This window comes from Ursus arctos, unplaced genomic scaffold (assembly GCF_023065955.2).
Source record: "Ursus arctos isolate Adak ecotype North America unplaced genomic scaffold, UrsArc2.0 scaffold_3, whole genome shotgun sequence".
In the NCBI taxonomy this organism is placed as follows: domain Eukaryota; kingdom Metazoa; phylum Chordata; class Mammalia; order Carnivora; family Ursidae; genus Ursus; species Ursus arctos.
Window position 1 is genome coordinate 48,427,578 of NW_026622985.1, and position 576,716 is coordinate 49,004,293.

The following is a 576,716-nucleotide window of genomic DNA, read 5'->3' on the forward strand; positions in this document are numbered from 1 at the left end:
TCTTAAATTCCACATATGAGTGAAATCATATGGTATTTGTCTTACTCTGACTTATTCTGCTTAGCAGAATACACTCTAGCTGCATCCATGTCATTGCAAATGTATATATTCCATTGTATATATATACACCACCTCTTCTTTATCCACTCATTGGTTGATGGACATTTGGGCTCTCTCCATAGTTTGGCTATTGTTGATAATGCTGCTATAAACATCGGGGTGCATGTACCCCTCCGAATCTGTATTTTTCTATACTTTGGATAAATACTTAGTAGTGCAATTGGTGGGTTTTGGGTAGTTCTATATTTAACTTTTTGAGGCACCTCCATACTGTTTTCCAGAGTGGCTGCACCAGTTTGCATTCCCACCAACAGTGCAAGAGGGTTCCCTTTCCTCTGCATTCTCACCAACACCTGTTGTTTCCTGTGTTGATTTTAGCCATTCTGACAGGTATGAAGTGGTATTTCATTGTGGTTTTGATTTGTATTTCCCTGATGATGAGTGATGTTGATGTGTCTGTTATCCATCTGTATGTCTTCTTTGCAAAAATGTCGATTCATGTCTTCTGCCTATTTTTTAACTGGGTTATTTCTTTTTTGGGTGTAGATATGCTACTTTATATCTACTTTTAAAAAAAGATTTATTTATTTATTTATTTGAAAGAGAAAAAGAGAGTGTATGTGCGCAGGGGGAGGGGAAGTGGCAGGGGGTGAGAGAAACTCAAACAGATTCCACGCTAAATGCAGAGCCTGACTCAGAGCTTGATCTCATGACCCTGAGATCTCTACCTGAGCCAAAACTAAGAGTTGGAGGTTTAACCGACTGTGCCCCCCAAGCACCCCTATATCTTTTTTAAAGTATCGCTTGTAAAAATGGCTTAAAGTCAGATTTAAAAAAAAATTTTTTTTTGGTCTCAGGTTTTTCCTCTTCACATGAAATAGTTCCACTTCAGTTAGCCTTTGGAATAAATGTATTTTCCAAATTTTCAATTATATTAGTTCTTACATTAGTTGTTGTTTGAACCCTCTCCAAAGTCTTTCTTTTTGAAAAACATGTGGAAACTAAAGAGGTGTGAAGAAAAAAAAAATCCCTCGGGATGTTATAAACTACTACCCCCAAATAATTTCCTTTTTCATCTCATTTCCTATACTATATTTTTGCACATTATTTTTAAATGTGACTTTCTTTTGTAATAAATGTTATAGATTTGACAGTCATCCTTAACTCCATAAGTTCTTTGTATATTTGGAGATTAAACACTATATGTGTGACTTTGCAATCTAATAATTTTTCAAAAGTTTTTCCTATTATACTATTTATTTATGATATGGGGAAAGTATTAGTATTAAGTTGAAACATATGTAACTTCTAAAAAATCAAACCATTTTTTAACCTAAAAAAAAGTGGGGAATTTAATTTGGTTTAACTTAACATATTCAAAGACACTCCTACTTAATAAGAAAATGAAATTATATTTAAAATTAATATTACATGTGAATGTACTACCTACATCAATATATACAAATTATATTCTGTTATTCTATTGCACACCAAATGCATTGCACACTAAATTAAAAAATACACTATACAATTTTTTCAACAAATTTTTATTGAATGCCAAGATGTGCTTAACCCCTATGGCATTGATCTAGGAATTTGATATATATCAGTAAACAAGATGGAAACACAAAAAATTCTTTATGGTGTTGAGGGTGGTAAATGCTATGGAAAAAAATAGCTTAGTATAAGTGAGATCATGAATACTGAAAGTTAGGGGCAGGTTGCTACTTTATATATAGTTATCATGTAACAGTCTGATTGGAAAGTGATATCTGAATAAATACCTCAAAGTGCCAGGGAAGTAGTTAGTTGCATATCATGTGAGAGTGTTCCAGGCAGAGACATTTTAGAGAACATTTCAGAGAAGATAAGGTGGAAGAATGCTTGTGATACTGAAAGGACATCACAGAGGCCACCAAACAGAAATAATTGAGGGAAGGAAGAGTAGTAGATGAGGTCAGTATGGTAGTACGGGGCAGGGTTGTATTATGTAGGCATTTTAAACCACTTAAGGACCTTGGCTTTTACTTTGAGTAAGTTGAGGATCCACTAGACCCTTCTGAAGATTTACTTCCTGTTTAAAATAATCCCCTTGGCTAATGTGTTGAGAATAAATTCAGCAGGGAACAAGAAGGAGATGGGGAGACCTGACCAGAGGCTCTTATAGTAATCCAGGTTGGTAGCAGTTGCTGCGAGGTACAGTGGTTATATTTAGGATATATTTTGAAGAATATTCAAGGAGATTTGCTGATGGCTTATATGTGGCATTTGAAGAAAAAAAGAGTCAAAGGTAATCCCAAGGTTTTGGCCTGAGCATCTGGAAAGGAAGTATGATCAATTGAAATGAGAAAGATCTGACGAAAAGAAGATCTGGGGGAGGGTGAAAATCAGGAGTTCAGACTTAAACATCTTAATATACTTATTAACAGTCAGGTGATAACACTGAAAAAGTTTCTGTCTGTCTTGGGGCAAAAGTTATCACCATGTCTTAAAAGGCACCATTTTACATGATACACTATTTTCCCATTCCAATACCCATGAGAACTCATCTCTTTTTTTCCCCTTCCTTCACTCTGCTTTAGCTATGCTGGTCTCTTTGCTGTTTCTCAAACATGTAGGCGCATAATCTGTCCCAGTGCCTTTGCATTTCTGTTGCATCTGACTGCAGTACTCTTGTCTTAGATATCCACATAACTCACTACTTCTCTTCCTTCAGGTCCCTGGATGATGCTGGCTTATCAGAGAAGCACTCCCTGACCATCCTATATAAACTAGTACTCCCTCTCTCTTGCACTCCCTAACCTTCCTGCATTTATCTTTCTCCAAAGCACACAAAACGTCTGGCACAGTGTATATTTATTTCTTCACTTGTGTGCTTTCAGTTTCCCTCATTAGAATACGAACTCCGAATGGTAACCATGGAAGTGTACGGACTAGATTTCTGCAAGGACTGCAATTAGCCAACATGCTCCATCCTCCGTGCCTTAAGAGTCACTGCAGCATTCAAGGTGAGGCTGTACTTTCTCTGGTTAGCCTCAGCACAAAAGGAGCTAGAGCCTGCCCATTTCTATCTAATGTAGGACTTCCTAATAGATGATATTTGCTCCAGAATTCCCTATTATGTTTGCTGAGTTTTTTTTTTCAGCTCTGCATCATTGTTTGAGGTTCTTTCTGTGTTGTCTTCATTCCTCCTCTTCTTTTCCCCCACAGATGTCATATAAGTATTATGGCCTCAAGCTCTTGCCAGCTCAATTTTGTTTTCTCCCCCTTTATCTTTCACATGCGTTACCTGTGAGTAATCGAGGGCAGTTACCTCTCCCAAGAAACTCCAAAACACAACAAAACCCCACCATAAAAAAAAAAAACCACCACAAACCCCCACCATTTTGCAATAGTAATAATAATAAATGTTATTGAATACTTACTACGTATTAAATGTTGTGCATCTATTATTTCATTTAATACAACAGCCTTATGCAGAAGATTCTCTTATTTCCCATTTTCTATATGAGTCTCAAGATGGTTGAGTTCACAAATGTGTAAATGCTCATGTTAGGATTCAAACATAAGTCAGAAGACAGGGGTTTGCTTACTAAGTTACAATGCTTCCCACTAAATCATGTCTTTATCTTTCTGGCACCTAGGACAGAGTCTAACACAACATTTCTTCAATAACTTTCAGTCTGTGGAATCACACATTCAATTTTATTTGCATTGAGTTTGCAAATTTTTTTATCACCTTTTTTCTTCAATGAAGAATATTATATTGGGTTCACTAGATATTTTCATTAAATAACTTTCTTTAAGTAAGGATACCAAGGGTATCATTTAGATTTATTTCTGTCCCATATTATCTCTTCTAAATTTAAGTGATTTACTTAAGCTTAAAAGTGCTGGCTGTTTCAAAACTAACAAAGTGATACTTTGAAGTGAAATGGTTCCTAACCATTTTCCTGCTTCTTGACTCACCAGCCTTCCTTGGGCAGGGTTTTCTGGTTATCCTGCCACTGTCTTTAGCTTCTTTGTGGCTTCTTATAGCTATCATTTGAGGATTATGGAATCTCCATATTGGTTAGTATCATGGATGGAGAAAACCATCATCATGGTGGAAGCCGTTACTGTCATTATCTCTGTGGGTCCTGAAGGATGATGACCCTCCCAAGCACTCTCACAAGTGTTGCTTTATGGCAAGAGAAAATTCTAATTTTTAAAACAAATTTCTTTCATCCCAACCAAGTGGCATTAATATCACATCAGTCATCTTATTTGGCAAAGTGGTTTGTTACACACTTTTGTTATCCTCTTTCTAGACCGCTTTCAATACATTCCCTCAGGATTTCACAAAGTTCTCAGATCCAAATATGACCCTTTACCACTTTTGGCTTTTAGAGTCACAATGGCTCACCCACATACGATTAACTTAAAGGACTTTTAAAATTAAGTTGCCACACTAGTGGCCATATCCATAGATCTATTCTCAAGTCTCCTCACGCTTTATCTCACAAATGTATGCAATCCCAGTTTATATATCTTTCCAGGCTTTAAAATTTAGTTTCTGTTGCTCCTACCTGGATTTATGATTATGCACTATGGCTTGAGCTGTTATTCTTCTCCATAGCCAGTTGACTTTGAAGTGGCTCTTGGAACCATTATCTCCACATTGGTTATAATACGGTAGACAACAAAGATAGCAGGGAACATCAGATAAGAGTTAAAATGTTAAGATGCTAGAGAAAAAAAATGGATCAAGTATTTTTTGAAGTTTCTGACAATTTATCTGTACTCCATAGGTAAAAAAAGATTTGCATGATTTGTTTTGTTCTAACTGTAGCTCTCAGTGTGGTAACTTTGAGCTTGGTTGGATATCAGGTTTGAACTTAGCATGCTATGGAAAGTATATGGAAGTGTGAGCTGGTTCAGTGTTGCCTTTTCAGCGAACAACATTGCGAGCAATACCGTATGTTGTTAGCCACTGTCAATTCGCTTTCTCTCATCTGAGAAGAAACATGCCAAACACACACAATGTTGTGAGGGTTGGGCCTCTAGGGCCTTAGACTATTTGAGGGTTCCATATTGTACCGTTTTCTTTCTACCCATTTTGCTCTCGTCTTCTTGCTTTATTTTTTTTCATTGACTCTCATATCTCATAATTAATATCCTTTTCCATTAGGCCATGGACTCTATCTGACTGATATTATGATATTAAAGTAGAAAAGGGTGACCCACTTTTAAATTTTGTAGGTCACAATTCCCCTGCGGCTCGCCGGCGAGCTGCACCGTCGGGACGCCCGCGCATGCCCCCTTCCTCGCTCTGGGCTCGGCGCTGCCCATATAGCAAAGCGCGCAGGTGGGAGGAGCTCCTCGTCCACCTGGAAGGCGCAGCTCGCCCTGGGCAGGTAAGCCAGGCTGAGGTAGGCTGAGGTAGACTGGGAGCTGGGCGAGGCTGCCGACCCACTTGGGCCTCGAGTGGCCGTTTTGGGACTGAGGACTTTCTGGACTGGGGGGTCCAACCTCCCTAGTCCCCGGGCTCGCTTCCGCCGCTGAGTGCTCTGCTGGCTCGGTACGCACCGGCCAGCCCCTAGACTTTGGCAGGGTCGACGGCTGGCGCTGGGGGCGGAAGTGCTGGGGTCGAGGCGGGCCAGGGACTTCCGGTTAGAGCCGAGGGCTTCTGTTAGGCCTGCTCCAGTGGCGGCGGCGACAGCACCAAGACGTCGGGGTCCACCATGCAGATGATGGGCGGAGTGGGCAGAGGGGGGCGGGACTTGAGCCGTCAGCGGGTCGCGGCGGGGGACCCCAGAGCAGTCCTCTGGGGCTGCCGGGGGCAACAGGCAGGGGTCCCGGGGGACAGGGTGGGCAGGGACTCGCTGAGGGACGTGGGCGGCGCCTCCTAGGCTCCCGGGACACCGCTCCAGGAACTAGGCGATGGAGGTTCCAGGGGACGCATCTGCTGGCGCCGTGGGCACGGCCTTGCGGTGCGCAGACTCGCTTGGCGAAAGCGGGCACAGGTCTCTGCGGTGCGCTGGCTGAGCGCCGCGCCGGCGTGGGGCGGCGCAGCAGGAGGATCAGCTGGCCTTAGGCATGGTGGTGGACGGCGGCCGCAGCACCTGCGGCACGGAGGAGGGCAGAGACTTGCTGATCTCAGTGGAATGTAGGAGCCACTTTGGCGGGCAGTGAGGGAATGGTTACCGTATGATACAGTCAGTACTTTTGAGCGCTTACTATATATTGTGCGCCTGCTGTTTACCTCTTATCTGTGTCCCTTGTCATCCAACGTGTGCGTTCATTCTAGCCTAAGTATTTCTCTTGGCATGTCTCAGTCCAGACCAAGACATTTTCAGGCATTTAAATGGTCAGTTTTACTTTTCATCATGAATACCCAGAGGGAGCAGCTCTTTTTCTGATAGGATATGACTATGAATAATACCGGAGTATAGCAATGGATTATTTTACTTCAGTAAAATATTGATCTGGAATGTTCCATTTTAGGGTTCTCTAACAAGAGAAGGTTGATTTCGATGAATATTGGAATCGTGGGTTGAAGTTTTACATTTATCTTAAAATATGCCATTTTCAGAATCGTAATTCATTTAAAGTTATGAAAAATTAAAGTTCATAGGGTGCTATTAAGTCCTGAAGGAATCAACTGAGACTTTTTGTAATAACAGTAATTACAAAGAAAACACTAGCATTTAGGAAGAGCATGAGGCCTCACTCTAGTTCCCGTCTTACTTCACAAGGAGAAGTAGTTTCTGGTGTAGATTCTAGGACATTTTATTGGATCACGGTCCTAGTGGGTAGAACTTGCATAGGTAGAGCTTCTGCTCTACCTGGGTATTTTCTTTTTTTTTTTTTGAACTGCTCTTCATTACACTGTGTGGAAGTTATGAAAGTGCTGGAGCGTTCACATGTCACCCTGCTCTGATTTCCCTCTCCTTTCTGACTCTCCGGGTCTTATTTTTCCTCTGAGACTGGGGATGTGTACTTCAGACAGGCTTTAATAAACAGATCAGAAAAATACCAAGCATGTTTTGCATTTAGGACGATGATTCTCACTTGATCTATACACCATCTATCTCAGAATGACCTGCTAGCCAAAAGACAGATTTCTGGACCCACCCTTGAGTTATGGAATCACAATATCTGATGGTAGACAGAGGTTGCCTATCCAGCATATTGTAAAGATTTTGGTTTTTGGGTTAAGCCTAACAGTGGTTCTCAATCCTGTCTCCATCTCGGAATTGCTGTGACTTGAAAACTATTGATAGTGTGATAATACCCTGGAAAAATTAAATCAGCACTTGAAGTGAATTTCCCAGGTGACTCTGATGTACTTACAGTTGAATTTATGGATTAAGAAAGCAATATTGCCTAAATAGTGAAATCTTACTTTGATTTTTTTTCTTTCTGACCTCATATTATGTGGGTTTAATGAAAGTTAGATTCCTAATAGAATCAGTTCAGTCAACAAGAAGAAAGATGAGATGCATTTAGAATCCGTGATAACACAACTGGAATGTTTTGTTGAGCTATTAGCCTATGCAGCTTTGTTTTATGTAAGTTGTACAAATAAAAATGTGATCCTCTTAAAGTCAAGTTAGATAAATTTTGTACTAAAAATGGAATAGGTTTTTTAATAGTAATAACAGGTAACATTTATTTAATATTTTTTATTTTTTTAATTGAAATACAATGTTGTATTAGTTTCAGGTGTACAACTGTCTTTGACAGTTCTCTACATTAAACTATGCTCACCATGATAAGTGTTGTTACCATCTGTCACCATACAACATTAATTAACAATATTATTGACTATATTCCCCACACTGTACTTTTCATCCGTGTGACTTATTTTATAACTGGAAGTTTGTACCGCTTAATCCCCCTTCACCTATTTTACCCATCCCCCAACCCTTCCCCTCTGGCAAACAGCAGTTTGTTCTCTGTATTTATGATTCTGTTTTGTTTTTTAGATTCCACATGTAAGAAATCATATGGTATCTGTCATTCTCTGGCTTATTTCACTGAGCATAATACCCTCTAGGTTCATTGTGTTGTCACAAATGGCAAGATCTCATTCTTTTTTATGCCTGAGTAATATTTCATTGTATTTACCACATCTTCTTTATCCATTTGTCTATGAACATTAAAGATTCCCTGAGTTTTGTAAGGTAATGGTTAAAGTATCACTTAAATTGAAAAGAAAAATTCTTTACATTCATCTTATCCACCTTGCAAGTGTTGGAAATCTGGTGCTTAAAAGCCTGATTACCACAACCGATGCTCTGTGTTTTCTCTCACCCTCATATTGGCAAGACATGATCAATACTCAGATTAATGTGCTATGTTTGTGTATCAGATCATCTTCTAAATGACTTCCTGGCGTATGGTGCATCATTTCTTTTCTTTTTTTCTTTTTTTTAGAGATTTATTTTTTTTTGAGAGAGAGTGCACAAGCAGGGGGAGTGGCAGAGGCAGAGGGAGAAGCAGGCTACTCTCTGAGCAGGGAGCCCCACCCAGGGCTTGATCCCAGGACCCTTAACTGACTTATCCGACTAAGCCACCTGGTGAATCATTTCTTAATGGAATCTGGTGTCCCTGGTGAATCATTTCATTTCTTTTTTTTTTTTTTTTTAAAGATTTTATTTATTTATTTGACAGAGACAGCCAGTGAGAGAGGGAACACAAGCAGGGGGAGTGGGAGAGGAAGAAGCAGGCTCCCAGAAGAGGAGCCTGATGTGGGGCTTGATCCCATAATGGGATCACGCCCTGAGCCCAAGGCAGACGCTTAATGACTGAGCCACCCAGGTGCCCCCCTGGTGAATCATTTCTTGATGGAATCTGGTTTTAGTCATCATACACACACAGTGTACTAAAGGATGTATATTCACCTATATAGTTACTGAATTGTTATTTATAAATTTTAAGGCTGTGGTGATAATAACTTTATTGAACTTAGGCATTTGTTTCATTGTTGTGATGTAACTTTTTGGTTTTGAAAACGATGGTAATTTAGGCTGAGGGGAAAAATCAGTAGTTGTTTTATAATGCGATTTTGCAGCAGCTAGTAGTCAAAACCAATCTCAAATTTTAGCACACAATATATTTTCTTCACCACAGAGCTCGATTTCCTAAGAATATTTTCCATAAAGGGAAATGGAGATGCATCAGTATATTATCATTTTGCCTTCATTGAGAAATAATTATAGTCATGAAGATGTTATTTTGTTTTATTGGACTATTAATCAGTTTGTTGTCACTAATCTACTCAATGTTTGAACAGGCTAGGGTATAAATCAATAGATGTATAGGATATTTATACTTAAGATGCTAAACTTAATCAGAATTATGTGGTTTGGAATAATGGTAAATGTAATCAGAAACGATTTGCATAATATAGAAAATATTACAAAGTGGTGTAGTGAAGATACTTAAAATGTATAAAACATTTTGAGGGCTGAGTAGTATTTTAAGTTTATAAGAAAATCATCTATAAATATGGCAGAATTGAGAAATGAGGTTGGTTTAATGAGTGACTGTGACTAAATTGTGAGGCTTTAAAACTAGATAAAGAGATTTTTGTTCTAATTTCAATTTCCATTTTAGCACATCTACCCAAATTGTATATTGCTTTAAATCAATATCTGCAGTTATTTCCAAACATCCTTAAAATTCACCCTCGTCTCTTTTAACACATGGGCCATATTATTACTAACCTAAAGAATTTCTCTGATACTCTTCAACACAAAACCTTCAATTTGCTCAATATTTAATTTTGTTATTCATATAATATGAACTCAATTCCGTACCATTAAAGACTCTCCATACTCCTCTGTCTTCTGACGTGCCACTAAACCTCACATGTTCTCTCTTAACCATTTAAGGAATATGCTTTCTTCGTTCCTGATTATTTGCCTTTGGTCACAGTACACTCTGAACCTTTCATCCCACACCCCTGACTTACTTTTATTCATGCATCTGCTCCAAATGTTTCACATTTCCTAAATGGTCTCTGAATATCTTACCCCACTATAATGCATGTACTTTTTTGCTCTGTAACTAAAACAGCTTCTTTTAAAATTGCAAATCTAATCACAACTATCCTGTCTACAACCTCTCATTGACTTCAGTTATTCTTAGCATGGAATTAGAAATCCATTGTATGACTTAGGTCTTCATTAATCTCATCTCTCTCATCCTTGCCAGACTCATCACTTACCTTTTCTCTGTATTCTACACATGCTTGGGCTCTTTAGTTCCTGGGATAGGCCACAGTTACTCTCTAGTCTTTTTGATGTGAGTTATTCTTCACACCCCTGCTATCACATCCTTCTGTTTTTGTTTTGTTTTGTTTTTTTGTTTTTTGCCTCCAGTTTTTCAGGTAGGAAATAATTACAGATATTGTGTAGTTAGTTCTCTTAAAAAAGAAAGAGTAGGGGACTTTTGGGCAAGGAGGAGCAATAAGGACTGAATTTACTTTGCTGCTGAAAACCAAGAAAAAATGAACAAAATCTATGTGAAACATCTCAGGTGGTACAATCCTCAAAATCTTTCTGTATCACACAACCTATGATTGTAACTTTGGCCATCAACCTATCCACGTGTATTTCTTCATCAGTAAATTTAACTTATGCATATTGAGGGAAATATAACGATCCTCAAATTGGATCTTAGGCTTAAATGTAAAACCTAAAACTGCCAGACTTCTAAAAAAAATAAGAGAAAATCTTTGTGATTTTGAGTTTGCAAAAATTTCTGAGATTTGACTCCAAAAACATTCATAAAAATACTAAATTGATAAATTGGACTTCATCAAAATTAAAACTTTTGATTTTCAAAAGACATTCTTAAGGGAAAGGACAAGCCACAGAGCTAGGAGAAACTATTTACAAATTGCATATCTGAGCACATAGGAAGTACATTTAGAATATATTAAGAATACTTTTCAGAACTCAATTGTAAGAAAACAAACTGCAAAATAAAAAACTAGGAAAAACTTCGGACAAACACTTTAATAAAACTAATATATTTGTGATGAAAACCACAAGAAAAGAGGCTCAACATCATTAGTCAATAAGGAAATACAAATTAAAACCACAATAAGACACTACTATATACCTATCAGAATGGATACATAAAAAAGATGAAATTTTAGGGGCGCCTGGTTGGCTCAGTCGTTAAGCGTCTGTCTTCGTCTTAGGGTGTGATCCCAGGTCACTGGATCAAGCCCCGCATCAGGCTCCTCTGCTGGGAGCCTGCTTCTTCCTCTCCCACTCCCCCTGCTTGTGTTGCCTCTCTCGCTGGCTGTCTCTCTGTCAAATAAATAAATAAAATCTTTAAAAAAAAAAAGATGAAATTTTAGAAAAACTGGAACTCTTATATTCTGCCAGTTGGAATGTAAAGTGATATGACTACTTTGTAAAACAATTTAGTAGTTTCTTAGAAAGTTAAACTTACCACATGAGTCAACTTTTTACTCTGAGGGTATTTACCCAAGAGAAATGAAAGCTTATGAGTTGCACATGAATATTCATGGCAGCTTTACTTTAAAAGCCCCGAAGTGGAAAAAATCTAAATATCCATCAACAGATGAATGAATAAACAAACAGTGGTATATCCAAACAATGGAATACTACTCAGTAATAAAAAGGAAGGGGTTATTGAAACACACTGCAACACGGATGGATCTTAAAATAATTATACTGAGTTAGCAAACACAGAACAAAAAGGAGCATGTATGTTATGATTCCACTTATATAAATTTCTGAAAAATGTGAACTTCTCTGTAATAACTGAATGTAGATCAGTGTTGGCCAGTGGATGAGGGTATGTGGTTGGGAGGGAGGACTTACAAAACAACATGAAACTTGGTGGTCATGGATATGCTTATTATTTTGATTGTAGTGGTAGTTTTACAGATGTACAGCTATGTGAAAACTTGCCAAATTGTGTTTAAATAGGTGCAGTTTATTATATGTCAGTTACACTTCAATAAGGCTGCTTTTACCAAAAAGGAAAAAAGAAAGAAAAAGAAAACAAAACCCACACGTGTACACAAGAGTATCTTTAACAGGCAAAACTTCCTTGAGCTACTTTTTTTTTAGCTTTCCAGAGTTGATGAGAGGTGTGATTACTCAGCCGACTGAGTGGTACACACCCACAAGTGAGAATCACAAACCAGTGGGTTTGAAGAATGTGGCTCTTAATGGCTTGAGAATAGTTCTGGATTTTTGAGGTGTAGACTGGGAATTCCCAAAACCTGAAAAGTTTTTTTTTTTTTTTTTTTTTTTTTTATCAGGGACACCTGTGTGACTCAGTCAGATAAGTGTCTGTCTTCGGCTCAGGTCATGATCCCAGGGTCCTGGGATTGAGTCCAGAGTCGGGCTCCTTGCTCAGCAGGGAGCCTGCTTCTCCCTCTCCCTGTCGCTCCCCCTGCTTGTGCTCACTCTCTCTCTGACAAATAAATAAATAAAATCTTTAGAAAAAAGTTGTTTTATCAGCTTAGAATTTTGTCCCATTATGCATTTCTCGAAATCAGTGTCCTGGTTTTGTGCCATCAGCAGTTCAGTGAGACAATTCGGTATGCTGTTGTTCAGAGTATGTATATAACGTTGGGTGCAGATAGAGTGTTGTGGAATCCAGTTTGTAATTGCCTTAATTGATTTTGTAATTCTGGAAAAGGCCTTCATATCATAATTTTAAATTAGATTTTTTTAGTGGATCACACATATAGAGCATGCTTTTTAAAATGTCTTGATTACATTTATCACCGTATGTATGTAACCTAATGCAATTCTCATCTTAAACTTTGATGAAATTTAGTGTGATTCTATTATTTCGGAAGCTTAGAAAGCCTTTCTGTGTGATGAGCGATTAAATGTAGGACCAGTGGTTTTGGTAAATAGACTAAAAAATATGAAAACCACATAACCGAAGTAGTTATATAATACTAAACAAACCTTCTGAAACATATTTTTAGGGCTTTATTCGGTACAAAAAAACATGGAATCAGCAGTTTTCTCATGGATTATTTTTTTGATGGCTTAATATTCTGGTCCTTGCATGACTGAAATTATAGTTGGAGTGCACTGGAATTTATACTGCTGTAAAATTTCCTTCCCTTCCGTTGCTGACTATTGTTACTGATTGATATGATGGTCTTTATCTCATGTTACGAAGATGTTCAGTTATTATGTTGAAATCCCTAAATGCATTTTTAGACCACATAGAACAAAATTAATTAGGATTTTTTGACTAAGAAATAGTATTAGATATGTCTCCCATCAAACGTGGAATCAATATGATTATAACATTGCTCTTATAGACAGTACTAGGTATTGTCTTAACAATCAGTGAGATTCCGCCTAACTTTAAACAGTTTGGTGGGGGCAGTTCTTAATAAGCAATAATGATTACTCCTTTTTCTAAGGAGTATCACAGATTTCTTTTTTTTGTTTTTTGTTTTTACTTTTTTTTTTTTTTTAAAGATTTTATTTATTTATTTGACAGAGATAGAGACAGCCAGTGAGAGAGGGAACACAAGCAGGGGGAGTGGGAGAGGAAGAAGCAGGCTCATAGCGGAGGAGCCTGATGTGGGGCTTGATCCCACAACGCAGGGATCACGCCCTGAGCCGAAGGCAGACGCTTAACCGCTGTGCCACCCAGGCGCCCCGTATCACAGATTTCTAAGCAGTAGATTGTTTATATCTGAATATTTGTTGCTTATCTAAATTCACATTAGAAAATTAAAATGTGGATTTATTTTGTGGTTTAATTTGTGCTCATTTATGCTAATTGAGATCTGGACTAGATGTTTGTAAGGGGTAAATAAACCATTTTTTTTCAGATATTCATATTTGTTTTGACCATGGCTTACTTGTACTAATTGGTATCATTTTTGATATCACATTGACCTTTTCCAAACATATCTATTTTGTATAAAGACTTTCCAGTTTTCTCTTTTTTTTTTGGTCATGTCTACCTCTTCCTCTCCATTTTTCTCTTCTGTTGAGGTATGGCTTAAACTCCCTTTTAGTGGGATAAATACTGTAACCTCTCAGGTAAGACTTCCAGACTTTCTCCATCAAAGTCTTTGAATCTTAGTAGGTAAAGTCATATTTCAGTACCATTTTGAAGTTACAATTTAAGCACTTCATTTATCTTCTGAAGCTTGAAATTATATTTTAATTCTTAATTTTATTTAAATATAATTAAAAAATTTAAATAATTGTTTTCAAAACTTTCTGCTACTTCCTCTTTCTCTGCCTTCTCTAGTTATAGAGAACTCTATATTGATAAACTCTCTAGCAACACTACCTAAAATAAATGTAATGCAAGCCACATATGTTATTAAAAATTTCCTGTGCCTATACCCTACAACAGTTTGAGTCCAATCAGGAGATACAAGTCACGTAGTAATTTAAGCAGGGGAACTTTAATATAAAGGATTATTGAGCTGAGAAAGAAGAGTAACGATGAAGATGTAAGGAAAACTAGAGCTGAGGGAGAATACTCAAGGAACAGTAACTTTGGCAGGGGGCCACTACTCCAGGGTTGAGGTTGCTGAGGAACTGTGTACTCTAGAAATTTGGCTGGGGCAGTGCACTACCAAATGTCCTCAAACACCCTTACTGTTGATGACTCTGCCACAAGAGCAAGATAAACACCAAAAGCTCAGCATTTGGAATCAAGAAGAGGAGTCCCCTTCCTGCTGCAGTGTCTGTCTAAGACCCTCAGACAAAACTTGAAAGTACATGGACTGTAAAGGCAAAATGCTTTAAGAATCCAGTCCAGGGCGCCTGGGTGGCTCAGTCAGCAGGGAGCCTGCTTCTCCCTCTCCTCCCCCCTCATGCTCCCTCCCTCTCTCAAATAAGTAAAATCTTAAAGAATCCAGTCCACTCTTACAGAGCAGGTACTGGAGAATAAATTTGGAGCTCGAAGATAATAAATTGAAATTGACATATAACCACATATAAAATTAAATAGGTGAAATTAGTTTTGATGATATATTATATATAATGCAGCCTATCAAAATATTATCTGTTCAATAATTAATCAATAGAAGCATTATTAATGAGGTATTTTCCAATCCTCTAGTACTAAGTATTTAAAATCCAATGTAGATTTTATACTTAAGGTACATCTCAAATTGGACACTAAATTTTCACTGGATATATATGATCTGTATTTAAATTTCAGAAAACTTACAGTTGAAAAAGAAGATTTACCCAAGTTGTTTGAAATATGCTTAAAAGTTTTTCAAAAACTGAATTAAGAACACAAATAATTTCCTTTAGCATTTACATTCATATTGATAAAACTGATTCATATTTTTTAGAGGAATTGATATGAACTTAAAGGAAAACCATCAGTTTTAAACTTGTGTCTAAGTTAAATTCACTCTTGTGATAACTCTTGTGATAATATTGAATTCAAGAGTATTGTAGAATGTAAAATTAACTCTGAGTTTATCAATATCAACAAAATGTTCTTCAAAATTTCTTTTAGATTTGGAGTCTGTTTACATAATGCTATCGACAACAATTAAAATCTTCTGCATATAGATCCATGTTAGAAAAATGTTTAAAAGCATTATTATTATTGACTATAGTATGAAGTTTCAGTTTTAACATAAATTCTCACACCTGTCCAGCTATGTCATAAATAAGCTTTTCTTTTCCTTGGTGATTCAGCTTTAGCTGCTTCATATGCACTGTAGTATGAATTATAATTTGATAAGCAAGAAACCCACTTGGCTTTTAAAGAACATATACTAGAGTCATATACTAGCAGAGTCATCTTATAATGTAAAGAGGTCTGTGGGTCTTCAACCTTCTATAGACATGAAGGAGACAGAGAAAATTATTCAGCTTTAAACACAGGCCAGAAGGCAAAGCCAGTAGCCATGATAAATCACTCTCAGGCAACTGGTCTGGCTTCAGTCAAGGAACTGATGTGTGTTTAGCCTTATTTCAAGAGTTGTAATAGATCTGTGATTGCCATGAGCCTGCCTTCCCCCTTCTTCCCTTTCCCCCAGCTTTCTGTGGTAAAATATACATAACGTGAAATTTACCATCTCAGCCATTTTAACTGTACAGGTTAAAGGTATTAAATAGATTCATATTACGCAAGGTTCACCACCATCTAGCTTTAGGACTTGTTTCATCTTATAAAATGGAAACACTATACCCATTAAACAGTAACTCCCTATTCTCCCCTCCCTCAGCTTATGGCAACTTCATTCTACTTTGTGTCTTTATGATTTTGACAACTCTGAGTACTTCATTTAAGTGAAATCATATAGTATTTGTCTTTTGTGACTGGCTTATTTCACTCAGCACAGTGTTCTCAAGGTTCATCCATCTGGTAGCATGTCAGAATTTCCTTCCTGTTTGAGGCTGAATAATATTCTACTGTGTGTCCAAATAACAAAACTCCAGGCCCGGACGGTTTTCCTGGGGAATTCTACCAAACATTCAAAGAAGAAATAATACCTATTCTCCTAAAGCTATTTCAAAAAATAGAAACAGAAGGAAAGCTACCAAACTCATTCTATGAGGCCAATATTATCTTGATCCCCAAACCAGGCAAAGACCCCATCAAAAAGGAGAATTACAGACCGATTTCCCTAATGAATATGGATGCCAAAATCCTCAACAAGATACTTGCTAATAGAATCCAACAGTACATTAAAAGGATTATCCATCACGATCAAGTGGGATTCATACCTGGGATGCAAGCGTGGTTCAATATTCGCAAATCAATCAGCGTGATACATCATATCAACAAGAAAAGACTCAGGAACCATATGATCCTCTCAATCGATGCCGAAAAAGCATTTGACAAAATACAGCATCCTTTCCTGATTAAAACCCTTCAGAGTGTAGGAATAGAAGGTACATTTCTCAATCTCATAAAAGCCATCTATGAAAAGCCTACTGCAAATATTATTCTCAATGGGGAAAAGCTGGAAGCCTTTCCCTTAAGATCAGGAACTCGACAAGGATGCCCACTCTCGCCACTATTATTCAACATAGTACTAGAAGTCCTTGCAACAGCAATCAGACGACAAAAAGGGATCAAAGGTATTCAAATTGGCAAAGAAGAAGTCAAAATGTCTCTCTTTGCAGATGACATGATACTCTATATGGAAAACCCAAAAGAAGCCACTCCCAAACTATTAGAAGTTATAGAGCAATTCAGTAACGTGGCGGGATACAAAATAAATGCTCAGAAATCAGTTGCATTTCTATACACGAATAACGAGACCGAAGAAAGAGAAATTAGGGAATCCATCCCATTTACAATAGCACCAAAAACCATACGTTACCTTGGAATTAACTTAACCAGAGACGTAAAGGACCTATATTCTAGAAACTATAAATCACTCTTGAAAGACATTGAGGAAGACATAAAAAGATGGAAAGATATTCCATGCTCATGGATCGGAAGAATTAACATAGTTAAAATGTCCATGCTACCCAGAGCAATCTACACTTTCAATGCTATCCCGATCAAAATACCAAGGACATTTTTCAAAGAACTGGAACAAACAGTCCTTAAATTTGTATGGAAACAGAAAAGGCCCCGAATCTCCAAGGAACTATTGAAAAGGAAAAACAAAGCTGGGGGCATCACAATGCCGGATTTCGAGCTGTACTACAAAGCTGTGATCACAAAGACAGCATGGTACTGGCACAAAAACAGACACATAGACCAATGGAACAGAATAGAGAGCCCAGAAATGGACCCTCGGCTCTTTGGGCAACTAATATTTGATAAAGCAGGAAAAAACATCCGGTGGGAAAAAGACAGTCTCTTCAATAAATGGTGCTGGGAAAATTGGACAGCTACATGCAAGAGAATGAAACTTGACCACTATCTCACACCATACACAAAAATAAACTCCAAATGGATGAAAGACCTCGATGTGAGACAGGAATCCATCAAAATTCTAGAGGAGAACATAGGCAACAACCTCTACGACATCGGCCAAAGCAACCTTTTTCATGACACATCCCCAAAGGCAAGAGAAACAAAAGATAAAATGAATTTATGGGACTTCATCAAGATTAAAAGTTTCTGCACATCCAAGGAAACAGTCAGAAAAACTAAGAGGCAGCCCACGGAATGGGAGAATATATTTGCAAATGACACTACAGATAAAGGACTGGTATCCAAGATCTACAAAGAACTTCTCAAACTCAATACACGAGAAACAAACAAATCAAAAAATGGGCAGAAGATATGAACAGACACTTTTCCAATGAAGACATACAAATGGCTAACAGACACATGAAAAAATGTTCAAAATCATTAGCCATCAAGGAAATTCAAATCAAAACCACACTGAGATACCACCTTACGCCAGTTAGAATGGCAAAAATAGACAAGGCAAGAGACAACAATTGTTGGAGAGGATGTGGAGAAAGGGGATCCCTCCTACGTTGTTGGTGGGAATGCAAGTTGGTACAGCCACTCTGGAAAACCGTGTGGAGGTCCCTTCAAAAGTTAAAAATTGAGCTACCCTATGATCCAGCCATTGCACTACTGGGTGTTTACCCCAAAGATACAGACGTAGTGAAGAGAAGGGCCATATGCACCCCAATGTTCATAGCAGCAATGTCCACAATAGCTAAATCGTGGAAGGAGCCGAGATGCCCTTCAACAGATGACTGGATTAAGAAGTTGTGGTCCATATATACAATGGAATATTACTCAGCTATCAGAAAGAACGAGTTCTCAACATTTGCTACAACATGGACAGCACTGGAGGAGATAATGCTAAGTGAAATAAGTCAAGCAGAGAAAGACAACTATCATATGATTTCTCTCATCTATGGAACATAAGAACTAGGATGATCGGTAGGGGAAGAAAGGGATAAAGAAAGGGGGGGTAATCAGAAGGGGGAATGAAACATGAGAGACTATGGATTATGAGAAACAAACTGAGGACTTCAGAGGGGAGGAGGGTTGGGGGAATGGGATAGACCGGTGATGGGTAGTAAGGAGGGCACGTATTGCATGGTGCACTGGGTGTTATACACAACTAATGAATCATCGAGCCTTACATCGGAAACCGGGGATGTACTGTATGGTGACTAACATAATATAATAAAAAATCATTTAAAAAAAAATATTCTACTGTGTGTATATACTACATTTTATTTCTGTTCATCTATTGACGGATACTTGAGTTGCTCTCATGTTTAAGCTACTTTAAATAATGCTGCTATGAACATGGATGTACAAATATCTCTTAAAAGACCTTGCTTTCAATTCTTTTTGATATATTCCCAGAGTGGAATTGCCAGATCATATTAGTAATTCTACTTTAGACCTTTTGAGGAACCACCATACTGCTTCCCATAGCAACTATACATTTCTACCAACAGAAGGGTTCCAATTTCTTTACATCCTTGTCAACACTTGTTATTTTTTGTTTGTTTTTTAATAGCAGCTATCCTAAGGTGTATGAGTCGGTATCTCATTGTAATTTTCATTTGTATTTCCCTAATGATTAGTGGTGTTGACCATCTTTTCATGTGCTTATAGGCCATTTGTATATCTTCTGTAGATAAATGTCTATTCAAGTCCTTTGCCTGTTTTCAAATTCGGTTTTTGTTGTTGTTGAATTATAGGAGTTATCTATATATTCTGGATATTAATCAGTTATCAGATATATGGTTTGCAAATATCACATCCCATTTTGTGGGTTTCTTTTTTTAATCTGCTGATAGTGTCTTTTGATGTACATAATTTTTAAATTTTTCATGAAGTCCAGTTTGTTTTTTCTTTTGTTGCCTGTACCTTTGGTGTCATATCCAAGAAATACTTTCCAAATCTAATGCCATGAAGCTCTTCCCCTGTGTTTTCTTCTAAGTTTTATAAGGCAAGGGCTTGCAGTAGTGAGGGGAGGTACAGCAAAAATGGCCACCTGTCTGTCTACATCTTTGTAATTAGAAGCAGCAGCCAGTGATCAGAGTACAGATCCCTGATTTTTGGAAGACAAGGTCCTTTTTAACCACTGTGGTTTTGCGAAACTGTGTATAAGCTGTTCCTGGAATGCCTGTATGGCTGCCTGTTGTGCGGCTGCGGAAGTAGGCACCAGGTTGCTGCTGTTGTGCCAAGAGCTGAAATTGACCAAAATTAACCTCAATTGACCCTCCAAGCCTTCTCTTAGAGATTACGAACCTCCTTGGTCTCCAGCGTCCCAAAATAGTTGCACCAGACAGATTTGCTAGTGCTATTGTAGTCTGGGTGGGGAGACAGGTTTCTGGTGTTTACTATTCCACTGTTCCCAGAATCCTCTCTGACTTAATATATCTTTATGATCAATCTCTTAAAGCAGTTGTTTGGATGTAGGCCAACCTTTAAAATATGATTTAAAGATCCCATTAACTTGGGCTGGAAAGGTGTGAATAGATCTTGGAAGATTCTAGCAGGCTCCCTTTTGGTTCCATATTAAAAATTATTTTAATATGACTGATTTTTGTGCACAGTGATGTTCTAATAGTTTCCTTTGTCCATTATGACATCTAGCCAATAAGCAGTTGTATTTATCAGTCTGTAGAAAGGAATCTATAATATCTAGTCATTTATAACTTGAAACTAGATGACAGTAATTGGGTCTTAACTTGTTTTGTTTGGTGAAAAGGAATAATTCAAGCATAACCACTGAGTTTGTAGCAAGTCATGTTATTAGCCAGTACAGAGTTTCTCTGTTTATTAAAAAAAATCATTTACCCCATTTTCTCTGAAATTTCCCTCAGATGGCTTCACCCTTATGAGTCGTCTTAGAGTGTTTAAGGTATATCCTTGTGTTTGTATTTGTTCTTGCAAAGACTATACATATATTGTTGTGTGGATTTTTAGTTTACATAAATTGTATCATTATGTAGACCTAATTTTCTAATTTTTTCTATTCAGAATTACGTTTTAAGATCTATGTTACTTTCTAAATATCTATTCAATGTTTTCCCTATTGCCATACAGTAGTTTATAGTATAAATACATATACACTTTATTGGTCTTCTTTTCCCCAGGGGTGGACTCATAGAGCTCCTATTTCTTCTCATTGCAAACAATCTTTGCACATCTTCTCTTGTGGATTGGATCATAAATTTTATTCAGCATAAAAACGGTGCTGTTAAAACTGGATTTGAGATAACCTAACTTCATATATGTAACTTTAAAGACTCATATCCTATGTTTCTCCCTGGGTACTTAAATTAAAGGCTATAGGAAGAAACCTTTTAGTCCCAAATTAAGGGGCCACTGGTTTTCCCACAGACTTACTAATGAAGTGAATCAAGCCATTATAGTGTGGTTTAAATTCTATGTGAATATCAAGTATTGTTTAAATAGTCATTAAAAAACACTTATGGAAAGACAAATTCTCCCATGGAAGTGTATGAAAATTGTTACTATCATTATAAAGTCATTCAAAAGGAACATATTATTTGCTCAGCAGTCTATCATAAATTCTTACTTTTCAAAATAATTTTAAGTACTATGAAAGAATTGCCATTTTCTTCCCTCTAATCTTGAATCTTGGCATCTTTGCCAATTCTTCTGAACTGAATTGAAGTTATAATCCCCAAATAACGCCATCCATCAAATTTTCAGACTCGTGGCTAGCATGAATAAGTACACTTGAACCCCTGGTCAATCTTGTGTACTAGTTATAGGCTAATTCAAACAAATTTCTAATAGAATATAAATTACTTTCTTCCTATGAACAATGATTAAACATATTGAATTTCAAAACTTTTAGCTTTTCTCCTTTTAGACATTTAGGAAGTTAACATTTTTAAAAATAAAGTTTAAGATTTTTAAGAGATTAATTAAAAAATAGTAATATTAAGAGATTAAGGGTTTATTTCTAGCCAGGAATTTAGTATCATAGGTTAAAAGTGGTCACAAATTACTTGACCTTTCTTTCATTGAGGGGTAAGGTCTCATCCCCACCTCTGAAATCTAAGTGAGCTCGGTGACTTTTTGATCAGTATAGTATGACATTGTGACCTTGTGTCTCTTTCCAAGTCTAGCTTTTAAGAAACTGATAGTTTCTAATTATAATGTTCTGTTATGCTCATTGTGAGTGCAGTCATCTTCCCTATAAGAAGGCTGATTGTACCAGGAGAATCATGCTATGAAGAAGCTTGGCTGGCCACATGGAGAGCCAGATGGATGTCTAGTTAGCCCCTTGCTATTCCAGCCGTTTCAGCACAGGCACCAGACATGTGGGTGAAGAAGCCTTCAGATCACCCTAGTCCCAGCCACTCTCTAACTAGAGTCAAATGAGAGACCCCAAACAAGAACCACTTCAGCTGAACTCAGTCAACTCACAGAACAACATGAAATAAGTAATTGTTTTAAGCCATTAAGTTTTGGAAGTGATTAATATTCAGTATTAGATATTAGGAACACCTGATCTCCAAATTGTTGCTCAGGTTTATGGGATGTTATGGGTAATTGCATTTAAAATAAAATGTGTCAGTGTGGCCATATGCCACTCTCTGTTTACTGAAATAGTTTATTTCTATCTATGATAACTGGGACAAAAAGCAGGAAATAATAAGAAGTTGCTGGATGTTTAAGGATTGGACTGAGTTTGAAACTAATTATTGCAGTGACCTATTGGCCAAAGAAGTCCAGAAAGAAAAAGAGACAAATGTATTTGCAACTGTGGATGAATTTGGTGAGCCTGAGAATGATTCTATTCTTATAATGCCAGAGAGTGTATCTCTTAGGAATTCTTTCATCATCTCCCAGAGAACAGTCAGCATTTCTCTGTGGGATCAGAGAGACCTGGGAAATTTTTGTTTTGTGAGATGAATCTTTATTCATTTTTCTATCTGGGACTGTTTGTATATTATCAGGACATGTGAAAACTTACCATTGCATTTTTGTATACTTTCCCCCGTCCTGCCTTTGAGTCCTAGATCTGTACTCATCAGGCCTGTGATCTACCTAGATCACTGGCACTCAGTATCGCACTCTGTAAAATGAATGTAAGACTGTAATCAGTTTATAAGTCTTTATTGTGAAGAAAAAATAGAGACTTCATTAAAACCTCAGGGGAATGTCTGGCAGATATTAGATGCTTGATGCCCAATGCCATATCATTAATATTAATCTTATCACCATATAAATATTAACAATGGAAATAAAAGATAGCAGCAAGAAAGCTTGTTTACAAAGAGATTAAGTTCACAGTTTCTCTATTTTTGAGCAAAGGATCCAGTGGAATCCTAGTCCTTCCTCTTTGGTATTTGCAATTGTCTTAAAGATTAAAAAATTGTGTATTTTCTTGGGTAAGTGGTAAATATTTGGATGCTAGTGTAAAATGTTCTCTGTGTAGTTCTTTCATTTTAAATAGAACAAGTCTGTATTTTGGAAGAATGTATATCATGCAGTTGGGACCAGGTGGTGGAGAACTGTATAGTTCTCAGATGATACTGAAGAATTTCTTGCCTAAGGTTGAACTGAGTAAGGAACAGTACAGGGTGAGTTGAGATGACTTTCCCTTCCTGGAGTAGTAGAGATGAAAAAAGATGTAAAATTCTTCAGGATCTGGAAGTGGTCGTTTTTTTTGTTTTTGTTTTTGTTTTTTTTTTCCTTTCATACATTAACGCTTCCCATTGCTTGTCTTAGAGTCCTCATTTTCTGTGTGTGGTTACATATATTTGTTGTTTTGCTTCATATTGGGGAAGTTGCCCATATCTTCCTCCTGCCACCAGGGTCCCTCACCCCGTACCGCTTCTCTGACTAATGTGCAAGTTTATTTTTCTAATCTGGCAATAGAAATGACTCTGGGAAGTTCTGCTTAAATGCACTACAAAGTTAGATGTCTCCTTCCTTAATGTTTGTGTGACTGCCTGAACTTTGCTCAATCTAACAGCTGTCCTATTCTACTGAAAAAATATCTGTTTCTTCCAGTAGATTGTAAGATCCTTGAGGGAGCTCGTTTTCACTGGTGTGTACATTGCTTTGCATACAGAAAGCAGGTACTCAGTAAATATTTGTTAAGGTAAGGAATAAAGAGATGCCAAAGTCAGAGGGTTAACTCTGTGGCGGCCTCTCAGGAGCAAAAGAGCACGCTGGTACAGAAATTATAGCCTGTGGCTTCAGCCCCCTCGGGTTCAACTACCTTTGGAGCTAGTTGAGTTTTAGAACTTGCTTTATCTTCCCATTTACTTTAGCTTTTGTGTTTCCATATTTATCTAGTTTACATCGCATATTACCATGGGCCTGAGCTCCCTTTTTGTTAAAACATTGACCTGTTTTTATATTTTAACCCAAAAGATTGAATTTATTTTTGCGGTAAGAGTGGTGGTGATTGTCTTTCAAACATGGATGTTCCCTTAACACACATTAAGACCTTATCACACTCTATAGTATTCCAAAAAGGAAGGTGAACTGTTTTCAAAGGTAATAAATAGCTTTAACAACAAAGGATGTAAACACCTCATGAAACAAAAAGTCTCTAGTCATATGAATGACTTGTGGCTAAACATTTCAACAGGATCAGCCTTTGTTTCTTTGATCTTTAGGTTTTTTACTTTTGAATGTCCACACCTGGCAAATGCAGTAAAATACACAGCATCTGGATTACAGAATGCAAATAACATCCATTCAGGCAAACCTTCAGGAAGAGCTGCCTTGGTATCGGCATCATGCATTGGAAATAAATTGATTTGGACTGCAGTAGGAACTTTCTATAATTATATATGATTTTCAACTATAACTTTTTTGGGGGGATGGACCTATTATGCCTCCCTCTTTGGTACTGAATAGAACATTTTACTATTCTTGGTCTCGTTTTAATACAAACAATATTAATCTAGTATTTTACTAAGAATGACAACTTTTGCTTCTTAAGTGTACTTTTTTGCTTTGCTTTAAACAGACTTCTAAAATGCAGGAGAGAATCATTCATTAGTAAGATTCTTAAAATTTTCCTTTTCATTATTTATTGTTCTTAAGTTTTAGGTATTTTGGACAAATGTAAAAATTTGAAACAAGGTTTTTTTTCCACTTGTACATCATCATGACTTCCTTTTTGTCAAAACTTTTATGGGAGTAGGGTTAGGAAAAGTGCAGGGATTGGCAAAAAATAGCTGAAGGCAAATATTAATTATTGTGTATAATTGAGTAATGTGCCTTGGGGGAAAATGTTTCTGAGATAGGTTTTATGTTAAATAGACAACCATGTGATTTAGTGCTCCAAGAAAACTTGTATATTATGTTCTCTTTAAGTGGATTGTTAAACTTGCTTTATAAAAGTGATTCTGGGTTACTTAAGCAATTTATAATAATTTAAGGTCTTTTTACTGAAAGCTATTGGGTTATTATGTATTTATATGTGGCTGATGCAATTGGGTTATGATTTTTAATTTCTATCATAACCTGGCCATTGTTTATAGAAAGTATGCTAAGAATATGTTATATTCAAAGTGTATAAAATTATACACAATTAATATCTATTCATTCAGACAATGCTTTGGTTCTTTTAATTTTTTCCTATCCCTATCCATCTAAATATCCAGATGTTTGGTGTTACATGTGATTGTATGAAAGCTCTGATCTGAAATCCTATGGCTTACTGGATTACCCTTTACCCACATGGTTTAAATTAATAATAAAAAAATGAACCAGTGCAATCTTGCAACAAAAGAACAAGACTTTATTGTATAACAGAATTGCAGATGTGGAAAGGTGCTCATAATAAAGACAGAATATTTCTGTTTCATAGAGCATCTGGAATGCCACAAGATCTCTAAGTTATCAGGAGCTAATGTTAGACAGCCTTGGTTTGCGATTAATTTAATATTCAGAGAAATTTTTTTTTAAAGCTTTATGCCATTCATCATCATAATGTCATTTTTGCAATCCTAAAATGATTTACAAAGTCAACTCTCCCCCCTAATTTCTAAAACAATATTAAGACATCAAAAAGTTTCAGATACAAACTTCAAAGGGCAGCCAAATCAGAGATTTCTGGCTAAGACAGTTTAGATCATTTAATATCCTCTGGTTTCCCTAGGATTAAATTACAGCTTATAGAATTCTTGGAATCTAGCTAAGGAAGTATTATATAATACAGCATGGCAATTTTGAGGAGGCTGGCGAAGAGAAGGAATTGCCATCTTTTCAGTGTATCAGCCTTTCAGTGAGTGCTGGTGCAATGTTAGAGGTAGGAGAAGTTACCCCGGTGTGAATGCGAAGCCCCAGTAACCAAAGAAATGTTTGTGTGTAAGCTCAGGATGACATTCATGTAAGGACATTTAGTTTCTTCTTCGTCGAGTTGTCACATTATAGCGAAGCTTAGGTTCAAGGAATGAAATTATGAATCATGAGTGAATATCTGAGGCAGGAACTGGTGACAGGAATTCATTCTGCTGCAGCCACAAGACAGTTCTTTGTCACTGTGGTTTTCTAGGGACAGCAGTGACTGCTAGGTGCTTGTCAGGTGCTGTGATGCGGCAGGCAGGAATCACACCACACGTCATTCTGGCTGTAGGAACAATCCCGTATGTCACCGCTCGGTCTCTCTGAGGAAATTGAGCATTTTCTCAAAGAACCGCATCCAGCTTGAAGGTGAGCCAGTAAAGGAGAGGGTCTGTGGAACAAATGTTAGTGCTCTGACTAAACCAAGATATAAGTGATTGTTGTAGGCAGTGACCTGTTACAGAGGACCTTCCATCACACACATGCCGCCAGAAAGATGAGCGTGTTGTACGTTGTGATGTGCATATAAGCAAGCTCGGATCACCGTCAGGATAATATATTTTTAAACAAGATTTTGGCGACCTTGGCCTACACCAGTTGGTCTGAGAGTAGGTTTGTTTATATGCCTTAAATTGGCAACAAATGCACTGAAGTTTTCATAATTGAGAGAGGCAGCAAAAGATGGAAATTAGAGAAAAACGTTTGTAGAAAAATTACTTTTCATGATTTTAAATTTGATTTAAAAGTATAAATGTGTATCTGCGGTTCCTGACTTCACTATTTTGTGCATGTGCACAAGAGTATCAGTACCCTTAAGCCACAAGAGTGTGATTTAAGTGCGAGATCTGCTTAAACATTTAATGCATCTAAACCATAGTCTTAGAAAACCAGAGTTCACTTTGTAGATATATTTCAATTTAGCATAACTAAATAGATCCAAACCCTTATTAGTTCAAGCTGCATTTTATACTGTTCCTAACATGTGTTGATCCTCCCAGTATATTTTATTTGCACTTCACATTCTAAATTTAGATATGCTATTCTATCAGAACGTGATTATTGTTTTTAAAGGGCTAAGAACAAAACTCTCTATTTGCTTTAGCATAAAAGTCTTGCACAAATTCTTTGATGTCATATTTTTGGGTCTGTTTTCTTTCTTGGTTTCTCCTCTGTAGTTAGTTACTTAGAATTTCTTTGTGTGTAAAACGTCTCAATGAAAGGAAACCTTAACAGCGCTTTCAGGATTGCGGTAGCTATGACTGTGATGCCACTTTACACTTTCATTGTGTAATATTGGTTTGTCTATCCTCATTAAATTAAATTAATTAATTAGTTAATTTTTTTGTCTATCCTCATTTTAAAGACAAATGAAAGTTGATAAGGAGGGAGTAGGTAAAAGATAAAAGCACAAATAACATTAGAAAACAGGGTAGAGAGACACAAAATATCAAAATAGGGTTGAAAGACCCAGTATAGGAGAGATGGCTACTGAGCTATGGTTGGAGCTGTGCCATGTGTTTTGCCAAAAACATTAGAATTATGCTAATAAATAATGGTGGATAGAGAAGAAGAGTGCATTTAAATTGGGTGTGACTTCAGGGAGCTCATCAATGATAAAATGTTACCCTTTTGCCTTTAGTTTGACAATCCTTCCATCAGCTTCCTATGTATCTGCCAGCATCTGGATTATTTAATTTTATTCAAAAAATCAATTTTCCTCTCTGTTGAGGTCACACACTAGTGCTCAACAGGGACCAAACAGGTAGAGAAAAAGGTAAATTTACCTATTTGCCAAATAGGTAAATCCTATTTGGGATTATGTATTTTTAAGTAAGATTTTGGAAATCTTGGATTTGGAAAGACTTTTTTTTTTTAACTTAAATTCAATTAGCCAACTTAAAGTTTCAGATGTTATCAGTTATCAGTTGCATATAACACCCAGTGGTTTCTTTCTAAACGGTGCAGCTGGTACCTCAATGCTGTCCACTCACTGCTATGGGGGAACATGAGGTCTTTGTAGGTTATAGATAACTCCTCACTAAATAAGAAAACAAAAATTCTATTTTCCTACTAAATGCAGTAGAAAAAGTCAAAAGCAAATATAAAATTTTAGTATTAAGTTATTCATTTCAGGTATCTTTAACTCAAGGGAATTAAATTAAATCACATAGGAACATAATTTTGTTCCTGGATATGGAGACCACATGGTAAAGATACACATTCCTTTCTTTGAAAATCAAAAACCTGTGGAGGATGTGGAACCATATGAGATCCTGGATATCCAGAGGGGAAGAATCAAGGCTTTGTATTTCCTTTATTCTATCAGTTCTTCTCACTTTGTCAGTTTTTCTTTTTTTCTCCCAAAGTATGCCTCTTATGCAAAACCAAGGGACATTAGAACACAGGGTGTATATGAACCATCATGTCTTCCACTGTCTGATTAAAAAAAAAAAAAATCTCATATATGTTGTTAAAGCAAAAAAAAAAAAATTAATTCCAGTGATTACATCAAGGTGGTTTTGAAGGCACTGCTCTAAGTCCTCTGAACTTACACAGGTTCCCCCGTAGACATATGTCATCAGTTGCCTGAATTCCATTTAGATTATGTTTCTGAGAACTGAACAATTCACTGACAAGAACATATGTGCTAAATGCAAATATTTGATTTAAAGGTAGGATTTAGCAGGATTTGCTGTGTCTATTTTGCAGGAGATTGCTGTAGCCTTATTACTTGTGAGATGGTTTGGGGGCATACCTTTTAAAAATCAATCAGGAACCTTTGGTTAAAGGACCTAGGTAATGTCATCTGTTTTTCAGGTATTCAGTTGGTATGTGTATTTGTTGGAAATCACTTGGACCCTATGAATTACATGGTTTCTGTTAGACTACTTTTTACCAATGAGAATTGTGCTATTCAAATAAATAAAAGTATTTTATGCATAAGGAAAAATTATGGTGACATGTGAAATGTGGAAAGACCATAGCAAAGAATTATCTTTCAGACTAGATATGTCTCTTCATAATTCTTCATCAAATACTAATTATAATAGAGCCCCATATAAAGTAAATTTATAGCCCAAACCAGATGGTTTTAAGTTTTTCAAGTGCCAGGAATGAAATTTCTTTGTATCTATGTACCTTTTTTAGTTAAACATAAATAGGGAGAGGTATTTATGAATTAATACAAATGACTCAGAAGCTAAGAAATCTCTCTTTAATTAAAATAAATAAATCTAAAGAAGCTAGATGACTTTAGGTATGCTTAGACTCCCTAGTCATTGTTCATAAGAGAAAATACAGGTATTGGTATATCAGTCCACTCCAAAGACATGTGCTATCCAAGATGACCTAACATTGAAGACCTTTCCTTTGTAGTTAGCTGCTGATGTCTAGGTTCATCTCTTGTATTGGGCAGATGCAGAGACTGGTCTGGATCTTGTGCTTGTTTAGGGGAAGAAGCTGAGGGGCACTGCACTATACTCTGTTTTTCTGAACAACTGGAAAACATTAAAAACAAAAGAAACCCTAAAGCTCAATTCCAAGGAGTGCCTGGCTGGCTAAGTTGGTTAAGTGTCTGCTTTCGGCTCAGGTCATGATCCCAGAGTACTGGGAGCCTGCTTCTCCTTCTCGACTCTCCCTGCTTGTGCTCTCTCTCTCTCTGTCAAATAAATAAATAAATAAATAAATCTTTAAAAAAAATTCAATTTCAGAGTCTTTTTCCTTTTTAAATTTTTATTTAAATACTAGTCAGTCAACATACATAAGTATAGTATTGGTTTCCAGAGTAGAATTCCAGTGATTCCTCACTTACATACAGCACCCAGTGCTCACTATTAACAAGTGCCCTCCTTAATACCCATCACCCATCTAGCCCATCCCCCACACCTCCCTCCATCAACCCTCGGTTTGTTCTCTTGTCGTTAAGGGTCTTATGGTTTGTTACCCCTCCTCTTCCTGCCCCCACCCATATGTTCATCTGTTTTGTTTCTTAAATTCCACATATGAGTGAAATCATATGGTATTTTCTTTCTCTGACTGATTTCACTTAGCAGAACACACTCTAGTTCCATCAATGTCAGTGCAAATGGCAAGATTTCATTCTTTTTGATGGCTGAGTAGTATTCCATTATGTGTTTTCGTGTGTGTGTGTGTGTGTGTGTGTGTGTGTATGTGTGTATACAATACATCTTTATCCATTCATCAGTCAATGGACATTGGGGCTAGCTCTCTCCACAGTTTGGCTATTTGTTGATAATGCTGCTATAAACATCAGGGGGATGTACCCCTCCGAATCTGTATTTTCGTATCCTTTCGGTAAGTACCTAGTAGTACAATTGCTGGGTAGTAGGGTAGTTCTATTTTTAACTTTTTGAGGAACCTCCATACTGTTTTCCAGAGTGGCTACACCAGTTAGCATTCCCAGCAACAACACAAGAGGGTTCCCCTTTCTCTGCATCCTCACCAATGCCTGTTGAGGGGCCTAAGAAAGATGCTAACAGTGCAGCCCCTCAGATTATCTTAGGCAAGTCCACACTGATGAAGTTGCCTTTTAGAGACAGCTTTGCTGATGTTGACAGTCTTTTTCCCTCCTTTAGAGCTTTCATTTGGCCTCCCTTCGTGATCAGGTCCTCTACGTTTTAAGAGTGATTGTCTTCCTTCTTTTCCAGGCGGTCAGTGATTACATGAAGGGAGCATCATGGGTATCTACACCTTTAATGTCTAGAAAATGCTTTAAGGATTTTTTGAATCATAACAGTGGGATTTTGACTTTATTCTTTGACAAATTGAAGTTTCTGTTTAGATTCATATTTCTTTAAAGGCAGATGTTCTAGCCATCAAAAGCCATAGAGTTTACTGCCAATGATTTTTGAATACCACATTTCTATTTTAATTAAGCCCTTGTTTGGAAAAATTAGAATTTTTGTTTTATGTCAATATATGTTTAGAACCATTTGGAATGGACAGATATGGTTAAGTGGCATTGTATGCTAAATGATATTTAGTATTTTATTCTCCATCTACTTTGGGTGGTCAAATTTGTATGTGCATGTACATATATAATAAAAATATATAAGGAATTTTTTCCTACTTTGTCAAAAATATGTTTTCAAAGCATTTTTTCATTGGAAAGCCTAACTGTCTTTGAGTCTACTAGACAGTGCTTCTGATAGGTTGTTCAGGTTTTTGATAAAGTTGAAAAATAGAATGTAATTGAGTAAAGGTAATAGTGCTAAGCTGTGTTCCATGACTATTTTTGCGAAGGAGAAATGAAAAGTAGCATCTGGTAGAGCAGAGTCATGTGCTAAGTAGACGGTCAGCAGATGGCAAATTGTGGCTAAGGAGGAATTGTGAATTAAAATAGAAAGATACAAGGAGGGTGGACAAGAATCCACATGTTTATCCTTTATAGATACCATTTACTCTGTATTGTTCTCTTGATTTATTTAAAAATATTTATTTAGCGCTTCCTGTGTTTTAGGTATGCTCTCTGGTCCACCTTGTCCCTTCTTCCATCATAAACTTGATTTTATTTGTGGCTAAGTCACCCCCTTACCTTTCTATTTGATTTTTCTCATTCTCATTTTGTTAACATTGACATAGTACTGCTTTTGTTCACTCTATGGGTTCCATGGTGGTCATTAAAAAATTATGCAAAAAACATTGTGCATTGGCGTGAAAACAGATACTTAAGTCTTTTCCCAGGCACTCTGGAGGTTAGGAAGGTTGCCTCCAAGGTAGATCAGACAAAGAGCAGTATGTCCACATAATAAATAATAAATTTGTAGTTTCAGATAAAGTAGCAAATGAGGTATACTGGCAAAACCATGAACTTGGAAACCAGGATTCCTGAGCTATACAGAATTAGTTATTACTCTATGTGGTATTGAAAAGGTCTGTAATATTTCTAGCCTCACTTCCATTCTCTATAAAATTAAAGGGCTTATTTACTTATTTGGTAGCTAGGGTCCTTTCCATTATAAAATTAATTCTGTTATTTTAAGAGTACAGCCTTAATTAGGGAGGTGAACATGTGTTACCTGTTCATTTGGTTGATCAGGAACTTATCTAAATTAATTTATAAAATGTGAATTAATAGTATTAGACAAGACTCCCTAAGGTTATCTGTTTAATTAACTTTTAGAATCTGGGAATCACCAGGCAGAGTAACTACTAAAAATTTCAGGACTCATTAGCAGAGCACACATGTATTTTTTTTTTTTTTAAGATTTTATTTATTTATTCAACAGAGATAGAGACAGCCGGGGAGAGAGGGAACACAAGCAGGGGGAGTGGGAGAGGAAGAAGCAGGCTCATAGCGGAGGAGCCTGATGTGGGGCTCGAGCCCATAACGCTGGGATCACGCCCTGAGCCGAAGGCAGACGCTTAACCGCTGTGCCACCCAGGCGCCCCAGCACACATGTATTTTTGAACACCATTAAGAAAGTATCTAACTGTCCTCATTATTGTATCTCAGTATCTATAAGAAATAAACTTTCCTGGAGTCATTTAAACTCACTCCCTTGTTTTAACTTTTTCAAAAGATAAGGAGAGTTATATGTCAATTTCTTTTATGTAACAACCATTTATTGTTATTGATAGCCTCCTTCACATTCCATGAAGTCACACCTCTGACTCTTCTCCAGAATAAATAATATTTTTTAAAAATTGTATTTGCCAACTTAAGGGGTTTTCAGTGAAGCTAAATGATCTAAAATGAATGTTTTGAGTAATTGTTACTTGGTGAACTTCACTGTATCACAGGGCATAAAACAGAAATATGATCTCCTTAATCTTGATTCTATTTTCTACATGTTCCATAACTTCCTCCATCAATACAACCAAAGCAGCTGAAAGTTAGAAAACTGTGGTACTTGTCTTCAAATCCCTTTGCACTTAGGTAGTGGGTGTGAAAACAGAAATGTAAGAAACAGAACATGTGTGATATATGAATCAAAGTGTAGAGGCTATTTGGTGTGAAACAATGTGATCCTTGTAGCTCCTGCTAATGCATCATTCAGCAAATGCCTGAAGAAGACAGAGTTTTCAATGGCAAAAACAGTCTCCTGGAAATAGACCCTTCATTCAGTCCCTTGCATGAAACTTTATTGGACAAAAACAAAGAAATATCTTTATCTTACGAACTTAAAATAGGTGCCTGTAATTGGATATACATAACAAATACATGGAAATAAATTTGTTCACATCATTACCTGTATTCTGCAAAACTAGCTGCTTTCCATTTCAGTTAAAATTCTTAACAAGTCAAGGTGTCACATATAACACATGGAAACAAACAAATGTGGCTAATGGATATTTTTTGAAGGGTGTAACTTAACTGGTTTTCCTGACCCCGCATTTTGGGCCTTAAAATATGAATGTAGTAATTAGGTAGAATTCACACAGCCCCAGACATCTGGATATAAATACTTAGAAATGTTCTTTAATCCAGAGCTTCATGAAGGTGATATGCATAATCTTTGAGAATGGCCGATAATATAGACTTCTATTATATAACAACTTAGAGAACAAATGTTGCAAATCTCAGTCATTTGATTCAGGAATTGGTGAAAATGGATATGAGCAAGAAAGAATATGGATAAGAGAATTGTTCAGTTCTGTTCTTACACAGGTATCTGTGATCTTAGTTCTCTGTGTTCCTGATTTTGTTTATCTCATGTTCTTGTGTGCCTTTTTTCTTTGTTTCAGTGGACCCTGTTTCTATTTGCAGAAAATACTTTGTCTCTACTACTGCAACTGCTCTAAGATCCCTTAATATTGATTAATATCATCACTATGGAAGTTTTTATTTTATTTTTCCCTTCGTAAGCCCTGTGGAATATCTTGAGCCATTTATTCCTCCAGCATTGACTTCCCTCATTTGTTTAGTGCTGCAGGTCGGCTTTCTAACTGGAGAGTCTGTTCTCTAATCATATACCTCTGCTGTGATTGGGGAGAGTGCGGTGTCAGAATGTTTTACTTCTGATTCCTGACTGGGGCCAGAGTTGAAAATGCATCCTTCTGTGGATGGCCTCATGACACAGACTATGGAATTCCATTAAACAAGCCCAAACTCTCTGTCGTCCCCCATCCTCATCCCCCACCTACAGAATTTCAGAAATGTTACTTCATATGATTTTCACCACTTCTGGTCCCTTGACTTTCCAACTTCCTTCCCCATTGCCAGGCCCATGAACTACCAAGTCCACAGCTGTTAACATCATTTTTGCATTTGTAGTTTTGCTTCCTTTTCTGGGGATATTTTGTCTGTGTTTCCTCTAAGTAGATCTTCTGCTCTTTCACAGAACCTGTTCAGTTTCCCCTCCATTGTTCTCTGTATCCACAGGCTGGTTGCAGCATGGACAGATGGTAGAAACTCTGTTGGAATGTGGTTTTTCTTTCTTTTACTTATGTATAATTTGACCTTAGAGTGTGGTCTATCCAATGCTGAAGTCATGGGTCTAGTGTGGATTAGTTCTTACTCTTGTTGATTTTATTGTTTTGGGAGGGTGAGGAGGAGATTTGGAAATGGTCACCATTGTTCTCCAAACCCCAGCATTTGTATTTTTAATTAAGATATCATGAGAACTTGTTGGGGCGCCTGGGTGGCTCAGTCGTTAAGCGTCTGCCTTCGGCTCAGGGCGTGATCCTGAAGTTCTGGGATCGAGCCCCACGTCAGGCTCTTCCGCTGGGAGCCTGCTTCTTTCTCTCCCACTCCTCCTGCTTGTGTTCCCTCTCTCACTGGCTGTCTCTCTCTCTGTCAAATGAATTAAAAAAAAAAAAAAGATATCATGAGAACTTGTAAATATTGTTGGAGGACTACATGGTATCATGGATGTAAAGATTTAAACACTCCATCTAGAATATAGTTGCTCACTGGACGAACAAAGATTAGTTTTCTTCTATCTTGTGGGGGACTTTTTAGCAACATGTATTGTAAGCTGTGCAGACTTAATCATTGGGTGTTTGTTATTATTACCCATACGTGTGTCTACTGACACCAGGACCAGAATTCTGCTTCTCACTTTTAGTTAAGTCTAAGCCCTATTCCCTTTTTATAGAGGTGTTGTTCCCTTAGGATTTTCAACAGTGATGTGAAAAAAATGGAGTAACACTTTAGAGATAACGTATGATTGGGACATGCTTTATCTCTTTATGAGCATCAGAAAAGTGCTTGCAGTTACAATGCCTCAAACTTGTTTCAGCTTTACCTCTGAGCAGCTATGTGTATTGGAGTATATGTGTTTGTGTAAGCTTTCTTGAATTTTTTGGGACAATATTGTGTATAATGTGAGCAAAGAAGCAAAAGATAATTAACCAGGTGTTTCTTTTGTCATCTTGTGGTTGAGAATTTATACTAACTGATAGCCAGCTAGCCCTGCAAACTCAAAAATAAGTTTCTAGGACTCGTACATGATAAAAGATTCATTGGAGTGATCTGATTTCAAGGTGATTTTGTATATAATGGAAAAGTGGGAAGATTTAGAAGAGAAATGAGAATTTTATTTCATTTTATATACTTAAGGCACTAAAATCTTATACTAAACTGAGAGTTCATTTAAAGTTTTTTGCTTCTGTTACTTTCCCTCTAAGTTTGGTTTTACTACAAGAGCCTCTAGCCTTCAATAAAACTTATATTAGTCTAATATTATTATATGATCACAATATCAATTAATATTTTATGATAGATTATAACAGTAAGGTACAATAGTTGTTACTATGTTATACTAATATATTTATACTGATAGAGCATTTATAGTAGTGTAATATATAAAATGTATAAGTATATTTTAAATATAAATATAACACATTTCATCTTGGCCTTTTATCATAATGAGGTATATGTATATATATCTCATAGATATATATCAGTCTTTACCATGTGACTCTAAGCTCTTTGAGGATACAAATTGTGTCTGTATGTTCAGGGTCAATATGCTGCACTTAATGGATAGTCCCTAAATTTCTATTGTTGGGACACATTTCTTAACATATTAGCTCCTTGAAATATGAAGAGTCCCTGCCCCCCCGAAAAGTGTTCTGTGTCAGGTAAGTTTTAAAAACTGTAGGTTAAAAAAGAAAGTAAATAGGTTTCTTTTCTTTTTTAAAAGTTGGGGGAATGGGATAGACTGGTGATGGGTAGTGAGGAGGGCACATATTGCATGGTGCACTGGGTGTTATACGCAACTAATGAATCATCGAACCTTGCATCAGAAACCAGGGATATACTGTATGGTGACTAACATAATGTAATAAAAAAACATTAAAAAAAAGATTTTATTTATTTGTTTGACAGAGAGAAAGAAAGAGAGCACAAGCAGGGGGAGGGGCAGAAGGAGAGGAAGAAGCAGGCTCCCTGCTGAGCAGGGAGCCCGATGGGGCTCCATCCCAAGACCCTGGGATCATGACCTGAGCCAAAGGCAGATGCTTAACCAACTGAGCCACCCAGGCCCCCCTGTAAATAGGTTTCTTTAACAGCAGGACTACTTAGGGTCTTTGATTAGCTCATGTGTATTGTGAACCTCACAGGGAAGTTTTAGTATGAGTGACTGCATTCATTCATTCAGCATATTTTTAGTGTCTTACATGTGTCAGGCAGTATTTCCATTTATTCGGACTTGAACAGAGAACAAGAAGCCAGGGTCTCTTCTCCATGGAGTTCTCCACTGATACAGTTTTTTTTTCATTATTATTATTTAAAAATTTTTAAAATTTGAGTATAGTTGACACACGGTGTTACATTAATTTCAGTTGTACAACATAGCAACTCGGTATCTTTATATATAGTTATGCTGTGCTCACACCAGATGTAGCTACCGTCTGTTACCATGCACACGGTATATTTTTCCGATGGTTATCTCCTTGGAATAACTATTACTCTGCCCTGAGTATTTTTAAATTAATATTATATACAATACTATGTACTTCTTCCTTCTTCTGTTTCTGTTTTCACTGCTATTTAGAGGTACCTGGATGCCCAATCACTGCTATAAAATGCTAACAGCAAATATTTATTGAATACTCACATACTAGTTATGTAAATAAAGGAACATTGAGTTCACTAAGTAAAATGACAAGGCAAAATGATACAGCCCTACTTAGCCCTGAAAGTAAAGCCCCATTACCTTTGTCCTAATTTAGTTTTCCATTATTTATTGTTTTATTCCTAAACTTCCACTAAGCTTAACATTTACACATGGGATTATTTTCCTGGGTACACATTTTTTTTTTTTTTTTAAGGCTTCCAGTCACTGCAGAATTACAGGAATGCTAGACAATTAAGGGTTTGATTATTTTGGTGCCTGATCTTCTTAAGAAATGGTTTTGTGTTCCAAAACCAAGTAGTGGCTGAGAGTAGAGACAAATTGCATGGCTTATTTGGAATCTCGAAAAAGAAACTATTGCTTGAAAAGGATATAGAACAGAGAGGAGAGGCATCAGACCAAGAGGTTTCATCACCAGAGAGAGAAACAGGTTCCAAACAGTGGCGGCCCACAGAGAGCTGTTGATGGCCATTGTGTCAAAGTTCTCATTCTTACTTTTCATTGACGGGGAACTGGCATGCCTCTCAGCTGCGTCAGGAAATGTGTTTTTGACATTTGAGAGGTGAGAAGAGAGCCAGGAAGGAGACATTGGGACCTTTTAAATGATTACACAACGTAAGCCAGATTCTTATTCTGTAGAAATAGTCCTATCGAGTTATAAGTATGAAAATCTGGCGCCACCGTTTTATGGTCTCTGAAGAGCTTAACATTTCATCTTATTTTAAATAGCAACACTAATGTCCTTCACCTGCATTTAGCATTATAAAGTAGATATTTAATGGAATTAAGTAACTGGAGCTTTGTCCTCTGATATAGCCTTTAATAATTATAAAAAGCTTTATGATTACTGTTTTGGAATTACTTTACTTTCATATCAGCCATATTTGGCCAGTTCAGAAGACAAACTGTGCCCTTATCCCTTTATTTCTAGATTCAACACAGTGTTGTGGAGTGAAAAAGTAAGTTATAATTCTGTTGAGATTGGGTGTTATTTCAAATTTAGTTTATAAGTTAATTAAAACTGCTTCAGAATTAGGTCAGGCTATTGTACATTTGCGTTTGTGTGGTAATTTCTGCCTCTTGCTCTGTGAAGGGTTATGGGGTTAGTGCAAGTAATCCCTCCTGCTCTCTCTTCATGCTCTGTGCTCGGGATATAAACAAGAAGGGTATGCTGAATCAAGAAAAGCCTTTTTTCAAAAGGACTACTGCGTGCTTTGTCCCATATGGACCTCTCAAAATAGTGGCCACAATTTTGGTTGGTCACAACAGGCTGGGGAATTCTTCTGCATAACAAGACTTGAAGGCAGCACGTGACAGTAGATTCCTAAGTTCACCAAAAGACTGGTTAGAGATGAATTGAATTCATCCTAGACAGTTTTCTAAACAACCAAATTCAAGTTTTAAGTTAAAACAAATCAAAACAAAATGAAAGAGCCAACAGTCTGCTGTTTACCTGCTCACCCACTGGAATATTGTCGAACAGGGTCATACAAGACCCCCTCTGGTCATCATCCTGGCTTTGAGTCTTCACTTCCATGATCTGTACTGGCCCACACATCTTACACACCCACATGCTCATCACTTCCTTGAACCTGAGCCCATAGCCTCATTGCAGAGTGTTTTGTTTATGTCTGCAGTTGCTCAAATGCCATCTGTGAAGCATCGAGCTATTGTGCTGTATTTCTACTGGCTCTAGTTATTTCTCTTCCTATTTTCTATGGCACAAATAAGTGCTCTTTTTGGGAAGCAGATGTTTTTTCAATGTGAATGATTCTGCTAACACTTAGCAAAAATCTATCTGCTGCAAAAGGCCTTTTGCACTTGGGGTAAGTAGGATTTCATTGACCTCCCTCAATTTGAGCAGGAAAAGTTAGGTCCTTATTTGTATATTATCTGGAGGGAAATTTCTGTCTTAAGTTTCTTACAAAATTTTATTTCTCAGGATGTCTCCTGCCTCTTGGTACTAAATACCCAGTAAAGGGGATTAAAATTGTTCTGCTTGTTTTCTAGATAGTTGTTTTGCTAGGAGGGTGGAACTTGTATCTCCTTCAGGAAGCTGGTCCTTAGGAGCTGCTTCAGAGTTTCCTAAAGATTATTGTTGTTACCTGAAGGGTAACAGTGGGATACATATTGGCTAGTTTTTTGGTACCCCAGAGATAGTGTTGGTGGTATGTGGGGACAGTGGGGTAATATATAAAATGCATAGGGCAGTGTATGACACACAGTATGTGCTATGTAATTGTTACTGTTGTTGCTGTTTGTATCTCTGAGCCTATAATGGAATTACGTATGTAGTAACCAGAGAACATGTATTTTCCCCTAAATAGGCTTATCATGGAACTCAAGGAACCCTGTCAGAACTTCAACTTGCCAGTTATAAGGCTAATGAGAAAAAACTTCCCCCTAAAATTTTTCTTCTTTGTAATGCTTAGAAGTGCTTTATTTGCCATTTTTCTTCCCAGAAAATTTTCTCCCTGAGGCTTTTGAGACGTGGCTTGCATCTCTCAAGGTACAGAGGTGGTAGTGGAAGGAAGAGGTGCCTGCTTTAGGTCACTCTCTTTATCTGGTATGACTCAAGGTAATATTTCAAATAGGCACAACAGATAAAGGAACAATGACACAAATGGGCTGATGTTTTATCTGAGTCAGTGGCAACTTGAAAGGTTTATTGTGACACAGTTAATACAGGCCTGGATTCAGAGTCTGAAGATCTAAGGATTGTTTCTAGCTTGAGCTTTCTGTCAGTCACCTAACCTTTGTTTCTCTCCCTTAAGAAGAGCGTGCAATTACTAAGTCAAACCAAGAAGGGACAGAGGAATAGTTAATTATGTGGAGGTTTTGAGTATCGAAATTCTCAGAGAACGTATTCTAATTACTACAGTTTCCCTATAGTACTTGAAAAATGTTAATCTTTTCCTTGTTCTCTAAAGTTCTGGATTGTGTTCTGTTGGAGCCCATCAATTATGACCCTACATCTTCCAAAAAAAAAAAAAAAAAAGCTTCAACATGAGTATTATGAGGTGACAAGGTAATGAAAGCAGATAAAGCCTGCGTCTAGTCAAGAATTTTTTTAAAAAACCGTTTTGGTTTTGATTAGCGTTTAATAATGCCCTTTACAATTATACATAGGGTAATAAATAACTGATATTTATGTGACATTTTATTGTTTTGCAAATGCTGGCACATGTTATCTCACTTAAACATCACAACAACTTTATGTGAAATTGCCTGAGGCATTTGGATTTCAGAGCTATTAAGTGGCTTGCCCAAGGAGACACAGCTGGCAAGAGGTAGAGCAAACCATGGACTTTCCCGCTTTGACTCCAGTGTTCTCTCCAAAATCCACCACGGCTTCGTCAAAGACAAAAAGACATTGTCCCTCAGACTTGTATCTGATGAGCATTCTGATCAGTGTGTGCTCTACTAAGACAAAACCTACGTAGTGAAATTAATAATGAAATAATGTTTCCGTGTTCTAGGCAATCACCCCAACCACCCTACCCCCAGTTCCCCAAACCCCAAACTTTCTATTTACCTCGAATAGGCAAATACTCTAATTCTTAGTTTACTTGAGCCTCATGTGGATAATGTCCTCATGCAATATGAAAAATAAATTTGTGTTTTTTTTTAAACTCAGTCTAGAATTGGCACTTTTTACATGATGTTCTCATGTATCACAAAACAAATTCTCAAACATATTTTGGTGAAGAAGTGGAGTGATTTGAATTATCACGCAGCTGGCAAAGCTGTAGGCATCATTGGTAATTAAGTCCAATTTGACATGTTTATCCTTTAGTGCAAACAATGTTACCTTATCCAGTTTCCTTAGTTCTTGATATTTTACTGTGTTTCACCTCTTCAGTCTATTTGCTGGTATTGATTACTAAACCCTTAGCTCTTTAAACTGGGGGAAATTCTACCTAGCTATCTTGTTTGTTTCAGATATTTGCCCTTGAGTTACCACATATATTGTTTTTGTGAGCTCTGTCAATAGAAAGAAATTAAATAGCTGCTATGAAGCCATTTTTGCTCTGTGTTGGATGATGATTCTCTTTTCTTTGTCTGACTTTAGCCTTGTAAAAGTGTCATCATAGCAACGTTAAGTGACTTGTAGGAAAACATAAATGCCAGGCCTGCCAGCCTTCATACAACGGATTTTCCTTTCTGGTTTGGCCTTATGTCTTTACTTCACACATTTCTGAGCGGACAGGCAGTTCTGGCTTAGCCCTTATCAGAACGCCCATTGCACTGCATCGTAATCGGCTCTTCGCTTATTGGTTTCTTCTCTAGACTGCAGATTCTTGTAGGAAGAAGGCTGTATTTTGTTGGCATTCCCCCACACTCCGCCTGCTCATAGAGTGGTGTCTGACACATAGTCCAAGCTATTCATTAAATGTCTGGTGAATAAATGAATGAATACCAAATTAATGAATTAAGATGGCTTTCCTGTTCTTCCATTCGCTGGCTGATTTCCTTGGGCGTGATGTCCAGTATCCACCAAAAAAATGGAGGCAATGATAATATTATTCACAGAGACCACTGTAAGAGTAAATTAGACCATTCACTTGAAAGATTTTATACTGTGAAGTACTCTTCAAAAGATGATTATGCTAATACTGCAAGTTTGTGTCTGTATGTTTTACTTCCCATAATTCTATCATAACTTCTTTTTGCTTTAATTCAGGTCTGGTTCATTACATTTATTAGTAATGTAACTAGCCTCTATGCTTCAGTTCCTGCTCTTTATTCCACACTGCACCTGGAATAACCATTGAAATAGTAGATGGGATTGTCAGTTCTTCACTTCACACCCTTCAGTAGAGGCTTGTCTGTCTTGTACACCACCACATCCCCAACTCCCAGGCCCATGCCTGCTGTCTGTGCTTATATGCCTCTGGTAGTTATGTATCCAGGCCGGCAAAGGAGGGCACAAAAGTCTTTCATCACATGCCTTCTGTGTATCTTCCCAGCCTCCACTCTCACTCCAGCGAGAGTTGGATACCTATCCAGGATTGTAGTAGTAAGAAACAGTGGAGAATTCCCCAGACAGGGTCTTCTCCTTCACACCTCAGTGCCTTTGCATATGCTTTCCTTTTCTTCCCGGGAGGCAGTTTCCCTCCCCTGCTGGGGTAGTTGCCAAATGTGTATCTCTTAAAATTCAGCTTAACTTTAGACTCATCTTCAAAGCACTTCCCTTTCACCCAGCAGAGGTTTCCTGTCATTTGAGTTCTCATAGCACATTGCATGTAAGCATGTCTGTACAGTTTGCAAAGAATTTATAATAATTGTTTGCATGTGTGTTCTCTTCACTCGATGATGAGCTCTTTGTATGGAGCTGAAATGTAGTAGTCTGTATTCCTTGCACCTAATGTGGCACTTGGTACTCTGTAAGCACTCAGTAAATGTTTCTGAAATGAATTATTATACAACCTTTATAACTATAGTTTTATTGGCAACAGTATATTCTACCATATTCTTCTAATAGAATTTACTTTACTATTCTGCTGTTGTGGAAACTTTAGAGATTCCCAGTGCTCTGTTTGTGGATTCTCATCTCAAATGAATTTTTCGCTTAGTGTAAATTCTCAGGCAATGAATATTGAAGAATAAAGTTTCTGATAAATAACATCCTACAATTGTTAGATTAAGTTAGAAAGGAAAAAAAAGCACCTTTGTAAGCCTATTCACAGGCAAGTGCTTTGCATACATAGTCATATGCTTAAAATAGTTATCTATGTAAAACATGGGGAGTTTATGTGCACATGTGACTTTAATTTCTATAATGAGTATATAAAACAGGAACCAAAATTGCAAAATGGGTAACTAGCATGACTAGGCAATTCATAGAAGAGGAACTATGAATGGCTTTCAATTGTGTGAAGAGATGCTCAAACTTACTAGTAATGCAAGAGATGCAAATTAATATATCAAAAGTCATCAGTCACTTCACTCACAATGGCAAAAATTAAAAAAGGGAGTCATTAGCAAACATTGGCAAAGGGGTGGGAAGACCTAATTTTTTGTACTGCTAATGAAAGTGTAGACCTAAGTAGTCATTCTGGAAAGCAGTCTTACAGTACTTAGGAAAATTGAGTCTATTTCTCACAGTATGATTTGTGGTAGCAGGGAGGTGAAGGAAGCCTGGATGTCTAATGCAAGCACACTGCGTAAGAAATATGATAGATGTGACATATTACAATGCATCAGTTAGAATGACATACAACAATATAAATCATAACAACATAATACCGAACGAAGGTAAGATAGAGAATGTGATGTGTACTTCCTCTTTCTAATATGCTATATTCTTTCTCATGCTTTAATAGTAATGAGATCAGATGATTATAGTTTTGTCTTACCTTGTCATAGTGAGGCAGAAGCTTCTATAGTAATGTTACATAGTCATGTTACAAAGCTATAGTTATTTCTTTTTTTAAAAAAGATTTCATTGATTTGTTTAAGAGAGAGAGAGAGTGAGAGAGAGCACAAGTGGGAGGGGCAGAGGGAGAGAGAGAGAATCTCAAGCAGACTCCCACTGAGCGTGGAGTCCGACACGGGGTTTGATCCCAGGACTCCAAGATCATGACCTGAGCCAAAGGCAGATGCTTAATTGACTGAGCCACCCAGGCACCCCTATTTCTTTTTTTAAAAAGATTTATTTATTTGAGAGAGAGAAGGCATGGGGGGAGGGGCAGAAGATGAGAATCCTCAAGCAGACTCCCTACTGAGTGTGAAGCCCATTGCTGGGCTCTATCCCAAGGCCCTGAGATTATGACCTGGGCCAAAACCAAGAGCTGGATGCTTAACCGACTGAGCCACCCAGGCATCCCAAGCTATAGTTCTGTCCTTTCCTTTCCTTTCCTTTCCTTTCCTTTCCTTTCCTTTCCTTTCCTTTCCTTTTTTCTTTCCCTTTCTTCCTTCCTTTCTTGTTTCTTTCTTTCTTTTTCCTTTTCTTTTTTTCTTTCTTTCTTTCTTTCTTTCTTTCTTTCTTTCTTTCTCTTTCCTTCCTTTCTTTTTTTTAGATTTTTTTTTTTTTTTTTTATTTGAGGAAGAGAGAGAGAGAGAGGGAGTGTAAGCAGGAGCTGGCAGGGGAAAGTGAGGGTCAGAGGGAGAGAGAGAGAAGCAGGCTCCCTGAAGGAGAGAGAGAAGCAGGCTCCCCCTGAGCAGGGAACCTGACGTGGGGCTCCATCCCAGGGTGCTGGGATCACAACTTGAGCTGAAGTCAGACACTTAACTGACTGAGCCACCCAGATGCCTCTATAGTTATTTCTTAAAATACTGCATAATAAAATGAATTTGTTAAAAAAAAAAAAACCTAAGGTAGATTTTTTCCTCTACAATGTGATTGTGAGATGCTATTCTTTCCATAATATTTAAAAGTATATTTGTCAGATCACTACATTTTAAAAGTATTCTTTTCTCTCTGCGAAGGAATGGAGGTCAAAGACTAAGGAAAAATAATTATAAAATATTTAAATTTCCTGGTTTATTTGAGAATCCAAGAGATTACTTGTTTACTTTTTTGTGGTGTTTTTTATGTAGACTACTTTGGTAAGTGTTTTCCATTTTCTGTTAAATGTAAGTTAGAGAAGATGTTTAACTGAATTTAAACTATCGTAATGGTAAACTGGAAAGCAAAAACAGAGCATAATGAGTGAAGGATACTACAAAGCAGAGAAGCGGACACATAATTTTTTGGACAAATCTAGAAGTTAAATATATCTCACTGTCTCTGCCATTTATGTTTTTCCAGTTAGAAGTTATCATGGGTAGAGATGGTCAAAAGGTAAACTTCCAGTTATGAAATAAATAAGCCCTGGGGCTGTAATGTATAGTATGGTGACGATAGTAGCACTGTCCTATATATTTGAAAGTTTCTAAGGGAGTAGATTTTAAAATTTCTCATCATAAGAAAAGAAAATTGTAACTATGTGAGGCGATGGATGTTAACTAGACTTATTGTGGTGATCATTTCTCACTATACACAAATATCAAGTTATAATGTCGTACACCTGAAACTAATAAAATGTTATATGTCAATTACATATCAACAAAAAGAAGTTATCATGGTTATTTTTAACTAGTCTTTTTTATTGACTTGAGATGTATCCAAGTTTAGTAAGTCCTGTGAAGTCTCCCTCTTAGATATCTTTCTAATTAATCTCCTCTGTTTTACCATAACATCTTTATTTAACTTCTTCCTTGGTTTACTGTAAGAGCTTTTTTGTTCTACAGTCTCGTCTCACTACAGTCCATCTCCCCAGTTATCCTAAAACTGTCACGAAGTTGCTAGTTGTCCCATTCGCTGCGCACTTTCTGCTTCATCTTCTGGCATGCTTCTTCCACGGGGCTCCCTATGCCTAAAATCATACCTTCGTCTAGTGAACACAATATGTTTAACACCCCTCAGAAAACATTCCTCCCTCTCTGAAGATTTTCCAAGAAAAGTTGGGCCCATCCTATGTGTTTCCACTGTGCTTTGTAAATGCATCTATTATAGCACTTATCTCAGTAAATTATACCTTTGGTCTGGGAGTCCATCTTCCAAGGAAGAGCCTTACATAGACTGGCAGGGCTAGTACACATATTTAATATGTGTGTCCTTAGAAAATAATTGGGGTAGCCATCTTCCTTGGAAATAAAAAAAAAAAAAAAAAACCAACAACAACCCACAATTACTAAATGATGGGAACCTTTCTTTGTGAGAACTGGGATATCTATTGATCTACCTAAGTATCATCATTTTATCTTTTTATCAGTTTTTTTTTTTTTTTTACTGAAAAAAGAGATCAGAGTAGGTGGTGTAGAAGGATATTTTAAATCCTTTCCCCCCTTCCCCAAATATATATATATATACGAACCAAATCTACAGATGTGCCTATGTCCAAAGCCTAAAGTTACCGATTTATGTTGAAGAATGCTGTTATTTATGCCATAGGTCTTTCACCTTAAAATTAGTTTTATTATAGCAAAATTGGGCTGAGGACTTCTAAAGTCACAGCCATTGATATACAGAATGGGAGTCAGATGTTTGAAAGTTCCATTGAGTTCTTTTTAAAATACCGTGCTTGTATTACTTTGTAATGAATTTAGATTAAAGATACAACTGTAGGCATGAAGGAATGTCCTTATTATTACTATGATTTTGAAGTATAAACAACAAAATTGGGGATCAACCCCATTAACTTCTTATACTTTGGTCCTGTTCTAGCTTCCTTTGGGTATAAATAAGACATTGTTTTTATGTAATTTGGAAAGTTCCCTATAACTTTAATGGGGAGATTTTTTTTTTTCTATCATTTGTTTAGACATAAAGACAAAACTGGTAAATTTAGGATTCCTTTATGGAAAGTCTCTGTAAATGAAACTAATGAATCTTGATTCAATAAACTTGAATGAATATGTATTTTGTCATAGTTGAATGATCTAAGTACTCTGAAGTCAGATGTGCTTTCAAAATATTCCCATAAATGTAAATTCTTAATTATGACCATTTTTTAGGGTATTTATCTGTCTCCTGGTGGTTGTTGCTACTTTGGCCCCTTTTATATGTTTTGGAGAGAGAAGGAAACACAATGCTTGCATTCCTGTGGTTGCTATAGTAATGGAAAAACACTACAGCTGTGATTGTAGACTTGAAGGAAAAGACTGAGGTAATTTCAGCCCTGGAGACTTAGTAAATATTAATTGTGAAGAAGAAAGCTCTTGGTCTCATTCTTTAATAGCTTTTTTAAATATATATATAAGAGCCAGAAGTCATTACGCTGAGATAAATTGTGACTCAATGTTACTGCCTCTAATTGCATTCCAAAGGTAGGTTGAAACGTTAACTAAAATTCTAAGCAGTAGGATATTGCATTTGATGAAATGCACTCTGGCTAGAGATGATACTCTGTGACACAGAAGGAAGAGCTCTGGTTTGATTTTAAAAAAGGAGAGTTGTAGATTTTCTCAAAGAACAAAGAACTGCAGTTTTCTCTCAGGTGTTTCTTGAGTAAATTTTTTACTGAGTAAGCATTCCATTTTAAAGTGCTCTTTGGATGGCTGTTGTATGTCCCATGCAGACCAGCCCCAGAGAAAACTGCTTTCTGTATTGCATAGAGCCCAGACACTGTGACAGCCCAGGGTAAAAAAGACTGAAATCATAGTTGATACTCAATAAATGTTAAGTCCTGTCTTTATTGTGGTTATTACTATAATTGTTGTCTCTAAAATAGCAGGTGTTACATTGTTGTGGCTTTAGTACCAGGGGTAGCAATTTGAAAGGGGATCAGGATTCAGAAGTTGAAGGTGAAAGTCAGGTATCATAAAGACAGTACAAATGTCAGCTGAGCAGGCGGAAGGACCCCACAGTAGTGAGTAGCTGTGGTATTTACATGGGTTTTCATTAGCAGATACACATTCATGGAGTGTAGATGATGTATTGATCACTATCTTAGAAATATGGGTACAAGGAGTTATCCTTTCTGCCCAAAATGGGCTCACAGAGGATTTTGGATTATATTACTGAATATTATATAGTAATCATAATATATTAATATATAATCATGTTAATAATTATCATATTATTAATATATTAATATAAATCTATTTTATATCTCTATACATTAATGTTAATTATTATATTTCTGTAAGTGTGTATATGTATATATATAATGTTACTATATATATGCACATATACTGTTCTTTTACCATAATTTGAGAAGTCCCATTCCGGAGGCATGTATAGGGTATATACAAGCACAGAGGAGGGTGAAATGGAATGAACACTTTATAGAAGCACCATTGAAGCTTGGTGATTGGGAATGGACTCTGGAGGCTACCTAGATTTAAGTCTCAGCCTTGCCATTTCCTCCCTGTGTAATGTTGGTTGTTACTTAGTTTCTCTTTGTCTCTGTTTCCTCTTATGTAAATGTAATAAGTACCTAGTATATAGGATGTTGTGAAGATTGTACTTGCTGTAGATGGAGATGAAATGAATATATCTCTACCTAACAATCTCTGTCATCTTCTGTATTAGAATAATACCTGGTATATAGCAAGTGCTGTATATATAGCAGTTGAGCTGTTACTGTGATAACAGTTGGGCCAGTAATACTTCTACTGTCAAACAGTTTATTTAACACCAAGTCCTGGGCCTTCTGGTTCCTTGGCCTCAGTGGAACTGTTTAAGAATCCATGGGTCCCATAGTGAACATCCTTTTGGAAACAGTGTGTTGAATACATATACATTCTAATCTCACTGGGGTTGTTTCGGAGAAGCATTAAACACTGCTAAAAATAATTCTGTTCTCACAGTCGTGGAACAGACTATGTAGAGTGTACAAATTGGAAACAGTTTAATTAAATATCATGTTTGCAATTAAGAAAGGTTACTATTGAGACTTTCAGGGTTGTTGCTGTTGTTGTTTTAGAGAGAGAGCTGAGGGAGCAGAAGGGAGTGGCAGAGGGGAGAGAATCTTGAACAGTCTCCTCACCCAGCACAGAGCCTGATATAGGGCTCAATCTCACAACCCTGAGCTGCAATCAAGAGTTAGATGCTTAACCGACTGAGCAACTCAGGCACCCTGAGAGTTTCAGTTTTAAGTATGAATTCATATTTATTTATGTCCAGTGTACCTTTTATTTATTTTTTTCCAGTGTATCTTTTAAAATATGGCATATCCTTTCCAATTGACAGATATAAACATCTTGTTATACCTTGTTACTTCCTTGAGGTCCCATAGGAAAATATTTTAATGGACATTTTCCAAAGTATGAGAGATCATACCTATCCATTTTGGGGGTGTAATTCAGGAAAGGTAGACGTGCCTGTGCACGTGTCACTGTGTTATTACTGTTATTGCCGCTATGGTATTGCCCTTATTGGTAGGAACAGTGGACTGGAGGTGGGCACCATTCTCACATTCCTGCAAGACACATATGCGCATTTATTGATGTGCATTTATTAGTCCTAAGTACCCTTAGACTTTTTAGATTAAAAAAATAAGAAGTGATGTATAGCGGACTGAAGAATATTTGACCAATGATTTCAAGGTCCTATAAAGCTTAGTAGAGTTATTGCCACTCAGGATTTAATACTTTGTCTTTCAAGTCTCATAAAATGATTTGGTTTTAATAGATTCTAGAGACATTTATGTCACACTTAATTGATTCCATAAATTCAATTTATGCGAGTCCAATTTATAAGGGAGAATGCAAATTTACTTTCCTCTGCAAAGAACTTCAATGGCTCCTGATTACTTATTGGGTAAGCTCCAAATCTGTCAGAATTCTTTGCTCCATGATCTGACTCAAGCTACTTCTCAACCTCATTATTACTTTCTTTCTAAATTCATGACCTTCAATTGGAGGAAAAGAAAATGCCACTTAGGCCCTCAAGTCCTTCAGTTTTTCCAGTAAGGACTTTAAAGTCATTAGAAAAGCATCCTCCATTTCTTTTGTGTTCAGTCCTCCCATGTGAGTCAGGTGCCCTCCCAGGTGAGTCAGGCAGCAACTGATAGCAGTTGGTGGGTTTTTAACTAACGATTAACTTGTATTCACATCTAATATACATGGTCCAGAAATATATCTCACCTCTTAATTAGACATAGCGGTTTTTCATTATGCTGTCTTTGTGTTTTTTAGCAGGAAGCTGTCAGTTGCTAATGTATATTTCTTCATTTGGGGGTTAATAATGTCCTCAGGGTTTTCAAGGGCTCAGCATTTTTTTTTTTTAAATCATTTCTTGAAGGAAAGGGTGTCATCTGTTCTATTGCAAAAATTCTTAACTGTAGCCTCCGTGGAAAGCCTCATATGTGTTGTGTTGCTACAGTTGTATAGAATTTTTTTCTCTTTTTCTAGTCTTTGTCAAATTATTATTTTTTTTGTTGACCAACCCTTGAGATTGGCTTTGAATTATCTTCTTTCTAGAATCTGTTTGTTTTGTCTGAAAAATTCTGTGGTGTCTGGGAAATCTTCAGTCTCCTCAAGAAGAAGGAGAATATAGAAGCATTTTAAAAACTTACCTACGTTTTGCATTCTATAAAACTATTAAATCATTGTGAGGGAATCCTTTGCAGCCTTGGGTATCAAGAATGGCTTCCCAGACTAGATACTTGTGAAGTAATTCTTCAAGGATAAGTGAAAATATTTTTCAGTGAGAAGGGAGAAGAGGAGTTGCAGGTAGAGGGAAGAGCATAATCAGAGGTAGAGGAATTGAATAGCAGTGTGGCATATTTGGGTCCTCCAAAGTGCTGGTTTTGTCTGGAGCTTATGGAACAGAGATTGTGGTATGAGATGAGATAGGGGATGAAAGCAGGTGCTTGGCAGAAAGGACCATGTATGTCATATGAAGGACTTTAAACTTCATTTGAAGGATTTCAGTCTAGGGACTGGTGATCAGTTCAGAATGAAGAGTCTTGTTGGGTACAGGAAGACAAGATAGGAGGTGACTACGAATTCCCTGAGATGACAGCCTGGAATAAAGCAGGAACGATGTGATAAGGAAGGAAGAGAGAGAAAAAAAAGAATATTTTACTAGTTGAATCAGTAAGAATTAGTGGCTGACTGGATGTTGGTCATGAATGTATTTGCTTTAAAAATTTTTAAGTTACTTTAAAAAATATTAAAACCATTTCAGTATAGCATTTGTAGTAACACAAAACTTCCAAGTGAAGTTAATATGATTTAACCTCTCTGTATCTCAGTTTGCTTATCTTTTTAAAATGTTTTCAGAATTGTAGCAAAATATATATTGCATCAAATTTACCATCTTAATGATTTTTAAATGTACAGTCCACACTAATTACCTTCAGGTTGCTGTGCAGCCAGTCTCCAAAACTCTTTTCATCTTGCAAAACTAAAACTCTGTAGCCCTTTTTTTTTTTTTTTTAAAGATTTATTTATTTGACAGAGAGAGAGACAGCCAGTGAGAGAGGGAACACAAGCAGGGGGTGTGGGAGAGGAAGAAGCAGGCTCCCAGCGGAGGAGCCTGATGTGGGGCTCGATCCCAGAACTCCGGGATCACGCCCTGGGCTGAAGGCTTAACGACTGAACCACCGAGGCGCCCCATAAAGCTCTATACCCCTTAAACAGCAACTCCCTCTCTCCTCCCCCCAGCCCCTGGCAACCACTGTTTCTATGAATTTAATTCTTCTAGGTACCTTATATAAGTGGAATCATGCAGTATTAATTTTTTTGTAACTGGCTTATTTCCCTTAGCATAATATTCTCAAGGTTCATCCACATTGTAGCAAATGTCAAAATTTTCTTCCTTTTTATATACCACATTTCATTGATCCACGCATCTGTCACCAGACCCTGGTTGCTTCTACCCTTGGGCTCCTGTGAATAATGCTGTTGAGGATCTGGGTGTATCCATTTGCTTATCTTTAAAGTGCAGATAGCAATAGTGCCTATCTCCTGGGGGGATTTGTGAGAATTAATTGGTATTTAACATAATGATTTGCATGAAATAATTACCTAATGAACTTTAGTTATTTTCCTTGCCTCTGGGTGAGAAAGATAGAACTATAGATTAGGAGTAGGGGAGGGAAGGAGAGCGTTGAATCTAGCCTGACTGAGGAAACAAGATTGAAGTTGTGTAGTCAGGGCGCCCTTCCATCTACTTCCCCACTTCTGCTCTAAATCTATTTCCAAGTTTACCATACAGCAATGTCATTATTCATAACTGCTTTTGATGTAAACCAAAGTTTGATTTTTAAACTAAAAAGAGGATCACATTGCAAAGTATTTTGGATGCCGAGGAAAGGTTATCTTACATGAAATTTTAGGCTTTTTCATTTTATGATTCAAGCGCATTAGTGGTTGGAAGACCTGAAATAGACACGTTTCAGCAAAAAAGCAGCTTAAGTGATAGTTGCTTTCTGACAGATGGAGGAATTTAGTTCATATCTAAATATGAGCTTTGTTTATTTTTATCAGATTACCAACTCTGCAAATTGGATTAATCTGTAATTTTAAGCATGGCAGGCATAAAACTTTATAGAAGGGTTTTATATTTCTAGCATTTCCATCTTATTATTTTTTAATTTTTACAAAACTGATGTTGGGCAATAGTATATTTTTACTCTTTTTTCAAAACTGCTGTATCAAATAATGCTACCTCTCTGACAGATTCCTTGAAAGAAATTGTCTAGGATCACATCTGCCTAAGATCTTGGAGCTCACAGGGAGAGAAGCTCAAACTGTGCTGCTAGGAGTTTGTGAAAAAAAAATAAGGCTTTGGTGTTTTCCTGCTCTCAAACCCACATGATTTTAGATCTGTGTTCAAGGTCACTGTTGGACCCTTTAACAAGCTCAGCTCTGGGCTCAAGGCCAGTGATTCCTGGGCTTCTGCCATCTGTCTGTCTTTTGGACTAGGGAATAGAAATCTGAATTCAACATTATGTAATCCCTTCCTCTAGCTTCATGTGTCCCTATGTAACTCTTTTCGTTTTTCTTGTCATCTAGATATCAAAGTGACAACTTTTGGCACTTCTGGGTAGCGGTCCCTCAACTAATTAGGTGTAAAAGTGTAAGGACCACCACACTCCTGGCCCCCCTGCTCTCCAGCATCCGAAAGAAAAGTCTTCTGGGGGGAAGAGACAGACTATAGCATGAAAAAAAATGGTTGCAGTAGAGTTTGAAAAACACAACCGAATGTCTTTCCATTAGATAAGTTCATAGTTTTACTTCGGTTTCTAATATGAAGGAAAACTGGCAACGTAGCATAGGCATAACAAATAGAACCGGGCCGTATTGCAGAGTGTACGTAGATGATTTCATCCAGGTCCAAGCTCTGTCCCATATCTTGGGGATGCTATATTTGAACACTAGGGTACACTGTGATGAGGACCGAAGGACTGAGCAGGGAATCCCCTGTGTTCTCTACATGCTCCACCATCCTGGGAGTTGTGTTGTCAGAGTCTGCCTGCCGCCTTCCTGTTGTTGCGGGATTTCTTTTCCTTTAGTCCCCACGGTTCTTGGTTGCGTCGCTTCCAAGAATGAAGAGGTAGACCAGACAGACTGGTGGGGAGCAGAGCAAAGTATATTGAGCAATAGTACAAAGCTCCCAGAGAGGGAGGGGACCTGAGAGGGTTGCCGATTTGGCGGTTTTAAATCTAGGGGTTTTTATGGGCTCTTTGATGTGGGCTGTTTTAATCTGGTTAACCCTTCATGTGCCTGTCACCCAATCAGGTTTTTGTCCACTGCTCATCTACCTATCAGGTAGTTGTTCACGTGGGAAAGGGCAGAGGGCGCCTTCCAGGGTGGTGTTTTGTAGCCTTGCGGACAAGAAGGCTGGGGCTGCCACTGCCCTAAGGCACGCGAGCCAGCAGCAGGCCACCAGATCGAGCTCTTTGTTTAAATATCCCACTGGCTGTTGAGCTGGCCCCAGGGCCTGGGTTAGCACGCCCAAGGCCATTCCCTTCCTTCCTGTCACCTGCAAATTGTAAGTCCTCCCAGCAGGAAGACAAAACTGGGGCAATGAGTAAAGTCTAGAATAACAGGATGGGGTCTTTTTCCTTTTAAGGGTAGTTTCCTCTTAGGACGGTGCCCCTGGTCCCTGCCTGCCTTTCTTTTGACTATCCTTCTTTGCTACCGCTAACTTCAGTTGTCCTAGTTGAATTCATATTTCTTGTTGAATTCATATTTCTTCTAGTAACTTGTTGGTATGGATATATGAAATAACATTTTATATTTTAAAAATCAATGAATAAAGATTATGAAAATAATTTTAGACAACTGAAATAATCTGGAGCTAGATATCCTGCCTAGTTTCCCATTTTTTGAATCAGTCTTATTTTAGCTGACTTCTGGCCTCAGTGTGTGCACTAATATTCAGTTATAGAACAATTAATTCAGGCTTTAATGGAAATTCATTAAAAATGCACAAAACTAGCTACAGTGCCATGTACATATTTTCCATATAACACTATATTTACTGCATATTTACTGTCTTTTAAGACCCTTTCAATGATTTTAAAGAGAATATTGTGTTTTGTTTAAAAAATGGAGATAAAAATAAGCCTAAAATGATTATCACATTAATTTTTTAAGCATACTAATTATTACTATCCTAGAAAAATATTTGGCACTTTTATCTGTAAAATGCTTTATTAACTAAATTTCTTTTTTAGCATGCTTTAGTAATTATTCTCAGTAATTAAAGATTGTCTTATTACTGCTGGATAACAAAGTGAATGTTAACAGATTAATATTCTAATTCTATAATATATATCAATCCTTTATGTATACTAAATTTAGTATTTTACTGAATGTGCACACACTTTGCAAATATTCTTCTATATTTTAAGTTGATTTAGTTTAAAATTTGCATGTACATTTTCAGAACATCTATTGAAACAATAAATGAAGGTTAATGTGAATCTTTGGTAATTTATTATTTGGCTTTATTTGACATATTTATTTTAATATATTTGCCTTTATTATAAAAATAATTCATGTTTATTGATAAAGTTTAAAAATATATAAAAATAAATAGAAATTATAAAAATATAAAAATATAAATAGAAAAAAAGAAATCAAAATCACTTATCACTTTAATAACCAGATAATATTTGGTTAGCATTTATATGTGTTTTATGTGTCTTCCTAAATAAGATAATCTTTATTAATATCCATGGGTTTATATCTCTCTTCATCTAAATGTATTATGGATATGAAATTGCTGGGTGGCAAACTACAAATATATACATATATTTTTCCTATCCATGTGAGGCAAGACTCCCTATAACTATAAAAACATAGAACATGACTTTTCTTTATTTCTCTCCTTTCCCTCGACCCCCTACTCACACAGCTGATTAGGGTGGGTAAGTGGCCTAATCAGGGCCAATGAAATCTTCATCTGGGGGATTTGGAATTGGAATTAACGAATTCGAACCCTCCTTGGTCTGTTGAATAAAGGGAAACCAAACGTTTTCTGACAGGTAGACCAGAAAGCAGAGGAAGTCAGGTTGCAGCAGGGGGGAGGGTAAGACAAACCAATGGAAAGAAACGGAATTCAGAAATCGGGAGAGGGTTCTAATTACCATGAAGGCCATGTTAATGTATTTCCAAGGCTCCAATAAATTCCTGTCTTGTTTTCATGATACATTTTCTTTTTTGCCTGATTGAGCTGGAGTGGACTTTATTTATTTTAATAGCAGAAGAACCTTAGTTGGCATAATATTTCTATAAACTTTTTTATTTAGCAACATATTATGGACATTTCTCCAGGTTATTAAATACTTTTTCTAAAAAATTATTTTTATATTGTGATTATTTGCTTATCAAAACTTCCAGAAGTGTAAATACTCAGTTAAAAAATGTGAATATGTACACAGCTGGTTGTCAATATTTACCAATTTTCTAGAAGGAGCTAGAAAGCAATGAATTTCCTTGTACTTTTACCAGTACTGGGTATTATTAGTAACAAATATTTTAAATTAACATTTCAAGTTAATGACACATATACTTGAAAACATAATAATAGTGGAAATAGTGTACCATACACAAATTTCTTAGCTTTTTAGAGCACTTATAATTTAAAATTAAATTTTATTAAAGTATTAAATGTAAGTTTTCATAAGAAAAATCAAAGCCCCAAATATGAGATGTAATCTAGAAAACCAAAAATTAAAAAATACAACTTTGTAAGGAATAAAAAGGGGAAGGATTTTTTATGAAATATTGAGTTAAAATGCTGAAATTCTGTTTTCTTTTTCCTTTGAGTGGAGAAAATTACGCTTATAATTACCAGACTGTAGTTGGTCATTCCATATTTCCTTAGATAGTTATAAAGACTTTAAGTGGAAGACCTTAAGTAACGTTCAGCATTGAGCTTTTTAAAATCTAGACATTATTCATTAAAGTAAAATGTCAGTGTTGACTGAACAGCCTACTTAGAAAAATCTTTTTTTATAAACACTGTCTTATAAGACACCAGGAAATAAGGGTAAACCTGAAAGAATATTTATTATAGCTTATTTTTGGTAGCAAGTATCCTCATGAAAATGGACAAAATATGCATTTCTATTATTGGTTGCTTCAATTATGATTTATCTCCATATGGAATATTATGTAGCTCAGTCTATACATGGAAAACTACATGTAAGTACCTATGTCTGTACATACTTGCCTGAGCATAGAGAAGGGTGTAAGAGGACATAGCTAAAAGTATTCGGAAAAAGTGTTAACACCTGGTATTTTGGGGACAGTGGGATGGGAGAGAGGGAAGAAGAGATTACAAGCATAACACATTTCTTCATTGACTTGTTATATGCGCATGATTGTTTTTCTAATTAGAAAAGGAAACTTTGAAAAAAACGTAAAGAAAGAAAAAAAAGGAAATAAAGGAGTTAACATAAATCACTTAATTTAGAAAAAATAAATGCTTCTTATCTGATAGTTGCCCACCAGTAATTAGACTTTTTAAATTAAATTTTTATTTTGAGATAAATGCAGATTCACAGGAAGTTACAGAAATTATTCAGAGATCCTGTGAATTCTTTACCCAGTTTCCCCTAATGATAACATACTGTAAAAACCGTAGTATAGCATCACACCAAGATATTAAGATCACAGATCTTATTTAGATTTTCCCAGCTTTACATGTACTCATGTGTGGGGGTATATTTAACTCTATGCAGTGTTACCATTTATGTCGGTTGCTGTATCCACTCCTGCAGTCAAGACATAGGACAGCTCCAGCACCATGAAGATTTTTATATTTACATCTATCTTTTCTGTATCTACATATATCTTCCTCCTCCATCTCATCCCTAACTCATGACAACTACTATTCTCTTCTGTATTTCTATGGTTTTGTCATTTTGAGAATGTTATATAAATGGAGCAATACGGGGACACCTGGGTGGCTCAGTCGGTTAAGTGTCTACCTTCGGCTCAGGTCATGATCCCAGGGTATTGGGATCAAGTCCCACATCGAGTTCCTTGCTCAGTGGGGAGCCTGCTTCTCCCTCTGCCTGCTGCTCCCCCTGCTTGTGTGTGCTCTCTCTCTGTCTCTGACAAATAAATAAATAAAATCTTTAAAAAAATGGAGTAATACATTAAGCAACATTTTGGAACTGACCTTTTTTTATTCAGCATTATTCCCTTGGGATTCATCTAAGTTATAGATTGTCTCAATAGTTTTTTTTTCACCTCCTTTTTATTGCTGAGTAGTATTCTGTGGTATGGCTATACTAGTCTGTTTAACCTTTCACCCACTGAAGGACATCTGGGTTATTTCCAGTTTTGGCCTATTATGAGTAAAGTGGCTATGAACTTTCATGTACACGTTTTTGTGTAAATGTACATCTTCACTTCTCTGTGGTAAAGACCGAGGAGTGCAATTACATGTTAGTTGGATATTTAGTTTTTTAAGAAACTGCCAGGCTGTTTTCCAGGTAGGTTGCACTATTTTATGTTCTTACCAGCAGTGTATGTGATCTCTTTCCTCTGCATCTTCATCAGCATTTGATGTGCTCATTATTTTTTAGCCATTTTGATAGGTGTTCATGGTGTTTTAAGATTTTTCAGTGAAACAAAACTCATTAAAAATGTTGCTTTGAGTATTCTTTATTCTTAGAGTCTAAGATCTCTAGGCTTATAGAGATAAGATGAACCTTAAGAAGCTTTTAGTCTCAAAGAGTGTATAAATATCTCAAGGAGAACGTCTGTTCCTCATATTTTCTGAGTCTTTCCTTGAAAAACTGAAGGCATATATCACTGTCCCTGCCTTAGGTATGAAAATGATAAAATTCCAGTTCTTCCAAAAGATCCAGCAAATATTTATCGAGTGCCTAATGTGCATACGCACTATTCTAGGTGCTGACACTATAGGAATGAAAAAAATAAACACCTGCTCAAATGGAAAGTGTGTTATTGTTGATGCCTGCGGGCACCTAATAAATAACACCCGCCCCTTCTTCCCCAATTGATTAGAAAACACCGATAGGCACAGGAGTTGAGAAAACTGGAGATTAAAATGTGTCCTAAATTACTGACAAAACTGTCTGAAGAACATAGCTCAGGTTGGTGGAAATAATGGGGGTTCATATCACTGTACCCAGTCTTCAGCAGAATTACCTGCACAGGCCCAAGAAATAGTGGAAAGGCACAGGCCACCACCCCAAATGCTCCTTATCGGTAACATTGAGTACACATGTTCTCTGAGGTAGGCATGTCTCAAAGACAGGATTCAAAAGGGGTGGGCCATGTAGTCTCAGGTTTTCCCTCATAACTTTATCCTTCAGACAGAGGAAAGGATTTTACTCTAATAGAATCTTCTTCACAGAGAAACAAAAGGAATGGGGAATGGAAATTCTCTCCTAATGAAATTACTAATAATCCTAGACTAAGATTAAAAAAAAAAAAGATCTTGTCATGTTGCTGCCTCATTTAACCTTCCAATTTATTATGTGGCTTTTACTCTGGAATATGTTGGCTACTATTTTTTTTTTTTTTTTAAATTTTATTTATTTGACAGAGAGAGACACAGCGAGAGAGGGAACATAAGCAGAGGGAGTAGGAAAGGGGGAAGCAGGCTTCCCGCCGAGCAGGGAGCCCGATGCGGGGCTCGATCCCAGGACCCTGGGATCATGACCTGAGCTGAAGGCAGATGCTTAACTGACTGAGCCACCCAGGCACCCCTGTTGGCTTCTATTTGCAGACTCCTACATAGCTTTTCTTAAATGTAGATATGTAGTCTACTTGGAAGGTTGATAAAGAGGAATAGGAAGAAAACCCAAGGAGAGTGACTATATGTTACAAATTAGGCATACATTTACTTAAATTATGTGATAGGTTTGGGGTTTGAAGGAATACAATAAATGTTACTCTTGTTTTCCTTCTGAGTTTAAAACCAATTTAGAGATAGACACAAACCATTTAGACAGATGGATATAAAAATATGACCTTAATTCAGATCAACGATACATTGCAGGATGTGGCAATGATGAAATACTTGATGTTGATCCTCAGAATTGGGCTTACCCACCAAGTTACAGACAACCTTAAACAGCCACAGACGCTCCTACATGAGAGTTCTTGTCTTGTAAAATGTGTGGCTTGGAAGAGCAAACCAGAATGCATACTCACTGTAGACAGGTTCTCAAAAGGAAGAAAGGTGGTCAATTTCTTGTTCCACATCTTCTTAGTCACGTGCATCTCTCCATCCTCTGCTTCTGTCCCAGAGGATGGAGAGAGACTGGAAATGTTCAGTGGAAATCTTATCTTAGGGAAATTTGAATAGTGAGGGATAAATATTTCTTTCCCACAGTACATAAACTTAAAACTAAATTCTGGGGAGACATGCTGATATGTGGCTTTTCAAAAATAAATAAAAGTAAATAATTACAACAAAAAGTAAATAAATTAACCAAAGTAAATAAACTGGAGCTTAGGATACATAAAAAGGATGTTGGAGGAAACCTGAAGAATAGGGACAAGAAATGTATAGGTGAGTTGTGTGTGTGAATGTGGGCAGATGCATCAAAAATTAAGATAAACTTTTAGAAAAGTATAGCATGGAGAATATAGTCACTAATATTGCTATAATGTTGTATGGTGACAGACGGTAACTACACTTATCATGGTGAGCTTTGCATATTGTATAAAATTGCCAAATCACTATGTTGTGCACCTGAAAGTAATACAACATTGTCCCCTATACCTCAGTGATAAAAATTAAAAAAAAAACCCAATAGTTGAAATTACCTTAGAAAATTAAAGTAAAGTTGCTAAAGGCTTCTGTTGCCTGTTAACATGAAAGGAAATACTTTTGCCAGTCAGTCAGTATATGAATTTGATAAACTGTGCATTTTTAAAGACTTAAATTATCAATAACTTCAAGAAGAGTCTGAATGATTAATGAAATCTAATTCAGTAAGTGATGACTCAGTGATGACTGAGATTTGCTGCATGTCAAGGGCTAATGAATCAGAGATTTTGGGACATAATATAGCAAGGTTTGCTATGTAATGTTATTATTTTTTTTTAAAGATTTTATTTATTTATTTGACAGAGAGAGACAGCCAGCGAGAGAGGGAACACAAGCAGGGGGAGTGGGAGAGGAAGAAGCAGGCTCCCAGTGGAGGAGCCTGATGTGGGGCTCGATCCCAGAACTCTGGGATCACACCCTGAGCCGAAGGCAGACGCTTAATGATTGAGCTACCCAGGCGCCCCTGTAATGTTATGTTTATCACTATTTAGAATCCAACATATGTATACCTTTCCCTAATCTCTGACAGGAAAGCTACCAAAAATTGAATCAGCATAGGTCCGAAGGAATGGAGTTCAGGCTTTGTAAATTTTCCAGGGAAGGGAGAATGTCTATAAACCTTCATGAGATACCAGCAGACATATAATAGAATCATCCCTGGAACTTGTTAAAATGGAAAATACCAGCTTCCATTCTAAGGTATTCTGATTCAAGAGTTCTAGGCTGTGGCCATGGAATCAGCCGTAGTAACAGGCTCTACACATTACTATGAAAAGTGATTCTTGGGAATATTGGCATCTTCAGGGACTGTGCACATTGTCTTTCATGCTTTGTGCCATCATTACCTATGGTCATCATTAACTCTTGGTCATTATTACGTAGTGTTTCCCTGAAAACTGTTTAAAGGGATGTGCTATGACATTCTAGAGCCACTCATCATGTTTGTACCCCCAGAAGTGATAGATCGTCTCTGGAAGAACATCTTCAAGGATTTTCTTCTTTTGAATTTGGGAAGTTTATGGGTTCTGAGAAAGTAGATAGTACAAATAGTGTCTCTCTGTTTACTGGGGATGCAATTAGATATATTTTCAGAATGCATTTTAATGTTATACAATCCTATTTTCTTGTGACTTCCTTCTCTATGAGTGGTTTTCCTCTCTTCAGAGAGAACCAGATGTTACCCTGACTGAAGGGATGGTGAGGGACAGCACAGACCCTTTTTTTTTTGAGTCTATAGCAGAAAATACTATTAGGAGAGTTTAAGAATTTTCAAAATCCCTTTAACATATCAGCCCATCCAGGTTGCTAAGTGTCGTAGAATAGAAAGATAGGAAGTTGGGAGAGGAAATCGGATGCAAAAGTTCTTGTACTGGGGTTAAACCTTGAAGGGGGTGGGCAGACATGTAGGTATGTTTGGACATTATGCATTGGCATTAGGAGTCTGCTTATTTAAGTCATAATCCCAGAGACGCTTCAGACTCTAGCAGAAACATAGCTTCCTGCTCAAGATTTGGCCACAATTGGAAGAGAAGGTTGACTAGATGGATGAACCAAAAACTAGACTCCTGGTTATAGTCTGTTCATGCCATGTGAAAGGTCTACAAATTTCTGTTGCTTGCGGGGGAGAAAAAGGCGCTGTTGAGGAGGCTGATGGTAGAGAGTCATATACACCTCCTTGATTCCCAGTCGCATCATGAAGAAAGGTAAGAAAGGAGAGGAATTGGAAAGACTAGGATAGTCACGAAAGAGACTAATTTAAGTAATTAGCCTATAAACTAACTAAATCAGGAGACACTGAGAAACTAAGACACCATTGATTGAACACATTTCTCCACTAAATTTTCATGAGGCATGAGTGGGAATATACAGTGATAATCTACCTCTCAAGCTGCATATTCATTATGAGGCACTAGCATTCTATTCAGCCTGCCCTGATATTATGCAATCTAGCAGCCCTGAGGGGGGGGCTTTCACATGGATTAGCCTTAAAGTTCTTAGTTACTTATAAAAAGTGCCAGTGTTCAGTACCAGCAGAACATTGGCATTTAAGGAATGCTACCGCCACCATACCACAAAGCAATTGCCAGGAATAAAGTAGCTTAATAAAAATACATGTTTTATCCACAAAGAGTTTCCATCAGCTTTCCACTATTTTTAATTTCAGCAGTTTTAAAAATAACATATGAGATTGTGAGGAAAACTAAATTGAATTATTGAAGTCCTAAGATATAAAATAGAGCCCTTGAAGTAAAAGAAGAAGTCCCAGTTTTTCTGACTCTGTGCTGGCGGCTTTGGGTCCAACGGTGAGATTGTGTGGTGATAGTCTTTTTCAAATATTCATTTTCTCCCATTCATTTTAAAAACAACAGAGTGTCTAAACTGTGGATAAATTATCCATGTCACCAATGTCACTTTCATTTCACTTTGGCTGAGGTGATTTTTTTTTTTTTAAATCTCTTGCTGTTTTTTTTAAAAAAAAACCTCTTGAAATGGGGACTACAAATCTAGCTATACCATAAATTTACCAGAACCTATGGTGCAATTTTAAGGATTATTGCTCCTGGAAATAATGACTGCTATTATTTCCACATCTAGATGTGTTCCCAACCAGACCAAGGCACAGGCTCTAAGTCCTTCATCCTTTTCTCATGATGGCACTACTTACTTTCAAATGATCCTGTAGTGAACTTGATTGCCCTGCCACAATAGCATTTAGTAAATATGGGAGAAAACAAGGTGGGTAGAGAATTTTGTCCTTTTATTCCCTTTTCAAAGGAGAGAGCATGAGATTTTTCTTAATATATCTCATTCATAGATCTTATCTTTGTGGTGAAAGTACTAAAATGACCTGAAAGAGTGGTGAATATTTAGGTATCTACATTTTTTAATGGCCATGTCATGAAATGTCATGTTTGAACTCTCTTTTCTCCTGAACAATCTATTGAGCTACGTCTGAGCACCATCAGACTCTGTCACACCTTATAATAATGGACCTCACATATTGCTATTTGCTGAACAAAGAACTTTCTGTCATTTATCTTGTAATTACACTGATCGAGCTGCAAAGAGTTTCTCTGTTTCTATCATGTCACCGTTAAGACAGGTCAATGCAATTTCTTAATCCATAAACTCTTCTTATAAAGATACCTGTCAGGTGATTGAGGTGCCCCCTCCCTCCAATCTATGATGACCTGATCTTGAGATTCTTAATTATATCTGCAAAGACCCTTTTTCCAAATAAGGTCATATTCATAGGTACTGGGGATTAAGACTTGGAGATATATATATAGGCAGTGGTGGTGATGGAGCAGGATGACATATATCAATGCACTACATTAACTTAGTATGAGCTATTTGTTTATTTGTTAATGCGCATTCTCATTCTCCCTCCTGCTCCCATTAGAAAGTCAAGACCATGAGAACAAGGATTAAATATGTTTTGTTTATATCTGTGCCTTGACCAATTTCTGGCACACAAGGGGAGCTTAATAAATATGTGTTGTATGAATAAAAGGAGAAAATGTGAACAAGATATAGGAGTTATAATTGTAGTTGAAAGTAGACAAACCAGGAGAACTTGGAAAAGGGTCAGACTTGTGTGAAGAAGTACAGAAAAAAATGGTGCTCCTGAAGCGAAGAGTATTTGCATCATTAGGGAATGATTGCTAATGTCAGATGTCAAGCCGAAAGAGGCATGGACCTCAGTGATTGGGCATCAGAATTCTTTTGGTTCTGGTGAAGATCTTTATATCACTTGGAAATATGTCCAAAGCTGAGGCATGTTTGCTTATGTGTTCTGGTATCTTTGTGGCTATTTCACCACCTTATTACAATAAGATAAACAGATCAAGAAGGAAATAATTTCCGTCACTGGATTAGAACTCATTGACTTTGTTTTTTAGTAATGTTCTTGTGGTATCTCTTACCTTCTAGACCCACTGAATTACCAGTCTACCTGTCTGGTGTAGATTTGATGTTTGATAATTATTGTATTTTATTTCCAGACTCTACTTTTTAAACTGGACGAATGCTTTTACCCTCATTAGTTCTGTTCTGCTAATTCCAATGCCCACCTTCTATTATGACAATTTGTAACATTTATTTTCCATTGGTAATATCTAAACAGCAGAATTTAAAATAATCCAAAAATATTAAATATAGCCTATTCTTAATAGAAACATGCAAGTTACTTCACTTTTTAAACAGTAGCAGTTAGTAAATATGTAGAAGTATGTGTTTTATTTAATAACTATAAAAATTTATCTAGTCTTGGACAATAGTGCAAGATGCCCATAGGATGTCATTTGCAGTTCTGTGGTTGCTTTTCCAGTGAAGAGAAACATCTACAAAATAGTGTAAGCACTTCAACATTAACCACAGTGGAGATGAGAGGAGTTTATTATGTGCACATGTTCCAAGTGTTACTAACCTTAAAATATTTTGATTATTACAGTTTAATTTTTGAATATATGTGTGCTATATAATTTATATAACCCACATTTTACCTGGTACAACTTATCAAATGTAAAACTGTCCAATTTTTGAAGATAGTTCCAGCCTGTATTATGTGGACATTATATATTTAGGAAAACAAATTATTTTCTTTAAATAAATAAATAAATACAGACAATCATTCTTTAGTTCCCAGAAAATGTAAATAATTGCTTTATACATTTTAATCAAAATAATTCAGTCAAATTTCAAAAATTTTGTTTGAAATTAATGTTTTCCTTGAATTACAGCATTTTATTTTCTCTTAGCACCCTCAAGTAGGACTACATTTACTTATTTATTTATTTAGAAAGGGAGAAGGGTTGAGGAGGGGTGGGGGAGAGAGAGAGAATCTTAAGCAGACTCCATGCACAGCATGGAGCTCGATATAGGGCTCCATCTCACAACTCTGCGATCGTGTCCTGAGCTGAAATCAAGAGTAGAGTGCTTAACAGACTGAGCCACCCAGGTGCTCCTCATTTATGCAATTTACAATAACATTATTTCTTAATTATTTTATAGATATGTATCAGTAACTATAGAGAAACATTGTTATATAAAATGTATAGTGTATAGTTATATAATACACTGCTATAAATACAGATACCTACATAATTCTTATTCTGCTGTGACCATTCTTTTTCTTTTCTTTTTTCAGATCCACAGGCTAGCTTTCTTTCTTTCTTTTTTTTTTTTTTGATAAGAATGTTTATTAAAACACTACCTTTTTTTTAATTTTAATTTTATTTATTTATTTTCTGAGTGGGCTCTGTGCCCAGTGCAGAGCTAGAACTCATGATGTGGAGGTCAAGAGTCACATGCAACTCTGACTGAGCCAGCCAGGCACCCCCGAAGCTCACTGTTTTGCATCTTTGTTTTAAGTCCGCTAAATGGTCTCTCCACTATGCCTCAGTTACCATCTTTGGAGACTTCATAAAGTCTATCAGTGAGCTTTCTAGCATTCTGATCTTACAGCTTTTTGCATACCTAAACTCTTTACCTTCATTCCACTTCAGCCTTTTTAGAGCACAGAAAAGTTTTTGTTGAGTCTGCTTTGCTTCTGGTGGGCCTCCCTTCCTGCTGTGCTGTAACTGACTCTTCCTCCAAAGCATGTCCCCAGGAATGCTCCTTATCCACTAGGGTCTTACTTCATTGGCTCTCTGTATGCTGGCTCATTCTTCTGCATTCAGTATTTGCTGTTGGTATCCTAAGTTTGGGCCATCTCTTTCACCCTACCCCCAGTTCATTAGTTGGCCTTCTCTCCAATCCCTTGATGTTAGCTTCTCCCTGAAGCCTCAGATGAGAAGAATGTCACCATCCACCGTAGACCTTCCCATTGTGTTAACACTCTGACCCCTCCAGCAAGGAAGGGCCCAACTCTTAGATCCACTCTATGAGCTCTAAATCATCTTAATCTCAATGTCTTGCCTTCTATATTTGTACCCTCTAATTGCGGATCTTTTAAGGCTTCACTCTGTGGACTCAAAATCACTCTTGGTATTTCACTGTTGTTCTGTCTCTATGTGCTTTGTTGGCCCCATGATCAGTGATTTTCACAGGGCTTTTTGCTAGTACTTGGGGATTCTTAGTTATTGATAACTCTCCTACTTCCAGGGTGTCAAGCATTAATAGGAGTCACTCATGGAACCCTGCTCAGGAGATGGATACTTTCTGGCATGACCTTTCTTGGCTATTATCCACCCCATCTCAAATTTGTGTGTCTCCACCAACTGTAACACCTTTGACTCAAGACGAGATGTATCTCCTTGTCAAGACTAACAATGTTCTTGGAGGGCCTGGATGGCTCAGTCGTTAAGCGTCTGTCTGCCTTCGGCTCAGAGCGTGATCTTAGAGTCCTGGGGCCGAGCCCCGCGTCGGGCTCCTCCGCTGGGAGCCTGCTTCTTCCTCTTCCATTCCCCCTGCTTGTGTTCCCTCTTTTGCTGGCTCTCTCACTGTCAAATAAATAAATAAAATCTTAAAAAAAAAAAAAAAGACTAACAATATTCTAGATTCAATTTGCCACCACTAGGACACGTCTTTTATTTTGCCTTCATTCTCTATCTCTTCTTTCTTTCTGTTTTCTTTTTGGTTTCATGTTATCTATTCCATAAAAATAAATTACCTAAATAAATTAAATAAAACTCACTTAACTTTAATACTCATGCACATTAAACTATTTTTTTCTTAATTCTTTGCTTCATACCCTGACATGAGGTAGGAACACAGTAAATGGTTGCTCTAGGACCTCACCACTGATTTATTGTTTTCAATTTATAATCTAGCTTTCCCCTCCAAACTCTCTACTGAAACTGAAATCTTAAAGATGAATGATAACCTTATACAATAACCGTCACTGGATTTCTTAGTCTCTATCTCCTTCTGTTCTGTTCGAGCCAGTGCCACTCCCTTATATCAGTTTTTCTCTTCTCCTTTCTTTTTTTTTCTTTTTTAGTGTAGGCGCCAAACCCAGCACAGAGCCCAGTGCAGGGCTTGAACTCATGACCCTGAGATCAAGACCTGAGATGAGATCAAGAGTCCAATGCTTAATGGACTGAGCCACCCAGTCGCCCTTGGTTGGTTGGTTGGTTGGTTGGTTTGTTTCTTCCTTTCTTTCTTCCTTTCTTTTTTTAAAAAATTTTATTTATTTATTTGACAGAGAGAGAAACAGCCAGCGAGAGAGGGAACACAAGCAGGGGGAGTGGGAGTGGAAGAAGCAGGCTCCCAGCAGAGCAGGGAGCCCGATACAGGGCTTGATCCCAGGACCCTGGGATCACACCCTGAGCTGAAGGCAGATGCTTAACGACGGAGCCACACAGGCGCCCCACTGAGCCACCCAGGTGCCCTTGGTTTTTTTCTTCTTTAAATTCATTGTTCTTTTTCCTTTCTGTGAGGGAGGCAAGCGAGTGAGGAGGGGTTCTAGCAGTTATTGATATATTAGCTATGTACAAGGCATGGCGTTATGTGATTTTATATATATCTTATCTCTTTGATTCTTCAGAACAGTTCTATGGGGAAGATATTTTTCCACTCAAGAAGTTCTAGTAATTTTTTCAAACTTACACAGACTTTGGTGGAACCCCAATCTGGACTTGTGTTCTATCTTTACTCCTCTGTGTCCTGTGACCTCATATGTCATTTCCTCTTTCCACCCACAAAATGTAGGTGTTGCTGTAGTTTGGTCCTCTGCCTTGTTTAGTTTGTGATCTTTGTCTACATGTCTTGGGCTTTATATGCAAATGGCTTCAAAATATGTATCTTAAGCCCAGACATCTCAAAATCCTTGACTTTTCTTTCCGTCCTTCCCTCCTTCCTCTTTATCTCTGTCCAACTTTTCTTCCTTTCCTCCTGCTCTCCCTCCTTCCATCTTTTCTTTCCTCTTTTGTTTTAAACATTTTTTGAGCATTCACTGTGTGCTCAAATAATAGGTGCTTCACATGCATGGTCTTATAAGGCACACTTAGTGGTAGCTCAGTTTTAAACAGGAGTAAACAGAGACTTAGAGAAGTCATGCAACTTATCAGAGGTCAGACAACTAGCAGGTGCAGAATCAAGGCAGGAGCCCATTTTCTTTTGAAATCTTTGCTCACTTTCTCATGCTGCTGAGAGATTACTTATTGTTTTCTGGACATGCACGGTGGTTTCCCACTGTTGCCCTTGCTTATACTGTTCTCTCCTGTCCTGTCCAAATTCTGCCCATTCCTCAAGGTGATCTCCAGTAGACCTCTCTGGAACCCCTTGATTGGATATGATGTTTTCCCCTTTCCCAGCTCATAGCACTTTGCATCTTTTGTATTTATTTTCCTGTGTGCGTGCATATGTTTTCTTCCTATAACTGTGTAAGTTCCTTGAGGTAGGAACTGCTTTTCACACACAGTAGGTTGAATTGAGGTGAATTCCAAGTGGCAGGGCACAGTTTTCTAAAAAGCAAACAAATACAGCAATCATATATTGCAAATATAGTGTTAGTAAAAAAAAGCAGTGAGAGGCAGAATTATTTTTCTTCACAATTTAGAGATTAATGAAATGTAGACTACATTAATATTTACTTATTTGATGGCTTTGTAGTTCGCTGAATTTCTTTTCCCTTTTACTCAAGTGATTACTCTCTTATCCACAGGATAGGAGTTCCTAGAAAACCTTCCATTGTTAACATCTACAGTTTTGATTGGAAACAATTTCCAGTTGGCAGTGAGCTCATTATATATGATGGTATTTTAATATCTCTTTAATTTTTTTGGTAATTCCCTCCAAATCCAAGGAAAGAATTCCAAGCCTGTTATCAACCTTGCTTAATATAATTAAGCAACGCAAACTACAAGAATCTGATCAAACAAGGTTGTTTTGCATTTCCTGTTTGTTTTATTTTTAGTTTCTCCAGTTTCCAGTTTTGGAGGTCAGACTTAAAGCATTTTCATGGATGCAATTCCCACAGAGAGCCATGGGAGATTGGTGTGAGAGGGATAGCAGCCTGGGTATAAAGGAATTGTGTTTTGCCTTTCTTTTCTTTATTCTCCAGCTGCTGTTCCTTAAATAAAACTTTAAAAATAACTTTTACAGGGTGGTTTATACGTTCCTACCCTGTGGGGACAGGCTACATTCTCAGCTGCCCGACATCTTCTGCAGGCTCTAGTAATTTGGATAAAGAAACAAACTCTTGTCTGGAGTCTTGAAGAATTGCCACAGGGTCAAGGCCAGAGCAAGGGAAGTGTGGGCACTGGTGAACTTGTATTCTGCATATACTTCCCTAGGGGCTGCGGGAGAAGGAAGGGGCAGAGGTCAGGTGGTGAGGAGTGGGACAGAGTCATAGGGATAGTCCGAACTGTATGACAAAAGAGGGAAGGTCACAGTTTTTAAGTTTAGAAGGTCCTATGCCTTTCTCAAGCAGTTTATCATTCCTTGGCCCACTTTTTATTGAGTTAAACTTGGATATTTGGCAACCTGTGGGAGTACAGCAGGTAGTGTATACCCTCACTGTGAGTCCATATGAAATCCGTGTGTGTTTAAGGTTCCCAGTTTTCTTAGGGGAGCAAGCTGGGCAGAGGTGTGTTGGAGGCTCTGAAGTCCCAGTGGTCCTTTATGTAAGCAGAACTACCCTCCGAGCTCGCAGGCGGAGCAGCACTGTGTGCTGTGACACCTGCCTAGCTTGCCCCAGGTCGTGAGCATTGAGTCTGTGAAGCTACTGGTTTGGCTGTTTGTGCTGCGTAATCCACCGCCCTGCTCTGTGAAAGAGATTTGGCTTTCATGGAAAAATGCAGACTGGAAGGTGGAGAGGGAGTCTTGGATATCAGCTCTCCGCTCCACCCTGCATGTTTATTCCATTGCTCACTTTACAAATGAGGGAACAGGGCGGGTATAGAAGAGTGGGCAGAACATTCACCCTTGTTAAGTGTCTTCTGTGCGCCAGGCACTAGTAGCTACCAGCATTTATAGCACTTGGTAAAAAGTGCTTTGACTTAATGCTGTTTGCTTTTCATAATCGTCATGTGAGGGGTGCAGAGCAGATGTAATTATTCCCACTTTGCCGATGTAGATACTCAAGTTTAAAGATTTCAAGTGATGCTCAGCTTTAGGTGGTAAAGGGGTTAACCAGCATGCGGGTGTGTAAAGACTTCAGGCTGCCTGGACACAGTAGGTACTGAGCCCCTGAGTAATTATCTGACAAACTTTGGCATTCTGTAACCCTTTAACAGAGTTTTTACCTGATAAAAACTAATATATGTGTCCATAGAAAACTCCCCCAATTTCACCACCCTAGATTGTCATTATGGCTTATTTCCTTTCAGTTTTTTTTCCTAGGCAAATACAAATATGTAAACTGGTATTATATTCTGTATAAAGATTTTTATTCTGCACGTACTATTGTGTCTTCCCCCCATGGTTGCACTCTCTATGTTTTACTTTATATAAAATGAATAAATATATAAAGTAAATAAAATAAAAATATATTATTATAAAACTAGATATATTTATTTAATGTATTAATACATTTATATACTTAAATAATTATATATTTAAATAATACATCTGTTAGATATGATAGCTATCTATAACTTTGTCTAGTTTTATGATAACATTTATATTATAGTTTATTTAGTCACTTTTCTACTATATTTTTCATTTTTGTACTCTAAGAAATGCAGCTGTTATTATTTAAAAATGTATACTGTCATCTTTTTTTCCCTCAGGCCTGCCTGAGGAAAAAAAAGAAAACCATCGCATTTGAAAGCAGACTAGAAGGACATCTGGGCTCCTTCCACAGTTTGGCTAATTGTGGACATTGCGAGATTCATAATCACGTGTTTGAGCAGTGGGGATCCATATGAGCACTAGTGGAATTTTTACCTATGTGAGCCAGTCTGTCCCTTTCCTCCTTACAGCATTGGGAGTTGGGTTTCTCCACTTGTAAGCGGAAGCACTGATTTAGTACCCTGGCTCAAAAGGGTATGAACATGTATGAAGGTCTTCATACATCTTGTGATATACTTTCTTTTTTTTTTTTTTTTTCATTTAAATTCAGTTAGCCAACATATAGTACATCACTGGTTTCAGATGTAGAGTTCAGTAATTCATCAGTTGCATATAACACTCAGTGCTCATCATATCCCGTGCTCTCCTTAATGTCCATCACCCAGTTACGCCATCCCCCCACCTCCCTCCCCTCCAGGAACCCTCAGTTTTGTTTCCTAGAGGTAAGAGTCTTTCATGGTTTTTCTCCCTCTCTGCTGACTTCCCATTCAAGTTTCCCTCTCTTCCCCTATGATCCTCTGCACTGTTTCTTATATGCCACATATGAGTGCAACCATTTGATAATTGTCTTTCTCTGATTGACTTATTTCACTTAGCATAACACCCTCCAGTTCCATCCACGTCGATACAGCCTTTTACTTTCTCACAGCACTACCAGCCGTGGAGTACTTATTTCTGTGTATCAGTATTGACACAAGTAATATGCATCTTAAATGTGAAAACATTTCTTTTCATTTCTCGAATATTTTTCACGTGTTAAATGATCTTTTATATTTCCCCTATGATTGGTCGGTTCTTCTCTAATTTGCCTGCTTTTAATTTAGGATGTTAGTATATTTCTCCATGTTTTAGAGCTCTTTTTACATGACAAATATAAATATAAATAAATCTTTTGTATAGTTGTGTCATATTTGTTGCAGATGTTTCCCGTGTTCATTATTTGATTATAATCATACTAATACTGCATATGTATGAGATACTAAGTTTGGAGTTTGTTGTTGTTGTTGTTGCTGTTGTAGAGTTTTTACATTTAGAATGTTCTTTATTATCTCAAGATGAATATTTTTATGGTTGCCTAACGCTTCACTTTAAAATTTAGTGTATATTTCTTTTGGAATTTATTTTGGTAGGTAAAATAATTTTATTTAGGAATATTTTGGATGCAAGTCACAAGAATTCTGGAGCTTTCAAAAGTTAGGTTGCTTTTTATTAATGCAGGGGTGTTTCACAGAACCCATGTTTGGGATGCAGTCACACTTCAGGGAGAGACAGGGAACCAGGGTGGGCATGCCATTGGGATTCTGCTGTTTATCTTCTCTGGCCTGTGCTCTCATTGCATTTCCTCATCCTTCTCATTTGTTTCCTCTACTTTCTTCTCCCAGTGGGAACCACTGAACAGTCCAGAGAAAGACTAACTCTATACTCCCATTCCAAATTCCACTAAAGTGACCCTGTTTTTCTAGTTTGGATATGGTGCTTAAGGTTGCCCTGAAACAAGGTCACATTGGATGAACCCTGGCTTCTAGGAGCCCATTCTCTGTGGATCAAATTCCCTAACAAAGAATCAGGAAAAGGGTAGTGACCAGGGACGGGGAAATATTTTGAGCTACAGACACAACTAATAGGATTGTGGTCATTATGCAGATGAAGACCTCACTTGATATTTCTGAAATAGCTTTCCTGACAAGTATTGGTGCTCTGTCCTTTTACTACTGATTTTTAATATTTGCTTTGTCATATATTAAACTCATAAGTGAGCTTGAAAGTGTGTATTTCTAGACTAAGATTTTCCAATAACATTGGTTTCTGTCCGTTGTTACAACAACTTTATTTCCTTCCTTATATTAAGATCAACTTCCCTTTCTTCTTCTTTCCAAATTTGTTGTATATATATTCTTCCATTTATTCTTCTGGGGAAATTTTGTTGCATTTACAAATAAAATATTTTTACAATAACTATTCTAATATATTAAGGAAAGCTATTATTTTTGTTCATTTGTCTTATACCTGGCCCCTTTTCTAATCTTTGATATTTCTAAGAAATTTTCAGTTCTCTTGAAATTCCAGTTACATTATATACTGGTCAATAAGAAGAGTCACTTGATCTTTTGTCTTCTAATTATATCCTTTATTTCCATTTTATATCTTTTAGAATTGTTCAGAATATCCAATAAGGCAATAATTATGTCTATGAGTATTGTAATGAGCAAGAATAGTACTTGATGTCTACTGACACCATGTGTCAGATGCTATTAGAAATTTGTGTGAATTATTTAATCAGTTATTACTATTACTCTAATTTTGCTGATGAGAAGACTGTGGCTTGGAGAAGTCAAATTAATTGACCAGAGTTACACATCTCATACATCGTGGAGTTTGCATGCACAAACAGGTCTGTTTGACTCCAGGAACCATAGTTGTAATGATTATCTAGACTACCCTTTTTAAAAAAGGAAAAACCAATTTCTTATTTGAAGGTATGCTTATATACTGAGAAAACTCAAGAGAGTTTTCTCACATTTCTAAAGAGGTCACTGGTAAAACTTTATATCTTTGAAATCTTGTGAAAATGATTAGTTAATACTTTTTGCAACCTTCTCCATGGTCTTCCCAAGTTTTCCGTTTTTCTTTGGGTTAATGTTGATTACTACTTTTTTCCTCCTCAATATAATTGAGAATTTCATAATTACATTGAATAGCCCTTGCAAATTTTTGTTTCAAGAAAGAGCTGTAATGTACAGAGCTCTGATGTACGTGGAGTGAAGTGCATAGCTGACAGACTGGACCTCTAAAGTTCTCTTTTTAAATTGAGAAGGAAGGAAGTGGTATGTAATTGTTAAATCCTATCCAAAGGATTTCCTTTTCATTCTTAAGAAGGCTAATGTATGCAAAATTGCCAAATGCCTGCAAACTTGTTACCTTTTTGGCATTTGAGCACATTTTTACATTATGTGTTGGCCCATTATCATCCAAATATAATAACATAATAACTGCAGTTAGTATACTCTGTAAACAAATATGCATATATTATCAGGCTGATGGGGAATAAACAGATTAAATGTGTAGGGAGAATACCCATTGGAGTATTCCAAAAATACAATGGAGTGAACTGTGTCAGTCTAGTTTGGCATATACAGAGACAGATGTACCTTTCTAGAGGGGTCTGCTGGCAGTCTTCAGAGACAAATCCTGGCAAATTCAGGTGAGCAGAATAGGCCTGGACTGATTGTATTTTCAGTGTGGTTGAAATGTAGTAATCAGTTACTTTATCAATAAAGCAGATGGAAATTTACATTCAACTTTGTAGCCACTCTAATTTTATTCTAGATGTAACATAATGTAGTATATTCATCTGTTGGTATTTTGTTGTATTGATCAAGTAAGTTGTGTGGTTGAGAGTAGTGAACTTGAAGCTTGGTCTTACCTTTAATACTGATTTTCAATTTTAGGCAGATACTTTATCTCCTTGAGTTTTATTGCCTCATCCAAAAAGAGATAATGAATGATGCCTATATGCAGTCAAAAAAAGACAAAACATTATACACTTATCTTTTCTTTTTTTTTTTTTTTTTAAGATTTTACTTATTTATTTGACAGAGTGAGAGAGAGAGAAGTGGGGGGAGAGAGAAGCAGGGAGCCTGACGCAGGACTTGATTGCAGGACCCTGGGATCATGACCTGAGCTGAAGGCAGACACTTAATGACTGAGCCACCCAGGTGCCCCGATTATGAACTTATCTTAAAAAACATATTTTATCAAGGCTCAAACTAAAAGGGCTAGAAAGGTTAAACATCTTCCTCAGGACACAGAGCTATCAGTGGGATTTAGGCCATTATCCTCTTCCAATAGATCTAATTCTAGATTCTATGTGCCTAGTGGCATTAACATGCTTTTAACTAAAGCTTTAGCAGCTGAACCAGAATTACCCTTTAGACAGGTTAATGATGCTATTAATTTTGTAAAATACATACACTTTTGTTTGTTTTACAGATCTTCAAATATTCCACTAGTGACTAAAGGAACTTACTCATAATATTAATAAAATGTTATATTAATGCATTTATATGTAAATATTACTTCATTACATTTGCTACTATATGTTAAGAAGAATTGAGTAAAAATTTAGGATAAATAATTAGACATTATGTGGCAGATTGTGTTTTCCACAGATGGCCACAATATCTCCTATACCAGGCTTTGGTTTTACATTGCGATTCTGAGAAGGGTGTCTATATTACTTTATCTTAAACTTAGATGGACTTGTGACTCTACGGAAGTGATTCTCTGTGACTTCTGAGGCTCATCATAAAAGGTGGTACAGATTCTACCTCGATGCTTCGAACACTCAGAGTGGAACCCTGTTTTTCAGAGTGATACCCTTCTCATGCTATGAGGAAGTACAGACTGGCCTATGTGAAAAGAGCACATAGGCCACATAAGCCCTGAGACTGCATGAAAGCAGAGAAATGTATGGCCAGTCCCCACTACTTGCATCCCCCAGTTACTATCTGTTTGAAACCACAGCCCAAGTCAGAATCCCTCAACTGAACTCTTCCCAAATTTCCAAATTTCCAATGGTTGAGAAAAGAGGCAAGCGTTGAATGGGATACTTTCTGAGAAATTGGTAGATGGAGCCTTTAAAAAAACAGTTGTGTCTAATTTTCTGTTTGAAGTTATCTACATGTTTGTAATGTGGAATTTTCCCTCCCTTGAGGAAATTTTCCCTCACTATCCTCAGGAAGATTTACAGGACAGACCCATATTTTGAGTGAGTGGCTTTTGTTTTGACTTCTTCGAAATTACGGAATGTTGGGGTACCTGGGTGGCTCAGGTGGTTAAGTGTCTGCCTTCAGCTCAGGTCGTGTTCTCTGTGTCCTGGGAATTAGCCCCACATGGGGCTCCCTGCTCAGCAGGGAACCTGCTTCTCTGTTTCTCTCCCTCTACCCCTCCCCTCTGCTCGTTCTCTCTCTCTCTCAAATAAATAAAATCTTAAAAAAAAAAAAAAAGAAATTGCAGAATGTCCTGGATTTCCCATCTGGGTTGAAGCAGTGTAGACAGGTACAGAGCACTCAGAACATTCAGGTAATCCAAAACTGAGTTCATTCGGTGGAGGCAGCTGCACAGAAAGACCAGAGGTTTGGGACGTTATTACTAATCTAAAGGACGTGGAATGAGTGAGTAGTCAAATAATCTAGCCGAGATCTTAAGACATAAGTGGACGCCAGTTGACATCTGGGCTGCATATGTTACACGTGTTACTGATGTTCATCAACAAGCTATTATTTAAACGGCTCTCCAGGTGTTAATCTATCTTAGATATTGGGACTAAGATAGCTTTTTTTCCCCTTTCTGTAAAACTGATTGTAATTGAGTGGAATTGTCTTTAGTTTGATTGTTATTATATTTCTTCAAAATTGTTTATGAATTTAATCATAGAAATGAAATTTTCCTATATATTATTTTTTAAATACTGCATAGGAAGTCGAGCTGTTGAATACATAATGTATATCATAGCAACAGATATTCAAATTGTAATCACCAGTTTTATTTAAAAATTATTTTTAAATTTTAAGTGTGCCACAAAACCTAGCTATTTCTACAGAACTTATCCCATCATATTTAGTAAATAAAAATCCGAAAATATGACTCTACCTTATAATTATCTCCATAAAAACAGCAACATAAAACCAAAAAATATAAGGAACCTCCTCAGATGCATAATGATGCTGTAAATAAAGCACTGAAGTCATTTACAAATGCTTTTACAAGAAATGCCAATAAAATACACTCCACACTACATTTCTCAAGAAACATTAACCGTGAACTTACCTGAATATGCATAATTAAAATAGTAACTCTGGATGGTGTTGATGGTTCCTGGGTTAAGCACTAGAGGGATTCATGTAAGCAAAACATTTTATTTCCATATCAGCTCTTCTTGACTTTAAGGAACAGTCTCTAATTCTTTACATCTCTAGAACATACAAGCCCTGTGCCACCTGTTACTTTACAGGGTGCTTATATAGGCTTCTGGCTTTTTCCTCAATTACATTTCCATGTAGAATTATGTGTGGCCTATGTGTAACCTCACACCACAAGTTTTCTTTTAAAAGTTTTATCTCATTTAATGATCATTTTTTTTTTTTTGTACTGGAAGAAGTAATTGCTAAAGTAGTTTCCTTAGTTTTTCTTTCATTCTTTTTTTTTAGTACTTAATTTACATAATGTATGGTGAACTTATTCATACACCCATCACATTTCCTCTGTGTGTTCTGATTTATCACAATTTAATTTTCTGGCTAAGGACTGTTGCTTTTTAGACCACTGCATTTTCTTTTCATTTCTGTCAACAAGACTAGCTCTTGGTATTCTTTGGGATTTTCCACAGAGACAATGCTTTTATTCATTTCACAAGACTTATTAAAAATATTGGGGAAGGGACATAAATGAAACCTTGAAATCAGTATATTGGAGTGAGGTATAGAAACTTGGGGTGGACACCAAGGCTCACTACTACACCAGCCTCTAAGTCCACATGATTCAAATTGTAACTCAGAAAAATATGCTTTAGGGGCGCCTGGGTGGCACAGCGGTTAAGCGTCTGCCTTTGGCTCAGGGCGTGATCCCAGGTTATGGGATCGAGCCCCACATCAGTCTCCTCCGCTATGAGCCTGCTTCTTCCTCTCCCACTCCCCCTGCTTGTGTTCCCTCTCTCTCGCTGTCTGTCTCTATCTGTGTTAAATAAATAAATAAAATCTTAAAAAAAAATATGCTTTAGTTTTATAGCCTTTTAGGAATTTTTAAAGTTTTGTTTTGTTTTACTGATAGTTTAAATTGGAAATGTCAATTACTCAAATGCCATGGGGCTACTACAATTTTAGTTAAAACTTATATCAAGGGACTTAACAATAACTGGGAGTAGCAGCTAACAGTTTTGTAACCATTGTCAATAGTCAATTCCTAAGGTCTGTCCTAATTGAGAAGTTGTTTCCCTTTCCTGTCATTTAAAGATGAAGAAAAAAATGTTTGTGCCCTCTAATTTAATCCAAAATCTTGGAAGAGTCACTCTGACCACTTTCAGAATCTGGTCTGGGAGTAAAAATGAAAGTATTTTAAATTTCACACTGCACTAATTATAGGTGCAACTTTGAAATTTCTCCTTCTCTTAGATTTGACAAATGTTGCCTAGTGTTTTCATAATGACATAACAGTTTTGTGTAGTACGCAATCAAAATGTCATTATAGCATATTACCCAACCGCTGAACACGCCGTTCTTTGCCAGACAATCTTTTCTTAGTACATGCGTTTCAAAAGCACTTACTCTGTAAATGAAAGATTAAGGCTTAGCTGACCTAGATTGAGCTGTGGGGATTTAAAATCCAGGGATCAATCGTCTTGGGTCTACCTCAGTTCAATTCTTTTTTTCAATTTTTTGGATGACTCAGTGGATTCATTCCCGTTTTCTGGACAAAGACACTCTTTCATGCTTGCTTAAAAACCTCAAAAATGAAAACAAACAAAACATGGTGAAATAAGCAAGCGTGATTAGATGATCCTCTTTTGAATAGGATACCACAAGTAGCTTCTATTTTATATTCTGTTGGTAGAAACTGGGAATTATATTGCTGTCTCTGTATTTGCAGTGGAGATTGACTGAGAAGCCCAAGCAGATATGTAGTTTTATTTGGAAATAAACCTGTCTTCACAAAAACATCTCCTTTTCAGCTATGACATTTGATGATGTTTAACTTTTCTTACTTCTAAGCCCTGAGGTGAATGGAAAATTCTTTTATCCCTTATTTTTGAAGAGCCAACAATAAAGAGACCCAACATAGGGAGTCATTGCTCTTCTTCTTCTATATGATTTTATGTCGTATAATTAATGAAAAAACAAAGAAGAAAACTTTGAAGAGTCCACAGTAGATATGGAATTTTAAAAATGTACTCCTATAGAGAGGAGTTCTTTTTTAGAAGTCAGCATTATGTCCAATTCTGCTTGCTCTTTAGGAAAAGGGAAGTACTGAAAATATCTTTGGAATTTTAACAGCTCAGTTTCCACTGGAAATGGAAAATACAATTGAACTTAATACTTTTGACTCTAAAAGAAAACCAATCTTATGTAACAATTTGATTACATATTAAGACGTGATTTAAGTATGCAATGACAGTAAGCTTCAAAATACACTTATTTTTCTAGCAGATCTTATTTGAAAATTTATTGTATATTGATAAGAACTTAAATAGAAATAAAACAATTGAAATTTAGTGTTATACTTTAAAAAATTGAAGTATAGTTGACACACAATGTTACATTAGTTTTAGGTGTGCAACACAGTGATTCAACAAGTTTATATGTTATGCTGTTTATGTTCACAAGTGTAGCTACCATCTGTCACTGTACAACACTATCACAATACCACTGTCTATATTTCCTATGCTTTACCTTTTATTTTATTAAAAGGTTATACTTGTTTAAAACGTTCAGTAACTTACACAGAAAAATAGAACAGTATAGAGTTCCTTTTTTCACTGTGATGGAATGATGGGATCAGATTTACTCTCTCACATGAAACAACTATAAAACCAGACAAAATAGATGACATGTTTCTTTTCAGGCAGTGGCCGAAAGGTAGCACAGAATATTGATCCTTAAGGGAAGGAAAGCAAAGTATGGGAATCTTACAACTGCCTTAACTCATGGCGTTGTTTCCAGGAGCTGGTGTGTTAAGAGAAACCTCAACAATGAATGGAAAACATGTGAAGCTGGGGAGAGTTTGAGGAGCCCAGGTCACCTAGAATTTGTGGGGCAAAATAGCAAATATGAGGGAGCAAGACAAACCTAGAACTCCAAATATATGCATGGGATCCTTTGGGCTTCTAGCTGAGCACCGTTCTGCACATATTTGTGAGGAAAATACATAAAACTGAGAAACGAACAGGAAGGAGTAGACAAGGCAATCTCTGGAGCTCTCATAAGACTGGAAATAATCCACATTGCTACTAGCCAAAGTGGAAATATTTCCTAATATATAGGACATTGGGTAGAATTCCCAGAAGTGTATCACCTTAGTGGCAAAACAAAATCATAGAGAGTTTTCGGAAATTGTTCTAAAAAGATTAAAAGCAAGCCTCAAAGGATAAAATGATTTTATTGAAGTTAGCTGCATCCCTAAATTAAAATCAAGCAATATTTAGAGGAATATATATAAAAAAAAAATCCCAACAGGCTCAGTTCACAATGCCTGGAACCAAATAAAAAATTACCAAGCATGCTAATAAGCTGGGAAATATGACCCAGAAGGACTAGAAGAGTCAATCAATAGAAATAGACCCAGAAATGACCCAGATGACAGAACTCACAAAAAAGATGGAAAAAGAGCTATTATAAATACACTCCATATATTCAAGAAGGTAAAGAAAAAAATGCATATTAAGAAGAGAGAAACATATAAAAAGACTCAAATGAATTTCTAGAGATGAAAAATATAATATTTGAAATGAATAATACACCGAAAGGCCTTGAAGAATACCAAGTTCAACGTTGTAGAAACCTTTCAAATTGAAGACATAGCAATGAAAAATACACAGATTAAATTACAAGGAGAAAAAAAATCTGTAAATATATAGTGCAAAATTGACCTGTGGGATGATATTAAGTATTCTAACGCATGTGTTATTAAAGATTCAGAAGGAAGAGGTAGGAGAACAGAAATGATAATAAAAGAAATAATGGCCGAAAAATTTCCAAATTTGTTGAAAATTGTAAAACCATAGATCCAAAACCTCAGTGAACTCCAAGAAGAGGATATATGAAGAAAACCCCACCAGGTCATATCATAAACAAGTATCTGATAAAGAGGTAATAAAGAGACAGCTTACGAGTAGGCAGAGAAAAAAAGGCATTATACACATGGAACAAATATAAATGTGACAGCAGAATTCTTGTCATGAACTGTGCAAGTGAGAAGACAGCAGAGCAACATCTTAAAGCAGTAAAAAAAAAAAGTCTTTCTAGAATTATATGCAGCAAAATATCTTCCAAAAATGAAGGAAAAATAAAGACTTTTTCAGACAAACCCAGAAAGAACTCATTGTCAGCAGAACTGCACCATAAGAAATGTTAAAGATATATACAATGGAATATTACTCCACCATCAAAAAGAATGAACTCTTGCCATTTGCAACGACATGGATGGAACTCGAGTGTATTATGCTAAGTGAAATAAGTCAGTCAGAGAAAGACAAATACCATATGATTTTCCTCATATGTGGAATTTAAAAAACAAAAGAAACAAATGAAGGAAAAAGGAGACAAACAAAAAACCAAACTCTTAAATACAGAGAACAAACTGGTTGTTATCAGAGAGGAGATGGGTGTGGGAAGGGATGAAATAGGTAAAAAGGATCAGAGTATACTTATCTTGATGAGCACTGAGTAATGTATAGAATCATTAAATCATTATACTGTATACCCGAAGCTAATATAACATTGTATGTTAATTATACTTCAATAAAAAAATACAGATTTTGGAATGATGGGTCACTCTCTTCTAGTTTTTTTTTTTTTTTTTAAAGATTTTATTTATCTATGAGAGATAGAGACAGACAGACAGCATGAGCAGAGGAGGGGCAAGGGAGCAGCAGACTCACCACTGAGCAGAGAGCCTGACACGGGGCTGATCCCAGAAACCCAGGATCATGACCTGAGTCAAAGGCAGATGCTTAACCACTGAGCCACCCAGGCACCCGTCTTATAGGTCTTAAGAGATAATGCATTAAAAAAGAAAAAAGGGGAAGAACTTTAAATCATGGTCTTTTCTATATTATTTACTTGATTTTTTTTCTCAAACAATGTGAAATATATGACAATTAATAGCATGAAGGATGGGAGGAAGTAAATGGAACTGTATTGTTTTAAGATTCTTTCAATATGAAGTGGTATGATATTTAATGGTAGACCATAATAAATTAAATGTGTATGAGGTAATCCTTAGAGGAACCAATAAAGAAACAAAAAGTTTAGATAAAAGCAAATAGTGATGATAAAATGTAATCACACATGAAATTTTTTCAATTAATCTAAAAGAAGACAGGAAAAAGGGGAAAGAAAGAGCAAAGAATAGATGGAGCAAATATAAAACAACTAGTAATATTCCAATGATAGTAGTAAATACACTAAATGTAAATGTTCTATACACTCAATTTAAAAGGCAGAGATTCCCAAATTGGACAAAAATCAAGATGCAACTATATGTTCTTCCCAGAGAACCTTCTTTAAATAAAAATTAAAGTGATAGTAAAAGGATCTACTGTGTATTTACATATATTACATATATACTATTTTTGATTACCCATTACTGATGTATTTTTATCTTCTTTGTTTCATTTTCTATGGATACATATTTTCTTTCACATTTCCCATGTTTTATTTGATGTGCTCTTCTTATAATGATGTTGGGAAATGTTCCATGAAAATTTTTCTCTTAATTGGAGTTATTCCCCCTCTTTCTATTTCCTGCCCATGTATGAAGGTACTGTGCCTTTTATGCATTTCCATTGTTTGCTAAATGGAAAACATTAAGTGTAGAAATATAAATCATAAGTAAAGCATCAGTTCTGCCTTCTGGTGATCACCAGTTCTCTGTATTCATGGGTGTGCTTCTGGGTTTTTTTGTTTTGTTTTGTTTTTGTTGTTGGTTCATTTGTTTTATTTTTTAGATTCCACATATAAGTGAAATCCTATCATATGTCTCTCTGACTTATTTCATTTAGCATAATATATAATATATACCATATCTTCTTCATCCAGTCATCTAATGATTAGGTTGCTTCCATATCTTGGCTATTGTAAATAATGCTGCAATAAACATAAAGAAGTGTATTTTTATTTTTATTTTTATTATTTTTTTATTTTTATTTTTTTAAAGATTTTATTTATTTATTCGACAGAGACAGCCAGCGAGAGAGGGAACACAGCAGGGGGAGTGGGAGAGGAAGAAGCAGGCTCATAGCAGAGGAGCCTGATGTGGGGCTCGATCCCATAATGCCGGGATCACGCCCTGAGCCGGAGGCAGACGCTCAACCGCTGTGCCACCCAGGCGCCCCAAGAAGTGTATTTTTAAGACATTGGTCAAAGTTAGTGGATCAGATGAAATCTGCAATTTTGCCTTTTATTATTCTCATGCTCATACCAATTTAGATAACTGGCATAAACCTTAATTACTATTGGCTTATTTTTTTTCTCTCTGAAGGTTGTGACCCTAACATTTATATTATATTAGGGTACATAATATAAAAATAATTATCTTGTATTACAAAAGTGGTAATACAAAACACTTCATGATTAGAAAATACTCATCTTACAGGGCCCTAGGGGAATGGTCTAATAGTTGCAAATTTAAAGAATTTTGCTTTTTAAAATATGCTTATTTTTATACATAGAGAAGTACCTTTATTGCTCAGGTGGAAGCAACAGTACTTTAATAAATTAGAAGTTTCTTAAATGGAAAAAACCTCTGTTCTCTTTACTTTCAAGACTTTGGTTTAATGTAGTGAACATCAATTTTTTTCAGATACTAATTACAGATTATTTACTAATTAGATACTAATTATAGATCAGTTGTTCTTAAATTCATTTTTTTCAAATAAAAACTCATTTAAAAAGCATACTAAATATGCAGATTCCCCCAAGTTCTTTAGCGATTCCTATTCAAAATATGTGGTGTTATGTCCAAGAATTAGCATTTCTGACAACTGCCCTAGGTGATTCTGGTGCTAGTGGTCCAAGGACACTTTGAGAAACACTAAACTAAACCTTCTGAGCTTGCATAGAACAGTGGTTAGTGATTCCTAAAATAACGTGCACCATCATGCTGCAGTGATTGTCAGCATAGGTTGGAAGGATTCTTTGACGAATGAAGCAGTATTTTCCAATGGAATAAAATCTAGCTGTGTTGTAGTTCTACTTCTTTTTAAATTAAATCACTAGCTGCAGCTTGCAGAAGAACTGAATACAAGACTTCCTCCTCTCTTTCTTGTCCGTTTTTTAGAAACTAAGAGGTTAGTATTCCTGATACAATATTGACAACTAGAATTTATTAACATGAATCTGGAGTAACTTAAAAAATGAATTATCTTAAAGATATATCTTAAGATAAACTCTTCCAAACTTAAACCTAAGTTATCATAATTAGTATATATATCCTTCAGAAGTTAGCATGCTTTAATATCTAATAGGCTTAGTAGATAGGTGCATTTATTTTTTTTTATTTCTAAGAGCACAATTTATAGTTTATTTGTAAGGTCTTAAGGACCTTACATAAATATATATATATATATATAGAGAGAGAGAGAGAGAGAGAGAGAGACTCCTAAAATTGTTCAAATGCAGATACTTTAGAGTAAAATATTGATCCTATTGCCCAGGGTTTAAAAATATTTTTTAATTATTTTTTTTGGTCAGAATTTCTTCAGACTTCTCATTTAAAAGAATGTCTACAATGATAGTTTGATAACTTTGATTTTTTACTGAATTATATAGGCTGAAATATATGTATCTGTATGTTATGGTATGGAACCATTGGATACTTTATTTTCCATTGTTTCATGCTTTGAAATTAATTCCAAAGTATTTCCTGAGGGTGTTGAGGGGGATGAAGACTAATGTACCTCTTAGGCTTCATTTTGTTTTATATGAGGATGTTGACATGGTCTCAATTTAAAGCCTAGAGATCTCCCTTTGACTGGCAGTGAAGTCGATCTATATTTCTTTTCTTCTCACAGAGTAAAACCTTGGGACCTTTGCAGTCTAATATTAATCAAAGGGTCTATCTAAAAAAAAAAAAAAAAGGAAATTATATTTATGGAGAATTACTTGAAGGATGTGCCCTTCATCCGTTCTTCTCCTTTTCTGATTTCTGGGTGGTTTAAATGTCTCTTTCTTGTGACTTTTAAAAATCATTTTATGTAGCTGTCTTATTGGAATTTATGGTCTTCTGTTTTCCTTCTGCACATTTCTTCTTAAAACCAAGTTAAATTAATTATGAAGTAGTTTATGTATACAGGACATTTCAGAGAATGAGAAAATTATTATTCCACCACACAGACATTTCTTAAATGCTAACATTTTGGGTCCCATTTGCTTCAAACCTTTTATGCTTAAAGGGCTAGGTATCAGAGATAAAGTGGAAGCCCCCTTACTATTTCTGTTGAACCCATTCTTTGCCTTTTCTTTCCAGATATAATGAACATGCTGAAGTTGCTTGTCTTCCTCCCAACCATGTTTTTAACTTCTATATTTTTATCAAAACAGTGTGTTTTACAGATATAGAGCATATTTAGTATATTTTAATTTTTATGAAAAACTAATTCAGATATACTATACTTTTTTCCAGCAGTCTTTCACTCAACATTATATACTCTAGATGAATTTGTATTGACAAATTATGCATTCTTTTTAACTGTTATATAGCATTCTGTGTATGATAAACCACAGTTTTCATTTTTTCTTGTGTTGGTAGACTTTTAACTTTCAAAAGTTTTGATATTATGAGTGATCTGGTAAAAATCTTTGTATGCATCTACTTGGGTAAGAAAAATCCTAAATTCCTTAAAGCTTTAAATCATTAGATCTGCAGTGTTCCTGCATGCCAGGTTACTTTAAAAGAGTTCCTTTGGTTTTACTGTCATCAGCAGCCTAAGAAAGTGTCTCTTCACATCTTCACAAATACTTGGTTTGGCATATTTAAAAATTTTTTTTGCCAATCTAGTGAATGTACATGGTTATATCCCTATAGCTTTAATTTGATATCTGTGATTACTGTTATACCTGACTACCTTTACAGAAGTATTTGTCTTAATTATTTTGTGAGAGTTCTTAGTGGTTTTTCAGTAGTAATCATTTCTGAGTTAGGGATTGACACTTGTCTCTCAGGCTCTGGCTTATATTTAAATTAAGTTTGTGGTGTACTGAAGCTTTTCATTTTAACTGAGTCAAGTAGGAAAAATAAAATGATGGTGAAGAACATGGACTTTGGATCCAGTCCTGGTTGCAAGTAAATCCTAAGACCTTAGGCACCTTAACCCTTCTGGGCCTCATTTGTACAACAGGGATAACAACAGTACCTACTTCATAGGTACTTAATACAGCAGCACAGAGAAGATACCTGCTATATGTTCAAAATATTTCTTTTTTAAATTTTAATTTAAATTCTAGTTAGTTAACATACTGTGCAATATTGGTTTCAGGGGTAGAATTCAGTGATTCATCACTTACATACAACACCCAGTGCTCATTATAGCAAGTGCCTTCCTTAATACCCATCACCCATCTAGCCCCATCCCCCACCCACCTCCCTCCATCAGCCCTCAGTTTGTTCTCTGTCATTAAGAGTCTCTTATGGTTTGTCACCCTTTCTCTCTTCCCCCCTCCCATGTGTTCATTTGTTTTGTTTCTTAAATTCCATATATGAGTGAAATCATATGATATTTGTCTTTCTCTGACTACCTTATTTTGCTTAGCATGATACACTGTAGCTCCGTCCACATCATTGCAAATGGTAAGGTTTCATTCTTTTTGATGGCTGAGTAATATTCCACTGTATATATACACATACACACACACACAACACATCTTCTTTATCCATTCATCAGTTGATGGACCTTTGGGCTCTCTCCATAGTTTGCTTATTGTCAATAATGCTGCTATAAACATCGGGTGCATGTACCCCTCCAAATCTGTATTTTTGTATTCTTTCGGTAAATACCTAGTAGTGCAATTGCTAAGTTGTAGGGTAGTTTTTTTGTTTTTTGTGTTTTTTTTAGCTCTTTGAGGAACGTCTATACTGTTTTCCAGGGTGGCTGCTCCAGTTTGCATTCCCACCAACAGTGCAAGAGGATACCCCTTTTTCTGCATCCTCGCCAATACCTGTTGTTTCTTTTTTTGTTAATTTTAGCCATTCTGACAGGTGTGAGGTGGTATCTCATTGTGGTTTTGATTTCTATTTCCTTGATGATGAGTGACGTTGAGCATCTTTTCATGTGCCTGTTAGCCATCTGTATGTCTTCTTTGGAAAATGTCCATTCATGTCTTCTGCTCATTTCTTAATTGGATTATTTGTTTTTTGGATGTTGAGTTTGATAAGTTCTTTATAGATTTTGGATACTAACCCTTTATCAGAAATGTCATTTGCAAATATCTTCTCCCATTCCATAGGCTGCCTTTTGGTTTTGTTGATTGTTTCTTTCACTATGCAGAATCTTTTTTATCTTGATGAAGTCCCAATAGTTCATTTTTGTGGATTTTAGTGTTTATGTTGTTAAAGAAATGTTTCTGATACTGAGGTCATAAATATATCCTCTTATATTTTCTTAAACATTTTAATGTTCTTTTTATATTTAGATTTGTATTCAGATCATCTGGAGTCTACCTTTATGGATGGTTATACAGTAGGGATCTAACTTTTTTCTCTATGGCTAGCAAACTTTTCCACCATTAGTTACCCATCATAACCTTTCCTTGTTCATTTATAATAATGTTACCTCTGTGTTTTTATGTATGTGTAAGTATCTTTCTGTATCCTCTGTTCTGACTGATTTGTCTAAAACATGAATTATCATCAGGCATTTAAATTTTATTTTAGCTTTATAATGAGGTTTGGTATCTAGTAGGGCAAGTCACTTTTCTTTTATTTCTTTAAACTTTTCTTGATTATTTTTGTCCTTTCCTCTTCCATATGAATTTAAGAATAAGCTTGTTATGTTCTGTACACACACACACCTTTTTGTAATTATAATTGAAATTCACTGGAATTGTAGATTAATTTGGGTAGAACCAATATCTTTAACATGAAATCTCTGAATTGTTCCATCAGAGAACATTGTATAACTTTCCAGTTATTCAAATAATATGTCTGTCCTTTCTTTTATTATTATTATTATTATTATTATTATTATTATTTTTTAAAGATTTTATTTATTTATTTTACAGAGAGATAGAGACAGCCAGTGAGAGAGGGAACACAAGCAGGGGGAGTGGGAGAGAAAGAGGCAGGCTCCCAGGGGAGGAGCCTGATATGGGGCTCGATCCCAGAACGCCGGGATCACGCCCTGAGCCGAAGGCAGAAGCTTAACGACTGAGCCACCCAGGCACTCCTACATGTTAACCTTTAATTCAGAAACTTTGCTGAACTTTCTGTGGCTATAATAATTTTTCTATAGATGTTTATTCATATGTTATGCAGAAAATGATATTTATGCAAAAAGTAACACTTTAGTTTTTCCTTTTCCATTTCGTATAGTTTCTATTTGATTTCCTTGTCCTAGTTTATTTATGTGTGTTAGCTATTCATTTTTGCAAAACTCTTGTCAACAGAATATACATGGATTTTCTCTTTCTTAAATCTAGGCTGAAATTATATATCTTTTAATGGATAAGTGACTTTTTTATACTTATAGTGATGTGTTTGTAATAATTTCAGCCATTTTATATTGTAGTTTCTATTTTCTTGCCCCTCATCATGTCTCCCCACCTTTTATTTCTATCTAGTGTTATGGAATTAAATATTTGTATATGACTCAAGAGGCCTGAGTTTAGTCCTCATTTTAATCCTTCTCTGGAACAGTAAAAGAACTCAAGAATGCCTTTACTCTACTTTCCTCCTCCCATTTTTTTCTACTATTTTTGTCAAGTGTATTAGTTTCCCCTTACTTCTATTTATTATTTATTTAAAAATTATGGCACATATTTATATGTTCTTTCATTCAGCAAATATTTATGTGTACATATAGGCAAACCATAAGCATCTGCTCTGAGTTTAAAATGGTGATCAAGTGTGCCTGGGTGACTCAGTTAAGTGTGTCCCAGGGTCCTGGAATCAAGTCCCATGTTGGACTCCCTGCTGCACAGAGAGTCTGCTTCTCTCCCTGCCCCTCCTCCCACTCATTCTTTCAGTATTTCTCTCTCAAATAAATAAATAAAATCTTTTTTTTTTTTAATTTTATTTATTTATTCCACAGAGATAGAGACAGCCAGCGAGAGAGGGAACACAAGCAGGGGGAGTGGGAGAGGAAGAAGCAGGCTCACAGCCGAGGAGCCTGATGTGGGGCTCGATCCCATAATGCTGGGATCATGCCCTGAGCCGAAGGCAGACGCTTTAACCGCTTTGCCACCCAGGCGCCCCATAAAATCGTTTTTTTTTAAAAGAGTAAAGCTTTCTTTAAAAAAATAAAAAATAAAAGGGTGATCAGAAAGAGCAAACTGTCTCAAATATAGATACGTGAATGTTAAATAAGTATATAGAGAGGGTTTTTTTTTTCTTCCTTGCTTGTATTAACAAAATAATGTGATTATCATACTGAAAACCTTTCTTTCTGGGTCATTTTAATAACCTTGTAGAAATTACAAATTAACTTGATTTAGTGCTCTTTTTGAGTCACACACAACTCTTTTGCCTTTTAAATTAAATCTGTGTTTTTAAGATCCTTTGGTACTGAAGCGGCTTAGTATTTATACACATTATTTTCCATTTCATTTATAATTGCTGTAATAAAGTGTGGTCATAGTTGCTGGGGTTTCTGGTGATTTTGTTATATGTATGTTGAGTGTACAAGTAAGGAGCAAGCTCACCATTAAATTTTGATTCTAGTTTTACTTAAAGGTAACCATGGGAATTAAAAGTTGTTTATTCATAAGTCTTTCTGTGCCTTATATTTAAATTATCCAAATTAGTTACTACTATTATTCTTTTTTAACTATTATTCTTATCAGTGAATACTTATTTAGATTTATTAACATTTGAATAATTTATTTCTTCATCATTGCATACCACTTCTTCCCTCTGAGTTTAATTTTATTTTTACCAAATAGTTCTCTTGGGAAATATAGTGATGAGGAGTAAAATTTTAGATAAAATATACAATTCTGTTAATCTTTAGTTACAATTTTAGGAAAAAGTAATTTTAACAATTTGAGGTAAGAAGGATTTGTACTTTCTTTTTTTGCTTTTTAAAGATTTATTTATTTATTTTAGAGAGAGGGAGGGAGAGAGAGAGTGTGAGCATGAGCAGGGGGAGGGGCAGAAAGAGAATCCTTAAACAACTCCCCACTGAGTGTGGAGACCAACATGGGGCTGGATCCCAGGACCCTGAGATCATGACCTGAGCCGAAATCAAGAGTTGGCCACGTAACCATCTAAGCCATCCCAGCGCCCCAAGGATTTGTACTTTAAAAAAAGAAAACTAAACAAGAACAATAAAAACTAAACATAAACAAAATAATATAAATTCAGATTGTATTCTCATGCTTGATCTCCTCCTGAAATTTTGATTTCTCTGCTTTTTATCTTTTTTTATTTTGGATTTTAGAACCCTCTCTAGATCTGGGTCAACAGCTCAGTGTGTTCATTTTTCAAGGAGGAAGTAGATTTTCAGGATGTATTAAAGATGCTGTGCTGATCATGTTTCTCACCTCCTGAATCCATACCAATAGTAGAATTCGTTATCAGACTCTTGAACCTACAGACGGATTGAAACTCCTGTGAGCTCTTACTTCTACTTACTACTTGAAGTTTGACTTATCTCCATAATTCTGGAAACCAAGATTTCCCTTTTTTGAAGGTCTTTGTTTTAATATGATTATATTTTGTACAACATTCTTATATAATATGAGAAGATCTCATGTGTGTCAGTTTAGATATTCACATTGCCAGACAGCTATGACTAGTTTCTAATTAAGTAAGATGAATTTGATGGATGACTTTTTGTTTCAAGGTCTTTTAAAGGTATTTTTACTTTCAGTGTGGTGACAAAAGCAATGTTTTCCTTTTGGGCAAAACCACTGTGAGCTTTCTTAAGTACATAGTGTTAGCAGTAATTTTTTCAGAAAGATAAAACTGATGCATGTAACTTTCAGATGCCTTTACAAAAACCTGTGAACTTGAGTCTTTGGTTATAATAAAATTGGTATGTCTCAGCTATCATAAAGGCAACCTTAGAGAAGAACCTCTCAACAAAAGAAGCAGTTTGTCAAGAATGACAGCTGGAATTTCTTAGCCTCTAGTGCCAGAGTTGACTTAAATCAAGTCAACAGCCACGTCAGTGGTAGAATCCATGGTCTAAGTTTATTCACACAAATCATGGAGATGTAAATGTTAAAAAAGCCACCCTTATTTATCGTTTTGAGTAGTGATTCTTAAGTTATTCTATTATAGTATCTCTGTCATGCTTTACTTTAAAATGTAGTGACCTCTGTTTTCTGCTTCAGAGTTCTGTTTGTTTAAATTGTTTATGATTTGCTTTTCTATATCCCCTCAATTTTTTATATGATTATACTTGTACACAGATGTGTTACAACTATTTTGTGGCATCATATATTCCCTTGGTATTTTCTTGTAGATACATATTCTGTTTGAAAAATTCAAGTTTATTTTTTTTAAGGATTTTGTTTATTTGAGAGAAAGAGAAAGGGGGGGCATAGAGGGAGAGTGAGAGGGAGAAGCAGACTCCCTGCTGAGCAGAGAGCCTGATGCGGGACTCTGTCCCAGGACCCTGAGATCATGACCCAAGCGGAAGGCAGACACTTAACCAATTAAGCCACCCAGGCACCCAAAAAAATACAAGTTTAAATAAGACTACTTTATGATTGCTTCAGCCATGCAACATTGAGTAAGATAAAAGGTTTGAAGATGACTGTCTTGTTATTCATGATTTTTAGAAGTTTAGGAGAATGTACATATTCTTTGAAGTTTAAGGACCCTAGAAATCAGAGCTACTCAAGTGAGCTTGTAGGGGGAAGGGGAAACTTAGTCCATTCTTGTTATGAAACACTTTTCTTTTTTTTTTTTATAGAGTACTTCTTTTTTTTTTTTTTAAGAGTTTTTATTTATTTGACAGAGATAGAGACAGCCAGCGAGAGAGGGAACACAAGCAGGGGGAGTGGGAGAGGAAGAAGCAGGCTTCCAGCAGAAGAGCCTGATGTGGGGCTCGATCCCAGAACGCTGGGACCACGCCCTGAGCTAAAGGCAGACGCTTAGCGACTGAGCCACCCAGGCGCCCCTATGAAACACTTGTCTTAAAATTTTTGTAAAACAAAGTACATTACAGAGTCAAAGAAATACTAATAGTATTTATTAAATACTCTCTGTGCCAGGCATTGTTTTAAATCTCTTTGTATGAATGAACACACTTAACTCTTCAAAACAAAACTATTATAGGTCATGCCCATATAACAAGTGAGCAATCTGAGGCAGAGGGAGGGCGAGTAACTTGCCTGAGACCACATGATCAGTAAGTGGCTCAGTTAGGAAATGAACCTACTTAGAGCCTAGGCTTCCAGTGGTTAAGAATAAAACAAGAATAGTTGAGTAGAGTTGAGACTCCTGTGATATCTCCTAACTTCTGATTTAGTGCTCTTTACAGGGTATCCATTTCTTGTGGATATTCAATATATGTTATTGGTGTCCACTAGTTTCCTTTTGCTAAATTGAAGGGTAAGATAATTTATATTCACAAATTTGGGTTTTGAAAGGCATTTCTAGCAACTTAATCTTCAATATGTTTGATATGGCAGCTATAACAGGAATGGTGAGAATTTAACTCATTCATTTCTTTAACTCTTAAACTGTGCATTAATTGCTGATCAGGCAAGGAAACAGGTTAAGTGATGATGTGTTTCAGTTCTTTGTATTATTCCTTTGTTTCTACATTGTGGTATGACTGCAGAGTTGTCTAGATGGATTTGCTTTGTGGTGTTTTGTGGCCATTTTTCATCAGTTATAAACAATCATCAGTATTCTGTTGAATTCTGAAAGCAGTGGCTTATAAATTTCTAACAGAAACTAATATAGAACCATTCAGAGATGAGTATGCCATGAGTTGGAATGAGAAATTGATGGTTGTTTGCATTTCATTCAGTTGCAACATTGTAACTCAGTGCGTTGTGAGCTTTTTCTCCTGATTTATCACTATTCTCAGAAAATGATCTTTTATATAAAATTCTATGACCGATCAATACAATATTTCAATCAGCTTACCATTTTGTTCTTGGTAAACCTGTCTGATAAATAAATTTATGGGTTATTTCTTAATGTTCAAGTTAATTTGCCACGTTTAATGTAAGAATGGTTGAAACTCACTGAGATTAAAAGGGCATTGTCTAAGATAGTAAGTCTACGGAGATCTGCTTCCACAATTGTACGGTAATCACATACTGGCCTGCACACTAGTAAGAAATGTCTTCGTTAATTGGGATCCTTGTACAATTGGTCAGGTTTTGGATATTCCTTCTCTTGAATAAGAGGGTATTTAGCTTTATTTATGATTCTGAAAATGCATCTTTCGATTCTCAATTGTAAACTGGCTACCACAAATGCTATGTTCATAAGTTCCTTAACCATTATGGTAACACTGATGTACCAGGAAAACTTCTCATTGCCAAAACTGTACCACAGATCTAGAATCTATTTAAGACCTCCAAACCATTTTATTTACTTTCAGAAAACAAAAACTTAGAATGTTGGCCTTGAATTACATTGCTACAAATGCATTTTGGTTTAGATAATATGGTTAAATTTTTGTACTTAAGAAGCATTTAAATTCCATTAATTTAACTATTGTGTAAGACACTATGGTAAAGATTGAAAACGTTGATTAAGATTTAATATTGGCTAAAATGTTTATGATTCTGGTGGTTGATTTAATGCTAGCATATATGTGGCTGGGTAAATAAGCAAGTATTTTAGATTTTTTTTTAGAATAAGATTTTTTGGATTAAGACATTTTAAAATTTAATCTTGATTTACTTCCACATCAACGTGTTTATTTTAGAACGGGAGCATCTTCCATCCCATCTTATTTTTTTCCTATTTATAATTTTTTTTAAAGAAAACCTCTTAGGAAACTGAACAAATTACAAATTGAAAGGAAATGCTATCCCATCTTATTTTTAAAATTATGAAACATTTTGTAGAGGAGCAGACTTTAAGAGTTAGCAGACTCTAAATTTGAAAGTACATTTGGTTTCTTTTATATTCTTAAATCCACCACTAACACCTTTACCATATTTGATAATTCTTTTAGATAGGATGACATATTAGGATAGCAGAACAAACTGATAATCTTGAGACGTCATAGATGCCAGAGGTCCAAAAGGAAAAATTCCCCTTCTCTCTCTCTCTTTTTTTTTTAAGATTTTATTTATTTATTTGACAGAGAGACAGACAGTGAGAGAGGGAACACAAGCAGGGGGAGTGGGAGAGGAAGAAGCAGGCTCCCAGTATATGAGCCTGATGTGGGGCTCAATCCCAGGACCCTGGGATCACGCCCTGAGCCTAAGGCAGACGCTTAACGACTGAGCCACCCAGGCGCCCCAAAATTCCCCATCTCTTATCCCATATGTCCATAATAAAAACTACCAATGTGGGAGCCTATTACCAAGAAGCAAGCACTTAAGTGAAGATTCATATGACTTGATAGTTAGATTGACAGCATAGTTTATCATGTAAACCCAGAAACCTTTGAGAGTGAAATGGACATTATTAGTAAAATTGACCCTTGACAACACAGAACTTAAGGGTGCAGTTGAAAATCCACATATAACTTTGACTCTCCCAGAATTTATTAATAACCTACTGTTGACTGGAAGTCTTACCAATTACCTAAATAGTCAATTAACTCTTATTTTGTATGTTAAATGTATTATATACTATATTCTTACAAAAAACTAATATAAAGAAAAGAAAATGTTATTAAGAAAACCATATGCAAAGAAAACATATTTACAGCCCTGTACTATATTTATAGAAAAAAAAAATCCATGTATAAGTGGACCCATGCAGTTCAAGCTCATTTTGTTCAAGGGTCAACTGTAATTACACTGAGGCAATAGGTATAAAGTAAGTCTGTCCTGTATATATAATTAGCTCATTTTTTAGTTTCATGAATCACAGCTCCTTGCCCTGTTATGTATTCTGTTTAGCACTCTGAATATAAGATTTACTTAAGGCAGGTGCAAAATTCCAGAACAACATTATGTTATTCTTTTGGTCAAAGTTATGTTTGAACAGACCCCTGAGGGTTGAGCCTAAGGCAGTGTTCCTAAGAGTATAAATTATAGGCCTTGCTAGAGTTCATTTTTAGCTTGCTCATAAAGGATGGGAATGCTTTTAAACTAGTATATGTGAATCACCTGAGGATCTTGCAGATTCTGATACAGCAAGCCTAGAGCAGAGCCTGAGATTTTACATTTCTGATAAGCTCCCAGGTGATGTTTATGGTGCTGGACATTGGACCCATTTTCAGTAGTAAAACTGTAAATTATTTTGGGCAATCCATATATCTTGATTACTTCTAATTTCATTAATGATGCTCATTTCGTCACTCAATTAACAAGATATGTCACTAGTTTCACCAATAAAAACCCATTTTAGATATCCAGTAATCAAATTAGCAAAACTTTGGCTATTGATCAAAGACAGAAATTTTAAGAGGGATGGGTAGCCACTTCTCAAGTCTGGCCCATTCTCATAGTATGCTGCATCTTTCTGTGTAAAGACTGGGTATTCTTGATTGGGCACTTGGGTGTTGCCTTACCTTACGTAATATGTATGAACTGTATCACATTGCTTATGCTGAGGTGTTTCAAAGTATATTTTAGGCATCATGACTCAGTCTGTTTTGCCTTTCATCTTTCCGTAGTCAATGTATACTATTTGTATAATTTTTATAGTTGTGTGATCATCTGATGCTAGCATGAGGGAGAACACAAATACTAAGAGGTTGACCTGAATGTTACATGACACTGACTCACAAGATGAAGATAGAGGTGACCTCCCAAGACAGGTCTCCTAAATTAGTGACAAGAGTCTGAGTGGTCATCTGAATTCGCCCTGATGGTAATGGGAAAAGCTTTTATGTCTTTTCAAAATGTACTCTTTGATCATATGGCGCCTGGCTGCTTGGAACATTTGTCCTTGACAAGTTTGAGTTCTTAGGTCAGTCATTTAATGTTTTTGTCATTGCGTTTTTATTTGTAATAGAACAAAGCACATCACCGCATTGCCATGATGATCAAATGAGTTGATATATGTGTTTTGAAAAATTAAGGTGTAATAACAACGCTGAAATTACCAATTCATATTTAAAATAATGTTCAACTCAAAAAAATAATATCCAACTCTTTATAAATCATCACGTGTCACTTTTTTGGCCATATACCCATGAAGATATTGAGGGAAAACAAAACTATCTTCTCTTACCTCCTGATGTCTTAAGAATTAGTGATATGTTATGTTTGGGAAGAGAAACAAATGTACCCATGTAGATCATAAGGATGTGTATAGATTTGTCTTGTTCAGTTCTCAAAACTGAAAATGCAGAGAATGTAGAATATTGAAGCTGAGATATTGCATTCCTAACATTAGAAAGTGTAACCATGAAATCGAGTTTTCCTTGTGTTCTAAAGAAGGAATCGTTATCTTCTTTCTTTTCTAAGGTTTGACCCTCCTGCTTGGACAAAGAGTACTTATGCCATATAAATGACCATTTGTTTTAGATTTAAGTAGATGGATATTTTCTTTTCTTTTTTCTTTATAACTAGGATCACAGACATTATGGAAAGTCTCTTTGAAGTTTTATGCTAAGTACTTTCTGCTAAAGCTCTCATTTTTCTCTCTTTACTCACTGCCTTTCCATTATGATAAATCACTGAAATCTCATAGGCTTATCCTTACAACAAAACTATCATTCCTTTCTTCCCTCTTTTTATTTTTCTTTTCCTTTTATGAAGTTTTGATGACTTAGATGACTTAGGCTATACATGCCACTTCTGAGTTATGTTATATCAATAGTAGTTTTTCATCTACTAAGCATGGATTCCCCCTCCAAAGCATGTCACCTGTGAATCATATGGTAATTGTGAAATACATGTTAAATACTAGTAAAATAAAAGTAAAAAGAATCAGATCATTTATCATTTACCTCAATCCCACCTTTCTGCTTTGTTGTCACTGTCTCCTTCACTTTCTTTACTTACCATAAAACAATGCTGAGCTGAATCTTTTACTCACTTATGCTATTCACTATACTAGACACAACTTACAACATTTCCCCCCATGCATATTACCCAGATAATATTACTTGGTATAAAATCTGTAGTGAGTTTTATTTATACTTTTTCACATTTCTGGTCTTCAAAGGTACATATATTTTATTTCACTGTCATTTGAATGAAGTTTTGCATCACTTTTTATTTCTTATGAATGATATCAACAATAAACAATTAATGGGTGTGTACTGTATACATCTCAGAAAGGTCTATAAATAATTAGTATAAAATTCCAAAAACAAGAAGTCATTATTTACAGTTTGATTCACATTAAACAATGTTTGCAAAAATCACTGTAAAGTGGACTGAAGTTATTCCATTTTAAATAAAATTATATAAAACTCCCTTTATAAATTGCTGAATAAGACTTTAAAAATATAACTTAAAGATTTAATTGCTATTGCTGCAATTAATATTAATTTTCCAAGAAATGAGCCTATAATGATAGTTTAAAAATTACCAAATTCTGTGTTAGAGAGTTAAAAAAAAATTTTGTATAGTGGGAATTAAGGTGTCATAAACAATTCATTCTTTTCAATTAAACAGAATGATATAAAGATCGTTTCACAAATTTTCCAGAATTCCACTTGAATTGGGCTGAAGAGAAAATTATTTCTATGAATTACACTCTGTCAAGCTGCTGATAAGCCAATTTTCCAAGATACAAATGTGACACAAGAGAAAGCTTTGGCCTGTGTATGCTTCTGTTTTATTTATTTTTGTATCCCCAGCAATCTAATATATCCTGGAATAGAGCTGTTTCTCAAAAAATGCTTGGCGATTGACTGAATGAATCTAACTAGTGTATCCAGGAGAATACTTAATTGTGATTATTCTTTCTCTTGTAGTTATTTTTCCTCAGAGAAGAGATCCATTTCATAGGTAAATTTCCACATACAAATTTGAACATTAGGGTAGATGTATTTTCCTGCATGGTCACATTTGTGCTGGTCTGTCTGTTCTACCATGCTTTCATATTTTTTCCCCAATGGCACTATAGATCAAAAAGAATATAGTGAAAAAGTACATCTGCCTATAAAAACATCACCTTTTTAAACATGATTATTATGATCTAAATATTAAAATAACTATTGTGGTTTTTTGTTAATTAGTAGCCAAAGAAATCTGATGCCTAACATGGTTTCCAAACACCCCCTTAAATGAGATTAATCATAATCCTTGGTTCATGACACTCTGTCATTGTTGGTACATGAATGGGCACATTTTTAAAAAGATTTTATTTATTTTAGTTGAGAGAGAGAGGGGGAGGGGCCGAGGGAGAGGGAGAGAATCTCAAGTGGACTCCATGCTGAACATGGAGCCGGAGGTGGGGCTTGATCTCCTGACCCTGAGATCACCTGAGCCCAAACCAAGAGTTGGACATTTAACTGAACCACCCAGGCACCCCTACTGTATTCTTGTTTGTTTTTTACTTTTAACTTAAATCTGTATGCCTAAACAATACCTTATTTAATTTTGTTTTTGAACTCATAAACAGCCTATTGTAAGTACATGTAGTCTAGCGTAAATCAGAGCTGAATTATTATGTGCTTGTTTTTAATTCATACATTTTTAATTCTACAGATATTATATTCCAGGTATTTTGTTAGACTCTATATATATGAATTAAAATTTGACAATATTCCAGTCTGGGGGGATTCTCTATCTTTGGTAAAAATAGACAAGTAAACTTAAGTTACTATGTGATTTGACAGAGAAAGAATATGCTATGTTCTTTTATGATGTATATCAGAAGGAGGATCAATTTGAGTCTTGAAGAATGAATAGAATTTACTTAAGCAAGGGTGACTGGCATCCCAAGATTTTTCTAGTTTTGCATGATATATGTAAACTGGTGGCATAAAATGGAAGGGAGAGGCCAGATTGTGAAAGACTTTGCAAGCCATTCAAAGAATTTGGACACTCCTCTGTAGGTTATAGGGAGCCTGGATAGATTTGAGGAAGTATAAAACAATCAGTTATGTTATTTAGAGAAATCACTCTAGTAGCAGCTTGGAAGACAGGTTCCAAAGGAGAAGTTAGACATTGTTTCCAGACTATGGCAATGGTTAAAGTAAGAAATATTGAGGAATTGATCTAAGATGGAGGGGTATTGATGGAAAAAAGTGAGAGATTAATAAGGAACTTTGACTAGAACATCAACAAGACTTGTTTACCAGTGTGAATGATTGGTGGGAATTATGCTGAAAGGTAAGAAATTTAAGAAGACTTTTGCTTTTTGGGCTGGATTACCAAATCACTGGTGGAACCATTAGCCCAGTCTAGGTATTTTGTGTAAAGAGAAATTTTAGTGAGGGATTAGGTTGGGGTGTGGGGTGAGTGGTTAGTCTAAAACATGTTGAGTTTTCTAGAACCTGTAAGACAACACCTAAACCAGCTAAATATCTAAACACAAGACACTGTGCTAAGAATTCTGGAAGGAACAAAATCAAACAGTTTCGAGCCTCAGTTTTACTCTCAGATAGGAATGATGCAAGGAGCCAAGTGTCTCAAAGATAAGACAGAGTATTGTAGGTGGCATCAAATGGAATGTGCAGTGCGGTGACTTCCCAAAGAGAGAAAGCTCTATTGTCTGTGAATGATCGGGATGGGCTACATGAGTGAGATTCTTTTAGTTAACAGAGATGATGGTGCAGGAAAGAAATACAGGAAACTAGAAATGGATGTAATAGAGGAGCGCGGTGTACAGATAGAAATCATGGAATATATTTATAGAACATCTAGTCCCTCATTTTGACTACAATTTAAGGTTCAAAAAAACAAAACAAAACAAAACACCACTAGTGAATGATGAACTTGAAATAAAAATTGGGACCAGATGCAGAAGGGCTTTGAATGCTAGGTATTGTAGTTTATGTAGTTGGCACCTGCACTGGGAGTTGGAGCTTTATGCTTAAGAATGGTTTTTAGGGTAAAGTAACCATATCAGAGTTTCACTGGGGAGGATAGAAAACAACTGTGAGGATACTGTTTAGGAGACTAGTACAGCAGTTCATGAAGAGAAAACGAAAGCCATAAAGGGCAGTAAAGAGGGACAGGGTGGATATAATTTCTTCTTATTTTTAAAACCATAAAGGTCAGTAGAAAAGAAGGACAGGGTGGATATAACTGCTTCTTATTTTTAAAAAACAGAAATGAAAGGAAGGAGGGAATCATGGATGGTTCTAAGAATTTGGGGTAGAAATTTGATGGGAAGGCTGGTGATAGCTGTGTGAATCTGGGATGATCCCAGATGACTGTGCGTTGGAATAAATATATGGTTCTGGGTAATTGGGAGGAAATGATTCTCTGAGAAGAAGCAATTACCAAAAATAGCAAAGCCAGAAAAGATAAAGACTAAGTAAAAATAATTGTGAATCATTCATTACCTTTGAATGGATTTGTTAAAATTGTGAGCATAGAGGAAGGACTAACAAGGGCATGGGATTTTCCCTTTATTTGTAATATGATTTAATTAGAATAAAGAGTTTTAAGTTTTTTTCCAACTCTAATGTTCTGGAAGTCTAAGATTCTGTGAATCTTAAAAACTTCTGGAGCGATTGGGGAGTGGGTAAAGAGAGGTGTTGTATGTAAGGATGGTTTGATTACATTTGTAAATAAAGTGCGGTGTTCCACAAGGAGTAGAGATAGTGCAGAAGTGAAAGAGAAGTGATAAGGATAGAGCAGGACTCCTTGAGGAGGAAGGGATGAGAGCTAACGTGGAGATGGGGACAGTCATTGTGGAAAGTTGGCACGAGTTCACAGCAGCCATGAGGAACGAGTAGTGGATAAAGATAGAGGGGGGATACAGAAGGGATTTGAGGTAGTGTGTATGATTGGGGAATCCAACTCCTCCCCTTTGGGGGAGCGGAGGGATATGGAGGGGGAACTGGAGGAAGCTGCGGAACATCTGCAAGTACTTGCTATCAGGAGCGCAACTGACAGGAGGAGATGCACTGACAATTGCCCAACAGCCATGAGGCCGTACACTGCTTTGGGGCTCTTTGTCTGTCTGAACTCTGTCCTATTTACTTAGGCAGATAGTGGGCATTCAGAATGTTTTTTAAAAATACTATTTTTCTGGTGAGTGTAGGGATAGATGGACATACCTTTTTGTAGCCCTCTTCCAGTGAGATTAATTGAGGCCATAGAGCACTGTGGCATGCAGGCTTATCATGGGGAAAAAGCATTTGATAGAGTTTGGAAGGGAGATATTGTTTCTTCAGTCCATTGCATTTCATTTAGAGGAAAAAGTATTACACAAATTCTTAGGATTTTCCTCTCCACCACCAGCTTAACCTAAATCACCATCGTCAGCAGTGTCTTAGCTTTGGATTGATGGTAAAGTGGCATTCAGGGTGAGAAGCCCTAAGGCAAACCTCCTGTCTGATATTATGCAGGTTTAGAAAATCTCGTGCATTGAGACATGCAGCGCCTTAAAATATTAGGCATGCATAAAGATCATTTTTTTTTCTCAAGGAAAGAGGTTATATAGATGACCTTATATTTTTTTAAATTAGAAATTCGTGCCCGGGTAGAACACAATAGTGGCAAAACATATGTGTTTGGCTTTTTCAAAGTAATTAAAGAGAATCTTCAAGAGGACTGTTGGAAAAATCTTTTCTGTCAGTAGTTGTCTATAAACCTCTTTTACTTGCAGTCACAGTGGGAAACTGGAGCAGGGTCAAGGGCACATACCATTTCTTAGTGCCAGCGGATCCCCAGTAATTGGACTTCAAAACGATGCTGAGTCCTTGTTCCTTGAAGACCAAACTGAGATTTGTGTAGCATTTAACAACAAAATACTATTCCCCGGCCAAAATCAAAATCTCAAAATGCAGACAATGTACAGTCTTGGACCTGCTCCACCTGCTTTTGAAAGCTGCCAAATGTTTACTTTCTTCTCATTTTGTCCTGTGTTGTGTTTTCACTCATAACACATATTTTGCACCAAAAATAATTTACTGGCTTAGTGGGAATAGAGTCATAAATGAGGAGAAAATGGAGAAACTGCTGGCTGGTGGAGCAGCCCACGATTAATAAATTGTGCAACATGTGACTTGGCAGCTCTTTGATTCACCAGCAGAGTCCCCTCCCTTGTAAATTCTAGTTGGCTTTCCCATACATTATTATGTGGATTCCTTATAACCACTTCCCTTTCTGATTTTCCAGAGACAGAGTATAAAGTTTCCCTAAACGCCAATAAAATGTGAAATCTTATCCCCCTCTTTAGGCTGGCTTTGTGCAGTCATCTTCTAAAATAAGAACAGCAAACGTCTTAAACGTTGCTTTCACTATTTTTATGTCCATTCATTAGTTACAATTCTTCGTAATATCACAGTTTTCATTGCAATAACAGTTTGTTAATTTGGGGGGATTAATACTGAGGGAAATTGTGTATGTTTTCTTTTTTTCCTTTAAGAATAAAATTAATTTCACATATCACTGTGAAGATATATCCATGTCCTTAAATTAGTATAGATTATATACTAATTTCTCTGCCTAATCAAAATCTGTAGGTGAATGGACTTGAATTAACTACATTAACCTCAAATCCTTCAGCACATAATCTTGGTTTGCTGGTATATTCCTGAAACAACATAAACGCACTGGGGTTTCAAATGTTGATTTTGTTTACATAATCAGAGAATATTTGTTTTTTATGGAGGCAGTAAATGCAAGAATTGTTATTAACTGTGACACATTAAAAACAAGGATTCTTTACTGTACCATTCTGAGACATTTGTTGACAAGCTTTTAAGAGGAGGTTTTCATTTTGAGCAAAGGGGGAGTGGTGGAGGGATATAAATAGCTTTCATCGCGTGCAGTGTCTTCTGAGAATCATTTCTTTTTCTTTCTTTCTTTCTTCTTTTTTTTTTTAAATGGAACTTTGGCAAGGAAAAGCCTAAAATATATACATGGCATTACATCATTTGTATTAAATCATTTTGTGTTTTGAGTGCCTTCTAGATTCAGAGAGTAGAAATTAGTTGGAGTGAAAAGATAAGTCGTTCAATATGTCTAAAAGCCTCAGAACCCATGTTCCTGGTATCAGAAAAAGTTCATGGCATATTTATATCAGACCTGCAATGTGCAAGCCCTGAGTGTTTAAAAATTGCCTTGAGAAGAAACTGGAGAAACAGGATTTGCAAAAGGAGTTTGGTAAATTTGGGATGAAGGGAATGTGGCTTCACTTAATTTTGATTTCTGTAGTTCCCCACAAAACTTAGGGAACACAGGTGAATTTTTGGAATTTGTGGTGTGATTTTTCCCTTTTGCATTTCTAAATGAATGACTTTCATGCTTATGGTGCTTGGACATTTCCCTGTCTCTGGAGATCGGGCTCAGTGTGAAGGGTGGTGTGTCAATTAGACACATTTCTAAAACGAGAGAGGCTTAAACGATATTTAGCTGTGTTTTTGCGAGAAGGTAATAGGCTTCAAACCAGGTTTGGGGGGAAGAGAAAGGGTTGTCTGTATTTCTTTCGCTCACATTTAGATATCAAAGATTCAGCCTGGAGGACCCATACATACAGTTGGACCTTGGTGTAGATGGGATGTCACTTCTGTGTGCCCAACAAGGCACTTTCATGGTAGAAAACAGGTATGACATAGAGATAAAAGAAAACCTCTTCTCTCTGGCTTCAGGGAAGTTCAGCAGGCCTTTTAGGAGGGATGAGGTGAGCTATGCAGAGGCCGAAATGGACCATCAGGCCAGGGTCTAGCTGGAGACTTGCAGACATCTGGGTATGACACCTGTTTTAACTGAGGGGAAAAATCAGTGAAGTTCAATGGCGCATGTTCCCAGGGAGAATCCCTTTGTCCCAAAGAATGGACAGTGAGCTAGTCAGCTATGATGTTTAGAAACAGAAGCCAGCAGGGTGCCCAGAAACCAGGTGGATTGGGAACATTGTGCTAGAAACAAGTGGATGTAGCCAGTGTATAGGGTTTAGGAGACAAAGAGCCTAGGAATCATATAAGATGGCAGCTACCACCCAAAGACACAGTTTATATATGTGCCCCAGACTGAATTTTAAACTGGATAAAGCCAGAGTTTAACTCCCCTGCAATTAACCCCAACCAGTAGGTGGGAGCTAGGGAAGAATATCAGCTTAAATAAAGGCTGAATAAAGGAGCTGCATTTTCTCAGCATATTCCAGGACTATTGTCTCACCTATACTTGATCACGGCTCTGGACAAATTGCTAAATTTGCTGGTCGTCTCTTGAGCAGCAGCACTATACCTGAGTTGCCAAGTGTGTCATGTGATGTCCTGTTGTGTCCTTTATTTACTCTGTGGGAAAGTGGCAGTAAAAAATTCATTCCCTATACTTTTAAAAAACAAAATGGTAAGTTTTTTCCATAACTTCTCTTTGCAGACGTTGGGAGTGACAAACTGATAGTCCATGAATTGTATCAAGATTATAAATATGTTTTATTTGACCTAGATAGGGTGTTGGTTTTTTTTAAATGAAGGTAATCTTTAAAAATTAGACTATTTCACAAAATAATGGAGTTCTAGCTAGTATTGAAAAGATTTGGAAGTCTGGCAGTATGGTGCCTGGATTCCTAAATGTCACTAATTGCTAGAGCTGACTATTGGGTGTCCATTTCGTGGACGACGTACTCCACTTTGCCACTGCTATACTTTTGTCTCTACCAGGCCGGCTTCATTCATGACCTGTAGCTCGCTGGTATTCTTTGGCATTGGATTTGTGACTGCTGCATCCAAAAGATAAATATGTGCTTTAATCCTATACCCCAGCCTCCCACACTGGCCACTGAACCTATATTTTCTGCCTCACCTTTCATTATCTTCTAAGTTTCCTCCTCTTCAGACACAGCTATAGTTTCTTCATTTGTCTTTGCCTGACCCCATTCCTTTCCTCATGATGTTTGAGGTCCTTTCCCTGTGAATGACGCACTCATATACTCCCAGTCTCTTCATAGCCTCACAAAAGCCTTAGAGCGTAAGAGTTAAGTCAAACCAAGACCACAGATATTTCCTTAAGATGCCACTGTACGCAAGGCATTGTGTTGGATGCTGCTGGGATCCTTTCCCATAAGGAGATAACAGTATCTGGGGAGTAAAACACGTAAACACAAAAAAAGTAAATTAAACATCTGGGGCATTAAATAACAGATCACTAGAATAATGGAGAAGATATGATGAAGTGGTATAACCCATGGCGCCACAGAAATCTGTCCAAGTTACCCACATCATCTGTATCTCCTTAGGTTAGGGACTCAGAATCCTGGTTTTGTGTCAGAGAAGAATAGCTCCGTTTCTTTCAAGGGTATCACTAAAATGTCAATTTAAAAAATTTATTCATTTAAATTGAAAACAAAATCTAGGCACAAATGCAATTTATATCAATTTACACCTCAATTTCATGCATGTATACACACATAAAAACACATAATGAACATTTACTAGAAGTTAATAAAGATTAAAAGCATGCACTTAAATTTCATGGTTCTTTGAATTTCTTGGTCCGTAGTTCTTCAAAATTTTGTGTCTTAAAACTTGATAATCTTGAAACAGAGTTGTTTTCTTATCACTTAGTATAAATTAAAAACATGGCATTTTTTTTTTTCTCAGTTTACCAGAATTCTCTTAGAAGAACTTATTGCCATGAGAAATATGTTCTGGGAAACATGAGAAATTGTTTTTTCTCTTTCCTGTCACACTGTCAGGACTTTACTTCTTTATGCTTAGACCTAGTTAAGAAATCACAAAGATATCCTGCTGGTAAGCAAGTTAACTGCTAAATAAGGCCGTAGGGTTAAAGGTTAACGGGCATGGCTTCCACAACAACTTTTTGTAATAGACATGTACTACACCAATTAACCTAGACACCCTATTATATCTATCATATTTGGTTGTATTCTATTTCAGTTTCCACCATTCCCACCTAGGAAAATTGTTGTTCACTTCAATTCCTGAGACTAAGTCACTGTTGCCATTCTGAAATTAGTTCTATTGGTGCCATTCATATCAGGCATTTAAAGTATTACCTAATTAAAACCAGTATGAAATAAGTTCTAAAGAGTGTTTAGCTTAAATAAGCTGAATTAATGCTGCTGTCTCTTTCTTTTTGTTGGCTTTCGTGAATTGCTTTAATTGGGGAAAATGAAGCAGCATCTACCAAGAAGTTATTGTACTAGAGTATACATGGCAATCCACTTATTCAACCAACCTAGTGATTAATTAATGTGGGTTAATTACTTAACCTTGCTGGATGGTATCCTGTGGGGGTTAGTGATGACCACCCATCTATAATTCTGCCATTGCTGAGGCAAAGAAGTAAAGGCATCACGGGAAACTAGAAAGTTTAGTCTTCCACAGTCATATTTACATACTGTGAAGAAAAACTATTCATGTTCCTATTTGAATAGCCCCACAGCTTTCAGTTTAAAAGAAGTGGAAAAAAAGGCACAGGGGAGTTCAAGAATACTCCCTCTCTCTATCGCATTCCCAGGACACTACTGAAAGCTTATCAGGCCTTAGTTGAAAAATCCCTGGTCCTTGCCAATCTGTTGCTTAGCAACTAAATCATTCTCTCCTTCCCCGTTTGGTCTACTCACCTTACAACCTAGATGACAAAAAAAAGAAAAAAAAATTTTTCCCATATGTGCAAAATAAGTACAGGGACAGATTTTCATAGGTTTAGGGCCATGTCAGGAAAGTAGCTAAATGGTGGTGTTATCTAGGCTATTTCTCATGAAATGAGCTTTAAGTGGATTTGAGTAGCAAAATTTTATCAACTGGAGTCGTTATTTGTACCAAAATCATTTATGGCCCTTGATTTCCAAATTCATTAGCAAGTATTTTTTTCTCTGGAAAAAAGAGAAAGAGGGTTTTATGTTTTCTTTTTAGTGAACAACCAAAAGAATAATCTTATAATTCTTGAAAGTTGGTGCCTAGAATAGGGATAGCATGTAGGTTTTCTTTACAATAGCTAAACTTTCCTCGTACTAGGAAAATGTGTATGATTTCCATTTTATTTATGAAAACTTTTATTGTTTAAAAAACACAAAGAAACGAAGATTTTAAGAAAACCATTTTACATTCATGTATATACTCATTACAACTTTCATCTTTTTTTTCCAACTTCTTCCTAAATGTCCAGGTTTCTCTAAACATTTACTAGGGCAGAGGAGTATCTCTGCTTGAGATATAATTGTAAAAAAATGCATAATTTGAAAAAAAAAACACAAAATTGCACAAACACATCAGTATAGTAAAAAATGTACTGCTGATAAAGTTTTCTTATCCAAATATTTGTAAAGTGTTTTGCCAGAATGACAACCACCACAACAAAACCAATGGAACAAACTTTAATTTGGGGCCACAAGACTGTAAAGCAGGCTCACTGATAATTACAAATTAGGCAAAATTGTGGTTAGCTTAATGAAAAGGCTCAAAAGTGTGCCAGGCCAATGGCAAAGGACCTAAATCTAAAGACAGACAAGCTTTTCTTGATTACAGTGATTACATCATGGTCATTAGAATTTAAAGTAACTAACCCAAACACAGACATCATATCTTCATTTGATAGCTATAGTCTAGTAAATAGTGGGAAAGGATGTTATGTATGGATTAAGCTTGATGAAATGAAAACAGACATTCTTTTTGAACCTGTCTGGCAAGGAAAATGAAAACTTCAGAATCAGGCAGTAAAGTTAACTTTTAAAGCTCAGGCTCTTTGATTGGAAGGGGTCTGTGTAGTGTTTTTGGCTATTCTTTGTTTTATAGGGAAGCCACTGCAACAGCTAGCTGTGCATAACTCGTTCTTGCATGCAATCTGTAGTCAAGTAAGATGTTTGAGATCTACTCTTTGAAACTTAAGACAGTATTTTCAAATTTTCGAAGTATACAAGGTACTCGCATGGTTCAATATTTGTTTTCTCATCAACTGTAATACAGTTAAATCTCAAGTGTGAGTTTTGACTCTCCAAATGTGGATCTTCAAGCATTATGCAGGGTCCCACTCTGCTCTGCGTGTAGACAATTCATGCTGAGAAGACAAATGCTTTGCTCAGGGGAGAGGGATGCATTGGGTTACAGTTAGAGCTACATACATGAAAGCAAGTCCTTTGACCTCTGACTCCCAAACCCCCTTTCATAGCACTACCTGTGGGAACACTGCTTCTAAACAGAAGAGCAGCTATTCAGTAAGATCAGGGGAGTGAGGAAAAGAAAAACAAGACATGCAGCCTAAAAGGATGTATTACCTGTCTTACTGATAGAAGATTTCAGCTTGGATTAAGAAAAGGCACCATCTCTCCTTTTTAAATTTGACATTGAGAAAATGAAGACAAAGAAGAAATAGACTTACATAACAACCGCATTATGTAATTTTGAGAAAAAAATAAAACTGCTAAGACAACCTGTGGTCTGATCTTCAGTAAGACCTTCAGTGTTAAGTGAAGAGAGGGAACACCCAGGTTAAAATCAACTCTGTCATTATCATGATCCAAAAGCATTTATTGAGTGTCTAGATGCACTGAGCACCATTGAACCTACTATGTTTAAAGTACTTAAGAAAGGAAATTAAGTCTTAATGTAAACACAGCTCAAGTAACTTGAATTGGTATCAGTTCCTTAAATTGCACCTTAAAGAAACCATTAGGCTGTTTAAAGAAAAACTGCATAGAGACTGCATGTGAAGCGTGCATGTTTTATCACTCTGGTAAATAAATGGTTTCATTTTCTACTTGCCTGAAGTTTCAAAATGGTCAAAGGGACTCACAAAAGTTTCACAGCAATTCTCAGATAAGGTTTTATTATCACAAAGAACAAAACACGGATTAAATTAATCTTCCAAAATGCATTTTATTGACTTACTTTGTCTTAAAATAAAAGTCAATCAAACTTGCAGGGTTTTATATTACCTGTTGTCCTAGAATCTGCCACAGCCACTGCCAAGGAGTTTCCCTCAGAGCCCAGAAAACACGCATTCATAATGGCATTGCCCAGGAACTGTTCAGTCTGTTCAGATACCAAGAGCCTGAAACCTTAGTCTGCTCAGATGGAAGCCAGGTTGGTGGCCATGTCAGTAAGAATGCATGGGAGCCTCAGTAAGCAGATCTGCACATGTTCACCTTCTTTCTGGATACTGGCTCCCAAATGATTCTTATTTAACTGTTTTGGGCTAAGATCAAGCAGAAGCATTTTATGAATCTCCCTAGGTGAATCTAATGTTCATTGTGATATAGTTTAGGCTCTTTTATCTATTTTTTGTGATTATTGATTTTTCAAGTAGAACAGAGATCAGAATTATTGTGTCTAGGAGAAGAATAATGTGTTCGACCTCCTGGATACCTACAGAATCTGGTTACTTTTCTTTTGCCTGTTAATCCCTGCAGCCCTGACATGGAAGATAAGAGAGAAGAGGAGCTCTAAATTATATTGAATTGGTCACTTAAAAAGTGGTAAATTGCAGTGTGGATAATAAAACCTGGTAGCATTGTGTGGATAGAGGTTAAGTTGGGTTCCAACTCTAATGGACCCAAATGGGGCTACTGGGAGATGCATTTATCATACTGGAGAGAAAACAAAATGCAGACAAACAGAGTTTGAGAACACCGGAGAGTTAAACACTGAGGACTGAGGAGCCCAGAGTCAGAGTCTGGTAAGGATGTAGTGAGTGAGGAAGCCATACTAATAAGCAAGGAGGTCTACTTAGGCAGGTGAAGAATAATCCGGAAACAGAGGTCATGTTCTTGCCACTTAGGAATAATACTCATACTTCTTGTAGGGTGCAGTATAAACATACAGAGCTGAACAATGTGTTCAGGAAAGTGTGTAAAAATATCCAACAAGGAAGTCTGAAGCGGTAAAAGTCAACCCCAGTTCTAGATCATTGATCATTTCAAAATTGTATTGATCTGATAAAGACAATAAAAATATCAGTGATTCATGTGCATCAATTCAGTGTTCTAGAGACTTCACATATACTATCAAATTTAATTCCTATCATGATGGCAGATAAGAATTATTATTTCATTTTTTTTTTCAGATGAAAGAACTGGAAATTCTGTGATGTTAATGAACTTGTCCAAGGTACATACCTATTAATGACAGAATTAGATTTGAACTATCTGCTTATATAAATGTTAGGTATTTTATCTCCTTTATTTAATGTTTTATATATTACTTTATTAAAACTTTTGTAGTCCAGAATAGAAATTCAGGTAATAAGGTTCAGGTAAAGAATTGATGCCTTTGGTAGCATTTGTGAAAACTTAGATATGCTTTGGCTCATTTTTCATGTTTTTGTATTTTCCTATGCTCATTTCCTTTTCTCATAGTTTTGCAAACCTTGCTAGGTATATACAAAGTGCTAGTATTTGGCAATAAATTTGAAAAAAATCTTAATATCAGTAGTTTGTCATAAAGTTAGTAGAATGAAATGTACGAGAACAGTATTTGCCTTTATGATGCAGTGGATATTTTTAACAATTACTCGAAATGGTAATATAAGATTTGTAAGAGTCCATGATTCTGGGAAAGTTTAATAATAGGATTTCAAATTTCTTTTAAGCAACATCCAAACACCAGTTAAATTACTGAGGTCTTGTTTTATTAAGACTACAGAATTCAAAAAAAAAAAAATATATATATATATAACCATAGAAGTTGCTGGATAGGAAATTACTGTAATGTTCCCAAATCCAGAACCTAACTTAGTAGGATTAAGAACTCACACTTTATTCAATCCTGGGTGGCTTTTAAATTTTCTAATATGCTGATATTTGAGTTGAAAAAAAATTCATGAAATCTTTTGAAAAGTCACTTCTTTGTGTTTAAAATAAATATCTGCCATAGAAGGCAGCATTAATTTCAATCAATAAATCGGAGTTTATTAATCTTTTTCTCTTTATTGAATGCTCTTGAATGCTGAAGAGAAGGGCGGTAAGACCCACTTCCTGGTCTCAAGAAAACATACCAAAGAATACAAAGGGACTAATATAAGACAGCATTGAGTAAAGAAGTGTTTAAATATGTAGTATAAACTTTATTCTTAAGACATGAGGGAAGCAGAAAGTAAGGCTTGGAGAAGGGCTTATAAAGGACTTGGCATGTTAACTAAGTGCTCAGCAAAAGCTTATTTAAAGGTGGCAACAGCTTTTCAGACCTAAACAAAGGATGGGCGTAAGCAACTTGTGATAGCTAGCAGGAGGGAAGTACTCATTTTACAGAAGTGATGATGCCGGAAACAGAAAGTAAGCTGAGGTTATGGAGAGTCTTTGTTTTCCAGCAGTGTTTTAGACTTGGAACAACTGCTGAAGTGTTTTAGATAGGAGCTAGTCTTAAAAAGATGTGTTTAAAGAGGATCAAGTGCATGAAGTTTTACACAATGGTTTGTTGGAGAGGGAACAGAGTGGGTAGCAAACGTGAGTGACAAGGGTCTGAAGAGGTAGTGGCAATAGAAGAAGTACTGGCGCTTTCTGCGACACCACTTGGTATTTTTCACATTTTGCAATGATATAATATTAAAGATTATTTTGGAAAAAGGAGAAATACCCCTTTAATTGTTCTACTCAAATACAAGAAATTTTATTTTAGAGTGTGCCCTCCTTAGTCTTGATTGCTATATGTATTTTGACATTATGGTATTTAAAGAGGTATGTAATTTAAAATTTTTCTTGAAATAGTTATTTTTTAACGATTCCCATGACTGCTAAAAACCAAAAAGAATTCTGTAGAAAAAAATGGAAAATTGAATACCTGAATACTAGGGTTGATAAAATGATAAAAAAATTAAATGTGACTCCAAAAGTATTTGTAACAGTGGTACAAGTAATAGAATGGGAGCTGAGTAGTGAATGAATATTAAATTCAATTTTGGACATACTGACAGTAAATTAAAAATATCTCAAAGATAATTGGACACATGAGACTAGAGATTTGGTCTGGAGATATAGATTTGATGACAGAAAAATAGTATGGCATAGACTTTATGTCTATACTGAATCAAGTTTAGTATGATTCTTCCTGTTTATTATCTGGGTAACCTCAGGCAAGTTATCTAAGTCCTTGGGGGTTTTAGTTAAAAAAAAAAAATAATAAAACCTGTGTTTCAGGCTTTGGGGCTAGTACTTTGTAGGCCCAGTTAAAATGTTTATTCTGAAGAAATAACAGTTATAAAAAGTTAATTGTGGCCTCTCCTTTGTCATCTCAATCTAATTGAACATTTCTCTTGGCATAAAATTAGGAACACCATTATAAGCTGATACGAATTTTCTATTTTCTAAAAGTCAGGAATGCTCTATGTTGAGCAGATTGGCTCAGTACATACAAAACCATCTACTGTTTTGGCATGACTCTGCTCTAAATTAGACGACCGAGGGAATGAAACAGATCATCATATATATTATTTTGATTTCCCTAAATTAATTTTCATTCAACGCTGTATAACCTTCCTGCTTTTAGCATTGCTAATATAAGATCCCTATTTTTGCAAAGCTGTCCGAGAAATGAGTAATGAAAAAGTGATTTCTCTGTAGCTGGAATATGCCTGTCGGAAATGATACTTGATGAAATGTGAAAATGCTGGTTAATGAAGAAGAAATGGTACAGGTCTGGGAATGGAAGATAACTTTGTACTCCAAGTTGCATCTGAAAGCAATGTCTAACAGGGAAAATGCCCTGCTTTAGCCTGTGAATAAAAGAACTTCAGTCTCTGTGACTGCCCATCTGGCATTTTTCACCAGCACCAAATTCATTTGCAATGATTAGTCCTTTTCTCCAAACCCCTCACTCAAAATAAGTAAATAAAAGGAGAGTTTGGGCAGTAAAAGATCAAGGAACAGTATCTCTATTTTGAGATGTCCTTAAGTTATCCTGATTGGTCAAAACCTAAACAAGCATTAAAGAAGGAGCTACGTGATGAAAAGATGAATTCTCAGTAAACATCCCCAGTGTTTTGTTCTATTTAAGGTAACATAGAGAATTTAGTTGCAGTAACTCACAGATACTGACAATTTCTCGTGTGAATTTAGATTTAAAATGGTGGAAAAATTCTCTATTTCTCTACTTCAGCTACAGAGAAATATATTTATAGCTTGTTTCATTGATATACTTATCTATAATAGAAACCCTCAGAATATACATAATTTGCTTTTTTTAGCTTGTTTCTTTTTATTAAAAGATATGTTCAAAGTTGTCATATCATTATTATATAATCATTATATTGTTTGATATTGTAAAGTCAGTAAGATTCCTAAAGGTTTTAGTAACTATCTTCTACATTTATACATCAGCAGAGTAAATTCTAGATTTTAGAATCCAGTTTTAACTTGAAGCTGGTGTGAGATAGAGACAGAGATAGAGAATTTAAGAATAGATTTCCTCTAAGGAAATCCCTAAATCATTCACTTCTCAGAAATTGCTGTTTTAGAGAGTGCTTTGTGAAGAACATGGCATAACGTGGTATGACTAGACTAAAACCAGAATTTACAAAAATGTTAGAAACCTTACTTCAATGTACTGATTGAATGCATATAACAGGAGTTAAATATTAGGCATCGGCTATAAGGAACGAAGATACACAGTGACCAAAATACCGGGGTGCTATACAATCATTTTAATATTAGATTTAAATATATGCTAGTTAACAGTGCTGAGAGATAGTATGTTGCTTTATCAAACTCCACAGTATAGTTTCTTTTCCTAAATATCATCTCATTCATCCATGGATAAATTCCTGTGATATTATTTGTTGCTGTCCTTAGACAGTTTTATAGTTTAGCATTGGGATCAAATGTATTCGTAGAGTTATAGTAATCACTAGTGTTTGGCTAAAAAAAACCCCACTTTCCTATCCTCAGCATCTAGTGTGTTTCTATCATTTAAACATTACCTTCTTTGCATTGGCTGCTAGAAAACTGAGCCAAATCCGTGCCCCACTTCTAAAAAGTTCAGTGGACTTAAAGCATTCTTTTCGTATATTGACCTTTTTTTTCTCCATGCCCTTATATTTCCTTACTCTTGGTTTAGTTACATTATATGATTTTAGATACCTGTTCTGTAACAAGATTTGTGTATGTAATTGCATATTTAATATCATAAACATATCCTCCAAGAGTGCTTATAAATTCTACCACATAAAGAACATGCATTCTAAGAAGCATGATGTAGAAAGCCACAGAACTTCTCTTTTCTTGGGTCTGATTTGTAAATGTGCTCTCCAATACAGTAGGTGCAATATCGTTTAATTGTTTTTTTTAAAAGTAAAGAAATCTAGTGAGAATGCTAATGTTTACTAAACTATGCTAAGCACTGTGCATTATGCTAAGCAGTAAATATACATAATCTCATTTGTGCTCATGTAATAACCTTATAAATGTAGGTACTATTTTTATCCCTGTTTTACTGATGAGAAAAACGAGGTATGAAACGTTAAGTAACTAGCCGAATGTTACATTATAAGTGGTATGACTATAATTAAAAAACTTGAGCTCCACATTCTTGCAAAACAAACCACTTGGGAAACAAGTAATTTTCATGCATTTGGTGTAAAGCTATACTGTTGATGGCCCACAAATTTCTTGGTTGATTCTGCCACTGAGAGATTAATTCTCTGCCATTAGAAGTCACTGAATATCAGTTGCCTCTCCTCTTTTCCCAGTTTGCTAAAGGCTACCAACCAAGGAATGTGTGTGTGTAGGCTGGGTAGGGGAGAAAGGATTTCAGAGAAAGTTAATTCTTCACAGGACCAGGGGATGCTGAATACTGTTGGGTATGATCTCCTTATCCTGGGCATTATTACTTGAAAGCCCTAGGGAAGGGGTATATGGCACCAGAAACAAATCTCTAGCTGTAGATCATCATTCAGTTTGATAATTTAGGAGCTGAGCTTTCTGATAGGAAGTAACTGGTTGGAGGCACATGGAAGTCTTTCTTTAGGAGGGCTCATTCTCTCTCTGATGGCATTAGCAGATTAGGAATTTAAATTGTTGCTTTCAAAGAGCATCACTAACAGCCTAGAATGAGAACTAGCAGAGTGAAATATTGGTGGTGAGGACAAAGAAATATTTCCTTGATAAGTTAGTTATTAATAATTGTGGTGGCAAAAGTTGCCAAGTATTTGTGACAAAGACTGTGTTGATTCTTGTCTCAGCTTTGTCTTTATCAGGAACCTTCCATGATGTTAATTTTCTGTCTTCATTGAAGGGCACGTCTGTTGGTTAAAGTGCTAATAACCCAAGCAGGTCCATTTGAAGTCTTTTGAACCTCTGAGTCTCTTTCCTGGTTATTTTTATTTGTTTAAGGATTACAAATAGGCAGTTCATCTTTGAAATGGGAGCAAGTTTTATAAGTTTATCTGTTAATGAAAACCAGAAGTCTGAACTGTCCTACCACTTGGCCATTTACATGGTTTGTGATAAACTATAAATCCTTCTTTCATCAAATCTTCTACAGATGCATTTTCCTGACGTCCACAGTGAGTTGATAGCTTATCTCTGCAGGGACTATGATTTAGTTTTGCAGATGCAGTAGAAGAAAGAATAGCCAATACTTAAAAAAACTTGATTTCCATCTGGGCAATTTGGATTCTCCATTCACATAACTGTAAAACAGCTATGAAAAAAATTTTCTAGGGGTGCCTCGCTGGCTCAGTCAGTAGAGCATGTGACTCTTGATCTCAGGGTCCTGAGTTCAAGCCCCATGTTGGACATGGAGCCTACTTAAAAAAAAAAAGAAAAGAAAAGAAAAAAATGTTCTAGCAAGAGATGTCTATTGAAGAACAGTATGGGATATAGACTATTAGACTGGAAGTTAACAGCCTTCATTAAGCTCTTTGTTCTAGTGTAAAGACAAACTAGCTTAACACCTTGATAAAGCCATTTAACTTCTCTGGGGCCATTTTTTTCATTTGTTAAACACAAACCTCAAATTCTAAATTTTTCTCCTTGCCCCAACTCAATGTCATTTCGTCACCGCAGCTTTGTTTGAGACCAGAAGTGTGTCCATTGCCATCCCTGTTGGTGTGAGTACTTGCCAAATTAATACAGCCTAAGAAATGAATATTCGCTTTGGTTAGCAATCCTAGATGAAGTCTGTAAAGTCTTTGCAACTGCTGTGGCCTTAGTTGTTTTGGCAACACTTTTTATTATCATGTCTGTGTTTCACAAGTATTGATCTGTGCAGGGGGGACAACAGAGGTTTTTTTCTATGAATGTTTTACATACTGTAACCTGTTTTTTAATGAAATCAGGTATTTGGCTGGAATTGAAGAAAACTGGTTTTGAGAGGCTCCAGTTTCAAAAAAATCAAAAGTACAAAAGGCTCAAAATAGGTGTGTTAGAATATGAAATAGAAGGATTTAAAAAGCTGACTTTTATCTGTCATGAACTTAGTCTTTATGAAGGAATTTGATACCATACGTAGTTGGCTCACTTGGAGTTATCTGGGGGTAGCTTACATTTTATTTTTACAAATGTGTTGACTAGTTCTTTCAAATTTAAGCTAAGTTAGGCTATTCTTGTTTAAGTAAAATAGTCAAAACAAAAACAGAAGTTGAGCTCAATGAGATTATTTTCAGAATTTATTTGTATCATATTCAAAAGTTATAACTTAAATAGCAAGGGCTGTGGGTCTAAAAGCACATAAAAATTCCATTTCTTTAATTTACCTCTCCTCTTACTTCCCCATCCACCTCTGAAAAGTCAGCAGTTTCTAGACTATAACATTCATTGAGAGTAACTTCCAGCTCAAAGTTATTACCTTATATTTGCTAGTGCTCTTCATTCTACCGAAACTCTAAGTTGATATTCAAGAACAATTCACCCACGCTTCGAAAAAAGTATCTTTTCTGGTTTTCTTAAATCTTACAGCTATTTTGAGTGCTGTCCAAGAAAGAAACAGATTACAATTTTTGATAACATAGGAAGAAAATATTATTATCACAGCTTGAAATCTGTTAACAGGGACTTTCTTTAGGGAAAAACAGAACATTAAAGTACAACAGAAATTTAATTACAAGGAGATTTTCCACTTGTCAGAAATATTTGCATTAATGTCAATAATAACTACAATAAAGAGACTATGTCTGGTGCTGCAAGAAAAGGAAAAGATGAAAGAGATCCTTGTAATCCCTGTTATAGATACACTAAAGGATCATTGATTATTTAGATTTTCTTTTGGATGACCCTAAACAAAATATTAGGTAAAAATATTAAAGCAATGCTCATTTGTTAGTGTCCCATGTTGATTGTCAGTATTTTACCAGGAAACTGTCAAGGATGTTATTTGTCCTTCTGGTCTGGTATGGAGGTAGGTCACTAAGTATATAATGTTTAAGGAAAAATGTGACAACTATAGAAAATCTTTTATCTTTTATTCATCCTTCCTTTGCTTTATACCCTTAAGTTCAGAGCATTGCTTATAGGATGAGCTTTTTTGTGAGCATTATATGAGAAATCCAGATATTAAATTTACTTGGAATCTTAATGACACTGTAAGAGTCAGAGTCCATAGAAAATCCCCTGGCAAGTCAGACCGTGATTTCAGATGTTCTGCCTATAGGTGCTCTTGCTATAGAGAACAGAAAAAGATGCTAACGAAATGGATTTCTTACAAGGAACGAAGAGTGGTCTCGTGAATTAAATTTTGATATCCATCTAATTCTAACATTATTAGATGGATATCAAAAGATAAGAGCACTTTACAAAAAAACTCTTATCATGTGTGAAACTCTTTACGTATATTATTTCATTTTTCCTCACAGTACTTGGTTGATGTACATACAATTATGCTCTTTTCAGAGACTTCAGAGAAGCAATGTGCATTTCCTAAGGCCATTCACCTAGAACATGGTTGAGCCATGATGGAGACATAGGTCTGTGGAGGTCATATCCCACTCACTGGTTTTAACCACACCATTTTTCTACAGCTTTGGTGGGCAATTTGAGAAATCCTCTGACGTGAATTTTAAGGCCCAAATTATAAAAGCAAAGCTGTTATCTGGTGCTTTCCACCTATGGATAATGGGTCCCTGGGTTACACCCAAGTTAATATAAGGCATCCTTGAGTACAAATATTCATAAAGCATTATCTGTAGATAATAAAGATGTCAATACAACTATTTATTAAATGTAAATATAAGCTTTGTGAATAATAAAATGTAAGTCCAGTTATTGTTTAGCACTGATTCTTAGGAGCTTTATTCTTATCATTTTCCTAGCAAATTACTAACAACAAAAAAACTTCTTGTTGAGGTTCAGCTATATGCCGGATACTATTTCTACTCACTGGGGAGATAGCGTTAAAGAAAACGGACAATGATCCCCACTTTTGAGGAGCTTAAACTCTAGTGTTATGTGTAGTGCATTACAATATATGTGTTTGTAACATAACCAGAATAATTTCCTAAAATAACATTGGCCTTACCTGAAGATATTGCCTTTGTATATTTCAGTGGAGTTGGAGTGGAAAATGAGTCAGACTAGTATCTTGTGTTTTCCAATAGGAGTGATTTTGCAACTGGACTGGACAAACTGTCAATCAGGACCAGCCATATGCAAACCTTACACTCCAGGGTATTGTCAGAAACTATAACCCTTATCACAACTTGGTTTTTGAATATGAAATTGTGCTTTGGAGTGAATTTCCTGTGAACGTGGTAGGACTGCCACAGTAAGAAACAGCTCTATGGAGCTCTCTATGTGTTGTAGGGATATTACTGAGGATGATGTTTCTAAAGTTTCTCAGTGTTCCCTCTAAGAGGAACTGTGGGAGAATTTTGCATGGACTTCAATGTAGGAAAATGTGTGTTTTTCTAGGATAGCTGGTATGCTTTTCTCTTATGCACGATGAAAATTTTATAACTGATCATATTTCTCACTTCAGTTTGTCTGATAGAGGACTTGAAACTGAATTTATGGCACACCTTTTAATTCTTTTGCACGTGTACCTATTTGTTTCTGAGTTCTTCCTCTCTGGCTTTTTCATCATATATGAGCCTCATTGTCTCTCTTCCCTGATTTCCCTAATTTAAAATTTTATTTTACCATGTGGATTTTTCTAAGCAACTGCAAGTACTTTGGGAACAAGGCAGGCTATATATTCATTTATGAAATAAATAAAATAGTAAGTGCTAGAAGAGATCTAAAGAAGTCACGTACTCTAAACCCTCTGCCTTAAAGTCATATCAAATGTAAACTAACAGTGTAAGGTGACTGCCTGCTATTTTCTTCAAAAGTGGCTCTAGAAAATTCCCTTTGGAGCCATCTTCAGACTCCTACCCCTGTCCTCATGGTTTGCTGCTCTTAAGGCTTCTCACGTCAACAGAGGATGGCTGAAAAGAAACCGTTTACCTGGAACAAGAGGTTAAGCAACTAGAGATAGAGTTGCATGATATACTTGTGACATCTTTTTGAATTCCACCCCCTGCTTCTTTAAGAACCTCACATTTTTGTAACCCAGTCTAAGAATCTTTACCACAGGTAACAGATTGGATAGGACATTTTGATACCTATGTTTCTTTTTGTGCATCATGTATTTTGCCTTTAGGGTTACTTTGAAAAGTCATTAAATTCCAGTCTCCTATAAAATAGAATTCATATGAATAGGAATGTTTGCTTATATAACAAAACAGATTAAAAAAAATCACTCAATGTGTTTGTTTCCAAAGACCCAGCTCCATTAAGAATATAGAGATATCTTTATTTTCTAGTCATGCTAGTCTATCTTCATTTTTTTAAAGAAGAATGTCACTCATACCCAACTGTCAGTTTTATCAGTTTATTAGCTATGGAACTTTTGAAAGTAACTGATGCTCACGGGAGGTTCCTGTTTGAGTTCACTGGACTGATGATGGTAGCTCTCTTAAGAGGAATTTAGATGAGGAGATGTACAGCCCTCACAGGTCATATTAAGCTTACTTTCCCCACATAAGACTGTAGTTCTTTTCATAGAGGACAATTCATACTCCTCCATGGTCCCAAGGAGATTGTACATGTAAACAGGAATTTTCTCTTGCGGGGTGAGAGAGGAGTTGCGCAGGATGTGAACCAGGCTAATAAAATGTGAATTTATGGGTGTTCTGCTTCTGAGCCCACTCTCTCTGTCTGTTAGGACCAGCCCTTCCTAATCCTTCCTCACTGCAGAGAAGTGCTGGGTTTTTTCCTCCTTCCTCCTCCCTCCCTCCCTCCTTCCCTCTATCCCCCTCCCTCCCTCTACCTCTCTCCCCCCTCCCTCCCTGCCCCTTCCTTCCTTCTTCCCTCCCTCCCTCCTCCTTCCTTCCTTCCTTCCTTCCTTCCTTCCTTCCTTCCTTCCTTCCTTCCTTCCTCCATTCCCTTCCCTTCCCTTCCTTCCCTCCCTCCCTCCCACCTCCCTCCCTCCCTCTTTCTTTCTTTCCTCCTTTCCTTTCCTTTCCTTTCCTTTCCTTTCCTTTCCTTTCCTCTTCCTCCCTCCCTCCCTTTCTTTTTTCTTTCTTTCCCTTTCTTTCTTTCTTTCTTTTTTTTCTTTCTTTCTTTCTTTCTTTCTTTCTTTCTTTCTTTCTTTCTTTCTTTCTCTCTCTCTCTCTCTCTCTCTCTCTCTCTCTCTCTCTCTCTCTCTCTCTCTCTTCCCTCCCTTCCCTTCCCTTCCCTTCCCTTCCCTTCCCTTCCCTTTGTAGATGATGAATATGAGAGTGTGTTCTGAAGATAGTACAAGCATTGCAGACATCACAGCAAACTGATGCAACAACATCAGGGCTCAGGTGAATTAGGAGGAGCCAAAGCCTAGTTGAACAATTTCTCAGACTTGCTAATGCGACCTTTAATTTGTCCGTGTACTTGAAAAAAGGACATACCATTTCCTTACATTTTTTTTCTCTGAATGTTTTAGTTAATGTTGAACCAATTCTTTGTCTTGATAATTATCTGCATATTTATTTTTAAATGCAATATTGATCTAAATAAAATCTTCAGAAGCATTTGAGCAGCAGGTAATTTCACAGACCCATATGGTTACCATGTTAAGAAACTTTTTATTTATCACTTAAAAAGACAAACATTCCTCATGAAAAAAAAAACACTGAACACAGCATTTCTTTTACAGTCACAAATAATAAACCATGTAGTTTTACAAGACATCTAACACTTTTCTCAAAGTGAAAAGCTTTGCAGAGTTAATGTAAGATATTCCTGTTGAGCAATTCTTAAAATGCATAAGAATGTAAATGGCCTAAAATTGAAGTTAACCTCTTTTGACAATTCTATAATATCTACCATTACAGACTCAAAACAGGGCAATAATTCCATATGAAAACTTGGCTAGTTTGGCCTTAAAAAAATCTAGGATAAAAAGCCGTGCAGGATGCTCCCACATAGTATTTCATAAAAATATGATTTGATCTGATCGTCATAGTCTGGAACATATTTTTCTTGGTATTTGGCTTTTTTCCCCTCATGCCTGAAATAAATTTTCTGGAGTCTGTGTCTTTGCTACATACAATGTATTCAGAACAAAAATATCTTTCTTCTCTAGGGAGTGACTGAAGCAAACGCTTCTTTACGTGGGATATTTTACTGCCTGTACTTTTTCAGGTGCTTTTGCTTAGAAATGTCACATATTACTTTTTTATTTCTTCTTATTTTTCTAAATGTACTAAAATCCTCCTTCTTTTCTTGTCTCTTACTAACTTTCTGAAGTCCAGTTCAACCTGCCACTTACACAAATCTTAAATATATTTAGAATACTGCCGCTTATCCCCTGTGGTCTCACTTTGCTTTTTATTTCCATCCACTCTTTGTTGCTTTTCTTAGTGCAGGCTCTTTGGAAATGCTCAACAAATATTTGTTGAAGGAATGAACAAATAAATAAATCTGTTGCATTTACCAAAAACTGTCTTGTGTTGTAGTTAAATTTGCACATATTACAAACTGTAAGTTTTTTGAGGGCTATAATGTTGGGATATACTTCCTTCCCTACCACATCTATGTGCATGTGTGTACGTGATGTGTGCACGTGCACGTGCACACACAGACACAGACACAGACATGCACAAACAGTGCTTAGCTCAGGATATTGCCACCATAGGAGGTAGGTGTCAAAACATTTATATTATGAATATGTAAATTAAGATGGGGTAGTGGCAAACCAAAACATGGAATATATTGATACTACATTTTAAATATGGTGCTATTCTTCATTCATTTATTGAACAAATATTTATCGAGCCCTAGAATATGCCACACACTGTTCTGTGAATATAGGCAGGTATTTTGAAGAGCTTTGCTAGAAAGGAAAACAGAGAAATGGGGAGGTTTTCATAGGAAGTATATTTAGGCCTAGGAAAATTTTTTGTTTGTTTTTTTTAATTTTATAAGATGGTCAGTATTACAGCCTATATATGTGTATGTGTGCTGTGAGGAGAAAAATGTATCTAACAATGAATAACATCTGTTCTCTGCCCCTGAGATGAGGGTGAGAAGTTGTGACTGGGTCTCTCTCTCTCTCACACACACACACACACACACACACACACACCCACACTCCAATGCAGATTAGTTCAGGATTCTTAAGATTGACTTTAGATGTGGAAGAATAATTTAATATTGGGAGAGGGTCTTAACAAGTTTTAACTCCATTCATCTCATTCCCCCTTCTGAGTGAAAAGCCTATTAATATGTTTGTAGACTATTCAGTCGTTTCATAAGTGCTTTATAAAGAGCCATTCTGTTTATTAGACATTGTTCTAGGTATGGAGAGAAGTGAACAAACGTATCCTCTGCCTTCTTGTTATTTGCACTTTCTTCTTGGTTGATTCATTCCGGTTTTACCTTGCACATCTGTGGCGCACTGGTCTAAATAGTACAGGTTGAAATACCAGATTTAAAATGCGATCCTATTTCTATGGGATTAATTAAATTTCTATTTTTATGTTTGCGTTATAATGAACAAAGTTTCTTTGTTGTATTTCAGAGGCTGCCAAGAGCTTTTGGAGCGTAGTTTAATTTTATTAAGAAAAATATTTTTAATTACTTACAACTCCTGTGATTATTAACTCCACTAATAATAAGTAAAACCTTTAAGATTTTCTTTTTAACGTGATATAGGGTTGTGAAATACTCTTTCCAAAAAAGGATCTGGGGAAAATAAAAACACTTTCACTCCGGTGAATGTCCAAGTCTGGGACACACACTCATCTCGTATTATCTGGGATAAATATCTGCATCACAATCCCAACTCACCACTCTATTTGCTCTGTGACTTGTCAGGCAAAAATTACTAACTGTGTATTGTGTGTTTGATTGGCATTTTTGTTGTCATTTCCGCGTTAGCTTTTCACAAAAGATTTTTTTAAACTTGAAAACTGAACCACTTGCAATTCTTTGGGGGGAGAAGTGAAAGAGGGAGTTTTACGTGAATCTGTTCCACAATGATATACGCCCAGCATGGGGTGGAATGTGAAGAAGGGAAAAGGTTGAAGAAACTGAACAACTTTATTGAGCCTCCTGTGTGGTGTCGTTACAGTAGGACGTTATTATTTCCCCTGGAGTGGATTCCCAGAGGAGCAGACTGCATCTTAGTCAAATGTCAGTGTAAAAACACAATCACTTGATTCAAAGCACAGGCTTTCTGAGGAAGATCTGTCAGCTTGGATCGTTCACCCTTCTGTTGTGCCCCACTGATACAAAGGACCAACAGTTATTTATCGTTATATGAGACATTACAGTTTTTCTTCGTAATTAATTATGTGGCTTGTTTGCTTGATTTCTGCAAACGAAACCAACGAGAAAAAAAATCCCAGTGTCGTATTTCCCATGTGTTTTAAGCTTATATTTTCACATCCATGAGTATTATCTAGCTTACTAAAATTGCAGTTAACTTATAAACGGTATGCAATTTAAGGAAAGTATGACATCTTCCTGGATTTGGGGCATCACTGATATTTGTTGAGGACCTGCCATGTATAGTGTATTGTTCCAGGTGTCATAGGGGGAACAGTGATACTTTCCACATCAGTGTTGGGATCATGGAATTACAATGAAATTGGAGAAAGGAAATATGCACACACAGAATTTACAGAATGCAAGCAAGAATGCTTCTTTGGAGGAGCGTTTTCAGGTTAATGTTTATGAGTTTCTTATTTTTCTCCACATTCTCATTTAAAATGCTTATGTGCCTCTTTTTTTTTTTTTTTTTTTAAGTTAAAGTAGTCTAGTAACAAGAAAACATTGCAGTAACTTTTCAAGGGAACTTCCCTAAGAAGAGGAAATATTTTAACCTGGAAGATGTGAGGCATTTTAGTAATACAATGTTCAGCTTGAGAGTAAAAATGTTAACTTCTAAAATTATTTTCTAATATTTTCATATAATCTTAATTCTGAAGGAATTGACCCACTATTTATCCAAGTCTTTTTAAGGAAGCGTGTAATGCCAGAGAAGAAGATTTTAGACACACCAGAGCATTTTTTCCTTATAAAGTTATGCACCAATAAAAGAAAATTATGATAAAAAAACATTTTCTGATTTTAATTACAGCATTTTCCTGCCATACATGACTTGCATAGTTATAGCTGGGGGGGATGGCTCAGCCCAATGTCTTTAGTACCTAGACTCCATGGAACCAGATTTCTGAATCCTGCCAGACTGAACTCCACTCTTAATCCCTCTGAGGCAGATAAATTGAGTTCCACACAGTTTAGTTTGTGAGATCTTGTTGGTCCCACAGTGTGTTAGTGATTTCATGGATGTTGTAAAGACCACAGATCCACCCTGGTGTCCTTGGCCTGAACCTCTGTGTTTAAAGACAGGGGAATACTAAGATCTCCAGTTAGCTACAGGGTGATGTCGCCCTTGTGTTAAAGATATGTTAAAATTCAGTGAGAGGGGAAGCCCTGATGACATTGGCGTGGTTTGGATTTCCTCATTTGATCATGGGAAAAATCTTGGTTAGTTCAGTTATAGTAGACTGAAGGGTCAGGGGAGGATCTCAGGATTTCAGTCTCAGCAGCTTCAAGTCCTTTCCTGGCAAGTTCTTGGAAGTTATAGGTACTTCACCTTTCAGGAGTGGGAGGGAAGAAGAAGAAACATCAGTAAATCTCTATTTAATTTTTCCTGCAGTTTTGGTCCTCTGGAAAGTCCTCTTTCTCCCTGTCAGCCAACTTCCATTTATACCCATGTATTCCCTGAAGCCAGTCCACCATGCCAGCTTCTTTCCCCAGCTCGGAAGCAGTCTTGTTAAGTATCACTCTCTTAGGATTTATATTATATTACTCCTATGCTTAGAAAATGGTCAGATTAGGTTGGAAAACCAGACTTCAGGAAGCGCAACTCTTTTTCTGTTTCCAGAGGTATAATGGGTGAAGGTTAATGTTTTGTGAGGTCCTACCTAATCCTAGGATTGTGTTTCCTTTATTCTAATTAAATCTCCCAACCTGTAGTAGTATGTCATGTAAAATTACCCATTGAGATATAGGAGAGAGGACATACAATCATTACCCATCCTTCGATAATTGGCTTTGAACTGCAGTCCGTGTATGAAGGGGATCCTTTCTTTGGTTATTGTTTTTTGATAGCTGTGTTATTTTAAGCCATGCAAGAGTCTCGTGAAACTAAATTCAGCACCCTTTACATTTCCTTCTCCAGGATGGAAATGAACCGAGCGCGGTTTCCACTTTCCGCTTTGATTCCCAAACCCAACATTAACGTAGGACCATTCCTTTTAAAATGAGATGATACTATAAACCGCAGCAATCATGTGCCGCTTCCTCATCTTTAATTGGTTGCATTATATACATTACGCTCTAACGTATAGTGGTTTTCTACACTCCTTAGAACTACTCCATATTACGACACATCCACCAAAATTAATGTTAGCCAAGCATTAATGTTCTAGCCAAGCATATTTATAATTAGAAAGCTATTGCTTCACACTCAGGTTTTATTCAACTTCTCTTTATAGGTGATTTGACCCAGTTTTCACCTTAATGACTGCTCTGTTTAGCTTCTCTCCCTTGCACCCATGGGGTAGACCTTCAAGCCTTATACTCTTATTCTGCACATTCCACTCCAGGGAACTGTGCTGCCTTTGACAATCAAATCTTTTTCTTTCAAATTCAGTCCATGACAAATTCAATCCATAAAAAACCTTAACAGCTTCCCACCATGAGCCATGTCACAATGTCCCTTAACAAATATTTCTTTTATTGTCTTAATTATGTTAATTAATCACTTTAATCCAGTGATCTATCTTAGACTGTTTTATTTCTCCCTTAGCTCCTAATACAAGGCATTATATGCAGGATCATGTATATATTTTTATATATTACATTATATATCTTTCATGTTATGTGTTCATAAAATTAATAGAAAAATATTTAATTTTTTCTTTTTCTTTTATTTGCAAACCCAAGCAAATGACACTTTTGAACTCTGTTTTGTGCCTCTCTTCAACTTGAAAAGTTGTTTCTTTAAGATAGGAAGATAGATGTTAATTTAAAATCCTAGTTCCATAAATATGTTGTATTTCATAGGGTTAACTTTTAAAAATATTTACTTTTTACACCAAGAATCCATAATCTCCTTATAGTTTTCTTGTGGTATCATTTTAAATAAAGCAGATATTTTAAGATGACCAATCATCTCAAAATATTTAATTTTGAAGAATGAAAATGTTTTTTTTTTCATCTTTAGATTTTATTTATTTATTTGACAGAGAGAGAGAGACAGCCAGCGAGAGAGGGAACACAAGCAGGAGGAGTGGGAGAGGAAGGAGCAGGCTCCCAGTGGAGCAGGGAGCCCGATGTGGGGCTCGATCCCAGAACGCTGGGATCACGCCCTGAGCTAAAGGCAGACGCTTAACGACTGAGCCACCCAGGCACCCCAGAACGAAAATGTTTTAAAGCAATTAATTTGGTAAACTTAATAGTTAATATTATTAATAATATAATTAATATAATCAAATATTCTCAGCTTTAAGACTATTATAGGGAAATTTAAGATTGATTAGATATGTGTTTTGAACCCAACATTTCTAGAATTTGAAGGGCTTAAAAATAATTTATACAAAGTGATTAAGTATATTTCTTATTATAAAGGAGGATTTGAGTTCATTTTAGAAATTGATTAAGCAGCTGAATGGCTCTCTTTGTATATGTAAAATAAGAGGTCATATTTAGGTAAAAATGAATATTTAAGAGAAGAAGAAAAGCAGAGATTCTAGAATACTCTTAAAGACTGCTTTTGAGACTCTATAGCCCCCCAGTAGTCTTGGAAAACTTATTTTAGAGATATTAATCCTGTCTCATCTTATTTGTCAGATGAATCTTTCCCCTACAAATGAAGCTTGATAGGGAATTTGATGTTTAAAAAAATACTTTCTGATTCTGAGTAGTTTTGTTTTTTGTAATGTATGTATACGTGAAATAGAATAATTGCTTATATCTGAAGAGGGTCTTAATAGTTTAGATTTCTTTTTATGTGAGATTATATCCATAATGACTAAGGAATCCCATTACCATGCTTCATATATACTATAAAAAGAGGATAACAAAGCAGAAAATTTTCCATCCTAGGGTAAATTTATTATTTCATCTATCCTTTTCACCACATATATTAATACACCTATTTCCAAGAAAAACGATGAGCACTCCAGCTCCTTCTCAGTGAGACATTCAGATTGTTTAACGGAGTAGCAAGAATACATCTTGTTTTCTGCAGAAAGACAAATTGCTGTACTTTTTTTGGTTTTTTGTTTTTTGGGTTTTTTTTTTTTGTAATTGTCCCACTATTTGGATCAAACATTGTCTATGTCAGATATTTGAATTCCATAGATTACATTCATGGTATCTGTGAAAGGGACATTAATGGTTTGATATATCAAAATCTGTCAGAGGCTACTGTCCTATTATTCTGAATGAATTACCCGGGAAATTTATTTAAGAACGGCTCTATCTGTCCTTAGTGTGAGAGACCTTTCATTCAGCTCATTACGAGGCAGCAGTTTAGGGAGACATCATTCAAGATGATGATAATGGTTTGAATTATTTTGGGCCCCCAAATAATAAGGTATCTCCTGCAAGTGACCAAAATTTATAGCTGTGGCTTGCATAGTAGCTTAGCAGTTCACATATGGCTTATGTCAGTGGCAGAAACAACATTATTTTCTAAATCACATTGATTTGTTATGTGGTATTGAAAGATCTTAAACAGAATCAAGGTCTATAAATTGCAGAATGGAGTCCTCAAACTTCTTATCTGTGTTTCAGTTCTGTCAAAATGAGCCCAAGAGCCAAGCATTCTATGTACACAATGCTACTAGTCAAAGAATAAGAACTGAGACCATTCAATTTCCTCTTTTTTTGGCAAAAAGCCAGACTGACATTTTCCTTTCTGTTAGTTTTGGCAAGGAAGAAAGAGAGAGGAAACTTTACTGCTCAGTTACTGATGGTTTTTCTATTTTGTTTTTATTAAAAATGTTGAAACATGGGCCCTTTGTCAAAATTATTTTATTATTGAAGGGTGGGTGGGGTGAATGAACTGGCAACTGCTCAGAAAACCATTAACAGTACTGATAATGGACAATCTTATTTTGGTTCCCCAACACAGAAGTGCTTAATTGCAATAAATTATGCTGCAGTCTGATGACTGATGTGCATGTTTAATGAATTGGTACAGACTTGGAGGTTAATCTGCTGGGGGAGGGGCGGGTAACAAATTTAGCCCATCTGATATTGCAATAAAAACTATGATCTTTTAAAGTTACATGATGATATATTTTGGGCACGAAACTAAAAGAATGAGTTTTCATTGGCTGTGGATTTGTTGGGTCTCCAAGACTAAAACATTGAAAAATCAACATCCCTGATGGTGACATTTGAATTAAATACAAAACCTAAGTACATCAGCAGTGGAATGCAACCCACCCAGACTGAGACTGGTGGCCATCAAAGAACTTACAGAAGATGCAGTGTGTTCTCAGAAAACAGTTGCTCTTAAGCCAAGCCATCTCTACCTATGCAATGGATTATATTTTTAGTTCTCAAGTTATTTATATATCAAGAAAACAAATACTCTTTCTATATAATTCTGTGATAAATACTCCTTGAAGTTTGTAGAGAAATATGACTTTCTTTAGGAACCACAGGGAGAAAATGATTTTATAAACCTAAACATGAAACTGAGTATCAATTAGGAAAACACTAATAATGGATATGCCGATGGTTATCTGCCAAGTGAGTGAAGAAAAAAATTCAGTAGAACTAAGCAACAAAACCCTTCAGTATGTGAAAAAGTTTGCACATGGGGAAGCGCAAGAAACAATTACTTCTGTATTTTGTACCCAAGTGCTTAAAATTGCCCGTTGAAAATGTGATATGTAGACCAGGCAGAAAGTAAGATACAACGATTCATAGCAAGCATTTCTGTACTTTAATGTGTTAAGTGTTTGTTTCTCCTCATCTTGAAGTAAGTATCCTGACTTTGAGGAGATCAGACTAAAATATTTGGAAGCCACATCCCCCTAGCTATGTTGCCACTGAAAGAAAAAAAAAAAAGAATTAATTAAAAGGCATAATCTGCTTAGAATTCCTATCTAGAGTTTCTTGTAGAGTCCTTTGCGGATGATTTAGTGAGAAAATGCTGAGAATTAAAGGTCCTTGAGAAAAGTTAAAATATGAAGTACTAAGTTTCCAAAAGAAGATAAGAACCACTCTTCCAGATAAATTAATCAACAGGCCTGTTTTGATAACAATTACTAAGTGACTATAATAGGTTGTAAAGAATAGAATTGTAATGAGAGGATTTGCCTAATTGGAGACATTGTGCAGACTCTTGTCAGATAGATGTCTACATTTATTTTTATTAAGGGTTTTTTTTTTTTTTTTGTATTTGCTGAACATACCTGTGGATCCTTCCATATACATCTTTTACAAAAGCTTGCAAATGAAAACCTACAACGAAATGAAAGAAATTAATAAAACAGTACTTCTTAAAGACCAGCATTACCAATTCCTAAGCTGCTGGAATTCTCTTTTTTTCTGAACCCTCACATTGATACATTGTGGTCATTTTTTGTAATATTCAGAGATTAAAGAACATCCTTCTATGTTTGCCAGTTTCACTGATATGCTTAGCTCTGTCTCTTTTTAAAAAGATTGTTTTACTTACTTGAAAGAGAGAGAGCACAAGCCAGAAGAGCAGAGGGAGAGGGAGAGAATCTCAAGCAGACTCCACGCTAAGCATGGAGCCTGACACAGGGCTCAATCTCGTGACCCTGAGCTGAAACTAAGAGTCGGATGCTTACCCAAGTGCACCACCCAGGCGCCCCAGCTTAGCTTTCTTTTTAAAGAATACAGAATATTAGGGGCCGTTTTGTTTAGATTTCACTCATGCAATCATCAGTCCAATAAATGTAAATATGCAAATTCTTTTTCCAATTTACCCCAGACAAATATAAGGTGTAATATAAAATTTTGTCATACTGCTTCCTATCTTGCTTTAATGAGTTGAATGGATAATGAATTCTCTAACTTAACTACTCACATGCATTGCCTAAAATTGAGGAGAATTTGGTGATAGATACCCCAGAAAAAGGATTTGGCAGAGTAGTTGAAGCCATAGGACCAACATTTCCTTTTTTGAAGAAAGAATATTTCTATCTCATTCTTTTGTGGGAGAGAAATTTACAAGGAAGAATAAGAATGGTGGGGACCCCTTTTTATGTAATGGTGCAAGGCCAAATAGCATGTTGTTACAATAGCTCACTCTACCAATCAGTAATATTTTTCTGGGTAGGAAGAATCACCAAAGTGTCTTCTTATTTTGCACTGGGTCTACTCAACATTTGTGATTTTGCCTTCAAAATGTACTTTTCAATTTTTGTAAACATATGCCCGCATAAACTTAATATGTTAGATTTGATGACAAATTATATACAGCAGTTTTAAGGGAATGGTTTTTTTAGGGAGAGGTTTTTGTTTGTTTTAGTTTTTAACATCAAATCAAGATGTTTATTTTATGTAACAGGTAATATTGGTCAAAAAGTCAAACTAGGATCGTATTGGTTAAAAAAATAGTCTGAAGAAAGCCATGGAGCATATAGAGAAAACTGGGAATAGTCAAGAGACATATTCAACACATTGAACTGAGTTTGGTATTTGCAAATCCTAAAGATTCTATCCAAATTATGCTTTCATCTTAGCCACCATGATATTTTGACTAGCTCATTAGGGAGTGTGTTGTTGACCTGTAAAGACTTGAATGGACCATCCTTACATAGTTTAATGTTTCTTCACTGATTAGAGAATAACATGTTTCCTGAAAGCAGAAGATGAATAACAATGTATAAAATCATATTCTGAAATAGGTTGAAACCAAGGTTCGCATATTCAACAACTGAAACAGAAGTGCATGGAAATGGAAGATGTTATGGAGAGAACTTGAACAGGCTGTCTTTACATATGTATAGGGATTTCTTAAATTATTTGTGATGAGAGGAGAGAGTTGTTTTTGCTTCTTGAAGGAATGTACAGAATAAGGATGGTGATGAAAAGGGAAGGGTGAAATATTGCTTGGGGACTGTCAAGATGATGATAGAATGATGGAGGAAGGAGAGTCATCACAGTGTGCAAGAAGAGAAGAAAGAAAGTAAATACTATGGTAATGAATTCTTGCCCTTTCCTGGTGGTACTCCTAAAGTTAGAAATAAAGAAAAGAAAAAATTCTTGTTAAAAAACAACTTGGTCTAATTATTTTTATTTTGGAAAGCAATATTTGTTCAGATATGCATGTTTATAATCTTATACCTAAATGTTAATTTTCAAATGTTGAGTATTAATTGAGTACGGTATTTAAGGAACTCAAGATAAGTAGCTAATGTTATTAATCTTTATGATTTCCTGTTGTAATAAAGTTATGAACATGCACTTTTGAAGGACACATAATTCTCATTTTGTAGTAAGAAAACTAGACTTAAAGAAGTGATATTTCCAAAGTGACATACTAAGTAACATCTGTTAAAACCAAATCTTTGATTCTGGTATCAGTGTACTTTCCAATACACCACACTGTGAGTGAAAAGATAAATTTATCCTGTATTAGTGGGATAATTTAGTGAAACTAGTGAAAAATTTAAGACTCAGTGATGTCCAAAGCTATAATGTCAGGAACAGAAGCAGGAATATCAACCACTCAGGCCACCAGATTGCTAGTCCCAGTATTGGATTAGCAATGCTGCATTTCCAGATTTGTACTTGTCAGTGACATACGTAATAGTGAACAGGATTCTTACATGCTTTTGTATATACACACACACACAACCTCTCGTGAAAGATTTGGTATAAACATTAAAGGAGTTGTATGTATTACTGTATATTTAAAAAAAAAAACCCAATTACCCGAGTAAATCAGAATTTGTTTATGGGCTGGAGAAGTGAATGGATTTGGGTGCAAATCCATTTTCAACCACTGACAGGTGTGACTTTGGGCAGGCTCTATAATTTAGTTTCCCTGGCTGTAAACTTGGGATATTAATAGTACCCATTTCTTCTGGAGTGAAAACTAAAGGAGATGGTGGGTGCATTTAAGTGCTGAACATAAAAAGCCCTGAAAGAATGTTCACTATTATTAGTAACTTGAAAATGTTCATGTATCTATGATAGAATCATCTATCCATTATTTTATATTCCCATCAGTTCACAGCAATATATGGTATACCAAATAGTCCTGAATTTAGAAATCCTGTATTTTTTAATGTGTTTTCGTTTTTTAATTGTGGTAAAGTACACACAACATAGAATTTACCATCTTCCTCTGAGTGTGCACTTCAGTCGTGTTAAGTGCGTTCACATTGTGGTACAACAATAGCCACCATCCATCTCCAGAACTCTTCATTTTGCAAAGCTGAAATTCTGTGTTTATTGAATAATAACTCTCCATTTCCCCCCCACTTCTGAGAGCCACCATTCTACTTTCTGTCTCTATGAATTTGACTATTCTGAATATCTCATATAGTGGAGTCATACAGTATTTGTCTTTTTGTTACTGGATTATTTCACTTAGTATAATGTTCCCAAGGTTTGTTTATGTTATAGCATGTGTCAGAATTTTCTGCCTTTTTAACTCAGAATAGTAGTCTGATATATATATACATATATGTATGTACATATATGTATATATATATGTGTGTGTGTATATATATGTATATATATATTCCATTATATATAGTCCATTGCATATATATATGCATATATACATTATACATATATATACGCATCTATATATATGTACATATATAACATTTCATTTATTCGTTTATCCATTTATCCAGCAATGTATTCTTGGGTGTTTTTCACTTTTTGGCTATTGTAATGTTGCTATGAATGTGCTTGGACAGATATCCTCTTGAGACCCTGCTTACAGTTCTTTTAGGTCCGTACCTAGAAATGGGATTGCTAGATCAGGATAATTCTGTGTTTAATTTTTGGGGGAATCACCATATTGTTTTCCATAGAAGCTGAACCATTTTATATTCCTACCAACAATGCACAAGTGTTCCAGTTTCTCAACATCCTCATCAATATTTGTTATTTTCCGTTTTTTTTTAAATAGTAGCCATCCAAATGGGTGTGAGATGGTTGGAATTTTTATTTTTAATGTCAAGTATTTTGAGGAACTGTTGACATTTATTATAGAATGTGACTGCTCTACACACTAGGAGCTCTCCTATGATTGTGAGTTTGAGTCATAGCAAACCATTGAGATAATTCCCTTAATGACTCACTGGCATTTGAATGACAACCATGGAATGAAATCACAAACTAGTAACTAAAATTGTTATCCAAAATTGTTAGGTTTATACCAGCTACCCTGAATTCTAATTATTATTATTAGAGACTATGTAACAATTACAGTGATAAAGCCCAATTATTGTTCAGGAAATAACGAAGCTTGAGTTTGTGTGTTTTATAGGTACTAGTATTAGGATGACTTCTTAAGATTTTCACCATTCATTTTCTCCCCTAATAATGTGTTGTGCAGAGCCTAGAATATTCTACCCAGCACTGAAATTACCAGAGTGGAAGATTTTTTCCTACTTAATATAAATGTAAAACTTCATACTTTTAAAAACTCAAAACCAAGTATTTCATTCTTTTGCTATTTATTTATACTTATATGTATCTGAATATAAAACCTGAGCACTAAACAGTTCAGAAATATGCATTTTATTGGGGCATGTGGATGGCTCAGTCTGTTAAGCATCTGACTCTTGGTTTCAGCTCAGGTCATGATCTCAGGGTCATGATCTCAGGGTTGTGAGATGGAGCCCCATTTTGGGCTCTATACTGAGCATGGAGTCTGCTTAAGATTCTCTCTCTCCCACTCTCCTGCCACACCTCCTCGCCCTACAACACACTCTCTCTCTCAAATAACAACAAACCTTCTAAAAAATAATAAAAAAGAAATATGCATTTTATTACCAAATGAAGGTTAAAGCAGAAACATATTCATGAGTATCTGTTTTACTTAATTTTAGAGAAAAACAATGATGAATAAGTTATACTATGGAATTTCATTAGGTAGTGTCTGTTTCCTCAGCATCACTAATGAATGAGTAAATGACTAAACCATGAATCCTCCCAGTGTGTTTATGCTCTCTTTAAACAAATAGACATAAAGGATAAAAAGTACTGAAGAAAAGAAAGAACTAAGAGTTAAAAACTATGAATGAGATCACAGAATAAATAAATGAGTTGTGTTTCTGGATAGGAAGACAGTATTGTCAAGATGTCAGTTCTCAAATTTATCTATAGATTTAATGCAAAATCTAAGCAAGTTATTTCGTGGATCTCAATATACTGATTCTCAAGTATACATGAAGAGGCAAAAGACCTAGAATAGCCAACGAAATATTGAAGGAGAAGAACAAAGTTGGAGGACTAACACTGCCGAACTTCAAAACTTAATATAAAGCTACAGTAAGGGGCGCCTGGGTGGCTCAGTCACTTAAGCGTCTGCCTTCAGCTCAGGTCATGATCTCGGAGTCCTGGGATCAAACCCCATGTCGGGCTCCTTGCTCAGTGGGGAGTCTGCTTCTCCCTCTCCCTCTGCCCCTCCCACCTCCCCCATGCTTGTGCTTTCTCTCTCTCAAGTAAATAAATAAAATATTAAAAAATATATAAAGCTACAGCAGTTAAGATGGTGTGGTATTGGCAAAAGAAGAGACAGACAATAGAATGGAATAGAGAGCCCAGAAATAGATCCCCATAAATACAGCCAATTGATCTTTGAGAAAAGAGCAAATGCAGTACAGTGCAACAAAGATCGTTCTTTTCAAAAGTGCTGGGACAACTGGATACCCACATGCAAAAAAATTAATCTAGACACATACCTTATACTCCTCATAATAATTAATTCAAAATGGATCACAGGTTTAAATATAAAATACAAAACTCTGAAACTCCTAGAAGATAACATAGCAGAAAACCTAGGTGATCTTGAGTAGGACAGTGACTGTTTGGATATAGCACCAAAGGCAAGATCAGTGAAAAAAATAATTGATAAGCTGGACTTCATTAATATAAACAACTTCTGCTCTGTGAAGGACAATGTCAAGAGAATCAGAAGCTGAGCCACAGTCTGGGAGAAAATATTTGCAAAAGACACATTTGATAAAAGACTGTTTTCCAAAACAGATACAGAACTCTTAAAAAAATATAAAAACTGGCCACCAAAGTTTATTTTGTTTTCCCTTAAATTTATCTAGTTATTAGCTGGCATATATTGTATGGTATCTTAATTCAATTAAATAGATAGCTTTAGTCAGGGCTCATTGTAACACAAAAAACTTAATAAAAAATTTATTCTATTGTGAAGTTTGAATGTGAAAGAAGATATATTTTACCCTAAATTTTAGGATGTTTAGTCCATTTAGGATAGTTTGAAAGCCTTTTCTCTTATACATTTTTGAATATGGAAATACATGATGAGTTTGTACCTTGACTAAGATTTATAGAGCAATCTGAGGGTTAAAAATGCCAAAAATAATACTTTCTTCCTTTTTGCCTTATTGGAAATATGAAGAAAAAAGGTTTGGGGGAATCTTTTCTTTTCCTACACAGAAGAAGAAAAATGGGCACAGGCTTTAGTTTCAGACTCTCATATTTTGCTTGTAGATTTTAGGACATTTTAAGTATAATTTATCATTTGTAAAAAGAAGATAACTGAAGTATCATTGGATAAACTAAGCTTAACTAGAAATCTAAAGCACCGAGTGTATACAGAATGTGCTAGAAATATTAGTTCAGGATTCCCCCATGTGCACAATGTATTCAGAAGAGATTGTTTAATTATGGGCAGAGAGAAACTTTGTGTATGTTTGATTTTGTTTTAAATCGAGTCTGTACCCACTTTATACATGAGTATCATCTAAATTCACATTGTTTATATTGGTATTAAAGCTTATCCATTGTATTTCAACTGGAAATTATCAAAGTAGATAATTTTGCTATATCCTGTCAGGAGCTTGGTAGAGTTACCTTTGAATGAAGACTTAGATTTTCTAGGGATTTTTCTTTTCCTCTTTGGTTACATTAAATGGAGTTGACAACTGCCACAAAAGAAAGTATTGTTCAGAAAGCTACAGCTGGGATTGTTGATGATATTATGAGGCCTTCATCAGGCTGAGTTGAAAAAAAGAAAGGCCGTTAAGGCTCCTACCCCAGATGGAATTTAGAGGCTCCCAGTGAGGAGAAAATTGAGAGTTCACCAAAACCATGTATGTACAGAAAGTGATACCTTTAGATAGAGATAAGGAAAAATCTTGACTTTGTACGTGACCACAGAGAATAATTTTAATGAAAATAGGTCATTTTTCTTAAGTCTTACAGGATGTTTCCATTTGCTCTCATTAATTTTACCAGAAATAGTACCATATTCCAATGAATTTTTGGGTATGAATCATCTTACTAATAATTTTGATCCCTAATTATGTTGAAGTTTGAGTAAGGGACAGAAACCATGGACACACAAGCACAGTTGCTTTCAGATTTTATTTTATTTTATTTTATTTTAATAATCAATTAATTAATTAATTATTGCTTTCAGATTTTAGAAGTAAGAGAAGGTAGAGGGAGAAATTTACCCAGAAACAAATTAATGTTGGATTGCCCAGGCTGTCACTATAGTAATGCATTTCTATCTGTTCTAGTTTATACAAATTTACATGGATTTATAAACTGTCATCTTTATAGATAATAATAATTAAAAGTAATGACATTTTCAAATACAATATTTGAAACAAGTTAGGGAAAACCTGGTATTGTTTGCTCTAACATTTTATTTTAAAGATTTTATTTTATTTATTTATTTGACAGAGAGACAGCTAGTGAGAGAGGGAACACAAGCAGGGGGAGTGGGAAAGGAAGAAGCAGGCTCCCAGCGGAGGAGCCTGATGCGGGGCTCGATCCCAGAACACCAGGATCACGCCCTGAGCCTAAGGCAGATGCTTAACGACTGAGCCACCCAGGCGTCCCTGCTCTAACATTTTTTATATGAGATATCGTTAGATGCGAATTTTTTTTTTAAAGATTTTATTTATTTATTTGACAGAGAGACAGCCAGTGAGAGAGGGAACACAAGCAGGGGGAGTGGGAGAGGAAGAAGCAGGCTCCCAGCAGAGGAGCCTGATGCGGGGCTCGATCCCAGAACGCTGGGATCACGCCCTGAGCCAAAGGCAGATGCTTAACCACTGAGCCACCCAGGCACCCCAGATGCGAAATTTCTTGTTCTTGCTTTCCTTTTCTTCTTATGTAATTAAAAGAACAATGAATTGGGACATAGAGTAGCTAAAACTTTAAACTGTTTTCACTTGGACAAGGAATTTAAGAAGTCTTTCATGCTTTCATTTATTCATCTTAAAAAGGAGTTTGTAGGACTAGATCATATTTAAGGACTCCAGGCAATAATACAGATCCTTATATCCTCCCAAACATAAATGAGGTGGCTTCTGATATTTGGCTGTATTAATCTGTTGATGATCATTTCAGTATCTTTTCCCTGATTAACACTAATAAGTTTCCCTTTGTAAAAAATATTTTTCTAATCTAACAATAAACTCATTGAGTTAATAGGTTATGTATTTTAATATTTATTATAAAATTTGCCTGTGGTAGGTGCTCAAAATTATTTGAAGCAATAGGTAAGAATTATTAATTCAACACCTACTATTTACCATGTAATGTGTATTTAGTACTTACAGCATGTGAGCAATTCAATAAATGCTGTGAGGGAGCAAAGATGTTTATATAACATAGTCTGTGATCTCAGAAAGGAAGAGAAAATAATACTACTTCTCATTTTCCATGTGTCATTTTATATAGTATTTTATAAATTTATGATAACTTTTGGTTTGCAGAAGTTCAAGAAACATTTTGGACAGATCACTGTGCATTATTTATAGAGGAGGAAGCTAATATGGTTAAATAGCTTACTAAAGGCCACATGGTTCAGGAATTGCAGAACTAGAACACGGACCCAACATGCTTTCTGAACCCAAAATGTGTGCGCTTTTCCATAGTGAAATAACATTCATATGAGAAACTCAGACAGTTTATGATGTATACCATAATGGCATCAAAATCAATGTGAAATAGAAGTGCATAGAGGAAAGCAAACGATTTCTGATTTAGAAGATTAGGAAAACTTCATGGAGGAAGGATCTTTTCTTGGATCATGAAGAATGGTTAACCTCTGAGAAAGAGATGAAGAAGGGAATTCTAGGCACTAGTAATAATTCATCAAAATCATGGAGACAGGGAGTGTTTAAGGAATGGTGAGAAGTTCAGTTGCCAGACTGAGAGATGTTGAGGAATTAATTAGACAGCATGTTAGCAAGTGAGGTTGCAGGCCCATCTTTGAGATGCCCTGAGGCTAATGACCTACTTAATCTAAAAGAAGATTAAGCACTGGAAATGTTCATCCTTACAAAGATTAAACTGGTCCTTATGTGCAGGATGGTGTTACATGGATAAAACATAAGAGGCAGGGAGGCTGGCGAGGAGGCCAAGGAAGAGGAGACAAGTACCAGAACTAGGCAATGCCAAAGAAGCATGTCTCTTCTCTGGATGACTCTCAATTCACAAATTTGTGGTGCTGCTTTCCCTCTTTCACTCCTTTATCAATTTTCCGTAGACTATCAAAATCCTCTTAAAGTTTAAATTTGCTCATGCTATTCCTCTGCATAAAATTCTCCAATGGCTTTCCTTGGCACCTAGAATACAATTCTAACTTCTTTTTTTTTAAGTTTTTACTTAAATTACAGTTAGTTAACATACAGTGTAATATTAGTATTAGTTTTGAGTGTATGATAATAGTGACTCAACACTTCCATACAACACCCAGCGCTCATCACAAGTGCACTCCTTAATCCCCATCACCTATTTCTCCCATCCCCCCATCCACCTCTCCTCTGGTAACCATCAGTTTGTTCTCTATAGTTAAGAGTCTGTTTCTTGGTTTACCTTTCTCTTTCTTTTTTTTCCCCCTATGCTTATTTGTTTTGTTTCTTAAATTCCACTTAGAAGTGAGATAATATGGTATTTGTCTTTCTCTGACTGACTTACTTCACTTAGCATAATACACTCTACTTCCATCCACTTTGTTGCAGATGGCAAGATTTCATTCTTTTTTATGGCTGAGTAATTTTCATATATATATATATGAATATCTATCTATCTATCTATCTATCTCACATCTTCTTTTTTTTTCCCGCTGAGATCTAGGGTCGGGGTTGGAGTTAGGGTCAGGGTGAGGGTATGTGTCTGGTATCCTGCAGTTCAGAGACCTCTCCAGAGGGTTATGGTTAGGTTTAGGGTTAGTGTTAAGGGCTACGGGTTAAGGGTTAGGGTTAGATCTCGTGTTATGGTTACGTTTATGGTATGTGCCTGGCACCCTGCAGTTCACAGACCTCTCCAGAGAATAAAACCCCAGACTTCTGCTGGGTGAGAATAGACAGGGCAGCCATCTCACCAAGTGTTGCAAAGACTGTATAGTGGGTTCTATGTAGCTCTCCTACATATGTCATGCTGCACTCACCGTGGCTCACTTCTTTTCAGCCAAACAGGTCTTTCTGCTGATCAGTCTTTCTGCTTTAGGGTCCTTGTAAATGATTGTTGGATAATTTGTAAATGCTTTGTTACTTCTTGGAATTTGTCCCCCTTTCTTGCAGTGTTCTCCCCTTATTTATATTAAGGTCTCAACCCTTCTATCACTTTCTTAGGAAGATGTTCACTGATTAAATCTGTTGTTGTTGTTTTTTAAATCCTGGTCTCTTGTTTGCTTTCCTTCATATAACATCACATTTGTCATTTTTAAAATTTGTTTGCTTACATTGTGTGTCTTCTCCTTAAAAAGTGCAGTCAGCCATATTGATAGCCCACATAGAAGGACGCTGACTTTATAGCAAAGCTGAAAAAGACTTATAGAGCTAAAAAACACAGTGAATGCACACATCTTTTATTTTGCTAAAACAATAGCAAATGTTATTTTTAAAAAATTACATGTTTTCTTTGTGATTGGTTGATACTCTGTCCATTTTGTTTTTCTGTGAACTGCTGTGACGTGAAATACGTGTGACTTAGCAGAAGGAACATGCTTCTCTCAGAAATGTGCATGAAGCGGGGCGCCTGGGTGGCACAGCGGTTGAGCGCCTGCCTTCGGCTCAGGGCGTGATCCCGGCGTTATGGGATTGAGCCCCACATCAGGCTCTTCCGCTGTGAGCCTGCTTCTTCCTCTCCCGTTCCCCCTGCTTGTGTTCCCTCTCTCGCTGGCTGTTTCTATCTCTGTCAAATAAATAAATAAAATCTTTAAAAAAAAAAAAAAAAAAGAAATGTGCATGAAGCATTCAAGAGTATGTTCCCAAGATTTAACAACAACTCTGCAAACTTAAATTTGGGACTGCTTCCCTAGTATAAGACACAAACACAATTTTATTTTTATTTTTGTGGAACAAAAATGATTCTAATACCTCTGCACTAGAAGTTCTGAATGGAGTAAAGTTTTCTCAGATGCCAGAAAGGCTTCAACTTATTTCCTTTCCTTTGCCAATGACAGTATTCTTCATTGTTGAGCTCTTTGGGGTATCTTTCTGACAAGGTTTCCTTTACAACAAATGCACGTGTACACACACACTCAAGTGTTCATGTGACCTGTGCACTTGACTCCAATTGGCAGTAGAGTCACAATCTTAACTGTAGCTGACTGTTACAGCCACATCATGTCATAATTAAATTTACTCTTAATTTTTCTCTAAGGCAGGTTAGTAGATGTAAAAGTCTCAAGTCTTATGTCTTAGGTTTTTTATAAAGTCACTTGTATAAAGTCTGTAAGCTTATACACAAGGACCACTGCTAATATCTGATTAATCTCTTTATGTGTTAACATTTTCAGCATAACACAGCCCATTTTCTGTATAACTGTATAACTGTTTGGTTTTCTCATAGTGGATAGCTAGGCTTCAAATTATCCTACAAGTTATTTTTAAATATACTTTGAATATTTTCCAAAAAGTTCTTTGAATATTATTTTCCAGCTAAAATTTGAAAATCTTTGTATATTGACCAAGGGATAACCATATATATTTACCTTGTAAATAACATATTTGTTAGCTATTATTATATTAAATTTATCTTCATAATTCTCTTAGACTCTAGAGTGACCTGCTCAGGAATTAAATCCACTAAACCTAACTCTCAAGATTCCCTCTTGTGTTTTATTTCTGTCATAATTATTATGGGACCAAGAAAGGCACATGAACAATCTCAAGTTTTTCAGGGCAATGTAGAAGCAATCTAGTCTGTGCCTCTTGACAAATTTAACTTGTCGCCCAGAACAGATTTTTACTATGAGGAGTGTCCTGTGTGATGGTATTTTTAATTAGATAATCTTGACTCCTTTTGGGACAGAAATGATAATAAGATATCATAAAACATACACTATCTTGTTTTTTTAAAATTTAATGACACAGTTAGTGACCTTGATTGACTAGAAATTTATTCAAAATTATAAAAATAGAGGGAAAAAACCATTAGTGTTATCAAATTTCAGCTTAGATCCAAGACTGGCTTGACCGATATAATAAAGTTCTTACTGTCTTCAGAACATCAGAGAACTTACTATCTGTGGTTTGGTCTTTGAAGTCACCATGACACCATTGCCTCTGATAAAAGAGTTTATTTATAACTTGCTCAGCTTATGTCCTTTCCCACTGAATCAGCAGGCTCTCTAAGGTTTGGGGATATAATTTCAAGGACTGTTAAACCTCTGTCAAAGTTTGGTTGGCCCCCTGAGGGGCCCTGTGTTTCAACATTCTCTTTGCTAAGACAAGACTTCTCAAGAAAGTGCTCAGAAAACTGACAGCTTCAAGTACCAGAGGTTTTGTAACTTAAAGTGGCATTTAATCTGAAAAATAACATTAGCAAATCAGCATATAATTGGCTTTCTATTTCCTTTTACCACCCCTCATTATTTTTTCTTTTTGGTTAAGCTGAGATGCAAGTCAAAATTACACTTGATACAGCAATTTCCTAATCTCTTCAGAAGGATGTTCCTAGGCAAACAATTAAGTCCACAGAATGTCATTATCTTCAGAAAGTAGAAAAATGTACATTTTGATAGGGACCATTTATATTTCTAGTGTACCTTTTGTATTGTCTCTTTTATTATTCATGTATCCACTGAAGTTTAAGGGGACTCTGCCAACAACTAAACTCTGTGAACAAATTTAGCAAAGTATTTGAAAAAAGAAAATCCTCATACAACCCTTTCACTTCTGTATTTAATTGCTCTTGGGTCCCTCATCACTTTTCAAGTTGCCCCGCTTCTCAGCTCTTGTATTCCACATTGTACTATCTCCACACTTTAGACCTTTCAAGCTAACGGGTGAATGGGAAAATACCCTAGGGTATTTCTATTCCTATGAGATCAGGACCCTCCTGACACCCTCATAGATGGTCATTCTCTATAATTTGACTTCTGCTTCTCTCTTTTTCACAAAGCAAGGTTTTATTAAACAGCATTCCAGTAAATAATCTGTCCTTTCCTTGGTTTTACCTTAACTTGAATTTGTTTCACAATGCTTTGGTTAACATTCAGTACTGTCTGTATAAAATATATGCACCCAGTACCATTTCTATAGAATTCTCTGTGTGATAGTGTTTCATTCCAATATGACAGCACTATTCTACTGCTCATCTTGCTGTTGAGATCAAGTAAAGCTAGGGGGGATATTGGCCTTGCTTGAGGTGACTCATGTTGATGAGAGAATAGAAACTGGACACTAGACTCTCATTCTCTTCTTCAGCTTAGTTCTGAGAGCCTTGCTTCTTTACCACCAGTTGCTTTTTCTTCAGTAGTAGCAATCAGACTGTTGATTCACAACTTTTTGATCAGGTCCCCAAGGACCTATTGATGTCTACATGAATACAAGCTAAGCTTAGTTTCTACTCTTTGAGCTATGTTCTGCTGTTAGTTTCACAGGCTTTAGAGTGTAATCCGAGTTCTCTATTTAATACCTTGTGGCTTTAAGCAAGTTCCTCAACCCCTCCAAGACTCAGTTTTCTCAAATGTTCATGGAGATCATAATAACTTCATCATAAGAGCGGTAAATAATTTTTGTGAGATTTCATAAAAGTGGTCAACACTCAATGAATGGTGGCTATTTTTGTTAATAATAAGTAACAGTTGTAAATCTTGCTCTTAATCACATTGGATTTCAATTGGTAAAATATGAATTATCTATATGACTTAAGAAATAATGTTACCAATTATTATACATTTGCTGTCTGTTCTAGATATTGGGATAAGTATTTCACAAATACCTAATTTAGTTATGATAACAAATCTATAAGAACACTTTTTTTAGCACCTTTTTTTGGATGAAGAAACTGATGCTTCAAGAGGATAAATTTCTTGCTCAAAGTATCCAATGTTAAGCAGAGCCAGGATTAAAATCTTGGCCTTTGACCCCAATGACCATGCTCTTCCCTGCTATCTGATTTGAATGCTAGGTAACATAGTACAAAAGGCTTACCAGAGGTTGAAAGAATTTGGAAGAAATGATTGACTGCTGTTGGTTTGGGAAGTTCACAGAAGACTTAAGCTTTCAATTGAATCTTGAAGGCAATGAAGCAGTGGGTACTGAATGTTAGCCATAGCATTGTGAGGGGAAAGATTATCCTATTTCACTGCATACTTTCTTTCTTTCTTTCTTTTTAATTAATTAATTAATTAATTTTAAATTAACATATAATGTATTCTTTGTTTCAGGGGTCCAGGTCTGTGATTCATTGGTCATTTTTAATGCCCAGTGTTCATTACAACATATACGCTCCCCAGTGTCCATCACCCAGTTCCTCATCTCCCAATCCCCCTTCCCTCCAGTAACCCTCAGTTTGTTTCCTAAGATTAACAGTCTCTTATGGTTTGTCTCCCTATCTGGTTTCATCTTGTTTCATTTTTTCATTTCCCTATGATCATCTGCCTTATTTCTTAAATTCCACATATCAGTGAGATCATATGATAATTGTCTTTCTCTGATTTACTTATTTCACTTAGTGTAATACCCTCTAGTACCATCCATGTCATTGCAAATGGCAAGATTTCATTTTTTTGATGGCTTCGTAATATTCCATTGTGTGTGTGTATATATACACACATACACACACACACACACACACACATCACATCTTCTTTATTCATTCATCTGTTGATGGACGTCTAGGCTCTTTCCATAGTTTGGCTATTGTGGACTTTGCCGCTATAAATATTGGGGTGCAGTTGCACCTTTGGATCACTACATTTGTATCTTTGAGGTGAATAACCAGTAGTGCAATTGCTGGGTTTTAGGGTAGTTCTATTTTCCACTTTTTGAGGAACTTCCATACTGTTTTCCAGAGTGGCTGCACCAGCTTTATTTGAGAGATAGAGAGAGCACAAGCAGAGTGGGGGGCAGAGGGAGAAGCAGACTCCACTGAGCGTGGAGCCCAACATGGGACCCGATCCCCAGGCCCCAGGATCATGACCCTAGCTGAAGGCAGATGCCAAACTGACTGAGCCACCCAAGTGCCCCTGATACTAGCCCTTTATCTGGTATGTCATTGCAAATATCTTCTCCTATTCTGTCAGTTGTCTTTTGGTTTTATTGACTGTTTCCTTTGCTGTGCAAAAGCTTTTTATCTTGATGAAGTCCAAGTTCATTTTTGCCTTTGTTTCCCTTGCCTTTGGAGATGTGTCTAGCAAGAAGTTGCTGTGGCTGAGATCAAAGAGGTTGCTGTCTTTGTTCTCCTCTAGGATTTTGATGGATTCCTGTATCACATTTAGGTCTTTCATCCATTTTGAGTTTATATTCGTATATGGTGTAAGAAAGTGGTCCAGTTTCATTCTTCTGCATGTGGCTGTCCAATTTTCCCAACACCATTCGTTGAAGAGACTGTCTTTATTCCATTGGGTATTCTTTCCTGCTTTGTCAAAGATTAGTTGACCATAGAGTTGAGGGTCCATTTCTGGGTTCTCTATTCTGTTCCATTGATCTATGTGTCTGTTTTTGTGCTAGTACCATACTGTCTTGATGATTACAGCTTTGTAATGGAGCTTGAAGTCTGGAATTGTCATGCCACCAGCTTTGTTTTTTTTTTTTTTTTTTCCAACATTCCTCTGGCTTTTCTGGTTCCCTACAAATTTAGGATTATTTGTTCAAGTTCTGTGAAAAAAAAAAAGTTGTTGGTATTTTGATAGGGATTGCACTGAATGCGTAGATTGCTCTAGGTAGCATAGACATCTAAACAATATTTGTTCTTGCAGTACATCAGTATGGAAAGTTTTTCCATTTCTTTGTGTCTTCCTCAATTTCTTTCATGAGTTTTCTATAGTTTTTGGAGTACAGATCCTTCACCTCTTTGGTTACATTTATTCCTAGGTATCTTATGGTTTTGGGTGCAATTGTAAATGGGATTGACTCCTTAATTTCTCTTTCTTCTGTCTTGTTGTTGGTGTACAGAATTGTAGCTGATTTCTGTGCATTGATTTTATATCCTGCCACTTTACTGAATTCCTGTATGAGTTCTAACAATTTTGGGGTGGAGTCTTTTGGGTCTTCCATGTAGAGTATCATGTCTTCTACAAAGAGTGAGAGTTTGACTTCTTCTTTGCCGATTTAGATGCCTTTTATTTCTTTTTGTTGTCTGATTGCTGAGGCGAGGACTTCTAGTACTATGTTGAACAATAGTGGTGAGTGTGGACATTCCTGTTGTGTCCCTGACCTTAGGGAAAAAGCTCTCAGTTTTGCCCCATTAAGAATGATATTCACTGTGGGTTTTTCATAGATGGCTTTTATGATATTGAGATATGTATCCTCTATTCCTACACTGTGAATAGTTTTAATCAGGAAAGGATGCTGTACTATGTCAAATGCTTTTTCTGCATCTATTGAGAGGATCATATGGTTCTTTTCCTTCTTTTATTTATGTAGTGTCTCGTATTGATTGATTTGTGGATGTTGAACCACCTTGCAGCCCAGGAATAAATCCCTCTTGGTCATGGTGAATAATCCTTTTAATGTACTGTTGGATCCTGTTGGCTAGTATTTTGGTGAGAATTTTTGCATCCATGTTCATCAGGGATATTGGTCTATAATTCTCCTTTTGGTGGGGCACTGCATACTTTCTTAACAATAAGGTATTTGAATCTAAATATATTAATTTAAAGATTCCACTTATAAAATCAATCACAAATGCCTAGATCTGAAAATAGAGAAGAGATCTTATTTGGTCAGGCTAGGGACCACCAAAAATATCTGGCAATTTCAGTGTTCTGCTTCATTATTTAAAAGTATTAGGAATTCTTCAGTCAATTAGAAAGAAACTCATGAGGGCAATGGAGAGTATGGCCCTTTTATTTTAATTATTTAAGGTGAATATATTGGAGGCTTTTGATTTTCCTGTGCCTACCTTTCTCCTGTTAATTTTGAGTTCCCTGGCACAGTACTAGACTTCTCTATTAACTTCCTATACTCTCATTTTTCAGGGAAGTCATCAGTACATATAGTTTATATTTTGCTGTATATTTGCCAAATAGTATATTTCCTTGTATTTTAACCTTGTATCCTATAACCTTGATATAATTCCTTATGAGTTCCCAGAGATTTATTGTAGATTTTTTCAGATTTCTACCTAAATGATTAAATGATCGTGTTATCTGTGAACAAAGATAGTTTTATTTCTTTCTTCTCTTTTATTTCCTTTCCCTTTTTATGGTATTGTCTAAAACTTCCAGTACAATGTTGAAAAGCAATGGTGAGAGGAAACATCCTTGTCTTGTTCCTGATCTTAGCAGAAAAGCTTTGAGTTTTTCACCATTAAGTATAATTTCCTTGAGCTATTCTTTATCAAGTTGAGGATGTGCCCTGCTATTTCTTGTTGCTGAGAGTTTTTATCATGAATGAGTGTGGGATTTTGTCAAATACTTTTTCTATTGATACAATCATGTGATTTTTCTTTTTTAGCCTATTGATGGTGGTGGATTATATTAATTGATTTTTCAGTGTTGAACCAAGCTTGCATACCTAAGATAAATCTCACTTGCTTTTGGTGTATGATTTTTTTTTTTTTTTGCCTAAAGAGTTTATATATATATATATATATATATATTTTTTTTTTTTTGCCTAAAGAGTTTATATATATATATATATATTTTTTTTTTTTGCCTAAAGAGTTTATATATATATATATATATATATATATTTTTTTTAATTTAAACTCAATTAATTAATATATAATGTACTATTTGTTGCAGGGATACAGGTCTGTGATTCATCAGTCTTATAATACCCAGGGCTCATTACAACACATACCTTCCCCAATGTACATCACCCAGTTACCCTATCCTTGGTGCTCTGTTGGGTGCAAACACTTTAAGAATTGTTATATATTCTTGGACTGTCTATCCCTTTATCATTGTGTAGTGCCCCTCTTTATATCTGATAACTTTCCTTGCTCTGTAGTCTGCTATTTATGCATTTTTTAAAAAAATTAATATTACTGTGGTATATCTTTCTCTATCCCTTTACTTTTAATGTATATGTGTCTTTATATTTCAGGTGCGTTTATTATAGACTATATATAGTTGGGTCTTGTTTTTTGATGGAGAGAGTCTCTGTCTTTTAATGGTGTATTTAGATCACTGATGTTTATGGTAACTATTGATATAGTTAGATTAACATCCACCATATTTGTTACTATTTTCTATTTGTTGCCCTTGTTTTTGTTCCTATTTTGTCTTCCACACTTTTTCTTTTTTTATTGGGCATTTTATATGATTTCATTTAACCTGCTTTCTTTTTTTAAAAGGTTTTATTTATTTGTTTGTTTGTTTATTTTTAGGGAGAGGGAGTGAGAGAGAGAGACAGAGAGTGAGCACATGAGCAGGGTTAAGGGTAGAGAGGGAGGGAAAGGGACAAGCAGACTCCTTGCTGAGCATGGAGCTGAATTGGGGCTTGATCTCACATCCCTGAAATCATGACCTGAGCTGAAATCAAGAGTCAGATGCTTAACCGACTGAGCCACCCAGGTGCCCCATCATTTAATCTTTCTTAGTTCATCAATCATGCTTTTTTTTTTTTTTTTAATTTTTCAGTGGTTGCTCTAGAGTTCATAGTCTACATTTATGGCTAATCCAAGTCCACTTTCAAATAATGGGTAGCACAGGTAGGTACCTTATGACAACAAATTATTCCTAATTTTCCCTTTCATTTCCCATATCATTATTGTCATTCATTTTACTTGTATGTAAGCATATATAGATACACACAAATACATTATTGCTATTATTATTTTGAACAAACTGTTATCTCTTAGATCAATTAAGGATAAGAAAATAAAATTTTGTAATTTACCTTTAGTTATTCTTTGATGCTTCTTTTTCTTTATTTAGATCTGAGTTTCTGACCTATATCATTTTTTTTTCTCAGAAGAACTTATTTTAATATTTCTTGCAGAGCAGGTCTGCTAGCAATAACTGCTCTCAATTTTTGTTTGAGAAGTAAATTTTTTTCACTCATCCCTAATTTTATCTTTATCTATGCATCTATCTATCACTTTCTCACCTAAAAAGGTCCTTTACATGCTGCTCTGTCAGACTGTATCTCTTCCTTAATTCAAAAACCAGTATGAAACTTTGACAAAACCTCTTTGACTTCTCTCTATGCTGTGTATGTAATTATTCTAGTAATTCTTAAGAAATGGGCCTTGAATGTGTTATATGTTCAATTCTTCTTTGTACTTTAAAAAAAAAATTATTTACTTGACACAGAGAAACAGCAAGAGAGGGAACACAGGCAAGGGGAGCGGGAGAGGGAGAAGCAGGCTTCCTAATGAGCAGGGAGCCCGATGCAGGGCTCAATCCCAGCACCCTGGGATCATGACCTGAGCCGAAGGCAGACGCTTCACAGCTGAGCCACCCAGGCGCCCCTGTTCTTTGTATTTTAAATAAGTTTTTCTGTCTCCTTCCTTTGATTTCTAGACTTTCTTTTCACCATGATGTCCCAAACTGTATGGAATAATGTTCATTCTCACTTTATGATTGCTTAAATGCTGTTAACCTGTGACCACTCTCAAGTAGTGTGTGGCTACTGTCTATTTATAAGGTCCCTTTAAGTCATGTGCCCTTGGGCTCTAGGCTCAAATAGAAAAATACAAACAAGTCTGTTGATTGTTTTTGTACTGGCATAGGGGGTGTCTACAATTTTTATTTTGAAAAAATAATAATGTGTCACCATAGTAGTTTTGCTTGACTTTTATGGTAAAAAACTACTCTCAATATGTGCTTATACCAATAACGGTCTAGGTAATGAAAGTTTTGTAGATCAGTTTACATTTTGATCAGGAAAAAAGTCAGTACTTTTGAAATCTAACTTTAAAGCTCATTTTTAAAAAGTTTGCTAAAAATTATATCATGTCTTCAGAATGTTAAATGGAACAGTTCTATTGAGCCCTGGGCTAGTTTCTGATTGTACACAGGGCCTATGAATTTTGAAGCTGATTTTTTGGGTCATCCAATTGGCATGTCCCATGACAACATTTGAAGAATGCCTGAAAGCAATGCATAGATAGATCTGCCAGATCTCCAGTTCTGAAACACCTTTTGTAATAAGGCATGTCATAGTATTTTTGTTACAGTACATAATTTGCCCAATATGTTTCAAAATTAGAGAGCTTAAATTTTATGAATCTCTTGATACTCTTTTCTTATTATTTTGTTGGCTGAAACAGAAATCCTTTCAAACATAGGTAGGAATAAAATGACCCTGCCCAATCATAATCATTTCTGCTTATGGCCACAGACAATTCCTAGAAAGGAAAATAATTTAACAAGGAAAAGTGATACAGACCAGAATCAATGGGGATTTAATTCTTGCTGTAGACTATCCAAAAGTCTTTAATTTTTTTTCTTTTGCACATACTATTGCTTGCACTCGTATCTATATAGCAGTTACAATTTTGCTCCAAAAATCTTCAGGAAAAAGGAATTAATTTGCTCATGAGTTATTGTTTCTAATTTGGATCAGGCACCATGCAAAACACCACAGTTACAGAAGTGAATAAATCAGACATCATAACCTTCATGGTGGGCCATGTTAGAGTAAATGAAAGAGAGAAGAAAAGTCTGTGTGAAGAGTTTAAATTTTGATTATAAGGTAAAACAATATGTGTCTATGTTTGATCTCTTAACACTTATTTTAGGTTAAAATTATATTAAACATTAAAACACATAGAGAAATGAGTAGTGTGTTTCATATTTCTCTGTTTTTGTCTTCTGCTTTCTCATTCCTTTTCCATTCTAATTCTAGTCATATTTGTAGTTCTTATCTGTTCATTCATTTATCCGTAGGCTGTATATTTATTTTTTACTAAGTTTTAAGAAGATGCTGATAGTAATTTTTCGAATGAGTACATATATTAATAGAAAAGAAACCTAACATGTGCCAGAATATACCCTCAGTTAAGAGGTCATATGTGCTATATGTTAAGTGTTTAGGCATTTAACGGTGGAATTTGTCACTGTTTCAAATTAAGGACCCAGATTTCTAATTGCTATGACGTATGCACTATAATCATCTAGTGTTTTACAGCTTTGCTGCATTGTGGTTCTTTGTAAACTCTCACCTTGTCTGTGCTGAACTACTTTCCCAAAATATTCTTTTCTGTGTGTTACCAGTTAGCCTGAGTCATGTGAACCCTAGTCATCTCCTTCACTCTGACTGATGGGATACCGGTCTCTAGACTTCTCAATGAGGCCTCCCTGGACTGTCTAGTACCTAGCCAGCAACCTGCTGGTCACAGATACTTGAATAGGCCCCTAGAGAACAGGAGAGGCCCCTCAAACCAACCTACAGCTTTATGAGCTAAAAAAAAAAAAAAAAAAAAAAAATTGTTAAAAAAATGTTTTCGATTTAAACCATGAAATTTGAGGTAGTTTGTTATCCAGGAATAGCTAGCTGATACAAAAGGAATGAATATGGTTAAGAGAGGAAAGAGCTATAGATCGGGATAATATTATTTGCAGTTATTTTTTGGCAAAATGAAGTTAGGTCCAGTGAATAAAATGTATATTTCCCAGACCAAAACACAGAGTACTATCTGAAATTCTAAATGTGATGAAAGTAATTAGTTGAAAGGAATCTGGTGCAAAATAGGTAGAGTCTTATAATGCTCCTAAGTAAGTTTGACTATGATGTAATTTAATGTATTGACTTGAAGAGTCATACAATCACATTTTAAAAGTGAGCACATAATTCAGTTTTAAAGGTCTCTAGATATTTGTCTATTATAATAAATATTTGTAATTCCTGATTTTATTGAGTAACGTTTTGAGTAACATAGAATATGACATAATCTATTCAATTAGACTATCCTGTGAAATACTATTATACTTTATACCACTTGTATGGTATTATCCCATAGTGTCTTATGTGTTGACCATTTACCTGACTTTTGTTTCTTTTTATTTTTTACACTTTGCATCTAAAATCCTTGTATACATGTGGACTGTGCTTTTCACAGTATGTGCCATTGACTGTCTGTGCCAGAAACAACTGGACTGTTTGTTTGAAATGCAGATGTTTGGACCCACCCCAGAGCTTCTTAAAGTCTTCAAGGATGTGGTTGGAAATTTCCTTCCTTAGCAAATTTCCACACAAACACTAACGTTTGAGAATCTTTACTATAGACGTGGCATAGTGCAAGGTGCTGAAAAATGTTTTTAAAACGAATGGCAAACAGGGATATATGTGTTAAGTTGAAACCCCTATTTTAATATATAAAATTTGTCTGTAGAATTGACATAGCGAGTAGCTCATGCCGGTATCCTCAAGCAAACCCTTTCCAGACAGACAGACGAAGTGTAGTTTAATACCCAGTTGCCATTGGAATAACACAAGTTACTTGTCAGGCTAGGTCTGGTGTAACTAGCAAAGAAAAAACACTTTTTACCTTAATTTGGCAGAAGCCTCTTCTTTGACTTTCAGAGTCAAAATAAAAATGAGGAAAGCAGAAGGTCCTGGCTGAATGAGAAGAATTTTTGGAGATCAGTAGTAAAGTCTCTAAACTAGTGTCTGTATGGCACATGCACGTACAGGCTGTATCTAACATTGAGTTAAACCTAAGTTCTTAGTGACTTTGCTAAGTCCATCTTTATTTTTTGAAAAAAAAATCATGAAACAAGTTCTTAAGGCGGACGTCATCATTATGTTAATACCTTGAGGGAGTAATTGGAAACAGCAATAAATAAACTCTGCATCAGTGTTAGCTTTAAAAATGTGGTGTTGGAGATAATTTAAAGAACATGTGAGGAGCATAATTAAAATGTAGTCATGTGTGGTCTGGAAGAAATAAAATGCTCGGAAGAGTTCAGTCATTTCTCAAGGATGAGTTCTTGACTTTACAAATATTTCATTAATTCTGTCTCAACATGGTAGCAAACTGCAGCGTGAATTAGACACTAAGAATCAAAAGTGGAAGAATATTACTTATAGATTAGAGGAACAGCAGTGCCCTTTTCTACTGTTTTTGTACTCGTTTTTGCTTATTTGCAATTTCTTCTCTTATCCTTTCAAGAGAATTAAAATTACCCTGTCCTTCCTTTTTTATGCATTTGATTCAAAATCAAAGCATTAACAGTGGAAAAATTATTTCCCTCCACTTCTCCAAATTAGCTAAAATAAAGATTTTCTAACAGAGTCATGACAACCGTAATTTTGGGAACAGATGCATAACTGGAAGGAGAAGGGATGCTGAGGTTAACTTCCTTTTGCTTTGAATATACGTAGCTGCACCAAGGAGAATAAGCCCACATGCCATCCAAACTAAGCAGTTTTTTTTTTTTTTTTGTCTAGAATATGTCTCTTAGTCATGAAACTTCCATTGAGTGTATGTGTCATCCAGAGTGAGAAGTATGTTTTCCAAGTCTGGTTTAGTAGATTTCTCAGAACCCCTTTTGATCCTTTTAATTTTATTAACTGAGATGGAAACCTCTTGACATCAGAATTTTTGCAAAGTTATTCCATATCCCAGCCCCTGAAAGCTTTTAAATACCTAGGGGTTGGTCCAGATTGTCACCTAATGAATAAGAAAATCTTCCAAAGTCCCAAGTATTTGAGACCATTAGTTGCCATAAAATCACGAATGATTATATTATCCCTGTAAAAACAAATTAAAGCCTTAGGTTTATTCTACTATTTTTCCATTATAAATAGGGACTTTCCAGCATCACTAAAGAAGTACGTTTGCCAAAAATGTTTAATCTGTCATTTCTTTGGACCAGTTTATAGCAAATATCAGGTGTAGAAGAACAAGTCAAACAACAGAAGAAGCAACCAATCACAAGAACCCAGAAAATAAGAGTGCATATAGGACTAATGTCCCATTCTTTTCAAGAAGCTGATGTCTCAAGAAAAATGCGGAGTTAAAGGAAAGGAAATGAGAGCACATTAAAAGATATTTTAGAGATAAAACAACCATATGAAACATACAGTCCTTGGCTGATTCTGGTTTGAATAAACTGGCTATGAAACATAGCTCTGGAACAATTAGCTTTGAAAATTTAAATATGCCCTGGATATTAGATGATATTAGAGAATTATTATTAATTTATTATATGCGATAAAAACTTATAGTAAAATATCTTTGTTTTTAAGGATGTATACCTTAATATTTAAAGATAAATTGTCATGATGAATATAATTTATTCTACAAAGTCTAAGCATAAGAAAAAATAGAAATAAATTAAGTTGATTAATGAAACAAATATGGCATAATGATTACTAATTTTTAAATCTCAGTTTTAATTATATGGTTTCACTATACTGTGTCTTATCTCATTTTTTTTGAAAATTTTCCTAATAAGTTTTAAAAGGACCTAGTTGTCTTTTATAATTCAATTACAGTTAGAATTAGAACTTTTGAGTGAGCATGGGCCTTAGATATAATCTAGGAAGTATAGGTTTTAGTAGCAAAGAACACCTCACTTAGTGTTAAGAGATCTACATTCAAGTAAAACCACGGGTGAGGGCCCAGTCCAATTGCTTTCTCACCACCAACCCAAGTTCAGTCAAGGACTTTTCAATCAGATTTAAAACAAGAACAATAATCCTTGTCCCCCTCCCATGTCAAGGGGGTGTTACAATGATGAATGAGCTCCAGGAATAGATTTAGCCTGCTGATGTATTTGTAACCCATATGGCTGTATCACCCTTTGACTTTTCTAAGAGGAATAGAAAATAGTTACATTTAGTATGCCACAAATTAAATTTATGTCAAGTTTGGCTTTAAAAACCACTCTCCTAGAAATCCAGGTTTTCATAGGTTAGCAAAGAATCTTTATAAGATCCCACTTAGAGAATTGAAGCTACTATACTAATAGTGGGTGATTTTGTATAAGTGGAAATGAAACTTTGTTGGCATTAAAAAATATATATATATATATATATTATATATACATTCTCTTTTAAAAAACAGCTTTATTGAGATATACTTGACATGCAAAACTGCACATATTTGATATATATATATACATATATATATAAGATATATATATATACATATATATATATAATTTGACTAGACATGTGTATGCCTGTGAAACTATCACTAATTTCAAGACAATAAATATATCCATCTCCTCAAAAAATTTATTAATGCCCCTAAATTTTTTCCTGTACTTGAACAGCTTTTTTAAGAATTATTTGTCAGTACTATGCACTCTATGTATTCTATGTAAGTATTGATACAAACAGAAATATTTAATAGAGCTTCAGTATTTTTAGTACTGATCACATCAAAGCTATATATATAAATTAATTATATAAGTTGATGAGTAAAATCCTATAGGCTATTATTGCTTGGTTGTTACATTTTTTAAAAATTCCTGTACCAAAAAGTGTTTACCAAGTACTTCATATGTGTGATAGTAGCACAGATTAAGCCAATGTATTTGATTAGAAAAGTGTCACCCTCTAATGTAGAAGAGGATTTTTTTCTGAGTTGCTCAAGTCAGTTCAGTAAACATTTGCTATAGATCTTTTTTTTTCTCCCCTGTGTCAAGTGGTATTTTTATAAGAGCCTTTACAGAAAAATTCATCTGTTTGCCTTTTGGAATTTATATTTTCAGCTAATCTTAAATAATCCTCATGCTTCTTCCCATTCCAAGAAAAAGATATCCTGGGCATCTCTTTAGACTCATTTCCATGAACTCATACTGCATGGGCTGTACCATAGGTACAGGGTTTGGAGTAAATCAAAGTGAAGTTAGAGTCCTAGGCAGAAATAAATTTAGAAAATGAAGGAGATAGCCTAAATAGCCAAACAAAATTAAAGAGTGAGAAAGAAAGGAAATTTCCTGTTCTATTAAAAAATGAGGAGTTTGCAACTGAGCACAGGTGAAAAACAATGAACAGGGGGCCACACTAGAAGAGCAGAGGGCTTTCTAGACACCTGTGGCCTCACGCTTGGTCAGGAGGATGCTCTTTAGGAACTAAGGCTGCTTAGTCCATGTCAAGGGGCCTGAATATCCTACCTTAGCTGAGTTGAGATACAGCATAATGGACACATTTCCTGATGGTAGGGCTTTCTGAGAGTAGCCCACCTGTCAAAAAAGCGCCCCCAATAAAGAACCTTCACCTGGGAAAAGAGGGTTGCATGTGTCAATCAGATGGCCCATGTCTTCTGCACAGGGCACATTTTGGGATTAATCATGCCTTAAGACAGAAGAGAAGCTTTATGGAATGGAGGACCTCTTACTTGCTAGTAATCTCAGTGCTTACAATCTTACTTGAAAAACCAAAGAAGTTTAAAAGGCCAAATTGAATACTTGACACACACACACACACACACACACACACACACACACAAACAAGTCAGGAGTTTCTTAGTGGTATGACTAGTCCTTCCACACTTTCAGAAGAAGAATTATACCATACACAAAATTGATAAAATCATAACATAAAAACAATAAATTTTTATTTGTGTTATCTGTATGACAGGAGAAATGCAAATTTAGTTATTTTATAATGGATAGATATAGTGGTTTTTCAATTGTCACACTTTATATAGATCAATTTTTTTTTAAATCCATTGAGTAAATATTTATTGAATGCGTACTAGTAGATGGAAACATCATAGCAGTAAGTCTTCCTAAATGAGGGTAATATTTGCATTGCGTGTACAGCAATGTTTACAATTGCGTGTACAATTAGGGATGTATTCAGAGAAATGTAACAAAAATCAGGACTTATGGGGACTTAGCCAAAAGAAAGTTTATCCTTATATTTTTTCATGTAGTAATTAAATCTAGAAATAGCAGCTCTGATATTGGTTCATAGGTACAATAACATCAGGACAGATATCTTTGCAATTCTCTTGGTCTTTCCCTTATGATGGCAAAATGGATGCATCAACTCTAGGAATCATGGCCACATTTAAAGTATAGAGAAGGAGGGACAGGTGAGCCCAGACATATCCTTCTCTTTTATCAGGGCAGCTAGAGGCTTCTAAGAAATATTTCTCTCGGACTTTCCCTTATGTCTTATTGGCTAGAACTCAATCACATGATTACTTATAACTATAATAAAAGTAGGGAAATCAACTATTTAGCAATGAGTAGTAGGAATATTATGATTAGTTTGGATTAATCATGATTCATTGCCAGGGGCTAGATATGTTACTACCCTGAATATAATCAAGTTTTTAGTACCAAGGAAGGGCAGAGGGAGGGGAGATATTTTTATTAGGCAGGTGAAAGTATCTGCCACATTTTGCTTCACATTTTCTGTCTGTATGGATTGCCATTTCATGCTAATTCAACACAAAATTTTAGGCATGCGGACCACTCTACTAGATAATCTGTTAAGCAGTTAAACTATGTGCAAAGTGATAAGTGAATATTACAATACACTTAAAAAGTACTGGTTTGGATAGTTCAGAGAATTAAACCGTTTGAATTTTATTTGGACATTTTTATCTTTGTGTTTATATAGACTCTGTCCTGTATAAAGGAAAACACCTAAAAACTGTAAAACAACCATCAAATTATATGATAAAAGAAGGCAACATGTTATAATAATAATAATAAAAAACAATGGCAAAGTCAAAATATATGGCATCCCACTAACATCCATACCTAATGAGTGGCATGGCCTTGGACAATTTCTGTTACCTCTCTAGTTGATTTCTTATCAGTAAATTTGGTCTCTAGTCCAAATTAACTCACTCTAAAACTCATAATGTTGGTAAAAATAAGATAAAAGGATTGGCTTGGAATGATCATATATGACTACGAAGTTCAGAAGAAAAAGATGAATAAATATTTGATTTTCTAGTTGAAGTGAAAAATTATATAGCTGATAGTTATATTAACTTTTGATTTAAAAAATATTTTTAACAGTTTATTAGAATAACAACTGGAAAGAGAAAAGGAATATATATATGTCAACCTGTGACATGCCACATACATTCTTGTGTGGTTCTTAAAAGGCGCTAAATGTGAAGATAGTAAGCAAAAATGAGATAAATATTATACATTAAATTTAACTTATAGTATATGATATAATTTTAAATGATTGTAATTTTCTCAAAGGAGACATTTGAAATATTGCAACTTAGATTTTATTAATTTTCTTCTAGCTGCATTTTCAGAAAAAAATAGCAAATGTAGTTAATTTTGTGAAATTATTTATGTTTTAGTATTTGTCATAGTTTCCTTACACTCAGAATTCCAAAATATAGTTATATAAATTATTGTACATTTGTATAATTAATTATGGATAGGAAATATTTTTGTTGCATTTCTAGAAGAAAATGCTGTCATAATCTCTGCCTGTCTACATTGTGTATATATAGTAGCTACATTTGAAAATCCATTTATAGTATAGGTTAGTTGAGTATTTTTCTGTAAGTTAGCACCATTAGCATTAATTTATGATGCCAAAATTGAAAAATAAAATGGTATAAAATAAAAGGAATTGAATGAGAAGCTACCTTTAAAATTCAAGGGTAAAAAATTATGTTCACTTTTGTTAAGTACAGTCTTTGTGGCTGGTTCAATCAGTGCATTCAGATATATTGCCTGAAATTTTTAAGTTGCACTTAATCAGATTGGCTGTGGAAATAGCCCTTTAGCAAAATTACATGCAGCTTTTAAAATTAAGGCCTTAAAGCTATAGGGTATAACAACTAACCTATAGAGTCTTTAAAACACATCAGCAAAGTTAGGAAATATTTGGCACCTGGGAATTTTCTTTTGGCATTATTAGGGTTACAGATACAGTCAAAGTGTTCACGTCAGAAAGGTTTTCAATGAAAATTCCAGATGTTTGACAAATGCGTTGCCTTATCCTCTTTAGACGTATGCAGTATGTTCATTCTTCCCAACAATTTCTCTTTTTTTAAAAAAAATAAGTAGGCATCAATAAATACCTTGACCTAATGCATGGTGAATATAGATAGTTTAGAATTTGAACAAAGGAAAAAACAATATAGTATACGTGTAGTTGGCAGTTTGGGAAAGATTTCCATCTTCTTAGTGACATATTGTAGTGGAAGTTTGTCATTCTTTTGGCTGCTTAGCATCTGTCTTTCAAATAGTCTACCTTCAAGTATTGGTGAGAGGCAATGCCCCCCACCAATTTAGAAGCGGAACGTGTCTGATACTTGCTTTTGTGGATTCTTTGGTATACAGAGTACGGAGCAATGACTACATTTCATCAATCAGATTCACCAGCCTCAGACTTTGAAGCAGGTGTTAGTGATGCAAACAAGGCCAGAAACTCCTCCATTGTGTTGGAGATTCGAAGAAGATTCAATTCATAGAGCAGCAATGGCTGTTTTGCCCGTGGTGGTGGCATCCTGAATTTAGTGTTTTCGGTATTAGTAATGTTAAGGTGCCTTACCCAGCCTCAGAGGTGAACCAGCCATGTCTTCGACAGACAGTCTGCAGTATGATTTCCAGAGTTGTTCTTGGCTGCATAGCCCTGAGACTTGTACTTTAGTTCTCTTGGTACTTGTGGTGGCCAGGAGAATATGCCTCACAAAGCTCCAAGTATAGAAAGCCTAATCAACCAAGTGTTAGCTGCTGTGGTCTGAATTTCATCACTGAGTTTGCACTCAGGCCATGCTTTGCACAGGCTACAGAGCCGGTAAGTGTATCCAGCCAAGAAGGCTAGGACAGGCACTCCGTTGGGTGACTGATGGCCTTGCTGAACTTTAAGACTGCGCTAAGGAGATTTCATCCTGTCTTTCATCCCTCTTTCTTTCACCAGGCATCAGATTGTTGCATGGTCTGATGGCTCTTCTAGCTAATCCAGATCCTTCCCAGTTTTCTTCTGAGGTGTGTTTCCCTAATGAAACTCTTGTATTTTTAATTGAGTCTTGGTGTCTGCTTCTTGAAACTGGAACTAACACAGTTATCATGAGAGTTAACACATTTTCTTCAACACATTCCTTTTCTGTTTAAATAAGCCAGAGTTGGCTTTTGTTACTTTCAGAACATTAAAGGATATATATATCCATTAAAAATTGGTATTAATTATATCTAAACAAATCTAGTTTTAGTTGAATTGGGTGTATATTTACATACCTGGCATTTTATTGAAATAATATTCACTAAAAATCGTCCGGATTAAAGACTGAAAAGGTTATAAATGTTTTTGGTCTATTTTAAGTGTAAATACCATATACAAACATTTACCAGGTCCCTTTCTGGAAAGAGCTGCTTGGAGTAAGAGAGTACATTACTTAAGGGAAGTATCACACAAGTTAATACTATTCTTTAAGGATAATTCATGGTGGGACAATTTTAGATATTGAGTATGTAAATGCCGTGAAATGTTTAAATAGAAAAAGTCAAATAAGATAATAAGCTACAGTATATTTTTGTTTTTTTAAATTATTATTTGCACGTAATAAAATGAGCAGACTTTAAATGAGAAGTTTGAAGAGTTTTGATAAAGTGAATGCATCTGTGTGACCAATTAAGATGTAAGACCTTTTCATCACACCAGTAAATTTCCCAGAGCCCCTTTCCAATCTATCTCCATTTCCCCAGGGCAAGCAATCTGATTTCCATCACTATAGTTTATGTAGTCTACTGATCCAAAAATTCATATAAATGGAATCATACAATATGTCTTTTTTGCGTGTCTGGCTGCCTTGAATCAACAAGATGTCATTGATAGTCTTTCTTATTGTTGCATATATCAGCAGCTTGACCTTTTTATTGCTTAACAGTACCCAATTTTAGGAATATGTCAATTTGTTTATCCAGTCTCCTATTAATTGGCATTTGGGTCATTTCCAATTTTTATAGATTATAATTAAAACTGCTGTGAACATTCTTATATAAGCCTTTTGTAGACATGTTTTCATTTTTCTTGGACAAATATCTAGGGATGTGTCACATAATAGATGAATTGCTGTGTCGTTCAACTTCATATTAGAAACTACCAAATTATTTTCCAAATGATTGCATGATTTTCTATCTCTACCAGTACTATATGAAAATTGTAGTTGCTCCTCACTGATTTTTTTTGTTTTGTGCTTTGATTTCTGTCTTCTTTTAGACTAATTGTTATGTATTAATTTGTTTTCTTACTCCTATCATATTTTTAGGCATTCCTTTTTATGTAGTTTTTTTTTTTAAATGGTTGTTCTAGGAGTAAGAACATACATTCCTCTTTTTTTTTAAGATTTTATTTTTTAAATAATCCCCACACCCAGCACGAGGCTTGAACTCACAATCCCAAGATCCAAAATTGCATGCTCCACCAACTGAGCCAGCAAGGCGCCCCGAGAACTTGCCTTTCTAACTTAGTATAGTCTACCTTATAATACCCTCCATGTATTAGGTAAGAATCGGACAGCAGTATAATTATATTTTTACCTTTTCTTGTTCTTTGCTGTTGTAATTATATATTCTACTTCTTCACATGTTATAAACCTCATAATGTATAGCCATTATGTTTTAACAAATGAAATGACTTTATATGAATCCAAGAAAATAATAAAAAACACTCTTTTGTATCAATAAATACAGTTATCATTTCAGAGTCCTGTCCTTACTCTGGTTTATGTTTGGATGGTCTCTGTTGGCTAAACTTCAGGCAAAAAATACTCTCACCTTTTATATAATGGAAAATGTCATTGCTTTACTCTGAAAAATTAAGGTATATTTATATATAGGGAAATGTATATATCTAAAGTGTCCAGTTTGATGAATTTGACACATGTATAGATTCATGTAACCAGCGATCCAATTAAAATATAGAACATTTCCAAATCCCCGGAAATTTACATTATCCTCCATTTATTCAATTCCTATACATTATCAGCAGCTAATGTACTTGGATTTCATTTTTTGTAATATACATTTTTCTGATTATAGAATTTCAGGATAGCAGGATTCCCTGCCTCCCCTACCTACCCCCACTTTTAAAGCTCCATTTTCTTCTGACTCTCATTTTTGACTTGTCATTTGTCATTCATACTACCTTTCCACAGTTTGAATGGTATGCAGTGTCTTTTTTCTCTGTATTTAAATATTTTCTCTTTATTTTTGGTTTTCAGCAATTTGATTATGATGTGCCTAGAAGATGGTACTGTCCCACATTTCATCTCCTCATTGCTTATTTCTATTTTTTTTCCCTCTCTCATTCATGTTTGGGTGATCTTCTGTGGCTCTTCTTTAATTTCACTGCTCCTCTTCTGATCAATTTGCTGTTAATTCTATCTTAAATTTATCTTCAAATATTATGTTATTTTAATTATGCAATTTCTATCTGTCGAATTTTAAAAGCTCTCCTGAAACGGACTACCAGTTCACACTCCTCTCCTGCATCTTTGCTTATAGAATCTTTAACATACTTAAAATTGTTATTTCATAGCTCTTTTCTGCTAATTCTAAAATCAGGATCATTTGTTGGTTTCTTTGAACTGATTGATTTTTTTTCTTGGCATGCATCACATTTTGTTTCTTCACTTTTATAATTTTTAATTGTATACTGGACATTTTGGCATATTCATCATAGAGACCCAATTCTCTTGTCTTCCTCTGAATGGTGTTGAAGTTTATTCTAGTAATGGATTACTGGTGGATCACTTTTAATGTGTGTAGGCTTGGTTTTGTGTTCTGTTAAGGCATGTCTGCTTTAGTTTTGCCTTTAATACTAGGATGTAATGTGTATTCCTATGGCACGGCCTTTCTGGAGTTTCGATGGAAAGCCTGGGATGTTTACCAAGTCTTTCTGAGATTTGAACTCTAACTTTGTATCTTCTGCCATGGAAGAAGCTGCAATGTCTGCTTATCTCTTTCAGTTTTCGAGTTGTTTTTCCCCCTAGATCCTTGAAGTCTTGCCTCTAAGTTTTGCACAATTGTAGAGGTCCGCCAAGGATTTGAGGGAAAGTTAGGTGCATTATTTTGGTATTTCTCCTTTTCCTTTTCTTTTTCAAGTTTCCTCTCTGAATTCTAGCCATTCTTGTAGTCCCAAACTCTTCAGGTTTCTCAGACTGGCTTTCTGCTTGAGTCTGTGATCTTTCATTAATTTGTGTTTTCTCAAATTTGAAAACAATTTAAAATGTTGTTAGCACAAGAATGGTTATGGTGATATGCTCTTCCCCTCCTATCTATCCCATTCAATTAGATCTAGAGTATTTGGAAGTGAGGCATAACAGTTTTGGGTAGAGTTAGAAAGTAGAATCAACACAATTGGCTGTGTTAAAGTAGAGTATGCCAAAAACAAAGAGTCTCCTTCGTGGCCAGATATTCCACAATTAAAGATATTAACATGTTAACATACATCTTTAAAATGTTCTGCCTCCATTGTCTTCTGGGATTTAATTACATAAAGGAGAATTTGGAGTTATTTTGACATTTTTCCCTTCTCATCTTATTTCATCTTATCCCAAAATACTTGTAGAATGCCTTATTTATCTTTGATATTTAAAAATTGTTAAGGTATGACTGTGCATGGATTTTTTTATATTTGTTTGGAAAGCAGCAAAAATTTTCCATTTACATGCCCAAATTTTGTTTTAATTCCAAAAATATTTTCTTAAGTTGTCTAAAATGATCTGTATATGTATAATTCCAATTTCTCTAATAAAAATATCTATGTCTGTAATTCTAAGGTCTGGTATCCAGTCTCCAACATCCTCCTCTAAATAGTGTGTCTTTTTAATTATTCTTGCTTTCTGGAAGAATTTTTCCTTGTTCTACATTTTACCAATCTAATGTTCTGCCATTCATTTTTGGCAATTTTTGGCTTTTTCCAGTGCAGTTTTTGGTTCTGCTCTTCAACTTTCAATTCCTGATATAATTAATCTTTCTTTGCTTGTATGTTCATATCCTATTGCTTTTTTAGGGTTTTTGGCTCCTGTCTTATGAAGGTCAGAACTTTTATATTATGAGGATCAGTAAAATCCACAAATCCTTAATTAGGAACTGATACTTGCAAGGCATTGTATTTTTCCACTGTGAATACAGTAGTGAATTTACAGTCTCTTAGAGGACAGAAGGACATCAATGAAACAAAAATAAAAACAAAATTTTAAACATTTAGGGCAGGCTTACTGATAGAAATAAATTTGGGGGTGCTATAATGTGAGAGAGTAATTTTTTAAAATTTGTTTTAGGGAGAGAGAGCATGCAAGTGGGGTGGAGGGAAGGAGGGGTAGAGGGAGAAAGAGAATCTTAAGTAGGCTCCACACCCAGCACGAAGCCCAATGAGGTGCTTGATCTCAAAACCCTGATATCATGACCTGAGCCAAAACCAAGAGTTAAGACACTTAACCAACTGAGCCACCCAGGCGCCCCAAGAGAGTAATTTTTAATGAGTCTACCAAATAAGATTTATCTCAGACATATAAATATGGGTCAGTAGTAGAAAATACATCAAAATATATCATGATCTTAACAAAGCAAAGCTTAGAATGTTCAAGAAACATCTAGGAGGCCTGATGGTTTGAGTGATTGTGTTCTGGGGGAAAGGAGTAGGAAAAGAGATAAGAGAAGTAATGGGGAAGGAGCAGATCATGAAAAGTCTTGCAGGACATTGTAAAGATATTGATATTTACATCAAGTGCCATGGAGTTTTTGTGTTTTTTTTAAGAAGATATTTTAGGGATAGAAGAATGGGAGTGGAAAGATGATCATTATGATATATTTTTTTAATACTGCTGAGATCGTTTACTAATATTTTATATACTATTTTTTCCATCCACTTTCATGAGTAAGATTAGTTTATATGTTTTCTAGTGCTGTCCTTTACTAGTTTTTGTTTCATGATTAAGCAAATTATTCCAGATTTGGTGAGTTGGTGCTCTTTAAGCTGGATCCAATGTCCTTTTGACATGGCTTCAGCACATCTGAACACTTTACTGTCTTGTACTTTGAGATACTCTAGAATTATAATTTCCACAGGCCTGGAAACAGCAATTTCTTCAAGAAACCTAATTCTTATTTGTCGAGAATGGTACTTAGAAACCAAGATTTGGGCATTGAGGTATTTTGTATTTTTGAATCTGTTTTTGTCATTTAAATTCTTTCCAAGAAACTTACTTTTATAGCGAAATTTTCAAATTTATTGGCAAAATTGTATTTTTTTCCAGGGTTCTTTATTGTACTTCTATTCCTAAATAGTTTTGGTTTTGCCCTTAAGATAATATACGCATATAAACAGATTTGGGTTTTGAACAATTCTTTCTTGGAGGGTGGTTTGCATTTTTTTTTTTTCAATTTAACTAATTTTTGCCTTAATTTTAATTTTTATTTTTTTTTCAATTTCCTTTGGAGTGATCACATTGACCTTCAATATTCTTGATTAAATGGTACCATGCTCCATATTCTTTTATCTCCAGGTAATTCCTGTGTACAGCACAGTTTGGGAACCACTGAGATAGGATATTCATTTATTTGGTTGCTCAATCTTCTGTTCCTTGCTAAATATAGTAAAAAATTAACGTTTTTGATTTGTCTTTCTTAAATATTATTTCTTACAATGCATGCTAAAATCTAATTTTTTTTTTTAAGATTTTATTTATTTGACAGAGAGAGAGAGCGAGAGAGGGAACACAAGCAGGGGGAGTGGGAGAGGGAGAAGCAGGCTTCCCGCTGAACAGGGAGCCTCATGCTGGGCTCGATCCCAGGACCCTGGATCATGACCTGAGCCTAACGCTTAACGACTGAGCCACCCAGGCATCCCTAAAATCTAATGTTTCTTAAAAACGTTGCCTGATAATGACCTTTTAGGAAACTCAAGAGTTGTGTATTTCATCCATATGTGTCAAATGAAAGCCACAACAACTACTGTAGAAAGAGGTTGTGTGTTTGAAACTAAAGAACCTTAGTTTAAACTAAGAAATGATCAGAATGAAAGAAAATTTGAAATCCAAGTTTATAATTAATAACCTGTAATTATTGCTTTTTGAAAATTAATTTAATGACAACAGGGTTCTGCTTCTATGAAAGAAGGGTTGTTTTGGCAGGGGGAAGAAGACAGATGCATCCTTCTAACATTGAGCCCAGATAAATGAGCATTCACCAGCAAAAAAATTCATCACAGTCCTACGCCACGTTCTTTTTTTCCTGATCTTTCCTACTGGCAGGGTCTTCTCTCTCTCAATCTCTCCCTTCCCCCTCCTTACTTCATTATATTTGCAAATTCTTGCCATTTGGAACAGTTTTTAGAGCAATGGAAAAGTGATGCTTGAGAGGTGAAAGGCAATCACAAGCTGGCCTGGAATCAATCGATAGGGAGAGTTCTTGACGGCACTCACCAGCTGATTCCCAGCTGTGCTTGGGATGCGGCTGCTCAGCAGCCGTCCTAGCAATTTGGGTCCACTCATGGTAATTGGTTTCAGATGAGACCAGAATAACTCATTTTACACTGTCCTCTTCCCAGTGCCCAAGGAATTGGAGGACATAATATAACATGTTCAAGGCAAAATCCCAGCTTCATGGAAATCCCATCACTTAAACTCTAGTCTGCTGAATTGGATCTGATTGTGTCCTGGTAGTCCCTGTGTGGTGAGAGTGATTATTATAATGTTATTTCAGTGGTTAGTTGTGCTCACCCTGCTGCTCTGGCTGTGACCCTTCTATTTTTCTCAGAACATCTTGCTTTAACAAACACTAAATGTGTCCCTAATCATGTAATTAAGGAAAATGTTGGTGATCATATTCCTAATGTGGAAAAGAAATAGTGGGTCCAATTTTACCTTGTTCTTGCTAAATGCCCCCCCTTTTTAAATTTGAAGCTTCGAATAAAATGAAAATGCTTTCAGTATATATTCCTCTCATTTCTTCTTTCCTCTGATAAAAGGATATAAATATAATTTCAGAATTTCTTTAGTAGAGAAATTGAGTCCATCCAATTGCTAATTTCATAAACTGTAATGCTATTTTCAGCTCCAAGTAAAATAACAAGATGTCCAGTAGTAGTGATTTAAACAATGAGGACCTATTAGCTAACATAAGAAGAAGTCTGGAAGCAAAGTGTTTCCAGGGTTAGTTCAGTAGCTGAAGAATGTTACAAAGGACCCAGGTGTTTAGCATTGCAGTCGAACTCCCATGTCCACTATCCTCACTGTCACAGTGAGGGATGTCTACACTCATGGTGACAAGATGGTGTCATTAGAGTCAAACATCACATCTTCAGAAAATACTATTAGTGCTGTTCTGGTCAATGTTTAGTGACCCACTCTCTGGAAAACAAGAACAAACAAAATCCTAACTTGCAGCATTTGACGATTTCCATGTTATGAATTTTCCCAGCCATGGCCAATTTCAAGCTCTTATATGATGTCATTGAGTGCAGCCTACAGACGTAGCAATCATGAACCGATGGGTGCTGGCTCCAGTATAGCACTAGATGCCAGCCAGAGTCAGGCAGAATTTTTTTTATTGATATCTAGAGAAGGAAAGCTTTCCCAGAAATCCTTAAACACCCTTATGTCTCATTGGTCCGGCTTGCATCTAAGGCCTACCCTTAAGCTAACCACTATCAAGGGGTCTGAAGTGATCTTGATTGCTTGGAAAGATTAATCTGCATTCACTCCTGGAAGCAGGGTGACCTTCTTAAGTTTATAGGAGAGTAAATACCTCTAAAATGTTGAGGCAGTCTAGCAACTAGGAAGGGGATGAGAATGCCTGGTGGGTGGGCAAATAATAGCGTCTGCCAAAATGACAAAACCAGACATACCATGTTCTTATGCACAAATACACATGGGGAGGAATGTAGAAATGTAAGGATATACAATTTTTATTCTACTTCCAGCATCTTTTTATGAGTCTACCACAAAAACACACACACATCATTTGGATGTGTCATCTTTTTGTTTGGGCAACTCCTGGAGCCTAGTCATAGTGAAACATCAAAGTGTAAGGAGATTACTAGCTGAGTTGGCTCGAAGGCTCTTAGAGAGCACTTCAAACAGTGTGAATGGTTGGGAACAGCTAAAATTCCCCTAGAAAAACATCATCTCTTATAAGAAACATGACCCTAAACAATGTTAATATATTTTTGAACTTGAGCACTTTATTATCTGCTGTTCTATAGTACCTTTCTAAAGCATGCTAACCATTTCTATCAATTGGGATGTTTCCTTTTGCTTAAGAAGAATGAAGTCTTCCCCGCAGAGATGTGCATAGCTGAGTTAACAACAGTAGCTAGGGATGGTTAAGAAGGTTTTGGGCAGACAAAAATACTGTGTTTCCTTGAGGTCAGAAGAAAAGAAGCATGCTTGTTCCTTTTGATTAATGGATAGTAATTCAAGTCTTTCTTTCCATTATGCTATTTTCCAGTGTCTTCTTGTATTTTTACTTAAAGGAATATGTCAGCTCTTTTTTTTTTTTAAGGTTCACTTCTCTTATTCATCCTTCGTATTCCTCCTTTCCCAGTACTTCGCCCCCCAATACACTCACACCACCTTACTTATGAATCTACTTTTTTTTTTCTGTTTCTAGAGAAGCTAGATTTTAGATTTTTTTTTTTTTTTTTTTGGTTCCATGTGCCATTGTTAGCTGTTATTTTTCTTATTGACAATGTGGAGGTGACATGAGCAGTTCATAATTCTGTTTCCATTGTTATGAGGGGTTAGTACCCTGCTGGTTCCAATTCTAGGCTATCAAATTAAGATATAGGATTCCTTTACAAATTGAGGAGTTGATTCTCTAAGGTGGGGCAATGCACAATGTTGTAATACAGGAAGAACTCTTAGTAATGCCTTTGTAATGGTAATGAGCTATCTGTTGCCACACAAGTTAGTAATGTTACATTGATACTGGTCTACAGTACCTTTACATGGTTTAACCTATGCTATAATTAGCAGTTCAGCATTAACATTTGTTATATGTGCTGTCTTAAAAGAGGTTTTCTTTCTCTTTTGTTTTTTTTTAGAGAAGAATGGTAATCAGTTTGCTGTCTTTTGGTGGAGAATTTCTCAAGGTAAAGTATATTTCGATTTTAAAATGCATACTTAGATTTAAAAAGAATGGTGAGTAGATGTAAGGAAGCAATGCTTTGAGGTTGATAAACCTCCAAGAATGAGTGAATTTGTCAATCTTGGAAATCTTGGGAAAAGAAAGGAGATGCTTTGCCCTCAGTGTCTTGGCTGTGCCTTGTGCAAAGTGCGGAAGGTATGCTAAAGGAGATCCGGTGTGTGCTTCTAGATTTGTGTCTGTTCAATGATATAAATTTTCTGGATATATCTATCTTATCACTGGGGTCTAAAAAAAAAGTGATTCCTTCACCAGGGGCACCAGATAGTCGTTTTGAAAGATGTTGTTTTCTTTGACCAGTTGTTCAAGCATTCAGTGGACACATATGATGAGACCATAATCTAGTATTTATACTTCACATAAAGATAATGATGCCATTTTCCTGATGCCAAATTTAGAAGGAATAAATTTCACAACTGTTTCATACAAATATGATAGCTGTTCCTATGTACACTAACACCTAGGGCTGTTATATTTAGATTCCTTGCTTCACTACTTACCTATACAGAAATTTTAAATTTGAGGAGTTTAAGTTGGTGCTTCTCAATACCAAAATGTGTTTTAATGAAATATAGATAATTTGCTTATTACATTATTAGAGTAATTTAAAAATTTAAATTTGGAATCTACTTTGCTCCCATGGTTACAGAGGTGAAATAAAGAACAAGCAAATTACTCAGAAACAAACACAATTTACATTTCCACTCTTTTAACCAATATTTCTCCTTCTGCTTTATAAGAACTACATGTGGTTACCACAGATTCCTGTTTAATCGAATTTTGATATGGGTATTTTTACCAAGTGCATACTTTACATTTTAAAAATTCAGTTTTTATTCTAGAATAGTCTTAGATTTATAGAAAAATTATAAAGATGGTGTAGAGAATACCCACCTGCCCCTCATAATTTCCCCTATTGTTATATCTTACATTAGTATATGCAGTTATCACAGTTAATGAACCAGTATTGATATATTATTCTTAACTGATGCCTTTACTTTTTGAGATTTCCTTAGTTTGCACCCAGTGTTCTTTTTCTGTTCCACCCATGATATCACATTACAATTAGTAGTCACGCTTCCTTAGCCTTTTCTTGGCTGTGACAGTTTCTCAGGCTTTCTTTATTTCTGATGACCTTACCAATTTTGAGAAGTTCTGATCAGGTAGTTGGTAGAATATCCCTTGATTTGGGTTCGTCTAATGTTTTTCTCATAATTAGACTGACATTACGGGTTTTGGGAAAAAAGCCAAGTGCATTTTTAAATGCAAGTGTTTTATTCTGTTTTCCCATTTCATACTGTTGGTATTGTTTATGTTAGTGAAAGTACAGGTTAAGGTGTCCTGCAAACATGGGTATTAACTGCACTGTTTACCATAAAGTTGTAAGTAGATCATATAACAAAGTTAAATTTTCCTAAGCAAGGAAATTCTTAACTCCAGCACAATTTTGCTTCCCTTTGGAGAGAGTCAGGCTATTATGAATTTTCAGTGGTGATTTCCCGACTTCTCAATCATAAATACACAGGACTAGAAAAGACCAATCCTGATGCTCAGGGAGCTCTTTAGTATAAAACAATAGTTTCCTAACTCGTTGGTCATGAAAATCTCTGTTCAAATGAAATCTTGCATGGCTCCATAAACAAATAAATAAAAGTAGAACTGGTCTGATTAAAGCAGTGCCCCAGAGGACTTACTTAGAGTATAACTGCAAATCCTCACGTTTGATAGATTGGTAGAAAGAACAGGGAACAAAAATACCTATTTCACATGATTCATATGAGGCTTCAGTCATATGTACAGTGTCTGGTGTTGTGTATTTATGACACATAGTCAACTCAAGAAATATCAGATCCCTTCTCAAACTATAATTTAGTAAACGTATCTTTACTCTGTCATTTGAGTATCTCTGTCTCTTTATGACTGTATCTGTATATTATCTATCTGTATATCTGTGTGTGTAGGTGTATAGCCCAAAGAAAATAAAATACCTATAATGGTGAGAATATGAGATAATTGCATTTAGTAATTAAATTTTATATTGTGAAATTGAGAGAATTACCAAGGGTTAATATCTACACAGGGAATAACCCAATGAAATTACATAAAATATTTTCTAACATACCATGCTTTAAAATGCTTTCCCAAGGCATGAATATTCTGTTGGTGAGAGGTTTTAAAAACTACTGTCCCTATATATCATATGCATCGAAAACATTATAGAGTATCTTGTCAGTCACACTAATCAATCATTAAAGTATATTTTCTAATAATGAAAAAACTCGTGTTATCACTATCTAGTTTGTATTCCAGGAAGATAGTAGGAGTAATAGAGCTTAGAATGCAACGGAAAACATGCACTAGTCTGAGCCACCAAGTCAGAATTCTAATGTATTCCACTGTGTCAGTGTTTGACAAAAATTTACCATAAAAGGAACAAAAATGTTGAAATGATAACCATAAAAATAATAATTTGTCTTTGGTGTTTGGAATACTTATGAATCTAAATAATAAATTTTATGAAATTTGGTTAATTTATGAAATTTGCTTAATTACATTTGGTTATGGGTGGATGACTACTTTTAATGCATTCCATTACTTTATATTTAGTAATTAATTGCAGTTATTATAAGGCATTCTGTTAATAATATTGCAAATAACTTTAAAATATTTTCACATCCATGTGAGGTAGGAAGTGAGAACAGTTGCTTTTCCGGTTTTATAGATGCATGAAGCAAAGCAAGGAACAATTGGGTAACTTTGGTGGATCACAAGGATACTCATTGGAGCAATTGATTGTCCTAAATCTTGAGTCAATAACCTTTCCATTGGGGCGCCTGGGTGGCACAGCGGTTAAGCGTCTGCCTTCGGCTCAGGGCGTGATCCCAGCGTTATGGGATCGAGCCCCACATCAGGCTCCTCCGCTATGAGCCTGCTTCTTCATCTCCCACTCCCCCTGCTGTGTTCCTTCTCTCGCTGGCTGTCTCTATCTCTGTTGAATAAATAAATAAAATCTTTAAAAAAAAAAAAATAACCTTTCCATTGAAGAATATGGCTGCTTTTGATACGTCTATTATCTTTATAGTTTTTAAATTTGTTTTGTCCCTCTTTGCGTATTTAGCTGAGTATTCTCTTTTCTTTTTCTCAATCTTCCAAGTGGTTTCAAACTGATAAAATTCAATATCTAATATCTTTGGATTTGAAGTGGCAAATTTTTTAATGTGTGAAAGAATGACAAAGTGAGGTGATGCACTATTACGTGTTTAGTTGAAGTCCTGGGTCCCTGTCATAATGGTCAGAGCTTTACCCTTTGTGGTTCTGTGCTATTATTTTTCTGCTGAATTTATCCTGGGTCCTGGCCAGTATATTGCCTATGTCCTTTTTAGTTCACAAGACAAAAGGCAATAGATAAACTACCGTCAAGCCACAGCTGCCACAAGTAGTGATTACTAACATCATCTTGATTTACCAATGTCAAAATTGCTGTATACCTTGTTTTATTACTAAAACCTGAATATATTAGGAGTTTATTTGCTGTTTTTTAGAATATTGGAGATAGCTGGAGAACACTTAGGTAGCTGACATGTAGAATAACTAGAAAGACAGAAATGATGGCAAGATAAGCTGTAGTATTCGTATATCAGTTTCATTAGAGAAAGCGCAGATACAACATTGACATCACTAGACTTTTCTGGGGTCCTGGAGGTCATGTAAAGCCGAATCCATATCAGAAGACTAGATCCTGCCTCAGGTTGCCTTTGTTGAGCTACAATCCTTTTATTAAGAAATTACCATTCTGGGGGTGCCTGGGTGGCTCATTCGGTTAAGCGTCTGCCTTCGGCTCAGGTCACGATCCCAGGGTCCTGGGATTGAACCCCATGTCAGACTCTCTGCTCAGTGGGGAGCCTGCTTCTCCCACTTCCTCTGCCCCTCCCCCTGCTCATGCTCTCTCTCTGTCACATAAATAAATAAAATCTTAAAAAAAAAAAAAAGAAATTACCATTCTGTCTGGCCAGCATCTCTTTTTTCCACAAGTCATCCCTATTCCTTTGCCTTCTTTTCATTATTTTAACGTAATGGTAGTTATTCATGATCCTTCACATGGCATACTTCAAGAAGATGGTGATGTTCCAGGCATATTTTTTTATTGACTTCTGTCCTCTGTAATACTTCTTGCCATCTCTGAATTCCCACTGTCATGCATTTGTCCTTTTCTGCTGTACTTCTTTTTGTCCTGGGTGCGCGCTTGTTTTATCTTCTCTATCAGAGCACATATTCTGGTAAAATAGCAAGAGCTGCGAGTCTCCTCTTGTTCCCCACATTCCCAATCTGATGCTCAGTGTTATATAGAGAGTCAGTGAACATTTATTGAAGTAAATCTTTAGACACAGAATGACATTTCAGAAAAATGCAACTTCTGTTTAATTTCTCTGAATGTTTCCTATTACTCAAATGCTACCAAAATTTCTCACTGCAGAGCACATGTGCCTCTGTGTTGGTGTGTATCTCTTGTTTTTAGTGTGGACTGAATTTTTTTTCTCTCTCTTGGATTTTGTATTTTCAACCTGGAGACTTCTCTAGCTTTCTGGATGTTTGCAAAAGCCATTTTCTGCTTAAATTTATCTGCTTCACTTGTCATTGTTCCGTGTCATTTTCTTCAGCTTTTTAATAGTTTGTATAGCTTACTAACTGCACGATGTTTAAGGTGTTTGGGTGTCATTTGGAGGCTTCATAAAAGGAGGTCACGTAGAGTTCAGAAATGTTTAGAAAAGGAAAAAAAATCTTAGGAAGGTTCTTCTTGAGGTTAGCAATTTAGAATCTTTCATTGTTTGCACTCAAGATACAATATGCCATGCTAAGATTATCTGCTGTGAATCAGGCTAAAAGGAAAGTGAAAAACTGGGGCAAAGTAAGTGGCATCATATTTAGAGGAATATCTCAAATCCTTCGAGCCTGAGTTATTTAAAATGTATATGTGTGTGCGTATGTGTGTGTGTGTGTGTGTAGATTTGTGGTAATTTTAAAATGAAACACTTATTGAGTTTGAAAAAGAAATTTAAAGAAAAGAACAGTAACAGAATTTCCATTGCTCTGCCTAAATTTATTGCTCACAATTGTGGAACATATGTCCCAAGCCATAGAGACATGAAGGAGGAGCTTCTGAATCATTATTGCCTTTCTTGTTTTGGCCTGGAGGGAAGTAGAATTTAAGATAGTCATTTATGCATCTAAACATACTACTCTAAATGTTGCCAGTCAGAGTATCCATTGAGAGGAGAGAGAGAGAGGGGAGACGGAAATGACCAATAGCTGGCTTCTGGCTGGATAAAACATTTACACATAACTTCTGGCTTCCCCTCAAGTGGAGCTTTTGCGAGGGATTTATAGGTCAGATAGCTCAGCAGTTTCAGCCTGTTGCCCACTGTACCTTAACAAAGCTTGTGCGTGTTTGTACAGCTGGACTGGTAGCTGTGGGAGTCCCAAGAATCCCACAAGGCCCCGTCCTTTTACCTCCCCTTCGCCATTTACCAGCACACAAATACATACAGAACGAAACTGTCTGACTAGCAGGTTAAAGGCCCACAATTCAAGCCCTGTTTATTTTCTTTCCTTGATTTCCTGCTGCTACAGTGAGTAAATGGTATTTTTCCCCTTGCCTTTTTTTTTTTTTTTTTAAACCTGTTTGTCTATCAATGTCTGGTAGGGAATGAAAGAAATACCGATATTTTCACATAGTTTATGGAACTTGTTTGTTCACTTTGGTGTACTGTTTTGAATCTGTTCCTCTCTCTCTCCCCCTCCCACCCCCCTCCCTCTCTTCACTACCCCTCCCCCTCACACACACACCTCTGTCTCCTTTCTCTCAAGGTCTTTCCATTCTCATCTTTTTCTCATATGTTTTTGGGAAAGGAATTATTTACCCAAAGGAAAGGGGAAAAAAAAAATCCCCAAACTCTTCAAGTGTAACTTCACCCCAAGGAAGGGTGTTATTTTAATTACTGTTGAACCCATTCTGTAGGGAGGCCTGTAAATGCTTGATGCAGCTCAGAGAGTGGCAGTTAATATGCCTTTTGAATCAGTGCCACAAACTACAAAGACTGCCATCTGGGGAGGTATTACGTTTGTAAGAAAAAAATAGTTGAGACTTTTCTTTAAATGAGCTTGTAAATTCCAGTCAATCTTAGGTTCATTTCATTTTTTTTCCAAAAAAAAAAAAAAAAAATCCTCCCATATGAAATACTTAAAATCATATTAATTAACCAGAGAAGGAACAGCAGTTCTGAATTTCAGCGAGTATCACTGTACTCCTAGATTTGATCTGCATGTTTATATTTTGGAGTTGTTTGTTGTTTTTTTTTTTTTTTTTTTGGTCATCCCAATAGCAATTTCATTAAACTCTTTGAATTGGAGTAGAATTAAATTGATGCAAAGTTTGTTAACCTGTTATTCTTAATAATAATATTCTTAAATTATCCTGTTTCTTCACACCAAAAAAAGCTTTAATTAGAAAACAAAAATAGTCTTTTAGTTAATTCTGGCATTTTGGTCATTCTTCATCTCCTGTAGCTGTTTTGGCAGATGACGCAGGAATGGAGGAATGTTGGGAGTCGGACAAAACTGGTTGGAATTCAGGTATCTCAGTGTAACTAGCATACTGTTCTGAGACAAGGCATGGAACCTCAACTTCTTCATCTGGAAAATGGGAAAAGTGGTGCTTGGCCAACTTCACAGGGTTGTTGAGGGAATCAAATGATATGATGGCTGCCAAAGTGTTTTATACATGGAGAAATTTTATGTAAGTTGAAAATAGTGTTCTTTTTTTGAAGGTTTAAATTATTCTTGATAGTTGAGCTTTTCCTTTCTTTTTTTTGGGAGAATACTTTCATGGCAAATCCATAGTTACTGGCAGGTATAAATTCTAAATGTCAGTGAGTCTCTAAATCAGACATGAATTATTTTTTGTGAAAGTTGTGTTTGCATGTTATGTTTTAACAAATTATAGAGGTACCTGAGATATAATGGGGAAAAAAAAGCCTGATTATTTTATTGGTTAGATCCAATTGATCAATTGATCTCATTATAAATATTCAGGAAAACTGCCCATAATCTTATTTCAAAATACTTCAGAATGCTTAAACTTTGCACTCTGTTGACATTTTAAATTACTTAGCAGGAAACCTTCTGATATTTATCCTTCCATTTGCTAAAGTTTCTTAGTTCAAAATCCCCTATGGAATTGCAAGCTTAGAAGCACTGATTTAGTAAGGAAAATACACAAGAAACAGACTCTGAGTTACACTGGACTTCATGTAACACCTTTGCCATTAAGGACTATTAGAAAGACTTAAAAAATCTCCATATTGAATTGAAAAGTAACTCATACTATTCTGAGGAAATAATGGTTGAACAACTTTTCACTCAGGAATTTTTCTTCATTAAATATTTGAATTATTGTGTGGAACATATTTTTCAGTTTCCCCCTCTCATTTCCTTCCCTTCCCATCCCTATGTGATCCCTGTCTATGGTTGTCTACATTTAAAAAGTAGGTATCTTTAGAACAAGTTTATGTCCATGTCTACTTTCATTTTTTAAAACTTTTCCATGTCTTTACTCATATCCATAACCACATCCAAGTCTAAATTCATCCTTTGTCTAATAAGAATAGGAGGTCTTCCCAGAATATTTATTCTCATCATTTGGATTCTATTATAATAGTGGTATTTTCTTTAGCTGATAGCTTTTGCTCAAAAGTAAATATTTTGTTTGAGCATAATTAATATTGTTCTTCAATTTGAAAAGTCTAGTAAAAACATTCAGTCTATTTTTATTTTCCTTAAAAATGTTGTCTGTATTTTCATTTATTCCTTCTCCTTCAGTTCTTTTCTACTATTTTATCAGTCTTTGAGGTAAATATTTAAAAAAATAAAGCATTTCTGTTCCTATGGATGGATCAACTTAGGGCTTTGCACTCCTTGTGTTCTGATCATGCTGGGAAGCAGAATCTTTGTGACAGTATGTTTGACCACACTGGACAACTGTACTGCTGTTCTTCAGGCACTTAACATGGCGGAACGGGTCGTGGACACTAGAAGCGTCTGCTGCTCTCATAACATTTCCACGAGGCTGCTTAATTTGCTAATTGTGTGAGATAAATTTACATGGTTTGGCACCCAGTTCTCATAAGTGCCCAGCATTTACTTGTCCTTCAGCTGTCCTCTTACTTAAATAGTTTCTCACTCTAATAGATTCCCAAACATCCTTGAACAATCTGCTTTATAAATAAGAGGAGGCCGTTGAAACTTATAGGCAACTTCTAGGTTCAGACCAGCGGCTAAGCACATTTTTTGAGTGTCTTGGTTAAGGAAGCATTTACATTCAAAATCTTCTAATGAGTGTCTTCACTGAGGCAGAAGAAGATGCAATCAAGATGTGTTTCCCCTGTGAAAAGTGGAAGATTGCTGAAGAGTATTAAAAGTTGAACAGCTGGCCACTGTTTATGAAAACAGCCAGGCTCTTCTCCATAATACAGGAAAGAGAGTCAAAAGCCAAAGTCTCCTTTTTTTTCAAGATACAGCTGGAAGATTTTCAGAGCTCAGGGAGAATTTTAAACATAGGGTGGACATACCTCCCCCCCTTGCAAATATAGTAAAAAGAGGAATAAGAAAATATCTTCGGGGTAAAAATATCTTTATCAATTCTACAATTTATATTCTACCAAAGACATGTATCTCTTTTGGGGAAAAAAAATATTTTGTTAACTTTCACCAGAACTAAGAACAGGTGAATTATGTAACCACTCTATGAAAATAAGAGAAAAGTTAATTAATTAATGTAAAATGGAGGTAAAAAGTATAAAACAAACATAGCTAAGGATTAGTTTTAATTCCTTTTACAGTCTCCTTATTGAAACAAATTAATGACTTTAGCTGAAGATACTTTTTCCAAGTATAATGAACAACTTTCTAAATCAATTCTTTGGAATCCTGGCAACCTATCTGTTGTATTCCAGATTCAGTGAGTTTTATGGCCAAAGGGATTTGCTCAGAAAAGAAGCTCTGGATGGGGAAATTAAGGAGCAAATAAACTGAACTCTTTATCTGTAAACTGAACTCTTTATCTGTACAGCTTCTATTCATCATTTTAATTGTATCCCTTTGGGTAGTACATACCTATCTACTGGTAGAGAAAAATGTCATCTATCTTAAACATGAGTAGGAATCAGAGTTAGAGAATTTGAGGAACTAAGAAAAAAAAATCAAAGTTGAAATACAATTCATCCTACATATAAACTTCCCTCTACTAAGCAGTTGTATTTTGGAAGTATCAAGATGACCCTATTTTAACAGATGACATAAGTCTTGCAAAACAAAACAAAATAAAACAAAACAAAAAGCCTTGTTGTCCAACCGTTAACATGAATTTGTTCAGAGTCTCCCCCATGCATAAAATCTATGCTTTTCTTTCTCTCTTAGAATGCTACTGAGTTCTGATAAAATGATCACAAGTTTGGGCAAGAGAATTTGAACCTTGCGCATGGAAAAATGAATATGCATTTATACATACTTTTACAATTTTGTACATTTGTTCAAGTAAGTTAAAGTTGAACTCCAAAGAAGTCAAAATGAAATACAGCATGAGGTAAACAATGGTTTTTAAAATTTGCACACATATCATACATCTAGGTTTCCAAATAAATCAGGTTAAATTAGTTGTTATTTCATTTTATTGTCATCCTAAGCTGCTTATAAAATATGCAGTAGGTTTGTCGTTTGACTTATAAGAGTGATTGTTAATTCCTCTTTTGGGAAAGCAATTTCTAACCTTATTATTAGAATTCTCCTAAGAGAGGGACCATAGGGCTAAGGATTTGGATCGTCTCTTGAGTAAAAGCAAAACAGAACTCCTCATATAATCATGAAGTCTCGTATGAAATGAAGCATTTATTTCTTTTCCTTGTTATCATTCTCTCTCCCTATAACAAGCATTCTTTGAGTCAAAATCAACATGCAGTGAATTCTGGTTTCCTAATACCTAGGGTGCTTTCAGATATAAAATAAGTGCTTTTAGTCTGAGCCAGTTAGAAGCCGGGACTTACTGCTGGGGTAGGTAGGATTCAGATGAGAGGGAGAATAGGAGAACCCGGATGTGAGAGAAAACAGTGCTGCAGCTTCAGGAAGGCCAGGGAAAGATGGGGGGTGGGGGCTGTTCTAGGAGCTGGATGGTGGCAGAAGCTGTAATGGAAGTGGCGCCACCAGAAGCCAGGTGCATCTCACAGCAAGTAAGAGAAGCAATGGGTTGTAAGATCCATACGCTCAGCGCTCAGCATTAGCCTTTTGGTCAGTAGAAGAAATGAGGTACCACTATGGCACACGGCACGGATGTCCATGATCCTGTGTTTTCTTCTTGCCTTGGATCAATCTGCACGGAGCCATCATCAGGGTAAATGGGCTCTTTTGATACCCTATTAGTCTAACTGCGTTCTGAGACTTAAATGTGGTCAAAAGCCAATGAAGAAATAGCATCAACATTCAACAGAATCCAGTTCTACCATGTAGACATAATGTAAGCTATTTCTACCACGTGACACAGATTTTGGATGGAAATACTTGCTAAAATAAATAGTAAGCAACTTTTAAAACTTCAATTTATATGTTTCTTTAGTCCTTCCATACTCTGTGTAGGTTAGGTAAGCTCTTTGAGCAGTATTTTGAAGAGGAAATATGTGATATGGATGTTGAATTATTAGCAGTGATAGAGAACAGCAGTAACTGAAGTGATTCCCAAACAGAAGGCAGTTAGGACGACATACTTAATCTCAATGCCATATCATGATAAGCAGAAAACCAATTTATCGGTCTACATCAGCATAATATTTTTTTAGATTTTTATTTATTTATTTGATAGAAAGAGAGCACACTCATGAGCTGGAGGAAGGGGCGGAGGGAGAGGAGAGAAAGAAACCCAAGCAGGCTCTGTGCTGAGTGCAGAGCCTGAGGCAGGACTCCATCCCAGGACCCTGATATCACGACCTGAGCTGATATCAAGAGTTGGAGGCTTAACTGACTGAGCCAGACAGGTGCCCCTACATTAGCATAATTATTAACAAAATTACAATCAGCTTTGAAGACCGTTGATCTTTATAAAACCTACTGAAGGATTGGGGCCCCTGGGTGGCTCAGTTGGTTGAGCGTCCTAGATTTCAGCTCAGGATTGATCTCAGGGTTGTGGAATTGAGCCCTGCATTGGGTTCTGCATTGGGTTTGGAGCCTGCTTAAGATTCTCTCTCTCCCTCTCCCTCTGTCCTGTCCCTCACAGTCTCTCCTTTCTTTCTCTCCCTTCCTAAAAAAACAAAACAAAACAAACAAAAAACTATTGAACGATTAAAAATGTATCTGTCCACAAAGTAGATGACTTTTATATTTAGAATTATATTAAATTTTTTTATGATTCCTTCCCATGGTACTGGAAGTGCATTTTATGAATTTGTATGCACTTTAGGTTAGGTCTGTGAATGACAAGTGTCATTTCTAAATATATTTTATGGACAAGTCAGTTTTCACTTTACTTAAAAGAATCCCACCCTGGAATAAATAATATCTTTGATCCATTAGAATAGGCATAGACACCAACTCCTTTTTATTTAATTTTATTTGTGGTTCTGGCTTCTAATCTTTACCATTTTGTCCTTGCCTCTGTCTCAGACCTTTGTTGCTTGACATTATATACTGGTCTCTGAATTTGGGTTTTATCGTCTTAAATAAGAACAATACCTCTGTTTAGCACCAGCTGAATAATTTGGGACAGCACTCAATAACCAATTGAGCAAGATTAATTTCCACCTGGCACTGCAGAGACTTCTACTCTGTAGCAGAAAGTGTTGTTTTTGGAACAATGTTAGACACTCTCTACTATTTTACTGTCTCCTGACAGAAATTAATAGTGAAGGTCTTCTAGAGTCATTTATCAACAACCTTCTGAATTCACACTTTTACAAACCACGTATCCTCAGTTGAGGGAATATGTTGCCTGCGATTTTGCATCAAAATGTCAGTGGAAGTCAGAGTCTGACCAGGGTAAGGTTTTTGGAGTAACTGATCTGGGTGACTTGGACTTTGGTTGGACTCCTTGAGGCCTAGTCTTGAAAGAAGCTGAAAGGACCTTCAGCACGGCTCTGAGTGATCCCACAAGATATGTAAACACAGATGCAGCAGGCAGAGGCAAGCAGCCCAGCAAAGAGCGTGGGCCAACGTCAGAGCAGTTAGCACATTGTGAAGCAAAGTGCCCAAGCAGGCCTCAGAAAATAAACAAACTGTTGTGTGCATGTATTTTTAAAAGAAAGCTTCAAAGTAGGCTTAAAATTTTACGAGAGAGCATGAAAATGGGAAAGATTCTATATGTTCTATTTACATCTTTTGCAAAAAAATATGTAGTTAAAACACGCTCAACCTTTGTGTATCTGTAATATAAAGGTGAAATGTCCATTTAAAAGTAGTGTGCTTTTAGTTTCTATTAAGCATAGCCTGGGCCTTAGTGTTCATTTTACCAAAAGCGTATGTTAAAAGGATGTTAAAAATGTGCCACACCAATGCAAGATAATAATAGGAGAAACTGGGGAAGGGGTAGTATATGGTAACTCTGTTTTTCTGTAAACCTAAAACTGTTCTAAAAACCCAAAGTATATTAATTTTTTAAATATTTTTATTTTTTTAAAGATTTTTTTTATTTATTTGGGGGGGTGAGAAAGCATGAGTGGGTGGGAGGGGCAGAGGGAGAGGGAGAAGCCGACTCCGTGCGGAGCAGGAAGCCCAATGGGGGCTCAGTCCCAGGACCCTGAGATCATGACCTGAGGCAGGCGCTTAACCTATTGAGCCACTCAGGTGCCCCAATTTTCGAAAATATATTTATAAGGGGGGCACCTGGGTGGCTCAGTCATTAAGCGTCTGCCTTTGGACAGGGCGTGATCCCAGCGTTCTGGGATCGAGCCCCACATCGGGCTCCTCCACTATGAGCCTGCTTCTTCCTCTCCCACTCCCCCTGCTTGTGTTCCCTCTCTCGCTGGCTGTCTCTATCTCTGTCAAATAACTAAAAATAAAAAAATCTTAAAAAAAAAAAGGCAGACAATTAACACGTGTGTGTATATATTCATATATATATATACATATATACACACACACGTGTGTATATATGTATATGTGTACGTTTATACATATATATATCTTTTCTATGTGGCGAGGGAAGAGTTTTGTAAAATAGTATTTTTCAGCAATAGATAAATAAGCCTTTTTCTTAAAAGCCTTTAAAAATGACAAAGATATATCTACAAAAGTTGATTTTAAAATCCTCTTACTGAGTTATTTTAAAAAGTATTAATATATTCAAATTAGCCCTCACTGTGTGTTGGTTTGGCTATGGATAATGTGCATGTTCCAAAATCTATTCCTAGAAAGAGAGAGAACACATTAACCAAAGTGTGATATTCCAGTGGAAACTATTAAAGGCATTTTTTAGTAGCGAGCTTTATTTCCAGCCGTTTATCTTGTACCACTTCCTTTCTTTAAATATGACTTCTGATTTTACTTCGTCTGAGGAATAATGGCAAGTTAAGTAGAAAGTCCTGAAGTTAAAGGAAAAAAAAAAAGCCTGAAGTCTTGACAAAGAAGAATATTCTTTCTAATTCTGTCATGCGATTTCCAGGATCAGAATTTATAGAGGCCCGAAGTTCCTGGCACTACCTGACATAACTGGCATTATTTGATCTTTCTAACCACAGCACCCCAAAGCTGAAAAGAATCAGTCAGGTAGAATTCACATTTCTTTTTTCCTTCAATGAAATTCATTGTATAGTAGCATATGTTTAAGGGAATGTGTGAGTTTTATTGCAGGTCAGAAAGGCTGCAGTTCTAATCCGTGATTCACAAAGAAACAGAGCACACAAAGACCAGTGCAAGACTGCTGGGTTGGAGATTGGAAGGTTCCAGTATGTAAACCATATTCCAGTCTGATATGTGTGCAACAATAGGGTCATAAAAATGAAAATGCTCCATTTGGATAGGAGACAGTCTTTGTTTCAGGGCTCTTCATGCTTTATTTAAAAGTTGTTGGTCAGATCCTTGCAAGGCTAGAATGATTCTGAGTATGGTGCTTTGTGAAGTGCATAAACCATTTGTGAACTCAAGGGGAATATTAAATATATTTCACTTGCCAAGAAGTTAATCAGTCAACCACAGATCCTTATTCAATGCAATTTATTGAACACCTGCCATATTAGAAAGGCCATAACAAGCCAGGTGGTGAACTGAAATGGCAACACTGCCCTCAAGGTGCTTATAATCAGAAGAAAATAAAGAGGATGGCAACTGAAACTTACAAGGGCCTCCCAGTTTACACTATTTCATGTCCATTTACAAAGGATGGCTGGGGCTGGATCATTATGTATAACACCATCATCATCAACAACAAGTAGATACACACACATGATCAGTTATGGTGTGTGTGTGCGCGTGCACATGAGTGAGTGCGTGCACGTGCAGAAGGGGGGCATTTGTCCTTAGTCTGGAATAGCTTTAGGGAAGAGTTGAAGTTGAAACAGATTTCTGAAGAAATGGTAGGAAACAAAAAAAGAGGCTTTGTAGTTAAGGGACAGAATTCTGAGTGATGTGATTGGAAAATAAATACTGTGTCAAATTGTAGTAATCAAACTAATCAAGTAATTATCTGTTAGCTTCCCAATTCAAAGTATTAACTTGATTTTGAAAGTAATTGGGAATAGTTAGAAGATTTCAAGCATGGAGTGATATAAATAAAAATTCACTTAAAGAAGGTTCTTCTGTCTTCTGTTTGTGGGACACATGATTAAGACACTAGAGGCAGGCTTGTCTCACGGCTTGAAGGTATGAAGAGAAAAAAGGATCCTTCTAATTACATTGGAGAGTTCTGGACGGATCAGAAGAGGTAGGGTTAGCTTTAAGTTAATTACACCCACTCTGTGTGCCTGTTAACTCATCAAGACAATTAGATTTGTAACGAAAGATTGATGAAATGATATGAAAGCATATGGTGTGTAGTAGACACTCAAATGGCTTAGTTTAATCTGAGTCTAAAATACTAATCCAATCATAACAATTACAATACAGTTTCATATATGGCCTCAAAAATAAAGTTATTTTTTTTTGTAAATAGATATTTTGGTTTTACAGTAAGTTTGTCCAGAGAAAATTTACATTCAGCAAAAACTATATAGTACTATCTCACACTCACAAAAGGAAAAAAAGGTATACCTTTATAATAGCATTCCATTTTTTGCCAAGTTAGGATGAATCTATAGTAAACCTATGTTTTTAAAGTGATCTTCTTGCTGAGAGAATCTGGAGGGCTTTGACAATCATTTTGCACAAAGTGTTCAGTGTTTCTTTTCAACCAGTGAAATGTCTGTTTTAATGTAATTTCATTAGTGTAATTTCATAATATAATGTGGTCTGATTTATCTTTCCTTATCAAATAAAATCTCAAGAAAGTACCAATCCTTTTTTAAAGTTGAGTATATAAAACAAAACAAAACCCAACAAGATTTTTTTCAAAAATATGAATTGAATGGTTCTTATGTGGAACATTGTTTTAACCAGCTTTAATTTTATAGTTCTTTAAGTTTAAGGATTTTGAACATATATTTATGTTTGTGACATGTAAATAAACAAGGGAAGGTTTTCGTGTGGTCATTTTCTTGGAGTATCAACTTTTAAGTTAGTCTGTTTTTGCTGTTGATCTTCTCTCCTTACTGATTTTGGGCCTCTGGCAGGATCAGCCTCCCCTCCAGAATTCTCCATTAAATGAAGTGGAAGGCAGCCTCTGCAGAGCACACACACTCATCCAAGTTTATTTTGTTACTTGGTATGGACAGAGCAACTATTACCATCACTGTTAACACTGAAGATTATTCTGAAACTTAAGCAGTTTGGAGAAATATCGCAGATCACAAAATTAATAAATGTTAGGGCCAGATCGAAACCCAGATGTCCCTACACTAAGGACAGACTCTCTACCATTCTGTACTGCTGTTGGCAGCTGGGTGGGCTTAGGGAGAGCAAGGTAAGTAGACAGATGAAGGGCAAATTCATGCTAGCAGATAAGGGTAGAGTGACAGGATAAGCCAATGCTAGTTTTATGTGTCAAGATAGATGACAATTTTTCAACACAATTTGTCTAAAAAATGCAGGTACTGAGATAGAATTAGGAATAAAACAATATATATATATACAAATAAATATCAGGAGCTTGAGATAATACTGGAATTAATTTTGCTAGAAAATACAAAAATAGCGGATTTCTAAGTTCTTTTACAAGGGCTGGAATACTTTTATCAATTAATGCAGAGGTCCTAAAGCTTTGTGTTTAGGGCATATTTTCTAACTTCACTTGGTTATTTGTTAAATTAGTAATATATTCACATTTTCCCAATTGTAAATGTATACGCTAGGACACAGCAAAAAGTTTCTCTTCCAGGTCTGTCATCCTAAGTACACAGTTACCCTTCTGCATCAGCCAGGGTTCAACAAGAGAGGCAAATCAATAGGACATAGGAGATAGAAAGGTAGAAAGAAAGAAGATAGATAATCTCTATCTCAAATCTCTCTATGACATATATCGTATGTATATGTACAGAAGATGTACAATACATGTGTACATAAAGAGATTTATCACAAGACATTTGCTTATCTGATCGTGGAGTCTGACTAAGCAAGCCCAAAATTTGTAAGGCAACCAGTCAGAAAGGGAAGATCATGAGCAGGTTGAAATTCCACAGACACAGGCAGAAGCTCTTCTCCACAGGTGGATTTTCTTTTTTGTCTCAAGGAAACCTCAGCCCTGCTTTTTTTGGCCTTCAAATAGAATCAGTCACGTCACAAAGATTATCCAAGATCATCTTTCTAATTCAAAGTTAACTGATTAGGGGCTTTCTTGAAATAAGCATCTTTCATATCTTGTAATGTTCTTTTAATATTATGTTGCATGTTTGGCTATAATATATTACTAATTTTTGCAGCAAAATTCCTTTTTTTTTAATTATGTTATGTTAGTCACCATACAGTACATCATTAGTTTTTGATGCAGTGTTCCATGATTCGTTGTTTGTGTATAACACCCAGTGCTCCTTGCAATACCTTCTCTCCTTAATACACATCACCGGGCTAACCCATCCCCCCAGCTTCCTTCCCTCCGACACCCTCAGTTTGTTTCGCAGAGTCCAGAGTCTCTCCTAGTTCGTCTCCCTCTCTGATTCCCCACCCCCTTCATTTGTCCCTTCCTTCTCTTAATGTCCTCCATGCTATTCCTTAGTGAGATTGTGATTTTGTTTTACCTTTTTGCTCTCTTTCAGATTTTGTTATTGGTGTAATTTCAGCTTAACTTAATATAACTAGATGTGTCTTTTATGTTTTTTGAAAGTGTATATATCATTGGAGTTTTCTATGCTATAATTGTTCGGTAGATTCTGACTGTGAACAGTGTTGGCTTGGGTCTTTTTTCAGGGAGTGGAGAAGGTAACCACAGCAAGTTTTCTATTTCTTTCAATGATTAAATTAGCCAACTCATAGTTTCTTTCCCTTTTGGAACATTTAAATAAGTGATACAGCCTTTAAAATGTATCTGTTTCATTCAAATGTGGTTAAAAGCATATTTCAAGATATACTTACCATCTCTGACACTTTGGAGAAATTTCTCTAGATTCTTTTTATTCCTCAGTTTCTTCATCTATAAAATAGAATAATATACTACCTTTAAGATTACTCTCAGGATTAAGTGAGTTAATAAATATCGTTTGTGTTTTGTTCTGTCCTTGTTGATTTCAGATTATTTTTTTGTGAAGAAGAGGGAGATTTTGGCCTTTCTTCTCCATTTTCAAACCAGAAGTCTTCATCTGAGTCAAATTTTTCTATTAATAGAATTTTGGCAATATATTTGAAGATTTTTAAAAATAAATTCGAGTTAATTAATATATAGTGTAGCATTGGATTCAGAAGTAGAATTTAGTGATTCATCACTTGCATATAACACCAGTGGTCTCCCAACAAGTGCCTTTCTGAATGCCCATCACCCATATAGCCTTTCCCCCCACCCACCTTCTCTCCAGCAACTATCAGTCTGTTCTCTATAGTTAAGAGTCTTTTAGGGCTTGCCTCCCTCTCTGTTTTTATCTTATTTTATTTTTCCTTCCCTTCCCCTATGTTCATCTGTTTTGTTTCTTAAATTCTACATATGAGTGAAATCATGTATTTGTCTTTCTCTGACTTATTTCACTTAGCATAGTACCCTCTAGTTCCATCCACGTTTTGCAAATGACAAGATTTCATCCTTTTAGATCACCGAGTAATATTCCATTGTGTGTGCGTGTATACTTCTTTATTCATTCATCAGTTGATGGACATTTGGGCTCTTTCTAGAATTTGTCTATTGTTGATATTGCTTCTGTAAACATGGGGGTGCATGTGCCTCTTCAAATCAGCAGTTTTGTATCCTTTGGATAAATACCTAGTAGTACAATTGCTGGGTCGTAGGGTAGCTCTATTTTTAACTTTTTGAGGAACCTCCATACTGTCTTCCAGAGTGGCTGCACCAGTTTGCATTCCCACCAATAATGGAAAAAGTTTCCCCTTTCTCCACATCCTCACCAACACCTTTGTTTCCTGAGTTGTTAATTTTAGCCATTCTGACAAGTGTAGGTGGTATCTCACTGTGGTTTTGATTTGTATTTCCCTGATGCTGAGGGATGTTGAGCATCTTTTCATGTGTCTATTAGCCATTTGAATGTCTCCTTTGGAAAAATGTCTATTCATGTCTTCTGCCCATTTCTTAACTGGATTATTTGTTTTTTGGGTGTTGAGTCCATTTCTCTATTCTGTTTTCTATTCTTTTCCATTGATTTCTGTGTCTGTTTTTTGTGCTAGTACCATGTTGTCTTGATGATTACAGCTTTGTAATACAGCTTGAAGTCCAGAATTGTGATGCCACCTGCTTTGGTTTTCTTTTTCAACATTACTTTGGCCTTTTCTGGTTCCATACTAATTTTAGAATTGTTTGTTCTAGCTCTGTGGAAAATGCTGGTGTTATTTTGGTAGGGATTGCATTGAATGTGTAGATTGCTTTAGGTAGTATAGACATTTTAACGATATTTGTTCTTCCAATCCATGAGCATGGACTATTTTTCCATTTCTTTGTGTCTTGTTCAATTACTTTCATAAACGTTCTATAGTTTTTGGTGCAATTGTAAATGGAGATTCCTTGATTTCTCTTTCTGCTGTTTCATTATTGGTGTATAGAAATGCAACAGATGTCTATATGTTAATTTTATATCCTACAGCTTTGCTGAATTCATGTATCAGGTCTAGCAATTTTTCGGTGGAGTCTTTCAGGTTTTCTTTCTTTCTTTCTTTCTTTCTTTCTTTCTTTCTTTCGAGTGAGCAGTGGGGGGGAGGGGCAGAGGGAGAGAGAGAGAGAGATCTCTTAAGCAAGCTGCACGCCCAGTGTGAAGCCCCACGTGGGGCTTGATCTCACACCCTGAGATCATGACCTGAGCAGAAATCAAAAGTCGGATGCTTAACCGACTGAGCCACTCAGGTGCCCCTCTTTCAGGTTTTCTTCTTACACTATCATATTGTCTGCAAATAGTGGAAGTTTGACTTCTTCCTTGCCAATTTGGATGCCTTTTATTTCTTTTTGTTGTTTGATAGCTGAGGCTAGGGCTTCCAGTACTATGCTGAGCAACAGTAATAAGAATGGACATCCCTATTGTGTTCCTGACCTTAGGGGAAAAGCTCTCAGTTTTTCCCAATTGAGGATGATATCAGCTGTAGGTCTTTCTTATGTGGCCTTTATGATGTTGAGGTATGTTCCTTCTATCCCTACTTTCTTGAGGGTTTTTATTAAGAAAGGATGTTATATTTTCTCAGATGCTTTTTCTGCATCTATTGGGAGGATCATATGGTTCTTATCCTTTCTTTTATTAATGTGGTGTATCATGTTGATTGATCTGTGGATATTGAGCCACCCCTGAAGCCCAGGAATGAGTCCCACTTGATCATGGCGAGTAATCCTTTTAATGTACTATTGGATTCAATTAGCTAGTATCTTGTTGAGAATTTTTGTATCCATGTTCATCAGGGATATTGGTCTGTAATTCTCCTTTTTAGTGGAGTCTTTGGTTTTGGGATCAAGGTAATTCTAGCCTCATAGAATGAGTTTGAAAGTTTTCCTACCACTCCTTTTTAGAATGGCTTCAGAAGAATAGATATTAATTCCTTAACTGTTTGGTAGAATTCCCCTGGGAAGTCATTCAGTCCTGGACTCTTGTTTATTGGGATATTTTTGATTACTGATTCAATTTATTTGCTGGTTATGGGTCTGTTCAAATTTTCTATTTCTTCCTGTTTCAGTTTTGTTAATTTATATGCTTCTAGGAATTTATCCATTTCTTCCAGATGGCCTGATATGTTGGCATATACTTGTTCATAATATTCTGTTATAATTGCTTGTATTTCTGCAGTGTTGGTTGTAATCTCTCCTCTTTAATTTGAGATTTTATTTACTTGGGTCCTTTTTCTTTTCTGTTTGGTAAGTCTGGCTAGGGGTTTATCAATTTTGTTAATTCTTTCAAAGAACCAGCTCCTAGTTTTGTTGATCTGTTCTACTGTTTTTTAAAAATTTCTGTATCATTTATTTCTGCTCTGATCTTAATTATTTCCCTTCTTCATATTTGAAGATATTAAGCACTAAGTATTAGGATAAAATTATTTTATGTGTCTTATGACCTTGCATTAGAAAATGCTTCTCACTTCTTACTTGCAGCAAGCTGACCAATAGTAGGTCATGTGACCTCATTGGCTCATCATCACTTTAACATACGTCACAACAATGGATTGTTTATTCAGCTTTAGAGTAATTTGTTTAACTGATTTTTCGAAATTCCAGAATCCACCTGTAAGAGGATCACAATCTTAAGTAGTTTTAGCATACTGATTGGGAAAGAGTAACATTCTTAAGGATACCTTCCACCAATTAATAGTGTCAGTAATTATATTATTGATTCCATTGTTTAAAAGCATTAAATGTTTGTGTAGGCAAAGAATATTATGAACAAGTCATTTCTTTTCCACAGCATATCTCTGCTTTTGGGTCGGCAATATAGCTTCTCTTTTTAATTTTACAATAGAAAAATATATTAAATCTGAACATACTGACTTTTAAAAAATAAATAATAAACATACTGATTTTTATTTTGTTATTAAAATGGCCCCAATATGGACTCCTATTAAATGCTTTCTGATCATAAGTCCTATTTCTCTTGCCCTCACTCATTCTGCTCCAGCCACACTGGCTTCCTTGCTATTCCTCAATCATGATAAGCTTATTTTAGACTCAGAGCTTCTTTTATATTTGTGTTCTCTATAGCTAGAATGCCTTTCCTCATGTCCACATGGCTTGCTTCTCTCCTTCTTCAAGCCTCTGCCCAAAATCACCCTCTCAGTGACTACTCTTTTTAAATAGCAACATTGCTGTCCCCAACCTCTATTACCACCTGCTTATTCTCCCTAGTTCCCTTATTTTTCTTTATAGCTCTTTTTACTTTCTAATATACTCTATCACTTTTTTTTTTTGTCCATCACTTATTTTCCACCATTAAAATAAAACAAACCTTGTGGAAGAAGGGCATTTCTCCCTATTTTATTTGCTGCTATATCCTTGATTTCTATCACAGTTCCTAGCATATAATAGATACTTCTTAAATAGCTTAAAATAGCTTAAAATAGTATGCATCTTAAAATGTTTGTTGACTGAATGAAGGTATTGTCTGTCCCACTTAGTCAATATCTGATTAATCACCACTATGGTCAGCAATGCAGATCAACTTTTAAATTATTATCATAATTTTGATTCAATACAGTAAGCTTTTCAAAGACAGGAACTATTTATTTGCATTCTATCCATTGGAACTCTTTAATTTGTTTGTAAAAGATTGACCTAGCCAAAAATAGGCTATGTCACTAATCTATGTGAAAGATTTCCACATTGCTTAAGTCAGAATTCACATTATTTGGGTCAGGGATCAGCATCTGGCCCTACTTCCATGGTGTTGGTATCAGTCAGGCTGAACAGCAGCTTTTAGGCCTGTATACGCTCAGGTTTTAAGTCTTGAGAGAAGGATCAAGTCCAGTTCTCCAATAGCTTCAGCCTCACCCAATCAATAGTGTCCTGGGACTGGGACTTGTCAGCTTCTGACTTCTCTATTCATCAACGAGTTTCTATAGCCATATCCAGGAGTCTTCTGTTTGTCTAAGGACTAACTAAGCTCATGCCCTACCCTTGAAGTCAGGAAGTAGTTGCCAGGACCACAAAGTCTGTGAGTGGAGAAGGAAGTGGTTAAATAGTAAGACCAAAGAAATAGATCCTAACTACTATATAAAGTACCTAGGTGTTCCATAAATACTGGTTGATCATGTTTCTCACAGTCATTTTCTTTGCTTAATAATTACAACTTTGCAAATAATTCATTTTTACTTAAATACTGGAGACATATGTGTGGAAAGTGATTTTTACCCTTTGGAATTGTATTTTTAAATTTAATTTTGTTTTTCTTTAGGATCTCCAGATAATAATTATCCTTCCCCTGCTCCTTTTATAGGAGAAAGTCAGCTTCAGTCAAGGGATACTGTTGTGGCAGGTCCATAGAGTTCTCTGGGGCAGTTGGAAAAATGAAGATGTAGTCTAGGTGGGGATCTTGCCTGTTCTTGTCCTGCCTTGGAGATATTTGCTACCTATTTTTTAAGCATAATCAAAATTGAGGTTAGACTTCCCAAGACGTCAATCTACCAGAAGCACTAAAACGTTACTGAAGTCCTTGAACCATATTAGAAATCTGAAACAATTTTTTAAAACATTGGGTAGGGATCTTGGGAGGCTTCTTAATAGTATGGTGGTACATGACATTTCTCCATTTGGCTGCAGTACATAGAAGTTGTGGTGACATTTTTGCTGATTTTATATGGTGAACCAATATGTGAGTCAATAAGTGGATATTTGTAATTTGCTTATGTATTTGCATAATAATAAAACAATTTGTATTTTTTGAAGTATTGTGTGTTGTTAAAAGGAAAACTTTAAAATGCAGCTCAGAGTTGGAAACGAAACCTCAGCCTAACGGAAAGACTTGAGTATAATGATCAGCTACTGCAAATGGTGTATGATAAACTACCCAAACCATAGTGGCTAGCAACAATAAGCATTTATTCCTATATTTGTGGGTCTTCTGGTTTATGTTCAGCCAGGATACAGGGGGCTTCATCTGGGTGTGGCTCTAAGCTGAGGATTTAGGTCTGCTCAATATGTATGCATTCTAGGACTCACACTGAAGGGCCATTGATTAATAGGACCATGATAAGTGCTGCAAGGAGAGCAAGTGGAGATATGCGATGCCTCCTTGAGTCTTGGTCTGGAAATTTCACACCGTTACTTTCTTCCATATCTCATTTACTGAAGTAAGTCACATAACCAACCCAATGTCTGTGGTCTGAGGAAGTATCCTTTACCTTTCATGGAGGAAATGGAGAGTCTCAGGGCTACAGATGTGGATGTATAATTCTAACTCAGGGGTGGGTGAAGAATTGGAAGCAAAGATTCAATCATCCACATTGAGTAACAACATGTATATGCTAAACTATTTATAAGTTGAGGTTAGGACTTAAGGATGATTCTTTTGCTGCCTTAGGGTTATAGATTAGGCCCTGTATTAGGGTTCTCCTGAGAAATAGAACCAATAAAATGTGTGTGTGTGTGTGTGTGTGTGTGTGTGTGTGTGTGTGTGTATGTGAATGTGTTTTATACACACATAAAGCCTGGCAGGTCCCAAGATCTACAGGGTAAGTGGGTAAGCTGGAGACCCCAGAGAATTGATGATGGAATTCCAGTCTGGAGGCTGGAAGGCATGATACCCAGGAAGAACAGAAGTTTCAGTTAAAGTCTGAAGGAAGGAAAAAAGTTAGTGTCCCAGTTTGAAGGATATCAGGAATGAAGAATTCCCTCTTACACAGAGAGGGTCAGTTTTTTGTTCTATTCAGGCTTTGGTTGGATGAAGATTATTCATATAAGGTTGGGCAATCTACTTTACTCAGTCTACCAATTTAAATGTTAATGTCATCCAAAAACACTTTCACAGAAACACCCAGAATAATGTTTGACCAAAAATCTGGGCACTCTATGACCCAGTCAAACTGACATATTAAAATTAGCTATCACAAGCCCCGGTTTTGTTTGTTTTTGTCTTGACTTTTTATGACAAGAAAAGAGAAGCTGAGTGAATACTCCCTTTCTGTCTTTTTCTTACTGAATTCCCAGCCTCTTTTCTAAATAAATAGTGAGCCAGCCAAACTTTGAAGAATATAGGTTTAAAGGGATGCCAAATTATTAGCTTGTTTTGAGTGCCCACGGATCTTGGTCTGGCCCTGTTCCTAAGGTTTGTGCATGTGGCCCTTGGAAACTCAAGGGAGTGAAAGTTCCCTTTCCTTCAGGAGAGAACCACACTCTGTGGGAATCTGAAATCTTTGTTCACATGACCTCATTGTGGAACTCAGCATTAAAACAGTGGGTAGGAATCTCTGAGGCTACTTAATAGTATGGTGGTACATGAAGTTTCTCCATTTGGCTGTGGTATGTAGAATTTGTGGTGACATTTTTGCTGATTTTATATGGTGAACCAACATGTGAGTCAATAAGTGGATTTTTATAATTCGTTTATCCATTTGCATAATAATAGGAGTGTCTGAAGGACAGGTTGAAGAAGCCACATCCTGCCTTTGGAAAAACAAAGTATCTGAGGTAGACTGTTGCCAGTTGAAATGCTGTCTTTAGAGTATATTAAAAGTGGGATAGTTTGTGACCTGAATGTATGAAATCTCAAAAGAGAATAGTCAAAAAAGGTTTCAGTATTGGTCCAAAAGAAAATGATCTAAATTTAATGAACACTTAAGACTGCATAGTCAGTTTTTATGATTGCTTTTAAGGAGAAGAGTTAATGTATGGGATTCTATTACAAGATTCAAGAGAAAGTGCCTAAAGAACGTATTGTTTGGCGTGGTTAAAGAACAAAGGGTGAATGAGTAGAAAGGAGACTGAAAAGACAAGCTCTGGCTTTATCATTGAGGGCCTTGCTTGTGAAATTAGGGAATGTGAACTGCCTCTTATGGGAGTTAGAGACCCATCAAGATGTTTAAGCAAGTGAGTAACAGAATTGTTGTTTCTGGACAGTTTGCACTGGTGATAGTAAGCAGGACAGAGGAAGATCTGATCAGAATTTTTTAAAGATCCAAACATCGAAAAGATTCTGGGGGCACCCTTTATGCAATTTAAACTAAGCATACGCAAATGTTTAAATTAAAATAATGCCTAAAACTTAAATGTCAAAATTATAACTTCTTTCCAGAGATTCTACTTTTTAAAAATCTGGATAAATTCACTGAACCTAAGCTTTTCTCATATTTCATATTGTGTTTGCTTTACTGACAACCTAAGAATATGATTTTAGCACCCACTGGGTGATCTGGCGTTGCGTGAGAATTTCAAGGAAGGCAGTAACAGTGGGGATGTATGGACAACAGAAAATTTGGGAAGACAGAGTTGAAAGAACTTGGTGGTTGACTGGCAGAGGAGAGGATCAGGGGTTTGGATGTTTCTAGCTCAGAACCATGGGTAGATTAAAATAAAACCACATAGGAAGAAAGCAATGGTAATTGGAATGGTAATGGAAACATATGGTCAATCTAAAATATAGATTAATTCTTACTGTATCACATCAAATTGGTTTGAAAGTAAGTTTCCTGGTGGTAGGAGAATTTTTTTTCTCAATTTATACGGACTAAGGTGGTATTTTTGAAAGTGGTGATTTAAATAACTTCCAGAACCTAATAGAGATTTAGAATAAAAAATTTACCTTGATATTATCTAGGAGGTTTTTTGATAACAGACATTGTCTACTTATTTGGAGAAAGGCTGGTATTCATTACCAAATTGCAAGCTTTATAACTTTAGTCAATTGTATATTATTGGTCATGCCTGTGAATGCCTTGAATTTCTTCAGCCAATGCCAATGATGAATGTGGGTAGATGATTTGAAAAAAATAATAAAGGAACTAAATAGTTTCAGAGTCCTACTAAAGAACTTATTCCTGCTCTAGAATTCTGAAATCCCCTTCATTTACTCAACAAATGTTCCTTTGACACAAACAAGCATACAAAATCTATATGTAGTCCTGTTCACTGCTATGCTATGTGAAAGCGTGTAATTCATTCTTTATGTACTAGTGTGTCTTTGACCTGAAATCATATTGGAAAAAGGTGGAATTAAATGAAAGTACTAATGAAGTAAATTTCTTTTTGCCTTATTGCTAATCATGGTACCCTTTGGAATGTTGTCAATCACTATTAACAGAAGTAAAAGAAGATATTCAGACTAACTTAGGATGTGAATTCTTACAAAGAAATATGGTCTTCTCCATCCTCTTTCTCACTTTTCCCCCCTCCTCCTCTTCTTCCTCTTCTCTCCCTCCTTCCCTATGGGCATCAAATGCAAAAATAAAAAAGGCAAATGGAGTTTACTTCTCAGGTTCTTATACTTGGTGATCTGACTGTCTCCTAACATTAGTCTTTTTTTTTTTTTTTTTTTTTTTTTTTGCTCTGGGAAAACATCAGCGTGAAGACGGTGACCCTGTGCACTTGTTTTAGATGAGGGTAAACAGAAAACGATATTACTTGCCTGAATGGAGTAGACTATCCCATGGAGGAGAATAATAGCTGTCTTCTAGTTTCTGTTTTTCTAAAAAGACCAGTGAGAACTTAAAAGGAGAAAGACCTGGAGAGGGGGTGAAAGATGATTACCTTAAGGATTAGAGCTGTTACCCTGGTGAAGTCTGCAAATACTGTTTCTAAGTGATGGGTTCAATGTCTCTCAAGTAAAATGAATTTCAACTAAGGGATTAGCAGTAAATCTCTACAGGAAAATATCTCTTAGTTAGTTATCCATTATGATGGCATGATTTCAGTAAAAATGGTTATTGTTTCTCCCATTAACCAGGCTGTCATATAAATATTATTTCAAAATATCGGAAGAAATATACGATTTTTTGGAAAAGTTCAAATTGCTGCAATTTTATCACAAGTTTGGCTAATTTAAAATAAACTCATCAAAAATGATTGTTTTAAAATGAAACATGGCATTGTTCTGGGCTTTTTAGTACAAACTGAAATATTTTAAGTGTTTTATCAAAAATCTATTAGGTACATCACAGATGCCTTATAATTTGCTATGTATTCTTGTTGGCATTTTTTATTTTTAAGAAGTAATCAAAAACACATTGTGAGCTCAGGGAACAGCATATATGCTTCAGGTTAACACGGTAATGGCTCTGACCTTTAACCCTGATGCAACTGTTCTATGCTAACAGCTCTTTGTGAAAGGACACCAAATACTGAAGAAATTGGAAAGGTTAACAAAGTTAGCGGACAAAATAAACTTGATACTGAGAATGAACTTTCACATGTAGCAAAAAAATAAACACTATTCTCTTAAGCTGATCATCAAAGGATGTTTAAGATGCCTATATATGCTTCTTAGTGCTAAGTTCATACTCTCTTTTGAGAATTGTTTATAGAGGGTTACCAAATTCATAGTGAGTCAATTACTGTAAATTCATAAGAACTAATATGTATGGGATTATTTTAAAACAATTGAAGTCCCAGTACCACTGGGGTGGCAGTCATATTTAGGAACTTGCTGTTTTTTTCAAGTCATTTTCATGACATCGAAGTGTAAGAGGCATTCCTAACTTCATTATGTAGACTCAAGTGAATTATTCCCCAACATAATTTATAGAATTTGGGTCCAAAATATAGCCTGAATTCTTGGCTGCAACAAGGTAATATAAAGCCTGACTTCTGTTACTGACACATTTTAGAAGTTCACAGCTCAAGCTGACTCTACAATGGGAATTACATATCAGATTACTTTTGTAGAAATGGAAAAGAGCAAAGTTACTGCAAAACTGTGTGTGATCACCGTGAACACGGTGTGGAAAGGTCATTTAAACAACACTGAAAAGGTAGGTGTGTTTTTTACTAGTTACTGCTTATCTTCTAAATTATTTTATTAGCATTTCCTAAAAGCCACATACCGTCCTAAAGACGTAAAGATGGTTTCTCTCTCCTGCGCACAAGTGCCCCTTACAGAAGATACCCCAGACTAAAACTCACCAAAGCAGTCTTAGTGTTATTTTTAGTAATGAGAAGTACAGGTTAAGAACTTTTTTATTTCTCATTGTATCAAGAAAATGTTTGCATGAAAAGAAAAGCAAATGACAGACAAGAATGGTCATATCTGGTTTTGCATTTAAAAGTCCAGTCCTTGATGGCTTAAAAAAATAAAACTTCAGGTGGTCTTATTTTTTAACTCAACAAAGTTCCACTTGTTATATAAGTCGTCTTACTAATTTATTGTTGGGCTTTGAAAAAGCTTCTCCATTTTGCCGGTCTTCCAAAGTATTGGTTGATGTGGCTAGCAGTCTTTCAGAAAACAGCAGGATTAGCAGGGTATTTGCACACCTGCAAAGCTCATTTAATGACTAAAATTGCAAATGCTGTACAAGTAAAACAAAAAAAAAAAAAGTATTTTTTAAGTTATTTAGTGACCACAGCTATATAACACGATTCAGACAACCAAGAATGTATGTCTATATATTATGTATCCCAAAACATAGTTTTGATGGATTATTTTTCCATGTCAAATATTTTGATTTGCTGGAGATGATAAAAAGTCCTTAACGGAAATGGACAACTTTATGAGAAAATGACTGAGCAGCAAAAGCAAGAAAGTGATCTTGAGAATCTTAAAGTCAGCAGATAAATTAGAGGAGAAGAGAAAACATGTGCATAAAGATGGTGAGCATGGCTGCTTTTCTTCTAAGGACGTGTATTCAGATGCATTGCCATGCATACCTAGGCTAAACACAGTAACTTCCCTGGGAAGTATTCTCCGGATAATTCACCCATCTTTCAGACATGTAATTTTTAAACTTTTATTTATTGATCATTTGATTGTTTGATCAAGAGATTTTCATTTTAATGATTGCTAGGTTTCTTGAAAATTCTCTCACTTCTCATAAGATCATTTAAACTGAGGGCTAAGTTGTCATGCAGACTGAGTTTAGCTTTCTAAGGAGGTAATTTCTGGAGGGCTAACTGAGGTACAGAAGGGTGAGGTATTAAGGACTGAAATTACAGCCAGAGCATTTGATACCATATAGGGATTCTACCTAGTCCCCACTTCCGAGGCCATGGCAGACATATGCAGTGGACTAAGGATCTTGGGTACAACCTCAGAATCTTCCTTGACTCTGAGCTCCAGGCAACCACCATTAATCTCTTAAATTGGCTCAATTGGTGAAATCTGTTTGCCATCCTGCATTAGATTCATATTCCAAGCTTTAATATTGACTCTTCCTCTCTTCCATGGAGATGATAACATCACTTTGTGCTTCACTGGCATGAGAACTAGCCCTAGAGAAGGGTTGTATGAAGACACAGTGCAACTTTTCCTTCTAAAGCTGTAGAACTACCCATGATAAACCCATTAGGGTTGAAAGAGACTGTATCAAAATTTCCCTCACAGATTATTTACTTCTACGTCATTATTGCTCATTCTGTGTTCACTGTAGCACAAAATGAGTTAATCATATTTTTGAGTTAATCTGAAATGGAATTCTTTAAGATGTTAGGTTTCATTTGTGAAAATGATTATAGTTTATACTACTGATAGAATTTTACTATGAGTGCAGGAATAAGAAACAAATGAGATTTCACGTAAATAGATGAGTCTGATGCTATTGACTTAAGGAGAAAAATGATCCTTGAAGGGCTTAAAATCATAGCTTGCTAGAAATCAGCATCTAATGTCCTGCTTATATTTTTCAAACGTGAACACTTTGCTACTTAAATTTTCAGCAATATTGGAGAGTCAGTTTTCAACTTGGAAACTTTAGGCTTTGTAAATTATGACTATAAGTAAATGCGCAGTAAGTTATAGATGTAGCTGTAAATAAATGGAGATTCTTGTGAGTGGGTATGAGAGCACATCTGCAAATTGTAGTTAGATTCAGCCTCAGTCTGTGTTTTCCCCAGTGTGACTCACTCAGTCATCACCCGGTTTGTGTTATTACTGACTCCCAACTATGTGAAACACTCAAACAGTTGGGATTCCTTCTGGAACACATACAAACAACCCAAATCTTCCAATTCAGATTATGTGGTTGGGCCTAAGACTGTTTTGAAGACAGGGAGGAAAAACCTGAAGGCTGTCTGTGGCTATGGGGTGTGGTGTTGTGGGGTTGGTGGTACAGTTCTAGGGTGTTAGTTAATACAGGAAGGTACTCAAGTTACATCCAGTGTAGCATACCAAACTTGGAAAATCTCTCCCCTCTTTTTCTTTTCTCTTTCTCTCTCTCTCTTTCTTTTTCTCTCTGTCCCTCCCTACCCCTCCTCCCCTCCCCTCCACCCCACCCTACCCCACCTTTTCTCTCTCTTTCTATAACAATTGCTAGCTAACCTTCCTGACAATGTAACCAGAGGTAGGTTACTTTGGGTAAACCAGAACTTCATGTCTCTGCAGTTTTTTTGTCCTTACAGTCAAACCCACGTCAAGTCTAAATAAAAGTTCACTCTGACTATCAGTATTTATTTTATTTAGCTCTGTATAAGCTGCAGTGCTTGCTCCTCTCTTCTTACCAAAACTCTTGAACTCCTTAAATCTGATCACCACAAAATTGCTGTGGATGGAAGCCTTTCATTATGCTGCCTTTGTTTTCTAATTTTTTGGACTTTTAAAATTTGAAAATAATTCCAAGTCACCACTTTAAAGTGTACAATTCAGTGGTTTTTAGTATATTCACAGAATTGTCCAGCCATCACCACTATCTAACTCCAGTACACGTTCATCACCCCAGAAGGAAGCCCTGTGACCATTCGCAGTTACCCACCATTCTCCCCTCTTTGCAGCCTCTGGCAACCATTAATCTGCTTTATGTCTCTGTGGATTTGCCTAGACTGAATACTTCATATAAATGGAATCATAAAATAGGTGGCCTTTTGTGACTGGCTTGTTTCACTAGGCATAATATTTTCAGCATTCATCCATGGCTGAATAATATTCCATTGGATGGATATAATATATTTTATTTATCCATTTCCACATTTCAAGAGGAAATATTTTTCTTTTCTCTCTTTCTCTTATTTCTCTCTTTCTCTTTTTTGTCTCATGTTATTCTAGTTTTTGTTCTCCTTATATTTGTTATAGGTTTTTTAATTTCACACATTGAAAATCCTTCTATTAACTTCTAAATTAATGCTTCTCAAACTTCAATGTGTATATAAAACATATAAGGCTCCTTTTATTTTTTTTTAATTAATTTATTTATTTTAGAGAGGGAAAGTGCAAGTGGGGGTAGGAGGAGAGGAAAGGGAGAGAGAGAATCTCAAGCAGATGCCACACTGAGCATGGAGCCCGACGGGGGCTTGATCTCACGACCCTGAAATCATAACCTGAGCCAAAATCAAGAGTCCGGCACTTAACTGACTGAGCCACCTAGGCACCCTGTGGCCTCTAAAAATTCAGACTCTGATTCAGTAGGTCAAGGAGTGAGCAAGCCCATGATTCTGCGTTTAACAAGTTCCCAGGTGATACTGATGCTGCTGATCTGTAGACTACTGCTTGTGTACCAAGGATTCTGACTGTATGTTCCGTTGAAAGAGAATATTCTAAATAGGCTAGTTCATGCCGGGCACACTTGTAGATGCTTTCACAAATTTTATATTTGTCTAAATATTTCATTAACAGCTATTTAATACCTGCCCAACTGCTTTCACATAGTGTTTAAGCAAAGTGTAGTTTAAAACAGAGTTTGGCAACCTAAGACCTGTGATTTTTGCCTGCCACCTGTTTTTGTAAATAAAACTTTATTAGAACCTAACCACACACATTCATTTGCATGTTGTCTGTGGCTGCTTTAGACTACAACAGCAGAGTTGAGTACCTCTTATGGAAACCATATGGCTTGCTAATTGTGACAAAGATCACATGGTTTACAAAGCCTGACATAACTACTATCTAGCCCTTTACAGAAAAAAAATTGCCAAATCCTGGCTTAAAGTCTTCCTATATGAAACAATGTAAATCAATTTACTTAAGCAAATCTATGTGTAGGCTAGAGACCTTAGGGTATAGAACTGCGTAATCACTAACAATGTTTCTTCAAGATGAAGTTGATGTTCTCAAGAGCATTCATACATGTACCACTTTTTAATGAGGGTACAACCAAAGAATAAGAGTACAGTCAATATTTTCAACGACTTGAATATTCAAAGTTTGGTTTAACTCAACAATCTGTTAATTCTGTGGATGCACCCAAGCATCCGAGTATGGCTGGGAAAAAAAGCAATTGTCACACAATAATTTTATGATCATTAAACTCAGCTAGATCCTTAATGAATCAGAGGAATTAATTCTCTAATCCATTTGCATTTCCACACTCCTAGATAACTATCCATGCCTTTTCCTCAAACTTTCAACAACTCGTATTCCATTCTCAGCCTTAAGTGAGGACCACTTATTTTCTACTAAAAAAAATAAAATCTATCAGAAGAGAACTTCTGTTTGTTCTTGTCACTACATTCCCTCTTACCTCAGCTCAGCTTCCAAACTCTGGTTTTGTTTTGGTTACACCAGATGAATTGTTTGTCCTCTTCACAAAGACCAGTCTCTTCACTTGTGCACACCACATCCCTACTTTTATCACCTCCTTCAGGACTTCATGGCAGCACTTTTTTCTTGCTCCTGCATTGTCAAATTTGGCCACTCTCCCTGATTTTTCCCATCATTATACAAACATGTTCTTATTTCTTTCATCTTAAAATTTTATTTTAGACTAAACTTTCTTGACTCCACTTGCCTCTTCGTGAGCATCCATTTCTTTCCTTCTCCTGACAGCAAATGTCTTTGAAAGAAATATCTATACTTAGTCTCCAGATTTCTCCTTCCATTCTCTGTTGAGCCTGCCTTAAGATTTTATCCCCATGCTTACCCTGAAATTGTTCTTGTTAAGGCCATCATGACCTTCCCAGTACAAATTTCAATGGCCATTCTCAATGCTGAATTTGTCAGTGCCCATTTACACAGTTGAGCCCTCACTTATTGTGTAATGTAGTCATTCCTTGGTGTCTAAAACCCACACTCTTCTTATCTTCCTTCTATTACTCTAGCCATTTTCCCCCAACTCCTTTTGCTATTTTCTTTTCATTTACTTGACCTCCAAATATGGATCCCCTTCCTTTCTTTAATCTACACTCAATCCCTGCATGAGTCATGGTTTATAGTACCACATTTACGATGATGGCTTCAAAATTTATATCTCCAGCCCAATCTTCTCTATAATTCTGGAGTCTTAAATTCCAGCTGTCCACATACCATCTCCATTTAGGTGTCCAGCGGGCATCTCAAACTTAATGTGCCCAGAACTAAATTGCTGAGTTTCTCCTTCACCCTAAATCTTATTCTTCTGTCTTACTCATCTCAGTGAATGGTAATTTCATTTTTACAGTTGCTCAAACTGAAGAGCTTGGAATGATTCCTGATTCTTCTTTCTTTCACACCCCATATCCAATCCATCAAAACATCCTGTCAACACTTGCTTTAAGATACATCTGGAATCCAACCACATTTCTTCACTTCATAGCCACCATTCTCGTCCATTCTACCACCATCTCTCACCTGGATTATTGTAATAGTGTCGTGATGAGTATTCCTGCTTTCTGCTCTTGTCATCCTTTACTATTTTCACTGCAGCAGCCAATGATACCATTAGAATACCTTGGCACTCTATACATTCTTCAATGACTTTACATTTCGCTTGGAGTAAAAGCCAATGTGTTTCCTATGGACTATAAGGAGCTATGCACCGTCTCTATGACTTTATTCCCCTCCTCCTCTCCTCTTGCTCACTCAACTCAACAGCCTTCACCTTATAGTTTTTTCATGAACCTGCCAGTCATATTTATGCCATGGAGCCTTTGTATTTTTAGTTCTGCTTGCCTGGAGTACTCCCGTGATATTCACATGGCTCCTTTCTTCATCTCCTCAGGTTTTAATTGTTTTCCTCTTAGGACTTCCTCCCTCATCCTCCTTCCCTGATTTAATATCCTCCATAGCATTTATGACTCCCAAACAGACAATTTCTACCTGGTTATTTTGATTATTGTCTCTGTCTTCCATTGAAATGTAAGCTTAATGAGATCAGGGATTTTTGCATTGTGTTTATTGTTTTAAACTATAGAACTAAAGACTCAAAACTTTTGACTTCTGTATGAGAGGAGTTTCTCTGGATAAAGCAATTTCAGCCCAAAGTTCTCTCTCCCCAAGTTAACATCACTCCCTCAGGGTGATATTACCTGTCACTTATCATTTTCTTTTTTTCCCTCCTTTGCTCTACTAGATTAAAAGAAAGTAGTGCTGACTTTTGCCATCATTCAGAAACACTGTGTTATTACAGTGCTTTCCCCACAAAATGTCTTCTTATGTCTTGGAGTAACAGTCACCAGTGTAGCTCTCTGCCTGCCTTCGAGTTGCTTTAGCCAGAGAAACTCCTGTCATTATCTCAAAACACTGAAGTGTTCTGATTAAAACAAACAAAAAAAGAAGCTTTTATTCCATAGAGAGGTCCTTTTTAGAAAGAGGTTAGTTATTACAAGGGGAGCATTGTAGATTTGAAAACTCATTTCCCATTTTCAGAAAACAAAGATAACTTTTTCAGTATTCACGGAAGTTAAAAAGTCATGTTTTAAATCCTCTCCCACACGGGTTTATACCCATTCCATTTTGCCTTATTCTGACTCTTCAATCTCTACCTATTGACAGATGAAGTCCCATTCAAACTCCATGGATCAGTTGTAAATTTGTTGCTAATTCTGCCTTTATAAAATCTAGGCATTTAACATCTTGGTAGTAAGAGTAATATGTAAATGAATTTTATGTTTATAATTATTATATATTTAGATTTGTTCCTATAATTAGAAGCTACTATAAACTTTGCCCTCAAAAAAGTCCAATCTAAAAATTAAGACTAAATAATAAGTCAGACTTCCTGTTAAATTGCTCTCTTGCTTTGAGGAACTTTGCCAGCAGAAAGAACCAGTCCACAGTAGCCTCAGATAGTGGTTTTTGGCTAAGCATCAAATGATTAACATTATTCAGATGTATTCCAAAATACAAAAGCTGGCTATACTTCATACCGAATATAGAATTGTACTATTTAATGTTTTTAAATATTACCAAGGGATTTGATTTTTTTAAATGATTCTATAGCACAGTTTTTTTTTTAAATTGTTCCATGGATTCTTTGGTTTTACATAGAATTGTATTTATATTGAACTCTAAATCTCACCTTCTTATATGCATATATGATTATGTGACTTCTCTGTTCATTTTTTACTTCCATGTGTCATCATGCTTTTCTTCTGTCTTGTAATGGGGGAATGAATAGGCCCTTTCTCCAAATGTGAGACTTTGATAATGTTCCTTGATTCCATTTTTTTCTCATGTCCTAAAAGATTTTATTCCATCAAGTGTTCCTCTGGGCCATTTGTCTTTATAAAGAACCCCTCTTTTTAATCTAAAGTCTATGATACTTTCAATTAAAGAAAACAACAGTATTTCCTGTTCCCTTTTAGTCCTTTATGACACAAACATAACTCTTTTAATGTTTTTCCAATTAAAGTACATTTGTACTGCATGGTGACTAACATAATAAAAAAATATTATTTAAAAAAAAAGTACATTTGTCTCATACCTGAGTTTAATTTGCTAAATCTTAAGGGCTACTTTTATTTTTTTATTTTTATTTTTTTAATAATAATTTTTTATTATGTTATGTTAGTCACCATACAGTGTATCCCTAGTTTTTGATGTAATGTTCCATGATTCATTATTTGCGTATAACACCCAGTGCTCCATGCAATATGTGCCCTCCTTAATACCCATCGCTGGCCTATCCCAATCCCCCACGCCCCTCCCCTCTGAAGCCCTCAGTTTCTTAAGGGCTACTTTTAAAATCCGTTTACTGACTTTGAGGTTAGAGAACAGCCTAACTAGAAGAGGTGACTTGTGGGTCAGTTTACTATGTAGATGGTGATAATAAGTAAGAGATTTTAATTGGGCTTTATATTTTATAAATCACTTTTAGAAACATTGGTTTATTCATTATTGGAGATTCCTATATAAGTTCTGTTCCAAGCAGATTTGAGTTTATAATTGTTATTGATTCTTAAAATTCTCTTCAGTAAAAGAGGGTATTTTAGATATACTAATGGGAATGGAAAAAATCTTCCTTGTATTTTTAGTCTAGAATTATCTTAAAAATGTCTGTCATCTATCATCTATTCACTCTTTCTGTTTTTTTATTACTTATTCTTTCATTGATGTCTGTTGAGGAATCTAAAAAATTTTTTTTTGTAAAAGACCTTATAAAAACTTTCCAATAATTCCTTAATTACCAAATTCATTTTTAGTCCACATATTTTTCTCATATTGTTAAAAATTTTTGATGTAACTGAAACTAATCTCTCAGAAATCTTTCTCTTGACTTTTTGCACAAGAGTCTCGTGTGTTTTTCTCTAGGTCTGGCTGGTTCAACAAATATTCTGGGACCTTTCATCTTCTATTCAAGATGAAACTCTTTGGTGATGTCCTCAACCAGTGGACAGCCCTTTTGTGAATCTGCATCTCTGGCGCTTGTTTTGTTTGTTTGTTTGTTTGTTTTTGTCAGGGTTCCAATTGATCGTGACAGCTAGCTAACTCCTATTTGTAAATTTTGCATGCCCCCATCTAAGCTTGTTTCTGTCCTACCAATCCAGTTTTGTTATTTTTTTTTTATTTTTTATTTTTTTAAAGATTTTATTTATTTATTTGACAGAGATAGAGACAGCCAGCGAGAGAGGGAACACAAGCAGGGGGAGTGGGAGAGGAAGAAGCAGGCTCATAGCAGAGGAGCCTGATGTGGGGCTCGATCCCGTAACGCCGGGATCACGCCCTGAGCCGAAGGCAGGCGCTTAACCGCTGTGCCACCCAGGCGCCCCCAGTTTTGTTATTTCTAATAATGGTCCACCATTCCCCAAGTTGTTCAAATCTGAAATTTTAATCATTAAATTTTTCTAGCTTCCTTTGTTAATTAGACTTATCACTGTCTCCTAGATGTGTTCCTTTACTCAGACATCAACTGCCCTGCCTATTCTCTCTTAATTTCTATCTAAAATCATTGCAACAGCCTCTTAATTTTTGTTTTGTACCTCTAATGTTATTCTCTAATTTCCCATATATTCATCTACTCTTAAAATATGTTTCTGGTTTGAGATCACATATCTAGCCTCATGGACCCTGTCTCCTGAAACTCTTTGCAGCCTTGGCTTTTTGAGAGAAATGAATGTTAGTCTCTTTAACCTTATATGTCCCAAATATATCTATTCATCTTCCATGAAGACTTCCTTCATCATTACGTTTGGAAACGACTCTTCTCCCATCTGAACTCGCAGATGATAACGTCATGTTCTGGCTGGCTTACTTTCTGTGTTATATAATTACTATTTATTGTGAGATTATATACTCACAGGAGACAGATTTCAGGCTTAGTTATCTTTATATATCCTATAGTGACTCTTTCAGTGCTTTAGATATCATAGGTACATGATATTTGTCAAATGAATAAACATCAAATATGCATTACTTTTATACCGCAGTTGCTTTATATAGCATTGTAAGAGTCTTTTCATTCTCTAAGTATGAAAGGTGATTTCTCAGTATAGCATCACATAGTATATGAATCAACTGGTATGTTCATAACTTGGTTATTGGCATATGGTTTTCTAGCTTTACATTTTATGGGAATCCTTATATAATTAAGAAAGGACACAAGTAAAGGGGAGAGAAGACCATTATCCTGGGAGTTTTCTTAAAATGCATAGAACAAAAGGCCTGAATTTGGCATCACAGACCATTGCATTCCCATCCTTCCCCACAACTGCTGTCACACGCCCACAACTGCCCCCCCCCAAATCTTGTACATGAAACTTTAGAAGTCCCATGTATAATCTACAGAAATCTATCCCAATCTTCAGAAACAAAGTAATACTGGTCATTATGTTGCTGGATGCCATCATATTATATGATGTTAAATGATATAGTGTTGGATGTATATTCTACGTATGATTTCCAAGAGTTATATATTACATTTTTTTTTTTCAGGACAAAAATCCTACAGTTGTTTTCTTTTTAATATTTTATGTTAAATAAAAAAAAATACTTCAACAGAATATGTTGCAAAGGAGGCTATTTTGAATGTAAACTGAAGCAAAATTAATTAGAAGTTGTTGAAATGCTAGAGAAATAATCCTAATTTTAAATGGGCTCCATGTGATGTTTGATTTCATTACTGACAAATTTAGAATGAACTTCATTTATTATGCCGTGAATGTTCATTATTTTTGCAATGTATTGCACACACATTTTCATTCCTTCCAACCTATTTTTTAGTCTCAGCATTTCTATTTTGACGTTAGAAAAATATACAACCAAAATCTATAAGACTTTGATTAAATGTTGATACAGCTGATTTCAACACAGCCAAAGCCAGTGACCATACATGGAATCTAAACAACAGCTAGTAATTACAATGTCAAAGGCATGTATACACTGTGAGTTATGTTTCATTGTCTGGCATGCAAATATAGTCTCCGTTTCCTTTACACTATGTCCAAAGTATAAAGAAAGCCAACCAAAGAGTTCTGTTTCGTTTACACAAAAGAACAAGGTTCAATCATGTTTGATAAGTTGCAAATTACTGGTAATACCACAAGTGTTGTTACAGCTGCTAAGAATGGTCAGGAGGATGTACAAAATACAGCAAAGGCATGAATCAAAAGAAAAAACCTAAACAAGTTTGAATGATGGTGTATAGTATGGCTAACTTTAACTTCACTTGGGGCCTGGAAATGCCATATTGGGTGCAGCGTGAGGTGCCTCATATGGAATCTGGCCCCGTGCAGATCTGCGGGGCTTTCAACTCTCTCCATACAAACGAAGTGGCCTCTTCTCGTTTGCATGCAAGCATAGCATTTACAAGTCAAAATTCTTACAGTTTTATAATATAAGACCTGAGCCACCAGGGACGGAGAAAACATTCTGAGACAATAAGAAACAATCTGAATTTTTCTCAACAAAACTAAAACCCCTTTCTTTTTTTTTTTTTTTTAAATAATGATTTTTTATTATATTATGTTAGTCACCATACAGTACATCCCCGGTTTTCGATGTAAGGCTCGATGATTCATTAGTTGTGTGTAACACCCAGTGCACCATGCAATATGTGCCCTCCTTACTACCCATCACTGGTCTATCCCATTCCCCCACCCCCCTCCCCTCTGTAGCCCTCAGTTTGTTTCTCATAGTCCATAGTCTCTCATGTTTCATTCCCCCTTCTGATTACCCCCCCTTTCTTTATCCCTTTCTTCCCCTACTGATCATTCTAGTTCTTATGTTCCATAGATGAGAGAAATCATATGATAGTTGTCTTTCTCTGCTTGACTTATTTCACTAAGCATTATCTCCTCCAGTGCCGTCCATGTTGTAGCAAATGTTGAGAACTCATTCTTTCTGATGGCTGAGTAATATTCCATTGTATATATGGACCACAACTTCTTAATCCAGTCATCTGTTGCAGGGCATCTCGGCTCCTTCCACGATTTAGCTATTGTGGACATTGCTGCTATGAACATTGGGGTGCATATGGCCCTTCTCTTCACTATGTCTGTATCTTTGGGGTAAACACCCAGTAGTGCAATGGCTGGATCATAGGGTAGCTCAATTTTTAACTTTTTAAGGGACCTCCACACGGTTTTCCAGAGTGGCTGTACCAACTTGCATTCCCACCAACAATGTAGGAGGGATCCCCTTTCTCCACATCCTCTCCAACAATTGTTGTTTCTTGCCTTGTCTATTTTTGCCATTCTAACTGGCGTAAGGTGGTATCTCAGTGTGGTTTTGATTTGAATTTCCTTGATGGCTAATGATTTTGAACATTTTTTCATGTGTCTGTTAGCCATTTGTATGTCTTCATTGGAAAAGTGTCTGTTCATATCTACTGCCCATTTTTTGATTTGTTTATTTGTTTCTCGTGTATTGAGTTTGAGAAGTTCTTTGTAGATCTTGGATACCAGTCCTTTATCTGTAGTGTCATTTGCAAATATCTTCTCCCATTCCGTGGGCTGCCTCTTAGTTTTTCTGACTGTTTCCTTGGCTGTGCAGAAACTTTTAATCTTGATGAAGTCCCATAAATTCATTTTATCTTTTGTTTCTCTTGCCTTTGGGGATGTATCATGAAAAAGTAAAACCCCTTTCTAAGAATCAGACTAAGTTGGCATATTAAAAGGGAAAAACCAGGGGCGCCTGGGTGGCTCAGTCGTTAAGCGTCTGCCTTCAGCTCAGGGCGTGATCCCAGAGTCCTGGGATCAAGCCCCACATCAGGCTCATATGCTGGGAGCCTGCTTCTTCCTCTCCCACTCCCCCTGCCTGTGTTCCCTCTCTCACTGGCTGTCTCTCTCTCTCTCTCTCTCTCTCTCTCTCTCTGTCAATAAATAAATAAATAAATAAATCTTTAAAAGGGAAAAACCAAGACACTACACTTTCCTGGGAACCCGAATAGTTGAAATACAAGGGTTTTTAAAGTCTCTAATTCATGTTGGAATTTAATTCAGTGAGCATTTATTAAATCCTACCATATGCTGCAACTTCTCATTTCATACACTTTTATCTCTGTTCCTGTCCTCGCCAATCCAATCAGCAACTCAGGAAGATGTGTTTTAGAATGGGAAGAGAGCTAAACAAAGCATTGGGTAATGAAAAAAAGACTCATAAGTGATAGTTCCCACTCCTTGTTGAATGCTGACAACCAAATAACTTTCTGAGCTTCTTGCACCCTCATTTGTGTGCTTATAAAATGAAAAGGAATGAATAACATCAGAAGTTGTAGACAGATGACCCTAGAGCTAAGTGTGGCCTGCAGACATATTTGGTTAGATCCACAATTTGAATTAGGTTTCAATACTGAAAAACCAGGGTGTTTTGTATAAAATTCCAGCTTTCTGACTTCATTGGAAGAAAAAAATTGTAATATCTGCCACTAGTGGGCTGACATTTCCACATAGCAACAACTGGGTGCTTATGGGTAGCAGTGACTTCCTAAATAGATAGAGCACGCGATCCCACCTGAGGACACATCTTCTAGAGGCAAGTTAGGTTACCTGTTTTACCCTCAAATGACCATTGTCTTCTCTGAAATTTCTAAAACCACATTTTAAATTTTGCTTTCAGAGTCATCTATTTCTTTTTTTTTTTCTTTCTTTTTTTTTTTTTCAATTGTTGGAGAGGATGTGGAGAAAAGGGATCCCTCTTACACTATTGGTGGGAATGCAAGTTGGTACAGCTACTCTGGAAAACAGTGTGGAGGTCCCTTAAAAAGTTAAAAATTGAACTACCCTATGATCCAGCCATTGCACTACTGGGTATTTACCCCAAAGATACAGACGTAGTGAAGAGAAGGGCCATATGCACCCCAATGTTCATAGCAGCATTGTCCACAATAGCTAAATCGTGGAGGGAGCCGAGATGCCCTTCAGCAGATGACTGGATTAAGAAGATGTCCATATATACAATGGAATATTACTCAGCTATCAAAAAGAACAATTTCTCAACATTTGCTGCAACATGGACGGCGCTGGAGGAGATAATGCTAAGTGAAATAAGTCAAGCAGAGAAAGACAATTATATGGTTTCTCTCATCTATGGAACGTAAGATCTAGGAAGATCAGTAGGAGATGAAAGGGATAAAGAAAGGGGGGTGATCAGAAGGGGGAATGAAGCATGAGAGACTATGGACTCTGAGAAACAAACTGAGGACTTCAGAGGGGAGGAGGTGGGGGAATGGGATAGGCTGGTGATGGGTAGTAAGGAGGGCACGTATTGCATGGTGTACTGGGTGTTATACGCAACTAATGAATCATCGAGCTTTACATAAAAAACCAGGGATGTACTGTATGGTGAATAACATAATATAATAAAAATATTATTTTGAAAAAAAAGTCATCTATTTCTGACTAATATGCTACATTTATAACAATACAGATAGAAGTTACTTATGTCTAATGAAAGCAATTCTAGAGTAGTACTCCACTTCATAGTTATGATACTATTACTACTACTACTAGTTCCTACTAATAATAATAGTTCCTATTAATAATAATAGCAAATACTTAATGATGACTAATTTTTTTGTCTGGCAAAATTCTGAGTGCTTCCACAGGGATTAACTGAAAAAATACTTACCACAACCTATTATAATGTAATCTCCAAGAGGACAGGACGTTACATTCTAAACCGGTGGTTCTCAAACTTGAGCATGCATTCGAGCCATCTGAGGGCTTGTTAAAACATAGGTTTCCAGGTGCTAGTGTAAGGTTTGAGAGAGGAAACTATGATGGAATCAGAAAAACAATCACAAAAGTTTATTAAAATTCTGCATTCATATTGCTTTGCATTTTTTAGATGATGTATTTAACATTTAAGTTTGAAGTTACAAGAAACAGAGCTTGAAAGTCACACTGGATCCATCACGGATGTGATTTGTGCAAAGACGAAAACAGAGCACCAACATCGAATGTACTAGAGGTTGGCGAACTATTGCTGAGGTCAGAAGTGGCCATGGCCTGTGTTTGTACAGACCATGAACTAAGAATGATTTTTACATTTTAAAGGAGTATAAAAAGAAGGAGAAAAATAAGAAGCAGAAGAGGGGGAAGGAGGATGAGGATGACGAGGAGAAAAAGCACAAGGAGGAAAGAAAGGAGGAAAAAAGAAAAAGGAAAAAAAGGAGGAGGAAGAAGAGGAAGGGGTGAGGGCGGTAGAGGAGGGGAGGAGGAACCACAGCAGCAGCAATGACCGACGACAAATGTGGCCCTCAAAACAAAAATATTTACACCCTTTTACGGAAAAAGTTTGAAGACCCATGTTACGCAATAAAAAGGACTTTGTCCCACTTGAGCGGTTTGTCTCCAGATGGCGCATTTGTTTATGCTGTAAATTAAAATATTCTAGGCTTGCATATGTCTTTCTTAAAAAAATGAAAGACAGCTTTAATTGATATTTTTTCTATTACTTAAACTGTCTTGATATATTGGGGAAACAGTTTTCCACTTACAGAGAGTGCTCGAAAAAAGACTGCACTCTTGTTCATTTGCCTGATTGAACTGAGGTCTTTTCACCTCTCTTCAGTGGCGGGATTCTTCCAAGGCTTTATTCCCCATATAGCAGTTTTCGTCATCAGTCTGCCTGAATAGAATCTCCTCCTGTGGGTTTGGATGTTCCTTACAAATGATAGCAAATTCATACAGCTTTACCCTAACCATATTTTTAAATGTATTCATTGATTTATCCATCATTAATCAAGTGTCACCTTGGTGCCCGGCAACGTGCTGGTCACTGTTTCCTATGACCGACCCTCCGTCTCTCTTACCTAAGGGCCTCATTTTCATATCATGTTGAACTAAGGTAAAACCCCTGCATCTCTTTCTTTCCTGCGTCGGTCCTTTCCACAGCGAGTGTCCCTGCATGCGTTGTTTGGGAGGAGAATTTAATTCACTTCTCAATTACTTTGCTTGATGTAAGTATGACTTCACTCATTAGAATCTTGGCTAGGTGAGGTAGTGGGAAAAGGTAAGCGTATAAACCGTAACCTTTCATACACTAGCCAGTTTCCCCAAAATGTATAGAGGTACTAGTATTTTTTTGTGTGTAGCACAGAACAACCTTAGGAAATAGTATTTTTTAAAAAGGGCTTTTAATCTCCAAGGTAAAATAAAGGTGTACTGTAAAGCCATATGGTAATACTTTACAACAGCTGGCCTGAGACAGTGTACTGCTAATTTGCACAGTTCTTTTATGTAAGTTAAATGTATTTCTTTTGCTAAATGCAGTTCTGAAGGCAAGCGTATTATTAATTGCTAATGCTGCCCCTGGTATTCTGATATTCACTGCTAATTATATAAACCAGTATACTGCAGTGTTAGTGAACCATTTTTCTTCTGCTCTGAGATATTTGATCAGAAGGAATTCCACCTCTGGAACAACTTGTATTAGGTTAGCCCTCTGGGAAAGTTCTAATTTACAAGATCCTCACTAAAAAATCAAATCTGTTTCAAAGAGATTACATTATAAATGTAAACTTCCTAATGAGCTTGAGTGAAACGCTGTGGGCTACAACTGGTGAACTTTGAAAGTTTTTACCCTTTTCCTTTTCCTATATATATATTTTATGTAATCTGTATCCTAAGTCCTATAAAGAGACCAGCTGTTACTCCCGGTGAACTGATGCTTGTAGCCAAATCCTACATTTTCCCTGATATAGGTGATCCTTCCCTTTTTATTCTTTTCATTAAAAAAAATGTTTACTACTAATAAAAACAGCTAACATTGTGCTGATTATACACCAGATGCCAGGCTCAGTAAGCACTTTTGCATAAACTACCTCATCTGATATTCACAAATTAAGTAACTCACCCAAGGTCTCTTAGCTCTTAATTAAAGATTAAAAAGAAAATGGGTGCTTGAGCTTGCTAGAGATTGAGATAGTAAAAAACATATTAAAAGCACGAGGAAATCAGATATAGCAATGATTTTCTTTTTTTAAATGATAAATATTTCCATCATTTAAATGTCAGGATACTGCCTTGTATGATTTTGATATTCTTTCTTTTCTTCTCTTTGCATATATGAAACAGATCAAATTGAAAATATGTCAAAGTAACATGATTTATAGCTTACTCTATTCTTATTTTTATTTTAGTGTAAGTCTCAGGGTAATTTCTGAGTAATTAATTATCCTAATAAATACTGTCCATTGACTGACAAATGCCTTGTACACAAGTCCCTATGTGTATGGCTGTAGAATATGAAAATATTCATATTGGTATCTGGCCCTGAGCTTTTTGCAAGAGACCGGTGGTCTGTATTTCACGTGACCAGATGGCACATTTGTTTATGCAATGGGTTCAAGGCATGGCTCATGGGTTCAAGGTCCAAGTTAATCTCTATTATTACATATATGACCCTGGACAAATCTCTTCATGTCTGTGGACTCCAGTTTCTTTACGTAAGAGTGAAAGAGAATAGTTGGATTTTGCTGTCTCTAAGATAACTTATAACTTCAAAATTCTGTCAAGTTTTTAATATTAATTTTAAAAAATCTTGGTTGCATGCCCAGATGAAACTATAGCTTTAGAAGTCTTGTGTATAGCTCTTTGCTTATCTGTTTCTTGCCAGCCATTTCGTCCCATTTGATTCCATTCAGCTACTTTGTTCTTCATCACTTTGCTTTTCTGAGATAACAGTGGCTTTGCACGGAGAGACTTCTTAACTGAACTTCTGTGTAGAAGAGATTTAACTCCAAGGAGAAGCTGGCCATTGGTAGAAACAGAAAGGCAGAGGAGGGAGGAACTTCTAAGCCATCATCCTTTGATAGCTACCCAACTTTTTCTCACTCTGTCCTTTCCTCACTTGCTCCCTGCAGTCCTTAAGCAAACCAAGCCTGACGCACTTTCTGTTCCTTCCTTGTCCAGATGCAAAAGGTTTAATATCTATGCCTCTTCACTCCCATCTCATTCTCCGTGTATCTCTTAAAAGAAAAGAAACCGCTAAAGGCCCCCGAAAGCCCACATCGCAGCCTCAAGCCCAGCCACACTTTGAGTAGTCACCATTCACTGTCAAGGGCACTTTTCAGCCCCAGTGAAGGGGAGGAGATATGAAAGACAAATCAACTCTGAACTTTATCAGTAGTTTCTGGGTACGCCACAAATAGGTTGAAATTGGAAATGAAATTCTCTTCACCGTGGATGATAGAAGTTAATGATACTCATGATGTAGATGAAGGAGTGGGGGAGATTCAAAAGGAGGAAGATAGTGAAAAAAGAGAAAAAGCAGGAAAAAAATCTTGTGAGCACACTGCATGTTGAAATAATCTATCAAGTAATAGTTTGCAGATATAGTTATTTTTCTACTCTAATTCATTGAAGTTTGGGCTCTAATTGAGGTTTTTTTCTCAAATTAGCATAGGCAGCATTCAGTATTCATGAATTTTGCTTTCTCTAAAAATACCCTATGCTTCCTTTCTGAATATGAAGAGGTTTGCCTATAAGTCCTAAAACTGGATAAATCCTTACAGTAATGGATATATCAATGTGGGGTAAAGAGGTGCTAATTTAGGGAGGCGAAATGTTTATTCTGAAATGTTGGTAATTAGGAAAGGTAAAAGACACCTCCTGCATAATTTTTCTAAATAGCCACAGTCCCTGGCTTTCTTAAATACACCATAATAATATGCAGCAGAAAGTAACAAATCAAAGGCCAGACCTGTGCTCTCTTTTGTGGAGTCAGTAACTATTTCGACCGCAGCTGGCCCTGCCTCCTGCCTCCTTCCCCGTTCATAGTACCCTCTGTGTGTGTGTGAGTGGTATTACTTTCTGCTCTGAAGAATTCTGAGATGAAAATGGGAGGTATACTCTCTTCTCCTTTTTTTTCTTCTGAGATTATTGTCATTCTGAAACGAATGAAATGGAGAAAATGGAGTTTTCTGAACAGCTAATGTGAGAATTTCTTTGTAGGGCAAGCTGAGCTTTGCTGAGAAGATGTTTTCGAAAAGCCTATGGTGGGGAAGAAGCTAGACTGGGACTGGCATCTAGGGTTGGTGGAGGAACACTTCAAAGAGGGAAAGGAAAAGAAATGGTGCTGAACACCACGTGGGAGGAATGGTTAGAGCTGTGTGACCTTGTGGTTGGCAGCAGGAAGGAAAGACTTGGCAGAGAGAAATGTCTGTTTTTTTAAATGAAATGCCAACGGGCTGTGGGATGTTACCTACCCACCCCAAGCCACAATCCCATAAAAATTCAAAAATAATATACTAAATATTCTTGCATTTCTTATGCAAGACAGTAAAAGGAATTGTGTTTCAGATCAAGATTGGCATTGACTGAAACATATCCAAAAAAATGGAAGGAACAGTTGACATCATGGTGTTATTATTCTGAAGCCAAGATTTTTAATGGATTTCTGGAGGAAACTTCTCTCAGCTTTAGAAGTTTCCTACCGTGTGCACCCATAGCATAGGCACCAGATGCAGGTAAGAAATGTTCTTAGAAAGAGCCTCAGACAAGTATGAAGACGGTCAGAGGCACAACAAAGGTGCAGGCACTGAGTGGTATTCACAAGCATTTTGTCAAGTACATTAATTTCGTTAATGTCTGTAGAAATCTCAGTTGCATGTTCTTACGCCATATCCAAGCCATGAGTCTACCTGCAGTTGTATCACCAGTTATATTATTCAGTTGTATTATTTCAGTCAGGAAAATCAAAAAGGAATGAAATTCTGCATTGTTTAAAATTTGCCAGGAACCCTTAGTCGACAAAACGGCCATTCTCAAAGGCCTCATCTTCTCCATTATCCCAGTTTTAACTAAACACAGAAACTATTTTTGTTAAAATGGATTGCAGACACAAAGAAAAACTATTTCCAAACCCTCCAGTCAGGTGAAAAAAGTTGCTGGCACTTTGTCCAGGGATCTACAGCAGTGTTCCCAGAGCCAGAAGCTTGCACAATGCTTCCTGCCTGCTCTGCTGCTGGCAGAAATGGCCGCTGGTTGGAAATAATCGTTTTTAATAATGCAGATCATCACAAGAGCTCGTGGGAAATCACTCTAAATATTACCCTTGGACTTTAGTATAGAAATATAGCAAAGGGAAATTGTCCCTAGGATGCTCAAGGGTTAGAATAATATGGAAAAACCAACTCAGTTCAAATAATTTATTGTCTCTGCCATGCTTTTTGCATAGCATAGCTTAAGCTGTCATTCACCGAAGGGCTATTTATACAGTCTGAAATTCCAAAGGATTCCTGGATTTGTGTTCTTCTGCTCTCTTTAAATGATGCATAATAAGGTACTCTACAGAGGTCTTTTGTAATGAATGTGGAACTGTTTAGTTTGGGCCCCATCAAAGGGATGGAGGAACAGTAACTGGCTGTTTGAAATTTTATATTATAGAAACTATACTCTGCCACCACTTGAATTTGTTAGCATCTTTAAAATAAACTCTATCCCCGGACAAAACCAAATAAATCTTTGTATTCTTGACATTTCACTCAGAGGCCAACGAGAGGTGTAAATAGAAGCCCCAAGGAATAGAGGAAGTAGTTCTTCTGGAGGGGCATTCTGGAGGAGATACGCTGGCTATTGTTGCTGGTGTTTTTTTCTAAAGGTGGCCAAGTTTTCCTTGGCTTCCCTGACCTAATTATAATGCTTGCTTTCAGCTAGGCATGGCAGTGTTGAGATTTGCATTGCAGAGTTGTCAAGCCAAATACCTGTGAGACATTGCAAACTGGATGTCCTGCAGGAACCCCAGCTTAATGAGCTCAAACTCTTGCCTCCAACACCCCGCTCCCTGCAAGTACTTGATATTTCTCCTTCATTCGTCATCTCAGCAAGTGGCAAATGATTTACCCAGGCATCCAAAACATAAACATGGTAATATAGTGTGAGGAACAATATGAGGAGAGTGGGAGACACTTGGTGAAGTCTGGGTCATGTTCACCAGATAGTTAAAAATATGGCTCTAACAAGATCAGTGGATTATATCAATGTCAATATCCTGGTTGTGATTTTATACACAAGGTGTTATTATGGAGTGAAGCTGGGTAATAGGTATGCAGGATCTCTCTATTATTTCTTACAACTTCATATGCATCTGTATTTTCTCATAATACAAAGTAAAAAAATAGTCTCTTGATTTGGATATAGAAATGCACATCAACAGTACTCTTTTAAGCGTAAATTCTATTTGCACCATGTGATAGATGAACGTATAAAATGTGACAGCTAATTTTAAAAAATATTTTTCTTCTGTTACTCTAGTCCTTTGGTTTTTCAGAGTTTTGAGTAGTAAATCAGATAAATCAAACCATAGTCCTAGGCTACTGTTTAATATCCTCTATAAAAAAATAGGCACATGGCTGGCTCTTAGTTGACCAAGCATGCTTTCAGTGCTCAGTTTGGACTCAGTAGGTTTCTTCTTTTAACATGTAACTCTAGCACTGAGAGGGCTTTACCTTCACCTCCTGAAATGCAATATGATTTTTCTAAGTATGTGTGACTCACTTTATATCTCGGATTTCTCAAGGGGTACTGGAGAAGGTTAAGATGATTCTATTTATGGATTCTGTTTTCTGCTTGATGACCAAGCCTGCAATTGCTTGAATAGTTTGTGTATGATGGATTATAATATTATCTCTAAGGTCATCTGAGGACCTCAGAATGGCAAGATACAGTGAGGAATAGTATGCCTGCTTCTTTCTATGTAATGTTGGGGGATGTGCTTTGTGAGAAATAGATGAAGAAATCAAAATGAAGGTCCATTTTACCCAACTAAACTCTCAGCCTATTAAAGTTGTACCATACTCCAAGAAGTATATCCATAATTTCTCAATCTAATGCTTAAAGAAAATAAGAAAAACATGCAAAATATGCTGCTAAATTTTTTTTGCAGCTAATAAATTTATAGGTACTTAGAATTTAAAAAAAAACAGTATTTGGGTGAGCTCTTGGTTTGTAAGTGGAATGTCCATCTACCACTTGTTTGAGGGGAAACACAGTCATTTTTTGTTGATTTAAACACAAATAAAGATGGGACCCAATAATAGATGAAATATATAAGACAAGAAAAACTTTTCTTTCTTCTGTTCTAGTAGACTGTTTAGGATTTGCTTGCATCAAGTGCTTTGATTTTCTCTCTCTTCATTTTACATGAGAGGATATATTTATTCCCTGGAAAGCTTAATCTGTAATCAATTATATTTAACAAGTTAACTCAATTTTAAATGATATGATATAAATGAAGATTAAAGCTAATTTAAGGCAGCATTTTTTTACTACTGTTTAAATTAGCATTGGAAGAATCAGAAGGAACCATGTTTTTGATTAAGGTTTGGTTTAGGCTGAAGAGTTTCAATAAGATAATTTTCATAAAACTGAACTGGAGCCAATACCTGCTAAAAGATAACAGGATATATTAAAGCCATATTAGACATTTAAAAATAAAGTTTCTGAAAAGCTTTAATCAGGAAACGAACTGTGTGTGTGTGTGTGTGTGTGTGTTGTAAAGCCTACCCCCATCTTCCACAGTTCAGCGTGCTTGTGTTGTACCCTTCTCTTACCTCACTCCCATTACTTGGACTCCTGCCACCATCCACCGTGGCCTGTACTTCTGGTTTACTGAACAGCATCCCCTATGTACAGTTTGCATTCTGCCTTAAAATTCCTCATTCATTTTTCGCACTAAAATCAAAATGATCTAAAATAGCATTCTGATCACAGCCAGTTCTCTACCTCACGCCCTCCAGTACTTTTCCATTGGCCTTAAGATGTAGTCGAAGTTCTTTGCCTTGATATAGTAGATAGGGTCTGTCCCAGATCAACTAATGTGATCCCTCACTACCCTTTTCTAGGTACCTCTTCCACTTACTCACTTTATGCTCTATGAATGTGTGGAGCTTTCTCTTATCTGGTCTTTGCAGTGTTTTTAAACTCTTCCTGAAATATTGTCCCCCTGACTCTCATACCTGTCATCTAACTAAGTTCTAATAATGGCTCCAGTCATGTCTTGGAAATGAAGAATCTCCCAGGTTACAGATGATAGCTTATTTATCTGTCCTCCCAATAAGTACAAAAGTCACTTAGATCAAGGAGTGGCTCCTTGCTCACCATTAGATCTCCCTATTTTGTGAGATTTAAAGATTCTTTTGATGGATGGACACAACAGAGTGACACTCAAATGGGTGGAAGGTAGATCTTTGTTATCTATAGCTCCAATATAGATTAAACTGACAGGCAGGGTCACAAGGAGGTTGTAACCTGGGACAGGTGAGCAGCAAGCTAGAACTGTTAGGAGCAGCTTATGTATGGCAAGTAGGGTGAAGTTAGCTGGATTTCTCATTCTCCTGTAGATTGGCTAATTTGTCCCAAGTTGTCTGGTATCCAGCCCCTGAGTGATTAGGAAAGTGCACAGTGATCCCTGAATGTAACCCAGTGAGGAAAGTGGTCAGGGTGTGAACATAAATTAGCTGCCCTAGAAGGGAGTCCGCCAGTGTCAAAACTGCATCAGCACAACATTTCAAACAAATGCATACATGAATGAATGAATGAATGACAAACCAACAAAATATATCATGCTATAGTTTAATACTTAAATTAGGTGCTTAAAATAAATATTTAATTGACATCATGAGTAAAAAAAAAGTGGATATGCATATGCACGAGTGTATGCTACCATTTGGCCCTATAATAATTATTATGCTTTTTCTCAAATATCTAGTTATTTAGAATGGACTTACAGGTGCCCAGTGTCATCTTCCACTAAGTGTCTCTGGACCTCAGTTTTCACAAATCTTTAAAATGGGTTTCAGTTTCCTTCTTATGTAAGTAGTGGTAATGAATTTGATAAATTTAATAATGTACATTTTTTATTTTCAGAAATATTAATTAGATAATTATATTTATTCAGGGTAAAGCTACTATAAATATGCTTGCTGGTTGGACCCATTTTGATATGGTCTAGTCAAGAAACAGTTTCTAGACCTAAAAGTCCAAGTTTGCTCCCTGCCTTTTAAAGTAGACTTTAACATTAGCCTTGTATTAAGCAACAGTCTCCTGGAATATGAGTGCTGAAATTGCAGACAATAATATTAACACAGGAACAAAAAAAAAAACGCAGTTTATGTTTTAAATTATCTTTTTTGACATCAAGAATAATGTGGATAACTTCCTTCTTGCTGTAGTTGCAATTTAAGAAGCATAATAATTAAAAGTATTTGCAGAGTGTATTCAGATGAACTGTTTTCAAGAACTTTATGAAGACCAATGCTGCTTTTCATCCAGGGGCAAAATAAAATGTTCTGTTTAGCTGATTTTTTTCTGGAGATAGTATCTTTTATAATTTCTAGACTTTTTTTTCATTGTTAATATTACTTACAATATGATTAAGATTGTATTAGTCAGGGGTCTCCAGAGAAACAGAACCACTAGGATACATAGAAGAGGAGATTTATAATAGAAATTGGCTTACACAATAATGGAGGGCAAGTAGTCCCATGATCTGCTGCTGCAAGCTGGAGACCCATGAAAACTGGTCGTGTAATTTAGTCCAAGTTGAGGAGAAGATGGATGTCTCAGCTCAAACGAAGAGTGAGCAAATTCACCCTTGTTCTGTTTGGGCCCTCAAAGAATTGGACTTGGACAATGTTGAGCCACATGGAGGAGGGCCATCTGCTTTACTCAGTTCACTAATTTAATTGATAATCTCTTCTGGAAACACCCTCACAGACAAACCCCCAAATAATATTTTATCAGCCATCTGAACATCTTAGCCTGGTCAAACTGACACATAAAATTAACCACCTGAAAGACCAAGGAAGTTATTCTGTATCTTTCTTATTACATACCATATTGTCTATGTAAGGTATAGACAAAAATATATTAAAAGTGAAGGGATGGAGAAGATATATCATCCTAATGCCAAAAGAAAGCTGGTGTAGCTATATTCATTTCACACAAAGCAGACATCAGAACAAGGTAAATTATCAGGAATAAGGAGGGAATTACATAATGATAAAGTGGTAAATTTTCCAAAAAATTATAACAATGTTGAATGTATGTATTCCGGCAAGAGAGTATCAAAATACATGAGGCAAAAACTGTTAGATCTTGATGACAGAAAATCAGTAAGAATAAAGTTGAACTGAAAAGCACCATCACTCAACTGTATCTAATTGACATTTAGATTCACTCAACAACAGAGTACACATTCTTCACAAGCTCACATAGAGCAGTCACCAAGATTGATCATGGTCTGGGCCATAAAACACATTTTAACAAATTTAAAGTACAGAAATTATACAATGTATGCTCTCAATCCACGATAGAATTAAACTAGAAGTTAGTAACAGAAAGATAGGTAGACAGTCCAAAATATTTCCACATTTAAAAATGCACATCTAAATAATACATGGATAGGGCTACGTGGGTGGCTCAGTTGGTTAAGCGTCCAACTCCTGGTTTCAGTTCAGTTCGTGATCTCAGGGTCCTGAGACCAAGCCCCACATCTCACATTGCTCAGCGTGGAGTCTGCTTGAGATTCTTTCTCCCTCTCCCTCTGCCCCTCCCGCTTGTCTTCTTGCTCTCTTTTCTCTGTTCAAAAATAAAAATGAAAATAAAAATAAATATATAACACATGGATCAAAGAAAAATCCTTGAGAGAAACTATGAAATATTCTAAAGTAAGTGAAAATGAGAATATAACTGTCAAAATTTGTGAGATAAAGCAAATGCAGTATTTTAGAGGGATATTCATAGCATTGAAGGCATTGTTATGCATTGTTAGAAAAGAAGATAAATCTAAAATCAGAAATCTAAGTTTTATCTTAGGAAAGTAGGAAAAGCAAATTAAATCTAAAATAATAAGAAGAAAATAATAAAAATTAGAGCAGAGATCAATGAAATTGAAAGTAGGAAATTAATAGAGAAAATAAAAAAACAAAAACTGATTCTTTGAAAGTATCAATAAAATTGATAAGCCTTCAGCCAAGTTAAGAAAAAAAGAGAGAAGACACAAATTATGTAATAGTTAATACCTTCAAAAGCATAATCTAATAAAACTGAAATTATCTATTAGGGGAGGGTACAGTCTGAACAGGCCTGCATCAATTAAATAATTTTCATCAATACTTAAAAATTTTCTAAAACAAAGGTCCAAGTCCAAACGATTTCACTGGTAAATTTTATAAAACGTTCAAAGAAGAAATGATACTAATTCTTTACAATCTCTTCCAGAAAATTGAAATGGAGGAAATACTTTCATTTTATAAGGACAGAAACACTCTCATACCAAAACCAGACAAATATAATACTAAGGAGGAAAATTACAGACCTAGATCTTTAATAAGCATGCATGTAAAAATTCTCAACAAAATATTAGGAAAGAAAATCCAACAATTTATGAAAAGAATTCTATACCATGACCAGGTAGAATTTATTCCAGGCATTCAAAGTTGGTTCTACATTAAAAAATAAGTTCATGTAATTCATCACATCGACAAGCTAAAGAAGAAAAATATGTAATCATATCAATAGGTGAAGAAAAAGCACTTGATGAAATCCAACACGCATTAATGCTAAAAATTCTCCGGAAATTAGGAAAAGAACAAACGTTATACTCAACTGGTGAGAAAGTAGATTTTTCCTTCTTTGTTCAGAACAAGAAAAGCTATGCCCCTCTTATCACTCTTATTCAACATCAGACAAGAAGTCCACGCTAATGCAACAAGAAAAAGAAATAAAACATATTCATTTTGAAAGAGAAGAAGTAAAGCTGTCTTTGTTACTGATGATATAATTATCTCTGTACCAATTCCCAAAGAATAGACATAAAACATCCTGGAAGGTAGCAGGATGCAAGATTAATTAATATAATCTTAATATACAAAAGTCAATTGCTTTCTTAAATAGCAATAATTAGCAGTTGGGTTTTGAACTTAAAAACACAAAATCATTTACGTTAGTACCACAAGACCTGAAATATTTAGTATAAATCTAATAAAATATGTACAAGAACAATACAAGAAAAACTACAAAGCTCTAATGAAAAGTTAATGAAGACCTAAATAACTGGAGAGATAGTCTATGTTTACTGATAGATAAATTCAGTATTATTAAGATATCAGTTCTTCCCAACTTTATCTATAAATTCAATAAAATCCTAATCAGAATTCCAGCAACTTATTTTTGGATTATCACAAGCTGATTCTAAAGTTTATATGGATGCAAAAAGTCAGAATACCCAACAGAACACTGAAGAATAGTAAACTGGAAGACTCACACAAACAGACTTCAAGATTAACTGTAAATCTACAGTAATTCAGACAGTGTAGTATAGAAAAAAATAAGTAGAGAAATAGAACAACAGAATAAAGATCAATTCAATAGAGGTGGGAGTCTTTCCAATAAATGGTTGCGGTACAATTGGACATCCAAAAATGAATCTAAACGTGTTCAAAAAATTGAATCTAGACACGGATCTTAACACTTTTCCTAAAAATTAAGTTAAAGTGGATCATAGACCTAAATGCAATACTATACTACTTGTAAAATATAACATTGGAGAAAAAGTAGATGACCTTCTGTTTATCAGTGACTTTTTAGGTACAAGATCAAAAGCATAAATGTGAAAGCAAAAATTGATAAACTTAGTTTCTTCAAAATTAAAAAGTCCTGCTTTCTGAGAAGCAATGTTAAGAGAATAAAAACACAAACAAACTAGGAGAAAATATTTGCAAAATACACGTCTGATAAAGAAATTATACCCAAAATATACAAAAGAGCTCTTAAAACTCAATAAGAAAACAATCAATTCAATTACAAAATGGACAAAAGATCTAAATAGACACTTTACCAAAGAAGATATATACGTGGTAAATGGGTATATTAAAAGAAGTTCAACATCATATGGGGGTATTATAATAAGTTCAAGATCATATGTCACTAGGGAATTGCAAATTAAAACAACAGTGAGATACCAGTGCACAATTTTTAAAATGGCTAAGTTCCAGATCACATTCATCATCAAATTCTAGCAATGATGTAGAACAACAGGAATTCTAATTTGTTGCTCATGGGAATGCAAAATGGTGTAGCCACTTTGGAAGACAATCTGGCAGTTTCTTACAAAGCTAAACATAAGCTTACAGTACAAGACAGCAATTGTGCTCCTAGGTTTTTAGTCAAATGAGATGAAAACTTATGTTCACACAACAGCTTGCACATGATAGGGGATAGCAGCTTTATTTATAAGTGCCAGAAAAACAAGCAATGTATTCTTTAATGGGTGGATGGAGAAACAAACACATCTATAGAATGTGCATCCATACCATGGAGCAATAGATACATCCATACAATTCAGTAGTAAAAAGGAATGAGCTATCAAGCTACAAAAAGATGCGGAGGAAACTTAAAATGCATATTGCTAAGTAAAAGAAGCCAGTCTGCAAAAGCTATACATTCTATGACTCCAACTATATGATGTTTCAGAAAAGGCAAACTATATGGATAGCAAAAAGATCAGTTTGGGGGGATTCAGGGAGAGAGAAGAAGGGATGAATAGGTGCACCTCGGGGCATTTTTAAGGAAATAAAACTATTCAGTATACTATAAATGGTAGATACATAACATTATGTATTTGTCAAAACCCATAAAACTATGCAACACAAGAAGCGAATCTTATTGTAACTATGGTCTTCAGTTAATTATGTATCAATATTGGTTCATCAGCTGTAATAAATGTACCACATTGATGCAAAATGTTGATAATAGGAGAAACTGTGTACGTGGAATGGGGAGAGAAAGAGTAGGATATGGGAACTCTCTGTATGGTTCAGTTTCTCTGTAAACTTAAAACTGCTCTAAAAGTAAAATCTAATAATAAAAAATAGTAATATTTGCACAGGGTAATAGATATATTTATTATAAAAAGTTAAAAAATGGAAATATGTTCTTTAGACCTATAGTCCTATTTTTTTAAATTGAAATATTCTTATATTTCCTTGTAGAACATTATCTGTACACTAACATAAGCTCACGTGCATGTTTTATGTACATTTATGTATGTGCGTATCTATAACTTTTATTTATACAACCTGACAGTGATTTTATTGATAATATAACTTGGAAATCTTTTATATCAGCACATAGAGAATATCTCATCATTTTTTAAAAATTGGGTAGCATTTGTCCTATGTTGATATTTTTTTCATTGTTGTCATTTCCTTTTTTTTTTCCCATTATAAGCAATTTTCCATAGACTCCTTGTCCAAATGTCTTGTCATACTTTTGTAATTGTGTCCACAGCAAAGATTGCTGGCTGTGAAATTGTTAGGGCTAAGGGCATGTGCATTTTAAATTTCAATGACTGTTACCAAATTCCTCTCTACATTTTTCAGCAATTTATGGCATCTACTTTCCCACATCCATTTTTACCTATCCAATAGGTGAAAATTGGTATCTTAATTCATTTTAAGTTTTACATAATAATTAATTTATTAAAAATTAATCATGGAAGGTTATTTTTTAAATTTTTAAAATTTGAGTATAGGTAACACACAATGTTGCATTAATTTCAAGTGTACAACATAGTGATTCAACTTCTTTATACCTTCTCCTATGCTCACTACAGCTGTAGCGGCTGTCTGTCACCATACAACGCTATTACAGTATCAGTGACTGTATTCCCTATGCTGTGCCTTTTATCCTAGTGACTTATTCATTTCATAACTGGAAGCTTTATCTCCCACTCTCCTTCACCCATTTTGTCCATTCCCCGACCCCATTTCCTTCTGTCAACCACCAATTAGTTTGTTGTAATTTATAGGTCTGGTTCTGCATTTTATTTGTTAAAATTCATTTGTTTTGTTTTTTAGATTCCACATATGAGTGAAATCATAATTGTCTTTCTCAGTCTGACTTATTTCACTTAGCATAACACCCTCTATGTCCATCCATGTTGTTGCAAATGGCACACTCTCATTTCCATTTGTATTTATGTAATTATGAGTTAGATTGACTATTCTTTCATTTATTAAATTTTTGTACTTTTTTTGTTAAGAATCATTTTATATTCTACTTTAGAAGCTTGTGGAGTTAGACTCCCTCATTATTTTTTAAACATTTTCTTGACTCCTGTAGCACTTTTTTCCAGATGAACTTGGCAATAGTAGTCACATTAAAACATAGTTGCTCCTATTATTAACATTTTGTACTAATGTGGAATATTTGTTCAACTGATTAACAATTAGAATATTAATATCATTTTATATTTACAAAATAATTTAAAGAACAGTGATATCTTTTAAAATATTGTCTTTCCATTAATAAATATAGTGTCAGTTCTCACTTGATTCTGTTCTTAGAAGATTTGGGGATTTTTCTCAATTTAAGTCATATATATAATACATACACACATATATTAATCTTATTTCTAGAAATATATCTCTCATCGTCTTTTAAATGGTAACAATTCAATTCTGTGAAAATATGCCTTGAGATTATCTAAGGAACATATTGCTTACTTAAAGTTAAAAAGATTTTTTTTTTACCTCCCATCATTAATTATTTTCATAGGAACTATTCAAAAAAAGATTGTGTTATGTTAGTGGCAATCCTAGAAACTTGTCATGATTGAGTTAACCTAAAACTATTGATATGCAATGAAGATTTACCGTTATTCTGTTCTTTCTTCACACCCTCACTATGTCCAAAAACATTTGAACTTTGAGCCTTTCTTAATGAGATAAGGTTTATGAAGTTATGTTTATAGAAGGAACTGGCTTCTTATAATTCCATGTTTGACTGTTTGGGTGGGCCTTGGGGATGAGGTAGTTGAGTGGGAGCATAGGTTTAAAAGGATATACTTTATCCAAAATTGATTGATTTTACTGTAGTTTGGGGGCAAACAAACAAAAAAATGAAGACCGTGACAAAAATAGGAAGGTGGGTGTGAGAACTAACATTGTGTACCTTTCTGTGCCGCAACTAACATATACTTCAGAATACCATCATGAGATACATTCTTTGTTCTTTTACAGATCAGTAAACATAAGCTCAGAATGCTAGAGTCAGTTTCCCAGTGTGAAAATTGCAGACTTAGTGATGAAGCCTGAGGGCTTGAACTTAGGTGTAGCCTGACTCCAAAGCCCATGCTCTTTTCCTAAGACCACTGTGCCACTAGGAAACCAGTGTCTACAAATGGGAAGAATACTAGGTAAAGGACTGCAGGTAATAAACCAGGGTAACAAACAAAACATGAATAATATGCCTAAATAGAATGTAAAAAAAGTGACATCTTTTCTACTATATCCTATAGGCAATTTCGCCAAGCATATCACATTCCACAGTACAAATAGTGTAAACACCACTGCTTCTACATTATACTTGCTTTTTAATGCTCAATCATGCTGTCTGCCTGTGGCATGTGCTGCATGGTTTTTTTTTTTTTTTCTGTGAAAGATTTTATTAGCAAGGTAATTAAAAACCTTAATTTCTTTTATAAAATAAGGACTCAATATTGGTCATTTAGCAGTAGGTAAATTCTACCCACTTTCCTTCCCTATTCCACATCCATTCATTTTTCTTTGTTCCAGGCACTATAACCTTTCCATGTACACACTCATACATTTGTTGAGTCTGTAAAGAGAAACTGCTAGAAAATATGGAATAGAGAAATTTAGAATTGAGGAGGCCTATAGAAGTGATCTGGACCAACATTCCTTACAATGCCTGGGAGATAAAGAGACAAGAGCAAAATCTGAAATTGTACACAGAACTGATCTTGGGAAGACTTACCTTCTCCACAGATACCATGACTTTCCCTGCTGACAATTCCTAGTGCATGACTTAACTGCGATGCCTCAAGGAATTAAATCTACAGCCCCTGATTTTATCCTTGCTGGAGTGTGTTCTAAGTATTCACTCTGCTTTGCATTTCTGGTTCCCAAACTAAACTCAACTGCAGGTGCTTTTGATTAGACCCTAGCTTTATCCCTGCAACCTAGCTTCAAAGGTTTCAGCAAGCAGGTATCTGATGTCTATGGTGGGGGAAAAATGTCAAACATTCACTGCATTTGTCAAGGTCTCTATTAAAAGGGGCTCCCTAAATTGAACGCATCATTCCAGATGGCTTATGACCAATGCAGTATGCAATGCAATTAACAACCTTCATCTGGATAGAATACATAATGATATTAAAGCCCATACTAAGATTATGTAAACATTTTTCAGATTCACATCAAAGTGTTGGTTCATAATTAAGCTTGCAGTGGACTATAACCCTAAAACTTGTTCACCTTTCACTGCTGTTTAGCCATGTGTTCTCCATCTTATATCTGTACAGTTGTGTTTCAATTTTTTTTTTAAACCCAAATACAGAACTTTATTTAGCCCTGTTAAATTTCACTTTGTTAGCTTTGGCTCATCTTTCCAACTTTTTGCAATCCTCATGAATACTGTTTCTGTCATTCAGTATAGTAACTATCATTCCACAGCTTTGTATCATACACAAATTGGATAAATAAGCTTTTCATTTTCATCCAAATCTCTGATAAAAAATGTTGAAAATAGTAGAAAGCACTGTAGAGTACCACAGAATATTTTCATTGAGTGTGGCATCTAACCATTAATTAATGTTACACCATATTGACTACACTGAATTTATGTAGGATTATATTAAACACATGTTCATTCTTTTAGCTTACATCATGATGATGATGATGATGGTGAAAAGCAATAGATGAAAGGTGTTCAAAGGGAAAAATTTTAAGAGTGTAAGCATTATACAGAAAGTGGGATATGATTAAGAATTCAGTATGAAACATTCTCCAATGTGTCGACCACATGCTTCTCCAAAAAGTAAAATTAAAGAAACCCAGATCACTATCACTTGTATATGAAAGATCAGTCTTAATATTGTATACCTATGAATCTCAGAGTGTATTAGAGCAGGAGCCAGCAAACATTTTCTGTGAAAGACCAGACAATAAATATTTTAGACTTTGCAAGCCCTATGGTCTCTACTGCAATGATGTTACTTTGCCCTTGTAGCACAAAATCAGCCCTAGACAACACGTAAATAAATGGGCATGACTGTGTTACAGTAAAGTTTTATTTATAAAAACATGTGACCAGATTTGGCCCACAAGCTATAGTTGGTTGATCTATGTATAAGATGGTTTTTCTAAGGGCCGCAAGTAGACACGTGCATTTGTACTTGGACGAAAATATTACAGTCTTCCCAAACATAAGATATATTTATTATTTTAGAAATTTAGTACACTAGGTCCTCAAGAGCAAGAACTGTCCTATTCCCTTTTGAATTTCAGGACCTAACTATGTTCTAGTACTTGGTAGTTGCTTCCTAATTTTTTTCTGAGATCATGAATAAAAACTTTTAAGGTTCTGTTCAATCTCAGATTCATTATTTTTATGATCAATTAATCACAATACTTATAGGCATTAACATACTATTAAAAATAGAGTCAACATTCATAGGAGTCATGGCTGCCCAGATCTTCTTTCAAAAATTAGGAGCTTATTACCCCCAAATGCTGGGAGTCTGTCTGCTGTCTGGCAGCCTCAACTGAGCCCCCTTTGGAGATTACTTAGTTGGTAGAGAACCACTTCTCCAAAGACCATGCCTCCTTCCCATCATGCTCTGTGTCCATGAATTTGGTCAACATGGAGGTAGAAGGCCTAGCCTTTCATCCTAACAAAGGACAACCCTGAAGGTCATCTCAGCTTTAGAGTTCCTGGAGGTGGCTTTTATTGAGACTGCATTTCAGCTCATCTCTCTCTTTTCTCAGTCTTTCTTCTTTCTTTCCCCAAGTGTTGATCCCAGACTTCTCCTTAATAACCCCTCTGTACTCTAATCTCTATCACAGAATCTGCTTTTTAATGAGTACAACCTGAAACAATAAGAATCATATTTTACCTCTAATTATGACAACAGTCATATTAATGATATCCATTCAGGTTTTACCTGCCTTCACCTGATCTTCTACGTGGCCTAACCTGTGAGATATGATATTGAATGCTGGTCCTCTTATTAGAAGTCCATGTGGACTCACTTTGTCTTTCCAAATTAATGAAGCTCATCTATTACAGTAGATCTTAAGTAACCACAGAAATTGCTTACCATTAATATCAATTCATGGTTCTCATAATTCTCATAATTACTAGACGGGGCACTGTCTGCTTACTGGTTCAGAGAGGCACTAAAATCTTGCCCCAACAATCTTGAAAGTTTCGAATTGCCACAAGTAGAGAAAATAAATAAATCTTCAACAAGTTTATGCTTTCAAAAGAACTTTGTGGAACACTGGTAAATACAAGAAGTGAATAGAAGATCACATTCGTGTGCCACATGAATTTAAAACTCAGTAATAAAGGTGAGGCAAATGAAAAGGAAACTAATGCTTCCTAAAAAAATGAGAAGTGCTCAACAGATGGTGAGGAAAGCTCAGAGGGGGTCATTAACAATATGGCATAAGATGATCTTGGAAGAAGACAATAAATTGCTTTTAAAGGAAATGCCAAATTTTTTTTCCAAATTGCTTTCTCCTGAACAATTTCAAAGTCATAAATAAAATTACTATAGGCGTGGCTGAAATCAGGAGAGAGGATAAAAAGAAAAGAATTTAGAGAATGGAAGGGAAGTAACTTTTCTTTAGCACTTTCTATTGCTAGTGATCCTGTAAAGCATTTTACATACGTTAATTGTTTAATCACTAACTCTCTGCAAGCTGAGTTTGGTTGATTACCATTTTATAGTAAGGCAACTGACGTTCAGAGAGGTTAAATATCTTATGTAGGGAAATACAACTATTCAATAGTGGACTGAGATTCTAATCCAATTCATTCTGACCCTAAACTCTTTTTTACTCTTTACACTATATTGAAAACATATATAAAACCTGCAGATTGGCCTAACAGGACAGTAACTTCTCTACTTTGTTTTAATTGCAACCCAGCTAAGATGCTTTATCCATGTTTTCTTCAGAGGAAGAAACCTGATAAACCAATTTCTAAATAGCTCCAGAATTTGCATGAGTGACGAAGTATTATATGCATGTGGACTGAGTTAGCTGTGAATATTCTGAACTTTGTCCATGCAAGGTTTGCATCCACCCAATTTATACCATTTACATTTTGGAACCAAAGTATCTCCCATGCTTGTAGTGTTTCTAGAAAAATAGTGAAATACATTCTTTAGCAATTAGAAATTTGTAAACTGCAGGTGTTTTGCAGTTTTGATAATTCTTTCCTAAATGTTGTTGCTGTATTCAAACAAACACTGTAATTACAACATGGAAGTATGAATAGAATGTGGGTTGAGAAAGGAGAGGGTTGGGAAGAGAATTGGTAATGAGGAAGTGCCAAATGTATGTAACCAGATATTAAATTGGAAGTTTCAATTTAGATACTAGATACAATCAAGGCTGATTCTGAAGAGAGGGTACAAAAGACTAATCAAAAACTGTTACACGCCTTAAAAAACTTTGTACACATTAAGACAGTTGAAGAGTAGGGAGGTTGGTGAAGAGGTTTCTTTAGAGAGAACTGTGTTTTGAATACTACTCTCTAAATTTGTAAAGTGAAAGGTAATTAATTCCCCATTTCATGTCAAGACAAAAGAGAGGGCTTTTAGTGTTACCACTCTGGGAGGTTCCTGGGTCTCCTGAAGCTACCTGATGCCTGCCAAGAAAATCTGAGGCAGAGAAGGCCACCCAGTCACCTGCTAGCAGTGTGAGGAATGCGCTTACTATGTTGTGATTGGACTGTGCTTTGAGAGTTTGTACAGGTGAAGAATGCTTGAGTGCTTCCTGAGGACCAGATGCAGTGCCTAATTATAGGCCATCTTAGAGCTTGTCCAATAGGGCCACCTAGAGGGGAAGCTGAAGTTGGCTGAGTGAGTTCTGAAAGTTTGAGGATCATTGTGGATAAAAATGGTCAAGAAACCTGCTGAGATCATTAGTAACAGGAGTCTTTGTAGAACTCATGAAAGTGTGCCATAAGAGAAGGGATCTGCTTTAAATGTCCTTCATGTCATGCCTCAGTCCCAGCCCAGAATGGGTCTGAAATAGCAGGTAGGAGTGTGTGTTTGTGTGTGTGTGTGGGGATGTACAAAAAGGGAACAAGAAGGCAATTATAGTTCCCATTCCCACCCCTTCTGCTGCATACGACTAGGTAGCAGGGAGCCATAACTGGGACAAAGCAAAGAAGTCCTAGCTTTGCATGGAGATTGAGTGTAGATTAATATATTGTTTTGATATTCACACTGCTGAATTGACTGTGTAGAAGTGACTACACGACTATAGGACCCACCTACGTTTTCATCAAAGGTGACCACCGTGGAAGAAACTTTCAAAAATCACTGGGAAGAAAAAGATTTTTTTAAAGCACATTTTATGAATCATCATTTGTCAATGTACCAGGTACCTATTTTTATATAATAAAGATAATTTCAGTGAGCTCAGAAGAAAGAGTTTGGATAGAGAAGTTGATAGGGTTAGAAATTAGTTAAGTAGAGGATTGTTGTGTGTCAGGCTAAGGCACCTGGACTTTATTGTATAGAAACTCGGAAATCATGAAATATTGGTGCATGATAGATAACATGACTATTTGGACAAGTGGCATTGTTTCTAGTGGTGACACGTACTGATTCCAGATGGAAGATTGGTAATGCAGGAGGCAATACAAATCTCTGGAACTATAAAATATGTGAGTAAATAGAAGTAGCTTTTTTGTGTTGTTTAAAACAACAACAACAATATTTTATAAGGATTAAGTATTTGTGGAATTAAAATACGTGACAATAATAACAAAAGAAAGAAGGCATTGAAATATTGTGAGTTTTTTATTTTGTTCTGGAAAATTTTTTAAATAAAAATTAAGAGAGACTTTAATAATTCCAAGATGTGTGTTGAAATCTGTGGAGTAACTACAAATAAAAAAAATGAAATAATGTACTCCTAAAAACCTAATAAAAGGAGAATTAGAAGAATAAAAATATTACTTACTCTAAAAGAAGGCAGGAAAGGAGACAAAAAGGAAAAAAAAACAAGTAATAGGGCTAATAGAAAGTAAATTTTGAAATGTATGTTTAAACTCATATACATCAGTGATTACATTAAGTATAAATGGACTAAACACCTCAATTAAAATAATATTTTTCAGTTGGGAATAAAAAACGTACATGCTGCTTTTAAGAATCACACCATAAGTATACAGATATAAAAACATATGTAATACAATAAATAAGATAAAATCGGAATAGCTCTTCTGATAACAGGTTAAACAGAGTTTAAGGGGAAATAGTATCAGAGTTAAAGAGCATCATTACATTATAATAAAAGAGACAACATGAGGAAGATATAACAATTCTGTGTTAGCATGCACCTAAAAATATATTTTTAAAAATGAACAGAGACAGGGGCACCTGGGTGGCACAGCGGTTAAGCGTCTGCCTTCGGCTCAGGGCGTGATCCCGGCGTTATGGGATCGAGCCCCACATCAGGGTCTTCTGCTATGAGCCTGCTTCTTCCTCTCCCACTCCCCCTGCTTGTGTTCCCTCTCTGGCTGTCTGTCTCTATCTCTGTCGAATAAATAAATAAAATCTTTAAAAAAAAATGAACAGAGACAAAAGGAGAAAGAGACAAATTCAAAAATACAGTTGGAAAATTTAACACATTGCTATTAGAAACTAATAAAATAAGCTTTTTAGAGAGCACTGAGGCTATCTGTAGACAATTTTAACAATATGGTTAACAAATTTTCCTTAGTTGAAATATATACAACATTGCATCAATAATTGCCAAAAACACATTTTAAAAAAAGTGTATGTGAATCAATTACCACCCTATAAAACAAATTTCAATGGGCAGAGTTTAAACACAATATATTCTCTGGCTGTAGTGGAATTAAACTAGTAAGCCACTACAAAATGTAACTAGAAAATTCATTAGTGTTTGAAAATTGAGTATTATACATTAGCAACACATAAGTCAAATAAAAAATCACACTGGAAATTAGAAAACAATTTAAACTGATTGATAACAAAAATATGATATATCAGAATGTGTGGGATATAGCTAAATTTGTGATTAGAACTGCGATTCCCACCTGGGGGATATTTTCCCCCAAGGGAACCTCTAGTAATGTCTGAGGACAGTTCTGGTTGTCACAACACTAGGTGTAGAGTTGTTATGGCTCCCAGCGGGCAGAGGCCAAGACTATTTCTAAGCATACTCCAGTATATAAGGCAGTACCCCACAAGAAAGAATTACCTGGCCCAAAATGTCAATAGTGCAATGGTTGTGCAATCCTACATTAGAGAGAAGTCCAACGCCCTAAATGTAAATCATAGAAAAGAAGAAAGGATGAATATCAATGATCTAATTATACATCTGAAAAAGCAAGCCAAAGAATAATACATTATACCCAAAGAAACTAGGAAAAAAAAAATTGAAAAAGATAAGAGTAAAAATTAATGAAGTAGAAAATGAACATACTATTAAGAGAATCAATAAAACCAAAATGTTATTTGAGAAGAATAATAAAATAGACACACCTTTGGCAAAAGTAATCAAGAAAAAAAAGAAGGCACAAATGACTGATATCAGGAATAAAAAACGGGACATCATTTTTGGCACCTTCAGCTACTAAGAAGGTGATAAGAGGCTCTTATAAACAACTTTACATCAAAACTTGAAAATTAAAATAAAATTGATAATTTGAAGAACATAACTTACCAATACTGACATCAGAAGTAAAAAATATGAATAGACCTATTTGTTAAACTAAATCTGTAATTCAAATTTTATTTCTTTCCTACAGATTAGAAAAAGGGAGAAATTTTCCAATGTGTTTTACTGAAGGTGGCAAACTATGATACCACAGTCTGATGTGGGCAGTATATACCCCCCCCCCCCCACACACACATACACTCACACAAAATTAGAGTGTGAATCTCTCTAGAACATACATACAAAGTTCCTAAATAAAATATTACAAAATATTAATAAATATAATTAAGTGTCATATAAAAGGAAATCACAACCAATTGGGGTTTACTTTAAAGATGTAAGGTTGATCTAACATATTTAAAAATTAATTACTTAATGTAACAAACCGTATTAACAGTAAAAGGAGAAAAACAGCATCACCCCCACTTAAAAAGATCAGAAGCAGCATTTGATAAATTCAGCACCCACTTATGATTTCAAAAAAAGCTCTTAGAAAACTAGATTTAACTTCCTTAATGAAATAAAGGGTATTCACAGAAACAGGCAGCAAACATTTTACTTTATGATGAATTATTAAGTTTCAACTCTGATATTGGGAATGAGGGAAGGATATTTATTAAAATTATATCTATCCAATATATATACTAGAGGTCTTTGCAAGTAAAATATGGCAAGAAAAGAAGTAAAAGAAAAATTTCAAAGGAAGATAAAGATTATATTTGTAGAAAATTGAAAAAATACAGATAAGATACAGATAATAGAATTAATAATTGCATTTTGCATGGTCGCTTCCTGCAGGTAGATATAAATAAGAAATTATAATTATTTTACTAACAATATACTTGAAAATAAGATTTTATAAGTGATACTACTTAGAATAAAAACCATCAAATTCCTGGAATAAATATAAGAAAAGATGTACAAAACCTCCATGCAGAAAGCTATACTATTGAAAAAGGAATTTTAAAAGACTGAACAAAGGGAGGTATTGTCCATTTGCACTGTTTGGCAGACTGCATAATAAATATGTTGACTCTCACCAAATGATTGATAGAGTAAATGCACATTCAGTTAAACATCAATAGGATATTTCATGGAAGTAGACCATCTGATTTCAAATTTTATACGGAAATGCAAAAGAGGATGAATAACAAAGATAAGAGTAAAATGGTGGCATTTTAATAACTGATATAATGATTTATTATAAAGTCAGTAAAATTAAACAATGTGGTATTAGTATAAGGATGGTCAAACAGACCAAATACATAGAGAAACCAGAAAATTATTTATACATAGAGAATCCTCTGACTTATTTCTAAGTTGCAACTATAATGCAGTATAAAAAGAATAATATTCACAATAAATGGCCTGTGTGAATCAGATGTCTCTATGGAATTTAAAAAATGAACCTTTCTCCCAATGTTGCGTAATACACAACTATCAAATTTAGATGAAGCATGGACCTATAATGGAAAGTGAAATGACTAAAATTAAAAGAAGATATCAAAGGACATTATCTTTGTGGTCTTGGGGTACCCCAGTTTATCTTATATGGACAACAAGTCCACTAAACATAACAAAAATTTGATGAGTTGGACTACTTAAAAATTAGATCTCAAAAATTACCAGTTATATTATGAAGACAGTGGAGATAATAATCACTATATATGTATCCAACAACGAATTCATATCCAGAATATAAAATCTTTTCTATAAATCAATAAGAGAAATACAGATAATCCATTTTTTAAACTACACAAATGACTTGCAGAGTCATTTCACTAAATAAATACCCAAATGACCAATAAACAAAGTTGCTCAATCTCATTATATACCTGGGATATGCAAATTAAAATTAGAATGCAATGTTACAATACACCTTCCCAGGTTGCTCCCCAATTTTTTTTAATATCATAAACAATCTTCAAGGACATGGAATAAATGAAACTCATACATTGTTGGTGGGAATGTAAGAGAAACTTTGGCAATATCTGTTAAAGCTGAACTTTTGCATTCTCTGTGACCCAGTGATTTAATCACTAGATATACATTTGCCAGAAATACATACAAATGTACATCAAAAGACATGTTCAGTAATGTTTCCAAAGTGCAGTTTGTAATATGCAAACTGGAGTGTAGATACATATATCTATACATATACAGATACATATACCATGTTTATTTACTCAGTGAAATACAATGCAATTGAAAAATCTACATAAAAGATGTGAATAATTCTCATAATCATAATTTTGAGTGAAAGAAGACAAAAATAACATAAATTTCTTAATTCCACCTCTATAAATCTCAAAAATAAGTGAAATAAATCTATGCCCATACAGCCTGGTGCAGAGTTTGCTCAATAGATGGTCAGGGGGTTGGTCTGGGGTTGGTCTTGTTGAAAACAACTGGTGTATAGATTGGGTGGACAAGCATTTTCTGTAAAGGGTCAAATAGTGAAATTTTACAGCTTTGTGCACCATGGGGTCTCTGTTGTGACTACTCAGCACTGTTGTTGTAAGGACTAGGGCAGCCATGGACAATATGCCATCAAATGAGTGTGACTGTGTTCCAGTAACACATTATTTACAAATATAGGAGGCAGGTGGGCCATATTTGTCCCATGGCCCCCCGTGTTTTGACGCCTGCACTAGATAGAAGAAGATCACTGTACTTAACTTTTTAGTCAGTGCTGCTCCCTGTAGATCATTCTGTCCATGACTTTCTGCTATTTTATAAGCTTTGGCTTGCACCAAGAGTAGTTTCAGACATTCCTTAAATTTAAGGTTCCGTTTTATTGTTCTATTTTAAATTTCAATCCATTGTGTAGTTTTGTAATATAAAAACAGAATCTTGTGCAACTAAATTTGCAAAAGAAGATGAATTTTAAAGAAAGAATTTAAAAGAAATCTAATGTCACATTAAAGAGAATCATCATTTCCTACTTAATTGTTTCAAATGTGATCTACAATACCAAAAAAAAGTGTACTTCGCCTTTTACAGACCTACTGCTAATAAACATAAGCCCTCTATTCCCAGTCCTTCCATCTGCATTGTGAACATGGGTCAAGTGCAGAATTACCTAGAGAAATTCAAATAAAATAGAAGACCTTTGGGTCATGGCAATAGTATACTTCCTTGCCCCAAGAGAAGGTAAGGAATGACTTCTTACATTTAGATTGGCTAGGCTGGGAACTCACTCCAACTTTTATACGCCTGTGATCCTTTGGCACAAGATTTTTAACATTGTATTAACTTTATCTCTAGAGTTGAAAAAATAAGTCCCAAAGGTTAATTACAAGCAGAGTTGTCCTTGGTAGGAAATATCTTTCATTCCAATGATGAAAAAAGTGTATAATAATGTAATAAAGCTGTTTGGGAAAACAGATAATGGTCAGGTGCTTTTTCCTATACTCTTGGGAGAGAATATGGCTCTCTGTTGGAAAGCAGGCGTGGGAGCTAAGATGCCTCTTTCCCCCTCATCTTACCATGACTTCTTACTGTGCTCCTGTGAAATTACTTTAACCTTTTCCATCTAAGGTGATGAGTTTGCAAGAGCATTGCCTTTTACTCAGAGGTTCCAAGAGGCATTATTAACTGTTTTTGTAAAAAGAGTTCTTTGTGCATCTTTTTTTTAAGCGTCTTTAAAAAAAAAGTCTATATGATTTCTCCTCCTTCTCAAGGTTTTGATTGACCTTTTCAAACACTAAGTAGGAAAAAATCTACAGTTTTTGTTTCATGAAATATTTATTCTGTGGCACATTGAAAAAATGAACAACTGAACAATAGTTAATTTTGAGGCTAGATGGATTTTCTTTTGGCTGCAAACGGTTACTCTTTATGGGTTCATGGTTTCTGGGGAATTTGGCTGCAGTATGAGTTTTGTTTCTTGAAACTATTCATATAGTCTTGATGTACACATGTGTGAAACATTATAAGAAGACTTCTTTTGGGGTTGGGAACAAAGAAAAATTACCAGGGAACTAGATAAGAAAACTGGGGCTCCCACTGGTGAGATCTGAACTGTGTAACCAGCCTATATCTTTCTGTTCTTCAGGCATCTGGGCACTTTTAGGAGGCTTCTCATCCTTACTGACCCAACAAAACGATACTTAGGCTAGTATTTCTCATTTGATTATAGCTCCAGGAGTCATGTCTGTAAATGGAAAAAGTGTGACTCCACATATCAGTTTATGTGCCACACCTGATAGCTCCCTAAACAGAGACTCGTTGTGGTTCTCTCTTATTGATGTCTGAAAAATAGTAAATTTGGAGCATTTCTCTTTTATCTTAGTTTTGTAAAAACCACTCAAAATATATGACAAATATCAGAAATGGAGGCGGAAGTTAAGTGCTCTGAGCGTTCTAAGAAAAGGAGCTATATAAATGCAGAGCGTTAATATTATCATTACGAAAACACATTTCCTCATTAACCTCCGTTTCCATGCCAACAAATATTCTTCAGAAGGCTCATTTTATCTTTGACCATTTCTCATGGAGACCTTGGCAGCCACCTAGTAAAACCCTTGGTACTGTGCATACTGCTTGCAGATATTTCATTATGAATCAGGCCTTTCAGCTGGTAAACACAGAAAAATTAAGCATGAAATAAACCAACACTCCAAACCAAAAAATTACTAAAGCAAAAGTGAAAAATCTCAAGCCCGGACTTCACAAACTGAGTAAGAGTTTAAATCCCCTATCCCATAATAAAACCCAGTTTATTGGAAAGGGGCAGCCCAGTTTTAGTTCAAACATGATTATTTATTTAAAACACATAATATCCCTAAATCTATAAAGAGAAAGACAGTGGAGAATGGGGACAAGTTTACTTTTACCCCCATTCAAATATAAAGAATACTTACCAGGTAATTCATACCCAGCTATTTGCAGTTGGCCTATTTGTAACATTTGACTATAAGAGATGACGTTCTGTTAGCTGGTATAGTATAGGGAACTTAGAGATTCAGTTTTAAGACAGCATTAGTATGCTTACAATTTATATTTATTACTTTCTAGTAAAAGAGAAAAACCATATATATAATATATATATATAGAAAAACTATTGTGTGTGTGTATAAATATATATATATATATATATATATATTTATACACACACATACACTAGCTACTTAGTCTGAATTCTTGTAGTAAATTAAGAGGTTTCTTTATACCTCTTAAAGACATACTAACTAAATGAGTTGACAGGTCACTGATATTAACACAACCTCTTCAGAAATAGGTTAACTTCTTAACTGATTCTAAAGGACTAGTTATAAGCAAATTTTGAGGATAGAAGGTAGTACTTTATTAATTTAAATGGAAAAATAAAACATCAACAAAAATAGACTGACCTTTGTACCTATTTTCTTAAATTCTCAGTGACTCGTTTTTAGGGTATATTTAGCTCTAGGCAGTTGATTATTGTAATCCAGCTCCTCATGTTCCTCCTTTCGTTCCGTAATTCATTCTCAAACATTCTGTCAAGTATCATTATTTTAAGATTAATATACAATAAGTCCAAAGGAAGTTTATTTAATTTACATTATAACAAAGAAATATAGAACTAATGCATATTTTATAGTATTATTTTTTGGGAGGGAAATTATAAGTTTAAGATGGAAATATAGGATAAAAATGTTATCCATACCTCATTCATTCATTCATTCATTCATCACATATTTAGTACTTACTGTATATGGGAAATGTATCACAAGCATTCTGTGTTCAGAAGCTTAAGGAAAATCATTCAATTCTCTTTTCATTTTCCTTTTTTAAAGATTTATTTATTTGTTTGAGAGAAAGAGAGAGAGAGACCACACATGAGCAGGGGAAGGGTCAGAGGGAAAGAATCTCAAGGAGACTCCCCGATGAGCATGGAGCCTGATGAGGGGCTTGATCCCACGATCCATGAGATCATGACCTGAGCCGAAACCAAGAGTTGGGCATTCAGCTGACAGTCACCACGGCACCCCTCAATTCTTTTTGTTTTTTTATTATTTTATGAGTATTATAGGAAGAGATGATTCTCTAAGGTCCATTGGTCTGAGACTGAATCTGTATAACTTATCTGAATGAAACATTTCCTCAGAAATTTTTTTACCAAAATGATCTTGTTGGAGTTGATGCTTAGAAAAGGGAACACTTTTGGGGTGCCTGGGTGGCTCAGTCGGTTAAGCATCCAACTCTTGATTTTGGCTCTGTGCTCCAACTTCAGGCTCTGTACTCAGTGGGGAGTCTGCTTGGGATTTTCTCTCTCTCCCTCTCCCTCTGCCCACCTCCACCCCCACTTGTGCATGCTCTCTCTGTCTCTCAAATAAATAAATAAATCTTAAAAAGAAAAAAGGGAGCACTTTCTATTCACATTACCGTGTGTGTGTGTGTGTGTGTGTGTGTGTGTGTGAGAAAGAGAGAGAGAGAGAGATTACCTGGCAGCTTATATACCCCTGAGATGTCCTGACTCCCTTATCTGATTTTACATCATATTTATAGTTAGTTTTTGTTTTTTTGTTTTTTTACTAGAAGCAGCAATATGTGGTAATTAACATGGAATTGTTAACACATACTACCATGGCTTAAATGACTCTTGTTTTCTGTGAGTATTTTGTATATATCAAAGACTACAGCCTTACAAGCAGGTTGCTTGCATTCTGAAATGAAAAGCCAGATAAATATAAAGGAACCAAAAATATTCAAATATGTATTCATGCCAGGGTAACCATATGATTTAATCATCCAAAGGTGAGAGTGAAAGGGATACTTGTAATAATTATGTGACGACAACAATTAGAAAGTAGGACCTTGGAGAACTGGAATATGTGGTTATCCTTCATATTACATATATATTGAACTTAAAAAATTGCATGTACATATGTAGGCGTCAAACTAATGTGTAGCGTAGTAAAATCCAGTTACTATGACTAGGATAGCATTTCAGTTTAGTGAGGATGCTGAGAAATTATCTAAAATTGAAGGTTATTGTTAACATATAGTAATGTATCTACTTTTAACATCTTTGAGGATTAAGGAGTAAGTTTTGTACAATGTAAGGTCATTTATAACAACTATTACAATGTATGCAAGTGAAGAGAATTTTCTTAACTGGTTAAATGAATGTATAAACCATTTTCATCCTGCCTCCACTGGAGCATCTGTTGCTGATGTGGGTATGAATGGTTACCTCCACCTTCTCTTTGGAAGTTGGCACCTTTACTGAGCACTCCAGCATCTACTGCCATAACCCCTGCGATTTTTTTCCCTTGGTTTAGGCAGCATCACATCACTTTGTTCAAGTCTTAGTCATTATTGCATCATAATTTAATTCTTACCCCAGCCAAGCATATTTTGACAGTTATAAGAGAATATTTGTATAAGTCTCCTTCAGGATTAAACTTTAAATTAACCTTAGATTCAGTAAACTTGAAGAGATTGGATTTGCACTTTTAATTGTGGGAAGTCAAATACTAGCACTCAAATATTATAAGGAACACTTGAATATTCTTTCTTTATAGCCAGCCTAGGATCTTCAACAAATCAGAATTTATATATATATATATATATCTACATATGTATATGTAATATTCCCTAGTTTTCTGTTCATAAGATGTATGCATGAAGAGAATTTTCACTCATAACTTTAAAGGTTCAATATATTTCATACCTTGGGAGCCCCCAAAGTGATATGGAGTCTTCAAATTTTAAAAGTCAAGAAACATGGGTCCTTCTATTACTAATGAATCGTTTTTCTGATTTTATCTGAAAAAGCTTTCCTTGAATGTACGTGTCACAAATCCCCATGTTTGGTGCAGTTTTCTTCAGTTTTTATTTTTACTTTGTAAAATTAGCTTAAAATGCTACATTTATAAAATTATCTTGTTGGCAGCATTTGAAGACCCAGGACCAAAAAGTATTGTTCGCTTGGATTGTACATTGGGTGGGAAAAGTAGTTGATAGAATCCCATTACAGGAAAACAAGTAAACTGGATTGTCACTTTAAGAGATTTCTTATGGAGGATTTATTCTTTAGCTTGTTATGATTTCTTTTTTATAGAAGCAGCTGTACTTGTTATCGCACTCTGCCACATCATCAGTCATCTAGCTACTGCAGAGAATTCCCCCCGGCAGAACAGGACATTCATGAGTTTATATTACTGCCATAAATTCTTTGGCTGTAAGTTTTTATACAAATAATCCCATGTCTCTTGTATACATTGCACCAATTGGTTAATAACATGATCTCTACCAGGGGATTTCTGGAATGTTCTATCTTTTAAAAGTAATGGCCAGAGTACATTTTTACATACACTAAAAATATTCTAAATGAGATTGGGCAATCTGAGGACATCTATATGATGAGAAAATATGTTTTTCCTTAATTTTCCAATTTAGCCCGGTGAGCTTTGATTTAGCCGAATGATATGAAAACAAGTATTTACAAAAGGGGTATAATAAGGTTAGTTATGTTAAATATATATATATATGGAGTAGCTTTTCAAATGAGAGTGGGGAGTTCTTGGCTATGAAACTCTTTTTACATTTTTTGCATCACTTTTCAGAATTGAATAATCTCCATAAAGGAGCCCAGCATTTTCATCATATCAACCACTAAGTAGTTGCCAGATTTTCTGACCATTAGTAAATTATCCTCACAATAAAAGAGAAAAGAAGGCTTAAGCACACCAGTTGGTCCATCAACTAATGCCTAATGGTACCAGTCTGATTTTCTTTTACCTCCTTTTCTTTCCTGACAAGTATACTAATAAGATCTCAAATATTTCCCACAACTCTAAAAGATGAAAGTCTCCTTCCCTGGGTCTTCTTTCATCAATGGCACCATCTCCCATGTTTTTGTGAGCTCCATTTCTGGATGTAGTAAACCACTGACCGAGTCTCAGATTTTAGTGATGAAGCTGATATTATCTGAAGAACCACAGGAAATTTTTCAAAAGGGAGCACAGATACAACATGAAATACATCAATTTAGATTTGGGAAAAAGATAGCTTGGGATTAGTGTTTATGATGTAAAGTCATCTTTTTGAACATCGTTATTCCAAATCCAGTCAGTTTTCCAATATGGAAAGTATAGTCAACTAACTTGAAACTTTAATTGCTCACATACTACTCTCAGTACCATGTTCTTCTAATACAAGTTTCTTCAACAGCTTACATTTAGCTGCAGTTAAATTAGAGTTTAAAGTATCCTTGCTGTTGAAATACAAAATGAGGTCACTGCAATAAAGATGTTCTCAAAGTAGAGATAAGTAGATTATCAAGTTATAGATTGATGTATATAGTAGGATCCCATTTGTAAGGAAATGCCCTACATATGTTTGCTTATGATTACAATATTTAAATATACCTACAAAAATATTAATTGTGGTTATTTATAGACTGGAAATTTGGGAAGTGAGAATAGTGTAAGTTGTAATGTTCACTTTATTTTACTTGTACTTTTGAAGTTTAGAAGAATCAAGTTTGAATGAAAAAAATTAAAAACATTAAGAAAAACAGAGAAAAGAAAAATGATGTAAACTTTTTTCAAGAATATTAATCTTTATCAAGATACTTATTGTTTTTCATTCTGTGCTGTAGAAATAATATGGTTGATCTAAAATAGAAATGAGTTAAAGAAACATTTTAAGATAGTGTTAAGAAAAGCAAGTAAAGCCATGATGGACCATGGATCAATTCATTTGTGCCATGTTTTAATAGCATAAATTATCCAGTTTAATAACTTACCTTAAAGTAGAAAATAATATTTTAGCTGTGTTGTAAATTCTAAACTTTAGTCAAGATTTAAAAAGTAAGTATTCTCCTTTATAATAGCACTTTTTTCTTTTTCTTTCTTTTTCTTTCTCTTTTTTTTTTTTTTTGTGGTCACAAGTACACCAAATAAACATGATCTTTGTGAGTGGAATGATAATTGTTTTTAAAGCTGAAAGAATCTGTCTTTTTAGATTTCAAACTCCATGAGGTTTATGATACATATATAAAACATCTGTTAGAAGAAGTGATAAAAATCAAGAGAAAATACATTTAAACAGTAACCAACTACTGCTGTCTAGGTCTGTGCCCGGACTGGGGAATGATAGAATTACTTACTGTATTTTGGGAATAAGCATGATAAAAAATAATTGTTAAGTGATGCCATTTGAGAATTATGATTGATAGAATTTTCTGTCCAATATCAGAACGTTTCAGGGAGAAGTTGAGTTCTATAGTATAGGGACAAAGTGGGAAGCATAGATGGCACAGGTCTATATTATGCCATCTCTCAATTATGGAGCACTCTTCTCAAACTCAGTGGACTGTCTCACACTTTTTGTTATCTGACTACTGTAGAGGTTTTCTTTCTGGAGTATTCTCTGTCTGTTTTTCAGGCATGAATAATTTAGACCAGAAGTTTAATCAAAGCATATTTGCTATGGGATAAATTCAGAAAATGAAGGAGAAAAAACATTGAACAGGAGATCCCGATTCTAGTTTCAGTTCTGCCTCCATGTGAAATTTTGGCTTAATTACTTAATCTTTCTGGGCCTCAAAATATGAGCTGTAAGTAGTGTTTTTTAACAAATGCATTCAAAGGCCCTTTCTGGTGGCCATATTCTCTGGTTCCAAAGTCCTTGAGATTCTTCAGTCATGATATATGATTCATTTAGATACCATACCCCTCCTCCAGCAGGCATCTTCTACTTTTCCCTAGGAGCCCAGGTGCTTCCTTTTTTTTTTTTTTTTTAATTTTAGTTTGCCCAATGAATATGACAGAATAATAAACTAATCAATTTTTAAAAATTAAGGATGGTACTAACAGTCATCCTTTGACTGATCTCGAGGAAGAAGTGATTAATCTAAAGTATTATGTGATGGAAAATTAATTTATCTCGGCCAGGAAGGGTAACATTTTAGACATAATGTGTTATTATGTTTGTATTTGATGGGGTGAGAATTCGCTTTGAGCAGAATAATAAAGCTACATTGTGAAAGTCTGACGCAGGAGGAACTGGAAAGGAGCCTGCTTCCACAATCTAATTTCAAACTCAATCTTGTTCTATAATTGTCTCCAGGAAGAAAATAGAGTAAGTTCTCTCCTCTCTTAATTTTTCTCTGTAACATAACACCTATCCAGTTGTTTGGGAATCTCTGCACTCAGAGAAATAGGAGGTCATATATCAAGAGAGCAAATATTTCACTAATGTGCTTTTGGATTTTCACACAAGATAACTAATTCCAAGACATATAGATAACCTACCGGCCCATAGTTGTGTGAGAATTTACTATTAATCAAAGAAAAATCATTTTTAATCAACTCATGTGTTCATTTATTTGTTAATTCATTCAACAAACATTTACTAGTCAGCATTAGTACCGCATTTGCTTAGTGCTAGGGTGTATGATCATGAAGAGCATACAATGACAGCCATTCATGAGCATACAATTGAGAAGAGAAGATAAATTTTGTCTATATGTGACAATTATCCAAGTCATCATGTGGCAAATTCTAGAAGATGAATTTTGATGAAAAATTTTTTACCTTGGCTGTGATGATCATATAAGTCGTCTTTTTTGTTATGTGCAGTCCCATTTCGGTGATTTATCCTATGTTTCCTGTAATAACAGTATTTATTGTTATTTGTGATCTTCCGAGTTAGTTGTTACATGTTTATTAATTAGGAACATGTATTATTATCCCAGCTTTATATGTAAATCTAGGGATACTGGACAGATGGCATGGTAGCGAAGATAGCAAAAGAGATTTTGTTATCTTTCCAAATCACCACATAAAAACAGAGCAACTAAATTGCAACCCCCCAAATCCATGTACATTTACAACAAAACTGGGTGAGGTTTCCCCACAGACTCCAAAACCTCCAAATACACACAGGTGGCGATAACCCACAGAAAGCCGCAAGACCTTCATGATAGCAGCATCTGTATAGAAGAAAGCAGAAGGAAGAAACAAAGTGTGGGATAATGCTGAGAAGAGGAGAACCACATAAGAACCAAACTCAGGGATTTTCTGATGAGCTTGAATCTGAGTGAAAAAAATTACAAATTGTGTTATCATGTTTGAGAAAAGTATGCTGAAGTTAGGTCACGAACTAAATGACCATTTTCCACAGTAGGAAAATCAAGTTATAGCTAAAATGAAAAAAAAATAACCACATTATGTGATTTAGAAACATAGAAATAAATGCTGGCTTAAAGAGTTGAAAGCAGCAATCAGGGGAATACACAATGGGGGCAGGAAGCTTCTCTTTCCCCCTACAGCCTCAGTAATACTATTTGATTGTTTGAACTATGTATATATGTAAATTTGCGGAAAAGTCTGTATTAATAGTATTGGCAGAAAAGTAAAATGTACTTCAATGGTCTAAGTGAAAACTGAATATAAAGTTTTGAGACTAACATTTGACTGCATTTTAATGTTCGTATAGAAATACAGGAAAACATCAGGGAGAATTTCAGTTAAATCCCAGCTCCATCCAGAGAAAACAACACATGCTGCCTTCACCCCGAGCGATTCTGGCTCCAGTATATGTTCTGAAAATTGTAGTAATCTCTTCTTTCCTTAATAAACACTGAATTTATTTTGATGAAGATTTCTGCCTGTGGAATATTTCCAAAATATGTGGCAATTTAAAAAATTAAGTAGAAAAAGTAATCGGGATAATGACAAATACCAGTTCACAAAGAGATGTCAAATTCACTTCTTGTTAGATCCTCAAAAAATACTGACAATCCTGTCTTCATATAGTCAACAAATGATTTGTCACAAAAGTAAAGAAACAGTCAAGCCTCAGTTCCAAGTGTTTGGACACAAGGTGAGTGAGACTAGAGTTTCTCCAAAAGAGAATTCTAAGAAATCAACATAGGTGATAAAACTTACTTAACTAGAACGCTGGTTAATAGTCTTTCACCCAGATTGTATTAATATCCTCCTTGACATTTTTCTTAAAGAAATGATTAAAGTTGAAATAGAAAATGTTTTGTAAACCTTCCTACCTTTCATCACATGTCATATTTATTCCTCCCTTCTATAACCTAACATATGGATTGGTCAGTACTTCAATTCTGAAACTTGAAAATTGCTATTAGAGATTGGTAATTTTGTGGGGAAGTAAGAATAACTTCAAAAATAAAGTATACATAAAGTATAAGGTAAACTTTTTATAGAGGAACCACATAATTACAGAGCATAATGTAATGTTTAAGTGTTCAGCGTAGTGAATCCTGGTATAGTGAACCCAGCTACTGTACCAGCACTCTGATGAAGAAGGAGAGTATTACCGTCCTCCTGAAGGCCACGCTCACGATACGTTATTTGTATCTGGCTTTAAACTTTATAGAAATGAAATAATGTAGCTTGTGCTCTGATGTCTGACTGCTTCGTTTGGCTGACAGTATGTTTGTGGGACATACAGTTGCACGTAGCAACAATTTGTTCTTTCTCATTTCCGTATAGTACTCTGCTCAATTAGTATGCCGCAGTTTACTTTATCATTTGATAGAGATGCGGGTTGTTGGAAGTTTGGGGGTGTTAAGAATAGTGCTACTACAGACTTTCTTTTGAGTGTTCTTTGGCGACAGATGAGTATCTATCTGTTGGATACATACGAAGGGTAAATTGCAGGGTTGGGAAGTTATGCATGTGAAACACTTTGGTAGATACTGTCAAAGAGTGTTCCATACTGTACCAAAGAACACAAACACCAGCAGTGTATGAGAGTTCCAATTTCAGCACCAACTTGTGCACCCTTAGCATTTTAAATATTTAATTTGGCCATTTTAACAGGTGCATTGGCATCTTTATCATCACTACTAAACATGCATACTTTTCCATGTATTTATCAGTCATTCGAATAAGATCTTTTATTGTTGTTGTTGACATGCTGATTTAAATCTCAAGACATCTTTCTTTTGAGTTGCCTTTTTTCATTGATTTCTATGAATTCTTTGGATATTTGGGGCATAATAATTTTTTTCTTCAGCTGATTTTAAGTTTCTTTCTTTGTTTTAATTGTTGGAAGCTTTGATGTGTCTGGCAGTGGGTATTAATTACTATTATTGTTATTAGTTTATCCTCTTTGAGGTTCACTCACTCTCTTGAATCTAGAGTTTTATGTCTTTCATTAAATTTGGCATTTATTGATATTTTGATATTTGATATTTTTTTCAGCTCCATACTCTTTCACCTTTTGGGATTCTCATGACATAGAGCTAAGATTTTTTTTTTTTTTTAAGATTTTATTTATTTATTCGACAGGATAGAGATAGCCGGCGAGAGAGGGAACACAAGCAGGGGGAGTGGGAGAGGAAGAAGCAGGCTCGTAGCGGAGGAGCCTGATGTGGGGCTCGATCCCATAACGCCGGGATCACGCCCTGAGCCGAAGGCAGACGCTCAACCGCTGTGCCACCCAGGTGCCCCTAAGATTTTTTTTTTTTTAATTGTGCTACACATCCTTGAGGTTCTTTTCTTTTGTTTTAATCTATCTTCTCTCTGTTGTTCAGACTGAATAATTCTTACTGATAAATCTTCAAGTTTCCTAATTTTTTACCTTCACTCTTGATTCCTCCCAGTGAGTTCTAAAAAAATTTGTGGTTATAGTGTTTATAGTTCTTAAGCTTTTATTTGCTTGCTCTTTATATCTTTTCTTTTGTGAGAATTTCTACTTTTTCATGTTTCAAGAGTGAATTATTTTTGATAGCATTTAAAAATTCTTGTCAGATAATTCAGGTATCTGTGCCATCTCAATGTTGGTGTCTGTTTATTGTCCTTCCCTTTTTTTTTTTTTCCAAAGATTTTATTTATGTATTTTAGAGAGAGAGAAAGAGAATACAAGTGGAGGCAGGGACAGAGGGAGAGGGAGAAGGAGAGAATCTCAGGCAGACTCCGTGCTGAGCATGAAGCCCAACCTATGGCTCAATCCCACGACCCTGAGATTATGACCTGAGCCAAACAACCAACTGAGCCACCCACACCCTGATTGTACCTCTTTATTTGAGTTGATGTTTGATGTATGATGAATTATTTTCTTTTTATTGTATACTGGGTATTTTCAATATTATTATATGAGACTCAGATTTCTATTTAAAGCTCATCACTGACAAACCAGGGTGGTAATTTGGGCTGTGTTCACACACATAATCTCTGCAGATATCCCCTAGCCAGGAGGAGAGCTATATCCTTACTATTTGTATATGATTGTAGTCAGGGTCTGCCCTTACAGCCTCTGTGCATGCCCACTGGTAGAGAAGGACACTGTTTCCTTACCGCCATCTTGGAATGATAGTAAGTCTGCTTACACACAAATCTTCTATAAATGCCCACCAACTAGGAGACAGAACTACCTCTTCCTATAGAGGTGGAGTGAAAGTCAGAGTTCTGCTCACTTAAGCTGGAGTAAAGCTCGTCAAGACATTTTTGTCCTTCCAGAGCTGAGCCTCTACCAGCTTGTAGGTAGAACTTAAAAAAAAAAAAAAAAAAAGCACAGCTTGCTTTAGTCTCTCTCTCTCTCTCTCTCTCTCTGTGTGTGTGTGTGTGTGTGGTTTGTTTTTCACTTTTTGAGTTAGTGCCTATGGCATATCCAGGCTGCAAAAACTTCTCTTATCAAGTAAACTGGGTTATATGTAGGAGGAGAAAGCCAAGAAATTAACAAACAATGACAAATCAGCACAAAATAGGAAACTCACTCCTGAGTCACAGGGTCTCAAGAGAGCCGTCTTGTTTTTCACCATATTTCAAAGTCCTCTGGTGTTTGTTTCATGTATTTTTCCAAGGTTTACATATATACTAAAGCAGGATAAAATAGGGTGAAGTATATCTACTCTATTTTTTCAAGAACTAGAAGCAGAATGGCATCATTTCTAAGTTTCATTTTCAAATTGTTTGTTGCTAGTAAACAATACAGTTCACTTTATGTAGACCCCTTTACTGGGGATTTTCTAAGTTTAGTTATAAATTCTAACAGTATTTCATTTTGGATTTTCTACATTAAAAAGTATGTTATCCATGAATAATGATTTTCTTTTTGAATATTTTTTAACTTAATTGACATAGTGTACAGGATTTAGTAAAAGCTTTATGCTTGGATTTGTTGGGAAAGTTTTAATATGTGATTATTAAGCATAATATTTACTCAATTACAGTAAAAAAATCCTTTTTAATTCCCTGGTTTGCTATGAATTCTTATCATGAAAGAGCAATTTTATCAAATGTTTTTTCTCTAACTAATGAAACAATTATTTGTTTTTTTTCTCCAAGTTATACTGAAGCTGGTGAGTTTTATTGATAATTTTTCATATGCTAAAGTAACCTTGTAATCACTGACCCAAGCTAACTTCATCATGATTTCTTTTCCTGTTTTTATATTTTCCTGGGCTCTGTTTGCTGAAATTTATTTGTGATTTCTCCTTTATTCAGGAAAGAGCTTAGCCTTTAGTATTCATTTCTTATAAGTTTTTAATTACAAATTTAATTTTGAAAATACATGTAGGACTTTTCAGATTTTCTGTTTCTTCTTAAGTTAGTTCTGGTAATTGTGTTTTCTATAAATTTATTCAGTTTAACTAAGGGCATCAGCAAGATCACAGAGTGGTAGATACCAGCTTTTGTCCTCTCCCCGCCAAAACAACATAAATGTAATATACAGTGGAATATTATAGAGTCTTAAAAAAAAAAAAGAAAAGGAAATCCTGCCATTTGCAGCAATGTGGATAAACCTATAGGACATTACGCTAAGTGAAATAAGCCAGCACAGAAAGACAAATGCTGCATAATTTTGCTTATATGTAAATCTAAAAGTAAAAAAATCAAACTCCTAGTAACAGAGTAGGATGGTAGTTAACAGGCACTACGAGATGGGGAAAAGAGGAGATGTTTGTTGCAGTGTACAAATTTACATTACAAGATGAATAAGTTCTAGAAACCTAATGTACAGCATGATATATATTTAATAATGATATATACATGAAATTTTCTAAGAAAATAGGTCTCAAAAGTTCTCATCATAAAAAATAGAAAAGAAGTTACTATGTGAGATGCTGGATATGTTAATTAGTTTAATTGTGGTAAGCATTTCACTATATCTATCTATATATATCACATTGTACAACCTAAATATATGCAATTTTATTTGTGAATCTATCTAGCACAATAGAGTAACTAATTGCACATATATCAGATATTTTAGTTGTGTTACATATTTTCTTAGGAGCTTTTCTCCATTTTCCAGTTTCTTTTCTCTCCTCATTTCAGCCTGGATATTTTCCACTGGTCTCTCTCTTGCTATACGCATTATGCTGTTTAGGACTTAATATCAATATTGCATTTTTCAGTTCTGTATTCCTCGTTTGTTTCATTTTTATTATTCTAGCTCTCTGGAGAAAGTTTCCTCCTCCCCCTCCTCCTCCTCCTCCTCCTCCTCCTCCTCCTCCTTCTTCTTCTTCTTATCTATTTTAAGTCTAAGGTCTAGGTCTGAGAACTTCATTAACTCAGTGATTTGTGTGTCTATTTCTGTTGTCTTGTTCCCTTGTGTCTTGGGATTGCTTATTTTTCTACTCTGTAGTTATCAATTGAATGCTGCATATTTTGTATGAAACATAGAAAATTAGGATTAGTTTAGCTATCTTCAAAGACAGTTCAGTCTTTTCTCTGATAACCAATTATGCTTGGGTCAATTTGTAGACTTTGTAAGAATTAATCTCCCTCTGTTCCAGCCCCTACCAGTTAAGCTTCATATCCAGGAGCCTAGAACGTCTGCTAATGGTCCACCTCCTTGATGAGTACTGAGCTCCTGTTTTTGAATCTCTTCCTCAGCACTGTGAGACTATGTAAAACTCCACTCTGTATTGATTAAATTTTTCTGTTCGTCGTCTCAGCCTTTTGTGCAACTGAGGAGTTTGTCTGGTGTGTTAAGGGGAAGTTCACTGAATGTTTTACTTGAATCTTGACTACTTTTCTCTCTGAGATCTTGGTCCCACAAGTACTGACTGCCTTGACAGACACAAAGTCTATTTTTTTCCTCCCAGCGTTGTAGGATTTCCAAAGCCTGATGGATTCTCTTTATTTTAGTAATGATTCTCTGCCTGAATTTGTAGAGACTCCCACCACCAATGATCAGCAAATACTCCAAGGGTGAAGATAGGTAGAAAGTCTGCTCATCTCTCTGAAGTTCCCTTCTCTCCAGGATCTTGCCTTTCTAATTCTGCCTGCCCCATCACTTCTCCTTATATATTTAAGCTCTAAAGTGTGTGTCTCAGGGAGACAGGGGTCTTATCCAGCTTTCCTAAGTTTTCTCAATGGGAGTATCGTTTTCTGTTTACCAAAAATGATACAGTGATAGAGAAGCTGAAGTATACATTTTTATTATTAAATCACTAATATATTTAACCACATTTCTATCAAATTATTTCTGATATTTTTATTTGATAAACTGATAGAGAATGTTGGCTAATAAATTTTGCTTCATACTTTTTCTTTCACTTAAGCCATTAATAATTACTTTAAATTACTAACTTAATTAGGATTCTGATAAATCTATGCTTGAATCTCACTTCTGTCACTTCTTTGCTTAGTGGGTATATGACTGGGCAATTTAATTATGTTCTCCCAGCCGTAGTTGCTTTATCCATTATAAATGTAAAAAAAAACATAGCTCTTGGGTTTGTTTTGAGGATTAATTTAAGTTATATACTAAAAAAGCAAAAACGCAGTCCATATTAACTAGCCAGTAAATGCTATTTCATTTTTTATCATTATCCTGTCCTCTGCTAATGAAATAAAGTAACAATGGATAACCAATGATGGGTAATAGGAGATGACAGTAAAATAAGGAAAGTGCGGATATGTGAGTAATTGAGATTTGACAATAAGTGCCAGTGTATATTTAATTATATAATTCCAATATGCAGTTCTGGAATTCAGTTTAATTAAATTATTTATTCCCACTGATATAAAACTGTGAGAATGGAATGAGGGAGAGGGCAGTGGAAAAGCAAAGAGAACAATATATTTCTTTCTACAAGCATACAGTAGGGCTCTAAATATATACTTCTAAAGAAAGTTATGGGTCTATTTGTTATTTTCATGAAAGAGATATGCTGCCCACTGTTTTTTAAATTATTAGCTTTATCTACTTAAAAATAATCATTTGATAAATCGTCTTTGTCTGGTGAAATATTTGTGATAGCTCATTTGCTATATCAGAAAATTTCAAGCCAAATCTGAATTTTTCTTCATCAACCAATCACATTGCTATCCCCACTAAAACAACATATACAATATGCTAAAGCACAGGGTATAGCTCCCCTATACTCCTTTAACTTAAGAAATTATACCTTTATGAAAGGTGCCAAATGTAAGAACTTTTGAATTCCTTTTGTTTTAAGCATTGAATCCAATAAACTCAGTTACATTTTAATATCCATAAGAGGTTCCAAAGGAAAGAAACAAATGTGATAAAAGCATAGGAAATCATGTCCTTAAAGGAAAAATAAAAGACGTGAAAGTGGGTTAGCCTAGAAAATAATTATCTGAAGGTCACTTATAAAATGTTTATATATTTTAAAAATTCTGTTGCATATCCAGATCAATCTGATTAGAAAAAAAAAAAGATACGGGATTGAATTAGAAGAAACAAAAATATTATCTTCTTAAAACTGTTTCACCAAAGAATACTAAAGGGTGTTATTTTCCAGTGATGTTCAAAAAATGCAAGCAAAGGTTTAAAAATATAGATGTCACTGTCATGCTCTTGACTATGCATATGTCTTGCTCTCTGGGAAGTGATATTGAGCAAACTCTTTTTTAGATTTTTATTATTTTCCTGTTGCTAATCTGCTAGTCTCTACAAGATTCAGGGAAAATACATATGGATAAGAATGCAAAATGGTACAAGGAGCAAATACAGGTGAGCCCTATGAAGATACCACGACTTCTGTAGAAGAAAGGGATAAGGAATGTTGATAGACCTTAATTTCCAAAATCTTCTGCAAAACTAGTATAGGAGCCAACTTTCCATGCTTTGGGTTTCTCCATTTTTCTTTTCCTTTCTTTTTTTTTTTTTTAACTACCTGTTCCCATTTATACAAAAATGTTTTCAATCAGTGCAGATTACCAAATCAAGCATGATTTATATTTACAACTTCAGAGGTGAACTTGACTGTTTCATGGAGTGGGTCAAACCAAACATTTTTTAGAGTCATCCAGCCTACTTAATTTGAAAAGTAGCTGACAATGGCATGTTTTTGTGTAAGTTAATGATGTGAGAAATATGCATTGCATCCTGGGCTATTTCAACATTCAGAAAGGTTCTCCACCAGCAGAATTTCTAATATGCTTCTTTTACTTCTTTCATGACACATTAATTTAGTTCTCCCAAGTAACTCAAGTTCAATTATGTGCTGGTCAAGTGCCTGGATTTTTCAAGTAAGACTTTCTTAAAGAGTTACTTTGCAACCAAGGGTGGTTGAGCAAATGGAGAAAAATCTTGTCAGTAGAAGCTTGAATTTTTTCCTTAGTTAAGTACAAAAGGAAGGCAAGATGGCCTCTGGGCAATGTTCTAGAACCTGTGACCTGTCAATTACCTCAGCGTTCAAGATTATTTTGTCCCTTTTTTATTACCTCCTCATCTATTTGCTGGGTCAGTAATTCCAAGATTCTGGTAGAGAAGGCAATCCTTGAGAGTCTGCTACCATGAAAGTCTTTGTATTTGTTGTGGCTTCTATTTTGCATAGATAAGGGAAGAAGGGAGTACATAAAAAAAAATGATGGAAAAATGGGAGGAGAATGACACTAATTTTTGTGTTCCTCATTGTCTCTCTCTGTAGCATGTATCATAAAGAAGAATTACTGTCCATATGTGTAGAGATGGGGGAGAATAAAAAGTCCACTGCTTTGGAAACCCCGAAAACTGGGTTCCGATCTCCATGTAGCCACTAATACTGTTTCTTATTATTGATACCTTGTGTGTTTCCTCATCTATAAAATGGATGACCTAACAGTTTAGCTCATCTAAGATTCTTTCTTATTTTACAAATCTTTGTTGACTGAAATGTGACAGAACCAGAAGCCTATGAATCCCAAATGTTATCTGGTCAGTATTTTCTAATAAATGCTTACTCTAGACGTTTCCTCAGTCATGGGTCAGTGATCTCATTTAGGCCTCAATGAGCCTAAAGCTGCTCCAGCTACTGGCCATGGGTTTTGCCTGGGAACTCTAAGTGAATATTTGTAGATAACACACGAATTTGGAAAGGAACAGGAAGAAAGGTTGCCTCTGCCTGCTGTGGCTCCTTATTGGCAAGAAGGCAAGAGTAGCATACTAAGAGCATGAAAATGAAGTGAGAAGAGTATGAATACCTGAAATGCATCAGTGCGATTGTGACACCAGAAATGTCTTCACATGAAAATTATCTAAGAATAGATTAACAGTCTATATCTATGGTTGTATAAGATTAGCTATTGGAGCAATCTAGTGTGTGTGTGTATGTGTGTGTATGAGAGAGATCTTTGTACTTCAGAAATTTCACTTATCTCTCATGCCACGTTCACTAAACTATCATCTTGGCAGGCATATGGACAAGGTACAAGAAGCACAATGTGCAAGCATTATGTATTTATAATTTCATTTAATGCTCACAGCTATTTTACAGTATCTAATATAAATTTTAAATGGGAGCTCATAAAGATCAATTAAGCAGTATAAGATCACATAGCTGTGTAACTGTTGGAGCCTGTAGTGGAGCCCAGGTCTTCTTCACTCTTCATTTGGGCCATGCAGCCTCTATCAGCACAACAGGGGCATTATCACTAATAGCTACTCATTTTAGATGCTAGTGGGTCTTTGATTTTACTGTAGTTGCAAGCTAATAAGTTAGCTGGCTACTGTCTCATAGATGCTGGCAGAAGACATGAAGCTCCTGGGTCAGAGACAAAGGAAGTTGTTACAGCATTAGCAAGCAACATGAACATCAGATTTGCTTCAGTTCCTGCATTAGCTGTCTTGTACCAATGACACAAATTGCTACAAAATCAGCAGCTTAAAACAATATTCCTTTATCATCTCGCAGTTCTGTAGAGTGAAGTCCAGTAGACCTGGCTGGTAGTCTGCTTAAGGTCTCACAAGGCGAAAATCAAGGTGTCAGTGGTTCTGGGACCTTCCTTAGACGCTCTGGTGCAGAATCTGGTTATAGGCACACTTCGAATTCTGTTGGCAGAATTTAGTTAAGCTCTATGTGATTATATGACTCTGGCCCTTGTTTCTCTGTTGGCTCTTGGCCAGGGGTTATTCTCAGTTTCTTCAGGTTACCTGTGTTCATTGGCTTGTGGGACCTACTATTTTCGAAGTGAGTAATGACACATCAGATATTTATTTTTCTCTGAATCTCTTTGACCCCCTCTTCACCTGTATCTCCCTGACTGCCTCTTCTGCCTCTGCTCATAATGACATGAATACATGGGTGTGTACACACTGATATCAATACTTTGAGCTCACACTGATAATCCAGTATAATCTCCCTATTTTAAATTAAACTACTTAGTAAGCTTGATTACCTCTGCAGATTTCTTTTTTGTGTGTGTAAGACAACATATCCACAAGCATAATATCTCATGATGGTCATAGTCCCAGGGATTAGGGGGTAGAAACTTCTTAGATCATAATTCCTCCTGCCACAGGTCTTGCTGCCTAGGGTCCTTGAGGACAGTAAATATGATCCAGATGGAAGCTTACATGCAGTGCGTCTGCATCCCATATGAGAAAATCTAAGCTTGAGGAATCTATACCACTCCTATAGCAAAGCAGTGCGACTGCTCTTTGTTTAGTAGAGAGACATTATCTCATCTTTCGCAGTTGTATCTCTCATTTGCATAAATTCAACCTGAGAAATTGCTATTGTAAAGAGTGGCCAGGGTACTATATTCTTGGCAAGGTTGGCAAGAATTGTGGGGGGCGAAAGACCTATAGAGGACTGTCTATTTTAAGAGACTCCTAAAATCCTTGAGGAACCCAAATGACAAATTAACCTTCAATCTCCAAATACAGGTCATTCCCAATGAAGTAAAAAGATCTCTTTCAGATCAGACTTTTAGTTGCAGTGAAAACTGTGCTCCTTGAATTTGAATTAAGAGGGAAGGGAGTAGAAATAAGGCTGACTGTCAAAATCTATGTAATTTTTGTGGGTGGGGCAGTGTCTCTATCGTGTATATGAAAGGCAGACAAGAGACAAATCAAAATCTATGAAAAAGCTCAGGATGGCAGATTAAAAAGAACTATAATGGAAACACCTTTGATTACATTATCACAGGGTTCAGGTTTGCATCTTACTTCTACAGGTATGTGATTTTGGGCAAGTTACTTAATCTCTTTGACCCTCTGTTTGTCAGTCTATTTGATGAAAATAATAATACCTGTCCTAAAGATTTATTGGAAGATATAAACAGAATAATTTCTATAAAGCCAGTAGCATTATGCTTATGATATAGCAGGTTTCCCACAAATGCGTCTCTAGCAGCTCCCTCCCCAACTCTGCATCTATCCAAATAGGAACTAGTTTGGCACGAACCTACCTTTGATACGGTAGAATGCCACAGCTTCCATCCTGCAAAAAATGTCTGCTGAAAAACAACAGGTAACATTTGTATGAACACCCCCACTGTGCACCAGGTTTCCTCTCAAAATTAGTTTCAAATTTAGCAAGACTATATATATGATAAATGGATGCAAGTTTCCAAATTATATTGATATTTACATATACCTGTGGATCCCCTAACTCAAAACACTTCGCTTCAATACATGTCTAAGTTTAGAGAGCTTTCAAAGATAAATTTTAAGTATCATATGCTCAGAATTTTTAATTCACCATGCAAGTGTTACTAAGAGTGTAGAAAAACCTCCCTAAGCTTTGGAAGATGTGGCCCTTTCTCTGAGATAAATACTCACCTGCAAGAGGCATTGAGAAAATTATGGTGGTTCCACTGCTCTGCAGCAGTTTCCACAGGCCACTTAGGCAGGGCATAAGGCCCTGTAGACCACCTACCCAAGTATATTCATTTCTTTGATATCACAAAGCCCTCAATACCATTTTGTGGTGTTTTTGCTTGGCTCTGTAATCATAATTGTGGTTAGACTTTTTTTTAAAGTTCATTTTCATGCTTTCCAGCAGAGTCTCAGAGCTGCAGTGGAAAATACATTTATAAAATTTGTTGTTGCCTGTGTAACTTGCATTTTGGGCTTGTCCCAGACCACCTGGAACACCTTCATGGGTTCCAGTTATCCAAGAGCCACATCGTGAAAATCAGGGGATGCTTCACTAGGTTACTGCTGGCCATACTTTGAGATCCCCAAGTAAAAATCAGAAGCCATTTTTTTAAAATTTATTATCCTTTTGCTGCAAATAAAGTGTGCCTTTTGTAAATGTTAGTGTCTTGGTTAATATTTGAAATGTGCAGCATTAAAAAAAAGAATAAAAATATTGGCCTTTAACTGGAGGCAGAGGTAAATTACAAAATGACTGTAACGTTCTGAGAACACTGCCGCCTGTTTTTCTAACCCGGGCACTGGAGTCTGCAAAGTACAGACCACACCCTCAGAGCCTACCTCAGCTTTATAGAAGGCCTAGTGTGTGGTCAAGACCTCTAGACTCGCAGTTACAAGTTCATACCAGGGATGGCTCGATGACACTGATGGCTTTTTATAATTAGTTGAATCCTCCCCTGGCAGAAGTCCTAAGCAATCGGTCTCTCAAGCGTATACCACCAGGGTAAGGCATATAAGCTCCACAGATTTTTTCAATGCTCAAGGATTCTGATTTTTAAATAAATATTAATGCTCCAATTTCTATGCTATGGAAAGAATAAGGAAAAGGCTTAGGAATCCAGCCCACAAATTTCATGGTTAGAGAGAACTAACTACCTGACCGGCAGATAGAGAAGGCCAAAGGCACACCAAACCACACAGCAAAAACTCAGTTTGCCAGAACTGTGGCTGAGTTGAAGTGGATTTGGCCCTAAGTATATTAATTCCAGGCACCCGGTGGTCTGAGACAGAAAAGGCAAAAGTAAGCAAACTAATTGGTAAGAGGATAATCTTTTTCCCTCCTCATCCCTTTTTTGTAACAATTTCTCTCTCACATGTGCCTCTGACTTTCTCACACAGCAGTGGAAGGAAAAGAGGACAGCGGCTCTGGGGTGTTGCTGCTAGCATCGTTTGGCAAAAAGCATTCTTAAGTTCCAGGTGTTCTCCAGCCACATGAGGAGAGACCTTGTCTTTCTAAAACGGGAGGGTTGGGGCACTGGGTTGGCTCAGTGGGTTAAGCATTGGACTCTTGATCTCTGTTCAGATCTTAATCTCAGGGTTGGGAGTTCAAATCCGGTGTTGGGCTCCATGCTGGATGTGGAGCCTACTTAAAAAAAAAAAAAAAAGATTTAAAACAAGAAGGCTGATCTCTTTCCACTTTCCCCCTTTTTAAAACAAAACTATGAACTCGTGATAACAAGTCTTTAAGTTTGTATAAACTGGCAACTTCTAGACAATAAATCTGAGGTACTGACTGCATCAGAACTTGTCTGCTCACTCGTTGAAAATGTTGAACTTGACTCCATTTGTCTTTATCTGCTTTCTTTCTGCAAAGGAAAAACAAAAGAACACAAATGTTAAATCAAATGCTAGCTATCCATTGTACTTACGTATTATTGCCTTTATTTAAAAATAGTTTGATTTTTTTTTTAACCTTAGATTTATTTCTCCTTTAGATAATTGTTTCTGAGACAGAAGGGCTCCCTCTAGCCACCAGCTTAAATAACACATACTCTGTGAACCAGAAAAAAATTTTCCTTAGTGTGGGCTTATGTTTATGTAGCAATAAAACTGTATTCTGAATATCAGTGACAAGACTTCTGCAGAGCTATTAAACTTCCGATTTATTGGATTGGATTTTTTTATTGTGTTTTTTGTATTATTGTCAGGAAAATATTTCTGTAGAAGACAAAAAATGGGGGATAGCCAGTGGTAGTAGGAATTTTCTTTCAAAGCAATAAACTGGAAATGTGTTATAGTATTTAAGGTAATGCTACTCACTCCCTACACTCTTTACAAATATTGAGGGGCAACCGAAGATCCAAAAACAGTTGCATCTTAAGGTCAAATTATGTGAGAACCCATAAAACTTGCTGTAGAAGGTGAAGTCCTTCATGTTTGTCTAAAAAGACAAAGGTAGAAAATATTTAAACCTCACGCTTCTATTTTGAACCTCTTCATGCCACTGTTTTACCAAGAGTTATACTTTCCTCATATAGCTGTGCCTGTACATTTATGCCTTTAGTCTGCCTGCCTTTAAGTGTTGAAAGAAAACCGAAGATACAAGCAATCCAAATCTAAATTATTTCAAATTATGTTTTAACTGTCCCAAATCAGTGGGTTTAAAAACATTTCCTGTCAAGCAGGCACCTCCCAAGAAACCAGCAGCCATGTTCCACACAATGTGGTGATGGCCATCTCCTCATTACCTCTGCTGTGCGGTCTTCTGAGAACTGGGTAGAGAGAGCAGGACTAAAGAAGAAACTTGAAAGGAACGGTACACGGAATAAACTAAAATTATGATAGAATGTTCTATAAAAAAATTATTGCGGGGATAAAAGTTAATTTTTAAAGTTCTTAAAATGAAGAAAAGGAGTTATCTCGAGTTAAATTTATTATAACAACTACTAGCATCTGATAGCAGTTGCAGCCTTGGTAGTAAAACTTGTTTTGCTTTGTTTTGGGGTGGGGGAGAAGTGGAAGTATGTATACGTAGCTCAAACTTTCAGTTGTTCTGGGAGGATTCACAGAGCACCCAGAAACCGTAGTTCTCAAGTCTCTTGCTGGAACCACCTAGAGCTTGGCTCTTGTTCACCCAGAGCTCCTTAGTGCTTCACCATTTTTATTTTGCATGCACGTACCTTGCATGTGGTAATGATTATGGCATTCCCTGAAGCACAGTGGTTTTGAGATGATATACATTTCCCCGTCCCACCTCCCTGAGCAAAGATTTCTATTTCTGTATCGTATCTTTATGAATGGCAGTATACCAACTTATTGGCATGGTGTCCAACATTTTGTGGATACTCTAGATTCCAGAGGCCAATTGGACATTACCTGTGTGCTTTCGTGAAGCTAGCTGTGTTTATTAGAACATTATGGGTTTCAAGCCACTTGTAAGCCTTTGATCTAATAGTAAATATGTATTATAATTATGTAGCAAAAAAATCAGAGACTGTTTAAATCTCGTTAACATTTCACATTTAATGTGAAAAGTAGTAAGTACCACTGCTTCCTTCTGGTTCTCTCCTACTGAATCCTGTCTATTGGATGCCAATCCCACACACTGACCAACATGCATCATGCGTCAATATTCATCTGTAGGTTCTTATGTTTTTCACTGCTAAGTATAAAGAATAAGAAAATAGCTAAAATACTGGAGAGAAAAATTTAAATTTATTTGTATTTTTAAAGAACATATTTCTACTTTTTCAAAAAAAAATCTCTGGTGGGGGGGTAAGTTTGGGTTTCCCCCACATACAAAAAAACCCACCATACACACACACACACACACACATATTTGTTGTTGTTGTTGTTTATTTGTTTGTTTTTTCCTGTTTTCCCCTCCAAAGTGCTTACCTATATATAGCTTTGGTAACATACCGGGTCTCAATTTTCCTATGTTAGTGAGCAAACAGATTTAAGTGCAATAAAAGTGGCTAGTCGCGTCATAGTCTCTGACTACAACTTGGAAGTCTTAATGGTGTTAAGAGATTTTCCATTTTTTACAATATAATTGGACCTATAATCTTCCTCTAGCATGACTGCTTACTAGTTTCTATATTGCTTACTGAGAACTTTATTGCTTATTAAACTAATAATTATTAAGTACCTGCTGTGTGCTAGAAACTGTTTTAGGGGCTGCAATAGAGCCATGTCTTGCTTGGTGAAATTTTAATTTTTATGCTTGAGGTGATTAAATTACAGAAATAATTACATTTTTTTCCAGTGGTATTAAATTCCAGTAAGTAGAGAGATGCACAGGGTGGTTCGAAGGATAAAGAACACAGATTTAGTTCAATCGGAGGGCTAGAGAAAGGTTCCTGAGGAAAATGACTTTTGTGTGGATCATTCTTGCCAAATTTGTGATCAAGTATTCAAGTATTTTATTCATGATTTGCGCTTACTCTCTGAATTCTGTTGGTGGGGAAACTATTTTTATTTTAGTTGGTTGTCAGTAGTAGGCACATACAATTACACAAAATTTTCTGTTCTGTTGTGGAAAAGAGAACCTATTTGTTGGATAATTCTAACTTATTTAAATTCACAGCCCCTAGGGACTGAACCTGGCTCACAACCAAAGGGTTCTGCTTCTTGTCTAGAGCCAGGACAATTATTCATAAAACATCACAGTGTTTAATTTCTTAATCTGTCAATTTATAACAGATTTTTGGAGAAGAAATATCATAATTCTTAATCTTTTGGGGTGACCCCTTTGGGATTCAGAGAAGCTGCACATTCCTGACTCAAAACAATAGCAAACCATATCTAAGCTCACACAGCTGTCTTTGAGAGGTACGATTATGTTTAGATCAGGAAACGCCGGATTTCTTCAGGATCTTATAGTTATTCTCAAATTGGTGAGAACGTCTCTCATTTAGCTAATTTTGAATTGTCAGTTTTAAAGAAAGGTCATATGTTCTAATTTGTATTTGAAATCACTTTAAAATAATTGTGTATTTGACACAGAAGACACGTAACTTGGAATTCTCTCTTACTTTTCATCCAGCGAAGCCTAACATAATGAATTTTTAAATATGACAGAAAAAATGTCAAATGGATTGGGGTTTCGACTTTCCATTATTAATAACCAGCCAAAAATACTTAAAAAAGTTTTTTAAACTAATTGTTTAGAGTATGGTTAACACAGAGTGTTGTATTGGTCCAGTCAGACATACTTTACTTTGAACACACATATCAAAGTAAGCTGAATATGTACTTTTGGAACTTGGAAACAATTAAATACATTTTAAAATGGTGACCTGCAGCAAGGAAAACTAGACTTAGAATGTTTGAAAATTACTTTATCCCTCTTTAAAATTGAATTCATTTTGCAATTTATGAATCACTATTTGTGACAATACAAAGGTGTTTTTATTCATATGATTTAAAGATTATTTTCTAATTATACGTCTAATAGTTCCAAAAAAATGAACTTAAGCAAATTCTATCATAGCATGGCAAGAAAGCTATTGCTTAGTTAAGTAAAATTGCATATTTTCACAGTTACTTTCAGGAAAGTTTGCAAACTCAATGCAAAGATAATTTATTTTTATTAGTATTATTGTCATTATCATGATTAGAAGCAGGGTCTACCAATGTGGAAAATTTCCCCAAGTATGAAATTTTTCTGAACTCAAAAACAGAAACCATACCATTTTGCCTAAAGCAGAAAATTACCAAACATTATTCTTTGTTGCATGGAAGAGGTAACCTGGGGGCAATATAATTTTATAAATTTGGGTGTGTGGGGTTGGTAGTGAATAGGGACATGGGGTGCCAGAGTGCAGTAGACATAGCCAGAAGGGTAACACTTGCACATTTCCTTTCCTGATTAGAACAAGCAACAAACAGCTACGATACTTTAGAAAGTATGTGTGGTGTTGCTCATAGAGACAGAGCCCTGTTTTAAGCGGCTACTTTGCAATGGGAGCACTAGAATGCCCCAGAACATGGGGCATCTGATGAGTCTACTTTCCAACACATTTTAATGGGATTGGACTTAGTGATTGCTGTAAAAAAGTTTAAAATTAATTGTAACAAATTCTAGTGGATGTTTAGTTTAGACTGTGTAGGATTCTTTATGATAGAACTGGTATTTCCCTAGTTTAAGGCTGACTGGTTAAATGTCTCAGTCTCCCTTGTTATCAGTTGCCAGTTTTGTCTGTCTTAGTCAATGATCAGACTAATCAATGGCATGTCTCAGAAAGCTCTAGCAAGTATTTATTTCTAGAAAGAGAGAGTCCACAAGTGGGGTGAGACACTATCAACTGGGCTGAGGCCTAACAAGACCATGACATAGTAAAATGGAGGTAGAAGACATGGAAAGTACATGATGCAAGGAAATTGCAAATCTCAAAAGCACCAATCAAATATACATTTAACTGTGATCTCATCAGCTTAGAAGGCAAAGGCTTGTGTCTCGATGACGGCGGCCTATGACACAGTTTATAGAGAAAATAGTAAAGCCCCCAAATTGTCCTCAGCCAGGTTAAGTTGTGGAAATCAGATGAGAAATGATTACAGAGTGGAATCCTTTTTTAAGCAAATGGGCCGTTTTGTAGCAACAGAAGAGAGATCTCTTGAATTGTGAAGTTTGGGCAAGTATCCTAGTCCATCCTCTATCCTTATGGGAACCACTCAACCACAATTCTGGGAAATCTAATTTATTTAAAAAAAAGGGGGGGGGGGTAAGAGAAAGGAATACATTGAGCATCCTACTAAGATACTATATAAGAAAAGGAGAAAATAATCAACATAAATTTCCTACAGGTAATCAAAACTCATCAGAAATATGTGCCATTAAATGGATGAAAATCATAACCCAACATTACATTTGGGATTTAATCAGAAAATCAGAGCTACTATGAGTAACATATAATAAGGGCTTTCTTTTAAGGGTTAGACCTTATGCAGTTTTGGGAATTGCCTCTGTATCTAGTATTGATCCTGAAGTCTCTTTAAGTCAGGCAGAATGACAGTGGAGAAGAAGACCCGGATGTGGAGGAGAGTAGGGACAATTTGCAACTTGAATCTGTCTTTGACCGTCTCCATCTTTGAATGTGTTCATTCTTACTGTTTGATTTGTTCATCAATGACATGAGAATCTTTTCCTTAATCAGATAATAATTTTTGATTACTAGGTATCATTTCTCTATTTTCTTATGCTATTTACAATGTAAAAGCTATAGGCACAACACAATTTTAAATTTAGTTTGTGTTATTAATGTTATTCCATCACTCTCTAAGTCCAAACAATCAGCAAAACAGTAAAGTGCTGATTTCAGCATTTTCCCATTTCTGTGGTGTAGATTCTCCCTTCGTGGTCAATTTCAGGGTACCAAAATGCCATCATTGAACAGAAAATTGGAAAGAGATAGAACGCATCATTATATAGTATTTCCACCATACACATAAAGTAGACATAAATAACCTCAAAAGCATAGATAATAGTAATATGCAGTAAAATAATTAGGAGGAAAGAGATTGTAGTGTTTATTATTTTGTGGTTAATTTGTATATATAATTATAAGCTTATGTAATTTAAAGTACCTGCATTTAACAACTGGCTCATAAAATTCCTGTAATTTAGTAATCAGCTCTTATCAGCCAGTCTGAGCCACCTCCAGTAAATTGTACACATAGCGTTTGTGTTCTTCACTGTGTGTAAATTAAACCTCAAAAAGATACTAACAAAATGAAACTTACTAATTAGTCAGTTTGTTTTTAAGAATGCTATGGGTTAGCAGTTTTGAAATTAATTATTGTATATTCTGGACTTGAGGAAAATGTGTAAATATATTGATGATAATGAGAGGCAGTTTTCTCACTCATGAAGAAGGAAGTTAAAAACATCAAAATAGGAGAAACTAGACTACATCTTGTGCTGTTGGATTGGAGTAGGAGGTATTTACTTAGATATATACACAAATAAATATACATATGTATGTTTATATGTGCAAGTATACATTTATATGTATAAAGATGTAGATAAATATGTCTGTGTATTTAATATATATATATATATGCACATATGTGTGTGCATATGTGTGTATATGGATAAATATACATATACACTTATCTCTGTTGGGACAGCCTAGAATCAAAGATATGCCAGTCAGTCAGTACATCTATTGTCCATGAGTGCTTGTTTCTAAATACCATTCATCATTAAAAGGAATCAGGGCTTCCTGCAGAAATGTCTGATTCCAATAGTGGGGAAGGAAAAGAGCAAGATGAACCCGAGAAAACATTTAGCATCACAAACTAAGGAAATGCCAAAGAATCAAGAGCACATATTAAAAGGACACAGGAGCTAAATAAGGGTAATGGATTGTAACCCATTGAATATAATTTGAATTTATAAATGCATTCTGATAATAAATGAATACAGGAGAAAGGAAAGTTTATCCGTTCTGTAGAATCCTATCTAACTAATATAAAAGGAATAATGGATTTAGAAATTTAAAAATGGATGATAAAAAGTCAATTAAAATTTGATAATGAGTAGGAAATTTATAAATTCTCAAATCTATCACCCAAGTTACTTTTTAATTAAATAAAAAGCAGTATCTTTATAATGGAGAGGTGTGGTAAACTTTACCTTAACCGAGTAATCGATGTTAATTTCACCAAAATCAGAAAGAAAGTAATAGCATGTGCATTCTAATTTGATCTACTGAGAAGTAACACCATTTTATCAATGGTATTTCTGCCAAAAATGCATAGCCTGAATCTATTCCTCAGGAAATTTAGAACTAATATATGGAATTTCTCAAAACAGTGAGCTGGGATCTCAAAAAGATGGGATTTCAACAAAACAATACCTGTCTGTCAAAACTGTCAAGATCAGGAAAAACGAAGAATTTCAGAATAACTTCCTGATTAAAGGAGATTAAAAAGACATGGCACGACTAAGTTGGATTTATCCCAGGAATGCAAGAATGTTTCAATATTCAAAATTCAATCAATGTGGTTCACCAAATCAATAAACTAAAAAAGAAGACCCGTATCATTAACAAGTGCAGGGAAAATAATTTCAAGGATTCAATATCCATTCATGATGAAAATTCTCAACTAACCAAAGGAATTTTATTCAACTTGATAAAGAGAATTTACAGAAAAACCCTCATAGTTAATATGTACTTAATGGTGAACGATAATGTTTTCCTTCTAAGATCAAGAACAAGGGAAGGTCTTTGATATTGTCATCTAATTATCATTATATGGGGGATATCAACCAGTGCAATAAGGAAAGAAAAATAAGTAAGAAAAGAAAAATAGGGGTGCCTGGGTGGCTCAGATGGTTAAGCATATGCCTTTGGCTCAGGTCATGATCTCCAGGTCCTGGGATCGAGCCCTACATTGGGCTCCCAGGTGAGTGGGGAGTGGGGAGTCTGCTGCTTCCTTTCCCTCTGCCTCTCCCCCTGCTTGTGCTTTCTCTTTCTCTTTCTCAAATGAATAAATAAAATCTTTAAAAAAAAGAAAAGAAAAATAAATAAGCATACAAATTGGAAAGGAAGAAATAAAAATGTCTGTTCACAGATGACATGATTGTCTATGTAGAAATTCAAATCATCTGCAAAAGAGCTCCCAGAACTAATAACTGAAATTTTCAAGGTAAAAAGGTACAGTCAGTATAACAAAATCAATTGTATTTATGTATACTACAAATGAAAATTTGGAACTTTCTATAAAGAGAAACAATACCATTATAATACCATAAAATGTGAAATGGTGGTGGATAAGTATACCAAAATATGTTCAATGTTTACATGTTATAAACCACAAAAGAACCTCTGAGCAAAGAGAGATATATGTCATATTCATAGATTGTCAAATAAGCACATGAAAGATGCTCAAAGTCATTAGTCAACAAGGAAATGAAAATTAACGCCATGATGGAATACCACTACAAATCTACTAAAATGGCTATAATGATAATTTTAAGAACAACAATACAAAATGCAGGCAAGGTTGTGGTGCCACTGCAGTGCTCACACATTACTTGTGGGAATGCAAAAAACCCAAGTACTTCGGATGAATCTTTGACAGTTTCATATGAAGATAAACATATACTGACCGCATGATCCACAAATCTCATGCCTGAATGTTTAGAAAAGAGAAATGAAAACACATATTCACCTAAAGCATTATTCATAATAGCCACAAATTAGAAACAACCCAAATGTCCTCAATTTGGTGAATGAGAAAACCAACTGAGGCATATCTATGCAATAGAATACTACTCTGAAAAAAAAAAGAAATGAAATATTGATGCTTTACAACAATATGGAGGAATCTCAAATGCCCTGAACTAAGTTTAAAAAGTCAGGCACAAAAAATTACAAAATGCATGGTTCCATTGATACGAAATTTGAAAAGTGACAAAACCACAAAGATAGGAATCAAATCAGTGATAGTGAGAGGCTGGAGTTGGGGAAGAAATTGTATACAAAATGGTGTGAGGAGCATATTGGCATGCCAGAAATATATGTCTGAATTTTGTGGCTGTTAAGCAACTGTGTATGTTTGTCAAAATTCATAAAGCTGGACATTTGAAATGGGTGAATTTTACATCAAAAACTTTAAAATAAAAGATATGACAACTAAAGACAAGGGATGATAAATTTGTTATTGGATTCTGGACAAGGGAATAATGAGGTATGAGAGACATTATCAGGACAATTGGCAAGATTTGAATATGCTCTACTGGTTAGAAAATGTTATCATAATTATATTAAAGCTCCTAATGTTGATTATATTACTATGGTCATATAAGAAAATGTCCTTGTTCTCAGGAATTGTGTACTTAAGTATTTGTTTTTAAAGGGACCTGATATCTCCAACCATGTATATATGTATATATCCATAAATGTGTAACCCTGTACAGTATACATGCATATGTGTGTATGCACGCACACACACACACACACACACACACACACACACACACATACACACACAAGACAGAGAATAGAGGAGAGGAAAGGTGGAGGAGAGGAGATGAATAGTAAAGGCAATTGGGGTAAAATATAAACATAGTGAGTTGGGTAAAAGGCATATTGGACTTTCTTATGCTATTCTTGCAACTTTTAGGTATGTTTCAAATACAAAGATATACTTTTAAAAAAGAAATTAAATGCATAATATTTTGGGGAAAGAACTAAAACTGACATTATTCATAGACTACTTGATATTTTTTACATGAAATTCCAAATGTATCTACAGAAAAGGTGTAAGTATTAATAAATTAGTTTTTCAAGTTTAAGGTATATAATTATAATATTCCAAAGTCAATGTTAGAAGCATATAAAAAATTCAAAATTTTAAAATGATGCAATGAAAAATGAATTAAGAAGCATCCAATATCTTGGAATACATCTGAAGAAATATGTGCTAGGTGTACACTGTGGAGTATAAAATATTATTGAGGCAAATTAAAGAATACAAAAATAAATGGAGAGGTATAACATAATCGTGGATTAGAAGATTTAGTATTGTAAAGACTTTCACCAATTTGCCCAAAAATCCATCCATAAATTCAGAGGTATCCCATACAATTTCAGTAAGATTTTCTTTTGATCGGCAGACAGAGAGGGATATTTTCTAAAATATGTGTAGAAATTCAAAAACGAAGACATATGAGACAATCATGTGCAAGAAAAACAAGTGGAAAACGTACGTTAGCATTTACAGTAAGATTTATTATAAGTCTACTTTAATCATGGCAATATTTGATTGGAAAAGGATACACAAATAGATGAGTAGACCAGAACATAGAGTTCATATACAGAGTCATAAATGCATGAATATTTGATTTTGGAAAATGGGTAAATAATTGTACTGTAGTCACACAGTAGACTGCTATGTAACAATGAGAATGAATAATCTAAAGTACCTGGAAAATATGTGGAATCTTCATAAGCAAGGAGAGCAAATGAAGTGACTGCAAAAAAAGTGAGGCATGAAAGACTATATGCCATCTGATTCCGTTAACAAAAAGTAAAACATTTCTCAAAGCAGAACTATTCTGTCCTGATAGGACTGTGGAAAGTGGGTACTCCCAGGCAGTGTGCTGTGACAGAAAGGGGGTACAGAAGGGCTTTGGGGTCCTGAAAATGTTTATTAGCCTGGATGCTGGTTATATGGGTGTGTTGATTAAAATGTATCAAACAGTATACTTGTGATAAATGCATTTATCTGCATATCTGCCATAGTTCAATAAATTTTAAGTTAAAAAATAAGCTTTGAAAAAATATGAGAAAATTAGAGTAAGAATTAGAATTAAATAAGGTTCTTTTTCTTCCTTAGACTAAGGTTGGGAGAGAATGTGTAGTTGGTAGAGGGAAGAGAGAGAAGGAGCTACAATTTGTTAGTCTTTATGCATTTATCTTTTTTTAACCCCATATAGGGTGAAGTAACCTAAAGTTTAGGAGTGTTTGAGTGCCTTTACTTACATGGAAAGGTGGTCAGAATTCACTGCACAAACGTTTTCAAGGGATGCCTTTGATATTCTCTGTTGTAACATTCAGGATAAACCCTAGTGAAGCACTTTGAAGGCTACTAAAAGTTGGGCTCACTGCTGGAACACTTAACTTCTGTGACCTTTACTGAAGGCGTGCCAGGAACTCTACAGAGCACTGTGTTGTTTCCTGAAAGAAACTGTCACATGGGATTAGAAATTCAGTCAGAAATTTGACTTTGCCCATAGGTTCTGGTGTGACTTGATTAAACCAGAGAATTTTCTTATAAAAAAAAATTCTTACTTTTTGATACTGGTAAATTATTTGTGTAAAAACTAAAAATCAACATATTAAAAAGTCTGTTTTCTAATTTCTTTTTTTTCAAAACAGAGAAGTTCAGTTATATAAAATTCTAGATATTAGTTGCCCATTTAACCTATTTGCAATTGATGTAAACTCCCAGCATACCAAGATATCTACAACACTTCGACGCATTTTCTATATTTAATGTATTTTTAAATTTTGGATTAATTCGTTCAGATGAAAATATTTTTTAAAACTGAGTAATATAATTTTAAAGGCTCCAACACATCAAAATTTAAGTCTTTTAGCCCTTTAAGTTTAATGTACTTTTAAATGTATTTTAAAATGCATAATGTGTTGGATGCCCGGGTGGTTCAATCAGTTGAGCGACTGACTCTTGATTTCGGCTCAGGTCACGATTATAGGGTCATGATCTCAAGAGTTGTGGTCCCAGGGTGGTGAGATCAAGTCCTGTGCAGGGCTCTCCCCCGAGCATGGGGACTACTTAAGATTCTTTTTCTCCCTCCACACCTCCTCCCCGCTCGTGCTCTTTCTCTCTCTCTCTCTCTCTCTAAAAAAAGGCAAAACAAAACAAAACTGCATAACATGTCAACTCAGGAGAAGTCAAGCTCTCGTTTCTTCAACTTGGACAGGTCTATTGTGCAGATAACAGTAATAGTAATAATTGCAGCGAGTATTTTTCTACCTCTTACATGTCAGACCCCCGGTTAAATCCTTTATAGAGTTTAATCTACCCATTACTGAGACAACTCTGGTAATGACTAAGGCTTATAATGAGTATTGCCGCTAATATATTCTCTGTTTAATATACAGTGTAATGTAATACAATAAATAACGTTATATATGTGTATACACATATATGTATTTTATATTATAAATATGTATATATGTTATACATTAAAAACATTGTTTACGTTGTTTCAAGTCATAGAGAATTTTTTAAAGTTTGATTATATTTTGGGCCATAGACAGTACACCAAAGTGTACAGGTTTTACAGACGTCTTTATCTGATCAAGAACATTAAATGAAGTAAAAATGAAATTATGAATAACAACAACTAGATCCCTCTCAATCACTTAAAAATCTTAAAAAAAAAAAAAAAGCACCTCTCTCTTCCATAATTTTTAGGACAAATTGTAAACCAGGTGAGTCACGTTTTGGAAATTATAGTATTTCAAGGACACGGTAACTATTAGAAGAGCGCTCATCAGAGTTAAAATCTTAAATATAAATCATTTTCTCTTTAAATAGGAAAAAATGGAAATAAACATTTAACTCAAGCGGATAGAATAGGAACAGCATGACAAACAGAGCAAGTGGGAAGAGGATTAATAAAGCTAAAGGGGAAATTAATTAACTACAAGTTACAGAACACTGGAATAGCTAATTATTTAGAAGAACCAGGCTAATGAGGTAAAAAAGAGAAATGACAGGGGGCGCCTGGGCGGCACAGCGGTTGGGCGTCTGCCTTCGGCTCAGGGCGTGATCCCGGCATTATGGGATTGAGCCCCACATCAGGCTCTTCTGCCATGAGCCTGCTTCTTCCTCTCCCACTCCCCCTGCTTGTGTTCCCTCTCTCGCTGGCTGTCTCTCTCTCTGTCGAATAAATAAATAAAAAAATCTTTAAAAAAAAAAAATTAAAAAAAAAAGAGAAATGACAGAATTCAGATTCAAAGTGATTTTTAAAAATATCTGAAAATACCATGTAATGTGAACACAAACAGTGAATTTGGTAATTACAATGAAATGCATGATTTTTAAAAATATATATATTATGAATATTACTTTTACAAACTATTAACAGTTTAGGCAATTTAATATCACCCCTAATTTTAATAGTACCCTAGAATTTATAAGTAATGCAATAAGATGTGTAAAAAAAGCATAAATACTGAAAAAGAGTGCACAAAATTATTGTATTAACATATGATTGCCTTCCTGGATGATTTAAGCAAATAAGCTGAAAATCTGTAAGAACTAATAAGAGAGTTATGTAGAAGTCTAGTTCAAATAGCTAACAAGATACAATTCAAAGTAATAATAACAATATAAAATAACTGGAGATGATTTTTCCAAGAAGTGTATAGGACCTATATGAAGAAATTCTAGAAAGACTAGAATAAATATAAACAAGATTTGCTGATTGACAAATTTTTACCAAGTACAGATCTCAGCCTCCTCTTAAAATTGATCTGCATATTTAATTCAGTCCCAATAAAAGCACCAGGGTGAGGGTGAGATTTTGAAAAGGTGGTAGGGAGGTGTGCCTGGGTGGCACAGTCGTTAAGCGTCTGCCTTCGGCTCAGGGTGTGATCCCAGCATTCTGTGATCGAGCCCCACATCAGGCTCTTCCGCTGGGAGCCTGCTTCTTCCTCTCCCACTCCCCCTGCTGTGTTCCCTCTCTCGCTGGCTGTCTTTCTGTCAAATAAATAAATAAAATCTTTAAAAAAAAAAAAATGAAAAGGTTGTAGGGAATCATACCAGAGGTAAATTAGATGGCTAGCAAGAGACCGAGTGCAAACCAGGCGTCGTAAGATGTCCCAGCGGAAGCTGAGTGACATGTAAGCTTACTGTCACCAGATACCAGTTGGTGCTTGATATGAACCGAGCATCTCTTATAGGAGATGGTGTTTCTTACTGGTGAAAGGCAGGGAATAGAATGGAAAGAGACCTTTGTCTCTTAAATATGAAGCCATTTCTCTCTCCAGGAGCTCTCTGTATTATGCTGGAGACAATGTTTAACAACTAATTAAAATACCTTTTAATGATTATTATAACAAGACAGAAAGGACCACACTAATATTTGAATGGGGTCTTTCATGGACACTTTTCAGCAGTGCAGTGAAAAGAGTGGGAAAATCCTGGAAGATAAATTCACATATACAAGGAAGCAGAGTGTGGGAAAACGTGCTTGGAATTAGCTTTTTTGTAGCTGGAGTTCATGATGTGAATAAGGAGGGCCGAGGCTGGAAATCCAGACGAGGTGTCTCGCGTGAAGGATTGTGTACATCTTACATCTATGTACAGACAAATGTGGGAGTTCATATTTACACACGATGTATGAACAGAAACTGAAGGTGCACAATATTGTTTATGCAGCAGCAACTTATCTTGTAGCAACCTTTTTGTTTTTTAAAGATTTATTTTAGAGAGAGAGAGAGTGTGTCTGTGTGTGCACGCGCCCAGGCGCACAGCGGGGAGGGGCAGAAGGAAAGGGAGAGAATCTCAAGCTGACTCCCCTCTGAGTGTGGAGCCCGGTGCAGGCTCAGTCTCAGGACCCGGAGATCACAGCCGGAGCCGAAACCAAGAGTCGGCCGCTTAACCGACTGCACCAGCCAGGCACCCCTCTTGTACGAACCTTTAACAAAATTGTCACTGTTACATGGATAAATATGGATGTCATTTCACCAAGAGATTTTGAGGCTGCATGGAAAAGTATAGTACATGTTAACCGAGTTCGGATTAACAATGATGGTTGTGTTTCTTAGATCTCATACATGAAATAAAAGGAAAGGTAAATTGCATTCATTTATTAATTTTTAAAGTGAGACATTAATCTTAAATAATTTTGTTGGTGTCCTTATTAAAACTGGACGTATTAAAAATCATAGTAGTTCTAATACATGTCTTTAAACGAGTGCACGGCAGTACTGGAGTTTTCTTCTAAAAATATCAACTAACAGGAGCAGAGGTGCCTAAAACTTTTGCCCTTCAAATGTCTCTTAATGGACGTAAAGGGGAGAAAAATTACTTTAATGTGAACAGAGATGCCTTTGGCCTGTCCTGGAAATAAATCACACTGAATGCAAATTAATTTTCTAAGATACATCTTATTTATGCTTTTATTATTTATCAGACAGTTAACATCAGGGAATTTCTGAATAATAAAATAATTCTCAAAATAAGTGAGAAGAATTTCTTTCACTTGATTATTAATTATGGAAACTAACCTCGACTCTTTGGACTCACTGCTGCACTGCTCGGATTGAGAAGTACAAAGTGAAGACCCTGCTGTGTGGGTAAACTGATGACTCACTTTTAATATCAGGTTGAGCCAGGAACTCAAACTCTGCCAAGTTGACTCCACAGGGAGTCCCATTTCAGCCCACTCACATTTCCTAATAACAGCACTCTTTTTCAACAGTGCTGAAATAAACTGATCTCCTCTTTGGCATTTTGATTTGTAAATGAAGGTAGCATGTGAAATACTGAATTGCAGTGATTTCTAGGATAGAGTTTTAAAGCAGCAAGTTAAAAGGACACCTATATTATGGCAATGGCAGGCAATGGTGTCCTAATGAAAATGAGCAAAGATACACTTTCAGGATACTCTTTGCTCTCCTTTTATTCCACCTGCAGAATGAGAAAAATAACTTTGTTGTTACCTATAATGTTGAAGATGGTAGTAGCAAGAAGGGGCATTTATTAATTTATGCTTATAAAAATAGGAGTTTGAAAGAGCTTTAATTTATAAACTTGGGGCCAAAGAAGCTTCATGTGATGTAGGCCATGCATTTCTGTGTTTTGACACTGGGATTTAAGCTATCACGCTAGTTAGGATTTTTATGACTCCTTTAGACATGTTTATTTGAAATCTCTCTGGCTTTGCCTGGTGAACTCTAGACATGCAAAAGTACCCTGAGGGCACACACTCACCTCTGGCAGATTTGTTTCCCCTTTTTCTCCTTTTAGAACTCTGGCTCTACCACTATTGCCACCCAGATCAAAAGCCTCATGTTTATTGTCCCAGCCACATGGTGGAAATATATCTCTGGGAAAGCCTTGCGTAGGTTTCCTGCCTGAAAAGACAAAATGCTTTCTGTTCAGACACAAAGATTGTCCTTAAAGAGGCTTGTGTTTGCAAATGAAGCTGCACGCCGCACTGATGGCAAATCCAGCAACATTTTGAGATGGTAACAAATCACTGCTTTGGTTTTGTTTCTTTCATGTTCCTTTCCCTCCCCTCTCCGCGGCACCGGCACTGGGGTTCTTTGTAAAAGTCATTCTAACTACTTCGGTGCATACTGTTCTTCCTGAGACGGAAAGAGGCAGTTGGGTGTGCAAAGGACTGGTCATTTGAAATGCTTTCACGGAGCTTTGAAAGGTGAGCCACAGATCAATCACACTTGCTAAGTTATGAGCGTGGTGCCGTCATGATACTGCAGGTGTACACTCAGGGAATTAAATCAACAATCCTCTAATTGAACAGATCCCAGAGTAGTGCCAGCACCAAGCAACCCGGTCTTACTCAACAGCAGAATTTCAGTTACCAAGGTAAAAACATGGGGGGAAAAAAAGCAGACATATCAGCGATCTAGGCAGCTGCCTGTAGTTCTGCTCTATTAGCAGACAGTGTTGGTTTTTTTCTTGTTGTTGTTTTAAATTTTTATTCCAGTATAGGTAACATACAGTGTTATATTAATTTCAAGTGGACAATATGGTGATTCAACAATTCTATACATTACGCAATGCTCATCATTAAGTGTACTCTTTAGGGATGCCTGGGTGCCTCAGTTGTTAAGCGTCTGCCTTCTGCCCGGGGTGTGATCCTGGGGACCTGGGATCAAGACCCGCATGGGGCTCCCTGCTCTGCTGGGAGCCTGCTTCTTCCTCTCCCACTCCCCCTGCTTGTGTTCCCTCCGTCGCTGGCTGTGTCTCTCTCTGTCAAATAAATAAATAAAATCTTAAAAAAAAAAAAAAGTATAGTCTTTAATCCCCATCACGATCTATTTCATGCATTCCGCACCCGCCTCCCCTCTGGTAACCATCAGTTTATTCTCTGTAGTTGAGAGTCTGTTTCTTGGTCTGTATCTCTCTTTATTTCTTTGCTCATTTGTATTGTTTCATAAATTCCACATATGAGTGAAATCATGTGGTGTTTGTCTCTCTCTGACTGACTTATTTAGCTTCACATTATACTCTCTAGCTCGATCCATTTTGTGGCAAATGGCAACGTGTCATTCTTTTTTGTGGCTGGATACCACATCTTCTTTATCCATTCATCAATCAATGGATACTTGGGCTCTTTCCATAATTTGGCCATTGTAACTAATGCTGCAATAAACATCGGGGTGCATGTATCCCTTTGAATTAGTGTTTTTGTATTTTGGGGTATATACTCAGTAGTGCAATTACTGGATCCTAGGTAGTTCTATTTTTAACTTTTTGAGGAACCTCCATACTATTTTCCACAGTGACTGTACCAGTTTGCATTCCTACCACCAGTGCAAGAAGGTCCCTTTTTTCCACATCCTTAAAGTGTTGACTTTTCTAATTAGAAATTTTATTTTGTGACCTAAACTCATGAAGAGTCTCCTATTCTGCTTTGTAGAGAACAATGTTAGAAAGAAGAAGAGGGGGGAGGGAAGGGGAAACAAAAAGAGAAGAAGAAGGAGGATGATGAGGAGGAGAAGTAAGACAAAAGTAGAAGCAAAAGTAAATAAGGGGTGCCTGGATGGCTCAATCCATTAAGCGGCCAACTCTTGATTTCAGCTCAGGTCATGATCTCAGGGTGGTCAGATCAAGCCCTGCATCAGGCTCTGCTCAGCAGGAGTCTGCTTGAGATTCTCTCCCTCTCCCTCTGCCCCTACCCCTACTTGTGTGCTCTCTCTCTCTCTCCCTAAAATAACTAAATCTTTTTTTAAACAGTGAATAAAACCACCCACACAATATGAAAGAATCTTTGTATCAAGAGATATACATTCAAATATAACTTAGAACATGACAATATCAATTATATCAATAAATGTATATGGATTAACACATCTATTAAAAGACAAAGAGTCTTGGTTGTCCAAAATCAGCATTTAACACTATGCTTATATGAGAGACACACACAAAACAGACATTAAATAGACTTAAGATGAGAGAATGATAACACCTTAGGCAAATGTAAGTGAAATGAAGTAGGGCTCATTAGGTTGATAACTGATTGCTTAGAATTCAGTACAAAGAGATGAAAAGACACAAAGAAAGACATTTTTAATGCCTAGGCTTCAATTCAAAATGAAGAGAAAATAGTTACATTCATCTAACAATATCCTAGCAAATGCCATAAAGGAGAAACAAAAGAAGATAGATCAACAAACAGACAAATACACTAATAAAGGAAGATTTTTGACCTAAGTCCCTCTTACAAAGGCAGATCAAGTGGACAAAAAGAAAATTATTGAAGACCAAAACAACAAAGTCAGGAAGATGATTCTGATAAATACTGAATCTGTTAATAGAAAATACATCTTATTCTTGCTAAAACCTCAACAAATTTGAAAAAAATAGAAATAACACAAGTAGTATTTTCTGACTATAACACAATAACTCTAGAACTTAATAATAGAGGATTTTAAAAATTTCCTCACCTAGGTATGGAAAGAAAAACACATTATCAGTTCTTAAAGAATTTCAAAGTCAAAATGAATGATTTGAAAAACAAAGGTGATAAAAACATGGCATTAGAATTTCAGGAATATAGCTAAAATAGTGATGACTGAAAAATGTTTTACTTGAGGTAACTATGCCAAAAAATGATGAAAGAAATGAGTAAATTAAACTCCTTCTTCATTATCTAGAAAAATAGTAACTGAACCAAAAGAAAGTGTAAGTATGTAATAAAGGTAAAAACAGAAATTAACAAGTTAGAAAATGAAAAAGGAGTAGAATCTAAAAAAAACAACAAAATAGAAAACCATTAACTAATCTAAGAAAAAAAATACAAAAAATTAGCAATCACAAAGGAGACAATCATAAAAAGACAGTTTATACCACATCTTCCTTATCCACTGGTCGATTGATGGACACTTAGGTTGCTTCCATATCTTGGCTTTTGTAAATAACACAGCAATAAACATGGGGGTGCATGTATCTTTTCAAATTAGTGTTTTAGTTTTCTTTAGGTTAATACCCAGTAATGGAATTATTGGATCATACAGTAGTTCTAATTTTAATTTTTTGAAGAGTCTCCATACTGTTTTTCTCATGGCTATACCAATTTATGTTCTTACCAACATGCACCAGGGGTCCTTTTTCTCCACATTCTTGCCAACACTCCTTATTTCTTGTCTTTTTGATTTTGGCCGTTCTGACAGGTGTAAGATAGCATCTCACACATACATACACACAACGGAATATTACACATATGTAAAAATGGATGAGATCTTGCCACTTGTGACAAAATGGATGGGTCAGGGGGTATTAGGCCAAGTGAGATGAGTGAAACTGAGAAAGGCAGATACCATAAGATTTCACTCTTGTGTAATCTAAAAAGCAAAACAGATGAATAAACAAACAGCAGAATCAGACCTAAAAATACAAAGAACCAACTGATGGTTGCCAAAGGGAAGTGGGGTGGGGGAAAGGACAAAATGGGTGAGGGGGAGTGGAAGATTCCAGATGTGGAATGAATAAGTCGCAGAACTAAAAGGCACAGCATAGGGAATATAGTGAATGATCTGTTTTCCATAGTGGCTGCACATTCCACCCAATGGTGTTCCCAACAAGGGTTCCACTTTTTCCTCACCTTCACCAACACTTGTGATCTCTTGCCTTTTGATGACAGTCATCTTAAGAGGTGTGAAGAGCTAGCTCATTTTGGTTTTTGATTTGCATTTCCCTGATGATTAGTGAATTTGAGCACTTTTTCATATACCTATCAGCCTTTGTATGTCTTTCTTTGGAAAAATGTCTATTCAGGTTCTTTGCCCATTTTGAAGTCAGGTTATTTGGTTTATTTGTTTGTTTGCTATTGCATCATATGAGTTCCTTATATATTTTGGAGGTTAAACCCTTATCAGATATATGGTTTGCAAATATTTTCTCCCATTCCATGGGTTGTCTTTTCACTTTGGTGATTACTTCCTTTGCTGCACAGAAGCTTTTCAGTTTGATGTGGTCCCATTTATTTATTTTTATTTTTTGTTGACTTTACTTTTGGTGTCATATCCAAAAGATCGTTGCCAAGACCCAATGTGAATGAGTTTTCTCCTTAGAGTTATTAATCCATAGTAAGTCCGTTTGACTTTATGATATAAGGCTCCAATTTAATCTTTTGCATACGTGTATCCAGTTTTCTCAGCATTTACTGAAGAGGCTATCCTTTCCCATTGTGTATTATTGGTGCCTTAGTCAAAAATTAGTTGACTGTATATGCATGGACATAATTTGGGGCTCTCTATTGTGTGCATTGATGTGTGCGCCCTTTTTAAAATGACAGTACCATACTGTTTTGATTACTATAACTTTTTAAATGTATTTTGAAATCAGGAAGTGTGATCCCTTCAGCTTTGTTGTTCTTTTTCAAGATTGCTTTGGCTACTCGAGGTCTTTTGTGGTTACACATGAATTTTAGCATTTTTTTTCTTTCTGTGAAAAATGCCATTGCAATTTGGGGAGGGGTTGCATTGAATCTGTAGATTGCTTTGGGTAGTATGCACATTTTAATATTAATTCTTCCAATTCATGAACAAGAGATATTTTTCTATTTCTATCTTCTTTAGTCTTCCATCCACGTATTACAGTTTTACATATGTAAATTTAGAATATCCTCTAGGTAGCAACACAAATCATAAAAAAAAGAATGAACTTTTTAATAAGTCCTGCTAGAATAAATGAGCAGCCTAGTAGAGAATGACAAAACTGGATTTATTTTTTATATCATATGTCAAGGTCAATGTGATGTGGATCAGAAATTTAAATTTAAGAAACAGAACTATACAGGTGCTGGAAAATAAAGCATAAGTGAATTCCCCTATATTTTGGGTGTGGGGAGAACTTTCCTATCACTAAAATTCATCAATATAAAGGGAAAATGTGATATATTGGAATACATAGAAGTATTTTAAATGTGTCATAGAAAATAACACAGTAAGTATAGTAAAATACAAATGTCAAACAGTTGAAAAAAGTTTCAAATAAAGTTGTGGGCTCTAAGTTTCTTATTACTGATGTAACAAATCATTGCAAAATTAATGGCTTAAAACAACATAAATGTATTATCTTACTGTTCTGGAGGTCAGAAATCTAAAATGATCTTCGCTGAAGGGCTTCATTTCTTCAGGATGCCATAGGAAGAGAATCCATCCCCTTATCTTTTCCAGATTCTAGAAGCTGTTTGCATTCCTTGGTTCATGACCCTTTCCTTTATCTTCAAAGGCAGCAGCATAGCCTTTCCTTAAGCATTTTCAATTTTTAGAACCATGTCTATTACAATAGCTTCTGGCCATTTTTATAAAAAATAAATACAATGACCTATTTTTCTAAGTCAACAAAATTTTTAAAGCTCTTAAAGCTTTGTTTACAAATGAAGCATGATGTTTGGAAATATAGCATGGACTTTTTGGTGATATGTTCTGCATAACTGTTCTGCCTTGTGTCTACACAGCCTGGATCAGGACTAGAAATTAGGGGAAAAGAAGGCCCTACATTCAGTTGTAGAATATTTATCTGTCCATTTTATTTCAATCACAACTTACACTTTGAATTCTGGGAAGGAAATGTGCTAGCCAAATTTTGTCTTGGTCTCGTTATGGGTAGGAGTACTGAGTATTTTGAATGATGCCACTGTATTCATAGTTGTAAGTCTGTACTGAGGAATGAACCTTATAGAGCTTATCATTGTAAATGTAAATATAATTTTATAAAGAACACAGTATATTCAATTTCCTTATTCTCTTGTTTAGTCCCTTAGTTTGGTTTGGCCAAGGAGAATCTTTCTACCTTGCTCCCTTAGATCCTCTTTTTCTTTTCATCGTCCTCATTTTGCACAATTCAGGGACTGTCCCAGTTCTTGTTGGAATCATAATTTTAATTTCTTATTAGCCACAGAGCAGTCAATTACTTTTTGTACAGTAGGTCAAGGTAAGACATACGTCAGCTAGAATATTCATAATTCAATTGCTTTCACCATTAGTATTGCTCTAAAAAACTGCCCTTGCAAATGCCCATGTGTGCAAGAAGTGTGGTGCTCTTGAGTGCATGCTATGCAAAAGCCTTTCCTCTCTGAACTTTCTCTTTGCACTGAGTAGTAATGCTGAGACTCATAAAATGGGCCATCTTGACTTTTATTTTTTTGCAAAAAAAAAGTGGATAAAATATATTGAGTACTTTTTGAAAAGATTTCTCCATTGTTTAGAAGTTTTTGATTCTTTACGGCTTTCAAATGCCTCTGTTAGTCAACTGCTTAGGGTTTTACATATTAGGCTTTGCAATACCAACCTTGTATGGGTGCCAAAGAACTGATTAAAATATCATTATATATATACATATTGGAAATTCCTTTTGCTAGTGAAGTATTCTCTCAAACCTTAGTGATTTGGAACAAGTGTTTTTGAGAGTTCAAATTTAAGATCAACACGTAACTGATCAGAGTATAGTGTGCAAAATCAAATTAGAAATAGAGTAAAACTTGGCCTCCAAGACTTTGCTGTTGCATAATTTAATATATAAACTTATCTAAAGAAGAGTTTCTTTAGAGGAGGGTACATTTGGGTGAGTGGTTTTTAGCTATGAACTAAAAAGTACTAGGCATACAGACAGATGAAAGGTCTTCAAGGCAGAAAGCCCAGGGGAGAAAGGAGTTTTTGCAAATGGGTTTTATGCATTCTATACTCCTTCACAAAGTCAACATGTGGGATAGAATGGAGGAGACTATACACAGTGAATTTTAGCATTCTGTCCTGTTAGATGAGTGCAATAGGCTATCTTACCATGTCCCACTAAAATTTTACTAAGTCTCTTTTTTATCTGGTTTCATGTATATCAAGAGAACTTCTGTTTAATTTTGATTTTCCATTTGATTTTTACCGAGAGATGATATGCTAATCAAACATACGTTAACATTCCAATTTCCGGTAATGTTATATTTCTCATTGCAAATTTGAAATTTCTCTTTGGGTGTTACTTAGCTTGACAGTAAAGAAATCTATTCTGATCTCGTAGACTTGATTATTCTTGTTCATGTGACAGTTTTTCTCTTCCAAATTAGTAAATGATCATTTTTCTTTGATATAATTCTCTCTTGAATTGCTGAAGTTGAGTATACCCCCGAGAGGCAGATATACTATACGTGTGCTGATAAAATCAAGACTTACGATTTTGTTAAATTGACCGTCCAGTCAACAAAAATTTATTGAATGCCTACTGCATATCACATTGTTCTAAGTACTTAGGACATATCAGAAAACAAAACAGACAAAATTCCCTCAAATTCTAGCTCAGACTCTAACAGTAATGTATGGACATCTGTGAGGTGTCTTCCTGACAGCTTGCAAGTCTTTCTTCTGCCCAGCATGCTCAAATTTAATTAAAATATTTGCCTTTCAAGTGAGTAACATTTATACTAGATAACTCCAGGAGGAAGTATGTCATTTCTCATTTTAAGAAATACTTTATTATAAGGCACTTAAAACATTCTCTTTCTCACAAAGTTTGTAGTTTTCCCAGAAAAACAATTTTTCTTGGAAAATCAAATTCCCTGCCCGTACATTCTGAATCATTATCTCTTTCTAATCAGAGCCATCATCTCTCTGTGGGATTAAACGTTCAGCTGTGAAAGCATTGTTGAATTCTTCCTCTCCATCTATTTAAGTGATAAATTGGCTTCTTTATGAAGCAATAGTCCTCTGAATACTCATTTTGGATTTTTGTGCAAAAATAAAGCATAGCTTTCAATGGAAAAAATAATTAGTTCCTAGATTTTATACTCATAGGGAACTCTTTTTAAAGCCCAGCAGTATTAGATGAATGCATCCATGTGATATGTGATGTGTCAGTCTCTTAAAGGCTTCAGCAAGTATTTCCATCAGAAGCGTCTCCATTACAAATCTCCGATGAGCACAAAATCCTTCCACAAAGTCAGCAACTTGCTAATTATATTACATGATATTTTAGAACTGAGACACACTGATTAAACAAATTTTAAATAAAGCCTAAAGTTTGGTAATTGACCCCATGTATATCTCTGTATTTATGAAAAAGTTCCAGAAAAGAAGCAATATGGTTTTACTTTTTATGTTTAGTCTCAGCTTTTTCTTTTTCCACGTCCTTTTTCCACATCCCATTTTTTTCCTTTAAATCCTTCTGTGGTCTTCTGTGTCTCCTACATCTTTAATGTCCTAGTTCAGACTTTTATCGTCAACAGACCAGAGCATTGCAATAGTCTCCCCAGCTCAGAGCTCCTCAAGTGGCTGATAGAAGGTAACAAGGTAAGTAAAGAAATTGAGCTTAAGCATTTAGAAGCTAGTACAGCATTTGGATGTTTTTGAGAATTCTAAGTATGTAATGACCAGATCTGTCTCACTGAATAGGTTGTGGGCCATTTAGGGTGTTGTTGACTCTTACGGTGAGTGGCACGTGACACAAGCTGAATACTAGTGATGTGTAATATGACCGCATATTGGTCTAGAGCCAACTGGAAATTAAAAACAAAACAGAATGAATAAACAAAAAACTTGTCCAACAAAAATGATTGGCAAAGCACTGACCTAATTACTCTCTCTCTGTCTTCCTCTTCTGCTCAAAGTACTTATCAATGGCTCTCAGTAAAGCCTTAGCGCCTTGTCGTGTCATGCAAGATTTTCCATTATCTTTTCCTTTCTCTAGTCTATCCGTTCATCACTCTCGCACACACTGTAAGCAACAGAAATGCCAAGTTGCTTGTGAGCCATGGGAGGCCATATGCTGTTTACACTTTTATGTCTTTGCTCAAACATGTGTCTACTCTAGTTTGAAACCTTCCCTGAACACTCAGACTGGCTTTGTTGTACTCTTCTCATGTAATTCTTAATGTATGTGCTCATTATCACACACATCCCACTGGAACATCACTGTTCGTCTCCCTCTCAAGAAGGTGGGCTCTTTTAGGCAGATGCTGTGTCCTATTCCTTATTATTAAGCCCCTGTCTGTCAGAGTAGACATTCAACACAAGACTGTTAAATTAATGAATGATTAATGTGTATTAGGCCAAAGTCGAGATTCCTGGGTTTGAGCCCTCCATTTGTATGTAGTAGGCATAAATACTTCCTTGGGTAGACTTGCAAGTTTATTTTTCCATTCAGAAGCATACTCAAATGCAAAGACAAGGAATTGGACTCATTGATTTCTAGTGTCATGTCAATAAAATTTGAGGCTCTGTATTTTGAGAATTCTGTACTGTATACACTTTCAAACCTCAAAAATATTTTATTCTTTATTCTTTCTTCAGATGTCCCCTAATCCCTCAGACCTGAAGAACCATTTAGCAAGTGGAGAAATCTTCAGTTATTGTTATAGAAGCCTTTTAATCATGTTAACTCTACTTTTGTTTTCCCCTAAAGAGTTCATCTTACACGTACACTCAATTCAGAGTAATAATGAATTATTAATGAAATTCTTTTCCAAATGAACATTGCAGGAATTTGGATAAGCTTGAAAAATATTGGGAATTTTACAATCCTTTTTGTTTTAAAAGCCACACAGGTAGTAAACCTATATTAGACTTTTAATAGAAATTCTAGCAGTTTGAGGAGCAGTGAAATATATACATATAAAATAAAAGGGCTTCCACGTAGATATATAAAGTTATGTAAGTGATAGGCCAATTAAAATTATAAATGTGTTGGGAGCAATGCAGCAGACCACCTCCCTTTTTAATGCACACACACTCAGAGACACCTTCACCTTCCTTCCCTACCAATGACCACCCAGACACAGTAATGGTTACCTAAGGGTAATTCAGTAACATGACACATTCAAGTACTCTGGGTCACACACAGTGTGAGATCATTATTCAGTACCCACATACATTAAATTTTTAAAACACTCCTTGGACTTGGTCCAAGAATTATCTCATCAACACTTAACACCCCAGCCACAGATAAAGAAGCAGGAGGGTGGAATATCACACTGAAACATGAAGGAAAGGGGGGACTGAATTAGGACATGGAGAAAGGAGCGTTTCATAAACACACAGTGGCCACATTTAGCCCCTAGTCCACACACTTGGTGAGTCCTCAGGTACCTCAGAAGCCCAGCCAGTGCACATTACGCACATCTCCACCAAGCGCTTTCAGCTCCTCACTGGTGGTGGAGAGAGAATTTGGGATGGGTGAGTGTGAAAAGAGAAGGGGAGGAGAGGAAATGATTGAGAGAACACTGAAACTGTTTGAGAGAAAAAGGGACAGAATGAAGAATGTAGAGCAAGACTACTTGTTAATATAGGCAGCTGTGTTTTCTGAGAAGGAAAACAGAAAGCCTTCTTCTTAAGCCTTTCAAGGTTTAGAGGTCTACAAAAGCAGATTTACCGTAGAAGATGTTTAGTTAGATGAATATTCCAATAGGAGAGAAGCAAGATTTTTGGCATGCTCAAAGCATATATTTTGCTTCTTTAAAGAAATCTTCTTCTTCAAAAGATATAGACCTAACTTTTTTACTTAACACACTCAAGACTAATGAGGGGAAAAATCACTTATAAACTAGAAAGAATTTTGAAAGATGATCTGTTGTTATGACTGGTATTCTTTTTTTTTTTAATAATATTTTTTATTATATTATGTTAGTCACCATACAGTACATCTCTAGTTTTTGATGTAAAGTTTAATGATTCATTAGTTGCGTATAACACCCAGTGCACCATGCAATATGTGCCCTCCTTACTACCCATCACCAGCCTATCCCATTCCTCCACCCCTCTCCCCTCTGAAGCCCTCAGTTTGTTTCTCATAGTCCATAGTCTCTCATGCTTCATTCCCCCTTCTAATTACCCCCCTTTCTTTATCCCTTTCTTCTCCTACCGATCTTCCTAGTTCTTATGTTCCATAGATGAGAGAAACCATACGATAATTTTCTTTCTCTGCTTGACTTATTTCACTTAGCATTATCTCCTCCAGTGCCATCCATGTTGCAGCAAATGTTGAGAACTCATTCTTTCTGATAGCTGAGTAATATTCCATTGTATATATGGACCACATATTCTTAACCCAGTCATCTGTTGAAGGGCATCTCGGCTCCTTCCACGATTTAGCTATTGTGGACAATGCTGCTATGAACATTGGGGTGCATAGGGCCCTTCTCTTCACTACGTCTGTATCTTTGGGGTAAATACGCAGTAGTGCAATGGCTGGATCATAGGGTAGCTCAATTTTAACTTTTGAAGGGACCTCCACACTGTTTTCCAGAGTGGCTGTACCAAGTTGCATTCCCACTAACAATGTAGGAGGGAACCCCTTTCTCCACATCCTCTCCAACAATTGTTGTTTCTTGCCTTGTCAATTTTTGCCATTCTAACTGGCATAAGATGGTATCTTACTGTGGTTTTGATTTGAATTTCCCTGATGGCTAATGATTTTGAACATTTTTTCATGGGTCTGTTAGCCATTTGTATGTCTTTATTGGAAAAGTGTCTGTTCATATCTTCTGCCCATTTTATGATTTGTTTATTTGTTATTCTTTTATGACTTTCATGGATGTACTTACATCTTTATGACTTTTAGGAATATTTATTAACTGTTGGTGACTGAGAAGTGGGGACAAAATGACAAACAAGACTGACGTCTTTTATAGTCCACTGAGGAATATAGGCAAAAAAAAAAAAAAAATCACAATAAACTGTTAGAAGTGTTATGATAGGAAGGTAATAAGTATTGTGAAAGGCATAGCAGGAACTCTTGATCAGTCTCAGGGTGACAGGAAAATTAAAGCAAGTGACATTTTTTTCTAAACTATGGAGGATGAGTAGGAGTCCACCAAGTGAAAAATGAGAATAAGTGTTTTGTTTTCATTTTTTCCTTCTTGATTATTAAAGGTAACTGGTCAGAGGCAAGAAGAAGAGAGAAAGGATGGGTGGGAGAGAAAACACACGTACATGTGAAAGACAGTTATTTTATCATAGCTAGAGTATAGACGGCAAGATGGGGAGTAGTGTGGGGTTAGCCTTGAGAGGAAGGCCAGATGAGGGTCAAGGAAATCAGGTCAAGGAAGCCTCAATGAGAGTGACCATATAATTTATCATGTAAACTGGGATACGTTTGAGAATGAGAGGAGACACTATTAGTAATTATGCCAAAACATATGCGATTCTATTGAAAAGATGTAGAAAGAATTTTAAGCAGAAGGATGGCATGGTGACATTGCATTTTTATGTTTATTTTTATTTATTTTTTTGAGGCGGGGAGGGGCAGAGGGAGAGGAAGAGAAAAAATCTTATGCAGGCTCCATGCCCAGCAGGGGCTCCATCTCATGACCCTGAGATCTTGGTCTGAGCTGAAATCAAGAGTCAGACGCTCAACCCACTGAGCCACCCAGGCGCCCCAATAGTGCATTTTTAAAAATTCAATTTAAATGTACCGTGGTTTGGGAAGAGATAAGGATGGGCATAGAAAAACCAGCTCAGATGTTTTCAGATTAACTAGGATGATTGATGATCATGATCTGAACTAGGATAGTTTAAGCCATTTAGAGTGGAATAGATACACCTTGATTTAGAGAAAGTATAGTCAACAAGAGTTACTGGAGGGCCACCTGGGTGGCGGCTGCCTTCAGCTCAGGTCATGATCCCAGGGTCCACATTAGGCTCTCTGCTCTGCTCAGCCTGCTTCTCCCCCTCCCTCTGCCTCCCACTCCCCCTGCTTGTGCACTCTCTCTCTCTCTCTGACAAATAAATAAAATCTTAAACAAACAAACAAACAAAAAAGCAAGAGTTACTGGAATTGAAGGGGTGAAGGGAGTGGATTGAAGAAGATCCTTTCCAAGTTATGACTTAAGCCACTGAGTGCATGGTGATGACTTTTATTGAGATCAGGAACATTGTAGGTGTATTCTGATTTCAGGAGATGGCGGTAGAAGATGGTTAGTTTGTATCCTAGTGAGTTTGAGGGGCCTGGGATATTTTTAGTTCAAAAACTATTCAGTAGACAGATTTGTACATCAGGAGATATCAGGGGTCATTGACAGATGTAGTAAGGGGAAAGGAATAAAATTTTTAAAGAAGAGAATATAAAGGAGATAAAAAGACATTGGACCAAATCCTGCTCTCCAGTATTAAATAACTGAGTATAAAAAAGAAAGATCCGGGGCGCCTGGGTGGCTCAGTCGTTAAGCGTCTGCCTTCGGCTCAGGGCGTGATCCCGGCGTTATGGGATCAAGCCCCACGTCAGGCTCTTCTGCTATGAGCCTGCTTCTTCCTCTCCCACTCCCCCTGCTTGTGTTCCCTCTCTCGCTGGCTGTGTCTCTCTCTGTCAAATAAATAAATAAAATCTTAAAAAAAAAAAAAAAAAAAAAAAGAAAGATTGGTCAAGGAGGCTAAGAAAGAGAAACCAAAGAGATAGAAACCAAAGAGTGCAAACTCCTCAATAAGATGTCAAAGAAAATAAGGGTTACAAGTAAAATAAATATACAATGAATCCAATCACAAATAGGTCATAGAGGTTGCCATGTGTTTTATCTTTTTCTTTTCTTTTGCTATATTTTGCCATAAAGACTGCTCTATGGACTGCTTGTTTGATTTCTTTTGCATTGATTTGTCAGAAATATATTGTGATTTTAATTCTATTAATGATACCCCAAGCATTATATGCAGATGTATATAACCTCTAATTATATAATTTAAAAAGATGAAGCAATAATTTTAACATTATTTTGTAAACAAACATTACTACTTTTTTTTGCTCACATTTCTTCTTTCGTTTTGTTTTTTTCCTTTATTTAACCTAGAATTGCAGATCCTATTTGTATCTGCTTTCTAAATTACCTACTATTAATATTTCCATTTTCTCTTTGCATTCTCTTTTGATGGTATAATGACAATTATTCAGACATCACATCAAACTCTCTTTTACAAATAATTATTACATTTCCATTTGCCTTCTGAAAGCTGACAGATCTGGATATAAATACCAGCTCAAGATTATATTAATACTATGAGCGTAAGCTGTTGTTTTTTGAAAATGGAAAGTTTCTGGCATGAGTTAGTATTCAAAATGTATTTATTTTCTCTTTCGCTTTATTCCTGATCTTTAGCTTATTTTAATATTCACTGTCCATTTCTACTGTGACTCCCCAGTTTTGGGGTTATGCTCTTGATTGAGTCATCTGACCACATAGAAAACTTTGGCAGGAAAAAAGTACTGTATTAGTGCATTTTCCAAAACCTTATACATCTGAGGATGTCTTTATAGTACAATAAAATCATTGGGTCATAATCCTCTTCACTGTCAAGTATTTAAAGAATTTGTTTTCATTGTTTTATGGAATTTTATTGTCACAAAGCAAAAATATGAGACTGGTTTGATTTTGCTTCTTTGAAAATAACCTCTTTTCTTCTTTCTGGATGCTAGCATAATTCTTTAATCTTGAAATTTAATGTTTTTACAGTTTGTGTGTGTGTGTGTGTGTGTGTGTGCGCGCGCGCACGTGCACTATTAAACTTAGTACCCTGGTTTTGCTTGAACAGTTTTGCCATCTCTCAGGTTCCCAAGTCAGATCTTTTTGTCACCTGGAAAGTTCTCTTTACCCGTACGGTGGATTGTTGTTTCCAACCTATCTGCACTGTTTTTCAAAATCATCTGTATTTTTGTGTAGCTGCACCCTACCTGACTCTAAGCTGAGGGTGGCTGATGGTCCCTGAGGCTGGAGAAAAGACTTGGAGAACGTGATCCAGACATAGGTATATTGGGGGAACTTACAGAGAGTCCAGGAGTGCCAGCTAGACAAAGTAGCCACATTGAGATCTATATGCAGCAAGTTTTTGTAATAGAACAACTTAGCTTAGCAGCTCTCGGTAGCCTTGACCCTCTTTGCATGGCCAGCATTCCAAGGAGATCAAGAGTGCCGTTGGGACACTCTTCCTTACAAGAGAGAAGCTCCTGGTTGACTACCCCAGGAGCCGCTGACTTTGAACGCTGAGGAGCACCTTCTTCTACACATTCTGCTTGATGGGAACATACAGGGAAGACGGGATCTCTACATTCTCAAGACAGTGATTAATAGGGACACTCAGGGTGTGCATACATGAACTAGCTACCTAGCAGGTACCATACAGTTTTGTAACCTAAGTTTTTATGTTTTGCCTTCTATTAGTTCACCTTCCATTATATTTTATTTCTTTGTTCTCATTTTGGTAGTCTTTCCAGATTTTGCCTTCTTCGTTAACAGTTATTTGGAAATATTATGCAATTATTAATATTTCCAAATTTCATTTAATTTTCTCTTCTACTTTTTTTAAATTTAATTGATCTTTATAGTGAAGAAGAGGAGAAAAAATACCTTCTAATTTTTTCTCTAAAGTACCAGATAAGTTACCTACTGAGAATGAAGGTAGGCAAGCGTAAATAGAGGATTTGAGAAGGTTAGAGAAGTAGTGGTATAGTTCTAGAGGAGAATGGAAAGGTAATTAACCAAAACAAGAAAAAGAAGACCTGGGCAAAATAGTATATTTGGTTAAAAGTGACAACCATAAATTTGTGGTTTCTGCCCTCAGGGAACATAAAATCCTCTTGGGGAAAATGAGAAGTACTCAAACCGTTAGAACCCATGTACACTGGTACATAACTATGAATGAGTAGTACAAATAAATTTATGACTCAGTCTCTTTTCCTTTTTATCCTAGACATCCCCAAATATACAAGGAGAAACATTTTCTTGTTCTTCCATCAAAAAAAATCTAAAAAGAGTAATAAACATGATCACATCTCCTGACTAGCTCATCCACTTTCTTTTTTTTTTTTTCCTTGTATTTTACCTCTTTTTTTTTTTTTTTTTAATGATTTTTTATTATATTATGTTAGTCACCATACAGTACATCCCCGGTTTCCGATGTAAGGCTCGATGATTCATTAGTTGTGTATAACACCCAGTGCACCATGCAATACGTGCCCTCCTTACTACCCATCACCGGTCTATCCCATTCCCCCACCCCCCTCCCCTCTGAAGTCCTCAGTTTGTTTCTCATAGTCCATAGTCTCTCATGTTTCATTCCCCCTTCTGATTACCCCCCCTTTCTTTATCCCTTTCTTCCCCTACTGATCATCCTAGTTCTTATGTTCCATAGATGAGAGAAATCATATGATAGTTGTCTTTCTCTGCTTGACTTATTTCACTTAGCATTATCTCCTCCAGTGCTGTCCATGTTGTAGCAAATGTTGAGAACTCGTTCTTTCTGATAGCTGAGTAATATTCCATTGTATATATGGACCACAACTTCTTAATCCAGTCATCTGTTGAAGGGCATCTCGGCTCCTTCCACGATTTAGCTATTGTGGACATTGCTGCTATGAACATTGGGGTGCATATGGCCCTTCTCTTCACTACGTCTGTATCTTTGGGGTAAATACCCAGGAGTGCAATGGCTGGATCATAGGGTAGCTCAATTTTTAACTTTTTAAGGGACCTCCACACGGTTTTCCAGAGTGGCTGTACCAACTTGCATTCCCACCAGCAATGTAGGAGGGATCCCCTTTCTCCACATCCTCTCCAACAATTGTTGTTTCTTGCCTTGTCTATTTTTGCCATTCTAACTGGCGTAAGGTGGTATCTCAGTGTGGTTTTGATTTGAATTTCCTTGATGGCTAATGATTTTGAACATTTTTTCATGTGTCTGTTAGCCATTTGTATGTCTTCATTGGAAAAGTGTCTGTTCATATCTTCTGCCCATTTTTTGATTTGTTTATTTGTTTCTCGTGTATTGAGTTTGAGAAGTTCTTTGTAGATCTTGGATACCAGTCCTTTATCTGTAGTGTCATTTGCAAATATATTCTCCCATTCCGTGGGCTGCCTCTTAGTTTTTCTGACTGTTTCCTTGGCTGTGCAGAAACTTTTAATCTTGATGAAGTCCCATAAATTCATTTTATCTTTTGTTTCCCTTGCCTTTGGGGATGTATCATGAAAAAGGTTGCTTTGGCCGATGTCGTAGAGGTTGTTGCCTATGTTCTCCTCTAGAATTTTGATAGATTCCTGTCTCACATTGAGGTCTTTCATCCATTTGGAGTTTATTTTTGTGTATGGTGTGAGATAGTGGTCAAGTTTCATTCTTTTGCATGTAGCTGTCCAATTTTCCCAGCACCATTTATTGAAGAGACTGTCTTTTTCCCACCGGAAGTTTTTTCCTGCTTTATCAAAGATTAGTTGCCCAAAGAGCCGAGGGTCCATTTCTGGGCTCTCTATCCTGTTCCATTGGTCTATGTGTCTGTTTTTGTGCCAGTACCATGCTGTCTTTGTGATCACAGCTTTGTAGTACAGCTCGAAATCCGGCATTGTGATGCCCCCAGCTTTGTTTTTCCTTTTCAACAGTTCCTTGGAGATTCGGGGCCTTTTCTGTTTCCATACAAATTTAAGGACTGTTTGTTCCAGTTCTTTGAAAAATGTCCTTGGTATTTTGATCGGGATAGCATTGAAAGTGTATATTGCTCTGGGTAGCATGGACATTTTAACTATGTTAATTCTTCCGATCCATGAGCATGGAATATCTTTCCATCTTTTTATGTCTTCCTCAATGTCTTTCAAGAGTGATTTATAGTTTCTAGAATATAGGTCCTTTACGTCTCTGGTTAAGTTAATTCCAAGGTAACGTATGGTTTTTGGTGCTATTGTAAATGGGATGGATTCCCTAATTTCTCTTTCTTCGGTCTCGTTATTCGTGTATAGAAATGCAACTGATTTCTGAGCATTTATTTTGTATCCTGCCACGTTACTGAATTGCTCTATAACTTCTAATAATTTGGGAGTGGCTTCTTTTGGGTTTTCCATATAGAGTATCATGTCATCTGCAAAGAGAGACATTTTGACTTCTTCTTTGCCAATTTGAATACCTTTGATCCCTTTTTGTCGTCTGATTGCTGTTGCAAGGACTTCTAGTACTATGTTGAATAATAGTGGCGAGAGTGGGCATCCTTGTCGAGTTCCTGATCTTAAGGGAAAGGCTTCCAGCTTTTCTCCATTGAGAATAATATTTGCAGTAGGCTTTTCATAGATGGCTTTTATGAGATTGAGAAATGTACCTTCTATTCCTACACTCTGAAGGGTTTTAATCAGGAAAGGATGCTGTATTTTGTCAAATGCTTTTTCAGCATCGATTGAGAGGATCATATGGTTCCTGAGTCTTTTCTTGTTGATATGATGTATCACGCTGATTGATTTGCGAATATTGAACCACGCTTGCATCCCAGGTATGAATCCCACTTGATCGTGATGGATAATCCTTTTAATGTACTGTTGGATTCTATTAGCAAGTATCTTGTTGAGGATTTTGGCGTCCATATTCATTAGGGAAATCGGTGTGTAATTCTCCTTTTTGAGGGGGTCTTTGCCTGGTTTGGGGATCAAGGTAATATTGGCCTCATAGAATGAGTTTGGGAGCTTTCCTTCTGTTTCTATTTTTTGAAATAGCTTTAGGAGAATAGGTATTATTTCTTCTTTGAATGTTTGGTAGAATTCCCCAGGAAAACCGTCCGGGCCTGGAGTTTTGTTATTTGGAAGGTTTTTTATCACTGACTCAATTTCTTCATAATTAATTGGCCTGTTTAAGGAATCAATTTCTTCCAGTTTCAATCTTGGTAGTTTATAGGTTTCCAGGAAGGATTCCATCTCTTCCAGATTGCTTAGTTTATTGGCATATAGCTGTTGATAAAAATTTCTAATAATCCTTCCAATTTCAATGGTGCTCGTCGTGACCTCTCCTTTTTCATTCATAATTTTAATAATCTGGGTCCTTTCTCTTTTCTTTTGGATAAGTCTTGCCAGTGGTCTGTCAATTTTATTGATTCTCTCAAAGAACCAGCTTCTAGTCCTGTTGATCTGCTCTACTGTACTTCTGGTTTCTGCTTGATTGATTTCAGCTCTAATTTTGGTCAACTGCTTCCTCGTGCGTGGATTAGGCCTGTCCCTCTGTTGCTGTTCCAGCTTCTTGAGGTGAGAATATAAAAACTGCATTTTAGATTTTTCTATTCTTTTGAGTGAGGCTTGGATGGCTATGTATTTCCCTCTTAGGACTGCCTTTGCAGTATCCCATAGGTTTTGGACTGTTGTATTTTCATTCTCATTGGTCTCCATAAATTGTTTAATTTGATTTTTGATTTCCTGGTTTATCGAGTCATTCCTGAGCAGGATGGTTCTTAGTCTCCAAGTGTTTGAGTTTCTTTCAAATTTTTCCTTTGGTTGAGTTCCAATTTCAGAGCGTTGTGGTCTGAGAATATGCAGGGGATAATTTCAATCTTTTGGTATCGGTTGAGACCTGTTTTGTGTCCCAGAACATGGTCTATTCTTGAGAATGTTCCATGGGCATTAGAATAGAATGAGTATTCTTTGGTTCTGGGGTGTAGTGTTCTATAGATATCTATGAGGTCCAACTCGTCAAGTATGGCATTCAAAGCCTTTGATTCTTTGCTTAGTTTTTGCCAGGGTGTTCTGTCTATTTCTGAGAGTGGAGTGTTGAGGTCCCCTACTATTAATGTATTTTCATTTATATGTCTCTTTATTCTGGATAAGAGTTGGCTTGTGTATCTTGCTGCTCCCCTGTTGGGGGCATATATATTTATAATTGTCATATCCACTTGTTGAATACTTCCCTTAAGAATAATATAGTGCCCTTCTGCGTCTCTAACTATAGTCTGTAGTTTAAAATCCAATTTATCTGATATGAGAATTGCTACCCCAGCTTTCTTTTGAGGTCCATTTGCGTGAAAGATGGTACTCCATCCCCTTACTCTCAGTCTGAATGCATCTTTGGGTTTGAAATGAGTCTCTTGTAGACAGCAAATGGATGGGTCATTTCTTTTTATCCAATCTGCAACCCTGTGGCGCTTTATGGGATGGTTCAAACCATTTACATTAAGACTGATTACTGAGAGATATGATTTTAATGTTGCCATGTTGCCAGTAAAGTCTTTTTTTTTTGTATTGGCTGTGACTTTCTGTTCTGTATCACTCTTGGGGCCTTTTTACTTTTATAGAACCCCCCGTAATATCTCCTGTAGGGCTGGTTTCGTAGTTACAAAATTGGTTAGTGACTGGCGATTCTGAAATGTCTTTATTTCTCCATCAATTCTGAATGACAGCCTTGCTGGATAAAGGATCGTTGGCTGCATGTTTTTCTCTGAAAGAGCTTTAAATATGCTCCCCCAACCCTTTCTCTCATTCCAGGTCTGTGTAGACAGGTCTGACGTAATTCTGATGCCTTTGCCTTGGTACGTGAGAAATTTCTTTGCCCTGGCCGCTTTCAATACTGTATCCTTGCATCTAATATTTGCGAATTGCACTATGACGTGATGTGGCGTAGGTTTGTCGTGGTTGAGCTTGGGAGGGGTCCTCTCTGCCTCTTGGACACGAATGTTTGTTTCCCTTGCTAGATTAGGGAAGTTTTCAGCTACAATTTGTTCAAATATCTCTTCTAGACCTCTGTTTTTCTCCACCCCCTCGGGGATGCCGATGATTCTAACATTGGATCGTTTCATTGAGTCAGTAATCTCCCGTAACCTACATTCGTGGGCATGGTTTTTTTAAGACCATCTTCTATTTTCATTTTTTCCTCTATTAACCCATCCTCCAATTCACTAACCCTTTCCTCTGCTTCTGCGACCCTGGCTGTCAGAGCCTCTAGTTTTGCCTGCATTTGGCTCATAGAATTTTTAATTTCTGTCAGATTCGTTCTCATTTCTGTCCTTAGGGATTCTATATTCTCAGTAACCTTTTCGTTTATACTTTTTTCAATTCTACTCATCATTTTGACCATCGTTACTCTGAATTCCATTTCTGATAATTTGGTTACATCCATATCCGTTATTTCTGTGGCAGAGGCCACAGTCTCACTGTCTTTTCTTTGCTGGGGGGGGCTTCTCCTTCTTGTCATTCTGATGAAGAGAGGTTGCGGGGTTTTCAGAGCCCAAATTATTGACTGGGTCCCAGGCCGTGCCCCTTGTTTTATAGGGATCTTAGGGATGTGGGCTTCTTCTTTAAAGATTTTATTTATTTATTTATGTGGCAGCTAACCAGCGAGAGAGGGAACAGAAGCAGGGGAGTGGGAGAGGAAGAAGCAGGCTCCCAGCGGAGGAGCCCGATGAGGGACTCCTTTCCGGAACGCCGGGATCACGCCCTAAGCCGAAGACAGGCGCTCAATGACTGCGCCACCCAGGCGCCCGGGTTGTGGGCTTCTTGATTTTTCAGCCTGCCTTCTGGGGGAGGGTCCTGCCGCGCCGCTACTCAGGCAACCCTGTTTGGGTAGAGTCTCCGTGTCCCCTGCGAGGGGGGATGGGGATGGGCACGCTGTGAGCCGGTATTTCCAGGCTTTTGTTCTCTGGCGGCTTTCCCTGGCGGTTTGCTGTGCCTCTTCTGAGAGTCAGAGCAGCAGCGGCCAAATTTCAGCCTCTGTCACAGAACAGAGGGATTGCGGCCCGTTCTCTACTAATGTTCTGGCCACTTTAACTCTGTTTCTGTTGGTGCTGCTCAACCCTGCAGCGTTCCGGGATGTGCGCCCCACACCCGGCGTCCCAGCCCTCACTTCCAGAGCTGGCGCGTCTCTGTCCTTTGTGTTTCTAATGCCGCCAGCCGCCCCGCGCGCGCTCCGGAAGCTCCCGGTCTCAGTCTGGATCCAGTGAGCGCACCGGGATTCCGGTGTTCCGCGAGATGCCTGGTGGCGCGCGCACCCGGCTCACGGTCTCAGTCTGCTGTTTTGCGGGTGCCGACCACGAGCCCGCCCGCTCTCCCGTGCAAGTGGCTACCGCTTCCCGGTGCCCGAACGCGGCGGCTCCCTCCCCCTTCCGTTTATCTTCCGATATCTGTGCACGGTTTCATGGCTCCCCGCTTCGTACCTCAATACTCAGCGCTGGAGATGTTCATTTGTAGAGATCCAGATGCGTCTTCCTGCGTCTCAGGCTGGTTCCGTGGTTGTTTAGGCTGGTCTGGTACCTATCCAGCTCGACTCGGGGGACCGGCTGAAAACGGTGTCTCCTACTCCTCCGCCATCTTAACTCTTGAAGCCAGCTCATCCACTTTCTGACAAGTTTTCTTATAAACTTACTACTCATATTGGGATGAGAAATAATTGAAATGTACTTAATTTCTTATATATTTTAAAGATGTAGACTCTAAATTAATTTTGCCTCTGCACCCTGAATATCTTTAGCTTTTAGTTTTCAAATTTAAGCATAAATAAATAAAAAGATGACTTTATAAATATAGTTGTTTCCAAATAACACTGCATATACTTCAGGCTGTGATTACTATTTAATCTGAGCTTTTTATTCTATATTTAGAAAATGTTTCAAAGATAATTATAGTAAGTGTATGTATGAATCTTAAACTGTAGATTATATTAATTATACTGAAATAAAGAGGATGACAAAAAATTACACTATAAAATTACCAAAAGTGATAATATATGTATAATTAGTAATATAATAATTCACATTAGTTCAAGGCAAAACTTAAGAGCTTATAGATATACTGAGTCCTAGAGGGTATAAGTCTGGGGAATGAAGAAGTGGAAAGGAATGCCACAAACAAGAGAAATTTTTGCAAGATGCAATGACATCATAGATTTAAGTCTAGCTGTGCTGGGGTATACTAGGGTATATCGGTGCATCAGGTAACATGGATAAGTTACGGTTCTCACTAGAAATTCCCCAAAACAGCTATTACAATCTTTAAAGAAAATATAGAAAAATCCCTAGGTATGTTGTGGTGATGACCTGTATGCTTACGGTCTATATCTGTCTACCTGTGCTGCTGTAGCGAAATGCCACAGACTGGGGGGCTCAAGCAGCAGAAATGTGTTTTCTCCCAGTTCTAGAGGCTGGATCTTTGATTAAGATGTCAGCAAATTCTGCTTCTGGTGAGACTTCTCTTCCTGGCTTGTAGAGGGCTGCTTTTCAGTTATATATGAGGTATATATTTTATATATATATGTACACACACACACAAGCACACATACATACATACACACACATACACACACACACACACACACACATGCACACACAGTTGACCTTTGAGCAACATGAGTTTGAATTGTATGGATCCACCTACTTGTGGATTTTTTTCAATACGGTACAGTACGGTAAATATATTTTCTCTTCCTTATGATGTTCTGAATAATATTTTTCCCTCTATGCTTTATTGTAAGAATAAAGTATATAATACATATAATGAAATATGTGTCTGGGTGGCTCAGTCAGTTAAGTGTCTGACTCTTGATTTTGGGTCGGGTCATGATCTCAGGGTCGTGAGATGGGCCCCCCACTTTGGGGCTCGTGCTCAGCAGGGAGTCTGCTGGAGATTCTCTCCCTTTCTCCTCCCCCACTCGCACTCACTCACTCTCTCTAAATAAGTAAATAATATCTTTGAAAATAAACAAACAAAACATGTGTTATTGACTGCTTATGTTATAGGTAAGGCTTCCGATCGATAGTAGGCTATTAGTTAAGTTTTAGGGGAGTCAAAAGTTTTATGTGAAGTTGTAATTGCTTAAGGGGTCAGTACTCCTAATTCCCATGTTGTTCAGGGGTCAACTGTGTGTGTGAGTGTGTGTGTAAGGAGAAGAAATCTATCTCTCCTTATGAAGACATCAATGCTATCTGATCAGGGTTTCACCTAATAACCTTGTTTAACTAATTACTTCCTTAGAGGCCCTATCTCCAAATACAGCCATCTCCTGGACGTTGGGGTACATACCGCCATCCATGGGATGGAATGCTGGAAAAATATTTTAGCTTTATTTAAAAGTAGTCCCCTGCAAATGCACCATTTTGGAGCTAAATAACTTCTAAATATTTTTTTAAAAAGTTACAGTTGAAAGCAGCGTTAGCCTTTTCCCAGTGCTCAGGACCTCTTTGAAACCTACTTGAATCTCAGCTTTATCCTACCCCCTTCCCATGATTGGCCAGGGGGTGTTGGTGGAGGTGGAGGTAGAGAATGGAAAGTCCAGGATCACACAGTACAAGTGGCTCACTCTAATCCTTTTAAATGACCAAAAAACTACCCTCTGGGTAGGCCAAAAAGCTGGTTTGCAAAATCTGAATTCCTTTTCCCAAAAATACCTGTTCTATTTGTTAGTTAGAATATTTTGTTTGAGGGCACCTGTGTGGCTCAGCCGGTTACATGTCTGCCTTCTGTTCAGGTCATGATCCCGGGGTCCTGGGATCAAGTCCCACGTTGGGCTCCCCCCTCTGCTGAAAACCTGCTTTTCCCTCTCCCTCGGCCTGTTGCTCCTACTTCTGCTGTCTCTCTCTTTCAAATAAATAAATAAATAATTTTTTTAAAAAGAATATTTCATTTGAAGCAGTCTCATCTTCCAGTGAGTATCCACCAATCTTCTTTGGTTCCTTGGAGCATGCAACCGCCTCTTTTTCCTAAGGATGATCTTGACTGGATTTTACGTGCTTAACATATTCAACCTTCCTATTGCCCTATGCTTCTGCTTTCCGGGTGCTAGTTTGAATAATCATGCTTCAAGTGTAAGTAAATGCATATTTCTGTTTCACCCTTTACCTAAAATAATTTTAGCAAAACTGCCTTGGACCATGGATCTTGACAACAATTTTTATAACTTGGTTGTTACCAATATTGCTATTAAGTAATTATCCCACTATTCCAATGGTCACGTAAGCCCGATAAATTGAATAGCACTCTTGTTTTTTGTTTTTTTTTTTAACTTTCCCCGTTATATTTCTGAGAGAGTTTTCTCTTCGTGTAGTTTTTTTGAGCTGAGGAAGTAATTTACTGGACTGTTTTATATTTTCATTTGTTTAATTCAATTTAAGACAAAACATATTTCTAGAATGGATTATGGCAAAGCAGTTGTCAAAAACAAAGTGTCTAATAACCTCCTCACTGCCTATGCAACAGCTCGCTATTAAAACATTTGTCCAGGGTATTAAAATGACGTACAGATTGATGCCTATTGCTCTGGAGTAAAAAGCCCTGCCTGCGTTTTTCCAGAAACTCTGTTTCGTCTCAGTGCATGCTTGGATTTGCTCTCCAATATGATTTCCATTCCTTGGGCCCAGGCCTCCGAGATATACCATCCATGATCCGCCCACTTCTTGTCTTCTATACATCAAACAATGCAGGAATCGTTGGAGTATATTATTTTTAAAAACAGGTCTGGTACTTTCTTGGCTCTTTTGTAGCTGTTATTATTGGAATTTTTACAATTTTATGGAATTCAATGGGACCCTACAATTTCCATGAGTGTAGGATTTCTTCTTTCCTGTGTTTTTATGCCACAAAACTGAGTTTCAAAGAGAAACACGAGAAACACTCTTCTTTCTGCAAGAACTAAAAGGGCCTCGGCAAATTCCTAATCTAATTAACATCTTTAACAACTCAGACAATAAATTGACTGCAACTGCTCTGGAAGTTCTGGGCCACCTTGTTAAGCTCCTTTTGGAGACTGCTATAAATCAAAGGGGAAATGCGAGGGTCGCTGCACGTGTTTGTTGCTCGTTCCAATGTGAAAGGCTGATTGCTTTACCAACTGCTCATTTAGCCTGGTTATTTTTTTAGACATGTTTAGCATTTCAGGTTTGGAAAAGAGGCCCCCTGAATGCACAGGATCATATGTTGGCTCCAGGTCTTTAGGCCAAAATCGAATAACTTCATTACTTAATATAGATTATGCACGTTTTTCAAAGAGCATAATGGACAAATTAAAGCATGAGAAAGGGGACACGTGACCCTTCAGTATTTGATCAGAAATGATGGCATGTTGGACTTCTAGAATTCTTTTTTTAATCATGACTTTCTAGGAGATTTTGTTGGAAAGCCCATTCACTCTGTGGTTGTGATAATGGCAGTTTTCCAAAAGCACTGGGTTATCATTAAGATAAGTCAGTGTTTTACTTCAAGCTGAACCTTTATACAACTGAGACGCAGATAGAAAGGCAAGCATTACTTAATCACTTGAATGTAAATTGAGTCTATCTGAATACATCCCATCTTTCAGATACTGAGTATTATGGTCACCAAGTTGGATGAGGTTTTGCCCCTTGTCCCGTTTGCTCCAGAGTATCTACAAAGACCACAATATAGTCATGACCATCACCCTGGGGTTTTAACCAATGTCTTTTTTTTTTTTTTTAAGCCATGTCCTTTATGAACTGCAAATTAAAGAGTCCCTCAAGCATAGATCTTGACCTGGTATAAAACAAAAGAAGACTGATTATTTTAATGTTCAATTCAAAAAGAGTTTTAATTATTGTTGCACAATATTCAAGCGTCAAGTAACTGTTGAAATAAGAAAGACGAGAGAATTGTACTGCACTGTGTCAAGAAAATAACAAGAATAGGCTTCTGGCCTATTCACAGAAGGGGAAAGAAAATAATAAAATTAAGAAACTTCTTATTTCATTAGTTATTAGGAAAGGATGAATAACAATACCCTTGAACAATAATCATTTTACACCTATTTATTATAAAAATATATAAATAATAATACACAATGGCAGCAAAATTGGTACTACCATATACTATTCATGGTATTAACAAAGGGCATAATTTTTGTGGAAACCAATTTCACAGTATATCTATACAATCAATACTAATATCCAGAAATCCTGTAGGTGCTTATCTATCAAAAGGAAATGATAGAGATGTTTGGAGGAGCATTTATAACTGCCAAAAATTGACAGCATTGAAAGGGTCCGATGATCACCAAATTGTTAATTAAATTATGACATGTCAACTACATGCGTTTTACTCAACAATTAAAGTGATGATTATAAATATCATATACCTATATGGAAGAAAGCTTATTGTGAGCTAATGTTAGGGGAGAAAAAAAACCAGGATGAAAATGTTGTACACACTATAATTATAGATATTTATAAATATACATATAAAAAGAGGAGGAATAATACTCTAAAATAATGATAGCTGCTGTTTGGGGGTAATGTTTTATGGATATTCTTCCTTTCTGCTCTCCAAACTTTTTAGTAATATGGTATTATAATATTATTTTATGATACATTTTTTTTGAAAGTATGGTGAATTTATTAACCCGTTATTTGTGGATTAGTAAACAAACCCTCAGTGCAAACCCATCTGGGAATTGGCCTCTGCCCAGCTTCCCACATTATTCAGTAAATATTCATTTATATCTGGACTATTGTGAGGGAGAGAAAAAATATCAAAAATATAAGTGGCCAAGCCTACCTGCACTTCAGGAGCTGGTAATATGTCATGAGAGTGAGCTGTGAGTCACTGACTCGGGCGTCTGTTTCCACATCTTGCGGATGGAGGCTAGAAAATATTTTGTAAAAACACATTTTCGTGAAGTGTCTTGTAGTGTTATTGATTGAAGCTTGTGGAAAGTCTGATGCTTAAAATGATGGGAAAGTCAGCCAGGAGGCAGGCTGACAAAGACCACAGCTGAGTTTTTGATTTTGTTTTTTGTTTATTTCAGGGTAATATCACAAACCTTCCAAATTAGCATTTACCCTTTGGGGTGAGACTTGAGAGATGGAACCTTCAACATTGTGTTATCCAGATGAGTTTCTTCTTTCTCGATAAGTTTTGACAGTGTTATTTCTATATTTAAGGTTAGCAGATATCTGCAGTTTGGGGAGGAAGCCTGGGATTTGCTTTCCCAGATGCATCATATCTCTAGGTTGGAGGAATAACTTGGAGAATTTAGCCACTCAAGGGGGAATAAAGGATTAAGCTTGACTCTCTATGGAATCAACATCTGGTTTAATATTTGTTGTTTGTATTCATGCATGACTACCTAAATGAACAAATTGAATACATGATTGAATCACATTTTTATTCTTCTCCTTATGGGCTATTTTTTTTTTTTTAAATAATTTCTCTAGATGAGAATGGGGAGGCTTGCAATACTGTTTTCATCACACATTTAAGGGCAAGATAGATGATCTGACCAATGCAAAGGGTCAGGTTCTTTGAAGTGTGAGATGCTTTATTTCTATACCACACAAGAGATCAACTGAAATAATCTGTTTCTATCAAACAGTTCAAACCCAAACTGGAGGGTTAATGCTTCGGTGAAAGTATTTTTACTTACACAGAGTGAATCTGACCTTCTAAATCAGAAAAACAGATAAACCAGAACAGTTCTTTAGTTTCTCAACTTGATAAATACTGTTTAAATCTGAAAGTTTGGAGGCAAAGTACCGAGATCCTTATGAACTGGAGAAGTACTGCAGTCAGCCCCACTCCAGGCTGACTTTACCTGAGGCCAGGGGCAACCAGTCAGAAGGACAACTTCTCACACTGGGAGGACCTAGGGAATCTGCCTCTGAATTACAAGTCCTGTGCGAGAACTGGGTTAGGCCTGAAGGGTTTTTCAGTTTTTAAAGAAAAAGACTGAGAAGTTTAGTCAGCCCTATTACAAAAACTACCTCGGTTCAGTACTGAGTAGAATTTTTGCCTATGTTTGTCCATAGTTTTTGCCATAAACTACTTTTCTGGTCATTTGGACACAATCAGATGATACTATGATTCCCTTTTCCTCACGGTTATCTTCACTGCTACGGACAGATATCCTTAGAGTCGTGAATTTGTGCAACGCCTCCATTTAATTATTTCCGTTTAGGTAGGGGATTCAAAAAATCGCTGATACCAGCATTTTACCAGTGAAAACCTCATGTGAGGCTTTGATTGCTTTTGTGCAAGAAAAATTATAGGTGCAAAAGGCTTTGTTTCTTCTTGCTCTCATTAGTGTGTTTAGTGGTTAACCTCAAAGAAATAGCAAAATATAAAGGAACTAGTTTAAAAAAAACTGTATGCAATTGAATCGTTTTACCTATTCACCTTTATTTTTTCTGTAGCCATCTTATTCATCTATATCTCTAGCACAAAATAGTGTGCTGAACACATGACCTGTACTCAGTAAACCTATACTGGATTGGTATGAAATGAATCCGTCAGTATGCTATTGATATGTAAAACCATGTACTAAATTTCATGAAAGATAAATCAAGATTTTCAGATTTTCCTTCTCAAATTATACTCAAACATGTGATCTAATGAGATTCTGGGACTGCAGTCAACAATGAATTTGGTTGTAAAATATATAATTCATTGGTCATCACTAAGCAAATTGCTGAGACACTAAATCATTTTATAAATATACACAGCGACAACTGTGTTTATCTCTCGTTTCCATGAATTGGTCATGCAAACAAAAGATCTGCCTGGACTGTTTTGTTTCTTAACATATAAACTTGAAGTCTTGAGCCTTCCAATTATGCCTAATGAGAGTTCTTAAGAGTTATAAGGTCCATGAGTAAATTGTTAAAAAATCTAATTTAGTAAAGACTTAAATAGCTATGTTTTAAAAGATTGGCTTGACCAGACACATAACACACACAAAACCCATCATATTGTGCTATTCCATTTATACAAAATGTCTAGAAAAGTCAGAGACACAGAAGAATTAGTGGTTGCCTGAGGCTGTGGGTAGGAACAAGAATTAACAGTAAATGGGCACAGGGATCTTACTAGGGCAATGGAAATGTCCTATAACAGAATCATGATGATGGTTATGTAACTTGGCAAATTTACTAAAATTTTTCTCATACACATTTATAAAGAATGGCTTGATTAAAATGTTTTCAAGTATGGTTATCTTCATGATGATACAATAAAACATACTCAGTTTAAGCTTCTTATATAATGTATCATTTTCTTTTACTCGTACAGTATGATAGAAACAAGTTCTGGGGGGCGCCTGGGTGGCTCAGTCGTTAAGCGTCTGCCTTCAGCTCAGGGCATGATCCCAGCGTTATGGGATCGAGCCCCGCATCAGGCTCTTCCACTGTGAGCCTGCTTCTTCCTCTCCCACTCCCCCTGCTTGTGTTCCCTCTCTCTCTGGCTGTCTCTCTGTCAAATAAATAAATAAAATCTTAAAAAAAAAAAAAAAAAAGAAACAAGTTCTGGACCTATGCTATGGCTTCCTGCATTTGGGGTTGCATGCCTTGTCCTCCAATTTTTATCACTTTACCAGAGAACTCAGAAAATGACAGTGACCCAAATAGTCTCTGGAAGGAAATGTAAAATCTATGTGAGCACATCATGCTGACGTTTATCTTTTATCACAGCTCTGTGTCCCCAGAACCTCCTCTGGTGTCATGGACATTGTATGCACTTCGTAAGTATCTGTTGAATGAATAAGTGGAGAACTGCATGAATGTAAAGCTCCATAACAAAGTTGTTGATTCTGTAGCAGAATATCCTATAAATGTGGCTGGGCTGTACTAAGTAATAGATAATCTGCTATTTGTTTTGGTTCTTTACAGTTGTGTAAGGGTAACACATAACACAAGTATTTCACCAAACATCGCTTTATCTGTATGCTACTATTATGAAATACTACTTTCTTTCCCTCTCAACAACTGAATATTCCCCCCATGAGAGGGGGTTAAAAATAAGCATGATGTTCCATCAACCTACTAGAATACAATGAACAACTATTTTTACAATCACAGAAATCACGGGTAATTGCATGTTCTGGTTTATTCATAAAAGTATACCGGAAAGACCTACTTGCAATGCAACTTTTGGCAGTGGACATTTTTAAGGAACAAAATCAATAAAAGTCAGGGTGCATTAAGGAATTTATGGATCAAACAAAGGCATTTTGGCATAAAAAAGAAATTAATTCTTTATAACCAGAGTTTGACTTATGATAGTCAATTCTATTGAACTAAAATGATATATTTAACTCAGTCACAGAGTGCTAATTTCATAGTCCCTTTCTTTCCCTCAGCTGTTCCTGTAAGTGTTAGAGGTGATTAACTGCCATTTTCCCCAGTAATTCAGAAACTGCAATGAATCAAAACCTCTGTATGAGTACTATAGAAAATGGCAACATATAGTTTATTATGTAGTTCATCTTTATTCCAGTTTAATGTAGGGAGTAGTTACCCCAGAATTTATTATGCATGACTATTATTAGACAATCGGTTTCTCTCACTAGATTCCAGCTTTAAATCCATTGACGCACATACACATACATATATCTGTGCACCCACACGTACCCACATACACACATGAATATACGTTATGACACCAAAAAGCTGTAGAGTATTTATGGCAATTGTAGTTGTAAGTATGATTGATTAAAACTTCAGTGTTATGTTCAAACTAAGAGCCACTACTTTTGAACACAGAATCATTTTTCATTGTTTGATCCTTTAAAAATGGGTATCTTGCGGGGCGCCTCGGTGTCTCAGTGGGTTAAGCGTCTGCATTCAGCTCAGGTCATGATCCTGGGGTCCTGGGATCGAGCCCCGCATTCGGCACCCTGCTCAGCAGGGAGTCTGCATCTCCCTCTCCTCCTCCCCACCTCCTGCTTGTGCTCACTCTCTCTCGCTCTCTCAAATTAAAAAAAAAAAATGGATATGTTGTGCAAAAATTATGATTCAGATTTGTACATGGCCATAGGGTGGTAGTAAGAAAGAAGGCATCTTCTCATTTTATGTATGGTACCATGGAGAAAATTTAGGCATCAGTATCAGTTAGTAGTCAGTGATTCAGAGATCCTCAAACTTATACCTGTCTCTCATCTGAGATCCCTAATAACTGCACCTATCACAGTGAATCCATTTGAAAGTTTACTTCTGGAAGTAGTTCCATAATTGGAAGCTCAGTGCTCGGCTCATTAGCATACTGTCTGGGCAGGCTGCTAGGAAACAGTTGCTAGTAGCTTTCTGTACCTTTGATCCTGTGGCAGAGGTAAAGAGTTTCTAAAACCAGGATCCAGCCTCTTATTTGCAATCAAAGCCTGCCCTGGAGGCCAAATGTGTGTAGTTCAGCCGCCAGAACCACAGAGGACTTGCCATGTGTTTTTCACCTTGGCAGTTTCTATCAGCAGAGTTTCCACTGGCTGCTGTGTTTTCATTTAAGAGGTTGATGATAAGGGACTGTACTACTACCATGACCAAAGTCACCACTACCTAAGCAGGGCTTTCTTATGGCAGAGGGAATCCAGCACTATAGAAATGCATTCGTCCTTTCTGTCCTGGATGGACGGAAGTGCACCAAGGAGAGCATGTCATGCCCAGAAGACACCTTTTCTGCCCACTGCCTTCTTAAGACCTGGAGGAGTTGTTAGTTAAATTACCGGAACGAGTAATTCCCTAACACCTTGCTTGATAATGTCTGTCTTCCCCACTGCACTGGAGGCTCCTAAGGATAAGGACCGTGTTTTTTTCTTTTTGTGTAGAGTAAACACAGAGCCTTTAATAGTGCTTAGTGCGTCATAGGAAATTGATACTTGTTGATTTTTTTTAAATTTTGTAAGATACATTTATGTGAGTAGTCACTTAACTGACATTCAGTTACAGACTCACTGCCTGTTATGATTCTTGAAGCCCACTCATGTAAAAAGAGCCTGATTACTGCTGTGTAGATTTGGTGGTATTTTTATTCTCAACACTTACCAACTTGTTTTTGGAACTTTCAAAAAAATGTCTGTCCTGAAGACCTATTTACAAAACTAGTTTATCTGTGTGACTCAGTGTGAAAGCATTTCTTCTTTCTGAGATCATTGGGGGCAGTTAAGAACTATTTCTTTTTCCTACATACTCCTTAGTCCTGGGCTTTAGATCTACACGTTTTCAATTCCCTAACCAGTTGAGACTGATGTCAGCTCCATCTCAGTTTCTACTTTAGAGTAAGCACCCCATGCCTGCAGCTGGCAGGAGGCAGTACTCTCTAAAGCACCATGCTCACTTAGAGTAGTGGCCCCTGGTTAAAATGGAAAAACTTCTCTCGCAACGTGAGCATCAGGTCTGGGATGTGCATTCCCTCCAGGGAACAGAATTTCTCCTTGTCTTGATTTCTGCCCAGGTGAATGCCGGCCCTCAAACCTGAGGATTGTTATTCTGAGGATTTATTTGGCACTTGTGAAGTACTGACAGGGTCCCCTGCACTGAATAAAATAGAGGAGGCAACGTGCTTCACTTTCCCACTGGCTTAGCATTGAGGTAATTATGGTTCTGGGTTTTGTGCATGTTTGGAATTTAAAACTGTTGCTTTGTCAGTGTGTTGATTTTATGGTCAGTCTCAAGAGTAAGTAGATTTCAAAAACATAGCCAGTTAAGAGGAGAGTTGGCTGACAGTTAGATAGAAGTATCTGGATAATAGTAGTATGCGTCCCACAAGATGGTTCTGAAAGGAGGGCTGTAATTGACTTAGCCCATTTTTGCTGCCTGTTCTTTTAAACATGTGGTTGGAAAGCCTCTTCTGGTCTCTTAGCTCAACTGCTCAAACATATTCTGTAACAGTCATGCAGCCTAGTCCAACACAAAGAAGGTATTGTGCTTCATCACTTGCCTGGGCTTTTCTACAAGATCAAAAGTGAAAGCTATTTCCATTTGAATTGGAAATATGCGGTAAATGTTTTCTTGATAGAACTTTTAAGATTTCTCTGTGCATTGTAAGGAAGGAAAGAGTAAAATTGGATTGTATCCCCTTAAGGCAGAAAAAAATGGAATAAGATTTTTTTTTTTCTGGCAATGTCACAGGCTAATAGCAAAAAGACTATCAAACTGTTCAACTGCATAAGGGACGGTACTGAGAGATGGGAAATAGGATTTAGGAATATAGTTAAATCTTACAGACTGAGAGTTTGTGATACTTTCAACAAGGGTTTACACTGTTTGACTTAGAGTGATTCATAGAAGTAAGAGCTGAAAAATGAACTCATCAGGTAAAGACGTTTACAGAGGGTGTTTATGTGACTTTAGAAGAAGGAGTGACTCCAATATCCCTTAAATGTGTTAGAAGGGCTATTTTCATAATAGCAATTAATATGAAAAAGCCAAACATTCCTAATAAGGAATTTATTAGAGACGGTTTTATTGTGTATTTACAATTTATAACTAAACAAAAGTAACAGAAACCATTGTTTGACCTCAAAGAATTACATAACTACTAGCAACCAGCACTTTGCATCTTGTGTCTTCCACACCCTCACTTCTCCTGTTGATTTATAGGTCCCAGCAACAATCCCAGGCACAAAGCAGAATAGGATGAGGGCCATCGACCTGGTGTAGTCATTTCTTTTTTATTACAGTGGGCCCAGCGTATAGTGATACGCCATTAGGAAAGGAGAGCCGAGAAGGAGACATGAGGATTTACAACTGCATCATTCTGCCATCTCTCATCTGGATTTAGGACCAATTGTATGGTGGAATCTGCATCTGGGAAAGAGTCCAGGAAGACTGACCATGGCTGCTGGAGGTAGGGATCTGGTGAGAGAAACAAAGGCCACGGCTATGGAGATGAATATGGAGGGTTCAGATCCCAGGAATCCATCCAGGTACCTGGGAGTCCTCCGTGTGTAGCCCTGGCATGCACAGGAGAGCATAGTAGGCAGAGCAGCCCCTGAAAGAAAATAGGAATGGGCCTGGAGCTGGTGCTTGGAAAGCGGGAGGTTCACAGCATTTGAAAAGGGCAAGCAAGGCACATTCGGATCTGGGAGAGGCTACCACAGACCCTAACCCTGAACCTGTGTCTTTTGCCTCATCTTGGTCTAGGAACCATGTCCATTTTGAATGAAGCCAGGGCAGAGTCCTATAGTGTCATGTGCCTGGGCACATTTGGTTGGGCCCAAGTAGGATAGAAAGCCAGGGGAAGCTGCACCCTCCACTAGAACAGGGCAGCTCCAAGCAATAATTTTTTTTCCTCCTGATGTGCAAAGGAGAACCTTTGGGCAGGAGCTGGTCTGTAATTCTCTGTTCTACTCGGGACACAGTGTTAAGGGCTGACTTAAAGCTCATGTAATAGAACACAGAACAGATGTACCTGAGAAGACATCGTACTCTTGTTTATGGCTGAAGACCTAGCAAAGGGCTTCTCAGCGAAGACAGAGTATTGCTCTTTGGACCCTGGTTGGCCTCATGAATAGTCTGCTGTAAGTGCTATAAACTCATCAGTGTCTATAGATAATGGCACCTGCTCTTCCTTGTACCCCTGTGCATGAAACCCTTGATAACTGCTTTTGATAGTACACAATTTATCTTCTTCACATCAGGAAGAACCTCTTGAATATTTCAAAAAAGTTTCTTATTTTTAGAAAATTGTGGATTTCCTCATTAATCCAAAGATGAAAGAGTTGGCCTGCCGGGGAGGCACCTTGAAAGCATTATCAGGAACATGCTTTCCATTGACAGGGCCCAGGCCAGGCAATACCAAGGGGTATGAGATGATGAAGTCCTAACCTGGCAGAGCAGAGATGCAGCCTCCTCCTAGGATTTAATGTTATCTTTACTGTGGTGACAGGTCAGGGAACCCTAGCAGGTCTAAATGTTGTTCACGTTCCATATATTGAATGTTACTGAAAATAGAGTGGAACAGGCTTTGATGGTATAAGTAGTGTCCTGGAGGACTTGCTCTGATGACTCAGGGACATAAAATCCACCCCTGGTGAAGGTACTTGGTGTCTATGAGGTCATCATGGCCACCTTTGCCGAGAGACAGAGCTGCCAGGAATAATGGCACAGTCTCCATCATTCCTGGGGCTGCCCCAGCCTGGGGCCCGGGAGGATGACTAAGGGTGGGACAGTGTGTTTGGAGAACTCAGAACAATGACTTAGAGGGTGCTGTTAACTGAGTGTCCTCTTTTCCCTCAGTGTCTTTTTTACTTTATGAAGAGTTCTAGTAACTTCAGCCTGACTTGTCACTTCCACTATTATTTAAAAATAAGTGATCTTTTTCTTTTTTAAAAAAAATTGCCAGAGAGAGAGAGAGAGAGAGCACAAGCAGGGGGAACAGCAGAGGGAGAGGGAGAAGCAGGCTCCCCACGGAGCAAGGAGCCCAATGTGGGAGTCGATCCCAGGACCCTGGGATCATGACCTGAGCCGAAGGCAGACGCTTAACCAACTGACTTAAGCATTTGCCTGTGAAAGGATGAACAGTTTAGCTCCTCACTGTATTGAAAATCAAAATCTTAAGATTCTCAACCCTAAGGACAGAACTGGAGAAATATATATGCAATGTGAAGTAATCAAGTATTCCATCTCAGACCAATACCCATGACTTGTTTGGAATCCAAAGCAGAAACACATTCCCAGAATCAGGAATTTTGTAAAGAAATATTAAGTGGAAAGACAGCATAGCACAGGGATTAAGGGCAGCGGCTCTAAAAGCAAAGCACCAGGATTTTAATCCCAGATCCAAAATTTAAAATTGTGGGACCTTCTTCAAGTTAGTTGGCCATGCTTTGCCTCAGTTGCTCTTTCTGTAAAATGAGGATAATAGCAACAACTACCCACCAAGTTGAAAACATTATTTAACTTTTTCACTCTGAGTTCAAGTCTGATTCTAAGAGCGTGAGGCTCTACTTGGGCCTGTCGACTCCCATGTACATCTACAAGTCTGTGTAAAGGAAGAGAGAATAAAGTGGACTACAAGCTTAGTGACACCAGTGTGTATCCTATCATACCAGTCATTGAAGGAGCGAAGTGGTTCTCCATTTAGAGAGGGTTATTTGGGCTCAACAGCAAGAGTCCAGTGTTTAGTCTTCATGCAATCCTAGATTGTCTGGGTTTTCCACCTCCCTTTTGGAATGTTATGCTGTTGTCTATTACTTAGCCAAAAGGGTTTTGCCAAACCCAGATCATTTGGAAAATAAAAGCAAAGCTCCAGACAAATATTAAGACAGGAGTTTCCAACTGGTTTTGAAAGGAGGAACTACTTTTCACTTTTCATTTCTCAGAAGACTCAAATAATGCATTTGTGGGGATGGGGGGGAGGTGGAAATGGAGGGTTATTTAGTGGGAGAAGAGCTGGTGAGGGAAAATTGCACTAGTGAAGTCCCTGGCATGATGGGAAGGTGGATGTGGGAGGAGATTTAAAAGGAGAGGCACAGAAGAGGTACCAGATCATCGACACTGGAAATATTGGTAGTTGTTTCAGGCATTGAGTGGGAAATGGAAAGTGGCAAGTGGCAGTGTCACTTAGCTTGGAAAATTGCCATTAGATTTCTATCTATTGGTTGGGCAGACACTCTTTGTCAAAGGTATGCCAAAGACTCCAAAGTCTGAAGACACAAGATGAAATTAATTATTTGAGTCAGTGCGAATTGCAGCTTTGGGTAGTGGGTAGAAGAATGTCATATGGATTTACCAATCTGAGGTTTATTTGCTTATCTTTATTGTTTAGCGTTGTATAATTACATTCTAAGAGCTTCTGAGTGTGGAGAAATGGAGGCATGCAGAGTCTGTAAGCTAGAAGGAGTATGCATTATTGTTGCATTTCTGTAGGTATAGTTTTATTTTAAATGTGGCAAAATGCTCACTACTTATTTATTTCCCTAAGGTGTGCCTTTCTGTAAAGTGAAGACCCATTTCTAATAATGCCAGTGATGCTGGATTCCAATATTATGACTTTTTATATCAGAGGTTCTTAAAATAGCTCTCTAATCTAGTGACTCTAAATGATTCTACAGTCTAAAATGACTCTCTATCTAAATAATATATTCATAACCCAAGGCAAAGATTCAATAATGATTAAAAAAAAAACAACAGAGATCCCAAACTGGTGACCCTGTGGACTCATACAGTTTTATGAAGATTCAAATCAGTTGTAACTTTTAAAGATTTAAGATTTCCCTGAAAATCCAATCCTCAGCTTCTTCTGAAGGAGTTCTATAGGCTGTTTGAACACATTCCTTAGTGGCAGCAAGGATTCCTACCCCGCACTTACATCTTCCTGACCCACCTGCTTTTCTCATTCACCTTGTCTAGCCCCTCATGGCATTTGAATCTAAGACATCTGACTCAGCCTTACCTTCATGATACTCACAAATAGAGCATTTTTTTTTTAATTGAATAGTCAAAAAGAAATGAAGTACTGGTGCATGTTACAAAATGGATGAATCTTGAAAACATTATGTTAAGTACAAGAAGCCATAAAAGACATGAATGAATGAATGAATGAATGAATGAATGAATGAATGAAAATATGTGAAACAAAAGAGAGAGAAAAAGGAAGGGGCTAAGTGGTGGCACTACCACCCAGCCTTCACATCTAACCATCAAGACAGTTTTCAGAGGCAGCACCCTTTGGGGAATTCTCTCTTTCCTTTAAGCTTTTCAAACTGTTCTCATCAGTTAATGTGAAATGTCGAGAAAGGGATTTTCCATTGGAGTCAAAACCCCCAAACTCAATAAGACAAACAAACAGATGAGATAGTACTGACTGAAAGTACCTGAGTAGATATTTCTTATAATCTTCCACTGTCCTGACTGTTGACATGTGTCTGTTGCCGCTGGGATTGTTTGCCAGGGGCAGGGCAGGACCGGCGGTGCCCAACCCCCTGAGGTATTTCTCATGCTGGCTGTGTTGGGAAAGATTCTGTACAGCAGCTGCAGAGGAAACAATTGTGTATGTGCTTTCAGTCATCAACTACTTGCTTATGCTGTACTTGCTTCCAGAAAGTTTAACCTGAAGTTGTGAGATCCAACTCTTTTAATGTAGACGTGTGAGATGACCAAGACCCCAGAATGGTTAAGTGTCTACTATAATACAATAAAAAAAAATATTGAAGAGTCAGTTCAGATGAATGACTGATTTGAATGATATGGATTTTGCTTTTGTTTCTCCCCCTCCCGTCCCCCTCTTCCTCTCCCCATCCTCCTCCTCCCCCTCTTCCTCCTCCTTCTTCTCCTCCTCCTTCTTCTTCTCTCCCCCTCTCTCTCTGTCTCTCTGGCATTTAATGGATATTGGTAATCAACTTGTGTCCATACTTTTCTGTGAATGGGAGGGGATGGTAAAACTAGTAAAACTAATGATTATCTGGAGATTAATCTTTAATTAAATGCTTCTTTAAAAAATATAGCCTTTCATATAATCTTAAAAGACCATGTCCTTTAAAAAAAACCTTCTAATTAAGGACATTGTGCTACTGTTTCTAAGTAACAATCATTTAGAAACAATTCATGGGCTAGAGGATTATATAATTTTTGGAAAACATATATTATAAATATTGATGTTGATAAAAATTTAGTGCAGAAAAAACAAACTTGAATAGTTTAATGGAAAAAATAGAAACCTACTTCATGCAAATTATTCACAAATTAGAAACGTAAAAGGCACTTTAGAAAAAAATATGCAGTTTCTTCCTTTTACAAATATGCTGTTTTTCTGGGTTCTCATTTTTTTTAAAAACTTGAGTATAGTGCTTTAGAATTCTTAAGACATATCCACATACATTTTGTCATTTTATTTCTACAACCTTGTGTAAAAAGGTTAAGAAATTATTGTTCCCATTTTAGAGGTACAGAGACTGAGTCTGAATGCGATATGTTTTGAATCACTTCCTGGGAGTCACACAACCAATTAGCAGTGGAGCCAGCTGTGGAACTCTTTATTCTGACTTTCGGTCCAGAACTCTTTCCACTGCATTACTCAGGCCCTGAGTTTCAGTAGAATCTTTTCCAAAGTAACACAGAAATTAAATGTCTAGTCCCAAAGGTGCTACAATGCTAAAATATGAGATGTGATTTAAATTAATTGTCACGTTCTGTGGTAAAGAAAAGAAAATATTATTCAAGTTTAACCTTTGAGACAAATTCATATGAACTCAGCCAAATACTTGGAGAAAATTCCACAAAACTATTCCCTGGAAGGTGAATCAAACTTAGCCAAAACCATCTGCAATGTCCTACTACTGTTTAAAGTGGAAGCTATTCCCTTGTGGTACTGCTTTGAATGCCATTTCTCAGAATATATTTTTGTATCATCCTGACATGCTGAGAAATTGCTAAGTTCTTTCTAGATATTTCCACTTTTTAATTGCTTGAGCAAATGGATAAAAACAAGTTTTGCAGCAGTCAGACTAACAGTCTCCTTGGATTTCCTGGTTCTCATGTCTTTTATGGATTGACTGGTATAAATGAGCAGTGAATATAAAAAAGTATTACAACTATTCTGTTTTTTAAGATCTTAAGACCAATGTTGTCTAGTACAGTGGTAAAAGTTTGTCCTCAAAATCAGACATTTTCCAGCTTTTCTGTTGTTAAGCTGTGTGGATAAATTGCTTAAGCTCTTGAAGCCTCGTTCATTCATTTATTCATTTCAAAATATTTATTAACTCCATCACATAACAACAAATGCCATGAAATATGTTAGAGGTAAAGATATGGCAATAAACAATGGAGACAAAAAAATCCTGTCCTCGTGGGGCTTCCATTTTAGTGACTTAGTATCACTGAATATAAAATGGGGAAAATTATATTTACTCCATTGGATAATTCCTGGGATGTTATAAAATTAGTCCTGACTTAGAAGTGTACTTGTGCACATTAGATGATCTAATCTTTGTCTTAAGCAGGTTGGAGAATAGATTTGAGGAATAACAATTTCAATTCCAAAATACCCTCCTATGTAGTTTAGCTGTGATCCTTAGTGGAAGTGAAAATAAATGAGAAAACCCCAAATAGGACCCAGCAAAGGGAAACATATCATAAATGAAAAGTGCTAATTTAACATACATCACTCTATTTTTTTTTACCTTTTTATTTTGAAATAATTTCAGACTTGAGAAAACTTTCAAAAATAGTACATAAGGTTTTAGTATACCCTTCATCCAGATTCCAGTAATGTTAGTATCTTGTATAACTGTAATACAATTAGCAAAACCAAGAAATTAACACTGGTTAAAGTGCATTAATTAAACTATGAGTGTATAGTATAGACCAATTTTTTTTTTATGTTTGTTTTCTGTGGTGTTTTTGTTGTTGCTCTTTTTACAAATATTCTTTTGTTCCAGGATCCCATCCAGGATATAACACTGCATTTAGTTGTCTTGGTTCCTGAGTCTGTTGTCTGTGTCAGTCTGGGTCAGTTCATCAGCCTTTCCTTCTGTCTCATGACTTTGACATATTTGGAGAATACTGGTCAGATAGAGTGTCCCCAAATTTGGTTTTGTTTGATTGTTTTTCTCATGGTTAGATTGAGGTTGTATATTTTGGCAAGAATAGTACAGAAGTGATGCAGTCTTCTCAGTGTACTATAGGAGGGGTTCAGGATCTTTTACCACCGGTGGTGTTAACCTTGATCACTCGGTTACAGTGGTTTCTGCTGGTTTATTCTTTGTAATTAATAACTATCTTGGGGAAGATGCTTGGAGACTATGTGCAATTACCCTGTTTCTCCCCAAGAATTTATCCAGTAATTTTAGCATCCATTGGCAGATTTTTACTTGCCATAATTATTATTGTGTTCTAATGGAGATATTTCTATTTGCTTCATCCCTTTTACATTTATAATGACTATTTTTCTGTAAGGAAAAACTATCTCTTCTCTTTTGTTTGTGTATTCAACTTTCATGAACTTGTGGATTTTTATTGTATACTACAGTTATAATGCACTAATGTTTTATTTATTTTTTACTCACGTGTTCCATTTGTGACCATGAGGAACTTTTTTGACTTAACCCCTGTGTCCTTTCCACATGTACCCAACCAGGCCTGAATACTTCCTTACTCTCTGGCACAACGAGATGCCTCTCTTTACCTTTAAGAAGAGGCTGTCAGGTCCTTTGAGAACATAACCTGTGTAAGGCTTTAATATTTTTTTAAATGCTAAAACTAGGAAAAGATTATCCTCCAAGACTTTGTCCAGGAAAGATTAATGGATGTCTTCACTCCAACACTGTACCAAGTGCTTAACTGTTTTCAAGCTAAACAAGTCATATTAAAGAATCTGTTTTCCTATGTCCCCTACTTTATATAAGGGTGGTGGCTTAGGTACATCAATGTACCATTGAAATGATTTCTGAACTCTCTTCTCCTCCCTGACTTGGGGAGGGTATCACAGCATCCAATGTGCAGTGATGTGTATTTTGGTACATAAAATGAATGAGGAGAATTTTATTCACTTGACATTACTCACCAACACTCCTTAGTTCTGCTGGAGCTGGGAGTGTGGGGTCAAGCCAAATTAAATGCTATTTCCAGAAATCTGTTAGGTGGACTTACTGGCTCTGTTATACATTTTAAAAGAATGAGAAAAACACACCCACTCTGTAGAAGGGAGGCGTTAGTGTAATTTGTCTGTAGTGTCTACCTTTTTCTAGAACAGAGGCTAGCCAACTATGGCCCTTGGGCCAAATTGAATTAGTTGCCTGTTTTTTTTTTTTTATTACCTGCAAGTTGTTTGTTACATTGCAAATGGCTGGATTTTATAGTTATACGAATCCCTACCTAATATCCTCAGTTTTTTCTCTTGGCCCTCAAATCTTTCCTGACCTCTGCTCTAGAAGTCACTCCTCTTTGCTTTGCTCATACTCTTCCCTCTGCCTGAAACATTCTTCTCTGCTTTGCTCAGTTGACTGATGCCTACTTGTCCTTTAAATCTCAACTCCAGGATTCCCTATTCTGCAGTCCTTCTCTACCCTACCTGTGTAGAGTCAGATGTCTGTCTTCGGACTACTCATACTATGGGCCTATAGTGTTAGAGCAGGCCTCTTTTCTAAATCAGTGGTGTGCTGGAGCCAGCTGATGGGACCCAATTATATACATCTTTTCTCAGCTCCACATTCAGTGACATCATACTCATATCCTGAAATTGATCATGTTGGGAGTATTTACACTGTGGAAATTGGCAAATTTCACAAGCCAGTAATTTCCTCTCCCCCTGCCCTCCAGATAACAGGGCATTTAACTTTACTAACACACCACTTCTTATACAGTGGTTTTTATCTGTTTGGTTTTTAGTATGTTTTTTTTTTCTTTTATTTTTCTGATTCTGCCATCAGAATCTGAGCTATTTGAGGATTGAGTCTGAATTTTATTCATCTTTCCTAGTGCCTTATATACAGTAGGCTGTTCATACCTTTTGAATTAATGAAAAACTGAGTTAGTGAAAGTCGTATACATGGGGGAAAACCTTTTTCTGTAATCATTTCTAAATGTGAGGAATAATAAGTTAACATAGTGGCCTAAAACTTATGTAAATCGAAGATGTTTGCTTAAAGTAGCCATTTTCAGATCCTCAATACAAAGTAAAGAATGGGAAAAGTTAGGAAATAGAAAGAGATTGGATAATAAGATAATAGAATTTCCCAGTTGAAAGAGTTCTTAAAAAATCATAAATTCCGCAATGCCGGTGGCATTCTGGAATAAGTCTTGAAGCTTTTTGATTCATGTTTCCACTACACTGGACGCCAGCAATTAGGCCAGATTTGTCCAAAGGGAACCCCTATCTCCTACATCTATATTTTCTTTATTCTTATGTTGACCTTCGCTTAGTCTCTCTTCCCATTCTTTAATTTACGTAAATAGGCTGGGGGAGAGAAAAGGCTGTTGCAGAGAGTCTGCAGTAATGTAAAAACTGGGAAACTAGATCCATTCCTCCCCTACAATTATTGGTGGAAAATGAGTGGAGAGAGGAAGCAAGGAAAAGATGTCTTTGTCAAAATTAAACATGCAGAAATGTAATAACCTACATTCACATTCTGGAACATTATAACTTTAGAAATCTCACTTCTTCTGACCAGTGTGCCCTTAACTTGGTACAAAAATAATGCATACATACCAAGATGCATTCTATTTTACTCAGGGTGCTAGATTCCTTTAGTTCGTCTCTACACTTCTAATTAGGAAAAAGGACCAAATGACATTTCATATTTCAAAGGGCCAAATGATTCCCTACATATCCTAGTCCACCCCTTTCTGGGACTCCTGGGGTACTTCAGTTCTATGACTATGAATGTAAAATCAGTTCTCTAATTAATTCTTCCAGTTTCTTTCAAATTAAACTAAGAAAATATTTCATGGGTATAATACAGTACATGCACTTTAAAGTAGAGAAAGTGAGGCATGTAATTTATATCCTGTTAGAAAAGTCGCAATTATCCTTGGTCATAGAGACAAACCCAAATAGAAGAGGCTACTTTTACAAATTAAAGATTCCTGAAAAGACAGTGGAAGAAACTGGAAATCAGTGCTCCTGTGTCTAAACTCAATATCGGGGTCCTTCAACAGGTTTTATGGATTTAATGTACGATTCTTTATCACTCTATTTAATGCAAGAAAACTTTACAGAATGTGAAATTCCTGTTTTATAAAAACAATGTATCTATCAAATATATACTTTTTCAAACGACACACAGTCCACTTCCCAGACAGGTACTCTCTCATTCCCCCTACCACTGAGAATCATTGCAAAGGATCAGTTGGTCTGTGACGAGTAACCATTTTTCATGGCCCCATTGCATTCAAAATAATAAAGCTACACGTGTCAACTGTCTTTATGTTTGCATGACTTACTCAGTATTACAGAAGGCAGCTGGAATATGAATTGTTCAGGGTTAAAGTAAGTTGCTTTCCAGTTTTAAATACAGAATCTTTTTCATAATCCCAATACTCCTAAATGCTACTAAAACGATTTCACAAGTGCAGTCCCAAAATCTTCAAGCAGTTCAATAGTCCATGCTGTCTCAAAGCAGAAGAGAGAAAGTCCAAGTGATGATGTTGCCAAGCCAAGAGGGTTGTATTTGGCTTCTCTACATGTAGGACAATCTAGCTACTGTGAAAAGCCTGGGAATTTGACTTCTGTTATAATTGGATCAGATCTTTCCAGCAGCTCCTTCAAGGGGATATTAGTTTCATATGGAACCTGTAGTTCTTCCAATTTGAGGCTTTGATTGTACAAATAAATGTTGAAATGCTGATTCTGATCCTGTCATGCTAATAGAATTGGTGACTGGATTTGTATTCAACTGTATAAAAGACACAAGGGAGTGGGCCAATAACTAAATGGGCCATTTACTTAGGAGGCATGGTGCTGGTCTAAAGATGATGAAAAGATTGTCTAAGGTTTTGAGGAGATTTGCTTTTATTGCTAAATTAATAACAACCCTGTATTATCATAAAATCTGAAGTTGCTACTGAGCTACGAACAATCAAACTGCAGATTTCTTGAGGAAATGTTCTGTAGTGTTAACGTTTTGGAGATATCCCTGCCATCATTATTCTTAATTCACCATGTGCTTAAAGCTGATGCATCTAAAAAGTAGGTGGGATCCTCTTTCAAAATGTATTATATTTGATGACTGCTACTGGCTATAAGCATCCCACTAAGGATGTATTTGAAATTAAATATGACATTTAGCTTTTTTTGAAAATAAACTTCTTTTATTATAGAATACTTTTAGATTTATAGAAAAGTTGCAAAGATGGCAGTTTTTATACACCCAGTTTCCCCTATTGTTAACATCTTACATTAGTGTGATGCTTTTGCTATAACCAGTGAACCAATATTCATTCATTGTTATTAACCAAAGTCTGTACTTCACATTTTTCTTAGATTTTCGCTAATGTCCTTTTTCTGTCCCAGAATACCATCCAGGATACCATATTACTTTTCATGTCTCCTTAGTCTCCTCATGGCTCTGACAGTTTCTAAGACGTTCTTTTTTTTTTTTTTTTTTTTTTTTTTTTTTTTGATGTACTTCGAAGTTTTGAGGACTTTTGGTAAGGTATTTTGTAGAATATCCCTCAGTTCTGGTTCTCTGTTGTCTCTCGTGATCAGACTGGAGTTACAGATTTTAGGGAGGAGGACAAGAAAGTTAAACCTACCTAGATGAAGTAGTATATGTCATATTTCTCCATTGTAAATCTACTCTTTTTTTCTTCCCTCTTCATACTATACTCTTTGGAAGGAAGTCACCAAATGCAACCTACACATAAGGAGTGGGGAATTATGACCCACCTCTTTGAGTAGGAATATAATATACTGTATTTGGAATTTTTCTGGATGGAGATTTGTCTTTCTCATTTATCTGTTCAGTCACTTATTTCTGTCACTATACACCCATGAATATTTATTTTATAACCAATGTAATATTATGTGTTTTGTTGCTCAAATTATGTCAGCTTTTGCCATTGTGAGCTCTTTTGGTTGGGTCCCGTATCTCTTTGACATCTCTCCTCTCCTCCCAACCCAACATTGTTTTGTTTTGTTCCAGTGTTTTCTTACACTATTGAATGCAAGCTCGTCTTGTATATTCCATGACTTCAGTCCTAGAATCAGCCATTTGGGATTTAAATTTCAAAATCAAACTTTAGTCAGTAATTCAACAAATCTGTGTCTATCTTTTAATCTTCATTGCTCATCAGTGTAAACTGTGTTAGTAATAAAAATAGAAGCTTCTATTCGGTTGCTAATAGATTACTTTAGAAAAGTAAGTGATTTGGTGGCTTTTAAAATTATAATCAAAGACGTATTACTCTAATTACTTCTGTTCAAACTCAAAGAACATTAAGTTAAATATGTCTAATTTGACTAATTTGATGAAATATCACATGTTTGAATCATGACCCTAAGAAATCATTCTTGGCTGAAAGAGGAGAATCAAATTACTCTATGGAATATTTGGGAATATGCTGCCTGGCACAAAAGGCTAGATGTTCTGAAAAAGAAGAGTTTTGAAATAATGAGCAAGCAGCTAACTAAGATTGTATCTGGGCTATAAATTGAGAACCTGGCAGAAAGAAAGAAAGAAAGAAAGAAAGAAAGAAAGAAAGAAAGAAAGAAAGAAAGAAAGGGAGAGAGAGAGAGAGGAAGGAAGGAATGAAAGAAAGGGAAAGGAAAGGAAAGGAAAGATGAAAGGGAGGGAGGGAGAGAGAGAGGGAGAGAAAGAAAAAAAGAAAGGAAAAGAAAGAAGGGAGGGAGGGAGGAAGGAAGGAAGGAGAAAGAAAGAAAAGACTTCATTCGAGGTTGTCAACTCATTTATTACCTAATTGAAAATACAAAAAATAAAACTAAAACTAATATTCTGGAATTTCACTTGAGAATACATTAATAGAAGAATCCTACACAATTCTAAAGAAATAGAAGAGAGTTTTGTATCCATTTAAAATTCAACTTAAAAGAAAAATGTTTCCTTTAAAATTATGATACACTACTCTTTTCTGGTGGCAGGCAGGAAGAGGGAATGTTGGGGAAGAAGCCATAAGCAGCAAATCCCTTTACTCACTTCTCTTCCATGTAATCCTGTGGGTTTTTTTCCAGAACATTAGGTACTAGTCGTTAATTTCTGCTAGCAGTCTCATGTTGGTGAATCATCTCTTGGGAACACACTTGTCATGGTTTAAAAGAAGGTATTTGATGCTTGTTAAGATTCTTTAACTTTCTTCCTGTTTTACTGGTTTTCTTTTAAAGGTCAACTTCCTTTATACCTTTAGAATTTTGTTATGCTGGACTCTGTTTTGTCATACAGTAGCACCAGCAGCATCATTATAAAAAAAAAATCTACTGGGTTTTCTCCCCTTTTCCTTTTGAATATTTTTGAAGGAAGAGTAAGCTAACTAAATCAATTACTTTTTGTTTTTTCAATAAAATCTGTTCCTTTTCTTTAGTTATTTAAGATAAGTTTGTTATTCATTATGTGTGTCCGAGAGTTTAATTCTGATATCCTCTCATGTAATGTAACAGCTTGAGCCAAAGAGAACACTTTATTTTTTGAAAATGCTTTAGCATTTTATAAAATGAGAAGAGTTGACTGGCTAGAGACCATCTGTGGAATACTATCCCAAATCTACTAATAACATTTATTTTTCATTTATGCCTTCTTCCATGTTTCTGCCCATTTATTCATCCATCTACCTGCTGTCTCTCAGTAATGCTGTGTGAAACGCTACGCTAATGGAATTCTGAGTAGTACAACTGTTACGCAATTCCTGTATAAACAGGACAAGGAGCTTACTTTCTAATGGAAAGCTGCATAAGCATTTTTCCAAAAGGTAAAAGATGTTATAGACCTGATGAGTGATATAAAAAGTTAAATACTATAGACAGGCAAAATTACAGAGTTTATCTTGAAATTGGGGCAATCTTACCAGGTCAGACATAAAAGCATAAAATGACATTTGAGCTGATCAGATATCATTGATCAAAAGGATGGGTTGGATATTAAAACAATGAGAAAGAACAGATTCAAGATTGAATGCATTCCCTCACCCATTTATTTAGAAAGTGTCCAATAAATATTTGCGCACAAGACACTTGGCTAGTTCTGAAGCACAGAATAAGAGTACTATTTGAGGAACAGCTGATGATCTGTCTTCTATAAAGAATCAGATTTGTATTGCAGTGAAATCTGTGACTAGAATTATAAGTTGGGGACTGGTCATGTAAGAACTTGAACATTAATTAGTGGATACTAACTAATTTCAGCAAGAGATGATGGCAAGTCCTACACTTCAAAGAGGGTTAAAGGAATTGGTGATATTAAGGATTTGGTTTATGAAAGTGCAAAGAGTTGCCGTAGAAAATAGGTAGGAAATTATTCCATAAAGACATCACAAGAAAAGAAAACTAGACACCGGGCGCCTGGGTAGCGCAGTCGTTAAAGCGTCTGCTTTCGGCTCAGGGCGTGATCCCGGCGTACCGGGATCGAGTCCCACATCGGGCTCCTCTGCTATGAGCCTGCTTCTTCCTCTCCCACTCCCCCTGCTGTGTTCCCTCTCTCGCTGGCTGTCTCTCTGTCACATAAATAAATAAAATCTTTAAAAAAAAAAAAAAGAAAACTAGACACCAATATTCCTTATGAATATAGATTAAAATATCCTTAATAAAATGACAGCAAAATGAATACCCCATTATTTGTCTTAACGGTGTTTCTAATGGATCCAGTTGAAATGAAACCCATAAAATTTCCAACAAATATTTTATAGCCTAAGAATTGTATGCTTTATCCATTCATCTGTTGAAGGACATCTCAGGTCCTTCCACGGTTTGGCTGTTGTGGACATTGCACGTGATGTGATGAGCACTGGGTGTTATACGCAACTAATGAATGGTTGAACACTACATCAAGGCTAATGATGTACTATATGTTGGCTTATTGAATTTAATAAATAACAAAATTAAAAAAAATTGTATGCTTTTCATGATAACATAATAGTTTTAAAGGCCTCTCTTAATGTGTAAATGAGTAATGTATTCTTAAATTACCCGAATGCCTGCGTTACATACATTGTCATTTGTTTAGTGAATAGAAACTGTAGATAAAGAAGTTTTGTGTATTTAAAATTACAGAAATAAACCAAGCCGAACCAAAAAAAGGAAAAAGAAAATCGGTAGGAAGTTAATAAGAGATTCCTTAGCATTTACTAGAGAACTGGTAATATCTATTTTTATTAGAAACAAGGAGTCCATTTTTATTCATGAGTAGCTATACAGTGCAAGCAGAGAAAATATAAAGTGAAAGTGGTCCAGAGTCGAAGAGTAGCTTGTTAGTCATAGAAAAAGATGAAGGGATCAGCTTTAGAAATTCAACAAGGTAATTATGGAAAGAAAAAAAAAGTGGGTGGGCTCAAGGAACTTATGATTTTAATAAGGTGGTTTTTGAGACAGATTTATAGATGTGTATGGTATGCTGTGACGGTTAATTTTATGTGATGAATTCTTTAGGTTGTGGTGCCCAGATGTTTGGTCAAACACTAGTCTAGATGTTGTGTAGAGATATTTTTAGATGTGACTAACATTTAAGTCAGTAAACTTTGAATAAAGCAGATTACCCTCCGTATTGTGGATGGGCCTCATCTAATCAGCTGAAAGCCTTAAGAACTAAGGTCCCTTGAGGAAGAGGGAATTCTGCCTCCAGACTGCCTTTGGACTTGAGCTGCAACCTTTACTCTTCCCTGGATCTCCACTCTGCTGCCCTCTGTAGAATTTGGACTTGCCAGCACCACAGTTGGGAGGGCCAATCTCTTAAATTTTTCTTTCTCCCTCTTTTTTTCTGTCTCTCCCTGTGTGTGTATCTCTGCATAAACATACACACACACACACACACACACACACACACACACACAGAGGAATACAAAATGCATACACACATGTATATACGTATACCCTGTTGGTTTGGTTTCTCTGGAGAACCCTGACTAACACAGAGTTATATATATATTTTCCAGCTCTGACTGTGGAGGAGATCTAAAAACAGTGACATCCTGTAGGGATGAGCATAGTTAGCACTTACATCTTGGTTTCTAATTATTCTCCTGTGAAAGGTACTGGGTCCTTGGAAACATGGCTGATTCCAGGATTGAAGCATGGAAAATATGAGATGAGCCTGGAAAACCTTGCAGTGCCAGAGCTGAGTGATCTAAAAATAGATTGGGGATGGGCATGTTGACAGGACACAGGAGCAACTCGAAAGAATCTACCATGGTCAGATTTGGGACAATTTGAACAACAAATTAAATAGAATTTATAGACTAAAGTAGATATCCATGAGTCTATACTGATATAAATAAATAAATGATTAAGGAAATGAGGAGAGAGACAGCTCTTCCATTCTGTAGAGTTCCAACTAATAAACATAGAAGGAAAGATGGAAAAATAAAATCACAATTGGCATAGCAATAATTTCACAGGCAAGAATCATCAATGGTTGCTAAAATAATGAGTAAAAGTGTAATAAAAACAGAATATTTGAATAGTTTCATACTTTCTTCTACAAGATACTTACCAATTAGAAATAGAAAAAAATGAAAATGTTACACTTTCAGGTGAAACTTTGCAGTTGCAGGTGAAATAGTAGAAAAACTGATGAAGGTTAACATCACCAGTAATGATTCATTGAGGCTTCAGACATTTCCTGATATGACCCACCAAGAAGGTACGACATCATTTCTGGGATATGTTTAACAATATAATGCATATAGATTTTTATCAGATGTATCAAGCTATAATTTTCATAAATCACTTACATTAGTCTTTAAGTTTACACATATTTGTGTTTTATTAAACTTACATATGTGCTCTGCAGTTATCATCATAATCCAATTTGAGGACATTTTTAATACCACAAAAAATTACCTCTTGAGAAGCTGCAGTTCATCCCTGCTCTGACCTCAGCTCCAGGCAACAACTGATCTGCTTTTTGTCCTTATAATTTTGCCATTTGTTGTAACGTTAGGTATGTAGAATCATGCATTATATCTCCTGTATCTGGTTTCTTTCACCTAGATTACAGTTTTAGATTTGACACGTCTTTTGTAGTTTGTTTCTTCGTATTGCTGAATACCATCTCATTATATGGATATACCATATTTTCTTATTCGTTCACCAACTGAAGGACATTTGGTTTGGATCATTATTATGAATAATGTTCCTGTAAACATTCACATGCAAGTATTTGTGGGAAAATAGCTTTTCATTTTCCTTGGGGAAATACCTAGAAGTAGAATTGCTGGGTCATATGGCAAATGTATGTTTGTAGGAAACTAACAGTCTGTTTTTCAAAGTTGCTGTCATTTTGAATTCCCGCCAGCAATTTCTGAGAGTTCCAGTTGCTCCACATCCTTACCAGTACATGGCATTGTCAGTATTTTTTTTAATTAAGCCATTCTAGTAGCTGTATAGCAGTATCTCATTTTGGAATTAGTTTGCATTTCTCTAATAACTAATGATGCTTAGCATCTTTTCATGTACTTACTTGCTACTTATATACCCTCATTGGGGAAGTATCCATTAAAATATTTTCCCCAAATTTTTATTGATTAGTTTCTTTTTTATTATTTTATTTTGTTGGTTTAGTTTCTTATTATTGAGTTATATGATTTCTTCACATATTCTGGGTAGAAATCCTTCATCATATATATTTTTTATATTATCTCCTAGTGTAGGGCTTGCTTTTTCATTTGCTTAACTGTGCTTTTTGAAGAACAAAGGTTTGCAATTTTGATGGAGTCTAGTTTATAAACTCTTTTTTCTTTATTGCCTTATGTTCTGTTTTGTCCTAAGAAATATTTGTTGAATCAAATTCAAAAAGATTTTCTCCTTTTTTCTTCCAGAAATTGTATCGTTTTAGCTCTTGTCTTAGATCTGTGAGCCATTTCGAGTTTATCTCTGTGTATGATGTCAGCTGATAGAGGGTCATTTATCCATATGCAGATATCCAATTGTTCCACCCCCATTTATTTAAAAAATGATTCCCATTGAATTACCTTGGCACTTTGTATAAAAATGGTATTCTTTCTCCCCTAAATGCTTGATAAGATTCTACATCAACATCTTCTGGGCCTTGGATTTGTTTTACATTTCTGAGCATTGTTGGGTTTAAAAAAAAATAGTAATAATAAATAGACTACATTTTTAGTACTCTTTTAGATTTACAGAAAAATTGAGCAGATCATACAGAGTTCCATATATCCAGCCCCATTCCTTACAACGTACCACCCCCCACACACAGTTTCCCCTCTTAGTGAATCTTGCATTTGTGTAATCCATTCGTTATAATTAACAAACCAATACTGACATATCATTATTAAATAAAGTCCATAGTTTACATTTGGATCACTCTTTGTGTTGTAAAGAGACAAATGTATAATATGAAGTTTGACAAATGCATAACATAGATTTGCCATTAGAGTTTTATATAGGATAATTTAACCCCCTAAAAATCACCTGTGCTCCACCTGTTTACCGCTTGCCTCACTCCCTGTTAAGTGCTGGCCACCACTGATCTAAAAAGATCTATAAAACCAATCAGATGTTTTTTAGAAGACAGTAAAAAAACTGTTTCCATAATTTTGTGTTTTCCAAAATGCCATATAATTGAAATCATGTAACTTTTAGCATTTTTAGACTGGCTTCTTTCAGCAATGTGCATTTAAATTTCTTTTATATCTTTTTATGGCTTGATAGGTCATTTCTTTTTATTGCTGAACAGTATTCCATTTTGTGAATACACTGTGGTCTGTTTATCCATTCACCTATTGTAGAACCTCTTGGTTGCTTTCAGTTTTTAGTCATTAGGAATAAAACTGCTATAAATTTTTTAGTGCAGGATTTCGTGTGGACATAAATTTTTATCTCAACTGGGTAAATACCTAGGAGCATAGTTGTTGGATCATATGGCAAGACTGTTTATCTTTGTAAGAAACTGTCAAACTATCTTCTAAAGTAGTTGTACCATTTTGCATTCCCTCCAACAATGAATGAGTGTTCCTGTTGGTCAGCATACTCACAAGCATTTATTATTATCAGTGTTTTGGATTTCAGTTATTCCAATAGATGTGTAGTAGTATCTCATTATTATTTTAATTTGCAGTTTCTTAATGACATGAGATGTGGAACATCTTTTTATGTGCTTATATGCTGTCTTTGCTGAGGGTTCTTCAGATGTTCTGTCCCTTTGTAATTGGGTTGATTGTTTATATATTGTTGGGTTTTAAGAGTTCTTGTATATTTTGGATTCAAGTCCTTTATCTAATATATATTTTGCACATGCTTTCACCAGGTCTGTGACTTACCTCTTCATTTTCTTAACAGTGAACAAAGGTTTTAACTTTAAGAAAATCCAACATATCAAAAGTTTCTTCCACGGATAGTGCTCTTTGTGTTTTCTCTAAAAACTCATCACTAAACCTATGGTTACTTAGATTTTGTCCTGTTATCTTCCAGAAGCTTAATAGTTTTGCATTTTATATTTTGGTTTAAAATCCATTAGAGTTAATTTTTTAAAAAAATATAGGTCTCTATGTATGTTGTTTTCATATGGATGTCCAACTGTTTCAGCACCATTTCTTGAAAAGACTGTTATTTATGGAATTGCCTTTGCTCCTTTGTCTGTTTGTATATCTGTTTCTGGGCTTTCTGTTCTAATTCCATTGATCTATTTGTCTAGTCTTTCATAAATATCACACCTCCTTGATTACTGTAGCTTTATGGTAATTATTGAAGTGGGTAGTGTCTGTCCTCTGACTTTGTTTTTCTGCAATGTTATGTTAGTTATCCTGGGTCTGTTTTCTTTCCATATATACTTTAGAATGAGCTTGTTGATATCCCCAGAATAACTTGGGATTTCTATTGGTATTGCCTTAAATCTATAGATCAGGTTGGGAAGAATTGGCTTCTTGATATTTCTATCCATAACATTTCTGGACTACTTACCCATTTATTTAAATCTTTGATTTCTTTCATTTCTTTCATTAAGTTTCCTAGTTTTTCTCACATAGATCTTACACATAATTCATTAGATGTATAGATAAGTGTTTCATATATTTTGGTGCTAATGCAATGCATTTATGTTTTTATTTCAAATTCCAGTTATTTGCTGCTAATATGTGGGGGAGCCATTGACTTTATTTTAGTAACCATTTATCCCTCCTTTGAATGGGTCCACCGACTTTGCCAATAAAGCTGCCGATGTTTGCCATCAACTTTGAACAGTCAGCTCTCATCCACCAGTCATAAAGCTGCAGATTTTGCAGCCTGAGCTGGAGTGGTGGAGTGAGGTGGGATTAGAAGGATATCCATGCAAGAAGGCCACAGAATTGACAGTAGGTTTCCCCATTGTGGTAGCACTTTTTCAGGAGTAAACACATTGCGTTTTGTTGTGTCTTTGGTCACTTTGAAGTACCTGAAATAGTTCGTTTTTTTTCTTTTTATATTTCATTCAGTTTCATACTTGCTTTGAAAATTGCTTGATCTCCTCACACAGATATTATTGAAAGTCCACAACCTGAATTTAATTATGAGGAAACATCAGACAAGTCGAAATATCATTCCTCCTGCCTTAAGTACATTTGATATCCAAGAATGATGTTAGTTGACTTCTTCCAAAATAAAGAACCAGTCTAATACCTTCATAGGAAGCAGAAATGTTAAAATAAAATAGGTTTCTTATGATACTTATATTCAATGATATTTCTTGCACGAACAGAGGAGAACTGATGGCATTACAAACTTGGAACCAGATAAGATGTTTGACACAAACTAATCTAGTCCATAGAATTACCAGATATATGATGGCAATTTTCTCCATGATTTAATAAATAAGCACTAAATGCCCTAGGAGAGAAATGAAGTAGTATCCAGATCTTCATGATCTGGTTCTGATAAAGTTTTAATGATTATGGGAAATGTAGCTTTATCCAAACTTACCCGTAATGCTTTCTTTCTATCTAGTATTGAGGAGGTTATAAGATCTATTTGGTTTCTGTTTGATGACTATAACTCATTAGATTTAGCATGTCTTAGGCAACTGACTTAGGGAAAGGCCTTGTATAGTGAAATGCTGAAGCCATAAAAATAAAAAGCTTAATTCTTTCTGCCAAACAAGCACTGGAACTAGGAAAGCTTAATAATTTCCTATAGAATTTTCTTGGAAGTGGAGGATAAGGTGTTCTCATTAAATCCACATTTGATACAGCTGTCTAGAAATAGCAGGCAAATCCCATGAAGCTTCCAAGGCAACAGAAGCTGTCCTCGTGCATTTCAATTAATCACTAAATTAAGTCTATATATGAGAATCAAAGGACTAAATAATAACAGCAAAGAACCATTCACAAATTAAAAGATTATGTGCTATTTATACTTAATGACAATTTATTTCTGTAAGAAGTTTTTATTAAGTCCACTAGTCACAAAGAATAAATAAAAATGAGCTTGAACTTTGCAAGTATATTTGATTTTATACGTGCATTCCCTAATAATGTCTGGACTCACCAATTTGGACACCAATATCAGCACCAACTATATGTATGTGTTTATTTGTGTGCACATTTGTTAGTGCTAATCTTTGGTAATAGTCTTACATGCATTAGTGATTACTGAGTCTTACAAATGTGTATGTTGTTGATATTTTGATTCCTCTTTCTACCCTCCTTATGCTACTTGGATCCATAGCTCATTACTATAGACCCTCATTGGCAAAATTTCTCTATTCACTGTCTTTTTCTTCCTCAGTCATACTTGACTTCCACAATCCAATCCAAAATGGGCCCAAACATCCGTCTTCTGCTTTACTGAATGTGTACATCTGGACAATGCTGGAAATAATCGCACATCTGGCCGGTTGGTGTCAGATTCATGGCCACAACCTTAAGTGGGTACATGACCATGATATTTTCAAGTAAGCTCACTCTCTTACTGTACTTCCATGCTAATATTACACCTTTCCTTTCATCCTCCTACCTTTCTCATATATAGTTGGTATCTTTTACCCATATTAATGATCTTTCCTCAAAAATTATGTTCCACTCAAAGTATCCTCATCTTATTTGATGGCAATTCCTTCTTGTCATTTTATCAGGCTAGTAGCTCTGGAGTTAACCTTGACTCCCCTCTTTCTTTCACATTCCATCTCTGGTCCATCAGCAGTTCTTTTTATGTTCAAAAGAGTTTCAGAATCTAACCACTTCTCACCTCCTCCACTGTTGCCCATATGATCTGACCTACAATTTTGATTATTGCAATATCTTTCCAATAGATCATGAACCTTGGCTTAATTGTCTTGGCTCTAATTGCCATCACTTAAAATGATGCCTGCCACATAGTAGATACTCAATAAGTATATGATACAATTTGATTGAATGATGCATCAGCATTCAAACATATCCATTAAGAATAACTGACTCTTTTCAACAAATGGTGCTAGGACTTACTGTAAAGATGGCAGTATCTCCCAAAGTGGTCAATAGAGTCAATGCAATCTATATAAAAATCCCAATGATATTTTTGGAAGAAATTTAAAAATCCGTCCTAAAATGCTTATGGAATCACAAGGGACCCCAAATCAGAGAAATCTTGAAAAAGAACAAAGTTGGAAAACTAAACTATTAATCATCTCTTATTTCCACGTCCTTTTCCAGTTAATGCTTCATTTTCTACCACTGTCACCTCCAACCTTCCTCACGCCCACCAAACACAAAAGTGTTGCCTCCTTCTGTTGTGTCTACCTTCTCACTTGGCACTTGCCCATCATCTTCCTCTGGATTCTGCTTTCATGTCCCCCACCACTCCATGTTCAAATTCAAACAGACACAATCTATCCTTATATGATCTCTCAGCAGGATTTGACACTTTTATTTTCTTTATCAACAGGTCTTCAAATTTTTCTCATACCACTCTGTGTTCTGATTACTTTTCTACTTTTCAAGTTATTTCTGCAACCAGACTGCAAGTGTCAGAGATCCTCAAGGCTCAGGATAAGGGCCTTTGTCTTGAGAGAAAAGACAAACAGGAGATAAATAACACCTAAATAGAAAGGAAAGCTAAGTTTATCACAGAAAATAATTTGGAAGGTACCTATCCAAACAATATACCAGACTCCATTCATATTCTTGTGATTCAACACTAACTTGGTGCAATATATTCGGTCATCGGTATATATTATACTCAAATGCATTATCAGATTATAAGCTGAGTGACCAGAATAATAGCTAAAGGCATGTCTTTCTACTAGGTCTATGTGGCAGGCTTCAAATATTTTGAGTGTAAAAAATTTGTTTAATTAAATGATTTTTTAAAACCCAACTGAACTAAATCTACAAAGTAGGAAGAACATAGGCTTGCAGACAGCCAAATCTTATTTTTTAATATTAATTTTTTATTATGTTTTATTAGTCACCATACAGTACATCCTCAGGTTTTGATGTAATGTTCCATGATTCATTTTTTGCGTATAACACCCAGTGCTCCATGCAGTATGTGCCCTCCTTAATACCCATCACTGGCCTATCCCAATCCCCCACCCTCCTCCCCTCTGAAGCCCTCAGTTTGTTTTCTAGAGTCCATAGTCTCTCGTGGTTCATTCCCCCTTCCGTTTACCCCCCGCTTCATTATTCCTTCTACCCATCTTCCTGCTATTTCTTATGTTCCATAATTGTCTTTCTCTGCTTGACTTATTTCACTTAGCATAATCTCCTCCAGTTCCATCCATGCTGCTGCAAATGTTGGGTAATCATTCTTTCTGATGGCTGAGTAATATTCCATTGTATATATGGACCACATCTTCTTAATCCAGTCATTTGTTGAAGGGCATCTCGGCTCCTTCCACAATTTAGGTATTGTGGACAATGCTGCTATAAACATTGGGGTGCATATGGCAGCCAGATCTAATCCATTATAACATTATAATAGCTATTCAAGGTACTATTAATTTTCTCAACATCTTTGGTCTTCATTTTTCTATTGAAAAATGGGAATAACAAAGTTTAGCTCATAGAACTATTGTGAAAAACAAACTGTATGACATGTAAGCACTTCCCACCAGTAGCAATTTTTAAAGGAAATTTTCCTAATTGAAGTGCATTGATGTTGAGGTCTGTCATATACCTCAATTTCTGGATTATTCAGTTATCTTACCATTTCTTCTCATTGTCTGAAACATTAATACAATGATGTATATGAAATTTCCTTTCCCATTTTAGAGATTTGTAAATGTTAACAATTAAGGTGACTGATGTTCCATTATTCCTATCTTCCCAGTTCACTGGAAGATGTTTTGGAATCCTTGTAAAAACCCCAATGATGTGATAATTACTTTGATTATTTTCAAAGATATTTGAAGTCCTCTGATGTCCTTAACTGATACTTTTAACTGCTGTGCAAAGCTTGAGGTAAACTGAAGAGGAAAAAAGTTGTAAAGGGAATAAATGTTGATTCAACTTTTCAGTTAAAAAATAAATGCTATTTAGTTTGCAAAACAGCAGTACTGAAGCCACCATTACTAACACCACTACTGGGTAATTGAGCAGCATTTTTAAAAGTGTACAGTGATTTAGACTGATGCTTTTCAATGTTCAGTGTGCATATATAGCATCTGGGAGCTTGTTACAATGCGGATTCCAATCAAGTCAATCTGAACTGGGAGTAGAGGATCTGCATTTCTAAGCTCCTGAGTGATGCCCATAGTGTGGGGCTTCAAACTATACACATTTGCAAGGATTTGGAAGCCTTTGCTTGTGTAAAGAAATCTAGCAAAAAAGGAAATCATCCAGTTGAACTTCATTTATCATTTAAAAAAGATTTGGACTATGCAAAAAAATCATCTCCAAGAAGTCTTTATATTTTTAGAAGGCAAAGCGAAGAATGAATAAATACATATGGAATAAACTCACCCAGTATATTGGAAATAGTTTAGGATTTGATGCCAGAGATCTGGCTTTGAATTCATCTGGGCCACTCACTAATTCTGTGATCATGGACAAAACTACCTAAATAACTTTGAACCTCAGTTTACGTATTCATAAAATAAGTTCAATGATATAAAATTGTTATAAACTTTACATGAGAAAACATACCAACATGATGAAAAATAAAGATATTTGTTTCTCTTTTTCAACATACAGAGCTTTATTTTTATATGTTGTCTATACTTTATACTGTATATTACACTTCATACTAGCACTATTTACAATATGACTATGGCACACTTTTTTCTATTTTAAATAATTATGTAAATGTTAATCATGACATTGCAAATATAAACAATACCTATCATATTTAATGGTGAGTCTTTGATAGGAATCAAAAGATGTAATTATATAATCATTCCCATGCTAATGGACGAGTATCTTTTTATAGCACAATGATCAAAAGACCCACACTATCAAAAAATTATGAATTGTCTTGTTTGTACACATGTACATGAAAGGAGAAGACCTGCATTCAAGGCTCAGCTCTGCTATTAATTCATGTTTCTTCCGGGAAGCCACTTAATTTCTGTGGATCGTGCTTTCCTACTCTGGAAAATCATATTGGATTACAATTAAAATCTCTTCCATCTCTAAGATTCTAATCTCCATGCTATTTAGGTTCTTGCAGCTTCACTGGCTGAAAGTTTAACCACATGTATGTATATACCACGGCACAATAGTGAGACTATTCTCTGAACAGTCAAGTATGAAATCAGCTATGTAAATTCAACACTCACCACATGAATATATTTACATTCAGTTAATATTTGATGCTGATAAAATCACTCGATATGAATGATAAATCATTTCGATGTGAATCTGAAGTGACAAATATGGTTGAGCATTTGCTAGCTACTCTTCCAAGCTTTTTTTTTTTTTTTAAACTTAAGTTGTTAAATCCTCATTATAACCCTGTGAAGTAGATGCTATTATTATCTTCGTTTTACAGTTGAGGAGACTAAGGTATGAGGAGATTAATTTGTCTATGGTCATTCAAGGTTCCGATCCCCATGACTTGGCTTTGGAGGTCACATTCTTAACCACTGTGATAAGCAACCTGTGTCACCATAACCATAAATGTTTCTTAATTCGTAATTTATTTAGTTTGTCAGGTAGGAGCATTGGATTGACTTGTTATTAGTTGATTTATGTATACGAGACTCCCATAAAATCATTCTGTCAACCAGGTTAAAGATTGCCCTCACAAACATTTTGACCAAATATTATTTTGTTGCAGTATCCTGTGTAGTCACATGCTTGACAGATTTTTGATACCTGCTTTACCCTGCCACCCCTTGCCCTCACTGCACCATTCTTCCCTCAGATAAGAGAAAAACATGCTTAAGGGACCCAAGAAATTAAAATCATCAGAAAGTCACTCATTCTGTTTTTGTTAACGCATTTGAAACTGCTAAAGGAGAGGGATTTTCTTCTGGGTAGTATTGCAATACATTATGTAGTTTCTAGGGAAAATAGTTCACTGCGTTTTTTTGGTAACAAGTCAAGTACATATAAATTCAAGTCCAGGTTAAGTAGTTATGCTTTTTGAAGATTTTACATCTGGTGTGGTCTGCTCAGTGTCACCAGGTTTCCACAGCAATATAGCTGTAACATTCCTTCTGAGAGAACTTGCATCGGGCACACTGGAGCAAATTTATGTCATCGACCCCCACAAGGTATTAATCATTCTTTGAGGTCATTTTCAGCTATCAAAGTAAGTGCATCTGAAAAAAATTGCTAAAACTGCTTTCAAGCCAGTTCTCGTGGTTAGTTTTCGTGGCGGAAAAACAAAAGTTGAAAATTCACAAAACAAATTTCTTGGCAGAGAAAGTATGAAGATTGAGATTCAGATGAGGGTGTTGCCATTCATTAGCACACTTACAAAATGTCTGTGTTATGAAAACCAGGGCACACTTAGAGGAAAATAAACAGATTTATCAGCCTGGTTACAATTTTATGAGGTACAATGTTGAAAAGTTTCCACTGTCTGTGTGAAATCCTGACAAGATAATTCAGACATGGCTGGACTGATGTGACTTTTCTGTCTGGTGCTAGAAAACGCAGTAACAGCCAGATACACTTCTCATTTGAGACTAGGCCAGGTTCTAAAGGACTGTTTATATTTTCAAGATTTTATCTTGTAGAAGTCAGACAACCAGCTTTGGTACATGAATGGGAGCTGGTTATTACCTAACTAAATATCTGTAGTCAAACTGAGGGGAATGAGAGTGCTGACATTTAGTCAGGACTATTTCATTGTCAAGTGCCTCAGAACTTGGCTGACAGAGGAATTTCACCTCCATGGAAAAGCCCAGAGGCCTAAACTCTACCTGAATCTGGGCTTGCAGTGTAAGGAGAGGAAGCAGATATTTAAAGGTGGTCTAAGATGTATAAAGATTACAATGAGTCCATGGAAAACAGACTCATAAAGAGTCTTTTATTTGACATTTCTATCTTTATGTGCATATGAGTATTTTGTACTTATATGCATGTAATTTCATTAAGAAATACAGAATTTTAAAAGGAACCACCAACTGAAAGCATCTTTTCTAAACTGTTCTCTCCTACCACTTTCCTCCCCAGCCCTAAGTGAGATCTTATAGCTTGAGGATTTTTTTATGCACAGTTGATTCCAAAGCCCACATCTAAGAGGGAGAGTGCTGGCATCCTTGGTGAAGCTGTTCAATTTGGGACAAGACTTCCTGGTTCTTACAGGCATTTAAGATGGTTGGGGATGCAATTCAACTATTTCCAAGCAGTTGTCTTCTTGATGTTTCTCATTTTCCAACTGCAGTAGTTTGACAATAGGATTTTTTTCCCTAGTATAAAAATATTTAAGCGTAGTTTATTCCACACTTCTTTGAAACACTTACCAGTGTCTTAAAGTCTTATCCAAATTCATATGTATATTAAGGAGATTTTGCCCAACTTTTTGAGGCTTCCCCAATTTATAAGCACAGTGTGAAATATCTCAAAAAAAAATCAGGCTGTAAAAGAAGGAATTTAATGTTTTTAGGAACTGGAATTCCTTTTCAGTAGCAACAAATATTGACTAGATTATGTAAAGTGAAGAGTGATTTAATGAATAATTTCCCAAGGCTACTTGGAAGTTTACGTGTCTTCTTCTTGGCCCTGACCAACCCCTTACCCCACAGAACTTCTTTCCGAGTCTGGTATCTCATCTCACACTCTTTAGAAATAAGTATGCTTTATTTGTCCATTTTTCCCCGTGTATATAAAAATCCAACATAAGACTTTAAATCAACAAATATATAAGTATGTATTTGTTAGACTCAGTCCATATTAGGTACTGTACCAGGCAAACCTTAGGTCAGATGGGAAATAATAAATCAAGTATAGACTTGGTTACTCCAGTATGACAGTGATGGGATTACATGGGGTAGAGGGAAAATTCCAGACAGGAAGATTACTCAGCATTAAGCTGCTATTTACCATGGGTTCACCTAGCAAATGTGACTGTTTCATCCTACCTTAAATATTCTCTACAACTGCCTTTATATCAATGTAGAAGAGAAATACTTGGGATGAAACAGTTCAGTATAGTTTGAAGATGTCTGCCTCTTTAGACTTAGCCTATTTGTTGTCCAACATGCTAATTTCGCTTCTTACTGGCTGCTATAGACTGAATGTTCATGTCCCTCCAGAATTCATATGTTAAATCCTGATACCTAATGTTAGAGTATTAGGAGGTGGGGCCTTTCTGAGGTGGTTAGAGCATAAGGGTAGAAGATAGAGCCCTCATGAATGGAATTAGTGCCCTTATAAAAGAGGCTCCAGGGAGCTCTCTTGCCCCCTTTTCATCATATGAGGTTACAGTGACGGGCAGCCAGCTTGTGAACCAGGAAGCTGGCCCTCACCACATAGCAAATCTGCTAGGGCCTTGATCTTAGACTTTCTAGCCTCCAGAATTTGAGAAATCAATTTCTCTTGTTTCTAAGCACCCAGTCTCTGGTATTTTATTATCAATCCAAATGGACTGACACTCTGGCTTGTGGCCTACTTTTATAATCTGAAGTGTTGGGTAGTAGCTTTCTTTGATTTTTGAAGAAGGTGATATAGTACTTATTTCATAATTGTGCCTGTGTGTGTGAGAGAGTCTTCCAAATCTAATCATGTAATAGCTGCCATTTGATTTTCACAGTCTTTTTTTATTATAGATATGAGAAGCAGAGTAATAAAATCCATAGAAAATTAGACAATATCATTTTTAGCAAATAATGTACTTTTTCAAATCTAAAGTAACATGAAAAGGTATCATTGATTTACTGACACCTCTTTTAAAAGTCTACTTTTAAAAAGTCCACTACAAAGGTATGCATCAGTTATAAAAAATGCATACTAATTATGGAAATGTTAAAATGTGAAAATAAATCATTGCTTATAATTATGGAAATGCAATAGTTTTTCTTTTTATGTATCAAATTATTTTACTAGACATGATATTAAATTATATTGATTCATAAATACTTGAATGCCACCCATTTATGCTATAACAATACTTTATTATAGTGGGTGGTCAGTCATACAAAAACTTAGAGAATAGAATTCTAAAATGGAAAATGATTGTGCTCTCCCTCTATCTAAACTTGTTCTTGGAAGAATTTTGCTTTGAGAACTGTAATAATGCTAAGGTTCACGAACCTTCTCTCAGTCTCCTCAGAAACTTATCCAGATCAGCATTTCCCCATCTTTCATGGAATAAAAGGTGGGGATGTGGTCAGTTTTTCTGGGACATGTTGCCAAAACTTTAAGGTTATATCAACAATAGAGTGGATATAAGAATGAACCATCCTTTCTATTAAGATGGGAGGAAAAGAGACCCAATTTCATTTAGAGGTTTGCTTTGAACATTTTCTCTGTGTTCTGAAGTGACCTGAAGTTGCTTCTACCACCACACCCAATCCCACAAGGATTTTAATTGGCATGCCTGATAATATTGTTTTAAATTTAGTAGGGAAGGCCTCCCACCACTAACTGTTTCTATAGAGCATTATTGAACTCTTGGGGAATTTTTCCTCCAAAGAAAGCATGGAATTCCTCTCTGAAATATTTATTTCTCTAGGACTCCAAATGGAAGTGTCTGGAATAAAAAAGAGAGTGAGAATGAGAGAGTGAGAGAGTAAGAGAGAGACGGGGAGTGGGGGAAGGAAGGAGGGAGAAAGAGATTCTTGGCAAATAACTCTTTTTGGATTTTTTGCACATTTGCATTCAGCTGAGAATATATTTGACTTTTGCCAAGTGAGATTTGGAAGATTCTAACAAAAAACTTCAGAAGTGTGAACGAAAATCTACTGATCATTTTCCCTATCTTTGGAAATATACTTATTTCAATTTACCCGATAGGAAGGAAGTAAATGACTATTTATTTGCTCTTTGTTGTCTAATAAGCAGATATCATTGAACCTAAAATCATCTTTTTCTTGAGCTTTTAGGTTGCATCCAAACTCTAAGCTGCAATAATAGACAAGTCACCATTTGGGGTCCTGCCAAGATTTTTTTTTCTGATAGTAATTTTCCAGTAGTACACCCAAATTAAATTCTAAGAAGTCCAGAATATTTAGGCCATGTCAAGAGCAGTTGTCCTCTGTTCCGCCATTTAGATGGATGACATACTACCTGTAAGTCTACCCCTATCAAAAACAACTAGTCTACATTTCTTTTTTTTTTCCTTTCTTTTTTAAAAATCTGCATTTCTTTTAATTTGCTCATTCTAGTGTGAAACTTCACTGTTGGATACTTTTAGGGAATATACAACTATGTTTAATTTCCTTCTTATTATATCCTTCAGATGATCTCAGATGACCCACATCCTTTCTTATGCATCCTACAGAGATAATCACCAAAGAGTGGGTTTTGGCTAATAGACACTGATGCCCGGAAGACCAATCAAAATGAAGAGCCAGAGTCAAGATCCCGATTCCTTTCCTGCCATCCCTTCCAAAGTAGCCTTTTTCATGCATCCAGGTAATGCTTGGGCTCTCAATCCAAGATTAAAAACATCTGCTAGAGGACTTGTCAAACAGTCTTGGAACACTTAGTCGAATTCACAGTAACTCCATCTGGGGCTGGTGATACTTACTTCTTTCATATCTTTAATTGTTTCTAGCACCTCCATAGATCAAAGTTCTCTCCATAATCCTTTCTTTCCATCATGGCATATTTACCCATTTTATATCAAAATATATAATCTTTACCATCTGGTTTCATAGAGGAGTATAAATCTTTATCAAAGTAGATTAACATTAAGTAACTTTTTTCCCAGCTCTTTGTGCCTGTATTTCTTATGTGCAAATTTAAGAAAATCATCCTCTCTTCCATGTTAGAATTTAAATGTAGAAACAAGATTCCTGGGCTTTTCTCACTGTGGAATATTTTTACATGTTGCCTTGTGCTTGAATTTAGAAGTTCAAAGGAAGTTAGTGTTTTGTTATCCTTCATCTTCTGTACTAGAATGATATATATTGCTCTTACAACAAATATTACTTGATCTTGATTATAATTTTGCACGTTTAGAAATCTATGTCATGTCATGAAACTATAAACATCAAAAAGACATGATTAGTTTTTAACAATTTTTAGTACTTGGTCCAGTGACTAGTTTGTAGTAGATACTCAGTAAATTATTATATTAATACAATAGATTGTTATATTATTATGTAATCATAATACTCGTGTTAAATTATAGATTTTCATGTTAAAATGAAAATCGTAAATTGCCTAAATGTTGTAAAACCTTAAATAATAGGCTAAAATTATTACACATACACATAAATATTATGTAATGATCTGATTCATACAAATGAATGTATCGCTCTAGTTGTGATAATTCATAAGCCCCTATAAAATATTATTTCTGTTTCATCCTCTATCCCTACAATACTTCATATTTTCCTACTAGTACACATCTAATATACTCTTTTGTCTTGTACACAATGTAGTAGTTTTTTGCTTCTACTCACCCCACACTTTCTATCATGCACACAGTCTGGGTTTTTAATATAAACAGCACATTATTTACAAGAAAATAGATGGTTAAATCTTAAAATGTTTGTGCTGTTAATTTATTTTCTATAGCTAAATATTATCTTTTTTATATCACGTTTCTGATTGGATGTCAGTGAGTCACTCTTGAAAACACAGACTGAATTCTCATTAATTACTATCAATAAGATAAATTCACATTCTCTCTAATTCCCAACACTGAAAAGTAGGCATGGACTGAAGAGACACTTTTAAGTGAGAAGACCTTACTATAAAAAGTGTTCTGGAATCTGGTAGACTTAGCCTTTTATCCATTTTGGATAGTTACCAATTCTCTAATCCTAGTGTTAAGGGTAACACCTCAATCATGTTCCTCTTATCCAGGACTAAATAAATGTTTCTTTCTAAGGCAAAGACCCCTTTCAGAGAGCACACCATAAATTCTAAATATACCTCATATTCTTCTATTATGACATACGCCACTGAAAACTATGAAAAATGAGCTAATTTTAAGGCAAAGCTTTGAAAAGATAGCATTACTTATAATAGCATCTATCCTATTGAACTTCAAAGAGTGAAGTATTTCAAGAGCAAATGTCAAGGCTGTGTTGGGGAAATCTGTAGAGAGAAAAGAAAAGAAATATCTAAGGTCATGTGACTACACCAAGTTTTATTGAAATTATAGCTCAAGAAACTTTGGGATTTTGATGTAACATCATATTTACATTGATAAAGTGAAACATTTATGTTTGGACCATTAAATTTACAAATACATAGTTATCTAAAAAATAGAAATAATTTTTAAATATTTACAATGGTACTCTTTTATCCCCTGAATTTACTGTAGCTGTAAAAAGTGCCTCAAAGAGGAGAAAGATCCTTGAAGTGGGAATCCAAAGACATATTTTAATTCAGTGTCTGATACTAACTAGATAATATGATCATAGGCAATATATTTTTTCCTCTGGGCCTCTTATGTAAAATTAAAGGAGTGAACTATATAATTTTTAAAGTTCCTTTAAACATTGAAATTGTATGATCATATAGAAATGTTTAGATTACAATCATTCTACTCAAGCCAATGCCACATAAACCCTGCAGTGTCATCCCAACTCTCAACTGTAAAAGCTGAGTGAGGAGGCTAAAATTCACTCTCCTGAGGTGGTAATGAGGCACCTCAACACCCCCAAATGCTGATGTCAGGGAAAACCAAGTAGCAAGCTGGGACTTTCATCCCTACGGACCACTAATAAGCCCTTATTCTAACCCTCAGTGTCAGTGGAGACCAACTAGGAAGCCTAGATTTCCACTCCCACCCAGGAGTAATAAGACATCCATCCCTTCCCCTGTTTCCTGGGTGGTGTCAGAGTAGCCCTGGTGGAAAGTCAGGACTTTCACAATAGCTAAGCCCACCCAGCAGTAATGAGGAGCTTTCTTTCTTGTGTCAATGGAGGATAGGTGGGAAATTGGACTTTAACCACCACCTAACAATAATGATGAACTGCCCCCCCTTCCCTGCCAGAACAGTGTCAGAGAAAGCTAGCTGAAACAGAAGATTTAAATAAGATCTGAGTCTCAGAAGGTAATGCAAAAATGTCCTGGTTGCAATAAAATATCATTCATCATACCAAAAACCAGGATGATGCGAAGAAATAATCAAAGGATACTAACATCAAGATGACGTAAATGTTAGAATTATTTTACAAATATCTTTTTTTTTTTTTGAGATTTTATCTATTTATTTGACAGAGAGAGAGACAGCCAGCGAGAGAGAGAACACAAGCAGGGGGAGTGGGAGAGGAAGAAGCAGGCTCCCAGTGGAAGAGCCTGATGCGGGGCTCGATCCAAGAATGCTGGGATCACGCCCAAAGCCGAAGGCAGACACTTAATGACTGAGCCACCCATATGCCCCCTATTTGACAAATATCTTAAAAGAGCCATCATAAAAATACTTCAGTGAGCGACTAAAAACATACTTGAAGCAAATGAAGAATTAGAAAGTCTTAGCAAATAATTGATGATGTAAAGAAGAACCAAATGGAAATTTTATGACTGGAAAATACCATGATCAAAATTAAAAGCCTCAACGGCAGAGAGTAAGGGACAAAGGGAAGGATAGCTATAATTGAAATTACTCAATTTGAACAGCAGAGATTAAATAAACTAAACATAAATGAACAGAGCCTCAGGGACTTTAGAGATTATAACAAAAGATCTAATATTAATGTCATAGAATATCTAGAAGGAGGAGAGAAAAGGGCAAGGCTGAAAAAATACTAAGAAATAAAGGCTGAAAACTTCTCAAATTCAGCAAGAGATATAATGAACCCCACAGAAATTAATGTCAAAGCGCATCAAAATTAAAAATACTGAAAATTAAGGACAAACCTTGAAGCAGTCAGAGAAATACAACACCTCATATGTAGGAGAAAAACAATTAGAATGACAGACTTCTTTCAAGAATGCATGGAAACAAGAAGGAAGTGAGACAATATTTATTTTTCAGGTGTTATAGGAAAAAATTGTCAACTCAATCTTACAGCTAGTGAGTATCTCTCACTAAGAGAGATTTACTCTTAGTGAGACAAACTAAGGGAGTTTGTCCCAGGAGACTACCCTAAAAGAATGGCTAAAGGAATTTCTCTAAACAGGAAGGAAAACATTTTGAGAAGCAACCTTAGAATATCAGAAATAAAGAACATAATAAGCAAAAAACATGAATAAATATAATTGGCTTTTATTCTCCTTTTGATTTTTAAAAAAAATTATGTTGATGGTGGAAGCAAAAATTATAAAACTGTCAAATATGGTTCTAAATATATGTAGAGGAAATATTCAAGACAATTATGTTATAAATGGGTGAGGGTAATAAGAAGTAAGGGAAGCTAGGTTCTCTATACCTCACTCGAACTGCTAAAATGAAGACCACAATAAAATGTGGTGTATGTGTAATGTAATACTTAGAGCAACCACTAAGAAACCTATACAAAGAGGTATACTCAAAATATTACAGATATATCAAAATAGAATTCTAAAAAATGTTCAAGTAACTCACAGGATGGCATGAAAAATAAAACAGAGAAATGAAGAACAGAAGGAGCAAACCAAAACAAAGTGGCAAACAAAATCCCTACATATATCGATAGCAACACTAAATGTAAAAAATCTAAATATGCCAATTAAGAAATGGAGATTTGGCAGATTGGATTAAAAAACATGACCCAACCATATTCTGTTGACAGTAAAATTACTTCATGTAAAATGGAAAAGGTAGGTAGAAAGTAAAGGGATGGACAAAGATTTATCATGTAATATTAATCAAAGGAAAGCAGGAGTGACTACACTAATATAAGACTTCAGGACAAAGAAAATGACCAGAGACAGAGAGGGACATGATGTGATTATAAAAGGACCAATCCGTAAAGACATAGCAATCTTCAATATGTATGCACTAGATAATAGAGAAAATCAGTAGGAAAACAACCTCACGGAACTGAAAGGAGAAAGAGACAAATCCACTATCAGAGTGGACCTAGGGCTTGACAATAAATTCTTAGACTTGACACAAAAAGCACAATCCATAAAAAGGAAACACTGATAAATTGGACTTAAACAAAAATTAAAGATTTCTTCTGCAAAAGACCCTGTTTAAAACATGAAAAGATAAGCTACAGGCTGTAAGTCCATGCCAGAATGGTTGGTTTCTGATGAAAACTCTCTTCCTGGCTTGCAGATGGCAATGTATCCTCACATCTCAGAGCTGGGGGCTGGAGAGGATTTCTTCTTTTTCTTATAAGAGCACTAATCCCATTATAAGGACCCCACCCTTATGACCTCCTCTAATTCCAACTACTTCCCAAGGATCACATCTCCAAATACCATCACATCGGGGGTTAGGGCTTCAACGTGTGAATTTGGGAAGGAGGACACAAACATTTAGTCCATACAAAGGAGGAAGACTAAAAATCCCCAAATTAGAAAATAAATAGTTGAATACTTAGATATGTGGGCAATTTCATATTAACCCCCCGGATCTATAAGGTGACAATTTTAGAGCTCAATTGGAATTGGGAAAGAGTTTAAAAGAATTGCAATAAGCCCTTTGGTGTTTTCCATGAGGATAATCAACAGCATTGTTTGATTATGTTTATATGGACAAATATGTTTGTTTATGGATAATGTTAGGTCTCCTTGAATGAATATCTTCTATGTAAATAGACCTGAAATTCATACTATTCAAAATTATCTGTTGGTTTAGATTATTTTACATTACACCTTTTGTATGATATTGAAACATGGTGGTCTCTTTGCAGATCTGCATTCCCAGCCCCACATTAGATGAGTTTCCAGTGAAGCTGTCTAGGGAGCTGGGCTCTAGATAAATATAGAAAAATACTAGATACGATGTTGAGAAAGAATACCCACACCTTGATGTTTATGGAAATATGATTGCTGCTTTTAGGATTAATTCTCCTCTACATTTTTTTTTATTTTAAAAAGGGAACTTAAAATAACTTAAGCACGGTGCCAGCTGCACATTGGATACAGATGGGAATTCCCAAGTAACTTGTGCTATTACTACAAAAACTACAGACAATCCATGTCTAAAAATTTTAAAGGGAATCTTTAAATTACTCAAAGAATTTGGGGTTTGAAATAATTCCATACTGAACAAAGTTTACAATGAGCAGTCAGAAATGATCCTGGTGAATGAAACTATAGACATTCAGAAAGGGAGAGAAGAAAAGAAAAAAAAAATAATGAGGAAATGAAGAACACTTTTTAAATAAATGGAGATGAAGAATTTGTGTTAAACATTTTGTAATTGTGGGAAGTGGGAGAATGCCTAGTGATCAGTATAAATATTGACCAAGAGTTGGTAATTACTGAGGAATAGTTGATAAAAGTGTTCTTAAAGTCACTATCTGCTATTTTACAGATGAGCAAATACTTTATGTGACATCTCCCCCTCCTAATATCATCACACCGGGGGGTAGGATTTAATGTACAAATTTTGGAGGGACACAAACATTCCATCAGAATGTCAAAAATGTCAATAGAGGTTTTGATGGTCGTGGTGGTGTTTTGTTTGTTTTCAAGCACAAGCGTAGATAAAAGAAGTAAGGAAATATGTGTGCATACTTATGGCCTTTTTTCTCTCACAAAAGGTAGAGTATAATAGAAAATTGTTGTCCCTTGGTTTTTTTTAAATCTAATGTAATGATACCCTTGAAATCCCTCAATATCAGTTGATAGAGATACTCACTCCTTATAGCTTGGTGGTCTTCCATTGTATGAAAGTGCCTAGTTTATTCAACCACTGTCCTATGTATGGGCATTTAGGTCATTTCTAATATTTTGATATTGCAAATAATACTGCAGTGAAAACCCTTGAGCATATATGTTTTTATATTTTGGGGGATGTATCCTTAGGTTAAATTATTAAAAATGGAATTGGTGGACAAAAATTAAATATGAGCATCTTTTTGTAGGTTGAAGGGTCATTCGTGTATAAATTGTCTCTTTGTAATCTTTGCACACTTTTCTAATTGATTTTGGCCTTTTTATCTCTTGTTTTTTAAGAGTTCTTTACTACTGGTGGTGATTCTAAGAGACACACTGGTATGTTGTAATAAATGCCCAAGCAACATTATAATGAAAATTAAGAACTGAAATTCGCAGATGATTTCCTTCTTTTAAAAAAGAAAAGCAAATATAAGACCATCCCTAGAAAATAATACCCTCTATCCATTGCTTTCCAGTCTAGCTTGTTGCAGGGAAGAGAAGAAAACAAGAGCTCGCCAGCCCCCTGAGAACTGTATGTAACTCAGGTAAGCCTACGAGAACATCTTCTGTGTTTCAACGTCATCTTTCTTATATGATGAGAAACAAACATACAGTCGAACAATTCTCTTCAGAATAATCCATGTGGAATTTATAAATATGTCGATTCTTATTTGGTTTATATAGACTACAGTTCTCCATATATTGTTCCATTTAAACTTGATTATCATTGTCAAAGAAGTCCACTGCCCAGAACACTGCCTTCATAGATACTTTCTGTGGTACCTCATTACAACAGAAATTGTCTTTATTTCCATATCATTCTTCAGACCATACCCCTCTCATTTTCCCCCTTGGTGATCTTTATTATTACTAGCCTATTATTCTAACTTATAGTTATCAGGATCATAGCACATTGGATTCCCTAAGTATATATTTTTACATATTATTAGTAGTAACATCAGCCAACTTTCTTCCTTCCTCCCTTCCTCTCCCTCTTTCTTTCCCTCTTTCTTTCCTTCCCTCCTCCCTCCTTTCTCCCTCCCTCCTGTCTTCTTTCCTTCCTTTTCTGTACCATGTTCATATGTCTTCTCAGACCCAAGTTTATACCACATAAGGCCTTTCTCCGTTATAACTTCCTCATTTCAGAGATATTTCAGCATGGATGTGTAGACCGTGCACTTCAGATTACAGAACAAACGAAAGTGCCTAAAACTAAAATCAGGTGCTGCTGATTCTGTTAGACTCTCCTACATATTTGCGTTCTTTATTACCACATGTTTAGAGATTCAGGTTAAAGCCTGAATTTTTATGGCAACGAGGATGTGTTTATGTGTATTTTTCATTTCATTTGGAAATTGGCTGATAGAAGATTTACTGGTGAGAACACCAACTTAGATAAAATAAAAATCAACTCAACAGCGCCATGTATCACATGCTTACAAACTGAACGCTCACACTTTTGCAGTTTATTACCCCTGCCTCAGTACTCTTCCACTATTTTGAAACCTTTTATTCATTATTTCTCCATTTTCCTTTTTGCTACTATCCAGATTCATCCCCATTCCGATTATAAATAAGTTGCTTCTTGACATACGTACTCAGTCTGCAACCTGAGATAGAATTTCTTTCAAAAGGAATCAGATTTATCTCAACTAATGAGTCATTAAGTTTCATATCTATTGCCAAGTACATATTATCTTTTATTCAATATGATGTGCTGAATGCAGAAACTTCCCTGAATGCCAAAATATTGTTTCTCTCTTTCCACACTCTTTCTCTGGGGATCCATACATTTGTTCACTCACCTCAGCTCTGACCCACATGCCTGCTGTTTCCATCCCAGCCATCTCCATGAGCTGCCAATCACACTGCATTTGGCCAGAAGGCTTGGGCCTTTTGAATTTGTACAGCCAAATATCCAGAGACTGGGCTCACTCCACCCAATACTTTTGGATTTTGGTTTCGGCATTGTTTTTCACACAGACTTCCAGAAATGAGAAGTGGCTTTACCAAATCCCCATGCCACCTGGCTCTTTCTACTTCTTTATATTTCGCATTTTCCCAGCTACAATGTAGCAACCAACCTAAGAATAGGTAGCAAAAGACTCTTGGGGGTGCGTTGAATTTCACAATGAATGTGTGCTGCCTGACTACTGGTTAGGGGGCTTATTTACTAAAAATTTTACAATTTTTTGTTTTCTTCGAAGCCATCTCAGCAAGAGCTTTTGACTTTCAGTGGTAGGAGATAGAATGGTGACAGGTTGGGGTGCCTGGGTGGCACAGTGGTTAAGTGTCTGCCTTCGGCTCAGGGCGTGATCCCAGCGTTATGGGATCGAGCCCCACATCAGGCTCCTCCGCTATGAGCCTGCTTCTTCCTCTCCCACTCCCCCTGCTTGTGTTCCCTCTCTTGCTGGCTGTCTCTATCTCTGTCAAATAAATCAAATCTTTAAAAGAAAAAAAAAAAGAATGGTGACAGGTTGGCATGAGGTAGCTTTTGCCAGTTGAATAAAAAGAACCTAAGACTTTGGAGAAATTATCTAGGAATAGCCAGACATCATTTCCTTTAGGAACTCTTTGTAGTTCTGTTGAGCGGCTGTAAACTACTAAAGGTAGCCTATTTGCTTCTCACAGTGGCATTCTGTTTGCTTCTCAAGATTTGGAGTGAAAGAATTGGGAAATAGCAGATTACTATGTTTCATTACCTCACATTTGATGATGCTTATTGTTAGGATATGCAAATACCAGTCAATTTGACCAGAAGGATTAAAGAATACCATTTCATCATAGATAATTTGTTGCTTGTGCCTCATGAATATAAAAAAATAATAATAATTTAATTCCTTGACTCCATTCCCCTAAAATGGGGGATCTGTTATTAGTTAAAACTATTATCCTTCCTGTAGAGGATAGTTTTGCTGCCTTTCTTTTAACAGGTTTTTAAGTCATCACAGATCCCAAATGGGATCTTCCTCCTATAAGCTGAGAAATCAGAATTACAGAACACTAACTCTCAGTGGTACGCATTTGACACAATTTTCTCATCTGCATCTGGACCAAAATACACCCTGCATTTTTCTCTTGTGGACACAGGGAGCTAAGGCTGCAGGCCATATCATGATGACATCCATGAGGTTTCTGAGTTTCTATGGAGTCATCATAGTGGCCTGGTATTTGGCCCTCAGCTTTTTGTGTCCGGGATTTCAGGATATCAATTCTATGTTGAGATCTTGAGAAGCTTACGAGTCTGATTATATATGTACCAGAAATACATTTATAAGGCAGTTTTCAGATATATGTATTTATCTTGGAACACATCTTTCCAATAATCAAAAAGACCATTTCTGCTATACAAGATACCCCACTCCTAAGATCAAACCATTTAGAAGCCAAATTAGCAAGCAGGAATTGTTTAAGGGCTAGGAGATCGTACAGAAGGACTGGAGTGGGGTTGGAGGCTTCTTCATTAAGCCCTTTGAACGCTGTTGCTCTGCAGATTAGGATGGGATGTATTGCTTGAATCTTCCGCACACAGTCTCCCTCACACACTCGCTTATTCTGTTATTCTCTTGCTCCTTCTCTTTTTGTCTGTTCCTTTCTAAAATTGTTCTGATAACCACTGGTACATTTTTTTTTTCTGGCAAGCTCTCTTTGTCTCATATTCCATTATAACTACCTTTCATTTTCATTGCAATAGCACCTTTCTTCATTTCAACATAATTTCATACTATGTTACAACTCACAAGGGTATACATTTTTTAAAAACTGCCCAGCAGAGTTGCTATTTCCCAGTTTTTAAAAGATTAATACTATTGATAAAATTTCCAAATACTTTTTTTTTTGCCTTAAATAATTTTGGACAAAGAATCCAGTCTATCCATGGTGTACATATTCTACTTCGCTTTCCTCACAGCTGCTGAAATTTCCTTTGGGAGTCCATCTGTCTTTTAGGACTTTAAACCGTATACATCTGGACATAGCTCCCCAATGGCTCTTTTACAAGAGTCATTGAAATTAGAAGTGCCATCTTCAGTGAAAGTGCGTGGGAGAGCAAACTGCCTTTGGCTCCCGGAGCCATAACCAACAATTTTATCAAATAAGGAATAGATTAGAGAGCCAGTGTTGTGTGCAGTTCAGAAATCAGTTTCTCTTGCCAGAGGTTTGGATTTGAACTACAGCTCCACTGTTGCCTCAGTGGTGGAACTATGGGTCAGTTCCTTCTTAGCTTTAGTTTTCCTGTCTATAAAGGGTGGAAGCTAAAGCTCTCTTTCCCTGCTGCTCCCTCCATCCCACACCACCACTAGACTTGTTGTAAGGCTTCAGTGAGAAAACACCAAGCACTGAGGACAGTGACCAGCAGGGGCTAGTCATCAGGAAGTGTTGGGCCACGTGTTAACATGAGAATCGGGATAAGAATGCGGGACGAATTGTCTGCTGCCAACTCAGCATCATAACTACACCTTTCTAAGGTCTGGGAAATGGCGTTCCCCAAACTCCCCTTCCTTATTTCATTCTGGGTAAGATTTCCCTTTTTCCTTTGAGAGGAAGTTGCATGAGGTTTGGACGGCAGAAGAGAAGTTAAACATATTATTGTCTGGGTGTGGTGGCAGCCAGACTTGTAGGCAAGCATGAGAATCACAGCAGCTTTTTCATGAGCAAATGAGAACTACCCATATCATAGCTTCATATGGCAGAGGTCTTTCCTGACTCTCCAGACCAACTTCCCTGACTTTCCAGCTTCAGTGCCCTCGATTTTCCATGGAAACTCTCTGATCCTCCCGTTCCAGATCTTCCAACATCCTTATAAAACCTAATTTCTAAGTGAAACCTTTTATTCTTGGAAGAGTTACACTAGTGGGTCTGTTTGCCTGTCTGACCCCAGCCTGATAAGCTGGCTTTGGTCAGATTCAGGAAGATGCTGCAAAGTGGAGCTCACCTGAAACAGGGCAACTGCCCCTGTCCTCCATTGAGAAGGCTTATTTACAGATTATTTGAATATTTTTCTTGCCCATTAGACTATGGCACCAAGTCTCATGCATGGCCCATAGTAAGAACTCAGTAAACATTTCTTTTTTCTTTTTTTTAAAGATTTTATTTATTTATTTGACAGAGAGAGAGACAGCCAGCGAGAGAGGGAACACAGGCAGGGGGAGTGGGAGAGGAAGAAGCAGGCTCATAGCATATGAGCCTGATGTGGGGCTCGATCCCAGAACACTGGGATCACGCCCTGAGCTGAAGGCAGACGCTTATCGACGGAGCCACCCAGGCGCCCCTCAGTAAACATTTCTTGAAAGCCAGCATGTACGTGTGACTGCTTTTGTTTGGCCTTCCACTTATTCCCCATCTTCTCAGATGTGCTCTTTCCTCCTCTTCCAACACTGGGTAGTTGAACAAGAGCCGCAGTCTTGTGGTCACATTGTTCCTTGTTCGTTGTTCACATCACATCTATCTAATCAAAATTTTTCTGAAGAGTTTTTCAAGTGGAAACTCACAGAAGGGCCTCATTATAGCCTGGAAGCTAACCAGGAGCCCGTGTTTCAACAGTGTGAAGTTTGTCTGGAAGCAGGAAGTGGGTCCGAACATAGTAGGCACGTGAAATGGTGAGAGGATCCTGTCAGTATTTGAATCCCCTCGCTGCCTGGCAGAGGATGGCATATTCCTCACCATTACAGTTTGGTTGTGAAGGCTGATACATCACCTTTCCTGCCTAAGCAAGTGTGAATTGAGTTTCTGTCATTGCACAGAAAGATTTATCTGCTTGTACCCCACTAATTTTGTCATGCCCCCACTCCTGCCTTCACCTTTCTCTGTGCCCTTAACATCCACTTTTGGAAGAAGAGAAATGATAGAGGCAAAAGTTAGCGTTGAATTAGATAAGAAAATACGGGCACCTGTAAAAAGAAGACAGGACGAGTATTACTGAGTGGTCCTCAAAGACTAAGCTATGAGAGAGCAAAATTAAGATGAATTTTTTTAAGTTTATAAATAAATGCATTCTGTTCCGGCAAAAATAACCAAACCAAAAGCTAGTGTTAGGACAACCATTCAGTTTCCCATTGTGTTAGTTATCTCACTCTCCAGATCCACGCTAACTTAATAACTCCATTGAATCACATGCTTGCCATGTTGTATCATAATTTTTCTACCTACTAGCTGTTCTACTTTACTAATCTGTAATCTCTGGCAAAGCAGAGATCGTATTTTATTTGTCTGCACATTTCCAGCATCTAGAGTATTGCCTACCCCACAGTAGGTCATTGGTAATTTTATGTTGAACAAATGAAATGTACCTACACAAAGTGTGTAATAAAGCAATATCTCTGTCTTGACACACTTTTTAAAAAAGATCAGTTGGCACATTCAATCAAAGAAATATTGTACACATTATAGTTTAATGAGGAATTTGGACAATTTTTTGATATTTTGATTATATGGGAAAATATATACATACATATGTGTATGATGAAATATATATAATTTCCATGCACCACTTTAAAATATTTTTTAGAATTCAGACTGAAAAAATTTGGAAATACTATGAGGTAATTCTTTAGTGTGTCTTCCCTATCTTTCTCCCTTTCTTTCTTATTTCCAAGTAGCAGGCCATATGCTCCAGGAGCTGTAGATAGTAAGATGTGCAAGTTCTCAGTCCTTCCTTAAGACAGATGCTGGAGTCTAGTGACAGAGAGTAGAGACAGACACACTAGCGTCTACCTGTCTATCTGTTCTCTCACATGCTTAGAGTTATTAGAGATAAATATTATTTTATTATCAAATGACCAGCAAAGGACCCAATAGCAATAGTGAGTTTGTGTCTTAGAGTAAAACCTGACTCAGTTGTCAGCTCTCAAAATATGGAAAGATGCTATAAATATTTAACAACCTAACAAAAGTGGGAAAGAATACGTAGAGTGAATGCTCTGGAATAAGAATAATGATAACAATAATATCTGATGTTTAGAGTGCTAAGTGCCATGAACTCTGATAAATATATTACATATAATATCTATATTACTGTATACCTACAATAGTCAACAGGAGGTAGATATAAATTATTATATATATTGCAAACACAGAAAACTGTGCTAAAAGGTGTTAGGTAGCTTTCCCAAGATCATGTAGCTAACATGTGATAGAGCCAGCATTCAAACCCAAAGATGTCTATCTGCAGAGCCAGCATTCTTTCGTAAAACAGGGAGGCAGAGTGTCAAAAATACACTTGACAAAGAGAAAAATCATGCTGTTAGAACTGATAATATGGAGTGTGGACCCTAAGAAGCTGTGTGGAACAGGGTCTAATAGAAGCCTCATGATAGAAACCATGCATTTAGAAGGGTTGGGGATGAAGTTTAAATATATTAGAAAAGATTATAGCAGTTAAAGGCCAAGGTTCACAATGTCAGAGGTGGAAAACAGTCTTCAATAAATATTTAACTAAAATATGGCATAAATATGCTACAATAGAAAGGATGATGATCTTCATCGAGTCATTGCAGACTTTTCAAAGGTTGGAAAAAAAATATTCTTTTATCCACTTTGAAATGTTTACTCTACAAATATCTAAGATAAATAAATTAGAAATACACAGATTAGCAACAAGGTTGCTCCTAGACAGAGAGGCTCCATTTAAGCTACAAAGACTGAGAGTCTGGAAGAGATAGTTCATTGAGGAAAAGTAGAGTTTTCTTATCAAAGAAAGTGATACTGGGCAGGAAAAATAAAAGCAGATATTTGCTTCATGTACCATTTGAAATATATGTCTGGATTTTGTCTAGAATATTTAGCTGGAATTTCAAGGGCTTTGACTCCACTAGTTTTTTTTTTTTGTTTTTTTGTTTTTTTTTTTTCTTTCTACCCTTGGCTTTACATGTGCCTTGTCACTCCCAGCTGTAGCCTCAGCCAACATAAAAGAGCTCGGATGTTGTGGTAGAAAGAGCACCAGATTGAGAATCATCCATAACAGGCAGGAGTCTGTATATTCTTTGATTTGGCTACAACGCATCAAACATCAACTGAATTTGTTCTAAATCAAGAGATAGGGGACTCTAGGACCCATTCAGTTTTAAAATTCTGTTTTTCTTCACTGGTCCTCATCCCCTTAAGTTGTCAAATTCCTTCCCTACAGCACTCCTCCCACAGCCATCCCGAGCTGGTACTTCCTTTTCCTGTACATCTTGGCGTATGAACTCATGGTCTTTGCCAAGTAAGTTTTGTGAAGGTTAAAATATCTATTTATTTGAACATTTACATGTCAGCTCAGCTCTGAATTATTTTTTAAGGTGTTATGGACATTGTACACTGTGACAAATATATATTAAAGCCTCCATATGTAGTTGTTTGATGGACTAGAAGCTGCCAAGCCACTTCACTCTTATAGTGGAAGAAAGTAATCTGTCTCTAAGAATTGTTTTTATCATGAGAAATCAGTTAGCACAGTTTTATTTTACAGAGGAGGAAATTGAAATGAGGGTCAGCTGAGATTCTTGTCTAGGTCATACCTCATGTATTCTAAATCTAATTTTCTTCCATCTATACCACATAAATATTTTCTATAAAATGTATGTTTGAAATTAGCAGCCCAGCAAGCTGATTCTTCTTCCAAATGCCTATCCATTTATTCAACCATCATGTGTTTTGTGCCTACTGTGTGTCAAGCCCTATGCTGGGCATAGGCAATAGAAAAAGAGAAGCCAGTGATTGCTCTATTGATTGGCCTATGAGGTAGTGATAGGGTGCCTGAGGGCAACAAAATGGCACAGAGAATATACTGTGAGGAGTAGAATGATGGGCCAGGATATAATGTAGGAAATACAGTGAGAAGCATTTAATCCAGACCAAATGGGACAAAAAGAGGTTTTTTGAGGTAATAAGAAACGGTATAGAAATCAGCCAGGCACAGAAGAAAGAATGGACATTTTAGGCAAATGAAGCAGGGTACACAAAAGCAAAATGAGATGAAGCTGCCTCAACCCTTTGGAGAAGAGCAAATGGCTCAGCCTGGCTGGGACCAGGGCAAAGGGAAGACTCTACGTAAGAATTCTTCTTCTGTAAAATAATAAATAGATTGATATTATACTTTAAAGAAACATGCAATCAATCACAAAGGTAAAAGGGTTAAAAAAAAAAAAGGAGGTGTGATAATATAAGGCCTGAGAGAACAAGATCAGTCCCAGAAGGAAGGAAAATGAGAGAGAGAAGCATGAAAGTATCTTGACCTTTGGTCGCTGGGAAGCAGAGGAAGGTCTCTCTGTGGTCCCCCCAGCACAAATCAGTCAGCCAAGGTGAAAGTCACCTGAAGAAACAGACATAAGTCACTGTGTGCGTTTATTTTCCCTACCACAATCCAGAAGGAGGACCAAATCAATTCAGAATCTGTGGCTTTGCCTGCATGAGTGATAGCAGGTCGTTTTCAGTGGGCCAAGTCCAGCACTGTATTTATTCAGCGCTGAAATGCAGTGAGGGAACAGGGAGTTGGTTGGCTTCCAGAATTATGAAATAAAACATTTGGCCACAAAATTAACCAAATGAACAAACGTCTTTTGAGGTTTGTTGTGGTAGCTGCATTTTGCATCAAGCCTACTTTGGGATGTATAGGATTTTCCTCTTACACTCCATCGATTGGCCTCAGCCACTGAAAATCATTAATGTCAGAATATAGACAATATTGTGTATTATGAAATCCTCAGTCTTTTCCCTGAACTCCAACAGAAATCGATACCTGGGTCACTATAAAGGCGATTTGCTTTCAACACTGGTCATCTCACCAGGGAGGTAAGTCTGTAAAATTTTTTTAATTCCCCAAAGCCAATATTAACACACACCCTGAAGCTCTATTCACTTGAATCTGTCGGTTTCCTTTGTCAGCTGAGGTTGAAATTGGCTACACAACTAGACTTAATTAGGTTGCATTCTCTTGGCTCTGGATTTTATTACTTTTCAATAAATGCCTGATAAAAATGAAATAGGCCCACCCGCTCTATCAAAATCTTCAACTTGGGAAGGAATACATTCAAGTCGTTTTCAATATTCTTTGTATCTGTTGTGAATCCTAAAGCAATTCTAAAACCCGCTTTTTAATAAGAGCAATAAATTACCATTTTATAATAGTAAAAGCAACTTCTTCTTGTAGTATAGTAGAAATATCTTTGTGCTTAGGATCAGAAGACCAATTCTTTTCTCCTAGATCTGGAGCCAACTGCACTCTTTATATTGAACAAGTTAAACTTTCCCGTCCTTCAGATTCTTCCTGTGTAAAATAAGGTATATGGACTAGGTAGCCTCTACGATTCGCTGCATATTTAAACAAATGGAGTTCATTCAAGGCTTCTAGTAAAAGAAATCTGGAGACAAAACATTGCGTACATGACATCACAGCATCAAATCATTTTTGAATGGGTTTCATAGTCATTCTAATAATGATAGCCACGACTATCATGATACAGCATTTATCAAATGTCTACACGCTCACGTCACCATGCTAGACACTAAGATATTTCAAATAAACTAAACAGATGCAGCCCTGGCTGGACTCCTAGGAGCACAATAGATAAAAAGAGAAAATGGTTTCCCACATGAAACTGCTCCCTCAAAGGAACCATTCTTCAGGCTTTTCCTTCAACATGATTCATGATGTGTAGTATTCTGTTCACTTCCAGGTTAAGAAAGAGTAACTAAGAACAGAGCTGACAAATTAAGTCAGTCAGTGCCACCTGCAGTTGGAACATTGACATAAATCCTACCACTTTTTATAGGTAAATTTAATGGAAACTGTTCAGAAGAAAATCAATGAAACTATCAAATACTGGGTCCTTGTTATAGTTTTCAAAGGAAGAGGGAGTGGGAGTTTAAGATGAAAATCAGTACCTTAGGGCGTTTATACTCTAGGTGAGAAGATGAGATGTTTGATTACAAATTAAAATTCACTCCAGAAATTCGTCACCATTTTTAATAGTAGTTGAAGCTTACATTCATAGAAACACATAACAGTGAATGCAGGACCTAATGATTGGCATAAACAGAAAATAGTCTATGAGCTGAACATAGAATAACTGCTTTGATCTTTCAAAGACTCATCTGTGCCTTGAATGGGGCACAAACTTCGGATATCTTTGCTTTTATTGTTGTCTTATTCACACTCTTCTCATCAGTGTCTTATAATTTCAGTGTACTTATCTTTTGCCTGTTGGTTAAAATTTATTCCAAAGTATTTTATGTTTTTTGGTGCTATTATAAATGACATTGCTTTCTTAATTTCCTTTTCAGATGGTTCATTAGTAATATATAGAAATGCAACTGAGGGGGCGCCTGGGTGGCTCAGTCGTTAAGCATCTGCCTTTGGCTCAGGGCGTGATCCCGGCGTTCTGGGATCGAGCCCCACATCAGGCTCCTCCGCTAGGAGCCTGCTTCTTCCTCTCCCACTCCCCCATCCTCTCTCGCTGGATGTCTATCTCTGTCAAAAAAAAAAAAAAGAAAAAAAGAAAAAGAAATGCAACTGAGTTTTCTATATTGATTTTGTGTCCTGCAGTATAAATGAATTTGTTTATTAATGCTAACATTTTACTGATGGGAGTCTTTAGGTTTTCCTATATACAATATCATGTCATCTGCAAACAGAGATAATTTTACTTCTTCCTTTCTGATTTGCATGACTTTTCTTTTATGTATGTATGAATGTGTGTGTGTGTGTGTGTGTGTGTCTTACCTAACTATTCTCGCAAGAACTTCCAGTAATACCTTGAATAAAAGTAGCGAGAGTAAGCACCCTTGTCTTGTTCCTGATCTTAGAGAAAAAGCTTTTGGCATTTAATCAATGAGCATGATTTTAGCTCTGGGCTTGTAATATATGCACTTTATTATGTTGAGGTATGTTTCCTCTTACCCAGTTTATTAAGAGTTTTCAATCATGAAAAGATGTTGAATTTTGTTGAAATGCTTTTTATGTACGTATTTAGGTGATCATGTGGTTTTTATCCTTCCTTTTGTTGAGGTGGCATATCGCATGTATTGATTTGCATATGTTGAATCATTTTTTTTAAGCCAAAGAATGAATTTCTCTTGATCATGGTGTATGATCCTTTTAATTTGCTGTTGAATTTAATTTGCTAAAATTTTGTTGAGGATTATTGCATCTATGTTCATCAAGGATATTCAACTGTAATTTTGTTTTCTTGAAGTGTCCTTGTCTGACCTTGGTATCAGGGTAATGCTAGTCTCACAAAGTGAGTTTGGAGGTGTCTCCTCTGGTTTTTTGGAAGTTTGAGAAGGATTGGTATTAATTCTTCTTTAAGCATTTGGTAGCACTTACTAGTGAAGCCATCTGGTTCCGTACTTTGTACGTTGAGAGGTTTTAAATTACTAATTAAATCTCCTTAGCAATAATTGGTCTGTAGGGATTTTCTATTTCTTCATTTAGTCGTGGTAGGTCATATGTTCCTTGGAATTTATTCCTTTCTTCCAGGTTGTCCAATTTTTTGGAGTATGGTTGGTATAACAGCCTCTTATGATCCTTCATATTGGTGTCAGTTGTAATGTCTTCATTTATCATCTTGTTTATTTCTGTCCTTTATTTTTGTGAGTGTAGCTAAAGGTATGTCAATTTTGTTTATCTTTTCAAAAAAACAACACTACTTTTATTAATGTTTTTCTATTGTCTTTCTAGTCTCTACTTCATTTATTTCAACTCTTTATTATGTCCTTCTGCTAACTTTGGGTTTAGTTGTTCTTTTTGTAATTCCTTGAGGTGTAAAGTTTTTGTATATTTGAGATTTTTCTTTTATCTTAATATAATCATTTATCACTATAAACTTCCCTTTTATAATTGCTTTTGCTGCATCCCATAAGATTTGGTATGCTGTGTTTTCATTTTTGTTTGTCTCAACATAGTTTCTGACTTCCCATTTGATTTCCTCTTTGATCCATTGGTTGTTCAGGAATGTGTTATTTGATTTCCACATATTTGTTGGATTTTTCAGTTTTCCTTCTTTTATTGATTTCTAGTTTCATGTCATTGTAATGAGAAAATATGCTTGATGTGATTTCAATCTTCTTATATTTTTTAGACTTGTTTTTATATTTTTAAGACTTGTGCAATGTATGATCTGTCCTGGGGAATGTTTTGTGTGCATGTAAGAAGATTGTGTATTCTGCTATGGTAGGATCGTGCTATATGTGTCTGATAGCTCCATCTGGTCTACAGTGTTATTCAGGTTTGCTGTTACTTATTAGCTTTCTTTATGACTGATCAAGTATTGGGAAAACTGGCTATCTATATGCAAAAGAATGAAACTGGACCCTTATCTGACACCATACACAAAATATAACTCAGAGCTTATTAAAGACTTTAATGTAAGACCTGGAACCATAAAATTGCTAAAAGAAAACAGGGAAAAGTTATTGACACTGGTCTTTGCACTAGTTATTGAATGTAATACTAAAAGCACAAGAAACAAAAGCAAGAATAGACAAATAAAACAACAACAAACTAAAGAGCTCTCTGCAGCAAAGGAAATCATCAACAAAATGAAAAGGAACCTATGGAATAGGATAAAATAATTTCAAATCATATATCTGATAAGGGGTTAATACCCAAAATATAAAAGGAACTCATACAACTCAATAGCAAGAAAAAAAAAGCAAAACACAAATAACCCAATTTAAAAATGGGAAAGGAACCTGAATAGACATTTTTCCAAAGAAGATATACAGGTGGTCAACGGATATATGAAAGGTGTTTAGCATCATTAGTCATTATGAAAATGCAAATTAAAACCATGAGGAGATATTACCTCACACCTGTCAGAATGGCTATTGCCAAAAAAACAAGAGGTAACAGGTACTGGTGAGGATATGAAGAGAAGAGAATGCTTGTGCGCTATTGGTGGGAATGTAAATTGATGCAGCCACTGTGGAAAACAGTATGGAGGTTCCTCAAGGAATTTAAAATAGAACTACCGTATCTCCATGTCAGCAATCTCACTTGTGGATATATAGCCACAAGAAATGAAATCAGGGTCTTGAAGAGATATTTGCTTTCCCATGTTCATTGCTTCATTATTCACAATAGCCAAGACATGGAAACAACCTAAATGTCCATCAACAAAAAAATGAATAAAGAAAATTTGGTATATGCTTACAGTGGAATGTTATTTAGCCTTTAAAAACAAGGGAATTCTGCCATTTTTGACAACATGGATGAACCTGAAGGATGCTATGCTAAGTGAAATAAGCCAGACACAGAAGGATAAATAATACCTGAGACCACTTATATAAGGAATCTGAAATAGACTCATAGACACAGAGTAGAATAATGGATGCCAGGGTCTGTGGGGAGGGGGAAACAGATATTAGTCAAAGTTTACAAAATGTTAGTTATACAAGGTGAATAAGTCTTAGAGATCTACTGTACCACATATTGCCTGTAGTTAATGATACTCTATTATATACTTAAAGATTTGCTAAGAGGGCATATTTTATGTTAAGTATTCTTACCACAAAAAGGTCTACGTGCTGTATGATTTTATACGGACAATCTATAAAGACAGAGAATAGATCAGTAGTTGCAGAGGACTGGCATTGTGGAGAGAGTACTACAAAGGGCACAAGTGAATATTTGATAGGGAGGGAGCTATTTTATATCTTGATTATGGTGGTAGTTAATATTACTATATATATTTGACAAAACTCATAGAATTGTATGCCAAAAGGGTGAATTTTATTGTATATAAATTATATCTCAATAATCCTAATTTAAATATACATTTATTAAATATATATTGATTTATGTATATATTATATATATATGGAAATGAAGAGGGAGTCAAATGGTTTATTAGGAAAAAATCTATCAAACACAAAGAAGGCAGTATTGGAGGAGATGAGGAGAAAAAAGATATAAGACATATAGAAAATAAGTATAATATATATATCACCAAAACTGAATCAGAAAGAAATAGAAAATCTCAACAGACTTATAACAAAGAGATCTAATTAGGAAATAATCAAAAACTTATAAGAAAGAAAAGTCCATAATCTGATGATTTCACTGATGAATTCTCCCAAACATTTGGAGAAAAGTTAATACCAATTCTAATCAAATTCTTCCAAAGAAATGGAAGAGGAAGGAACACTTCCTAACATGTCTTATGAGGCTAACATTATCCTGATACTAAAGCCAGACAAATACACTACCGAAAAAGGGAAAACAACAGATCAATATCCCTTATTAAAATAAATGCAAAAGTCCTCAACAAAATACTAGCAAACCAAATCCAACAGCACATTAAAATGTTTATACACCATGGTCACCTGGGATTTACCTCAGGAATGCAACAGTGGTTAAACACAAGAAAATCAATCAATGAAATGCACCACATTAATAGAACAAAGGAACAACAACAAAAATGATCATCTCAATAAACAAACAAATAACTGTTGACAAAATCCAACAACTTTTCATAACAAAAACACTCAGCAAACTAGGAATAGAAAGAAAATCCCTCAACATAATAAATGGCATTCACAAAAAACCCACGGCTAATGTTATATTCAATGGTGAATGACCAAAACCTTTCCCCCTAAGATCAGGAATAAGACAAGGATGCCTCTTTCACCAATGCTATTGAACATTGTATTGGAAGTCCTAGCGAGAGTAATTAGGAAGAAAAAAGAAATAGAAAGTATCCAAATGGAAAGGAAGAAATAAAACTATCTCTATTTGCAGATGACAAGATTCAATATATAGAAAATCCTAAAGAATCAAAAACAAAACACCAAAAATCCTACTGGGGTTAATAGACAAAATCAGCAAAATTACAGGTTACAGAATCAACAAGCAAAAAATAGTTGTGTTCTTATACCAGCAATAAACAACCCGAAATGAAATAAAGAAAATAATTCTATTTACAGTAACATCCAAAAGAATAGAATACCTAGGAATAAATTTAACCAGGGAGTTAAAAGATTTGCATAATGAAAACTAAAACATTGCTGAAAAAAAATTTTAAGACCTAAATAAATGAAAAATATTCTGTGTCCATGGATTGGAAGACTTGATATTTTCAAGATGGCAATACTCCCCAAAGTGATCTACAAATTCAGTGCAATTCCTATCAAAATTCCACTCGTCTTTTTTGCAGAAATGGAAAACCTGATCCAAAAATTCACATGAAATTTTAAGAGGCTGCAAGTAGACCAAACAACATTAAAAGAGAAAAACAAAGTTGAAGGACTCACATTTCCTGATTTTAAAACTTATTACAAAGTTAGAGTATCCAAAACAGTGTGGTACTCATATAAAGATAATTTAGGCAAATGGAATGGAATTGAAAGCCCAGAAATAAACCCAGACATCTATGGACAACTGGTTTTTGATAAGGGTGCCAAGACTGTTCAATGAGGAAAGAATAGTTCTTAAATGTATGTAACATAACATGCTCAGACAATTGAGTAACCATATACAAAAGAATTAAGTTGAATTCCTACCTCACTTCATATGTAAAAAATAACTCCAAATGGATCAACTAAATGTAAGAGCTAAAACTATAAAACTATTAGAGCAGAAAGCATAAGGGTAATTCTTAATGACCTCATGATTGGCAATAGAATTCTCAGATTTGATACCAAACGCACAAGAAACAAAAGAAAAAAAAACAGACAAATTGGGCTTCATAAACATTAAAAACTTTTGTGCATCAAATGATATCAGGAGAGTGAAAAGAAACCTACAGAATGGGAGAAAATATTTGCAAATCGTATATCTGATAAGGGTTTAATATCCAGAATATATACAGAACCCCTAAACCTCTACAACACGAAGTTTAATAAATGAACAAAGGACTTGAATAGACATTTCCCCAAGGAAGATATACAAATGGCCAATAGCACATGAAAAATAAGCCACATCATAGTTATTAGGTAAATGCAAATCAAAGCCACATGAGATACTACTTCACAACCACTAAGATGGCTATAAATTTTTAAAAAGGAAGATAACAAGTATTGACAAGGATGTGAAGAGATTGGAGCCCTCATACGTTGCTAGTGGAAATGTAAAATGGTATATCTGCTGCACAGAACAGTTTGGCAGTTCCTCAAAAAGCTAAACATAGCATTTTTGGATGACTTAGCAATTCCACTCCTAGAAATATGTCTAAAAGAATTGAAAACAGTAACTCAGACAGATTCTTGTATGCCAGTGTTCATTGCAGCATTTTTCACAATAGCCAAAAGGTGGAAACAACTCAAGTGCCCATCAATGGATGAATAAAGAAAATATGGTGTATACATACAGTGGAATATTATTCAGCCATAAAAAAGAGTGATATTCTGATACATGCCACTATGTGCATGAGCCTTGAAAACATTATGCCAAGTAAGAGAAACCAGACACAAAAGGTCACATATTCTATGATGCCTTTTATATGAAATACCCATAATAGACAAATCCATAGAGACAGAAAGCACATTAGTGATTGCCCAGGGACAGAAGGAGCAGAGAATGGGGAAGACTACTTAATGGGTACAGTGTGTTCGGAGGTGATAAAAAGTTCGAAACTGGGAAAGATGGTAGTTGCACAACATTCTGAATGCACTAAATGACACTGAATTGTACACTTTAAAGTGGGTAATTTTATGTTATATGAATTACACCTCAGTAAAAAAAAAAATAAATTGTTAGACCAAACCTGTAAGTGTTGGTTTGTTACCACTCAACAATTATAAAAAGAAAAATCAAACAACTCTTCAGTTCTGAAACAGTCACTTTAAATGTCGTCTTTCTCTTTCCAAATTTGAATTTGTCTTCTATTACTGTCTTAATCTTGGCTCTGTATGCATACTGAGGATGACGTGTGTGGCTACAGAACGTGTCCTTTTCCTTTTTTATTTGTTTTATCCAATGCTCAAAAGTTGAAATATTTTGAAAAGATAAGTAAGTCTGGATGGGGATTCTGAAGCATTTTGCGGCAATTCAAGAGCAGCGCCTCAGTCACCTTCCAGAGTCTGAGATGTGAACCAGTGGATGCTACTTAAACAACATGCTTTCTTTACTTTCATGCATCATTGTCATTGATCTGTGGTGCTGCCCCATCATAGCTCCTGTCATTGATCTATTGAGTGACAAACAAGAAGGATCAGGCAGGGAGATGTCATGGAGATGTAATTTCATGACTGCCACATCTATAAAAATCCATAAGGCCCAAGTAGCCTTCGCTTCCAGGGGTATCATTTGTGCTTGCTCTGAGTTAAAAGAGCATTGAGTAATTGAAAGGAGACTACTGTATCCTACCTAGGAATTATTTAATGTTAGTAAACAGACTTTGTTTCAATAAATCAGGTCTTTTGAATGATAATCCTGAAACAATTCAGTAGCACAACCATATTTCCAGAATAACAGAATATAATTCAATAAATATTTTTCAATACAATCTATATATTATCACAATTAATACACATATACATAAAGTGAAATTTAAAAATTAATACATGTATACAAAATACAAATAAATAATCAAAATAGTAGACTATACCATGACTTCTACTTTTGAAGAAAAAACATACACGGGTACATGAAAATTAAATACCATTTCAAGATTGGAATAGATTGCTTTGCTTTCTTCCTTTGGGGGCCATTGAATGAAATATTTGTTTAATATTTGTTCTTAATTATACCTAAGTAGTAATTCAAATGATTTTTATAGTGTTCAAAATTTTAGTACCCAAAATTTCGGCATTCACTGAAGCCCTACCTCACTATTTATCTATCTATGTAATAGAATTAATGTAGTTAGAAATGCATGGTGTAAAAAGATCCCATATTTAAAGCAATACTCCACCCTGTGGTAGAGTATGAAAAATGCATAGAAATTTTTTCAACAACAAAGAAATTATTACAAATTCATTGACTCAGAAGTGGGCCTTTTTTCCTTTGACTTTTGCTGCTTGAGAAAATGTTAGAACATTTATAGTTTTTTTAAATAATGATTTCTCAAATAATAATCACACAAAATCAAGATTTCCATTTAATTTGGAGAAAACAGGCTGCTGAAAAGAATAAGACACTGTATTATTGACTTATCTTAATATGCATTGATAAAAATGCATTTAAAATTTAAAATAAAAGTGCTGGGTTAGTTTTCTCTAATGATAAGACAGGACAGAGACTTTTTAGAATTCTATAAAAATCAAAATTAAAAAGTAAAATTAATATATGTATGCATATTATACATTTATAATATAAATGATTTTATAACTTATGGTTACACCATAAGGAAAAGCACATTTAATAGGAGCATTGTTTATGGTAAAAAGAAACTCGGTGTTTTAAAAAAAATATATCAAAAAATATAATCCTGAAATCTCTACAGTTAATTAACTTAAAATCTGATCTTAATCATTTTGAACTTTAATTATAGAAGTATTTGAGTAGAAGTATTGAGATTTTTAAGGGTACATTGTTTTTCAATATGGCAAATTTTTCTGTTTTTGCTTTTTAAGGAAGAAAATCTCTAAGTGTGTAAAGTAATTGATGTTTCAAATAGCTGCCATTAATTATGGGCCAACCATTGCCAGCCAATGAGACCAAGTCCTTTTCATTTACTGTCTCTAAACCTATGGCATTCCTACAAGATAAATCTTATTGTCCCCACTTCAGAGAGACAAAATAGGTTCTGAGTTAAATAATCTGCCCAAAGATTTGGACCTAATTCTGCCAGGGTTCAAGCCCTTACATGCCTTGGATAACTTTTCTGTTTGCTTGGCCAGGGCGAAGTGGTTCATTTATAAAACAAAGCAAATTTCACAAATTACGCGAGAAGGGCTAGTTTTGTTGTGTTTTGTTTTTTTTTTTTTTTACGAACCATGAGAAACACCATGAAGTTTATATAAAATAAATGACCAATAACATACTGCTGTTGTCAAAGAAGTCTTTAAAAACTTGTGTTCTACATATGTATTTAAATGTATGTTAGACATTGTCTACATTTCTAAGACTAACACGCCTTAGTGTATAATGTATAAGCCTTTTATTAAAATGTGAGTCCTGGGGCTCCTGGGTGGCATAGTCGGTTAAGCGTCCACTCTTGGTTTCAGCTCAGGTCCTGATCTCAGGGTTGTGAGGTGGAGCCCCGTGTCAGCCTCCATGCTCAGCACAGTGTCTACTCAAGACTCTCTCTCCCTCTGCCCCTCCCCTCCACTCTTTCACTCTCTCTCTCTAAAATAAATAAATCTTTTTTTTTTAAATGCGAGTTTTGTTTTTAAGTATTATGATGAAACCAAGGTGGACAAATTGAGTAAGTCCAACAGGAGTTACTCGTGGGCTGAAAATACTTTATTACTAAAGTCTGAGTTAGCTGATAGTTGCTCAACTAATCCAAATGGAGTATCTTGAAAGCACTTGAGGAAAAGTTGAAGGGTGAAGGCATAACTTTACTTAGGGAATAGGCTAACAATATATTTATCAAAAGTGTCAAAGATACCAAAAATATGATTGGGGTGTAAGGTATCTCTCTCCTTTGAGAAAAGCATCATCATTCCTTGATTTCCCCCAAAGTGGTTATATTTAGAAAACTGAAAGAAACGTGCTTTGAAGATGTTCCAAACAGTTTGCAGGGGGGAAAAAACCATCCAAATTTACTTGCCATCTCTGCTTTAAAGCGGCTTTCCAGGCAGGAAGAATCTTCTTGGAAATGAGTAAGCTACAGTCAGCAGTCTTGGGACCTTCTTAGTCTTCACACAAAGAACTGGTGTCCTAAGCTTTCTTTTAATTAACAATTCATTTATACAAAATGTAGTGGGAATCACATTTTATTAGGAAAACTATCCATACCCACAAGCTACTTGGATTAAGAGCATAAATATCAACCCTTAAAATTCAAACTGAAGGAAAATGTAAATGTCATTTTGTAAGAAGTTCAAGTTAAACATAAGGAAAGAAATATTGACTGAATTGTTCTGAAAACCTGATTTTTTTTTAACTCAAGAGTGAATAGTCTCCAAAATCTGGGTAAATTTACAATTGATTGCACTACTTAAGAAGTGTTTTCAGAGCTCAAACCCATAACATTAGGCAGTAGACCTTAACAACGTATCTTTGAGCACATGGTAGAGAAAAGGGACACAAAAATGGGGAGAAACTATAAAATTTTATATGTTTTATACACAAACATATATATTCATTCTCTCACTGATAGAGGATTTGGATGTGTTAAAACAGTGTGTGTTTTCTTAATTTTTTATTTAAAATAGTGCTTGCAAAAGGAGGAAAGAGAATAAAACTTACAAGAAGGATATATTGAATTCTAATGTTTCCAACCATAGAATTTTTATGACACTAATATTTTTAGTTAAACACTTTGAAATTGACTTTTATTATAAACAGTTTTGAGTTTTAATACATATAGAGGTTTATGTAAGTAACTCCACAATCCAAACAGAGAACATTTCCATAAGCCCCCAAAACATTTCTTGCTATTTGGAATCAAACTGTCTCTTCATGGCTCAGTCTGGCAACCACTGACCCTGTCCTTAGCTCTGTAGTTTCACCTCTTCCAAAATCTCATATAAATAAAATCATCCAGTATGTAACTGTTTGATACACTGTCCTCTTGTACTCAGCACACTGCCTTATGGCATTTATCTGTATCGTTGCAAGTACTAATGATTCATTCCTTTTTGTGGCCGAGTAATACACCGCTGTAGAAACCAACTGAAGTTGATCTGATTCACTGACCACTGAGGTGCAGTTGAACTATTTTCAGTTCCTGGTGACTATGGTAGAGCTGCCATAAATATTCATGTACTATTTTTTAACACAAAGGTTTTCTTTTTTATTTTTAAATTCCAGTATGGTCAATAGTCAATGTTCTATTAGTTTCAGGTGTACAATATAGTGATTCAACAAGTCTATGCATTACTCAGTGCTCAGCATAATAAGTGTACTCTTAATCCCCTTCACTTATTTCACCCATCCTACCGCACCTCACTTCTGGTAACCTCCAGTTTGTTCTCTATATTTAAAGTTCTGTTCTTTTCATTTCTCTTTTTTTTTCTTTGTTCATTTCTTTTGTTTCTTAAATTCCCCATGTGAGTGAAACCATATGGTATTTGTCTTTCTGAGTGACTTATTTCACTTAGCATTATACCCTCTAGACCCACCCATGTTGTTGCAAATGTAAGATTTCATTCTTTTTAGTGGCTGAGTAATATTCCATTATATATATATTTATACACACCACTTCTTCATGGATTCATCTGTCGATGGACACTTGGGCTATTGTAAATAATGCTGCAATAAACATAGGAGTGCCTGGGTCTTTTCAAATTATTGTTTCTTATTCTTGGGTAAATAGCTGGCAGTGCAATTGCTGAGTCATAGGGTAGCTCTATTTTTAATTTTTTGAGGAACCTCCATACTGTTTTCCATAGTGGCTACATCAGTTCGCATTCCCACAACAGTGCAAGAGGGTTCCTCTTTTTTACACATCCTTGCCAACACTTGTATTTTTTATTTTAGCCATTCTAACAGGTGTGAAGTGATATCTCATTGTGGTTTTGATTTGCATTTCCCTGGTGATTGAGTGGATGTTGAGGTCTTTTCACGTGTCTGTTGGCCATCTCTGTGTATCTACTTTGGGGGTATTTCTGTTCATGTCTTCTCCCCCCACCTTTAATTGGATTATTTGCTTTTTTGGCATTGAGTTGTAGAAGTTCTTTCTATATTTTAGATATTAACCCCTTACTGTATCTATCATTCATAAATATCTTCTCCCATTCAGTAGGTTGTCTTTTAGTTTTGTTGGCTGTTTCCTTTGGTGTGCATAAGCTGTTACTTTTGATATATTCCCAATAGTTTGTTTTTGTTTTTGTTTCCCTTGCCTCAGGACACATATCTGGAAAGATGTTGCTATTGCGAATGTCAGAGAAATTACTGATTGTGCTCTGCTCTGGGATTTTTATGGTTTCAGGTCTCACATTTAACTTTTCAATCCATTTTGAGTTTACTTTTGTGTATGGTGTAAGAAAGTGGTCCAGCTTCATTTTGTCACATGCTTTTTTGCATATATTGAAATGATTGGTTTTTTTTTTTTTATCCTTTTCGCTATTGATGTAATGTATCGCATTGATTGATTTGCAAATATTTGAACCACCCTTATATCCCAGGAATAAATCTTACTTGATCATGGTGAATAATTTTTTAATGTATTGTTGAATTCAGTTTGCTAATATTTCGTTGAGGATTTTTGCATTGTAGTGCCTTTGTCTGGTTTTGTATCAGATAAATGCTGGCCTCACAGAATGAATTTGAAAGCTTTCTTTTCCATTCTGTTTTTTGGAATAATTTGAGAAGAATAGGTGTTAACACTTCTTTAAATGTTTGACAGGATTCACCTGTGAAGCCATCTGGTCCTGCACTTTTGTTTATTGGGAATTTTTAAATTTTGATTCAGTTTCATTACTGGTAATCAGTCTGTTCAAATGTTCTATTTCTTCCTGTATCAGTTTGGGGGGGTTATATGTTTCTAGGAATGTATCCATTAGTTTTCCAATTTGTTGGCATATAATTTTTCATCAAATTCTCTACAATCCTTTGTATTTCTATAGTGCTGGTTATTATTTCTCCTCTTTCATTTCTGAGTTTGTGTATTTCAGTCCTCTCTCTTTTTTTTTTTTGATGAATCTGGCTAAAGGTTTATCAATTTTGTTGATCATTTAAAAGAACTAGCACCTGGTTTCATTGACATGTTTTGTTTTTTTAGTTTCTTTTTATTTTATTTCTGCCCTTATCTTTATTTTCCTTCCTGTTACTGGTTTTACTTCTGCTTATTCTTCTTATTGAGCTCATTCAGGTATAAGGTTAGGTTATTTATTTGAGATTTTCCTTGCTTTCTCAGGTAGGCCTGTATTGCTGTAAACTTCCCTCTTAGAACTGCTTTTGCTGCATCCCAAACATTTTGGACTGTTGTGTTTTCATTTTCATTTGTGTCTTTCATCTTCATTTGTATTTTTTATTTCCTCTTTGATGTCTTGGTTGACCCAGTCATTGTTTAGTAACATGTTATTTAACTTCCATGTATTTGTGCTCTGAACAGATTTTTTCTTGTGGTAGATTTCTAGTTCATAGGGTCATGGTTGGAAAAGATGTGTGGTATGATTTCAATCTTTTTAAGTTTGTTGAGACTGTTCTGTGGCCTAATGTGATCTATTCTAGAGAGTGTTTCATGTGAGCTTGAAAAGAATGTGCTCTGCTGTTTTAGGATGGAATGTTTTGACTGTATCTATTAGATCCACCTGGTCCAATTGTCACGCAAAGCCACTCTTTCTTTGTTAATCTTCTGTTTAGATGTAAGTGGGGTGTTAAAGTCCCCCATATTAATGTATTACTATTAATTACTTCTTTATGTTTGTTACTAGCTGCTTTGTGTATTCGGGTGCTCCCATGTTGGGTGCGTAAACATTTACGCATTTATTAAGGCTTCTTGTTCGATTCTTACATTAATGATTATATAGTGTCCTTCTTTGTCTCTTGTTACAGTGTTTGTGTTAAAATCTGGTTTGTCCCATATAAATACTGCTACCCAGGCTTTCTTTCCTTTTTTTTTTTTTTTTTTTTATTTTACTTGAGAGAGAAAGTGAGAGAGAGAGAGAGAAAGAGCAGAGCTGGAGGGAGAGGGAGAGAGAATCCCAAACAGGCTTCACACCAAGCTCAGAATCCGATCTGGGGCTCAATGCCATGATCCCGGGATCATAACCTGAGCTGAAACCAAGAGTCCGAAGCTCAACTGACTGAGCCACCCAGGCACACCCCCAGGTTTTTTTTTTTCACTTGCATTTGCATAATAAATGCTTTTCCATCCCTTTACTTTTAGTCCGCTTGTGTCTTTAGGTCTGAAATGAATGTCATGTAGGCAACATATAGATGGGTCTTGCTTTTTTAAAATTCCATCACCCTGTGTCTTTTGATTGGAGCATTTAGTCTATTTACATTTAAAGTACTTGTTGATATGTATGAACTTATTGCCGTTATTTTATTCGTTTTATGGGTTTTATATTTGTCTCTGTTTCTTTCTTCTCCTGCTCTCTTCTCTCGAGGTTGATGGTTTTCTTTAGTGATATACTTGGATTCTTTTCCTTTATTTTTTGCATATCTACTAGGGGTTTTTGATTTATGGTTACTATTAGGTTTATACGTCTTATGCATATAGTAGTCTACATTAAGTTGATGGGTGCTTAAGTTTGAACCTATTCTACCAACACTACGATTACACTCCTCTCCCCCCATGTTTTAGGTATATAGTGTCATACTTCATATCCTTTTATTTTTTGACTCCCTTGACTGATTTTTATAGTTATATTTATTTTTACTGTTTTTGTGTTTCTTATTTTTCTGATCCAGCCATGGTCTTTCCTTTCCACCCACAGAATCCCCTTTAACATCTCTTGTAAGGCTGGTTCAGTGGTGATGAATTCCTTTAACTTTTTTATGCCTGAGAAACTCTTTATCTATCCTTCTATTCTGAATGACAGTCTTGCTGGATAGAGTGTTCTTGGTTGCAGGTTTTTTCTTTCAGCACTTCTAATATATCAGCCACTCCCCTCTGGCCAGGAGTTTCTGCTGAAAGATCCACTGATATCCTAATGGGGTTTCCCATATATGTAACTGTTTTCTTGTCTCTTGATTTTAAAATTAGCTCTTTATCACTACTTTTTGCCATTTAATTACTATGTGTCCCTGTGTGGACCTCCTTGAGTTGATTTTGTTGGGAGAATCCTATGCCTCCTGGATCTGGATGTCTGTTTCTTTCTCGATTCAGGAAGTTTTCAAATATTATTTTTTTCAGATAAACTGCTTCCTTTTCTGTCTCATCTCCTTCTGGGATCCCTATAATGTGAATGTTATTACATTTGATGGTAGCACTGAGTTCCCTTAATCTGTTCTCATTCTTATTTCTTTTTTCTTTCTCCTGTTCAGCTTGATTGCTTTCCATTACTCTCCTCGAGGTTCCTGATCCATTCTTTTGTTTTCTGTAGTCTACTATTTAGTCATTCTGGTATATTTTTAAACTTTAATTATTGAGTTATTCATCTCCGATTGGTTCTTTTTTTCTTTTTTCTATCTCTTTGTTCAGGGTCTAGTGGAGATTTTTCACTCTTCTCAAGTGCAGTCAGTTTATGACCATTACTTTAAATTCTTTATCAGGCATATTACTTGTCTCCCTTTCATTTACCTCTGCTGCTGTGATTTTTTCCTCTGTCTTTATTTGGGACATATTCATCTGTCTCCTCATTTTGTCTAACTCTCTGTGTCTGTTTCTGTGTGTTAGGAAAGTCAGCTACCTCTCCTGATCTTGAAAGCAGTGGCTTTATAAAGAAGTCCTGCAGTGCCCTGTAGTGCATTGTCTCCTGTTCACCAGAATCTAGTGCTTCAGATGTGAGTCTCCTGTGTGTGTTGCAAGCACACTAGTGTTGTTGCTGAACCATGTTTTCCTTCAGTCCAGTTATCTGCAATGGCTCTTTTTGCCTATTGTGGGCAGTTTGGTCCCTGTGTTGTTTTGGGGCCAGTTTGGGGCTGCCTTGGGCTTGAGTTGGGTCAGACCAGGTATTTGCCAGAACTGGCACAGAACTGCAGAGAGTTCTCCCTCTGTTGTCCTTTGAGAAGCTCTCCTTGGTGGGCAGTGCCTACAGTCAGACCAGATGTCTGCCCCCAGTGCAGATGAAGGTGCAGCAGAACTGGTGTGTGTGGTTAGCTTCCCCTCTCTCTGGGGCAAGAATCACTTGAGTGGTGCTGACTCCTGTTGGTGCTGCTTGCATGCTTCAGTGCTTGTGGTGCTGCTTTGGATGGACATCTGCAGAGGGCAGGTTGAAGAGGGGTAGGTCCACAGGAGAATGAAGGGGCAAGGCAAGCAGTGTTATCAAGGTTTGCACTAGTCTGTTTGTGGAAGGGGACCTGGAGCAGCTTTGGTGAACAGCTAAGGGCAAGTTGGAGGAGGCTGTTCCACAGAAGAGTGATGGTGGGGGTGGGGGTCAGGTGGTCGGGCATGCTCTTACCCAGCTAGGTGAAGAGTGTTCACACTGTGCTGGCTCCTGTAGGTGTCTGTGTTTCTAAGCTGTGGGGCAGAGCGGGGAATGGCACCTGCCAGCTCTTAGGTTCTTGGAGAAGCCTCCCAATGATCTCTGACCCTCCTGCATATGCTATGAGATTAGTAAATAAAACTCCTTCCCATATACCCCTGAGGTTTTCAAATTCCTGCTTCTGTGCTGTATCTCAGTGGGGCTGTTTGTTATGCTGTTGCTTTAAGGGCAAGGACTCAGTTTCCTATTGCCCTCCAGATCTTCCAGAGCCAAGTCTGCTGATTTTTAAAGTTCCTGGTGTTAATCCCCTCTGATTATAAGAACTCGGGAAATTAAACCCCTCTGGCTTTCAAAGGCAAATGTTATAGTGATTCATCATCCCAGTACAGGTTGCTGGGGTGCCTGATATGGGGTCTGCTCCTCTCCCTTCTCTGTGCCTATGGTTTCCCTCCCTCTCACAGACAGTCTCACAGGTCAGTTTGGTTCCTGACAGCATCTCTGCCCTTCTTGTTGTGGCCTTTTCTCTATACCTCTACAATTCGTAGCTGTGGAGATTAAGTCTACCAGTCTTTGGGTTGTTTTCTGGGCTATTTATACTGATGTGGTTGTCATCTATGTGTATACATAGGACTGAATGAGCTTAGGGTCCTCCCACTCTGCCATCTTCCCCAGAAGTCTCTAACACAAAAGTTTTAATATTTCTAGGACAAATAACTAGGAATGGGATTGCTAAGTCATATTATGATTGCATTTTTTAGTTTATAGGAAACTAAGAATGTGTTTTCTGGAGTAGTTGTACATTTTTAATTTCTACCAGCAATCTATGAGATATTTGGTTGTTCTGTATCCTTGCTAGCACTTGGTATTGTCAGTTTGTTTTATTTTATATTATTTGTTTTAGCTGTTTGAATAGCTGTGTTCTAGTAGCTCACTGTGCATTTAATTGGCCTTTGTGTAATGCTAATACAATGTTGAATATCCTGTCATGTGCTTATTTGCCATTCCTATATCTCTTTTGGTGAAATGTCTCTTGAACATATTTGCCCCCTTCCTTTTTTTAATTGATTTTTTAAAAGTTTTTGCTGTTGAGTTTGAGAGTTCCTTATATATTTAGGATATAAGTCCTTTTGACCATTATGTAATTTGAAAATACAACTGGTCCTCGTTATTTGCAGATTCTATATCTGCACATTTGACTACTTACTAAAATTTGTTTGTAACTCCCAAATCAATACATGCCATCTTGTATTTTAAAGAGCAAACTACTGTGAATAATGAGAATCGGTTGTACTTCCTTCCAGTTTGTATCTTGTCTTGTCATTCTCTCAGTAGTGTCTTTCACAAAGCAAAAGTTTCTAATTTTTATAAAATCCAATTTATATTTTTTTCTTTATGGATCACACTTACACATATATTCAAAGTTCAGAACCAAAGACAAAGATAAAATCTTAAAAGTAACTTAAAAGCAGGAAAATTTAAAAAATTTAAAAAATGAAATTCCACCTATAGATAAAATTCCACCAGATAATAATTACAAAGTTCAGAACCAAAGACAAAGATAAAATCTTAAAAGTAACTTAAAAGCAGGAAAATCTTAAAAGTAACTTAAAAGCAGGAAAATTTAAAAAATTTAAAAAATGAAATTCCACCTATATATAAAATTCCACCAGATAATAATTACAGTGGTCTTCTCATCAGAAACCATGCAAGCAAGAAGAAAGTGGAGTGCAATAGTTAAAATGTTAGGAGGAAAACACCACCAACCTAGAACTCTATACCCAGAAAAGTTGTCTTCAAAAGTGCAGAAGATATAAAGACTTTCTCAAACAAAACTTGAGAGAATTCATCATAAACAGACCCATTCTAGGGCTCCTGGGTTGCTTAGTCAGGTAAGCGTCTGATTCTTGATCTCAGCTTAGGTAAGAAATGTTAAAAGGAGTGGCACGTATTGCGTGGTGCACTGGGTGTTATACGCAACTAATGAATCATTGAACTTTACATCAGAAACCAGGGATGTACTGTATGGTGACTAACATAATATAATAAAAAAAATTAAAATAAAAAAATAAAAAATAAATAAAATAAAATTAAGTAAATAAACAAGCAAAAAAAGGGGGAGTTGTTCAGGTAATAGAAAAATTATATAGGACAGACACTGAATTTGCATAAAGGAAGAAAGAACATTGAAGAAGAAATAAGTGAAAGTAATATGAAATGCTTAATTTTTCATTTTTATTTGATCTAAAAGAGAACTTTCTTATATGAGAATATTAACAATATAGGGTGATTAGAGCATAAGTCAAAAGATTAAACATCTAAAGGAGTGAGAAGAGAAAATTAGGACTAGTCTATTTTAAGGTAACTGCACTACACAAGAAGTATAGTTATTTGAAAGTAGACCTAGATTAGTTAACAATTTATATTGCAAACACCACAGAAATCACTAGTTCTATTTTAAAAAGTATAATTGACACACTCAGGGAAGATAAAGAGGGTTCATATAAAATAAAGCTAGACAAGGCAGAAAATAGAAATTTTTAAAAAAGGAACAAATGCAATGAGTAAGTAGATAAACAGATGATCTAAATATGCCTACTAAAAGAGACATATTGTCAGAGTGAATAAAAAACAGGAAACAATTTTATGCTATCTATAAGAAACCATGATAAATATAAAGATATACATATCTTGATATACGGAAATACCAATCAGAAGAAACTGGGAGTGGATATATTAATATCAAATAGAATTCTGAGCAAAGAAGAGACAGGGGATTTACATAATGATGAAAGCATCAATTTACCAAGAATATATAGCAATCCTAAATGTGTATGTAGCAGACAGTAGAGCTACAAGACGTGCAGTAAAAACGGATGGAACTAAAAAGGGGAATAGACAAATTCCTATTTATAACTGGAGTCTTCAACACCCCTCCCTCAATAATTGATAGCACATCTAGATCGAAATAAGCAAGATTAGAGGAACTCAACAATATTATCAATTAACAGAGGTAAATCAACATTTATAGAACACTTCCCCCAACAAGACAATACACATTCTTTTTAAGTGCCCATGGCACATATATCAAGATAAACAATAGATTGAGACAACAACAAAAAAAGAGATACAGATAGATTTAAAGAAAAGGAAAGGAGAAATGTGCATCACGCTACCACTAATCAAAAGAAAATGAAAGTAGCTATGTTAACTTTAGGCAACATGGACATCAGAACAAGGATGATCATCAGGAACAGAGAAGGACATTAGATAATGGTAAGAGTCAGTCTTCCAAGAAGAGATAACATGTGCACCAAACAGAAGATGTTCTGTATAAATGAAGCAAACTGACAAAAGTAAAAGGAGAAATAGGGGCGCCTGGGTAGCGCAGTCGTTAAGCGTCTGCCTTTGGCTCAGGGCGTGATCCCGGCGTTCGGGGATCGAGCCCCACATCAGGCTCCTCCGCTATGAGCCTGCTTCTTCCTCTCCCACTCCCCCTTCCTGTGTTCCCTCTCTCGCTGGCTGTCTCTCTGTCACATAAATAAATAAAATCTTAAAAAAAAAAAAAGGAGAAATAAACAAATCCACTCTTACAGTTGGAGGTTTCCACAACTCTCGACATCTTTAAATGACAGATCAAAAGGCAGAAAATCAACACCAAATTAGATGTCCTAAACAACACTATCAACCAACTAGATCTTATTGACATTTATAAAATGTCCCAGCAAACAACAGAATACACATTCTTCTCAAACTCACATGGACCATCACAAAGATAGACCACATGATGGGCCATTAAATACTAATAATCAACATTTCAAAAGGAAGCCTCAAGAAAAAATCAAAAATAGAAAAAAAAATTGAATTAACTGAAGTAGAAAATATATGACCTTTTAAAATGTGTGGTATGCAGTGAGTACATGTGTAGAGGGACATTTATAGCATTAATGATTTATGTCCCAAAAGAAGAAAGATCTAAAATCAATAACATAAGCTTCTACCTTGGGAAAGTAAAGAAAGAAGAATGATTTAAGCCTAAAGTAAACAGAAGAAAATAAATAATAGAAATTAGAGCAGAAATAAATAAAATTGATAAATAAGAAAAAAATAGAGAAAAATCTATGAAAACAAAAGCAGATTCCTTGAAAAAAAATCAATATAATTAAACCTCTAAAGAAGAAAAAAAGAGAAGACCCAAATTATCAATATTAGAAATGAAAGAGTGGTCATTACTATTGATCTCATGGATATTAAAGTGATAATAAAGAAACACTATGAACAACTCTACTTCTATATATTTGATAGTTTAAATGAGATGAATAAATTCCTTGAAAAATACAAACTAAGAAAACTCTCTCAAGGAGAGAGAACTTTAATAGCCTTAAATATGTTTCTAAAATTTAATCAATAATTAACCTTCAAGAGGAAAACACCAGGACGGGTTTGTTTTACTGGTGAATTTTATCAAGCATTTAAGGAAAAAATAATACTAACTTTGCACAATCTCTTCAGAAAAAAAAAAAAGAAGAAGAAGAAGCAGAGGGAAAACTTCTTAATTTCTTCTATGAGGCCAGTATTACCCTATTTCAAAAACCAGATAAAGACATTGTATGATAGAAAAACTATAGACTGATATATCTCATGAATATGTAAATAAAAATCTTCAACCAAGCATTAGCAAATTGAATTCAGTAATATTAAAGAAATTATACACCATGACCAAATGGAATTTATTAAACATACGCAAGACTGGTTCAACATTCAAAATTCAGTCACTGTAGTCTGCCTTATCAAAAGACTGAAGAAAAATCATATGATCATATCAATTGATGCAGGAAAAAGCATTTCAATATATCTACTGCTGATTCATGATAAAAACTTACAACAAACTAAGAATAGAGAGGAATTTCACTAACCTAATAAAAATATCTACATAATACCTTTTTGAAATAGGCTTGAAAGAGGCTTAGAAAAGTATAACACCATTTAATGGTGAAGAGACTGAATGCTTTTCCCCTGAGTTGGGAAAAGACAAGGAAGTCATTTCAAACCAATTCTATTCAACCTCACATTAGAAGCCCTACTTAATGCAGTAAGGGAAGAAAAGGAAATAAAAGGTATGCATATTGAAAAGCAACAAAGAAAACTCTTTTTAATTGCACATGAAATGAGGGTCTGTGTAGGAATACCAATGAATGTGCATAATAATTACTATAATCAATGAGTGAATATAGCAAAATCAATATACAAAAGTCAGTTTCTTATCTATATACCATCAATGAACAACTGGAAGTTAAAATTAAATGAACAATACATTTACAATAGCACCAAAAATGAAACATATTTAAATCTATCAAAATATGAATAGCATCTGCATGCAGAAACCACAAAATACTGAAGGAAGAAAATGAAGATCTAAATAAATTGAGAGATATTTTATGTTTGCAGATTTGAAAATTCAGTATAACTAAAGTGTCAATTCTTCCCAACTTGATCTTTAGAATCAATAGAATCCCAACAAAATTCCCAGCACATTATTTGGTAGATATGGACAATCTTACACTAAAATTTTTATGGAAAGAAAAATGACCTAGAATAGTGAATACAGTATTGAAAAAGAAGAACAAAGTTTGCAAACTCACACTACCCAATTTCATGACATATTGCGAAGCTACAGAAATAAAGGCAGCATCGTATCAGTGAAAGAATACATACATAGATGGAACATAGCAGAGAGCCCAAAAGAGTTGCACACCTATAGAGTCAACTGATTTTTGGCAAAGGTACAAGGCAATTCAAAGGGGGAAAAGTAATTTTTCAACAATCGGTGCTGAAATAATTGGATATTCATAAGCAAAAGCATGAACCTAGACACAGACCTTACACCTTACACAAAACTGACTTAAAATGGATCATGGAAACATCAAATACAAAATTGTAAATACCTATAGAAGGAAACAGAGGAGAATATTTGAGCTTTAATTTGGTGATGTCATTTCAGGTAATATTACCAAAAATATGATCATGAAGGAAAAAAAAGTTGGATTTTATTAAAGCTAAAAAAATCCTGCTTTTCTTACAAACACTTAAGAGAATGAAAATAAAACCCACAGACTGGAAGAAAATATTTGCAAAACATATATGTATTCAAGGACTTCTATCTACATCCAAAAGCCAAACAACAAAACCCAAAAAACTTAAAACTCAACAATAAGGAAATAAAGCCTCTCAATTACCAAACTGGACAAAAGATCTAAACAGACCCCTCTCCAAAGATATATACAGATGGGAGCTAAGCATATAAAAACTTGTTTATCTTAGAACTGGAAGTTTGTACCCTTCGACCACTGTGGTAACTACAGTGAACAATACTATGGTACATATTTGAAAGTTGCTAAGAGAATAAACCTTAAAAGTTTTCATCATGAAAAGGAAAAATTCTACGCGTGGTAATAGATGTTAACTAGACTTACCGTGGTAATCATTTTGTGATATATGTAGATAACAGATCATTAAGTTGTACATCTGAATCCAGTACGATATTATATGTCACATGTATCTCCAGACAAAATGATGCTCGACACCATTTCTCATTAGGGAAATAACAGTTAAAACACGAGATACCGCTACATAACTATTAGAATGGTTAAGAAAACAAAACAGGACAAAAACCCAAGAGTACTAAGTGCTGGTGAGGGTGCAGGGCAACATGGACTCTTACTCACTGCTGATATGAATGTAAATTGGTACAGCTATTTTGGAAGACAGTTTGGGTATTTCTTGCAGGGTTAAAAATAGTCTTATCATACAACCCAGCAACTGCACTTCTAGATATTTACCCAACTGCTTTGAAATGTTGTAGCACCATTATGCATAACTGCCAAAAATGGAAACAACCAAGATGTCCTTCAAAGGATGGAAGCATAAGCAAACTGGTCTGTCCGTACAGTGGGATGCTATTCAGCAACAAAAAGGAATGAACTATCAAGCCATGAAAAGGCATGGGTGAATATTCAATGTATATTGCCAAATGAAAGAAAGCAGGCTATATATTGTATAATTCTAGCTATATGGCCCTCAAAGAAAAGGCAAAAGTATAGATATGGCAAAAATATAAGAGGTTTAGAGAGAGGAGAAGGGTTGAATAAGTGAAGCACAGGCGATTTTTTGAGTATTATGACTATTTTATGTGATACCATAATGTCGGATACATCAAATTTTGCATTTGTCAAAACTCAAAGAACTTTACAGCAAAAGTAAAGAATCTTAATTTATGCAGATTCATTTAAAAAATCATCTAGGAGTTCAGAGGAGTCTTAGAATAGAATGCAATATGTGACAAAGCAGTCCAAGTATTACAAATGAATGAAACAACTTCACTGAAGGGAGTGGAGGTAAAAATGCTGACGTAAGTGACTTCGGAAGTGAGAAGAACCTGTAACACTACATACAAAGGGAGCTGCACATAACACCGTACTCTAGTTGATAAAGTCATTTCCCACAGGAATACAGGTTAACAATTCTGAAAATACTATATATACTATATATGTATGCAGAAATCGAACAATTAAGTAAATGGAGAATGAGCCAGGTTTCTCATTGTTGGAGAGGGAGGGTATAGAAAAGCAAGAGAGAGGGGCGCCTGGGTGGCACAGCGGTTAAGCATCTGCCTTTGGCTCAGGGCGTGATCCTGGCGTTCTGGAATCGAGTGTCACATCGGGCTCCTCTGCTGGGGGCCTGCTTCTTCCTCTCCCACTCCTCTGCTGTGTTCCTTCTCTCGCTGGCTGTCTCTCTCTCTGTCAAATAAATAAATAAAATCTTTAAAAAAAAAGAAAAGAAAAGCAAGAGAGAGAGTTAGAATTATCTCATGGTGATAGGTTAGAGTTGGAGGCATGAGTGGAGACCCATGTTTACCCCAATATAGTACAGACACGAATATTGTAGATACGTGCATATGCATGGGCTAGTATATATGCATGTATTTCTTAATCTGTCAGCTGAGAAGGCGTAAATGCAACAACAACCCAGTAGCAATGAGCATACCTGGCACCCAGGTCCTAGTTTCTAATACCATTCTGTAATAAATAAAAGGAAATGAAAGATCCCCCAATAGCCAAAGTTGGGATAATTTTAATAACAAAATAATAAAAGAATATAGAATTACAAACCAAAGTATTAAATAAATCTCCATAAGGCCATATTGATATAATTAATGATTGAGTAAGTAAATATATAGAGAAGAATAAACAAATGTCCTCTGCAGAAGAATTCCAAATAACTGATGTGAATTCTTCACCTTTAATTCGAAGGGATACATGCACCAAGATGTTTATAGGAGCATTGTTTACAATAGGCAAGATATGGAAACAGCCCAAGTGTCTATAAATGGATAAGTAGATAAAGAAGATGTGGTGTGTGTGTGTATATATATATATATATATATATATATATATATATATACACATACATACAATGGACTATTACTCAGCCATAAAAAAAATGAAATCTTGCCATTTGCAACAACATGGGTGGAGGTAGAGAGTATAATGCTAAGTGAAATAAGTCAGACAGAGAAAGACAAATACCATATGATTTCACTCATATGTGAAATTAAGAAACAAAACAAGCAAAGGGACAAAAAAAAAAGAGAGAGGCAAACCAAGAAACAAACTCTTAATTATAGGGGAAAATATGATGGTTACTGGAGGGGACGTGAGGAGGGGGGATGGGTTAAATAGGTGAGGGATTAAGGAGGGCACTTGTGATGAGCACTGGGTGTTGTATGGAAGTGACGAATCACTATATTGTACACCTGAAACTAATACTGCACTGTATGTTAACTAACTGGAATTTAAATAAAAAAAAAACATACAAATTAAAAAAAAAAGTGTAGTGTAACTCCCTACTCTTTGAATGTGAACTGCATGTGATGACTTCCTTGTTAAGAGAACAATTGGAGGGCGCCTGGGTGGCTCAGTCAGTTAAGCATCTGCCTTTGTCTCAGGTCCGGCTCAGGTCATGTTCCCAGGGTCCTGAGATTGAGCCCCCTGTTGGGCTCCCTCTCAGTGAGGAACCTGCTTCTCCCTCTGCCTGCCAATCCCCCTGCTTGTGTGCTCTCTCTCGCTCTCTCTCAAATAAATAAAATCTTTAAAAAAGAGAGAGAGAGATATTGAACAACTAGAAAACAGGAGGAGGAGGCTGGGGTGAGAGAGAAGTACCTTTAAGGTGGAGAATCTTGAGAAACACTCCCTCAGCCCGGTGAGGAAAGTCAGTATCAACAGTGGTAAGTCGTGTTGATAGTATGTACCTGTGATATGATGTGATAAGAATTGTATTTTACCCCTGTAGCCTTCACAAAAATCATAACTCTGGTCATGAGAAACACATCAGCAAAGTGCCAAATTAAAAAAAAAGAAGAAGAAGGGGTGCCTGGGTGGCACAGCGGTTAAGCGTCTGCCTTCGGCTCAGGGCGTGATCCCGGCGTTATGGGATCGAGCCCCACATCAGGCTCCTCCGCTATGAGCCTGCTTCTTCCTCTCCCACTTCCCCTGCTTGTGTTCCCTCTCTCGCTGGCTGTCTCTCTCTCTGTCGAATAAATAAATAAAATCTTTAAAAAAAAAAAAGAAGAAGAAGAAGAAGAAGGAAACTCCCAACTGAGGAATATTCCAGAAAATAGTTGACTAGTACTTCTCAAAACTGTCAAGGGCATTAAAAATAAGGAAAGTATAAAATAACTGTCACAATCAAGAGGAGACTAAGGGGACATGATAACTATCCTGAATGAAATCCTAGAACAGAAAACGGAGGTTAGGTAAAAACAAAGAAAATCTGAATAAAGTGTGAACTTTAGTTAATAATAATAATATGTCACTATTGGTTCATTAATTGTGGCAAATGTACCATACTGATTAATGTAAAGTGTTAATTGTAAGAGACACTGGATGTGGGTACATGGGAAGGTTCTATTATCTTTACAACTTTTCTATAAATTGGAATCTGTTCTAAAATAAAATGTTCATTAAATTTTTTTTAAAAAATCAGCTGGCCATATTTCTGTGGGTCTATTTCTGGACTCTTATTTTCCACTGATTTGGAGTATACCCCTTTAATACCACATAGTCGGATTACTGTAGTGATCTATTAAATATTAAAATGGGGTAGTGTCAGTTCGGCAACTATTTTTTTCCTTTTCTATTTTTTCTAGAATCAGCTTGCCTATAGTTTCAAAAATATTATGCCAGGATTTTGATTGGATTTGATAAACTATAAATCAATTTGGAAAATTAAGAATTTTTTTTAAAGATTTTATTTATTTATTCGACAGAGATAGAGACAGCCAGCGAGAGAGGGAACACAAGCAGGGGGAGTGGGAGAGGAAGAAGCAGGCTCACAGCGGAGGAGCCTGATGTGGGGCTCCATCCCAAAGCGCTGGGACCACGCCCTGAACCGAAGGCAGACGCTTAACCGCTGTGCCACCCAGGTGCCCCGGAAAATTAAGAATTTTTTTCAATTTTCCATTACTAGTATATAAAAATTCCAAGGTTTGAATTTCTTTGTGTTAGCCTTATGTCCTGTAGCATAGTAAACTCAAATATTACTTACTGGCTTTTTTGGATAAATACCTAGGGATTTTCTATGTCAGTCATGGTATTTTAAATAGGGTCCATTTTATTTCTTCTTTTCTAATCTGTATGGCTTTTATTTCTCTTCCTTGCATATAATTGCATTGACTAGGGCTTCCAGTACTATATTGATTAGAAATGGGCAGGGTGAACATCTTTGCATTTTCTCCAAACTTAGGAGGAAAGTATTCTTTCAGTGTTATGTAAGATGTTAGCTGTGGACGTTCTGTAGATTCCATTTATCAGGAGGAAGTTCCCTCTTCTTCCTAGTTTGCTGAGAAGTCTTTTTTAATATAATGAATGGATGTTGAATTTTTTCACATGATTTTTCTGCAACAATATGATCTTGTAGCTTTTCTAAGTTTGCTAATATGAATTACATTGTTTATTTTATGAATATTGAAATCGCCTTGCATTCCTAGTATTAAGCCCACTTGATCATGTGATTAGACTTAGTATATATTAATTCAATTTGTTTATATTTTGTCGAAGATTTTGTGTTTAATGTTCACAAGAAATATAAAGCAGTAGTTTGATTTTCTTGTACTTTCTCTAGTTTGGAGTAAAGCTACCTTCATGAAATGAGTCAGAAAGTGCTCCCTCTTCTATTTTCTGGAAGAGATTGTATAAAATAGTAAAATTCCTTCTTCAAATGTTTGGTAGCATTTGTTAGGTTGAAGCGTTGAGCTCCTACCTGCTTTCCATGGGCTGTAGTTTCAGAGTGCTACCTAATAGCCAGAATGAGACCGGAGTGGTAGTGTAAACCCAGAGTTCAGTTCTTAAAGACTTTGGTATGCTTTTTACAGTCAGACCCATGCATGTGTAGCTAGAGAGTAAGAGAAAAAGCTAATACACAGCTTCAGGGTATTGCTTTCTTGAGCTCCCTCCTCTCTGTACACTTCCAACTCTTTGTGATTCTGAGAGGTCCCTCTTAGAGGTCCTTTTTATAAAAAACTGCGTCTGTAGTTTCCCTTCTCGGCCTAGCATTCCTGAAAGTGTCTTCTTCCTCCAGAGCCAAGTGATGAGAGGGTAGAGAGTGAAAATAAAGCAATGGGCATCCTCCCCATGCTCTTGAGACCACAGTTCTGGTCAAAGGAAAAAAATTCCTCTGCCACCATCAGCTTGCTTGGAAATCAGCCAGAAGGAATTAAAAACAAAACAAAACTATATCGCAGGGTACTGCTTTCCTACTCTTTGGATGGACCAGAAATAGAAATTTTCTCTTGACACTCCCTGTCTGCATGTAATACACATTCTTGGTTTCAGGACTCTTTTAAGTGTAGATCAGGAGATACCCAGAGAAAAAGGAATGACCAAACGCACTATTGGTTCCATGGTACATTGCTTTCTGCTTTCCTTCCCCAGTCCACCAGCTGCCACTACTCTCCAGAGTCCTCAAATAGCTGCCCTATGTATTCATTTCAGGGTTTTTAGTTAAATTCAGATGGGGTGGATCTTGCATATTCAATCTTGACAATAAGCAGAACCTCTTCTAAAAACTTAAAAATAGAATTATTTTTAATTGAGCAGCATTTTAGTTAGGATATGTTCCCAAAGGCTTGAGATATGCTTTATGAGCTAGTTTCCTGCGTCACTCACACCCATTCTGATAATTCTAAGGATAGAAGAGAATGAAATGGACAAAGTGCAAATGATAATTAATTTCTCAGAAAAAAATACATTAAACTTTCTCAAGTGTTGAAGACTTAGTAATGAAACATTAATAAATAAAATAGTGATAAGTTTATTGAGCTATGATTTGCAGGTAGAAGGACTAATCCAAACAAAATAACAGCAAATAAATGAAGAAATTAAATAATTAATACTTCAAGTCTCCAGGTAAGAATAAGAGAGGAGGGTAGAAAGCTCTCATCAAATATATTAGCATTTGTGTTTCTTTTTTCCTTAACACATATTTTTCTTTTTAACTTTTTATTTAACTTTATTTTCCTAGAGCAGTTTTAACTCCACAGCAAAATTGAGGGGAAGTTATAGAGATTTCTCATGTCCTCCCTGCCTCTGCACATGCATAGCCTCCCCCATCATCAACATCCCCACTAAAGTGGTCCACTTGTTAAAATTGATGAACATACATTAACACATCATTATCATCCAAAGTCCATAGTTTACCTTAAGGAGTTGTCTTGGTATTGTACATTCTGTGGGTTGAGACAAATGTATAATAACATGCATCCATCATTATAGTATCATACAGAGTATTTGCCTAAAAATCCTTCTTGCTCTGCCTTTCCATCCCTCCTTGTCTGCTCCCACCCCAGTCTCTTTGCAACCACTGATCTTATTACCATCTCCATACTTTTTCATTTTCCAAAATGTGATATAGTTAGAATCGCACAGTATGTAGCCTTTTCATATTGGATTCTTTCATTTAGTAATATGCACTTATGTTTCTCCCATGTCTTTTCATGTCTTGATAACTCATTTCTTTTTAGCACTGAAAATAAAGACATCTTGTTTTCTTCCAAGTTTTGGCAATTATGAATAAAGCTACTATAAATATCCATGTGCAGGTTTTTGTGTGGATATAATTTTCAGTTCCTTTGGGTAAATACCAAAGAGCATGATTACTATACCGTATTGTAAAAGTATGCTTGGTTTAATAAGAAATTTTCTTTTCTAATATATGTATTCCATGCTTTAAATTTCCCTTTAAGAATTCCTTTTACTGCATCCCACAAATTTTGACAAGTTGCGTTTTTGTTTTGAGTTCGGAATATTTTTCAGTGTCTCCTGAAATTTCTTCTATGACCCATGTGCTATTTAGAAGTGTGTTGTTTAATTTCCATATATTTTGAGATTTTCCAGTTATCTTTCTGTTATTGATTTATAGTTTAATTCCATTGTGGTCTGAGAGCAGGCACTGTATGATTTCTGTTCTTTTAAATTGTTAAGATGTGTTTTATGGCCCAGATTGTGGTCCGTTTTGGTGAATATTCCCATGTGATCCTGATAAAAATGTGTTTTTTGGTGTAATCTATAGATGTCCATTATATACAGCTGATTAATGGTGTTGTTGAGTTGGCCTATGTCCTTGTTGGTTTTCTGACTGCTGGATCTGTCCCTTTCTGATGAAGTATGTTGAAGTCCCCAACTATGATAGTGAATTCATCTGCTTCTCCTTGGAGTTCTATCAGTTTTTGCTTCATTTATTTTATGCTCTGTTGTTAGGTACATACAGGCTGAGTTTAATCTTCCTGGAGGATTGACCCCTTTGTCTTGTAATGTCCTTCTTTATCCCTGATAACTTTCCTTGTTTGAAGTCTGCTGTGCCTGAAATTGATTTAGCTACTTCTGCTTTTTTCTTCTTCTTTTTAATTGAAGTGTAGCTGACAATGTTACATGACATTGTGAATGACATAGTGAATCGACAAGTCTGTACATTATGCTCTGCTTCACCACAAGTGTAGCTATTATCTGTCACTATACAAGGCTATTATTACAATACCATTGACTATATTCCCTATGCTGTGCCTTTTATTCCCATGATTTATTCATTCCATAACTGGAAACCCATATCTCCCACTTCCTTTCACCCATTTTGCTCGTCCCCCTTACCACCCCAGCCATCCATTTACATTTAATTAATACGTGTCTTTATATCTAAAGTGGGTTTCTTATAGACAGTATATAGTTGGGTCTTGCATTTTTATCCTCTCTGATAATCTCTCTCTCTCTTTTTTTAAGATGTTTATTTGAGAGAGAGAGAGAGAGCCCAGAGGTGGAGGGGCAGAAGGAGATGGAGAGACTCAAGTGGACTCTGTGCTGAGCACACAGCCCAACTCACGGCTCAAGCTCATGACCCTGAGATTAAGACCTGAGTCAAAACCAAGAGTCAGACGTTTAACCAGCTGTGCCAGCCAGGTGCCCCACTACTGAATTTTTTTATTAGTACATTTAAACCATTGACGTTCAAAGTGATTAGTGATATAGTTGGATTCATATTGACCATTTTGTTACTGGTTTCTATGTATTACCCTTGTTCTTTGTGCCTGTTTTTGTATTCTGTTCTTTTTCTGCCTTTTGTGCTTATAACCGAGATTTTATGATTCCATTTTCTTTCCTTTATTAGCCTATCAAACTTCTTTTCTTACATTTTTTAGTGGTTACTCTAGAGTTTGCCATATACATTTACAACTAAACATAGTCCACTTTTGAGTAACAGTTTACCATTGCATGAGTAGTATGAGTACTTTATAATATCAAAATAATTCTAAATTCCACTTTCCATTCCTTACATCACTGTTTTTATTCATTTTACCTATATATGTAAAGCATACTTGAGTATATATATATATATATATATATATATATATATATACATGAACAATAGCAAAATAATAGCAACAATGTATTTAGTTAGGTATGCTTATGTATTATATATGGATAAAATACTTAAACATATATGCTTATAAGTAATATATGCAAAACATAAGCATACTTAATCAAATATACTGTTGCCACTGTTATTTTGTGGGTTTTTAAAAAGTTTTTATTTAAATTCTAGTTAACAAACAGTGAACTGTTGAGGCTGTCTGGTAATTCAACCTAAGTATTCCCTGGATATAGCAGTATCCTCAATGCTCAAAGCTACTCCTTTTTAATATTCTACAGAGTGTTCCAGGACCGTTTTGGTATTGTAACATTCTTTTCTGTTCTGTAACATTCTTTTCCGTTCTGTAACATTCTTTTCACCTACAGCTTGTCTTCCTCATATTTTCTTCACAAAGAATAAAACAGAAATACAAATAAACGTGTGCTATAGTGTTCTAAACAATAAATTATTAAAATAGTAAATAAATAAATTCTAGTTAACATACAGTGTAATATTAGTTTCAGGTGTAAAATATAGTGATTCAACACTTCCATACATCACCCAGTGCTCATCACAAGTGCCCTCCTTAATCCCATCACCTATATAACCCGCATAACCATCATTTTTGTTCTGTAGTCTGTTTCTTGGGTTTCCTTTCTCTTTCTTTTTCCCCCTTTGCTTGCTTGTTTTGTTTCTTAAATTCCACCTGTGAGTGAAATCATATGGTATTTGTCTTTCTCTGACTTATTTCGCTTAGCATAATAATCAGATACACTGTTGCCATTATTTTTTGAACTGTTGTCTGTTAGATCAATTAAGTAAAATGAAAGTTTTCATTCCACTTTTCACTTATTCCTTTTCAATGCTCTTCCTCTATGTATATCTGTCTGACATATTATTTTCCTTCTCTCTGAAGAACTTCTTTTAACATTTCTTGCAAGACAGGTCAATTGGCAATAAATTCCCCCAATTTTTGTTTGAGAAAGTCTTTTTGTCTCCTTCATCTTTGAAGGATAATTTCACAGAGTACAGAATTCTAGTGTGGCGCTTTTATTCTCTCAACATTTCAAATATTGCACTTCACTCTCTTCTTATTTGCATGGATTCTGAGAAGAAATTAATGTAATTCTTATATTTGGTCCTCTACGGGGTAAGGTGTTTTTTTCCTCTGGATTCTTTCAGGATCTTTTTTTTTTTTTCCTCTGTCTTTTGAGAATGATATACCTAGGTGTTTTTTTTTTTTTTTTGGCGTTTATCCTGCTTTCTGTTCTCTTAGCATCCTGAATCTGTGACTTGGTGGCTGGTATTAATTTGGGCAAATTCTCAGTCATTACTGTTTCAAATACGTCTTTTGTTCCTTTCTCTCTTTTTCTTCTCCTTCTGGTATTTCCATTATGCATATGCTACACCTTTTGTAGTTGTCCCACAGCCCTTGGTAATTCAGTTCTATTTTTTTCAGTCTTTGTTATTTTTGCCTCTCAGTTTTGGAGGTTTCTACTGATATCCTCAAGTTCAGATTCTTTCCTCAGCTGTGACTAGTCTGTAATAAGCCCATCAAAGGCAGCCTTCATTTCTGCAACAGCGGTTTTGATCTCAGCACTTCTTTTTGGTCATTTCTTTGGATTTCTATCTCTGTGCTCACATTCCCCATCTGTTTATGTATGCCATCTACTTTATCCATTGAAAACTCTTAGCGTATTAACGTAGGTATTTTAAATTCCCAGTTGTATTTTTAACATCCTGCCATTGGTCCTAATGCTTGCTCTCTTAAAAGTTTAACAGGTTTTTTTTTGTTTTTTGTTTTTTTTACCTTTTAGCATGCCTTGTTATTTTTTCTTGCTATCTAGGCATGGTGTACCAGGTAAAAGGAACTACTGTAATTAGGTCTTTAGTAATGTGATAAGATAAGGGGAGGTGGGGAAGCGTTCTATAGTCTTATGATTAGATCTCAGTTTCCGTGAACCTGTGCCTCTGAACTGTGAACCTCACAAGTTTTGCAGGGATTTTTTCTTTTCTCCCCTTAGGTGAGACAGGATGGCTAGAGTGGGCGGGAGTTAGGTATTTGCCTCCTCCTACATGGAAGGTTAGAGCTGACAAGTGTTGGTTATTTTCCTTCCCACAAGTCAATTAGGCTCTGATTATATCCCAGCAGGTTGGGATCTTGTTAACTAGTTTACCCCGAGGGCAGGCCTTATTAAGAACAACGTGCTCTGGCCTCTTTCAAAATGGTTCCTTTCTCGTCCTGATGCAAGAAGCCCAGGAGGTTTTCTCCTGGATGTTTACTGTGGGAACGCCGTCAAGCTCTTGGAGGTAAGTTTTAAAATATTGTGGAAGGCTCCGTATGAGTACCTCCCACTGGAGTTTTTAATTTGCAGATTTGTCTACCCTGAGCCTCCAGAAATTTTTCAATTACATTTAGGTTTTCTCCCCTAAGCATTGGTTCTCCAGGGTGGTTTCCACTCACGAGTCTGTTCCAATAAGCTGTGACTCAGTTCCAATAAGCTGTGACTCAGTGTATTCACTTGTCTATCTTTATAATTTTGGGGGCAGGAGTTTGCCCTATTTCCTCTCCTCTCATACGGATCCAAGAGGGGTTGTTAATGTTTTAGTCTCTTCAGCTGTTTACTTGTTGTTAGGGTAGAACGGTGACTTCCAAGCCCGGTATATGTAGACCTAGAAACTGGAAGTCCTTCTTTATGTTTATTAATTTTTAAGATTCAATTGATTATTTGAATTTCACATAAGTAAGTACATTTGAGGAGTAAATTAATTAGAAGGATATTATGAAAAAATAGGTGTAGGTATATTAACTGGAGTGGATGTCAAGGGATCATCTGCTATAGGAATGATTATTTCTAATATACAAAAGATTCAAACATGGAGAAGCAAAGGAAAATAGGAGTAGAGAAGAAATTGATATGATGAAAGAGTATCAATGGAAAGATAAGAGAAAGTGAGAGGAGTTAAGAGACAAGAACAAGTAAGAAAGGTGTTATTTTTGTACCCTGGGAATTGTGAAATCAGAATGTTAGCTTAAATTCTCTACAGAAGCAAAAATTAAACAAAAATAATGGAATGGGTTCTCTAGTGCAAATATAAGAAATTAAAGATCCCTGTTAATGTTCTCGCATCTTCACCGACTTGCTGTCGGAAGGGCCCAAGCATGCTTTCTTTCCTTGGCCTCATCCTATCCACAAAACTGAGCTCTTAGGACTTGTTACTCATTACCTTCAAGAAAAATTATATGATGTCTTACTAAGTTTGTTTCAGATCTTAAAAATGATAAAAAACACAGTTGACTTTGCACGAATAAAATCACTTCTTCTAGATGATTGTCAAAATATGTGATTATTTTTACCTGATGTTTCATGTAAGTTTTTTTTGGTCCAATTTTATACTATTATAGTCAGTTTTATTTCTGCCTTAATTTTTACATGTCCAAGTTATTTTAGTGATTACTATCATCCACTTAACAGTAATTAAGTACCATTACTGAGTTATTTGAATCTTGCAAACTCTATCTGGTTCTTAATTCGTTCTTCTCAAAATAACCTTCAATTTGTTAACTATATCTGTATCTTTGATATGTAACATTATATCTTTTACCATAACAGCATGGCTTTTACTTATAATAATTTAATAATACAGTTTTAATTATAGTAGCTCCTTGAAAGTGTTTAAGGTCTTTTTCATATTGACATTTAGGGTTGGGCTTAGTCAGCCTTAAAAAAATATATATATATATATACACGTATATATATATATATGTATATATATACGTGTATATATATACATATATATATATAGCCAAAATGTAGGTCGAGATATCTTCCCCTCCCACATTCAGATTTGCAACCTGAAAAACAAAAATTTAAGACTAAAATTTAATAATGTTACAGACTGTCTTACGGTATGGTAATAAAAAGTGAGGATAAATTATATTGTAAACATTGTTTCATCTTACAAAATAATTCCTTTGTCCTTCACTTCAGAAAGCATAGAGTATTTCTCTAATATCATCTACTAATCTAACAGTTGACTTACTGATAAATAATCCTCTTGGCCCTCCCATAGATACCTGTTATCTGTTTTTTGGGTTTCAGTTTTTAAAATACTAACCTAAATCTTGCCACTGGGTTAAGACTTTCTGGGTGAATAAGTTGAGAAACTTACTGTTTTATAAAAATATTCTAGTAACTTTAGGATTTACTCTATAACTCCTTTGCATTTTGTGAGAAAGTTAACATAATAAGCTTTCTAAAGATGGGTCTCCACCATAAGAAAATGTTAATTGATCTGCATTATTTGGCCATCATAGTGAACAAAATTTTAATTGTAGTCACACAATCCAGAACATGAGCCATTGCTTTTCAAAAGATTTTCTTTAACTCACAAGTTCCTCTATAGGGAGTGGAACAATATGGATACCACCTGTTAATCACATTTGTAGCCCTCTGTATACGTAACATAAAACCTGCAATTAGTTAAGTTTTTAATACACTATTTTAAAAAAATACAAAACTCTTTCTCTCATCAATGTTTTGCATCTACTTTGGTTACTTTGTTATAAAATGGGGGAAGAAGGGGAAAAAAAAGGTATTTAGAAGTTGTTGTATTTTCAGATTACTGAAGCAATAAGACCCATTCACATCTAGATGGAAGTATTTATAAGCCTACATATTTCCCCCAATAGTGAACATGCTACACACTCACAAAAGTAATTTTAACGTGCTCAAGTGTGGCAGATAGTCACTAACTTCAGCTTGATTCAGATGAAGGAGAAGGAAAAGCTGATAGCCATGCCAGTTATGGATATCCATTAGAAATCTGAGCAATTTTTTTACCACACTTAAATATTATTTTGAAGGTTGCTTAAACAATGCTACAGGTTTACTTAATTAACATAAGTCAAACCCTTACAATAGTCCCTAACAATAGTAAAGGGCTCTTTGGTTGCAGGAAACAGAACCCCCTCAAAAGTGTTCAAATTAAAAGGATGTTTATCGTAAAGACAAGAGTACTCTCATGGAAGCCAACAGCAGGAAATATAGCCAGGCCTTACATGAAGTAGAAAATTGGCTGGCAGCCAGTCTCTCAAATTCTGTCCTTCTGGGGATAATCCATCTTCTCACAGAAAACCAGCTCTCTTTGTAATGTCCTAATTTTTGCTTTTCAGTAATTGTAACTTGGGCCAGAATCAGCCTGATTATTTTTCTGACATTATTTCTATTCTCCCTGAATTTACAGCTCCAATTCCACTAAATATGCTGATTCAGTCTCTATTTTTATATTCCACATTCTTCAGAGAGACGTAATTATTTCAGCTTGGATCATCGTCCATCCCTGATCAAATCAACATGGCTAGAAAACTGTAGTTGCATCATACAAAGGCTTGCCTTATTGGGACTGTGGGCCAGACCTGACTGGGTTAAAGAAGGTGCATGTGGGAAGAGAGGAACTTCATTTCTAGTTATACTTAAAGTGCATTTCTCTTATCACTTATGTGGGATAAGATATTAAATTACATATTCACCTCATTCTATTTTCATCTGGTTTCACTGCAGACTATCAGAGTAGGTATTTTTACAGACTTTTAAGTGTTATAAACGTCTGTGCATATGAAGAAAGCATACCTGAGTCAATCATTTAAACTCCCTGGAAGATAAAATACTGGAAATTGACATCTGGAAGCCACTACATCAATGTTAAATGGAAGGAATGCTATTTGATCTAATTATGGTGTACAAGTTGAAAACCTGTGAATATACTGTTTTTTTTTTGTTTTTTTTTTTTTTTTTGTAATTTGAAACAAAACAGATAAGGCATATTTCGGCATATGACACTTAATGTTTTAAATATATTTTCCCAATTACAGGTCCTTCTTTATCCTTGATAAAATTGATACTCAAATAATGATTAAGCAAACACGAGCAACTGCTTCAGAATAAGTTCTTCAGATTATTGGCCAAAGTTAAGTAATGTCAAAGATTAAAAAAAAATGTAAAAGGAAGAGTTAACTCTCGCTGAACTCATCATGTCTCCTCTTCACCTTGCTCACTCTGCTGTAGCCACATAGGTATCCTGGGTCTGGAGATCTTTCAGAAATCTGAAGCCCAGGACACTCCTCCCATGTTTAGACCTCTTCAGTGACTATGCCGTAACTGTCTCACCTTCTAATGACAGCTTACTACACTGAAATGTCTTCTGCATTATTTCTCTTCTTATCATTTATCATCATCTGATCTACTAACTACTTAAATTTTTGTCTGTCTCCTGCAACTGAATTATGCCCTCCATTGACAGACAGTTTTGTTTTTCCCTCTGATAAAATCCCAGTACCTAATCCGAGCATGACACATAGTAGGTATCCATTAAATATTTGTTGTATGAATGAATGGCTCAGAGGAAAAAGAAAAACCAAAAACTGCCTAAGTGTAACACAACAAATGGCCTTTAAGGTGAAGGTATGTTCACGTTCAGCCTCACAAATTTGGGGCCACCAGAGACTACTAAGTCTGGGCCTTATGGTATAGCATCATGTGATATCAAATAGGATATGTAGCCTGAAACCAAAATTAACAGAAAATACAATTTTTAGTTTAAAAAATTTATATATTTACATGATAAATACAAAGCTCTTCAGTTTTATTGGGATTATAAATATGCTTCAAACATTTATGTAAACTCCATAGTTAGGATTGATAGAACCCTGCTGATGATACCTATTTGAGATTAGAACTATCACTTTTATAATTTGAGTTGTCTTGGTCTATAAACTTCCTTTGGAAAAAATTCAAAGTCTAGAATGCAGGCGGAGGGGTCTTACTTAATACTCCAGTCTTCACTCTTCACTTTAAATCATGTGTTCTTACAGCTATTAGAATTGACTGTGAAAGAAAATATGCATAGAAAATAGTTTTTAAAAGTTTAAGTCTTGCTGCTATCTATAGTAATTACACTATATGTAATATATATATGTAGACCTATATGTAATATAGATATATGTAGATACATCTATATCGTGTGTGGTGAGTACAGGGTTATGTATAGAATTGTCAGATCACTCTAGTACATCTAAAACAATAAAACAGTACGTCAGCTATAATCAGAGGTTTTGCTACATAACATCTCTTAAAACATTAAAAAAAAGCGTCTCAAAAAAAAAAGTTGGTCAGTCTTTATTTTGTTTATTTTTTATTTATTTGTTTTTTCTTTGTGACCTTTTCTCAAGTTTAGTCCAAGTGTCTCTCTGAAATGTTCATTTGGACATTTTGGATACCAAAGAATTTCTTCATTTTTTTATTATTTTATTTTTAATTCCAATGTAGTTAATATACAGTGAAGTTGTCTAGTCTTAGACTTTTTTTCATTGGAAGATTTTCATTACTGATTCAACTCCTTGCTGGTAATGCATATATTCACATGTTCCATTTCTTCTTGCTTCTGTTTTTGTACATTGCAATTTGTTGGTATATAGTTTTTCATAATATTCCTTTATGATTGTATTTCTGTGGTGTTGGTTGTTATTCTATTTGTGATTGTTTATTTGATTACTTTCTCTCTCTTTTGATGAGTCTGGCTAGAGTTTTATACATTTTGTTGATCTTTTCAAAGAATTTATAAATTTTGTTGATCTTTTCAAAGAACCAGTTCCTACTGTCATGGATCTGTTTTATTGTCTTTTGATGTCTATATCATTTGTTTTTTCTCTAATATTTATTTTCTTATATCTGCTTGTTTCGGGTTTTGTTTGTTACTCTTTTCCTAGCACCTTTTAGGTGTAAAATTAGATGGTTTGAGATTTTTCTTGCTTTTTGAGGTAGGCCTGTATTGCTATAAACTTCCCTCTTAGAACTGCTTCTGCTTCATCCCAAAGGTTTTGGGCCATTGTGTTTTCATTTTCATTTGTTTCCATGTACTTGTTGATTTCTTCTTTAATTTCTTGGTTGACCCATTCATTGTTCAGTAGCATGTTATTTAACTTCCACGTATTTGTGGTCTTGCCAGATTTTTTCCTTGTGGTCGACTTCTAGTTGCACAGTGTTATGGTAAGAAAAGATGCCTGGTATGACTCTGATCTTTTTGACTTTGTTGAGACTTCTTTCATGGCCTAACATGTGAGCTATTCTGGACAGTTTTCAGTGTGCGTCCATAAAGAATGTGTATTCCCTGTTTCAGTATGGAATGTTCTGTTAAATCTATCTCATCCAAAATGCCATTCAAAGTAATCGTTTCCTTGTTGATTTTGTTTCATCTGTCCATTGATGTAGGTGGCATGTTAAAGTCCCCTACAATTATTGTATTATTATCAGTTATTTCCTTGATGGTTGTTACTAGCTGCTTCATGTCTTTGGGTGCTTCCATGTTGGGTGCATAAATATTTACAGTTACTATGTCTTGTTGGATTATCCCCTTAGTGATTATATAGTGTTCTTCTTTGTCTCTTGCCACAGTCTTTGTTTTGAAGTCTTCTGTGTCCCATAGAAGTATTTCTACACCTGCTTACTTTTCATATCCATTTGCATGATAAATATTTTTCCATCCCCTCACGTTGAATCTGCAAGTTCCTTTAGGTCTGAAATGAGTTTCTTATATCCAGCATATAGAAGGGTCTTGCTTTTTTTTTATCCATTCTGACACCCTATATCTTTTGATTGGAGCATTTATTTCATTTACATTCAAAGTAATTATTGTAAGTATATATTATTGTCATTTTGTTATTTGTTTTATGGTTGTTTTTACAGTTTTTGTCTGTTCCATTCTCCCCTTGCTCTCTTAAGTTGGCTTTTTTTACATACTTGGATTCCTTTCTCTTTATTTTTTGCATATCGATTGGTGGTTTTTGATTTATGGTTACCATTGGGTGTGTATATAACATCTTCTGCACTTAGCAGTCTGTATGAATTTGATGGGCACTTAAGTTTGAATCCAGTCTTTACTCCTCGCCCCCCACATTTTAGGTATATGGTGTCATACTTCAGATTCTTTTATTTTGTGAGTAACTTAACTGATTTTTTACAGATACACTTCTTTTTACTGCCTTTTTGTGCTTTGTACTTAGTCCTGCTTATGGTGTTTATTTTCTACTCACAGAGTCTCCTCTGGTATTTCTTGCATTAGTGTTCATAAATTCCTTTAACTTTTGTTTGCCTGGGAAACTCTTTATCTCTCCTCTTATTCTGAATGATAGTCTTGCTGGATATTCTTGGCTACAGATACTCCTTTCAGTATTCTGAATATACCCTCCCACTCCCTTCTGGCCTGCAGAGTTTCTGCTGAAAAATCCACTGATAGTCTTATAGAGTTGCCTTTGTATGTAACACTTTTCTTGTCTCTTGCTGCTTTTAACATTCTCTATATCACTACTTTTTACCATTTTAATTACTATGTGTCTTGGCATGGACTTCCTTTGTTGATTTTGTTGGGGGATTTCTGTGCCTTCTGGATCGAAATTCTGTTTCCTTCCCCAGATTCAGAAAGTTTTCAGCTATTATTTATTCAGATAAATTTTATGCCTCCTTTTTTCTTATCTTTCTGGGATCCCCATAATGTGAATGTTATTACACTTGATGGAGTCACTGAGTTCCGTAAGTCTGTTCTCATTTTATATAATTTTTTTCTCTCATCTGCTTGGCTTGATTACTTTTCATTGTTCTGTCCTCCAGGTTGCTGATTAGTTCTTTTTTTTTCTCTAGTCTATTCATTCCATCCAGTGTTTAAGTTTCATTTATTGTGTTCCTCATCTCTGATTGGTTCTCTCTTATCTCTTTGTTAAGGGATCTTATTAACTCATCTCACTAATGCCCTCCACTTTTTGCTCAAGTCCAGTAAGTATATTTATGACCATTACTTTAAATTTTCTATCAGGCATATTACCTATCTCCACTTAGGTCTCTTGATGTGGTTTTGTCCTATTCTTTAATTTGGGACATATTCACCTGTCTCCTCATTTTTTCTAATTCTCTGTTTCTCTGTATTAAGAAAGTCAGCTCTATCTCCTGCTCTTGGAAGTAGTGACCTTATGAAGAAGAGGTCCTAGAGTGCCCTGCAGTGCCATGTCCCCTGTTTGCTGGAAGCCACTTCTTCAGGAGTGCCTCTTACATGTGTTGTGTGTACCCTGTTGTGGCTGAGCCATGTTTTCTTTCAGTCCAGTCATCTTCAGTGGCTCTCTTTGCCTGTTGTGGGTGGGATTTGGTCCCTGTTGTGTTAGGGGGCCAGTCTGGGGCTGCCTCGGGCTTGAGGTGAGTCAGACCAAGTATTTGCCAGAGATGCAGTAGCATCAACCTGCATGGCGCTCTCCCTGTGTTGTCCTCTGAGAAGCTTCATTGGTGGGTGGGGCCTGCAATCAGACCAGCTGTTTGCCCCCAACCTACAGCTAGAGACAATCTGACTGGTTTGGTGGTTATTTTTCACTCTCCCCAGGGCAGGAGTCACTTTGGAGTAGTGGTGGTCCCTGTTGGGGCTGCTTGCACACTGCCAGGCTTGTGGCCCTTAGAATGGACTCTGGCCGAGAGTGTGTTGGAGGCGGCAGATCTGCAAAGCGTGTGGAGGTGGGTCACATGGTTTTTCACATAGATTTACATGCTGGTCCTCAGTGAGAGGAGACTTACTGCTGCCAGGCCACAGGCCCCATAAAGCTCAGGTCTGGAGTCAGGGATGTGTTAAGGTTTGAGCTGTTCTCTGGGGGAGAGGACCCATGGTGCTGAGAAAGGAAGGCTTAGCTGAAAGGGGTGGATCCCCAAACCCCAGGGGGCAGGACACTGTAAGCAGATGAATGTCCACAGTGCTGGTTTCTGCAGGTGGCCACGTGTTCATGCTAGGGAAGGAAGAGGAAAATGTTCTTGCTCCTTTATTTTTGGAGGAGTCTCCCAGGATCACTATCCTTCCATGGCACACTCAGAGTAGTAAATAATACTCCCTCCAGTATGCCCCAGGTGTTTTTCAAACTGCTGTTTCTCTGCCGTATCTCCATAGGCTGTTTGTTCTGCTCTCTCTTTAAGGGCAGGGACTCAGCTTGCTCTGGCCCTCCCGGCTTTCCCAGAACCAAGCCCACTGATTTTGAAAAGTCCAGGCTTCAAGTCCTGCTACTAGTAAAAACTCAGGAAATTTGGTGCCTGGTTTTCAAAGCCAAATACTGTGGAGATTCATCTTCCTACATAGGCTTCCCTGTGTGACAGTCTGCTTCTTTCCCTTCTCCATGCCTGTGGGTCCCTCCCCCCACCCGTCCTTTTTGCCCCCCACTGTGTCTTCACCCTTTCCAGCCTCTCCCATGTGGCCTTGGTCTGCATTTACTTGTGGAGTTCCTTCTGCCAGGCTTTGGGTCCTCTTCTACATCATTTAGCCTGATGGGAGGGTTACCTTCGTGTACCCCTGTGACAAGGTAGACTTCGGGGCCTCCTACTCTATCTTCCCAACAAAAACCTCATTTGTTTCTTGAATGTGTCAGCATTACAGGTTTGCCATATTTTGAAGTAATTTGAACTCAAATGTGGAGACAGTTAACAAAGGAACCCAGATCTAGGCTGTGTGTTCTCATTACTTCTCTCTTCCTGTCACACGTGGGTTGGTAAAATATACAGAATCTCAAACATTTAGCTGGATGAAAACAATACCTCTCTTGGCTTGTCTTTAATCTGGTGATTATACCCACAAAGGCACTTTGGCAGCCCCCTTTATGTTTTCATCTGTTTTTCTTGCAAAAAGCAATAAACATTATGCCAGCACCACAAGCCACAGCCTCCAGGGCAATAAATGCAGAATCAAACAAATGAATGGGAAGAACAGAATAAACTATGCTGCCCCAGGGATGGCTATAATTAATGAGTGATTTTTAAAAATAAATGGCTTCTTTCCCTTTAAAAAAAATGTGATTTTTGAAAGGAGGAAATAGATGAACCATGTATTTCGTAGATTAAATGCAAACTTGCAGTACTATAGCTTAATGCATTTGTAAATGCCTCTCCTAATCCTCCCACCCCTTACGACCCCCTGTGCTGACACAGGCATATTACTTCTGAGTTATAAAAATAGAATATACATCTTCTTAAAGCTCTATGTTCCCAACTTGACTGATTCATTTAAAAGCAGCCTGAGCAATCTGCTAGTAGATTCAGATAGTAATAAGATAGGGATGAGCATCATTATGCATGACTCGCTAATGTTGCTATTTCAATCTCATGCTTTTTTAACTGAGTAGAAAATGCCATTCAGTCAAGAACTCTGTGGGGAAAGAAACAATACAAAAGGAAATTTTGCCATTTCAAAATGCTTATTAAGATAAAAATAACATGTTTACTGGGTACCAGGTATAGAAGTCACCTTTTGGAATATCTGCCAGATAACAGTGATCCCCTTTTTGGGAGACTTGTTTATACAAGTCTTCACAATTTCTAATAAGTTCTCACAAGTCAGGGTGCCAGACAGCCATGTTAGTACTATCAGGAGTGACCATCATCTCCAAATTGGGCCAGATTTTCTTCTGAGAATTTGCTGTTGGGACTGAGGGCCAAGGAATCACTCTGTATGGTTGGGACTATGTTTGTAAGGAATGTCTATGAGTGATCAAGAGAAACTCTTTGGTAGTTTGCAGTAACTTCTAATTTTCTTGAGGTCCAGCTTCATTCTTGTCCTGGAATTCCTATGGCAATGCTGAATTTGTGTAACAACTCTCATTCCCACCTTTTAAGTTTAAGTAAATTCTAGCAGGCTTCATTTACTTATGAAAAATTAATTCTAAACTATGGGATTATGGGGAGAGAAATCAATATACTGCTTATGAAATTCTTGTGAATTTTTTGCTCCAACAGAGCCTCTCAAGGTGGAAAATGTTAATTTGATGGGACAAGACAACATGGCTCTGAAAAACAAAGCAAAAGAAAAAAATGTTATTGGCATAGAGCTCTACAGAGAGAGTAAAGGCTGAATTACATCATATTAAAGTAGACAGTGCTTTTTCTCTCCTAAGGGTAGATTTACTCAAACGGTTTGCCTGCATTAAAAAGAACAGAACAAAGATTCTGCCTAGTGGGTCTTTTGGACTGAAAGAGTACACTTGGCTCCATGGCTGTCTTTTATATTTCCGTAATAATCCAGCCTTAAAGTAGTTAGAGGTTACAAGGAGAAGAATTAAGTTTGTAGTTTATTCATTCATTCAGCGACTCTTTATTTACTGCCTACTATGTCACCAGCGATGTACTAAGTACTTGGGATTTGGAGGCAATCTGGATCAACCATGTTTTGGCTAACTGGAAGGAGATAGGCAATGTTCCTGCTCTCCTGGAAGAGGAGAGGGAGGAGAGAGAGAGAGAGGATTTCTTGGTTTGTGGGCTACAGATGTTCAAGAAGATGGTTTTCACTTCAGCTTGACTGATTGTAGGAATTCAGACTATTATCAGTTTTCTCCATCTCTGTGGCTCTATTGTCCTCTGTGTTTTCCTGATAATAGAGTCAGTCCATATGACAGTCAGAATAGTTACCATCACCAAGATCCCTCTAAAAGCTAGTGATCTGTATTAGCTCCTCCAAGAAGCAGGAACCTAAACACAATTGAATGTGCCAGGATTTTGTTAGGGAAAGTGCCAGAGAAAGAGAACTGGGAGGGAACTGGGGAAGACAAACTGTCAGACCACAATGTAAGTCTGACCCGGAAGGAAAGTTGGGTAGAAGTGTTCTAGGTTGCCATGTAATCTAAAGAATGTTCGTAGAAGGGCCATCAGGGAGTCCTCAGACTTGTTAGAGAATTGTGTTTGCCAGGCATGAGTCTGCCTTATATTCGTGCTGCATGCCATCACAGCGTGCCAGTAGTAGAGAGCATGGCCTTGATATGAATGTAGTTCGGGATTTCAGAGTGTGGCAGCTAGGGCCGTTAGCTCATTGAGCTCCCTGTTTGGGAAGTCTGTGAGGCTTATTCCCAGAGGTTGAATGATCTCTAAGATAAAAACACAAGCTTCTCTCCTACAGTGTCAAAATTAGTACTCCAAAGCTCCCCCTGACATTTGCTTAATCAGTTGGTTATTTCAGAAACCATAATTCCTGGGATGGGGTCACATGGGGCCCCAATATTGGGTCCCATGATTTCATAACCCATGTTAATCCATGGAATAGAGGAGAGGTGGTTTCTAAAAGGAATATCACACAGAAAACTTAGTAGATATCCACTAATATGTTTGAGTGTATATATGTATTAATGTGTGCATGTGATGCACCAAGATGTGCTTTATTTGACCTTTAGTTTTAAAATAAGACAAATGAAATAGTAAGCAACTTGAAGATAAGTTTTCTAAAGATAAATCCATAAAATAAAAAGTATTAGTTAAATTGAATATTAAAGGTGAGATAATGGGTTTTCTAATATGATTATATTACTATACATTTGCATATATTACATGAATCTGTAGTGATGTAGAGTATATGTATAAATTATATAAAGATTGTAAATTTACCTTCTCTTTTGAGAAGAGGTGATTTCAGGAGACAGTTTTCCACAGGTCTTTTGCATTTCTGCACATCATGTGAATAAGAGGCACTCAGAGCTTTTACTCCAGCCTAACTTTTCAAGGATGTTTATACAGCTAAAGTCATGGAAAATAAAAATCATGTCTTCCTCCATAGCAGAGGCCATGTTGGTTTGCTGTCCTGTGTAGGATTAACATCTTCCTCTGGGGCAAAGGTTGGGCAGGTTTGCTTGCAGCCATTATAAATGATTAGAATCCCTAAGCATAGGGTTTTTCAGCTGTACCACAGGCTCCCTTCATGCTCAGCATCTGCCTGGGACCCTCAGCACTGTCCTCACGGGACTTGCGGGGCAAAAGGAACTGACATGACAAGAAGCACATGCTGCTTGGTGTGCCATGAATAATAAAAGTCCTGTGTTCTGACCCAGGAGTCTCATTTACGTAAGCATTCTTTGACTGCGGCAGACTAACTTGTTAGCTTGCGAGTAGGTTGAAATGTCATTCTTCACAGTTCTTAATAGATGCGAGTAAATGAATGAGATTCCAATGTGTAATGTACCATTTGTGATAGACAGCGGTATGCATGACTTTCAGGTTTTTTTTAAAAATTTTTACCTCATTTCATTCCTTTTTTTTTTTATTACGTTAGTCACCATACAGTACATCTCTAGTTTTTTTATGTAAAGTTCCATGATTCATTACTTGCGTATAACACCCAGTGCACCATGCAATACATGCCCTCCTTAATACCCATCACAGGCCTATCCCATTCCCCCACCCCCTCCCCTCTGAAGCCCTCAGTTTGTTTCCCAGAGTCCATAGTCTCTCATGATTCATTCCCCCTTCTGTTTACCCCCCCTTCCTTCTTCCCTTTCTTCTCCTACCGATCTTCCTACCTCTTATGTTCCATAAATGAGTGAAACCCTATGATAATTGTCTTTCTCTGCTTGACTTATTTCACTTAGCGTTATCTCCTCCAGTGCCGTCCATGTTGCAGCAAATGTTGAGAAATCGTTCTTTTGGATGGCTGAGTAATATTCCATTGTATATATGGACCACATCTTCTTAATCCAGTCATCTGTTGAAGGGCATCTCAGCTCCTTCCACGATTTAGCTATTGTGGACAATGCTGCTATGAACATTGGGGTGCATATGGCCCTTCTCTTCACTATGTCTGTATCTTTGGGGTAAATACCCAGTATTGCAATTGCTGGATCATAGGGTAGCTCAATTTTTAACTTTTTAAGGGACCTCCACACTGTTTTCCAAACTTGCTGTCCCAACTTGCATTCCCACCAACAGTGTAAGAGGGATCCCCTTTCTCCACATCCTCTCCAACATTTGTTGTTTCTTGCCTTGTCCATTTTTGCCGTTCTAACTGGCGTAAGGTGGTATGGTATCTCAAGGTGGTTTAGATTTGAATTTCCCTGATGGCTAATGAGTTTGAACATTTTTTCATGTGTCTTAGCCATTTGTATGTCTTCATTGGAAAAGTGTCTCTTCATATCTTCTGCCCATTTTTTGATTTGATTATTTGTTTCACGTGTATTGAGTTTGAGAACTTCTTTGTAGATCTTGGATACTAATCTTTTATCTGTAGTGTCATTTGCAAATATATTCTCCCATTCCGTGGGCTGCCTCTTAGTTTTTTTTAACTGTTTCCTTGGCTGTGCAGAAGCTTTTTATCTCGATAAAGTCCCACAAGTTCATTTTTTTCTTTTGTTTCTCTTGCCTTTGGAGATGTGTCATGAAAGAAGTTCCTGCGGCTGATGTCAAAGAGGTTGCTGCCTATGTTCTCCTCTAGGATTTTGATGGATTCCTCTCTCACATCGAGGTCTTTCATCCATTTGGAGTTTATCTTTGTGTATGGTGTGAGAGAGTGGTCAAGTTTCATTCTTTTGCATGTAGCTGTCCAATTTTCCCAGCACCATTTATTGAAGAGATGGTCTTTTTTCCACCAGAGGTTTTTTCCTGCTTTGTCAAAGATTAGTTGCCCAAAGAGCCGAGGGTCCATTTCCGGGTTCTCTATTCTGTTCCATTGGTCCATGTGTCTGTTTTTGTGCCAGTACCATGCTGTCTTTGTGATCACAGGTTTGTAGTATAGCTTGAAATCTGGCATTGTGATGCCCCCAGCTTTGTTTTTCCTTTTCAACAATTCCTTGGCGATTCGGGGCCTTTTCTGGTTACATACAAATTTAAAGGCTGTTTGTTCCAGCTCTTTGAAAAATGTCCTCGGTATTTTGATCAGGTGGCATTGAAAGTGTAGATTGCTCTGGGTAGCATAGACATTTTAACTATGTTAATTCTTCCGATCCATGAGCATGGAATATTTTTCCATCTTTTTGTGTCTTCTTCAGTGTCTTTCGAGAGTGATTTGTAGTTTCTAGAATATAGATCCTTTATGTCTCTGGTTAAGTTAATTCTGGGACAATGTATCATTTTTGGTGCTATTGTAAATGGAATGGATTCCCTAATTTCTCTTTCTTCAGTCTCATTGTGTATAGAAATGCAACTGATTTCTGAGCATTGATTTTTGTATCCCGCTACATTACTGAATTGCTCTATAACTTCTAGTAGTTTGGGGGTGGAGTCTTTTGGTTTTTACATATAGAGTATCATGTCATCTGCGAAGAGAGATAGTTGGACGACTTCTTTGCCAATTTGAATACCTTTTATCCCTTTGTGTTGTCTGATTGCTGTTGCAAGGACTTCTAGTACTATGTTGAATAATAATGGTGAGAGTGGGCATCCTTGTCGTGTTCCTAATCTTAAGGGAAAGGCTTCCAGCTTTTCCCCATTGAGAATGATATTTTCTGTAGGCTTTTCATAGATGGTTTTTATGAGACTGAGGAATGTACTCTCTATCCCTACACTCTGAAGGGTTTTAATCAGGAAAGGATGCTGTATTTTGTCAAAAGCTTTTTCTGCATCAATTGAGAGGATCGTATGGTTCCTGACTCTTTTCCTGTTGATATGATCTATCACACTGATTGATTTGTGAATGTTGAACCACCCTTGCATCGCAGGGATGAATCCCACTTGGTCATTATGGATAATCCTTTTAATGTACTGTTGGATCCTATTAGCTAGGATCTTGTTGAGAATTTTGGCGTCCATATCCATCAGGGATATTGGTCTGTAATTCTCCTTTTTGATGGGGTCTTTGCCTGGTTTGGGGATCAAGGTAATACTGGCCTCATAGAATGAGTTTGGTAGTTTTCTTTCTGTTTCTGTTTTTTGAAACAGCTTTAGGAGAATAGGTATTATTTCTTCTTTGAATGTTTGGTAGAATTCCCCGGGGAATCCTTCAGGGCCTGGACTCTTGTTTTTGGGGAGGTTTTTGATCACTGCTTCAATCTCTTCATAATTAGTCTGTTTAAAAAAATTCAGTTTCTTCCTGTTTCAGTCTTAGTAGTTTATAGGTTTCCAGGAAGGCATCCATTTCTTCCAGGTTGTTTAATTTATTGGCATAAAGCTGTTGATAAAAGTTTCTAATGATCCCTCCTATTTCATTGGTGTTGGTTGTGACCTCTCCCCTGTCATTCATAATTTTATTAATTTGGGTCCTTTCTCTATTCTTTTGAATAAGTTTTGCCAGTGGCTTATTGATCTTATTTATTCTTTCAAAGAACCAGCTTCTAGTTCTGTTGATCTGCTCTACTGTGCTTGTGGTTTTTAATTCATTGATCTCTGCTCTAATCTTGATCAACTGCTTTCTCGTGTGTGGGTTAGGCCTGTTTATTCTGTTCCGGTTTCAGCTTCTTGAGGTGAGAATATAAAAACTGCATTTTAGATTTTTCTGTTCTTTCGAGTGAGGCTTGGGTGGCTATGTATTTTCCCCTTAGGACTGCCTTTGCAGTGTCCCATAGGTTTTGGACCATTGTGTTTTTATTCTCATTGGTCTCCATAAATTGTTTAAATTGATTTTTAATTTCCTGGTTTACCCAGTCATTCTTGAGCAGGATGGTTCTTAGTTTCCAAGTGTTTGAGTTTTTTCCAAATTTTTCCTTGTGATTGAGTTCCAATTTCAAAGCATTGTGGTCTGAGAATATGCAGGGAATAATCTCAGTCTTTTCGTCAGTTGAGACCTGTTTCATGACCCAGTATATGCTCTATTCTCTAGAAAGTTCCATGTACTTTGGAAAAGAATGAGGATTTTGTTGTTCTAGGGTGTTTCTGTATATATCTGAGGTCCATCTGGTCCAATATATCATTCAAAGCTCTTGTTTCTTTGTTGATTTTCTGCTTAGGTGATCTATTGCTGATAGTAGAGTGTTGCGGTCCCCTACTACTAACGTATTTTTATCTATATGTCTCTTTATTCTGGTTAAGAATTGGCTTGTGTATCTTGCTGCTCCCCTGTTGGGGGCGTAGATATTTATAATTGTCATATCCACTTGTTGGATACATCCTTTAAGAATAATAAAGTGTCCTTCTGTATCTCTAACTACAGTCTTTAGTTTAAAATCTAATCTGTCTGATATGAGAATTGCTACCCCAGCTTTCTTTTGAGGTCCATTGGCATGAAAAATGGTTTTCCATCCCTTCACTTTCAGTCTGGATGTATCTTTAGGTTCAAGATGAGTCTCTTGTAGGTAGCAAATGGATGGGTCATGTCTTTTTATCCAATCTGCAACCCTGTGGCATTTATGGGAGCATTTAGGCCATTCACATTGAGAGTGATTATTGAGAGATATGATTTTAATGATGTTATGTTGCCTGTAAAGTCTTTGTTTCTATAGATTGTAAATTTCTGTTCTGTATCACTCTTGGGGCCTTTTTACTTTTATAGAACCCCCCTTAATAGCTGATGTAGGGCTGTTTTGGTGGTTACAAATTCCTTCAGTTTCTGCTGATCCTGGAAGGTCCTTATCTCTCCATCAATTCTGAATGACAGCCTTGCTGGATAAAGGATCCTTGGCTGCATGTTTTTCTCAGATAGAACTTTAAAAGTATCCTGCCAACCCTTCCTCTCATTCCAGGTCTGTGTAGACAGGTCTGACATTATTCTGGTATTTTAGCCTCTGCACATGAGAAATTTCTTCACCCTGGCCGCTTTCAATACTGTATCCTTGGATCTAATATTTGCGAATGCACTATGATGTGACGTGGCATAGGTTTGTCGTGGTTGACCTTGGGAGGGGTCCTCTCTGCCTCTTGGACATGAATGCTTGTTTCCTTTGCTAGATTAAGGAAGTTTTCAGCTACAATTTGTTCATATATCTCTTCTAGACCTCTCTCTTTCTCCACCCCCTCGGGGATGCTGATGATTCTGACATTGGAACGTTTCATTGAGTCCGTAATCTCCCATGATCTACATTCTTAAGATTGGATTTTTTTGAGCCAAGTTTCTGTTTTAACTTTCTCTTCTACTATCCCATCCTCCAATTCACTAATTCATTCTTCTGCCTCATTCACCCTGGCCATCAGAGCATCTAGTTTTGACTGCATTTGATTCGTAGCATTTTTATTTCTGCCAGATTCGCTCTCATTTCCACCCTTAGAGATTCTTTATTCTCGTTAATATTTTTTTCAAGTCTACACATCATCTTGACCGTTGTTACTCTGAACTCCATTTCTGACAATTTGGTTATATCCATATCCATCAGTTCTGTGGCAGAGGCCACAGACTCATTATCTTTTCTTTGCTGGGGGAGATTTCTCCTTCTCCTCATTCTGATGAGGAGAGGTTGCGTGGTTGCACAGAGCCCAAATTATTGACCAGGACCCAGGCAGTGTGCAATGTTTTATAGGGACCTTAGGGATGTGGGCTTCTTGATTTTTTTTCAGCCTGCTTTCTGGGGGAGGGGCCTGCCATGCTGATATTCAGGCAACCCTGTTTGGGTAGAGTCTCCCTGTCCCCTGCGAGGGGGGATGGGGATAGGCAGAATGTGAGCTGGTATTTCCAGGCTTTTGTTCTCTGGCGGCTTTCCCTGGCGGTTTTCTGTGGCTCTTCTGAGAGTCAGAGCAGCAGTGGCCGAATCCTAGCCTCTGTCTCAGAGCAGAGAGATCGCAGTCCGCTCTCCACTGAGATCTCTTGGCCACTCTAACTCTGTTTCTGTCAGTGCTGCTAAGAACCCTGCAATGTCCCAGGTTGTGCGCCCCACAGCCGGTGTCCCAGCCCCCACTTCCAGGGCTGGCACTGTCCTTTGTGTTTCTAACACCGCCAGCTGCTCCCGGCTCCTGCGCGCACTCCCGAGCTCTCTGTTTCAGTGTGGTTTGCGCGTACTCCAGAGCACCGGTTTTCAGTTTGGACACGCACGCGTTCCCGGGCTCAGTCTCAGTCCGCTCTCTCGCGGGTGCCGACCGCGAGCCCTGCCTGCTCTCCCGTGCAAGGGGCTACCGCTTCCCGGCACCCGAACGCGGCAGCTCCCTCCCCCTTCCGTTTATCTTCCGATATCTATGCGCGTTTCACGGCTCCCCGCTTCGTACCTCAATACTCAGCGCTGGAGATGTTCGTTTGTAGAGATCCAGATGTATCTTCCTACGTCTCAGGCTGATTCCGTGGGTTTTCAGGATGATCTGGTACCTATCCAGCTTGACTCAGGGGACCAGCCGAGAAAGGGGACCCCTACTACTCCGCCATCTTTTTTCAATCGACATTCAGGATTTTATAACTGAAAGAAACCTTTAGATCATCTAGGTCCCAACTGAATGTTCTCCTCGTGCAGGTAAAAGAACACACACTAGAGAGGTAAGCAAAATTGTTCAAAGTAACAAATTGATAAGAATCAGTTAAAACACTGTCAAGTTTGCTTTATTCTACCCCTATTAACTACTGTCATTTAATATGCCAGGGTTAAAAGTAATGAATAAAAAATTTGGTATGAATATCGGAGAACACTGGGCACTGAAGACTAGTATTCTTTCAGGATTCATTTGAATGAATACTAATAGTTACACAAAAGATGTTTTTTGATGCCTATAAGAATCTTCTTTAACTGGTGATCTGGCCTATAGTCACCCAAATCAGAAACACATCAGACTGTAACAAAATGGTGGGATGCAGAATTTCTTTCATGTCTTAGACACACTGTGTTTAGATTTCTTTCCTATCTTGTTCATAATCTCATAAATCTCTAGGTCATTTTATTTACTAACACACTCTAATTTAAAATTCTAAATCATGGTCCTCTTTCATGGATCTATTACCTTGTATTTTCAACTGTTTACTAAGACAAGAATTGGCAAGGTATTTCATTTGTCCTGGTTTTCCCTTGGTTACTATGTACCAGAGCATTTTCTATTTATGTCCAATGAATGTGCAAGTAGTTACCTACAACTACACAGACTGCAGCTTATTTGCTATTGATATCTTTGCAAATTTATATTTGCTGATTCAGCTTCTATTCTTAAGTACTCTAAATTTACAACTTTTTTTTTACATATTTGCCTTACTAAAGACTTTCAAATTCAAGACAAGCGACCAAAATAATGTAAGTAAGTGGGAACAGGTTTATCAGCCTAATGTCTGACCAAAGGGAATTGGACTTTAAGATAATCCAACGTACTAAATATTTATATGAAGGAAGACAAAAGAATAACATGAAGTTATTTACTGCTGCCAGGGCAGAGGTTTGAGAAGGAAAACAGTTTAGACCAAATATTTGAACATCTTTGTTTTTAGTAAAGAGAGCCAATGACACACTGAGTTCAACATTTATTACATTTTCCATGAATTACTCAAAAGAAATGCCAAAAAAAAGTCAGATCCCATGCAGAGGTGCCATTATATTTCAGTTTTGTTCTCACTGTACAGTATATTAAAACTATTTTTAAAGTGATTTGTATACTTTCAAAAAGATAAATTTTTCCTTACAAGTGCCTAGAGAATATTTTTAAAAACTGACCATGAACTGGGGTCCAAAGAAAATCTCAATTTCCAAAAATAGAAATCACAGCTTACCTCTGAAGACCACAATGCAAAAAGCAGCTAGAAACTTCCTAAAATGCTAGCAGTAAACATCATCAACAACAGAGACTTAGAAATTTTAATAGTACCCTTCCAAATAAATCTTGGGTCAAATAATTCAGAAATATCTAGATGTTAGGAATGGTAAGAACAGTACATATCCATCCTCTTGGATACATACAAGAGTAAAATCAGAGGAAGATTTTAGGGTCAGATGCTTCCATTAAGAAATGAGAAAGCTTGAAATTAAATGGGAACTAAGAATCTAAGAATTCAAGACAACAACGTAGACCAAAATGTAGGACTTAGTGAAGACAAACAAAACAGAAATTGGCAAACCTGGTAATAAAACCTGTGGTAATTTAGGGGGGAAATAACGTACAGAATACTTTGGCATATCTGGTCTCATTGAAGGTTAGTATATACAATTATTTTATATTTTTAATCTTCCAACAACATTTTATTTTTTCTCAATGGTGAAGTTTTGGTATCTTTAGGATTTTTTTAATTGAAGTATGATTAACATCTAGTGTTATATTAGTTTCAGGTGTCGAATACGATGGTTTAACAATTCTATACGTTATTCAGTGTTCATCACTTGAGGCATATTCTTAATCCCCTCTATCTGTTTCACCTCACCTCCTCTCTGACAACCACCAGTTTGTTCTCTGTATGTAAGAGTCTGCTTTTTTGTTTGTTTGTTGTTTTGTTTCCTAAATTCCACATGTGAGTGAAATCATATGGCATTTTTCTTACTCTGTCTTACGTCACTTAGCATCATACCTTCTAGGTCCATCCGTGTTGTTGGAAATGGCAAGATCTCACTGGTTTTTTTAAGTGTGAGTAATAATCTGTTGTATGTACACACCACTTCTTTGTCCATTCATCTTTCAGTGGGTACTTGGGTAGCTTCTGTATCTTGGCTACTGTAAATAATGTTGCAATAAACCCAGGGGTGCATATATCTTTTCAAATTAGTGTTTTCTTTGGGTAAATACACAGTAGAATTACTGGATCATATGATAATGCTATTTTTAATATTTTTAGAAATTTCCATACTGTTTCCATAGTGGCTGAACCAGTTTGTTCCCACAGGAGTGCACCAGGGTTCTTTTCATCCTCACCAATGTGAGTTTCTTCTATTTTTTATTTTAACCATTATGACCAGTGTGATACCTCATAGTGGTTTTGATTTGCATTACCCTGATGACTAGTGATGTTGAGCACCTTTCTATGTGCCTCTTGCCTAGCCCTCTTTATCTCTTTGGAAAAATGTCTGTTTATGTCCTGTGCCCATTTTTTAAATTTAAATTCAATTTAGTTAACATATAGTGTTTTGTTAGTTTCAGAGGTAGAATTCAGTGATTCATCAGTTGCATATAACACCCAGTGCTCATTACATTAAGCACCTTCCTTAATGCCCATCCCCCAGTTACTCCATCCCCCAACCCACCACCCCTCCAGCAACCCTATTTGTTCCCTGTAGTTAAGAGCCTCTTATGGTTGCCTCCCTCTCTGTTTTTACCTTACTTTATTTTTCCTTCCCTTCCCCCATGTCCATCTGTTCTGTCTCTTAAATTCCACATATGAGTGAAATCATATGATATTCGTCTTTCTCCGATTGACTTACTTTGCTTAGCATAATACCCTCAGGTTCCATCCACACTGTTGTAATGGCTAGAGTTCGTTCTTTTGGATGATTAATATTCCTTTATATATATACACATTTCATTTTATACACACACACACACACACACACACACACACACACACCACTTCTTTATCCATTCATGTGTTGACGAACATCTGGGCTCTTTGCATATTTTGGCTATTGGGCTATTGCTGCTATAAACACTGGGGTGCATGTGCCCCTTCAAATCACTGTTTTTGTATCCTTTGGATAAATAGCTAGTCATGCATTTGCTGTGTCATAGAGTAGTTCTATTTTTAACTTTTTGAGGAACCTCCGTACTGTTTTCCAGAGTGGCTATACCAGCTTGCATTCCCACCAACAGTGTAAAGAGGGTTCCCCTCTCTCCCCATCCTCACCGACATCTGCTGTTTCCTGATTTGTTAATTTTAGCCATTTTGACTGGTGTGAGGTGGAATCTCATTGTGGTGGTTTTGACTTGTATTTCCCTGATGCCAAGTGATGTGGAGCATTTTTTTCATGTGTCTGTTGGCCATTTGTATGTCTTCTTTGGAGAAATGTCTGTCCATGCCTTCTGCCCATTTCTTGACTGGACTGTTTGTTTTTTGGGTGTTGAGTTTAAGTTCTTTATAGATTTTTGGATACTAGCCCTTTATCTGATATGTCATTTGCAAAACCTGCTCCCATTCCATAGATTGCCTTTTAGTTTTTTTTTATTGTTTCCTTCACTGTGCGGAAGTTTTTTATTTTATTGTAACGCCAGTAGTTCATTTTTGCTTTTGTTTCCCTTGCCTTTTGAAAACTTGTCTAGCGAGAAGTTACTGTAGCCGAGGTCGCAGAGGTTGCTGCCTATGTTCTCCTCTAGGATTTTGATGGATTCCTGTCTCACATTTAGGTCTTTCATCCGTTTTGAGTTTATTTTTGTGTGTGGTGTAAGAAAGTGGTCCAGTTTTATTCTTCCATATGTGTCCAATTTTCCCAACACTATTTGTTGAAGAGACTGTCTTTTTTTCCATTGAATACTCTTTCCTGCTTTATTGAAGGCTAGTTGACCATTGAGTTGAAGGTCCATTTCGGAGTTCTCTATTCTGTTCCACCGATCTATGTGTCTGTTTTTGTGCCAGTACCATACTGTCTTGATGATTACAGTTTTGCAGTACAGCTTGAAGTCCAGAATTGTGATGCCTCCAGCTTTGGTTTTCTTTTTCAACATTCCTTTGGCTATTTGGGGTCTTCTCTGGGTCCATGCAAATTTTAGGATTATTTGTTCCAGGTCTGTGAAGAATGCTGGTGTTATTTTGATAGGGATTGCATTAAATGTGTAGATTGCTTTGGGTAGCATGGACATTTTAGCAATATTTGTTCTTCTAATCCATGAGCATGGAATGTCTTTCCATTTCTTTGTGTCTTGTTCAATTACTTTCATAAACGTTCTATAGTTTTCAGAGTACAGATCCTTTACTTCTTTGATTAAGTTTATTCCTAAGTATCTTATGGTTTTTGGTGCAATTGCAAATGGGATTGATTCCTTGATTTCTCTTTCTGGTGCTTTATTGTTAGTGTATAGAAATGCAACATACCACTGTGCATTGATTTTATATCCTGCAACTTTGATGAATTCTTGTATCAGTTCTAGCAATTTTGGGGTGGAGTCTTTCAGGTTTTATACATAGAGTATCATGTTGTCCGTGAAGGGTGAAGTTTGACTTCTTCTTTGCTGATTTGGATGCCTTTTATTTCTTTCTATTGTCTGATTGCTAATGCTAGGACTTCTAGTACTATGTTGAATAACAGTGGTGATATTGGACACCCCTGCTGTGTTCCTGACCTTAGGGGAAAAGCTCTCCAGTGAGGATGATATTTGTTGTTCCCCGTGCGGGTGATATTTGCTGTGGGTCTTTCATAGGTGGCTTTTATGATGTTGAGGTATGTTCCCTCTATCCCTATATCGTGGAGGGTTTTATCCAGGCATGATGCTGTATTTTGTCAGATGCTTCTTTTGCATCTGTTGAGAGGATCATACGGTTCTTATCCTTTACTAGTTTGGTGTATCACGTTGATTGATTGGCAATGTTGAACCAGCCCTGCAGCCCAGGAATACATCCCCCTTGGTCGTGGTGAATAATCCTTTTAATGTACTGTTGGATCCTATTAACTAGTATCTTATTGAGGATTTTTGTATCCATGTTCATCAGAGATACTGGTCTGTCTGGTTTTAGGATCAAGGTAATGCTAGCCTCCTAGAATGAGTTTGAAAGTTTTCTTTCCAATTTTACTTCTTGGAATAGTTTCACAGGAACAGGTATTACTTCTTCTTTAAATGTTTGGTAGACTTCCCCCTGGGAAGCGATCCAGCCCTGGATTCCTGTTTGTTGGGAGATTTTTGATTAATGTTTAAATTTCTTTGCTGGTTGTGGGTCTGTTCAGATTGTCTATTTCTTATTTCAGTTTTGGTACTTTACATGTTTCTAGGAATTTATCCATTTCTTCTAGATTACCTAATTTGTTGGCATATAATTGCTCATAATATGTTCTTATAATTATTTGTATTTCTGTGGTTTTGTTTGTGATCTCTCCTCTTTCATTCATGATTTTACTTATTTGGATACTTTCTCTTTTCTTTTTGATAAGTCTGGCTAGGGGGTTATCAATCTTGGTAATTCTTTCAAAGAACCAACACCTAGTTTCATTGATCTGTTCTTTTTTCTTTTTTTTTTTTTTTAATTTCTGTATCATTGATTTGTGCTCTGATCTTTATTATTTCCCTTCTCCTGCTAGGTTTAGAGGCTTTATTTGCTGTTCTTTTTCTCAGCTCCTTTAGGTGTAAGGTTAGTTGGTGTATTTGAGACTTCTGCTTCTTGGGGAAGGCCTGTATTGCTATATACTTCCCTCTTAGGACCGCCTTTGCTGCATCCCAAAGATTTTGAACTGTCATGTTTTCATTTTCCTTTGCTTCCATGTATTTTTTAAGTTCTTTAATTTCCTGGTTGACCCATTCATTCTTTCCTAGGATGATCTTTAACCTCCCTGTATTTGTAGTCATTCCAATTTTTTTCTTGTGGGTTGATTTCAAGTTTTATAGCATTGTGGTCTGAAAATATGCATGATGTGATCTCAGTCTTTTTGTACTGGTGGAGTCCTGTTTTGTGACCTAGTATATGATCTATTTTGGAGAATGTTCTATGTGCACCCAAAAAGAATGTGTCTTCTGCTTTAGGATGAAATGTTCTGAATGTATCTGTTAGGTCTATCTGGTCCAGCGTGTCATTCAAAGCCCTTGTTTCCTTGTTGATCTTCTGCTTAGATGATCTGTCCATTGCTGTGAGTTGGGGGTTTAAAGTCCCCTACTGTTATTGTATTATTATCAGTGAGTTTCTTAACACTTTGTTATTAACTGATATATATATTTGGCTGCTCCCAGGTTAGGGGGATAAATATTTATATTGTTAGATCCTGTTGGAGAGACCCTTTTATAATGCTATAGTGTCCTTCTTCATCTCTTATTACAGTGTTTGGTTTAAAAATCTAGTTTGTTTGATAAAAGGATGGCTACTCCAACTTTCTTTTCCACTCCCCCTCTCCCTGACTTTGCTCTGCAGCTTTCCTCTCCCCCAGTTCATGGCTCCAAACCTTGCATCTGCCACATTCTCTCCCTCCAACTGTGCAGATTGTTTTCTTAATCCACAGATTGTACTCTGAGTTGTTCAAATAGTCAGATGTTGATCTAGCCGTGTTAGAGGGATGAGGCAAGCTCAGTGTCCCCTGCTACTCCATCATCTTCCTCTGTCCATTTTAAAATCAGATTATTTGGTGGGTTTTGTGTTGAGTTGTGTACCCTCTTTATATATTTTGGATATTATCCTTTATTGGATATATCATTTGCAAATATCTTCTCCCATGCAGTAGCTTGCCCTTTTGTTTTGTTGGTTTCCTTTACTGTGCAGAAGCCTTTCATTTTCATATAGTCCTAGTAGTTTAATTTTGCTTTTGTTTCCCTTGCTTGATGAGACGTCTCTAGAAAAATACTGCTATGGTCAATGTCAAAAATTAATTATTATGTTTTCTTCCAGGAGTTTTATGGTGTCAGGTCTTACATTTAGGTCTTTAATCCATCTTGAATTCATTTTTGTGTATGATGTAGGAAAGTGGTTTGGTTTCATTCTTATGTATGTAGCTCTCTGGTTTTCCCAGCACCATTTGTTAAAGAGACTATTTTTTCCCCCTTGTACACTCTGGCCTCCTTTAACATAGATTATTGACCCATGTAAGCATGAGATTACTTCTGGGCTCCCTGCTCTGTTCTGTTGATCTATATGTCTATTTTTATGCCAGTATTACACTGTTTTGATTACTAGAGCTTTGTATATCTTGAAATTGAGAGTTTGATAACTCCCAGTTCTTTCTCAAGATTTCTTTGGCTATACAGAGTCTTCTGTTGTTCCATACAAATTTTAGGATTATTTGTTCTAACTCTGAAAAAAAGTTAGTATTTTGGTAGAGAGTGCGATTTGTAGATTGCCTTGGGTAGTATGGACATTTTAACAATGTTGGTCCTTCTGATCAGTCTGTGAGCATGGAATATCTTGTGTCATTTTCATTTCTTTTAGCAAAATTTTAGTTTTTGGAGTACAGCTCTTTCACCTCCTTGGTTAAGTGTATTCCTAGGTATTACATTATTTTTGGTGCAACTGTAAATGAGACTTTCTTAATTTCTCTTACTGCTACTTCATTATTGGTGTATAGACGTGCAAAAGATTTCTGCATATTAATTTTGTATCCTATGAGTTTACTGAATTCATTTATCAATTCTGGTAGCTTTTTGATGGAGTATTTATAGAGTTTTCTATATAAAGTAACATGTAATTTGCAAGTAGTCAAAGTTTTACTTCTTGTTTACCAATCTGGATGTGTTTTCTTCTTCTTACCTGAAGCTACGGTTAGGACTTCCAGTACTGTGTTCTCTATAGAAGTGGTGAGAGTGGATATTCTTGCCTTGTTCCTGATCTTAGAGGAGAAGCTCTCCGTTTTTCACCATTGTATATGATGTTAGCTGTAGGTTTTTCATATGTGACCTTTATTACACTGAGGTATGTTCTTTCTAAACCTACATTGTTGAATGGATGTTGTATTTGTCATATGATTTTTCTGCATCTCTTGAGATGCTCATAATGGCTTTTATCCTTTCTCTTTGTAATGTCATGTATCACATTAACTGATTTGCATTTCTGGAATAAATCCCTCTTGATTGTGGTGAATGTTTTTTTTATTTTAATGTACTGTTGGATTTGGTTTGCTAATATTTTTTGAGTACTTATGCATTTATGTTTATCAAAGACAATAGCCTATATTTGTTTTGAGGTGTCTTTATTTAGTTTTGGTTATCAAAGTATTGTTGGCCTCATAGAATGAATTTGGATGCTTTCCTTACTCCTTTATTTTTTGGGATAGTTTGAGAGTAGGTGTTAACTCTTCTTTAAATGTTTGGTACATTTCACCTGAGAAGCCATCTGGTCCTAGACTTTTTTTTGCAGGGGGGGGGGTTGATTACTGATTCAATTTCATTAAATGGTAATCAGTCTGTTCAAATTTTCTCTCTCTCATTGTTTTGGAAAGTTAGATATTTCTAAGAATTTACCTATTTCTTCTAGATTATTCAGTTTGTTGGCATATAATTTTTCATAATAATCTCTTATAATCCTTTGTATTTCTTTGGTGTAAGTTATTCTCCTTTGTTTTTGAATTTGAGTCTTTTTTTTTTTTTTTGAGGAGTCTGGCTAAACTATTAATTTTATTGATCTTTTCAAAAAACCTTGGTTTCTTTTGGCATCCATTTTTATGACAGAACAGTCTATATTAAGTTGATGGTCATTTAAGTTTAAACCCATTCTTTACTTCTCCTCCCCACATTTTAAGTATATGTTGTCATATTTTACATCCTTTTATTTTGTGAGTCCTTGACTGATTAGAGAAATACTCATTTTTACTGCTGTTGTGTTTTCTGCCTTCATACTGTCACTTTTGGTCTTTCCTTTCCATTCACAGTCCCCTTTATTTCTTGCAGGGCTGGTTTAGTGGTCATGAACTCCTTTAGTTTTTGTTTGTCTGGAAAACTCTCTCTCTCCTATTCTGAATACCTTGCTGGATAGAATATTCTTGGCTGCAGATTTTTTTGCTTTCAGCACTTTGAGAATATCCTGTCATTCCTTTCTGGCTTGAAGTGTCTTCTAAAAAATCCACTGAAAGCCTTATGGGGTTTCCCTTGTATATATCAGTCTTCTTTCTTCTTGCTGCTTTTAAAATTTGTCACTTGATTTGTTGTTTTAATTGTAGTATGTCTTGGTGTAGATCTGCTTTTGTTGATTTTGCTGGGGGTTCTCTGTGACTCCTGCTTCTGGGTATCTGTTTTCTTCCCCATTTTAGCAATTTTCAGCTATTAGCTCTTCAAAAAATTTCTCTCTTTCTTCTTCTGGGACTCCTATAATGCAGATGTTACTGTGTTTGATGGAGTCACTGAGTTCCCTAAGTCTATTCTCATTTTGCTTTTCTTTTTTCTCTCTTGTTCAGCTTAATTACTTTACATTATTGTCTTCTAGTTCATTAATTCATTTCTCTGCTTCTTTGAGCTTGCTCCTTATTGCATCAAGCATGTTTCTAATCTCATTTATTGCACTCTTTGTCTCTGATTGGTTCTTTTTTATCTTTGTCTTAAGGGTCTCATTGAAGTCTCCCATTCTTTCCTCCAGTCCAGTGAGTTTCTTTATGATCATTTGCTTAAGTACTCCCTCAGGCATACTATTTACATCTGTTTCACTTAGATCTCTGGCTGTGGCCTTGTCCTGTTCTTTCATTTGGGACAAATTTCTCTACACATTTTGTCTAGGTCTCTGTGTTTGTGTTAGGAAAGTCAGCTATGTCTCCTGTTCTTGAGGGTAATGGCTTTATGAAGAAGTAATCCTACAGTGTCCTGTGTAGGGACCCCTGTTCCCACATTTGAGACAATGCCAGAAGCACGTGCTCTGCTATTTTGTCTTGTCTGGCTTATCCTTTAAGCCTGTCCTCTGCAGAGGCTGTTTGCCTCTTGTGGGCAGTGTTTGGTCCCTGGCCTGAATTTAACACATTGTAACTAGGTGTGCTCTGCTCTTAGTAATAAGACCTATCACCACTGCCACCGCAAAACTCTCGGTTGGGAAACATGGTGTTGGCAGAGATTTGGACCAATCCTTGGTGGTGGGGGGGGGGGGGGCGGTGCGTGGAAAGGCTCCTCCCTCACCCCCAGTTGGGACTGAGGCAAGTGTGGGAGGGGCAGTTCTACTACAGCATGGGAGGCTGGGACTTGGTGTAATCGAGTTTGGTAGCAAGTGATGGCACTGGGCTAGTTCCCCCAAATGGCCTGTGCTTATGCTAAGTGGTGGTGAAGGGAAATGGCACCAACCAGTTCCTTTTTTCCTAGAGGGGTCTCTCCATGAATGCCTGTCTGGAACATACTCTGATAAAAGCAAAAGCCTCCCCACTGTGCCCTAGGCACTCTTCAGATCACGGTTTCCATGCTGTATGTCTGTGGGCTGTGTGCCCTGTCTTCTCTCCAAGAGCAGTGCAGTGCCCTTTGGGGTCTGAGGCAAGCCCACTGATATTTAGAACTCAAGGCTTAAGCCCTGCTGGTTGCAAGAATTCAGGAAATTCAGCCCCTCTTAGAGGCTTTCCAAGCTAATAGCTGTAGGGATTCATTTTTCCCTGGACTCCCCTGCGTGCCAGTCTGTCTGTCCCTTCTCAATGACAGTAACTCCCTCCCCATTGTAGCAACCGTGATCCATTTCTCTCCCAAGCCACATCTCCTTACTTGCTACCTTCTTTGATATGGCCTCTTGTCTCCCTTTAGTTGTGGAGTTTGTTCTGCCAGCCTTCAGGTCAGTTTCTGGGGTATTTGGGATGATGTGATAGTTAACTAATAATATTTGTGGGTCGAGGTGAGCCTAGGGTCCTCTTACTCTGCTGTCATCTTACCCTGTCCTGGATTCCCTTTTATTTTTATTCCAGGTTTTCAATTTGTTGTTCATAAACAACTTAGGTGTATAGCAGTCTATTTTAAGTTGATGGTTTAAAACCATTGTGAGGGGCGCCTGGGTGGCACAGCGGTTAAGCGTCTGCCTTCGGCTCAGGGCGTGGTCCCGGCGTTATGGGATCGAGCCCCACATCAGGCTCCTCCGCTATGAGCCTGCTTCTTCCTCTCCCACTCCCCCTGCTTGTGTTCCCTCTCTCGCTGGCTGTCTGTATCCTGTCAAATAAATAAATAAAATCTTAAAAAAAAAAATAAATAAATAAAACCATTGTGAAAGCATTTTTTACTCATTCCTCACATTTTATGTATATAAATATGTATATGTCATATATATCATACTTGACATTCTCTTATTTTGTGAAACACTTGATTTTCATAGACACAATTTATTTTCCTGCATATGTGCTTTAACCTCCATACTAGTTTTATTAAGAGATTAGTCTACTTTTTGCATTTATCTGTGAAATTTTTTTCCTTTCATAATTTTCTTACTCCTGATTATGGCTTTTCTTCCCAAAGAATTCCTTTTATCACTTGTTGTGAAGCTGGTTTATTGGTGATGAATTCCTTTAACTTATGTTCATCTAGGGAACCACCTCTCCATCTATTCTAATAGAGAACTTTGGTGAGTAGTATGTTCTTGGTTGCAGTTTTTTTCTTTTCAGTACTTTGAATGTATCATGGCACTTCCTTCTGGTCTGTAGAGTTTATGCTGAAAACTTATCTGCTAGCTTCATAGGGTTTTGCTTGTATGTAACTTTTCTCTTTTAGCTTTAAAATTCTCTTTATCAGGACTTGCTGCCATTTTAATTACTGTATGCCTTGGTGTGTATCTTCTTGGGTTAGGTTGGTTGCGGTTCTCCATGCCTCCTGGATCTGGATGTCTGCTGCCTTCCCCAGATTAGGAAGTTTTCAGCTATTGTTTCTTCAGATTTTATTGTCTGCATGTGTTCTCTTTCTGAGATCCCTATAATGCAAATGTTACCATGCTTGATGATGTTGCTGAGATTCCTTACTCTGTTCATTATTTTTTCTTTTTCTCTTTAGCTTGGTTGATTTCCATTTCTCTCTTCTATACCACTGATCCATTATCCATCCTCTAGTCTACTACTAATTCCCTCTAGTGTATTTTTAATTTCAGGTGGGTTCTCCGTTTCTTTTTTATATGTTCTATCTTGTTGAACATCTGAGGTCCTCCACACTTTTCTCAAGTCCATTGAATAGCTTTATGACCATTACTTTAAATTCCCTCAGGTGTATTGCTTGTCTCCATTTCATTTAGCTCTTTTGCTTGGCTTTTGTTTTGGTCTTTCATTTGGCTCTTTCCTCTCTCTCATTTTGTCTCTCATTTTGTCTAAGTATTAGGGAAGTCAGTTATGTCTCCTGCTCTTAAAGTGGCCTTAGGAAGAAGAGTTCCTGGGGTGCCCTGTGGCACAATATCCCCTGTTCACCAGGACCAGGTGCTTCAGAGCTGTTTCCTATGTGGGTGTTTGTACCCTACTGTTGTGAGTGACCCACATTTGCTCTCGGTTCCAGTAGGCTACTTTGCCTGTTGTGGGTACACTGGTTTGGTCCCTGTGCTGTTAAGGGACCAGTGCAGGGCCACAATGGTCCTATAGTTGGATGCTGTCAGCAGTCAGACCAGATGCCTACCCTCAGCCCATCTACCAGGGCTGTAGTCTCATGGACATGCAAAGCATTCTCATTTCCTTGTCCCCTGAGAGGCTTTTGTTGGTAAGCCAGGGCCTGCAGTCAGGCCCAGTGCCTGCTCCTAGCCTGTCTGCTGGGACTGTGGGTACACAGGTGTGTGTGGTTATCTTCCCCTCTCCTCGAGGCAGGAGTCACTTGGAGTGGTGCCAGTTCCTGCGAGGGATGCTTGTGGGGTGTGTTGAGACAGAAGCTACATTGGAGATACCTGCCAAATGGGGTGAGTTGGATGGGGCAGATATTCAGGAGAACATGGGGGTGGAGCATTAAGTCTTAGCAAGATAGGTGGAGAGTATGCTCATTCTAACAAGTGTCTGGCTATCTAGCCCGGGGGTGGAGGGAAATGGTACTTGTCAGATATTTTGTTCTTGGAGAGTCTTCTGTCCCTGCCCCACCAGCACACAGTAAGATTAGTAAATAACTCTTGATGTACACCCCAGGCACTTTTCAAATTGCTGCTTATATGCTATATCTCAGACAGGTTATGGGCCTTTAAGGGCAGGGAATCCGTTTCCTATGACCCTCAGCTCTCCTGAAGCTAAGTATGTGAATTTTAAGTACTCAGTGTTAAGCCGTGATGATTGTAAAACTAACAAAGTTAAGCGCCTGTAGTTTTCAAAGACAAATGTTAAGGGGACTTGTCTTGTCTTCCCAGTGCAGGTTCCCTGTGCCTGGAATGCCTGGTGTGTGAGCTCTGCCATTATTGGTTAGTCTTACTGAGGGTTTAATTCCCAACCATGAATCCACCCCTCCTACCCTTTTAGATGTGGCCTCTTATCTACCATGAATTGTGGAAACTCTGTTCTACTGGTCTTTTTCTGAGTTAGCCTGCTCATGTGGCTGTTATCTCAGTGTGTCCCTTGGAAAAGGTGAGTTCAGGATCTTCCTACTCCACCATCTTCCCTGAAGTCCTTTTTTTTTTTTTTTTCCCCCAGAAATTAGTTTTCATACAGCTGCTACAGTGCCTACACTAGTTTACATTCCCAGTAACAGGGCACGAAGGTTCCCTTTTTGCCACATCCTCACCAAGACTTGTCTTTTTTATTCTAACCATTCTGACCTGTGTAAGGTGCTACCTCATTGTGGTTTTGATTTGCATTTTCCTGATTATTAGTGTTGACCATCTTTTCATGTGTCTGTTGGCCAGCCATCTGTATGTTTTCTTAGGAAAAAATGTCTATTCAGGTCCTCGGCCCATTTTTTTAATCAGATTATTTGGAGGCTTTTTCAGTGTTGAGATGTTTAAGTTCTTTATATGTATTTTGGGTTTTAAAACTTTATTGGATATATCATTTGCAAATACCTTCTCCTATGCAGTAGCTTGCCTTTTTGTTTTGTTGGTTTCCTTTGCTGCACAAAAGCCTTTGATTTTCATGTAGCCCCACTAGTTTAATTTTAGCTTGTTTCCCTTGCCTGAGGAGATATCCCTAGAAAAATGTTGCTAGAGCCAATGTCAAAAAATTAATGCCTGTCTTCTTCCAGGAGTTTTATGGTTTTAGTTCTCACAGGTCTTTACTTACTGTCTTGTGTTTGTGTATGGTGTAAGAAAACGAGGCTTTCAATACTACGTTGAATAGAAGTGGTGAAAGCATGCATCCTTGTCTTGTTCCTGATCTTAGAGGAAAAATTCAGTCTTTCACCATTGACTATGAGATTAGCTTTGTGTTTTTCATACATGGTCTTCATTATGTTGAGGTATGTTGCTTCTAAACCTATAGTATTTTTTACAAATGGATGTTGTATCTGTCAAATGATTTTTCTGCATCTATTGAAATCATATGGTTTTTATCCTTTCTTGCAATGTGATGTAACATGTGACTGATTAGCAAATACTGAACCACACTTGCATCCCTGGAGTAAATCCCTCGATTGTGGTGAATGATTTTAATGTATTATTGGATACCATTTGCTAACATTTTATGGAAGATTAATCTGATACCAAAAATCATATACAAATACTACCCCAAAAAACTATAGGCCAGTATCTCTGATGAACCTAAATACAGAAATCCTCAACAAAATACTAGTAAGCTTCATGTACCATTTTTAATCTTTTAGCTAAAAAAGAACCCTGAAAAAAGCAGAATATAAATTTTATTTAAAACACTGTATACCAAAAATAGAATTTCACCAATATACAAAATTGATATTTTACATACTTTGTACATCTAATTTTGTATGGATAGCACATGTCAATTTGTATTAGTCATATTTTAAGGGCACAATACCCACATTAAATCTTAGAAAAAGAAACTGGTCTGTATCTTTCCATCATCTAATTTACTTGGGGACAAACGTGAATATCTGCTGTTGCCCAAATCCTACATTTTATCATTACGGGATCAGGATATACTACTAGCAGAATTTAAATATTAACCAAGTAAGACCAGCTACATCAGATACTAGAAAAATGGGAACAGAAGAGTTGCCATGTGAAGTTCACGTCAACCGTTCATCCCTAACAGTGAGTAGACAGTCTGTTGTTAGTACTAATTTTCTGTATTTCCTTATGTGTGTGCATCTGTATCTCCAATGATACCCCATAATGAAAGGAACTACAGCCTTCCTTAGATGTGTTACACACAGCCATGGTCAAGTACTGTTAGATCAATGAATGTGGCCATTCTTTATCAGCCTGAACCAGCTTGTCATTTCATTACTCACTGTTTTCTAGTGGTTAAGAAAAACCTAGTCCACATTTTCTTAATGAAATTTTCTCAGTTTTTTTTAGTAACTTAATCATCTAATTTTTAAAAAGGTAGTTGAGAAATTCCCCCACTAGGATAAATGGCATTTATCATGTCTTAATCAGATTCTGCTCCAAACACAGAAAAAGCAGAACGAACGGTTGAGGCACAAATAAATACAAGGAAAAAGCCTTCTCCATCAGCCTCCATCTGAAAGGAAAGAATAATAAACAAACAGTGTTTCCTACCATAGTCAATAGTGGCATGGTTCTTAGAGCTCTGGAGACTTCAGGAACTCCTCTGGCAAACCATTCTAAGTTGAACCACAGAAACACCATAGTAGCCACGACCAAAAAAAAAAAAAACCAAACAAAAAACAAAAACCCTAAAATCACAGGTAATACTATGACTAAAAGGCAAACCTATTAAAAAAAAAAAAAAAGATCCAACTCATTCTTTAATGATATAACTATATTACAAAGTCCTTTTGCCAGGCTTCAGAGTATAGAAATAATTTTATTTAGAATGTAAAATCTGGGAAAATGTCAAGATTTGAGAGAGTAGCTCTTACCTTTTTATTCTGTATACAATAAAATGGCAGTTTAATAACACTGGTATTTCCGAAAGGAATTATAACTTTAAGCACCCAAAACTCCTAATCAAATACTTCCTGTTTGGGAATACACAAGCATTTCATACCATTCCCACATTTATTCATCTCTTGTATCTAAATCTTTAAAAAGCTGAATATTTAAAATGCACTGAAGAAAATTACTTTTCCCTTTTCTTTTTAGGTGAGTGTTCCAAAAGTGGGGTAAATTCAGCTTCCTCACTGTGTTTTCTTTTCTTTTTTTTCTTTTTATGGTCACTCTGGTAACCACTGGAGTCACTGCCTTGGAAAACAGGATCCTGGTCCTGATCTTCTTGGTGTTTTTTCTTCTTCTTCTTTTTTGGCTCATTGTTGCAGAGGCTATTCACATTATCAATCTGCAGGTCTGTCTCTTTCTTCATGGTGGCATCTGCACAATCTGCTAGCTCTCTGTTACCATTTTCTATTTCATATGACTCTGGATCTTTCTTCTTTTTCTTTTTCTTCTTGAGAGGTTTTTCAATAATTTCTTCAGTGCCAGTTTCTGTTACTTCTTCAGAAACTGCAGAGCACTTGGTTTGTAAACTAAATAACAGTTGAAAAAATTTACATAGCAATAAAAAAAAGAATAAAGTGAGATCAAGAATATACCAAGTTTTTTTTTCCCCCTAAATAATGACTGCAGTACAAGATACAGAAGTATGGCATAAATTTCTAATATTCTATTGTTATCCCTTAGCCCATTAAAATGTCTGGGTAAGGTTAAAAAAATTTTTCCAAAGTACTTCTTCCAGGCTGTTTTGATACTCAAAAATGACAAATTTTGTCAAAATGTAGCTTCTAAATTTTGGCTTGGTTTAGGAAAATTTGGTCACAATAAACATCAATACTCAGGCTTATTATTAGCCAAAGAACTAACAAGTGAGAAAATGTATACTTCCATTATCTATGAAATTAATGGAGTTTCCACCTACTCTCTCAATCCTCGTTTCATTTTTTTCCCTTAACCGTGCTTAAAGCAGTATTAACACTAAACTAAAAACAAGGATCAGTGAAGTAGCCCTCTCTCTGGAACTGCAGTCCTCTACAGTAACATTAGCTACATATAAGTAATTTCAATGAGGTAACTTTAATACTACACAAATGTAGCACACATTTCTATCATCACAGAACATTCTATTGGAAAACTGTTCTAAAACTTTTAAATCATACTCTTGTTAAAATCAAGGCAAAAATCTAAAAAAAAATTAACACCAGCAATATTCCCAAAGCTTCTTTTTCCTTCACTCCATTAAACTTGGCTCCCATGGAACCAAGCTCAAGATGACAGCAGTTCTTAATTTCTGAATTTCTTTGTATTGAAATTTTCTACCTGGCAAAATGACAATAATCAAATTGTTTCAACTGTGTAAAAATAAAAGGCTACTAGTTATGATCTTTTGGTTGCTAAAAAATTAAACTAGAAAACGGTAAAATACGGAACAGTTGGGTAGATGGGTAGAGCTACACTATTCAATGCTTTGTCATAGCACTTAAGATTCCTATTACAGTGACATTATGGTTTAGAAGCATAAGTATTCTAATAAAATTTATTTTAAAAGAGGGGCTTATGTTCTCTAAATTCAGAACTAAATAGAAATGACTAAGTATCAAAATTAAAATAATGTGATTAGAAACTGACCTAGTGATATTTAATTTTCCCCGAATGCAGAATACTCCAGCAGCATCTGAGTCCAAACGAAATACTTCAAATTCTAGTTCATCACCCACGTTTATCTCCAGGTTCTGCCACTGCTCAGTGGGCATCTGCTCAGGTTTAGGGATGGAGGCATTGAAACACCCATGTACTAAACAGCCAATGTGGCTGGAAGACACTTTATTAACTGTACCCTGGGAAGAAAGGGGGAAAAAAAAAGGTAACATCAAAGAGTTTAAAACGTAAATAAAACTTTATAAGCTTCAAACTGATCTTCAAAGAGAAAACATCAAACTATGATATAATTTGAAACGGAAAAAGTTTTTCAATTAAAATTTACATGTTATACTAAACCATCATTTTAGAACACTGTAGAGTTTTTAGAAAGGTCAAACTTTACTAAGTAATTGCATATCAATTGCCTAACTTGATAAACAACTACTCTAAAAACTCCTCAGCTCCCAATACCGGATTCCCTGGGGAATAGATTATAACCATATTAAAACCAAGCAGAAAATACTCTTTGATATGACCTAAATGTGAAAAGACCTCAAGGCAGAAAGCATGTGCTTTCTATAACTAGGATCCACATTATATTTCTATAAACAGTCTGAATTTCAAAGCTTAAAAAGCATTCTTTAACAATTAACTTTAGCGTGATGTAAGCAATATATCAGAAGACAGCTTACCCTTCATATGCAGATCTTGAGCATGGCTACTTTGAATCACAGTAACATTTTTAGAAGCTTCAAACTACATGCTCTATGATCTTAAGCTTAAAATTAAAGTTTTAAAAACTTTAGTTTTCTTTTCCTCCCCTAAGAGTCAACATAGATAACATACATAAATGAACATCTGAAAAATTTTAAATCATGTATTAACATATATACAGCCTTGTTTAATGTTAGCAACTCCTTATACATAGAAAATTCGTTTGCTGTCATTATCAGGAGTCTGGTGTTCCCAGTGGTACATTCTGGATGGTATGGACAAACTGAAGTGCATCTATACAATGGAGTACTATTCAGAAGTAAAAAACAAAAACAACAACAACAACAAAAAAAAAACCCAAAAAACTATCAAGCCATGAAAAGACCTGGAGGAACCTTAAATGCATACTGCTAAGTCAAAGACAAGCTGAAAAGGCTACATGATATGATTCCAACTATATGAAACTGTGGAAAAGGTAAACTATGGAGACAGTAAAAAAGATCAATAGTTGTCAGGTTTCAAGAGGAGGGCAGAAGGGAGAGGGATAAATAGGTAAAATACAGAAAATTTTTAGAGCAGTGCCCAGTTATTCTATAGAATAGAGCAATGGGGGGACAACTGTTATTGTGTTGTACATTCCATGGGTTTTAGAATGCACAACAGAGAAAATTTTAATTCTAGATTTAAAATAATGTATCAGCTTAACAACTGTAACAAATTTATCACACTAATACGAGATGTCGATAATAGGAATAACTGTGTGCTGGGGTGGGGGAATGAAGAGAGGTATTTTCAACTCTTTTTCTGTACATCTAAAACTGCTATAAAACACTAAAGCCTATCAATCAATCAAATTAAGAAATAGGAAAAGGGAAGTCTTTTCAATATAGAGTTCTGGAACAACCGAATAACTATAAGAATAAGAAAACAATCTCAAGGGCCTACTTTATACACAAAAATTAAAGCCTGGTCATAGATCTAAATGGAAAAGCTAAAACTAAAAAAACCCTACAAACTATCTTCATAATCTAGGAGTAGGCAAGTTTCTTACACAGGATCCAGAAAACAGTGGACCTCATTAATATTAAAAACTTCTGTTTATGAAATGATACCATTACGAGTTAAGAGACAAGTCACAGACTGGGGGAAAATATTCACATATACATTTATCTGAAAAGGATTTGTAGGAAGACTATAAACAGAACTACTCTACCTCAAAATACAAAAACCCAATTAAAAATGGGCAAAGCACTTCAGTAGGCCCCTTACTGAAACACATGAAAAAGAGCTCAAAGGAGAAATGCAAATTAAAATCATAATGAGAAACTAGTATATGCCCATAAGTAAAATCAAAAGACTGACAAAACCAAATGCTGGCAAGGATGCAGAGCAACTAGTACAGCTAAATGGGAAATTAGCCTGTGTTTCATAAAGGTAAACACCTATGCTGTGACTTAGCAATATTGCTTCTAGTTTTTACCTAAGAGAAATGAAAATGTACATTCACAGCTTTATTCATAAGAGCTCCATACTGGAAACAACCCAAATGTCGATCAATAAAGTTGGGCAATTAAATTATACATTCATACAACTCAATACCATGAACAATGAACTGAAATAAACTACCAATACACCAAACAGCATGGATGAAATGCAAAAACATGTTGAGCTAAACAGGTCAGATTTTCAAACACTGTATAATGAAAAAAACTAATTTTACAATAAATGCAATCAGAACAGTGGTTATATCTGGAATAGAGAGGATGGACCCGGAAAGGGCATGAGGCTCTTTCCAAAACAAAATGGTATATATGCTCTTAGAATTCATTGAACTGCACACTGCGATATGTGCATTTTGTTGTATGTAATTATACCTATTAAAAAAAATTGAACAAACTATCCAAATTTACTTGACGACTGGACCTTATTGTAGGGAAAAGAGTAAAAGGACTGATTGATTTTTTTTTTTCATTTCATACTTTCTGTATAGTATGGTATTTCCATGAGTACACTTACACAAAGCAGGTAAGTGTGGAAATTTTTAAGTACAAATCTGCCAACCTTCTTAGAGAAGAAAAACTACACTACAGCCATACTATTGGTATGGAGACTGGTTGTAGGATCTCAGTTGGGCAGCCCCAGGATACTCCTCCTACCAGTTTGATATTAAAAAACCTTTTAAAATTAGAAATGCCTTATAGATTTTGAAAGTAAAATTGACCTGTATTTTATTAGCAATAAAGGGTTAATAGGTCTTAAATGATTAACAAAAAATTAGAACTGCTTAAAGAAAAAAATTATGTGTATATATTTTCATATATATATATGTAACAATGCATACACCCAGAACTATTGGTAGGAGAGAAAGGCAAGTACAGAGCATAATGGGATATAGTTTAGTCAACTCACATCAATCTGTATTTCCAGCTTCTCTTGAAAAATTAAAAGACCTACCCCACAGGGCCTTCATTCCCAAGGCACATTATAGGTGCCCTGACCTCATCCTTCATTCACTTTCATTACCTGCCTGGGCTCACAACCCTTTGAATTTTCAGCTCCCCTTTGATTACTACATGATTTGAATCCTTTATAAAGAAATTATTTGTGTATAATTGAGAAATACTTTTTTTTAACCGCTTAAGATCATTCTGGTGCTATCCAAAGAAGAGAATAAATTCTGAGACACATTCTCTGCACATACATGTGAGTCTTAGTTTAAGAACTTACCGACATTGAACTGAGGGTAATTTTTTTTCTTTAAATTTTTAGGAACCAATAATAGCAATCCATTTGCTTCCCAAGTCTCTTAAAATTTTCCAAATTACATTATTATACAACTATACAAAGAAAGCTTAAAAATATATATATATATAAAAATACATACCATAAGCTTTTGCCCTGGTTCAGGACAGAAAATAACAAAATCTGCTTCAATGTTAAGATGAATGTGTCCTTGATCATCATAAATATCTCCCAGTTCACCCACTACTTTGATGTTATCATATGCAATGGGGACACCTAAAAGGCTATTAAAAAAGAAAAAAATATATTTTTTATCCTCCTTTAAACGAGGCTATTATCATACTGATTAAATATACTATATAACCACACATGCCAAAACACAATAGCATATTATTAATCCCTAACAACTTGAGTAATTCAATTTCACCAAATGGTTTCAATAAATTGACTAAGTTAAAAATGATTCAAGATAGGTACCCAGAAACAAAATGTCCGATTATGCATGAGCAGTAGCTATGCATCTAAATTCTAGTCATGCTAGAATGAGGGAAAAAAAAGACTTGCAAGAAAAATGTTTCTATTTCTGAGTGTAACTGAATCAAGACAATTTTGGTATTATCCACCATTGCTGAATTTCTGTACTAGATGGCCCATAGTAAGAGAAGTATTAGAGTCACAGGTGAAGCCCCTGAATATTAAAGCCAATGACTTAAGGGCGAAAAATCCTCAAACTGCAACTGTTAGTAATAAATAGAAATGTTAATAAATGAAATATGTAGTTTTATTTATTAAGAACTGATTGTGCCACTTTATGACAGGATTAGGGGGCAACTACTATTTCAAAATGTCATTTCCAAGTACTTAAGAAATTTTAACTATGAAGGAGGCACACCTGGTGGCTTCACTACTACACCCACTACTTAGTCAAGAAAACTTCTCAGACTCCCCAAGGCCAGGCTGAAATCACTCCTCCACTCCTAGAAGACACCATGGCACAGCATCATCACTGAACTTGATCTCGTTTTATTGACTATCTGTGTATATTTGCATTCCACACACTACTCTAAGGCCCTTGAGAGCACAGAACATTTTTGTTGAATTCTACTAAATTTCTGAAACTACTCACATAGCATAAGAAAAAGAATTTATCCCTAATAGCTGTTGCTTAAACAAAACAGCCAGGAACCACTTAGAAAGGGACTTTAATAACTATCAAATCGAGAAGACCATAAACTCAGGGACTTACTCCAGAAAGCATTTTTTTCAACTGTTAATTTCTGCATGTGTTTCCCCAAGCAAGAACTACATCACTAGGACAGTCTTAGGAGCACAGAAAACCCAGAAGTCTACATGACCTCTGAATGAGGAACAAACAGATCTGTAAATAGGCAGACACAGAATCTAACTCTAGACAGATATCAAAATATATGTGAGTATATATACTTATATGTTTATATATACACACATACACACACACCAGCATAAACTCATGTTTGCATCATCTCTATATACATAAATTTCCAGGAATGCACTAGCAAATTCAAGGGCAGATTATTAAGTAGGGAACTCTACTGAGAACTATTCAATTACTTCAGAAAAGCATTCCACCAATGGAGACACTGTATGTGTTCTCTGAGTTGTCAACTCAAAACCCCTGCATCAATCCACCCTTGCAACAGACACATTCACGATTCTAGGGATCAGGGCAGAAGTCAGATTACTTCAGTCATCCCACATAGTCATGCTTGAGCATTATCACATTGCAACACATTTTATGGTATCGTGTTGGAGCACTCGGATTTTTTTTTTTTTTTTGCAATTGTGTAGGTAGGTTATATTATCTTTAAGTTTCAATTCACAATAAAGATGTGTTTTCATGATAGTAAAGTTAGTAATGCAAACTATTTATTATAAGAGAAAGGTACTGCGTTCTGTAGAATTCAAAATTGATAACTAGGGAATGTGACCATAGAGCCTAAACCCAAAAGGATTTGTGTAAATCCATCAAACCTTTGAGAAACCATTTACTGGACATCTAAATTTTTTTCCAAATAAAATACTGAAAATATTGATTACTGAACACAGGTTTATCTACTTTTGTCTTATTACAGAAAAAGTAAGGATAAATTTGGATCTGTTCATAAACATGTTTTATGCTTATGTAAGACCGTACCAAAGAGGAGGGACTCCCTGCAAGGGCAGAGAGGGGAGGGGAGAAGACTTTGCCCCAGGCTCCCCAGGTTGGGGGACCGCACTGACAAGACAAATCCCCATAATATTTGGCTTTGAAAACCTGAGGGGCCTGCCTTCCCCAGTTTCTTTTGTTTGTTTTTAAACAATCAACAGGGCTTAACACCTAGGGCTTTAAAAATCAGCAGCCTCAAAAGGTTAAGAGGCTGGAGGGGGATGGAAAACGCAGTCCCTGCCCTTAAAGTGACAGTACAACCAGCAGCCCCACTAACATACAGCTCAGAAGCAGCAGTTTGAAAAATGCCTGGGGTATACAGGAAGGAGATTTATTTAATAATCTCAGAGCACGGGCTGGAGAGGCAGGTAACTTTGGGAGATTTCTCCAAGAACAAAAGAGCTGGTGGGTGCCATTTCCCTCCCCAGCACCCCGCCCCCAGCCTAAATACAGGGACAGCTAGCTACAGGACCCAGCACGGCACAGCAATCTCCACTTTTAGCTTGCTAAAAGCATGCCCCAGCCACACATTTATGTGGATCCACCCTCTCCAGCCCTCTGCAGAAGTCTTCCCAGGCTGCTTCAGCTCCCCTCCCACAGCAGACCAAAGTAATAGACCTTGCCAGCACCGTATACAGCACACTCAGCTTCCCTGTTCTGCACATCTTGGCTGAAGCCCATCCAAAGTAGTGCCGCAAGCCTTGCACTGTACATGCAGCCCCAACGGGCCAGCACCACTCCAAAGGGACACCTGCTCCTGGGAGAGGGAAAACAACAGCACACACCAATCCAGCTGCTGCCCCAGCAATGGACGAGGGACAGACATCTGGTCTAACTGCAGACCCAGCCCACCAACAAAAGCTTCTCAGGTGACCACACAGGGAAAGCACCCTTGAATTTGGTGCTACAAAAGACTGCTCTGGCTCAATTCAAGCCCAAGGTGGCCCTAGACTAGCCCACTAACAACAGAAGAGCCAAACCCTACACACAAAGGCAAAGAGAGCCACTGTAGACAACTGGACTGAAGGAAAACATGGCTCAGCCACAAAAGCAGGGCACACACAACACACATAAGAGACGCCCCTGAAGTGCCAGTTTCTGATGAATAGGAAACATAGCACAGCAGGACATTACAAGACCTCTTATTTATAAGGGCATTACTTTCAAAAGCAGATGACTTTCCTAACACACAGACACAGAATTAGACAAAATGAGAAGGAATATGTCCCAAATGAAAGAACAGTACAAATTCACGAGAGCTAAACGAAATGGGATATATAATATACCTAGTAGAGAAAGTAATGATCATAAAAGATCATTACTGGATTTGAGAAGAGTGGAGGACATCAGTGAGACCCTCAAAAAGAAATAAAAAACATAAAAAAGAAACAATTAGATGTGAAGAACTCTAAGTGAAATTTAAAAATACACTACAGGGAATAAATCATAGCTGGAGGACACAGAAGAATGGCTCAGCGACCTTGAGAACAGCATAATGGAAAGCAATCAAGATGAACAGGCAAAAGAAAGAAATAATAATAAATGAAAATGGATCAAAGGAACTCAGGACACTATCAAGTATAATAACATTTGCATTATGAGGATCTCAGAAGGAAAAGAGACAAAAGGGAGCAGAAAATTTATTTGAAGAAATAAGAGCTGAAAAATTCCTGGGTCTGGGGAAGGAAACAGACATCTAGATCAGGAGGCACAGAGGACCCCAGACAAAAGCAACCCAAAGATATCCACACCAAAACACACAGTAATTAAAATGGCAAAAAATAATGATAAAAAGAGAATTTTAAAAGCCTCAAGAGAAAAGAAAACAGTTACATAAAGAAAACTCCATAACCATCAGTGGAGTTTTCAGCAGAAATACTACAGGTCAGAAGGGAGTGGCTTGGTACATTCAAAGGAAAAAAGAAAAAAAAAAAAAAAGCCAGCCACAAGGATACTCTATCCAGCAAGGCTATCATTCAGAAGAGGAGAGATAAAGGATTTCTCAAACGAAAGTTAAAGGAACTCATCACCACTAAACATAGTAACAAACATAAGGAAGTAATCAATAGTAATACAATAATAGTAGAGGACTTTAATACCCCAGCTCCATCAATAGATACATCATCCAAACAAAATCAACACAACAGTGACTCTGAGTAACACGTTGGAACAGATGGATCTAACTGATGTACACAGAACATACCATCCTAAAACAGGATGTAAAACATTACATCCTAATGTTTAAAAATACACATTCTTTTCAAATGCACACAGAATATTCTCCAAAATAGATGTGAGCTCACAAAACAAGTCTCAATAAATTCAAAAAGACTGAAGTCGTACTATGCATCTTTTCCAACCTTAATGCTATCAAAGTAGAAATCAACCAGAAGAAAAAATCTAAAAGAACATAACTATGTGGAGATTAAGTAGCATGCTACTAAACCGTGAATGTGTAAGCCAAAAAACCAAAGAGGAAATAAAAAATTACATGAAGACAAATGAAAACACAACAGTCCAAAGTGTTTTGGGGATGCAGTAAAAGCTGTTCTAAGGGGGAACATTATAGCAGTACAGGCCTACCTCAAGAAACAAGAAAAATCTCAAACAAACTAACCTTACACCTAAAGGAGCTAGAAAATGAACGAACAAAACCCAAAATCAATAGCAGGAAAAAAATAATAAAGATTAGAGCAGAAATAAACAAAATAAAAAGAAACAGATCAGTGAAATGAGGACCAGGTTCACCAAAAAGATTAACAAAATTGATAAACCTTTCACCATACTCATCGAGAGAGAGAGAGAGAGAGAGAAAACTCAAACAAAATCAGAATTGAAAGAGGAGAAATCACCAACATCAGAGAAATACAAAGCATTTTAAGACATTAAAAATTATATATCAACAAATAGGACAACCTAGAAGAACTGGATAACGTCCTAGAAACTTAGAAAATTTGAAAAGACTGATTACCAGTAATGAAATTGAATGAATAACCTAAAAACTCCCAAAAACAACAGTCCAGGACCAAATGACTTCACAGGTAAATTCTACCACACATTTAAATACTTAATACTTATTATTCTCAAACTATTCTAAATTCCAAATTCATTCTGAGGCCAGCATTATCCTGACACCAAAAAAAGACACCACAAAAAAGAACCACAGTCCAATATTTCTGATGAACATACATGCAAAATTCCTCAACAAAATATTAGCTAACTGAATTCATTGATACATTAAAAAAAATTATTCACCATAATCAAGTGGGATTTATTCCTGTGAAGCAAGAGGGGTTCAATATTTGCAAATCAATCAATGTGATACACCACATCAAAAAGAGAAAGAATAAAAATTGTATCATTTCAGGGCGCCTGAGTGGCTCAGTTGAGTAGTCCTCTGCCTTTGGCTCAGGTCATGATCTCAGGGGCCGGGGATGCAGCCCCGAGTCAGGCTCCCTGCTCAGTGCGGAGTCTGCTTCTCCCTCTCCCTCTGCCCCACCCCTGCTCAAGCGTATGTGCATGATCTCTCTCAATGAATAAAATCTTAAAAAAAAAAACAAAACACTTTTCATTTCAAATGATGTAGAAAAGGCATTTAACGAAGTGCTACAGCCATTCAGGACAAAAACCCTCAACAAACTAGGTCAGAGGGAACATACATCAACATAATAAAGGCCATATATGAAAAATCCATAGCTAACATCATACTCGATAGTGGAAAAACAGAACTTTTCCCCTAAGAACAGGAATAAGACAAAGGTGTCCACTCTCACCACTTTCATTCAACAGAGTACTGGAAGTTCCAGCCACAGCAGTCATACAATGAAAAGAAACAAAAGGCATCCAAATTGGTAAGGAAGAAACACAAATTGCACTCACTGTACATGACATGATACTATACATAGAAAACCTCCAAGACTCAGGGAGCCTGGGTGGCTCAGTTGGTTAAGCATCTGCCTTTGGTTCAGGTCGTGATCCCAGAGACCTGGGATTGAGCCCCATGTCAGGCTCCCGGGCTCCCTGCTCAATGGGGAGTCGCTTCTTCCCTTCCTGCCTCTGCCCCTTGCCCCCCAACTCATGCTCTCGTGCTCTCTCAAATAAATAAAATCTTTAAAAAAAAAAAAAAAAAAGTCTGAAAGACTCCACCAAGAAACTACTAGAACTGATAAATGAATTCAGTAAGGTCGCACAATACAAAATAAACATACAGAAACGTTGCATTTTTACACACTAAAAATGTAGCAGAAACAAATTAAGAAAACAATCCCACTTACTGCACCAAAAATAAAATGTTTAAGAATAAACTTAACCAAGGAGGTGAAATATCTGTACTCTGAAAGCTATAAAACATTGATGAAAACTGAAGACGGGGTGCCTGGGTGGCACAGTTGGTTAAGTGTCTGAGTCTTGGTTTCGGTTCAGGTTGTGATCTCAGGGTCATGAGATCGAGCCCCACATCGGACTCCACACGCAGCACAGAGTCTGCTTAAGTTTCTCTCCCCCTCTCCCTCTGGCCCCCACCAGCGTCTCTTTCTAAAATTTTAAAGAAACTGAAGACAACACAAACAAATGGGAAAATATTCTATGCTCATGAATTGGAAGAACCAATATTGTTAAAATGTCCATACTATCCAAAGCAATGTAAAAATGTAATGCAATCCCTATCAAAATCCCAACAGAATTTTTCACAGAACTAGAACAAACAATCCTAAAGTTTCAGAATAGGAGAGATAAAGGATTTCTCAGAACCACAAAAGACCCTGAATAGCCAAAACAATCTTGAAAACAAACAAAACTTGGAAGTATCACAATCACAGATTTCAAGTCATACTATAAAGTTATAATAATAAAAACAGTATGGTAGTGGCACAAAGCAGACACATAAGATCAATGGAACATAATGGCCCAGGAAACAAACCAAGCCCATGATTATATGCTCAATAAATCTCTGCAAAGGAGGCAAGAATATCCAATGGGAAAAAGACAGTCTCTTCAACAAATGGTGTTGGGAAAACTGGACAACTACATGTGAAACAATGAAACTGAACCACTTTCTTACCATACACAAAAATAAACTCAAAATGGATTGAAGACCTAAATGTGAGACTTGAAACCATAAAAATCCTAGAAGAAAGCAAAGGCAGTCATTTCTCTGACATAACCCTAGCAACATTTTTCTAGATAGGTCTCCCAAGGCAAGAAAAACAAAAGCAAAATAAACTACTAGGACTACATCAAAATTGAAAGCTTCTGTATAGCAAAGGAAACAATCACCAAAACTAAAAGACAACCTACTGAATGGGAGAAGATATTTGCAAATGACATATCTGATAAAGAATTAATATCCAAAATATATAAAGAACTTATATAAGTCAACACCACAAAACCCCCCAAATAATCCAATTAAAAAATGGGGGAAAAAGCATTTCCAAAGAACACATACCAATGACCAACAGACACATGAAAAAGTGCTCATCATCACTCATAATCAGGGAAATGCAAATCAAAATCACAATGGGGTATCACCTCACACCTGTCACAATGGTCAAAATCAAAAATACAAGAAACAAGTGTCGGCAAACGTGAAGGAAAAAGAAACCCTCATGCACTTTTGTTGGAAATCAAACAGGTGCAGCCACTGTGAAAACCAGTATGGAGATTCTTCCAAAAATTGCAAAAATAGAATTATCATAAAAATAGAACTATCAGGTGTCTACCCAAAGATTACAAAAACACTACTTCAAAAAGATGTATGCATCCTTATGTTTATTACAGCATTATTTACAATAGCCAAACTATGCAAGTAGCCTGAGTGTCCACCAACAGATGAATTGATGAAGAAGTGGTGTGTCCATATATAACGGAATATTACTCAGCCTTAAAAAAAAAAATGAACTCTTGCCATTTGCAACAACATGGATAGATGGAGAGGGTATAATGCTAAGTGAAAAAAGTCACTCAGAAAAAGACAAATACCATATGATTTTAGTCAGATGTGGAATTTAGGAAACAAGACAAACGAACAAAGAAGAAAGAGACACGCCAAGAAACACACTCTTAAAGAAAACAAACTGATGGTTACCAGAGGGGAGGTGGGTGGCGGGATGGGTGAAAGAGGTGAAGGGGATTAAGAGTGTACTTCTTATGATGAGCACCGAGTAACATATAGAACTGTCAAATCATTATACTGTACACGTGAAACTAATATTTCTTACTTCCTAGTTTTCACTAGAAAGTAAGTTTCTAAGCATTAAGAATTCTAACAAATGTCATTAAGACTACTGGAGGGGCACGTGGGTGGCTCAATCGGTTAAGTGTCCGACTCTTGATTTCAGCTCAGGTCGTAATCTCAGGGTCATGGGATAAAGCTCCGCACTGGGCTCTGCACTCAGCATGGCATCTACTGGGATTCTCTTTCTCCCTCTGCCCCTCCTCCCTGCACGCAAGCATTCTCCCTCTCTAAAAATAAAATAAATTCTTTAAAAAGAATACTGAAGGGGCGCCTGGGTGGCTCAGTTGTTAAGTGTCTGCCTTCAGCTCAGGGCGTGATCCCAGGGTCCTGGGATGGAGCCCCGCATCGGGCTCCCTGCTAGGCAAGAAGCCTGCTTCTCCCTTTCCCACTCCCCCTGCTGGTGTTCCCTCTCTCGCTGTGTCTCTCTCTGTCCAATAAATAAATAAAATCTAAAAAATAAAAAATAAAAATAAAAGAATACTGTAAATACTGAGAGAAGCAACTGTGTATGTAAGGAAAATAAGGTATGTGTTTTTGGTAAGAAAGTATGAGGAATGGGAATACATTTTTGTTGAGCGGGAAAAAGTAATTTGTCCCAAAATGAGACTCATTTAAATAAGAGGGAACACAGGACAAAATTTTAATGTAATAAATAAATAAATTTTTAAAGTTGTAGGAAGTCTGTGAAAAAGGAATATTTGCAAAAGTATGTGTGGTCACGATGAAGACTGGAATTAATAGTTTTAAAAGTACATGGTTTAAGATTGGAGTTTGGTTTTTCACTCTGTTGAAATGGCAAGGTTTCCCTGGAATATTGGTCTGCTCTTGATGATAGAAAAATGTAAAAGGTTTTTCCTTTATCTGCCCAGAAAAAACAAAGTTTGCTATCGGGTCTTTAATTACTTAGTAAATCTAAATCTTCTCAATATTAAAAAAGCTAAGTTTTGCTAACAACTATGTAAAATTCTGTAAGTTTTGTAATGATCTGTGGTCCTTTTCAGGCATGCGCTTTATTTATTTATTTAGAAGATTTTATTTATTTATTTGAGAGAGAGTGTGTGCACAGGTGCGGGAGCACAAGCAGGAAGACAAGCAGAGGGAGAGGGAGAGACACACTCCCCCCTGAGCAGGAAGCCCTATGTGGGGCTTGATCCCAGGAACCTCGGATCACAACCTGCAGTAAAGGCAGAAGCTTAACCGACTAAGCCACCCAGGCACCCCTAAGCATGTGCTTTAAAAACCTTCTGATATTTTTAACGAATTTCCCTAAATTCAAATTCTAAAAAAAAGTCTTTTTAACGAATAAGGATTATTTATTTGGTTATGTTAAATTACATAGGAAGCATTGTCAGATAAGTGATGATAAATCTTTTTAGATTATATTGCATGGGTGAATGCTATGAAATTCCTAAAGTTTTAATATATCCTGGTACAACATCGTTACCTGTAATTCTGATTATTGAAGTACCATCACAGAAATAATCAGATTTCCTTGTCAACTGCTCTATAATGAAATCTCATATGATCTTTAACCATGGCCTTTTTTGAGTCTTTTGTCATTTACAGTTACTATTCTGATGCTCTTACAAATGTGTTTCATCTTCAAGGAGAACCAGAGAGAGGACTTTTGGGAAACACAGGTTTCTGATACACCTTAAGATCATAAAACTAAGCCACATAGGAATTACTGGGAATAATGGGAAAACTATTCAAACTGAAAGAGAATTAGTAACATGAGACTAAATGAATCAAAGAAGATGATTATAGTTTTTATGACCCTTGTTTGAAACAACACTGGTTCTCTAATGTTTGCTCATCAGGATTTAAGGAAACAGTGATCTTTTTCTCCCTACCTGATTCCTCCAGAATTCAGAAACTCTGTGAGTATTCTTACCTTCATGGCAATTACAGTTATTTGCATAACTTCACTAAGAATCTCTTAACAGGTCACCATTAGAAAAACTGATTCTATTACCAAGGCTTTGACTGGAATGTCCTATTTGAGAAAGACATGCATAGACTCAGTTATGACCAGCCAGGTTTAAGGAACTAAGGTTGACTTTACGGAGCCAATGAAGCCCCCTGGAATAACTGGCATAGTTGGTACCTTGTTTACAGGGTTCCCAGGAGCCTTACCTGGTAAACAAGGAAGGTACCTACTGACAGGCTCAGGAACATCAGGATATTTGGGGGACCCCAAGAAGTGAAGAAATAATCAGATCTTTTAAGGTACTGAAAGTGAGTCTTTGGCAAGTATTTGGCTTGGCTCTTAGCCTTGAATGGCTGTTAAAAGCTCAATCTGAAATTCCTTATGAGATGTTCCAGCAAAGCAGATCTGAAAGAACATATGCAGCCAGTCACTACTCTTGTTGTACTTAGTATTTAGGCCAAATTGGTTAAAAATGGACTTGTTTTAAACAAATTAGTCTTAATTTGGCTATTGCTGATGGAAATGAGGGTGATTTTGGAGAGAAAAAATTGTTTCAGTAATGTATCTTTATGGGTGTTAGATTCTAGTTCTGATTAATTGTCCTCAAATGTTTACTGTTTACCTAGAACACCGGGCTGGATCCTGAATTCTTCTAGTTTCCTTGAATATCTGGATTTCTACCTACTTATACACTTACGCACCTGACTTTGAAAGCCCACCTGGAGGACCACCTCCTAAAATGAGACAACTGTTTAACTGAACTGACCTGATATACCTCATTATGAAATGTGGAATAAGATGCTAAGACTATACATTAGAGTTCCCAAAAAATGCCTCTATGAAGGATGGGGGCTCAACTTAATATTAAGGGTTATCTGCAATTGGATGCAAGGCAATTTCATTCCTCAGTCCCGACCTATGCCCCTTTTCAGCAGGAAGTAGCTGGAGTCATTCCTGTCACTCAAGAATGAGGAATGATGTAAAGCCGTGGTGGTATGGGAACCAAACAGATACTGTGTTCTTGCCAAATGAATATTTGCCATGTCTATTGACTCTCAAAACACTTGTCTTATTGCCCCAGCCCCACACTGCTGATTTCCCTCCTTCTTGCCCCAGGAAGTGTCTCCCTGTTGTGGGCCACCGCTTACGTGGAAATTCACAATTGCTTTGATGGCTGTGTCTGTGGAAAGGATCATTTTTGCTGATGCCTCCACTTGATGACTCACTCAACTCTTTACCAGGTCACTGGGGAACTATATACTTCTAAGTATTTTCTTTTGTCTTATAAGTATAGTAACCTCATGTAACTGTTTATATTACTGCCATGACGTAGGTATGCAACCCAACTCCCAATATCTGGCTCTAAGTGCATCACGTTAGAATGGCATGTATACCATACACACTGTACGAGCCATAAAGATGTTGGGAGTAAAGCGCATGAATGCTGACAATACTGACCCCATGTTTGGCCCTCCATCTTGTTCATGTCTGGGTGATGACCTCCCTCAGGGCTATGGATTCCACGCCCCCTGGAGGTTAACACGTCCTGACCACAATGTGGGAAGGCTCATTCTGGTCTTCCCTGAAGTTATTTAGATAACTAGTAGGGGTAACATACTTTCCTCCCCCACCTTCTGGAGCACATGTGGCGCCACAAAGTCTGTTAAGTGTTAGACCTCTGACCCCACCACAATGCCCTCTAAACATCCCTTTGCACTCTGTAAATGTGAACTAAGGTCCAGACACTGTGGAGAATAGCTATGTGGATGCCTGGATCATCACCTGCCCAATCTTCCGTGTCAGTAAATTACCCAGAATAAAACTCCGTGTGAACTGTATGGAGTCAACTGCTTCATTTTCCAATCTCAAAGTGCCTCTCAGTTTGGGGGATGCTTTATTGTCCCTCCTCTACCTCCCAACACTCCCCTTTCCTCATTTCTTAAAGTGAAGCAAGTCCTCCTGATCCTACAGGATGGCCCCAAAATCTGTAAACCTACCTATATGTGATAAATGATTGACTGACATTACAAATCTTGATATTTTCAATGAGTGGTCCCTAATTAGAAATGCATAGTTCGACATGTGCTGCTTTATTTGCACTGAATACGTCAGTCTTTACCACAATGGGGTAGTGGGGTTCCCCAGTGTGGTAATGGGGGTGAGGGGAGGAGAGGGTGTAGAGTGGGCAGTTCTCATCTGTTCATAGTGCAGCCTGCTCCACAAGGCCACACTATCCCATTCAGTAACAGAAATTATCCTTCAATCAGTTCCTTATATCTCTGGTGTAATGGCTCTGACTGGGGACACTTCCCCCTAGCCTGTCAAGTGGAGGAACTGATTGGTTCCAGGAAGTGCTAACATATATCAAACATGGCCTCTTCCCAGATTTTATGACCATTTTTATATCCTTAAATCTCTCAAATCCATACTCTCCAGTCATTTTCTCTTGCACAATTTTAACAATCCCTTAATTGGTCTCCATGTCTCCAGTCTCTCTCCCCTTAACTCAACAGCTAATGCAACCAAGTGTGGTTTCTTAAACTGTGTATCTGACTGTCCCAGAGATCACACATTTACTGCGCTCTCCAGAGTGCACCAGATTTCAGAGTTGGAGGGCACCAAGAGGATGAAGTGCTAAGCCTGCTTAAGCAAACGGAAAAAGGGAAACAAAAACAAACCTAGGAGACCAGAAGGAAAGAGAAATGAGTTGTCCCCCACGCTGTCTTTGCCCTCCTCTCCAACTGCATGCAATGTCTTTTCCCCTAACTTAAATCTTACTCCAGTTACGTAGTACTTAACAATTCTCTGACCAAAGCAGTCTATTTTATATCTGCTATCCATTTGTTTATGCCACACTTTTTTGCCTTGAATACTACCATCTCAAAGAACCCTTTTCCTATTAAGTTGTTCTCAAAGATCCTAATATCAAATTCACTACTCTTCCTCTTAATGTAACTTACTTTAGATTTCTGTCAAATTTTAACACTTCACTGGATTTATCTGGCTTACATTTCTATCTTTATTAGAGCTTACGGTTTCTTGAAATAGGGTTCTTGTTTGGTGGTGGTGGTGGTGGTGGTGGTGGTGGTGGTGGTGGTGGTGTGTGTGTTTTTAGTCCCAAGTCCCTAGTATACAAAATAGGCACACAACAAGTGTGTTGGTGCTTGGAGTACGCTGTACATTCCAGACTTGCTTGATTCTTAACCTGTTCAGAATCCCCTGAGAAAGTAAACACTTTGGATACTTTACCCAAGAAAACCGGACTGCAAATTTCCCAGAGGGGAGGGAGGGGGTCATGAAATTCCTGAAGAGCAATAAGGACTCCTTAGGTATTCCACTCGTCCGAGTTTTAGAACCCCTGCTTTTCAGGCAAAGTAGTCTACTGCAGTATTAAAGTACACATGCTCCCTCCCTCTGACCCTCCACTTTTGTAACTCCAGGTTTTTTCTGAATATATTAATTTTAAATGGGCCACAAAGTTTTTTCACCTTCAAACCCAACAGACAAGCCAGTTAGACTAAACTGTCTGTTCTTAAAAACAAAACAAAACAAAAATTGTACTTTCCTCATCCACGATCAGGTCCAAGACAAAAAACCCAGCGAAAGTACCAGAGCCAAAATAAACAACAGAAACTCTCTTTCATGGTTTCCAAATCAACAACTGGACTAATGCTTTATGTGCAATTTTTTATAGAACGAGAGAGAATTTAAGTACTGCATTCGAAACTTCCAATGTCAAACACACAACTGGGCCTACCAGGTCTCTAGACCCCTAGTCTATTCTTACCCCTACGCGCCAGTTCTAGAACAAGCTTCTCCACCCCCTCCACCGACACAATTCACGTCACCTTTACGTTTCCCTTCTTGCCTATAAAATGGACTCTGTACAGATCCCGACTAGGGAGATATTGTTTTGGGCCGGATGAAGACTCCAGAACGCCTCGAGCCTAGTAAGCTCCAGGTGGCCGGCGCGTTCTTTCCCATTCACCCCTTTCCTGCTACGCCATCAGCACGTCTTCCCACCACCCCCTCCTGTGCTTAAAAGGGGTGGCAGGCTGCGTTATGGCGTTGTCGGCGCGGCGGAGGAAAAGACTAAGAGACTGGTACCTCTCGGAATAGCGCAGGAGCTCCGCATCTAGCTGTTCCCGGATACCGGTGCGTTTCCGGTTAAGGTAACGCGGCGACAGAGCGATGTGTCTTCGGTGCGGGCCTGCCACCAGGCAAGAGTAGTGGCTATTCACCAGCGCACAAGCGGCCGCGTAAGTCGGCAGCTCTAGGCAAGGCAAGACGCCGGCCTGTCCTACCACCGGCCCCTCAGAGGGCGCCTTCGGCGGCGGAGCCTCTGAACAACCCGCAGCCATGCCGCTTGTCAGGTTTCCCGCGGCGCGCACAGCTGACGCAGGCACAACCGGCTATTTCACGACGCCGGGTTTCTACGTCATCCAACAGCGAGCACGCCCCTAGGAAATTTCTCTCCTTGAGTTGCATTAGGCACCTCTGACCAGCAGAGGGCAGCAACTTTTTCGCACTGGAGCCCGTGCTTACGTGTTAAACATGCTCCAAAGAAGACCCGCCACCATCTCCTCTCTTCAGGGCGGGCAAGCTTTTATTTTCGCTAAGGTCATCTTTGGATTTAGTATGTAGGTTTAATAGGGCTTACCCTTTGATAATTTCCAGTAGTAAATTTTACAAGTGTGGACAATACAATAATAAACTTTAAATTTTTAGGGAATATATTTTCTGCAGGGAATCCAATCCTAAAAAGCAGCCCAGATGCCTCAAATGCAACACATCCTAAAATAAACCCATCGTCTCTCCCGTCTGGATTCTCTGTTCATTCTGTAACAACTCATTCAGGAAATCTTACCACCACTTTCCAAATGGCTCAGTTCAGCTGTTATCCTTAGAGGCTCTCTTGTACCCTCAAATATCAAATCAGCCCCCAGGGTTGCGGGGTCCAAAGCGGAAATATCAGTCTATTCAGATACTTCTGTCTGTCCTCGCTTCCAAAACTACAGAAGTGCACTGGAAGCTTAACCCGTCAAGAGGACACTCGGGAGCATCCGAAACACAAATACAACCATGACTTGTCCACATAGGAGCCCCCGTTTTCTCAGGATAACACAGACTCCTTAATAGGGCTCTTAAGTTACTTAAAAGACCATATTAGGGTCTGCTGCCAGCACAGCAGTTTCGTTTATCACATTCCCTACTTTACATTATCTGTTAGCCACCAGCCCTGCTCACTGATTCACTTTCACCTTGCTCCCTTTCTTTTCCATCAGTTCCTGCTCCCTGGAAGTATAGTGACTTCTCTCAAATGGGAAAACTGTACTCATGTGTCAAATTTTAGCTTAGATTTTTGCATCCTCTTCCTCTGCACTTTACTACCACTCTACCGGTCTTCCCAGCCCCCATCTAATTCAAGATGGGGGATTAGCTTCCCCACTTTTGTAAATTACCACCATCAAGCACTTGTGTTTATGTTAATTTTATGTCAGTTGCCTATTGATCTGCCTGTTCCTTGACAGACTCCAAGCTCACTAAGGCAGGAACCATGGTAACTGTCTTTTTCACCACTGCAACCCTCTATGGCTCAACACAAAAGAAAACAAAACAGCCAATGCATAGGAAATGAGTGAATGAATGAATGAATGAATGAATGAATGAAATAACAGGCAATAAAGAGCTCAAAATCTAATGAGGAAATAGGATCTAAATGTACATATACAACAGCACTGCACTAAATGCCAAGAGAAATGCATAGCAGTTAGTGGTGTGACTTCTAACACGTCTCCACCTCCCCTAGGTACTGCAAAAAGTCTCTAACCCGCTCTGAATTTGTTTTTCTGCCTGTAAGATAGGTATAATAATGTACATACCCTGCTCACTATAGAAATGGTAGGAAGTTTAAATATGGTAAGTAAAAAACACTTTCTCTAGTATTCTTTGATTTCAAATTCAGCATGATATGTTAATAGGATGAAACTGCGCCCAAAGCCCAGTGATAAGCATAAGCCCATGAATAGGCGATCTAACAGCTTTTACCTGGATTTGATTGGAGAGTTCTGCAAGAAGCCTATGTAGGACCCCTTTGTTTAGTGTTCTCAGCTTTGACTACACATTAAAAACACCTGAGGAGCTTTAAAATCTGATGCCTACGTGTGGCGATGAGCACTGGGTGCCATAGGCAACTAATGAATCATTGAACACTACATCAAAAACGAATGATGTACTATATGCTGGCTAATTGAACATAATAATAAAAAATAAACAACCAAAAATAAAATAAAATAAATCCGATGCCTTCACAGCATCCCCAGCCCAGTTAAATCAAAACTTCTCCCTGCAGTCAAGATGCGTGAAGATTCTCTGCAGATGAATTGAATGAAAACAATTTGTCCAAAGCAACTTAGTAAAAACAATAAGCTGGACATCAGGACAATTGAGTCAAAACAAAACTTACCTAAAATCAACTACCCCAGAAATGATTTTTCACAAATTTTAAATGTGGGATAGTTTTATAACCCTTGTGTGCTCATAAGAGATTTGCTTGTTTGGTTTTGAAAATTGTTTTCTACTTTTTAGTTTTTCAAACTTCTGGCTTGATTGTTAGCTGCTGTCCAAAATCTGCATGATTTGGAAGAGTGAAAAGGTGATTTAGCCTATATGTAAATGTTCACCATTATGGAGTTACTCTACCAAATTAACCTGTTTCACCTACTACCCAGAGAAGAAAACAAGTACAATGAGATTCCTCCCACCTATCTCCCACCCCACACAAATTCACAAAGTTTATTTGATCAAGGGCGCATAGTTGGACTGTACTATTTTCTTTTTGTCTAAAATTTGATCAAAGTGGCACAGGAAGTCAGGCATTGCTGGTCTCTGTCTCATGAAAAGCCCTGTCAAGTCAAAGTCAAGCATGTGCTAAGAAAAACCCTTCTATAATGAGAAGTGAGAAGATTGGATGTGACTTAGTCTCCATGTTCACTGACCCCCCCAAAAAGAGAGAAAAGTATTCCTGCAACTCTGGATTTTCTTTCTTCCTTACTTTTTTTTTTTTCCTTTACCATCAACCTCCCCTCGCCCAACATGCACACATACACATTGTATTATGTTAGTGTATTTCTATTCCTCACAATCAATGAATCCCTGGAGCAATGTAAATGTGTAGTAATTGGTAGTTTGCCGAAATCAGTTACAAAGTAACTTGTGCCACATGCTCTGATTTTTATAGAAAATATGCACATTTGTATGATTAGAAGAGAATCTGGATGTATAAATACTATATGTTAATATTAGTTAGCTCTTGAGGGCGAGTTAATAGCTTTTTTAAATTGTGTGACTTTTCATATATTATTGTAATGAGTGTGCATTGTTTTCTATTTTTAGAAAGTAGAAACTTAATGAAGGAAAGGATTCCTATTGTTGACAATTTGGGTTGTTACAAGATAGCCTCAGTTCTTAGTTCAATATGGCGCGAGGTGAGGAGCCTGGGTGCTAAAGTTACATTGTGTGAGTCTAAGTCCTGGCTCTGCCACGTACTAGATGTGTAGCTTTATTAGGCAAGTTCTTTCTTTTTAAAGAAAAAAAATCTGAAATTGTTAGAATAGACATTACTGAAGAAATGGAATTAGAAAGTCTGAACTATGTATAAAGGTTTACACAAAATAGTTTCATATAAAGGGCAGTGCAGGTAAAAATGCCATTGCATCCATTGGCTTTTGCTGCATAACAACCCATCCTCAAATTTGGCGGCTTTAATAGCAATCGCTAATTCAGCTTGTAATTCTGTGAGTACAAATTTGGCCTGGGCTCAGTTGGACTCACTCAAGCATCTGTAGTCAGGTGTGGGCGGCTCCATGTGGCTCATCCTCCAGCGGGCTAGAGTCGGTTTGCTTTCCTGGCAGCTGTGCATGTTTCTGAGCTAGAGATAGAGTGTGGAAGAGAAAACATGACCTCTTGCCTAGACTCTGGAACATAGTGCAATCCAAGGCATGAAATGCTAACGAAGTACTTTGTCCTTTGCCTAAGAAAGGATTGGTCTCTACTTCTATCATATACCAGATGTGCACTGGAAGTCCCTAAAAGTGCTCCCCACCCCCGCAATAGTAATAACAGTCTCGACAAGAAGAGTGTCATCACCCTTACGCATTGATTTTATCAAATTGATGGAATGAGTGATTTCATCAACATCGCAGCCACCACCATGACCATCATCATAGCTAAACTTCATGACAAAACTGCCAGGCACTGTGGCAAGTGCTTTATACAAACCACCAACACAGAATCTTTATACACTTACTACAATTATTGTATATTTTTACAGATCAGGAAACTATAACCTAGGGAAGATTTTAAAACGTTGGCCCATGAAGGTAGCAATCCTGTGTTGTAAAAAGCTGCAAGCCTAGCACGTATTTCTTGAGTGAGCAAGTGAATGAGTTTGCCAAGGATACACAGCTGCTAATCAAGGAATTTAACCCAGGCATGACTCATTCCACAGCCCATGCTCTGAATCACTAAAAATCCTCACTTTTCCTATGCACGTGGCCGAAGATTATAAAGGAAGACATTTGAAGAGTTAAAAAAAAATGGGTGCTTATTTTAATTAGCCTTTGCCTGAAAAACAACCGGTAAAGTGGGAATCAGATCAAACTGATAAGTTTTACCTTTTTAACAGGCTTGGAAAGATGTCAAAGCAGTACCAATCTGGGCTGAAGTGTGAGGGCTGGGGGTCTTGCAGAAAGCAATTCGCAATATGGCAGGCCTGATGGGAGCCTGGTGCTAGAGTCTGGTGATCTGGGTGTCAGTCTTGTCTCTGTAACCCGGCAAAATTTGCCTCGTCTTTTTAAATCTCAACTCCCTAATCAGTAGTGTAGAAGTATAACGATGTGGAGAAGCTGTGTGGAGTAAATGAGATCATGGCAGCGTCCTAGTAAGCACGGTGACTGGCCTATAGTAAAGTGCTTAATAATATATCCATTTTGGAGTCCATGATCAGCACATCAGTAATAATATGCTTTGTTCAGCCTCATAAAGGCTGTAAAGCTGAACTTGGGAGCAGGAGCTTATAACTTCCTTGAATGAAGAGCAAGGCAGAGTCCTGGACCTAAGAGGAACATTCATATAAGAGTATGAGTAAAAAGTGGAGCATAACTTGGCTCCATCTCTGGGAATGAATTTTTTGTTTTGTTTTGGTGTTATTAGCATGATTACTTTTAGCTCCTCCTCAATATTCTACCCTTACAAGAAATTCATATACATAAACATTTGATTCAGCTTAAAACAAAGATTTCAATATAGTATCCTCTTTAAATATTTTATTGATAAAATTCACTCTAGATATGAACTATGTTTACTGATATACAAATTTGCATTTTTTTAAGATTTATTTATTTTAGAGAGAGAGAAAACAGGCTAGCAGGGGGGAGGGGTAGAGGGAGAGGGACAGAGAGAATCTCAAGCAGAATTCCAATGAGTGTGGAGCCCTATGTGGGGCTTGATGTCACGACCCTGAGATCATGATCTGAGCCAAAATCAAGACTCTGATACTTGACCCTGAGATCGTGACCTAAGCCAGAATCAAAGTCTGATGCTTAATGGACTGAGCCACCCACCAACGTACCCCTGCAATTTCTTCTGTCAGTAGGAATAACTAAAATATCTTCAGTACAAACTAACTGTTTGAAATGAATATGTTTAGTTTGGGAATAGTTTTGGGGGGCAGGAAATGCATGTTTAAAATTTGCCTAATGAGTTTTGGTAATGAAACAAAAAAACAAAAGTCTGAACAGGATGCTAATGCATCAACCAGTTAGTTATTGGTTGATGCCGACAACATGTAATTCACAAATACGTCAGCAGATGGCAACTGTGAGCTTTAAATTTCTAAAGTTTCGCTTTAGCCCAAAGTACTGCAGGAATGGCAAGAATCAAAGCACGTGTTTACTGATGGTTTGTTTTTAACCTACAATCCTTCAAAAAAGGACCTGGTATCAGTTTTTAACTCTGAAAGTTCTTCCTACTTGCTTACTAGATTGCTGAACTAACGGATGTGCACTGTTCTTACACTGAGGAAAAACAGTAATAGAGTCCATTATATTTTATTGAATATACTAGATTTTACATTTTGCAAACTATAGCTGTTGCTGAAAATCCATAGAGATGAGGTCATTCAGATGTATCTGTCTGTGAGTTAAAACCCAGCTGCTTTAATAAGGTTATGGTTTTTTTGGTAGTGAAACCGTGCCCCATAGGATTAGTGAGGTTGAAACTAGCAGTTGAAAGCTTGCTTTTCAGAGAACTGTTTCCCCCTAATAAGCGATTGTGTCTTTTCAGACCCCATTAACAAACTCATTAACTGTCTCTGCAGAAGCCTGGACTCCAGGTCAACTGATATGGCTCCGGCCTATGACCAAGCAAGACCCTGCATTCCTTACCTGAGATAAGGAGCCCAAGACCCCATCCATTTTATACCGGCTCGGAACATGCCCACAGTCCCTTCTCCTTGTCCTAAGATAACTTTCTGACCTCAGAGGCTAATTTTGCCTTGCTGGTGTTAAGTCTCCACTCCAAAGTGAACGTGGGATGTTTGTTACATATAATTTTGGTCAATACACATGCTCCATCTTTCTTCATGAACAGTCATCAGTTTTCCCGCCCTTTTCATCAATATGTAGGTAATCTCAACACCCATGATTATAAAACACTTGTTCTCTCCCCCTTCAGGGAAGTGGATTTGAGACTGGTCCTATGGTCTCCTGGTTTGGCTGCCTCTCAAATAGCCCCTTTCCTTGCTACATACCTGATGTCTCAGTGACTGGCTTTCCCGTGCATCCGTCAGGAAGGTGGATTGGGGTTTGGTTACAGTAGTCCTTAACGTCAGGTCCTTGGGTGTCATCAGCGTCACCTGAAATGTGGTTAGAAATACAGATTCTCAGGCCCCACCCTGGGCTTACTGAATCCAAATTCTGGGGATGGAGCTCAGCAATCTGTGTGTGTGTGTGCATATATATATGCCCCATCTTCTTTATCTATTCATCTATTGATGGACACTTGGGTTACTTCCGTAATTTGACTATCGAAAGTAATACTGCTATAAACATAGGAGAGCATGTATCCCTTTGAATTAGTGTTTTTGTATTTTGGGGGTAAATATCCAGTAGCATAATTAGTGAAATAAGTCAGTCAGAGAAAGACAAAGGCCATATGATTTCCCTCATATGTGGAATTTAAGAAACAAACAAATGAGCAAGGGAGAGAGAGAGAGGGAGCGTGAGAGAGAGAGAGAGAGAGAGAGAATAAGAAACAGACTCTTAATTATAGAGAACAAACTGATGGTTACCAGGTGGGAGGTGGGTGGGGGCATGGGGGAAATAGGTGATGGAGGTTAAGGAGTGCACTTGTGATAGTGAGCACTGGGTGATGTCTGTGATGTATGGAATTGTTGAATCACTATGTTGTATACCTGAAAATAATAATAACACTATGTTAACTGTACTGGAATTAAAATTTCTTTTAAAAGAAAGAAAAAATTGTAAAATTGTGTGTGTGTGTACATAGTCTTGAGAACTACTGTTGGTTGGGAAGGAGTAAAGGAGGTATAAGATGGGGGTGGGGCTACTTTCTGAAGCTATGATGTCATCTTTTTATAATTTACTGTCCTTTTATGAAAACTAGGGCTGGTATTTCTTCTAAGGCAGTAGTTCCTTCCCAACTAGACTCTTTTTTTTTTTTTTTAAGATTTTATTTATTTGACACCTAGAGAGAGAGAGAGAGAGAGAGAGCGCACAAGCAGGAGGAGCTGCAGGTAGAGGGAGAAGCAGGCTCTCAGCTGAGCAAGGAGCCCAACATAGGGCTTGATCCCAGGACCCCGAGATCATGACCTGAGCCGAAGGCAGACGCTTAACCCACTGAGCCACCCAGGCACTCCCCAACTAGACCTTACTGCAGCAAAGTTTCGACATCTTTTGAAAGGGTTTCAAATTCAATCTAGCCAGTAAATCTAGCCAGTAAAATTAACCATGGTGTTTGCAAGAATACCTATGGACATTCTCATTTCCTTCCATCTGCCTTTAGTTCACTGCAGAACAGAAATAGAAAACCATTTCCTTTTTTTTTTCCTTTGACTATTACCTTAAAGCTGTAATTTAATAAACCACCTGCTGGCTGCAGAGTCCGTGTGGGTGTGAATTCACAGATCCTTGACACTAAATACATTCCAAAGAATATGATATGGAAAGTTTGAGGGTGGAAAGTAGATAAAAATGAAATTTAGACACGATGCATTTTGATACACAATTTACTCTTAAGTCATTAATCAAAATGCATATTGATGCATCATATTCTAGACTCCCTCTCATGGCCACAGGGGGCTCTTAATACCTCTGTGCTTTAGCAATTATTACAATAATGAATTCATCTTTATCCAGTGGCAAAGGGGACTTTCCCAGTTGTGAAAGAATGCAACAGCGAGCACAACTATACAAGGGAAGATACTACATAAAAGCCACAATTTGTCAATAAAATAAAAATCTAGACCTCCCAAGATTCACACTTAAAGGAGTATTCCTAGTTGGGAAGGACCAATGACTAATGAAAGCATCCCTCGTGTCTCACTTTCCTTTGACGTTTCTTGTGATCCCTGCTGTCCTGCACATATCGACTTTCAAGTGACACACGGTGTCAGCTCCCTTGAATAAAACCTCTTCCTCCGATGTTCTTGGCACAGATGAGTACGCAAAGCTAGAGATTTAAAAGGAATGAACAAGAAATGAACTTCTCTGATAAATAAAGGCAAAATTTTGTTCATGGCAAAATTAGTTTTCTCTATAGCTTACTGATCCAATCCCCTGATGAAACCCAGGGGATAAAATACTCTTGCCTCAATTTCTCACTTATAGCTCCCTGCCTGTCTCCAACGACCTCATAGATTTTCCAACCTCTTTACATCCAAGGTACGGAGAGCTCCAGTTTTCTCTTTAGTTGTCTGGGATCCTTCTTCTGCATTCCCGTCTCCAGGGCAAGCACATGGTTTGCTGGTGACCAACATTTTTGTTGAAGCTGCTTTCGTCGCTCACTGCTGCCATCCAGCAAGGCTGGATTTCACCAGCTGGTTCAGGGGCAGGCAGCCCTGCTCAACAAATTCAAGTGCCTAGAATGAGGTGAATAGCTGTAGTGGTCAAAACTTGACAACTGCGGAGATAAAGTCTCAGGTTCAAATGCAGGAACCAGAAACTGAAAACAAAGCACTGCCACGGAACCAGAAATTTGGATCTGAAATCAAAAGAAGCATAACAAATAAAGGGTAGTGGTTCCTATAGGATGGAGTTGGGGTTTTATGGGCTTGAGGGTATATCAGTTGCATGATTTGGTTGAATGGCTCTAAGACTCATGGGTACAGCAAGAAATGACCTTACCTTTCAGGTGAAATATTAATAATGTCTGACCGCATTATCCACATTTCATATTAAATAAGTTATATTAATATGATAGAGGAATACTCACATTTATAGACGATCACATTATAATAACACTTGATAAATGGTTGTCACCTGCTGCACTGCCATCCTTTTTGCTGATAGATAGCAACAGGCTAATATTACCACTACTTACTCTATTGTGACGTGGAAACAACATCCTTTCCAGCGATTTATTTTAGAAGACCTAGAGACTTTTTAAAGTTTTTTGTCAGAGGTTGATGTAAAAGTATTGATATAATTAGAAAATAGAAAAGACACAGAAGTCCAGATCTCAAAAGGCATTTTAGATATTAATGAGGGGAGTGCACATCTAGACGCATAGGGCCCTTAGGGGTACGTTTGTATGAGTAAGACTGAGTGTTACCCCTTTCCTTGGCTGATTTACTGTGAGGGACAGAGTGAGGGATGGTTGAGTCCCCCTGAAAGGAACCTGTAGTTTTTCTTTCCTGAGCAATGATCTTGGAGAGCATGAGGGATATCTTCCGGCCCTCCACTAGGACGTTGTAAAATGACAGTGGAGGACCTTGGTCTTAGTGAGTAGGTGAGGACTAATCTCCTAATTGATTAATAAGAAGGAGCAGTCTTGAGTTCTGATTCGTTAAGTTTAGTCAAACACTTGATGCAAATGTGACAAAATTTTAGGATTTTCTGTGAAGCTTCAGCCAAATTCTTGAGTTCTCTGGCAATTTTCAGTAACACAATACATTTTGGTTTTTGGGGTGGGGCTTGCAATGCATCATGTGGCTAAAGGAGGGGAGCCTCTGGGTGTTAATGAGGAAAAAAACTTCAAAATCAATAGTCCCTAGTTGATGTGAAGGAAAATTTAAAGACGGAACCTAGTTCTTAAGGATTTCCAGTTAGATGAAGGCTATGTGCCTATAACTAGTTAATGGAGACAATATTGAACTATTAAAATATAGAAATCAATTTGTTTAGATCTAAAGTTTGACTTTTTACAATATATTTCTTGGGAAATACATTCCTAGTAAAAGATTCTTGTATTTAGTAAATATTTTTCCTGGCAAAAAGTATTTTAAAAAAACCTTTTGTATAATTTTACTAGGTATCCACATTTCAAGCAATTTCTGAATTGGTTTCCTCTGCTCTGAGGAACTCACGACCTGTGATTTATGGTTTTGGAATAATTGAATTTCTTGGCTGTCACATACTTTCAGTAAGAAATATTACATATGTTTCCAGAAAAATGATTTAAGGAAGACAAGAATGAAGTGATGCCAAGTTCGGAAACTTTATTTGGAAACTGTGTTCTAACCAAATGGTACTTACGATGCTCTTATCTAACTTTCTGAAACGTGTTTGCTAAATAATCTTTGGAAATGTCGCCTTGGACATACGGTTTCTAAACATGCCGCTTTGGAGCTTAAGTCCGTGAACAAAGTGGAGGGCCGTGGATTGTTGTTCTCACCTTTCCAAGCATAAGAAATGCAGAATTTTTCATTGACGCATGGTAATAGGCTGAGTAAATTTCTTCAAAAATAGAAGTTACACAACATCTCATTTTACCTGTCAAACATAAAATATTTAGTTATTTAGTGGAATATTTCCATGTACAGAATTTTTTTTTAAACATGAAAACTCTGGCAACTTTTAGACTTTACAGTGGATTTGACCTACACTGCATTTTTGCTCGTTTTTCTCAGTCCATGGATTTAACTGTTCCATCAACTTCAAATTCCATGGAGAGTTTACCGATTCTTTTCACATTTTATTATAACAATAACTGGTGACTGAGGGCTAAGGACAGTTGCCCTCTCTGTGGTTTTGACTAGCATTGTCCAATAAGACTTTCCGAGGTGCTGCTGTCCCTATGTGGCTCTCCAGCACTTGGAATGTGGCTAGCTCAGTTCAACTGAGAAACGGAATATTTAATTTTAATTTATATGTACATTTAATCACACATGGTTAGGTTAGTGGCTACTGTATCAGATAATACAAGTAGTTTATGACCCCCAAGCAATTCAAGTCTACACTTGCAAGTAGCATTAACATTGGCTGCCCTGGATTGTGGTCTAGGGTTTTCCTCAGTGGTTCTCAATTAGGAGGCAATACTTACCTGCCAAAGAGGTGAAATTTTGTTAGGACATTTTTGTTTGTAACACCTGGGGTATTCTCCTGACATTTAGTAGATGGGGGACCAGAGATGCTTAATGGCCAAAAATGCATCGGGCAGTCTGCACAAGGACTTACTGTCCACCCCGAATGCCAGTAGCAACAATTTGACAAGCACAAGGTCAGCAGAGAGCTCTGAATATTGTGGTTCCATCTGTGAGATCCCCTGCAACTTCAGTCCTATCTATAGCTAAATCTGTCTCCTACAATGTGTATCTTGTCAACGTCCGCCTCCCCAGGACCTCACTTTCTCATGTTCATTTTGTCCTGCATCTTCAACCACTCCCTCTCTACATTTGAACACACTTTCATCTTTCCCATCTCAGAAAATACCCTGTCTGAATTCCATATCCACTAGCTGGGACTCTCTCTGCCTCGTCATTCACAGCACCCTGTCCCCTGCTAATGTCAGAACCTAGTGGGGGAAACTACTTTTTTCTATCATGATGAAAAGAGAGTTCACACCATATGCAGTTTCAAAGCACACCATTTTATTACATAGACATATCAATAGAGTCATCATACCATGTTCCACTTCTAAACAATTGTATATGTGTGTGTGTGTAAACACACACATATGTTTAAAAATTTCCAAGCAGAGTCCACTTTTATTCTTTTATGCTTATAATAACTTCACCTTTTTGTAGCTAGTTTCTACAGCACACTACCACACTAGCGCCACATATTTTTTTCCTAATTTACTTTCCCCCAGGATAGGCTCACACTAAAACTGTACTGTGGTCACTCTAAGTATTCTAGTTCATAGGTCGATTTATTGTGAAAATTAAATTTTCAAGTACTTGAACAATGTCTTCCTAACATCCCCTACTTATCTCAGAAAGAATCACTCTATATCCCAAATAAATCCCTCTAAATAACTGAGCCCTGAAAATATTGGGTTAAAAGAACTACATTTAAAGGTATATCTCTATCTGGTTATATACGCAGTAGACTATTTGGATAATTGTCATGATTGCATCTCTTCTTAATTCTATATCGAAACAGTGATATGCCTACTTTTGTCCTTTGATGGGTGATCTCATAAATTCTTTCAAAAGGCATTAAAACATCTTACTGATGTATTAGAACTCTGTATTATACAAATGTGTCTACAAAGAAATGCCACCTAAAATTAGAGTCAGTGGTTATCCCTTCAGTACAAAACTACATCCTTGTGTAAATTCAGTAGAGCCTTATATATACAAAATATCTGCATCGTGGAGTCTAGATTTTCAGTGATAAAGACTATGCCTGTTTGTGGCATCAAAAGAACAGTGATAATGGTGACGTGAGGTTGCATTTATGGGCAACTTCTGTAATCTATCAGATAATGAAGTTATTCATACGAGTTAGGAGGCTTCAAACACTGCACCAAACAACCATAGCCCAGCTATTTCTTTTGACTGTATACAGCCAGAACTTTTTTATGAGTCAACTTAAATAGGGTAGGTGATGACCACGTTGCTCTTAAACTAGAAGACCCTCAGATTTCCATTAACTGGAGTTATTATTTTGTTTTCAAAATTAAAACCCATATTTTGTTTCTAAATTATAACATGTTCTCATCCTGAATATTAAAGGTTGAATTTACCTGTGGTTCAATAAGTAACTCATAAAAATGACCTGAAAATTGATTAGCTTTGGGGAAAAATAAAAGTATACAATACAGTGAGAACCACATATTTTAAGATATTAGATTTCTTTATCTGTTGCCAGAGGTTGTGTTCTCATAAATATTTTCAAAGACCATGCTATTTTCTTGCCTATTCATATTGTCATAGATGGCTATTTTAACATTTCATTATGGACGAGAAGGACTGAATCTAACTATATAAATGTAAGCCTATCTTTTTATTTCCTTCTACAAAGAACTCTTTCAGGTTCTTTGGATATATGTATTCTTAAAAATGGTCTGTCTATATTATTTCACACAACTTATAAAATTTTTAAAAGACCTAAGTTAAATTCTACCAAAGCAAATTGTAACTTTACCTTTTGGGCACACATCATCTGTCCTTTTATATAATTTAACTGGGCTGTAAATTGTTTGAAATGTAAGTATCGTTTACGGCCATACCACCCTGAACGCTCCCGATCTCGTCTGAAATGTAAGTATCATGAATAATCACAAGTCATTATGTATATATTTATAAATGTGGAAGTATGTGATTTAAAGTTGTTATGTTTATAAATCAGTATTAATTATTGTTATTACATAAATACCATAATAATAAAATAGCCAAATAAGTAATCTATCTTTATATTACACTATTCAGATCACTCAACTCCATAAATATCAGTCACAATGATATTTACACACAGCAGACATAATAAGAAGAATAAAAATGAACAAATTTAGTAGAAATCAAACGTGTGATTTTGTGGGCATAGAAAAGCCTTGAAAAATTGCTTTCCCATCTCTTTGGGAATAGAATCTTGATAATACCCCAACAGCATTACAATTTCATTCTGATTACCTATTTACATTCATGAATGCTATAAATATATGCTGTATATATTTTCTATATTTACAGTATATATACACACACGTACACACGCATACTTTATTTTATTCTTAGGCTCATTCATGAACATGCAGATCAATCTGCAGGGTATAATCAAACATATTTATTTTCCTTAAATGATATTCATTTATAACTTTTCACCCTTGTGTAAAAATGCAAAAATATCATACAGATTAGTATGGTCTCTCTCTAAAAAAAAATTCTTTTTTATGCTTTAGGGTTGGGTTTTTTTTTTGTCATTTACAAATAAATTATGAAATATAGTTCATTCACAAATTGGAAATAATTATAATGTTTTTATAACAAGGCATTACTGAGGTTTTGAATTGTGGTATTCTTGAAGCCATTGTCTTTCAGAACAAAGACATCAATAAGTTATTGTTATTTCTTGATATTTGCACTTTTGATTATTTATATGAAATATGTCATTATAAATCTAATACTCATGCTAGTCAAACAGTGTTTTTGTAGAATATGAATCTTTCTGTTTATTTCTCCTTTCTTTTTTCCTGAAAAGTCTTTAGAGCAATCTGGAAAGTCTGTTCAAATTACTGCCAGAACATTTCTGGAAGGTTCTCACCCAATTAAAAAAGCTGAAGAAACAAGTGAGGCAAAACCGAGGGAGAATGATTATACAGGGTGCTCATGAAAGATAACAGCAAATGCAAGAACTATTTTAATTTTATCGCCTAGTCCTTTGGTATTTCCTTTCCTCATGAAAATCCTAAAAAATGTTCAGTTCTTTAAAACATTGATTATACTCTTCCATTAAATATCAGTTGTGGTCCTCCATTGCTCATGTTGTCTGTCATTTCCTGTTAGGAAAATAAGATGAATTAGTTAAAATTTACTTCCACAGTAAGATATTGATTTGGTTAATGGGTTTGCAAAACAGAAATTTCAAGCCACTGAAAAACTTGCTGAGTTTGGGGGAAGGACAAGGATTGATATTGTTGTTGCATTCGAGAAAATGAAATTTCATGGCATCTTGGAGCACATGAAAATGCTGAAATGATAGTCTGTTAGACCAAAGTCTTCTACACACAAAAACAGTTCAATCTGTCCCCAGTCCCCTGAGTCTCTCCTTTTGTTTCTCAACTTTATTTTGGAAAGACCTCACCTAGAAAGAAGAAAATGGTTAAATGCCTACAATTTTCCCCCTTGCATTGGCTTCTCTGTTGAGCATGTCAACAAAGTGCCAACATATTCTAGGGGTCACCTCATTCTATAGAAAAGTGTGTGGCCTTTTTGCAAAGAACTGAAATAGGCCCACAAGGGGATCATTGCTTATATGTAATGGTGGATCACAAATAAATCACAGTGGGGAAGATTGGTTTCCATGACACTATCACTCATACAGGAAAAAAAAAAAAAGCCCAACCAACAAATAGTAAAATCTCTTAATATGTTTCTTAAGGGATCAATTACGAGGATGTTAATAAGGAAAACTACATGGAAGGCAAATGCGAATTTAGATAGAAAGGATGAACTAACATAAGTTCCATTTGCAATTTGAGAAAATGTTAATTTAAGAAAAATTTAGATGTTTTGAATTCATATGTTTTATTGAAGGTTAAACTCCTCCCTAAACGTTAAAAGGTAATGAGATGTGAAACTCATTCACATTTATAATGGTTAGTCCGCCATATTATAAATAATATTTATATTTAGATATTTTTATATCTAAAAATCCTTTCACACTCGAACAAGCCTATTTGCAAAAGTGTAGTAAAGAAAGTTCAAATCCAAATTATTGCTCATTTATCTCAAGCCTATCAGTTTATATTTGATTTCTGTTTGGGAGAATTAGAAATGTTTGCTTTTGTAAGCTTTAGAAATTCTTGCCAAATATTTATTTGAAAAATGAAAAGGTATCCATGCCCTATTTTGAATCTCTTCTCTTAGAAAATTCAATAGAGGAGATGGAATAGAATAAAGATGCTTGCTTCTTGCTTTGGCTGGGTTGGAAAGATACTTCGGAAGAGGATCGTGGGGGACTAGAAGGTAGAAATTGGCCTGGTTTTTGAACTTTGCTTTTGAAAACTTTGTTGTCTTTTGAAAGATGTGGTAGAACTTCTTCCAAGAAAATTTGGAGAAAAGGAGACAATAGGCACTGGAGATGTGTCCTGTTCTCACATCAAGATGTGTCTCTCCAGGCAAACTTCCTGGAGAGTCCTAAGGAGTTTTCTCATGCCTGGGTATCCATTATATCTCCCCAGTAAGGTGCCAAGGAAATACAAGAAAAAAGCCTAGAAACTCAAACTCCTTTAAGGTAAAGACTCTGACAGAAAGTGAAAAAGGCCCTTTGGCACCAGCAGCCTGCTTCTGTGGCCTGGTGATGGTTCAGTGACTGGCTCACTGGGTATGCACATGGTAAGAGCAGGCGTGGAAACCCAGTGGGGTTGTGGGGCTGAGGTTAAGTTCATAGGCAGGTAACATGACTTGAGGCTTCGTTCAAGAACTCACTGTGGGTGGCAAGTTAAATAGAAACAATTCTTCAAAACGATCTTTAACAAAATTTACTCATACAGCCTTTTCTATTTCTCATGCTAGTACAAAAACAATTTCCCAGTGAATTTATAGAAGAAAGATTCTTAGGTGCTTGTTCTCCTAAAATGAATATGCATTCAAAATAGTAGCTTAAAAACCATAAAAACTAATCTAATGTACAATATTTTATTGCAGGATTAAGAAAAAAATCCAGTTTTTAAAAAAATCTTACCAAAAAAAAGTGCTTTCCTCACTAAATTCCCACTAATATGGACACAGTAAAATCAAGGGTAGAAGAAAAAGAGCAAAAATTAGGTTTTAAATGCATTAGGATTTTTAGTTTATTTGCAAATAGGCATGTCCAATTTGGCAAGAAGAATATACTCGAAATTTGGGCAGGACCAAATGTGACTATTTGCAAGTGGATATACTTTCTGCCATTGGCCATAGTATCAATGTGACTTTCTGCATTTCCAATTATATTGCTTAACCAAAGGGAGAATGGCGACTATATATTTTTAGCAACCCAAAGTATAGGAAATAAATGTGAAATGTAGCACATCAGAAAATTTTGTAAAAAGAAAGCTCTCATACAGCATTTTTACTGTATTAGTGTCAAACTTACGTTATCCGCTCATGCAATTTTGGCATGAGGGAGATACAGTTTGTGTTTATCAGACACACCTATTATTAAAAACAAAACTCTGGTCTGTGAATGATGGTTTTGAGTCAGAATCATGATGTAGCAGATAATAAAGGAGTCATGAATCATCCAAGCAGAAATGTGTTTGGATGCTTACGGGAGGCTGAATATTTTAAATACTCAACCAACTTTCAAGCTGCAAGACTCTGCCATGTAGGTTTTATGTTGGGTCCTCAAAGTAGTTCTCATGAAAGTGCTACTTTGAGGAACAACAAACATCACAGCATCAGTCCAGACTGATCTGCTGACATCATGGCTTCCTAGGAGAGGCATTGCTTCCTGCGGTGACATTACGACATGGTAACTCCCTAGAAATCAGCGTACCTTGTAGGTAACTCTGGTGTCGGGGGCACCACCGGGCAGCTGGGCAAGTCGGTTATTTCAATAGCCCTCAATCTCTAATATAAATATAACAATCATATAATAAATATTGCACAAACATATACACAAAAAAACTAAGTCACAGTAGAATAAAAATAGAGCACAAAGGAGCCACTATCCAAATACATAATGGTAATCTATTTTTAACAACCCATTTCTTTAAATTATCAGTCCTGCTAATTGTATCATAAATTTTTTTCAAAGAACATGTGTACATCTGTTTCAAATTGCTTTTTTCATGGAGCAATTTAAGAATATCTACTTTCTTTATTTGAATGTATCGATTGCATACAAAATGGAAACACTTAAAACTATAGAATATTTTTTCTTCAAAATAACATTAAGAAGAAAATGCAGTAGTAACTCTTGCTACTCTGTCTTCTCATCTGTGGTTGTGCCCTTTTATTTCCATGATATCAAGTGAAATATGATGTGGTCATTATCTTAGCCAGTTTAGGTTACAGATGTTTTATCTTTTCCTTCCTAGATCCAGTAACAGGAACTGAAATTAAGAAATATGTGCAAAATGTCATAGAAACACAGACAGCTCACTACATCATTTGTCTTCAAGCAAAAAATGTTACTTCCGGTTTGAATGAGTTTCATGAACCAATTATGCAAGAATATTATTTAAAATATAGGCAAAGCTACGCAAATATGCATGAAGTTTAGATGAGAATTTAATGAAGCTTTAGGCGGATTGTAATATCTGCACTGGTAGGCAGGGCTTTTTGTTGCCTTATTAAAAGGTCCTTTTATGCCTCAAAATCTAATTTACATAATCAAATGCATCTCCTTACAAGCCCAAGAGGTGAGCTAGAAAGGGGAATTCATCAGATTTCTAAAACTGGCATTACTGAGTTGAGAGGGTATTTAGTTTATGTGTTTTTCCTCAGTACAATACATAAAATCCATATTTATAAGGCATTCAATATTTTATGAAATGCTATTTTAGGAACTGTGTTTTGGTATAGATAGAGAGCTATGAAATTGTTGAAAATAGGTGTACCCAAAATAGCAGAGAAAAAAGTAATAAAAAATTCCCATTCTTAGCCCGATGGGGCCAAAGTTTTAGAAAATCCAATTCCTCCAATTCTCATCTAAAGCTGCCAGTTGATTGGCCAAGATTCCGCTGCAGTCTCCATCACATGCTAGCGGCGAGCCGAAGAGGCACAAAACTCACTTTCTCAGCCATCTCGTGAGAGTGGTGCAGCGAATGCTCCCTTTCGGAGAACATCCTCCTCTGCTCGTAGCTGGCCAGCCGACAGGTGAGCCAGGAAGAGAGCGTGCAGCCGCCGATCCCGATGCACGCAAGGGACATGGAGGCGAGATGCAGAGGGTAGAGGGACGAGGTCTTCTTTGTCACTGCCCGGAGGAATTGAAAATTCAGGATGCCCCCAATGAGGCCGCAGATGCAGCAGGCAGAGAAAAGGATCATCTGATAAGAAAAAGAAAGGGAGCGTCAAAGCTGCGGAAGCAGAGCTGAGCAGAGCGCGGTGCGCTGTCCCACTGCACCAAAGGCAAGGTGCTCTGCGTGCTTCCCAGAGGACAGAAGCCAACCTTTCACCAGGTTTCTGTGCAATCGGACTCAAGGGGAAGAATGTGGACCACAGTGTTTCAGAGTTAATAGCTGACTGTATAAAGGCCAGGGATACATCTTTTGAAAACACTGAAATAAGCAAAATTTGTCTTCAAGGTAGATTCAGATTGGAATCATACTTACTTACTATCTATCCTGTGCTTTCTATGCTAGGAACTTGAACACATCCTATCTCAATGAACCCACCCAGCAAACCTCTGAGAGAAATCGTCGTACACATTTTGGACGGTGAACGGGGAGCAGGTAACACTCAAGCTGAGGGACTGAATCCAGATTTTCTGACTCTAAATCCAGTTTCACTATGTTAACCCCCTTAAAATACCTAAATATCTTCTCGTTGAGCTGTCATGAGTTCCACCGAATTTCAGAGCTTTATACTTCTCTAGCTAAGTGATCCTGGGGAATCTGGTTACTCCTCTTTTGCATTCCGAGGAGTTTTATTGTGTATCTGTATCCCAAAGGATAATTTAGGGACTCCCTGTGAACTGGCCCTTTATGTTACAAATCCTTTGTTACTCTGTGGCACTACAGTGAAGAATACACAATAGGCATCCCAAAAATACTGTATGGTTGTTTTGGGGAAACACAGGATGTGGCTTTGCTTTTGATCCTATTATTGGTTTGATCTGGGTCTCTGTTAAGAGACCTCAGGGTTTTATTCTACCTAAATATCATAAATTTAACTGAATACTCTAAAAGCTTTAATGATTTTATTTTGTATTTGCATTTAGTCTAAATCCCCCCATGGGCTTTCCTTATACTTTATATTATGACACTAATTTAATTATCTACATCTATCTCCAGAACACGGTCTCCACTCCAGTTCTCTCACTTGCCAGTCCTACAGCTTGTTCATTCCCACCTCAATGATATTTTCCCTCTCCTGGAAATGACGTTGCTTCTTTCTTAGACTCCTAGATGGAAGGCCCAAAGGCGGTCCTAACTTCTTCAGAAAGCCTTCCTGGATCTGCTGGATCTCCTTTGGCATAATTCCATCAGGCAAGCAGCTATGTTAACTTCATTTAGCGTTTAATTTTACACTCTCAGGAATTATTTGCTGTTGACAGCTGAGTTTAGCAAGCATTTATTGAGCACCTAACATCTGTTAGGCTCCGAGGGAGGCAGCTGTTGGCATTACAAAAAAGAATAGCTCATAGTTATTGCCCTCGAGTACGCTGCAGTCTTGTGTGAGAAAAGATCCAACATTTCAGCACGGCACGGCAAAAATTAAGAAGGAGGGATGAATTGGTTGCCCTTAGAATAGGGAGGAGGAGAACGTAGCCCAACCCGGGGTTTCAGACAACGCTTCCCTGATAACATGTCATCTAAACTAAGTGCATGCAGTTCCCAGAAAAGGCTAAGGCCACAGATGTCTGAAATAGCATAATGAAATAGCATGATGGGCAGAAAGAATCACAAGTAGTTTGTTTTGTTTCTCTAACTTATTTCGGCATCTTTATTGTGTCTGTCTCGCAGTTATTTATCACCAAGACTGAAAATCCAATGATGGATGAGTATATCTTTTTATGGTTGATTAAATAGAATACTGAATATCAATGACCAAATAATCGAATCATCCCAAGTGGGAACCTGTTGCTTGCAGTTTCGCATAGAATTAATATACTACCTTTGAATTATGTTCAGATCGCATGCAGTTTCTTGGGAAATATTTTGGTGTTGACTCATTCTCAGAAAATATGGGAAGATGTTACATTCTAGCTTTCAAACAATGAATACTATTAGTTAAGAAAGTAAATGACAAATTATTTGACTATTATAAGAAAACGTGTTAGTCTCATCCATTCTTGAAAGGCGTGACACTTTATTAACATGTGCAAACAGAAAATTCTCACCTAGGAATTAAAATGTTAAAATCTATACCCACATTTATAACCATATATGATTTTCAGATCTCACCAGACTAGAGAATTTAGACTCCGGAGATATTTGGAGTGGAGAAATTATCACGCAATTTGATTGAAGGGTAAAGAATCCTTGATAGTTAAATGTCATCTATGGGAATATCAGAGGGTAAAAGAGGTTAAAGTGAATGGTGGTTTATAATAAGTTCAGCTCTTATGATTTTTTAAATAACTCTTAAGAGAATTAGAAAGACAGAAAAAAGACACTAGTGCCTTTTTAAAAATTCCTTCTCTTCCCTTCCAATGAACTGAATATTTGTGTACCTCTAAATACAAATGTTGAAGTCGAATCCCCAATAATTAGGTCAGGAAGGTGGAGTGTTCATAAATGGGGTTGGTGTCTTTATAAAAGAGATTCTAGAGCGTTCCCTTTACCCTTTTGCTGCACGAGGACACAGTCAAACATTTGCAACCTGGAAGAGAACCATACCAGAATCTAGCTACACAAAGTGGGTCCCTAGTCTGGGCCCAGCCTCCAGCACTGTGAGAAATAAATTTCTGTTGTTTATAAGCCACCCAGTCTATGGTACTTTGTTGTAACAGCCCAAATAGATGAAGACATCTCCCCTCTCTTTCCTTCCCACGTTCCCTTTCTCCTCTGCCTCTCCCTATTTTCCTCTCCCTCCCTCATTCTTTCTGTCTTTGCCTGCTCATTCTTTTTTTCTTTCTCTCTCTTTCTCTTTTTCTCTCTTTCTTCTAAGTTTCAGAAATTGTTATTATATAGCCATAAAGACTCCAGTAAAACAAAAGTAGAGATAGAATGAAGGCCATGACTAAAAAGTGAAGATTCATAGATGCAAATTACAAGCCTCCAAAAATTTGTATCTAATGCTTTCCCTTTGTAGAATTTTAAAAAATTCCATCTCACATGTCTAAAGCAATGGGTACTTCATTTTTTAGTCACAAGAGATATCCTTGCAAAAAAAAAAAAAAGACTGATTAGAAATACTAGTTAAACAAAAATAAGGAATACTCCCATCCCGGCCCTCCTCAGATAACTGGCCTCCCCCTGGAAAACTCTTTTTAGGATCAAAGACCACTTTCTAGGGTCCAAGTGTAGTATAAATTGTGCCAACTTATAAAGGTCTATGATCTTTCCTATTGCACACAAAAAAATAAACAATGCTTTCTCCCTCTTTTGAACTCTCAAAAAAACATCCTGGAGAGAAGTGGGGAATCCACCCTTCAGCATGCAGAAGTTCTCCTCCAGCCATTATCAGAGTTAACTGGGAGCATGTTCCATACCCCGGAAACCCACGATAGTACTGTAAAACATCTGAAAACACTTACATTTGCATTCACAGTAATAAAATAAAATTAAATAAAAAATTCTTTGGGAATTAACTGTAACTATAACAACACAGCTGTTTTGCTGCATTGCAAAATTGACTTCACAGTCAAAGCCAGTAATCCGTAGGCCCAGTTCCACATTTAAATAGTTAAATTTCCCATGAACTCAAGCCATGTCTTTTTTAGCGCACTGAAGGATTCATGTGAGTGTCTGGGCGTCTATAAACTGGGAAAGTAGAGATTGTCAACCACAACAGTCATTATGGGTTGCATATTCATGCATTTAAAGAGTATATCAAAGCTTTTCTTTCTTTTTCTTTTGTCATAGTCTCTAATAATCTTGATGGTTTTTTTTTTTTTTTGAAAATGAAAAAGCCAGGATTTATTTGTCAGTCTTCTTTTCATCCTAAATGAGTAACATTCACTATGCGAAAGTTGGCTTGTCATCATTTCCACTGTCAGGTTCCTACATTTCAAATACCTCAATGCAAAATACAAGCAAGGCAGAAACTTACGACAAGTCCAGATTTTTTTTTGGCGCACAATATTCCACATATGCCACAAAGAAGAAACTGCAAGGGAAAAGAATAAAAATTATTCTATATTCAAAGATAGGAAACCTCTATTTTTTTAGATTATAGCTCACTCATGACACTTGCTCCAGGGAAGCTTAAAATTTTACATTCCCATCAAAAGCTAGAAAGAAAAATACCTCATTCTAGAATAGTAAGAGACAAAAATGCTAACTTTAATGAAAATTTGTTCTTTTGCAAGGTTGATATAGGCAATCGTGGGACTTAAGCAAAACCTGAGTCAGTTTTACACCAGGTAAAATTATGAAGTAAATAAATTTAGAGTTTGTTTCCTCCCATTTTCTTTCACTATCTTCTATCCCTTTCTACTTTCTTAGGGAGAGAAGTGGTGTCATACATTCATTCATAATTGATTTCTAAGTAATTAGAAATCAATGGGCTCTTACTACAGGTAGTGAAACTCACACAAACAAAAAGGTAAGGCATCAGAAAGGGAGATATTCTTCTTTAGAGACATTCTTTGTACTTCTCAAACTATGTCAGGTAAAATGGCGACCTCCTCAACCTACCAGAAATACAGTCCTTGTGGATATGTTGGAAGAACGCAAGGAGATGAAGCTTGATGGCATGTCATTTCTTGTAAATAAGCACTTGATGACATAATCGCTTTACAAAGCAGATGCATCAAACAGTCTACCAATGACACACTATTACATATTTTGGCTACTGGAAAATGGTAAGTCATTTAAGTTGGTTAGTAACATTTAGAGCCATTTGAATGCGCATTTATACATATATCTGGCTGAAAGCAAACCATATAAATAAAATAATACAGTCATTAATAAATAATAAGCCCACTAAGGGCTTTCAGACTAGCAAATAAAGCTTTAAATGCAGTTAAGTTTTTCCTTTAGATATTCTTTTAAATTGTGCTATCTCCAGTCAGAACTAATAATATAAATGGTCTTAAGTGAATTTCACATATGGGTAGACTTTTAAAATATATACATAAAAATGTTCTAAGAATTATCTGAAATAAATAAAATGCTTGTGAGAAACACCAACAAAATTTGATAAAGAAATAATGAGTTAAGGAAGTCTTCCTTTGCAGGGATCTTTCCATCTAAGGCAATGATGCGGCAAGACAGATCAGAAAACACAAGGATATATAAGAATTTGCTTATAATATAGATGATCTTTCAAATTAATGGGAAAAAGATCAAGATCCAATGGAATTAAGGCAGTTTATAAACCTTCCCTAACATCATACACCAAAATGTCCATGAAACAGTTTGAATATTTAAGTGTATAAAAAATAAGTACAGTAACATTCAACAAAGTTAAATATTTATGTAATTTTAGAGGAGTGGGAAGGATTTACTAGACATAACAGCAAAGTCACAGACCAAAATGGAACTTACAAATATTAATACATAAAATTATATTTTTGATAGTAAAAAATAACATACCTCTCAAAAGCAAAAAATTAGTTGGGATCATAATTAGAAATCCTATGACAGACAAGGGTTAACGTACTATATAAGTTGATCTAATAAAATAATTTAAATACCTTAAACCATGAGAAGATAAAAACTCAGAACTTTATAAACCTTGAATTCTTGCACACTTTTCAGAAGTTTTAAAAAGCTACTTCTGAGTAACCATTTGTCACCCTCCTTTGTGTCCTGGGTCTCGATGAACTTGTCCTTAAGGACTCTGCCTTACCCATCCTGTCTCATGTCTATCAAGGCCGTGCACAAGCCATTCCAGTTTGGACCAATTCTGTACCTCTCGGTGCTTCCAAGCTTCAGATCAAAGCCTCAGCATGTCCTTCTCCTTGCTTGCCTGACTAACCCATTATTCACCCTGAAAGTCCATTCACCCAGAACTCATTCCTGAAATAATTTGAAAGCAAAGTAGTTTTGTGTTCCTTGGATCTCTTCAGAAATCTATAAACATTGCTATTACTTATTCACAGCCAAGCTCAAGGAGACCTCAGGAGTTTAAGCTGAGTTCTCCTTCCCACCCACTTTGTTAGAACATCGAGGTGGCAATAAAATTGCTTCCTTCTGTGGTCCACTAAGGAAAGGAAGTTCAGGGCTTGAGGCTGGGGGAAGGTAGAATACGAGGAGAATCAAACGATATGTTTCTACGCCCAATCAGGCCTGGAGAGTAAATACTTCTCAGTAGTTACTTCTGTTAGGGTATCCAAAATCCGCGTTGCCTGGAGGAAACTTGTAATCTGAGAAAAAATTTACCCATATAATGGGCAGTATATAAAATCATGAAATTTATGAGGAGGTTTTAAGGGATGGTAGCTGAAATTTAGTCATCACAGTTTATAGAGAAGTGTAAAAGAAGCACAAAAGAGCAGTAAATGATCTTCTAATTTCACGGGCTCTCTGTCCCCCAAGTCAGAGCACTGGAAGGGATCTTAAAAGATGACTTAATTCAGTCCTTGCGGTTTGCATGTGGGGAAGTACAGGTCCAGACAGGCTTAGTGACTTGCTCAAGGTCATTCATCAAGGTCACAGATCACCCATGTAATCTAAGGCTTTTTTAAGTGTCTAAGTCAATTTATTTCAAATAATGTAATGAAATGCTCTTCAAAAGCATTTTTCAGGACTAGTCCTGGGCATCATACTAGCAAATCCAACCAGAAGTGTTCAATGAACACCTGGTCATCTGTAATTGCTCTCTTTGCCCTTCCCACTGTTAGTTTTTGTGGTAATAAGAATGATTGTAAGATCAATCAATTGTAGTACAGTCTACAATTAAGTGTACCTTAGTATACAGGGAACTTGTTTTGCTCAGTAAAACTTTATCAAGGGTGCAAAGCACTCACACCACATTATGAAACAAGTGAAAAACAAATCTCTTTATAAAGTAAAATTGATGGCTGGAGACATATATATCTGAATTAGATATACAATTTTACATGAGAAAATATAATTTTATTTCTAAGAAGATGGACTATTTAAACCCAGGGGGAGTTATTTGCTTTGCTTTTACTATGAAGTTATATAAATGAAGTGATCTAATGATAGGAAGAGCAACTACGTAATGGAAGCAACTAGCCCTCCAAGTGGGATTCCTTTGATTCCAATTTAGATTAAATTCAATAGATAACTAAGGCTATGACTCATTATAGGATGAAATGGAGCTGTTATGGAAATAGCATTCTGTATTTTGAGTGGATTTTCTTCACGAAAGGTCCACGGAGCCTTATGCTTTTGCTTAAGATGTAGAAAGAACAAAGATGTCATTCCCACTTATACAATAAGAAAAAGCAGAAAAACTAAGAGATTGATAACTTTGAGAGCCCATCAGAGTGCTGAGGTCCAAGGCAATGGAATAACTGCAATTCAAAGAGGAATAAGGCCCTCAAAGGAAATTCAGGACACATAAGCTATGTCGCTTGTTGCAGAGACAGGAGGAGGGGACATGGTTGTCACATAAGTCGGTGTGTGGGGAGGGAGAGGAGGTGATGCAAAGCTCTGCTCTGTCCTTCAGGCTTTCTTTCTTATGAAGCAAATGCTTTAAGCCCCTGGAAAGGGGTGGCAAAGCTTATCATTTCCAGGACATATGCAGATACGGATTGCAACTCTAACTAGAGGAAATGTAGGAAAAAATATCTGCACCAAAGATAATCACTGTAATAGCACAATCAGTTCCTCACTAGAATGACTCTGCCTTTTGGGCTAACAGCCTAAAAGAATATATCAAGATAAAATACTTACAAGATTCTGAAAAAAAAAAAAAAAAGTACATTCGAACTTTTGACATCTAGTCAAATTCTCATTCACACAAGAGACTACAAAAAAGACCGGATCATTTGGGCAAAAGCACTGTGATGGTCTGAATTATAGCTCTCCAAAGAGATGTATGTCCTAATCCCCAGACTCCACAAATGTTACCTTATTTGGTGGTGGTAGGGGGGAGTCTTTGCAAATGTAATTAAGAATCTCCCGTTGGGGGCGCCTGGGTGGCACAGCGGTTAAGCGTCTGCCTTCGGCTCAGGGCGTGATCCCGGCGTTGTGGGATCGAGCCCCACATCAGGCTCCTCCGCTATGAGCCTGTTTCTTCCTCTCCCACTCCCCCTGCTTGTGTTCCCTCTCTCGCTGGCTGTCTCTATCTCTGTCGAATAAATAAATAAAAAATCTTTAAAAAAAAAAAAAAGAATCTCCCGTTGAGATTATCGTGGACTGTCCAGGTAGACCCTAAGTACAATCACAAGAGTCCTTAAGAGGAAGAGAAGAAGGTCAAAAGAGACAGAAGGTCCCAAGACGACACAGAGAGATACAGAGAGAGGGAGAGAGATGTGAAGAGTCCATGCTGCTGGCTGTGAAGGGGAGGAGAGCTGTAAGTCCCAGGATGTAGGCAGCCTCTGTGGGCTGGAAATGGATTCTCCCCTGTGGCCTCCAGAAGGAATCTAGGCACACAGACCTATTGTAGATTTCTGGCTCCCAGAACTGCAAGAGAATACATTTCTGTTGTTGTAAGCCACTAAGTTTGTAGCAATTCATTCCAGCAGCAATAGGAAACTAATACAGGCGCCCAAACATTTTACATGACACACTCTGCAAGAATTACTAGAAGCTGTTCGGGAAAATAAGCAGGGAAAGCCCTGAGATAAGAAAGAAATGTAGGAGAAAAGCACAAAATCAAACAAAACAGTAAATCTTTTACATTAAAAAATATTGACTGGAAAAACGAATCTCTGTTTAGAATGAATATTCCCAGGCAATTTTGGCATGGGAGATGGTGAGGTGGGGGTAAAGAAGATGTAGTGTTCTAGAACTCCTATCATTTAGCAGAATAACAGAAAAGCTAACTAGTTCTAGATATTGACAGAAAAGTACCACGTTAAATTTGTGCATTAAAATATGGAGACTGAGAAAATAAAGAGAAAAATACAATTTTACGGTAAAGCTTGAACCAACAGATGTCAGGGAAATTTAAAAAAAATGAAAGGAAATAAAGTGAAACTATAAAATAAATTGGAATAAATAATTCAATAGTATAAACAATCAGACTAAATGTGAATGTTTTCAATTTTCCTCATAAGAGGAAAAATAGAAACGGGAAAAAACAGTTTACTAGGTGAAGGAGGAAAGGGGTTTGTTAAAAGATGCCTAAAATGAATAAATGAATGAACACCTCTTCTTTCCTTCTGCTTTTCTCTCTTTCTCTCTCTGTCTGCCTCTCTGTTTCTGTCTCTCTGTTTCGTTTCTGTTTTTCTCTCAGCATGACCTAGATGCTTGTTAATGAATTCTTTATTAGTATTTCTTTCTGTCCAAGAAAGTTTATTCTGGGAAAAGACTAAGAGTAAAAAAAAGGCTATTGTATAATTTCTCAATTTTAAATTATGTAATGGAAAATGTTGAAACCATGGTTGTAATGGAAGCAGATAAAAACAGTGGCCAGAAAGAACAAGCAAGTGTTGGGTGAAGGGGATTATGAAAGATGGTGGGCCAATCTTGTTTTAAGAGAGCTCGTTAAAATTTTTGCCACATGACATTTAACCACCTCAGATGAAACAATTTCCACTGAAATTCATTAGCCATTACACAAGATATACATACTAGAAAGTAGAAACCATGCTACTTCCCCCCCTCAAGATAATGAGCTTGAACCACAAATTGAACTTAATACTTTGATAAACTTTAATGAGTTACACAATTTTGTCAAAATTAATCTTTCTTTAAAATATATAGAAAATTTATCAAAAAAACCCCACAAATACTAAATGTTGGGAGACCAATTGGAAAGAAATCTGTTTCTGGTTAAACAGTGTATTTCCGGGGGCGCCTGGGTGGCACAGCAGTTAAGCGTCTGCCTTCAGCTCAGGGCGTGATCCCGGCGTTGTGGGATCGAGCCCCACATCAGGCTCCTCCGCTGGGAGCCTGCTTCTTCCTCTCCCACTCCCGCTGCTTGTGTTCCCTCTCTTGCTGGCTGTCTCTCTGTCACATAAATAAATAAAATCTTAAAAAAAAAAAAACAGTGTATTTCTCCTTGTACATAGATCAAAAGTTTGATGATTTACTTTGCTACCACCAGTTCTTGGATATTTTTATTCTACTTCAATCACCTGTTCAAGAATGATAGCTGGAGTCTCTTAAGGGATTATTTTGTATTTTAGCACACAAAACGCTACTGTGCTAACGTGGTTCATATCTTCCCTGATACTGTGCTGATACCACAGTGATTTTCTGGCTATCCTCAGCAGATGAGCAGTTTTATTCTCAGTTAAATATAATGAATCATAAACCACTGCATATTAATTAGATGTAGCTTCAATGACCACCACATTTCATTTTGACTTAGAAAGGGTTTTTTTGAGTTCTACACATTCCTAATAGTGGCTGAAATAAAGCTTTTCTGTTCCGAAGGCATTTTGATAGTCTCTTAATTCTCTAGAAAAAAAGGGGATTGGAAAAGGGAATTTTCTTTCACGATGGGCAAGTGAATGAAGAAAAGAAATTATGGAGCAAAGAAACAGTTTTGAACCTCATGCTACATAAAAGTAAAATTGGATGTGTTATTTCATTTGCTGTTATTGGTACTGTCAGGATGAGAGATCATCTATTTTTATATCCAACTTTGCCATAGCTCCTCAGACAAAGCTGTGCTGTTGAAATGAAGTTTCTAGATGACATGGTGGAATTTCAAACTGAATGAATGAATTAGTAGATGGGTGGATGAATGTATCACATTATACATGGGGAGGAGCAGAAATTAATCAGATTTAGTCAATTCCAGACACATAACTGGGTGCAATTAGTCTTTTCACTGAATCAAATCCCATTAACTTCTTTTTTGTTTTTCTGAAACACTCATGATTGGTCAGATTAGGTTAATTCTCTTCTCAATGGTGGCATTTGAAAATAATGTGGATGGTATTGACCTTTTAAATGTCACAATCCTAGCTTTGCGGGTTTCAAAAGTTTCCTTCTCAAACCTCAGAGGTCCTTGAGATGTCAGCATGAGTAGACCTTTCTATTAAAAAAAAAAAAAAATCACTGAAAAAGATATTACCTCGACACTAAATGGTAACTTCCAGAAGATCCTTTTTGAATGTGAGAAGTGACTTCCCAAACTAGAAAAGGTCATATTCTTTTCAATTTTTTTATTGATGTACAATTGACATGTAACATTATAATAGTTTGTGTTCTTAATTATGTGAGACAGAAAATGGCTTGGGAAAGGGCCTTATGAGTATATATCCCAGCTGTTGATTTATTTTCTCTCAATAGACACAGTATAGGTTTTTCCCCTTGGTAAAACTAGAAATTGGGCAGTGTCTCAACATTTTCAACTGAATGCTATTACCTACTATCACCTAGTCCGTTCCGTAAACTGCTCTGAGTGATTATAATTCAATCTCCCCTTTAAATACCCTTTAATGCAGACACTGTCACTTAACACACATGCTATCCCATCACATTCAGACATTTGCTCCTGGAAGAAATCAGATACTTGTCACTTCGTCAAGATCAAATAATGTAAAAAAAAGTTAATAGGTATCACAAAAAGCTTCAGGACATTAAAAAATCAGAATATACTTTTTTTTTTTTTAAATGTGAGATCAATTGGTTACTTTGAGAGTCTTTCAAATACTTGGGTACTATGGCTGGCAAGCCTTTCTGTCCAAGAGCAGAGATTCTCAAGGAAGGAGAGGAGTTCTTCATTTTATGATTATAAGCAATGACCTGTCCTGGACGGACCATGACTAAAAGTAGATAACTACCATCTGTATGTCTTCCCTCCGGAGAAAAAGAGAATACAATGGTAGGCAGAGTAGGGTCCCTAAAAACTACTTGATCAACCTTTAGAGCTTGTCACAATTATAACAATCTTGACCACATGAATCCTCCTTGAAATCCTTTGTAAGATCTCAAAGTGAAGGGATCTCTTCCCATTTTGAGGGTATTTGTCTCATATGATAATCCTATCTGAATATGTATCTATCCAGTTTCAAGTACCAAGATTTCCCCCAACACTTGTGAGATTTAGGCAGGGTATAAAAGCTGCCCATGCTACCTCCCTTTTTGTTCTACCAGGATAATCTTTGAGAATACACTTTTGGCTGCCTTAATGATTAGACTCAATTTGGATTATATGACCTCAGTTATGAAGCCTTGACAAGATTTTTCAAATAATGGCATCTGTAAACCATTTTTATCAGAATGACATGGGGGTATTTGTTATAAATGCAGAGTCATGGGCCCCCATCGAATCAACTTTTGGTGGGATGGGGTCCAGAATCTGCATCTTAGATAAATTCGGGGTAACTGTTATGCTCCTTATAGTAGGAGAACCTTAGGTATAGAATTATAGGACTGATTTAATTCTTTACCAGGAGCTGGCCAGATGTGGGACCTACCATGGCAGTAGTAGGCCTGAAGGAGCAGCAATGGATGGATGTCTAATACCAGACTCTGGAGACTCCCTAGGCTTATGTGATGAACAAAGCTTCTTTTCTTTCCTGAAGTATTTAATGGAGAGTATTTGTCTCTTCATTCCCAGGTATAAAGACAGTTATCAGAAGCACCTCAGCAGAAGTAAGGGTGTTTTGTTTGTACATATCTCCATCAACCATGGTGGGTGGGGTAGGGAAGGAAATTGATGTTGCTTTCTCTGGATCCTACTGTAGACATTTTATGCCTTTGCATGGCAAGTTCTAAGTGGCTTATCTTTGACAGATTCATTTCCCCCATCAAAGAATAGTGGCTTTTAAGGTCTTTACTCCCCCCTCCCCCACCATTTCCCCTGATGATATATCACTTCTGGTGATCAGAACACCTTGACTGAAGCAAAGGTGGGGCTATCAGTGCTCCACAGAGAGCCTCTAAGGAGTAAGAGAACTGTCCCTTTAAAGGACATTAACAAAAGGGACGTTTTCTTGCCCAACTTTTTCTCTTCATTGTTTTCGGTCTCCCACTCCCTTTCAAGAGAGAGTCTGGAGCAGTTGATTACAGAAGAACTTTACTCCCACTCTGTGGTTCAGCATTATAGTTTATAGTATTTAGCCAAGTTTCTATGTCTGCTACAGTTCTCATAATGAATATTTTGGATCAGGTAGGAAATAATAGTTTTCTTCCTGAATGTATTTATGCCAGAGCCTGTCAGTATACATAATTGGACTGTGAAAACCATTAGCTTGGAAAAAGTAAACTAGAATAAGATGTTTCCCAACTCCATGGGTAATCGGAGTTGCAGAGCGCTATTTATAACGCACCTGAAATTTACTAGGGGTGGAAGTGTCCTTTCTCTCCACTTACCTATTTAGTTAACTTCAAACTGATTTTAAATGATGGCAAACATGCATTGCATCTTCCCTGTAACCTGGTTCAATTTGATTGCCAGAGAGCCCTCAAACAAGGTAAATAGGGAAACTTGTAAATCAATCCTCAAAAGAGGTCACTGGAGAATTTCTAAAATTGAGAACTGATTAAAAATTCCTCATTGCCTTAAAAGATCTAAAATAATATCTTTTAAGAACACAAATTAGGCTGTTAAAACTAACAGATTTTGGGAACGGACTCTGGAGAGCGAGGTTTTTGAGGACTAAATTTTGGAAGGGATTATTTAATTGAAGTGCAATAATGATGCAGAAGATTTATAAACTTAGACTAATAAAGGACCCAGGGAAGATGCTGAGTTTCTGAATTGTTTCAGAATAGCTCTAGATGGTGGTTTCTGAGCCTCAATGATTTATGGTATTGATGCGATGGCTTTCAGCTTTCTCTAGATAAAGAGGACCATCATAAAATAATTTTGAGCCCGCCTTCCAATCTCCCACTGATTCATTTCTTCATTACTCGACAACTATATTATCCCAGTGAAGGTGCATAGACACTAATCTGTGTCGTATTATAAGGTGATACTACAGTGAATAAAAAATAAGTTACACACTCAGTAGAGCCAGACAGGAGGTGCTGGCTTTTAAAGAGGCAAAAAGATTAAGCCTGACAGATTTTCTATTTCCTGGAGTTAAGGTGTGCTCTTACTGAAAAACCCACAAAGATTGCAGGAAGAAATAGTAATGCAGCAAAAAGAAATAATTTTGGAGCATTAAAATACACACTTGGGTAATGGGCTCTGGAAAAAATATTAAACGCTGCACTCTCCGTCAATATCCTTCAGCACAAAGATTATTTGCCTTACTGGAAGAAAGTTTACAAGATATTTAAGCAGATGGACCTTTACCCTCATCTTCCAGTCCTTTCAGTTTGGTTCCTGTTAAAGGACCCAAATGGAAACACTTTCTCAAGTATTCTGTTGGGATAAATTCTCAAATTTCCAAAGTTTACTTTTTCAAAAGTTCACAACACTTACTATTTGGGTTCTCTCTCCCAGTATTTCTGGGAAGGCTAAAAAAACCACTCTTTACTATTTCCACTTTGTGGGTAGAGGAATTAAGAAGCCAAAAAAGTCGTACAGTAAGTCAGTGGCAGAAGTTCAACGAGAGCAGAACATGGGGGTTCCCAAATTATTGTTTATTGTGCATTATACCCCATTTTATGTTAGCTCTAAGTAAATTAGAAACACCTTGTTAAAAAATACTCTTTTTAATAGACAAGCCATAAACCATTCCTAATGAAAAGCTTGTGAGAGAAATCTCTCTGGCAGGAAGGATGGCTACACAAGAATGACTATCACCTTGGTTTTAAACTTCCTCTGGAATTTGTGTTCTCTTTTTCCTCACAGTTACTATCATTCTTGGCCTCAGGTTCCCACCTGTATCTCCGGCCCAGTTGTGGATAAAACCTAAAGTAAGATAAATCCCTGTCTAATCCCCTCACCACAACTAAAATAAGCTGATATTTTCAAGAGAACTTGATTAAAAACCAAAGGGGGTACGAGAGCAAAATTAAGGATGGACTTGTAAGGTTCACAGCAGTGGTCCCCTTCCTGATGCATATCTCACCTGCTCTGCAGGCCCTGTGCCATCCCACCTCTCAGCTGAAGGACCCGGGACCGAGGATTCCAAGAGGACACCAAACCTCAGGAGACGAAGTGTTAGGGGCCACTTCTGGGCTCATCTCCTCCCAATTAAAATTATTCTTTTGAGGATTCTGTGAGTTGATTTGATACAAATGGTGATTCTTTTGCATTTCATTCTGATTTCTATCCAGATTTTATGAAACAACTCAGAGGACCTTTATTTTTATTCATTTTGAAGTGCTGAGGCCAAAAAGATGCCAATCTCTGAGATGACCTGCCTGCCAAAAGGGGAATCGTGAAGAACGGGTACAGGAGGTGCTGCGGGACATGCAGAGTCATAGCTTGAAACTAGGAACTACCAAAAATTCTGTTCAGTGGTGTGTCTGGGAAATGGGGGTAGTTTAAAATGTAAATTAAATTATTTCTGGATTTAAATGTTGTAATCAAGAATAATGGGTAGGAGTTACACGGAAGGAGATTTCCACTCATTACCAGGAACATTTTTCTAATGAACAGACCTATCCACAAAGTAGCCTGGGCTTCCTCGTAACATGAAGGAGGTCCCTTTGGGAATGTTTGGAGAGTGACTGAATGACCACCTCTTAGGGTGCAGAGAACAGATTGGTACAATTCTGACAAGGGATTGAAGTAGGATTCTATGAACTATACTGACATTCTGACTGAGATTAATTTACCACGTGGCTACACGATCCATTTTCAAAGATTGGAGTTCGGTGACAAAAGTGGCACTGTGCAATCTATCTCTGATGAAACAGAAGACATTTCAGGCTCCTCAGCATCTTGGGCTATTTATTGTTGTGACCATAAATTAGCCAAGACAATGTATAAATGTCTGGGTAATTGACACTACCGAATATAGAATGCCAGGTAACCGTTTACTGTAACTGCAGGAACGGCCGTGTTATTTTTACCTTTCTTTTTATTTAAGGTTAATAATAGATGACTCTTATGGTTCCTAGTGTATAAAATTATAACTGGCATCCACATACAAATTTTATAGTTTAGGCCATTTGCCAACACATTATAGTTAATTTATATTCTTTATAGCACTGTGGGAGTTTGGGGACTTTATTACTTTGCCCAGAACCTCAGCAGGAAGGAACTACAGCCAGATCTAGATTTAGAACTTAGAGTGACGTGATCAAGACGGTGGCATAGCTTGTTCCTGACTTTGCTCCCCCTCACGAGAAGAACTAACAGCTATTCAAGAAGACACCACTGAAAGAACCCTGGAACATGGGGGTGAGACTGAAGCGCCCCCTGGCACCGCAGAGACCAAGACAGGCTGCATTTGTAGGGTATGAGAAGCAGCTACATGTTGACCACGTTGCCCCTCCCCCAGACCAGTGCATCACCATGCAGCGAAGTCTTGCATGAGCCTCTAGTTCCTCCAGTGAGAAAAGAGAACCCAGGAGGGACAACCAACACCACCAGCACTGTGGGTCATTTTGCGGGAGCCCCTACTCTGACCTCATACCATGGGGATTCCAGGGGAATCTAGGGGACTTAACCACTGGGAATGTGACTGTGATAAGAAGTAGGGGAGAGGCTTGCAGGCACCTGCACGCGGATCTCAGTAGATTGAGTTCGTACCTGAGTTGGTGCCGCCCAATAGTAATCCCAAACAGCAGCTCCGTCCATCTGTAGAACCAAGTTGGGGGTACACACTAGCCAGGGAACTCAGCAGGGCGCAGATGCCTGATTCAGATACTCAGTCCAGGAGTTCTGCTGGCTCTCGAGCCCAGTTTGCCCATGCCCAGGCCAAGAGCTGAATCACAGCCCTGCGTGCTGTGGGGAGTGTTTTTCTGGGCCCATCTGACCAGAAGGGCTGGCAACAGCCCTGAAGCACTCAAGCAGAGAGTGGGAAGGCAGAGCTGAGCGCCCCCGGAGCAAAGCCAGTACCCAATGTGGAGCCTGAAGGCAGCAGGAGAAAGGATATAATCGAGATCAGAGCGGAAATAAATGCAGTAGAGAACGGAGAAGCAACACAAAAGATGAACCAAACTAAGAATTGGTCCTTTGAAAAGACAAACAAAATAGGCAAACTCTTAGCTAGACTAACCAAGGAAAAAAGAGAAAGGACCCAAATCGATAAATTATAAATGAAAAAACAAAAAACAAAAAACAAAAACACCAAGCCATTACAACTGATACCTAAAAAGACTTCAAATAGCCAAACAAATCCTGAGAAAAAAAGAACAAAGCAGAAGGCATCACACTTCCTGAATTCAAGCTGTACTATAAAGCTACAGCCGTCAGAACGGTATGGCACTGGCGTTAACACAGACAAATAGAGCAATGGAATAGGCTCAAGAGCCCAGAAATAAACTGAAGCATATACGCTCAGCTAATGTTTGACAAGGGAACAAAGAATGCTCAGTGGAGAAAAGACAGTCTTTTCAATAAATGGTGCTGAGATAATTGGATATTCACATGGAAAAGAATGAAGCTGGACCACTCTCTTACATCACTCACAAAAATTAACTCAAATGGATTAAAGACTTCAGTGCTAAACCTGAAACCATGAAACTCCTAGAAGAAAGCACAGGAGTAAAGATGCTTAACATGCATCTTGATAATGATTTTTTGAGTATGACACCTAAAGCACCAACAACAATATAAGAAATAAACACCTGGGACTAGATCAAACTAAAAAGCTTCTGCACAGCAAAAGAAACCATCCACAAAGTGAAAAGACAACCTACAGAATGGGAAAAAGGTATTTGCAATCATATATCTGATAAGGGATTAATATCCAGAATATATAAATATATATATCCAAAATATATTAAAAACACATACAATTCGATATATAAAAAAGTCAAAAAACAACCCAATTAAAAAACAGGCAAAGGACCTGAACAGACATTTCTACAAAGAAGATATACAAAAGGACAACATGTACAGAAAAGGTGCTCAACATCACTAGTCATTAGGGAAATGCAAATTAAAACCATAATGAGATATTACCTCATGCTTGTTAGAATGGCCATTATCAAAAAGATAAGAGATAACATTTATTGAGCATTTGCTAGACACCAGGCTCTGGGCTAAACATTTTATATACATCATCTAATTTAATTCACATATTCGGTTGAGAAAACTATTCCTCAGACAACTTTTTCACACCATATGGCCGGCATTTGTCACAAGCGGTGTTCAACACTGGCCTTTCTAACTCTAGCAGCTGAACCAATTTAGGATTTCCCAATCATAATTTTACCCCAACTCTCTGTTCGGGTAATGATGCAATCAATGGGAAGGGATGAAGTAAGTTCAGGTCCACAGGTAAATTACTAAATTGTGGTAAGGGAGCTTTTCGTCCTAAAGCGACTGGATTCTAGTCTCGAAGGAAGTATTTTCCTACCACTTGGTGGCAGTAGTTACCAATTAATTCACAGGGCTGTTTTTCAATTTAACTAAAGTCATGGTCTTTATTTCTATTTGGGAGCAGCTCTTAAAAAAGATTTCTCCTTTCAATTAATTAACCTTTTCATGTAATACATTTATTTCCAATAAATAAATATATTATTATTATTATTATGAATTATTGTCTTGGACATCATTCAGTTCCGTGGATTTCCCTTTAGAATAAAGGCCATAGATAAAGACAATAGAAAAGTTTCCGCTTTCCTCCATTCAACCTTACAGCTTCAGAGGTGTTTGCTGTGTGGCTGACCAAAATAGGGTAATGACAGAGCTTGGAAAGAACAGACAGGACGGCTTATCAAACCATAAATAGAAGGGAACTTAGAATCAATGAGTATTAACTTAGTATGTATTTATAATAATCAAGAAACTTAAGGCCTGTTTTCTCAATCCACACATGCAGTCCATTTCACAGAAGAATAAGCAACGGTCCAGAAAAGTCTAAGTGATCTTATCCAAGAGACACTTGGCTGGAGTAAACAGCTAATACCCGGCAGAAGCAGAATTCAAATCCAGATCACTCTGATTCCAAAGTGTGTGCACTCTCCCCATCTCATCCTGCCTTTCTGACAATGGTATTATTATTCTAAGGAAGAAAGCAGTCACAAAAGACTTCTAATCTTCAGGCTCAAACAGGAATATCAAAATTCTAAGGATGTTCAACTCTCCAATATAGAGACAAGAAGAAGAAAGGAGTTTACGGTGATAAAGAACATATTTTGTTTAGCTCTAAAGTCAGGTAGAAAGTAGAGTGGTCTACCAAAATGAGCTAAGTCAAATCTACTTGGGGAGGTGCAGATAATATTAGTCTTAATTAAGTGTATAGAACTATCTGAAAGCAGAAGACTGGACTAAAGTATTAAAATGTAGGACTTAAAATCATGGGGTTTTGTTCCTGTTTTTGTTTTAGATTATGTTAGGCCAGGATGAAATGCTTATAACACTATTTTAACAAAACAGCAGACTACAAAACTATGCACATTTAGTTCTTATATTGCAAAAATTATTATTTTCATACACTCAAGGCAATAATATCACGATGTAAATAGTGCCTTTCTCTGAGTGGTAGGATCACTGGCCATTTTAATGTCATTTTGGCTCTTTTGTATTTTCCCAATTCTCTAAGGTAAACTTTTATAAAATAATTGGATGTTTCATTTAATCTTTCCAGAACTTTGTTCTGATCAAATCACGTCATATCGATCTATTGCTTTAGCATTTAGAGGAGTTAATGAACATAACAAGATGGAAAAAAAGCCAGCAGAGGCAACTTTCTTAAAAGTGAGGGAGGACCTTCTCATAAAGTATGCTTTGGAAAGAGCTCATCAAAATATTTTCCTTGTTGGTTTCTAAGTTCCCACCATGTGAATGATTTATTTGAATTAAGTCACAGAATCCCCAAAGGGCATCCATTTAAAATCCATCCTATAACTTGGGTGGGTTTTACACACAAAAAATTAGTGTCCATGTAGGACAAACACCATTTTCCTGCTTTATGTGTGTGTGAGAACTCTCTAGAATAACCCAGAGCAATGCTACATGTCCTGGAAAGTCCTGGTTTCAGTGAAAGGGAAGGTCAAGGCTTTGTGAGTTAGCCCTGTGCTCATTAACGGCTCCTCCAGATTCCTCTCTTCCATTAATCCTCTTTCTTCCAAATAAACAACTTCCACAAACAATTCTGTTTACTGAGGCTAAGCTCCATCTGTCGCAGTGGAAACTAGAATGCTAGTGAACCATAAGGTGCCCAATATCAATATATCATTTGCATCTCTGACTTGACAAAAGTCTTTACGGTTTAGGATCAATCTCCTCCATTAAGAGAGGCAGGATTTTTCACCCTTAAATCATTCTGATAGTCAGGAAGTTCTTTCTTTCATTAAGCCTGAAGCCTTTATGCCTGTGATCTCCACCCATTGCCCCCCAACTTATGACAAATACACCATTTTTAACCCTGTGTTTTCTCTAGGGCAAACATACCCCGGTTTCTCAGCCATTGTCACAATCATCCTCTTAAATGTTCTGTTGTCTTTCTCTCTGTCTCTCTCTTTTTATTTTTTAAAGTAGATTCCACTCCCAGCACGGAACCCAGTGCTGGGCTTGAACTCACGACACTGAGATCAAGACGTGAGCTGCAATCAAGAGTCCAGCGCTTAACCGACTGAGCCACCCAGGCTCCCCACCCTCTGTCTCTTTAAGAAAAAAAATGCCAACCATGGAATTGCCTGGTAAGCAAATCGATAAATTGGCAGGCCTTCTTCTTTTAGTCAGATTTCTTTCTAGCAAATTTCCAGCTCATCGATGTTCCTAATCATTATTACGTCTGGCCCATAACATTTGCCCTCCCTACAGGTATCTCACAAGAATTAACACAGATCAGTCTTGACCTACGGAGATTGGCTGTCTCATGGGAGATACTTTTAAGCACTGGCCCTCTGGTGTTCTTTATCAAATGCAGTCCATTTATTACTCTCAGAAAGTACAACAGAGATTAAAATATATTGGGTCAACCATGTTTAGAAGTCTATAAACAGACACTATCCATTATCCAATTCCTTTCCTTTACGGGTAGTTCTATAATTTACAGAACCCAATAGAAATGACATTGTTCCTTTAGAAATAAAGTGAGACTTGCGCAATTTGTAACCAAAATACAGCTTCAGAATCTGTGAAGGAGGAACAATCATGTACTATGTCTTTTTAAATATTTGTTCTAAAGATTACAATTTCCTAATGCGTGTTTCCGTGAATAGTGTTTTGTTTTCAAAGTTGTCTGTGAAGAGTAACTACAGCGGTTGGAACAAGCTGAGAGAAATGGTTAAAATGTAATGTGATTTTAAGACTTACTCTGATTTCGGGGGAAAACGGTAAGGAGAACATCTGATTAGATAAAAAGGATATTATGGTTATTTTGGGTTTTAGTGCAGAACTAGGAAGAAGTGGGTGGGCATGATTTTTCTGCTAAATGGCATGAAGAGGAAACACATATATTGGGAGAGAAAATAATCCCTTTGCCCTGACGAGATAGATAGCACGATGGTTATGCATCAGCTAGCAGAACGAGATTACAAATAGGAAAAAGGTATTTGTGATGGCTTTTCATATTCAACTGCTGGGTACTCTGAAGCATTAGAGGAGTCATATGTAGACTCCGGGACATTTCTCAGTCTGGGGAAAGGTTAGTTGGTGGGTGCTGTCTGCTAGGGTCTGGGATTTAGAATCAGCATTGTTCTATATGGGCAGAGTTTAAAAGAAACGGATGGAGTATAGCATAATGGTTGGGAGTACAGACTTTGGAGTAAGGAAAACATGGGCTTTAAATTGGGCTATGCCACACAAATTAGTGGGACTTGTAGCATCTACTTAAACTCTCTGAATCTCAACTTTCCCATCTGTAAAATAGGCATACTACTACAAGTATCTTAAAACTTACCTTGCAGTGTTATTCAAAGGATTAATGAGATAACGTTTATGATGTATTTGGTATAATTTCTACTACCCAATAAATCATAAATAAGTGAAGTTATTATAAAATTATTAAAATTATATAATATTTGTTAAGTATCTGATGACCAGTGTCTGAATTCCTGACAAGAATTATAAAAAAATATTTTAGATAACCATTCTTTGTTTCTTTTCTCATTCATAGAAACTTGCCATAGGCCAAAACTGTGTATGTTTGCTCATGTTCCCTACTTCATGGAGGTGGGTTGGGCCGTATCAAATCAGTATGTACTCACTAACGTATGTACTATTATTTTCTCCAATTTCTAGCCGTGATATGCTGAGCAGCAATTAACAAGACTTTAAGGCTTATAAGTGGACTACCTTTTAGAAGGTAATTATCAAAAGTATTAATTTCTATTTGATGCAAAGGAAGTCTTCCAAGTGTTCCCAATAATACTTGCCACTGAACGTAATATTTCAAAGCAAAATGTCATGTCTAAAGTGGGTCCATGTTCCAAGAGACCAGAGACTAACACAGGATTTTGGTCATCATGAAAGCTTTGTCTATTTTTAGCTCAGCCTACAATCATTCTGCAGTTCAGTGTGCTCACAGCCAGATGCAAGGGAGTCAACAACAGAGATCCAGCAGGGCTACTATACTCACAAAATATGAGTGTCAGATTACCACTGTTTTCTCAAAACCCAGAGGCAGTTTTGATTCCCCCCCGCCTTTCCATATCATTTCTACCAACCCAGTTACTGTGTGCTATGAATTCCACATCCACAGTGAACCTCTTATTTCATTCAGGCCCTCCCCAGCCCTCCCCTGGATTATCTAAGTGCTTTCTAGAGAGCCTCTCTGCCTTCTGTTTCTCTAACGTCATTTGAAGTCCATTCGAAGCATGATTTTTAGTATCTCACTCCTTCATACAATTTTTTTTTAATGACTCAACAAATGTCTTGGCTTGTCATCAAAGCCTAGATGGATAGTTCCAATCCAGTTTGCAAACTGGTCTCCTGTTGATATCCTATAGCCAAAGTGGACTTAATAATCGTTGTACATACTCAGTTTATCATCTTTGCTTATATCCACTTTCCCACTTGCAAAACTGTGTTCCTATTCTTACCTATTCTCCAGGGCTCATCTCAAGTTTTCTAACCAGATGTGATTCCTTCTTTTTTTCTGATTTCTCATTGTACCTTATGTGCATCTTTTTTGGAGCTTGTTACATTTTGACTCAGTTATTTTCATGTTTATTACCTGTATCACTAGACATTAAGCTCCTTAAGGAAGAGACCTTTTTCATATTTATAACTACCACCAATACTTTACTCCCAACAAGAATACTTAGAATGCTCCCTGGTGTACAGTACACACTTATGAAATTGCTGGAGTGGAAGAGGGAAGGGCTGTGGTCATGGTACTTATCAAGCAGTAGGTTCACAATAATTGTTTATTGAATAAAGTCATACATATAATTTTCATTCTTACACTTGTGTAAAATTGCTCATTACAAGATTATCAATGACACTCTCCTGACTATTCTTTTATTTTTGAAATAGTCTTCTCACAGGATTCCATTCCACTCTTCTGATCGCCCTCTTTCTTCTCTGTCCTTCACTCCCCAGTCCCTGCTGTTGGGTTCATTTTTCCTACCCTTACTGCCTGCTGGTATTCCTGAAGTGTCAGTTCTCACCCTATGCTCTTTGCAGTTTTCACTATTACTTCTCTGCCAAAAACTTCTCACATCTATACACTGAGTACCGGCCTCTACCTGAACTCAGAGTTTCAACTGCATTTTTTCACAAAGATGCCCTCCCCAAATTTCAAACTACACATTTTTATCTTTCTTTATTCATTTCTACAGTTTCAGTTATTATATTTGGTGATAGAAAGACATTATTTTGGTCTTCAGAATTTATTTACCCATTTTTCTGGCAATCCTACCTCGTTTTTCAGCTGAGGAAGTCATCTATTCCTCACTCTCAGTCAAGTGTTTCCCACCTTCCACAGCCCTGTGAACCAACTTTAACAAATTAGGATGTCCTCCCTGTCACAGTGATTGCTTCAGAGATGACCACAAGATACAAGTAAGGCCAATCAGAGGGAATGAGAATAAATTCTAGAAATTTTATTTCATCATTCAGGGAGGCAGACTATCTTTTCCACTGGCCTAGATATGGTGATGATGTGACCCAAGAACTGCTAGTCAACCAGAAAAATCAGGCACTGAGGTGCCTCACAAAAATACTTTGTACTCAGAATGTCCTAATCATTCCCTGAAGACACTGAGAAAATATTCTTCTGAAAATACTGTCGTCATCCCACTGAAGATATTATCCTTCTCCAAAACTTCTCACTTCTGGAAATAGCACAGCCATCCACTGAGTTCTCATTCTTGACATCTGGGACTCCTTACTGACACCTCATTCAAACTCTCATGTATGTCAGTAAACTACACAGTATTTTTTTTTTTTGTCTCCAGGATATAGCTGAATATATCTGCTTCTGTTCACTCCCATTGCTTCCAGTCTATTCCAAACCACTATCATCTCTCATCAGTGTTACAGCAAAAGCTTCCAAATTTGGTCTTTCCATCCTTGCCTTCATCAAGCCCACTCTTCTCTGAACTTGTTACTTCCACATTTCAAATCTTTCCATTTTATCCCACTGCCTTTAAGAAAAAATACAAAATCTTTACACGGTCTATGAAGTGTTTTGTAATCTGCCTTCTTCTATAACCTCAGCGTTCACTGATTTCTCTCTTAACTTCCTGGAACTCATCAAATTCCTGTTCTCTCAAAGACTTGACATCGGATGTTTCCATAGCCTGAAATAGTACTATTTGTCTCTGACTGGCTGTTATTCCTAATTTAAATATTACCTAAGTATTACTTCTTCAAAGAAGATCCCCTGTTCACTTTCTGGACTGAGTTCCCATTTTAAGCTCTCCTCCTCCCCCCCCCCCATTTTAAGCTCTAATACACCCTGGCTTTTTCCCTTTGTAGCATTATAATTAAATGCTTACTTGTATATTTATTTGTTTAATGTTTGTATCCCTACCACAGATTGTGTCTTGAAGGCAGGAACATGATCTTCTTGTTCTTTATAGTATCCCCAGAATATAACACAAAGTCCATTATAAATTGATGGATGATTATTTCATGAATAAATGAATCAAAGAGGCACAACTTGTCTAAACTTAATTTGTTTTCTTGCCCTACAAACCTGTCTCTGATTTTGTTTTTCTGAGCACAGTATACTCTCACTCTCTTTAACCAGGGCAGAAAGTCAGACTTAATTTCCAATCTCTTCCAGTCTCATTGTTCATAGCCTGTTTCCCACTAAGTCTTGTTGAATCTACCTGCATATTTTCTCACATATGCCCTTTTTATTTCCATTCCCACTAAAGGGAGCTTCCTTCTGATTCTAAATTTTAACATGAAAGATGTACATAAACCCCCTGGCTCTAATTCTTTACACTGCTGCCTAGGTGATTATTCCTAAAATACATGTTGACTCATGTTACTCCTATCCTCAGAACATTTAAAACATTCTTAGAACCATCCATTTCTTAAAAAGTATGCAGTTCATATTCCATAGTATACTCCTCAAGTGCCTCCCAGTTAGGTCAAGCCTACCTCTTTATACTCTCTTCTTTCTGCACGCTGTGTGTTCTGAAACCAATGGCTCTTTACCATTCTCAGGCTCTCCATGCATCATGTCGCCACCAACCTGGCATGCCCTTCTTCCCTCCCTTCCCAATAAGCGCTCACTACTTTACTTTTTCAGACTTGCCACCAAAGGCACATCCTCCATGAAGTCTTCTGTCCCCTCTTTGCTTTGTGTATCCACAGGATGTTCATACACTGCATCCTGGATTTAACTACATTTATTTGGATTTAGTAGGAGACAATATAGTTTAGTGATAAGAATGGCTTCTCTACAGTCAAACGGGCTGAGTTTGAATCATGGTTTCATCATTTTCAATCTGTGTGACTTTGAGGAAGTTACTTAAATTATTTGCCATAGTCTTGTCTTTAATTGAATGCATAAGAGAACATACTTCATAGAACTGCTATAAATAATTAGATAAAATAATTGGGGCAAACACTCAGGAAAATTCAAGTGCTCAATATCTGTTTTTGTTTGCATACATTTGTACTACCAGCTATAAGGCCCTTAGATCCAGAGTACAGATAATGATCTATCTCCAAATTCTCAACAGAGTCCTTCATTTAAAGTAAGACTAGTAATTGTTTGTCAAATTGATTAATTGGGAAGTTCTAGGGTCCTGTATATCTTGTGGCTTTGTAGTACCACAACTGCCTCAGGAAGGTCCTGTTAAAGGAACAACTATTTAGGAAAGCAAGGAAAAGCAAGGGAAAATTATTCAATTTTTAAAAAGGGAAATGATGTGAAACCATTATCAATACTATTGTAACTGCAGCTCTAAACAGGAGAATACACAAAGGAATCTTATATAAACAAGCTGAAGACTTACAGCAAATGGTAGTAGGGCTTGATAAATGTTACCAAAGTGCAGCTTTTGATGGAATTTTTTTTGTGGTCCCTGGCTAAGAGGCTATGACCATGCACTGTTGAGAAAAATCTGTACTTTAGAACAGAACCCCTAGGCTCCCATTCAGTCTTCCTTTGTCATTTAACTGCATTAGGCAAATCAACCGAATTCCCTTGGGCTTAATCTTTAAAGGGAGGGAGTTGGATTGGATGCAATTGATTCCTGAGTTCCTCCCTGCTCTGACACTCTCTGATCACTAATCTAAGTGGCCCTTTTTTCTCCCCCACTCATTTTTACCAGACATTCTCCAGTATTTATGAGGTATTTATTGAGTATCTACCATGACACTATCACAGCTCTCTGACACTGAATATGTCATTTGTAATGAAAGGATATTCTCCATTCCCCTTATAGAAATGAGGAGACTAATACTAGTATCACATGATTATGGAACTAAAAGAAACAATCCATGTGAAAGTGATCTGTCTTGCTACGGTACATGGTGCGTGCTGATAAATGCTTATATTCTCCCTCTAATTGGAAATTTTTTTCTTAAACATCAAGATCTTGTAAAAATATTAAGCTTATTTGTGAAACTTTTTCAACCCCTCCATGTACTCCTAGTCAGAACCTAACAGAATATATTGTATTCGAGTCTATTGTAACACTGATGCACTGATCATATTCTATGGTAATTTTTCACTACACATCTGTCATTCCAAAAGGTTCTGAACTCCTAGTCAGATGTTATAGAATTGTAATCTTTAAAACTTTAGCACGAACACAGGACCTCACACGAAAAGTTCAATGAATACTTGATGAATGGATAAATGAATGATTGAATTTTCAGTTAGTAGGAGAAATGGGAAAAAGCCTCTCTTCTCTCAAAACACCTCTGGTACTTGGCAAATGATACCTGAAATCCTCTTAATGAAAAGTTGCCCGCAGACTTGGTTTTCACCATTTAAACAAGAAAGATTTCGAAAGGCTTAGGTAATGGGGGCAGGTAACTTGGGTGTCCTTTTTGGGAAATGCCACTGGAACACTTAGCAGTTTCTGCTGTTTCTACCAGCCAACTAAGCCAATTTAGCCTTCCAGTTCACTAATAACTCAAATTGTCTTAAAGGCTTTCCTCATCCATCTTAGGTAAACAACGCATGAAGATTTTCCTGAGCAGCTAATTACTTCTTTTCATAAGAAAAATGTATCTACATGAGAGAAATTAGAAAGCTAACATCAGCCAAAGATTCGAGTCACATATACAACTTTGCATTTTCTAGTAGTTACATTAAAAAAGAAAAAGGTGAAAAATTTAATAATATATTTTATTCAACTCAATATATTCAAGTTATTATCATTTCTCCATGGAATCAACATTTAAAAATTGAAATATTTTACAGTTCTTTTTTCCATATTCAGTCCTTGAAATCCAAGTATTTTATACTTATAGCACATCTCAGCTTAGATCAACTACATTTTTAGGGCTCAAGAGATATATGTGGCTAATGGCTACTTTATTTGGGCAAATCTAGATGATACCTAATTCTAGTTATGGGCACAAGCCAAAGGAAAAAAGTTTCTGCTCCAAATATCTTTTTTTTTTTTTTTTTCTTAAGAGAGAGAGAGAGTATATGAGCAGGGGGGTGGGGCAGAGGGAGAGAGAGAAACTTCAGGCAAACTCCTCACTCACTGAACATGGAGGCCGACATGGGGTTCCATCCCAGGACCCCGAAATCATGACCTGAGCCAAAATCAAGAGTCTGAGGCTTAACCAACTGAGCCACTCAGGCACCCCTCCCTTCCAAATATCTTATCACCCAGGAGATAGGATGCCTTCCTAAATTAGTTCATTTTAGTTTTGTGTGAGCTCCAGAGGCAACTTACTTTCTATTGGCCCGGCTTTCCTGATAACCCACTGGGTGATGTCTGCCAAACTTCTATCTTTTAACTCACCCAATACTTTTACCTTGGTATTTCCTAAACTCCTCATATATCCCTCTAAGACTATTTTGAAGGTCCGAGGGCCTAAGATGTTCGGTGATACCCCTTAGCTATAGCTGAAAAAACATTAGCAAAGTCATGAATTAAAGTTATGCTTCTTTCTCAAAAACACTGTCCCTTTGAGAGAATAGTTTACTTTATAAGTGATTGGGGTATAAGGGTGGTGAGTACTGATTGTCTTTCATAATGATATTTTAATTTCTTAATGTCACAATAGAAAACTCAGCTTACCCTATCACTAGTAAATACACCTGTTGTAACTATAGTCATGGATACATTTACAGAAAAGCACACCTTTTTTAATATGATCTTTTTAAAGTCATCTATCTTTATACAATATTTTGACAGTTTTTAAAACAGTATTGGATGAAGGCATGCTATATATACATATATTTGTTCCTACTCACTTCAGGCAAATTGTGTACTAAATCTGATTGTTAATTTTGATTTCTGTATGTATGAATTAAAAAGAAAACCCTCAGACAAAAAATATTCAGAACTACAAGACCTTGACATTCCCTGTCCAAGCTCTTCAAATGTGTATAGTTTGGTAAATGAGCTTTGGAATCTCTTTTTTAAAGGCTTCCTGAGAGCAATTTGCTTATTTACCTAAATTGATCATTAGCTCTCATGGGTTTAGAAATATTAGTTAACCTCTAAAAATTAGCTTCAATTTCCGTGTTGCTTTGGAAAAGCACCATGGAGAACATGCCACAATTTCTATAGGAAGCTGTTTCCTTGAAACTCCCAACTGGGGGGAGACCCTTAAAATTTGTTAAAATCCTTACATCCTCATGATAGTTTAGCAGTGCCAATAATTTGAGATCATTCCTGTTAAATGTGAGGCAGTAAACAAATAACTGCATTTTCCTTTTGGTTGAGCATTTATCTTAAGGATTACCTAACATTTTGAGGCATCTGTGAGAACTATGTTAGACTAAGAATTAGATGACTTGCTCTATTGTCCTGGTTCTGTACTTAGCCAGCAGTGTTAACTCTCTGAGCTTTAGTTTACTTATCGGTAAAAGGATGAATTTGGAATAAATTATTTCTATGTTTCCATCCAGTTTATACTGTGTGACTTAATTATAATTCTCAACTGACAGGGAGAGGAAACATTTTCATGTGTTCTCTTCTTTATCCTTAGCTTTATGGTAGACCTCAGATTAGATAGAAAACACAAAAGCCATCAGAGACTCCTCTCACCATTTGCTATTAAGCGTGAGAAACTGCATCTTGGGTCATACTCATCTTGCTTTCTTTTTTTAATATACAAAAATAAAATTCACCAACACAAAACCGGCACTTCCTCTCTAAATTCAATCGCCCTTCATCTACTCAGACTTTCTCTTCCCTTTCTACTCCATTATTCACCTCAGCAAGAAAAAACGTTCCAAAATCTCCCTTAAAGATAAAAACCTTCCTTGACTCCAAATCCTTTTACGTCAATTGATCCGTCTACACAGACCCTTCACCACCACTACACTTACTATTTCCATATTCTTACTTCTCATTCTTTAGCAGACTTCGCACTGGAGTATATGCCCATTACTTCAACCACTTTTGCTAAGGTCAGCAACGACTTCCACGTTATAGTCTTCATCTTACACGGAAGCTCTCTCCTTTGGACTTCTCTGACACCCTACTCTCCTGGTGACATTTCTCTGATCACAACTTCTCAGTCTCTCTTTTCTACCTCCTCACCAATATCCAGCTTCTGAGTATTATAGTAATTAAAGGCTTTGTTTTGAGTGTTTTCAACCAGTCGCATGGCTTTAAAAATACCTTTAAATGTACTTAATGTATTTACAGACTATGTTTAGATTTCTAGCACAGTGCTGTGCTAGATTGTAGACCCATCTAATTGTCCACAGCATGTCTCCAATCTTACAGGTAACTCTGACTTAACAGATCACAAATAAATTCTTGATCTCTCCCCACCAACACACACATACAGAGTTTTACCTTTCCTAATCATCTAATTCTCAAAATACATGGGATCCTATCAGTTGCTCAGTCCCCAAATCTGAGACTCATTCTTAATACTTTATTCAACAATGGCATCTAATCAGACACAAAACCTTGTCAACTCTGTATCTCAAATATCTGTGCTTCTTCTATGTTTATTTTATTCTCTCACTGTCATCCATGTAACCATAATACCATACGTGCCAGTAGCCTCCTAACTAGACTTGTGGCTTCTTGTCTGATTCCAGTATATTTTATAAACTGCAGCCCCAAGTGAGCATCTTTAAATGCCGATTACTCTTGTCACTTTCCTGCTTAAAACCTATTACTTTTAATAGGCTCCTGTTATAACTAAGGGGAAATCAAAACACTGTAATTTGTATATAAAGCATTAATTGATTCCCCCCCCTCCACCCCCCACCCCCCTGTTTGCCTCTCCACCTCACTGAGGGCCTTCTCTCTCCTCCTGCTTATTTGTCATAATCCAGTCACTCTGGCCTTCTTTCAGATTTTCAAACACATCAAACCTTTCTTATTTGAGGGTCTTTACCCATGCTATTCCCTCCAGTTTGAACAGTATTTTTCCCCTGCTTCATATGGGTAATGCCTCAATACCCTTCAGAAAATATTGCTTTCTTAGCAATGTTTTTGCTGATTATCCCATTATTAGCAAGTTATATTCTTTATAAGCCTACATTTCTCCTGTTTAACACATCACAACCTGTAATTGTTAATCTGTGCATTATTTGTTTATTGTCTGTATTTTTTTTTTTAATTAAGCTTCAGAAGATCAGGGATCATGATTATTTTATTCATATCTAAATCCTCAAAACCTAACTCAGAGCATAAAATGTTGTAGCTGTAGAATCAATATTTGTTGACTAAATCTTATAGGAAAGAAAACTAACTGACTTTTCTAATTTACTTTAGTGCTTTCTTCACACTACATTGTCATTCCTCTTCTTGATTCATCCCAACCCAGCTTGGACCATGTTGCTCAGGCCCATTAAGTGTCTTTACCATTGATCTCAACATTGATTTGGCCCCATCTCCATAAGCCTAACCCTTAGAGGTCCCAGGCCCTGAGCTGTGCTATCCCACAACCCAGCTCCCCAGGATTTCTCTGCCTTTATTAGATTTACAGATCTCAATGGCCTCTGCTTTCCCCTCTCCCAATTCTTCTGCATTTTTAGCACAGTGTTCATCTTTAAAAGAAGTCACTTTTCCACTTTCCTATTTATATTTCTTTCTTTTCTTAGTCCATGGAAAACCCTGCTAATTATGCAGTGTTATTTTTTTCCCTTAAGCTAGAACTAATTTCTTATTTTCCACCCCAAAACGGAGCACTGAAAAAAGCAAGGCACATAGATCCATATACCATATTTCTTTCACTCCAGAAAATGTTGAAATTTTCAATATTTCAAAATCAACTGGAAAAGGGTAAATGTACAATTTTATCAATAGAGCCATGACCTCTCATAAATATGATTACCTTCACAATAAAAAAAAAAAATACCAAGAGGATAAGATGTACAACAGATGTGCTGTTGTGATAAGCATCAGGCCATCTTGGTGGCTTAGCAGATAGCTTGGGATAAGAGTCAACCACAGTGAATAAAGAAATCAAACCAAAAGAACTCAAGGGAGAGATGGAAAGAAAAACCCCACAGTGGTAAATGGGGATGCACAGCAGGTAGTGAAAGAAACCGTTTTCAGAGACGGTAAAGCAACTGAATGAAACCAACAATCCCAAGAATGAATTTCAGAAGAAATCATCAAACATAGCATGTAGCTGATTGGCATGTCAAACTCTTCTAAATGAATCCAGGTCCAAAACTCTCAGAAACTTCCCACCGCCCCAGTACCCAAATCCTTCAGAGTATAGAAAAAAATCAGCATTCTCAGAATGCCATTCCTTCATATCTCTCTTTCAGTGTTCATGGAATGCAATCTTTCTTGTATTTAATGCATTATGCATTGTGTTCTATTCCAATTCTGCTTTGTGATAGTTTTCCTTTTTAAAGAATAATCTGTTGACTATTTTGAGTATGCTGAGTAAATAAGGCTTTTTAATGTTAGAACTGTTTCTGTTTCAAAAACAGCAAGGGAAATTATAACTAAATTTGTGAATTTTGGGTAAGAGGGACTTTGAATTTGCAGTATATTTGTCAACTGTCCAAATATTTTTTATGTATAGTCATTTATTCTTTAAAATGAGACAAAATAAAACTATATTATAGATTGCAGTAACAAAATCAGAAGAATTTGTCTCCTGAGCCCAAATTTTTGTTATTTTAGCCAATTACAATAAATAAATGAATTTTAAAATTCAAACTAATACAAAAATTTAAGGTAATGATTATTTCTGGAGGGAAGTAAAAAAGGATGCAATCAATACTGAACACCCAACTATGGAAATATTGTCAATAACATTCTGTTTATTAAGGCAACTTAAACTACATATATATATATATATATATATATATATATATATATATATGCACATACTATTTATATATATACATATATATAAAATTATACAGGAGCTCTATATCATCTACTTCATGATAATAATTTAGTAAGTATTTGTATTTGCTTAAGGTAATGTTACATTAACGTGGGTTATCCCAATTTGCATTATTTTTGTTTACATTTATATGTTTGAGATTTCTTCTTGTCTCTTTTGAGTAAAATTAATGTGGATGCTGTAATGTATTTGGATAACACTCAAATATAACACCCACAACTTAATACTTGTGGAAAATACAACAAAGTTTATAATGTAGAAGATTGATTGGGTGAGGATGAAACAAAAAAAAAATATTCCCTTGGGTACATTCCAGCTTTTAGTCTATGATTTGTGACCTGTTCTCACAGAATTGAAAACAGCCAGGGACTCCAGGGGACTAGAGAGTAGAAGTTATACTCTTCCCAAGAATTGTCAACACCATAGAAGAATGTCTATCCAACATGCCCGGCAGTTTCGGAAAGCCAGCCAGTAATGGAAATAAGCTGCAGCTCATGGAGGATCACAACATTGTGAACTTGCACCCAAATCAGGGTACTAGCAGCCTAAGTGCTGCATACATTGTGTATCAGTGACAATTATTAACTTCCTTGTATGAATTTCTTATCTCGTCATCTCCCCTGCACACGCATATGAGCACATGGCATGTACACATGCACACACATACACACACGTACACATTCTTTCCTCAGGTGATTTAAATCACTAAATCCTAAATTCTTTAGGTGCTCATCCCTTCAGTGAAAAAACTCATCTGCTGAGATGAATGGTACAACAAAGCTGTTGGAATTCTTAGGCGATGTAGTATATTGTAAATATAAGCTGCCATTGTTACTATTATTAATGTCATTAATATCATTATTATCTTAATTCCTCAGAGTAAATGATATACAAAAATAGTTGGTGGTGAACGAGTAGAAAGAACTAGGAATTCCAACAGCCCAGCCAAAAAATAATGGTAAAATCAAATACACATCTTCATTTGGTAGAACAAACAAAAATTGTACCTTTTTATCCCAATATTGACCTAGAGAATATTCCTAGGACCCTGAGACATGCACACTAAATCACAACTATTAATGCTCAAAATTGGTTATGAAAAGTACATGTTTTCTAAGAGAGAGTATACGACTTAACTGTTACCAAGCCTTGAGTCCAAGATCGACTTCATCAGTGGCCTTACAAGAAGCTCCCCCTCAGAACATATAAAAATAAATCATCTATTAATACACAAATAGAAGCCACATACAGAAAATTGATTTTCCAGAAATACGGCACTAGCATGCAGTCATTGCTGTGGGCATAGTTATTAAACACTTAATATGTATTAAACCCTTTATATAAGTATTACTTTTAATTTTTTGAACTCCATGAGATAGATAGTAGTATTGCTATTTTACAGTTAAGTTAGCTGATTGCTTAGAGAGATAATGTAATTCACTCAAGCTTAAACAACTATCAAATACTAGAGCTAGAATTTGAACCCAAGTCTTACTACCTTCAAAATCTATTTTCATTTCTTAATGTCATGCTGATATCTCCAATTAAATAAATGAACTTGTTTTTATATGTCAGGCAGCTGTAAGAATAATTCAACACAAGGAAATTATGATCTTACTAATGCACCGTCATCAGGAAAGTCACTTGAAATGGGGTTAGGTTTCTGATGATAGATTTATACTTCCCTCAAGTCCCAAGATTTCCCTCAAGTCTTTCTTTTGAAACAGGCCACACATCTTAGAATCAAGGGCTGGTGTTTTGCCTTGAAACTGAGCAGTAATGCCTAGCCCAGCCCCCCTGGCCTCATGATTATCAAGTTCTACCCAGCAGAGTTCACCACGTTTAGTTAGGAATCAAGGGCAGACTAGTCTTATTCTTTTAGGACCTTTTAAGCTGGTCCCATTGTACTCTGATGAATTAGATCTTTACTTGCCAGTTATTATGTGAACATATCTTTGCTTTAACAAGTCTAGTCTCCTCAATACTCCACAAATTCCCCATTTTATCGTTCCTTCCATGACTTTACGCATGTTAATAGCTCTGCTTAGCACATCTTCTTCTCTCCTCTGCCCACTGGAAAGCTGCCCACCTCCAAGGCCTGGATAAAGATCTTCCTCCACATGGGAGTCAACCCTGACCCTTCACTGATAACTCTCATTATGAACTATGTTTAAATATGTTGTTTTATGTCTTCCTGACTTGCTCTCATAATATTTAATGATCATTTGAGATGCATAATTTTGTTTTACTTTTTAATGCTAAAGCCTCAGCTCTAAAGGTAGGAACAATTTAGTCTAGTATTTCAAACTCTTCTGGGAATACAAAGGTTGTGCTTGTTGATCTCTTGACTATGCCGGTCTCTTCTGGGAAATAGATATAAACAGTGAGGGGGATTGATCTTTATGCCATTTCGCCTGACTCATATATTCAGGGTGGAAGCAAATAATGAGGTCAGACCTCAGCAAATGACTTTTTCATGACAATTTCCCATGTTCCACACAATGCAATAGAAAAAGTACAGATTTTAAAATAAGACTGTCAGCTTTAAATACTAACTCAGGTGATTAAATAACAGTGGGTTCTAGGTAAGTCTTTTTCCCTACATAAATTTTATAAAATACTACATTCTTCATAGAGTTGTTAAGACTGGAAATACTAATGTATATAAAAGCATCTGGAGCACAGTTAACTAATAATAAATCATGTCTTGTATTATTTTTACAGGGCAAGTAGCTCAAGGCACCCTGTCTTCTAAGGTGGCCTTCTTAACCACTAATATTTTCTTTTTTGTCTTGACCACATAATTTTGTCCAGTATCTAACAGATCATGAACTAATGGAACTTAGAATTTTATCTCAGGAGTCTTGATACTGATGCTAAAAACCATGAGCACTAATTAATGTTACAAGAATCACTGTTGAAATCTAGATATTTCATTGATGTATCTATTAATATTACAGCATAACAAACATTGCTTCAAAAGTACTTGGGTCGTTCAAGCAAAACTATACAAGTCTCCAAGATATTAAGTATCTTTATTAGAAATACTAATTTGTACTTTTATTTTGCCTAATGACAAGAGCTCATAGAGTTTAAATGTTTTCAAGGACTTTGTTTAGTGGCATAAATAGTGGTTCCTATATCCACACTGTTTGACTTGCCTAACTTAGATAATTGTGTAATTTGTCTGATTATTGAATATTTTTATGTGTCTTATGCCAGCAGTTGTTTCCCCATTCAGTTTTAAGCTGAATATTTTACATGACCTCTCTAATGTAGATATTCTGATACACTTTTGCAGTTGTTAATATATATACATGAATTAAATCAAAAGCTAATGACGCATATTATAAAGAAAAAAAGATGAGTTAAATTAAAGTTGATTATGTTCGGTTAGCCACTGTGTAAGACCTCTTTTGCCTAATTCTAGGCTATAAGGATTTTTTCCTGTGGCTTCATCTCAAAGTTTTATAATTTTAAGTCTACATTAAGAATTATGATTCATTTTGAGTTTATTTCTTTTAATAAAGTGTGAGGTTTCGGTTGAAAAAAATAGAGTTTTTTTGAGGGTGTTGGAGAGATGCTGAGAACGAGTGCAGTACTAGTGTGTTCTAGGTCCCAGGCAGTCATAGGACAGCATGAGGGCAGTAAAGGAAAGAAGCAACGAATGCTCACTGAACACTCTGTGCCAGGCTTGGTACTGACAGTAACCCATGAACCGGTACTGGTATTTCTCCCCTTGACTTCATGAAGAAACATAAGTGATCCAGCAGCACAGTTATTTGGAGTGAGATATATGGATCCAATTTGTCATTCAATTTGAATAAAGTATAGATAGATTAGATCTGCATTCATGAGAAGAACTGCATGATTTCCTATATCACAGAGAAAAGTAGTCATACAATTTCTTCTCTCTCTCTCCTAGAAATATGCTGAATGAGAGTCTTTATATACTACCATCCATTTATACTGGAATTGTCCACTTGGAATGTTGAAATGAACATTTATCTGCGCGGTGAATACCTGGTAACTTTACTAAATTACTAGGACAGTAAAGTCAAATATTTTTGAAGACTCTGAGCTTAATTATTCATATATATAAATGCCATTTAAATGAATAAGATTATATATAAATATATATAGTGCAGTAGTAAAATGAAATTTTGTTTACTTTACAAGTAAATGACCCAACATCATTTGGACATAAAATTGTTGGGGTTTTCCCCCCTTCAGTGGGTGTGTACACACACATTCACCAAAATCGATTCTAGTTTTTATAGAATTTTTGAGGACAAGCATTTCAGTTTGGATGGCTGGGCTATGCTTCCCATCTACCAACAGAATTAAATATTATCTGAGGGCTAGGTGAATATACAAAATGTTAAATTTCTTGGCCATATTTGAAGGATATATTGGATGATCTGGTTAATAATCATGTTAATACTTAAAGCCAACTTGAGTGTTTTAAGCAAAATCATCCAAATAAAAGGATTTTACTTTATTCAATTGTTTCTGTCAAGCAAATTGTCAACAACTGGGTGACCAAGACAATTATTATCAATTATTCCCTAATATTTCTATGCCAAAATCTTCAAGATCAATTATACCCTTGAATAAGGGCCCAAATCCTGAGACGGAATTTGTCATAGGCTCTAGGTAGAAATTCAAACACAAGTCACTTACATGTGGATGAAATACAGACTAAAACAAAATATCTCATCAGGTAATGGCAAAAGTGACCTTTTTTCTTCTATCATAGCATTACCAATCAACACCAGAAATAGGCATTTTCTTTGTGTTTCTTTGGCACACAATATGGATCCTTGAATAATAACTACACTTCCTAGTAGTTTGGCTTGTCTAACTGATTTAATTGCCAAGTATCTAATAGTCCTAACCCCAGCAGATAAAAGTGGCACTTAAGAATAACAGCGTGAATCAGATAAGGAAGAGATTCTTTATCTGGGCTTTACAGAGTCCACAAATGGGCTTTATTATATCCAAAAACTTAAAATTGATCCATATGTTCAAATGATACCATTTATATGTGGGGAAATATCTGTGAGATTACACACTAAATTTATAACGGTGGCTAATTTTGATGAGGTGGTAGAGAACTTCAGTTTTGATTTTTTTTAACCCTTGGAAATGAGAATTTATGCATGAATTACTTATATGATTGAAACTAATTGTAAAATTGGTTATAAATGTATATTTGTAATTTTTTATGAGAATGGGGCAATGATTTCATCTCATGCTAGGAAATATGAATCCTTCATGTTATATATTTTGAATCTGGAGAAAAGAGATATATCATCTGATTAGAGACATACTAGCTTCAAATTTTATACATTTGAAGTAACTTCAAATATTTGAGAGGTTTCTTTGACCTTGTTTTGTTATTCCTTAAATGAATTGGACTAGATTTAATTATTAAAAATAATGCTTTGAGGCAGCTCTCATTTATATATAGCACCTCTTATATTGCTATGGTATGGATCAGAATGTACAGTAGATGAATTTCAACACAAACCTACAGTTGGCTGGGTTGTTGCCATGGTGAATCAGGAGTCCACATAACAGGTAGCCTTGATTATGCTATAAATTTCAGTCACCTAAAGTACCAGATTTATTAAGTGGAGAAAGTTATAATATACAAAGCAAGTATTATCTAGAAAATAAGCAATAAAAATCATTCAAACTTTCTATGATTTAAAGGGTTTTTTTTTTTTAATATTTAAGAAGACTATGTTTACATGTAGGGTAAACAAGGCTTAGAAAAGTTCCTTTTAGGGGCAACTGGGTGGCTCAGTCGGTTAAGCATCTGCCTTCAGCTCAGGTCATGATCCCAGAGTCCTGGGATCGAGTCCTGTACTGGACTCCTTGCTCATTGGGGAGCCTGTTTCTCCCTCTGCCTGACACTCCCCCTGCTTATGCTCTCTCTCTCTCTCTCTCACTTCCTGACAAATAAATAAATAAAATCTAAAAAAAAGAAAATTTCCTTTTAATACCTTTAATTTATAGAATAATTATCAGCTATGGATGGATGGAATTTGGCATGGTATATATCAAACACAACTTAGCACCAGATGTTGTTCTGGACACAACCATCTGAATCTCTATATTTCTAAATGCCGATCTAGAACAACAACAAAATAAATCCTCTTGGAACCATGAATCTGTGTACTACTAAATACAATCCATTTCCATTAGAGATGATGCAATGGAGACTGAGAAAAGTGACTATCACATAGCAACTTGGAAACATAGCCTTGTCTATTTAACTCTGTCAATAAATCTTACACATCAATTATATTTCACATGACTGTCTTTTCCAAAGCAGTTTACCCAATGGTTGCCTCATCGTTATCTAGCAGTAATGCCTTCTTTTATGCTTTCAACAGGTGACTATATTAGCTATAACAAATGAATAAGAAGAAGCAAAAATCCAATAAGGCATTTATAGCTTTCTTTCTCTATGTAATTATAGTGAAATAATTTTTTTTCCGCTAATTGCCCACACTTTTAAACTGATAACAGGAAGCACCCTTGCCTGATTATGAAATAGTGACTAGAAATATAAGCATCCATCCCATGGATTTTTGAGCCCTTTATTTTATTTTACTATTTCATTTTTAAGCCACATTTAAAAAAATGTGTATATTTGGGTTCAAAAATCAAAATAGTTACTGAATTCTTAGTGCACTTGACCTAGATAAAAAGCTTACGATGTCAGAATCCATACATAAAAGGTAATCGCTTCATAGTACAGTTTTATTTGACTTCTAAAATTTAATTCAAAGATCTTATAATAACAAAAATGTATTGAAAAAAACTTCATGGCACCAATCAAAACACACTCTGATTATAGACTGTGGTTATCGTGCCAGGTTAATTATTATGAAATCCTATCTAGTATTCAAAAATAATACAGATTTTTAAACTCATAAAATCCCAAAGAGATTAATAATTTTTTATCTAGTTTTCCTCTGCATCTCCTTGAATCTCTTTGGGAAGTAAGAATTGGTATTATTATTATTATCATTATTATTAAAAATATGAGAAAATAAATCTATTGCCTTCAACTGGCACACAGCCTCCCATAGTCTGGCTCCAACCACTCTTTCCATCCTTATCTTCCCCTTACACATGAACCTCAGAAAAACAGAAGAGCCTATTCCACCTGGAACATAACCCATACCATCCCAGTTTGTGCCTTTATCCAGGCTGCCTGAAAGTCTCTCCTTTCTCATCCCCTTCACTTCCAGTCTATGCACCCAATATTAATGGCTTGCATTTATTCAATGCTTACTACACACCATGCATTTACTAAGAGCATTATTTCATTTGTGCCTTTTAACAACCCTATTTTACAGAATATGAGAAACTTCGGTAGTCATCCAGATAGTAAATGACAGATCTGGAATCTGCACCCAGGTAGACTTCAGATTTCACTCTGTGATGCATTACTTAACACTGTGATACATAAATTACAAGTCCCAGTAAACTGTCAAGATCCAGAGAAAACAATTGTTCTCACAGATATTTCATTGACTTCCCCAACTTCTCTCCCCTTTATCTGCTCCTGTATCTCTCTGAGGTAAAACTTTAATATCTCACCACTGATAAAGTTAGTGATGTACTCCTCTCGTTTGCTCTGCTAGGTATTCTGATTCATCTTAATAGTCTTTGTGTTAAATAGTAACATGCACATGGTAAGCCCTCTATTGATATTGGTTAAGTGCATTCATCATTGACAGATATGAGATAATTCAGACTATATTACAAATGACCCCGGAAAAACAACTTAAAAAATCAATTTAGCAAGTCTATAATGTAATAAGTAATGATCAAAACTGAGTATTTCTTCACAAATTTGATTTTTTTAACTTGAGTTTATAAAAGTGATCAAAAAAGTGACCCGTTTGGGCATCCTAGTTTCAAATCCATTCATTCAATTTTTAAAAATTGAATTTAAAAATTTTTTAAATTTTTTTATTGAATCAGACAACAGTATTCGAAACTATTGTTCAAGGATACTAGGTGAATTTTGGTTACTCTAAAGAACCAGTTGAAAAGGAACTAATTCTTTATGATAATGACTATATATATTATTCTTTTACTTGTTTTTTATTGAGCTGATTCAAAAATTTATTTTTTTTTGTACAAATACATATGTTGGTATGTAGAAGAAGCAAAGGAAAATGGTAGATAATTTAGATAATGGTAAATAGTCTGGCAAGAAAAAAAATAATTATTTTTCTCATGTGATGCCAAGCAAATGTAGCCACTTTTTTTAATTCTTGGAGATAAAATGGATACTTTAATACTATTTAGAGACAACCTATGTTTATTCACCCAATTTCTCACATTTAAGAGGGGAAGTGATTTGAAGAGTAATTGAGGCTTCTCCCTTGTAAGCCATCAAAAGGTCACTTTTTCTCCCCTTTGTTTTAAATGTTGGTATATTTCATTTTGACAATTGTCTGATTGAAGTTTTAAAGTCTATTTCTGTTTAAATAATAATAACATGTAGGATATAAAATAACCAAATTTAAGGATTGCCTTTTAGCTTTTCATATTTAAATTTAAAGTGTATATTGATAAACATTATGTAATAAAGAAAAAGGTAATTATTTGCAGGTTTATAGTAACTTATTGAATTCAGAACAAGGATTCTTAGGAAAAAATCAGTGTTAGAACTGAGTACCATTTTTACTTTTTCTTTTAACTTCTCCCATTTAAAAACATTTTCCTCATGTTGAAAAATTAAAATATAAAAACTATTTTTTCAAAGCACAAGTGTACCAGTTTTTAAAATGCTAGAACTTCCCTCAAAAATGAATTACTTTGAAATGATTTTTCTTAAACTCAGTCATTTTTTTTCCTCAGTGACTCAAAGCACAAATAACCAAACCGTAATTGTTAATTACACCTATTGATCATCAGTGACAGAATAGCATCCTATTAAATTATCTTGGAAACTGGAATCAAGCTAGAAACCAAGAAGGATATAGCAGCTATATAACTTAAAGGAGAAGAAAAAATTATTTTCACAATTAGGCCCACACTAGGAATAGTGCAGTTATTTTATTGATTGTTGGTGGAAAGAGTGGGTCTATGAGGCTTTCCTGGAGATCCACCCAAAGCAAACAAGAAGGTCATTGGGTCTGAATCTGACCTAGAGGAAATTTTATTTTCTCTGAGCATTAGGTACTGAGTTATTCTCCAATCAGAATGTTGTTGCATATCATACCATTTATTGTTTAACTTATTGTCTACAACTTACAAAAGAGTGTTTAGATGTAAAGTATCAGAAAGCTACCAAAGAAAGATTAAGAGCAATGTTTTCTGGGATAAAATACTCCTTTTACACTCACACATCTCTTTTTGTTCTATCAGTGTTGCTTTTAGTCTACCCTGGACACTGTTGCCGAGAAATAAATGCATAAATCTACCCTTGCTTGTTCCTGATACAAGAAAATGATGTAACACTTTCATTTTGATTTTCCTTGTAAAAGAAACAGGCTAAGTGAGTCTGCCCTTGACAGGTGTGACTCCCTAATCAGCGCCACTAGGCAGCCTTATACAGCTTCAGCCAGTGGAAACTCCCCTCCCCCACCCCAACTTTAAACAAAGCCATTTAATTTGGTCTTAAGCCAAGGTAAGAGGGGGAAAAAAACAATTAGTAAATGAAAGGACTACATAAAGAGGCAGAGTCTGCCAATAAGAACCTACATGCAAGCCAGAGGAGATTTATGATTTTCTTCCCCAGGGAGGGAGTGACTAACGCACGCACACTGACCATCACCGTAAAGAGGTAAAGAGAGAGTGAAATGGCTCAACGTACACACACCCCGCTCCATACCGGGGACGAGTCTCCGAGCTGCGGCTTGTGCTCTCGGAGGGCCAGGCTGAAGCTGACCGCCCCCACGGCCACGCTGGACACCCCCAGCCCTATCTCCAGCACAGAGAGCACCAAGAGGCTCCCAATAATCTGGCCGCTGGTGCACATCCTTCCTCGGTCATCATTCCTTCCAGATCAGAGAGGGAAACCAACCATCCACCTTCTTCCTTCCACTATCCTCCTTACCCCTTCCGCCCCCTACCAGACCCCAAAACTTTTCTTTCTTCACCAGCGAAGCATTATCCACAAGGACTAGATTTCCAGAACCGGAGACCCTCTTCCCGGATCGGGCCAGAAGCAAAAGAGTCGCTCCACCCCCTGACACGTTCAGACAGGAATCGTAGGATTTTTCCTGGGTTCGGTGGTCGGAGTCCAGGAGAGGAGAGTGCGCGGGTAGAAGGGCTTTCAAGAAGGAGCCAGAAACCTGGAGGAGCCAGGAGCAAGGAGCCCCGCTCTCGAGGCGCTGTCCAGAGTTCTGCCGCGTCCCAAGTCTCCGCAGGAAACCAGCTCCCTTCTAACCTCCCAGACTCTTCAGGCTCCCCTTCCTTTCTTGCGGAGGAGATGAACCTTGCTTCCCGGAGATCCAAAGCGGAACTGCTCAGAGCTTCTCTCCCCCCCCTCCTTCGTCTCCTCTCCTTTGTTTTCGTGGTAACACAAAGTGCTTCTGCGAGTCCTTCGGTCCCCAGGCTGAGCGGGCGGATATATTCAGTACCACGCTCCTCGCAGTTGCTGTGTCGCCAGAAAAAGCGACCTTGTCTGACGGCCTTTTTCCGTCTGGGTTTCTTCTCCCTCGTCGTCGTCCTCTTCTCCCCCCTCTCTCTTGGTCTGATTCTCCTTCATTTCAGTGACCTCATTGGGATTTGAGAGGTTGATGGAGGAAGGAAAAGCCTGATATATTTGTGGGTCTAGAACCAATACTCTTGGCTGGCTTCTGATCAGCCCCGCCTCGCGACCCTGACCACAGCGATCCAAAGGATCCCTACCTCTGCATCTCCCCTACTTGCTCCCTTCTGGGCTTTTATCCAGATGGAAGGGGAGGGATGCCTACGTCAACGTGGGGCTCATTCTGTGTAAAACTTTCTTCTGCGTGTACACGGGGTAGTGTGGGGGCGCAGTGGGCAAAGACAGGCAGAAAGAGCAGAGGGGTGGAGAAAGGCCAGACTCCTAAATTCACTAGGACTCTCAAGGACTCTCACCCAGGAACATATCTTTCTAAAGAGCTAGACTCAAGCCTGTTTGTAAGGAGGGCCAACTCTCCATTGTCACGACCTGTCCCTTGCCTGTCGGTGGTGTGGAGACGCAATTGGCCGGGACACTCTTCTGTGAGGATATTGGTGGTGATTCCTTTCCAGCCCCCAGATGCTTGCTCTTACCCCGCAGTAATGCTATGCTTTTGAGATACATCGCCAGACTGAGCATGACTGGGAGCATGTGTTCTCATTCAAATTCAAGAGGTGTATACATTTAAGTATTTCACTGTAAAGGGCATTATTAAAAACGAAAATTTGGCTCACTGAACAACTGACAGTCATTCAGAATCATTAGGGCAGGAGCCAACCCTTGCTTGAGTGTTATTGTGTTGTAGTCTGATGCACACGGGGTTCTAGAAGTCTAGGAATTGCTGTGTCTGGACCCCATTTTCATGTCCCTGATTTTACCTCATGAAAAATCACAAGGTAGTTCATCAGGAAGACTCAGGAAGCTGGGAGATGAGAAGGTGTTTTGGGGTATGACCCATCTTTCTCAAAAACTGGGTTTCACAGGTGGAGATAGATTGAAGGAAAATAGAACAAAGGACAATTGAGTTCGGAAACATTACACAAAATCAGGACATCTTGACCTCTGAATACATGCAGACTAGTGCAGTGCAGGCATCTTTCTGATTAGAAGTTTCTCTTTTTAAGCCCCGATGCTGAGCTCACTAAAGCTGAATGATACACAATCTATAGCATAAATGCCGATTTCAGTTTTCTTAAATTTGGTTCAGGGTTTGTTTAATAGTTTAAATTCAATTCTACACTACAATTTACTTTCTTTTTGATATATTTATACTCTACATTTTTAAAAAAACTTGAGTTCTCTTCCCTTAAAAATATAAAAGCAGGAAGAATTATAACTTATTAGGCCTTAGACAGTCCTCAGTTATTGTGATATTTGGGGCACAACTCAAACATTTATGTTGACTAATTAGTGAATTCATTTTCCACATCTTGAAAACTCAGTCTGCCAAACAGCCAATTGTTAGAATCCTTCAAATACTTTTTGGTTTTAATGAAGCACAGTTTATTTTATTTAAATCTTGTAGAAGCCATCTAAATGATCCAATTTATATGTAGAAATAATGAAGTATCTAGATTGCCTAACTTTGGTTTGTGTTTAGTCACTGCTTTTCCTTTTTTTTTTTTAACTCTTCTCCATTTGAAAGAGAATAACAAGCTACAGTAATTGTTAAAATAGATTGGTTAATGCAGACATTTGGAAGGAGTGTAACTTACAGGAAGGGAAATTAATTTTATAGAAGACATACAGGTAGTGTTAACAATAGATGGATTTCAAAGAGAGAAAGAAATGAGTAAGTCATATATTATCTTTGAATTATTCCTGAATGTGATGACTAGAAATATGTTTACTTATATACCCCAAAGCTTAATATGCCTGAATATAACCAATCTTGAATGATCCTTGATCATTGGTGCAAAGCCCAAACCTTTTGAAAATCAAGAGTATATAGAAGAAACTATATCCATCTTCACATATCAATGACGACCAGTGAATCACACTTAAACAGAAACATTTATAGGAATAAATAAAAACAATAATTATCCACAGGAAATTATGTTTTGTGTTTAAAAACATGGGATCAATGCTGTTAGAACTTTCAAAAGAATATGACCTGTTCTGGGAACAAAGTAGATTTTGCATGCCCTTTTAAATGATATAAAGTTCCTCCCAAAGTAAACAAAAGGACCACTAAAATTTACTCATAGTCATGGAAACCATAACAAAAATGGATTCAAATTGGCATTCTATTATCTCTCAAAACTATTTGTTAGAGAAAGAATTATAGGGTAAAGTAGAAAATCAAATTAAAACTAAATAAATACTTGCATAATTAGAGTATATTGCTATCCAAATACCAATGGCTCTACAATTAGAGGGTTTAATTTTTCTTATGTCATGTTACACCAAAAAAGCTATTCATGAGATCCAGCAATAGATGGCTCAATACTTGTACATCTTCAATAAGAGCCATGTTATAAAAAAATCTCAAGTTTGCCACCTGCTGGCTTGTATATGATACAGTGAATATGAACATGTAGGTAACTTAAAATAATTCTTATTAAATTTATTAGATAATCAGAAAAAAATCCTTCATAATTGCCATCTTTAAGGACCTAAGTTCTGCCAATAAGTATTTAAGAGTTCTGAGAAACCCATGCCTTCATCTTCCCAAATAAGATTTATAGAAATTTTAATACATGGATAAAGGAAAATCCAAGAGTTAGTACACAAATACCACCTGTCTTAATTTAATGAAGTTGATGAAATAAACAACTCAATCGCTAATACAGATTTAGTAACTGAAAAGGTCAAAATTTTAAACTGATTAATTTTGGGATCTGATTTAAACTGTTTAAGCTTTTATAAACTAAATTTGTATGGTGACCTTAGGCACTGGACTGAATGACCAATGAAGTATAAAGATTAAGGAAAAGAAAAATCACAGAATCATTATAAACCATTTAGCAGTTTTTAAGTGTTACGGGTCTATTTTATATCTTAATATTCTTGTCAATGTGGTTAGAAATGATTGTACCTTAAGACTTAGGATTTGATAAAGTGACTCTGCTAAAAAGGGAGAAAAGAAAACAATATTTTGAAGATATTTGTTCTTATTTAAATATCAAGAAGCAGAGATAATTAAAATTGAAATTTTTTTTGTCTTCTAGTGATAGTGGATCTTAGAAGTCATTATCTAATATTGTCAGTGCTTAAGAAAATTTGAGAAAGTATAGTAGTACTTAGTACTGTATTTATCACAATTTCCCATTTTTGTCTGAAATATCCTTTGATTACTAACAACTTTTAAACATGAAAAAAACCTGACAAATGATGTATTTTATAGCGCTTTCTACTCTTTATAAAGTGTGGGTATTTCTACTCCTGGCCATTATGGAAAAAATGGGACTGGACTTACTTTCATACTATATACAATGCATTCAAATAAACTGTTCAGATACTGTATGACAAGCAGTGCAGCACTGTAATCTCTGGAGAGGAGAAATAAGCAAGGTTTTCTGTCCTGGTCTTTCTACAAGAAACGGAGTACCAAGCAGAACATGGTGGTCTTACTGAGTTTCTGGGGCAAATAGCAAAGTTTCTGGAGGCTATTTTCAGGACAAAGTACTAGAGGGGAGGGTATTTCATGGAGAAAGAGATCTCCACAGGGATCCCTTGAGTCTGCTGTTCAATTCTTAACCACAACCAGGGAGTACAACTCCATAAGACTAGAAGCAGAATGTCTAGAGAACTAAAATCTGAAGCTTACAAGATGTCATGGAACATTAAGGTTCATAGCAGCCAACAAGGGTCTTCGTTGAACACTCAGCCTTCAGTGGAACTCAGGTGGGGCACTCATACGTAATAGGGCTAACCTACGCCTGGAGTAAAGGTAACTCTGTTTCTGACCCGAAAATACATCACAGCAGGCCTCTAAAGTATCAGTCTACTCTGTAAGTAACTTAACAAAGTTTAATACATCTTAAGGAAAATGACAAACATCACTCAACAGTGTAAAAGTCACAGTATACACTACCCAATTATCTGAAATATGGAAAAAGCTGAAAAATGTGATCTTAACTGAGATATCAGAGATGATGAAATTAGATAACACTTTAAAATCTCTATCATAAATATTGGAAATATGTTCAAAGATGAAGAGGAAACCATTAATGTGATACTATATAAATTGAAGATATAACAACAAAGTACAATTTCTACAGATGAAAAATTATATATCTGAAATCAAAAACCGTACGTTTGAAAGTAATAGCAGATTAGACACTAAAGAAGAAAAGATCAGTGAACATTAAGATACAACAATAGAAATAAGAATTACAGCAAAAAAAAAAAAAAAAAAAAATCCCCAAACACCAAAAACGCAAAACCCGCAATACAAATTAAATCACTGAAAAGCCAAAAGTGAAAGACTGAAAGAGAGAGAGAGAGAGAGACTCATTGACCTGTAGGACAATTCAAGACGTGAGGCACAGATATAATATAAATTCTAGAAGAAGAGGCAAGTACAAATACTTGAAGTAATAATGGCTTATTATTTTCCAAATGTGGTGAAAACTACTAACCCACATATCCAAGAAGCTCAATAAACCACAAGTAGGATAAACACAACAAGCTATATCACAATCAAATTGCTGGAAACCAGTGATAAGGATTAAACATTAAAAGCAGCCAGAAGAAAAAGGACACATTATGTGCAGGGGAAAAGAGGCAGGAATTCCAGACTTCTCATCTAAAATTATTCAATAAAGAGGACAAATGAATGACATTTTAAAGTACTGAAATTTAAAAAGAAACAAAAAAACCTCTATTAACCTAGAATTGTATACACAGAAAAATGCCTTAAAAAATGAAAGGAAAACAGGTTCATTCAGACCAAACACTGAGAGAATTTACTTAGTAAATTTATTAAGACATAAGATATTCACCATAAGAAATATTAAAAGAAATATTCTTCAAGCAGAATTAAAATATGCCAGAAGGAAACTTGGGTCTATACAAAGGAATACTGAGCATGATAGTGGTAGATATATTGGTAATCAGAAACAATGTTTTTGCATTGTTTCTGCAATTGAGACCAGAGATATCTTGCAACATACAGAGTTTCCAATTCCAGCACAGCCAAGAAAATTAATAGCTAAAACAAAGGAGAAGGCCCGAATTCTTACAGCTGGAAATGACACTTCTTTTTTATTTTTATTTTGTTAAGTTTTTATTTAAATTCCAGTTAGTTACCATATAGTGTAATATTAGTTTTAGGTGTATAATATAGTGATTCAACACTTCCATACAATACCCAGTGCTCATCACAAGTGCCCTCTTTAATCCTCATCACCTGTTTCACCCATCTCCCCACCCACTTCCCCTCTGGTAACCACCAGTTTGTTCTCTACAGTTAAGAATCTGTTTCTTGGTTTGTTTCTCTATTTTCCCTTTGCTCATTTGTTTTGTTTCTTAAATTCCACTAGAGTGAAATGATATGATATTTGTCTTTCTCTGACTGACTTATTTCACTTGGCATGGTACTCTCTAGCTCCATTCATGTCACTGCAAATGGTAAAATTTCATTCTTTTTTATTGGCTGAGTAATATTCCACTGTATATACACACATCATTTCTTCTTTATCCATTCATCTATCAATGGACACTTGGGCTGTTTCCATAATGTGGCTACTGTTGCTAATGCTGCTATAAACATCGGGATGCCTGTATCCCTTTGAATTAGTATTTTTGTATTCTTTGGGTAAATACCTACTAGTACAATTGCTAGATTGTAGGGTAGTTCTATTATTTACTCTTTGAGGGAATGCCATACTGCTTTCCAGAATGGCTGCACCAGTTGGCTACCAACAGTGCAAGAGGTTTCGCCTTTCTCTCCATCCTCACCAATACCTGCTGTTTCCTGTGTTGTCAATTTTAGCCATTCTGACAGGTATGAAGTGACATCTCATGTAGTTTTGATTTGTATTTCCCTGATGATGAGTGATGTTGAGCATCTTTTCATGTGTCTATTGGCCACCTGGATGTCTTCTTTGGAGAAATGTCTGTTCATGTCCTCTGCCCATTCTTTAATTGGATTATTTGTTTTGGGGGTATTGAATTTTATTAGTTCTTTAAAAATAAACAACCTAACTTTACACCTAAAGGAACCAGAAAAAGAACAATCGAAACCTAAAACCAGCAGAAGGAAGGAAACAATAAAGATTAGAGCAGAATTAAATGATACAGAAACTAAAAACAATAGAACAGATCAATGAAACCAGAAGCTGTTTTTTTGAAAAAATTAATAAAACTGATAAACCTCTAGTCAGACTTATTGGAAAGGAGAAAGGACCCAAATAAATAAAACCACAAACAAGAGAGGAGAAATCATAACTCGCACCATAGAAATACAAACAATGATAAGGGGATATTATGAAAAACTATATGTCAGCAAATTGGAAAACTTGGAAGAAATGGATAAATTCCTAGAAACATATAAACTACCAAAACTGAAACAGGAAGAAATAGAAAACTTGAACAGACTGATAACCAGTAAAGAAATTGAATCAGTACTCAAAAAACTCACAGCAAACAAAAGTTCAGGGCCAGATGGCTTCACAGGAGAATTCTACCAAACATTCAGAAAGAGTTAATACCTATTCTTCTCAATCTACACCCATTTCTAATTTCTGATACCCTTACACTTAAAAAATGAGTGCTAAGATATAATACTTTTGTTATGTATTTCTCAACTGAGTGACCATTTACATAATTATTTCAGGGGCAAAGAAATTGATAAGAACAAGCTGTTAGGTTGCATTAATAAACACAAAAAGTAGATTAGCCATGGTAGAATTGATAGAGCCATAAGAAACCCTCTTGTTTGATTTCATCCTATATTTAGATCCTTTCTACCACATTCCTGACCTCTTCTTCAACTCTTCGTCACCAGGAACAGACTATATTTTAAAAAGTCTGCATAGTAAACCAACATTTACGTTTTGGTGTATTCCATCCACTGCACTCAATTCTATTTTCTGGAATAACAAAAAACAAGTAAATACTATTTTTATTGCCATAATCATGCAAATATCTTGCAATTTTCATGACTGTGTCACATCCAATGTTTACAGGAGAAATTTCCAAGTCCCTTCAAGGTCATAAAAAATGGTCCAGGTCACTGATGATAGGGAGTCTTAACCTGTCCCTGTTTCTCTAAAGTAAAAATATGTATAACTGTTTAAAGTACAACACGTGTGTTCCAATAAGAACCAAGTACTAGAGGATAATTATGTCTGTAATTCTGTATTTTTGTAAACGTGACCTATAATGACTGTGGCCATTTTTGGCCACACTTTGAAGCACTGATTCAGGCCAAGTTTTCAACCAAGGAAAACCCCAGAGTATTTTTCTTGTGGACTGTCCTATTTCCCCATTCTTGTACTCAGTTGATTTTTTTTTTTTTAACCTAAGGGTAGGTTCATTTATTTATCATTACCTAGTTTCACCTTGTTGGCTTTGCCCCTTAATTCTTTCCTGCTGAGGTCTTTTTGAATGCTCTTTCTGTCATCCCATGCACTAGCTATTCCTTCCAGAATTATATGTCATATGCCCCCAAGCAGTGGGCCTACTCTGGCCTCATTCTTCTTGTTCTGAACATTTCCAAAAATGTCATTTTTATTATCTTTGGCATTTTTAACAAGCTTCTGCTCATTTATGCTTTTGCTTTACTGTCTCTGTATTTCCAGATTCCTGCTACTCTAGGGTTTATCATGATGTATATGGCCCAACTTTCAGCTTTTCATATTTCCCTCAAATATATGCTTATCTGAATAGTTCTTCGACAGGTACAAGATTTATTGATTTTTACCCTTTTACTTTCCCTTAAATGGGGAATTTGTAGTTATAATCAGAATTTGGGTTTTAAGAGATTCCTGTTCGGTTAAGCTATCCTACAGCTAAAGTATCTGGCTAGGGGCTCTTCTTACAAATTGTAGAGAAACTATGTCAATGTTTGTTTCCCCTATCTTGAGTCTACACTAACTTATAAACTCACTGAATAAATACTTAACAAATATCTGTTGAATATATGAAAAATAAAAATAAAAAAAGAATTGATGTAAACAGAAAGATGTTATTTTTCCAAGACTTTATCCAGAACTTCTTCAACTACTTATATTTAATTACAAAAAATCAAATTGGCATGGTAATTCCTCTCCTTGCTTCCTTCACTAACTCATTTAAAAATAAAATGAAAAAGGTGAATAATAACCTGGAAAAAATGAGAAACAATTATGACAGTTTTATTCTTCACTTATAAATAGCTATTTCAAGCCAAAAAGAAAACAACTTGATTGAAAAGATCACAATGTATGATCAAGCAATGTTCATATCCAAACAAATATAAAAAATGGCTAGTTATTTTAAAATGATAATTAGTGTGGTTGGGGTGAAGTTAAATAATTATTTTCATAAATACTGTGGAAATCTAAATGGATACAATATGTTTAAAAGATATTTAGTAATATATATCAGGACTACTAAAAATGCTTATATATTTTGACTCAGTAATTTAACTTATGTACTTTTATTCTAATAAAATATTTAATGATGATCAAAAGGATTACATATAAAAAATGTTCATAACAGTATCATTTGAAAAAAAAGTTAAAACCAGCCTAATTTTCCAATTAAAGGCTAAAAGAACTGTAAGGGTATAAAATAGGATAATTTATAGTCATTAAAATTATATTTTAAAATCATATTATCTAGCAATGATTTGAAACTATACTTTAAAAATCATGTGAGTAAACAAAACAATCCTAATTTTCTTTGACAGTATGAATATAAAGAACACTGTAAGGAATTACACATTTTATTAGTGCTCTAGTTGCTCTAGTTGGTGATTATAGATTTTTTTTTATTCTCTCCTTTACACTTCCCATACTTTTCAATTTGCGAAAAAACTTGTATTAATTTTTAATCAGAGAAATTTATACAATGAGAAACAGGAACTAAAAAGCACAGGAGTCTGGGGTTGCTTAATGTGGGTGGGAAAATATCTATGAATCTCAATATCCCCACAGAACATCATTATATTTAAATTTAATTTAAAATTCTTAGTTAATGATAATGTTTGAAAATTAAAGTTATATTATGTTAAATATTCCCAGCTTAAGAAGCTGGGGTAATAAATCAGATATTTAAAAATAAGTTTTTTTAATCAGAAATCTTAAAGTTTTTTAAAAATATATTCTTCTGCATTTAAGGAATGATGAAGGAATAGGGAAAATACAATGAGAGGAAAGAGTTTATTCTTCCAGTGATAGGCCATAACTGTAGCAGATCATATGCTACAGGACTGAGTAAGCATAAGGTTTCTGAGATTTCAAAGCAAACACTTTTTGTCCAGGTGACACTATTCTCTCAGCTTGTATGTCAATTGCTGGGAATAAATAAGAAACATCAGAAGTTCTGTTCACTTTTTGAGGCCACTGAGACACAAATAAAATTAGTATTTTATTTTACTTCCTGCTTCTTCAATTAGTAAGATCTTGAAAAATAAAAGCAGCTTTTATATTTCATTGATAACAGGAATGTTCTTTGTTCAGAACTCTGTACATAGCCAACAACAATTAAAAATTTTAGGTTTACCAATTGACTGGACAGTTGTATTGCCCATAACAGAAGATTTAAAGTAGGTCAACCTTTCTTTTGAAGGGCTTAGGAAATTAGGAAGAACACTATTATATAATATCAAAACTAAGTTAAATTAATTTTTCTTCTCAGTTATTGTAATTAGTTTACTCTCACCCACACACCAAATCTTGACTGTATAAGGGCTCAGACCCTGGAAACATCTACTGAGCAGGATAGGGCAATACTGATTCACGAGATAATATTGAAGATGAATAATAGCTAATATCATGGAATGCTTACTGTGTACCAGACACTATTCTAGATACTGGGGATAGACCATAAATAAGACAGAATAGCTGCCCTAAAGAGTTTACACTCTGTGGGGGATTCACACAACAAACAAGTGATTATATGATATAATTTCAGATAGTGAAGTAAATTGTTAAGGTATGGGAATGAAGTGATAGATGGGTATTTTAGATAGTGTCCAGTAGGTGACACACGATCAGAGAGACTTGGATGAAGTGTGTGTGAACCCGAGGAAGAGCTGGAGAAAAAGCATAGCAGACAAAGGGCAGAAGTGGGCACTGAATATTTCTATAATGGCTGAAGCCTAGTGAGTTAGGCAGAAAATAGTTGGAAATGAGGTTAAAGAGGTAGCCAGGGACTAGACTACTTAAGGCTGTTCAACCATGGTAATATTTTGTATTTAATTCTAAGTTGACAGACTAGAAGGTTTTGAGAAGGGAAGTGACATGAGTTGATTTATATTTTAATAAAATCTATTTCTGAATCTGTTAACTCCAGATACAATCCACTGAGGGGTGGGGTGAGACTGGAAGAAGTATGAGTCTATTACAATTATAAATGAAGGCTGGAACCAGAGAGGTAGTGCTATAGGTGGTGAGAAGGACATTTGGACAATATTGTGCAAGGGAGGAAATCCGAATTAAAAAAAAAATAGAGCATCAAGGGGGCATCTGGCTGTCTCAGTTGGTGGAGCATGAAACTCTTGATCTTGGGGTTATGAGTTCAAGTCCCATGTTGGGTGTAGAGATTACTTAAAAAAATAAAATCTTTAAAAAAAATAGAGCATTCAACTGTAATCTTATTTTACAGTGCCCTTTCTCCTTACCTTCATTGGTGATATACCCACCAATGGATATGTCTCACTGCTGGATGAATGTGCAATCATTGCAGGCAGAAGAGTATTCAATATCCTCCAGCACTTGCTGGTATGGTATGTGATACTGAGCACTGCCAAGGAGGTACTCTCTCTTTGGGGCACCTACTTCAGTAGGCAGGTGCAAACATGATCCATGGATTAAGTGGCTAAAGAGATAACCCTAAGGATTACTGGTGCCAAAGAGTCACTGGAGCAGCACAAGGTGACAGAGTCAGGGGCAGGGGGATAGGTGGCCAGATACAAGCTTCTAGATGGCACAGGCTTAGGTAGTAGTGTCTTTACTTTTATTGGAAAAAAAATTTTTTTTAAGATTTTTAAATTTATTTATTTGAGAGAGAGAGAGAGAGAGAGAGCATGAGCAGGGGGAGGGGCAGAGGGAGACAGAGTAGCAGACACCCTACTGAGCAGGAAGCCAGAAGGTGACTCCATCCCAAGACCCTGGGATCATGACCTGAGCCAAAGGAAGACGCCTCACTGAGTGAGCCACCGAGGTACTCTGAAAAAAAATTTTTTTAAAAAGATTTGTTTATTTATTTGAGAGAGAGAGGGAGCAGAGGGGAGGGCCAGAGGGAGAGGGAGAGAGAGAACAATTCAGCAGACTCCCAGGCCTGGGTGGCTCAATCAGTTAAGTGTCTGCCTTTGGATCGGGTCATGATCCCAAACTGGGGCTCCATGTAGGACTCCACGAGGGACTTCATGTGGGGCTTGAGGCAGGGCTTGATCCCAGACTCTGAGATCATGACCCTAAGAACATGACCGGAGCCAAAATCAAGAGTTGGATGCTTAACCAACTGACTCATCAAGAGCCCCTATTGGAAAAAACTTTTTGTGACTTTTGTGCCCTTTTAGTGCCATGTAAGCCAGCTGCAAGCAGTCTTGCAATTACAGATGGTTATTAGGAAATACTTGATATAAAAATATCTACTTGAATTTGAGGAACATTCACATTACTATAACAAATTTCACAAGTATATGTGTAAATTACAGAAAAATAGTGTTAAAAAATTTTTTTAAAGATTTTATTTATTTATTTATTTGACAGAGATAGAGACAGCCAGTGAGAGAGGGAACACAAGCAGGGGGAGTGGGAGAGGAAGAAGCAGGCTCACAGCAGAGGAGCCTGATGTGGGGCTCGATCCCAGAACACCAGGATCACGCCCTGAGCCGAAGGCAGACGCTTAACCACTGTGCCACCCAGGCGCCCCCCAAAATTTTTATATTTCAAATATTATTTATGATGATTTATAGTAATGACTTAAAATTATTATCAGCCACTGATACAAATATAGTTTCATGTCAAGACTTTGATAAGATCGTTTTGATAAAGTTTTGATTAGGGATGATGTATCCCATTAATGGGGAAAAAAACTTGATATAATCTTATTTTCATAATAATTTTGTTAGATTATATTTGGAAATTGTATACAATTCAAAATGTAATATTTTCTGTAATACTTTATATGGTTTTTAATCATAAGTATACCATCTAAAGAAAATGTAATGATTTCTTTATCAAACCCCATATATCTTCCATCAATTTCTCTATGTGCCATGATTTGAGGAAGGTCAGGAAACTCAATACTGTACATCTGGAAGGAACAGTTAAGAACATGGAGCTAGTTCAGATGCTCATGTCTAAATAAACTGAGAAATTATCTTGCCCTACTGCTTCTTAGGCTCTTTCAGAAAGAATAGGGGTAATAGCTCTTCTTTCAAAAGAGCAAATTCATCTTGAGACCTGCTTTGCTCCAGGAGAAAGCCAAAAGCTTTGTTTAAGTAGAAGGAAAGAATTGGAGGGCTCTTGGTAGGGTTGAAAGAAAAGTTAGGAAAGACTGGATTTCCCAGGATTCAGGGACAATTAAAGGAGGAAATTTCTCTGTGAGTGATAAAATCTGGTCCCTATGCTCATCCGGGACTTTAGGAGGTGGAAAGACATCTCTTGGAACTGTTATCTATGATTGCTGGTACAGGAAGTATCCTTGGAAATGTCAAAAAGTCCTGGTAGCTGAGAGGAGATGAATGGATACTCCAAGTAGTAAAGGAATAGGCTTAAAATGGATCACATGGATTAGGCCACCCTTTTCCAACCAAGGTTCTGCAAAAAAAAAAAAAAATTAAGCTTAACAGGAAATGAATATTTTGTCAATTTTACAAAGGATGGTTTACAGGTAGTACCATTTTTAAGAACATAGGAGAAAGGATTATTCATTATATATAATGAATACCTTAGGGCTGTAGGGCTTAACTCACATGGAACCCCTGGTTGAGAAGGGCTGATTTGGACAATAACCCTCTCAGGATGGACCATGATGGATCCAGGACAAAATTATTCTCCAACTTTTTTATTGTGTCTGTTCTCTTGAACTCTTATACAACAATTTGTGGGTGGAAAAAATATCTCCCTGGTCCTCTATCATATTGACTTTTATGAGAAACTCTAGAAATAGTAATTTAAGTAAATGAATTTGAATTAAAAAACAATGTGATCTTTCATGCTAAAAAACATTTTGAGGAGAATGTTCATACCAATTTTATGTAATAAACAATTATAAACCAGAAGACATCAAAAGAGTGAGCAAATGCTGCTTTCATGAGAATTTAATCATCCCATAAGGTATGACTTAGTCTAAGATTCTTATCATCATATTTTGTATTACATGTTTAACACTACAGAAGAAGATATAGAGGAACCTGGCAAAACAGGTTTCCTCTGTGAGGAAAAGTTGTATCCCATCAAAACAGTAACTTGTCCATTTCATCAAGTATGATTTTGTTTATTGTTCTATATGGTCAATGATACAAAAGATTTGGTAATAGAGTTTGGTAGATTCAGAAATTCTTATTGTGATTTCATTTCTACATAGGAAGTCTAATACTCTACTACTCTTTGAACTTCAAAGAGTTTTAAGGGATAAGAAAAGAGAAAATGATTGATTTCTAAATATACAAGGATTGAACTTATTCCATAGCACTTAAATACCCTAATAGAATCTGGATTCAATACAATGCCAATAATTGGATTTGGCATAGCATAATAATTTGTTCATTTTACATACAAATACCAAGCCTAATTTGCGTGTGGACATTTTTCTTTGAGTTCAATATTTTCATCATTTATTCAAAAATATATTTACTGCCTGCCTACAAAGCACTGTTTTAGGTGCTGAGAATAGAACAGAAAAACGTATTCTTTTTTTTTTTTTGCTCAAAAATTTAAAATGTCATTAGTTTTAATGACATTACAGACACATTAGTATATTTCATAAAACAGATCTCTTATCTTTCTTATCCACCCACTCAGAGACAAACCATTGGTAACAAGAAAAGCTAAAACCAGAGAAAAATTATATATCTGAAGATAGTTAACTCTTAGTATATGTTAAGACTCAGCATATATGGAGACCAATTTTCATATTTTGGATGCTAAACAAAACCAAATTTTGTCAGCAAAGCATTACTCCCTATAACTCACCCTCTGGCTGCTCAGACTGCTTTTGTTTGCCCTGTCTTGAGAAATGGAGCTCACATTGCTTCTCTGAAATGAATATTCCATAGTTGAATAGTTGTTACTCTCAGGAGACTTTTGTTTCTGGTGTTTAACCTAAATTGTTATTTTAAAAAATGCTATCTACTGCTCAAAGATATACCTTCTTACACTTTATAGTCATTTATCCTTCTCTTATTTTAGAATTTATACCTTTCTCATATCACCCCCATGTCCATTTTTAGTAACTATCCACCCCATCACACTCCAAGACTAACTAGAAGCCTGACTTCTAACAACACATATTTTTGCCTACTTGTGTATTTTATATCAGTGGAATTCTATATTATACTCTCTTTTATATTTGTCTTCTTTTACAACATTATGCTTGTGTAATTCATCCATATTGTTACATGTAGTTCTATATTATTATTGTAATTGCTGTACACTATTTCACAAACTGTAAATATACCACAATTTATTTATTTATCCACTCTACTGTTGATAGGCATTTAGATATTACAAACAGTACTGTTCTAGGATATGCCATTTGGTGAAATATGTGCATATTTCAAATACACACACACCCTCCTGGGAATGGGATTGCTGAGACACAGGTTGTACAAATATTCAACTTTGGTAGATACTGTCCAGTAGGTTTCCAAAATGGTTCCACCAGTGCCTCTTATTATTATTATTAAATAATTACTATTACTGATTCTTTCTTCGGTTAGACTCCTACCATCATCATCATCATTCTTTGAATAATAAGTATGAGCCAGGAACTATGCGAAGCACTATATATATGTATACATCATATATATGTATATATAATATTTACATGATATATAATAAATATGTAATATATAATATGTCATTCAATATAAATATAAATGCATATAAACAATGCAATATATAAATACCATATATGTATATATTTACATATATATGCATATAATAAACACAAGAATAGCAATAATAATGCAATATACTGCTTGAAGTTGGAATATATACTCTTCTTTGAAGGTGGCTTATATTCATATATTCTTTTGAAATTATTCTGCATAGGAGATTGGCCTTTTTTCCCCTATTTATCCATTCATTCATCATTAATTTATGTCAGCATAACCTTATCAATATTTACTTTATACTTTGGTTGGTAATACAGTATGACTTAATTTGCTCAAATTGTTCTCCCTTTGGCCATTAAGAGCCCTTTCACCTGTTCCAGCCCTAGTCTTAGAATCAGCCATTTATCCAAGGATGTATGGAGTATGGTACGGTATTAAAGTATAGTATTAGAAACCAAGGTCTGGATATATGGTGTCTAGTTGCTACTGGGATGTCATTGCTTGTAGGCCCTCTCAGCTGACAGAAAAAAATTGTGTTTATACCAACTAGTGTATATACATATTTATAAATATTTCTATATGTAGCCTTCAATGTCTATGCTAATCTAAACATGAGTTCCTACTAATATTTAACTCTAATCTATTCACACATAAATCATTCTAGGCTTCTCCCCATCCTTATTCATAAATTCCTATAACAATAGTGAAAAACATGACTCTCACCATTCACCATCTATTTACTTAATCGTTCAATTCTAGTATATATGTATAGCGGTGTCAGAAATGTTAACCAGTACTCCTGTGGGAATTAACTTTATTAACTAAAGTACAGGGCTTATGTGCAGTTCCTTTTGCCCTTATTCTTAGAGAAGCCACTTACTTTGAAATTACTTAGGTCAGCACTTTCTCCCCAATCCTTTCAGTAAGGTCGTTTCCTATATTTGTGATACAGTTAGATTTTCTTGTACAATCTGCCTTCCTTCTTGGCTTACCCAATACCCTAAATGATTTTTATAATGTTTACAAACATCATTAGCTCTCTTTCCTATAAAGTACTGTGAGTTTCAACCAATTTACAATGTCACATATCTACCATCAGAGTATCATACAGAATAATTTTACCACTCCCAACAAACCCTCATGTTTCATTTATTCAATCCTCCCCCCAAACCTATAGCTACCACTGCCCTATTTACTGCCTCTATAGTTTGCCTTTTCCATGATGTCATATAATTGTAATAATTTAATAATATAATCATAAAACTTCTCAGACTTCTTCTATTTAGCAATATGCATTTAACATTCAACCATGTCTTTTTATGGCTTGACAGCTCATTTCTTTTATCACTGAATAACATTCCATTACATGAATGTCCCTGTTTGTCTATCTACTCACCTATTAGAGGTGCACCTATCTTTTGCTACTCATAAACAACACAGTTATAAACATTCATGTGCAAGTTTTTGTGTGGACCTAAGATTCTGAATTACTTCAATCTTCAGACTGATTGAGTCTTTCAGCCCATGTTCATGCACTATCTCTTCATTTATTTACGTTATTTTTTTAATCAGAGTTCTACAGTTTTTTGCAGCTCTGGTCACAGATAGATCTATGAACTCAGCAATGACTTCAGGAAAATGTCTCTTCCTCCATATTTGACTTCTGTGTTTTTCTGTATTGGATCTATTCTCAGGTTGGCTCTCTCCAAGCAATGACCTTGGAAAATTCACTTATTCAAGAAGTTTAGCAACATCAGGAGAGACGCCTTTTCCAAGAGCAGTGAAAGTTTATGGCCAAGCTGTATCCCATGCCTGTTCTGAACCAGTCACAGTTATTCTAATTGGCCAATGAAGCCAGGAGATGAGGTCAGTCCAATCACAATCACAAAGACTGGGAGTGAGAGAAGACTGGTTCTCTAAAGGAAAATTAAAGTTACCAGAAATGGGGTAGGGATTACTAAGGCTAGCCAAGCAAGAGTTCACTACAGTGAGGAAGTCTGACATCTAATCACAATTTAATCATGCATGGTTTTGATAGTAAAGAGATTTGGGTTGTGCCCATTTAAAGCAGAAATAAGTAGGTGAAAGCAGTTATTATGATGGCTGACAAAAAACAACTAGATCAGATTTCTATTCTTAATTGATTCAATTATCATTGTAAAATATAGTCTTAGATTTCTATCTGCTCATGATTAACTTCTGATTCATAACACAGGCTTTCCTCACAATTTGCCTTTAGAAGTTTTCCAATAGAAATGAACTTGAGAAATGAGTATTAGTTAATTTGAAGAGCCTGGAGCCCAGGTGAAGGAAATAGAGCCAATTTGTATAATGAGGCTCTAACTTATTCAACCATAAAAGATAATACAAAATTTGGGCTCTTGAATTTTTAAGAATATGGTTTAGATATACCACTTGCAAATATCTTCTCCCATTCTGAAGACTGACTTTTGGTTCTGTTGATTGTTTCCTTTGCTGTGGCAGAAGCTTTTATCTTGATGATTCTCAATAGTTTATTTTTGCTTTTGTTTCCCTTGACTCAGGAGACAAATTTAGTAAGAAGTTGTTATGGATGATGTCAAAGAGGTTGCTGCCTGTGTTCTCCTCTAGGATTTTGATGGTTTCCTGTCTCATATTTAGGTCTTTAATCCATTTTGAATTTACTTTTGTGTAAAGTAGTTCAGTTCATTCTTTTGCATGTGGTTGTCCAGTTTTCCCAACACCGTTTGTTGAAGAGACTTTTCTCCATTGGATATTCTTTCCTTCTTTGATGAAGATTAGTTGACCATATAGTAGTGCATCCATTTCTGGGTTTTCTATTCTGTTCCATTGATCTATGTGTCTTTTTTTGTGCCAGTGCCATACTGTCTCAATCACTATTGCTTTATAATACAACTTGAAGCCTGAAATTGTGATGCCTACAGCTTTGCTTTTCTTTTTCAGAATGCTTTGTCTATTTGGAGTCTTTTGTGGTTCCATACACATTTTAGGGTTGTTTTTTCTATCTCTTTAAAAAAATGCTGGTGGTATTCCAATAGGAATTGCATTAAATGTGTAGATTGCTTTGGGTAGTACACACATTTTAAGAATATTTGTTCTTCCAATCCATGAGCATGGATTTTTTTTCCATTTCTTTGTGTCATCTTCAATTTCTTTCATAAGTGTTTTATAGTTTTCAGAGTACAGATCTTACAAATGACACATCTGATAAAGGGTTAGAATCCAATGTATATATGGAACTTATATAACTCAACAACCAAACAACAACTAATCTAGTTTAAAAAAAATGGGCAGAAGACATGAATAGACATTTTCCAAAGAAGACATCCAGATGGCTAACAGACACATGAAAGATGCTCAACATCACTCATCATCAGGGAAATACAAATCAAAACTACAATGAGATGTCAACTCACGCCTGTCAGATTGGCTAAAATTAACAACACAGGAAACAACAGGTGTTAGTGAAGATATGGAGAAAGGCAAAACCTCTTGCATTGTTGGTAGGAATGCCAACTGGTGCAGTCACTCTGGAAAACAGTATGGCATTCCCTCAAAGAGTTAAAAATAGACCTACCCTACCATCCAGCAATTGTACTAGTAGGTATCTACCCAAAGGATACAAAAATACTGATTTGAGGGGCACATGTACCCCATTGTTCATAGCAGCATTATCAACAATAGTCAAATTATGGAAAGAGTCCAAATGTTCATCAACTGATGAATGAATAAAGAAGATATGGCATGTGTGCATGCCACACACACACACACACACACACACACACACACACAATGGAATATTACTCAACCAATAAAAAAGAATGAAATCTTGCCATTTGCAATGATGTGGATGGAGGTAGGTAATATTATGGTAAGAGAAATAAACCAGTCAAAGACAAATACCTATGATTTCACTCATATGTGGAACTTAAGAGAGAAAACAGATGAACATAGTGGGGAAAGAAAAGAGAGAGGCAAACCATAAAATTGTAGAGAACAAACTGAGGGGTGCTGGATGGGAGGTAGGCAGGGGGATGTGTTCAATGGATAATAGCTATTAAGGAGGGCACTTGTGATGAGCACTGGGTGTTGTATGTAAGTGATGAATTACTAAATTCTACATCTGAAACTAATATTACACTGTATGTTAACTGGAATTTAAATAAAAACTCGAAACTACCAAAAAAATTTAAAAAAGAATATGGTTTAGACCTAGATTTCATAGTAAACATCCACATTTACATTCATTATGTATAAATTATTATTCTTATAGAGCAGGTCAGAAGTTTTTTTTTTTTTTTTAGTTGTGATATAATTGGCATATAACATTGTACAAGACAGTGATTTGATATTTGCATATATTGTTAAATGACTATTACAATTTTAGTTCACATCCATCACCACACATCGTTATAATTTTTTTTTGTGATGAGAACTTGTAAGGTCTACTCTCTTGGCAGTTTCCAAATATACAATACAGCGTTGTTAACTATAGTGATCATGCTGTACATTACATTACATAAAGGGCTTTCCAGACAATGGAAAGAAGCTACGTTGTTGATAGTCATAACAGGGTAGATACATAAATTTGTATCTTTTGACAATCTTCACTCATTTTGCCCACCCCAATCCCAGCCTCCACCTCTTGCAACAACCAATCTGTTCTCTGCACCTGTGAGTTTTTTTTTCAAGATTCTACATGTGAGATCATCTAGTATTTGTCTTTCTCTGTCTTACTTATTTCACTATGCATATTTTTAAAAACAAACTTTGCTTAAGCTATTCTTCCTTTAAAGGAAGCATGGATGAGAACTCTCCTTCGTAAGCAATCATAAAGTTCCTATGTGTAGGAGAAAGAGTAGCTAACTGTATCTAATCAAAGTAGTGTTGCTACATATTAAGAGAGCAGATATGGATGAATTAGAATTACTCTATCAAATGAATGAACAAGTTCATTTTAGAAATATCAATACAAAAGTTTTCTGTGTGTGGCAGACTCCCTGGAGCATAGACAAAGTCAACAGAGAAGGAGGCACACATTTAAAAATAGCTCTCATAAAATGTGAATTAGTCAAGAGAAGAAACATCACATTATTTGTTGAGCGGAACTTTGCATGGTAAACATTTCATCACTCATTATATTCCCTTCACTCTCATTGAGCTCCCCCATATCCTTAGGAGGGAGAACACACTGAACGTGCTATTTTTATAACAGTCCAGAAAGCAATAAGCAGGTTACAGAACAGTTTACAAATCAGCAGTGATCTGAAATGGAACACACACATTATTTGTTCCCTTGGCATTATTTCAACTCTTTGTCCATACTGATATTTCATATTTAGAAACATAATAATAATACATCCTGACAGGTGCAAAGAACGAAAAAGTGATTCTTTTAACTCATTAGATATTCTTTCCTGGATTTAGGCTTGAGCCTTATGCTTGGACAGATAACAACCCTCCCCTGTTGTGACTATCAACAACGTAGCTTCTTTCCATTGTCTGGAAAGCCCTGTTTCTAGGAGGCTATTATTGTGGGGTCTACAGAGGCTATGGCCTTGCTCTCAGTTACTTGCTGACTATGCTGCCTTTCAGGAATAGATCCAGGACACACCACAGGGGAGAAGGTCTGTCAAAAATAACCCATTTAGGGGGCATGTGGGTGGCACAGTTGGTTAAATGTCCAACTCTTGGTTTTAGCTCAGGTCATGATCTCAGGGTCATGGGATCCAGCCCTGCATCAGGCTTCATGCTCAGTGCAGAGTCAGCTTGGACTCTCTCTCTCCCCTTCCGCCCATCCACCCTCCCCCCCACACTCTCTCTTACTCTCTCTCTCTCAAATAAATAGAAATCTAAAAAAAAAAATAATAAAAACAAAAAACATTTAGGGAAGCATTTGGATATTGAAATGGAGTATTTCACTCTTTCCCAAACCAGGTATTGTTTCAAGGTATATTTCAGCTCACTGTTCTTGACTCTTCCTCAATGAAATGTGAATCATTAAATCTTTGTTTCACTCCATTTATGGATGCTTGAAAATGCAGCAAAATGGATTATTAATAATTTACAATTTACTTTTAAGCACCTGAAGTGGAAAGTTTGTATATATGTTTCTCAAGGGAGATAATTTATCATATCCAGTCACTTTAACCTCAGCATTCACTCCATCACACTCTTAATTCAGTGAACATTTACTAATCGTGGACCAAGTGGAAGGCACTCTGCTGAGATGAATGACGCATGGTTCTTTCACATACAATCTGGAGAATAAAAAGAGACATATATACAACTAACTATAACATAAGGTAGAATAGAATGCTGCCCAATTTTTATTTATCCATTCAGTCTGAGCCTCACAAAAACTCATTTAAGTAGAGAACCTCAAAATCCGGTTGTTTACCTTGATTTTTCCCCTTTCCTCCATGGGAACAGGGACCTAGGCTGTCTTTGTCTCTTGCCTTCTTCAATGTATTTGGAACATATTGGCTACTCAGTATATACACATTGAATAACTGAATGACTGAATGTGTAAATAATTTAATAAAGGATAAAAAGGGCAGGCATATCTGGGGGTAGAAGTGGTGGGAGACAGTGGAATCTTGTGTGGTTCCCAGGTTTCTGATTTTGGTAACTAGATGGGTATTAAATGTAGGATTTTGGGGAGGGCTAATATACAGTTTTGGAAATGTGCAATGGGAGGAGAAACAATTCTGTTGAGACATTCAAGATGAGATAAACGGTAAAGAGAAACACAGGTATGGATCTCTCTCAGAAGACAGCATCTTCTGACATACAGATGTAGACTTGGGATACGTTACCTGAAGTCATGGGTGTGAATTAAGAGTATGAAGCAAGCAAAGAAGATGGTTAAGAACGGATCCTTTAAGAATGATCCTGTAAGAGCTGGGTATTAAGAGAATAAAAGGTTTTTCAATGGAATTCCACTGCAGATTTAATTTTATAAGGCAGAGGGTCCTAACCATTATCTTAAGACATTTGACCTGACTTTTTCTTGAAGTTTCAATATATAAAAGCACGATGAAAATCAGCCACAAATGCAAAGTTTAGAGAAGGAGAGCAGAAAACAGGATTTAGAATGGGTTAATAAAAAAGAATTACAAAGGAAAATATATTGCTCATTCTGTTCATTTTGAAACAGATTTTCTTTTTACTTTGTACACTTTCTTTAGGTCAGTCCATTCGAGAAGCAGAGGGTGGAGAAACAGAATGAAGAAAACCAAATGCAGGGCCCATGAGGAGTGAAGGATAGTATCCGGGATCATGTCTTCTCTGCATCAGCAGCTGCAAGGCCCTGAACACACATTAATTTAGTCCTGATAAATGTCTGAATAATAGATGTTGGGACCACTGCTTCCACAGGAGAAAACAGATTCTGAGAGGTAAGGGATTACTTGAGGGCAAGGGCATGTAGCTCTAAGCAGAGAGCATGACGCACAGATCTCTTCAAAATCTGCCCACTACTTCTTGAATGAATCCTTCAAAAGTCAGAATTTGTTATGACAATTAAGTACATAAATGACGACAAGAGATGCTGTCAACCAGAAATGTGTTTGGATGGGGCGCCTGGGTGGCACAGCGGTTGGGCGTCTGCCTTCGGCTCAGGGCGTGATCCCGGCATTGTGGGATCGAGCCCCACATCAGGCCCCTCCACTATGAGCCTGCTTCTTCCTCTCCCATTCCCCCTGCTTGTGTTCCCTCTCTCGCTGGCTGTCTCTATCTCTGTCGAATAAATAAATAAAATCTTAAAAAAAGAAAGAAGAGATGTGTTTGGATGACAACACTGTTTCTCAATTCCACTGAGGTATTGACAAGAGGTATATTTCAGGTGGTCTGTATCAGAGCTGCCATTTTCTTTATGATTGAGCCTGATTGCTTGGTGGTCTTCTTCTTATTGGCTGCCGCCATATTATATTAGTTATTAAGTATTTTGAATATTTCCTCTAGGAACCATGAATATCATGTAAGGTCCTGAGTCTGCAGCAATTAATCATGGTAAATATAGTAAAGAGTCATGTTACATGCAGAGAAAAAAGAGGAAAAGAAATTTTTTCTGAGATCTCTATCATGGAAATTCAAATGACAGAATTGATTAGAAGATGCAATCTAGACTAATAAAATTTATAGGTGTTTTATGCAAGAAACACGAGAGGTAGAATTTGCTGCATTCTCGATTATTATCATTGTAGATAGACTATGCTTATTTTGGAGTCAAAGTATCCTGTGTTCAAATCTTATCTCTCTTAACATGCTAGTTATAAGACAATGAGTGATTTTGTCTCTCAGATCCTCAGTTTCATTATGTGTAAAATTAGTTCAATAATATTATACTTGTAGACTTGTTATGAGAATTAAATGATATATTTTATTAGGCTTGTCATAGTGTCTGGGATATTACAGACACTCTATGAATCATACTTTTATTATCATATTATTAATAGTTGAAATTGTTTTTTTGAAAGACAGAAATTTTGGCTTGGGCATATAAACAAATTCCTCTTACAGGAGAAGAAATGTCAAATAATTGAAGGTGATACATTCTTGTTTTAACAAACTGAGAAATAAGAAATGAAAACAAAGGGTTATGCAAATATCCCAGGTCCTTTCCAGTGCTGGCTTGAAAAGCATTAATCTTTGGAGTTCTTTTGAAGAGGACTATTACATCTTTAACCGGAGCCGGCCTTTATCCTGATCTGAGCTATTGTTATTCTCACACACTCTTAAAGGTAGTTCTCAGTCAAGTTCATTATATGATTTAAATTTCAGCCAATGTTACAGAATAAAAGAACTACATTTACCATGCTATTCAAAGTCCTCTAAACACTGGACCAAATTTGTGTTTCCAAACATTGTCTACTATTGCATTTCAGTCATTCTATGCTCTAAATCTACTGAGATATTTGCTCTTTTCTATCTACAACCCACATTTTCCTGCTTGATTCCTTTTACTTTGCTTAAGTTGTTGCTTTTCGCCCACATAACTTCCTCATAGTCTCTGTCTGTATCTACCAATACTAACAGGCCCTGCTCCTGAGCCCTGATCTAGAGAGATTCCTGCTAACAGAAGAATTCCTCCCTGCTCTAAATTATTCTAATACTTTGTCTTTAATCCCTCTGATGACATTTGTACTTTCTTCACTAGATTATGTTTAGGTATTTTTAGCTTCTCTGTGGGACATTATTAGCACCTAGAAGAGAAGAATTGTAGCTAATTCACTTTTTTACTCCCACAATGCCTGACAGAGTGTCTGCATGCAATATAGGAAATAAACAAAACTGGGAGAAATAATTTATCCAGGTTGCATTGTATATACTGTATCCATTTCCATTTTAAGTTTATTTCTAGGACTTTAAGGTCACCTGTTTCCCTCAGGACATGCAATAAGTGTGGACTCTGTTGTTTTGGAGAGTGTATGCCACTTTTATGCCATAGAATCTTAAAGAGGCATCTTGGCTCTGCAACTATCACCTGAGTTAAACAGATATTGAAGGATTTTCAAGCCCTTGATACTTTGGCTATTGCCTATAGTCTCTGAAATTTAGTTCGTTTGAATATGTTATAAATGCGTTTAAAGACCAATCCTTATGTCTTTTGAGTAGACTAGTGGTTCATTACCCCTCTGATAGAAGTAAATTACACTTTTACATTTGATATGTTGATCTGATAATCTACGAAGATTATAAAAATAGAATACTCATACTAGCACATACTTTATACTGAATAAAATCACATATTTTCATTTATTTAGTAGTCTCAAGTCTTGTTTAAGACAGAATTGTATTTGTTGCTATTTAAAAGTTGAGTGTATAATTTATAGGCTCTTATCATATGAGAAGAGGCAGTTTTTATAAAATGTGAAGTGATGCTTACAATGAACTATTCCACTATACGCCTATCAGAATGGCCAAAATCCAGAGCACTAACAATACCAAAAGCTGGCAAGAATGTGGAACATCAGGAACTCCACTCATTGCTGGTGGAAATCAGAAAAGGTACAGGCATTTTACAGGCTCCTGCCATGTGATTCAGTAGTTGTGCTTCTTGGTATTTACTCAAAGGAGATGAAAACTTTTGTCCACATAAAAGCCTGTGTATGGAGGCCTATAGCAGTTTTATTCATAAATGCCAAAACATGAAAGCAGGCAAAATGTCCTTCAGTAGGTGAATGGATACATAAACTTTAGTATGTGCAACAATGAGAAACTACTCAGCGCTAAAGGGAAATGAGCAATCAAGCCATGGACGCACCTTGAAGGCATTATGCTAAGTGAAATAAGTTAGAGAAAGATACTGTATGGTCTCACTTACATGTGGAATTAAAAAAAAAAAGTTAAACTTATAGAGTTGTACAATGGTTACTGGGAGCCGGTGGGGGGGGCGGGGCTTGGGGGTTGGGAGATGTTGATCAAAGGGTACAAACTTCCAGCAGCAAAATGAAAAAGTTCTGGGGATCTAATCTATAGCACAGTGCCTCTGGTTAACTGTATTATACAGCTGAAAGTTGCTAAGAGAGACAATCTTAGATATTCTCATCACAAAAAAATTGTAATTATGTGAGGGGATGGATGTGGATTTTGATGTGGGAGTCATGTGGTAACTGAAGACTAAGAAATGGGTGAAATGCGCAATGAGAAAAGAGGGCCCTAGATAGAAAGAATCCAGAGAATTGCCAATATGCAATGAATTGGCAGAGGAAGCAGTGTCTACGGTGAAGACTGAGCAGAAGCCAGGAATCTAAGGAAAGGAAAACTGAGAGGATATGATGGAATTCCAGAAAAGATAAAAAAGTACTTCAGAAGGATGGAGTGGGCATCAATTAATTATTGAGAGGTTAAATAAAATATATTATTCAAGGGATACATTATATGTGGTAACTTACTTATTAAACTCTACTACCAGTAAGAACATAGGTGATTATAACAGTGGTACACTATTATCATTATTTTTAATCAATACTGCTCTATTAAAATTAAGTCCTGATTAGAGATATCATTTTATTTTTTAAAGAAGTTTTATAATTTCAGTGTTATAAACATATTTTTGTTCATTTATCCTCTCAAAGTAGAATGAACACTCTTTATAATTGAACTCAAACTGGCAATCATGCATACTTCAAAATCCAAGCAGTAATATACAATTATCTGATAATAATCTGAAAATGACTATGGTGACACTTAAATTTTAAAATATCAAATAGCTGTTGTCCTATAATTTAAATTTAGCTAGCTGATGTTTTTAGGATGTGTTATATTGTCTGTAGAGTGATTTATTTTAAAATGCTTCAGAATAAACAATATGAGGATTTACTTGAATCTAAACCCAAGGAGTAGTCTTTAGTGTCTGAATTACCCTAATTAGGGGTCAATACTCTGGAGGTGGCTCTTTAAACTATAAATTTCACTATCAAAATTTTTATCAGGCATGTATTAATTAGCAGAAAGAATACTAGAAATAATTCAAGATGTGTTGTTAGCTGTAAAATTGTATGAAATATAAAAGCTTTATTTTTAAAGTAAGGGATGGAATAAGCTGATATAACTTTTCCATATACAAAGCTGATATTCTAAAACACCTCTAGAAATAAACAAACATGCTTATTTTCTGTGTAAACAAAAACACACAAATATTTTTAGAGGTGTTGACTTAATATTCTCTAGAGGGAAGAATTAAAAATCCATTTTGGATTATGACTTTGTTGAGTTCAGTGATAAAATTTAAAATGATAAATGAATTTATCCATTTGTACATATACATGTCCCAAAAATGTACATTAAAAAGTATAAACTTCCAATTTGAATGAAGGACCATTTCATTTTAGGGTGTTCCTGAAGATCAACAGGGATGTCTGATAAGATTTTGGATTTTAGAAACCACTATCCTTCACCTTCTCTCTCTCTCATCCTTTACTGTCATACTAAGGAACCTACAGATGTTTAGTCTTAGGGATAAGCTGCAGAAGTCCAGGTGGAGAGATTAGTCCCAATGGATAAAGGGAAACAAGTAGAAGAAAACATAACTCTCACAACCCTAATTATCTCTCTGACTTCCAGCAGAATTTCATGTTAACCATCCTAGAAACTTCTAGAGAAAACTATTACACATCCGATGTTTTATAATCCTTAGTGTCAAGATTCTTTTCTACATCTAATGCAATTACTTAACTGACAAAATTCTTTGAACTGCTTCCTTTTCTTCTACCTCCAGGCAACATGCTATACTCTGGAGGATGACATGTACTGGGACATTATTATTGAGCAGCTCTCTTGCTTGTTATTCAATGGACGGTGGCCATTGCTCATAGTAATCTAACTCATGCTAGCTTAGAAACTCCAAATCAGGGGTGGAGGGTAATCCATCATTCCTGTGGAGCTGAGGAAGAAGGCTGGACAGAGAGCAGATAGCAGAAATCACAGGCGACAGCAGTCCACGTAGGGATGACAAGCCAAGTGCGGAAGTTTTCTGGCAGAGAGGAAAAAGGCAACCAGAAGCTTGCCAGAAATAGCATACCCCAGAATATAACTTAAGTGACAACACTGTGGATTTCTTAGAAAGATAAACTTGTAACAGTTCATAGATTCAAGCAAATTTTGCCTTTGAAGGTTGTTAACGAGGGAGATCATGCATTTATTGGAATGTTGCTGTGATTATCCAAAACCATCTTGGAATTTTTTTTGCAAAAGCCTTCAGAAATGTTAGTGTGTTCATCTAGCTCTCCTTAATGGAAGGAGATTTCCATCCATTAATGGAATATTTATCAGAGTATATGGCTCCCCATAAATTGTCTCAGAATCATCTAATACGGCTAAATAGGAATTTCTCAGGTTAGGGCTCAGGGGTTGCATTTTTGGAGGCTTTTCAGGTTCTCAATAAACTATTGCATTAAAAGATGATCTGAGGGGTGCCTGGGTTGCTCAGTTAGTTAAGCGTCTGACTCTTGATTTCAGCTCAGGTTAAGATCTCAGGGTTGTAAGTCCAGCCCCATGGGCTCCATGTTGAGCATGGAGCCTTCTTGAGAGTCTCTCTCTCTCTCCCTCTGCTCCTCCCCCTGCTCGCTATAAATAAATAAATAAATAAATAAATAAATAAATAAATAAATAACTTTTAAAAAAGATGATTTCATAAACATATAGAATTCTGTGGGGCCAAATCTGGTTGCTATGCACTGTTATACAAATATGGACCATAGGTACATATGACTATAAAGGAAAGCAATGGATTTTCTTGTGTTGCTTGTCAGTTACATTAGACTTTTCCAGAAGAAAATTTCCAAATGTTTTGAGCAACACTATAATGGCAACATTAAAGTCATAGTGCTTTGAAAACTTTGAAGGTCTTTGAAAATATATAAAATGTGATATGTCTATTTTATTTTTTATTTATTTTTTATTTTTTTAAAAAGATTTTATTTATTTATTCAACAGAAATAGAGACAGCCAGCGAGAGAGGGAACACAAGCAGGGGGAGTGGGAGAGGAAGAAGCAGGCTCATAGCGGAAGAGCCTGATGTGGGGCTCGATCCCAGAACGCCGGGATCATGCCCTGAGCCGAAGGCAGACGCTTAACCACTGTGCCACCCAGGTGCCCCGTGATATGTCTATTTTAAAAAGGTGCCATTTAAAAACAGTCATACCTTACAGTAAATTATTTTAAGCCTTTTTAAACCCTTGTCTGTATGTTATTATAATATAAAAATATCCTATTTCTCCCCCAGGCAATTTTGAAGTATCCCCCTGTGAAGGCAATAGGGCATGTTTTGTTGAGTATTACTATCTGTTTGCATTCAAAAGAGCAGGAGTTATTTTTTTTTCCCAAAATTATAATAATTTAATGGGAATGTACTTCCCTTCAAGGTTCTGATGCTTCCCTGAAGGGAATCATTTTTCCCAGTTCAGAACATTTTCATACAGAGAACGTGGGAGGGAAACTGGAAAGTAAACACTTACTTATATACATTCTTTTGTTTGTTCCCAGACAAGTGTTGTTGGTAAACTTAAACACCCAGTAAGTTCCATGTTCCTACCCAGCCCTTTGGAGGTGCTGTTTAGCTAGAATTTTTCATGTCTACTATGACTGAGTTCATAAGATGATTATTTAATTTTCTTTTCATTTTATTAAAGACTTCATATACTGAAAACAATGGTAGAACCTACCTCCTCCTCCTAAATTCTCAGTTACGCAGTGGCCACAGGCGGATGTTTTGTCCCCTTATGTGAAAAGACAGTGGCAAAAAGTCAGTGAACACAATTTCCCAAAACTACCTTTACAGCAGTGTTGTCCCAGGTGGCTGCTAAATCTTGAATGTCCAATTTCAGCTCAGATTCCATCTTGGTATAAACAATGATATGAAATATAATGACATCCAGGTGTGGAGATGGTTGGTACTGTCCTGGGAGTTTGAGACCTTCTTGGCCAGTCTGAAAATTAGTTTCTGAATTCCACATACTTGCATTTCCTCCTTTCTGTTCAGCACAATAGTTCTGCTGAGCTAAGGAAACTTTGCTAACATCTAAGAAGAGTTGGTTATGGTATTCACAGAATGGGCAAGATAAACTGAAATTTTAATGGGATAGCAGCAGATCTCAGAGACAAGTTTTGCTGAGGACTCCAGGTTACCTCATTTGGACACCAAGCTGAGGCTTGGACACTTGGGGAAAACTTCATTCCATGAGAGTGCTGACTCTGGAATCACCTGTGTCTCATCAAGATCTGGCTAACTTAGCTGCATTTGGGGGCATATTATAACGAGAATTTTAAGTTGTCGATTTAGTCTTTGGTATTCTAGCTGGTTGTATTGACCTATTTTCAATTTTCTGTATATGTATTTCATAATCGAGTTACTTACAGCAGTTTCTAGTTAAGGCAGAATTTCTCATAAGTTATTTTGTTTTGGTGGGTTCAATAATTAAATTATATATAATGACAGAAAACATCCCAGTAATGCATGAAGTACTTTTCTCCGTTGTTACAAAAAAGAACACCTCTCCCCTATTCACCCCATAAAAAAGAGAAATGTAAGCCACAAATGAAGGTGTCATTGCTATCCATGAGGCTTCTGCTCTAAGGCAGAAAACCTGTTTCTAAATAATGCGGTGACTGGTGTCATGGAGTTGGTTTGCATTTCATAAGGAAAAGATAGAGAACAGGGAATGAATAAGAGCTATCTAGTTTCTAACTGTATTACAGTTTATACCTTAGTAATGATGTTCTTGTTTTCTCAGATGGGGCAGGGAAAATATGGAAATTATCACCTCATTAGTTCCTAGAGGATGGGAAGTCTGGGTAGATACTAAGCAAAGACACTTTTCATTCTATTTTGCTTCCAATAATCTAAATGTGAAAGCTTTAAGGGTATTGAGGGGGAAGAATGACTGCCTTCATTTAGGACAGTAAGGGGTCCACACCCCATCCTTCCAGGGGCACTGCAAAATCCTACACCCTGAAACTATTATATATATATATATATATATAGATAGATAGATAGATATAGATATAGATATAGATATAGATAGATATATAGATATAGATAGATATATAATTATATATATATAATTGATTTGCCTGTGAGTGTGTCTGAGGGTGAGTTACAGCTCTTACTCATTGTGCAGGCAGGGAATGAAGATGGTAAAGAAGGCTTGTGTCTTGTTGGAGATGTATGTCTTCATAGTGGTTTTGAAGCTCCTTACATTTTTCTTATTGCATTATTTCTTGAGAATAAGGAAAGATCAAAATTTATTTAAGGCTTAAAGTGAGACTCTAAGGCTGTATGTCTTTCTCACTGCAGTTTTTTTGTTTTGTTTTGTTTGAGAGAGAACACGTGCCTAAGTGGGGAGGGGGAGGGGCAAAGGGAGAGGGAGAGAGAATCTCAAGCAGGCTCCATGACCAGCACGGAGCCCACAGCATAGATCTAACAATCTTGAGATTATGACCTGAGCCAAAGTCAAGGGTTGAGGCTTAACTGACTGAGCCACCCAGGTGCCCCCTCACTGAAGTTTTTAAGAAGATGCATGTATAACCCATTACCATGATTTTCACTAGTATAACATTCAAGTGACTTCTCTATGCATCATTAGCAATACCTGAATAGAACATGATCCTGAATCAACAGAAAAGGCCCTTTTCTTCTCTCCAGGGCCAAAGGACCATAACCTCCTTTCCCCATAAGGTACCTGACTTTGCTTGACCTGGAATCATTTTCGCCTAGGCACTTGGTGGGTTAATAACACTGTAGATATGATATAAAAAATATTTGTAAATCATGGGTGGTGCAGTTGGTTGAAGGTCTGACTCTTGGTTTCAGGTCAGGTCATGATCTCAGGGCCATGAGCTCAAGCCCAGCATTGGGCTCTGTGCTCAAAGTGGAGTCTGCTTGAGATTCTCTCTCCGTCTCCCTCTGCCACTTCCCCCCCCACATCCTCTTTCTCTCAAATAAATAAAATCTTTTAAAAAGTGTTTGTAAATCATATATCTGATAAAGAAACAAATAACCCAGTTAAAAGATATAAACAAATATCTCATCAGATAGACATATCTATAAAATCAGAAGACAGAAGATGAATTATATTTCCTTATAATAAGTTATATATGACTTATTATATGTAAATCATATACATATAGTCATATATTATAAGGTATTGATTGGTACATTTGATTATAGAGTCTGAGAAGTCCCAAGATCTGTAGTAGGCAAGCTGGAGACTCAGGAAAGCAAACTTTACATCAAGTCTGAGTCTAAAGGCCTGAGAACTGGGAGAACCAATGGTATAAGTTCCAGTCTGAGAGCTGGCAGGCTCAAGACCAAAGAAAAGCCTGTGGATTAGAGGGATATGGTTCCTGATGACTGCATTCTGGACTCCAGCAGGAGTCTACTAGTAAGCTGCTGGAAAAATGTATTGTGCATGATATCGTAGGGGCAGCTACAGGACATTGTACATTTGTCAAAACTCACAGAACTCTGTAGCAAAAAAGTGTACCTTGGTGCAAAAATTTTGTTTTAAATAATATTTAGGACATCAAAGGATCTCAGGATGGAATGCAGATGTGATTTTTAAAATCTAATTATATTACAACATATAATAACATAACCTCACTGAAGGGACAGTAGGAAAGTTGTTGACTTCAGTACCTTTGGAAGTGAGTGAAGACTAAGACTTCATTTTATATCATCCATATAAACCGTGTACAAGCACTGTCCTCAAGTAGCTAAAAGTCATTTCCCATGGAGGATACAGGTTAATGAATATAAAACAATTCAGAAACAGCCCACATATTCCAGTCTCCCTTATATCTCCTCTTCTTTTCGTTTTGTTTTTTCCTATAACACAATCTTCTAGAACTGCATCACCTATTTATTTATTATGCTAATTGTCCATTGTTTCCCGCTACTTGAATATGCACTGTATACAGTTGGGCATCTAGGGCCCAGATTATAATAGAGTCTCAATAAATTTTGTTTAATCATTTTGAATTGAACTGAACATGCTTTGTTAAATATCAATATAATGTCCACTGGAGACACCACCGCAAAAAAGCTTTAATGTGGAGACTCCAGAGCCAGCTCACCTAGCAATGAATCCTATCTCCAACACAAACTTGCTCTATGACCCTTACAATTCAGCTAGGGAAACTGCCGTGGCATATGGTTAAAAAGCAGGTTCAAACATGTCTTAATCTTCCCACCTATATACTTAAATTTCATTTCCTTTGGGGAGTAAAAATGGAATTTTCTTCCCTATCAGTAATTTTAGTGCTTTTAAAGGCAATATTGAAGCAGATAAGAAAAAATCTTAATCATGGACTTTAAAGATGTGTATCTCTAAAGACTTTTCAAAATTCTATTTTATTTATGATAAAAAGTACATGGACAGCCTGAAGTCCTTGAAGGTGAAAGAAATAATATTTTAGTTGACTGTCTACCTCGGGGTTCATTCACGGTAGTATTTCTACAAGAACAGGATAATGAGCAGATCAGTTAGCAAAATTATTTGTTGTATAAGCTTTCAAATTGAAGTTTTTGGTTTTCTGATTTACCATAGATATAAGACACTAATAGTATTGTGGAAATAATAAGTTATTCTAAAATTCGGCCAATCTGGTAGTGACTATCATAAATTAGAATGAGGGAAATCAAATATCCAATTCTAATGAGTAAAGTGTTGGAATAAAATGATTGATTTTCAATTAACCACTAACTTCTGAAGATTGAATGCCAAAGTTTTTTTATCTAATGTAATTAAAATACCTGATTTCTCTTAAAATACTAATAAAAAATATGGCTGAGAAAGGTACTATAATTAATTCAAAAGAGTAGGATAGCTTTAAGTATTTTTCAAACATCTAAGACATTTAAACGTATTAAATATTAAGAGTAGCTAAATTGCTGAATTTTAAAAAATAGAAATATTATCAATTGCCTCAGCCGGAACAATAAAATAACACACCAAAAGATACAGAGAATAAATAAGCCTATGAATACAGGACCTAACAATAAATCCTCTTAATGAAACTTGACAGAAAGAGAATTTCAGTAAAATATTAATTCATAAACAAATTGTTGTTTCCTTGCAAAGGTGACTCAGTGTTGTTGGTTATCCTCATAGTACCCAAACAGTCTTGACATCGTTTGCAATTGCCTGTTTTTCTTCTAACTTTCCAAGACCTTTGTCCTCCCTGACCAGCCCAGCCATTAACAGTAGCTTGGTACAAGATAATTCCAAAGTCCATTTAATGTAGATAATAATTCTGAATGATTTTGGCTTCAATTAGGGTGACCCATGATGCCATCATCTTTGGGGGGTTTATTAATTAACAGTATCCCAAAGAGGAGACACACTCAATCCAAATTCCTCAAATATTTCCTGAGTATAATTTCCCCCAGATGCTGACACAGGGTCTGGAGGTATGAAAATGAGCAATACATTCTACCTGCCCTTCGAATGTCCGTAGTCGTGTAAAGGAAACAGACTGTCTACAGTCTTGTAAAAGAAAATCAGTAATAATAATACAAGGTGATATATACCAACAAAATAATGTGCAATGGATTTTACAGAGTGGAGACTGTATTTAGCAAGTCAGAAACTCATGAAATCTTCAAAGAAAAACTTAAATATGTTTTTAATTGATAATTGACAAATAAGAGTTTTATAGCCATCAGTCTGAGCATAGGCATGCCAGAGCACTGACAAGGCACAGAAGGGGTAATCAGGGACCTACCAGTGTTTGACATTTCTAGAGCACAAGCCCAGAGATAAGGCCTATCCTAAGTTTCATTATTTTTTTTGGCACACTAAAAACATCACCTGGATGGAAATTAGCCACTGAAGGTATGTGACCTTGACGGAGAGAAGAGAGGATTGTGGTTGGATAATCCTTTCGGAGAGCACAGCGTGGCAGCAGTGTGGATGATACACCTTAGGGAGGTGAGACTGAAAGCAGATGAGTTAGCGTCTGCGGCAATGCTAAGGTGACAGATGACGAGTGTTTGAACTAAAGCCATGAAAGTGCACATGGAGAGCGCAGATAACTTGAAATCGATTTAAGAAATTAAAGTGACAGGACTCGGTGATTAATTGGCTATTGGGGTGGATTATAAAGGAAAGAAATTCTAGAGGGACGCTTGGGGATTTTGTATACTGAATTAGTAAGGAATTGCCTTCTGCTAGTAACAAAATGACAGAAATAACAGTGGCTAAGATAAGTTTGCTTCTCTCTTCAGTGAGGCAACTGTGAAGGTAAGCACCCTAGGACTAGATGATAGCAACGCAGTGCTGATAGAGACCTAGGCTCCTTTGATCTGCTCCTCCACCACCTGTTGTTCTTCTTCATTAGATGTTACATTGTCCAAGAAAATTGCTGGAGCTCCATTATTATTTTCATACGCCAGGCAGGGACCAGGGAGCAGAAAGTGAAAGGACCAAAATGAAAACAGTTTAGCCTTTTCTCTCCCTTTTAAAAGGCCCACAGAATTCCCACCTAACAACTTGAGTATATATCCCTTTGGCCAGAACTTAGCAACATGGTCACATCTCACAGCATGAAGTGTTGTATTTTATCTGAATGGTTTGCCACTCCGAATACTTAGTGCTGGGTTACTAAACAAAAAACAGATATTGGATAGACAACCACTTTTTTATGAGTATCTTATAACCAACAAGAAAAAGCATACTGAAAGAAAATGAGGTGTGAGATAGAGGATAGGGAAGAAGAGCTAATGTATTTACTTTGGGATATTATGGTACATTGTCGGTCTTAAGGAATAAACAATCAGTATCAGTCAGGTGTATCAATGTCCAATGGACAATCCATCTCTCAGTTTAAAAGGAAAAGTAGGGTTAGCTATATTGACTTCAGAGTCATCTATGTATGAAAATACTAAAGATAAGTCGAGAATTCCGGCTCTCATCAATAGTAGTAAACCTGAAGACAGACATAAATCGTGATAATGGAGTTGGGTATAATAATCACATTCAAGTACATTATTACACCTCCCCAGAAGATTTTTTTTTTTTAATTTGAAGTGTCATAAGGAATATGTGGAATATTCTCAAATACAAACCAAGCTGAGGTCCATAATGGCTTCTGCTCTTAGGAAGGTATCTTAACCATGATCTTGGGTAAAACAAGATGCATCTGGATCTTTTTTTAAGTTTCATTATTACTCTAGATTAATGAGAAATAGATATTCTTTCTACCTTGCCTTATCTAAGTAGACATTTCTAAAGTGCTTACTACCAGGCTCTAGGCAATGGACTGAAGAAAAGAAAGGTCAAAAAGTATCTACGTTACTTGATAAATATGACTCAACTCATGTCCTTTCATCAATCAGCATGGAAATGAAAATAAGTAGCCTATTATCCTGACATCCACAGTCTTGTCAGAAACTTTTTCAAATCTATGGCATGTAACAACAAAGCAGAGTTATGCTTCTAGCATGTGTGGGAATTCCTGATTTTTTGAATATCCCACCATTTCAAAGAGTCAAAGCACTCTTTTTTCTAAGTTGCATAGATGAATGTATTGTATATATACTTTTATATCTTATGAAAGACCAAGCCTATAACTAGAGAGATGATTTTTCCAATGAAAACTTTAAGACATGAGCCTAAAAAGAGGCTGGTTGCGCTTGTTCTTTATGGCATATTAAGCTTCGTATTATTTGAAAAGTTTATAATAAGGATGATATCATGTGTTACATGTTAATTGTTTTGATAAGCAACTCCATTAGACTAAATACAGTTTTGTTCATTTTATAATAATGTCCTAATTTTCAAGTACATTTTTAATATTTTGCTTATTTTCTATAAACAAGACTGGTGTGATGAGCCTCAGATATAAAGGTCAAAACTTGTTTAGGCTGGCTCCTAGATTAAAATCATTGAGTTTCTTTAAAAGGTTTGGATTTCTCTGCAAGCTAAATCGGTCTTCTTGGCTTATCACATTTTGGAACTACAAGGAATGTTAATTTTAAAGTATTTTATTTCTCTGGAAATGATACCTCTCTGTGCTAGGGTTGAAATTCAGAAGTGTTAATTTATTGACCTAGTGTTAGTTTTCAGTCATTGTTTAACTAGTCTCTGTGAATGAGTCAATAAAAGAATATATGTGTTTGTGTGTCTGTGTGTAAATTCCGTAACTGGGGAATTCAAAACATAATTATATTTTTCCAGTTATATGTATTCCTTGCTTACTTTCTATTCCGTTTACTGTTGACTTTAATAATACTGAACAAGCTGGCTATCCTTTAAAACATCAGGATAATCCTCTCATACTGGTAACTGGGTTTCATCAATCTTTTTAATAACATAATCTCTTTGGTAACATCATACTCTCAGCTTTAACGATGCAGTATTTAAAGAATTAAATAGAATCCCTCTGTAAAATCCCTGATATAATGTGTAACAGTAGTGTGGCTCTAATCACTATATAATTTCCCCCCTAAGTAAATTCTTTCTAATCCTCAGGACCACATTTCTAAATCCTTAGAACTGTGCCTTTTCGAAAGGTATACTTTTTTCCTTATTAAAAAGCTTTTCAAGAGCTTTTCCTCAAATAGATGATCAAACTAGATAAAACAGAAAAGGTTAAAAGAACAATATTTTATTGTACTCATCGGCTACGAGCCCATATGTTTTTCCCTTAGAAAATTCCAGTTGAAAAAATTTTTCACATTCTCAAATATACAGTTATCTTCACAAAGTTTATTAAAAATAAGCCTAAACGATAATACAATAAATCTCAAAGTTCAGTACAATTTTAAACCTCAGTTGAATAGAGTGCTTGGTTTAACTGTGTTGATTAATTCCATGCTACACTTTGGGTTCAAACCTTGCAATTAAAATTATTTATCAGATATTTTATTGCCTTTTTTTTCATAGTAAAAAAATAAAATATTAAACATAATTGACTTTCTTAAATAATTAAGGACTTCATAGTGTCACTACACTATAGATTTCTGTAGTCACTTTCCTGGTGTGGCACTCCACACACGCAGATGAAGATGCAAGAAAGGACAGGTAAACTGTCATCCCATCTGTAAAAGTCCGCATTTCTTTTTTAAAATAAATTCTTGTGTGAATTTATTCCTTTACTTTCATCCCTTTCATCTAAAATCAAAGCTAAAAAACATTCCCATAAAGTTCTCTGCTCACTGAGTTTGACTACATTGACGTATATATCTGCAAATGAAATAATAGCATATACTTTCTACATCTGTAGTTTCAGAGAAATCACATACTTGGATTAAAGGAAACTGTTCATCTTCTGCTGAGTTTTATTGTAATGACTGTTTGCTTTACTAGGATGGAATGTTAATGAGATTTGTTGTCCTATTTATGCATTATTTTTACTGCTATTAAGATTCATCACCCTTCAGGTAGTTGTACCTGTAGTTACATATTTCAAGCCTTTGCTGAAGTTATCAGAAATGTAACAGCTAGCCACTTGATTTTAAATATCCAGGATTCATAAGAGCTAGGAAGATCGGTAGGAGAAGAAAGGGATAAAGAAAGGGGGGGTAATCAGAAGGGGGAATGAAGCATGAGAGACTATGGACACTGAGAAACAAACTGAGGGCTTCAGAGGGGAGGGTGGTGGGGGAATGGGATAGGCTGGTGATGGGTAGTAAGGGGGCACGTACTGCATGGTGCACTGGGTGTTATACGCAAATAATGAATCATCGAACTTTACATCAGCAACCAGGGATGTACTGTATGGTGACTAACGTAATATAATTAAAAAGTATTTAAAAAAATAAAAAATAAATATCCATGATTCTGTCTTGTCAAATGGAAAAGACTCAGGGAGAAATTAGCTGGTCACATGTAAGAACATACTATACTGCAGATAAGGGAAGATCCATATACATAAATCCAAAACCTTTACACAAAAGATAGCTCCTGGAAGGACTCATTTGCTAAAAGAGAAAGCAACACAAGAAAAACTGTCAACTGAGTATAGGCCTTGGATTTCATTGCAACAATTTTTTATACTGTACCTGCTGCTATAATTGGAAGTGAGAACTATCAGGGTTCAGAATTCTCCCCCTGACAGATGCCTTTTTGACATACTGTTCATTCCACCTGATCTACATGCTTTTGCTTCTGTTGCTGCAATCCTCACAAATAGCTTTCAAACAAGCCATCTTTCACCACGCCTCAAATATGATGTCTTAAAATATTTTGAGCAAAAAAAAGACATCATGTTTTACTTTTATTTTCCCTTGAAAATACAGTATCATTTCGGAATCTCTTGGGGTAAATGGCTCTAGGGTGTTTTTGTTTCTTTGGATATATATATCCAAATTTATTTATATACATTATATATATATTATGGATATATAAAATATATATTTTTTATTTTTTTCAGAGACTTCCAGTTCTTTTCAATCAATTACTCCTCCAATTAGGAGCCTCCTCATTACAAGATCATCACAAGGGAAAGCAATTTGATCCTGTTAGAATGCACATATTCAAAGTAGGGAACTCCATGTTGAGTAAATAAAAGATGATGTGTCAGGCTATTTTTCATGCATGAGGAGTACACATTTTAAGACTTTTCCAAATGAAACCATAGATATGAGAAGATGAAATCAGTTTCCTTTCGGAGCCAAGTCAGTAACCATGTAATCAAGCAGTTTTCATATTGTTAATTCATGCCTGAAAGAAAACAACGCCTTGACAGAACACTGTGCGTTGCGCATACAGTGAGACCGTGCAGACGTTTTCTGACAGCTAATCAAAAGAGCAAATCTAAGGCTTTAAAGGTATTAAAACATTTCCAAATTTTCTCCCAGGGCATAGAAAGAAACAAGTAAAGTCATTAAACAACAAATATTTGAAGTTGGAGTTGATACAAATGTCAAGAATTTCAAGTGGCCTCTGGTGTGTTTTTCAAGTTGGGATTTTAATTTCATTTAACACGGAACTTCCCCCCTTCCTAAATCTTCAATGACTGACTAAATAAATTTGAAATAAAAGAATAACTACCATAATTTGAAAATGCAAAAGACTAACTTTGAAGGCCTTGAAATAAGACAAAATATTAATTATAAGGATGCTTCATATTTAAATATAATTGCAATGAACTAGCAAATTGTGAATGCAAATACAAAATACAAATCTTGTGATTGATCTGTCGTTATGTTTTTAAGATGAATATTTGCTGTGAATGGCCCTACAGTTGTATAATGACTTTCCTTTACTGAACACTAATAAACATTTTAGAAATGTTTCTGCTATCTCAGAAAGTAACAAGAATAGAGTTACAGATTTTATTTTTTTTTAATATGGCTTTTTAAATTTAATTTTTAAATTTTTTTTATATGGCTCTCTGTAGGGACCCAGGCTCTGAGATCTGTAGAATGGATATATTCCTGGATCATCTCTAATATAATGCTGTACTGATAGGCTAAAGATAGAGACAAGATAACAGAAGAGAGTTATATACCTTTGACCCCTGTTATTTAATGGAATTGATTGGACTGAAGTGTGACAGGAAGAGGTAGTATTGAAATGACACTGGGAATATTTTATAATACCAAGGCTTTAAAAATCTTTTCCAGCCTTTCCTTCATGGTATAGAAATTACCATGTAGTCAATGAAAATTCTTAAGAGTCTTCAAAACTACTTGACCTTTTCTGGTCTACAGTATCTTGGAACTCCAAGCAGCCATGGCTACATGGGAGATAACCCTGAGACAGACAGGAGAATACAGTGAGAGACAGAAATTGTGAGGCAATTATTGCAAGATGCCACGGAGACAATCTTGACCCCACCTATTGTGGTGGGGATTGTCTAAGAGGAATGCGCATCTTCCCAAGGTACATTACCTGGGTAGTCAGGCATGCTGGTCAGGGAAAATGAGATTCTTCAGGATACCGCAACAAATATCTCCCTGCTTCTTAGTTGCCCCAACTAGTTACTCCCTCTCTATACCTCACAAGCAATCCAAACCACCAAATAAAACTAAAGAAAGGATGCACTTCCCTTTTTCTCTTTTGGTAAGAACGATACTTTCACAGAAACACACTTAGTATTGAACATGTACTTACACGACAGTAACAGAACTGCAGAATTTTCTTCGTGACGAAAGGAAAAAAGGAATGGGAAAATGAGACTGAACTTATCATTTTAAACTGACCTGATCCAAATGGCTGTTCCACAGATGGCCGCCCCTGGAGACTGGAGTTGAGAGGATATACAGTATAGCATCTGGTTATCAGGTGGTCTGTTAAAATGAGAGTAAGTTTACACAAAATTTGCCAAATGAACCACATTTCCTAACAGAAGGATAGAAAAACAGTCAAACAACATGTTCCTGCACACTTGGAGATGAATGTATTCTCTGTCCTCTGTCACACTGATGAGGCCTTGCCTGAGAAATTCATTCAAAGGTGAAAGCAAACACATTTGACAGCAAAATCAGTCTGGTTTGTAGTTGAATTTGACCACTCAGTCCTCTTTGTAACACAGACCCTGGACTGTGTAGAGTTCGAGATATCATGTGTTACTCTAAATCCGTTCAGCACCTGGGCATACTGGATATTTACATATTGTTCATGCCAGGGATGCGCTGCCATTCTGGTGAACCCCGGATCTTGAGTGTCACTAAAATTCACCAAACTGATTTCCAACGATCTTTATGTTGATGTTCCCTCTGGTGTTTATTTAGTCACTTGAAACCCTCTGATGGTGAAGCCGTGCGCTTCATTGCTTCAACACTACCTACTTATGCCTCAAGTGTGCACTAGAGTCAGTTAACCCACACATTATTCTACTCTTTTGCCACAGCACTTTAAAATAAGTTACCAACATAATATTTAGGCAAAGATTTCATAGTAAAGAAGAAGGGAAACTTATTCTGAGGAATCAAATGAAATAAATCAAAAGAAGGGAGAAAATTAATAATATGCAACATATAATATCAGGGATACTCAAGAATAAATTAAATCTATCAAAGAGAATAATCTGAGATCAAGAAATAGTGCCTCATTTAAAAATAAAATTATTGAGTTTAAATGTGCAATGGAGACTGTGAAAAGCCGATGAGATACTACGGAAAATTAAGCCAACAAATTAGAAGGACAATTAAAAGAATTCTCCCAGAACACAGCAGAAAAGGGGAAGGAGATAAATGAAAGAGGGAAAAAAAGAAATAAAAGATATGAGGGATTCAAAATATGTGCACTATAACAAAATGCGTATAATATGAAACCCAGAACATGAGAACAGAGTAGTTTTTACTATTTAGGAAATCCAAAATTGCCAGCCGAATATTTGTTCAACAGCTATTAATTTTAATGCAGAATTTGGGGCACCTGGATGGCTCAGTCAGTTGAGTGTCCAACTCTTGATTTTGGCTCAGGCCATGGTTGTGAGATTGAGCCCCTCAGTGGGCTCTGCACAGTGGGGAGTCTCCTGAGTACTCTCTCTCTCCCTCTGCTCCTCCCCCGCTCTCCCTCTCTAAAATAAATAAATAAATCTTAGAAGAAAATAATTTCAATGCAGAATTTGAATAATGATTGTCATTCTAGATCTGTATTGTCCAACATGGTAGCCACATGCCACAACTGGCTATTGAGCGCTTGAAATACATCTAACCCAAATTGAGATGTAGTGTAAGTGAAAAATTCATGCTGATTGTAGCTGAGTATGAAAACAATATGAAATACCAATTACAAAATTTAACATTGTTTACATGATGAAATGATTATATGTTTGATATGTTAAGTTAAAATATATTACTAAAATTTATTCATCTGTTTTTCACTTTTTCAATGTATTAGAAAATATTTTTAATGGACAGTGCTGCTCTTTTATTGGACAATAGTATCTTGCCTTCGAACCATTTTGTTGCTCTTACTTAGAATTACTTTCAAAGCCTTGGGGCGCATTCCTGGGAAAACTTTAGAAGCAAATTTCACTTGAATGTGGACTGGATCTTGGAAAACAGTCAAAAGTCATTTTGAACTAAGTCTGTTAAATGAGGTGGTGATAAAATTGGATAATACATGAGGAGTCAAAAACAAAGTTAAGCAACTAAATATTGAATCTTCTAATTTCGAGTGACTCATAGATTGGATTGTAGTCCATCTCTTCAGACTTCAGTTTCCTTTTCTATAAAATTAGAAGTTTCTGCTAACCTATTTTGCAGCCTTCTTAAGCTCTCTTATAATTTTGTAAATAACTTCATTTTAGCCTTAATGTTACAAGGTTGTGGAATTGGTTTTGGACTCTGCTGAAATACCTAAAGAATTATATTTTAGCCGTGTTCAAATCCATTGACGGCACTATTCTCCACTGAGAATAGAGACTTTAACTATCATAATACAGGCCCACTAAGGCAAGCATTTCCTATTTTTTTCTTTCCCTTTTGTGTGTGATTTCACTGGGCCTTCTCTTGGTAAGTGAAATAAAGATTTACATACTCATACACCATACTTATTTGTCCCTATAAAGACCCTTAAATTTCACAAAATAGTTCCTTCACTCTTCCTTTTTTTCCCCCAACTATTTTGATTAATAAAAGGTATTTTTCATTGCATTTGATTTATTGAGCCTACGTAGTTATACTATTTCTTACATTTTGATAATTATTCTTTTGATGATGTTAACTATAAACACTTTAATAAGAACTGAAAAGAATAGAATTATTTTAAATGGTATTTAGAGAAAAGTCTTTCAAAACTAGGTGAATAGATTTATAAAGGTAATAAATCTTTTGGTCTTTTTCCATGTGGTTCTGGCAGAATTTGCAATAGAAAAATAAATAAAATTCTTCCACTGCAAATGTATCTGTTATGTCTCTGAGCAGGAATGTGCTTTTTAATAAAACATTGAATGTGCATATGCTTTTTTAGTCAAATAACCTAAGGGTAAAAATACATATTCGGTTATAACCTCAAACGCTCTGAAGTTTTCCCCTCTATTTTCAATGAAGTCTACTACAATCACATTTTTTTTTTCAAGGACTCTAGGAAAAAATGCTATATTCTTCACAAACTTCTGTGTGTAGTTTGTGTATTTTTGGCTGGTACAAAGTTTTTTCATATGGCCTCTAAGAGATAACATGAAGCCAGTCCACACCAAATAAAAACAATCAAAGGCATCTGTCAATGAATTATTTAATTAAACATCAAATAAATATTAATTCTGGACATAGTAACAGGCATTTTATCTGTGACCTGAGATTTTCCAATCTTCAAGATAAATTTCAGTTCTATCTCAATGTGATAATTAAGTTGGAAAAACAATTCTTAAACACAGTAGGGGCTCACAAAATATTTGTTGAATAAATGAACCATTGAACTATGTTGTAATAATAAAAATAACTAACGTTTATTAAGTGCCTGTTCTGTGCCAGCACTGTGTAAGAATATGATGTAATTTAATAGATACAAGTTTGCTCAAGTTATATATTTTTTAAGTCTTTAATTCTGATTAGTTAACATACAGTGTTATATTAATTTCAGGTAAACAATTTAATGATTCAACATGTTCATACAACACCCTATGCTCATCACAAGTGTATTCCTTAATCCCCATCCCCTATTTCACCCATTCCCCGAGTCACCTCCATTCAGGTAACCACCAGTTTGTTCTCTATAATTAAGAGTTTGTTCCTTCCTTTGTTTCTCCCTCTCTCTTATTTTTTCCCTTTTGCTTGTCTGTTTTCTGAAATTCCACATATGAGTGAAATAATATGGCTTTTGTCTTTCTCTGACTGACTTACTTCACTTAGCATTATACTCTCTAGCTTCATCCATTTCACTGCAAATGGCAAAATTTCATTCTTTGCTATGGCGGAATAGTATTCCAGTATACGTACGTACATACGTACGTGTGTGTGTGTGTGTGTGTGTGTGTGTGTGTGTGTGTGTGTATAACTTCTTTGTCTATTCATCAGTTGATGGATACTTGGGTTGCTGCTTCTACATCTTGGCTATTGTAAATGATGTTGCTATAAATATAGGGTTGCATGCATCCCTTTGAATTAGTATTTTTGTATTCTTTGGGTAAATACCTAGTAGTCCAATTGCTAGATCATAGAGCAGTTCTGTTTTTAACTTTTTGAGGAACGTCCATGCTGTTTTCCACGGCAGCTGCAATCTTTACAGTTTGCATTCCTACTAACAGTGCAAGAGAATTCCTTCTTCTCCACATCCTTACCAGTACTGCTGTTTCTTGTGTTGTTGACTTTAGCCCTTCTGACAGATGTGAGGTGATATTTCATTATATTTTTTATAATAATTTTTTATTACGTTATGTTAGTCACCATACAGTACATCCCTAGTTTTTGATGTAAAGTTCCATAATTCATTATTTGCATATAATACCCTGTACACCATGCAATACGTGCCCTCCTTAATACCCATCACCGGCCTATCCCAATCCCCCACCCCCCTTCCCTCTAAAGCCCTCAGTTTGTTTCCCAGAGTCCATAGTCTCTCATGGTTCATTCCCCCTTCTGTTTACCTCCCCTTCCTTCTTCCCTTCCTTCTCCTACCGATCTTCCTACTTCTTATGTTCCATAAATGAGTGAAACCATAATTGTCTTTCTCTGCTTGACTTATTTCACTTAGCATAATCTCCTCCAGTCATGTCCACGTTGCTGCAAATGTTGGGTAACCATTCTTTCTGATGGCTGAGTAATATTCCATTGTATATATGGACACATCTTCTTAATCCAGTCATCTGTTGAAGGGCATCTCGGCTCCTTCCACAATTTGGCTATTGTGGACAGAGCTGCTATGAACACTGGGGTGCATATGGCCCTTCTCTTCACTACGTCTGTATCTTTGGGGTAAATACCAAGTAGTGCAATGGCTATCATAGGGTAGCTCAATTTTTACCTTTTTGAGGGACCTCCACACTGTTTTCCAAAGTGGCAAAGAAGTCAAACTGTCTCTCTTCGCAGATGACATGATACTCTATATGGAAAACCCAAAAGACTCCACCCCCAAACTACTAGAAGTTATAGAGCAATTCAGTAATGTGGTGGGATACAAAATCAATGCTCAGAAATCAGTTGCATTTCTACACACGAACAATGAGACTGAAGAAAGAGAAATTAGGGAATCTCATTGTAGTTTTGATTTGCATTTCTCTGATGATGAGTAATGATGAGCCTCTTTTCATGTGTCTGTTGGTTATCTGGATGTCTTTGGAAAAATGTATGTTCATGTCTTCTGTCCATTTTTTTCTTTTTTTAAAAGATTTTATTTATTTATTTGAGCACGTGCAAGAGTTGGGGGAAGGACAGAGGGAGAGAAAGGGTCTAAAGCAGACCCCTGGCTGAGCACAGAGCCAGACTCTGGACTCAATCTCACAATCCTGAGATCATGACCTGAGCTGAAAACAAGATTAGGATGCTTAATTGACTGAGCCAGCCAGGCACCCCTCTTCTGCCCATTTTTTAATAGGATTATTTGTGTTTTGGGTGTTGATTTTTATAAGTTCTTTATATATTTTGGATACTAGGCCTTTATTGGACATATCATTTGCAAATATTTTCTCCCATTCTGTAGGCTGCCTTTTAATTTTGTTGATTGTTTCCTTCACTGTGCAGAAGCTTTTTATTTTGATATAGTCCCAATAGTTTATGTTTGCTTTTGTTTCCCTTGCCTTAGGAGATATACCTTGAAAGAAGTTGTTACAACTGATATCAAAGAAGCTACTACCTGTGATCTAGAATTTTTATGGTTTTAGGTCTCACATTCAGGTCTTTTTTAAAAGATTTTATTTATTTATTTGACAGAGAGAGATACAGCCAGCGAGAGAGGGAACACAAGCAGGAGGAGTGGGAGAGGAAGAAGCAGGCTCCCTTGGAGCCTGACGCGGGGCTCGATCCCAGGACCCTGGTATCACACCCTGAGCTGAAGGCAGATGCTTAATGACTGAGCCACCCAGGTGCCCCTCACATTCAGGTCTTTAATTCATTTTGAATTTATTTTTGTGTATGGTGTAAGAAAGTGGTATAGTTTCATTCTTTCACTTTTTGTTGTCCAGTTTTCCCAACACCATTTGTTGAAGAGACTCTTTTTCCCACTGCATATTCTTTCCTGCTTTATTGAAGAATAATCGATCATATAATTGTGATTTCATTTCTGAATTTTCTACTCTGTTTTATTGATCTATGTGTCTATTTCTATGTTAGTACCTTACTATTTTGATTACTACAGCTGTGATATATAACTGAAGTCTGGAATTGTGATGCCTCCAGCTTTGTTTTTCTTTTTCAAGGTTGCTTTGGCTAGTTGGGATCTTTTGTGGTGCCATACAAATTTTAGGATTGTTTGTGAAAAATGCTGGTGGTATTTTGATAGGGATTGCACAAATGTGTAGATTGCTTTGGGTAGAAAAGACATTTTAACAGTATTTGTTCTTCTAATCCATGAACATGGAATGTCTTTCCATTTCTTTGTGTTGTCTTGAATTTCTTTCATCAGTGTTTTATAGTTTTCAGAGTACATGTCTTTCACCTCTTTGGTTAGGTTTATTCGTGGGTATCTTACTGTTTTTGGTACAATAGCAAATGGGATTTTGCTGCCTCTCAGAGGTTTTGGACCATTGTGTTTTCATTTTCATTTGCTTTCATGTACTTTTTAATTTCTTCTTTGATTTCCTGGTTGACCCATTCATTATTTGGTGGCATGTAATTTAACCTCCCTGTATTTGTGGTCTTTCAGATTTTTTTCATGGTTGACTTCTAGTTTCATAGCACTGTGGTCAGAAAATATGCATGGAATGATTTTGATCTTCTTGAGTTTGTTGAGGTTTGTTTTGTTGCACAAGTTATATATTACCCCAGTTTGATATGAGGAAAGGAGTTGCAGAGTAGTTGGGTAATTGACTTAGGGCCACCTAGGTAGTAAATTATGGTGTTGGAATTTGGATCTAGGTCCAAAAAACTAAAAGACTATCATCTGAAGCCACCTGACATTGTCATCCTAACACCATGATGTTCTGAACCTCTGATCGTATGTCATGACACATCCAGGTATGGTCAGCTAATTGTAGATCATGATCAAGCATGGGTGGTTGAGGATGAAATTTGACCACCAAAATGGTAGAGGCTGTGAAGAATTGACTCAGAGCAAGTTCAGTATTCCAGGCAGTCCATATTATCCAATGTTAATGATCATAATATGATGACATTGATTTTGTTATATAGCTCACATATTTGAACATGCATAAGAAATATATTGTATTGGTTTTCTATTGCTGCTGTAACAAAATGCCACACACTTCATGGCTTAAAGTAAACCAAATTTATTATCTTACAGTTCTTCAGGTTAGAAGTCCTAAAATCAAAGTGTTGGCAGGGCTGCATATCTTTCTGGAAGCTCTTGGGGAGAAATTCTAACTTTGTAGTTTGTTGAAGATTTTTTTTTTTTAATCAAGAATAGATATCGTACTTTATCAAATGTTTTTTTTTGCTTCTATTGAAAGGATTATATGGTTCTTCAGGCTACTGGCATCCTTTGACTTGTGGCCTCCTTTTACCATCTTCAAAGCCGGTAGCAGTTGGTTGAGACCTTCTCATATCATATCATTTTGACCTTGTTTCCGTTGTCACATACCTTTCCCTGATTTCTTCCGCCTTCTTTTCCTACTTTCAAAGCCCCTTGTGATTACATTGAGCCCATTTGGATAATTCAGTATAATTTCTGAATCTTGAGATCCTAATGATAGTCACATATCCAAAGTCTCTTTTGGCACAGGTTCCAGGTACTAGGGTATGGATATCTTTGAGGAATTGTTATTTTATCTAACGTATATACTAGATCAGGTATCAGTGTCCTTCACTGTTAGTATTCAGTATCACCACCACTATTCACTATCATTATTCATTATCCTTTGCTATTTGTCTTGGGTTTCTTGAATTTATAAACCATTAAGACTTGGTTACCTGAAAAACATTGAGATTCTGAGATTTTGGAGGGAGTCTTCCTAGGATCAACACTAGTCAGTGAGTGAAGAATACAGGATAGAAGTTGAACTTTAATGCAATCACACAAAGGTCCTGGACAATCCCATGGAAAGCTGTGGAGTTGGTGTCCTTCAAAGTTGTATCACCTTGAGGCAGATACCTGGGACTTTGATATCCCTGCATCAACCAGTCAGTGGACACAGGCTGCCTCTCCAACCTTCCCCACAATGGGTGTGGAAGAGGGACTCAGCTAAGAGCCCTCAGTAACCAATATCTCCGTTACCTGGGAGAATGAGTGTCTCCATCCTGAATGGATTCTGCAAAGCATGCACAACACAAACTAAGGCAATTCAGGAGCAATATTTTATGTAATGCTTTATGTCACTATTCTTCATTGTAGGAAAATCCAGGAAAAACTACTCTGAGTTAAATACATTCATTGAAGAGCAGTAGGACCCAGTATCCATAAATTCAGTGGAATTCAGTTTCTCGTTCTCTCTTGGCATAATCTATCCCCACAGGCACACCATTTATGATTTTTCCTATTTTTCTTCCTCGCTACAAAGTGACACTTGAAATAAAATGATGTCTTTTACCAGTGCTAATATATTTAATTAGATAAAGTATTTAATGATGGACACTTTCCTAAAACAAGAACAAATCCCACTTTCAATGCTGCAATAACTCATTCGTATTTAAGTTGTGAAAATTTATTATCTTCCTTCCAGGATGGTTTTTTGGATAGTAAAGGGAAAATATTCTTGACGTTATATTACCTCAGATCCCTTATTTAATTCTACTTCTCTAAAGAAGTGGACAGTAAAAAAAAAAGGGGGGGGGACAGTAATTTTCTATCATACAATTGGCAGAGGGAAAATGATCTCACCCTTCTTTCCTTAGCTATATCTGTGTGAAGAGCTCCAGGAAAGAGCAGGAGTAGAATAGGAATAAAGAGGTTCAGGGAATTAACATCCATTGTGACTCATAGTTAATATTTTTATCTTTTGAGAACCTGAGAAAAATTAGTTTGAGGACCCAGTTTCTTAGAAGTGTAACTGTCAGCAGTTCTGAAGCCCCTGGGGCAGTTTGAGGTCATTTTGCTATCTTTCATGCAAAAGAGGTAATCAGGTAGAAAATGAACTTAAGTAAACTATATGTCAGGGAAAAAAGTAAAACAAAGACTTCTCATGCTAACTTTCACAAAGTTGTTAAATACTCTTGACATCCTAAGCAATTAATGATTCACTGGTGAAAAAAACATTTTGGCGTGGGTGCTGATAAAATACAAATCATTTTTAATTTTTTTACTCTTTGCAAAGAAAAGGGGAAAAAGATATTCATTGATTTGCTTTTATTCTCTCCTTGATAAATAATATGCTAAAAATCATAGCAACTTGACATTATGGCATACAAAAATGTGTTAGTTTTCTAGGGCTGTCATAACAAAATATTTCAGATGGCTTAAAACCACAGAAATTTATTGTCTCACAGTTTTGAAAGCTAGAAGTCCAAAATCAATGTGTCAGCAGAGTTGGTTCCATCTGAGTGCTCTGGGAGAGAATCTACCCCATGCTTTTGTCTCGGCTTTTGGGGACAACTACAGTCCCGGGTATTCCTTGGTGTGTAGATGCATCACACCAATCTCTGCTTCTGTCTTTGCGTGGTGTTCGCTCTGTGAGTTTCTATGCCCAAATTCCCCTCTTATAAGGACACTAGTGATAAGGATTAGGGTGTACCCTAAGGACTTCATCTTACCATTTCATTGGTGAGAATTCTGTCTTGTGGCTACATCTTCCTGGGAGTGAGACCAGGAGGTACAGTCTAGCTGTGCTCTAAAGAAGAGGAAATAGGTTTGTTGTTGAACAAACCAACTCTACCTCAGGTATTTATGTAGAGGCAGTAATTATCTCTGACAGCAATCTGTGAGATCCGTGCCACAGAGTCTTCATCCTTAGCATCTTAACGGCCCATTCTCTCATAGAAACGTAAGGAATCGCATGGCTACCTTTGTGTCTACTACAGACTCCAAACTACTATTGGGAAATGTTGTGAGAAATCATTAGAAGGAGGGAATTAGAGATGAAACTCAGTTGCTGAAGCCTGACTTTTCATGGATTTACTCTTCAGTTCCACTAACATTTTTTGATCACCTACTTTGTGTAAGCACTGAGAATAAAACTATTAATAAGACACAGATTCTGATCTCAGGAATTTTTGTAATCTAAAAAAGGGACTCAACCATGTTCTTACGTTGAGATCCTATAGGTAGCTTTCAATTTTTTTGATGATCAGACTCCACCCTAAGACAATTAAATCAGAATCACTGGGGAAGAGAGCAGGCATTGGTATCATGTAAAAGCTTCTCAAGGAAGCCTAATGTCCAGACAAGGCTGAGAACTCCTCACTGTTTGGACCTTCCAGCCAATTATCTTACAAATTTTACCTATGGCCTGTAAACGTAGCTGAGGAAAGCCACAAACTCACATTTACTAGATTTAAATCCAAAACCGTAAAGGAGCACCCTTTATGTGATGCAGCCATTAGAGTCCATGCTTTCACCAGACTCTTAAAGAACTTTTTCAGATCTCAGCTGGTGACCTAACTTTCTCCTTCATTGAGAAAATATAAACAATTGGGAGAGAACCTCTACAGACTCACAAATTGAACAATTCAAATTGATAAAGTCAACCATTTATCAGTCTCTCTACCCACACATTATGATATACCATGTCGAATTTGGTCACAAAAACAAAAACTGCTTTAGGTATTTCAAGAATAAAAGAATTCAATACAGGGATTTGAAAAGATGGGCAGAGTGAAGATTAAGAAAACTTCTGTTACTATTTAAGAAATCAGAAGAAGTACAGGAATTATAGGAAACCACCACATAAGATCTCCACTTCCTACAGCACTACAGTGAGTAATTTGGAAGAAGGTACCTGGAAGCTCATGGAAAAGCTTATATATATGGTAGCCTAACTTATTCAACTCAAGAAAAAATCTTTAGCAATTCTCCCTCATCACCTAGTTCATCATTTTTTTCTTTTTAATGAATTGTTCTATGAGCATACCAAAATGCTGGCTGTTCATATTGTTCAATAGCTCATATTTTCCCTTATATCTTTGTCCACTCTTCCATCAACTCTAATCATGAATTTGTCCTTTTCCTCCCTTGCATCTTATATTTTGAAGTTCTATTGTTAAATTCATACATAATTTGAATTTTTTGTATCTTCTTGATAAATTGATATTTTATCATGAAATATCTGCTTTCATTCTTTAGTAATACTCTTTATTTTGCATTCTATTTTGGCAGAAATTAATAGAGCCATATTAGCCTTATGTTTAGTGCTTCCATGATATACTGTTTTTAACTCTTTCAACCTGTTTGTGTATTTCCTATTAAAGTATGTTTCATATAAACCATATATAGACAAATCTTTCTCCTTTATCCAGTCACACAATGTGTTTCTAAACTGGAAATAGAGTGTATATTAATTTGCATTTAATATGATGTTGCTATTATAAGGTTAAATCTTCCATTTAGAAATTTGTGTATTTATTTCATTTATTTTTGCTACAACCTTTTCCCCTTTTGAATTAATATTGTATTTTTTAACATACCATGCTTTATTGTGTTGCTTTTTTATCTATAACCTTATTGTTATTTTTGGTGGCTTCTCACTCTCAAGAATACAACATGAATCTTCACATTACTTCAGCCTAACTTCATATATTACTTCAGAAACATTTTTAAAACCTTGCTACAAACTCAGTTCATCACCTGCTGTCTTTTTTATTCTTGTATTTTTCTTCAATATGTGCCATAAACTCTACATTACTGTTTTTCTTTTTGCAGTCCATAATTTTTGTAAAGAAATTTAAAACCACACACACATACGCACACACACATACACAATTATAATAGAAAGATATTTTATGTTTTTGTGAATATTTGTCTTTTCTGAGAGTCCTCATTTTCTCCTGTCCATTCAGGATTTTATCTGGTACCATTTCCCTTGCTTTAAGACCACTGTGAAATTCTTGTACAGTTTTGCCGGAGATAAGTTCTCTCAGCTTTGTTTTTCTAAAAATGTTGGTATTTTACCTTCATTGGTGAAGGATATTTTCACTGGATAGACAAATCTAGGTTAACTTTTGTCTTTCATCACATTGAAGATTAAAGATGTCTCACTGTCTTCCTGCTCACACTTTCTCGTCTGAAGTCATACTCATACTGTTCTTTCCTATGTAACGTGACCCCTCTCTCAGTTTATTTCTATTTCATGTTGCAGACTGTCACAAACTGTCCAGATGGCCTGGAGAGCTTTGCTTTTTGTCATCATTTAGAGACTTGGATTTCTTCGAAGCTGTTGATCTGCTGCACCTTTGGGTATACGTCTGTAAACTTTTTGTAAAGTGCCAGGTAATAAATATTTAGGCTTTATGAGCAACATACATCTTTGTTGTCAATTTTTCTCCCCTTCTCTTTTGTTACAAACCCTTTAAAAATATAAAATAGTGCTTAGCTGGAAACCACACAAAAGAAGACCAGAGGCTAGATTTTGCCTGTGGGTCTTAGCTTCCCAGCCCCTGCAGCATGGGCACCATGGTCTTCGTTGGTACAGTGGCAGCTGGATTGCTGCCGTGTCCAGTTCCCAGCAGGGAGTAAGGAAGAAGAGGATGTGGAGGAGGTGCACATAACGTTTTAAATCCTAGAGGTCCAAGACTTCTATTCACAGTCCAACTGATCAAGTTTTCATCACATGACCACCCATTGCTTCAACAGAGGCAAGGAAATACAGTTTGTTGGTCAACTGTGTGACCATAGTACTGTTGAATGGGAAAAGGAAGAATGGAATTTGGTGAATGATAAGCAGTTTCCCTCACGACAGTTCTGAAATGGTGCCAACTTATCACCCTGCCTGTGACAACCATACTTTAGGTTATATGACTGGATGGATGAGCTCATACCACGTTGCAAATATCTTTGTAAAATACTTCATAATCTATTTTCCCATTCAGGAATGCTAAACCAAGGGAATAATTGTTAATTTATTTTTCCATCTATTCTTTTCTTGCCATCATGTTAAAATGTAATCATGTGAAAAAATTAGTGAAAATATCGAACATGTGGATTTCTAATTAAGAAAAAATTTTTGTTAAAACATATTATTTAGTATAGGATATGCTGAAAAATAAATTTATTAATGATATGCATATAAATTTGAACAGACAAGAATATTAAAATAGTACCTGCTTTGGGAGTTTGGAGGAAAAACTTTTTCTGAATCTCTCCATTGTAAAATATACTTATGCTGCAGACCAATTTGTTTTATTCAAAGTACTTTCCATCTACACTAGAGGCATGGCCCGAAGGCATTGCATACTCATGGTTCTGCACACCTTTGTGTGTTTGCAGTTAAGAGTCCAAACTAGATTCTGTGAAGCTGGTTTAAGTTCTCTGCCTCTCCTTTGAATAAGGTGCTCCTTTGGGTTAGAATTAGAATAAGTTGGAGGAAGTCTAGTTTTTAAATTAAGATAGGAAAAATAAAGCTGCAATCCACTGCAACCTTCAAAATGAAACTAGGCAGAATAACTGAATGTTTCTACTTATTGGCAGGGGGTTCATGTACTATGGAAAGGGCCTTACCCTATTCCTAATATTCATGAGAAGGGGGCATTATCGCACTTATTTTACAAATGAAGATGGTGAATTAATATCTCCTTTACAGCAATATTTTATATCAACTATTTCTGATCCCCAAGTTTGTATTACTTCCATTAACTTTGTTTCATGATACCCTGCAGTATCATGAGAACCCTGTTTGATGGATGCTATTACTGAGAACAAAATTTTATGGGTGCCTGATTATGACACTGATTTTTTTATACTTGTGTCCAGAAATAACTTTAGGGGCATCAAAAAATTAATTTCTTCTCTTTGTCAGAAATTATATACTCTATTTCACATATAAATCTTTTATTCAAAAACTGTCTATTTGAAAACATGATGTTTCCTTATTTAATTAATTCTGAGATATATTTCCTTCCCTCCTTTTTTAGCATCCCCAAAATTCATCTGTGAAATGTAGTTTATGGTGCCTTACAATTGCTGTAATGGCCTGCACATATATGAATCTGGTCAAAGTCACTCATAAAGACGCCATTTAAAAATAATTATTGGCATTATCAGCACCACATATACTGAATTCAATTGGCACTTAATTAATTATTTTATTTTTTCTCCAGATTCACTCACGTATCTTAGAAAGAGAGAGAGGCAGCATGTAAGTGGGGGGAGGGGCAGAGGGAGAGGGAGAGAGAGTAAGGATCTCCAAGGAGATTCCCCACTGAATGCGGAGCCAGATGTGGGGCTCAATACCAGGACTCTGAGATCATGACCTGAGCTGAAACCGAGAGCTCGCAACTCAACCGACCGAGCTACCCAGGCACCCCTTGACATTTTAAATAGCATCAGAAAGATTCTACACAATCATTTGTCACTGAAACAGAAAGTTATTTAATAGTCACTAAGTCATCAAGATGAACAATCAGGTATCAATTTGTATCAATGAGGCAAATATGAATTACAAAAATTACTACAATTCCACAATTGTTTGCAAATACCAAGTACTTTATAGGGCCTAATATAGCAAGATACTGAAAACTTATTGGAAAACAATTTGTTGAGACTTCTTGTCAAAAAAGTGCTATTATTCAAATTGGTAGAAAGTATGATGCTTGGCTTAGAACAAATCTTGTTATTTTAAGAAATGCTTTATCACTATTGCTCCTCATTGCAGAGAAGATGACATTTGGAGAAAAATCTGAACGTTAAAGACTTTGAGTTAAAAAGTGATTCAGAAGAATCAAATATTTATTGAGAAGAAATTTTAGAAATACTTTAACATTATTTTGCTTAAATTTTGCTTATAGGCACAACAGTAATATATTATTTAAAATTCATGTCTAAATATATCCAACATAGTCCTTTTTTTAGGATAATACGAAATGCTAAAAGATAAAAAGCTAAATTATACTTGGAGCAGCAGTGTTTTTTCTTTTTTAAAGGTGTATCAAATAGTTTGCCTTACAGTCAATATTATCTTAGATGGGATGAAACAAAGTATTACAAATGTTATCATTGAGGTCTCAATTTAAATAATGTCACAGGTAATAAAAATATTGTTCTACATGAACAAAGGTATATAATTATAAAATACAAATTGGACCAATTATCATAGTAAAGAAGTTAAGGTTGTATAGACTAGTAGCCCTTATAAAAGGAAAGTTATTAAGAAAAGTTAAGGACTAGATTAGTGGCATCTTAACCTTAACATAAGATTAAACCTTTCTCAGATCAAGGTTAAAGAGAAGAAACCTAGAAAATCTTTTCATTAGTCCTTAAAATATATATACTTTTTCTTTCTAGCTGCCTGCTAGAGTCTTTACCTTTATCAGCATAGGGGTTATTTTAGGGACCTGAGGATACAGGTTTAACTAACTCATCCATAATTATTTCTTGTTAAAATTACTGAACACCAAGAACTGATGCCAAAGGGAAACAAAAGTGTGTGTTTGAAGGGCCATGATTGAACTACAGCTTTCAAGTGTGTACACATCGCCAGAGGGTTTAATGCACTTGTCTAGCAAAGCTTCTGCATTAATATTTGATTTCCAAAAGTTAAAATCAAGGAGCTTGGTTCATTACGGATTTGCATAGTTATATACTTTGGCATACTCAGGATATATTTAATTATTAATCAGATCTTTCTTTTTAAGGTATAATCTGCTGGTAAAAATATGAGTTAGGTAAAATGTTATATGTTTCTCACATTTGTATTATTTTTTTAAATGTTCAGATCCAGACATAACACTGCAACCAATATGCCTTCCTATTATGTTCCCTAGTGTGTTAATTAAAGAGAAAATGTTGCTCTTCTGGAGAATTTATTAAGGATTCTTAAAGACCAAAAATTCCTTACACCAAGGTGAGCCTTTAGAACTGGACCTACCTGAATTTCTCTTCTAGATGTAATTTAATTAGTTGTATGGTCTTCGATACGTTATTTAACCCTCGAAGTAGCTCAGTGCATTTGCCTGTAAAATGGAAATAATAATAATAGAATGGTAAGATTATAGATAAATAGATAGACAGACATATATATATTTATATATTTAAATGGATATTTATATAAATCTATCTTACACAGTCCCTGGCTTTCAATAAACAGTCACTGCTTTTTTATTACTTTATTACTTTTTATTACTTTTTTATTACTGTTCAAATTACAATACAAAGTTTTATGTACATATACAAAGTTTTAAAGTACATATACATGTCGTTTTACTTATCAATTTATCAGTAAAATGTAAGCTCTATAAGAGTAAAGAGTATGCCAATTTTTTCTTTTACATTTCTGGCCTCAACATTTGACACGTGCCATATACATGATCAACCTTTTTATTAAAAAAATGGATGGATGGGTATTTACACCTAATGAAGTAAGTATTTAATGGAAGTTGAACAGGTAACAAGGGCAATTTCTGACTGCAGTCAGCACACAACTCTTAAATGAACATTTTCAGCTTTTCTTCACTTTTCCTTTATTTACAGAGAGATCCATGCCCCAGAAAGTTCTTGTGATTTTGCTCAGAGACTGAGTTTTTCTTCAGTGTTAGAAGGAGTACTGTGAACACCAAGTGGCCCCATGACCCTGGGAAAGTCACATTCTCTATGATTCTAAATATCTCAGTCTCTAAAACGATGGATTCACACAAAATTATTGGTGTTAAAATATCTTCTTAGTAGAAGAAACTTCTCCCCAAAAGCAACTGCTTATGGAGGCCCACTATATAAGACTGTTATAACTAGAATTGGTGCCTGTGTATGGGAGTGGAGATCTGTGCCTCTCAAGAGAGGTGGAAAACCCAGTCCATCAAGTATCCTTTGAGTCAGGCTGCCTACCTCTTCCCACCCACCAGGACCAGGCATGAAAACCTTCCAGCCAACTCTGAGAGAGTGCTGAAGATCTACTGAGCCAAAGTTTGCAATTGGATAAGATGAACCCTCGGTTCTATAGCTCCTTTAATGTTCCGTAAAATGAGAATTTTTAGGTTCAGAAGACCCTATATTCCTATTTTCACCCATCACTTTTAAAAAACTGAGACAAATAATGAAAAAATAAGAGTAAAGCCTCCTTCTTCATTTCAGGACACTGTGGTGGAGGTAAACCAGTAAGACTGGAACAGAACAATGAGCAAGAGGCTGGAACTGGACCCCAGATTAAGTCAGACTGAGTTTGTACTCACTCCATGTTATCACACTGACAACTTCATCTTAAGTAACCAATCAATAGAGTTAGAACAGACACCTTTTAAACTCATGGTGTGATGGAATTGATCAGCTATTTGGCTGAATTGACTGAGCTGTTTCTAGTACAATGTGGACACAGCCTGAGAGTTAGAGAAAGCCCGACAGCGCTTCGGTTTTTCATACTCCAGAGAAAGAAAACGCAGAAGAAGCAACAGGCAAGTAGAATGAAAGAAAATGATGGGTGGAGGAACAATCAGCAGGGGAGCAAGCAGTAGCCTACTCATGAGAGGTACAATGCTTGATTTCAAGGAAACTCTCCTCTGTTTCAAAAGGTATCTTAAAATAAAGAAATGTTGAACAGAGATGATGTGAAACAGATGGTGGGGAAGGGTAATTTAAGACGAAAAAGTGAAAACTGCAGCAATTAATATGCTATTCTTCGCTAAGAGGAAGATAATCTCAGTTGTTACTATGTAAAATTAATTTTTATCCTGTTACATTTCCTGGGTATAGTATCAATACTAACTTTCAACATAAAGCAGAAAGAAAGCTGAGTTGTTGGAAAATGTGTTACTACCACACACACACACACACACACACACACAAACACACGATCTGTTCCAAAGCCAAAGGAAATTTCTTTATAGCATTCTTTTACCACTGATATGTCACCATTTACATTCATTCATCAATCCTGGTAACTTTGGAAGTAGTTGTCTCTACTTGGTCAGAAATTCCACTCTGCTTTATTGTAAGCACCAAAAAAAACCATCCTATTTTTTTTCCTGAAAAGCAGACTTTTCTTTAGCACAGTAAAAAAATATATATATTAAAGCATGGGAATTTTTTCCAAGAAATACTAATGAATATTCATGCATGGATCAAAGAATATAAATTATGAAATATCAACTTTCCTAAAAATCAGGGAATAAAAATTTCTGTGGAAGGCACTCAAAAAAAAAAAACTTTCATAAAAAAAACTCACAGAAGTAAATGATAGGTGTATTTATGTTAGTGGTAAATTAGGACACATTTGGACAAACATGAGGAAGGAAATGGCATGCAATTGTGAATTCTGATCAATTATGAGGTACTTATGAAGTAATAGTGGCAATTAGAAAAAAGGTAATATAATCTCATAGAAATATAAAAACAGTGTAATTCCAAAATAGGCTTTTCCACTTTATTTTTCTCCACAGTGCTTATCTTCTTTTATTTTATTATTCCTAAGATCATTTACATCTTTTTATTTTGATCTCTCCTCATTACATTTACCACTGTATCCCCAACATTTTTTTAATAGCCAAACCATAGTAAGTGACAAATATTGATAGAATGAATATGTGGCAGTATGTGCCAAGAGATAGATCTGAGTCAATTTCCTTGAGAATAAAGAGAGAATCCTTTTGAAGCCAGACAAAAAGATCACATTAACTGTAGGAGGGATAAAGGCAATCTGGATTCAAATTCAAAGGAACTTTTAATGCTGGAAGGCAATGGAGAGATGTGTATAAATGTCATGGGGGAAAATGAGTTCAGATTGTAGTAAAGGTAGAGTGGCTTATATAAAGTTAACTGTCCTGCAAATAATTACTATAACAAAATAATGTAGAAACCAACTCGAAGCACTTTAGAACGACCAAAGACAGGCAGCAATTATGGTAGATTTTGACCCTTGAAAGAATTAAATGGCACTGAGTCAGATCCACATTTATTTGACTTTTCCCCAAAGGCATTTTCCAATTCATATGGCACAAGGCTGCTATAATTCAAGCAAAAATCTGTTGTTTTATCAGATTGGGCTGTCAGAGGACAGAGTTTAGACTACCAGATGAGCTATAAATTGAAAGGGAAATTCCTGGGAAGGAAAGAACCAAAGGGAAAGAGTCCCCAAATCAGTGTATAAATTTTCCTCAAATTCTTGGCTGACCTTTGAATGCACAAGAAAACTCCAAGAAATCTAGTGGAAAACAACAGCTGGAAATTTGAAAAAAACTGAGCAGATATCTTAACTCCTGGCAACTACAGAGGAGATACAATATAGCATCTGAGTTTTGTTTTATACACTTTGGGATTTCCATTGAAATTATAGAATGCCATAACTTCACAGTAAATACTATAAACAGAAACCTATTTGTAGATTAAGGCCAAAAGGAAAGACCCATGTTTATAAAAATGTAAGACTGAAATTCTACATGTTCAAGGTAATATTCAGCCGGTAATATTTTTTGCTCTCTAACACCAAACCAGTAATCTAACATTCAATAGAAATATTACTAGACTTGCAAAGAAAGAGGAGCGTTTACCTGTAGTTAAAGAAAAGCAATGCATAGAAGGAGACACTGAGGTGATCTGGGTGCTTATTCGACAAACATTTTAAAGCAATTATTATAAACATGTTTGAGGATATAAAGGCCATTCATGGCCAAAATGATTGGCCATGTGGAAAAGCTCAGCAAAAAGTAAAAACTATAGGGGCACCTAGGTACTCAGGCAGTTAAGCATCTGCCTTTGTCTCGGGTCATGATCCCAGGGTCCTGTGATCAAGCCCCATGTCAGGCTTCCTGCTCAATGGGGAGTCTGCTTCTCGCCCCGCTTTCTCTGTGTCTCGAATAAATAAAAATCTTAAAAAAAAAGAAAGTAAAAACTAGAAAAAAAACCATCCTGAAATATACATTATCTTAAATGGAAAATTCAGTGGATGGACTTAAGAGCAGATTAACAATGACAAATTGAAGGTCAGTAAATTTGGAGACACATTAATAGAAATTATCCATGTGAACAATGAAGGGAAAAATAATGAACATAAAATGAATCAGTGAAGACCCAGTGACTTGTGGGAAAATACCAATAGTCTAACATTTGCACATTTGAAGTCCCAGAGGGGAGGAGAAGATAATGAGGCAGAAGAAAATTTTGGAGATATAATGGCTGAGAACATCCAAAAATGATGAAAGACATTATATAACAGATCTAGGAAGCTCAGCAAATCACAAGGCACACACATAGAGAGAAAAGTACAAGCAGACACACCACGGTCAGACAACTGGAAGTCCAATATAGAGTGACAATCTGAAAGCAGCCAGAAAAAAATGACATCGTACATACAAGAATAAAAAGCATGCTGCCTCTTCATCAAAAATAATGGAAGGCAAACAATAACCAGGAAGCGGAGAAAGAAGGAGGAAAGGAGGAGGAGGACAGGAGAAAAACAACTATCAACCTAGAATTCCGTATCCAGCATATGTATTCTTAAAAAATGAAAATAAAATAAGGACACTTTCAGATAAAGACAGACTAGAAAATGTGTCTGAGGAAAATTAAGCTGCAAGAAATGCTAAAGGAAGTTCTTTAGGGTCACGTAAACTAAAACTAAATGAAAACACAGATGTGCAGGGAGAAATGAAGAAGGGACAGAATGGTAAAGCTTAGGTAAGTAGAAAACACTGCTTTTTTCCCATGGATTTTTAAAGAGTATAACTATTTAAAGCAATATATTCATATTGCTATATTTATATAGCAATATATATTTATATACCAAATATGTATTATATACCAAATATATATATATATATATATATATATATATATATATATATATAAAATGATGTGTATAACAAAAGGAAATTTAAATTACAGGCCAAAAATAACATTTTATGTGATACAATATCAAATCCAATTGGACTGTGATAAGTTAAAACATATATTGTAATCCTTACAGAAAACACCAAAACTTCAAGAGGTTTGGCTAAATGTCAGGTCAGTATAGGAACTAAAATAAAGTTCCAAAAAAATATGTGATAAAGTAAAAAAGAGACAGGAAAGAAAGGATAGCAGGATAAAAACATTCCACAAACAAAATACCAAAAAATTGGATCCAGTAGTATATAAAGAAGATAATATAAGCCAATGAGTTTTATTGCATCAATGCAAGTTTGACTTAACATTGGAAAATTTAGCACTATAATTTACCATATTAATGGAATAAAGAGAAAAATTACAATCCTTTTGATAAATACGAAGGAAGCACGTAACAGATTTCAGCGCTTATTCATGATAAGAACTCTCAGCAAACTAGCAACAGCAAGGAACGTCCTCAGTCTTATGAAGAGCCTATGGAAGAACAAAACCATAGCTAGGACCACAGTCCCTGGTGAAGTACTGAGTACTTTCCCGGTAAGCTTGGGAACAAAAACGTGTTACCCATTTTGGTGTCTTTTGTTCAACATTGTTCTGAGGGTTCTAGTTACTTCACTAAAACAAAAAATAGAAAAAGGAAACAGGCAAAATAAAATCCATACAAATCAGATAGGAAAAAGTAAAATTGTCCTATTTGCATATGGCATGATCGTTTATTTAAAAATCCTAAAAATCTATGACAAGAATTAGAAAGCGAACCTAGGAAAACTACTTGATACAGGGTCAAGATACAAAATTCACTTGTAATCTATACTATCATCAAAAAATTAGAAAATAAAATTCAAAAATTCTGTTTATAATAGCATCAAATGAATACACTACTTGGAAATAAAATTAAGAAAATATGTGTATTTGTGGGATTTGAGCCAAATCCCAACTATTTGAGAGTGTGCTTTGAATGTAGATTTTGGTTTTATTACAAAGAATGTGTTGGAATATGCGAATCAGAAGTGGTGATCAAGGAAACTATGAATCATTTATTGCCCACCACATACACATTTATACTCATTCCGCAAGTTGATCAAGGAATCACTCAATTAGGCAGTTTATACGGCAGTGAGACCTAGCAAAGCAGGAAGCACCCATTACTTTATTCTCAGAATTCGAGCCACTATCAGTTATCAGCTCAATTATCTATTTGCTCCTGTTTGAAGATCCCTTTGCTCAATATGCAAAGAGACTGGAATTACCTTACGGCTAGTGTCAAATGATTCGCAGCCCACTTGGCATATCCCACGAGACATAGGGAATTTGGTTGCTGGTGTGGCAGCGGCACTCTGGGTTTTATGCTCTTTGGGGTCCTGGATGTTTTCAACTTGCCTAATATTCTACTTGTTCCAGGTTATTGTTTTTAGCGGTGCCTTCACACTTCTAGTAAATGAGTCACATCTTTCTTATCAATGTTATGCTCCTAGTGAACAAGGATATGTGCAATAGATGCTACCTGTTTAAAGTTATGTATTACATAAACATGTTTGTAGCTGTCAGGTTGTTGCAATCTTAAGTACACGGCAGATTCTTTTCTTTTATAGATGAGGTAGTTCATGAAGATAGCTGTATTTTTCTACTGCTGCATCACAAATTGCCACAAGCTTCGCAATTTAAAACAATAAACATTTCTTATATCACCGCTTCCATGGGCAGGAGTCCCGGCATGGCTTGGCTGGGTCGTCTGCTTCAGGTCTTCTCACAGGTTGCGGTCCAGTTGTTGGCTGAGCCCTCTCAAGGCTCAAGCAGAAAAGGATCCACACCCAAACTCATTGAGATGGGAGCTGACAAAAAAATTCAGTTCTTTGCAGTTGTATGACCGAGGGCCTCAGCTCACAGAAGCCAGCCACAGTTCTCTGCCATTTGGTCCATCTCTTCAAGGTCAGTCTCTCTCTAGACAGCTAAGGTGGGGTCTTACACAACGATGCAATTATACACACAAAGTAAATTGGTAGCATGAAACGTTCGTTACAAAATTATTTATAAAACACAATCTGCTCCAAGGTTGTCTCATCCTTATTTCCAGGTTTTTGTATCTGTCTTCTACGTTATGGTTTAGACTCACTTCAAAAAACACCCTTTTTATCTTCTCTCTATATTAAACCACAGATTTTATCATAGCAGCAATAGTGAGTGCTTCTCCTGAGGTACCTTTACTGTAATTGCATAATGGAGACCATTCTTATGGATTCTTACATTCCTCTGTCTCAGTTAGGGGTAGAGGGGGCATTATCCATCAAATGGCCACTCTCAGAACAAGGCAGTAGTTGTCCAACTGCTAATAATCAATCGTCTCATTGTCCTTGGGGTGAATCAGTTGTACAACTTTCCATCTCTTGATAAATTGGGTAAACTATCCAAAAAGAACGCCATCGGATGATCTTAAAATTGGCATATTCCCCCAGAAATACAAATTATTCTAGGGAATCTTTTTCTTCTGATTTTCTGTAACGCATATTTCAAAAATTGATTTGGTAACCAAAGAATAGAAATAACGGTTAGAGTATAGGTGCTTGCAACAATCATAAAAGTATTACCAGTAGTGAAAAAAAAACCAAAACACACCTTATGCCAGAAAACATTAGGAGGGTGAGGACAATAATTAATATTTCCATATATCTTCATGAACTTATCAAAACAAAAGTTACAAGATTTTTATTTGGATCAGATTGCTTTCTTCTATTTTGATACAATTGATGTTGGGATGACTCTATGTATCTATAATCTCCCCTGAAATTAGGTATTCTTCTTTTGTCTTAACCAGATTCTACCTTTCTTGGGGAGTTCTTGTGTTGGGAGTTACCTCAGAGACTGGTATCATAGAGCATGTTTACAAACTATCCACTTGTATAATTTTTGCTTTTATTCTGTTAAATGTCTCATTGATTTGATACACCATGAAATTTCCAGTATTTATCTTTTCTTTATCTGCATTTTAGGAACTCAGTCCCTCTCTCAGTGATACATATTTCACTGTAAGTGTTTAAAAGGTGAAATTTTCATATTATTGGGTTACCCCAATCCTCTTGGAATTAAAATGGCTTTTTTTTAAAGGTTTTATTTATTTATTTATTTGAGAGACAGAGAGGCACAAGAGCGGGGAGGGTCAGAGACAGAAGCAGACTCCCTGCTGAGCAGGGAGCCCAATTCGGACTCAATCCTGGGACTCCAGGATCATGACCTGAGCTGAAGGCAGTCACCCAACCAACTGAGCCACCCAGGTGCCCCTAAAATGGCTTTCTTGGGCTATCTGCTTAAAGTGTTTGTGGGTGAGGCTCAATAAATTGTTTTCTACAGAGTAAGCCTTTTATTTGTTTACTTGTTCACTTCTGGTATCAGCATTAATCCTATAGGAGGGTAAACCATCAGTACTTCCAAAGAAGGATTTGCAGGTTTCCTTGCAAATATAGGTTCAATGCTGTCAACTTGAATTTTTTGTATTGGGTTATAATTTCTATAAGAAGTACCTGCTTCTTTTGGCTTTATTGCAGAAATAATAATGATGTCTCATATATTTTTAATCTGATTACCTATCATAATTCCTTTGTTTTTTTGCCAGTTGATTAAGGAATCAGCTTTGCCTTTGTGCCTTTGTGCCTTCTGCTGTAAGCAAAGCTCCTCTATTCAACAACTAGATTCTTTGTCTTGGTCCTTCATGAGCTCAGACCAGAGAGAAGCTCTCTGATCTAATCTGAATTTAGCAAAGCGCATCTCAACAGTAGCAATCTCATGATACAAGGGTGATACCTGAAGGGCTGGATTTGTCTCATTCTACAATGTCTCCTTTCCATTTTCCATGAATGCTCTACTGATCCAGTTCTTTTTTTTTGTTATGGTGCTAATTTGTCCTACTGAGTGATTGGTACCCTAAGGTTAACAGAGGTAGAGCTAGTTAAGAACTCGGAGGCTATTTAAGCATTATAAATGGCTTATCCCAATTTTTCTGACAGACAGTATCACACTGTTGAGTCAGTCACCTTTCTGATTCCAAAACCAGTTGGCTGGTATGGTTCAAACCTGAATCCTTATGGTTTCAGCTGCAAGGACCGAGAGCCATATTAATTTAAGGTTACTTCCTCTAATTTAAAGTCAGAATACTTTGGTGTAGGGATTGCAGGCATAGGAAATTGTAACATATACTTGACTTCCTGTAATATTCTTTCATCACTTTCTATCCACTTAAAACCTTGAGATTTTCTTGCTGTCTTATATGTGAATTCCTAAGTGAGGAATTATTCCTACAACAAATGGTTGGCACAATTTCAAACATGCTTTTTATCTTTGGGCTGGCTATTTCCATTACATTTATAAGAAATGAATTGAGATTTCTGCCTATTTTTTCTTATGATAATAGCCATTCTCTACTTTGCAAAATTTTTTCATAATCAGGTAATCATATATACACACACACACATCATATATATTATAGTAAATCCTTATTAAAATTATTAACATTTTATTTACAAAAGTAAAATGCTATTCCTAGGTTGTTAATAACCTTGGTTCAATCTAGTAAATATATTACTCTTTTTTGTTTGTCCCAAACGTTCTCTCTTGTGCTCATGAAATTTTTCCCAATGACTAAATTCACCTATGATTATGATTATTTGGCATCTTGTATCTATTGATCCAATGCATTTTGGGATTTATTCAATATAGTTAAGTGTTTAGATACAAATAGTCACTATGGTGGAGTTATAAATGTCCCCTGACATGGCTACAACCTGGGGTCTGCCTAATTCTTATGGTTTGGGTGGTTTTCCATTTGAAGTCCTGATTATTTTATTCTAAGGAATCCTCATCTTCCCTTCCTTCTTCATTATCACATTATTTGCCTAAATCCTCCTTTATTTGCTTCTGCAGTGTTACTTTGGATATATTAATTTTTATTGGGGGTGGTCTCTCTGTTGAGCTCTCTTCTAATTATTTTCATTTTTTTTATCATTTTCTGTTATATTTAACTTTTCATAATGGCTAATAATTATGGCATACTTGGTGATGGCAGTCCATATAGTTTGTCTTTGGGGGTGTTTCTATCTAATAGGTATTTCAGTAAGACCTTTGGATACAATTTTCTCATTTATTATCTCTGTATCAATATATCTAATTCACAATATTTTTTCTTTACTTCAAAATTGTATTGTTTATCTTGGACAATCTATATTATCATTCCTAGAATATTCTTTATATACTCAATTGTATTACTACTGCAACTATGCCTATGGGTCAGCAAATTTTTCTCTAAGAGACAAATGGTAAGTCTTCATGTCCTTGGGATCCAATGAGTAAAATTAAGCAACTGTTCTTGCCAAAAAGCTAATAGTCCTTTAACATTTTACACTTTAATAGGTAAAAAACATTCTTAACTCACAGGCCATCTTAAAATAAGTAGAGTATCGGAGTTAGTCCATGGGCTGTACTTTTCCAATCCTTCCACTTTAACACACTTCTATTAGATGATGGGTTAACTTTCATTAGAATCTTTCTATTTTGTTCTGTAGGCTTGATCTCCATTAGTCCCTTTTGATATTTCCTTATGAAGTTAATCATGCCTATCTTATGATTCAGAAACTCTATGTATTTAGAATGAAATAATTTATATACTCACATAAAAATGTTTATTTATAATAATATCAAACTAGAAATGATACAATGTCCATTGAAATATAAGATTTACTTTTTAA

The 576,716-nt window shown here is 36.3% G+C and overlaps 2 protein-coding genes and 2 long non-coding RNA genes across 9 annotated transcripts; 2 read left to right on the plus strand and 2 right to left on the minus strand.

The window, feature by feature from the left end:
* Nucleotides 1-1,647: 1,647 nt before the first annotated feature.
* On the plus strand, nucleotides 1,648-359,675 carry LOC113261137 (uncharacterized). Of its 2 annotated transcripts, XR_008956275.1 has the most exons (8): nucleotides 1,648-3,068; nucleotides 5,302-5,456; nucleotides 109,902-109,945; nucleotides 168,807-168,854; nucleotides 341,772-341,947; nucleotides 348,727-348,795; nucleotides 356,373-356,450; nucleotides 357,956-358,019. It is a non-coding gene; the product is annotated as an uncharacterized LOC113261137 (long non-coding RNA). The 2 variants fall into 2 exon arrangements; XR_006410371.3 differs by lacking the exons at nucleotides 1,648-3,068; nucleotides 5,302-5,456 and adding an exon at nucleotides 38,223-39,160 and having other exon boundaries at nucleotides 357,956-359,675.
* A 66,443-nt stretch (nucleotides 359,676-426,118) lies between these two features.
* Nucleotides 426,119-447,213, minus strand: POLR1F (RNA polymerase I subunit F). Its single transcript, XM_026507120.4, is given in 5 exon segments — nucleotides 426,119-427,519; nucleotides 427,521-427,902; nucleotides 428,999-429,207; nucleotides 432,609-432,750; nucleotides 446,921-447,213. Coding segments are annotated over 5 exon segments (1,068 nt in total). The 5' UTR covers nucleotides 447,175-447,213; the 3' UTR covers nucleotides 426,119-427,438.
* On the plus strand, nucleotides 426,339-467,180 carry LOC130542038 (uncharacterized). Of its 2 annotated transcripts, none has more exons than XR_008956276.1 (3): nucleotides 426,339-426,505; nucleotides 466,283-466,372; nucleotides 467,040-467,180. It is a non-coding gene; the product is annotated as an uncharacterized LOC130542038 (long non-coding RNA). The 2 variants fall into 2 exon arrangements; XR_008956277.1 differs by lacking the exons at nucleotides 466,283-466,372; nucleotides 467,040-467,180 and adding exons at nucleotides 442,704-442,763; nucleotides 443,440-444,682 and having other exon boundaries at nucleotides 426,422-426,505.
* Nucleotides 461,461-508,752, minus strand: TMEM196 (transmembrane protein 196). 4 transcript variants are annotated; one of them, XM_026507146.3, is made up of 4 exons: nucleotides 508,606-508,752; nucleotides 469,857-469,913; nucleotides 465,713-465,967; nucleotides 461,461-461,770 (listed from the first exon to the last, which is right to left on the minus strand). In XM_026507146.3, the coding sequence occupies exons 1-4, from the start codon at nucleotides 508,750-508,752 to the stop codon at nucleotides 461,711-461,713; spliced, it is 519 nt and encodes a 172-aa protein (XP_026362931.1). In that variant the 3' UTR covers nucleotides 461,461-461,710. The 4 variants fall into 4 exon arrangements, with proteins under 4 accessions (XP_026362931.1, XP_044242957.1, XP_057160126.1 ...); XM_044387022.2 differs by having other exon boundaries at nucleotides 508,588-508,752; XM_057304143.1 differs by lacking the exon at nucleotides 461,461-461,770 and adding an exon at nucleotides 464,180-464,546.
* Nucleotides 508,753-576,716: the final 67,964 nt, after the last annotated feature.

What these genes read in the sequence shown, in the direction of transcription:
- TMEM196 (XM_057304142.1), bottom strand. Translation starts at nt 508,752, where the DNA reads ATGTGCACCAGCGGCCAGATTATTGGGAGCCTCTTGGTGCTCTCTGTG. An exon ending in CGGTATGGAGCGGGGTGTGT is followed by an intron (nt 469,914 to 508,587) that starts GTACGTTGAGCC and finishes TTTCCCTTGCAG; the next exon opens with TTTCTTCTTTGTGGCATATG. An exon ending in CTCACGAGATGGCTGAGAAA is followed by an intron (nt 464,547 to 465,712) that starts GTGAGTTTTGTG and finishes TATTTATATTAG; the next exon opens with AGATTGAGGGCTATTGAAAT.